This window comes from Ammospiza nelsoni, chromosome 7 (assembly GCF_027579445.1).
Source record: "Ammospiza nelsoni isolate bAmmNel1 chromosome 7, bAmmNel1.pri, whole genome shotgun sequence".
In the NCBI taxonomy this organism is placed as follows: Eukaryota; Metazoa; Chordata; class Aves; order Passeriformes; family Passerellidae; genus Ammospiza; species Ammospiza nelsoni.
In genome coordinates, this window is record NC_080639.1 from 4,214,425 (window position 1) to 4,737,704 (window position 523,280).

Below are 523,280 nucleotides of genomic sequence, written 5' to 3' on the forward strand. Positions count from 1 at the left end.
TTCCCCAGAGCTGCTGCTGCCCTTCTGAGCGATCCCCGGCCTCTGGGCAGGGTCTGGGAAGGTTAAAGTTACCGTGGATCAAAGTGTTTTGGGATTTAGAACCACCCGGGATGCTCAGCTTGGCTCAGGGGAATGGAGCTTGCCCTGCCAGGTGCTGCTGCCCAGGACATTCCAACTATTCTGCCCCCAAAACACTTGTGGGGCTGCAAAACATTGTCAAAAACCAATGGAGCACCTAGAAAATCTAGGATCTTCCAGATCCCCTCATTTTACCTGATCATCTCCACCTTACTGCAGTGATTTTGGGGTTGGGGGCTGCAGTATTTCGATCCCACAAGCTGCAGACTCCTGGCCAAGGAAATGCCCACACTCCTGTCCCTGTTTCCCAAAGATCCTTTGCTGCAGGCTCAGCTGCTCCAGGTTTATCTGCATCTCTGCTGAAGCACTTGGATACATTCCTAATTTCCAGGAATGCCCAGCATGGCAGGATGTCGTTTTCCTTGAACTCCTGACCTTGGAATGTCAACACTGGCATTGCTGGGAAACCCAGGAAGGATCTGGGCAGGTACATCTGAGCATCCATAGACTTCTAGACTGGCTTCTTTTAGCGATGCAATAAATTTAATAGTGGCTAATAAAATGTGTCAGAGCCACTTTGCCTCTCCTTGTAAAGGTCTCCCTGGAAGGCTGTGATTAAATGCAAAGCTGCAGCGTTGAGGGAACCCAACCAAGCATTAAATGCTGATGCTGTCCTAAATTTAAGGGCCTGGCCTCAGTGTTGAACTCTAGGACACGTCCTGCTCTTGGTTTTTATGACACCACTGGTACCATAAGTGGTTATGTCTGTGCTCTAGGGTTGAACCCTGGAGTTCTCACCAGCAGGCTCGTAGCCTTCTGGTCTCCAAGGGCAGCAGAGTCATCCAGAACCCTCTGGATTTCAACTGGGAAAAGTGAGATTTGACAATGACTTTTTGGAGTAGTTTGTCCCAGGGGCTGTCCACTATCACTCTTTAAGGATGAAGTGTGGGTGAAGGAGTGAGTGTAGGATTTTGTGGCTTCTTCTGGGCAGCCCGACTGGGAAATGCAGCATGAGGAAATTCCCTGGTACAATAAGGGCTGGTGGCTCTGCTGATTTTGCCTCACCCATCTCCTTGCAGGACCTGAAGGGGCAGTGCAAGAAAGATGTAGTGACAGGACGAGGGGGTATGAATTCCAACTAAGGGTTTAGATGGGATATTGGGAAGGATTGTTCCCTGTGAGGGTGGGTTGGCCCTGGCACAGGGTGCCCAGAGAAGCTGTGGCTGTTCCTGCATCCCTGGAAGTGTCCAAGGCCAGGCTGGATGGGGCTTGGAGCAACCTGGGCTGGTAGAAGTTGTCCCTGCCATGACAGGGGGTGGAACAAGATGAGCTCTAAGGTCCCTCCCAACCCAGACCATTCTGTGGTTCTTTCCTTGGGACAGAATCAGCACTCAAATTTGAGGACACAGCATCACATTCGAGGCTCACCTGGACTTTAGGCATGGTCACCTCAACCTACAACAGCCCTGTGAAGGTTTCCCTGCCCCAATTCTGGAAACCTCCAGAGATTTAGAGCAATTCCAGGGACACACTTCCATCTCACAACGTGCCCTCAGCTTGAAGGGAAATTCTAGCCCTGGTCCGGGGCAGGGCTGTAAGACTGACCTTCTGAACCAACTCCAGGGGCGTTTCTGATGCAGGAGGTGATGTCTGCAGAAGAAACCCTGCTTAGAGGGGGGTCTGGGGCCACCCCAAAAGCAGCAGGGCGCGGCTCTGGGGGCTCCTCAGCGGCAGCGGGAGCGGCACGCGTGGCTCGGGCTATTTTTACTGCCGCAGCCACGCTGGCAGACGCGCTCCCGGCTGCAGATGACTTCCATGTGCAGCCCCTCGTGGCCCTGGCCGGGGGCCCGGGGCGTAGCTCGCTTCCTTAAAAGGCTCGGGAGGCGCCTGCAACGTCCGCGGGATGGGAGGGGATGGGAGGGGATGAGGGGCCCCTGCCCGAGCTGCTGCTTCTCCCCCCGACGCGCTGTGACATCCCGGGATGCGCCCCGGCATCCTGGAGCGCTCCATGGAAAGCAGCTGCCCCGGGAAACGCAGGCGGCGCAGGCATCAGGAAAAGCTCTCCCGTGCTGCAAAGGGTGGGAGGACGGAGGGAGGGATCACTTTAACCCAAGTGCAGCCTTTGGGAGCAGAAAGTGAGGGGCTTGGCCGTGCCCGGTTGGCAGTGAGATGCCGAGAGTCCCCCAGAGCCACTGCAAGAGCCAGTTACAATAATAAATAATTAATAAGTGGAATTGACCCGCTCCCCTCTTTTTCTAATGAAGTGGTGTGCTCTAAGGGGAAGGTGCCAAACAAACAGCTCAGCTTCCCCAGCTCAGCTGCCATGGCCTGGCTCGTCCCCCGCCGAGCTGTCCCCAGTCTGTCCCCACGCAAGCGGCTCGGTGCTGGCGGGAAGTTTTGGGCTCTGGGCCGCTCCTCCTGCCAGGAATGGGATGCCTGAACTGTGAATCCCCACTAGGACAAAGACCAGAACAGCCCTGTGGGCTCTTCTTGCGCCCCTGGAACCCCCTGGATCCAAGGGGGTGCGATAATTCAGTCTTGGAAATGATGTGGTGAAGGCCAAATCCTCCTGGGAGACACCTCTAAAGGAATTGTTGTTGTGTGTGCAGCACATGTGGAATAACTCCTGTCATGAGTCATGGGGACCTGCCTGAAGTGCTTCAGCAAGCAGCAGGACAGTACCAGGTGGCCTTGTCCTCATGCCAGCCCCATCCTGACCCCTGGATAAGCTCTGAATGGCAAGGGTCTCCTTTCCAAGGTTTAACCAATCCTGCCCAATTCTCCAGGTGTCAGTGCCCTCTCGCAGTTCTCCCTCAGCAATGCCCTGGGTTTGGTGTTCCAGCTGCCCTCTCCATGGCAAGGGTCCCCTTTTCCTTCCAGGCACCTCCAGCAGGCCATAGAAGTGTTATCAATCCCTGCCTGGGGACAGCAATGGAGCCCCAAAACCCAGAGCTGCCCTGTGCCCTGGGATGGCCACTTTTATCTGCTTTCTGCTTTCAGAGGGGATTTTTGGAGGGGCAGGGAAATGTGCATTTTTTCTGGGAATTTTATCTTCCTTGGGTGAGCTCAGAGGAGAGGAAGGGTAAAACTCATGGCTGTGGAAAGCGAAGGAGACAGATGAAAATACTTATGGTCATTGTACCATAATACACATAATAATAATACACAGGGACACCCAGGGCTGGCTGAGGCCAAGTTGCTAAATGCCATGTCCAGCTCAGTTTAAATTCCTTCAGGATGGAGATTTGACAACCAAGACATCTCTGTTTCCACCTTTTTTCCACACTGGAAATCTCCAGGTTGCCAGCAGCCTCTCAGTGCTGTCCCCCTGAATACCCTTACTACATTTATCCTCCCTTTGAGGAACAGTGGGATTTCACCCCCGCCCAAATAATTGCTTTCCAGACCCTGGAAAATTATTCCATTGATGCCCACACTGGCTTTAACAAAGACAAATCCACAAGTTTCTCAAAACCTCCATTAGACTTTATTTAAAAGTTCTTTGTATAGACTTCCTGACACAGAATCCACAATAAAAATAAAACCCCCCCTCCCTCCCACTGCTCCCCTTCCCCAGACTGCTTTGCTTTGTATTTTATAAAACATACAACATCAGAAGAACGCCAGAGGCATCCTACACCACAATTTAAAGATTTGTTAACTGAGGCCTTGGTCCCAGCAGTGCATTTGCATTTGGAAACTTTGCTTCCTTTTCCTTGCTAGTTCGGTTGGCCACATGTGGTACAAATGCATACAAGAGATGTAGTCTGAGACTGAATCCAGCAAAAGGAGAAAAAAAAAAGAGGAAGAGTGGAAATGGAACCAATTTTTTATCAGAATCAGCCACTCTCTTACAAAAAGGCTTCCCCTGTAAAGTTACACTCAGTTATGAGAAGGATAAAAGCAAGCAGGTATCAAGTTGCAGTGAAATTATTATGATTTGATTTTTTTTGACTCATTTTTGTGATGCCTTGTATAGGCAGACAGCCAGAATTGGGGGGAAAAAGGGCTAATTTAGAAGACATGTTGAGAGACAATAACAATCTGCACTTGGGTAAATATTTGGCAATGTTGAAGCTATACAATATAACCCGGGCACGTGTAGCACTCAGTCCACAAACAGTTTAGCACCATATTGATAGGTCATGCAGCAAAACCCTCTCCTCGGGGTTTGCCTGGGAGTTAAAAGCATGAAATATTACAGTGCAAGGTTGTCTATACCCTTAGCTTCTATAGGGGCAAGGTGGCAAAGGTGATGCTGTCTCAGAGGTAAGTGTTGGCCGGCCCCTGGCTCTATGTCCCCATCGCTGTCACCGCGCCGGGGTTGATGGCTCCTGGTGGGGAAAGAAGGAACAAATAAGGTTTTGATGCAGGATTTTAAAGGAAGATAAACAGCCGGGAGCAGCAGAGGGGGGATGCCAGGGATGTGGCTGGCTCTCTTACCAGGGGTGCAGAGTTTTTCACATTCTTTCTGCGTGTTGAACCTGTTGTCGTTGCCGCCGCAGCCGCCGTACCAGAAGCGGGCGCAGCTCTTGGTCTCGGGGTCGTAGTACCACTTGAGCACAAAGTTCCTGCAGGTGCCCTCGTCCTTCTGCAGCCGGCAGACATCCATCACTGTGGGGAAAACCAGGAGCAACAGGGGTCAGTGGTTGCAAAGAGAACCTCTTTCCCTGGAGGTCACCAGTTTGTTTGTCTCCCGTGCTGCTGCCATGCATCCAGGAGTGATGAAGGAGGAGTGATGCATGGCAGTGGTTGTCTGCAAATCCTTTGGATCTGTAGGAAATCAGCTGGCAGTCTCAGAACTGGGAGAGGACTGGCTGGGCTGCAAGGCAAGAAGTACTGGCACCACCAGAATGACTGGCTTCACTTAAAAGAGAAATTTTCCACGTGAAGATGCTCCTGGGTGCACCACACTGCATCTTGCATCCCTGGCTGGGTTAGCAGGGGACAAAACAACAGAGCGCTTGGATTGTGGCAAAATGAAATCGCCACATTATTTTTTTAATACTTTTTAAAAAATAAAATTTAAAAAATATCTGATATCAGCCACTGATTTGCCATCAGGTCACACACCTCCCTTCACACAGGAAAGGAGAAGGAGCTTATGCCACCTCTGCTCAGCACAGCCTAAACACCACAGGTAAGGGGGAGTCAGAAATCAGTATTGACCTTCCAGTTCAGCTTTGCTTTTGGGTTCCTACAGCCTAAAGCTTCCCCACGCCTTGGGCAAGCTCTTTGCCTTTTTTATATTCAGATTTTCTTTTTCCAAAGACATCTCCTTTCTTCCCCACTTTCCAAAACACTGAAATCTAGCAGATGTGAACACAGGAATGACTCTTCTCCAAACCCTGCACAAGAATGAAATCCAAACACTAATCAAAACAGAAGGATTTCTTTTGTGTATATAACCTAATTTGCCCCTCTTTCAGTCTGAAATGAAACAAATCTTCCCCAAAATTTTCCAAGAATCGATGGAGAGCAAGAACTAGGGAGTTAAAATGTGTTTTAAGCTGTAGGAGGTTGAAAAGATGGGGAGAGACAGGGTTTTAAGTCATCCCACAGAGAAAATGTGTGCCTGGGCTCCTTAGTTACACTTAAGAGTTACTTTTGTCATGGTGAACAAGTTATTAACAATTAAAAAATAAAACCATAGAACCATTAAGGTTGGAAAAGTCCTCTAAGACCCTTGAGCCCAGCACTGCCAAGCCCACCACTAAACTATGCCTCATGTTCCACATCTACACATGAAAAATGATCTATAAAAAGTCCTTAATTAAAGGGGATAACAGCATTTGAAAGGCTTCCAAAGGGAAATGGGTCTGGTGCACGTTTTTGCACCCAAAGTGCCTTAAAGTTTGGGAGCTCAACTAATTTCTCAAAAGCTGAGCTGCCCTGAAGTCCTGTGTCCATTTTTCATGTGGATTCCAGCTCTGGCTTTGCAGAAAATGGAAAGGGAATAAAGTGAGCAGAGCGCAGCGGGCAGAGACCTGAACATCCCTCCAGGGACCCAAGGCTGCTTTCCTTGACTCTGTGCCCAGGGCAGAGCAGTGCCAAGTTGATGAAATATCACTTTAGCCTCAGAAACAGTTGCTGGAAACATCATCAAAGCATGTGACAGAGATCAGAAGGGGCTGGCCTGTGGGACAGGGCTAGCAGAAACTCCTGCCCTCCAGAGAAATCCTCATCAGGGATTTCCTCTCCCAAGGAGGAATCCTGCTCTGGAGTGAAGCTGTGAGCTGCTTCCTCTGGCAGCAAAGTGCTCAGTCTACAGCCAGAGGAGCCATGGTGCCCATTTGCATCCCCAAAGCACCTTGAAATCCCCTTTGGCCACCCCAGGCATCTCTGTGGCTGGTGGTGGCCGCCTCCTCCTTGCCTGCGCATCTTTGCCAGAGACAAAAATTCCCAAATACATTTAAGGATCCTAAAATGAACCTAAGAAAGTCGAATGAGGTGGAAAGGCCTGTAATTTGCCTTTTCAAACCCTGCCATGCCACTGCAAGGACTAAAGCCCTGCCTCTAGGTACCAGAGATGTTTTCACTCCTTGGTTTCCCTCCCAGCTCCACAAAGGGCCCTAAAGCACCTCTGGGAGGGGGAGGTTGCTCTGATAAGGATTTTCTGGGCTCTGTTCCCATCCCAACCCCTGGCTGAACCAACACAGGTGATTTCAAGCCTTTTCTCCCTTCCCAGGTCTTAAAGAGGTTTGCAAACATAACCCCTTAACCTCAGAAAATCCTTGAGGAGAGGAGGGCATCGCCATTTTCCCACAGGCTCCCCCCTCACGCTTGGCTTTTCTCTTTTGGTGATGGAGGAAAACGTCTCCATGCAATGCCCAAGCCCCATGGAGTCACTTTCCATCAGGTGTTTTGGTTCCAGGCAGTGAAATGTTGGGAATTCTCTGCATTCCAGCAGAGGGGTGGCACTTCTTGGTCGCACAGAGATAACACAAACAGGTTTGGGACCATGCCAGGCTCCAGTTCAGCAACCCCAGGTCCCTGGTGAAATCCAGGGAGCTCTGCCACCCAGGCTGTGCCAGCACAGCACATCCTGGTGGGACAACACACATGCAAAGTGACTGGCTCATGCAAAGCAGATGGAAGGGCATGGTGGTGTGAAGGAGCAAGTGAAAACTAAATCTGTGCTACTTTTGGTCTGGGGCTGGACAGGCTTGGATGCATGCTGTGAAATGGTCAGGGTGGAAGAATGGGTTTGCTTTGTTTGTGATGATTCATTTTTTTTGGGGGGGGGGGGGTGTGTTACCTGATGAGAATCTTTTCTCAAGGGGTGGCTGCTGCATGGCTTTCTCATCTGCTGCTGGAGGAGGAAAAAGCGCACGGGTTTGGATTTTAAATGGTGTTTTCCCTCTGATCCAAACATCATTTGACAATAGGACAAAATGCAAAAGGGTGAATCCTCATGGGGTACTTACATGGCTTTAAGCATTTGTTATAGCACTCAGCTTCGGTCTCAAATCTATTGGCATTACCTCCACAGCCACCATACCAACCCTGGCTGCAGAACTTGTGTTTGGAGTCAAAGAACCACACAATCTGATAGTCCTTGCACTGCATGCCCATGTCAAAGTCCAGCAAGCAAGGGTCTGGCCAATCTGCATGGCAAAAGGTGCAAAGGTTAAGTGATCCTGAGGGGGTTAAAAGCTGAAAAAGCAAAGAGACTGAAAAGAGGGGGGGAAAAAGGAAAAATAAAGTCTGGTTCAGGACTGGTGGCATTTCCCTCTCGTGTGTTTTTCTGGATGCAAACCTTCCTCAGCCTCCAGTTTACCTCTTCTTGCTTTGGTTTTGTCACAGATTCAAACCCCAGATCCTTGGAGCAGCATAGTGGGAACCCCTTACTCCCCACTGGTGCCCTCACACAAATCCCCCCACCCTCTTTTAAAAGCTCTTTGTCTTGGCAGTGACTTCTAGTCCCTAAGTGTGTTTATCTCTAAAAGCAAGTTGCACCAGGCATATGTGAAAGCTCAATGAACACTTAAACATACGTTCCTTTCCTGCCCCAAAAATGATAATTTAGGTCCAAATCCCAGAGTTTTTATTAGCTTTGCTGGGCCATCCATGCTATTTTACCCATACAAGGAGGGCAGAGTGTAGGGTTTACTCCAAAATCTCTCTGAAGATTTACACATGGGCGTCTCCCATGAACTAGAGGAGGCTCAGCTAAACCCATCCCCAATTCCCTGCCCATTTTTATAGTCTTCATCCCATTAAAAACCTTTGGATGAGCATCCTTGGGGAATGCCCCCCCCAGATCGCTGGCTGCCATAAATCCTCAGGCAGAGGTGTTTGCTGCAAATGGAGCTGAGATGGAGAGGTCTGTGTGGAGGTGCAGAGCAAAGCACTCAGCACGTCCCTTTTCCCTGGGGCAGGAGAAGCCCACACACCTGGTTTGCCAAGGGCTGGTGCCAGGGGGTTAAACAAGGGGTTAAACAAGGGTTTAAACAAGGGGTAAACAAAGGCAGGGGGTGCTTGTCCCCTGCTGGGAACAAGGGGCGATGAGGGGGATGGCAGTGGCAGGGAAAAGGGGCCAAATGACACGGGAAGAGAAGGATGATGGGTCATGCAGGAAGGAGAAACGAGCTGGTCCAGCACAAGCCCTTGGCCCCTCTGCTGCACAAAGCTCCAGTGGTGCCACCAGCCAGGCATGACTGAGATCCATGCTCATCCCACTCAACACCAGCAGCAGCCAGAGCTCCACAGCAGCTCCACAGCTCCTGGCTGCATTTCCCTGTGATTTCCCTGTGCTCTCAGACCACTCTGTGAAGAAAATGAGCCCCAGCACAAGCAGAATGTCTGAAGGAAAACATGGTAGCGATGATTGCAGAGCCATTGTTGGTGTGGCTGCAGTGGCTGTGCTGCTGGGTGAAGGCTGAGAGCCCTTCCAGGCCCTTGGAGGAGGGGTTGTGGCACTGATGGTGTGTGACAGCACTGGTGTGATCAGCTTGATGTCACCCAAAGCCACGAAAAGAGGCAGAGACCCCACTGCAGGGCTCTGGCCCGTGCTGCCAAGGGTGTCACCAGGGCCATGCTCAGATCCCTTGGTGTTAGTGGCACTGTGAGAGCCCCCAGCCCAGCAAACCCCCACACTCACCACTCTCAGGCCCTTCCAGTGGCTCAGTGTTGAGCATCATGTTGGCCAGGGACACCTGGGCCTGCGCCTGGGTCTCTGTGGGGAGAGGCAGAGGGTCACTCAGGGGGAGGGAGCAGCAGCAGCACCCTCAGGACAGTCACAAACAACCCCCAGCCCCAGCTCCAGCACAGGGGCCAGGTCTGGATCTGTTTAGCCCAGCACACACATAGGAGAAATGCTTATTGGAGGCAGCTGATGGGAGGAGCAATCCCCAAATGCCTGGCTGTGCTAGGATGGGATTGTCTTCCCTCCCCAGTGGCTCTGCTTGAGCTCATCCTTGGGGATCACCACAGAGGAGCATCCTCAGGGCCCCATGGGGCTGCTTTGGATGGCCCCACTCACCCCACAGCATCGACAGGGATGCTGGATGTGGCCTCTCTGGAGCCACTTTAGCTTTGGTCTCCTGGCCTTGGAGATGGCAGAACAACAATGGCATCCCCACCATGGAGCCAATCCATGATGGATCTGTACTCTCTTGTTCCCTCATGGCTCTCTTGGAGCACACTCCTCCCATCAGGCCTCACGTCCCTCTATGGTGAGGATTGTCACAGGTGAAAAATATTCCATGGAAGGGTCTGCATCTATGGAAAGGGCTGGATTTGCTTTTTTTTAGTGCATGGTTTGGGTGGGGCTAAAGGGGACAATCCTACTCAGTGTCCAGGTCACAGCTTGCCACCACTGCCTACTCCATTTATTCCCATTCAAGGTTTGTTCCATGGGAAAAGCAGCTTCTCTGGGCATTGGGAGCTCCAATTCATCACATGCAAATGTTACTTCTACCCACTGATGTCTTTTCTCAACATTTTTGTGGGCATGTTAATTGCTTGTGAAGGCGAGGGACTGGTCCAAACCCACTGAAGCCAGAGGAAAGGCTCTCCATGGGCACTGGAATTGTCTTGGAAGTGCCAGAGGAAGCCAGACACGGCACTGGCAGGACCAGCACAAACTTCACACCACCAAGCCAAGTCACCTCTGTGCCAACTGTATTAAAAAAACATTGGCTGTGTCTTAGCAACTTTTGGCCATGGCAGAGAGTTTGGTGATGGATGTGCACACATGGAGTTTGAATCCCCAAGGGACTAAACCTTCCCTTTCATCTCCTCTTTGTGGGTTTTTCTGGGTAGTGTGGGAAGCAGATCAGTAGCCATGGAACTGGCTATTAGGAAAGCAGCTTTTCTTGCTTATTTTGAAATCAGGCTGGACTGAGTTTACCAGTTTGACTCATTATTAATTGCAGTAGTGCAGGCTGGGCCCCCACCAAGACCTTTTGCACCAATGTACAAACCCTCCAGCATGTAACAAACCCGCTCTGGGACTGCCTTTAATTATCCCACATTCTGTGCTGATTTAACCCCACTGAAGTGCAAACTCCCATTTTTCAAAGAAACACATTTGCCACGTTGGGATTGCTAGTACCAACTTATTCCCGATCCCTATATTTTTTTTCCCCTCCCACTTTTTGTGCCCACTTAATGAAACAAAATAAATGCCCACATGTTTCTGAGAGTCACTTACTCGTGCTGAACGACCCTGTGTAGGTTACTTTGTGCTGGGATTTTTGGGAGCCAGTGATGACAACAGCGTATTTCTGCCCGCTCCGGAGCCCCCGGATGACGTGCTCGGTGCCGGTCAGGTTTTGCCTCTGCACGAGGGAGTGGTCCTGTGCCAAGGTGACAGTGACATCAAAGGTGCTGTGGGGCTCAGGGCTGGCCCAGCGCAGCCTGGCACTGCTCTCAGTGACATCTGTGATCTGGATGTCGTGGGTCTTTGCTGCAGGGCAGAATCAGAATCAGAATCAGAATCAGAATCAGAATCAGAATCAGAATCAGAATCAGATTCAGAAAGGACACCAGGCAGTGAGTGAAGAGGGAAAAGATCTCAAGGAAGAAGTGCCTCAGTGCTGCAGAATCTTCTTTCCACGGCAAGTGCAAGCCAGGCTGGCACTTGGCTGTCTCAAATGCCCCTGCAGGGGAGGCTTTGTTTTCCATAGCTCAGATGATTCACCAAGTGGTTTATTTATCTTTAATAATCTGTTGCAACCTAGCAAATCAAAGACTTTTTTCCCCCAAGATTCTCACAGCTTGAAATTCCCAGCACTTTCCCAACTACTGTAAATGTGCCCGGTCGTATCCTTCCTTCTCTAGGGTGCAATGGATTCACTGAGCTGCTGAAGATTTTCACGCCAAGCCTGCCTAAGAGTGAACATAAAATCACAGACTGGTTTGGGCTGGAAGGGACCTTCAAGACCATCTCTTTCCAACCTCCATGCCATGGGCAGGGACACCTTCCCCTACACCAGGTTGCTCCAAGCCCTGGTCTTGAGCACTTGCAGGGATGATAACCTTAACAGATCAAAGAAGTTGTTATGGAAAGTTTTCCTACTCTGGCAGATCACTGGATGAGACCTTTATAAACACTGTTTGAAGCACTGGTGGGGCAAGAAACACCCAGAAAAGTTTATTCCCCTCAAGCTGATAAAAGCATTAGCCTTGCAAAAGCTGATTGCTTTTATTCATTGCTTTTTGCTTATTATTTATGCGGGGACTTGCCATCAGTGACTGGATGAGCTTCCCTGTGCTTTTTTGATTTTTTGACACATTTTTTTGAACACATTTTTTGATCCTTGCTCGGCTAGTGCAGATCTGCCTGTACCCCCTTGCAAAAATATCCCTTTTTATGAACTGTGCCCACATGAAAGAGGCTTGGTGTTCCCAAACAGGTCTCCACACACTGATCCATTGATGAACTAACAATTCCTATTAGCTGCGAGCTCAAACAATGCCATTATATGAACCACCATCAGTAGCAAAACTTGGCCAAGGGGCAACGCTCCAAGGAAATCATGGAAACAAATGAGCCACTAGAGTGAGTCACTAGAGAGAGAAGCTCTCTGTAGCTCGATGGATTATTCCTGCTTGTGTTTTGCCTAGGAGCACCCATTTTTGCACACAATTCTTAACACAAGTTGGCAATGCCCCAGCACAGTCTTCCCGATTTATACCTAAAACCGAAATTTGCCCTCTGGGTGACATTTCCCACAGGAATAATCCTCTCAGGGGGAAGAAGAGCCACAGCCTGCTGTGGTTCAGCCCTGCCCACACGGGAAGAGCTGCTCACATACCGCTGTGTCTCCTCCTGCCGCCAGCCGCGGTGCCTGTGGCGTTGGTGGTGGCAGCCCGGCCGCTGGCTTTGCTGTGGCTGGTGGTGGCACTGGCTGTTCCCTGGGCTGTGGCGTTCCCCTGGGCCACAGAGCTGGCTGGGGTGGTCTCGGGGGCTCTGGCCTGGGCCGTGGTGCTGGCAGGAGTGGTTCTGGCTTGGGCACTCGCCGCTGGCTTGATGGTGGTGCTGACCGTGGTGCTGGCAGGGAAGGCGCGGCTGGAGGTCGCGTTGGGAGCCACGAACCTGGGCAGAATTTTGGAAATGGAGGTGAGTTGGTGTAAAAACCACTGGCAGGAACCCACCTGAGGTCGAGAGTCTTTGTCAGCTTTAGATTTGCCCACAGTGAGTGAAAAGTGCTTAGATCCAAGCAGTGAAATGTGTTCCTAGTAAAGGTGTCCCTGCCCGTGGCGAGGGGTTGGAAGATGTTCTTTAAGGCTCCTTCCAGCCAAACTGTTCTGTGATTTTCTGAAAAAAGTGAACTCAGACAGATCTGCAGCGTGCCTGATTTCAAGGGGCTTGGCCTTCTAAAGCCAGCACAGCTCTGTGCCACCAGTGAGTCTGGGTGACAACAGGCTTTCACTTCTCTTCAGAAAATATTAGCATGGGTGCTGTGCTGGGTTCTGTGTATCAGATAACCCAGGGCAGCCCAGCCTCTGAAAATAACGTTTGGAGCAGAAAGCCCCAAATTCATAGTAATTTCTGGAATTTCTGACCTACACAATCAAAGTCAACATATATCTCCTTCATATTTTTAAGCATGTGTAAATATGGAATTTACCCCAAATTTAAACTTATACATCATCCCTTCTCTATAAGATATCTCTGTTGGTCTTTTGACACAGCACTGAGGGAACCAGTAATATTAATTGAAATACTATTAGAATTATATTAATTAAAAGACAATCCTGATTTTTGAAAGTGAAGTTGTTTTTTCTTTCCTTTTCCCCAAAGCATTACTCACACTGCTTTCTGCCCAACGAGCACGGGGTGCTGGCCCTGGACTTGCTGACCATTCTGGAGCCACTCACACTGTTTCCTTATCTCTGGAGACAGGTAGAAAGCATATTCACCTGGAGATGAAGAGAGACATTAAATACTGGAGCTGAGGATGGTTCATACCCACCACCAACACATTACATTTATTTCTTCTTAATTAAAAAGAAACAAAAAAACTAAAACCAAAAAAAAAAGGAAATTAATTTCCTTTTCTTGCTTGATGTTTAGTTACTGCAACATCCTGGGCTGGGAGATTTGTTATTGCAGCCTACAAACACAAGGGCCTTAACTACAAGAGGGCTGTTTGCCTGAGTCTGTCACTTATAAACACATTTCTTGTAACAGGACACTTCCAACCACACAGGTAATCAAGAGTTAGAAATTTCCAGGACTGCTGTAAGCAGTAAATGGAAAAAGTAAACTGAGATAACCTAAACATTTATTTCCAGATGTTTGCTTTCTATTTAGTGCAAGAAATTCCTGAATCTGTGGTATATCAGCCCATTAATCTGGTTTTCAGGAATTTTTGCTAAAAACTAGATTTCCTAAAAAGTTCTACTTCTTATCCTTGCTGGATGGGTGTGTTTAGGATCTGGAGCTCCAGCCAGGGTTCTCTAGATAAGCTGAGATGTAGATTTTCGAGGTACAGTCAGCACATCCCAAGTATAGCAGCTTTATTTATCCCTGAGCAAAGAATCCTGTACATCTGGTCCTTCAATCTGCATAGAGAAACTCCAGATTTCAGCCTGAGCCAGCCAAGGGCCTGCTGGACATGATGTTTATGGTGAAGTTGGGAAGAAAGATCTGCTGGTTTTTGAAGCAGCTCCAAGGAAGTGCTGCAAAGGGCCTCAGTGGGATCTATGTGAGAGACAAGCCAGGTGGGATGAGATCAGAACCCACAGGTGAGCCCATGGAGACCAAGGCAAAGCACCCTGAAGTGCAAACTCTACTTGGTAGATAACATGGAAGGGGATGGGGAGGCCAGAATGAGCAAAACCCAGACATACTCAAATTGGTAAAGTATGAGTAGCCCAAATTGCACCAAACAGTACAAACCATAAAAAAAGAGACTAACTTCAGTGGGTCCTACTGCTAAAAATCTTTCAGAGGCCATGTGTTGCCCCTTCCATGACACTTGGGCTGCAAGGATGTTGCACTTACTTCTGATGAAGGATGGCAGCAGTGTCCCAAAACGCAGCAAGGGCTCTTCATGGAGCTCTCCTGGTTTATCAACCAGCTTGAAGAACACGTCGTTGGGCTCGCTGGCGAGGCTGTAGATGTTCTTGGCATTCACCTTCCTGCCAATGCCCAAGATAACAAAGAAGTACCCTTTGCATTTTGCTCTGATGACAGCCCTCTGCAGGTGCTCGAGTTCTCTTTTGTTCACTTTTCCAGTCATCATCAGAACGATGACTTTTAGATCCCGAGGGCTTGGCACGCTTTCAAAGACATGAGCGATTGTGTGTTCAATTGCACTTCCCAGAGCCCTCGTGCCATGCAGCTGGGTCATTTGGTTGTGGAGGTAATTAGTTATCTTCTCTTTGGATGCATAATCAGTTAGTGAGAACTCAGTTTTCACTGGTGGGAAGCTTGAGTTGATTTCGTGTTCGTAAGGAGCTTGCTGGAGAACGGCCACTCTGGCGTGATGCTGGGATACTTTTGGCTCTGAGCTGATTTCCAGGTTGGTTACAATGTGGGAAATGTATTTTTTCATCTCGCTGAACTGCAGGGGGGTGGTGGACTCAGAGCTGTCCAGGATGAAGGCTATGTCTGTGTCCACGTCAGTGGGGGCTGCCCTTCTGTCTCGGAAGGAAGGTCTCTGGCCAGTTCCAGCACATCTGGGATCTGGGTCGCACACATCTGGGGAAGAAACACAGGGGGTTGGTTTCACCTGCAGGACCCAAACACAGTCCTCCCTCATCACTGTAAACATCTCCTGTGTCACATGAAATACCATCAAGCCCTGGAAATTCACTGGTCCCATTACTGGATACCAAAGTAATTTCATCCCACAACACATTCAGTTATGTGTTCAGTATTTTTTAATGTGTTCCTTTATCCAAGGGGATCCCTGAAGCACTCTGTCATAAGTGGCAGAAGGCCATTTTTAGAGCACTTAGCTATCAGTATCTGGGCTGTAAAAGTGGCAACCAGACAAAAAAGGAGCTTCTCTTTACAAAGTGGAGTACGCCCAGCAAACAGCATTCACAATGCCAATGTTTTCCACTCAACCCAAGAATCCCTTGTATCCATCAACAGAAGGGCTGACTCCCAAGTTGGGCTTCCCTTCTTACAAGCCACTGCTGCCTGGCCAGAAGGATTTGGAACTGTCTAGAGGAGAAATTGGATGTTTACCCAAACAAATGTGACAAGTCAAAAGCCTCTGAATGGTTTGATTCAGCTGACCGCCGCTGGTTGGAAGAACAATGGCATGACCGACTGCCGTGTTGTTGATCTGGTAAGATGGAAACAGAAAGACACAGAGTCAGTAACACTGCCTTCTGCTGCTCTCAGCTCTGAGGAATTCTCTGCTCAGCACAGTGCTCTTGGTGATCCCTTTTGGAGGAGCCTCGTGTTCCCGATTTCAGTTTAGAGCCATAAACTCCAAGAAAAGGGACCACTTGAACCAGTGCTCAGTGAGTTTATCTAGGGCTTTTTCCCGGCTGTCTGTCCACTCTCCCTCTGCCAGCAAAGCTAATGTACTCCCACCTTCCCACCCTTTGCCTTTCTCTCAGACTTTTCCTTCTGTTTCATCCCACACTGGAGCCATGGCCTGGGAAAGGAGTGGTCTCACTAGCATTTCCCAGCATGTGCTGTGGGGATTACAAAATTAGTGTTTATCTCCTAATAGATGGATGACTTTGGCCAGCCTTCCACATATGAGAAGCCTTTGAAAGCCAAGCTTCAAATGCTTGTGGCATCCAACACCATGAAACCAGACCGAGGGCACGAGCAGAAAATAAAGAAAGGGTGAAGGAGCCCAACCTCCAGAGCTCTGGTAAGCACTGCATCCTGCCTGCTGGTGAGGAACACCGGCACAACCCCGGCATCGTAGAGCTTCAGCACTGCATCGTTGAGCTGTGGGGACGCCCTGGTGTCCCCGTTGCTGAAGAAGACAGCCACCTTCCTCATCAGGAAGCCACTGCGGGCACGCTTGAAGGTGTTCCTGGCCACAAAGGACATGGCGGTCTCCAGGCTGCGCGGCTTCGTGGTCAGCGTTGCCTGGAAGTTTTGGATCTGCTGCAGGAGGCTGGATTTCTTCCTGGCGTCAGCAAAGCGGATCTCGGTGGTGACCTCGTTGTTGTAGGTGACCAGGGCCACCCGTGCCCCCCGGGGACAGTTGCTCTCAGCAATGGTCAAGTTGTTGACCACTCTGAGCACGGTTTGCTTCATCCTGTTGAAAACCTCCCTCACAACGCCCGAGGAGGTGTCAATAGCAAAGGCCAGCTCGGTTGGGAAGACAGGGCACTCCTTGGGACCTGTTGGGAATGGGCATTGGGAACAAGTCATGCCTCAAGCAGCTGTCAGGATGCAGGGACAATGTCCTCAGCAGGGGTAAATCATCCATACATGGGGAGACCAACATGCAGCCACCCTGGGGTTTAAAGGACTGAATGAGACTTACCATAGCAGCAAGCTGCGGAAAAGATGGAGAGAAAAGGACAGCTTGGTCAGTGGCATTCTTGTAACATGATGGGCAAATAAGGGTAGAGAGAGGGGGGCTCAGCAAGGCACTGAGGAGGTACTCACGGCATTTGTCTTTGATGTTCCGCACCAGCGCACATTGCTTAAGGAGATAAAGAAAGGGGGGGAGAGAGATATGTCACACAGCCAACCCAGGGGTGTTTCAAAATAAGAGTGAAATTGTGCCACACTTACATCTCTGGATTCTCCTTTCTCGCCTTTAAGGCCCTGTTTCAAAGAAGGAAGAGAAGTTGAGTGCAAAGTGTATCTCCAGGGTGCCTTATGAAACCTGTCAGAATAACTACTGAGGCATGGGAAAATCTGTGTTTTCAGCTGTGTTTCCAGCAACAGAGTGCAGGCCTCTTCTGTGTGAGGAGCAAACCAAGCTGAGGCCAAACCCAAAAGGGAGGTTGGAACTGGATGGTCTTTAGGGTCCCTCCCAACCCAAACCATTCTATGAGTTATGATGCTCCAGGTTCACATGCAAAGCAAGCCCAGCCACCTTGGCCTTTCTAGGAAGCCTTGTGCCAGCCAGATTTGGCCATGGCCCTATCCTGAATGGGGTGGTGAATGATAAAGAGATGAGAATCTCCTAGAAGGAATTTTAAGGGGCATATTGCCATGGGGAATTCCTAATGCCAGGTAAGAGCATGTCCCTTGAGTTTTTCCTTTGGTTTGAGGAAGGGTAAATATTTGTCAGCGATAAACAGCTGCTTAAAAATTTATGGAGACACATCCAACACAAATAAGGAGGGATTTCCTCAACTTGAAATCAGCAGGAGACAGTGATGGACTTATTTTTCAACCCCTGGCACCCACAGGGACCATTACATGAAGCCAATCAGCAATGCAATGAACACTTACAGATGGCCCAGGGTATCCAATCTCTCCTTTCTGACCGGGTATCCCAGGTACTCCTGCATCTCCCTGGAAAAAGAGAGCAGAGAAATCCCCTCCATGAACATCTGCAGGAGGACTCCCAGGAACACTTGGAGGAAGTGTCCATCTTTCAGGGCATTCATGCAGAAGGGAAAATTTGTACCACGGTCCAACTTACTCTGCGGCCTCTGTTTCCTTTGGGGCCGGGGCCTCCAGCAACACCACGGTCACCAGGTCCACCCTAGGAGGGGAAAACCACAAACAGCAGCTCTAAACCTGCACAGGCCCATGGAAAATTGCTTGGAAAATAAATGCACAGCTCATGTGCTGCACCTACCTTTGGCCCTGCATAACCTACGAAGCCACGTTCTCCCTGAAACAACAGAAAGGTTAATTTGGATATGTTCTAGAAAATTCCCTCATCCATCTGTGCTGGAGATATTGGGTTCTTCCTTGTCCTTCCTTCCCACCTTGAGGAGGTGGGAATGCTGAGCATACACCTACCTTCCTGCCTTTAGGACCTGGGCCACCAATTCCATCTCGTCCATCATCACCCTAAAATTGGAAAGCCAGAGTCATGAATATGAAAATGAATAACTTAATCCCCACAGGTCCAGCAGCACCAATAGAAAGAACCCACTGAAGCCACAGGGCTTTGTGAAACTCTTAAATGTTCCTTAAAATTCCTTAAGTGTCCTTAGAGGTGGGAGGGCATGGCCACACTCACCATCTCTCCTCGTGGGCCTGGCTGTCCGTTCGGCCCTTTGGGTCCAGGGTCTCCAGGCTCACCCTAAAAACAGGAGCATCTGTTAAAGCATGTTCTGAAAATCCAGGCTGCTCTGAGCCTTCCCCACCCCATCAACACTGGTTTCCTCTCACAGAGCAGTCTTCAGCCCTCCTTGTAGCAGAAAGGCACGACTGGACCTGCACAGCCCAAAATGCTGCCACGTGCATACTCTTTAGTGGGACCTTTGGTGGTTTCAGGAAAGTTAAAACCTTCCCACATGGGCATTTTCTGAGAATCTGCCCAGGAAAGTTCATTGGGAATCTCAGTTGCTCAGCGACTTTTGCCTTTCTGTTCACTGAAATGGGAGCCTCATGAGACAATGAGCACTGAGTTGCTTCTGCCCACACTGCAAGCCCAAGAGGTTCACCTCATGTGTTTCTTTAAGCCCATGCAAAATCCAGCAGCTTTTCAATGCAGCTTTAGTTGCTGGTGCCCAGTGCTCCTGAAGACATACCTTCCTTCCCAGAGGACCAATCCTGCCACGGTCTCCTGGGGGTCCTGGAGGTCCACTCCCAGCCTGGAATGGAAACGGGGAGAGGCATGTTGGAAACGTTCAGGGAAACCCGGGTGCCTGGAACTAGGGAACTGGATGACCATAGAAATCATGTACTGACTACTTGGGCTGGTGTCTCTTAAAACACCTCAGGAAATTCAGAAGTCTGCTTCATGTTTGGGAGGAGCTGGAGGTCCAGCTCATTTCAGTGCAAATGCCAGCAGCAATTTATATTGTCCCTAAGAGAACACCCACAGGAAAGCAGGAGGGGGAAAATCATGCTGAGGGTGGGGAAATGCAATGTGGCTTTGTGTCAAAGGATGTGGCTGAGGAATGCAGCAGGAGGGAGAAATAGATACATGGGGTGGCCCCTGCAGGCATGTGAGATGGTCGTGCTCTGGCTTCAGAGGATGAAACATCACAGAGATGCCCCACCAGTCACTCAGGGATCCCCTTTAACTAAAATTGCAATAATGAGCCAAACACTGAATTCCTGACCCCTCTGTGGTTGCTTTTAGCTCTTTCTCTTCTGTAACTCTTCATCAAGAAGTCCTAAGCATAAGTTGAGAGGAGAATCATGCTGGAAGAGAGTGTTAAAAGAGATTAGAGCAGAGCTGGAGCCCTAGGAGAGGGGAATGTGAAGACACATTGGAATCTTATTAGTTCAACAACAGCTTAGTTGGGCCAATGTCTGGGAAGCAGCAGAAGGATTACCCTGGGTCCAGGGACACCCTGCTCTCCTCTGATGCCTGGTGTGCCAACCTGGCCAGGGGGACCCTGTGTGGGAAGAAAAGAGAGGCTGTCAGCACATGTGGGCAGAAACATACCAAGATCCAAGGGGGAGCAAATTCTGCAGTGTCTGAGGGATGCTTCACAAACACGTCACACCTTGGCTGGTGTGAACACAGTGGCAGGCAGGACAGCCAGGCCACAGCACACCCAAAAATACCCAAATCCCAACAGCCTTTGTGGGTGAGGGTCTCTGGGGAAGTGGCTGTGATGAGGTAACACCCAGCACCATGAGGCAAGGCCTTCCCTCTGCTGTGCCCTCACTGACCTGTGGCCCTCGCATGCCTTGTTCTCCAGCTGGCCCTGGCTGGCCGGGCGCGCCCTTGGTGCCCTGCAAGTACAAAACAGCACAGGGCAGGTTAGATGTGGTCAGCACCATGGGAAGGGAGAGATCAGGGCATCCACAGCTGCACAAAGAGCAGGTAAGAATGGATTTTCAGTCAGGCTTTCTCCTTGTTTTGTTTTTTTTCCAAGATATGGTGATAGCAGACAATAAGCACAGTGATGGTGGGGGCAATTTGCCTCCTGCAATTGATGGCCATCAACCATCATTCCTTGGCTCTGTTACACTGCTCCAGCCGCACACAGGGACAAAACATTTGACCAGGGAATGCTGTGGGAGACAGGCAGGCACGTGGACAGCTGGTTCTGCACCAAGTCCAGCAAGGAGCATACAGGGAGATGAGCCTGAGGAGGAGTTGGGAAATTTGGAGGAGAGAGGAGGCAGAGAGGATCAAGCAGAGCCTGCATTTGCCTTCTCCTGGCACATCCCTCTGGGTGCTGAGGCTGCCTGGCCCATGGTGTGGCAGGAGCCCCATGTGCTGTCCCATCACCACCTACCTTTACTCCTATGGGCCCCCTTCGTCCTGCCATGCCCTGCAAAGGAAGGAACAATGAGGCTTGTTGATCTAATATCTAAGTACACCTTTCCCTATTACTTTTATATAAATACTTCTTATCAATGCTTCTTACAGTCCAAAAATTACATTTGGCTGTTTTAAACTACTGGGGGAAAGAGAGAGGGAAATCCACGTGGTCAGATCTCTTAAATCAGACTTGGGCATGTTTTCTCCCACCTCACATCTCCCACGTAGGTGAGCTGCTCCCTCAAGCATGTCAGAAGTGTGTCACCATCCCTGGGACAGGAGGGACACGCAGCAGGGAACACATCCCAGACATCCCTGCTCCAGATTGATTTTTGCCTTTCCAAAACCAGCAGCCAAATGCAGATGCATATAATGGAATCACAGACTGGTTTGGAATTGAAGGGACCTTCAAGACCATCTAATTCCAACCTCTTGCCATGGGCAAGGACACCTTCCCCAAGCACTATCCAACCTGGCCTCATACATAAATCATATGTAATGCCACTGATCTGAGCACTGAGTTGTTTGCATGGGAATAAATTTGACTTTTAAAGTCTCTACAACAAGCCAGGAAGCCAGGAGGCATTTTCCTTTTGAGATTTTTTTTTTTTCTTATTGTTGAGGGGATGGCTTGTTGGGTTTTGAAGTTGAATTCCTGCTGTTTGTTTGAATCAAAATACATGGAAAGGAAGGAGGGGAAAAGTTATGGTCAATCTAAGCTTGGGCCTTGCTGACTGGAGGTCTGGCAACTCTACTCACATTCCTCCCCGCTTCACCGTTTTGGCCCTCCGGCCCTGCCGGTCCAGGATCTCCCTAGGGGAAAAACAAAACTCAAGTGAGAGCCCTGAGATGAGCAGGCACTGGGAAAAGAGATTCAGTTCACAAAAAATGGCTCCTTTCATGCTTTCACACAAGTTAAAAGTCCTGCCTTTGGTGGGAATCCTTCTAACAACTCGCAGAGACTTTCCATCAAGTTCCTGAGCCAGCAGAAGTCAACATTCCTATTCTTTGGGAAATGCCTTCTGACAAATTAAGTGCATTTTTTATTGTCAGCTGATGTAAAAACAGATGGGGTTTGAAATTTTCCAAGGAGTGTGTGGGGTTTTTTTTTCTTGATTCAGGTGAATCAGGAGGTTTAGATTTGGTGTAATCTAATCAGTTCTCTGCTTTTGTATATGACTCATGAGAACTTACAAAGGTAATTTCCAAGTTCTTTTCAGAGGCAATATCCCAAAAAGGCATTGTAAAATAATAAAAAAAATTTAAAAGGTGCTTTTTACACAAAACATCTTCTAAACTGACATCTTCCCAGAGAAAGTTTTGGTCCCAAATCAACAACATTTTCTAGTGGAAAAGAATATTCCATCTGACAAGGCACAATGAGTTTAAGGAACTTGCATCTTTTTGGCAGCATCCCTTTTTCTCCCATTCTTTGGCCCATTCTGCTGTAAAAACCAAAAAACAACACAAAGAAAACAAAGAAATTTTACCATTGGTCCAATTTCACCCTTTTGTCCTCTGGGGCCCCGTTGAGTATTATCAGCTCCTGAATCTCCCTGAAAGCAACAGAGCAATGAGAAACATCTGTGTAAGTGGGACATGAAAATCAAATCTCATAAACTGAGAGAGTTCTCAGCTAGAGCTGAGAACCAACTTTTCTTGTATTTTTTTCCCTTTTTTGACGGAAATAGATCAGGTATTGCTGGTGTTTTCAGACAGACACAGCTTTTCAACTGAGAAGTAATACTAAAGAAGAAGAGGAAGGGGAATTTTAATATGGCAAAGCAGTGATTGATGGATTGGTATAACATGGTACTCATGTGTCAACTCTGAGTCCTTGCTCTGTCATGGGGCCTGCCACTGTCAAACAGCATTTAATAGGCCAGAGCCCCCCTCTCTGATGAGCCCAGGATCAGTGGGAAGTGGGTGGAAAATCAAGGAGATGCCTGAGCAGTATTTACCGGATCTCCACGGAGCCCGCGGTCGCCTCGTTCCCCTCGTTCTCCCTTGACTCCCTTATCTCCCTGTGGGAAGAGGTGGAGAGTTAGGAAGAGCAACTCTTGCTTGTGGAAAGCATCTCTGCCCAGCCCTCAGCCCTGAGGGGAACAAAATGGTTTTCCACCCTCCCCTGGCCCAAATCCACAACTACACCATCATTTAGCTCCACTGTAAAAGAGATTAAATCTTACCCTCCTGCCAGAATATCCCTTCTCTCCAGAGGAGCCAGGCAAACCCTTGTCTCCCTAAAAAAAAGAAAAATATTTTAGAATATTTGCCACTTCCAAGGTGCTTTTTAGACACTTGACTGAAGCATCAAGTCATTAAGAGAAAAACAATTAAAATTACTGACCTCTTCTCCATCAATGCCATCCAGACCCATTTCTCCCAGTTCACCCTGTGGAAGGGAGGCAAGGGACAAATGCTCACTGAGAGGAAGGGGAATGGGGAGGGGGATACTGATGTGCCACACACTCTTATCCACTGCTGTGGCATGAGGAAATGGCTCCCTACCTTCTCTCCTGGGAATCCCCGAGAACCCTGAGGAGATAAAAAAGAGAGTTATTCCACTTTTGTCCAGCTCACTGTGGGCTTGGTGGCAGACCCAGAGCCATGACCAGGACAGGACTTTCCCTAATTTCTCCTATGTCAATGTTTGTCTTCAGCTGCCTCCCCAACACTTGTGCCAAGATAAAATATGTGGGGCATGGGAGTTAATCCAGCTGATCCAATAAAATATCTCACTCCTCAGCCACAACTCTTCCTTCACTGACTTTCATTTCTCCCTGCACCCATTTTTATGTTAATCCAGAGCCAGACTTAGTGCCTTTGTCCAAGGCTGAACAGATTTTTAATGAAACTCAGTAGCTCAGCTAATGGGCTTGGTTCATGCATTCCTTTTCTCCCTGCCAGAGGATCATGTAGTCAGAGCAAATGGTAGGAAACATCCCCTTAATTTCAGTACTTCCCATTATATGTTTCACCACCTTTTCTGGCATGGGGTGCAGCTGCTGTCCTGGAGCATTAGCTCAAGGTTCCTCTTCAAAGCCCCAGCCATGGCTCACTTGTCTCCCTGTTCCCCAGCAGCAGAGTTCCACCCACTCACTGTCCCAGCCCTGTGCCAAGATACGCACATCCATCCCTTCCCAAACCTTTCCCCCAGAGCCAGACTGCAGAGGATAGATCATCCTTGTCTGTGGATTGAGCCTGGCTCTCTGGGCTGCCTTTTTGCTCTTCACAGCAACACCAAAGCCACAGCAGCCTCTGAAAACCCTGGTGCCTGGCCAGGTGGACACAACCACTCTAGTGTGATTCCCTGAAGCAGCAGGAGTTACCCCTGGGGGACTCCCAACCCCTGGACTCTGGGTCTGCTCTTTGCAGGCTTGTTCCACACATACCTTTGTTCCTCTGTGCCCGGGGCATCCCTGGAAACCTTGTGTCCCATTCGCACCCGGTGGTCCACGCTCACCCTGGTGCATAGAGGGGAAAAAACAAGTCAGGAGTTGCCTGCTAAGCCTGTTTATGTAGCTGCCTGCCACAGGAGGTGGCTTGGAGGCACAGGAGCAGCAGGTTTTGTCTGGCCACCCCACCATCACTACAACATTCCTCATGTAGAGACCAACTGCAAGTCTTCATCATCATCGAGAGAAACATCCTTCCCAGTCCCTCAGCTGTGAAAGAGCTTTGTGAAGCTTCTCTTCCAAAACCAAAATGACAAGATGAAGCCCTCAGAGCTCTGCACAGATGTCTAATCCCATCCTGACCTTCAAGCCCCAGGAAAGCATTGCCTGGCACGGGATGTCTCACAGCAGACTTTGGCCCCTGCCTGTGCTGTTGGAAAAGCTATGAGCTCTGTCAGCCCCTTGGCCTCAGCTTCAGCCCTTGGGAGTGATGCATGCAGGGATGTTTATTCCAGGGCTGACGTGGGATTCATGCAGAGTTTGGATGAAGAGTGCTGGTAAGAATTCATGGGATTCACATTGTCTGCCAGGTGAGGGGTAGGAACATCACTCTTGGTTCCGCTTTTGGACTAGCTCAAATCTTCCAGCTGCAGGTGGTGTGGATAACTTTGGCATAGCCTGCAGATTTGATGAAGTTGAGGATTTTATTTGCCTTGGGAATAGCACAGAGATGGGTCACATCAAATAATGGGAGTTATTCCCTAATTATCCTTCTCCAGCTCTCGAGAAGCTCCCTACTGACTTTCTCTCAGGAGAAGCTGGGACCAGCAACTCAGCATGTCAGGTGTGGGAAACTCAGAGTTCTGCTGCCTCTTCTAACCCACATCCACATTCCCATCAGGAAAAAAAGTTTGGAGGCTTTTCATTTAGTGGAAACACCTCCAAACACTTGACAATGGTGAGGTTCCCATTGGAACAGGGGCAGTCACTCACCGGTCCTCCTTCATCACCAGGGTAGCCTCCGTAGCCAAGATCCCCTGTGACACCCTAGAAAACAACAAAGAAAATTATTAACTCCCTTCATAGTTCTGTGATTGATATCCAAGGTTTTCTTAGATAAGGACAAAGCAGCTGCTTGGTCATATGTGTTAATGAGAGATATAATCTTTTGATGTCCCTAAATTGTTTCACAGGATGTTTCACCCTGTCTTTCCAGATGTTTATCCCTGCCCTCTTGGATGTTTTGCAGCACTGAGGCTGTGGGGAAAGGGAAGAAGAGCAGCCTTCAATTGCTCTGCATGTCCCAGGATCAGTTTTCAAAGGGAGGCAGAGTAAATGGAGCTGATCTCCCCATTAACATCATCCACTGCAACTACAGGACCTGCACATCACCAGCAGGTTCCTGTGCACAGGGAGCCCTCATCCCCAGATGGAGTGACAAACCTTTGGTCCTATAGGGCCTGGCACACCTCTGTCCCCTCTCTGTCCTGAGCACTTGCAGGGGACCTTGCAGCACGTCCTCTCTGCGATGTTGTCCTGCAGGAAAAATGGGAAATGAAAGCATTAGAAACCTGCCAGAGTCCCAACAGCTGATTTGGACATCAGAGGGAAGGGTTTAAACAGAAAATGTGTGGGGCAGGAGTGCATGTAGTAGGACATCAGTCCCCAGAGCTGTGCCTGTCACTGAAGAGAGAAATCCCATCTCCAAAGGAAAAGATCCAGGCTGTGGAGCAGGCCATGAGAAAGTCGCTGCGGTGAGCAGCTCAGCAGCAACCCACTGGCTGAGAACGATTTGCAAGCACACAGTAAAGGAAAAAAAAAAAAGGTTAAAAAGAATTATATGGACTCAGAGAAACCACAGCTTGGTTTTACATCATCCAACAGAAAAAAAGAGGTAAAAAAATCACTTTCATTGCCAAGTACATTGCTGGCTGCAAACGTTTCCTGCCAGCTTTGCACATTTACGTTTTGGAAGGATTTTTCTGGGCTGAATTACCTGGGGAGGGGCTGAGGACCAACTCTTATCCCAAAACCCAAGGCTCACTCACAAGGGGCTGCACTTTGATTTGTAGGGAAGGGCCCAGCAAGGCTACCACAGGGAGCAGTGGTTAAACCCAATCTTATTAAATCTACTGGAAAAGGAGCTCAATCGTGCTGGTAGCAGCTGAGAAGTTGGGAGGAACTGGACATACTGAGGCTGACAGCAAATTAACCCAACACTCAAGAGGGACTATGCATTGGGAAAGAAGTAAATCTATGAAGAGGAAAGAATCATGGAATAGGTTAGGTTGGAAGGGACTTAGAGGGTAACTCCTACACTTCTTAAAAGCATGTCTAAAATACAGGCAGTGCATGAGATCAGCGAAAGAAACCTCGAAAGCAAGGCTTCTACAAGAGGTTTAGCACTGACCAGGCACAACAGGGCATTACTGTAAGGCTAAAAAAACCAACAGTGTAAACACAAGCAGAGGGCGGGTTTTTGGCACTGCAGCTTTTGATGGCATCTGATCCCATCCCATTTGACCTAAAGCCTTGGCTGGAGAAGGGTTTCTTCAGCAGTGGGAAGGGACTGTGATCTGCTCTGAACTTTGTTTGCTGTGGCATCCGTGAAAGGAGCTGACGTGAGGCAGGGAGGGGAGAGGAGCAGAGCCAAGAGGGTGCAATCCAGCCACGGCTCAGCCCCGCAGGACATCCAGCCGTGGGCTCCCCTCTGGCATTACAAGGCAGCACTGCCCGTGCCAAGTTACTTACAAGCTGCTCTGCCAGCTCAAAGTCCAGGTCCAGCAGATTAACTCTGAGTGGCCTGTTGTAGGTGAAGCCACGGCCAAACTCCAGCTGCATCACTCTGTCAAAGTTGGCCACTCGGTCCAGCCCGACGAAGATGAGAGCGTTGACTCCTGGCAGGGAGAAGCAGAGGGGGTTTTGTGATGGGGAGAGGTGCTAACCGTGTGTTATCACCCTCCCCTGTGATATCCACATCCACATCTTTGATTTCTCCTTTTCAATAGAGAACAAGCTTCTTCAGACACATCCAGTGTAAGTTGCCCACATGCTTAGGTGGCAGCAGGCAGGTAAAACATCACAGGAAGGTAATGAAGAACAGCAAGTGCATGTAGAGCTCACAAAATCCGTAGCTCCTACTATCAAAAGCAGATGGATTTAGGAGAAGTGGTGGCAAAATGGGCTACATGTTAACATGGACTATAATCACTGCCTGGAACAGCAAAAGAAGTTACCTTCTGAGTGTAAAGTAGACGAAGCAGCCTCCAGCTGACTTATTGGCTCATCTACACCATCAGTAAAATGGATTATGACCTGGGAGAGAAACAAATTTCTGTCAGGACCCAGAATACTTCAGGTGTGAAACACAATCAGCATGCAACCTGAAGGGCCTTTTTCCAATGCTTCATATGAGAGAAGGTGAGGGGACTTTTAGACCTTTTCCAGGCCATGAAGCTCTGCATTCCTGTGCCAGATTCCTGTACCTTCCCGCTCCTGTACATCATGCAGGTGTTGCTAGAGAACAACACAGGAAATATCTGGAGAGAAATAATTTGCAGCTAAGCAGTGATTGTGGGAACTGGCTGCAGTGATGCTCATCAATTGTCAGGACCTTGGCAATGCAGAGAGATTGCTGCAAGCAAGTAGGGTTAAGTGACTACATTTATGGTGAATAAATTCAATTTAATTTTTTTTAAATTATTATTAATTTAGAGTTTCTTTACCAACTAAAGGACACCAGAAGCCAGCTTTGCTGGCCAGTACCACCCCAGAGGCCTTGGCCCTGGCTCACCTTGGTGCTGCCAGCAGGTGAGGAGCGGAATTTGCTCAGGTAGGACCTCAGTGTGTCTGCCCTGAGGTAGTAGGGCCCGCGGGTCCGCATGTCCAGGAACCTCTCCAAGAGCTCAGGCCGGTACTCGGAGAAATCCAGCCCCTCCACGGGTCCCCCCTGGGCCTGGGCCATGATGGCCACCCTGACATTGGGTGCCTGGTTGCCAGTGCAGCTGATCTTCTGCATCTGTGTTATCCTGTTCAGCACAGACTCCACTCTGGACTCCAGGGCTCGCTGGGAAGTGAAGATGCTCTGGCCGGGCCCAACATCACTGACATCGAAGCCAATTATCACTTCTAGGTCACAGTCTGAAAGGGGAAGATAGAGAGAAGAGCATCATGGAGCAATGCAATGATTGGTTTTCAATTTCTAATTATTCTTTTAGCAGTTAATGAGGACACTGCAACAAGAACTGACACCACTTGCTGCACAAGTGCCTTCTGTTTCCTTTCACCATAGCAGTGACAACCTGGGAAAACTTGCGTTTCATTAATTTTCTTTATTTAATTTTAGCACTGGGACGAGCTGCCTAAACCAAGTCCAAGAGAAATTTGCATTTTCATCAGGCAGCTAAGACTGCTTTTCTCTCTCTCCAGCACATGGAAACCTGTCAGTAGTTGTACAGTGTGCACCTTCTGCCTGTGCTGGAAGTGACACTCAGAGAATCACAGGGAGTTGTTTGGATTCTCTTTGGTATTAGCCTGGTTAATATCTTAACCACACTAGAGATAAGTTAATACCACCAGCAGTGGTTTGCTTTTCCCAGCACTCAGTTTTTCTTCCCAGCTGGAGCTGCTGCTCAGCTCAGGGCTGTTGTGCCTATCTTTCCATTTCTCCAGAGGTTTAGGAGACGCCTCTGCTTAAAGTCAGAGGGCTGAGGCATGATCAGCTGTGCTGGGAGTAGGACTGGCTGCAATGTAGTAAGTAAAACCAGCTGTTGGGAACCTGATCCGACAGCAATACCAGCTCACTTACTCACCACAATTCCCCTGCTTGGCTTCTGAAGTAGCCAAATCATGGGATTCCTTCTTAAGGCAATTTTACCTTGAACTACAACCACTCGTGCCCTGGTTTTTCCTCATATACCTGTCATGAGATAAGGTGGGCATCCTGGATGATCTGGCAAGGGAAATTCCCTGGTTTTCCCCTCCACTGTCTAAAGGGGTTATAAGAGAGCTGGACATAGGATTTGGACAAGATCCTGGAGTGACAGCAGGGGAAATGGCTTCCCACTGCCAGAGGGCAGGGTTAGAAGGGATATTGGGAAGAAATTCTTAGATATCAGGGTGGGCAGGCCCTGGCAGTGGGTGCCCAGAGAAGCTGTGGCAGCCCCATCCCTGGAAGTGTTCAAGGCCAGGTTAGACAGGGCTTGGAGCAACCTGAGATAGTGGGAGGTGTTTCATGGCAGGGAAGTTGAAATGAGATGGTATTTGGGGTGCCCTCCAACTCAAACTATACTAGAATTCTATGATTCTGTGATTTCCAGCATACCATGCATGCCTGGATGGCCAAAAATTCCAATTATATTGTAATAGACACAGGGAGGGGAAACAAGGGCCATCCATTTTCATTTTGGCAAAGAAACAAGTTGGTCTGTCAAGATAATACTGGTATCATGTCCCTGTGAGAAAGTCCAAAGTGGGATTTAGTCCAAAGGCTAAATGTGGTGGTAGGAGGCCAGTGATTTAGTGCCTGGCTGTCACATCTGAAATGAGTTCCACCATGGTGGCACCTCTGTGGTGATGTTACTCCAGTCATTCACAGGCTGAAAGCCACGGACAGGCAGCTCTTGTACCAAAGTTTGCAGCCTCCATCAGACTCCTGGAGGAGAAATGAGCCCATCCTGCACCTCAGGCCATAGGCAAAGTACAAGAGTAAGACAGACAAGTCCAACAAAACACACTGGACATTAAAATTCCTGAGAACGTCATGAAGGGATTGTCCTTACCTCTTGTCACATCTGTTGTTCCTGGGCACAATCTCTCCTCCATGGCAGCTTCCAGCGTGACCAGCACCTGCTCATTCAGCTCTGACAGCTCCTGGGCCGTGGCTGCTCTGAAACTCATGGCGCTCTCACTGGCCAGCAGGCTGACTTCCTTCAGGTCGATGTTCCTCACTCCGACCGCGAACACCTTGACGCCTTTCTGCGTGATTTCCACGGACGCCCTCGGCCCATCATCCGTAGACTTCCCACCTGTGACGATGAAGGCGATCTGGGGCACCCTCTGGTCAATCCTGCTGCCGGCCTCCTTCACAAAGTGCCTCTCCTGGATGTGCTTGATGGCCGCGCCGGTGTTCGCCACCCGCCCGCCTTTGTAGATGACTTTGTTGATAGCGTCTAAAATCTGAGCTTTGGTGGAGTGGTCCTTGAGGAAAAACTCATCAGTGACATCTGAGTTGTACTGGGCCAGCCCTACCTGGATAGAGTCGCCATCCCTGTAAATGGCATCCACCACGGAGTAGACAAACTGGAGGACTTCTTGGAAGTTATCTCTCCCCAGATTGATGGAGCCATCCAGTAAAAACACAATGTCAGCCTGCTTCTTGCCTCCTGAAAAGATTACAAAGAAAACACAGTTGTTAGTAATTGCATGCAGCACCTATAGCTTTTAAGCTGCTCAGGGCTTCGTGAAGTAGCATTTTGCAAATGAAATTTCTCTCCCCTTTCTACCATTTTAATTTCATTGACCCTTGGCAGGATTTTACATCCATACAAGAAAATTTTTGTACAACATTTCATACAGCATTACTTTTGATAGTCACCCTCATCTCCTTTCAGATTTAATTATATTCTTTCCTAACTCAACAACTTCAAAGAGTTCTTTTAATCAATGCAACTAGAGGTTTGAGAATCGAAAGGTGTTATTACAGCATCATTTTCACTTTATACAAATACCATCTGTACTCTGTTCAGGAAAGTCTTCAGGATGAATAGCAGCCTTACCAGGTAGGATTGGTCCGGGTGAGTCCGTTGTAGGTATTGGGAGCTCATCTAGAATGTTCTGCACCCTCTTTTCTAAGGTTGAGAGCCCCGTGAAGTCCTGCACCACAAGCACGCGCCCAGGATCGTTGGTAATGACCTGCAGCTGGTCCCTGTCCACATTCCTGGCTCCGACACCCAGAGGTTTGATGCTTGTGGAAGTGATCACTCTGGCGGGTCTGTCCACATCATCCTGGGACCGGTCTCCAAGGATGACCACCAGGTGCTGGGGCACTCCATCTTCTATCCTGCTCCCCGCAGACTTGATGAAGTAGTTCTTCACCACGAAGTCCAGGGCTTTGCCAGCGTTCAGGGGGGACCCACCTCTAAGCCTCAAGCGGCGGATGGCTTCCAGGACGGCATTTTTGGACTTGTGGGTCTTCAAGTAGAACTCGGGGAAGACACCATTGCTGAACTGCACCACCCCGATCCTCACTTTATTCGGCCCCACTTCCAGCTGCTGGACGATTCTGCTGATGAAATCCCGAATGTGAGCGAGCCCATCCGGCCGGACGCTGTCAGAGCTGTCAATGAGGAAGACTATGTCCTTTTCATCTCCAGAAACATCTGTGGGGAAGCAAGAAGAGAGGAAATTATTGGGGTGCCATGCTTTGCTTAAGCTTTGCTGGAGGATTTTTGTGCGATCTGCTGTCATGTGAGGCAGAACCATGTGGCATATTTTGGCCAACTTTTAGGCACAGTGCTTCAGGGAGCCTCTCCAAAAGGGCCTGTGTACAAGTGGGAATGTGTGTCTGCCTAGAATTTGAAGCATGCATTACTCACAGCCTTATCTGTCTTATTTATTAATACTCTTCTCTGGATTTGTCAATGTTTCCAGCTTTCTTTTGCCCCGATTTATGCCTGTTTCCTAGAGAGCTGCTAAGCGAGAACAGGCAATAGCATACATTGTGTATTTGAATTGAAATTGACCCAAACAGGTGTCATGTTTAAAGTACTTGACTTGAAAATCATAGGTTATAATGTATTTAGGTACTTGGGTAGAATTGCCATCTGTCTAAAGCTTTCTTTCTAAAATTGTACATGTGCTATGACTTTGGTTTTAACTAAGGAAAATCTTGACTTAAAGAGAAGGTCTTTTGGGCAACATTTGTTTGAGTGGCAGCCCAGACAGAGCCAGTGTCTTACCTATGGGGGGCTGCACATCTCCCAGCAGCCGCCTGATTTGGTCCACAGTCAGGGTTTCAATTGGAGTCAGTAGCTTCTGCTCGAGGCTGGGCAGCTCCTGGAAGCTGGAGACTTGGAATACATATTCAGGGCTGAGGGAAATCTGTATCATCTCTTCAGTATCCACGTTCTTGGCTATCATCATAGGTGCCACCCCCACTTGCTTGACTTGGAGGGATGGGTACTCAAAGTCGTCGTCAGACTTGCGGGAGGAAAGGATGACCAGGAACTGCGGGACGCCCTCCTCGATGCGGCTCCCGGAGGGCCGGGTGAAGATGGTCTTGGCCACAAACTCCAGGGCTTCCCCCACGTTCACCAGCTGGCCGCCTTTGGACCGCAGCTGCCTCACGGCGTTCTGCACCTCGTCCTTGGTGGAGTGGGTGTTGAGCAGGAACTCCACGTGGGGGTGCTCGCTGAACTGCACCACCGAGATCCTGGTGGTGTCGATGCCCACATCCAGGTTGTTGACGATCCTCCCGATGAGGTCACGGACGAGGTAGAACTCCTGGGCGGCGTAGCGGGAGCCGTCAACCAGGAACACGATGTCCCTCTTCACGCCCGCTGCAGAAGAGAAGGCTTTGGTCAGGAAGAAGCACCAGGAATTGCTCATGGAGAGCAGCTAAGCTCATCATCTACACCACTAAACCCATGCCTCTGGCCATGGGGATGGTGCTCCTTGTTTTCCCTGCCTGGGATAACTCCTAGGAGCCTCAGCAGGAAGCTCTGGGTTCAACCCAGAGACACGACCAGGCTGCCAGACACATCCCAGGGGGTGTAAGAACAGTAGATTCCAGAGCAAAGGAAGTGAGAGGGAGCAATAGGACACCAGGAACAGTAATTCCTTGTGAGATCTCCACCCAAGAAAATGTAACTTGGTGGTAGTCCTTACTCAGGGCAGATTGCTTTACATTCAGAACGACCCCTCCTTCTTTGGCTTTGCCCTCTAGGAAAGATTCTATCCTATTATTCTCTCAGCTTCTGCCTTTCCAGGATGATTTTTTGATTCCTAAAAAGTGTTTTCTGCAGTGGTAATTCAGGTAATTCAGAGCCTGAATTATCGCAGAACATCACACTGATAAATGGGGATGGAGGAAAGCGGTCTGGTTTAGAAGGGAATGAACAGAGTAGGACAGCGAATTTCTAAGGGACTTCTCTGGGGTGGATACTCTTCATCCCAGGCATATGCTGGCTGGATTTCATTCCAAGGGAGACCAGAAATGTAAGAGCTGATCCTTCTCCTGATGCCTGCCTCCAATTTCCCTTTCCCCAGTGAATGAGGGAGGCAAAAGTAGGAAAAATCAGCATGTCTTACATTTAGCAGAAAGCTGACCTTGATTTTTATTGGTGTGAAGGTGCCCCTGTAGCATCTAAAGGACACAATTTCCATTCCAGAAGGAACAGCACAGACTTAAAATCCATCCACTTAAAATAAGATTAAGGTGGTAACATTCACTTTGTGGGTCTTCCACGTGAATGCAGCATGGACCACTTTGAGGGGCTGGGCTTAAAGGTGGCTCAGTTTAACTGCACAGCTCCTACCAACCCTGAGTGCACCAACAGGGAGACCGTGACAGAATTCTATCTAATTCTGAATTCTAGAATTCAGAATTGGAGTCTTAGCCATGACCATCTTTGCTTTTCTCAGTTTGTGTTGCAGCCATGATGTTTCTAAACATCATATTTTGCCACTGGCTCTCAGTGCAGACACAAACATCTTCTCACCTGGGCTGGGTGATGTGAAAACCAGGTCAGGGGCCAGAGATTGTATCTCTTGCTTGGTCAGCCGGATGACTCTGTTGGAGACGACCTGCTGCACTGAGTCCAGCTGGCTGAAGTCCGGCACAGAGATAGCAAAATCTGGGAGGAAGGAAATGGTCTGCAGCTCTGTGAGGTCAGCATTTCCAATCCCAATGCCAAAGGGCACCGTGCCGCTTGTCTTCAGGACCACTGAGGGCCTCCTGACATCGTCCTGGGACCGGTCAGCAGTCAGCAGGATCAGGAACTGCGGGACGCCCTCCGCTATCCTGCTGCCGCTTGACACCGTGAACACGTTCTTGATGAGATAGTCAAGGGCTGCCCCTGTGTTCAGAGGAGACCCTCCCATGAGCTTCAGCTGCTGGATGGCACTGATGAGATCTGCTTTGTCCTCGTGGGTGTCCAGCAGGAACTCGGGCTGGATGGTGTTGCTGTACTGCGCCACGGCCACGCGCACCTTGTCGCGGCCGATGTCCAGGCTCTCCACGACTCTTTGGACAAACGTCTTCAGGAGAGGGAAACCTCTCCTGACACCATCCGAGCCATCGATCAGAAACACCACATCCTTCTTCTCACCTCTCTCAACTACAGTTTGAGACAAGTAAGGGAATGGGGGACGAGAAGTGAGATTCTCTTTTGCAGTGGTTAATGTTCTCCTCGTACATTGAACCGAAGGAGAATAAAGCTCGGGGAGGGGAGGGCGAGGTGTCAGGAAAGGTGGTTCGGTTCCTTTGCCACTGGATGCAACCCCTGCTGAGGGGGCAGATGGGTGAAAGCTGGTGGAAATTGGAGTGCAGTGCATTCCATGTCTTACCCACCGAGTCGTAGAATCACAGACCCATGGGAAATGGGGTGCCAAGGGATTTCTGGGTGCCATCTCCTACCTGAGCTCCCAAGGGCCATGGGAAGCTGGCATTTGACTTTGTAGCATGCAACAGGAGCCAGGGATATAATGTTCCCAAGAAAAAAAGAGTTCCTGGATGAAATGGCATACAGGGAGTGCTCACAGGGAGATGGTGAAGAGAGGGAGAGAAAAGCTTTTCTGAATTTAGAAATAAATATTTCTGAAAAGAAATTAAGAAATTGCTGGGGTGGACATCCAGCTGAAAATGCTGAAATGCTCTTTTAAAATGCTAGATACTGATCTCTGGGGGTTTTTTCTTTACTATCTTCAGGCAGGAAAAAAACATGCTAATCGCGGCCAAACATTTCTTCTCAAAAAAAAACCCAAACAAACAAAAACCACAAAGAAACAAACAAAAAAAAATCTCAAAATCAAGACCATGAAGTGTCAAAGATCAGAGAACTTTGACCTGTTATGCTATTGACCAATAGAATTGCAAAGTTTTGTCTAGGCCAAGCAGAAAACATCACTGCCTCTCAAACACAGCAACTGCTGGATGACATCCCAAAAAGTACTCTTGGCTTGCTTAGAGCAAGGTCGAGTGGGACAAGCAGGAGCATGATCTGCCCCTCTGAAGAAAATATTAATTATCTACTTATGAATGCTTAGCCATGTAAAGAGTTAACAAGGGCAGTTGAACTCTTAATGCAGACTTCAGATCAAATATATTTCTTAAGAGGATTGCTGGAAACCTGCATAGGAGAGGAATATTAATATAGGTGGGAAGAGGGAACAGACATTGCCTGGTGTTTCCCAGTTTCATATACTTCCTGTAAAGTTCAGGAACAATGGGAAAGTCCTATTAAAAATCCCTGTGTAGCAGATAAAGAAGAAAAAAAGTAAAGAAGAAAAATAAGATAAAGATAAGATAAAATAAGAAGATAAAAAACATAAAGAAGGAAAAGAATACAGTTGCTCCTATGGAATGGATGTCTTTTAGCCAAGAATGCTAGGAAAACTGGGTGGATGCTGCTGTCCCTGAGCAAATAGCACAATTATTAATAGTCCTTGGTGGCCAAAGGAATTCCAAACGGGTCTGGACAAGACAGTAATGGTTTTAAAAGGGAAGACAGAATTCAAGAGCTCTGATTGCACAAGTCTTGCAAGAGACAAGAGACAGAAGCTGCACAAATATGGGAAGGGTCATGAATCCTCATGGAAAGGATGGGGTAAGAGATGACCAGGGGATGCCGTTGTCACGCTCTGGACATTTGGAGCAGGCTGATGTTGGGGAGGCAAGGGTGAAAATGTAGAAGAAAACCTACAAGACCTACAAGGAAGGATTGAATGACCTGGGTACACAGATAGTACACAAGGACCGAGACAAGACCTACATGTCAAGCCTAAAGTAGATGAAAAGGCTGCAGAAAAATCTAAAATATTTTCATCTATCTAAAGGAGATGAAAAAATGAACATTTGGGAGCAAGCTGACATCTGTGTCCTCCTCAGGTTGAAGGAGATGTAGAAGACTTGAACTGTGACTAGAGAGACAGAAGTGTGACGTGAAAAAAGCAACTGAACAGATTGGCTATGGAATCTGGGAAGTCTCCCCAAAGGGTTTCCAGAACAGATTAGATCAATGTCATACAGTTCTGGACAGAAAGATCCTGCTGGGGACAAGGGTGTGTAGTAGATGGCACCCCGAGATTCCTTCCAGCCCTATTTCTTTTTCATGTTTCTATGATTTTAAGTCCATCTGCCCCCTTAGGGAGAGAAGAGATGGATGTTATCACACTTTTCCTTGTTTCCATCTCCTGTTGGGAGACGAGCTAATGCTTCAGTTAGGGTTGCCTCAGGAAATCACACAGCTGGACATGCATGATTTCCAGTACTGCAGTGTAAATTTGTTGTTGTGGCCATGTAATTCTTTTGAAGACCTTTTAAAAATTATTCTTCAATGAATCCATCTCATCTACTGAGTTTGAATGGTAACTGAGTCAAGAGCATCTGATTTATTGGTGTGTATGTAGAAAATGTAGAAACTGCCATCATATCCTGGAAGGGATAGCAGAGCAAGAGTGAATCCAGTGTGCTGGAATCCACTCCTCCAGAAGAGGGAAGATGGAAAGAGAAATTGAGACAAGCCAGTATTTGCTTCTTTTATCTCTTGCCAAGCATTGCACATCAATTAATGCAACATCTCTGGGGCAACAATGTCCTGTTATTTCAGGTTTGTCCTGTGTTCTACACACTGGAAACAGCATCAGCTACAGCTCTTGCAGCTGAACAAAAGCATTTTCCCCACTTATCATCAAAATTTGGTTTGGCACTTAAAGCTTTGCCGGATCAGAGTGTGAGCAGAGGAAACTCCAAGTACAACAGCAGTTTCTACACAATCATTTTAAACACCACCAGACCCAGATGCTCCAGTTACCAATTGAGCAGGGCATGTAAGCCATGTCTTTCAGCCTCTTGGAAACCCCGAGGCTCCCTGTACCTGCTGGCTGAAGCTGGACTGTTCTCAGCAGGTTGACTATGCTTGGCTGAAGCTCTGAAATCCGCTGGAGGGATTCGACGTTCAGAAGGAATTGTGGGGCGTAAACAATCCTTTCCAGCTCTACAGGGTCAGCATTTTTGGCTCTGATACCAAAGGTTACCACTCCAGCATGCTTCAGAACATCTGATGGCTCCTCCACATTGTCGGTCGATCTCCCAGCAACGAGGAGGACCAAAAACTGAGGAACCCCTTCTTCGATCCTGCTTCCACCTTCCCTCACAAACAGCCTCCTTACAGCCTCATCGAGTGCAGCTCCGATGTTCAGCTGCTTCCCAGTTTTAATCTTCATCCTTTTCACTTTGGTAAGCATATCTTGTTTGGATGAGTACTCGTCAAAGTCAAATTCAATTTGGATGGTGTCGCTGAACTGCGCGACGGCGACTCGCGTGGCGTCGGGACCCACGTTCAGGTCAGAAATTACTTTGTGTACAAAATCCCGGACGGCAGGGAAGATGCCCAAGAGGTTGGCTGAGCCATCAATCAGGAATAAAACATCCTTCTTGCTTTCTAGAATAAATTCACAAATGAAAAGGGGAGGGGAGGGAAAAAAAGAAATGAAAGGGTTTTTCTTCTCGTATGCCATCCTAGAAAATTGTCTGCAAGTTAGCTGGGTTTCATTCTTTCAGTATTCTTATTTACCAAAGTATTCAAAGTCTGCAGAATTATACAGAATCTGAGGAAGAAGGGAAAGCAAGGACATGTCTATCCTAAGACTCAATAAATTCAGGCACCAGACGGAAATATCATATATTGTATCACATCATGAATTGGCTGGTTCAGTGATGTTTAAGCTCTAGCAATATGTTGACAATACAGACATGAAGTAAAGCAGCAGTGGAGGATTGGTTGGGGTTTTTTTCCTATTGAAAGGCTCAGTAGACAACAAATAGACAGTTCATGCACATAGACACAAAGCATTTTCTGGATCTTCTCCCATTTGCATCACAAGGAGCATCTAAATCCATAAAAGCCTTTCACCTGTTTCAGTTTGATGCCCTTTAGATCTCATTGAATACCAAAGGCAAACCCAAGCCTCTTGTACTTTCATATTAATCTTAATGGTCACCTTTTCATACTAACCCATCCCAGTTGTTCCTATGTCTTCCTGGGCACATAGCCATAATAATGGAATTTGTGAGAAAAGACCTGCTTAAAAAGGGTTAAACTTGCCAAAAGCCTTTGGGTTTAATATTGGAGGATAGCTTTGAATTTCTGGAATCAAATCCAGCCTCTGTGACAGCCTGATAACATCACTTTGACCAAGTGGTTCTGGGGATGGATTTGTCCATCTGTTCCTGGCTAGACCTCTGCTCCTGTGTGCTCTTTGGCATGATTTTAACCTTTCCACGCCACTTCTTGGGGTCAAAATCTCACGCTCCCATTGCCTGATTTAGTGCACATGATGCATTTACAGGTTGTGGCCCTCTTATGGGAACAGCAAGGGAACACCAGAGCCAGTGACTGGTGGGCAGAGACTCACTCAGGTCCTCCTTTGGTCCTGACCTACCAAAAGACTTAAAACTGTGCTTTTAAGGTGTGGTAGCAATGACTTGAACAAAATTAAGTGCTGCCAGTGTCAAGCCATGTATTCATAGAATCACAGAATGGTTTGGTTTGGAAGGGACCTTAAAGATCATCAAGCTAAGCACAGCCATAACCACTTTGATGACTCAGGTCTTGGACATGTGTACTGTGGAAACAAGAAATTCACTTAAACAAGATCAACTTCATGCAGTCAGCATGCAGGAAGGTAGGCATTACCTGTTGGGGCGAGTGGAACCTCTTCCACACCTCCACTAACATATGTTGTTATGGGCTTATTTAACTCCTGGGGCAAAGCTGCCAGGGCACTGAAATCATCCACAAAATACACCATTCTTGGATTAAAGGCAATCTGCTCAAGTTCTGCCTTATCCGCATTCCTAACGCCCACAGCAAAGGTCAGCACTCCGGCCCGAGCTAATTCATTGGAAACTTGGAGGAAGGGATCGGCAGAGCTCCCTGCCGCCACCAGGACCAGCACCTGGGGCACTTGTTCATTTATCCTGCTCCCACCGGCCTCCGTGAAGTGACTCGAGAGCACAAAGTTCAGCGCGGAGCCGGTGTTGAGCACCGAGCCCCCCCTGGGCCTCAGCTGCCCCAGGCGCTGGATTATGTCAGCTTTGGTCTGGTAGGAGTACAGGGAGAACTCGGTTTGGGGGGTGTCGCTAAATTGCACTAAGCCCACTCGCATTTTGTCGCTGCTGACATCAAGGTAGTTAACTAGGGCGGCCACAAAGTCCCGCACAAAGGGGAAGTTGGCATTTCCGACGTTGAGTGATCCGTCCAAAAGAAAGATGATATCCCTTTTGGTTACTTGAACTGCAGTAGAGCACAGAAAACAACGTGAGACATGGCACAAAACGAAAAATGGAAAATTGTATTTTTATCATGTGTGCATGCAGCGTACGCCGTACACGCACGTGGACCGTGTTAGGGTGGAGAGAGAGAGAGGAGCAAAGGTGTGATCAGCACAGAAGTAACAAGGGCCTTGCTGGAAATGACTGAATTGAGCAGGGAAGGATCAGCAACCCTTTTAAATGTCAGGCTCAACAGCTACCTGAGGATACCTGCCTTCTTGAGCGCTGCACTTTACTGTCTGTTGTTACAGACATTTGTTTTGCGGAGGTTGAAGGGGGAGAAATTTCCCACTTTTGGCAGCTCTTACTTCCATTTTTAAGGTTAAATCCTTCCTGGGCTATCTCCAGGCATCTGAGCTCCAGGATGTAGGTCTACACCCCAAAGACACCACAGGGTCATCACCCTGTGCTCTTTTTTTGCTCTAAACATGTCCAGATTACAGACCAGAATGTCAAGCTTTTAAATAAAATCTTGGAGAACTGATGTCATCCAAGACATCCCCCCAGATGCCTTCCTCCAAATGAATTATTCAAGAATTTATTTATGCCCATTGCTAATTCTGCCCATTATATTTATGTTTAAAGCATTTCTGGCTAGATTCATCCACCCTCTAGCTTGCCTTGTCCCTGTAAGCTTGCTGTCCTGTATATAAAATATATAAATACTGAGCTATTCAGAACAAAAAGGAAATAAAGGGCTCTTCGGAATACAGGGATTGCTCTCAGATTTTACAGATTGTCTTGGCTTTCTGTATTTTAAATTTTTCCCAGAAAAGTGCCATTTGAGGCCCATGATGAGACAATAGCCAGTTAAAACTGGCCAGTGTCAAAATCAGTTTTGTTGGTACCAATAATAATTTGTAGGGGCAGGATACGATCCCTTGCTTATTGTGTGTGTGAATAGCTGTAAGCACAAAAAAAGTACTGGAAAAATAGAGAAGCTGCATGAATGACCTTCGAAGAACAAGAAAACACAGGAACATTTTTAATTTACATTGAAAAATAAGCACATCAGCATTGGTGTATAGCCATGCAAAACTGTATTAGCTGGAGACACACTCTGAAACAAAGCTTATTAAATTATAGGTCCTGTGATATTCATCTTCATTAAGGACAAGTATTGGCAAACTGATTTCAAAATGTCTTCTTTTCATGTAAATCAGACACATGCTTTAATTCTTTCAGGATTCTTTCCAAACATTCTGTTTCTTTTCCACTGCAGTTTATAATTTTAAATTACGTGAGAAACTAGAAAAAAGATGGACACAATTCAACAGCTACTTAAGCCAGTGGGAACCTCACTATTGATCTTACTGCGGGCTGGAAGAAATCCTGGTTTTCTAATGCTCACATGCCATGAGACAAAAATACAAGGCTCAAATATGGTCTAGTGCAACATGGATTTCACCTCAAGCATCTCTACTGTGAAGAAATCCTGATAAATTTGATATAAAATCTTTGTGCACCTAGAACAACTCTTTAAATGCAGGGGAAACTTCCTCAAAAGCCATGACCCTATCAGTTGGCTTCTTCCAAAGTCTACTGATGTCAATGGCAAGGACAACTAAAAAGAGTCCACTGACTTTGTGGAGCTTTGGATCATCTTCCAAGCAGATTAAATGAAAATCAACTCTGAAACATCTTTGCATGCCTCTTGGGGCTTGAGCTGAGTAAATAATAAGAAAATGAAATATGTTCTTAAAGGGTGAGTTTCCGTCCAACGTTAGCTCTGAACATCTCCACAAACAAACTGGCTTCTGTTCTTTACACTCCAAAGAAACCTCTGCTTTCCTGAGCAAGCACCCACTATGGATAATTCCCAAACTGAGGAAGAGACTTTAACGCTCACAGGTGTCCCATTCATAGGCTACACAAACCCTAAGAGGAGCAAAACCCTCCACTGAACAATTTGGGTACCTAACTACTAAAGCACATCTTCCACATCATCCAGGCCTTTAAATGTTGGTGACAAAATGAGAATAGGACAAAAATCTCTAGGAAGGAACCATAAATCTGTAACAACAACCATGCTACCGAGTTCACTGACCTGTTCATGCACTCACATTTACCCATGCTGGAACATGCATTTGGTATGGTTTTCCCCATTATCTGTACATGTCACAGAATAAGAATCGGCAAACTTATAAACCACAGCTCCTTAATTAGAAAAAGGCCTTTAATTACCTGAGGGTGGCTCTGGGACGAGCAGTCCTCCAGAGAGTGTCCGGATAGGTGACAGTACTTCAGGAAGAATGGCTTGCATGAACTGGAGGCGGAAGTCGTTCGGGTTGAACACAAAATCTTGTTCATGAGCAATTTCTTGAAGCTCTGCCAGGTCAGCGTTTCTCGACCCAACGGCAAGGGTCACTATCCTGTTCCTCTTCAGCTCTGCTGCAGCTTGGTCAACAGCATCCCTGGACTTACCCCCAGTGATGAGCACCAGCATGGGGAGCACCCCTTCCTCCACCCGGCACCCGGCAGCACTGGTGAAGAAGTTGGTCCTCACAAAGTCCAGTGCCGAGCCAGTATTGAGTGTCGTGCCACCCATGAGCTTCATCTTCCTCACATTGGCCATCACATCCTTCCTGGTCTGGTGGGTGTTAAAATAAAACTCTGGCTTCACAGTGTCTGCGTACTGTGCCACGGCCACTTGGATCAGCTCGGGTCCAACCTCCAGCCTTTGGACAATTTTGGCAACGAAATCACGGATTGCGTTAAAGGGGGCGGCCCCCAAAGCAGTTGAGCCATCTATCAGGAAGACTATATCCTTCTTGTTCACTTCAATAACTGCAAGTAACACATGAACATCATGTTAGCCTTCAAAACACTCTGCATTAGTTCTGTGCCAACAGCTCAGCAATGTTCAAGATGTCTTGTTTACGTGGAGTACTGTTACTCTCAATGCCTTTAAAAAGGCCTAGATTACTTTTTTAGGCTCCAGCAGAGGACTAATAGTAAATCTGACTGTTTCCCCTTTCTAAAACTCCAAAGATTTGGAGAGTTGCGAAAACTGTGATTTTTTTTTTACACACTTGAATATTAAAATATATGTACATGTCAAAGCATAAATGGAAAGCAGGAAGGAGAAATCTTGGCACTCAGAGGGCACATGAGATAAAATAAGCAGGTTATGCTTCTTCCATCTGCAGAGGAACCACCTTAATGGTGGTGGTTTGGTGTGAGAAGGAGTAGGTTCCTGAGAACAATGACACAAGTAGTCTCCACCTACTCAACATACCTGGATTTTGGGTCTTTGCATCCTAAATCTTATTCCTTTTCTAACAAAAATAAGTTACGGTTTCTCTTGGCACGGCTGGCCCAGTCATGGATGAGCTGGATTATGTTCTGGTGGCCATGTCTTTAACAAACAGGTTTCCTGGCTTGTAACTTCCAAAACTTTATTATTGATGATGGCACAGGACACAGAAAAGGCACAACTAGCTTTCCAGTGCCCTTGCTAAGTTTGAAGAAAGATATAGTCAGGGAGGGAAAAAACCCTGTTTTGTGGCATTGGAACCAAAGCATCATGATATTTAATAGAGCAAATATATTTTCTTAAAAGGTAGATATTAACAAGACCAAAATGATTGTGATAACAGCATTATACATGATTATCATGATGCCTAACCTTGATACCATCTTTTAGACAAATCCTCTCACATCATCACCTCCCTGATTTCATGCTATTGACGTGAGAAAGGAAACTTTGTGCTGCTTCCAAGTCATGCTGGAGCACCATGAATCATGGTGTTATGTTGGATTTGGGGTATCCTTAGATCACCCACCCATCTAAGCGCTCCTGAGATGGGTTCAGGATCCAAGAAGGCAGGTTCATCACCTCCCAGGCTTACTGCCTGCTCCCACGGGGATCTCACACCCCCAGGGCAAGCGGTAGCAAACACTGCCTTGCCCTGCCTGGATGGAGCAAAGCAGCCCCCAGCCCATCAGGGCTCCTCTGCATGGATTCTGTTTACTTTGGATTTCAACAAAGAACAAAACTTTGGCTGCAGTCCTCCTTGGCCAGCCACCAGCTGGCCATGGATAGCCGTGCTCCCAAAGGCTGGATGCTGTCAGGTTTCTCACTAGGGATGAGTGCCATGAGACTGGGCTGCCCCAAGGGGTGACTTGGAGCTGGGGCTGACATTTGTGACTCAGCTGCCCCTCTGCCTCCAGATCCTGAAAGATCTGCCAGCCTTGCAGCACCTTTGCAAATACCCCTCTCATGGAGTCATGCTAGAAATAGTATAATTAAGGACCAATCGTAAAAAATGGAAGTTTAAAATTGCCTGCCATGGTGCTGTCAGGCATACAATGATGAGGACATGCACAAAGCAAACGTGGTGGTGCCCTCCTCAAGCCACAACCTCAAGTGAGCTGACAGTGGTCTGCAACTGGCTGCCCAGGCTGTCAGAACAGAGCTACAACCAAAGCAACGAGGGTTTGTGTAAATGACCCCTTTCACAGAGCCATGATTTCCAGAATTGATCCCTCCAGCCAGATTTTTTTCCTCCTCAGTTACTCCAAGGAGGAGAGGGCTGAAAACAGGAAACTTTCCAAATGGATAGCAAGGGCTGAAATCTCTGCTTTGGGTGACCCAGGAGAAATGTCCAAAGCACATCCCAGCAGCTAGAAACACAAAAGTGGAGAGCCTGAAAACTTTTGACTTTTGGGGGAAACATCAAAGGGGCTTTGGAAAGATGAGGGAGGCTGGGAAGGAAGAGTTCTCTCAGCTTCTCATTCCTGTTGCAGCTCTCAAATCCTGCAGTACTTTTCCCTCAGAGGAATGCAAGAATCAAACCCAAAACACACAGGAAGAAACAACCCACGGTTATGGTTTGCATGGACACAATTAATGCAAAAGCCTTTGAGCAGGGCTGTGCACATCTCATAGGGTTTAATCCAAAGCCCTGTAAAGCTGATGGCAAGCCTCCCAAGAATTTCAAAGGATTTGGGATCAAAGCACTGTATCTTTGACTCTCAAAGCTGGGAAAGTTGGAGGGCGTCAGCGCTGAACCCAGCCCTGCATAGTTCCATCCTCGTTGCCATGTCAGCTGTCTGGTGAAGCTCCTCATCTAACTCCATCATCCAGGTTCCCCAGTGGGTGAAGGAGCAGAAAGCCACTTTGGAACACCCCTTCAGCCCAGGATGAACAGCTGGCAAGCTAAAGTGAAGCGAGATGACTTCAGCATTTCATAGGAGCACTTGGCACCTCAGAGGGTTTGGCATCCCTTTTGGGCTGCAGTGTCTCCCAAACTGCTTTGCACTGCAGCCTTCCAAGCTGTCGATGTCAATCAAGCAAACCAGTCAAAATTTATTTCCATGGGTGTCAGGGGAAGGAAATTCCCTAAAGATCCTTTGGAAATAATCTACTTCCCCATTTAACATCCATCTGTATGTAACTGTGCAGGCTGACGTAGCACCTTCCACAAATGAGCTGGAACTTTAAGTGAGAAATATACAAGTGGAGATGAAAAAAAAAAGGTACCAAAATTTTTAAATTTTACCATTCAAACTGTTAAAAATCAGACAAGAGGAAAGAGAGATTTTCCACTGAGTTGCATGGATTCCAGTATTCACATTTTAGCTACACATGCTGACTTCATATTATTTGGCTAAATATGGCTCTTGTAGGGTGCTACAAGAAGTTCTTCATGTTCTTTCCTGGAATAATCAAGGCAAGGTCATAAAATGATCTTTACAGCAAATTCCTCCCTTTGATTTGAGCCACAGGATAGCAACCATGTTTAGGCATGGATCAGCAAAGACATCTGGAATACAGTTTTATATGTCAACATACACCATGAGGAACAGTGTGTACAGAACTCCAGACTGACAAGGGGATCCCACAAGTGCTGCTTGCATTAAGCATGCTGTTAATTAAGTGCAGCAGCTCCAGGCTGGCCCCTTCCAGGGGCCTCTGCAATATGGCATGTTGTGTCTTTCATAAATCACCTATTAGCCCCATAAATCCAGATATTCATTATTCTACCACACCTGAGCTGATGCTAGTCCAGAAATAATGCCAATGGCACTTATGGGTGACAAGGTAACCTAAGTGGAATATTAACACCTGCATTTTTAATTCCCACAGCCTCATGGAAACAGTAAACTTAGATGATGGATCAAAAGTAGTGATTTCACTCAGAAGAACGAAGGGCTGTTCAGTTTTTAAGTTCAACAAACAGGAATGCCACCCTTTTACCAAGGGCAGCCCAGAGCTTCAGTGAGTTGTAGAATTTGACTGTTTTAGCAAGGAGATAATTTCAACTCTGGTACATAGAGATCCATTTAGCATTCCTGATGCCTTCCTTAGCCACATTTTATGGTCATGACACTTCCAACTGACATATAACGTAAGCTTACATGGCATAAATATTTTTACAACTGGCAGTGCTGCAGTGTTTACTCCCAGGGTGCTTAGATACCTCAATAAGGATTATGTGAGTTTTTTTATTATACCCCTTTTTTTTATACTCTGCTCCTGCCTTTTAAAACACCCCATATATCATGCCAGTTATTGCAACAAGATCTCATGGTTTTTGAGAGATAACTCAGTGGGTTAGTGAGTTTCTGCACAGAAACACTGCTTCTCCATAACCAGACCAGAGAGATTAATTGAAAAAAAAAAAAAGAATAATTAAAGCTTTAAATATGCTTGTAAATTGTGCAAAAGCTTAATCATTCATGGATTCACCGAAATGCAAGGGTCTAGAAAGGCATACATACCTTCAGTCACAATGGTTGGGGCCGCTAACAAAATGAGTCTTTGGGCCACTCCAACAATGTTGGGCAGTAATAATTCTTGAAGAGCATCAAGGTTACGGATATCCAGGGCAGTATAGGCGAAGCTTCCATCAGTAGCAATCTGCTGCAGCTCTGCACTGTCAGCATTCAGGACCCCAATGCTAAACGAAAATATACCAGCTTGCTTCACCGCTAACAAGCCCTCTCGGATATCATCACTAGACTCTCCACCACTTATCAGCACTAAAATCTGAGGCACCGCTTCCTCTATCCTGCTGCCTCCCGCCTGGGTGAAGAGGTTCTCCACCACGAACTCCAGTGCCGCACCGGTGTTCGCCTCCTCGCCCCCGCGGAATCCGAGTGCCTTCACGGCATCCAGGACATCCGCCTTTGTGGAGTAGCTGCTCAAAGAGAACTCGGTTCTGGGTTGATCACTATACTGCACCACCCCAATGTGTATCTGCTGAGCTCCAACTCTGAGGGTCTCAATCAAATTTACAAGGAAATCGCGTATGGCTGGAAAATTGACACCTCCGATGTTGTTTGATCCGTCAATAAGGAAAATTAGGTCAGCGGACTCTTGAGCTTTAAAAAAAAGAAATGCAAAAGGTGAAAGCATTAAAATGGGTGATTACATGCAGTTGTAACAGTGTTCTGACATGTTTCTTGGAAAACCAGTGAGAAACACGAAAATGAGAAAACAAAACAACATGATCACTGAGGAGATGACTTTTGCCTCTTAGTTCTGCATTCTGATTGAATATGAGCTCTCAAGCCCTTCCCAGCAGCATCCACAGCCCATCAAGGGAGGGCTTGAGTGGACACAACACGAGCCAGTGGCTGTAGTAACATGGGGTCAGCATTACTGGCATGCAAGGAGAAACCTCGGCAAAATACAGTTTTTGGAAATCTAGGTACATTCCATCAGTGGCCTGTACTGTCCAAATATTTAGACAGAGCCAAAAGAAAAAGGTGGAATTTGGTGGCAATTCACGGTGAAGATAGAGGGTGAGGAGGTTTTCATCATTGCTGCCTTCTATTTTTTGGGAGGAAAAAAGCCAGCATTTACTGGATGCAGGGAAAGTTTCAGCTTCTCTGTCACGATTCTGCTCTTTTGCTGGTTAAACACAGAAGCTGAATCTATGGGCTTCTCCCACCATGAATAAATATTATTTAAAACACATTTGTTAGAAACAATTGAAAAGGTTATCATTACTTTTCCTTGACTGTAACTCTTTTACCAGTCGCCAGCATCCACCTGAAGCTATGTCTCTAGCATGCTGACCCACACAGTTCTCAACCCAGGCCACGCAAAAATTGTGTCACTTTAAACATTTTGCACAAAGACGGGTTGATCATTGCCAGAGGGGTCTGGTCTGTACTTTTCATATGGATTCTGGGTATTCAATCAAGGAATGCAGAATCAGGTTAAAATAGGGTGATGACATCAGTCATGACAAAATTATCCAACTCTAGTTGTTTGACCCTACCCAGATGATCACAACATTTGCTGAGATATACACACATCAAACAAAGCTTGCACATGGTTTGAACCTGGTTTTGAGTGGCAGTATTTTCGAGACTTACCAAAGCAGACCCAAAATGCCCTGGTGTCTGCTCTTACTCCTTTTGCTCAACTAATGTTACAATTAACATCATCAAGAGCTCTATGCATGCAAAAAAGAGGAGTGGGGGGGAAAACCCCAAAGCATGCTCAGATGTTTCCATGCTGGTACTCTCCACTCACATTAAGAACTCAAATTTCAGACTATTTGCAAATGGCTGACAAGGAACATTTGGAAATCTCTCCGTCAGCTCTCAACTTTGGAAAGCCAAAGGTGAAACCAACAGCAAAGCTGGCGTGTGGTTTAGCAAGGCTAGGAATAAACTTGAGATCTTTGCTATTAACCAGCACTGCCAGTAAAATATTTATTTATGGCCAATTTACTTGTGTTTCTAGTACGTTTTCATAAACCAGGAGATTAAGATAATGCTGCAATTCCAGTGACAAAGGAGAAGCTGTCCAAGTCACCATCACTCCCCTGGGCCAACTCAATGGCCAGTGTTGGCTCAGAGGAAATCACCAGGGTACAGAATTTCAAGGAGCTCCAGGATTTATTTTTCCATGGAGGCAAAATTTAGGGCTGCTTAGCCTTGGTTTTACTGAGCCATTATCAGTTGGGATGTACACATTCCATTTCATTGTAAAAATGAAAGGGAAACCTCACAGTGGTTTTACCCAGGGATGCTTTAGATAATCCTGAATATCTTTTTTGGAGGAACAAGATTCCAGGCACTAATGGGTTGCTCCCACGGAAGAGAAAATAGATATGAAACAGATGCGTTGGATAATTTGTCATCACTGTAAAAAAACCCTTGTACTTCAGTGCACATTTATGGAACAAGCTGGTGTGGAGAACAAATAAAAAGCATGCTGGTTACACAACTAAGCGAGGAGGGTCAGATGAGACAGACAGGTCAGATTTAACAAATACTTCAGGGCAAACTCGGGGCTGACTGTTGTACTTACGTGAGTCAGCTCCAGGGACTGCCACAGACCAGCAGTTCTGGTTCTCTTTACTAGAACCACTACAGGACTGGGGCTGTTTTATACTTCCATTTCATATTAGGGCTCTTTTCTAACATAGCATCAATGGCAGTTTTAGACATTTTAATGCCACATGTAGTAATCAGATGAATAAATGATTTTTTAAATTCTTATGCAGATATTTGTACCATGTTTTGCACATTGTTATCATCCAAGGTTTAGGACCTGTAACATCTTTTCCCATGTTTAACAATACTCTGTATATCACCCATGCAAGTCACACAGGGACAACACTACAACAGTAGGATTAACTTAAATTTGTGTTATAGGATGGGAAGGAAATGCTTGCAAAAAATACCTTTAAGCAGAAACAAACTTGTAAATGCACAAAATACACAAAACAGGAATTTGGCTTTAAAGCTTTTAAGGGAATGTCTGTGGTTCCAAATGTTTCCATTCAATGGGGTTACCTGCTGGCATAGCCCAGAGGAGGACAGCCAGCTTCCAGAGACCAATTTCCCAATTGATTTCAACAGGGAATTTCACTGGGTTCCTTCACGACTAAGATGCCCAACAGCCACCAGAGTGCTGCCAGCAGGTTGGGTGTAACGTTGATTTTCCACCAATATTGGTGTCATCTCCTTAGCATTGGAGAGCCTTTTGTTGCATTTGTGGGGCAGCTACTCCCCTGTGGCTTTCCTGTGACCTGGATATTTGCCCTGTCAAGCGCTTTGCACAACAAAAAACAAACATGAGCACGGCCTCTTGGTGTTGCTCGGTGCCATGCAGTGATGGAGAGCACCCAGTGGCACTGGCGTGAGGGTTAATCAGGCAAGACAACACAGGGGGATTAATGTCACACTGCCTCATCACACTGCTGTGGCCTTACGTCGCCCCACAAGCTCTCGACCTTCAGATGGAGCCTCAGGAATAAAAAGAAAGGTTTGATCCCCAGGACTTCTGTTTTGAAAAACAACAAAGCTTCTCAGAAGGCTCTTGCCATGCTGGAATTTCATAAACAGAGGAGGGACAGAGGAAGATTGTTTTGGGGTTTTTTTTTTCAGGGAAATTGGGCCCTGTGTTGCAGTCAGTGCAGATCCATTGAAGCCAACATGGTTTGCAGGGAGGTTTCAGTTATGGGAAGGGTCCAGTGCTCCAGCAGGTGGAAGCCATGGGCTTGTAGAGAAGACTTTTCAACCACACACCTTCTCCAGGTGCATGAGGAGAGAGGTTAAGGGACAGCTCAGAGGTGGGCTTTCAGCAGAGAAATTCCCCACCCAGCTTCTTTTGCTGTCTTCACCAAGAATGTGACTTTCTAGAATGGCACACTGGCCAAGAGCATGACTTTCTGGAATGGCACACTGCACATCTCCCTGTCCCCCTACCTGGTTCTAAGGGGACATCCATCATGCTGTCCCCACAACCAGCAGCAACCTTCTCAGTCTCCAGAGGATTTTCAGTCAGGGTCACCACCAGGTCTGGTGTGCTCACCCTCTGTTTCCCCACTTTAGAAGTAAACAGGACATGGCAATTTGCTAACTCTGCAGAGCTCCCTACCCTTGAATTTCCATGCCATATGTGCCAGAGGATGGCCACAAGGTGCCACTGCCCATTCAAGGATTCCCGCCCTGGCTCCTGGCAGCCCTGGCTCAGTCTGCAAACAGCACCTCAGCAGCTGCAAACACGGGGCCACACGCTTCAAACCTTTATTTTTACACCTCTGAACGTCCATCTCAGTCTTGCCCCTCCAGAGTGGCAATGCCAAACAGCGCAGCGCCAGCAGATACCACCAGCCAGCCAGGCATTACCTGTGATGTCTTTAACCAGTCCTTTGGCCCCAGCCTTTTCTGGAGTCATGGAGGAGCGGACACTCGCCACTAAGTCCCCAACTATGCCGTGGAGAGCGGTAAAATTCTCCAGGTTGAAGCGGTGCGCATCGAGGGGTCCGCTCGCTACTTCCCGCAACTGCCCTTCCACCGGCTCCTCAACGCCGACCGCAAACAGGTTTACACGGGCCGAGTTAAGGAGAGATGAGGGCAGAGCCACATCATCCCGGGGCTGTCCGTCTGTCAGCACTACAATAACCTGGGGCACGCCTTCACTGGCTCTGCTTCCCGCAGCTTTAGTGAGGTGCTTCTCGATTAGGTACTCTAATCCTTTTCCGGGCTCGGCGCCTCCCCCCACGTAAGTCATGTTGGCAATATGGGACAGGACGTCCTGGGTGGAGGGGAAGGTATTTAACTGGAACTCTGTGCGGGGGTTTCCGCTGAACTGGACCAGGGCAAAGCGAAAATCATTTCCTCCCACATCTAAAGCCTTTACAACATCATACAGAAACTCTCGAACAAGTTGGAAGTGTTCCTTCCCAACGCTCCAGGAGGAATCCACTAGAAATATTATATCAGCCACGGCAATGGTTTTGACAGCTTTAAAAAAACAGATGGGGGTTTAGGATTTTCTATCGGTCAGCACAAGCATGCCTCGTCCTCATCCTCCTCCTCCTCCTCACCCAAACAACCAACAGCCTCCTTGGCACGGTGAAAGTGAAGCTCAGCTTCCCCTTATCGCCCGCAGCAAAATGAGAAGCGCTGGAGAACAACCACGCAGCCACCAGAGCCCCGCAGGTGCTGGGGGACAGCATGCCACCTGCCCTGCCCAGAGAGAGGGAGCTGAGGTGCTCCTGCCCTCCTACACTCTCACCCATGGGTTTGGACACCAGCCCTGAGCCAGACAGAGACACTGGTAGCTTCACCTGTTATTTCAGGCTCATTCAGCTTCCAGCTGCCCGTGTCTCTTGCATGGTTTTTGCTGGCTCCATGGTAATGCTCAAGGAAGGAAGGACAGCTTAGTTTAAGCAGCCTGAGTGCAGGCTTGAGTTTCCTGCATTTTTCCTGCTGTCACACTTGGTGACACCAGGTCTGGTCTCAAAGGCGCCAGCACCACCTCTCTAAACAGCCTTTCTGCAGGACAGTGGCAGTGCTCTTCTCACTGCTAAAAGCTCTCCTGCACATGCAGGGAGGGCAGAACAGATCTGCCGAGGAGAAGACCCTCTCAGGACCACCCTGAGTGCAGGTCCCACACCCTGGTGCCCTGCAGAGCATCCTCCATGGCACAGCACCAGCCAGTGTCATGCTTGGGGAGGCACCGTGAGTGTTGGCCAAGGCCCGTGTCCCAGGGAGCCTCAGCAAGGTGGGAGCTGAGGAGCAGAACACATCCATCCACAACATCCCACGGACATGCATGTCAAACACCAAACAGTGCCAGGGAGTGCTTGTACAGGGCCAAAGTCAGGTGAAGCAGCCCGGGCTCTTACCTGCTTGCTGCTGAGCACCAACCGAGCCAAAGCCTGAGAGCAGAAGGCAGAACATTGCCACCAGGGGCAAATGCCGATGTTTCCTCATTTTGCTCTTTTAGGAGTTTTCCTTTTATTCTCTTTTGTTTCAAAGCACCTGATGTGAGACCTGAGGGAGGAAAACAGGGAGAGTGAGAAATAGCAGCAGTGCTGGCCAGATGAAGCACAACATAGAAAAGCCAAACCATGTGGTTTTACAAGGCTTTTGTGGCACTTTGGCAGGAAAATTTTCTTTGCTGCTGGATAGAGTGACAATTCACATAACTGACCTTCAATCACCTCTGTGGAATTAGATGATTTTTTTTTTTTACCTGTGCTGTCCCAGGCAATATGTAATACATAGGAAAATGCTTAGGTTTCTCTACCACAATACACAGTGGCCTCCCACCTGCCCTCCCCATCCATGGATGACCAGCTGATACATCTCTGCCAACACACTTCCTCTTGCTGTTGCCTTTTCTCACTTTATTTCTTCCAAACACCACAATAACTGCCCTAAACATCCCCCCTTGCCTCAGCTCACCTTTTCAGCTGTCCCAAACATACAAATGGAAATTTAAGCACTCTAGGCCCAAGTGGGCCACATGATCTGGCTGCACAGCAAAAAGCCCTTGGACTCCCCCAGGCTCAGAGCCCCGGTTGTGGAATAGCCTGCGCTGGGCTGATCATATTTTGGAAAGGCACCAAGAATAATATTTTATCTGCTGGAGCCAAAAATATAATTTAAGCAAGTTTCTTATCTATGATCCACCTGGCAAGCCTTCTGAAACAACGTCTCCGCCATGAAGGCTGTGTTTCTGTTGTCATAGAGATGACCAATTTATTATTTAATCTTCATTTCCAAGCCCACAGAGCAGAAAGCAGCAAGGCTTGCTTAACTGGGAAAATATCCTCCCAAAAGGGAACACAGTGATTTAATACCTTTCGTTCCCCAGAGGGGATCAATCGCTCCAATCAGCCAAAAATTACTCCAATACATCAAACTGCTAACCAGGTCATCATAAAAGGGGAAAAAAAAAAAAGTGATTCCATTTTCTTGTTATCATCCTTGCCAATTCCATCAATCCAGACAGTTACAACCAAAACAAGAGCCTAAAAGGGCTAAAGGGAAGAGTAACTATTATTTTTGAGGAAAATTGTGGTAATTACACTGATGGTTATTGCTGGTATGGCAGGAAACAGAAGAAAGAGTTGGGAATATGGGAACATCTGGACATAAGGAGCTGATCCCACTTCTGCTGTAGAGACACTCCTCAGAGATATCAGAGGGCAGCTCTGTGGAAAGGAAGGAACAACTTCCACCTGGTTTCCTGAAACCAATGTGATCCTGACACTTCCTCTGGCTCCCTGTGTATCAAAGCTGGGCTGGGGTCTGGCCTCTTTTGGGAGAAGAGATTTGCAGCATTTGGTCTTTCCTGTGCTCCAGGTGGAATTTATGACTGCCCTATAGCATGAGTCTGGGAAAAGCTTTCCTCTGCCTTTTCCCCAAAATAATAGTAATAGTAACAGTAACAGTAATAGTAATAGTAATAGTAATAGTAATAGTAATAGTAATAGTAATAGTAATAGTAATAGTAATAGCAATAATGATGATGATGATGATGATAATAATAATAATAATAATAATAATAATAATAATAATAATAATAATAATAGTAAGAAATGGAGAGACATTGAGCAGGCCCCCAGAGCCAGCGCACAATGTTAATCAAGACATGGCAAAGTCTTCCCTGTTATTGGCAACCCCTCAATTTATGGAGGCAGCTGCAGCAGCCCAGAGGTATCATTGTCATTCCCGAAGAGATTAAACCATCACCTTTGTGAGCTGGCAGCCATCCATCCCCCTGGATGTTCCAGTGCAAGCCAAACCTCCCAGTGCCTCCAGCAGGAGCAAACCTGCTCAGATGGATTGTGTCCCTGGTGGGCATCTTGCTCCCAGAAATAATGGTTTCACCCAAAAAATAGTTTCAAATACAGAAGGGTCTGTAGGTCCTAGACCTTTTTTTCTGCAAAAAGCACCAAGCTCATGACAACCACCCACCCAACTCCATGGGAGAGTCTTCCCTCTGGGAAGAAATTTACGGAAGAGCTGCAAGTTTTTGAGTGGGATTCACTTTGCAGCATCCTTTGGGATTGTATAGAAGCCTAGAAGAGTCCAAAGTGCTGGACAATCCTCTCAGGCATAGGGTGGGGTTGTTGGGGTGTCCTGTGCAGGGCCAGGAGTTGGATTTTGATGATCCTTGTGGCTTCCTTCCAGCTCAGGATATCCCATGGCTCTCTGATTCAAGATGTGCACATCTCAAATCCTCACAGCTGTGCAGCCAACCAAGGATTGCTGGTGATAACAACCAAGGATTGTTGGCAGTAACCCACCCTGGGAAAGGGCAGGATGTGACTGGAGAAGAGGCCACATGGAGATAGGGCAGCATTTTATGGGATAAACTTCCTTATTCTGGCTAGGGAGGATAAGCACAGCACAGGGATGGTGTTGAGAAGCAGGAAGGCCTCCAGAGCCCCTTGACCCATTTCAAGAAATGGGAAAACTAGGAAAAATTTGTTGGCTAATTTACATAGAAAGTGAGAATTTTTCTCCAGGGAGGGGGAAATGCAACTATAAAAGGTACAGCCATGTAGCCCAGGTGCATCTGTGCCCCTGGATACCCCATCAGCTGGATCAATGCTGGAGTCAGGAATGGTGATCTCTCTTTCTCCCTTCCTTTAATCTCTATCTCTCCCTCTCTAATCCATCACCCTCCCTCTCTTCCCTTTCACTCTGTCCTTTATCCAAAAGCCACTGCCACTTGCTTATACTGAAATCAGGGAGATCAGTGATTAACACACCCAATTCCATGCCAAGTGTGTAATTTGTTAATAAAACTTTGTAAGCTTTTGCAGGCCCTCTCACTTCTGTCTTTTCCTTCAGCCACAAGCACCTACAAACCTTGGGAGCCCCCTTTCCCTTAAGGGTGGGATGTCACAGTGCGAAAAGGCTGCTAGAACTGAATGGAGAACATGAAATAAAATGCATGCTAAGGAAAACAGCCCACTAAAGTAATGTGTGCTGTAAAGCTGCTCATATTTCTTTCCCAAAATGCAGGAAGTTATGTTATCATCCTGTTTATTAGCTGCTGGCAGCCAATCCCTCTTCAGACGCAACAGCTGGGGATGAGCAGAGCACCAAGATAAACCAGTGAAAATTGATGTCTTGCTGGCTAAAAAGTGACAGGACTGAAGCAAACATTTGGGGGCTTTTTTGGTCTTAATGTCGAGCAGCTGCTCGGAGCCTGTTTACAGCCACGAGATGCAGCCAAAGGGAAAAGGGAAACTCCCCGAGGCTGTGGAATCCCCCCTGCCCACAGGATCACCCATGAACTCCCACAGCAGTGGGAAGCTGAGATTTTCCACAGAATTTCTTAGGTTGGAAAAGACCTCCAAGTCCGAGTCCAACCCGGGGACTGATTCTCACCTTGTCACCCCGCCCAGAGCACTGAGTGCCACATCCAGGTGTTCCTTGGACACCTCCAGGGATTTCACCTCATTCCCCATTTTCTCTTTTAGGGGGACTCCAGATCTATCTCCAGCTTTCTCTGTGACCTCCATCTCGGTATTTATAGTTCTGTGCAAGCAGGGGGACTTGTCCATCAACAAGAGATGAGTTTTAGCATCACACAAAACCATCCCAAAGTCATAGGAGCCAGGATTGGCCATCAGAAGGAAAAAGGCAGCAAAGTCTTGCAGGAAAAAATGATGGATGTCTCTTAGAGACTGACAAGTTAAGGAAAATAGAAGCTTTTAAGAAGAGTTGCTCCTGAGCAGGGTTTTCTCTTATAGCCCCCTCATTAGCTAATGAGGAAGAGTTCAGTGCTTGCAGAAAGGGGTGGGCAAGGAGATGATTTTCCTGTAGAAGAAGATGCAGCAAGACAGCAACTTTTTTTTTTAAAGGTAATGTAATGGGGGTTGGGTGGGTGGGGATAATTTGTTTTTTCTTTCCTTGGATGGGGAAGTTCACCCAAAACTCCACTCAGCTCTGTTTTGAGTGGTCTAAGTCTCTGACTCAGTGAGAAAAGTGGGTTTAAAACAATGAATAATGTGATTTTTATTGCTTGGCTTGCCTCAGCGAGGCACAAGAAGTAATTTCCGTTGCTCAATGTGTTCTTGCTTTGCGTCCCAAATTACCACCAGTCACAGGAGCTGGAGGTGGCACCAGCTTGCAGAGGATGGATGATAAAACCAGAGATGTGAAATCATTTTAATACTTGGTTAAGGTAAGTATTTGTGTTGCAACTTTATTCTCTGGCATTGTTGCGTTTTCAATAATGTATTTTCAACAAGGCAATTTAATTGTGGATTTATTTCATTTTTTAAATGAAAAGTTCCTTGCAGTCCTGTGGGGTGAAAGCTCTGGTGAAGCTTTTGCTATATCCATTTCAAGCTGGAAAAATATGCTGAAAAACCTGACTCCTTTCCTTTAGGAAAGGAAAGAGTTTTCCTGAATTAAGTTAGCACCAAAGCCTGGGGAGCCAATTTCTTCATGATTCATGTGCTAAGAGATTAACTCCTGTAGCCTTCAATGATCTGAAAGTTTTATGTCTGTCTAGAGTTTATATAGTCTGTGCTGACCTCTTAATATTACAGTATTTCATCAGAAGCAATACATCTGTTCCTAATACTGCTCTCAAAAAGCAATCATTTCTACCTCTGACACAATGAAGTGATTTCCTTAAATATTTTCCCCAGCAGCTATTTTTTGCATATATTGCATACTTCTCTGCGCATAAAACTTGACTTTTTACATTTCTTTTTTCCTTTGAGTGGATGTTTTAAATTCACTTGCTAAGCTCTTGTTTGCTTGTGTTGGGGTGGGTTTTTTCACTAGAGTGTAGTTAAAATAGAATAGATGGGATAATGGGAAGAAATTCTTCCCTGTGAGGGTGCTGAGGCCCTGGCACAGAGTGCCCAGAGAAGCTGTGGCTTCCCCATCCCTGCAAGTGTTGAAAGGGACTGGAACAAAATGCTTTTTAATGTCCCTTCCAACCGAAACCATTTTGTGATTGCATTTATGACATTTGTTCCCATAATCTCCCTGTTCCTGTGACACATTCCTGCTGGAAAGCTGAGCAGCCTCTGGGAAGGAGCAGAGCATGGCAAGCATGGCAGGCAGAGCCACAACTGGCACATTTTCTGGGGACAAATGGCCTGGATTTGGGCTTGGCCTTGTGCAGCTTTCCCAGCTGGCACGCCCAGGGACATTTGGGATGCCCCACTACCCCAAATCACAGGATATCTGCTCCAGTTTTCCTGCCCAGCCATGCAGCATCCCCAAAAAATATATTGACTAAAAACCTGAGGAGCAATGGCAGCTCTTAAATTCCCTTGTGCTTGTGGGGTGGATTGTGCTTTTCTCATGGAAAAAGAGGCGCATTTGCAGCTGGGTCTCAACAGCTTTTCTGAAAGGGGGACAGGGAGAGCAAAGCATCATCCCACAGCTGGTGCAGGATGCTGTGAGAATACTCTAGATTTCTCCAGAAGTCTCTCACGGGGATCTCAGAGCCGAAAAAAAAGAGGTTTCTGCCTTCACCTGCATTTGCTTTGTGGGGATTTTCCCAACCAAACTGCTCAGCCTCAAATTCCCTTGGCTTGGCTGCTCTCTGCTGCATCCACAGCAGCTGTAAGCCCTGCCAGTGGCTTGGAAGTGGACACCAGGCACCCAGAACAACTAAATTTATTTTGCATCCCCAGCAGTGGGATAAGATTGCAGTCATGGCTGTGGAGTGAGCAGCTGGGAGAAGCAGCTCCCCAACTCCTGATGTGGATGGAGCCAGGGAGCTGCAGATTGCCCTCTGGAGGCGAGGCATGCTCCTCTCTCGCCTGGACGAATTCCCCCTCATATTTCCCTGAGCTGGGGAAAACGTTAGCCAAAAGCCACTCCCGGATTCTGAGGCTGAATGCCATGATTTTTTCCGTGAAAAAAAAAAAAAAAAGAAGCTTGGTCACCTTTTCAAGGGACAGAAGCGTCCCATGCCTGTCCACCCCTTCATCACAGAATAGAACACTTTTCTGCCTGGTTCCACAGCCCTTGGGAGAAGCAAAGCTGGTTCTAGAGACTCAGGATGGGCTGAACAGGACAGATCCTGGATTTATTCATGGCTCCAGGTGGAGACATTAAGATTTGTCTCATCTCTTTTGAAGTGTAAAGGTTGCTGCCAAGTGCTACTGGGAAGGTGAGGCTTGTGGGGTTGAGGGCTGCCCCTGAAAAAATTTATTCCTACCAAGGCAGACCTGGACATTAAAAAAAAAAAAAAAAGAAGACAGAAAGGATGGGAAAAAAAATCTCCCTGCTTTTGCAAGCCACTGGAGCTTTGATTTTTTTAAAACCGGTGTTCAGCAAAGCAATAGAGTTATGGTGCTTCCATGTCCTACCCAGGCAAGGTCCCTGGGTGCTAGAATTTAATATGAATCACATATTCATTGCTGTCCTTCTAAGCATGCTGTTGGCTTAAAATCCAGTTTTTTTCTCCATCCAAAGACTGAGACCAAAATAGAGTCGTTAATAAGAGGAAAGGGAGTATTTGCTAAAATAAAAAAAAAAAAAAAAAAGAGGAAACACCCTCGAAGATCAATGACTCTTTATGTATAGTAACCAGAGCCTCCCGGAGCCTCCCCACCCAAACAAATCAGCTCCTTAATGTGGAACACAGATCACTTAAAAAGGTGGAAAAAGTGATGGGCATGTGGAGGGGTAAGTAAGGCTGGCTGTGATTCAGGGCAGGGAGCAGGCACGCAGTGCCACCCGGCGCCGTGCACGCCCAGCACAGGGCAGGCTCACCCCTCTGCTGCAAATCCTGTGGGGAACACAATCCAAGGCTGGCAAGGCTGTGCACTTACCACAGCTTGCGCTGGTGGAAGGAATAGGATGTTCCCTCCTGTTCCTGGACAGGCACGTAGCAAAAGTGGAGGAGGAACGTGATTTTTTTAAAAAAAATTTTCCCCCCTCCTTGACATGTGGGAATAAAGCAGGGGCTGGTTTAGCTCCCCCTGGAATCAGGCAAAGTTACTGAGTTTGAATGGAAAGTCATAGAGATGTTTGAAAAACCAGAAAGGGGACTGGGGAGGGTGCTGGAAACTGGAGAGGGAATGAATGAACCGTGGTGTGGCGGCAGCAAGCACACAGCCCTGCACTCCTGTCTTAAACACTGGCACAACCCTCGCCATGGTCAGCCCCTCTGCAAAGACAGAGAAATTTTGGGGATGAAAAGCCTGTTTGCCTGAGCTCTGACTGAAGGGATGGTGCCAGGGAGAAGTGGAGTTGAGTCTCTCCTCTGCCACCACTGCATTCTTACATGACCTTGGAGGAATTCTCCAGCTCCCTGCAACAGCATTAGTCTGGAGGCATCTCCCTACAAACCTCCTAAACTGGGCATTTGTGCCCCAGAACAAACATAATACATATCACTATATAAGCACCATAATTACACAACCACAAATACTGATTCTTTTTTCCCTAAACCAGCAAGAAATGGGGCAAAACCAAAATTTTGAAAAACACAGGAAAGATTCCTCCCCCAAGAGTATGCACATGAATCATCACAGCAACCAGAAATGAGGAGAGAGTTTCCCATTGCACTCACTGGAACCAGAGGGGCTCTGGCTACCCCCATTCCAGCCACTTTTGGTCCTTCTGCTTGGTCAGGAAACCAGTTTGGCCACAAGCATCTCTCGCCCCAGCTCTGCTTGGGAAGGGAGGGCTCAGCTGAGCCCAGCGGGATGGTGGCAGGGTGTCTCCAGATTAGTCATAGCCACCCCCTCAGCACGTCCCAGGAGGCTCAGGGCAACTGGGGCTGCGGGGGGAAAGGGCTGGGGAAGGCGGGAGGGAGAGCAGAGGGAGCTGTGGAGGGGGACAGTAGCTCCATGCATGGCTGGAGAGCCCTTTCCCTTAGGGGAAAAGCTGCTGTTTGGGTAATTTCCCTCTCTGTGGATGACCACAAGAGGATGAGGATTATCCTTGGAGCCATATGCTGGCCCACCCCAGAGCAGCGGGGACATGCCTGGCAGCAGAACCTGAGTTGGCACAGCTGAACACCTCTGCTGGGTTCATCCTACCTCACCTCGGGGCAGGAGGGGTGAGGGCAGCTATCCAACATCCCCTAGCCCTGGGAGCAGGAAAGGGGCACTGAGATACCCCCTCAGCACGTTCCTTGCAAGGTCCCATTGATGCCTCCAACTCCCTGTGCTGATACATCTTCCCAAAAACCACCACATGCCCTCCTTGGGGCACTGCTTCCCCTGTCATCCTGCTCCCATCCCATCCCATCACTCTGCTGCTGCAGCAATTCCGAAGCACCAAATCCAAAACCCACGCTGAGGCAACAGGGGAAATAGACTTGAATGGGTTTAGTTCCCCTGCAGTGGTGGGGACAGGAGTGCTCCCACACACCTGCGGTGCATCAGCTCCAGGTGGAGCTCACGGGCTGAGCGAGCCGGCAGCTTTCCCAAGAGTGATGCAAACCTGGGGGTGGCTGAAAAACCGCCAAATATACCACCCCACCAAGGAGAAGAACCATGCCTTAGCAGCTGCCGAGGGGTAAGCAGCACTTACCCCTGAGTGAACCTCCAGAAGAGCTCCTTACTCCAGGATTTTCCTCTCCGGAGCGCCTCTCACCGCTGCTTCATGGCGTGCGGCGCTGCTCAGCCTCCCCGGTCCCCTCTGGCGGGGTGCAGGCAGTGCTGGGATGAGGGAAGAGCGGCGGGACAGGGCTCTGGAGGGACGCTGGTCCCTGCGCGGCGGCTGCCGTGGGTCTGAGCGCGGCCGGAGGAGGCGGCTGGCTCGGCAATGCCGGGGGGCCGGGCGTCGCAAATGGGATCCAGATGGTTGGTGCTGGCGTTCCCGGGGCTGAGGTCAGAGCTGCTCATCACACACACACACACACAAAGTCATCCCCCCCCTTCTCTCTTCGGGGGACGCCTCCGCAATCTGCGGCTTTCCCCTCGCCGCGCTGGCCCTGCCGCGTCCAAAGCGCTGATCCCTTGTTGGTGGGAAATAGATATTAAAATTTAAAAAACAAACAGAAAAAAAAAATAAAATAAGGAGGAAAGATTTTTAAAAAACAGCCCTGTGGGATTGGAGGAAGCTGATTAACCATGTCTTTTGGTGCTGGATGTTTGCAGGAGCGGGGATGTGCCAAGGACCATCCCAACGGAGCAGCGCCGCTCGGAGATGCTCGAGGCTGGGTAAAGCACGGCATCTCTGCCTGAATGGTTCTAACACCAGCACAAGGGGAGAGAGGCTGGATAAAGCATTTATACATCCCCAGACGGGTAGGCAGAAGTGGAGGATTTATGTTATTCATAACTTATAACACCTTAGCATAAGGATATGTATTTTAAAATATATATAAGTTTAAAAGGCAGCCAATCCAGTCTGCAAGTTCCTGACTGGCTGTTTTTTTAAAATTTTTTTAAGCACATGTGAAGTGAAAGAATAGTTTAACCTTTCATTAAGCAGAGTCTAATAAATTTGGGGCTAATTTAATCCTGTTTTCTGTTCCTGTATTCTAGCAGGACCACTGGCTAAAGTCAAAGATTTCAGGCTGGGCTGGGCTGTGTTTTGCAATAAGCACTGGTATGGAAACTTTAACTCTTATCTCTTGTTCTTGCTCGGTTCCATATAAGGCGGGAGTGGAGATGGAGCCCCTGGAACCAAACAGTCAAGTTCTTTTCTTTTCAAATGGGGGATTTATGATGTTTGCTCTTGGGTTGGTGCTGTTTGAAAGAGCAGCCACATAAAGAAATAGCTGGAATGCTTCAGGGAAGTGCTGAGCCCTTGGACTGAGGCAATAACTCCTTTTAGAAATTGTGCTTGGCTTGGTGCTGGCAGAGGCTGGAGACAGAGTGGAGAAACTCCCCAGCCTTGTGGCCAAAGGCAAGCAGGGCATTATGCCACCCCTCCAAAATCTGTCAAGCTGCAGCTTACAGGCAGGGAGTTCCCAAATAACAAATGAGCCTGGCCAAAGGGAGCTGCAGCTCCTCACTGGGTGTCAGAGGGCACTGAACTGGGGGTAGTGGAAACAGGAACTGCTGGAAAGCCATGACAATAAGCTTATTTTATTTTATTTTTATTTCATTTAAAAAAAATTTTTATTTTCACCCAGGGTGAGGGACAGCGGCTAAAAAATAAAATTCATATGATGGAGGAGCATTATGTGGGCAGAAGGATCCAAACCAAAGGCCTTTCCAGGTGATTTCAGCTGTCAGGCAGAGCTCAGCTGGGATGCCCCATCCCTAGAAGTGTTCCTGGCCAGCTTGGACAGGGCTTGGAGCAACCAAGTCTAGTGGAAGATGTCCCTGCCCATTGCAGGGGGATAGAACAAGGTGGTCTTCAACATCCCTTCCAACCCAGGCTATTCTGAGATTCAGTAAAGCAAGAACTTGAGGCTACAGTTGCTATTGTAATGAAGAATTATATTCACCAGTGGTAACCAGTATTCAGCTGGGATCTGTGTGGCCTTTTCTTCAGATCTGCCTGGAAAACCAAAGTTTTCTGCGTGGCAGTGAGGGAGTGCAGGGGAACACTTTAATTGGCTGAAAAAAAAAAAAAAAAAAAAAAAAAAAAAAAAAAAAAAAAAAGAACAAATCACAGGAAAGCTCCACGCACCCCCGGAACAGTGGTGAAAAACAGCCAAGTCAGAGAATTCCAGATAAATAATGTAACAACACTGGTGAAAATGTGTGTGAGCAGTGTAATGTGCGTATCACAGCTCAATTGAGAACATGATTAACTGGGGAGTTAGATTGATTTCTTTTCATGCTGTTAGCATTTCTTTTTTTTTTTTTTCCTTTGACTTAACATGGTTTTCATATTGAAGTGACTTTTACCAAGTGCTCCAGTAATTAAATGAGGCTGCAAGAGCTCTTCAATTCCCATCTGACTGCCTCATGGCTGTAATAACCAAGCTGGAAGATTTTCCTTTCCAAAAAGGGGCTTTATCACTGACACATAGCAGGGGAGCAGCCAGATAGGATGCTCAGGGCATTTTGGGGTGGGGTTATTTTTTTCCCCCCTTTCATTCACAACCCTTTACAATCCTTCCTTTAGCAGTTCCCTTACAATTTGTGTTGGTGAGTCCTAGAGAAATGATTCCCATCCATCATGGGAACCTGGGCTGTGGCTGCTGTGGCATTTTGGGGGTGGGTGACACCCCTGGGAAGAGGGTGACATCTGCAGGGACAGTCTACTTTCCACCCCCAGACACCAAAAAAACCCTCTGATAATTAGTTAAAGACTGGATCACATCCCACTGGTAATTTCTAGAGGCATCTGGGACTAAGTTCAGCAATATTTCCTCCCTGGTGCATTAGTAACTAGACGTGATTAATGCTATGAGTCAGGAAGAGGGTTTTGAGGAATTCTCTTTCTACCCATGAAAAAAATTAAAAGCCCGGTGTGCTACATCATCCCCAGGATGCAAAGGTGGCTTTGATGTCCTCCCACCGCCAGAAGGAGGGTCCCAGCTTAAAAAAACATCCAGTGAAACTGGCAGAGAGTGGTTAAATTTCGCAGTTCTTTTCTGATGTGCCTCAGCTGGGCAATTTCCACCCTGACTTAGGAAACCTCTGAGGATTTTGCTTGGCTGGCTGCGGGTCCCTGGGGACACATGGTGACACCCAGGAACATCCTGGCTCCATCCTTGAGCACCATCTACTGGCTTTTCCTCCAGGGACTCCTCGGGCATCTGCAAAACCCAAAGTCACCTTTTGCCCCTCAAATAAAAGCTGCTCCTGCAGAGAGAGAAGCTTCTTGCTCTGAAATCAGGGAGTACCACCAAACCCCAGGCTTGCTCCACTACTTTCCCATCTGCACAGCAGATCAGGGGTGCAGGATCCCACCTCTCACAGCCCTGTTTTAAAGAACAAACTCTTTGTGCTGCTTGGAAATGAAGGCAAAGAGCAGCTCTGCTGGGACAGAGGGCAGGGCTGCAGATTGCATTTTAATTTTGCTTGCAATAGATGGTTTTCATTAGCTCCAAAGGATTTGCTATTGCTTTTATCCAAATGCCTCCCCAGCACCCTGGTTAGGAAGTGGTCCAGGAAATATTTTCCTGAAGTTCTCTTGGTTCTGCTCTTCTCCTGTGCTTTCTGTTGGTCTGTCTGCCTTCATGCAAATATTTCTTGATGGTTTTTTGTCTCATCAAATGGTTTTGGAACAGTCAGGGAAAGGGGCAAGAGCATCTCTAGATGGGCAGGTCAGAGTGGGAATTAAGAAAAGATAAGAGACACTTGGATCTGCCCTTCCCATCCTGCAGCACTGGCCAAGAATTTAAAACATCTCTGCAAAATCTTTCATCTTCCATCCCTGGGAGTGCTCAAGGCTGGGTTAGATGGGCCTTGGAGCAACCTGGTCTAGTGGAAAGTGTCCCTATCCATGGCAGGTAGTTGGAACAAGATGAACTTCCAAGTCCTTCCCAACCCAAACCATTCTGTGATTTTATGATTCTGTGGGGTTTTTTTTCTCCCTCTCATAAAAAAATCTCAGCAACAAAAACAAGCCCACACCAGGCTGTGTGCATTATCTGAGTGTATATACACACACTTAATCCACAGCCTGCAAAAGAGATCATAATTCAGAAGGTGAAGCTTGGAGCTCAAACCAACCACATCCTGCAAAAAGCCCTCCTGCTAGAAGGGATTTTCAGTGATTACAGGGAACAAACTATGCTCAAGTATGTAAATAATGTGGATATTTTCCCCTCTAACACAATGCACAGCCTGTAGGTCAGTAAACTCTAATGTGAACTGTGATGCTTGGCTTCTAGGAAAGATAGCTCAGCTCTTTTTCAGAATAAAAGATAACTCAGGGAGCACGAAATGCATTTTGGTCAACACAGACCTTGCCAGCCTTTGCTTTGGGTTACTCCTGTTTTCTTGTTTTAGACCCTTCCAGGTGATGCCTTGCACAAGGGAGTGAAAAAACCTTTCCAAGTCTTGGCCTCAGTGTCCTGTGGCAACTTGTGCTGCACAAAAAGAACTGTTAGGAATGGGCTGGATTTCAACAGTTCAACGAAAATTCCAACTTTTGTGATGGAAAAGGCTGTTACTAACTACAGGGAGAGAGGTGAGGTGGCTTGAAAAGGGCTGGAGTCAGAAAAATGGAGAGGCCAGAAATACTCACTGCCCACACGGACAGGATGATGTAACGGCAGACGAGCCGAAGAGGAGTTACAGGGAATTATTTGTACTCCAAGAGGAATTGTAAGGAATTATTCATACCCATGAATGAGTGTTGTGTTATTTGGGAAGGTGCAGAGGGGAAAAATAGACCTGGGGGGGTTTGCTGTTGGCAGTTCCTTGGAAACCTGTGGTCATTGTGTCCCAGCGCTGAAGAGAAAAAAATCATGTGTAATGGCAAAAGGGAGAGGAGAGCCCAGGAAATGCAGAGCCCAGGAGATGTTCCCCAATAAAGAAATAAGAAAATACATTTTTTATCTTTTGTCTTATTTTTTTTACATGATAGAATATTCCATGGATTTTCTTGCCCGTTAGTAGGGTGAGATGGAAGCTGGGGATCAGCAATGCTGGAGTCTGAAATGACCTGTGGGGATGGTGGCCCACACCCCAACCTTGCCAGGGCTTCTGCTCCTCCCCTGGGGCACCAAGTCAGTCCTGGCTGTGATTTCCTGACAGGGTGCCTGTCCAAAATGCTGCTGCTTTTTAATCTTTGGAGCTAAGTTGAACAGGTTTAATTCAGCTGTGAAAATTGGGCCACTCTCCTGACTTGAATTAAGGGGTGGGAAAATCCCTGCAATTCTGCCCACAGGGATTTGAGGAGGGCTGAATCCACTCTGCATCTCTTTCCATAGAATCACTGAAGGGTTTGGGTTGGAAGGGACCCTAAAGCTCATCCAATCCCACCCCCTGTCATGGGCAAGGACACCTTCCACTATCCCAGGGTGCTCCAAGCCCCGTCCAACCTAGCCTGGAACACTTCCAGGGATCCAACCTGGCCTGGAACTCTTCCAAGCACCAGGTCAGCCCTGGCTGTGATTTCCTGACAGGGTGTCTGTCCAAAATGCTGCTGCTTTTTAATTTTGGGACTAAGTTGAACAGGCTTAATTCAGCTGTGAAAATTGGGCCACTCTCCTGACTTTTAATTAAGATGTGGGACAATCCCTACATTCTGCTCACAGGGATTTGAGGAGAGTTGAATCCACTCTGCATCTCTTTGCATAGAATCACTGAAGGGTTTGGGTTGGAAGGGACCTTAAAACTCATGCAATCCCACCCCCTGCCATGGGCAGGGACACCTTCCACTATCCCAGGGTGCTCCAAGCCCCATCCAACCTGGCCTGGAACACTTCCAGGGATCCAGGGGCAAGCACTCTGGGCAACCTGTGCTAAGGCCTCACCAACCTCACAGGGAAGAATTCCTTCCCAAAATCCCATCTAACCCTTCCCTCTGGCAACAGGAAACCATTTACCCCCACCCTGTGATTCCATGCCTCTCCTAAAAATCCTTCTCCAGCTCTCTTGGAGGCTCTGTAGACACTGGGAGGTTCTCTGAGGTCTCCCTGGAGCCATAGGAGTTCCCCTGGGTGGGCAAAGGGATCCAGACTGCATCGTTTTTCTCTCTTCCCTGTAAACTTCCCGTCGGTTGATGGGGGAGCTTACATAAACATCATCTCCACGTCGTGGCTGTTTTGTTTGGAGCTCATGTCCAAAAAATCCCAGGAAACAGCACGTATGTGGTCGGTATGTATTTATTCCTGAGGGGCTTGTCCACAATTTATATGGAGCATATGGAACAACTTGTGCTTGAGATGTTTGATACATCTGGAGATGCCGAGTTTCAAACAAGGAGGGAAATCTCTGGAAGCTAAAAAGCCAAAGGTTTTGCCTTTAGAAGCTCACTTGAAGCTGGTCTAGGCAATTTTCAGAGAGATGGTATTTGCTGCATGACAGCTCCGTTGGAGAATTTTTCTTAAAGCAAACATCAGCACTGCCAGGTTATTCCCACGCAGTCAAATACAAACTAGTAAGAAAGTGGGAGACCTTAATTGGGTACTGAAGTAATTTTCAAATTGTGAAAAACAAACCAAATTAATCTGGTACAGCAGCACAAGTGACCAGGTGTAAGCCTCTGCTTAAAATTGGGATAAAAAGAGTAAAAAAAAAAAAACTAGGAAATTACTTTCCTGAGGAAAATAATGTAGTTTTGCTAATTTGCTTGGCAAGAGGATTCGTTGGTTTTTTTGGGGTTTTTTTGCTAAGGAAGCCAGCCTGGTTTTAGAGAGCCAGAGGAGAATTTGAGGTTTTTTTCCTGTAGTTCAGTTTTGAGAAACTCAGGAGGTTGTTCAGTTTTGAGAGACTCAGGAGGTTGTTATTGGGAAGCATCTCCAAATTAATGGGAAACCTCTAATGACTTTCTCCCATATTTAGGTGTCTCTTTGGGCAACCAGCACCTGCAGCTCTCACAGTGCCAGGATCCTGCTGCAGCCCCTGGGCTGGGGATGTCCCTGGATGTGAAAGATCAACCTGTGCTGGGACAGGAAGAGGTGGGGATGGCTTTGCATGGTTACAGTTGCTGTTTATCACCCTTTCCAAGCACCCGTGGCAGAAGGAGTGGAAAAATAGCCTTCAGCTCTCCATATAAAACCTGGAGCCAGAGGCCTTGCCAGCCTCACAAAGTATCCTCTGTCAAATGGCTCATTCATTCATCCTGCAGCGGGGACACGTGAAAATCACATCATTTCCCCAAGGTGGAACAGCAGCGTGCTTGTCCCTAAAAACTCCCAGTGTGGCAGCAGGTCACCTGTCACCTACAAGCAAGCTGGAACAGGGATGATCTTTACGGGACTGAGCATCTGTGGGAGCAAAGCTCAGGCAGAATGAGCCTGATGGCTGCCTGAGGAACAAAAACAACACGGCCAGGAGTGCTGTCCCCTTCCCTCTGGGCTGGCACATCCCCATGCCGAGGAAGGAGATGCATGGAGAGGATGAGCTCACAGTGAGTGATGGCCTGTCCCAAACTGTGACCAGGCACTCTGCACTGTCACCCCCAAGGGTGTCCCTTTCATCTGAACCTGCTCTGCAAAGCTCAGGCACTGGATTTTTGGAGTATGGAGCCTGCTCCATTTCCACAGGGAGTGTTTAATCCTCTTGACAGCAAGTCCAGCTGCAGCCTGCCCAGTCCAACCCCTTCCAAACACATGGAACCTCCACCATCCTGTCCCTTTGGCAAACTGCTGCTGCCCAGCCATGTGCCAGGACAAGGCTCTGCATCCCAGATAACTGATGCTCCAGCTCAAAGCTCACCTGTACCTCCATGGGATGCATGAAAACAGAGAGGAGTGTACTCACCAGTAGGGATGGGTCCTAAACCTTGGCTTCTCTTGCTTTAATCTGTGTGTGGTTTTTTATCTAACACTCAGGGGTCTCTGGTCCCCCAAGCAGCAAGGAGAGGGATGGCAAGTTGCCAACAAGCAGCATCCACAAACACCAGCATTTCTTTCACAGTTAATCTGCACTAGGCTCCCTCTCTGCCTTCAGAGCAACCTAATTCTTTGGAATTTTGGGGTTTTGCCATCTGACATGGCAGCTCTGATTCATCAACCCATCAGGCTTGTTGTCCTTTAATTAGCAGGACCTGCATCCAGCCTGGCCAGTGGTGAGATTATCACTAACCAGAAAATATTTGTGCAATTTATTGGGTGAATGTGATCCTTTTTTGATTCTAAGGGAAGCTTTATCCATCTTTATGTATCCTGCAAAGGCCCAGCCCAGGCTGCAGCACTCTAGGCAATCCCTCAGCTTTTCCATATTGCCATTCCCTCCCCAGTTTGGGCGCACACACCAGAAGGTGAGCTCTGGCAGGGCACTTAAATTACCTGAATAGGAAAGGGATACTGGGCTATAATAGGAGTGGCTTTCCCTCTGGCATCATCCTGGCAGCTGCATAAATCCCTCATGGAAGGCAACAAGCTCAGGCACCATCACTGTGTCCAGCATCTCCCAAGGCCTGCTGACTTCTAGTGATGTTTTGAGGGGGTTGGGGTGCATTTTGTGGCTTTAAACTGATTTGTGTGGCTATAGAGATATGAGGTTCTGTTTCAAGGAATGCCTTGAAGGCAGTGATTTCCCCCAGCTGTGCTTTGGTGGAGCCCAGGAGCAGATACATGGCAAAAGGGGATCAAATCTTCTTTAGGATTTAACTACAGGAGCGATTTTTACACAAACGACCTGAAACTCCTCATAGAAAAGCCAGTTTGGTATTCAGCTAGGATGAGAAATACCAGAGAGAGAAAGAGAGGAGGAGATTTGGGATTTTTCCCCTGGTGGAGGCCAGCCCTGGCCAGGCTCCACCAGTCATGGGATAGCAGCTGTGATTTTCCTTCTCTATCAGCAGAAGGAACGGGGAGGAGAAAACTTTGATTTTAAGCCTTGCACAGAGGGGCTGTGTGAGGCTATAAGTGCTCTGAGGTCTGTGGGGGCTGTGAGGACTAGAGGGACTTGGAAGGTTTGGGGTCTGTGAGGTCCTTGAGAGCTCTCAGGGCTGTGAGGATTCTGGGGGCTATGGGATCCATGAATGTTAAAATGTGACTTTGAGGTCTGTTGGGGCTTGTGAGGGCTAAGACAGCCATGGGGACAGCAAGGTCATTTATAGGTGGGAGGAGAAGTGATTGACAGGTGGGACTAGGTGATTGACAGGCTACCAAATTGATTGACAGGTGGTTCTAAGAGTGATTGAGAAGTGTGATGACAGACAGTGAGGGTGACAAGGGACAGGGCAGCTGCAGGGTTCAAACTGAGGGGAAAGAGGACAAAAAACGAGTGGGAAAGTTCAGGGGGAAAGGGAGACAAAAAAAGGGTGAGGAATATGATGGGGAAGGGGCAGGAAAACGTAGATAAAATGAGGGGGATAGGGCTGGAAATGTGAGGTGAAAAGGGGTGGAAAAGATGAACAAAAAAGAACAGGAAAGGGACACAAAAAAGTGTGAGGAATATGATGGGGAAGGGGCAGGGAAAGGTAGATAAAGTGAGGGGGAAAGGGCTGGAAACATGAGGTGAAAAAGAGTGGGAAAAGTCAGGAGAAAAGAGAGGGGAATAAAGGGTGAGGAATATGATGGGAAGGGGGCAGGAAAAGATAGATAAAAGGAGGGGAAAAGGGTTGAAAATGTGAGGTGAAGGGGCAGGAAAGATGAGCGAAAAAGAGTGGGAAAGGGACACAAAAAAGTGTGAGGAATATGATGGGGAAGGGGCAGGAAAAGATAGATAAAATGGGGGGGGGGAAAGGGCTGGAAGTGTGAGGTGAAAAAGGGTGGGAAATATGAGGGGAAAAAGAGTGGGAAAGGTAAGGAGAAAAGGGAGAAAAAAAAGGGTGAGGAATATGATGGGGAAGAGGCAGGAAAAGGTAGATAAAATGAGGGGGAAAGGGCTGGAAATGTGAGGTGAGGTGAAAAAGGGTGGGAAAAGGGGGGAATAATGGCGGAAACGGTGAGGGGCAACGGAAAAGAAAAAAAGGTGGGAAAATGAAAGAAAAAAGGGCGAAAAAGATGAGGAGAAAAGGGAAAGAAAAGCAGCCGACAGCCCCAGCAGGGTGAGGACGAAGGCTCCCAAAGCCGAGCTGCCGTGCAGAACCTTCCAGGGAAGCTTGGTGTCGCTCCAGGCCTTGGGAATGCAGCAAACAGGGACGGCCGGAAGGGAAAGGAGCGTGGATGGAAGGAGCTGTGCCGGACCCTCTGCTCTCCCTGTGCTCACCTGCGTTCCCAGGAGGGCGCAGAAGGAGCTGGGACACGAAAGGCTGGAGCCGGGACACCCGCCCGGATGCCACCCGCGGCCGCTCCCCTCATGCCGTCCGCGCCATCGCCGCGCCTTCGGGTTCCGCTTTGGAGAGGGGTTTTACGTATTTATTTGTTTTCCCGGCGGAAAACAAGTAAATAAAGGAGACAACTCAGACCCACCAGAAAAAAAAAACAGAAAAACAACAAATAAACAAACAAACACAACAAAACACAAAACACTCGCCGGTCCGGAGCGCGGCTGGAAGGGGAAGGGATCGGTGGTGTCCCACCCCGGCCGGGCCCCAGAGCACGCCCAGTCCCGGGTGAGGGATCTTAAACAGATTTAAAGTCAGTTCTTCCCCCCAGAGACCTCTCCAATGGGAGTCTATGGGGTTTTTATAGAATATATTGCCTTGGAAGGGAATTCAAAGCTCATCTCATTCCACTCCTTTGCTACAAACACCTTTCACTGTCCCAGGGTGCTCCAAGCCCTGTCCCGCCTGGCCTGGGACACTTCCAGGGATGGAGCAGCCACAGCTTCTCTGGGCAACCCGTGCCAGGGCCTTCCCACCCTTATTTAAAAATCTTCTCCTATTATTTATATTTATATTTACCTCTATCCTTCAGCTTAAAACCATCACTCCTTGTGCTGAGGGGTGGGGCAGACTCATGTGTGGCTGGTGAGGGTGATGAGTGCAACAGCATTTGGGGGTGCTGGGAAGATTTTTTTTTTCCTTTCTCCTTTCTATTTTATCCTCCCCATCCCTCACCAGTGCATCCCAGTGCCTCCAGTTTCTCCCCAGTGCATCCCGGTGATCCCAGAACAAAGGCAGGGAGCTCAGGGGAAAGGGGGTTTAAATTGAGGAAAAAACCTCCTTTTCCATTAATATTTGTGTTTAAACTGGGGGGGGGGAACCCATTTCACCGGTGATTTAAAGGTAATAAAGTGAAGGAAAACCTGCCTTTTCTTTGTTTTTAGGGGTATCAATTAATTGACCAGGAATTCCTATTTTCCAGTTTAAGTGGAACGGAGTGATCTTTTTTATGTCATGTGATGGGTTTGAATTGAGGACAACACACCACTCCCCATTTTCATCATCATAGGGTTTAAACTGAGAGGGAACCCCTGTTGTCCCTCACCTTTTTATGGTTAAAATTGAGAGATATTACCCCATTTTCCCATCATTTGGGTATGTGTCCTTTGGGGTTGTGAGGGCTATGGGAGCTCTCAGGGTCAGTGTAGGCTATAGGGTCTGTAAGAGTTATCTCTTATATGAGGGATGTGACAGCTATGGGGTTTGTAAAGGGTTGTGGGCTGTGTTAGGGATGTGAGGGGCTTTGAGGTCTGTTTGGGGTCTGTGGGCTCTGAGGTCTGTGTAGGGTATGGGGGCTTTGGGGGGCTGTCAGTGCTGTGAGGCTCATGGGGTTTGTGAGGATCTGTGAGGGCTGTGATGTCTGTGAGGGCTGAGAGAGCTCCCTAATGGTCACATTGATTGGAAAAAAATGTCCTTATATCTTCAACCCCATCAATGATAATCCACAAACTTTGTTTTCGTGTTCTCAGTTGATAGTTTCCTAATTGCTACAGATGTCAGAGCATTGTTATCCGTGATAATTAAAGCTGAATGGTTATTTTCTCTAAGTGAGGCTGTTGGGGTCATTCCAAATGAGATGTGGTCATGCCATAGCATAATTTAATTGCTGTATTAATAGATGAAACCCATGGCAATCCCTCGTGAGTCACATACAGAAATAGCAGTGGCATTGTGCGCTCCTTCCCTGTCCTGCTTGTTCTTCTCCAGCATGATGATGGTGATAAGGTGTCTTTGTAAAGCTGCCAAGAAACTGAAGGGAGAAGGAATGCCATCCCAGCCAGATCTCATGACTTGGAGATGATTGCAGGAGGATGGAGGGGAGAGGAGAGACACCCAGTAAACTCCTAGGGTCAGCAGCAACGTGCTTGTTGGAGCTCCTGTTTTTGTTACGCTCCTGTGAGTAAGGATCCTGTGACCTCTCTGCCTGTGGCTTTGAAATGGGCTGGAGCTGCTGGTGGATGCTCCTGGTTTGACTCCATCTGGCTTTTGGAAACTCCTCTAGCTTGGCCAGGTGTTTGGGATGACCCTGTGTTGAGGGGAAGCAAAACACCCATCAGTGCTGATGGAGTGAGAAGCAAAGCTGGAGCTGACTCCACTGAAAATCACCATTTCAGCACCTTGTGTAGGCACAACTTCCTTCTGCAGCTCTTAAGGCAGCTGTTTGGAAAACTGGGTACTGGAGAAATCATTGGGGCTTTTCCCCTTGGTTTGGCCAAGCCCCTTCAGCAGGAAGAAAATGAGGATGTGGGAGTGTTGGGTGGCTTCACTGAGGTGGTGTTTGCTGTCTTTAGGAGCAACTGGATATTATCTTCCCTCATCTGTTTTGTTGAACTCAGATTATGGATTTCCTTCCAGTTATCAGTTAAAACATTGTGAAGTGAATGGCTGGAGGAGGGCCAGGCCACATGTCCCATATATCAGTTCACAGTTGTCTTACAAATAATTACCAAGACCTGCAAAGATAACAGCTCATATGACTGTTATTTTTAAAAGAGTGGCCCTGCAGCTAGAAGATGTCCTAAAGATAACCCAGAAATCCATTCTTTTCCTCATGTGGCAATAATGAAAATTAGAAATGGTGCCTGGGATCCATCTATGCCTGGTTTCCCATGAGAGGCTTAGCTTATTTTGCCACCAGGTCCTCAGTTCAGCTGGAATCAAGGTCCATTTGAGCTTCCCTTTTCCAAAGGGTGGAAAAGATTTCCAAGGCTGACCCCAACCATCAACCTAACGCTGCCAGTTCCACCACTAAACCATGTCCCCAAGTGCCACATCCACTTATTTTTTGAAGGCTTCCATGTGACAGTGTCTGCCTCAGAGGTTCTGGGTGTGTAGGGGTTTTTTTTGTTGTTGTTTTTGTTTTTCTTTTGCATGATTTTGTAAGATTTGGGAGCCTTTATTCACGGTTGTATGATAGGAGAGGGAGCTGTGGGCGGGCAGGTTTAATTGTCCTCCTTAAGGCAGAGGATTGCTGGGTCTGAACTGCTACAAAATCCAACAAACTGCTTTGAAAGAGGAAAAAAAAAAAAAAAAGAAAACAATTCTATCTTTGCTATTATACACACCAGTGAGCTGAGAGAGGAAAGCTTTCCTAACGACACTCTGTTCCCAGGCAATAAATACTTTGAATTTACTCCTGCACCAGAGACATTTCCCTTGAGGTGGTTTTCTGGCTAAGCCAGCCCTTTTTAGAGGTTATTGGCGCTGCTGAACTCTTGCATTTTTTTTCCCCCATTTTCACTGCATAGCAGGCCACATCTTCCTGATTTAAGCAACCTCTTTATCCTTTTGGAGGAGGATGTATTGGGATCTGGGGCGGTCGGGGCTGCCGGAGCCGGCGGGAGGCCCTGGAACAGGGTCTCGTTGTGATGTTAATTAGTGGCTATTGACCGCTCCCTGTTCGGGTGCAGTGGGGCGCAAGGGCTCTCCAGCTTACATAAGGACCTGCCCGACCGATGTCTGCCTCCTGCCAATAAACTGATTGCTTTTGTCGGCACCTCTGCTGGAAATCAATTTTTGGCTTCCAGAGGAGATCATGCATCCCCGATATCCCAGCTCAAACGCTGCATCTGTAGTCATCACCTTTCCTGCACAAAATCCATCCTAATTTGGGTTCAAAATGCTTTTCTGGCTCTGTTCATGGAGCTTAATCTAATCTTTGTTTCAAGTGAGTTATCAGGGTGGATAATTCCCTGTACCCCTGTGTGAGCAGCAGGGATTTTAGTCCCACTGGGCAGAAGTTTTCCTCTTTGGTCTTGCTGTCTTGCTCCCTGTTTACATTCCTGTCAGGGTGGGAAAAAAATAAATAGAGTACTATCATCACTTGCTGTGATGAAGGTGAGAAATGGGTTTGCTTTAATATCCCTAGACACAGAGGGAGTGTTTTACTGAGCAATAGACGGCAGTTGGATATATATATATTACAATTTATATCTCTTTGGTTGCGTGGTGTATTTAGCGCTTTTCTCCAAATCCTGTCGAACCGTCTTTTCTTGCTCACGGCAAGCGAGGGAAGCGCTGCGTCCTAATTAAGCTGTTTGCCACAAGCAAAGAGCTCGGCTGCCCAAATTGCTGCGAGAGCAGCTCAGGACGCCAGTGTCTGCTGCTGAAGTTTTCCTCACAAACTGCTGCTGGGGGCAAAATGAGATGAGACACGGGAGATGGGAGCAGAGCATCCCGATGGAGCCGGTCCTCCCGGGCGTGCAGGCACAGCTCCTCCCGGGGATGCTGCGCTCCCTCCCCGAGCCCTTGGCCTGCTTTGCCCGGGGAGGCTCCCTTTCACTCGCACACCCTGCATCGGGCAGGCACACACAGAGAGTAAACATCTCCCGCAGCCCCAGCCGGGCGGGCGAGGCGTGCCGCTGCGGGCAGGAGCCCGGGGCAAGGCAGGGCGGCCCTGCCGGAGCGCCCGCCGCGATAGGCGCCGTGCCAGCCCTGCTCGCCTGGCAGAGCGGCTGCGGTGCTGGCAGGAGCCGGCTGGCCTGCCCGCAGCTCTGCCCCTGCCCGCTTATATGGGCAGCCGCGGAGGTGGGGCCGGGCTCTCCTCGCCCCTCCGACAGCAGCAGCAGCGGCGGCATCCCGACAGCGAGCGCTCGGGGGCAGCGAGTAACGGGAGCGGCTTCGGCGAGATGGGCAGGAAGCTGGACCTCTCCAAGCTCACCGATGAAGAAGCCAAGCATGTTTGGGAAGTCGTTCAGCGGGACTTTGATCTGCGGAAAAAAGAGGAGGAACGGCTGGAGTGAGTATCTGATCTCCCGTCCGCTGAGTTGGGGGCAAACCAGCCAGGACATCGTGGGGTGTAGGGATGAAACAAGCACAGCGGGCTGTGGAGGTCGAGCACGGTGAATAGATTGCGTTATCAGCGGCAAGGTGACGCATTCGGGCAGCCAAGGTGCGAGCTGGCGCCGTGCCACAGGCAGCGATGCGGATCGGTGACACCGCCGCGCTTTATGGGGACAAACACCAGGAAATGCCTCCGTGAGGCTGGAGGCTGGTGGGGCTCTCCCAGGGGAGGCTTCTCCCGGGAGCAGAGGATGGGATTCGGCTCCCTTGGTTTGGCTTCATGTGTTGGGTCTCGTGTGTTTAGGGCAGGAATTGTTCAGTGGGTCGTGGGAGCCTTCAGATCCCTGAAGACTCCTGGAAAAATAACTGAGAGGAGTAGTAAACCTACGACTACTAGCAAACCTATTTTAGTAGCCTTAAATATGCAATGCTGGGGGCTGTGCTGTCCTGGAAAAGTTTTAGGGGCCCACAAATTGGGAAAAGATAGAAAAGTCACTGGAGCAGCAAATTCTGTGAACTTCAGGGTGTTGGACGAAAGTGTTGTTTAAAAAATGTTCTATCAGATCACATTAAATTTTAAGCATGAGAAATCACGGGGGTTCAGGTTTTGTTCATGAACTGCATCAGATGCTGAACTTAATAACGCCTTAACATATTTCAAGAAGCTGCAGCGACCCTCTTCAGGGTCTGGCCAAGTTCTCACTATCCCAGAGGGATGGTCCATGCTCTCAGACTGGGTTTGGTCTGTGCTGCACTCCCACTGAGCTCTCAGACCCTCCCAGCTCTGAATTTTGTGTGCCAGGGCTGGTGCTGATACCACGATAATGCCTGGAGAGCAGCAGCTCATTAGTTCCTCTATCAGATCCAAAAGGAAGGGTGAGGAGTGATAGCCATCCTTGGTTTGGGATATCTGCATCTCCCAAAACCTTCCAATCGTGGGATTTACACCAATGGCTACACAAAATTCTCAGCCGTGTATTTTTCATCCCCCTGATTACTTTTTTTTTGCCTAAGAAAAAAACAGCCTGCGTGGGAGGCAGAGATAATTCAATATCATCATCTGCTGCCTTCCTCTGCTGGTGGCTCTGAAGAGCAGGAAGGAGATCAGACAGGGGTATTTAAAAAAATTATCACCCTGCAAAGGGTGAATGTCTCCCTTGTGATGCATCTGAGCTCAGCCTGCAGGGAGGAGGTGGAGACCCACATTGCTGTGCCCTGCAGCAGAGAATTGGGCGAGGTGAATTCCTTCTTTACCCGACCTTGGCGCCAGACTGGCTTATCTGGGTCCCCTCTGCTGCCCAGAAAGCTTCCAAATTGAGTTCCATGCTCTGGGAGATGCAGGATGGGGGAAGGTCTTGGGATGCTCCTTCCCAGCTGCTGTCTCTCCTCCCAAGGATCATCTCCCCTGGTTTCTTAGTTTTATTTTCTTCTTTAATCGTGCCCTGCAGAGGGATGGCATTAAGCATTCTGAACTATAGAAATTCCTGTGCTTTCTGAATAATTTCTGCAACAGACCAGACCACCAGCCTGGGAAAGTATGCCACATTCCTGAGTGCTGGACATGGAGCTGCCCAAGAATTTTCTGCCTGCAACAAGCTGGGACATGATGTGACATTGTGTCAGACTCTGCAGCCATTCACTCTGTGCTCTGACCAGCCCCATTTACTTTTCTATTCATTTACTTTTCTATTCACCGGGCTTGTCCCAACCTGCCAGCCTTGAAGAAATGTCCTGTGCACCCCCTCCCCAGCTTGGTCTTTTTCTTCCCTTTTTGCTGCTTCTCTGTATTTTGGTTTTGGCAGAAGTTATTCACCAACAAGGGACAAAGGCTTCAGCTGGCCACAAGCTGCACAGGCATGTGAGGGCAGTGCTTTGCCCAAAAAATTAAATAATGCCCATTTTGAGGGGTCTCTCCCTGATTCTTTCCATGCCCACAACCCCATTTTTGGGGGGTGGCTCCCTGCATCTCTCCTGGGGCTCTGTAGGTCCAACCCTGCTGCAGCTGTCATCCCAAGAGCACAGATTTATTCATGCTGCCGTGAGCAGAGCAGGGAAGGGACTGGCTGCTGCTCCTGCCAGCAAGAGGAGACCAGAGGCATGCGGTTCCTGCGGGTTTCAAACTGGTTTGGCTGAGACTCTTCCTTCCTTTGGCAGGTCTGGTGGGTGAGGGAGGAGAGCTGAAGGGATCCAACCGGTCTCTGGGAACCAGAAAAAGCAGTTCCAGTAAAAAAGATCGGATCCTGCTGGCTACGGCCTTAGCACGGGAGTGGAAAAGGAGTGCAGAGTACAACCCAAGGGTTTTCTGTTTGAGGGCTTCTTTTCAGAAGTCACTTAAATTCACTGCTGGGACTTCTGCACCAGTTTGAACAAATCACTGCTGGGATGGTGAAGGGCGGATTATACAAGCCAGGTGCCCAGTTTTCTGTCTTTATGCTGGTTTTTACACCTCCCAGATGCAAATGCAAGTTGGTGTCACTCCTGTGTGACCACAAGCAGAGGGAGTGACACCAAAAAATGTGTCTTACGGTGCACTGGCTGCCAGCTGGCCAGAAAAATCCTTCCTTGGGAAAAAAAAAAAAAATCAAAAGCTGAGCCCTAATGTGCAAACTGATTAGGTTAAACAGAGATTAGCTTGCTTGAGATGCCTGCCCTTCCCACTGCCAGTCCCAGCACTGCTCCCAGGGCCAGCCAGGCTCCTGCTGTGGTCACCCTGGCGTCAGTCGGGCCCTGGGAGCATCACCAGCGCCTCGTGCTCCACACTGTGATCCTGGAGCAGCCTCCAGACCTGATTGCTTGGGGGCTTTAACCCAAGCTGACTTCTGCTCTGGGAAATGAAGCTTCCTAATCCTGTCTAGAGAGAAAACAACTTTCTAGGACCTTCCCTACAAGTCAAACATTTTCCTTTCAGCCGTGGCCCCAAAGGCAAACATGCCTGAGGCAGTGCGTGGCACGGGCAGCAAACAGAGAGCTTTTGGGCAGTGCAGGGTGCCCCACCGGCCTGGCAGGCATCTCAGCTGTCCCCAGCTGCTGCTGGGGCCTCAGCCTGGTGCAGACACTGCTTCCCATGGGGATCTCCTCTGGCAGCCAGGTCTGGAGAGTGAAGGAAGCCTGCAGGGACGCACTGCAGGTGAAGGTGCTCTTGGAAAGGGCTTCCCTTTCACGGGATTGTCACAAGCCTCTTCCCCTGCTGCATCCTCTGAACAGCCAGAACCTTGTTGCACATAACTTTATAAAGTTCTCTGCTGAATTTTAATCCTTTTTAATCCCAGAATTCTTTTCTTCCTTCTCCCCCCCACCTTTTTTTTTAACTAAGAATTCCAGAAAGATTTTAATTCCCTGCAGGACTCCAGGCTTGAAGGCTGTGTCATGTTGGGATACAGCCACAGGGTTTGAGAAGAGCTGCTCTCCCAAGGTTCCTGGCATTAATGATCAACACCCTGTGAAACAAACAGGACAGGTTTTGGCACAATCACTTTTTATTTTTTTTAATGATCCTTGGGGGCCCTGAGCAACTCAGAATATTCTGTGATTCTAATATTAAATTAAATCTAATATTAAACTCCAGTTACCTGTCCTGAATCTGGAGCCCACTTTGTTGTTCGCTTATTTAACTCGTGATATGTCATTTATTAGATTTGCCCTACAGCTGTTTCCACAAGCTGCAGACTTGCAACGTTCCCTGGAAAATCGTTCCTGAAATGATTGTGGCGTGATGGGCTTTGCCATGTGAGGGTTTGCAGTGAGACAGCAACAAACTCAAATTCCTGCTTTTTGTGGGGGGCTGTTTCTTACAGGGAGCTGAAATGCAAGATCGACCAGGAGAGCAGCAAGAGGGAGTTCCTGACCAGTCAGTCCCACCTGAATGACACTCACTGTGTGCACTGCCTGCAGCCCTTCAAGTTTCTGCTGAACAGCAAGAGGCAGTGCCTGGACTGCCGCTTCTACACCTGCAAGAACTGCAGCCGCTACCACAAGAAGGAGCAGGGCTGGGTCTGCGATCCCTGCCGCCTCTCCAGGTGCTGCTCCTCGGGGAATCACAGGGTGCTTGGGGCTGGAAACCCAAAGCCCATCTCGTTCCTTAAAGCCCATCTCGTTCCTTAAAGCCCATCTCATTCCTTAAAGCCCATCTGGTTCCATCCCTCTGCCCTTCCATTAGAGCCCTGTCCAACCTGGCCTGGAACACTTCCCAGGATGGGGCAGCCACAGCTTCTCTGGGCACCCTGTGCCAAGGCCTCCCTACCCTCACAGGGAAGAATTCCTTCCCAATATCCCATCTAACTCTGCCCTCTGGCCGTGGGAAGCCATTCCCCTTGGTCCTGTCACTCCAAGCCCTTATCTCAAGTCCCAGTCCAGCTCTCTTGGAGCCCCTTTAGGCACACTCTAAGGTCTCCCCAGAGCTTTCTCTTCTCCAGGTGAGCACCCCCAGCTCTCCCAGGCTGGCTGCAGAGTAGAGGGGCTCCAGTCCTCAGAGCACCTTTGTGGCCTCCTCTGGTCTCATTCCAGCTGCTCCATGTCCTTTTTTTGGGGACCCCAGAGATGGAGGCAGCTCTGCAGGTGGGGTCTTACCTGACTGGGGCAGAGGGGCAGAATCCCCACTCCCCTGCTGCCCACACCGGGGATCAGCCCAGCACTGGCTGCCAGTGCACATTTCTGGCTCTTGTCAACATCCCCATCCTCCAGCACCCCCAAATCCTCCTCCTCAGAGCTGTTCCCAATCCATTCTCCACCCAGCCTGTATATTTGCTTGGGATTGCTCCAACACAGGGGCAGGACCTTGCACTTGGCCTTGTTGAGCCACATGAGTTTCTCACAGCCCCACCTCTCAAGGCTGTCACGGTCCCTCTGGGTGTCATTCCTGCCCTCCAGAATGTGACAGTGTGTCAGGAACTGAGGAAACACTCAGTCCCAGTGCCCATGTCACCAACAACTATGTTAAAGAATTCCAGTCCAGCCATGGGAACACCACTCCTCGCTGCTGTGCTCTGAGGGACAAGGTGATGGGGCTCAACAACATTTGCCCAGGCTCAACAACATTTGCCCAAACTCAGCATCCTTTTAGATGAAAGCATGCTGTGGTTTTGTTAAGACAGAGTTTTTTGGGTGAGTGCCTGCTGACCTGGGGTGCCTCCTCTCTTTGGGCAGGATTGTGAAGATTGGCTCCCTGGAGTGGTACTACGAACACGTGCGCTCCCGCTTCAAGAGGTTTGGAAGTGCCAAAGTGCTGCAGTCCCTCTATGGCAGGCTGCAGCCAGGCCAGGGGCTCAACTCTGCCTTTCTGGGTGAGGAATGGCCTCTGCTGCTCCTGGGGAATCTGTGCTGCACCACCTCGGGGAGGTGCAGCAGTGGTGGTGCTGCTCTGAGTGTTGTGGGGGACCAAGAATGCTCAAAATATCCTGGGGAGGAAGCAGAGGTTCAGGGTTGTTCGTTCAGACTCATCAAGGTGTTCTTGATGGCTTTTCTACTGTTAAGTCTTAAGTTTTTACCACAGATCCATGTGTTTTTGAACACTTTCAAGGAGTGTTTTTGACCACTTCCAAGGATTGTTGTTCCATGATCACCCTTTCAATGAAAAAAATTCCCTAATGCCTCATCTTTAATTTTCAAAGTCCCACGTCCTGCAGTTTGTAAGTACGTAAATTTGCAGCTCTGTTTTTTCCTTTATTTTTGGTCTTCTCATCACAGAGCTTGTGGAATTAACCCTAGTTTAACCTGCAGGATAAAGCCAGCCCTCATTTTGTATTTTCCCCCAAGACCTGATGATTTTTACAACCAACCTGATTATCCCCTGGCACTGACAAAACCGTGCCAAAATTGGTGAGCTACCTGTCACCATAACTGTTTTCTTCAGAACTTCATGGACCTTCTATATTTCTGATTTTGGTCCAAGTGTGCATAAATATACAATTCTATTAATATAGCATTATTACTAACCAGCTCCTAGTTGTTATTCACAGAGCTCCTACTCCTTGGCCTATTTCCTTTGGAAGCCAGTGTGGAGTTTATTCCCATCTTGAGGAGCCACAGAAAAGTTTGCACACATACCATTGACATGACCTGATTCAACTGCTCCAATCACTCTTTTAAATCACTCTTTTAGCCAGGCAACTCATGGCAGAAATAGCAGCAAAAAATTTTAATGGACTGAGAGACAATCCATGCATTGTTTGGACCAAAAATGCATCAGAGCACACAAAAACCCAACCAAGCATGAGGGTAACAGCGCCTTGGGCTGCTTTAAATTGAGATTCTGATGCCTTTTTCAAAGGGAAATGATTTTGTTGTTTATTACTGCATTAACACCAGTGAATTGTCTTGACCCTCAAGCGAGCAAGGATCTCCTCCTGGGATGTATCTCTGGCCATCTGCAGTTGGCTGTGCCTTCTCCTGCAGCTCCCAGGCACGTTGCATCAGTCTGGGGAAGCTGTGGCGAGCAGCTCTTTGACTTTTAAAAGTCAAGCTCCATCTCCGAGCGCCTGTTTTGTTCTCTCTAAAGAGCCTTTTTAACCATTGTTTCTTGTGAGGGCTAGAGAATGAGAATTCCAGTTAGCCATGGCTCTGAGGCTTGCCCTCTGCTCCAGGAACAGGAAAAAAATGTGATTATTCATTTTTCCCACCATTTTTCTCTTTGTTTAGGTCTTCACGACAGAGTTTATAGCCTGCCAGACATTAACAGTAAGTAAAAAAGGGGATTGAAGTTGATTGAAGGTGATTGAAGCAGGGGGCTTGCAGTTCAAGCAAGGTTTCCAAAACCTTTATGTCTTCGCACTCTTAGAGCTGTGGGCACTTCTGAGGAGATTTGGAGTGGTCAGACCAGGGAAAACATTCCTCCACTGCAGTGGAGATGGGCTGTAGTGCTCAACCCCTGCATTGTGGTACATTTGGGTAGAGTTGGATACAAGAGGACTTTTAGTTACATGCCATACTTGAATTTTGCAAGCACTCCTTATCTCAAAGCAATGGGTCATGGATAAACAGAAGAGCTGATGGGAATCAGGAAAAGCTCCTGAGCCTTCAAGCACTGGAGTCACCCAGGTGGACCTTGGGGTGCCCCTTCACTTCCACATCTGTGATGGTGCACCTCTGTCAGGGGAAGCAAGGAGAGGCCAGCAGAAAAAAAAATAAATTTGGGGAGTTACTTCTAATCTGGGCTTTTTCACCCCATGTAAGTAGCATGGCCTCACCTTCAGGTACTGGTGTGACCCCCAGGGTGGGGACTCACTTGCTGCCTGTGTCCCCTGCAGGAGAGTGCCAGCTGCTCAGCAGCTGTGACCCCGCTGGGGATGACAGCGATGAGGAAGACAACGTCCTTCGTGGGGCTGAAGCAGAGCGCTACAGCAGGGTGAGTTTGGTGTTTACAGCAGGAGTTTGGTGCTGGAGCTGCCTCACTCTGTGTCCCTGGCCTGCCCTGGGTGATGGTGGTGGTGGCTTTCTGTGCCACTTTCAGAACTGGACCTTTCCCTCTGGTTTTCTCCTCTGAGATAAGCTCTTCTCCCACTTAGTGTAAAAACAGCCATGTCAGTAACATCATAAATACTTGTGCTCTGGAAAAAAGGCCCACTCTTAACACTATGGAGGTCACTAATTAATGTAAAAGTCCCAGCTCTCACCTGTATAATGAGAACCCACCTGTGGTGGTGTTCACAGGGGTCCCAGGATGAGAGAAGAGACAAGGATCTGACTCCATGTTTCAGAAGGCTGATTTATTATTTTATTATATATATTACATTAAAACCACACTAAAATAATAGAAGAAAGGATTTCATCAGAAGGCTAGCAAGGAATAGAAAGGAATGGAATGATAATAAAATCTTGTGACTGACCAGACAGTCTGAGACAGCTGGGCTGTGATTGGCCATTAATTAAAAACAACCACATGAGAGCAATCACAGATGCACCTGTTGCATTCCACAGCAGCAGATAATAATTGATTACATTTTGTTTCTGAGGCCTCTCAGCTTCTCGGGAGAAAAGATCCTAACAAAAGGATTTTTCATATAATATGTTCATGACACCCACCTTCTTGGGTTTTTTACTAATGACCTCAAATATTCAGAGAGATCTGCCTGCATCATCCTTTCTCTGAGGGTGGGGAGATGCTTCAGGGCTCAAAAGCATCACCTGGGTCTCTCTCTGAGCTGTAACGTGGCTCAGCTTCCCCAGAGTGCCTTCATAAACCAGGAGAGAGATTCTCACTCTGCATACAGAGGCTGTGGAAATCAGGAACCCACTTTTCCTTGCCTTTAGCATGAGCACACGCTGTACCTGGCTTCCTTCAAGCACGACAGCATCAGGCCTAAATTCCCTCTGCAAAAATCAGAGCAAACTCAGGCTAACTAAGGAGGGAAAGGTCCTCCCTCCCAATTCCCTCAAGGCCAACTGAGTGTCTGACACTGAATTTGCCTTTCTTGCACTTTGTGTGCTAAAGATGTGCAAGACAAAGCGGCTGCTGTCTGTGCACCCCTTTGATTTCGAACTGGACTCGGATTACTCTGCCCAGTCTCGCCGCCAGTCTGCGCAGCTCTCTCCAGCAGCCAGCAGCCCGGATGCTTTCCAGGTACTGGGACACTCCTGGGGGGTTCCTTTCCTTTCTTCCTCCTCCTCCTTGCTTGCTACCACTGCTCCTTCAGCCTCAGAGCTCCTTCAGCTGGTGTTGGGAGGCAGTGGGCCAGATCTCCATCGCTGCTTGCAATCTCTTCTTCCAGTTGAAGTCCTTTGCCTTAGGCCAAGTCAGGAGCAGGACATCTGATCCAAGTGAGGATGAGTGCTAAGATGACACAGCAGGAGGTTCTCTGGCCCTGTCCCTGCAGATTTCCTTGCTCTCAGCAGACAGTGGTTTTCTTGTATTGTCCCAGGCTATGGAGCACACCCTGGTTTCCTCCAGATTTGGTGCTCGAGGGGTTAAATGAAACCAGGTTCTTCTCCCATGTTCCCATCCAGTTTGGGGCTGGGTTAGCTCCTGGCCAGCAGCTCCATGAGGCACAGGATCTTTGTGAGGTTGAGGTGAATCCCACAGATCCAACGTGAGTGAAGGCCAGCCAGGGGGATAAACACTGCAGGAATGCTGGATACTTCTAAATAGGAGACTGGATGTGCCTTAGCATCCAGAGCTTCTGGCCAGGAGCAAGACTCAGAGAGATCCAGAAAGTACCCTGTGATCCCACCAAGCCCAGGGGCTGACCAATTCCACCTTCCTGCTCTGGGGAGGAACATGGATGGGGCACCCTGGGTGTGGCAAAAGGTCTTCCAGCCTGGGAGGCTTCAGGTCCAGCTTTTTGGGCTGCTCTTGTTTGCCTTTCCTGGTGAAACTGCACTTTTAAAGCATTAAAGAGCTCCTTCTTTTTAAAAATGCTCTGATTAAACTATTCTTGGGTAGAAATAGGATGTGCTGAGATCTGTAACAACTTAAACAAATCTGCACAATTCCGCACAAAATTACTGGAATTTGGGGCGAATAATTAGATCCCTCTTTTTGTTTGTCTTTTCCCCCTATTTTTGCAGCAGAATTCAGTGTGAGGGCTGGCCTCTGTCAAACTGGATTTATGGATTACAGATTATTTGAAGTGGTGGCTGTTTGAATAAGTGTTTTAAAAGATCAGAGGGTGTTGCAGCACGGCTGAAGGAACTCTGTGCTTGTAAAAATTACCAGTGCCCCCTGGCAGTGATGGGAAGTATTGCTTAGGGTTCAGCAGCCAGGCAAAGCCTTTAAATGGGATTATTAGGAACTTTTATATTTTATTTAAATATAACTGGCATTATAAAAGGTCAGTCCATGCATATATTGAAGAATGAAGAGAGGAGCTCTTAGTGGAGGTCAGGAGGGACAAGGAGTCATAGAATCATAGAACAAGTTGGGTTGGAGGGACTGTAAAGATCATCTCATTCCACCTCCTTCTACTATCCCAGGTTGCTCCAAGCCCTCCCAACCCGGCCCTGGATGCTTCCAGGGATCCAGGGGCAGCCACAGCTCCACATTGTTCTTACTCTGGGGGCCCCCAAGCTGGAGGCAGCGCTGCTGATGGGGTGGGGGCGACACCAGTGGAATCTCCGTGGGCAGCTGCTCAGCAGCACCCTCAACTCTTCAGTCCTTCCCAGATTTCCCCACCTCAGCTGAAGATGTCTCCCAGGAGTCGAGGATCGGGGATGCAGACCTGGTGTTCCACCACGTGCTGCAGGAGCCGGGGGCCAGCGCTCCGGAGCAGCACTTCAGCACCGAGGTTCGGCTCACCGTCAACGCGCGCAGGAGGAGGAGCCTGGAGAGGAACACAAAGCCTGGTGGGTGCCCTTGGCCAGATTCCTCTTGTACCCTCTTGGGACAAGTGGCTGCAGGCGTTGGAACAAAGTGGAAACAGCTTTGGGGTTTTTTTTCCTGAACAAGCTCAAAGCCACTAAGAGCGTCAACACGAGTTATCCGTCTGCAGAAGGGATTTTCCTTAGGAAAGAATCTTGCTGACGTTATTTAGTTGTAATGGGGCTGATTTTCTCCTAGCAAAGCCAAAGGGGTTGTTCCTCAGGTGTCCATCCCTTTCATATCTACTTGTGATTTCCAGGGTAGAAACTAGATATAATCCAATGCTAGAAACAATGGGATGTGTTTCCTGCTGCAGGCAAAATTCAACTCTTTAGTAAAGGACCATGTGGCTGCAGAAAGCTTTGAGTTTTTAGGGGACTGGAACAAGAACTGGAGGTTGCTAAGTGGCATCCACAAGGCTGGGCAGGGTGCATGGGTAGGCTAAATGATCTGTGTGTTTGTGAGTCTATAAATACCCTCTAAGAGGCAGAATTTGCCTTTTACAACCTCTGTCTTCCCTGCAGGGATGGCAGAGCCAGGAGGGTTGGATATTGGCTTGTGCATATGCAAATGTAGAATATGTCCTTCTGTGTCTCCAGTGGCTTGGATGTATTTTCAGGACATTTGGGAAGGCTGGGTAGACCTTAACATGGCTGTTTGAATTCTCATTCCGAGTCCTGCTGGGGCATCACAGAAAAAAAGTCCCCATGCATGTTAATTCCATTTTCTCTTGTTGTTTTTGCCTCATTTGAAATTCTCCTTTACACAGGAGACTTTCCACTCTCTTTTAATGCTCCATCCTAGGCTGGTACCTCTCTAGGCTGAGTCTAAACATCTTTCAGCACCTGGGCAGTGCACACAGGGCAAGAGCCAAACCTGGGCTCCCACAAAACTGGGAAGGCAGTGGTGGTTTTTGGTGAGCCTGTTCAGGGCATGACAGCAAGGATGGTGCCCCTCGTGCCTTGTGTGGGACCCTGCTGTGCTCCGTGCTGTGTGGGCACAGAGTGTGGAGCTGCAGCCTGGCCCAAGGCTTAAACTTGGACCTTAAACTTGGTCTGGCTTGCAGGACCCCCTCCTGCCAAAGGGTAGTTAGTCTGATCTGGGGAAATGCCTCATTATTGACTTGTCTTAAGGATGGGGCCAATGCCCAGGGAGGAACTCAGGAATGTTGATGCCCTGTGAAGGCTGACCTAGAGCAGAGGCCAGACAGAGTTAAAGAATAAGGTAGGGATTTATTAAATGGCCTCAATGGATCCACCTTGGGCAGCACAAGAGCCCAGTCAGGGCTGCACCCAAGATGAACCAAAATGGTCACAAAATGACCACGAGGTCTCTCACTTTTATAAGTTTTGGTCCATTTGCACATTGGAGTTAATTGTCCAATATGCAAATAAAGGTTATGAGGTCTCATCCTCCTTGTTTTTCTCTCTTCATTCCACATTGTCTGTGCTCTTGGACCTGAGATTTGGATCATTTGTCCTTGGTGCCCAGCTATAGAAGGAATTATTTTGTTTCCCTGCTCTGTGAAGAGACCTCACCATGCCCTAATATGAAGCTCAGAAATGCACACTTAAGCAGCACAGAATTTGAAAATTATAAAATCCAAACCTGAGCACCCCTGTGAGTGCCCTGTCCCTCTCTCTCCCCGAGGCCTGCCCTGGAACGAGCCGCCCCGGGCGCGGTACTCGGCCGACATGGACACGTCCGACGAGGAGCTGAGGGGAGCCCAGCTGCCAGGCCAGCCCAGCAAGCGCAGGAACAGAGCCTCCTCCCAGGAGAACATCAGCCACTCCTCCAACCAGGTACCCAACAGCCTCTGCTGACACCCCTGGCCACGTCCCTCTCGTTGCCTCTGAGGTGCAGGGCGGTTCAGGGGAGAAGAGAAGCGGCAGTGGCCAGCTGGGGTTTGCTTTTCCAGTCACAGAACAAGGAAAACCAGCTCTGGTTGGTGCTTCCATGGCCCGTGCTGCCATCACAATAACAAACCTGTCCTTGTTGCTGCTCATTTTCCAGCTTGTCCTTATTAATCTGAGTTACTTGTGGGTTCTTGTGCCTCCAGAAAGGCTTGCTTAAATGGGATGTGCCAGTGCTTAATAAGCAGATGGAGGTCTGGAGATGGATGTTTAATAAGCACCAAGATCCTTCTCTTCCTCTGCAGAGTGTTCCTGCCTTGGCAGGAGCGGGTCAGGGTGACCTGTCACATACCTCTCCTGAGTGATGAAAATGAGGGGAACAGCCTAGAGAAAGGTGTCAGACAGGATCTAAACTTGTGTTTTAATTGCCAAGCTAGGACCTGCTGTTCCTGGTGCTCCCTTTGCCAGTGGTGGGCAGTGAGGATGGCAAAGCTGATCTGGTTCCTCAGATCTCATGAGCAGCAAAATGCAGTGGTGTTTGGCTGCAGATGCAGGGGCAGAATCACTTTCCAGTCTCACAGCTGGTAATTTGGCATGTCCTGGAGCCCTCTTTGGGCAATCAGTGAGATCTGTGACCACAGCCATCCCTCAGTGTGATGGTGTTCACAGGGGTCTTAGGATGAGGGAAGAAATGAGGATCTGACTCCATGTTTCAGAAGGCTTGATTTATTATTTTATGGTATATATTACATTAAAACTACACTAAAAGAATAGAAGAAAGGACTTCATCAGAAGGCTGGCTAAGAATAGCAGAAGAAGGAATGATAACAAAGGTTTGTGGCTGGGACAGAGAGTCTGAGCCAACTGGACTGTGATTGGCCTTTAATTAGAAACAACCACATGAGACCAATCACAGATCCACCTGTTGCATTCCACAGCAGCAGATAATCAATGTTTGCATTCCTGAGGCCTCTCAGCTTCTCAGGAGGAAAAATCCTAAGGAAAGGATTTTTCATAAAATGTGTCTGCGACACCTCAGCAGCACACTTCACATGCCTGGCTAGGCAAAGCTGCTCTTTGCCATTTACTTCTGTGGGCACATGTTTTAATTAACAAATACCATTCCTTCCTCAGCCAGCCGTAAATGGGAGAACCCTGGACTGGGTGTCCTTAATGAAGCCACGGTGTGTTAGGCACGAAATGTGCACCATGCTTTACAGTGGGCAAATGGGCCCAAATTCCTACCAACGCCTCCCACGACTTCCTCCAGGAGCTGGGAAAGCTCCCACATCTCACATCGGGCTGTGGTTTGTTCCCTCACACCCGGTGGTGTGCAACCTTGTCACCCTAATGGTTACGAGGCATCTTCTCAGTCCCACTTTACCCCCATTTGCTCTTGTGGCAGCGTTGCTAATTAGCTGAAATAGCTCCCCATCCTCGCTGCCCTTTGTGCTGCTGATGTGTTTACAGCCAGCAACCATCCTCCCACCCAGCTCTAGCTAAATCAGGGGCTCTTGCCTGTTCCTGTGACTCCAGGAGCTGAAGGTTCAAGAACAAAACTTTAAAAAAAAGAAAAACTCTATTTTAAAAAGCACTTATGAGGCATTCAGTTACCTGAATTGGTAACTGTGTGGGTCTTTGCCTTCAGGTTTTTGAAAGTCAGGTAGCAACAGGACCAAGCCACAAGGAATAGCTCCAATATACCAAGTTTCTCCCCAGAAGCCATCCTGCTGTACCTCAAGGGAGCTCAGTGATTCTGGATTCCCAAAGCTTTGATGCAGTCTGGCTCCTCTTTTTTACACAAAGTTTCTCTTAGAGTAACCTGTCCTCCCCCCTCAGCAGCAAGGGGTAGTTTCCCCTACCTGGTGTTGTGGGCTGTGCTTTAAGCTCATTTCCCCTTGAATGTTTTAGTGCAGAGCCCACTTTGCCAGCCTTTGTCACACTGGGAGAAGTGCAGGGTGACCCAGTCCCTGCTGGAGAAGTGCCCTAATGGGGTGCATCAAAGCCAGCCTTGACTGGGAAGGAGAATGAAGCTTTTTTCCAGCTGGTAGATATCCATCAATATCAACAGCAGCCTGTGCTTCAGGCTCCGATCTCTCTTCCTGATGGAGATGGGGCAGTGGTGACTCCTGGTTTGTCACCATCATCAGAGGCTTCTCATTGTCCCTGGGAGCCCTGCAAGACTCAGGCCTCAAACAGGACTGAAAAACCTCTCAGCAATGGGGCTGAAGTGCTTCCTGCCAGGGGTTTAATGCTGCCTGGAGGTGCTCTCACTTCGGGGTGGTGATGATAGCTCTGCTCTCCACAGGGCCAGGTTTTTATATTCATCTTCCCCTAAGCAGATGCAATCATGCCTGGCTGTTGTGAGGGTCTAATTAATCAAAGGCTGGCGAGCACAAAAACTGAGTGAGAGGATGGAAATTGTTACAAAAACAAAACCCACCCCTCACATCTCTTTGTTACCACCTCTGCTTGCTGCTTTTGCTGCTTGCTCCCCTTTGAATGGGCAGAAGCCACTCAGAACAGCAGGGATGCACTGGTAGTGTCATGAAACAGGCAATATTTATCATCATTTATGCTTTATTTGTCTGGATCAAAGGAAAGAGATTTAGTTTTTTTCAAAGAAAGAAAAACTTCAATTTCTAAAGGGAAATAAAAAAGCTTCCTTTAATGTTTACAGTGATCATAGAGACGTTTTAGTTTAAATGGATCTGAAAAATATCTCATTCCACCCCCCTGCCATGGGCAGGGACACTTTCCACTGTCCCAGGGTGCTCCAAGCCCCATCCAGCCTGGCCTTGGGTACTTCCAGGGATTCAGGGACAGCCACAGCTGCTGTGGGCACCCTGTGCCAGGGCCTGAGCACCTTACAGAGAACAATTCCCTCCTAATGTCCAATCCAAATCCACCCTCACCACAAAGGTTTGTCTTGGTTCTTGAGCAAAAGAAGTAACTTCTCTTTGATTTCCAGGGTTCTGTCTGTCTTTAATTTCTCTGCCCTTCTCTCCATGCCCCATTTTTAGTCAGAAGACTGAGGGAGAAGAGAGGGGCGAGCATCTGCATCAGAGAAGTCAGAAAATTTCAAAGTGGTGGGGAAAACTTTCAGGTTTTTCTACTCTGTTTTTTTTTTTTTTTTTTTGCGGATTCCTCTCCACCACTGTGTTGGCAGGCATGTGATGGGGTGGTTACAGCTGGAAAAACATATTAGTAGGAAGTGAAAATGGATGTTGACTTCAATTTGGGGCAGCATGGGAATGATGGTGAGATGGGTGGCTTTATTACAGGCTGGTGCTTTTATTGGTGGTGGGGTTTTACATTCACTGCATCACAGCTCCAGATGCTTTGGTGGGAACTGCCTTGTGCTGGGGGCTTGGGATTGCTTGGAGTTTTCTAGATTTGAGGTTGCTCTGCACCTCCTGGAGCTTCCTGGCATTTTTAAGCCATTCCTTAAAAGATTTTATTTTTTAATGTCTTTCAACTCTGCCCACAGCGGCAGTGTGCTGCTGCTTGCTTTGCTCTGCTGGTTTCCTCACTGTGGTGGCCGGTCTGTTCTGTTCTCTCCTCCTTTTCCCTCTCCCTGTCTCTCTCTCCCCTTCCCTGTAGATCCATGAGCTCAACACTCGCATGTCCGCAATCGAGCGCGTGCTGAACCGCTTGGAGGAAAAAATCCTGGCACGCCCTGACGAGGTAACCAGGCAGGAATCCTGCTGGGATGGGCCCTGGGCTCTGCTGCTCCCCTCCCCTGCCCGCTGCAGAGGCAGCCAGCGCTGCAGGGAGACAAAAAATCATGGAAATATTTAGGGTGGAAGGGAGCTCCGAGATCATGGAGCCCAACCCTGCCACTGCCAAGTCCTTCACTGAACCCTGTTCCCAAGTGCCACAACCACCTGGGCTGTTTAAATTCACTCCTGTTTTGGCTTTGGGGGCTGTTCTCCACTTCCAGGTGATGGAGAGCCTTAGAAAACATTGCATGGCAGGGCAGAAACAGCAGGAAATTGAACCCATTTAGACCCAGTGCCTTCCTTGCCCCCTCTGCACAAGGGAAACTTGGTTTCAGGCTGATGCTTCATGAAGTGTTAATTTCAGGAGTTTTGTTAGGTGGTGTCTGTGTCTGCAGAGCTGTGACAGCTCATTTGAACTCATGGGACACTCAAGTGGGCCTATGAGGAAGGCACCAGGTTATTGTGACTGTGAGAGCTGAGTCAAGGAGCATTTCTGCCTCTCTTCTGAGCTGCCCTGATCTTACCATGCCATCAAACTTGGAAGAAAGCAGCTAAATTAAGTTAAAGCTGAGCAACAGTGCAGAATCTGTGAATACTTAGACCGCTTAACATTGATTTTTGGGCTTCTAATTTTAGACTATGCACTCTTTTCCTTCATGTGAACCCATCACCACTCTGGCAGCTGATGGCTCAGTTGAATGGATGGTGATAATTACAGGCAAAGCCCCCAGGCATGGATGGAACAATGCAATTTCTCTTTTTTTTTCTAAAATTTGCAGAGGAGGGTGGCCACAATTTTAATCATTCATGGTTTCCATCAGAGTAATCCTGACCCAGGCAGTAAGAGGTTTTCACAGTGTCAGGTTCCCACACTTTATTCCCATATCCAGGGCAAATCAGAGCACAGTGGGTCCAAACAGCTAAGGGACAGGCTAAAGTTAATTGCAAAGCAAAGTTTTCTAGCAGAAAGGATAGCAGAGCCCTGGAATAGGTTGCCTGGGAAAAAAATATTGCCTGCTGCAAATGCTGCTGTTGGAGGCTGTTAAAAAACAGCTCAGACAAAACCCCACCAGGTATGACACAGGTAATTGTATTCCCATCTTAATGCAGGGATCAGCAAGTTCAGGAACTTCTGGAGATCTATTCCAGTGCCTGGGAGTTTAACAGGATTCTTCCCCAGCTGCCATGAATTGCACCTAACACAGGGGTGGGTGACAGTTTGCCACCTATCCTCCAGGGAGATTTGCTGTGTGGGTTCTCATCCCAAATGAGATCAGCCAGAGGTTCCAGAAGTTACCTCAGGGAGTGGCCATTCCCATGGCTGCTTCCCTCTCCCTGCTGGGGCCTTGTTTCTGGGTTGCTGTGATCTGTGACCAGCCATGCCACGGCTCCTAATGAAAACGTGGTGATTTTTGGCCCAAATCCCTCATGCCCACCTTTTTAAGGGTGGGAGAAGGGCAGTTTTCCATGGAGAAAACCTCGCAGGTTCTATGTGCGGGGGAAAATGGGAGTGGAAGTTCTTCAGGTCAGGGGTTTGTGTTCCTCAGTGAGGAGCTGGAGCTCAGCTCTCTGGGCTCTGCTGTGCCCTGGAGTGGTTTGGAAGCCCCTCTGGCCCTCAGAGCCACCAGCCATGCCAGGGCTCCTAATGAAAATGCGGCGATTTTTGGCCCCAAATCCCTCATGCCCACCTTTTCAAGGCAATTTTCCATGGAGAAAACCGAGCAGGTTCTGTGTGTGGGAAAAACGGGAGTGGAGGTTCTTCAGGTCAGGGATTTGTGTTCCTCAGTGAGGAGCTGGAGCACAGCTCTCTGGGCTCTGCTGTGCCCTGGGGTGGTTTGGAAGCCCCTCTGTGCTCCCACTCCTTGAGTTCCTCTGCTTGCTGAGCCTGTCTGGGCCCAGGCAGGCCCCGTGCCCACCAGGTTCTCACACCTTTCCCTTCTCCTGCTCCTCCAGTCTCTGGCCCCAGAGTCCCACACTGACCCTGATGCTGAGGAGGAGGAGTTGAAGAGGAAGCTGGAGGAGTTAGCCAGCAACATCAGCGACAAAGAGGTCTCCTCTGATGAGGAGGAGCGTGAGGAGGAGAAGAGAGCAAAGAAACCAGAGATGAGTTCCTCCACCGAAGCCATGACCAGGGATGTTAGAAAGGTAATCTGTGCCCTGCCACCCACATCATTCCAGGCTGCATCCATGGCTCCTGCTGCTCTCAGTGCTTTGTGGTTTTACACCATGAAATTGTGACTCTCCTGTCCCACACCTCCACCAGGGCCGTGTCTGTGTCTGCTTTAACAATGCCAAGGGATAGGGAAGTCCCGGGGTGTTAGATCTGGATATTTCTCCTTGTAGGCTCTCCCAGCCTCTGCCAAAAATCAAAAGTAAAGCCTCTGAGAGTTCTTGCAGGCTCATGCCTGTCATGGAGAGGTGCACAGCCTCCCTATCTACCTACAGGAGTGATCCCAGGATGTGGAAGTCACTATGGAGAGGAGCTCTGGGGTGGGAGAAGAGCTTGGTGATGATTTAGTACCAGCAGCCTTTGTCAGGCACCTGCTACAGCCTGAAATGTCTTTTCCACACCTGTCAGTGCTCCTGAATCCCTAAATCCCTGACCCCACTCTGCTAGATTTCCAGCTCTGTGCTGCCTCCTGTCCCTACTCTGTGGTGGGTGACCCGTGGGGACAGGGGGACAGATCACAGCAGTGTGTCCCCAGTTGTGCAGAGGTTCCAAAATAATCCATTAGGGATGAACACATAGTAATTTATGCATCTAAATGCAAATCAATGCACCTGCATGAAGATATTTCAAATCCCCTCAATCCCCAAGAAATTGTTAAATGAGGATTAAATGGATAAGCTTCTGTTCCTGCCTGCCAGGAAAAGGTGGAGCTTGTGCTGACATGGCTTTATAGTTAATGCAGTTCATTTTTGGCAAGCAGATCTTGATTGTTACTTGATTTTGGCTTTTTTTACTGAAGGAGGTGAGTTGTTTGGTCTGCAGCAATAGCAATATTAATACATTTATTAATATTAGCACAGATGGAGAGGTCAGCAGGTTTGCTCATCCCCTCCCTCCTGCCTTGGCTGTGGAAAGGGGATGTGTGAATTTGCTCCAAAATGGTGGCAAAGGAAGGGAACAGGCACCATGCTGCCCCTCTCCTCTCCTGCAAAGCTTGGAGGTTGTGGTGACTTTCATGGTGCCATAAGGCCTCCATTTAATGTGCATTTGTTCCTCACCACACAAAACCTGGTGGGTTTGGGCACCACTGGCTGTGCTCTCACTGAGCAGCAGAGCTTCCTCACCCACAGCATCCTTTACTGCCTCCTTTTTCCTCATCCTCACCCACAGCATCCTTTTCTGCCTCCTTTTTCCTCATCTTCACCCACAGCATCCTTTTCTGCCTCCTTTTTCCTCATCTTCACCCACAGCATCCTTTACTGCCTCCTTTTTCCTCATCTTCACCCACAGCATCCTTTACTGCCTCCTTTTTCCTGAGAGCTGCTTTCAGATGGTTGCTGCAGCCACACTTAACTTCTCCCAGACCGAACAATCTGCATCATCTTAATAACCAATTCTAATTAAGTGCAGATAAGTGTTTTTTCACCAAGCCAAGGTTTCTGTGTTTGAAACCTCTGTTTCTGTGTTTGAAACCCTGAACTGTTGGTTTGGTATCAGTGTAAGATTCTGGTTTCTTATCAAATGAAGCCTGGATCCTCCAGATTTTTTACTTTTATGCCCCCAGGCCCTGCTATGAAGCAGGGAGGAGTATTGAGGTAGAAATGCCTGCAGTAGCTGGACCAGCCTTGGTTAAATGCTGTCAGCATGGATGATGTTTAGCACCAACTTTCCTTATACTTGCAGCAAATCCAGGTTTGGATTCTGTGTGATTCTGAGGGATTTTTTATAGGAGGTTCTTCCTCCAGTAAAGAGGAAATCTTCTGACTGGGGGAGCACTGTGATGGAAGCACACGAACCTAATGGAAAATGTGGAAAAAACTCTGCTGTACCGTGAAGGCACCATAAAATGATAAAAACATCATCTGCACTGAGTTAGCTGGTTCTCTGCAGGACAGCTTGCCCGGAAATACGTGCAGCTGTAAACACAACCAGCACCTATGTCACCCCCATCTCCTTGGTTTCTAGGGAATTATCAGCTGGGAGAGACCTGATGAGTTTCTTGGGCCCATTTTTACCCGTGTTTAGCACCTCATCAAAGCACTTAGGGGCAGTTATTGCCATCAGTGCTCCTTGGGGTGGGAAGAGAGGACATAATTAGCCCCGAGTTCTGTCATTGTGGCAATACAATCATTTTATGGGGTCAGGCTGGTTTTGTTCCTTTGCCACCAACTCAAGGAGTGGTTTGCATCCCCGCTCAGGCCTGCTGAGGTGTAAAGCAATACGCTGCAATTAGATCTCAACTGCTGCCTAACCCAGCGGCCCTCAGGTGCTTCCAGGGAGAGAAACATCCCTCCCTAAGCTCTTCTCCAAGCCTTTGGAGGTGACCTCTTTTGTCACATCAGAAAGCATGGGCTGAAATCAAAGCTCTGCTGCTGTAGAGCCCTTCATGAGCCCCTCAATCACAACTCCTCCCTCTTCCCACAGCTCCTGGAGCTCTGGTGCCCCTCTCCCCCCTGGCTTGTGCTGTTTTATGCACCACATCAACATAATGTTGTGAAAAACGCCAGCCACTTGGTTTTGAAAATTTTTAAAGTTTAATAGTAATGAAATGGTTATAAAAATAGTGATACAATTAGAGTAATAATAATTTGGACAATTTGGATTAGGACAATATGAGACAATAGAAACAAAGAGTTATGGACAATCCAGGTACCTTTTTCAGGGCAACATAAGCCCAAAAAAGGACCCACGTTAACAGAGGATTAACCCTTAAAAATAACAACCTGTTGCATATTCATACACCTCATACATGATGCATAAATTCCATTCAAATACAGGATTTTGTCTGGTCAGTGTCAGCTTCTTCCTCTGAATCCTAACAGCACCTTCAAGGTGGAAGAAGTTTGTTTCTTCTGATAATGGAACAATAAATTCTCTTTCTCTGAAAGATTCAGGTGTCCTGTGACTGCTATCTCTCTGCAAGTCCTTTCTTTACAAAAAAAAGGATCCTACACAGCATAGTTTCTATTTTAACATTTTGTTATAACCTAAAACTATATTTAACACCCTACTTAAGAGAATTAATACAGCATCACTTTCTAACACAACACATATAATATTCATTTGAAAACTTGCGAAAAGCCAATCCTAAAATGCACATTTTTCACAACATCCATATTTTTTTTTTCCCCCTCCCTCCTTGTGCTTTGGCTCTGGCAGAGGTCGTCGGCTCAGGCTTTGAGTGAGATCACGGCCAAAGTGCTGAGAGCCATTAACGCCACGGAGGAGGCGGTGTGGGAGTCGGTGCACCGACACAGCCAGGGCTGGGCCCTCCCTGCAGGGCACCTGCCAGCTGGGAGAGAGGTGGCCGGAGTGTACCAGGAGCTGGAGGAAAATGTAAGGCTGCCCAGAGGTTTTGGGCACAAGGCGGGTGGTGTGGTGGTGTTCGCAGCGGGCCCAAGACCAGGGAAGAGGTGAGGATCTGACTCCATGTTTCAGAAGGCTGATTTATTATTTTATGATGTATATTGTATTAAAACCACACTAAAATAATAGATGCAAGGATTTCATCAGAAGGCTAGCTAAGAATAGAAAAGAATGATAGCAAAGGCTTGTGACTGACTGAGACAGTCTGAGCCAGCTCACTGTGATTGGCCATTAATTAGAAATAACCACATGAGACCAATCACAGATGCACCTGTTGCATTCCACAGCAGCAGACAATCACTGTTTACATTTTGTTCCTGAGGCCTCTCAGCTTCTCAGGAGAAAAAAAAATCCTAAGGAAAGGATTTTTCATACAACATGTCTGTGACAGGGTGGGAACACAAAGGAATCACCCACCCTGGAACTCCTTGTTAGGGGGTAGGTCAGCATTGAAAGGATGGTCAGAAGAGGGATTAAAAAGTCTGGACTTATGGTACAGCAGCAAAAGAAGGTGCTCTGTCTTGTGGCTTTCCCTCCCTTGGTTCCTGGTCCCCACCCTGCTCTAGCATGGCTTTGCTGGATCTCAGCAAAAGAAAACCTGCTCCAGCAAAACTCGTGTCCCATTCCCTCATTCCCTTCAGCTCCTCCCCAGCACTGTGTGTGTTTCATCAAGGGGGTCATGAAAGCTGCTTTTAGATGGTTGCTGCATCACCCCCTATTCACTAAGGCTGCTTGTGCCTGGTGCTGATGGACTGGGGCAGGTGACAAATCCACAGCCAGAGCCCAATCCCCCTGCAAGTGTGACCCTGGAGCACTGACAGCTTCTTTAGCCACCATAAACCCATAGGAATTTGTTCCCTGTGGAAATGTTGTGCATCCACAATGCCCTGTACCAAGCTCCAAAGAAACAGTTCAGAGAAGAGCTGGATCTCCATCTGGGTGATTGGGTTTTGCTGCAGGGAATGCCCTGCAATGGGGATCAGGGTTTTGGGGACACGCTCTGTGACTCATCTCTCAATCCCTGTGGCTCAGGTTGGGTGGTGCTTGGCCTTGGGATTTGCACTGGGACCCCTGGGAGTGTGGTGCTGTGATTTGGGTGAATGGGCTCTGCAGTTCAGTGTATACAGAGGGAGCTTTGCACAATGCCCAGCGCAGGGAAAGCTGAGAGGGCTGGAGGAGCAGAAATTGCCATGGCAGTGCTGAGATCCTGGGATCAGTCAGCAGAACATCTGATTATCTGATGGGGCTGCATACTGATGTGATAATGCTTTCTGAGCTGCCTTGCTTGGACCTGTGTCCTTGGAGTAACCTGGGAGGGGACAAGTGGCAGTAAAACCAGAGGTTTTATTGGGATAGAACCAGAGGTTTTATTGGGATAGATCCTTTTAGCCTTCTTCTCTAGGCAGCAAAGGCTGCCCTGCTCTGACCCTGCTCCCAGCAACACAGACACCCTTCAAACAGACTGAGCAGGTTTGGGAGAGTCAGTTTTCCTCCTCCTCACAGGACACAGCAGCCTGAGCTGGTTTGCAGCTGGTACCTGCTTTCCTTCTGAGCACACAGCACAAAGTGCTGGCTGCTGCTTCTCCAGCAGGTCACTGAGTTTTGGTCCTTCCTGAGCCTCTCACCGCTTCACACTGTTGGTAATTGCTCTCCAGAAGCCCAGGGAAGGGATGAAATAAGAAGAAAAGCAGTGTCAGAGCTGACTGGCGCTGTCTGTGCTGCAAGGCAGCAAGGCAGTCAAAAAAGAGCGGCAGGAGCTGCTGCACGCAGGGCTGCAGCCACAGCATGAGAGGAGAGCTCCAAGAAGGTTAATTCTTCAATGTAGTTTTTCCTTTTGCTGCATTTCAGGTGTACCTGGCTGCTGGAAAGACCTACCAGCTTGAGAAGACCCTGAAGGAGCTTGAGGAGGGGGCTCAGCACAGCGGCACCACTGACTCGGAGCTGTCGGAGCTGGAGGACAAAGTGGCCTCAGCAGCTGCCCAGGTGCAGCAGGCAGAGAGTGAGGTGAGGGCCTGACCCTGGCAGATGCTTTGGCCAGCCAAAGGTGGCAGACAGAGCCACTGATGGCTCCTCCAACCACCACCTGTGTGCCTTTTCTGCTCCTCCTACAGATATCGGATATCGAATCCCGAATCGCGGCCCTGTCCGCTGCAGGGCTGACAGTGAAGCCTGTGGAGAAGGCAAAGAAGGCAAAGTCGAGTGTGCTGGTGAGCATGGAGGGGGGTGGCTGTGATGTACCTGCTCCCCAGGGTGCTGGGGAGGGCTGTGTAGCTCACTGAGCCCTCCCCAGCCCTCCCCGTGCTGCCTGGTGCTCTGAGGTGTCTGCCTCCTCCTCCTGCAGCCCCAGAGACACCTCTGCCTCCCTCTGTCCACAGGCTGCCTGTCTCCATTCTCCTGCTCCTGCCAGCAGCAGCCCTGGGGAGTCTCTGGATGACATTAAAGTGAGTGTGTGTCAGTCACAGGCTGTGGCACAGCCTGGGCACAGCCAGGGGGCTGCCATCAGAGAGAGCAGTGGCCTCATGGAGACCCCTGCCCTCCCAGCCCTTGCCCACAGCAGGCTGCTCGCCTTCTCTTGCAGGCAATGCCCGGGCTGCAGAGGTTCAGGAGGAAGTTCAACAGCCCCCTGGAAATCACCAGTAAGGAGCAGGGCCCTGCCCCTGGGAGATGGGCACTCTGGGGGGCTGGGCTGGATTTTGGGGGTGCTGCTCCCTCTTTCTCCTCCTCTGCATCCTCCCTGCGCTGTGTGTCTGCAGTGGAGTCCCCTTCCCTGTGCTCATGGGCAGTGAGGGCAGAGCAGAGGTCAGGCTGAGGTGGCTGAGTGCTCCAAGAACCAGGAATTGTCTGCAGCCACCCCTCGGTCCAGGGAGACACCTGTGTGCCTTCATCTCCTGGGCTGTTGGGTCTCAAAGCCTCACCTCAGCCCATCCTCTCTTCTGACAGCAATTCCTCCCTTGCTTGGCCACCTTGGGGAAGGTATCCTTCCCTGGATGGCGTGCCCCACCTCTGGAAGTGCTCCAGGCCAGGCTGGACGGGGCTTGGAGCAACCTGGGACAGTGGAAGGTGTCCCTGCCCATGGCAGGGGGTGGGACAAGAGGGGATTTAGGTTCCTTTCAACCCAAACCATTCCATGACTCTGTGGATGTTGACCCTGCTGCCCACCTGGCTCAGCCACTGCTGGGGACAAGAATCCCTCCAGGGCCCAGCTATGGACAGAGAGCAGCTTGGGAGAGCTTCAGAGTGGATGGTGACCTGAAACTTGGCCCAGCAGCTGGTGTGGTGGGGGACAGTCACTGGAAACGCTTCATTCTGACCAACATCAGCGAGACCCATTAGGAAATAACTTTTCTATTTCTCCCTTATCTCTCCTCACAAGCTTAAAGGCAGAAAGAGTGGCTCTCCTTCCAGATAATGGGAGATGAAGGGAGGGAAGGGGGGAAGGATCATTTATTGCAGAGGCAGAGCAGCATTTCCCCCATTCACACAGACAATTAACAGTGCTGTTCCCAGTGATGGCTGGTGGAAAGGTCCCTTGTCCTCATCCTCCTCAGGAATCATCTGCTCTCCTTCCTGCAAAGGGCAGGCAGGTAAAGGTGCAGCTGGTGGAAGAGGAGATGAATGAACAGGCCAAGAGAGTCTCAAGAGATGAAGAGGAGATGAGATGAATGAACAGGGCAAGAGAGTCTCAAGGCTGGGGCAGGGCGAGCTGAGAGCTTCTCCCAGGCTGGGGTTTTGTTGCACCACCAGAGCAGAGTGTGGAAAGGCTGGCCCAGCTCACACAGAGCTCTGGAGTGTGACCGTGTTCACAGGAGTCCCAGGATGAGGGAAGAGACAAGGATCTGACTCCATGTTTCAGAAGGCTTGATTTATTATTTGATGACATATATTTCATTAAAACTATACTAAAAGAATAGAAGAAAAGGATTTTCTCAGAAGGCTAGCTAAGAATAGAATAGCAAAGAATGATAACAAAGGTTTGTGGCTCTGGCTCTGTGTCTGAGCCAGCTGGGCTGTGATTGGCCATTAATTACAAACATCTAACATAGACCAATCACAGATCCACCTGTTGCATTCCACAGCAGCAGATAACCAATGCTTACATTTTGTTCTTGAAGCTCCTCAGGAGATAAAATCCTGAAGAAAGGATTTTTCATACAAGATGTCTGCAACACCGGAGAGCTGAGCAGCAGCAGCTCTGTCTCCTCCTTACCAAATCACTCCCATTCCAGAGAGAGAAGTGCTGAGATGCCCCCAAACCCGCAGCCAGAGGGGGATTGGTCCATCCCAAGTGACTTGGTGGTGGCTGAAAGCTCTGGTGGGGTGGGTGAGGAGCTGCTGGCCACCTCTCCCCTGTCCCTGCAGGTTTTGACGACTCCTTTGACCGCAACTCCGCGTACCGCGGCTCGCTGACGCAGCGGAACCCCAACGGCAAGAACAGGAGGGTGGAGCGGCTCTTTGCGGTAAGGACCAGTGCAGGGCAGGGCTGCTGGCCTGGATTCCCCTGGGAATGTCCTCCCCCAGGTTCTCCTCAGGCTGATGGAGCCCTCAGCTCCCTCCCTGCTGCCTGCTGAGGGCAGGAACGCCCGGGCAGCACCCCTGAGCTCGGGGGTGTCACAGCCCCAGAGAGGATGAACATCAATGAATTCCTGCTCCCTGCATGGTCTGTGGGGTGGGACAGGGACTCCTCACTCCTAGAAAGGGACAAGGGGATGCTGGGCTGGCTCAGGGTGGCGTGGACACTGAGGTTTCTCCTTCTTGTGCCCCGCAGAAGCCTGTGATGACCCATCTGTCCTGAGGAGAGGGGACCTCCCTGCTGCCGCATTTCAGTGAGGGTACGAGACCTCAGCAAAGCCAAGCCTCTCACAGCCTTCCCTGCAACTCTTCCTCCTCCTGAGTCCTGAGCCCCTCTCTCCCTGAAACCCTGGACAGAAAGGAAGCCAGAGGCCATGGGAGGAGGAGCAGAGCACTGGGGTGCAGATATGTGGCCAGGGGTTCTTGTGGGAGGATGCTGGAATGGGACCTTGGGCTGGGGCAGCTCTTTGGTGCTGGGGCAGCCAAGGGGATCAGAGAGGTGCAGAGCAGGAGTGACCTCCTTGGGGGGCAGCTGGGTGTCAGTGTGACATTTGGGACAGGGACAGGGCAGGGACATCTAGCACGGGGACAGGGCAGGGACACAGCCCTCCCTTGGCAGAAGCTGTCAGTGCCTGTCCCTGCTCTCTCCAGGCTGCTGTTAGCAGGGACAGGAGCTGACAGTGAGCATGGAATGCCCTTGGGATGCCCCAGGTAGAAGAGGGATTCAGGTACCCCAGCTAGCAGAGGGATCCAGGCATCCCAGTACTGGGATTCACACCCTGATGCTGGTCCCAGTTCCCTGCCATGTCCTTTGTTTCCCTGCCCTGAGCAGCAAAGCAGGATGAGAGCAGTGCTGGTCCCCTCCCAGTGAGCTTTTTGCTCTTTGCCTCAAGCCATGCAAACACCCAGAGATGGCACTGTGGGGCCTCTTGGGGCCACCCCATCCTTGGGCAGGGCTGCGCTGCCCTTTGGGGGCTGTAGCAGCCCTGGGCTCTTGGTGTCAGCCTCCCCCAGCTCCCCCAGGACATTTGCTTGCCTCCAATATTCAGCTCTGCACTGATCCCAGTGGATCAGCACCAGCCCCATTCCAGGATGGGCAGAGGGATGCTTTCCCTGGCAGGTCACTTTGGAAGAGGTTTTTTTGTTCTGTCCCTGCCGTGTACAGCCCAAACTCTCTTCCTTCCCTCCCTCCCCAGTGGGCAAAGTGGGGAGGATCACTCACAGCTGGAGCAGGGATGTCAGACCAATGCTGAGTTTCCCCTCCATGCCCACCCAGGCTGTATCATTTTAGGCAATGCCTGAGCATCTGAGCTAAAACCACTTTAGTTAGGAGCAGTAGGGTGAGTTCTCATGCAAGTAACAAATTTGTTTGGCTTTGCTAACAGTAGAGGCTGCTAACTGCCTAGGAAATTATCCTGTGGTCATCCCAGAGAGTATTGTAAGTCCACAGTCTGGGCTTCCCAGCTGGAAACAAATCCAGTTTCTTAATTTAAAATGAAATCCTTGTGGCCTGAAGCTCAACAGGGTAAGTGCAAACCCTCTCTGTGGCAGAAGCTCCCAGGCACTGCAGCTTCACTGCATCCAGCCTGGGCTGTGCTGGGATGGCAGCTCCTGGGCTGGGAAAAGGGAGCTCCACCAAAGGGTTTGCACCCACCCTTGTGGCATCAGGGCTCAGCCCTCACCCCAGCCCCATCTCCTGCTTGTCTGGTTCCAGCCCTGGCTCCAGTCCTTCCACACCTGACCCTGTGCAGGGATCCCCACAGGGAACCTCAGCAGTGCCCACCAAGGCATCGCTCAGTAGCCACTCACCTTGTTCTTTGCTGGTTTCCTGACCCGTTTGCCTGTGTAGAGATGATAATAAACGTTCACTAAATCATGCAATAAAGCCAATTCTGTGTCCAGAACCACCCACCCGTCTCCCAGTGTCTGTTTTTTATGTGCACTCGAACAAAGGCTCCTTTCCCTTCCCATAGAACCCCAGAATGGGTGGGCTTGGAAGGAACCTCAAAACCCATCTCACACCCCCTGCCAAAGCCAGGTATGCCTTCCAGGTTTTTCCAAGCTCTGTCCAGCCTGGCCTTGGACAATTCCAGGGATCCAGGAGCAGTCACAACTTTCTGAGGGTCTCCCCACCCTCACAGGGAAGAATTCCTAATTCCCTATATCCCATCCATCCCTGCCCTCTGGCAGTGGGAGCCATTCCCTGTGTCCTGTCCATCCATCCCGTGTCCCAGGTCCCTCTCCAGCTCTCCTGGAGCCCCTTTAGGCACAGGAAAAGGGCTCTAAGGTCTCCCCAGAGCTTTCTCTCCTTCAGGTGAGCACCCCCAGCTCTGCCAGCCCTCAGAGCATCTCCATGGCCTCTTCTGGAGTTGTTCCAGCAGCTCCATCCATTTCTTTACCCATCCTGTGCACTCCTTGCTTCAAGGCTGGCCAGGTGGAGCAGGCAGGAGCTGGACCAGCATCACTGAAGCCAAGGGTGGGCAAAGGGGACACCCAGGCTGGTGCTGAGGAGGGGCTGGCTTTCAAATAAAGGCTCCAACTTGCATAGAAACCCTGAGCAGCTGAAGCCACAAGAAGCACAAGCCCGCAGCATCAAGGGGCTGCTTTAAACTAGTATTAAAGCTTTAAACCTGTATTAAAGCCTTAAACCTGTATTAAATACCAGCAGCCCTGGGGTGGAGAGAGGCCTGCAGAGCCCAGGGTGGGGATTGCCCTGGCTGGAGCCCAGGCTGGGGCAGGTTCCACTCTCTGCAGCCCTGTCCCTGCTTTGCTGCACATCCGTGGCAGTGCCCTGTGTGCCAGCTGTGCCCAGCACGGGCTGTGCTCAGGCAGGGGAGCTGGCACTGCCCCATTTGGAGCTCTGCCCGGGGCAAAGCCACCCCATAAGGGTGAGATGACAGAGCCCTTTCCCCGCTGGTGACAGTGCCTGCACAGTCCTGCCAGCACAGAGATGTCCCTGCTTTGGGATGTCCCATTCTGTCTGCTTGGACACACCCTCACGCTGGCTCCTCCAGCGTCACATCCAGCAGCATAAACATCAGAAATCCTTAAAATCCGTTTAAAATGGGAGTGGGGGGCAGGGAAGGTGGGGATTTAGGGAACAAGCCCGTTCCTGCCAGCGCCTTCCCCTGGTGTCTGTATTTAGTGTTCTGCTTTCCCTAAAGAAAATTTTTTGGGGGGAATGGAGGGGAAGGGGTGGTGGTACCGGTGTGAATCCCGCGGTGGAATTGCACTGTTCCCTCCGGCGTTCAGGGCAGCAGCACACACCGACCCCGGGAGTAGAAAACTTCCCCTTGTCCCGAATAACCGCGCGGGGAGGTCGGGCATTGACAAATCCCCAATCCACCTCCCTGAGCCAGCTGAAGCGCTGCTCCCTCCTGACTCACCGACATCCCGGTGCTGATTCGATGAGAGGGGACAGCGGCGAGGGAGGCAGGGAGGGAGGGAGGGGAGATGCCCCGGCTCGGGGTTCGCCTCTGACATCAGCAGCAGCCCGGCCATAAAAGCAGCGAGCGGGGGGACCCCGGCTCAGAGCGCCGGCCCCGGCTCAGCGGCACGGAGCGGACACCTCTGCTCGCCCTCCCCGCCCCGGTAAGTGCGATCGGCAGCGACGCTTTTCTCCTTCCCTCTGCCTGCCGTGATGCTCTCGGTGATTGCCGAGCCTTCTTTGCCTCTCCGTCTGTCTGTCTGCTTTGCCTCTCCGTCTGTCCAGCCGGCTGGCGGGGATGGGGAGGTTCACAAGTTGGTGCCCGCAGCAAAGCTGAGCTCCCTGAAGCGCAAGTGTCTCCTGCTCAGAGCTCTGCGAACTTTTCCTTGCAAAAGTGGCTGGAAATGGAGCGGCCCCGAAGCCTCCCCGTGTCCTGCCTCGCCCGGCGCCTCCTCTTGGCTGCCCTGCCCTGCTCCCCGTTTTGGGCGGCTGCAGAGACCCAGCCCCTCGCCCAGCCCGCCCTGCTCAGCGCCTCGGTGCCCTGAAGGGTGGTACAGGGGGATTGTCCCCAGGCTGTCACTGCAGCAGCCGCGGGCAGGGCTGGGTGCCCAGGGGGCAGAGGTGGTCTCCATCCATCCATCCATCCATCCATCCATCCATCCATCCATCCATCCATCCATCCATCCATCCATCCATCCATCCATCCATCCATCCATCCATCCATCCATGGCTCTGCAGCCACAGCTGGATTTTGGTGCTGGTCCCCATCCCTTGGGCTCTGGGCTCCCACAGCTTTAGTCCCTGAGAAGATCAGGCCTGACTTAAGGCACCAGACTAGGACCAAAACCCATTTCCATGGCCGTGAGGTTTGTGCAGCTCATGTTCGGAGGTGCTATTTTCCCCAGAGCCCCAGCAAAACCCCTGGGTTTGTTCTGCTGCTGTCCCACCGAGCCCTTTGCTGCTGATCCACAGCCAATCCCTTCTCTCCTGCAGTGACATCGGAGCCTTCAGCAGGGCTCAGGAGCCTCCACAGCCAGGTCACAGCGTGCTGGGGATGAGGCCGGGGATGAAGCTGGGCGCCGCCTGCCTCCTGTGGCTGCTGCTGCTCTGCCTGAGCCTGCCCGCCACGCACGGCCGCGTCCTGGAGCGCTCCGCGGAGATCAGGAGTAAGGAGAACATGAGTAAGGGACCCATCCCTCTGCATCCCCCCGGCTCAGCTCCATTTGGGGGGTGAGGAGCTGCTGCCACTGTATGCTCCTCATCCCCCTTCCCTGCTGCTCCCATCCCCTCAGTGGTGGGCGCAACGCCCCTTCCATGCCACCCAGCCCCCTGAGGGTCTCTCGGCTTTCCCCGCAGCCCCGGACATCGATCCCTCGTGGTACACGGGCCGCGGGATCCGGCCCGTGGGGCGCTTCGGGCGGCGGCGGGCGCTGGGCGGGCCCGGGGCTGCTCTGCGGGGCTGCGCTGCTCCTGCCCGGCTGGAGCCGAGCCCCTGAGCCCGGCTGGCAATAAAATCCCTGCTCTCTCAGTGCCGTGTGCCAGCCTCTCTGTTCCTAACCTCACCCCAAATCCGCATGGGCACCGTGGGTTCCTGCCCGCCCTGGCGGTGTGACAGCCCTTCCCTCTCATGGTTATCCTTGAACATCCCAAGAAACACCCCAAAAATAATCACAGAGGCTCCCCCCTTTCCCAGGGGTATTCCCTTGCTGTGCCAGCTCCCCAACACCTTCGTTTCCCTGAGCTGGGGACAGAAACAGCCACCTCATTTCTGTGGGGTCAGAAACTCCCAGGGATGATGTGATGCTCTGTCCACCCCACTGCTGTGCCCCAAAACCTCAGGGATCACTGCCCCGCAGGCAGGGTGGGTGCTGCTGCCTCTGCAGTGGGCACAGGTGGGTTGTGTTCCTCTTCCAGCCGAGGGGAGTGCCCACAGTGTAAAGGCAAGGCACAGCAAGGCACTGTGACGCCACACGTTGGGTTTGGCCCCATTCTGGCTCAGTGATTGCCCCCAAGGATGGGCTGTGAGCCCTGCAATGGGTGGGTGGGGTGAGGAGAGCACTGGCCCTGGTCCCTGCCACCCCCAGGCTTCCTGTGGTTCCCTACAGGCTGACCTGCAGGACAGGAGGGGAAAGGAATACACACCTTTAGGGCAGAATTCTCTTTATTTGCAGCCTGGGTGTAAAACCACCGGGATCTTTGCTCTGGGGAATTAAACCCTCCCTTTCCAGAGGGAAGGGGAGATGGAGGAGGTGACAGCCAGGGGTGGGGGGATGTCACCACTCAGGGTTGGTGGCAGTGCTCCTGGCAGGTTATGCTTTAATCTGCAAACGGGAGATTGGTGGAGGAAACCCCTGTGCTTTATGTCCCGGCTAAGGATGGAGCTAAAGGGTTGAAGAGGCCCCTTGTACCAGGCCAGGGTGAGCTCTGGGTGGGATTTCAGAGGGAGGATGGCCAGGCTGAGCTGTCCCTGCAGCTCTGAGCCCCCCTGTGAGCTGTCCCAGAGCTCTGAGCTCTGTCTGTGCCCCTATGGAGGTGGGCTGGGTGCAGTGTCACATCCTCAGCTCCTGCAGCACGTCGTCCTCGTCCCGCTCATCCTCAGGTCCACGGTGGGGCTCCCATGTGGGGATGGCCTGGGTCCCTTCTCTTTCTCCCTCCTCAGGAGCTCTTGGACTAGGAGGAAACACAAGGCAAAAAAGGGGGCTCCCTTTTCCCCTCTTTTCTCCTGCCAGAGGTTGGGATGCCACGGCCACCCCGTGTCCCACCCCAGGGCACCATCCTGCAGGAACAGCATTGCACTCCCAGACTGGATACCAATGCAAAATAAAATTGTGGCGCTGGGAGAAGGCCTGAAAACCATCCTGACACTGGGATATCTCAGGATGGATGTGTCCATCCTTCTGCCTTAAGGGGTGGCTGGCTGGCTGGAACATCTCAGTGACAATGAAGGGGCTGAGCCTTTCAGGGTTCACCTGCCTCTGCCCTCACCTAGAACCATCCCACAACTCACCTACGGCCATGAAGACATCGTTCACCTGGTGGTTGGATTTTGCAGATGTCTCCATGAACAGGAGGCCTTTTGTCCGTGCAAAGTCTTCCCCCTCCTAAGAGAAATGAGCAGAGTTATTCCCCTGTCCCCTCTGGGGCTGCTTGTTCAGTTTTGTGGTGGGTTTCACGGACAGGCACTTCAGGGGTGTCTGAAAACCTCTTAAATGCTTGGATTTCCATGGAAATTTTCCCCGGATGTATCCCAGTGATTTCTGTGAGAGGTGGTGAGGGAACCCCAGGCACTCACTGTGGTGTTCGCAGGGGTCTCAGGATGAGGGAAGAGACGAGGATCTGACTCCATGTTTCAAAAGGCTGATTTATTATTTTATGATATATATTACATTAAAACTATACTAAAAGAATAGAAGAAAGGATTTCATCAGAAGGCCAGCTAAGAATAGAAAAAGAATGATAACAAAAGCTTGTGACTGACTGAGACAGTCCGGACAGCTGGGCTGCTATTGGCCATTAATTAGAAACAACCACATGAGACCAATCACAGATGCACCTGTTGCATTCCACAGCAGCAGGTAATCAATGTTTGCATTTTGTTCCTGAGGCCTCTCAGCTTCTCAGGAGGAAAAAATCCCAAAGAAATGATTTTTCATAAAATGTGTCTGTGACAACTCACCTCAGTGGTGACCTCTCTCTCAGCAGCAAGGTCTGTCTTGTTGCCCACCAGAGCAACCACGATTTCATCAGGCAGGAATTTCTTCTCCAGCTCCTCCAGCCACAGCTTTGCTCTGCTGAATGTTTCCTGGAGAGATGGAGACAGAACCCCCCAGTGATCAGGTTTTGATTTAATCCCTTTGTCTCACACCAAACCAGTGAGGGTGGGGAGGTTCTGATTGCCCCTCTCAGGGAAACAGGTCACCAGCCCTCAAACACATTGAGGGATAAATCACCCTTGGATGGGATTCATGGCACTAGAAACCATGGTGGCAGGATCCTGCCAGGGGCCTTACCTTGTTGGCAATGTCATAAACGATGAGGGCAGCGTGGGCATCCCTGTAGTAGAGGTGACAGACACTCTGGTACTTCTCCTGGCCCGCCGTGTCCCAGATCTCAAACTTGACAGTGGCCTCGTCCAGCTCCAGGATCTGTGTGAAGAAGGAGCCTGCAGGCAAGATCCAGGGGGTGTGTGTTCACTTGGAGCAGGAGCGGGGAGCTCAGATCCCCTGCCCTGAGGCCAAACCCATCCTGAGGTCATTAATGACGTTCTAAAGCACAGAATCCACTTCTTGTGGCCATGGCACTGGGCTGAGGTGGCCCTTCCTGGCAGCAGATTTGGGTGGGTGACCCCAGGTTTGATGTTGGGTAACTCTGAGCTTTGCAGAATGCCCCCAGACAGAGAGACAGCTCCACTTTGCTGGTGGGTCAGAGCTGGGAATGGGAATATCCATGGAAAGGGCTCCCACTGGAGGGGAGCCCTCAGGGAGCAGATGGCTGGTCCACGAGCAGAGGGACAAGAGGAGAAACTCCACTTTGCTCTGCTCCACCAGCTGCAGGGGGGATCACAGCCTCTGTACCTGCTTAAGGCAAAACCCAGGTGCATCTCGTAAAATAAATACATATAAAGTCTGGGTGCTGTAGGAATTGAAACCAGGTGATCTTCAATGCAAACCTTTCTAAGAGGCTCTCCTGGGGTGCCTGAATAGCTGGGAAGGCAGCACAGCATGCAAAGAGCAGATGGGCTGCACAGTTTACTCATTTTTTATTCTGCTGCTCACCTGCCTCTGAAAAGCAGCACAAAGCCAGAGCTGTGTGATGTGGATGTGGCTTTGCTTGTGTGGCCTGGAAATGCAGAGGCGTGAAGGGGGAGCGTAGCCATGATATTTTCTGAAAAATCCCTTTGCCAGGATTTTTTTTTTCTCCTGAGAAGCTGAGAGGCCTCAGAAAAAAATGTAAGCAATGGCTATCTGCTGCTGTGAAATGCAACAGGTGCATCTGTGATTGGTCTCATGTGGTTGTTTCTAATTAAAGGGCAATCACAGTCAGCTGGCTTGGACTCTCTGGTCAGTCACAAGATTTTGTTATCATTCCATTCCTTTCCTTGCTGGCCTTCTGATGAAATCCTTTTTTCTGTTATTTTAGTATATAATTTTCTTTTAATATAGTATATATCATAAAATAATAAATCAGCCTTCTGAAGCGTGGAGTCAACATTCTCATCTGTCCCCTCGTCCTGGGACCCCTGTGAACACCATGAGGATCTGGCTTTTGGGCAAACCTGCACCAAAGTGGGCCTGTGCTGCTGCAGGATGGAGCAAGCAGCTCCCCTGCATCCCACCCCCCTGCAGGGAAGTGCACCAGGCTTGGTGTCTTATCCAGAGCCATGGAGCCCCTCACTCACATCCCACGGTGGGCAGCAGCTCCCTGAAGTCGTTCCTCACGTATCTGTAGGCCAGGCTGGACTTGCCCACGGACATGCTGCCCAGCAGCACCACCTTGTACATGTGGGAGGCTCGGGGCCCCTCCGGTGTCACTGGCTGTGCCATGTCCTGCAAGGAAACCAGCTCTGCTCAAGGGGCGCCCGCCAGGAGCGATCCCAGGATGGGCTCGGCCTCCTCCAGCAGCTCCTGACTGGAAATGCTGAAACAGGCTGGAATAAAATCAAAATCGTTAATAACATCGTAAGACGCAGATTTAATGCATCAAAGCATCTGCCACTGCCAGCTACGACCAGAAGGTGGAGATGTTCAGGAGGAAACATGATGCCAGAGGCCTCCTTGGGTGTGGGCAAGGAGATTTCTGCATCTCCTTTAGGAAGGAGCTGGAGGAATTTCCCAGCAGAGGGAAATCCCTTCTGGCTGTGCCCTGCTCTCCAGGACACCTCCTTCCCCGCAGTCCTTAGGCTGATATCCCACATTTATTATCCTGCTTAGGAGTTCCATCAGGAGGGCCTCAGGAGTGAGCAGCCCTGCACACAAAGAAGGTGGCAAATGCTGAAGACCCCCAGACCAGCCAAGCCCCTGGAGTGCCACCCCCCATGCCACCCCAGAGTGTGACACACCGCCCTGCCGTGCCCTGGGATGGCAGGAAACACGGACCCAGCAACGGGGATGGCCTCAAACCTGACTGAAGAGAGCTGCTGCAGAGCCTTGGTCGGTGGGAGCCCTCCCGGGTGACACGGGTGTCCCCTGCTCCCAGCCCTGGGCCAGGGAGGTGCCACTGCTGGGTGGGACGTGCCCGAGCACGGCAGCAGAGCACACTTTGCCCTGCTCTGCCCTGGTTCCTCCTCACAGAGCTCCTCCTCCACAAACACTCAGCCCATGTGGACGCTTGTAAAGGACAGAGGGAAGTGCACGGGGTGCTGGGCTGAGCAGCACGCCAGGCTGAGCTCTGCTGGAGTGGGGAGCATTCCCTCCACCTGGAATAAAACCCTGGTGGGGCAGACAGCAGGGATCTGCAAGACTTGTGATGAAGAATTGGTGCAATTTCTACCTGGGCCTCGGGGATTTGGCTGTGGAAGCAAGAAGGACCTTTTCAAAGACACCTACAGCAGCAGTGGAGTTCCTGCAGTTGCCTTCCTGCAGCTCCCTGCAGCTTCTGCAATTCCCTCCCTGCAGCTCCTGCAATTTTCTGCTCCCTGCTCTCTGCAGCTCCTGCGAGTCCCTTCCTGCAGCTCCCAGCAATTCCCTCCCTGCAGCTCCCTCCGCTGACAAAAGCCCCTTGTTCCTGCGAGCTGCTCATCCCACGTGCCTCCTTTATTGTGCCTGTCCTCCCCCTGCAATCTGGCAGGCTCCAGACCTTTGATTCTTCATTAAGGCTTGTCATTAAGAGCGTTCCCTGGCTGAACCCAGGTCTGGGTCTTTAGATCCAAGCAGTTTTTCTGCTGGGTGAGACAGGCTTTAATCCCCTCAAAAAACACAAGCAACATCATCTCTCCCAGCTCATGCAGCCCTGTGATGAAGAGCAGGATTTTAGTTTGTGCAGAACAGGTAGTTAGTCATATTTTTCAAGCAGGAAGAAGATAAGCCCTGTGGCACAGCATGATTGTGCTCCTTAAGGTATTGATTACATACATTGGCCTCTTTGGAGGCTGGAAACAAGATTGCCATCCATTCTGGGCAGTTATTGTCAGTGATTAGCCATAAAACTCTCTAACGAAACAGGAAGCTGTTTAAAAACTACCCAAGGCTGTCTGTATTAAACACAGTTTCTCATCATTTCCCTCTGTTGCTCTCTGTTCACCCTTAGAAAGGTGGGTTGATGCTGGAACAAAACCCACCTGAGATTTACTGCAGTGAGTTTTGCCAAAGCTCGCTTGAAACAATTTTTTCCCCGTGTTAGGAGGCAGAGGGTGAGGCTCCCTTCCCACCTGAAGGAAGCAAAACAAGTGGCTTTGTTCTGATTCAATTGAAAACAGGATTTAGGGGGAAATGGTGGGGGCTTTGACCTCTTTTTTTTTGTTGGAAAAGGAGAGTACAGATTAAAACCCTGCATTTCCTGGATGAGGGACTGTGGGGAAAGCATCCAGATATCTACAGTAATCAATTTGGGGAGCAGCAGCTGAGGTGGTGCAGGTCCCCTCCTTGTGCCAAGAGGCCACACTGAGGGGCAGGGAAAGCTCAACCTGCTCAGATCCATTGCAGTCAGAGAAAACAAACCAATTTATCTTCAATCAGCTGTGAAAACCCTGCTGGGGGATTTAGTCTTCAGGTACAGCTAAATATTTTGTGGCAGCTGTGTTTGGCAGCAAGTATTAGGGGCAGGATTGCTTGATCCTACACTTGTCCTGAAGGCGAGTTCCCAAACAGCCACAACACCAATAATTTCTCACTTCCCAGCAGAGGATTGAACATTGCTGCACCTAGGAAATTGTGTTCAGCATCTTTCACCTGGGCTGGAGGGAGGCTGGTGTATTTGTTGTCAGGAGATAAGCCTTTTATTTCCAAAGGAAAGCGGTAATAAAAGAAAAGTCAAAGGCATCCTTTGGGGATGGAGTCACTGGGAAGTCTTATTTAAAACCCTGTTTAACTTCCTGAGAAATTAGTGTTGTTTAAGTGTAATGATGTCTAACTCTTGTATAAGCTTTTCTAGGTCCCAGATACCATTAAAGCCATTTTCTGAGTTTCTGCAAAGGGGTGCAAGGGTGAACCAGAACAAAAGTTACTAAGCACCTCAGAAAAATTACAGGACTTCAACACTTAACAGTGTAAATCCGCAGTGTTTAACCCTGCACGTTTTGGACACAGTATTTCAGGTTCTTTCAGATTTAGATACTTAACTTTTCCCCCTCAACACACACAAGAGAGTGGTCATGCACCTACCTCCCCAGTTAAGTTCTAGCATCCAGCTCAAAGCTCTCCTCTGCTTTTGGGATCCTCCTCCCACCTGCTTAAACTCTGGCTTTAATAAGAGGGTGGTCACTCAGAAAATTCACTTAAGCCAGGGCTGCCAGGAGATACAGCAATCCCAACTGCAAAGACACCATGTGTAAATATTAGATTTCCAAAGATACAATGTGTAAAATATTAGATTTACACAGCGCTGATCTCCCAGAAGCAGCAGCCCCCCTCGAGGCGAAGGGGAAGGGAACGAGGATCATTAACCACGAGGGGAAGCAAAGCTGCAATAAACGGGACTGCCCAGAGACCCTGGGAGCTCTGGGAGGATGGGGGTAGCGCACAGAGCTTCCCCAAACCTCTCCTCCTGGGCAGGAGTCCCTGCGGACCGCGCCGGGGCTGCCCCGAGAGGACGGGAGGATTCCTTTCCCATCCTGGGAAAGGCACCTTGGAGAGGGTGGGTGATTCCCTGCCCGGCGGGGAATTCCCGAGCGGAGGATGCCTTTACCTTGCCGAGGGCTCGCTGTGCCCGCTCCGTGTGCCAGGGGTGACAGAGTGACAAACATCCGTGTGTCGCAGCCCCTCCGTGCCGGGAGCGGCCAGAAGCGAAAGCGCCGGCCCCGGGAGGGTGCCGAAGGTGAGAGAGGCAGCGCGGAGCGGCGAACCTTAGACCCGGCACCGGGGCTAAGCTCTGGCAGCCAGGCGAGACGGCGACAGGCTGCTGTCACCGGGGCCATCCCTCCCTCGGTCCTTCCAGCCCCCCTTCCCACGCTGGGATGGATGGGCGGGCGGACAGACAGACAGACAGACGGATGAACGGGTGGGTGCGGCTTTCCCCATGTCTCGGGGTCCAGGAGTGTCACCGTGATCTTTTCTGGAAAACCCTCTCTGCCCAGGATGTTCTCCTGGGAAGCTGAGAAGATTCAGCTTCTCCTGCGCTTGCTGCTCCGGAATGTGGTCCGGAGATGGTTTATCCAAACGTGTGAATTGTTTTTACTTAATGGCCAATCATCATCAGCTGTGTTGAACTCTGAGGAGTCAGTCACGAGTTTTTGTCATCATTCTTGTTAAGCCTTCTGATGTATCCTTTATATTTCTTTAGTAAAGTTTTAGTATAGCATTCTTTAATATAATATAATAACATATATCATATCATATCATATCATGTCATATCAGCCTTCTGAGAACATGGAGTCAAATTCTCAATTCCTCATTCTTTTCCAGCCTTCTGTCTGTATCCTTTCTCTTTCTTTAGTATAGTTTTAGTATAGCATAATATAATATAATATAATATAATATAATATAATATAATATAATATAATATAAGCCTTCTAAGAACATGGAGTCAAATTCTCAATTCCTCATTATTTTCTAGCCCTCTGTCTGTATCCTTTCTCTTTCTTTAGAATAGTTTTAGTATAGCATTCTTTAATATAGTAAAATAATAAATCAGCCTTCTGAGAACTTGGAGTCAAATTCTCAATTCCTCATTCTTTTCTAGCCCTCTGTCTGTATTCTTTTTCTGTAGTTTAGTACAGTTTTAGCATGTAATTTTCTTTTAATATAATGTAGTATCATAAAATAATAAATCAGCCTTCTGAGAACATGGAGTCGGAGTCTCATCTCTCACCTCGTCCTGGGCATGAGTTTTTATCATCATTCTTGCTAAGCCTTCTGTCTGCATCCTTTCTCTTTCCTTAGTATAGTTTTAGTATAATATAATATAATATAATATAATATAATATAATATAATATAATAATAAATCAGCCTTCTGAGAACATGGAGTCAGATCCTCATCTCTCACCTCGTCCTGGGGACCTCACAAACACCACACAAGAGCATCCCAGCTGCCAAGGAGATGGGGGTAAAACCCCCCAAGCTTTGAGGATCAGGGAGGGCAGGGTGTGGCAGGAGTCATGGCACACATGGGATTTGTGCTCTCTGGGTTTTTATAACATGGCAATTTCTGCTGCTGAACATTAGACCTGGCTTTGGTCTCGTGCCAGGGGCAGGCTCAGATATCCCAGGCTTGGGATTGCAAAGGGGATGTGTTTGTGGGAGAAAATGTGCACACTTGTCTGGCAAAATGCTTCAGCTGATGATAATTCTGTGTTTCTGTCATTCCTTTTGTCATAGTCAGTGTCTTTCCTTCAAGTAAGAGATCTGGAAGTGAAACAGGCTTAGCAAAATCTACTCCTAATTGTTATAGGGAACAGGGTGAAAAGCAGAAGTCCTGCAAGAAAGCTTAAAAACAATATCACCCTAGTTTTGAAATTAAAAATGTGTCTTGTGACTTCCAAGGCCTAAGCACTGCAGTTCAATTACTTCCCATTTCAGTGATGAAAAGCCATGGACAGTTTACATTCCCAGGTCCTTCCCATCAGCTCTGCAGGGGCTAGAGCTGGATTTGAACACAGGTCCCATAAATATATACAGTTTTTCCAGTCCAGAAGCAGTTTAATGTGCTCCCAAAAGTTTAATGGGAGTCTAACATGCACCCCTTTCTTATAACTTGTTTCCCAAAGGAACTGACTTAAAGCCTTTTTATTCCTTTTTATTTTTCCTTAGGGCTTTGGATTAGTCAGTCCTCTGTGACCCTGGTACAGCAAGGGGGTAGGAAGATGTTTCAGGATTTTGGAAGAGCTGGGTGTGAATATCTTGAGATGGGGTTGCTGCAGCAGGAATCCTTGCCCACAGCAATGATTTTACCCACTGGTTTGGACCTACAGGCTCTGGTAGAATCATGCACCTAAACTCAGCATCTAATTTTTAGTATTAAAGAAAAGGCTGGGAGGCTTTGAAGCCTAATGAAAGGATGGCTTTGTCAGGGCTAAGAGAAGCTTCATTCCCAGTTTCTGCCGCTCTGTTATTTTCATTCCTGCTCTGCCCCAGCAGGTGTCACATCTCAGAGGCCTCTGTGAAGGGCTTTTACAAAAGAAGGTGGTGGGGAGAGGTGCCCAAACGAAGTGCCATGGCCCGGCTGGTGCAAATGCCCCGGAGGCCTGCGGAGCCCAGGGCAGTGCGTCCTTGTGTGCGATGGGACAGCCTGCCCTGGAAGGCTCCTCTGCTGAGCCAGACCCCACTAGAGGGCACAGCTCCTCCACCTTTGGAGACAGCGAGCATGCTGCTGCGGCTGCTGCCCAGCCCCATTTCTGGCCCGGACAGACAGACAGACAGACAGACAGACACCAGTCCATGAGAGACAGACCGAGGTCTCCTGCCAGAAGTGTGGATGGACAGCCAAGCTTCTCTTGCTTTTTGCTCTCCAAACAACTGGAATGTGAGCACCTCTGATAAGCACTGTAGCAGTGCCAGGGAGCCAATTTTTTTTTCCAGTGTATCTCTGTCTGCTCGCCTGCTTCTTCTGAGGGAAAATATGCAGGATGCTGAGGATCAGAGCCCTTCAGTGGTGAGTGGTTTGCAAATGGACACTGTGGCTGCATATTACAGCGTCCTGAGTGGGTCGCTGCTGGTGAGAGAGAGACGGACGAGAATCTTTTTTCTGTGATTAGAAGGCTGGATTTATTGATATATCATATATAATACGTTATAACTATACTAAATAGAATAAAGAGAGCAGTTGCAGAGCTGCTGCTAAGCTAAGAATAGAAAGAAGGAATCTATAACAAAGTTGTGTCCAGGGACTCGGTCCCTAGCTTGCTCTTGTGATTGGCCATTAATTATAAACATGGGAACATGAGCCAATCAAGGTGCCCCTGTTGCATTTCACAGCAGCTGATAATAATTGTTTACATTCTCTTCTGAGGCCTCTGCCTTCCAGAAGACACAGAAATCTGAAAGAAAGGATTTCTGTGAAAAAATGTCTGCGACAGCTGCATTGGTAGAGCACCTGGAGCATCCTGCACAAACCTAGGAATGCACCTTGCTGTACTTGTGCAGTGAGGGGTTCCTCACTTGAAATAAATTTTACTGGGCATGAGTTGTTTTTCTGAGGTTTAGGAACTGCATTTCACTTTACAGCCACCTGATGTAATTGTGTCACGAGAATTTGGAGGATGGATCTGGCCACGGGAGTGGTGTGGATCAAATACACCTTGTAGACCTTCCCTCACTGCTCCACCTCAGCCATTTTATTTGATTTTTAACTGTGAAGGAAAGGCGGAAAATTCTTGTACACATCATTGGTGTACAAGAATTCCAGAGGAAGTTAAAAAATAAAAGTTCTAGGCTAAGCACTCAAGAATATTTCAAATAATCTTGTATTTCTGGCTCTGCCTGCTGCATAACTTGGAGCAGGATGCCTCTCCTTCCTCCTTTTCCTGAATTAAAGGAGGTACAAGCACACAGATCTTTGTGGGGCAGTTTAGAAGTTCCTGGAGGGTTCTTTGTCAGTGGTTGTGCAGCACCTGGCTCTCCCTGACTGTGAGGAAGCATCGATGTGGGCACTGTAAATCCTCCCTTGCTGAAGGAGGAGTGGTTCTGTGGGAAAGGCAGCAAAGTCTGGCAACAAAGGCACAGCCCTGAGCTGAACACAGAGACTGAAAGCTCAGCTTTGCCCCTTGTTTGCTGTCTGCCTGTGGGAAGAGTTCTTTTTCCTCCTCCGACCTGTTTCTCCCCCTCTCCTTGGGCTCATCCACATGGATTCCATGTGGTCCCTGTGCAGGCAGCCCAGCTCAGGAGGTCTGATCACTATCAAAGCTCCCATGCTGTGGAAATGAGGCTTGGACTTTGTACTGCTCTGAAACTATGCTCATCTTCAGCATTTTTGGTCCTCTGAGGCGCCTGAATATCACAAAATTGTTCCTGATGGGTCAGTTTGTATCCAAAACACTCTCATTTCTTAATTTTTCAAGAACAAGCATCTGAACCCATGGTCAGCAAAATAAATTCAGAATAATTGATCCATCCAGAGGTGACAGCAAATGATGTTCTCAAAACTGTTTGCCATACCTGTGCTGTTAAACATGCCATCCCTTGTTCGTGTGGTGGTTTTCATACACAACATGGCTAAGGAGTTAAATCACAAAATGGAAATGCTTGAAGTGTCCTGGAATTTGCTGTTTCTCCTATTCTGTGTGTGATGAAGTAATGAGAACCCAGGGTATTCCACTGGTGATCATCCAGGCAAGGTCTGTCACCACTGCCATGCAGCATTGAAAGATCTTTTTGTTTTGAGAGGAGCAAGAATTGTGCCTTTGCTAATGAAAAAAAAAAAAAAATATTGCCGTCCTCACCGTTACAGCGCCAAAAAGTTAAAAACATATTTTAAGGATTGGTGGAGCTGTAATGGTGAACAGATCATTTACACTGTGGCTCAAAACTGTGAGCCTGCCCTGAACTGCTCCAGGCCTCTAAAATGCTCCTGTTAATTAATTATTAACGTTGCTAAAACACTCCAGAGATTGGCTTGGAAACATTAAACAAACTTAATATTAATAGCTCCCAGATGATAAGTGATGGTGAACATTAGCATGTGTTAAAGACCGAGGAGGGAAAATAACTACTGACTACAATAAACATTTGAAGTCTGGTGGCATTAAATTACAAAGAGAATACAAGTGTGAACCACAAGAAAGGCTTTCCTGCAGTATTAGCACTTGAAGAGACAGGTGAGATTGTTTTCAGCCCTGAAATTGCACTTGGCAGGTCACAATAAATAGCCTTGAGGCATGTGCTGAGGTTCTTGCCATGTGTCTAATGAGCAAGGTGCAGCTTGGGTGACAAGTAAATGAACGTGGCTTGCTCGAGTAAAGATGCCTGCATTGAACAGTTTGTTTATCTCAAACTTCACATCCTCATTTCTTAGCAGACCTTGGCCAGGAAGATCCCTGTGAAAAATGCCAATCACTTGTTTTTAAAATTTTAAAAGTTTAATAGTAATAAAATGGTTATTAAAATAGTGATACAATTAGGGTAATAATAATTTGGACAATTTGGATTAGGACAATATAAGACAACAAATACAAGGAGTTATGGACAGTGCCAGGTACCTTTTTCTGGGCAGCATAAGCCCGAAAAAGGACCCACGTTAACAGAGGATTAACCCTTAATAACAAGAACCTGTTGCATATTCATACACCTCATACATGATGCATAAATTCCATTCAAACACAGGATTCTGTCTGGTCAGTGTCAACTTCTTCCTCTGAATCCTGACAGCGTCTTCGAGGTGGGAAGAAGTTAATTTCTTCTGATAATGGAGCAATAAATTCTCTTTCTCTAAAAGATTTAGGTATCCTGTGGCTGCTATCTCTCTGCAAGTCCTTTCTTTTAAACAAAGTATCCTACATAGCATCGTTTCTATTTTAACAATTTTTATAACCTAAAACTATATTTAACACAATACTTAAGAGAATTGCTATAGCATCACTTTCTAACACAACACATAGAATATTCATTTTAATATTTGCAAAAAGCCAATCATAAAATACATGCATTTTTCACAATCCCCCTCCATGAGTCCAGCCCCCTTGCCAGGAGAGCTGCCATGAGAGACCTTTGGCTCTAGGCTGGGTGCCCAACTTCAAAGGAAACAAAGGAAAAGCCAGCTCCCAAGGGCCATGGAAATGGAGGAAATGGTTCAGTGAAATAAGAGACATCTTTATCTGACAAGGTGCAGGTTTGGCAGCATTTCACATGACTAAAGCATTTAAGCAGTCTCATCCACGTGCAGGGTCTGGTGTCTGCCCTGAGCTCCATGTGCTGCTTTCCATCCAGTGGGGATATCACATTTGGGATGGACCTTGACCTCTCAGGAAAACTTGGTGGCAAGTGGCCAGCTGGCTCCAGCTTTTAGTGTGGGACTGGCAGAGTGATCACACATGTTCCCTTAGGAAACCAGGCTAAAAATGGCTGTAGGTGGTACCTTTCCAAGCCAAGGGCTATGGAGGAGCTCCCTGAGAGCCAAAAGTTGCTCAATAATCTCCCCCAGAAGCGCTTCATCTCTCTGTGTTTGTGAGGAAACTGTATCCAATGCAACTGAAAATGTTTTGCCTGTGCATGGAAAGAGAACTATTTAAGCAATGCCGTCTAGCACAGACTTGAAAAGCTCATGTGGGTGTGAATATGAGCTTCACTTCCCTGAAGTCCCCACCCAGCTTTGGGGATGCCTAGCCCAGAAAACTTCACAGGGCATTTTATGACAGGTTTTGCCTCTCCATGGAAGCCACAGCGCAGTTTTGCCTTTTCAGGTCACATCGAAATGTTTGGCTGGTTTTCAGCTGGGTTTTAGTCTCAGGCACTGTGTGTTACAGGCATGGTCTGTATAGGCACAAGAATAGAAATTATTTCATCAGTTTGAGCCTGAGTAACCTTGTTTAAGGCCAGATGCTGCTGGAAGAGTTGTAAAGCAGTCATCTTGGGCAGAGGTGAAATGAGTCATCTGTTGCCAATAAACTTGGAAGGAACAGAGATGCCTGGGGGCAGGGGGGGACGACACCATTATCTGCTGTTACCTCAGGCAACTCCTTTTATAATTGAAAAAGGTATTAAAAATTATTTTGGGGATTTCTAATTAGCTGAACTGAACCACTAATGCGCTCCGGATGTTTCAGAAACTTAACCTAGCAGCTTCCCCAAAAGAGGCCACGCAGAGAAGTGTCTTTCCTGCCTTTCCTCTCTGCCACCACCAGCTCCAAGGTCAGAGAGGATGAAAACCTCGGCAGAAATTGAAGTTGAGCAACAAAGGCGGTGCCTGTCAGCCCCTGGGGAGGTGCCTCCTCCTAACAGCGCCCAGACATCCACGGCTTAAGGCTGGAAACCCTAAAATGTATTGAGTAGCTGTCCTTAGGGAAAGGCACAGGTAGGAAAGGCAGAAGGCAAGAGGAAGGAAAAGCAGAAACTTGGTGGCAGAGTCCATTCTACTCCTGTCTCTGGCTTCTTTTTTCCAGTATGATCCTTGACAAGTTGTTGGGCTGGCTGTGGAAATTGGTCGTTTCTAGGTGCAAAATGTTTTGCTTTCTGTCCAGTTTGGGTTATTCCATGTTTTATCTACCTATTGATTTATTTATTTACTGTTTTTACAGCAGCTGAAACAAAAGGGTTCTGCAGGAACTCATGTTTGGAGGGAAGGAAAATTATTCTCCTTATTCTTGCTACAATGGGAGGGAAAACAAAAAACTGGAGACTTTGACAATGCTTGCCTGACTGTTTTGGCTCTTTGTTGATGGAGAGTAGCTGATTCCTTCACATTCCTACAGGGAAGGATCAGAGGGGTTTTAGTGCTGCAATAATTAAAGCTGAGGAAAATGGCAGAGCACAGTACCTTTCACAGGAAAATGGCAGAGCACAGCACTGCAGGGCTGGGATGGATGAACTGGGCTGGGATTCCCAGCGAGGCACTGGGCAGGTGAGTTAGCCCCATATGCATCAGTCACTCTGCATGGAAAACCAGGAATGCTGTGGACGCCAGAGAAATGTGTTATGATTTAAAATCAGATGCACCAGCTCTAACACACTGTGTCACCTCAGATGTTTTGTCTCCGTTTCCTCTAATGTTTTGTTACCAGTATCATCTTTCACTTCCCAGTTTAGGCAAAGTCCTTTATTTCAGGAAACTATCATGACCTGTCTTCCTGCCCTGCTGGTGATTATCCCAGCTGGAATGTGAAATCCTTTAGGAAAGCCAGGAATTGTTAGCTGCCACAGCTGGTTTGCTGCCATTCTGTGTGACAGGAGAGGTGACAGGAGGTGGGGCAGGGATGCACAGCTTCAGATGATAAAGCAGAACCACAGGACATCACACAGGTGCTCTTCTGTCTGATGCCAAGTGGTTGGAACCATTCCCTGAGAACAGGCCTGGCCATTTTTCACTTTGCTGTAGAAGAGGTGAGTGGAAAATACCTCTTCCCTGACAAGAGTGAAAGATGAAAAGTGGAAGAAGTGAAAGAAGCAGAGCACAGCTTTCTGTGCTTGAGGAGGGGGGTGCTTTGCCTCTGGTTTGTGCCTTGGAGGAATCTGGATAGATTTCCATGGGGACAATAAACAGCACCTCCTTCCCCTCTTCCGCTCCAGCTGAGGGAGTTTTAGCTGTGATGTGGTTTCCCAAAAGCTCTCCCAAAAGCATGCTCATATGGCATTTTAGAGAACACTATGACTAATTAGTGCAAGCACTTGGTCTTTTGCAAACAATTGGTTGTTTTTAGGCCATGTGTTGTGGCTGTGTTTTACCCCAGCCCAAAACAACTGGTGTTTCACAAAATCTGGAGGGCCTGCTTGGAAAATGTGGCTCAGCTTAACGCTGCAACATTTGGGATGGGAGTGGAGGAGGCCACACAGCATGGAGCAGGAAAAACACAGGGAAACTTGTATCAGGGCCATGTGATTCCTCACTCCCGTGTCTCCGGGCTGTCAGTGGGGTGAGGACACCGGCACCAAGGCAGCAGGAATGCTTTGATGTATTAATCCCAAAGTGGTGCAGGGTTAGCCCCTCAGCTGCTCCAGCTGATGTAATGCATTGTTTGCACCGAAGCCAGGCCGATTTTGTCTGGCTGAAGGATTTACTAGCTCAGACTATGTTTTTGGACAGATGTAGAGGCTGTATTCCCAAATTAAATATGTACATTGATCTCTCGCCTGCATTCCACCTGCAGTGCAGGCAGAGGGGATGCAAGGCATCCCACAGCCTGGAATACAGCACTTGAAGTAGGGAAGAAGGGGTGGTTTTAGATTAGGTGGAAGAGACTAGCATGTCTTTTCTTCTTAAAATAGCACGGGGCTCTCTTAAAATGTAGCTTTTTTTACACATCAAGAGGGGAAGCCACAGGAGGAGCAGCCAAATTTGGAGCTCAGCAGTGCTGTGGCAGGCTGGGAATAGCAGACAGGAGCAGAGAGAGCAAACAACAGCCCGTGACCATCCGGCTTTGGGAGACAGCCTGGGGTGGGTTTGGCTCCCCAACACAGCCCCAGCTGCTGTGGAGCTGGCTTCACTTTGCTCTGCTGGAACACCAAGCCATGGCGTGTCTGCTGCTAATTAGATTAGGTGCACAGAGGCTGCCTTGAGCGGGTTCCCATTTTTGCCTGGGAATTTTGTGCCCCCATTTTTTGTCACTGGGCTGCTCCCAGTGAGCTCAGTCGTGGATGGCACGCTGCAGGTGAGCTCCCTGCCTGGCACAGTCACACAGAGCCTGCACATGTTGGTCTGGGTGAAGGCTGGAGGTGCCCTCCAAGCAGGAGCATGGATGGGACAAAGACAAGGACAACCTCTCTAGGGTCACTGAGTGTCATCTGGGATGGACACACATGTCCCAGATTTCCTGGCAGGGTGAAAAGCCTGCAGTGTTTTCTAGGGCAGACAGACCCTCAGGGTAGTGCTTACCACAGGCTTGACATACCCACTCACAGCCTCTTTTGGGGTGCATGTTCAGAAATTTGGCAAGAAACCTCTGCTATCCAGACTAAAATGATATATGGTCTGTTTAGCTGTATGCTTTTGTGCTGCCTTGGCTTTAAGCTTCATTCCCATCCCACTTATCTTCAAAGGACTTTATAGAAGAGAGATGCACTTTGAACAGACAAGCCAACCCCTTCTCATCTCAGTAGAGTCCTCCTGCTGCTTATCCTAGGAACTGCTCTCTCCACAAGTATTCAAGTTTGATTTATTTTTAATATGGAAAGGTAGGCTTGTGGCACCATTTTAGGTAAGGTCTTGCAGAGGGTTGTGCAATGACCCTTTCTTGAAGTGCTCTCAATGTTTTGGTGTTTCTGTTGTGATGGTGGCACACAACCAACCCTTGGCCAGTTTGTGACCCCAGAACTTCCTCCTTTTTCCCTATTAACAGTTGGTGAGATCATGAATTTAGCCTTTGGCAAGGTACTGGCTGTCTGCTTGATTTCACTCCACTTATTTCTCAAGTCCTTAACCTCTTGTATGACTTTACCCTTCTTTTTTGGTGACACTGTAACACTGTGTCATCAGCTTATTTCATTAGCACTGTCCTACTTGTGCTGGGGTGCAGATGGAAATACTAAATGAAATCAACCCCAAGGTTAACCTTTGAAAAACTCACTCCAAGGGAAGATTCTTCCTCAACCCTAAAAGCGATCCAACCCCGAGACCTCGAGCTTCCTGAAGAGGCATCCTGAGTGACCTGTCAAAAATTCACAAATGGAAAACTATCTCTCATGGCATGCCAAGGTGATTAGAGGAGGCCAATAACTCATTGAGGGGTTTTGGAAAGATGAAGCAAACCAATGAGCTTTCTTCAGAAAAAACCACATCACATTGCTGTTGTAAAAGTGATCAAGGGCTGCTGTTGTGGGACTTTTTTTCTCCTAAAGTCCTCCTAAAGCTTGGCTTGGAAGCCCCACAGTATTGTCCTTGGCCAACCCAAGCCCATGGATCTCTGTTTTGGACCAGCTGGGAAGACACTAATCAGTTCTGGCTTTGCTGTGTGACTACAAACTCCAGGCTAGACATGACAAAGCTCCGCAAGGCTCCCCAAGGGCCAGGGCTCTGCTGATGCAAATAATGACCCTGCTGACTTGCAGAGACAGAATAACAGTAAGGAATTTCATCCAGGCAAAATACACATGGACACCACCAGTCTCCTGAGCCCTGTCTTGACACTGCTCAGATGTGGCAGCACACCTGAAAGCTTTTCCCAGGAGATCTGGTTTGCTGGAGAGGATCACCTTGGTTGCACCAGTGTTTTGTTCATTTTCCTGCAGAATTTCAGTGCCAGCACATATTTGTCTGTGATGTCATTTTTTTCCATTAATAAATCTGCAGACCCAGCTGGATGCCACTGCTGTTATGTTTGCAAAATATTGCAACGCTGAAGGAGCCCTGCTCATCTCATGTATCCTGACAGTCTCAAATATTGGCCTCCTCAGTGTGGATTTTCCAAGGTCTTTAAAGTGTTCCCCTCTCCTTGGACTAATGGACATCTTGTTAAAGCTGCCAGGCTTCATTTCTGGTTTGGCAGATGCTGTGACCTTACAGTGGAGTGGAGAGGTGCCCTTGTGTTTGCTTTTAACACCCTCACTCAGCCACAGGATTGCCCTATCCCAGGGCTTGCCTCTAGTATAAATGTAATCACATTTTCTTTCAGGGGACATGAAAACATCAATTTTATTATGTAAAAGAGGTTCCTCAAGTACACCACCGCCAGTCTGAACAGCTGATTGCTTGTTCTGATTCTCAACAGTTGGGTTTTACAAGGGGGTATGGTTTAAGAGCAGCACAGGGGAAAATTGTATCTTTTAGGGTGTGCTCTGCACAAAACAGCCTCCTTGCACACAGGATACTGGAGAATGAGGGGTTTATTATGCATTTATAACAGAGCCCTTTAAAGCTGGCATGGGATACTCAGTGTTGTCCGACTGTCATTCATCACAGTCATGACTTTCAGACAAAACCAGCCTCGCCCTTGTGTTGCTTGTTAAAACAAGGAATGTATGCTCAGTGTTTCATTTTCACTCACAGCGCTCCACAGCGCAGCCAAAACCAACGTGGTTTGAACCATTTATTTCAAATTTATCTGGACAAATTATCTATGTATAGTATTTTTATAACGAGATGGCTTATTTTGTCTATATTCAAAGAAATAAAAAATTACTGTGCATGTCTGGAATGCAGGGAAAGAAAAGGATTTCTTACACTGCAGAGCACATTCAGTGAGTGGTTTGAAATCTGACTGCAGTCTCCCACCAGCGTGTTCTCTTCCGATTTCTCTGCTTTACTCTTTGAATTCTTCCTTCCCTCCTCCACCTTTCTTTCTGCTATCCCCTGTATTTCCTTTCTCTATTTCTTCCTTTCTCCCCGGCTCTGTTTCTCTCTTCTCCCCCTTTCCTATCTTTCCCCTGGATTGCTTTTTTCTCTGTTTCTTCTCTCTCCCTTTCTCCCACCTATTTCTTTCCTCCTTCCCCTGTATTTCTCTTCCCCCTTTGTCCCCCCAAGATTTCTATTCCCCTCTATTTCTTCCTCCCCTTCCCTTCTGCCTTTCCTTTGTCCCCTCAATTTTCAGTTTTTGGACAAAAAATCCTGCCCAGCCCAAGGCTCTGCAAGGCTTTCAGCCAGGCAGGCAAACAGCACTGATGCAAATCCTCCTGCACCCCTGAGCAGGGAAATTCCTTGCATGGATATCGTGATGCAGCTGCACAGGTGGCCAAAATCCCTGGGTAACAGGGACCTAAAAATAAGGTACGGCTCCGTCTCTCCAGCCAGAATTCCTCAAAGGGCAGGGGCAAATGTGAGGATAAGGGCTCAGGGAATGAGTAATGGAGAGCCTGGAAGGGTGGTAGTGCTAAGCAAGGGCTTGGGGAGGTGGAAAAGGGAAGCCTGAGGGATGTCTAGGAAAGCCAGACCCAGCAAAGCTTTGCCTCCAGGGTGAGAGCTCAGTTTAAAGCCCCTTGTAAAGCAGGTCCCTTTTAATCCACTTGTGTGGGGTCAGAGCAAACCTGACACCAAATCTGAGGGGGTGACGCACGTTCTGCTGCCCAAGCAAGGTGGGGGACTCATCCACCTGCTTCTGCTGACAAAATAATCATTTGATTCTTGCACAAGATAAACAGTCCCAGGTGCAAGGAGCAGCATCCATGCAGTATCACTACCCAGCCAGTCTGAGAATGACTCAGATCTCAGGTGTTGTACATGAAAACTGCCAATAAATATTGAGCGGGCAGGTGCTGCCCTTTACTTCAATCAAGTTTAAATCGATGGTAAAATTAAATCATAAAGATTAAAAGCAGCTTCTGGTCAGAAGTGAGTGGGTGGGGTTTGTAGTCTTTTTTGTAGTCCTTTTCTCTGTCTATGTAATAATGAGAGTTTGAGCCACTTTAATTCATATTTAGGGAATTAGCATGAAAATTGAGGTGTAAGGGCTGCAACAGGAATCCCAGAAAATACATGTTCCTTGTCAATGTGAGTTAATTAAGCACTGATGTACTTGAAACTAAAATTAATCCCGTTCACTTACACTTATTAGGAAAACTCATTGTTGAAAAGACCACGCAGGGCTATGAAGATGTGTAAGGTGTCAGGGCACAAGGAGTGTCTTGTTTCTGTCCTGCTCCCCCTGCATTTGGGGCACAGGAACACCCCAACTTTACAACTGGCAAGGTTTTGATGCCCATTTCCATGATTTCTGGTAAATTTACTGCGTCCAGTTCTGAGCTCCTCGGGACAAGACAGGCAGAGCTCCTGGAGGGGTTCCAGCAGAGGCTGCAGAGGTGATGAAGGGATTGGAGCATCTCTGGGGAGGAAAGGCTGAGGGAGCTGGGGCTCAAGAGGAGCCAAATATGTGTATAAATATCCAAAGGGTGTATATGCAAATATACACCCTTTGGATATTTATACACATTAAAGATGTGTATCTTTGCCAAAATAACCACAAAATAAAAGGCAGCTCTTGAATCAGTCAGTCTGGAACATCTTTAATGTGTATAAATATCCAAAGGGTGTATATTTGCATATCTGGATATTCCAGAGCATGGAGCAGGCTCTGCTCCATGAGGCCCAGCAATGGGATATGAGGAACAGGCAGATGCTGATGCCCAGGAGTTCCACCTGAGCAGGAGGCAGGAATTCTTCCCTGGGCAGTGACTGAGCAGGGAACAGAGCATTCAGGGAGGCTGTGGAGCCTCCCTCACTGGGGATATTCCAGAGCCATCCCGACACAATCCTGTGCCCTGTGCTCTGGGATGACCCTGCTGGAGCACAGAGGTTGGACCAGATGACCCTTTGTGGTCCTGTCCAACTTGACCCATTCTGGGATTCTGTAAATTCCTACAGCTTGGCAGGGAGCCCAGGCACTCCAGTGGGAAGGGGGCTGGTCCACAGTGGGGCTGGAGGAGCAGGAAGGGGACCCCACACATCCCGATTTTGGGTGGTGAGGAGGAGAGTGAGCAGGGACCATCCCACAAACACACACTCACATCGATTTTAGATGGTGAGGACTGTGAGCAGGGTCCCTCAAACAATCCCCGCAAATTTTAGGTGGGGAGAGCAGAGACCCCCAAATACACCCTGATTTTGGGTGGTGATGGGAGTGAGGGGGAATCCCACAGGCATCCTGATTTTGGGTGTGAGGGCAGTGAGCGAGGTCCCACACGCGATCTTGGGCAGTGAGGGCAGAGAGCAGGAGCTCCAAACACACTTCAGGTTTGATGAGAGGACAGTGAGCCCCAAACACAGCCCGGGTTCAGTGTGAGAGCAGCAGATAGGGAGCCCCAAACACAGCCTGGTTTTGGGTGCAAGGGCAGAGAGATGGAACCCCCAAACACACCCCAGTTTTGATGCGAGGGTAGCGGACAGGGAGCCGCAAAGACACCCCAGGTTCGGTGCGGACAGAGATCGCCAAACAGTTCCCAGTTTCAGATGCGAGGGCAGCGGACAGGGAGCCCCAAACACAGCCCGGGTTCGGATGTGAGGGCAAAGATTAGGGAGCCCCAAACACACACCGGGCTCCGTGTGAGGGCAGTGGACAGGGAGCCCCAAACACAGCCCGGTTCGGTGCGAGAGCAGTGGACAGGGAGCCTCAAACACAGCCCGGGTTCGGTGCGAGGGCAGCGAGCCCCAAACACAGCCCGGGTTCGGTGTGAGGGCAGGGAGCCCCAAACACAGCCCGGGTTCGGTGTGAGGGCAGGGAGCCCCAAACACAGCCCGGGCTCGGTGTGAGGGCAGGGAGCCCCAAATACAGCCCCGGCTCGGTGTGAGGGCAGCGAGCGGGCACCCCCAGCCCGGTTTCGGTAGGAGAGCAGCGAGCTCCAAACACAACCCGGGTTCGGTGCGAGGGCAGAGAGTAGGAACCCCCAAACACACTCTGGGTTTGGTGCGAGGGCAGCGGGCAGGGAGCCCCAAACACAGCCCGGCTTCGGCGTGAGGGCGGCGAGCCCCAAATAGAGCCCGGGATCGGTGCGAAGGCAGCGAGCGGGCACCCCCAGCCCAGCTCGGGCGGGCGTGAGGCGGCCCGTCTCCGCAGGGCGGGGGGCGGCGCATGCGCGGGGCGGGGGGCGGTGACGGCCGCGCCGGCGGAGGCGGCGGAGGGAGCGGGAGGGTCGCTCGGGGCCGGCGGCAGCGGCTCCGGCTTCGGCTGCGCTCCGGACCGGGCCGGGCCGGGCCGGGCCGGGCCGGTCGGGACCGCCCCGCCATGGGGACGCCGGGCGCCGGACGCAAGCGGCTGCCGAACCGGGAGCGCCTGACGGCGGAGGACGATGCGCTCAACCAGATCGCCCGCGAGGTGAGCGGCGGGAGGCGGCATCCCCCCTTCTCCCGTCTCCATCCTCCTCCCCTCGCCTTCCCCCACGGGCTCCCCCGAGCGCCGCGCAGGCGCCCCCGGCCACCGGCACCGCGGCGGCTCAAGGGCAGGGTGGAAGCCTTGCTTCACCCCCGCCTGAGCTTCACCGAGCCCGGGCTCCGTGAGGGAAGGGCGTGCGGTGCCGGAGCCGCCCCGCTCCAGCCCCGCCGCAGGGCATGTCCATCGGCCGTGCTGATGGGAACCGCTGGGATTGGTGTGAAACACTGAAAATAGGCCGCTGGGGTGTGTTATGGGTAGGTATAAATCATAGAATGGCAGCGTGGTTTGGGTTGGAAGGGATCCCGAAGATCATCTCCTTCCAAGCTCCCTGATGTGGAACACCTTCCACTGGACCGCGTTGCTCTGAGCCCGATCCAAGCTGGCCTGGAACACTTCCAGGGATGGGGGTGAAAAATGAAAAGCAGAATACTGCAAGGTGATGCTGGGTGTGGGCATAAGTGACCCCTCTCACTTGGAAACTGGTTTTTGTGTTGCTGCACACCAGATGCTGCATTGTGCTCAATGTGACTTTAACCTTCCAAACCAGCTGATTGCTGATGCTTCCTGCCTCCTTTTTCTTCTTAAATTGGTGCAGTGGTAACCAAGATAATGTGAATTTGTTTTTTATGTTTGCTAAATCTGACAAAGCCTGTTCTCCATCCTTGCTGTCCTCCAATGGGGGAAAGGGGGATAAGCAGCCCTGGGGTTCTTCTCCAGTAGGAAACCTACGAGAAGGATGGAAAGGGACAGTTTACAGGAGCATAGGGACAGCACCAAGGGGAATGGATTCAGACTGAAAAAGACCAGGGTTCGATGGGATATTAGGGAGAAATTCTTCCCTGTGAGGGTGGGAAGTCTCTGGCCCCAATAAGCTGTGTTTGCTCCATCCCTTGAAGGGATGGAAGGTCCAAGCTCAGGTTGGATGGAGCTCTGAGGAACCTGGTCTAGTGGAAGGTGAGCCTGCCCATGGCACGGGGTTGATCTGAGGTCCCTTCCAACCCAAACCATTCTGTGATTCAGTGTCTAAAATGCTCCAGTGCTGCTGCTGATGGTGGGCATTCTCTTCCCACAGTGTGGGTTATGTGTGTCAGCCCACCTGGTGGTGGTGTGACCCCAAGATGGGTTACCAGATAAATTGCTCTTCTGGAAGACTTTTAGGTCTCCCTTGGTTTCCATTCCTGATTCAGAGCTGCAGCAGGATCAGGTGAATGCTAATGTATGGCTTATTTCTGGTGGCACTGGTAGGTTGAGTTAGCTGTGGCATTGTGCTCCTCATTGCCACCAATGCCTTTCCAGTTGTTGTGCACCATTTTCTGGTGGTTTGTAGCATCTTTGGAGTGCATCCAGCAGAGTTTTGTGTGAGTGATTCACATAGTGTGTTCTCTGAAGGCAGATTTTTGTGGCAGGGTGCTGAATAGGTTCCCAAGGATGGAGTTTGAGGTAGGAGGACAAGAATGTCTCATGTCCGGGACATGAGATAGCAAGTTAGAGTGATTGTGCTGTCTGTTAGAGTCATGATAATATCCTAAGAATTGTTTTGGGATGAGGGTTTGAATTCCACAGATGTGTCCTGGCTGTGCTGTCATTTGATCAAGGAAGGCATCAGTCTCTAACAAGGAACCCAGCTGCTCTTTTCAGTTGCACGTTTTTCTCCCACTTTCTCTTTTCTTTATCTTAGATCTGCTTTTCACTGCATTGTGTTTGAGGACTCAAACATTGTGGTGGTTTGTGTTTTGTTATTTTTTCCCCCTTCCTTCTCCTGGGGTTTGTTTAAAGGACAACTCCATTTGCTCAAAAAGCCCAACACAAGCATGTCTTTTATCTTTTCCCTTGAGTGCTAAAACTGTGAACTGCCAAGTTCAAGGTTCAGCATTTTCCCATATTATTTTATCTATTTGCATTACCCTGTCTCGGAGCTCTTTAATTGTTTTGTTGTTTAACTGCCTGTTCTCCACACAAAGGATCCCAGATGAATCCTTCTGGATGATCCAGAATATGTCAACTAAACCTTTTGTCTCTTCTTAGCCAGGATGTTGGGAGCCTCCATGTTAAGAAGGTGGGAGGGTTCCTGATATTTTGACTCTTCCAGCTTTCCTCACACGTGTTTAACAAAGCTGGGACACAGACATGTGGCTTTTGCACATAGATTTCCACTCCTCTCTTGGATTTGGTCCTTTGTTATCCAGAAGCCAGAGGTGATGGCAAGTTTTTTGCAGATCCTAGAGTCTCATTTAGAGTCTCATTTCCCCATGGGAAATATATATATTCCATATGGGATAGCCCAAGAGAGCATCCAAACCAGACTGACTGATTCAAGAGCTACCTTTTATTTTGTGGTTATTTTGGCAAACCCACCGTTCTCACTCTACTACGTGTTCCCATAAGAAGACAGCAAGACTTGCAAGGACTTTGTGACACTCTTGCCATTTGAATATTAAATTTGTGTGGATTTGCAGCTGGGATGCCTTGCTCTGTGTCTTGCAGAGCCCAGGAGAGACCCTGGCGTGGTGAAGAGGGCCGCGAGAGCGAGCGTGAGGGGAAGCAACTGAGCAAGAGGAAGGAAATTGTGAGCGTGAAGCATCTTGTAGTGACAAGGGTTTAGGAGCAGTATTAGTCTTGTTAATCAGTAGTAGTTTTAATGCTTGAGGCACTTTCTGAAGTAGTTCATCACCTTGTTTGGAGCTGTTCACAGGTGGAAGGTGCAGATCCCTTCCATCAGGAAAGGGTAGTGCTGTGCCGCCAGCTCCTGCTGCAGGGTTTGACAGGCACAGTAATTAAGTAGATGGCAAATATGTAAATATAATTAACATAAAGCACTGTGTTCTGAGTGTCTGACAGACTCACAGGCTGCCACTCACAGGGTTTGCTGTTCACACACCTATTTGCTGTTCACACACCTGCCCTGTGCTGCTGAGCTTGTTTTCTCCCGGGCGGCAGCGCTGCCGATCGATGATCGGCTTCTGCGCTCTCAGGCCGGCCTCCACACCAGCAGATCATTCCAGTGTTTAGGCCAATGGAAACTTTTGGGCTCTTTCAGTGCCCTGGGTGAGCACATGGCAGCAGTGTTTGCAGAACCCAGCACTTTGATACTGCTCAAGGTCTGTGCCAGCAGAGCCAGCGGGCGCCGTGTGCTGTGCGCTCATCTGTGCCTCGGGAAGGCACAGCTGAACCTTCCAGGAGCTGCCTTCCTGCCTGGATTACATGCCTTTGATGTGATTACTCCAGACATGGTTTCTTCAAGGAATTTTTTTTTTTTTTGCTAACTTCCACTCCGCTAGCCGCGGTAATAATTGTTCCATGCTGCAAATCCAGCGAGGGGCTGTGTAAATGAGATATTTCTCTTGCAGGCAGATAATGCTAGTTACTGTTTTTCATTTTCATGAATGAGGAAGGACAAGGTCAATTTCTTGTTTGCATTAGGAATGTAATTGACACCTTGTTTTGCAGGCAGTTTTGCAGGCAGATGTGTGTTACACTGCTCAGAAAAATGATCCTGCCGTGTGTGCTCTCTCTACTAGAAGTCTTCTTCATCCACCATTTTATAGAGCAGAGCTCCTTAGGTAATAATTAGTTTGTATTTAGGAATAATTAATTTGTAATTCAAGCAGCATAATTTATTTTTTATTGGTAAAGAAAGTAATGTTGCAAGGGTTGTGCCTTCACTCTTTGTACACTTTATGTCGCTTTCAAGAAGTCACCTACATCTTTGTACATACATAATTATTACTTGGTTAAAAACCAGCATGATCCATTTATGGACCATGCATTTAATTATTTTACTGAAGTAACCAGTTTGGGCATTGACCTGCACTCTTAGAGATTCAAAAACTGGGATGTTACACTGCTATGAAGAAGCAGAAAGTGTTGCTAATTAGAAAAAGCTCAAAGTGCAAATGAAACCAGCCAGCCGGTTTTAATGGTTACAGTAAGAAGGCACTAAGTAACTTCAACAGGCTAAATTGGAGTTTGGAGACTAGTGAAGAGATGCTGTGATGGTTGAATGTGGAATCTGTTAAACTGAGGGGTTAATCTGGGGGAGAAAACTCTTTTTTACACAGCACTTTGGGTGACTTCCATAAATAGAGATGGAAACAATTGGCTACAAGTTGAAGCTAAAGCAAGCACGCAAGCCACACAGATTTTATTGAACTGTTATGCAAAGCAGAGCATTTAAAGCAGCGTGTTCCCTAAAGATATATTCCCTTAGGATATATTCCCTATAAGATCTGGGTAGGGTAGGGGTGGAACTTTCTGGAGAAGTGTTTGGCATTACAGATGTGTGAAGGCTTTTGTAAGCTGGGTGGATGTTCCAAAAGAATCCCTTAGAAACAGCCTGGCTTATGTAGCACCAGTACTTGACTTATTTTTTTATTGCATTAGGAGTGTTAATGGCTGATCCAAACAAATGATCTGAGAAAAGCATGTCTGGCTTTTCTGTTCTAGAACAGAGAGTTACGAAAGCAAGGGATGCTCTTGGAGGCCTTGACTCAGCCTGGCTGACCTAAATATAGGAACTAAGGAGGGCTCTGTGGGCGAGGCTTGCCAGTAGGGCGTGGGGAATTGTTCCAGATCTGAGATGATTTTATGTGGCAAAAATGCTCTTCATCAAACTCTCCTTTTTTTCCTAATGCTTTGCATCCATAGATCAAAAAAAAAAAAAAGGTGTTGGCATCACTTACAGTCTCTCTCCCCCAAGGTAAATGTGGGAAGGAGCACTTTGAAGAAGTGAGATAAAAATCTCAAGACCCATCTCATGATGGTTAAATGGGTGACTGGAGCCTGTCTTACAATCTGCCTCTCAACCTGAAATAGTTACTTGTCCTTTTTTTTTTTTTTTTTTTTTGTGTCCATGCCTGGCCTGGCCTGAGTCCCCTTCAGCTGTTCCCTTGCTGTCTGAGGAAGCAGCTGTTTAGGAACTGTGATTCCTGTTTCAGTCAAGCAAGGGACTACTGGTAGGATTAACAGCCTGGGAAGCCCAGCCTCTGTCCCTGTGAGCCCAGATGCTGAGCTTGGCTGCAGGATGTAACACTAATCATTACCTCATCTAGAGGGATGTTTTTCCAGGCCTCTTGCTGGATAAAGTTGGAGCTCAAATGTGCTTGCAAGGCTTTCAACACTGGGATATATATATATTTTTTTTTTTTTTCATCCTTTGCTTGCAAGGAGCATAATCCAGGTAGTATTTTGGGTTTGTGGAGCAAGGTATTTGTCCCTCCTGTCGAGTCAGCAGGTTGCCAAGAGCAGTGAATGTGTCTAGCTAGGCTGGAGCACTCGTAGGCAATCCTTAAAATAGCAGCTCTGAAATATCAGCTGTTGTCTCGCTGGTGCTGAAATACTTTTTGGGGAGAAGCTGCCCACTGGAATGTGGGGTGTGGGGGGGAGGGCATGAGGGAGCTGCAATAAATCAAATTTTCCTTCAGAAAGGTGACTTTGAGGGTTTATATTAAACCCCAGAGAAGGGGAGGTGCTTGATCACTTCAATACCAGAAGCAGAGGAAGCTCCCTGATAACTGTGCTCTTGCACCTCTGAATCCACCAGTGACACAGCTGGCTTTGCATGGAGTAGGAAAATAGTTGATTTTTGTGCTTCATCACACAGTAAAATGAGAGAAGTGCTTCAGGGCTTCTTGTCAGAAGACATTTGTAGCCTTTAACTTTACTTTCCTTCACCCTATTTTAGTTATGGAACAAGAAGTAGGCTGAAGGACTTTCCTGGCTAATGCTGGGAAGATAAACTGGCATGTGCACTGAAATGAGAACATTACATCAGGCAAAAATAAATTTCAAAAGTGTCTTTATGGGCAGGCTTGGTGTAGAAGCAGTAGGTTGCAAGAAATGTAAGGCAGCTCTGAAAGGCCTGGCTGCAGAAGATTCATCTGTTGAAATGAAAGCTTGCTGTGGCACAATAAATACTAAATAAAGCAGTGCTTCATTGGAAGGCATGTGATGGTTTTAGATAGGCAGGAAGAGCCTTGCAGTGTGCAAATGACTTCAGGTAGCTGAATTAATTTTCTTTATGAAGATGTGGAAGTTCTGCTCATGCTGTTAAAAACTCAGGGATTTGAGGGTCTGCAGTGAGGGTACAGAAGTCTGGGAAAACACAGAAATACCACTTTGATGCTGGCAGGAATGGGCCAGAACTGTGCCCAGTAGGAGTTTGCAAATGTCCTCACCTAGACCTCAACACCAGAGGCATTTCCCATTCATATTTGGGTGGTTTCTCCTCCTGCCTTTAAACAAACTTTGCTAAGTGGCATGAGGTGTGAAGGGCAAGGCTGGGAAGCATTTCCCAGTGAGCAGGGCTTGGAGCACTTTTCTGGCCCAACAAGCTGGGAATTTTGAGTGTTGGGAGAGGAGAGAACTCAAACAAACTCTGACTAATGCTGCTGTTTCCAAAACTGAGCGTTGCTTGTTTTGGGGTGTGGATGTGTGCCTAAACCAAAAACTGGGCACAAATGGGTGGGTCCTTTGCCAAATGAAGGCAGTGTCCTCCCAAGATGGATTTGACTTGCACTTGAGTATCGATCCTGCAGTTCTGTGCTCTGTTCTTCCATCCCCTCAGTGTTTCATATTTTCCTTCCAGTGAAATTCTGATTCACTATGTGCTGCTTCAGGGTGTGGAATTCTGAAAGGAGCGATGTTTGTCTTCAAATCATTTGAAAAGATGTTGGTTTTAATTTCAGACATAAAAATGTACAAGTTCTAACAAAACTATCTATTTCTGGGTTTATGAAGGATGAATGTTTTGGGGTTTGGATATACTTGAACATAAAGGGCACAGCTCTGGTCTAAAACTTCAAGTGACTAGTTCTGACTTGAAAGTTTCACTGAATACATTGAAATAACTTTTGTTAATTTAAGGACTTGAGATCCTGTTTGATGCCAAAAAAAATGAGTGTCTGAGCTAATTGCTCATTAAAAATGTCTGACCTAGAAGTGGGAAGTTGATTGCTTTGGGGAGTGCTTTCAGTAGGAAATAGCCTGGGTGTGATGGGAGGAGAGGGGGATTTGCTCAGTGCCATCTGCCTTGCCCTTCTGTGAGCCACCTTGGCATGGGCTGTGGGTTTTATCCATGTTGGCATGGGCTGTGGGTTTGTCCATCTTGGCATGGGCTGTGGGTTTGTCCACCTAAACACTCCTGCAGCCTCTCACAGTTGAGCTGGAGACAAGGAAAGTGATCTGAAAGTGCCAAATCCGAGCTGTGTTCCCATCTCAGATGTGGTGAGGAATGAAGAAGCTTCTCCATTTCTTATTGCTTCTACTCCTGGCTGGTTTATCACCTCTCCTTCCTCCTTCCTGCACATTGCTTTTCTCTGCAAGAGTGGAGATCTTCTGCTATACAGCTTAACCCTCACATTAGGCTTGCAAAAACACTGTGTGCCCTCTGGTTCTCCAGCACTTTGTGAGCTCTTGGAGACAATATTTAAATTATTTTTTTGTGTTATGTGTTGCTGTACCAGAAGGTACACCACTGTGGCCATGTTCCTGTTTTTAATAGCTGGTAATCAGCTATGAGAGTGCTTGTTATCTTTGGCATGGGAAGAAATGCAAAGACAGTGGTTGGGTCTCAGGGCTGCAGTTTCCTTTCCTTTGGAAGGTTTATGTGAACGAGACTGGAATATTCAATTTGCATCCAAACCTCTGTCAAAGAAATAGCAAGATGGTGTCTCCAACTGGCTTCCTCAGAAACAGAGCTGGGCTTTTCCTGCATGATGTCATTACTTGCAGTTTTTGGATGTAATTGGTGTCAGATTGATTTATCTCTCCCAGAGCGGCCGGGTTTACTGGAAGAGAGTTCCACAAAAGGAGTTTATTTGTGTGTTTGCTGTTTGGGCAGTGACTTGTGTGTTAGTATAGCCTGCAGTGCAGTGGTGATGCCTCTGCCCCACTGATGATCCTCTGCAAACCATTCCCCAGTCCAGCAGATGCTCTGCTCAGACAGGGAATGTAAAGGAGTAATATTTCTTCCCTCCTGGTTTCTGCTTGTGCATATCTTGTGACCTTTCCCTTCACCAGCATCTGATTTAAATTTAATATTCCCTTTTTTTCCCTTTGCCCTCCTCTTTTGAGTACTTCCTATGTCCCAAAATAACCTTTCTCTAATCCCACTGAATAAATACCATGTTTAGTTGAGTCTGTCTCTCGTGTGTGCCTTTGCCAGCCCTTTCCAGTAGGCAGGAATGGAATACAGGAGGATCTGGCACGCTAAAAGCTGGGTCAGGTTTTTAAACTCATTCCCTCAGGTCAGATGGATTTCAGGCATCCCCACTTGGGTCTTCTAATTATGGAGCATTTATCAGCTAACATGCTGGGATGACAGGGGAGCAAGGAAAGGCTCTTGGTGTGCCTCACATGCAGAAAAATCCCTGGGCTCTGCTCTCCTATCGGGCTCTTGTAGCTTCACATTTTTTCCCTTTTAAAACACACGTTGCTTCAGAGTCAGATAATTGAGAGATGTCTGGTTTTATCAGTGCCAAAGTGCTGCAGTCTTCACACAAACCCATGAAATAGTATTTGCTTCTGCTGACTACAAACAGAGGAAACAGCCTACTTCTTTGGGTTTTTTTGTTTGTTTTTTTTTTTTAATCTGTATTTATGTTTTGTTTCTCTCTGATGGCAAACTTGAAGTTCTTTCAACAGACTTGCCAGGATAATAGTAGATACAGCTCTTAGGGAACAAGTTAATTTTTTTATGGTCTACAACCCATATTTCTTTGCTGTGCAACTGTGCATTTCCCATAAGCTGTCTTCCTTAAAATGTCCCTTCTCCCATATGAAAAAAATGCGTGTGTTGGTCTTGGTTTGCTTCCTTTGCTGCATGTGCTGCCGGGCTCTAAGAGGATTTACACTGACAAATATGTTGAACCAACATCTGTTGGAAATGAAAGTGGGCTTTTGGGACATGTTTTGTGATACCCAAAGGTCACTCTGCTCCATTGTCTCTTGCATATGAAATTGAAATCTGCCCCGATGTGAAATGAGTGCGTTGGAGCAGTGATGTGACCTAACCTTTACATGAACTGTGCAGGAATCCAGGGGCTCTGGGAAATGCTGTGGATACAAGAGATAATGTTGGTGTATGTAGAGAATGTCACTGTTTTATTTATAGAAGGTTACACTGTGTTTTTAGGAATATTTGTGCGTTCTTGTTTAATTACCCTAGGGAAAAAAAATCATTATTTGGTGAACTGGAGCAAGGGAGGAAAGGTTCTCTGTATGTGTTGGTGAAGTGATTTTGTATCACTGATGGGATGAGCACGTCCTGTCAAACTGAGAAATAATTTTCAGTCAAGAGGTAACCCAGAACTTTCTGTCTAACAAACCTATAAATTTAGCATTAGAAAATAAAGGTCATTTGTGACGGTGTTCACAGGGGTCTTAGGATGAGGGAAGAGATGGAGATCTGACTCCATGTTTCAGAAGGCTTGATTTATTATTTTATGATATATATTACATTAAAACTATACTAAAAGAATAGAAGAAAGAATTTCCTCAGAAGGCTAGCTAAGAATAGAATAGCAAAGAATTATAACAAAGGTTTGTGGCTCTCTCTGTCCGAGCCAGCTGACTGTGATTGGCCATTAATTAGAAACAACTAACATGGGCCAATCCCAGGTGCACCTGTTGCATTCCACAGCAGCAGATAACCACTATTTACATTTTGTTCCTGAGGCCTCCAGCTTCTCAGGAGGAAAAAATCCTAAGGAAAGGATTTTTCATAAAAGATGTCTGTAACAGTCAGTGGGTTTGCAGGGCTGTTACAAAAACCTAGCTTCATTTTTTCAGGGGAGACTGAGCCTGCTAGAACAGAAACAAGCTTTTTTAGGGATCTGAATTATCCAGAGGTGCTTCTCTGGGGTCTACTGGCTGCACAAGCTCCTCTTTCAGTCTTCCCACTATAAAATCAATAAAGTGCACCCAAAAAAGTCTTTTTGCTCTGTGAGTTACAGCAATCAGCTATAAACCCCTTAGGAATAACCTTCTTAAGATTTCCTTGCTGCACCTCAGGAACTGGTAGAAAACCTTAGGGGAATTGGGATTTCATTGTAATTTCCTCTAATAGAATGTGATTCTCCAAGGGCTCAGCTTTTGCTGCTGGCCTACCCCATTCCCTCACCACTTGCTGTTTCTTTGCCATTTTTCAAACACAGCTGCTGCTGACTTCAAACTTACAGGTCTGCACAATTCGGGTGTTAAATAGTTTGTGTGACCGAGGATACAATTTATAATTCTGTCTGCTGGGCGGTAAAGGCTGCTAGGCAAAAATGGAGCAGGCAAGGGAAGGAGCTGCCCAGGGGTGAGCTACCTCGTGCTGGGATTTCCAGAATCCCAGTAAAATTCCAGTAAAAACAGCTGTGGAGGTCCCTCTTGCTGTGCCCCCTAGACCAGGTGTGTGTAGCCCAGTAGCACATTTCAAACTGAATTAATTTGTTGGTGGGAGGGTCAGGGCAGAGATTCTCCAGGTAATCCATTAGTGCTCAGCCCCAGTTGGGAGGCAGTAATCCCCTCCCACCCCCACACAAAAGCTGTCCAATCGTTTCTCAAACAATGCTGTTTTTTTAGCCCTAATCCCACTTGAGGGGTGGTTCAGTGCCATTGCTGAACTCTGGGCAAGTTCTCCTACCATGTCCTGGCTCTCTCTCGGGGAATTCCTCTTCCCAGGAGGGAGAGGATTGTGGAATGATAGCAGCATGAGAGGGTAACTCCTGTCCACCAGCCAGGTAAGGCCATCTCAAAAAATTTCTGAGCTGATTACAGAGAACAGTGTGGTTTTTAATTTTTTTTAAAATTTTTTTTGACAGTTCTCCTAAAATTACCGCAAAAGTGTGAATTTTTTCTTTTTAAATTTTGTTCCCTGTGAAATATCCTCTGTGTGCTTTTTCTGCAAACCGAGTGCAGGGCTTGGCTCCTCTCCTGGAGCGCCGTGGTTTCAGTGCCGTTGCTAAATGTTTGAAGTTTGGCATTTGTGCTTGAAGGACAGAAAATCCAGTCCAGCATGGTGTGGTGGAAGCTGTTGCCCATCCTCTGCAGCATCCAGCTGTACTAACAAGAAAAGCCCAGCTTTTTTTAAGGTGGTTTCTCTGGATTTAGGCACTTTCCCTTCTGTCAGATTTGCTGGAGCAGGTCGTGGCGTTCCCTCTGTGGGTGTTACAAATGGAGAATTTCAGCCCAAGTTTGAAGTGTTCTGCCTTTCCCTTGAGGATATGAGTTAGCCTGAGGGAGAGCTGTGGGCTATTTCCTGTGGCAGAATATCTAAATTAACCAGAAGCCCAGGCCCTCTGCAGGAAGGTAGTACAGTCTGAAGAATTCCATGTAATTCTTTCCCACCTGGATCTCTCCAAACACTTCTTACTCAAAGAAGTGGTCCAGAGCTTAACAAAAATGTATAGTAGTGAGGGGCATGAAAAATCACAATTTTTACAATAATTCCCTTATATGTGATGATTTTTGTTTTACGGGAGTTTCTCTCATATGGCAAATTTGAAACATATTTCTTTTAATACATAAAATAAAAACAGTCACCTCTGGTGACATCTCTTGTAGGATCCCTCATGAAATATATTTTAAATATTGCGCTTCTGATCTTCTCCAGTGTTTATGATGACTCTGGGCCCTTCTTTTAGATTTCATATAAATCAGTGCAGTTGGAGGGGGTGAAAAACCAGTGCCTTGCAGCTTGTAACCATTGCACAATATCCAACACAGCAGCACATTGTAAACATAATAAAATGGTCTATTAACAAATTGCTTTATTAATTCTAATCAGTCTAAAGAGCTAAATTTAATTAAATCTGCTTGTGGATGAGAACATTCCACTCATGGAAGGGTGCACTAAAGGTCATCTCCTGTTTTGCATCTTAATGTTTGCATGTGAAAGTTTGTTTTGTCTTTCCTTTGCTTGAGGTCAGGCAGGGATGTGCCTTTAAGGGTTTATTAATATTAATTATTTCAAGAGGTTTTGCCTCCCTGCCTTTTTGTGAGAGAAATTAGGAATATACCTATAAGGCATGAGGAAAAACTTGGATGTATATAGTTGTAGGTATCTAACACTTTTTGAAATGGAAGTGATGTGCAAAAGGAGATGAAACAGTTTGTTCCATACTTGAATGTTTCTGCTTTGAACTCCCACTTATTAAAGTACTTAACTCTAAACAGTAATTTGTTTTTTAACTATCTTGAATTTTAGGTCAATCCTTTCCAGGGCAAAAGGCTCTTAAATGAGGAAAAAGGAGAATATCTATTTTCAGATACATGGTGGGGAAAGCAAAATGCCACTGAGTGCAGATATGAAACCTTTCTCACTGCTGAAAAGTTGTCTTGGACTTATTTTTTTAAAGGATGTTCAAACAGTATTGAGTGTCCACATTTCTGAGTGGCTTCTGCAGCGTTATCTCTTGTTTGGACATTTTAAAATTAAATTTTGGAAGAAGGCTCTGGACGTCTGCCTTACCATGAGAGTGTTCCAGCACACTGATTTTTCTCCTATTGTCAATGAGCTGTGGGATTGAGGATCAAAACTGTTGCAAGAAGAGCTTAGCAGAGATAAAATAAAAATGATTTTGACTCTTTAACAGTTTAAATAGTGCTGATAGCAAATTATAATGTGGGGTCTGTGTAACCTGATTTGATTGTGCAGTCTGGTCACAGACTTTAAAAGAAGTGCTCCTGAGGTGAGGAGTGCTGACCAAATACTGGGGAGACACGTGCTGGAGCAGAGGACAGGAGTTCTGGGAGCTGGACAGGTTAAAAATCCTTCAGCAGTCATTAGAAAAATTAATTTCACTTGTGTTTATTGCATTAGACTCCAGGAAGTTCCACGGGCTGACACCATGGGCATGGCAGGAAATCCTGCCTGGCAGCCAAAAGTCTCAGTGTCACCTTGGGAAGGCCTGCAGAGTTTTATAAATCTGATCATTTGTTATGCCTGTGTTATTGTGTACCTGTGTATAAGTTACTGCTGAAGACTGCAGATGTTTTTATTTCTGTGTGCAGAGTTTTATAAATTTGGTCAAGGGTAATTGAGTTATACCTGTGTTGTGTTAATGCTGAAAACCTTAAGTGTTTTTATTTTTGTGTGGGATAAAACACTCTTCTGTGTGTAAATGCATGATGGTTTCTTGGATGTATTTTTAGTATTTAAAAAAAGGGATGAGGAGGCAGAGGGGAAGAAAACAGAGGCCTGGGGGAGAAGTGAGATGCAGTGGTGCAGTGGTACAGCTTTGTCACTCCTGCAGGGTTTTGACTGCTCCTGGCCTCAAATCTTTGTTTCTACTGCCTTGAATGATGTTCTTTACAAAAGAAACTTAAAGAAACTCCATAATGAAGTGTAAGTGGTAGGTGTGATGGCTTTTTTTCCAAGACTGTGCACTCCTCCTCCTTGAGAATTGTGGGTGCTTTGAAAATAACTCCAAAGGGGGATTTTATTTTTTTTTTCCCCCTCATCCAGGAGAGCTTGGATTTGGCGTCAGGCAGGCTGTGTAATTCAGACATACTGTGCACCAGACAGGCAGTTTATATATAGAAGCAACACGCTTCTGGTGCTGACTTTAATGTGCTAAGCTTGACAGAATTCCATCTGAGATGCAGTAAGTGGTGGCTCTGGCTGGATTTGCTAGCTGGTGAAGGCTGGGGGAAAAGAGGGAAAGTGTGCCCTGGCAAATAAGGGAAATGCAGATAATTAACATCATACATTGAATTGTTTCCTTCAAAATATTATATGTGCTTTCAAAAAGGTCAATAAAGCAGTTATATGATTTATTGATTTATTTATTGTCACACTCTTCACTTTGCTTTTGCCTCAGTGAAAGCAGGCATGGGATGCACTGAGATGAAATATTCATCCCAATGCTGCCAAACCAGGACAATTATATAAATGGATTTAATTTCCAATTCTGTAGTGTTTCAGGGGGTTCTTTGTGAAGTGTGACCTGATTGTGCAGGGGACACCTTGGGAAGTACAGAAATGAGATTTTTTTTATTTAACATAATGGGCCTAGTTGATAATCTTCTATGCTTAGTTATTTATTTGATACAGCTTTTCTTGCACAATAGTTTTAAAACCAGTCCTATTTTTGTAGTACATGAAAATACTTAGGCAGGGTGGGAGTCAGCAATAAATATTTTTATTCCCTAAAGTGGTGGCTCTTGGCCAATTTCTGTGCTCTTACTTATCAGCTGCTGGTCTTAATTCTGCTGAATTCAAACTTTTTATTTTTTATCTCTGAGAAGCAGGAGTAATTATTTATGCACGATTCCTGCTCCTGAGTGTTGTTTCATTAATGAGATGCTGTGATTGCACAGTTCTTGGAAAGGAGCTCATTCAGGGGCCTGGCTGTGCCCCTGCCCTGTGCAGCTCAATCAATGGAGATGTTGGCTTCAAAGTGTCCTTGTGTTTTCCTAAGTTTTATTGAAGATGGAGTCCCTTGAAACATTATATAGCTGGCAATGCTCAGTGTGATACTTTTTGGATATTTTTTATTTAAGAGAGACCTTTACGCTGGGAGTTTGATTTCATTTATTTTTTGTGGGATAAAAAAATGTGAATCTGAGCACAGCAAGGAATTTTCACTGTGTTGGTTTATCTCCTCATCCTGCTTGGTTGCTTGTGCTGGGAGATTATGCTGCATAAAAATGAAATCCCAAGATAGAAACAAGAAAACCTCCAAACCCCACACACTTAGAGCTTCCTAGAAGTTTTGTCAGTCAGTGCTTATTTTAGAAATGGACTAGTTCAGGGGCAGGAGAGAAAATTATGGTGATGCCACTGACTGCTTCAGTAGTCAGATGTCAAAGCACTCTGCATTTGTTTTGCTTGAATGCCATTTAATGTTGCTGCTTTCAGAAGATAATGTTCTGCCTGCTCACTTTCATGCATCCCATGCTGGCATCAGCTTGTCTCCATTATGGAATGTCCCAAGCTCATCAAATCCAGAAGCTTCACTCTTCTTTTTGGTTACTCTTAAGTGCAGGGCAGAAAACAGGAGCCTGGTTTGTCCTGTTGTCTGGTGGCTTTTTCTACCATAGCTGGAAATTCCAGGGGAAAGGGAATGGAAATGGAGAATGAGCTTCCCTCACTTGGACATGGATTCACACCAGGAGCAGTGATCCTGGCAGAGAATTCTGGGAAAATCTGTCAAATGCGCTGTAACACATATTCAAAATAAGAAAAACGGGGAAAAATTAATTGATTGTGGGGGAGAAAAAGGATAGAGGTGTTGTTATACCTTAAAATATCTTTGAAAGCAAATGCTGGTGTTGATTTTACCAGCTGCTTGGAAGTTGTGCCATAATTAAGGGAGGGGATGTGATCCTGTGTGTCCATCCAGGGCAGCAGTAAAGAATGAGAGCAGAACCCAGTTATGGTGCATCTTTATCCCCCTTTCTCAATTCCCAAGCACTTGCTTCCCTCATTTTTCCTGTTGTTGGAGAGATGAAGCAGTGCTGGCTCTGGGATGGTGTCACCCTGAGGTTCTGTCTTCCACTCCCTGCTGCTGACTCACATTTGCACCCCAATGGCAAAGTTAACCCCTTAGAGGAGCAAAAACAATAACTCTTCTGGGAATGCACAGTGCAGGAAAAGTGCTCTCTTTTCCTTTTTTATTTTCCTTTGGGGTTTGGATTTTGCCTCAGGGCTGGAAATGTACTGAGCAGTTCTGCAGGCTGAAGTAGGTGAGAGTTTGAAGTGCCTCAGTCTCTCTGGTTCAGGTGTCACAGAGCTGTTCTGCTTGCTGGCCAACTTTCAGTTCCATTCTGAAACAGATTAGAGGCCATTGGCAGCTTTTTTTTGGATACAGCACCTTGGGTATTAGTGAAACCATTGCAGGAAATGCTTTTTTATTTTTGTTTCTTGAAGAAGACCTGTCTTCTCCTGCCTGGATTTGGCAAGGTAGGAAGCCAGAATTGAAGGATTATTGAGATGAATTGACTGGAAAGTTAACCTTGCTGTTGATAGTGCTTCACTATCTCCATGTCAGGATGGTTTTAATCTAGTGCTGGTCTTTAGCATCTGAAATTCATTATAAAGTGATTATATTGGATGGAATTGCGCTTCAGAAAGCACAGCCTGAGTTCAGCAGAAATTGCACTGGACCTTCTTTCTGTGAGTAAAAGCTCCCTGGTGCAATGGATATTGTCTTAGGATACTCCTAGAAGACAAGGATGTATTTAAAAGCAGTACTGATTTACTAGCAGAACCTAGAGAAGAACTTGGCAGTTCTTCTCCTCCTCTAATACATCTTTTTTCCAGTGCAAATTTGAGAAGTTGTGTCTGTGTATCCCCCAAGTTTGGCAAGTTCAAAATATATAACTTTAAATATTTAATTCTGGAGTGGAGACTCAGTAGGACCTATGAATGAGGTGAAAGAATAGACAGGACAAGCCAAGAGATTCTTAATAGTTCTGGCTGCTTTTGTATGCAGTGCACCTTTCATCACTGCTTTTGGACTGGAGTCACTTCCTCACATCCAAGATTTTTGGCATCCTGGCTCTTCTCTCAGTGTAGCTGCAGCAGTGTTAGACCACTATTACTTAGCAGTAACCTCAAAGAGCTTTTTGAGGAGAAGAGCTGGAAAAGTGTCCTGGTGAAGTTCAGGAGCAGAGCTGTCCCTTCATCTGTTCCTCCCCACCCTCACAGTGACCAAGTGATGTGTGTGCAAGCAAAGGGGGCAACAAATGACAGCTCAGAATGGGCTGGGAGTGCTCATGTTCACCTACTTCTGCTAAAAAAAGTGAAAAAACCTCACCAAGAGACCTTTGCATTCTGGCTGTGGCTGAGGATTTCTCCCATGCAGGAGGGCTGAAGGCTTAGCTCATCTCTTTTACGAGATTGTGTTGCAATCACTTGGCATGTGAAGCCAAGCTTTGTCAAAAAAGACATTGGAGATGACAGCTGAGAGCTGAAGAACTGGCACACCTAAAAGGGGAGGGACTTGTCACACTTGTTGCTGCTCAGATTCTGTGCAGGGCTCTCTGAAGGTGCTGCAGATGCAATATTAACCTTCCCATATGGTGTGCGAGAGTGGGGTTTGAGGGGCAGAAATCTCTGTGTGACAGCTCCAACTGAACCAGCCTCTGTTGGACACCTCCCTGTGCTCTCCCAGCTTGGCAGCTCCATTCCTCCCCTATTTCTGCTCCTCAAATGTGCCAGTGTCTGCTTTTCCCGTTGGGACAGTCATCCAGGTGTCACTCCTTCCCTAAAAATCAGATTTCCTATTTGCTGCAAAATACCAGTCGAGGTCTGAGCCTAAATATATCCCTGATTTTTTATTTATGAAGCGTGGCACTCCAAACAGGCGTGGAAGTAAAAGGATTCATATAAAAGCTTAAGAGGAGAGCATCAATTCTTTTCAACACTTCCTCAAAAGCCAATTTTGTATCTCCAAGTGAATTTTGAAAGTTGCAGACTCATAGTTGGATGCTAAATCCATGTTTATGGATATTCATGTTTATGTTTATACTCATTGTACTGAGTGAAGCAGTTCCATCATCCAGAGCAGTTCAGGATGGCAGATGATCAAATTGATTCTTTCAAAAAAAAAAAAAAACAAAAAAACCCACACTCAAAAAATTGCTCAAAGCTTTGATTTGTACTGGTAATTATGGCTAAAGACCTCTCAGAGTCTTGCAATTAACTTTAATAACCTCATAAATATTCTGCAAATATAATTAAGGGAAATTACATGTTAGGGAAATAAAGATTAAGTGGCTGTGTTGGTGAGGACTAACAGGCCCTAGCAGAGCTGTGATTTACAAACAAGACCTCACAGAGAAAGTGGCAGCTGTCTGGCAGGGGTTTTGTTGACACTTCTAGTTTGAGGAGATAGTTTTGTTTATACACTTTGTGCAGCAAAATTAATAACTATATTGGATAATTTGAGACTGGTCAACGCTAACATCACCAATCTGTGCTTGGATTTTTGAAGGTTTAAAAGCTAAGTTGAGCTTGAATCTACTCCCCTTTGCCTTTTCCCCATTGGATGGGATGGGTGAGAGAACCTTCCCCAGAGCGATTCCCAGGCAGGCAGGCAGGCACAAATAAGGAAGGGCTGTGTTACATGGGGGAGTTATGGGAGTTATTTGGACTTGCCCGACAGCTGCAGCCCTCTGCTCTCGTGTGAATGGTTTCCTTTTTGTCACAGTGCTTATTTTAATGGACTCCGTCTGCACTGAGCTCAGCCCGTCGCAGAGAGCAGCTCACAGTGATCCCTCTGGGTGCACTGTGCATGCCATGAGTTGTCCAGTCTATCAGGTTGCACATGAAAGCTGGACACGAAAACGAGCTCATCATCTGCAAAATTTATTTTGTAGTGAAATCCCTGGGGGGGTTTGTTGTCATTTGGTTTTAATTTTTTCTTATTTTTCCTCCCTTCTCCTCCAAAAGTCATGATGATAGTGGTTTACCATTTGGGATTTTCCTGCTGTGGAAAGTAATCTTTTTTTTCTGGAATCTCTGGTTCTACTCAGATATTGGTGTAGAAACTCGATGTCCTATCCTTCAGCCTCTTGCCAAGACAAATATGACAAAGGAAATACAGAGTGGGATTATTTTAAGGCAAAATTCCATCTGAAATCAAAGAACTTCTTGTAAAACAGAAACAAGGAAGCAGAATCAAAACAGAAATAAGAAAAAGAACTTGGATTTGTTAATAAGACTTAATTTTTAGCCTCAGATTGCTCAGGTAAAGTTGCTTCTGCCTGAATATAAATATATGAAGGATGGCATCCAAAGCTTACTGGGAATATATGGTGCAGCATATTTTCCTTTTCCCCTGCCATAGGTTGCACATAAATCCTCAAACAGCTCACCACACCAAAAATAAGGCTGTAAAAATATCTGAGCCCATGGAAAAATACCTCTCCTGTTGCTAGCACATTAGAAATTAAAAGAATTAGACCGTTTGAGGCACTAGGAGGGGACCTCTTAAATTAGTAACAATTCCCTGAACACTAACATCCAGGTTTGGGGCAGATTTCTGGAAATGAGCAAGGCAGTGCTGGCACTGAGATGACAGTTCCTAAGTAGTATTTCAGAGGAAGTGTTTGTCTGAGGGCTTGAACAATTTCCAGCAGCTGACATTTTGCACCCAAAAGTGTGCCAAATTAGGAAATTTACGTTGCTTTTTCACTCTTTGTGCTCCACTTGCTTATCCTGACATTGCAGCATCGACACAGAGAATTCCTACCTTAATCTGTGACTGCCTGAGAGCGTGAATTAGTCACCTGAGCACTTCTAATAATCTTAAAATGACACTGTGGAGGGGAGTTAATGCCTTAGGCTGTCGCTGGTGGGATCTGTAAACTCTCATCTGCAGCTGTCAGGTCTGTATTGATAAGGAATTGCTGTTGCAATTGGATGCCTGTGATAACAATTAAGATGGAAGAGATGCAGAAAAGGAACTCAGCTGTTAATCTGGGCATGGTTTGCTGCTGGAGGCTCCTTGGTGCCTCCTTTGGACACTTTCTAATGACTTTCTATCCTCTTTACATTGTGGTGCCCAAAAGTGCAAACAGTAATCTCTGCACTCAGTAATCTCAGCCTCCCAGGCAGATTTGGGAGCACTCTCAGTGCTTTTCCTGTTAGTGAAAAGTTAATACCACCCACTCCCCACAAATCCTGTAGAAGCAAGAAAGGGAGGGTATTTTACAACTCCCTCTGATTGGCATAGCTAAGAAGGTGCTAAAATTCAGGATACTGCAGCTTCTTGGTCCTGTTTCTGGGGCATTTCTTCATTTAAAGGTTAAAGATGACTTTAATATCTTAACCATCAGAATACAGGATGTTCATTCCTAGGCTTTAGCCACAAACTGAGCTGTTTGTGTCTGGTGTGGCTGAATCTCATGTCTGTTCAAAGGAAGCAAAGTTTACATGGATGCTCTTGCTCTCCTGGTGGAAGCAAGAATTCCTTGCTGTGTCTCCAGGCAGCTTTTTACAGCATGTGTGGCTTTCATTGCTTCCAGTCCTGAAGTTGGGAATAAAAACATTCTTTCAGGTGAAATCAAGTGTTCATGAAGAATTTAGCCTGTCTAGATTGTGCTCTGTAGGACTGAACTTCCATTGCTCTCAGGGCTGTGGATGCTTATTCAGTGTTTAGCTGATTATTTTCATGAACTTGTCCTTTTTCTGTTTGTAATAAACACTCTGCTCAGGTGTATGAACAAACTAGGTGTCAGCTGGCAAAAATAAAAACTAATGCTAACCACGGGGTGAGAATAAAGGGATTGGGACTGGATTAACCAGGATTTTGCTGGAGAACTGGGTTAGAAATTCACTGTATCATGTGCCAAGGTTCCTGTCTGGTTGAATTTGCTGAAATATTGAGTTTTAAAAATTGCAAAACTAAAACAATGATAGACCCTGCTATATACTAATGGTGTAGCTGATGGGTATTTCAGATTTTTATGTAGGATGTTGTTGATGTTGGTTTAAGTTTAGATTTGGAAAAGTCAGGACACTGCCCATTTTTAAATGCAGTATTCTGTAAATACCTGTGAGTTAACAAAGCTTAGTAACTTTTTATTTAAGACCACTTCATCCCTAAGTCCTCTGGAGCAGCATGGACACATTGAAACCTGTCAGCTAGCAGTGAATTTGAAATCAAAAGCCTGAGGCTCAGATCTGTGAAAATATTTTTTGGACTATCTCTCAGTGACTTAAAATCCCTATCTTTATAGTTTTGCACATTTTTTAACATCATGGTCATGCAGTTAAGGGTCAACTCAGAGACCTTGGAGTGGTCTCCCTCCACTGTGGCTTTGTCACATCAGGGCTGATGTGAGCATTGCACAGATCCTGGTCTTGTGTTCCCCGAAAGCTTGAAGGAAATTACTCCTGTAGGTTTGAATCCATGAAACTGAAAACCTGTTTACAAGTATCTGAGGAAAAAGGTTCACATTTAAAAGGTTGATTTTCATCATTTCCAGTCTGAGCAGTGGTTGATAATGGTGGTGACAAGAAGAGAAAAAGTAATTTTAAAGTACATTTTAAAGTAATGGAAAAAAGGAATTTCTCAATAAGTTTTTGTATTCCAGTTTCTCTTGGAAATGGTTTCCTGGAAAGCCTGGTGATGTGCAGATGGACCATTGCTTGGGAAGCTGGGACTGAGAGTGCCAGGGGGAAGTGCAGTGAGTCCAATGCAGTGGCCTTTGAGTGCTTTAGTGAACACATTTTAAAGATAAAACCAGCACAAAACTGTGCTGAATCCATGATGAAACGCCCCTGTGGCACAAAGGGTTTAAATTCACTGTGAGGCATGAAAGTCTTGGTTTGAGGAGAAAAGACTATTTTTGTACAGCTTGTGTGCTAGAAAAAAACGTGGTCACATAACTGTCAATTCTGATGCTCCTTTAAGATCAGGAATATAATATTCCACTTATATTTAGCAGGACTATGGCTCTGTGTGAATGCTTGAACATTTGTTCTTTTTCTAAAGGCTGTGGCAGCTCTGTGGGATTTAGGGCAGTGCTGGTGCTTTTTGACACTGAGGGGCTGCAAAGGTGGGGTTTTAAGTACTCTTCATGTCCAGACAACATAGAAAAGTCCATAAAAACCCACTAAATAATTATATTTATAAAGAGCATTGTTGCCAGCAAACAGGCAGGAATTTAGTTTTGGAGGGTGATGTGTGCTGTGAGGAGCATGCAGCTTTTCCAGAGTCCTTTCCTGGCTTTCCTGTCATCAGAAAGGCATTTGCTCGTAGTAAATGCATTTAATGAAACTAATTTTAGAACTCCAGGTCAGCACTTAAATTTGTTTTCTCCTTGTTAGTCTCACAGCTAGATCAGGCCCTAAATTTTATAACAAACAGGACTTCCAGGTCTCATTTCTTCTCCCTGTGCCAGAACTGTCTTTCACACAAACGAAAGAACACAGTTGTCACCAGTTTTGTACCTTTTCTAAGTCAGATTCCATTTTTTAGCACTTGAATCATATTTCCATCGCTGGGGTGGTGCTTCCCCCCCCTTTCTTACTCAATTTTCCCTTTGTTCCCTCTCCTTTATTTCTTTTGTTAGCAACAGAAATAGTGGTTGCGCAAATCAGCAGCGTTGTCACAGGGAGACATCGCAGCGTGAGCGTGGTGAAAAATGGCCAATTTCATTTCCTTCTTTTAGTTTTCTTTCTGCACTGACACACCACAGAGGGATGAGCAGGGAAATCACTGATTTCCTATGATTTTCCAGCCTGTGGCTGGACAGGGAGCAGTGGTCGGTTCAGCTGGGCTGAACCAGGGGGACTCTCAGAGTATCCCTTGTGTGAAAAACACCAATCACTTGTTTTTAAAATTTTAAAGGTTTAATGATAATAGAATGGTTATAAAAATAGCAATATAAATAGAGTAATAATTTGGACAATTTGGATTAGGAAAATATGAGACAATAGAAGCAGAGAGTTATGATTGTCCAGGTACCTTTTTTGGGGCAGCATAAGCCCAAAAAAGGACCCACATTAACAGAGGATTAACCCTTAATAACAAGAACCTGTTGCATATTCATACACCTCAGACATGATGCATAAATTCCATTCAAACACAGCATTCTGTCTGGTCAGTGTCAACTTCTTCCTCTGAATCCTAACAGAGTCTTCATGGCTGAGCGAGGTGGGAAGAATTTAGTTTCTCCTGGTAATGGAGCAATAAATTCTCTTTCTCTGAAAGATTCAGGTGTCCTGTGGCTGCTATCTTGCTGTGAGTCCTTTCTTTACAAAAGTATCCTACATAGCATAGTTTCTATTTTAACATTTTGTTATAACCTAAAACTATATTTAACACCTATACTTAAGAGAATTAATACAGAATCGCTTTCTAACACAACACACACAATATTCATTTGAATATTTGCAAAAAGCCAATCGTGAAATACACATTTTTCATTCACACCTTGGCATCTGAGCCAGGCTGATTCCCTGGAGCAGCGTGGCTGGAGTGCCAGTGCCATCTGTCCCCTGTCCCTTGGATCCGTGTGGCCAAGGCTGGGGGACAAACGGGCTGGGGCTGGGTGGCAGCTGCAGTGTGCCTGCTCCAGGCATTAATTCCCTAAGGAGATCGGATCAAGCCATGCCTGAGGAATGGGAATAGCGCAGGCGCTGCGGGCTCAGCGCTGGAGAAACGTGGGAATTCCTTCTGGAAATGCCAAAGGGAATATTCAGGCTGTGCGGCTGCCCCTCAGGGCACGCTCTGCACAGAGGGTTTTAAGGGGTTTTTAATGGGCCTGGTTTGGGTTCTTCCTGCTGCAGGGGTTTGGTGGCCCCCAGGAGGGTTTCTTGGCCCTGGCAGGGTTTGGTAGCCCCCAGGATGGTTTGGTGACCCCCAGGATGGTTTGGTGGTCCCCAGGAGGGTTTGGTGACCCTCAGGAGGGTTAGGTGACCACCAGGAGGGTTTGGGGAAGGTTTGGTGGCCCTGGCAGGTTTTAGTGGCCCCCAGGAGGGTTTGGTGACCCTCAGGAAGGTTTGGTGGCCCTGGCAGGTTTTGGTGGTCCCCGGGAAGGTTTGGTGGCCCTAGCAGGGTTTGGTGGCCCTCCAGGAGGGTTTGGTGGCCCTGTCAGTGTTTGGTGGCCCCCTGGCAGTGTTTGGTGACCCCCCAGGAGGGTTTGGTGAAGGTTTGGTGGCCCTGGCAGGTTTTAGTGGCCCCCAGGAGGGGTTGGTGACCCCCAGGAAGGTTTGGTGGCCCTCAGGAGGGTTTAGTGACCACCAGGAGGGTTTGGTGAAGGTTTGGTGGCCCGGGCAGGTTTTGGTGGCCCTGGCAGTGTTTGGTGATCCCCCAGGAGGGTTTGGTGCCTCAGGCAAGGTTTGGTGGCCCCCATGATGGTTTCATGGCCCCCAGGATGGTTTCATGGCCCTGGCGAGGTTTGGTGAAGGTTTGGTGGCTGTGGCAGGATTTGGTGGCCCCCAGGAGGGTTTGGTGGCCCTGTCAGGATTTGGTGACCCCCACGGAGGGTTTGGTGGCCATGGCAGGGCTTAATAGCCCCTGAGAGTGTTTGGTGGCCCCCATGGAGGGTTTGGTGGCCGTGACAGGGTTTAATAGCCTCCAGGATGGTTTATTGGCCCTGGCAAGGTTTGGTGACCCCCAGGAGGGTTTGGTGAAGGTTTGGTGGCCCTGGCAGTGTTTGGTGGCCACCAGGAGGGTTTGGTGGCCCTGGCTGTGTTTGGTTCCACCTGCTGCTGTTGGTGGAAGGACGTGGCAGAGGCTCAGTCCTGGACACCATCAAAGGAAAACAATCCCTTCATCTTGGCTTGGTGGTGGTGAGAATTGGTTGTTACTGCAATGTCACAGCAGGATTTAAAAGCTCTGACAGATCCAGGGAGAATGATCAATACTCCCAGCAGTGCAGTTCTGTGGGATTTACAGGACTAATAAAAAACACAATGCACAAAGAGGGAAATAGGATAAACACTTAAATTTCCTTATAAAAGATGGGTGGAATGAAAGCTGTGCAATGTTTTGCTGTAAGGAGGTGGGAGTGGATGACTTCACTGTGACTGTGATAAAGCTTTCCTTTCCCAGAGTGTATTTAATCCATGGGAATCTGCATGAAAGTCAGGAATGTATTCTGGGAGTAGCACACTAAACCTGTCACCTACTTTGCTAATTGTGTGCCATTTTGAGAACAAAAGCTAAAGCATGTGAAACATCCAATATAGAGCAAACTCCATGTTTAACCCTGATCAGCTGAGTGGTTTGTTATCTGTGGGTGATGGTATTGGCCAGATAAATCAGGTACTGCTGATGGGTCAGTGCTGTATTTGCATTGTCCGTCACAGCTAGAACCCTTATATAGTCAAATATTTAGGCAGGCAAGCTGTGATCTCAGCTGAATATCATCAGAACACCAGCATTTAAAAGGATATTTTATAAATAAGAGGTGAAAAATCCTTATTTGTGAAGAGTAAATATTGCAACCTAGCTGCAACGATGTTCTGTTGCATTTAAGTGGATAATTTATCTCCAAAGGTGATACCTGGTGAAAACAAATGAAGAGTATCAATTAATTAGTTAAAGAGTATCAATATGAATTTTGTATCAGTTTCTTAAAATGAATCATCCTGGTTGTGTTTCTAGTGGGTGGATCAGTCGGAGGAGATAAAATAATCAGAGATGGTTCAGAAGTGGCCACTGGAAAGGCAGACTTAAAGCATCAGCATGAGTGTGTGCTGTGTCCTTTGCAGTGGGGCAGCTGGGCTCTCCTTTTGGCACCTCCCAAGCCATCCCTGGGCCTGGCTCTGCAGAGCCAGTGTTTGTTTTGCTGCCTGAGATAAGCCCAGCAGGGTCCCGTGCCTGAAATCCCATCAGTGAAATCCCAGGAGCTGAGTGGGCTGGCACTGTGTGCCTGGCATTGGGAAGTGGGACAGGGCTGGGTGGGCTGGCATTCTGTCGTAGGGGGATACAATATAAGAAAATAAAGGTAGTATAGAAAGTGAGCTTACCCCCTAAAGAGTTGCAGCTGAGCCAACTATTAGAGATTGGGAGCAGGCCTGATGTTAACAGGCCACAGCTGTAGCCAGTAAGAAGAGTGTTATAGAAGAGTGGATTGGTTGTTTGAGGGGAACAGGAGTCAGCTGGCTGCTGTGAGGACAAGGAAGAGTCAGTGCCTGGAGGAGCTGCCTGCCAGAAACATCAGGGAGGTGCAAAACTCTGCAATGTAATGGAACCTCTGCAATGTAATGAAAATAGAACTCCTGCAATGTAATGACAACATTCTGTGCCTGGCATTGGGAAGTGGGACAGGGCTGGGTGGGCTGGCATTCTGTGCCTGGCATTGGGAAGTGGGACAGGGCTGGGTGGGCTGGCATTCTGTGCCTGGCATTGGGAAGTGGGACAGGGCTGAGCCAGCTGCTGGGCTGGCTGCCAGGGCCCTGGAGAGGAGCTGCATGGCCAGCAGGAGGGCTTGCACCCATCCCCAGGGCATTCCCTAGGGATGGAGCTCCTGTGGGTGTTCCCCAGTGAAACCCCTGCAGGTCTCTGCTCCTGCTGGGCATCCTTCCCTGCCACCCTCAAGGCAGTGTTTGGAGGAGAATTATTCCTAGATTGGGCTGGCAGAACTGGCCAGTGAGGAGTGGAGGCTGGGCTGGAGCCCTGTCCTGGCTGCTGCTTATCCAGTTTTCAGTGTCAGTGCTCAGCTTTCACTCTGCCATAAAGCAAATGCTGATATGTGCCTAACGTGAAGTGACTTGTTCTTCCTGAATTGTACATTGCCTAAATTCTTCAGAAAGAAGCCAGTTAAGTCTTTCTTGCATAGAAAAACTTAAAGCAAAGTGGTTTTGTCTGAATGTGTGTGTAAGTTCTTATGTGCACTTAGGCACACAAAGGAGGAGACTGATTTCTAGAAAGGCTTCAGCATACAGTTGTATCTGAGATTTTCGTGTGTATCTTTGTATATATCATCCTTGGGATGATACTCTACACTTACTTGTCTCTTAAATATTCCATGGATCACTTTTTATCCTGCTGTTCAGCTGAAAAATAACACTGGAAATTTTTAACAAATAATAACACTTAGCCATATTCTCACACATCCCAATTTTTAAATGCTGAGGCCTTTGATATGGATTGCACTGTGACCTATTCCTGTGTGTAACTTTTCCCTGTGCTGGGATATGAGCTGTAGCACCTTGGCAGGTGTAGTGTGATGTGACAAAGTACTCTTTTTAAGCACGTGAGCGTTTCCCAGCAGTTTTGCAGCAGAACAGTTACAAAGGCATTTCTGTAAAGACCTGGCCTGTTTATCATGCTTATTCCTACTCTACAGCAGGATTTGTGGCAGAGCTTCTCCCGTTTGAAGGGATTTAGCCTTGCTTTTCCCAGGCCTGCACCATGGATTTGCATAAGCTGCAGTTACACACTCCAGTGGCTTTTCCAGGCTCTGTACTTTCAGGGAAGCAGACTCTGCTGACTGCAGCTCTTGTCGAGCCATTAACTGAGCTGGGCAGCGTCCTCTGAATGCTCAAGGTGGTTTCCAGATAACCTTGGCCTTGCCAGCACTTCAAAAACCCTGTCAGGTTAATAAGGGTGGAACTCCACAGCCTTTCCCCTGCTGTATGGATGGAGCAGGGACTGATTTTGTGATATTGCTGCCCACTGAGGTGACAGCTCCATTAATTGAGTAGTGCTGGTGTGAAATCTGCAGCTCCTCACATGTTTTATTCAGAGGAAACCTTAAACCTGCTGGTGGCTAATGCACGGTGTAAGCTGGGTGTATTCATCTGCTGGCCCAAACCTCAGCACTCTGAGCTTCTGTCTTCACTTCAATGTCTTTTTCAGAGAAAGAGTTCCCTTTTTTACTTCATTCTCTGCTAGAAACTGTATGAAGGGGTGGTTGGATAGCAGAAAATTGCATCTCCTAGGTAAAGTGAGGCTTGATGACCTCAAGGGGCTTTTTAAAACTTTTTTTGGCACTTTTATCTCCGTGTATAAATAGCTCACAAGTCTCTTCCTCAGCATTGGCTAGAAGTAGTGTTAAATGCTTTTGGGAGGTGAAAGTAGGCTTTCTCAGTTCCTTGTGGATGCAGCAAATCCAAGCTGCATGCTATATTTACACACTTAGGTTCCCTAGCAGCTTTTACTCCCTATGTAATATGTGCTGGTTTGTTGCAGTGTATTTAAAATGCACTCCTAACAAAAGATTTATGCTGGACTTAAAAGACAGGGAAATGCTTTAACATCAGTTTGTAGCTGCATACTGTCAGCAGCTCCATCTTAATTTATTCATGCAATTTTTAGGTAATATTTTGATCAGCAGCAATTCTCACATCTCTGGAGGAGTCATTTAAGGTGGTCAGGTTGTGCTGCTCCCCTTGCTGGTGTTTACTGGGAGCAGCTGAATAAGTGAATAAGCTTGTCACTCCCGCCCTTGAGCCTGCACTGATTGATTTGTGTTTTTTTGGAATTGGCTTGGCAAGGGTATGTTTTTCTCAGCTCACTGCTCGTACCACAGGAGAATTTCTCATCTGTATGAAGTGCCCTGGCAGCAGATCCTCCTCCTGGAGGAGTTCACTGAGGACAAACCCAGGGGTTTCTCTGCGTTTGCAAAAGGTCACCAGGAATTCTCAGTGACCTCAAGGAGACTTTGCCTTTCCTTTCAGGCAGCGTCTCAGGTTTCAAGGAGCTCTCTTGCTTCCCTGCTTAAGTGGTGTGCTGTTGAACCATGGAAATTTGGAGATTTTTCCACTGGCATGGAAGGCTTTGAGGTCTTCTCCCCAAATTTTAGTTGGTTTAAACTCTTGTGCTGTCTGACATGGCTGTGAGCATCACCACAGCTTGGGAGAGGTTGCTGTGAGTCTTTTCAGAAATGCTACTCTGCATGAAATTGTTTTCAGGGCCGAGATGATAATGGAAGTTATTCGTTGTATAACTTCCATATGCATTGTGGGCTCGTTTTTTAATATAGCTTAAAACCCTACTTTAGCTTTAGTCATAAACTGTGTTGTTATGATTAATGCTTGACATTAATATTCTGGAATAATTTACAATAAATCTTCTGTTCTCTGGCAGACATGCCTCTAAAACTTGTTGGTTTGTGTCTGTAGCTCCAAGGATTTCTACATCCATAACAGACAGCTTTAAAAAATTAGTCAGAGCTTTTATTGAAGTCTGTATTGGGGTGATTGATGTGTGCAAAGGAACCCAGAACATGTAAAAATGCCTCATGTGGTTTGGTGGGGTTTTTTGTGTCTGATATTGGCACTGTGTTGGATTCTACAGATGAATGTAAAATCCTCATATTTGTAATGATCAAAGGCATGGCTCCAATTCAGATTCCTTCTTTCCTCCCTTTGTCAGTCAGTAGGATGTGCATATAATGAAATAGCTGTTGAGGTCACTGTGGGTAATCCTAGAGGGAGAAAGGAGAGCAGAAACAAAAAATACCGGAGGGATGAGAAGGGGACCAAGCACACCCTCCAGGAGCAGCCAGAAGAGCTAATGATGGGTTCCAGCTGTGGTTCCTGTGGCAGGGACCAAGCTCAGCTGTGCTCTCTTGGCCCTCCTGATACTGCCCTGAGGTACAGAAAGAAGAAATTCAATCTATTCCTCTGTCAAAGAGTTTCCACCAGTTTCCCATCTCTATTGTAATTTATAGTTAAATGGTCTCTCTTTACAATTCCCACTCCTAACTAAGGGAAGGCAATAAATGATTAATGAGTCCCAAAATGCTGAGCCTGGGAGGTAGGAGACAAAACAAGGCAGGAGGTTCTGCCCCTAAAAACAGCTTTTAGTTGAATCCTCAGCTTCTGCTTTGGGCTCTGAGGTGCTTCTACTTAAAAACCATCTGTCAGCACAGCACACTGCCGCCTGTTCTTCCACTTAGCCACAAGGCTGTGGGAGCCTGCAGGAATGATATTCTGAACCTTTGCAAACCTCTTCATGTTTGTTTTTTTTTTCCTGCTGTTAAAGTGATGCTGAATGTGGAAGCTGTTACCTTTGGGCAGGCTGGTTATTAAATAAATATTTAAATAAAAAACCCTGTAGGTTTTGTTTGAGTCCTTCAAAAGTATTGGAGGTGGAGCAGAGAGTGAGGGTGCAGAACAGGAATTACTTACAAAATAAAGCTAGCTAGGACTTGTGGGTTATTTTGAGAATCTGGGGGGTCTGGAGGCTTAACACATTCTGAACATCCCAACTCCCCTGCCAGCTTTGCTTCTTGACATAAGTGCTTGAAATTTATCTGGTGATGGTAATAATTGAATGCTGAATTGCCAGGTCCTCGTTAGGAATTCAGAGGAGTGTCCCTTATCCTCTAATGGTAATTTTCATCCACATCCTCAATGAGAGAATAACCATGTAATTAAACATTTATACTGAAAATTCAGGGGTCCAGCTTTGTGTGGTGGAAGCAGTGCCTCCTTAGGGACACAGAAAAGTGTGCTCTGCTTGATTTACTTGATTTGCTTGATTGCTGCTCCCTCTTGTGGGGTTCAGGCCAGTTCAAACAAGCCTGGAGCTCATTCTTGGTGCGTTTAGATGGAGGAATTAATCAGTGCTTCTCCTCTGATTGATACACTCACTGGGTGGGGTAATGGCCTCAAGGCTTGCTCCTCTGTGCACCTCTACAAATCAGAGTGTTCTTTTATGTCAAGGGGGCTAAATCTGTAAAACATTTAATTCAGTTTTCTTCAGGAATTGATCCACTCACTGTGCTGTTAATCTGAGGCAGGGTTTGCCTTTCTGTCAGAGCAGGGATGAGGCAGTGGCACAGCTGTGGCAGGCTCGGCAGCGCTGAAACCTCTGACACCTCCTCTCCTGTAGTCAGCACTTCTGACTCGCCCTCCTCGGGCTCCTGCCCTTCTTAAGGGAGTTATTCCTGAAAGTTAAACCCCAAAAATACCTCCCCTGTGCTCTCCTAAATAAATGCAAATGCTCTAGCTGGGAGAAATATTTTTTTTCCCTTGTAATTTCTCAATTGTTCTGCTGGCCTAAAATCTCCACATCTAAAATGTGTTGTGCCTGAGGATGTAGAAATACTGCTTATGTTTGTTTTCCTCCAGAGAGACAGATGAGCTCTGGACATATAATCTCTGTTCTCTGGACAGGAAACTGGAGTGCTGTGGATTTCTTCATTGCTCCTAATTGATGGCAGAGACCTGTGCAACTTCACTTTGAGTTTTTTGGCGTGAAACTCTTCCAGGAATTTCCCTCTGAAGCTTAAAAGACAAATTGTCCTGACCTCTTGCAAAATGGGAAGGGGCCACATGAGTGTGACACTGAAACAAGAGCAGTTCACATGACGTAATTTCTGATATTACACCATTTCACAATAATGATAGGATTTGTCTCAGCACTGCAGTTTCCTTCACTTCACTCATGTTGAACTGTTTCTGCCCAGGAACTTCAATATGGGTATTAAATCTCAGCTTTGGAGAGGATTCAGTGGATTACCTGAAACATTTGATCTTCATTTTACCTGGCTTTAAAAGAATTAATCAATCTTAAATGTGCCTGCATGCAAAGTCTAGGCTTCTGTGGAGACCCAGTGCTGTTGTTTGACACAGAATGAATCCCTTGTAAATATATTTATTCTTTCTGTGATGCAGGCAGAAGTGGGATTTTGGCTGAGATTAAACCAGGAAGCAGGTGCACTTGATTTGAGAAAAAAAAAGAGCAGAATTTAGTGTTCTATTTATATCTTTTCTTGAAGTTTTATATTATTTTGTGTCACAGACTGGGTAATCCCTAGAACAGCATCAGTAACCTTTACTTCAAAACTTGTGATTTTCTTTTCTTTGGCTGGTAGTGTGAGCATTATTTTAAGCAGTTGCTGGGGTTTGTATCTACATTTTAATGTGCTCTATGTGCAGAGCTGTGCTCAGGATTTGCCACCTTTCATTCAGATGAAATCTGCAGTTCAGTGGGGACCAGAGGGTGATCCCCACAGATTGCATTGCTTGTAGCAGTCCCTCAATTTCACTTCTTATTTATACTCCAAATAACAAAACCTCTGTTTCTGTCCATGCATCAAAAAGATATTGGCACCCACTCAGCCCCAGAGCCTTCCCCAACCTGTGTTTATGCTGTAAAGCAACCGGATGAGGAATTGCACTTCATTGCAGGTTCCAAATGGGGTTATTGTGCTTTACTTTGTGGTCATGACAAATGTGTTTGCTCTTCAGTAAAGTGTAGCAGTGGCTGAATTAATTTTGCATGTGTGCTCCTTGTTAAGTGTGTGCTGGTGCCTGAGGACGAGTCCCCAGTGGGAAACATTGGTTGGAGCTTTGCTTCCAAAGAGAAGTCAAGCACCAAGAGTCTGAAATACAGCTCAGCTCTTTTGTTTGTGAGCTCTGAGTGACTTTAATTGCAGTCCTGCAATCAAACAGAAATATGGTATTTAAGTGGCACTCCGCAATACAACCGTTCTGCTTGGGTGTTCTGAGGTTCAGTTTTATTTAAATTTTAAATGAGGATAACAGTTGTTGCTGCAAAACACTGCTGGTGCCATAGAGACAACTACAAGAGGTCACTGCAGAAGAGAAACTTCTCTCTTTTTATAAAGAAGTTGGGTAAAAAAGAAGAAACCACTGGCTGCAGCTCCATGCAAATAACTATTGCTGGAGACAACACTGGGAAGATTTTTATGCTTTCCTTGTGAAATTCCAGCCCATATTTGCTAATGCTTCCAGTGGGTTTGTTTTTTTTTTTTTTTTTCTCCTTCTAGTTATCATTTCTGATTGATTAACTTATTTATATGAGTGATCCAGCTGTTTCCAAAGTCAACTGGACTCCCCCTCAAAACTATTTCCATGAGTTGCCAGTCTTGATGTAAATCCATGGCTGCAGTATTATCCAGGGTGTAGAAAACACATGGATTTGTTCTCAGAGGTAACAGCTGTAGAGAGAGGAGTATCCAAATTCCTGCCTGGTGGGACCAACCACTTACTGACCAGAGAGCTATTTAGGGAGAAAATGCCAATTGAAGAAGTGACGTAAATGTGGTCAGTTGATACTAACTGAGGAGCTGCCAGCCAACATCCTATCCTGGAGTTGCTCTTTCATCCCTGTTTTGCTTTTTTGGAGTGGAAACAGCACGAGTGATTGATTGCTAAATAGCGGTGGAAGTGGTGCACTCTATATATAGAGTGGTGCTGGAGAGCAGAGCTACAATGCTTATGAAGAAAAAACCCAAACCAAAACAAAACCCCACCAACAAAAACATTTACTGAGATAATAAATGCCTCTAAACCACCACCAAGATGGAAATGATAACAAGATACCTCGGTTTTAAGAGGTGTTTTAAGATCAATTCCTCGTGGCAGGATTTGCTTTGGTAATCCTGGTGGAGCTCAATTATTGTTTAGACTAAATATTGTTTATTTTTGTATTTTTAGCAGCAGCTCCTTGGGACTCCAGGGCAATATAATTTACGAGGTAGGATGCAAGTCCCTAATTGTGTCTTGCATTGTACAGGCTGTTCAGTGCAGAATAAACATTCTCCTCCTTCTTGTGGGGGGAAAGGTCTGTGTCAACAAGGCTTTGCAGCCTCTGCTCGCATGCCTGAGCTCTATCTCCAAGATGGGTTTCCTGGCAAACACATCAGCAAATGTTTCTCCAAAGTGCACAGTGCTCATGTATAAATTCCTTCATTAGTCGTGGCTCTCATTCCCTCCTCCCCTTCCCAGTCTTGGGCTCCAAATGTTGAGCAAGAGGACCAGGAATGCTGAGCCCTTAAACTGAGATAACTCACAGCAGCACCCACGGCATGTCAGAGCAGAGGGAATGCCTGTTCCCACTGCTTGGAATGAAGGAAAACAGAAAACCAGATCTCTGCCATTCAGAGAAACCCTAAAAAACAAAATTGGGAATCGCTCCTGGAATGCCCTTGAAAGAAAAACTTGCCATCATTTAATCTCCCACCAAACTTCAGGCTTGTAGGATTTAGGGTGTGGATGAGCCTGAGCAGGGACATGGGTTCAGGCTGCACTCAGGGTGCTCATGGGAACATCACGGTAGCTCTTCTGGCCAGGTTTCCACTGAAGGTGTACTTTATTATCCTCATTCTATGGGAAAACTGGACACTTCTCAAAGGGAACTGCCAATTTTTTTGCTAAAATGTTTGATAATGAGATTCTGTGGTGTTTGCAGAGGATGTGATCCCTGTTCATTGAAGGTGCCATCCTAGTTCATTCTCTCTAGTGAATGCAGTCAAATATTTGAGTTGAAGCCCTGATGAAGGTTAGCTGTAAGTCTGACTTTTTGGACTTGATTTTTACTGTGAATTTGATTTGTCTTTTCTTTTTTTTGTGTGTGTGTTCTGAGTGGGAGAGCTTGGTGACTTAACCATGGCACTCCCAGAGCTTACAAATCCTGGTGGTGCTTTCCCACCTATTGTCCCTGATGGGGTAGGATGGAATACAGAACCTCTGCCCTTTTTGGAATTACTGTTGGGTTTCTAATTCCACAACATTTACAGTCCTGGTGGGAATAGTTAATGAATGGTTTAATGGTTAAATAGTTAATTAACTCTTTAATCTCATTAGGTTGGAAGTAGAGCTCTGGAGATGGCAAAGCCTCATGCTATGGATACACCAGCAGAGAAGCACTTTCCTACAAGTAAAATGCTCTTGCTGGATCCTTTTTGTATTTTTTTACACAGGCTTTTTTACACTCAGGTTCTGTGAGATAATCCAAACCAAAACTCTTTTTTCCCCTTTGTTTTTTATTCATTATTAAGCAAAGGAATGGAAAAGCTTAAGACTAGGGCCGGAATTTTTATTATAGGAGCCACTCTTGAATCTGTCACTTCTGCAACAGGAAGATCATGTAACTTTTCATCCACCCACATTTCCAATTTCTGAAACTTTTATCTACCCATATTTCCAATTTCTAAAGCTGAAGTAGTCCAGCTTTAATATATTCAATGTTGGGTTTTGGATTTTTTTTTTTACTACTACTACTTTTTTACTACTTTTGTTAAGGTTGGGATTGAAGCTTTTGAGATGATATTTCGTGTTTAGGTTTAAATGTTTATTTTTTCTTATTTATATTATAGTTTTATAGGTAGTGAGTTTTGTAGTATTTTACTAACAAGGTACAAAATGGTTAATTATCTTTTGTTATAAGGTTTTTTAAGGTTAAACTAGATAAATAACAAATCACACTTGAATTATTTTTACTTTTAATTCAAAAACTAATCACTCAAAGCCCGCAGTGCAGACTTTTTTGGTCTGATTGCAAAATACTACTTAAACTCATGCAGAAAGAAGGAAGAAGAAGGTAAAGAAGAGGGATTAGTTTTTGTATTAAAACTTCTGTTTTGTTTCATTTATTTTATTATATATGTAATATATAATATATATTATATTATATAGCATATATAGCATATAATTTATGTATAATATAATATATAGTATATATTATATAGTGTATAATATATAGTGTATAATATGTATATTATATTATATTATTATAGTTTGATAATATATGTATAATCAACATTATAATATATATAGTTATATAACTTTATATTATACCTATAGACATATGTGATATTATACAGAGACATATATGTGATATTTTACATAGAGACACGTCTATATAGACATTATGTATATTATACATATAGACATTTATATCTATTGTACATATAGCCATATACATATACTATAGGATATAGTTTTATTTAAACTCCATAGTATACAGTTTTATTTGAACTATATAATTCTAATAATAATATGAATGATATACTTGTACAAATTATAATAATAATATAAACCATACACTTGTAATTTTAGTGTTGTTAATTAATTTTGGAAGGTTTTTTTATGGCCTTAAGTTAATTATAGAATTTTTTCTTTTTCTAAATTTGGGGTTTAAGTTTCAAATTCTCAGCCCTCTGGGGTTCTACCAATTCAATATCCAACTGTTGATGGCATCACTGTTTTGAGGCTGAATGACAAATGTGCCACAGGCTCATTTGGAGCATGACTCAGTGTGACTTGTGCCTGATCCAGCAGTTTCCTTCCTCCTCCTCCTCCTCCTCCTCCCTGCAGGCCGCTGTGCAGGCTGGCCAGAGGATAATCTGTTGATCCTGGCAGGGGATTGTGGCACTGAAAACCGGGCATTGTTTTCCTAAGGAGCGCTTGGCTGCGAGTGCTGGAGCCCAGTGCCTCGGTGGTGGCCACCGCAAGGAGGTTTTGTTCCCGTGGCCAGCGGGGCTCCAGGCGTGCCAGGCTGGCCCAGCAGGCCGGGGTGGTGGAGTGATGAGGCACAGATGTCACTTTTCCTGTCCCTCTGACCTCGGGTGGGTGTCACTCCTGAGGTTTTTATTGGCTTTCTTCAGCATTCGAAGAACAACACTGTGAACCTTGTTAGAAAACCCCCCAAAAATTGGAGTAACCAAATATTTCTTCTAATATAAAGTATTTTTAAGCTTTTTTCCACAAAACAAGACTTTATTTCCCTGTTCCCATTGTTTGGAAAGCCAGGACTGAATAAGACACTGACGGACATTACCGAAATTCCAAGAATCATAGAATCATTTGGGTTGGGAAAGATCAAAGTCCAACCAATAACCCAACACTGGCAAATCCACCAACAGTGACACCACTTGAAGAGAATGCAGGAAATGCACAACAGAATTTCATTTTTATAGCTATAAATGAGATCATCTGAGTTAGATATGTTGGTGATGGATAGTGTTGGGAAGTGGCTGAAGAATTAATACTCAGGTGGGCTAAGCTGGAGCCAGAGTGCTCTAAGGTGCAGGTTTCTTTTTAAACCTGTCTCTAAAGGTTTTGACTACTTTATTCCTACTTGCTTGCCTCTTAACCTGCCCATAACATGCCTTAAAGACAAAATAAAAGTCAGTTGAGTATGAGCTGTGCTGGGGGCCAAATTCCTTGGAATTTGAGTTATCAGTGATATTCACATACCTGGAGGCTGACTGGGTGATCTTTCCCTCTTGCTTTTGACACAGCTCCTCTGTTGTTGGTTGTTATGGGTAAAGTACAGTTCTGGCAAGCTGATTTTTAGGATTTGGGCCAGCATTTGATGAGGATTGCCTTGTTCTGAGTGCAGGCATGCATTTTGTGCGTGTGTGTTTGCAAAGGGGAGGTGTGTTCCCCACAGGGAGATAAGGAGTCTGTGTCACTGGAATCAGAACTGCTGTCCTAAGTGCAGTAAACTTCCTTTTTACTTTCTGCTTAGACATACCCAGCTCACAGTTATCCCATCAGGTTTCTGGAAGTGTCAAATTACTCTTTTTTTCCCCCCCTTCTAAGTCTCCCATTACCTGTTTTTCATAGGCTCAGTTTAGCATTGTAGTACGTGCAGTGCCTAAATGGGGACATCCTTCCTGCTTAGAAATGTCCTGGAATTAATGTCACTCTTCCACAGCATCCTATTTCACATGGGAAATGCATGGACACAAGAGCTGTGTGCTGAATAAATAAATAAATACCAGTTTTAGAAGATGCTGCTGTTTTTCTGAGTAGGAGAGAGCTGTGACGAGATAGACACTGCACTTTTGAGGGGATTTGTCGGGACCTGATTGGAATTTTGAGCCTTCTTTTACATAAAATCAATTACAAAATGCTGAAGTGTGTGCTCAGAGCTCTGTATTGCTGGGAAATGGAAGTTTGCTAGCATTAAAAAGACCTCTTGATCCTTCAGTTCCTACCCAGCAGATCTGTAGTAGAGCTGTTTGTTTGAATTTATCCCAGGATATGTATGAAGTGCTTCCTCAAGTAAACCCAGTAAAACCAAACATCTTGGCTTGGAAAGTCAATAGGAAAAGGTGTGTGTGCAGGGGGGAGTAATTTATATTTTCAGTGTATTTTCCAAGTGACACTGCAAAATCTGTCGAGATTTGCCAGTGAATGTAAGGGGAGGTTAATTCCTGTTAACCAAGAACCAGAACAAATTGTCTGTTTCAAGCTAAGATGAAGATATTTGTCACGCTGAGTTGTTCTGATGCTTCAGATTTACACAGTTAACATCACTCCCCTTCTCTGTTAAAATGTCTCACTTAAGGCAATATGTATTTTTTCTGAAGAATTTACTCCAGTGCCTGGTCCTGGCTGCCTTGGGGTGAGCTGCCATTGTGCAGAAATGCTTTCTTCACAGCTGAGCACCAAATATTGCTGGAAGCCCCAAATCATGCTGTTACCTGCACCAAAATTGAATGCTGAGCAGCCTCTGGGAATTAGGGCATGACTCCTCTTGGATTTAGGGCTATTCAAAAAAGACAGACCTGTTGGAGGATGAAGTGAGTGTCTGTTAAATGAAGATTTAAATTATAGATGCTCCACAGGAACACAGAGTATTTATTTGTTTCTTCATGCACGTGCTGGAGTGGATTTGAGATGGTTTAGATTTGGAGTGGATTTGAGATTTATTTTGTTGAAGCAAAGTTGGGTCATTTACCTGGTGAAGGAGTTAAAAACTCATAGGCTCAACTGGTGGCTTTGGAGGTTAATGAAAGATGTGACTTTGGAGATCTTATTGCAGCCTTTCAGTACTTAAAGAATTGTTATAGAAATGACAGAGACTTTTGACAAAGTGTACGGGAGTGACAGGACACAGAGGAATGGCTTCACAATGACAGAGGGCAGCATTAAATGGGATATTGGGAAGGAATTCTTCCCTATAAGGATGCTGAGGTGCCCATGGAAGGTGTGGCTGCCCCTGGATCTCTGGAAGTGTCCAAGGCCAGGTTGGATGGGGCTTGGAGCAACCTGGGATAGTGGAAGGTGTCCCTGCCCATAGCAAGGGGTGGAATGAGATGGACTTTAAGGTCCCTTCCAACCCAAACCATTCTGTAGTTCCATGATTCACATAAAACCAGGCCGTTTTACAATTGTAAAGCTTCACCTGACCTAAGCAGGGTTTCTCCCAGGGGCAGGGTGCAAGTTAGACCATCCCTAATCCCTCTTATTTAAAGGAAGCACGACTGGCCTTCCCAGGGACAGTGGGACATGGCTTGGTTCCAGGCACTGCCAAGTGATTGCCCCCAAGTGTAAAACAGTGCCAGTGCTTCCAAATGAGCTAAAATACAGTCAGCAGCATGGCAGGGTGTGCTGTGCCAGCCTGAGCAGCCAGATTCCTTGTGCTGGGCAGGCAGCTCATGGAAAAACTGAGCTCAGCCGCTGGGTGGAGGCTTCGCTGGGCTCCTGAGCGGGAAGGAGGGCGCAGGCTGAGTTGCTAAGGAGCAACCTGTTTGGCTGGCCCTGGAGAATCCCGTGCCAGGAAGAGATGACTCGCCGAGTGCTCTGCTGTCGCTGCTGAGGAATGGCAGTAATGGGTAAAGTGAGCTCTTGAGGCTTCGGAGCTCTCACGGCCCCGGGCGTTTCTCCCTGGCCTTTGGGAGGGCATGGGTGAGCGAGCTTCAGCTGAAGTCAAGGGGAATCGAGAGATGCTTTGGGTGAAAAATCCGGTGGAATCAACAGGTGGCATTAACCTCCGTGGAGCTAGGATATCTGCTGTGACCCTGTCTCCAATTGTTTTGGGGTATCGATCCGTTTAGTGCCACTTAAAGCCACTTGTGCCCTCTAATCCTTCTGTGCCTTCGGCGCATCCACCTCATCACCTTTTGAAATGCAGGGTATCCATCTTTTGGCCAGCCACTACTCCCGATTGCTCTTCTGCTATACTGTCAGACTTCAATCACACATTTTGGGGTTTTACATTTTTTTTCCCCATTATTCCATTTCTGAAAGAATAAAACCAAGACCAGCGTGGATGCCTCATTTTAAGCTCGGCTCCACACATCGCAACCCGCAGCCCCGATATAATTAGCACCGCAATTAGCAGCGGTGGGGCGGTTTGTTTGTGCCATGCAAAGGCCGCCCGGCGCGAACAGGAATATACATTTAGAAGCATGGATGTGCAGCCCGGAGGGAGGGAGGGCGCCCAGCTCTTGGGATGCTCTGGTTTTCCTCCTCGGGGACACAAAGGAGGCGGGGAGGCGCTTTCCGTGGGGGTTCCGGAGCGATGCCCCGCAGGTGTGTGTGTGTATAAGAGAATGTGAGAGTGTGTGTGCGCTGCCCCGGCTCTTCCGAGCGCCGCTCCCCGCCCGCTCCCCGCTCCGCCCCCGGGCCGTGCCGGGCGGGCCCCGGCGGGGACAGACGGCGGCAGCGGGAGCCATGGACGCGGCTGCCGAGTGCCTCAGCCCGGCTGCCCAGCAGCAGGTAAGGCCGGGGGGCTGCGGGGGGGCTCGGGCAGCGCCGCCGGGACAGCTCCGTGCGGTGCCCGGAGGCGGCCGGGACAGCTCCGTGCGGTGCCCGGAGGCGGCCGGCGCCCAGCCCCGGGGGATCGTCCCGGTCTCGCTTTGCACAGTCGCTGAGCAGAACGTGAGCTCTGAGCTGCTCCGGGAGCCTTCGTCCCAGCGGAACCTGGGAAATGAGTGCTGAGTAAATGTCGAAGCAGCCCCGTGGGACCGTCAGGTGGCCGCGGGCGGGTCGGGCATCCCTGGACAGGAGCTGTCTGACCGGCTCAGGATGTGCTGTCGGGGTATTAGAAGGGAATCCCTATGGTTACGTGTAGGTTAAGGTTCATCAGCCTGCTGCCTCTGAGTAGTGATTTGCATTTAAGAGAAAGGTGAGGGGTAAAGCAGGATGTGGACTGACCGAGCCCTGTGTGATTCACGGGTTCATTACCATATGAGTAAGTGGTGCAAAGTGTTGTATGTATTTATAACTCATATGCAAAAAAATGTCCGATAAATATGCTGCCTTAACCTCTTAAACATAGTCCCTCTTGTTTCCATGCTAATAGTCACCACTCACCTGGTGAGCTCCTGGAACTCCTGGGTTAGGTCACATGCCGCTGAAATGGAGACAGGGAAAAACATTGCCATGGGTTAGCACTGGTTCTACCCGACAGCTATGCTGGTCAGCTGTGTTACAGGAATATTGCAAATCGGGTGTTGCATGTTCAAACAGACTTTAAATTATGTAGGAGGGCAAGGAACCTTATCAGGTTTTTGACTGATGGAGTGTGACTTGGCTAAACAGAATGAACAGTCCTATAATATTTGAGGAAGAGGATACAGAATACTGGAATGGGACAGCATCCATCAGGAAAAATTTTGCTGGCCCAAAAAATGACTGGCTGGCTGTGTCTTATGCATGTTGGCAAGAGGTTTAAATCAGCCTGAGAATAGTTATTGCAGCAATGCCCAGCAGTGGTTGCTCACAGGGAGCAGGTGTAATTTAGTCAGGCAGACTTGTGTTTTAAGGTTTCTCTGGCAGTGGGATCAGAGAGCTTTTCTGGGTATGGTTTGGTGCTGGCAAGCTAACACTTCAATCCTCCACGACAAATATGACACTGGCTTTGATTACTAGCCTTAGAAGCAGGTAATTTGGAGTGCACTGGAATTGAGGGGTGCTTTGTATAGCTGGAAAACTCTTACACATGTAACTATGTGGCAAGTCAACATGGTCATTTGTCACCGCTCAGAAAAGCAGCGTAACTTCCTGCCTTTGTTGGCTGTGTCTTGGGGCTGCCGGGCGAACAATGAAGCCCTGGCTGTTTCAGGAGGGAAAGGCTCTGAGAGTGCACACCTTCAGGATGTGTGTGTGTGTGTCACTGGCCTCTACCTTAGCAGCTCACCTCGATAATTCTCTCATCGTGCCACGGTGACAGCGCAGCTTCCCCAACGCGCGCGCGGGGCCGGGAAGCCGCGGCTTCCGTCACCATTGTGCTCCATCCCCTGCCACGGGCACAGCCAGGCCTGGTCCCCACCAGTGGGGTTTGAAAGGGGGCTCTGTGGGGTAGGGGTCTCTCCACAGCAGCTGCACATCCCGTGCTCCCACTTATCCCAACTTCTGCAGGCAGCAGAAGATGCTTCTCACCCTTTCCAGCTGACACCCAACACCTGCTTTGGTGTTTTTTTCACATGTAGTTCTGCTCCTGTTACAACCTGCTCAGTTCTTCCCTCTTCAGATCTAAACATACTGAACTCCTTAAGCCAGGGTAGAGATTTGCTGCTGCACAGGGCTGGGGTTTTATTTTCAGGCTGAGTGACCCTAAAGCTGCAGTGTCAAGTGCTGAGCAAGTAGCCCTGCAAAAGCAAGGAGCGTTTTGGAGTTCAACAGTGCATTTCTTTCAGGGCTTGGTGACTGTAAATCATTCTGAGCAACTGCAATAAAAACCCAAGAATTCAGTGTGTGTATTTGTAGTATTTGAGCAAGTCCCATAAATTAGGGTGATGATTTTTCAGCTGGTGCCCAGTTCTGTGTTCATCTCAGCCATCTCCTCTCGTTTTGCCCATGGGGCCTTACAGAAGCCTCTGATGAGGTTTGGGTTTTTTTGGTGTGACATGCTCAGTAGGGCTGAAGCTGCCATTTCTCCTTGTCAGATGAGCAATATTTCATAAAAGGGAAGTTGCAAAAGCTTGGTAATGAGTGCAATTAGGCTTCGTATTTTTATTCTTCTGTTTTTGACAATGATCTGTCACTTTTGATTGAGGCCTGTATTGCTTGCTGAGTCACTGATGAATTTTAGATGATTTTAAGAAGTCAAGGAGACTTCTTCAGTCTTAGTGATTTCTAATTTATTTTTTTTAAATCTTTCATTCCTTGAATAGTTTTTTATGCCTTAGGCAGCCTAAAGAACAGCTTTTAGTAAGCTGAATTTCAGAAGTATGTGAATTTTTGGGTGGTTGTCTAATGTTCAGCAGTGTCTCTTGCAGGCTGCAGTGTCTGCCTCTGCTACTGCCCTTAGAGGTGAGGTGACTCTGTCAAGTGCTTGGGCTGGACAAAGACCAAAGTCAGCCAGGCAAAGCCTGTTTTGGTTTAGTCAGCACAGAGGGAGAAATGTAAAGTTAGTGTTGCTGCTTGCAGGCTGTGCAAGAAATTAAGGTATTTATAGCACGGAGCAGAGTCCAGGAGGCGCAGAGTGTGGTCTGACAAACCCCGATGCGTTCCGTCACGCCCATGCTGCGAGGAAGAGGCCCTCAATAAATAAATCTGACACTGCTCTGTGTGGGTCTGAAAGCCTGGCCTGTGTTTTTTATTCTTTCATCTCCTAAAGGTTCACAGCTTGAGCAGCTGGGGCTGTTCTGGATGTCCTTGCCCTGTGCTGTGCTGGGGGGCACCCACTGTACCTGAGCTGGGCTTTGGCACAGGAAAATCTGTGTGCAACAGGCTCCCACCCTCACTGCAGGGTTTGTTTGGCTTGCTAGCAGCCTTTGGTTTGACTCTGATAACTCCTTACCCAGTGAGATGTGGGCTCCTCCCTGTCCTGATGGATTTACCTCCTCTGAGCTCACAGGTGATACCAGCTTCATCACCCGTGCCACCTACAGAGTACTAAACAACAATTCATTCTGAGTTAAGTATTTCCGTCCACCAAAGCATGCTAGGAATGGGATGGTGAAGGCCACAGGTTGACCATTTGATGGCTGGCCTGACTCTATAGCATGATGTATTTCTGTTGAGCTGGAGAGCACCCTCCAAGATTTGTGGGTAGCCTCTCATACTGAAGCCTTTTTTTCCTCCTCTTTGCATATTTCCTGTCCCCCCCTTGTCTCATTTTGCTGTGGGCTCAAAAACCCTTTAGGGAAGGATGGCCTGTTTCTTACAAACCCTCCTTTGTCCAGCACAAATGAGCTGGTGTTTGGTCAGGAACCACGGTGAAAATAACTGTGTAACCATCTAAATGGCACCCAGACATCCTTGAGAACGTGCTTGAAAATATTCCTTACTGCCCGATGCAGCCCTTAAGGGACAGAAGCCTTCTGACAGAGAAGTTTGGGTTACTAAGGAGCCAAGAGCATGATTTGGTGGGGATTTGTTCCTTTACTCCATGAGGATCGTCAGGCAGGGGAACAGGAGCCTGGAGAGGCTGCAGAGCCACCAAACTGAGGTTTTCAGGAGCCATCTGGTCCAAGCCCTGAGCAGTGTGGTCTGAATGTGATGCTGACCCTGCTTTGAGCTGGTGAGTGGATGAGACCTCCTGAGGTCCCTTCCAGCCCAAACAATTCTGTAATTATTTGTTTCAATGTGATGAAAATGAGTTGCTTTAAAATATGAGTGTTCAGAATGAAATACAACTACATGACTTCTTACAAAGGTACCAGTCTGTGATAGCCACAGGTTTTCAGCTTAAAGTTCAAGAACTCAGGATACTGTTTCTGTTGTTTTTTATTCAAAGATACTTAAGGCTGATGTGGTCATGGAAAGAAAAAGTTCATAAATAAACAATATGCTTGTTCCAAGATGTAAGCCATTGTTAGTCAAAGCTGCTGAGTGAAAATGTGTTTTTTATTCTTACAAGGTTTGCAGGTTGGCTTTAAATGGGCAGCTGGAGGGCTGCAAAGATGAAATAGAATAAGGTAGAGATGCACCATGGATTGGCACTAAAAGCAGAATTATGTCCTAAGAAATGACACACAAAATGTGTGGTTTTGCACAAGGTAAAATTCATTTAACTTCCTGCAGTTGGTATCTGTAATTTAGAAACTGGCAAGCCTCATTCATTCTCAGGAAGGCCTGAAAAAAACTGGCTAAATTAATAATTTTTTCCCTATTTCTCAAGTTCCTTCACTTCATATTGTATTGTGCTTGCTTCTGGGAGAATATATAATTCTTCAACATAGCTAGCAAGTGTGTAAATCCTTTGGCTCTTATCATACAAGGAAGGCAAGGGGAAATATGTATAATTTGAATTATACCTGAATTTTCCATATAGGCACCTAGTTCTGATGTGAAAGCTCAGCTGGTTATTGAAATTCATGAGGATGACAGCTATGATCATGTTAACATCCAAATAATCTTGTTTCTGCCTTTGGAAGTTGGGGATACACAGCCTGTACTGTTTGATGTATTTTGTTTGTGGAGACTTTAGGGCCCTTTGTTTTCCATAGGAAAAAACCAGTTTATGCTGTTGTTATTCCTCACCTCTGTCAGGTGGGGTTTGCCAGTGTTTATTTACATAAACAGAAGTGTTTATTTTTAAATAAACAGGAGGGATCACATGAAGTCAATACCAGGCTTGTTTCCAGAGCTGTGATTTCAGCACACATTTCAGGGCATGTTTGGATACTGGGTGTCATCAGCAATTCCAAACACTGCAGGTGGGTCAGGGCACTGCCAGCCTAGGATTCCACCCAGGCTTTGCCCAGCAGCAGGGCTGGGTCTTTATTTTCATGGACAGACTGCTTCAGGTTGGGAGGTGGTGTTGAAAACACGTTTGGGGATTCATGTCTGCACCCAGAGCCTGCTGTCACCTGGCTCTGTAAGTAACAGGTTACGGCAGGGGATGGTGTTGGGTGCAGGTGTGAAGAATCTGCTCCTGCTATGAATTTCTGTCCATGGAGAGCCACTTATCTTGAAATTCAGGCGAAGAACTCATGGAGAGCAGCTCTGTGCAAAACCAGCTCTTTACTCTTTCTACCTTGGGCTTTTAAAAAATTCTCTGAGAAGGCTTGTTTCCTTTTTAGAAGTAATTTTTTACTGGGACCTCTGGAGTCCCCCAGTCCAATCCCCTGGGTCACCTAGAGCAGGTGACACTGAAACATGTCCCGGTGGGTTTGGGGTGCTCACCCTCAGTGAACAGAAATTCTCCCTCGTGCTGAGGTGGAACTTCTTGTGGTTCAGTTTATGGCCATTGCTCCTCATCCTGCCACTGGGCACCACTAGGAAGAGTCTGGCACCACCTTCTTGGTGGACTTTGGGATGTTTGTATGGATTTGTATAGATTGATGAGATCCCCTCTTGGTCCTCTCCAGTCTGAGGTTTTAGGATTTAAATCATCCTGGTCCTCCCATGCATCAGCTTGTGCTTGATTTTCATCAGCCCTTTTCTGTTAACTGCAGGTTTCAACCATCCTACTCCCTTTTTTGGCTTTTTTTTTTTTTTTTTCCCCATGTTTTGTTTGTGTTTTTGGAGGCTGTGACACTTTTCCCTGGGCTTGAGTGGTGACTGCACTTACAGAAGGGAAAAGAAATTACACTTTCTGTTTTTTGGTGGTTTTCCTTCTGTTTAGAAGCACTACTGAAAACACTGGTGTTTTGATTTCTCTGTGTGCTTGACCCTGATGTTACGGCAGATTTTCCTGTCAGTTTGGATGCTGTAGTTACAGTGAAAGGTTTCAGAAGAGAGGAGTTGGGTGCAACACCAGGGTGGCTATGAGTTCTGCCTTTGGCTCCCTTCTGAGCTATTCTGAGCTGCTCATGGTTGTGCTGTAGCAAACCTGAACTAATTTTACTTTTTCTTGTATCAGACTTACTGGCTTTGCCTGGGATTTAAAGCAGAATAATAAAAATGTTACTCTCTATGATGTTCCATCACTTCCACCTGGGCTGAAGTGAGGAAGCACCATAGGTGTCTCAAGAGGTCTGTTCTTGGTAGAATTCCACTCCAGTGAGGTTTGGACTGGAATATGGAATTTTGGAGATTTATAATGGAGCTAGTGCATTTTCTCTCCATAATTTCAGCCTTAGCTGTGCATACTGAACTCCAGTGTTTACCCAATTCCTGTACCCCAGGTATGTGTGCACAGTGTCAGTGGTTAGGAAAAATGGCACATAATGTGTTTGGTGTTGGTCAAATTAATTCATCAATAAAAAAAAATCCATGCTGCAGGGGAGGGAAAAAAACCCAACAAAACAACCCAAAACAAAACGAGCAATAAACAAATCAACCTGCTTCCTCTCAGCCACACAAATAATAATTAAAGATCTCTTTTAAACACAAGTGTGCTCAGGGAGGGTAGTGCCTGCACGGGGGTGTTACGATAACAAGTTAGGGAAGGCAGGGCCATTACCTGCAGTAGGGAATTAACTCCTACAGATGTGTTTACAGCCTTGCCCAGTCAAACCTCCCCATTGCCTGCCCTGCTTCCAGAGCGTGCTCCCCGTTGGGTTGGCCAGCTTTGATCTCATCCCATGCCTGTGTTCCCCTTCCCAGGCTGAAGCCAGACTCGCGGCGAAGCGAGCGGCGCGGGCGGAGGCGCGGGAGATCCGCATGAAAGAGCTGGAGAGGCAGCAGAAGGAGGTAAGGCCGGGGCTTTGGGGGGTGCCTGGGTTGTTTCCAGGGAGGAGGATGTTCAGAGATCCTGGAATAGAGGGCTCGTCTGTGTTTTGTTGAAATAGTCTGCGTGGAGCTAATGTTGATCGTAGAAAACCCTGGGAAAAACGCAAGGATTTTGTCTCGGTGAAGCCGGCGTGATTATTCACAGAAAATCCTGGTGGTTAGCAATTCCTGTTTAATGTTAAACTTTGAAGTATGCAGCTTCCTTCTGTGCCTGTCGGAGGTGCTGGATTCTTATCACTTCGTTAGAAATCCAATGAATATGGAAGATTCCTGGCTCTTTGTGTAACTCCAGTGGGAAGCTGTTCTGCTTCCTGCTGTGAAGCTGCTGCCCTCCCCAAGTTTGATCTTGGCAGGGGCAAGGGTAGAAACTGCACTTGGCAAAGCATTGCCTACCTGGTGAACTGAACCAGGAGCTCTCAAAAGTTGTGCTTGGTGATGTGCATTCAGTGAAGCAGCAGAGTGGCTGCAACAACCACTCTGGTTGAGGTTAGAGGGACAACAGTAATCACAATTTATTTTTTCAGTAGATTTTTGAAGGAGAATGAAGAAGAAGGGAGTCTGGGGGCAAGGTCTGGGAATACTTAGTAGGAATAAATGTGGGGCAGGAAAAAAGGGAAATGGCTTCACACTGACAGAAGGCAGAGCTGGAGTGGATATTAGGAAAAACATCTTTCCTATAAGAGTGGTGAGGCCCTGGCGCAGGTGCCCATGGAAGCCCTGGATCCCTGGAAGTGTCCAAGGCCAGGCTGGATGGGGCTTGGAGCACCCTGGGATAGTGGAAGGTGTCCCTGCCCATGGCAGGGGGTGGAACTTGATGATCTTAAGGTCCCTTCCAACCCAAGCCATTCTGTAATTCAGTGGTTCTGCATTTGCTTTGGGGTGCAGAGCAGGATCTGGTTGAGCTGTGGAGCAGTGAATGAGGAGCGACAGCAGGATGTGGATCAGGATGTGACAGCAGTGCTGGTGCAGGCTGCAGCAGCCAGCCCACAGAGGAGCTCCTGGGCAGGCTGCCCACGCTCCGCTGCTGGTGAGGCAGGTCTGGATGTATCTCAGCTCCCTTGCTGCAAACACAGAGCTTGGGGAAGGTGGGAGCCTTCTCCTGCTGCAGTTGCTGCTGTCTGAGGGATGTTTCTTGCAGCCTGGCCCAGCCTGGGAGGTGCTGTCACTGCTGTGCCAGCAGTCAGGGCTGGGGGATTTGGGAGCAGCCGTGGGACAGCTGTGCTAAACAGGCACCACGCGTTTTGTTTGGGTAGCAAAGTAAATAGGGGTGTCCTGGCAGTGACACCATCTAATTTACAGGTGACTTAATGAAGCTGATGACCCCTTTGCAGATTAAAAGCTGATGCTGCAAAGGGTGTCTTGGTAAACTGAAATCTAGGCGTGAAAACTAAAGCTCCTGCAATTAAGGGCTTGTCATCTGAAAACCTGTGAAAGCTTTGGGTAGATAGAAATTGGGCAGGGCAGCATGTCCCTGTGAAATACCACAGTCATTGAAAGCTCAGCCAGATACGCATCACAATCTGCTTTGTAACTCACTGGCATAAATGGCACATTTATTTAATGTTTTACATGCTTGGATATTCTGTAACTTTTTGAAATAGTTTAATCTTAGCCCTCAGATGCCAGGTAGAGATGTTAAGGAGAGCTGCAGGAAGTTTTTCATTGCCACAAGTGTCTTGCAGGTACAATAAAACAAAAATACAGAAAATCCCAAGCAATGATCAACACAAGATATTTGGCACCTACCCCTTCCTTGGAGGGGACCCTGCTGTGACACTGGGATCTGTACACCTGGTTCTCTGCCATCTTAATTTCCCTTTGCAAACTTTTCAGAAACATAAAGAGCGCTTTTGCACTGCTGCCATGTTAAATAACCAGGAGTTAAAGCACTTGCTTTACTACTTCGGAAGGCTTTTTAGAGCCCTAAGTCCCTTCTTGGAGTTAAAAAGCAATAAATGAATTTATTGCGTGTGTGTGTAGTCTTTCATGCTTTAAGCCGTGTGCATGCCCTGGCAGGCTTCTTGTGGAGCATGGATTACTTGGAAATATATTTACACTGCTGCTCTGAGTTAAAAGTTTCCAGGTGCTACCATTACAGGCTATAACTATGGCAGTGAAAGAGAGTGTTTTAATGATTTGGGTTTGGAAACTGGCTCCTCTCCTGCCCACCACCTCATATTTATGACATTTCTCAATCTTGCACTTCATTTCCCTCATTTTAAAGTAATTGGGTGACTTTTGCATGAAGGGTCTGCACACAGGATTGAGAAATGGTGCAGCAGGTATAGCTGGGCCTCTGGCAGGGAGCTCTCAGTTGCAGGGGGAGATGTGAGAAAGTTCCTGTGGGAGACTGCTCTGCGGTGGGGCAGGATTGCAGGTGTGCTCCAGAGGCAGCATCATCTCCTCACCTGGCACCTCCTCGTGCCAGGCAGCACAAAGAAGGATAACTGTGCCAGTGGTTTGGCTGTTTTGGTTTGGTTTCTTTGTTGTTTTGTTTTTTTCTCCAGGGAAGGGAAGCTAAAGAGGAGAAGGTGAGCACAAGTTTCATGGGGAAGTATAAGCTGGGTACATGAAAAGTGTTTTCTGAAGCTGAAGCAAAAAGTGAGCGCAAGAATTGTGACCTGATCACAGAATCCCAGAATGTGTTGAGTTGAAAGGACCTTAAACTTAACTTGTTCCACCCCCTGCCATGGGCAGGGACACCTCCACTAGCCCAGGCTGCTCTGTCCAACCAGATCTTGGACACTTCCAGGGATCCAGGGACAGCCACAGCTTCTCTGGGCACCCTGTGCCAGGGCCTGCCCACCCTCCCAGGGAACAATTCCTTCCCAAAATCCAGTGTCAGCAGTGGGAAGCCATTCCCCCTTGTGCTGTCACTCCAGTCCCTTTGTGTTGCACCATCTTTCCTGTTGGATGGGGCTCCTGTTGGAACATTCCCAATTCTCCCAGCCTTTTCCCACAGCAGAGCTGCCCAATCCCTCTGATCATCCTGGTGCCTCCTCTGGACTCTCTCCAGCAGCTCTGCAGGTGAGGTCTCACCTGAGCAGGGCAGAGGGGCAGAATTCCCCCTTTCCTGCTGCCCACACTGTGAGATCAGCCCAGGACGTGGGGAGTCCCTCTGAAGATAAGGGTGTTGATCACTCCTGAATCACAGAGATGTGAATCAATTCCTCTATTTATTAGAGAATGTGTTCTTGGTGATGAGGCTTTAGGAAAGGCACAGGTCTGACGAGTGTTACAGCTTGTATACTTCTGGCTTCTCATTCAGAGCTGCTTTGTTGTCCCCACCAAAGATGTAAATAATTAATCTGGAAGTCTGGTTAAATTCTCTGGTTTGCTTGCACACATCAGTGAGTGCAGGGCAGCTCTCATTGCCAGGGCCTGTTCTGAGCTGGAAGGACAATTAGGATATTTGGTATTTCCTCCCTTCCCTGGTTTCCCAGCACTGGTGGGACTTAGAGCAGTGGTGGGTCCTGGTTTACCATACATACTGCCATGCTTTTGAAACACTTGGTTTCCAGCTGCAGAGTCTGAGACCAGTCCCTTTGATTTGTCCTGTTGAGATGTGCCTGGTCCTGAGACAAATTCCTGTGTGCATTCAGGTATTTATTGTTAATTCATGCAGAACAGCAAGCCAGGAGTGGGCAGCCCAGTTTTTCTGAGTAACAATTTGTTAAAGGTAAAATTGGAGGAAGAATATTTTTTTTCCTGTGTATTTATTTTTTCCTCTCAGAAGCTTGACCTGAAATGTATTAAACCCTTTTTTTCCCAAGCAATATTTAACAGTAACAGTTTTTGAAAGCTGCAGCAGTAGAGCTAATTGCAGAGAATGCTTTCTGTAGGAGTGCTTTCTGTGTGTTCTGCTGGCAAGGCTTTAAATGTCTCTTCAAGGGCTGACACTTGGAGACCACAGTGTAAGCTGATATTAGTGCCTGAAGTGAAAAGAGACTGATCTCCTCCCACTCCTTAATCGGTGGGATAAGATTCTTCCCTGCCAGTTCACACAGCAGATGAGCCTGTACTTCTGGTTCAAGGCAAGTGCACTGTGCTGCTCTCCTGCCTTCATCTGCAGCACTTGCTTTAAGGGCACAGCATGAAACTTGCCTTGGCTGCTTTGTGAATTCCTTCCTTGCCTCACTTGCACATATTTTTCCCCCTTTGGATTCATATTTCTTTGGAATAAAATAACACTACCGATGCTTTCTAGTAAAAAAAAAGGGAAAAGCAGATTCTTGTGGCTTGAATGGGGAGGGGTGAGACTGGCTATGAAACTTGGTGCTTACATAAGCAGGGAGGAAATGGAGGAGGTTTGTGGTGGTTCATCTGTGTCTTCTACACTCACTGTGAAGATGCCCAGGAAAATTTGAAGAGGGATGATGTGGATGATGTTTTTAGCAGACTCTTCTTCTGCCACCATGGCTTTTTCTGTCCAGTTTTAAACATACTTCTATGAAAAATTTTATTTTTGTGCGCAGCCTCATTTGATGAGGAAATCAGGAAAGCTGTCTGCTGTTAATACTGTGGATGAAACACATTTGGGTGTTTTGGTCATACCCTAATACAGAAAACTGTGTACCCTAATAGAGGAAACTGTTCTTGAAAGCATTTGACTGCTTAGATGTGTATGGACTCTTTTTGGGGGGGACACATCTGCAACAGAGGTGATTGTTTAAAAGTATATGTTTTCTCTTTTCTAAAGAGGACAGTGTCATCACAGAATCCTAAAATTACTTTTAAGGGTTGGAAAAACCCTTAAAAACCCCCTGATTCCAACCTCCCTGCCATGGACAGGGACACCTTTCCCTCATGCACTGCTGAGGGATCAGTCACTTCGGAGCAGAGCTGTAATGCCTGTTGGCTAATGGGCTCCTCCAGAAGTCCAGGTTTTATAAAAAGCTGGAATAGTTAAATGATGAATTTGGCTTTATCCCTAAAGCCTCTCCACCTCCCTCCACAGTGCCTGGCCTGAACAAGCGCCCTGTTGTTATCCTGTCCATTGGCAATTTGGGTCCTTGTGTGCCTTGCTTTGGACTCAGCAGGGAATGAATCCCTGCTGTGCCAGGCCTGGAGCACTGGGTTTGAAAAATAAGGATTCCATGTAGCTGCCTTGAGGAGTGGGTGAAAGAAACCAGAATGGAAAAGTTAAAGCTTTGAGGTTAATCAGCTGTGTGGTAATTGCCAGGTTTGAACCTGTGGTGTTTGGCTCCTGTGTGTGGATGAAAGGCACTCTGAGTGTGCCATGGAGAAGCCAGAAATTGGAATTGTGTGCAGCCTTGTGGGAGGGCCCAGTTCATTTTCCTCTCCATGGCTTTCTTAGAGAAGTGGGGTGGTTATTGTGTGGTGGGAATGCTGGTTTTAAAATGGGTCCTAATTTTCCCTCCTGTGCTTGCTGGAATGGGAATTAAAGCTGCTGAGGCATTAATCTGGGTTTGTGCATTGTCCTTCCTGAAGGGGAACCTGATCAGGAGGGCAGGGATTGAGAGGCATAAGCTTTGCTTCCCAGCACTGGCATCCAGGTTCCCATGGCGTATCCCTGAGAGCAGTGAATGCCAAGGATCCTCCAAATTCCCCAAAATCTGGGAGATCTCACTGCCTTGCCACCAGAGGATTGTGCAGCCAGGTGGTTTTGAACAAGAAGGGTTTTTGGGGGTAACCAGAAACATTTCTGGTTTCAGGAAAGATGTGAGAAAAAACCTATTTTCTGTTTTCATGTGGATTCACAAAGCTCATCAGTCAAGAGCAGTTCTCCAAGAGCACAAAATTCAGGTGCAGGTAGAGTGGCTGTAAAGGTTTTGTGTCTTATCAAAGTGCTCCAAGACTATGGAACAACACTGTCAGCAGGGCATTTATTAAAGCCTGAAAATGGTGTGAAGCTCCACAGAAACATTAAAAATTGACAGAGCAACCTGCAGGGGTGCTTCAATGCCAACAATATCTGTGCAAGGAATTTCCCAGGAATTTTCACACACTGGCACTGTGCTGTGCACAGGTGAGAGGTGTGTGGGGTTGGTGCTTTTGTAACTGTGATTCATCCCTCAAGGACAAATTCTATCCTCCAAAGAGGAACAGTTGATCTGTAGTTAATGCTGTTTGCTTTTATTGTGCTGGTAGATACGCGACTCGTCCCGGGTGAATATTTGGGCATCCATTCCTGTTGTGGAGGGAAGGCTGGAAAAATGAGAGGTCCTGGCTCACAGCTGGGCTGGGCTCTGGCCTGGTGCAAAGCCTGGGGATAAAATGTCCCATGTGCACCCCAGGGCCTGGTGGGAATGGGAACAGGAATGCTGTGCTCTAGCCAGTCACATGGAGGAGGCCCACGATGCAAACGCTGCTTTTGTCCTGCCTGAATCCACAGGGCTTCACTGTGCTCTTCTGTGTGTTGATGTTCGGCTGTATTTTCTCTATAAACGCTGTTTTTTCCCTCCAGAAGGAGCTGTGGAGCATTGCTATGTATCCATCATTCATGCTAGCTTTGTTCCTTGTTTCTTTCCTCTCCCTTTCCCCTTTCCCCCCAGATCTATCAGGTGCAGAAGGTAGGGCTTGCTCGCTTTCCTTCTTGTTTGCATGCCTTCTTCTTCCCACCCTGTGAGTCTTGCTGCAGTTTCACAACCACACAGCCATTTAGGTGGCAAAAGACCTCCAAGATCCTCGAGTCCAACCTTGGAAATCCTCTGAAAAGTGGGAGATGCCCAGCAGACTGCAAATTTCCATGTAATTCTGCCCTCCCCTCCCATAATCGTGGGGTGGACAGTCAAGGGCAGTGGGGGAAGGTGACCCATGTAAGGTGTGTCTGGTCAGGCACTTAATGTGATTTTTTCCTACAGCCTGTTTGGCAAAGGATAAGCAGTAACAGAGAAGTGACTTGGCAAAGCAGGGTCACAGGAGGGCACAGTGGCTCCCTGTGTCACCTCTGTTCATATGCTGAAGGCCAAGAAAATCACTGGAGTGTTTCAGGCTGGGCAAGCATTTAACAGGTGCCAGCAGGAAGAATGACTTGCAGATGACTTTATTTGCACAAAGTCACTGAAGGAAATCAGGGATGCTGTGTTTGAATTCATAATCCTTGGGTAAATAAACTGTATGGCCTTCAACCCACACATTAAATGTGATTTTATATTGTTTAATCCTCTCTCATCTCGGTTTAAAGTCATGATCTCTTCCCTCTTCCCAGTTTCCTTTCCATGATGATGGCAAAGAGGATGATAAGAGTAGCTCTAACTGAGGTCATTTGCCATGTAGAAACAGATTTTGGGGTTTGTGTTGTGATGTCTGGCTGTTATTTCAGCCAGACATCACTGAATATAACAGCCTGGTTTTCAGCATGTGAGCTGAGTGGCACCTAGAAACAGAAATAACTCCCAAGAATTTTTACAGGGAGGGAGAAAGCACATTTTTCTTCAAGCCTGCCATTTTCTACCTTATTGAATCTTTCTCTTTTTTTTCTTTTTTTTTTTTTTTTTTTTTTTTTTTTGAGAGTGTTTTTATTGCTTGCTGAGTGCTGAATGTCTCCCTAAACCACAGTGTGCTTGGTTCTGTTCTGGCACTCCAGCTGCCCTAACTGCATGTTTCAAAGCCTGACCCAGCCCTGCATGTGCTTCTTGGGAGTGCTGTTCTCCTCTTGGAGTGTGTATGTATATGAAGAGAGCTGCTCAAATCATGTGCTCTGCTATTTAATCCTGACCCCATCAATTTGGCAACAAGTCCCTCTCACTCCTGGTTTTATTTCTGGAGCTGACTGCGTGCTGAGTGACTCAGTGTCTGCCCATGGATCGACAGGCTCCTTATTAATCTTCTTTATGGGAATTAATTTAACCTCCTGGTGCAGAAGCAGCCCCCTGGGAGCCCAGGAGGTTGTTTACTGTTGGTGTCCTGACATGGATGAGGAGATAAGTGGGTTATCCTCCCAACATCCCATGGTGAGTTTGTGAGTCCGGCAGTTTCGCTGGCGCTCAGTGAGCAAATCGCATCTGGAGTTCTCTCTCAATGGTATTGACATCATTAATTATTGAATTGTAATATCACTTTTCAAGGTGGAAGGGAACCTGAGTCAAGCAAGGGCCTCTAAGTGAAACCTGAATGAATGGAAAAGCAGCATTTCCTCCTTCAGCCCATTGGAACCAGGCCCCTGGGGGCAGAACAGATGAGTTGGTGTAGAGGGAGAGCTGAGAAAAGTGGCTGTGAGGGGTCAAAATACTTGAGAGCTTAAAAACCGCCAGTTCAGTCCAGTATGACATGTGCTCTTTAAAATATTATAAATGAGAATAGTCTCTGGGCAGTGTCATTCATTAAGATTTTTCTTCAGGGGATGTTAAGCACGTAGCTGAGTAATTTGAAATGGAGAAGGAAAAGCCTGGAAGTGGAACTTAAACTGTGACATAGCAAGTCTTGTCAGGGCTGTTTCCTTATCTGCCTTTTGCAAGGCTGAATTCATAAACCAGTGTCAGGAACAGAGGGCATGAAAAGAAAGCAGAAACCCTAAAAAAATTACAAATGTGTTTATGGATCCTTCCTATGTGTGAAAAAGGATTCTCCATTTTAATAGTGTGTTTCAGTTTTTTAAATTGATGTCTAGTGTTAGAAAATGTTCTCAGTCTGTTAATGGCTAAAAAGCCTCTAATAAGGCTTTACCTGACCTGCTTTACTACAAAGCATATAATCTGCAGGTTCTCATCGTGCACACAGCTCTGGGAGTTCATGGAATTCTCAGGGGTCATTCTCAGGCTGAGATGTGCATAACAGCTACTTTTATAACAAGCTGGTGCATGGGTAATGAATCTGAAGTGGGAATAAAGTAATACAGCCCTGAAGAATGTGCAGCTGTTTGGTTTGGTTTATCAGTAAAAGGTGAATGAGGTCTTAAGGGTAAAATAAAATTGCATTAATACCATTGAGTGAGTGCTAAAACCAGAGTGCAATACAGAACAGCTTTCTGATTTTTTTTAAAAATAATTTCCTAAGGTTTTGGCTGTTGATACTCCTGCCTCCTCAAGCCTGTAAGAAAGCTCTAAAATACATATTATTCTTCCTTCATTAGCAGGATTTCCATTTGTCTATTGCTGTGCTTTAGGCCAGTGATTTTAATTCACGCAGGAATCATTTTAATGGACACCATTAAAACAACAAAATTCCTGAGACCAGGTTTGACAGGCTGATTTGAGAGGAAGAAAAGTCCTGTTAAACTGTGGATCTTTGAACAACTTGCTGCCTGGAGGAAATTCAAGTCCATGGGAAAGTTCCCAGTGTTGTCTTTGCCTACACAGGTGGATCTTGTCCTCTTGTACTTTCATTGGTGCTGCCACTGCTCTCAGGGGGGTCAAAAAACCTGGTGCTCAGAAAGGAGCTCTGTGGAGCTCTAATCCAGCAAATCAGGGTGCCCAGAGATGAGTTGTACCCAACTTGTCTGCCCAGTTTGACAAACCTTTATGGGAAACATGATTTGACAGCAATTTTCATCCTGGAAGAGTCCTGCGCTCGCCTCCCTTGTAATGAGTCTTGACTTAACTGGGTCAGGAATTCAAGACTCATTACTCTCCTTGCTCCTGTCCCCCAGCACGGGGGGTTTTGCAGTGCTGAGGGAGAGGAAGCTGCTGAGCACCCTGGTTGTGCCCAAATTCCCCTTTCCCCTTTCCAGGCAGCTTTTCCCAGGCATTCATTCCGGTGCCACGCGGCACAGCTCTCGCTGGCACAGTCATGTGGAGCTGTGTGGCTTGGCCAAGGCCTGGCAGTGCATGCCTAAATGTTCTGTGTCTGCTTTTCTCATCTAAATTCTGCTTTTTTTCCCTTTTCTGTCTGTAGAAATATTATGGGCTGGATACTAAGTGGGGAGACATCGAGCAATGGATGGTAGGACTTGATCAATGTAGCTCAACAACTTTTGCGCGTTGCAGTTCTGAGTAGTTCATAGAGTTTGAGATCCCTCCAAGTAGGTATTTTCATCCATTGGGAGTGTGAGTTCCACTCCAAGCAATCCCACAGTCTTGCTTTTCCAACTGAAATGTGAGTTTTGATCAGCTTAAAAGTGGCAAGGACTGGGTTAGAGCCATCTCCTTTTACAGACCTGTGTCCACGCTGTTGCTGGAAGATTAGGGTAGGATAAAAACCTGTTAAAGCCCCTTGGGATACAGGGAGTCTTTGTGCTCATTTTACTTTTTGTGGGTCTCATCACCACTTAAGAATCTTCTTAAATCTGCCTTCAGGTAAATTGTGGGCAAGTTTCACTCATGTTGTTTCATTTCCCTTAGCGCTTACTGGCCCAGGGGAATCCCTCAGAGGAATCATTGCTGCTATGTGGCAATCCTCACTTTTTTTCCAATAATACCCTGTCCTGGATTTTAGAATTTGCTAAAACCAGTGAATACCAGCTACAGACATGGCCACTAGCAACATCTGACTGTTTTAACACCCATGATAGGAGATGAAGAAGTTGCTAATGGGCTGGAAGTCACTGGCTTCAAATGTGTGTCAACCCTAAGTTTATGAAGCCATTTAGCAGTGATGCCAGTGAAAGCTGTGGCCTTGCCCTGCAAAGCTGCAAAGGCAAAACTGAACAGCCTGCTTCCAGTGTGGAAGGTAACTTCCCAAACTCCCCAAATTCCTTGGTCTTTGATAATTAATCAGTAAATACTGGTCTGCATGGACCACCCACCCACCTGCTCCAGACTCACACCAAGTCTCCTCAAATCCTTGCTGGATGAGCATAACTCCACCTTACTGGGAGTTCCCTTGCTTGGAAATCAGCTCTGTTGACTACAATATTAAAACTTTTTTTTTCCTACTGCTGTTTCCAAATTCAGTGGCAGATCAATTTGTTCAAACCAGCTTGTTGAAATGTAAAGCATCTGATGTCGTTTCCAGTGTAGCAGAGAGGAAATTTGGGGTCTCACAGGAGGGAGGAAGGGTTTTTCTGCTTTGACAGGGTGTCACCTCCTGTTGTTTGGTTTAACTTTACTGGCTCCTGTGCGTGGCTGGAGCTCAGTGTGTGTTTCTGGAAGGCTCTGTTGCTGTGTGTGTCCTCTCAACACCTCCCTCTGTTTTCTCTCTCTGCCTTGGTAGGAAGACAGTGAGCGTTATTCCCGTAGAGCCCGAAGAAATGCCTCGGTCAGTACCTGCTTTTGCTTTTTCTCTTCACGCAGACATTTCAGATTAAGAAAACAGACACTGTATAAGTGTGCAAGGCACTTCCTTCTCAAAAGAAAAGGAACCAAAACAAGCTCCTGCCTCCCCCGGCAAGAGGAAACCCCAAAGCCACTTCCTGACTTCTCTGCCCTCTCCCCAGTCACTCCAGGGAGCTTTTGCAAATGTGCAAGAGTAAAGGGGGTGGAAAGTGGGGAAATAACCTGTTTGGAGTGTTTAATGTTCATGAAAGGGCCAAGAGCATAGAGCAGGGAACACCTGAGCAAGCTCCTCCTTCACCCTACAGTAAAGTGCTTGACTGTTCCTTGGTCAGGGTGTGATTTCATTTGCTTTCTGCTTACACTTCCAATGCAATCCTTTTGTAAAAACATTGAGTTTGTGCATCTCTCCCTTCCTCCTGTCCCATCAAAGCCATCAGTGCCTGTTACCTGTGTTCTTTTCACTGTTTATTTTTGTCTCTACGCTTTCTCTCGCTAGGCTTCGGATGAAGATGAGCGCATGTCAGTGGGTAGCCGTGGAAGCCTGAGGGTTGGTAAACTGTGCAACCTCTGTGTGCATGTGTGTGTGTGGCTGTCACTGTCCCCTGTGCCCCCACACTCCAAGGGGACTGTCCTGGACGTGTTCCATGTTGGGTTTTTTTCAAGTGGATCACTGATTGTCTGCAGTGTGTGCCCCGTGCAGGGATCCTTTGTGGTCACTGCTCTTCACTCCTGCAGGAGGGACTCAGCCAAGACATTGGTGTCTGCATGCACCTTGTGAGCTCCCCTGTTTCCCTCTGAAACTGGGAATTTGGGAAGGGGAAGTGCTGGTGGGGTCAGTGTTTATTAGCTCAGGAAACCAGAAGTGATTGATCAGTGGAAGTAAGTGTTGGGCGCTTTGGAATTGCAGGTGAATATTCATAAAATAACAGAATAGTCTGAGCCAGAAGAGACCCACAAGGATCATTCATCCATCTCCTGTCCCTGCACAGACCCCCCAACAATCCCTCCCTGACATCCCTGAGAGCCTTGTCCAAACATTCCAGGAGCTCTGGCAGCCTCAGGACTGTGCCCATTTGTGCCCATTCCCTGGGCAGTGCCCAGCACCCTCTGGGGGAAGAGCCTTTCCCTGATATCTAACCCCAAAATCCCTCTGACACAGCTCCAGCCATTCCCTTAGGTCCTGTCACTGGTTACTTTAAAAATGCTTTAGAAATACTTGAAAATCATCTGCAGGCCTGAGTTTTGTGGAGGGTGGGATTAGTGAAGCACTGAGCACTCATCTGTAAGAAAAGTTCAGTTTTTTCCTCAAAATGTCGAGACAGTGTTTTCCCAGATAACGCACATTTATGTAAACCTTAACTCTGTTTTTACATACTAAAAGACTCATTGAAAAAAAAAGAAAATTCTGCTGCAGAGCCTTCTCAGGGATCCCACTGTAAAACTGCACAAAAATGTGCTTAAAAATATAAAGTGCTGCCTTGTTCCCTTTTTAGTGGAATCCTTATTGCTACTCATGAAATGCTGTTTAAACCTTTTTTGCTCAAGATGACAAACTTGAGTGCTTTTCAGAGCTAGGAGATGCCTCAAAGCTCCAAAGACTCAGTGGAGAAAAGCCTCTCTGCACAGCAGAATGTGAAAAGCAGTGTTTATTTTACTTAGGGTTAAATGTTGACATATGGAAGCATTTTTTGGAGGGGAAAAAAGATCTCTAGTTCAGTTGAAATATCAATTCTGTCTCTTTGGAAGGTGATGACAACACAGATGGGTTGTGTATCCCTGCCTGTAACGTGGCACGATGCAAACACACCAGCTCTGTGTTTATAGCACATCTGCATCTGAAACATCTTCTCTCCATGGAAATCCACCACTGATTCTTTCTGAGGTGCTTTTGCAGCACAATCCTGGGGTTTGTATACATTTAAGGAGCAGAAGCCCTGCATTCTGCCTCCTCACCATCCATGGAGGAGCTTTTCTGGCCCTTTTTTGCTGAGCAGTCTCAGGCTGCAATAACCAGGGATGTGGGATGGCCCCAAATTCCTCCTACTTCTGCAAGGAATGTCCTTCTCTGACAGAAGCATCTGCCTGAAACTTTCCGCCCTGGTGCTTCTCAGTGATGTTGCACAGGCCCTGTCCACAAAAAGCAGCATTTGCTGATATTTAGGCAGGCACAGGAAAAGTTTTGACAGAGCTTCCTTGCCTTGTTTTTGTGTCACTGGGATTGTAGAAGGACGTAAATATTTGTCAGTCTGAACTGAAATTTAGCCTTCTACATCTTCCAGTTGTTCTATTCACAGTTAATTGAGAGAATCACAGAATGAATTGAGTCAGAAAAGACCTTAAAACTCATCTTGTTCCACCCCTTTCCACTATCCCAGGTTGCTCCAAGCCCCATCCAACCTGGCCTGGAACACTTCCAGGGGCAGCCACAGCTGCTCTGGGCACCCTGTGCCAGGGCCTCACCACCCTCACAGAGAAGAATTTCTTCCTAATACCCAATTTTAACCTATTTTTTGTCAGTTTGAAGCCATTCTTCCCTTCCCTGTCACTCCAGGCCCTTGTGCACAGCCTCTCTGATCACTCTCCCAGTGTGGATTTACAGCAGATGCTTTTAGTAATTAGTAATTTAGCAATTTTAGACCACATCTGTGGCCAGTCTGTGAAGGTTTGGCTGTTGCTGTATCTGTCTTCAAAATAACAAAGCCAAAAGCCCCATAAATTTTGACTAACCTTAAAAATTCACCTGAGTTCTTGTGTCCAGTTTGGCTTTGGAGCTATTTTAGCCTGAAGTCAGCAGCAGAACCAGTTGCCTTGTGTCCATGAAGGGTTTATAAATGACTTGGAGGATTCTGAATGATGCTGCCTTGTGTCCATGAAGGGTTTATAAATGAATTGGAGGATTCTGAATGATGCTGCCTTGTGTCCATGAAGGGTTTATAAATGACTTGGAGGATTCTGAACGATGCTGTCTTTGTGGAGGCTCTCCTTCCATTGTTGCAGGATGCCATTTTTGGGAAATTCCTCTTCCATCTTTGGCACTCAGGCTCCTTGCACTGTGAGGGGCTGGTGGTGCCAGGGCTTCCCTTTTGCAGCTGTGCTTCTCTTGTGTGCAGGAAGTTTCCACTGAAATGAGCCAATATCAGACATTCACTTCTCCCTAGGGCTTCACCACCCCACTGATCTGTGTGGGTTTCTCTCTGGGCTTTTCTCCTGGAATATTTCTGAAGTGGATGCCTGGACTGCAGGCACCAGAGATTTGCTGAGGTCACTTTTGGGGAGCTTCTGGATGCTTCTGGCAGAGCAGGCAGCACTGCAGAACCTCCAGAGATGTTCATTAGACCAGGCCAGCAAATGGGCTGAGGCTCCAGAGCTGTCACTGTGCTGCAAACAGGGACCAGGGGTCCAGGGCTCTGTCTGTCTGTGGCTCCTCCATGGAGAGGCTTCTTCTGCAGCTTCCCTGATGATCCTGAGCCCATCAACAGCTCCTGCCACTCCTGTTTCAGGAATTCTGCAAGCTGAGTTCTGTATCATGCAGATTTTCCTCAGTAACATCAGCCTGTGTTTGTTAGGGCTCTTGAACCTCTCTTCAGTCCCTTTTCTATTTCATTTGTCCTGGTTCTCCCACTTCCCATCTGGCTGTCTCTAATCCAGCACCATCAGCATGAAATATTGTTGTGTTATCAATCACTCATGATTAATTTGTGCATCCTTATTTTATCAATCACTCCTGAGTAGTTTGTGCGTCCTTGTTTTGTATCCTCCCAACTTCAAACTTGTGCCTTTGTGCAAGAGATCCTGCACTATCAAAGTTCTTTTGTTGGAATTTCCATCTCCCTGCCTATTTTTGTGTTTGTTTGTTTTGTTTTGGGGGAGTTCCTTTGGTTGACATAACTTGCGTTTTCCTTTGTTTTCTGATTTTCCTCTCCTCTCATGCCTTTACAGTCTCATTTGGATTATGCCAGCACCTACCCAGTGGTGAGAACAGTCTGCAAGTTGCAGAGTGTGTGTGTGTGTGTGTGTGTGTGTGTGTTCAAAACCTAATCATGAAGAAGCAGCTAACCCAGGTTGTGATAACTGCTCTGAGATCAGGGTGATCCGGAGGCGTCCTGAGGCAGTTTGTGGTCTGTGATGTCAGGGTGCCACTTCCCTCTCCTCCTGCTCTGACACAGTTCCGATGAGAAGTGACAGATGATTAGAGAGATCTGAGCTGGGTTTGGCTCAGAGGTTGCCACAGGCAGGGCAGAATGGATTTCCCCTGAAACACTGTCTCTGTTAAAGCCTGTCCATTGTTGGACCAGCTGCATCTGGATTTATTTCAGCACAGATCTGGAAAGGAACAAAACTCTCATAAACTCCCTGTAAATAGATCTAGCAAAGGTGACAGAATGTGATGTTTTCAGGGTCCCCAGAACGAAGGAGGAATTGAGAATCTGACTCCATGTTCTCAGAAAGCGAATTTATTATTTTATGATACTATATTATATTAAAGAATGCTATACTAAAACTATACTAAAGAATAGAGAAAGGATACAGACAGAAGGCTTAACAAGATAATAATGAAAACTCGTGACTTCCCAGAGTCCTGACACAGCTGGCTGTGATTGGTCATTAAGTCAAAACAATTCACATGAAACCAATCAAACAAGCACCTGTTGCATAAACAATCTCCAAAGCAGCAAAACACAGGAGAAGCAATCAGATAATCCTTGTTTTCTTTTCTGTCTGAGGCTTCTTAGCTTCCCAGGAGAAGAAACCCTGGTGAAGGGATTTTTCCAGAAAATATGACAGTGACAGACAGGACAAACACACTGCCTGCCAAAGCTGCAGCTCGTGTTACCTTCACTCTAGGGGACAAAATCACATTAATAATAATGCTTTGACAGCGAGTATTTGCTCTTGGGAACAACACTGAGATAAAGCAGCTCCTGAAAGAACAGAAAGGGGCAATGAGGACTAAAGCTCAGTTGAGAACATGTCCACAACTGGAGGTGTGCTGGAGTCTGCAGGAAGCAAACTGGGCAGTGCAGTCCTGTAGATTCCCTTGCTTTTCCCCTCTCCTTCATTCCTGTTTCCAACCGGGAGCGCAGTGCATCCCTTTGTGCCTGACCTACATCCCGGAATAGTTGCAGCACGTTGGGGTGTTTGCATGGCTCTATTGATACAGTCAGGATGGACAGCTGGGCATTGACTGAGCCCAGCCAGCGTGGCTGATTGGGAGCACAGCTGCTAAATTTACCAGTGCATTTAAGCAATATTCCCAATAACCGAGCAATATTCCCAATAATCCAGTGTTTTATTCCATTGGCTGCTCCCTGAGCCCTGCCCTGCTCCCCTGCCTGCATGGGGATGTGCATGCCTGGCCCTGCATGGGGGTGCACACACACTCACTGATCTCACCCCACGTTCTTCATCCCACTGCAGGCTGGATTAGAGAGTGAGAGGACCAAAAAGAAGAGCTACTCCAAAGCAGTATGTATTTCTGTGTGTCTCACAGAGGGTTCTGCCTCCCAAGCTGCTGTGGCAGGACAAGGAGTGTGTGCAGGTGGCAGAGCTGCCAGCCCAGTGTCAAGGATACACCACAGCTATCAGCACTTGATAGGGAATAATGAGCATTTGAATAATTTCATCTCCAAAATGTGGGCCAATCCAAACTCTTATTTCAGTGCTGTGCATAAAGAGCATGTGGGAAAAGTCAAAACCTTACTGGAGCTACCTAACTTTGGCAGTAATAGGCAATATTGAGAGAATATGATAGAATCCCAAATGGTCTGGGTTAGAAAGCCCCTGAAACCCCATCTCATTCCACCCCCTGTCATGGGTGAATCTTATGGGGAGCAATTCCAGGCAGGCAAAGAGGACACTGATGCCTCAGGTTTTGGCTTTTATATTTTTTAGGTTCTGTGCTGCTTTAGTGTGTGGATTTGAGCTTCATATTAAGGAATGGTGAGCTCTCTTCACAGAGCAGGGAGACAAAACAATTCCTTCTCCAGATGGGACAATGGTCCCATGGAGGACAAATGATCCAAATCTCAAGCCCAAAAGCACAAACAATGAGGGCTAGACAGAGAAAAACAAGCAGGATGGGACTTCATAACCTGAAGTTATAATTGGACAATTAACTCCCATATGCAAATAGACCAGAACTTATAAAAGTGAGAGACCTCGTGACTGGTCATCCATTGTGACCATTTTTGGGTTCATCTTAGGTGCAGCCCTGGCTGGGCTCTTGTGCTGCCCAAGGTAGATCCATTGAGGCCTCCTAATAATTCCCTGCTTTATTCTTTAGCTCATCACAGCTGGAGGCTGGGTTGGGGTTCTTTGCCACACTGGAAACGAGCAGAGTGTTTTTCTGAGGGCTGGAAGTTGGGTGTGGGATTGAGACAACCTGAGGGAGCAGCAGGAGCCACAGCCTGAGGTAAAAAACATTGCAAGGAGAAATGGACACAATGGCAGTGGAATTGGTTTCCTTTGTCAAAAGCAAGAAGAAAATACAGAGAAAAATAGGGTCACAAAAGGGAGAAAAGTAAAATGGCATCTTTTTAGCCTCTCTAGCATGCAGTTTTATTTGTTCTAATTTTCATAAGGGTCAGATGCTTTGCATGTATACGTGGCCTAGAACAAAGGCCAGCGAGGTCTGATAAAACTGACCCTGCTCTCCTAGAGCTGCCTGGAGCATTTGCCTTCAGAAATATGCAATGGAGAGGTTTCTGGAGAGGATGGGTCAGAGGGGCAGGGGAAATGGCCTCAGCTCTGGGGCTTCAGGCTCAAATCTCAGAGACACAGGGCAAATAAAGCAGATTCCTTTAGAAGGGCCTGAACTGTCAAGTGATAAACAGTTACCCTGGCCTTGTGGAAAATCCATCATGCCAGTTCAGCTGGAGGTCCTAAGCAGGGTAATTATTTCAGGGCATAAAGGATGTTCCTGAGAATTGACTGTGAGGCTCCTGGCTGTCTCTGCATGACATGAAGTGAAACCTTGGGCCAGACCTCGTTCTTGTAAAAGGAATGTACAGTTGGAAAAGAGCTTGATTAGAGAGCAGGACAGCTGGGAAGGATCTCAGCTGCTCTGCTCCCAGCTAAGACAGCATCATCTGGGTTTTTTAAGGAGGGAAAAGCAGTTCCCCAGGAGTCTGTGTTGCCTGGCTGGCTGAGTGCAGGGAGTGAAGGCAGTTTCATACAGGGTTAGAGTGAAAATACTGATGATAAACAGGAGACAGCTTGTCAAAATGGAATAACAGTAAAAACAAATGGGGAATACCACATCTGGGAAAAATGAAGGTACCATTACAGAGTAATAGGATGGTTCAGATAGTGATCTGAGGTTACATTTTGTCAACATAGCACAGCTGAAAAAGGCAAACAAGTCCTCAGTGTAGCAATAAAAGGGGTGGTGGAGGTAATTGGTCTGCACAGAGCGCTGCCTTCAGCTGCTGGAGATCCATTTTAACCATTCTTAAGCATTGGAGAAATTCAAGGAGCTTGGAAAAAACCAAACAAACAACAACCTGGTGAAAGCTGGAAAGAAGCCAAGCTGTGTGAGAAGGCTGCAGCAGAATTTCAAATCAGTTCTTGAATAAAAGAAACTTGGATGTTTGCCTTCCATTTGGGGTGATAGTATTGCATTTCAATAGAGATTCTAAGCTTTTCCCAGAAGTTGCTTTCCCAGCTTGGTTCTGAACTGGTTTCTAAGTTAATTTGTTTAATTTTTCATGCAAGTGGCTGTATAGTAGATGATAAATATTTCTCTTGGAAATTGATTCAGATTGGTTCTAGTGGATTTTAATTTTGGAACTCATTAAAGCATGGACTTCAAAACTCAAGTTTAATAGAAATTCTAATTAAATTTCCACCAAGCCCCCACCCCAAATACACAGAGTGCTTCCTTGTTTTCAGTGTTAAACCAGGGCTGGTTGTGAGGTGATACCTGAACAGTGAATTGCTGGGGAAACCTGAGCTTTTAATGCTGTCCATTGAGGAGACTTTTAGGTTCTCTTCTTCACCACCCCATTCCCAGACTCAGGACTGAGTCACTGATTGTTTTCTTTTATTCCCAACACTGCTGCCACAGGGATTTGCAGCACCTCACCTTGTTTATGGAGCAGTCCTTGTGGGCTTGTTTGTTTTCCCTGCTGACCCCAGGGAGGACAGCTGAGCCCACCCAAATCTCCTGCCAGCCCTCAGAACCCTGGGGTGAGGCAGATGGCCACTGTCTGGGTTTCATTCTGATGCTCAAAATCAAAAAGAAGAGAATTTATACGGCGCTGCATGTTTGCTAAGCTGGATTTCTCAAATGGAATTAATTCCTCTACTACAATTTGCAGCTTTTTAGGTGCTTGGCTGCCTGAGGTATAAAGAGCTATAGTGATTTATGCCCTTTATTGTAGTATCTGATCTCCTTTCTGTCCCCATTTTGTGTCCTATTCCGTTCACAGAGTGTTTAAATATAGAATAATGTTTAAATATAGTAATAATAGGGGAGGCAAAAAAAAAAGAAAGAAGGGGGGATCAAAAAGGGCAAGCAGGAGTATCCTTGACATTTTTGGCTGTTCTAGAGGCAGTGACACAAATGTTCGTGTCCTCATGTTTGAAATCATGACCTAATCCTGCACTGCTCCTGTTGTATCTTTGAAAAGTTCTGTCTCTGCCTTTGCCTTTCATAAGTGATGACATTTGCTTAAAAACTCCCTTCGGGGTCTACGTCAATTTTTCTTCTCTCCTTTTTTGTCTTTCTGTCTTTCCTTTTTTGTTTTTCCTTTCCTTCCACAACAGACCAATGGTTATGAGGAAGACGTGTATGGATCATCCCAGAGTAGAAAATCTAGCAGGGTTAGTAGATGATTTCTGTTGCTATAAAATTCTATCATTCCATTTGATGGGATTAAAGCTAATTAGCAAATTCTTTTTGGCAGTGAAGCAGGTTTTACCTGTCTTGCACGTTGTGGGTTTGGAGTTTGTCAGGCACTGGAGGTGCAGCAAGAAATAAAAAATCAAAATCTGGGAAATAAAAAATCAAAAATCAAGCCCTGAGTGGGGAGTCTCAGAAATTGGTACAGAAAGATCTTGGGAGCCAGAACTGCTTTAACTTGTGAACAAAACTGGTTAGAAATTACATTGTGGCAGCACTGGCAGGGAGGGTTTCCACATGCTGGAAACAGAGTGAGTGCTTTTCCACCTCTGCAAAGGTGTTCATGCTGTGCTCTAGCACTGAATCTCCTAATTTAGACCATGCCTTGAGATTTGCGTAGTTAAAATGGACTTTGAATTTGAATTTACATAGTTAAAATGGATTTTCAATTTTCCCCAAATGCACATTGTTTATTTGAAGTTTGCTTAACTAAATGCCTTTGGTTTTTTTGGTTTTTATTTCTTTTTTCCCTTTATAAACCATATCCTAGGGTTTCTGGAAACGCCTACAGAGCTGAAGAGCCAGTGCAAGTGTTCCCACTTAACTACTTAACATTGCTGGACTTTTATTTCCAGTCCAGAAAAGCTTAATAATTAACTCAGCTGTGAGGATGGAGGTCACAATGTTCCAGCAGAAGTGTTGTGTGTCAATTACAGCAACTTCTGGCCCTGCTTTGTTAAATATTGGGGATTGTGCAGATGATTTAAAGGGGTTGTCCAGGCACAGCCTGGGGGCAGAGGGGGAACTGTTTGGGGTTTTTTATTCCCCCTTTATTTTAACAAAGCCACACAAAAAGCTCAGAGCCTGTTGATCTTTATGCTATCAAGGCTTCTAAAGAAATTTAGTGCTGTGCAGCCTAAAGCTCAGTGTTTAGGCCAAAAATAAACTCTTTTAAGCCTCCATTTATCGAAGTGTGTGAGCAATAACACGCTGAACATGAGAGGGAGTTCAGGGGGTGACTTTGTAGGCACAAAGTTAAGCAGGAGCCTGGATAAACAGTGAAATCTGATATTTCATGTCCATCTAAAATTGTTGCTGCCATATAATTTAGCTGGCATTATGTGGATAAGAGACAATGAAATGCTGTTGCTTGAGCTGCTGAAAAAACAGCCTGTCCTGTTGCTGGCCCATTTGAGGAGTTGAAGGAGCTTTATTCTGTAGCACTGGCGATAAATGATGTTCTTACTCTTTACTGACATTCTCCAGTGCTCCAAGGGCTGCAGGGAGAGCAAAATATCCGCAAGAAAGTCGTCCAGGGGAGAAGAGGTTGTTTGGTTGCCATTTAAATAATTTAAAATCATGCTGGAATTGGTGTTTGCAGCGTGGGGGTTTAGTCTGAGTAGGGCTTAATTACAGCAACATCGTTAGTTCCTTGTAGTTCTGTTGCTGTTTGGATTAATCATTAATTAGGAGGGGGAGGAAGGTTTGGGGGTAACTCAGAGTAGCTGAAACTTCAAATTGATGCCAGTCTGGTTGGCATTCACTTTTTAGGAATATTGTCTCCAAAATGCCCAAGCTGAATCACAAAGTGACAAGGAAAAATGAAAAATAGGAAAATTCTTCAGGGCAGCAGGGAAATGATGAATGAATCTGCTGGCAATGGCTGTTTCCAAAATGGGTGTCCAGTTTTAAGTCACAGAATGGGCTGATCTCCATGTGCACACCGCACTTTCAGTGTCACAGGTTGATCCCTTAAATATGATTAATGCCATGTGCCAAACGGCCCACGTGCAGATTGCAAACTCTAAGCAGGAATGAAAATAATTTCTTAAAGTTCACTTCAGGTTTCCCTTCAGACAAAGTCTCCTTGTACAGGCATTGTTTGAGGGGTTTTGGTTGTTTCTTGGGTTAGGTTTTTTTTGAGGTTGGACAGTGATTTGCCCTCAGCCTGTACCTGTGGGTATTGTGACATATCTAAATTTCAGAAGAAATCAAACAAATTCCTTTATTTTGCCACAGATCTCCTTCCTTTGTGAGGAAATTACCACCTCCATGGACCACAGTGGTGAGAGAAGGATGAGTTAGGGTTTGTGAGGAGCTGACTGCTGAAAGCAGAGAGCCTTGGCTGTCTGAGAAATGTTTGGAGAGGAAAGGTGTCAGGGAATGGGTGTGAAAGGAGAGCTCTGGAGAGCAGCAAAGGGGGTGAAAGTGTGAGATCTTTCAGAGCAACCATTCCTCATTAACATCTCCTGAGTGGACCAGAAGTGCAGGGATGACTGGATGCAAGGAAGACAGCAAGGAGAGAAGGTGTTTAATTTAAAGAAGGTGCTTAAAATCTCCCTTCTTAGAGAACAGTTTTCTCCCCACTCAGTCTTGCCATGTCTGACAGTGGCTGCTCACACTCCTGCTGGGCACAGGCAGCAGCTTTGGTCCCTGGCTTTGCTCTCCATCTCCCAGCATCTCAGGGTGTAGCTTGCAGGACGTAAACTCCCCAGGATCCCAGGAGGAACCTGGCCAGCTCTCTGACCAGTGCATTTTTCCAGTGCTTCAGTGGTCCCACAGTTTTCACACATCCTCACAGCTTTAATGCAGTTCTCCCTTCTTTTTGCATCTGTGGCCACTGTGGCTGCTTTGCAGTTTGTATTCACTTAGTTTACTTTTTGCTTCCCATTTAAAGGAATAAAGAATGAAGCTGAGTTCTCAAGGAGTTTTCTTTTTTTCTTTTTTGTTTTTTTTTTTTGCTTTGTTTGTTAATGCAGGCTTCCTACTACTCTGACCTGGGTCTCCCCAACAGCAGCTATGCTTCCACATCTCAACTTTCTTCCCAAAATGGAAATTGGGTCTGTTGCCCTCTGGCTTCACCTGGCCTGGACTTTGTTTGGATAATACAACCTCTTGTGCTTAGGAATTGATTGGACCAATTGTCAAGAGTCTCTGTAGCTCTTTTTAGTGAAACTTTAAAAAAAGCCTCGAACAAACCAGACCTTTTAAGATTTGGAATGAGTAATGGAAAACTGTTTTAAAATGAGCACAGTCAGTTTTTCCTTTGCTGCTCCTCCCTTTCCTTGTTGGTCTGGAAAGATAAGGGAAATCTTAATTACCTGAAGTTCTCTGTTTGAGGCAGCTCCTCTGCATAGCGTGTCAGCCTGGTGAGTTTGAGACAATCCAGTCTGCACCACTCAAAATAACAGGGAAGCAGCTCCCAGAGTGCTGGGAGAGCATCAGTGGAGTGTGAAACCCTGTGAGGTTGCATTGTCCCCTGTGTGTGGCAGAGCTGGTGCCAGCAGAGCTCCAGCAGTGCCCCAGGGGTGTGGATGGGGCACTGGCAGCAGGACCTGGGTTTGGGGTCACTGCTGGAGCCTCCTGCACCCAGCTCTGCCGCACACACAGAGTGCTCTGGGTTTGTGTGAGTCCTGCGTTTTGGGGGGGAATGTTACTAACACTTGTTTCAGGCTGCTCTGATTGAAACACTTGTAATTTTTCCTGAATTGGTTGTGTTTTCTCTGTGTTTGTGAATAGTGAAACACACAGGAGATGATCTTACAACTAACAGTGTGTGCTTTGAAGCACTTCTGTGTAGCTCTTTTTCGTGAGGACAAACCCCATTTCTGGCTCCTCTACACAAACGTGTGGGAGACAATAACAGCTTAACAACCTAAAATTAAATTTTACTGTTTTGCTTTTGCATACTGTCTGTGTCCTCCCTTCCTGTAGGAAATGCACGTGCCTGCTTGGTATTCTTAGTCTTTGGGAGCAGAGATCTAATGCTTTCATGGAGCACATGACTAATACTCTCTGTACTGGGCTTCCTTCTGCTGTCATGTAGTGATCCTAATCTCTCACCAAGAGGGTTCATTCTGCTGTTGGCACCTTTGTTTTTTTTCCTGTTTAATTTTCTGTGCCAAACCAAAAAGTGTTGTGCTTGTCTCCCCCAGCCCTCCCTGCTGTACAGCGATGCCCTGCCAGCCAGGAGTTACAGGGTTTGTTGTGCTGATGCTCTGAGCAGCAACACCAGAGCCTCCCACCCCCAGCCATGCACACCTTGTCCCTTGCTCTGTCTGTAATTCCCCCTTGGGTGCATTTATTTGTCTCACCCCTGGTGTCCCATCCATCTGAATGCCACGTGTGTGATGCTGGTTGTGCACACCTGAGTTTGCTGAGCCTTCCTTTAATTCATGTTGGGATTGTGCTCATGGGGTTGTGATGCTGCCAGGGAATTGTCTTCCTCGGTGTCTTTCCAGCAGCAGGACAGAGCGGCAAAGAGGCAACATCAATTCTTGCTGGTTGCTTAACAACTAACAAAAATCTGTTCACAAATATAATTTTTTAGACAAATTCCTGCCTTCTTGTTTAAAATGAGCTTTTCAGATTTTTTTCTCAAAGCTTAAAGTTTCCTGAGCCATATATCTCTGTGCTAAACCAGAGTCTGTCTTGAAACATTCATTTTCCTCCTATTTTATTCATTTGCTAAACTGGCCGGTAAGTGGAGCTTATTAGGAGGTAAGTGAAGCTCATCACTGCCAGCACCAGCAGCGAAGGTGAAACCGATGGGATCAGAGTAAGAATTGATGTAGCCATTTCATGGGTAGGCAGTCAAAGCATTAAATTAAAATTGAATTGTGAGGAGGGTTGGTGTCCCACCTGGGGGTGTGTCAGCTGCTGCACGTTCGCTCGCCTCGGCTCTTCCCCTGCATGCTGCTCGTGTTGCACCCGGGAGATGGCCCCGTGCTTGCCCCCAGGAGGTGTCCCTGTCCCTGCCCACGCTGCTGGCTGCCTGCTCTTGTTCTGGGTGGGTCTGTGAGTGTGCGGAGAGGCCGAGTGCCGTGCCGTGCCGTGCTGACTCTGTGTTTCATTGTAGGCGTCCGTGTACGACGAGAGCATTTACAGCGGGAGCCGGCGCTATAGTGCCCCCAGTTCCCGTGCTGTAAGAGCTTTTCTGCTTTTCCCCGCTCTGTCCCTGTCCTCTGCCGGCCTGGGGAACCTCCCGCCTGGGCTGTGTGACAGCTCAGGACCTGCTGCTGTAGGCAGCAGGAGTGGGAGCACCGTTCCAACCAGCTTCCATGGAGCAGTGATCAATGGGAGCTCGTCCTTCTGTGGGACAGGGAATCCACTCCTGCCTCACACAGATAAAGCACCTTGGGAAGGCCATGCATTTAATCCTTCCCCCCCCTAAGTCTTAATTCTTCTTGTCAAGTACAATTTTGAAAAATAATCAGCCAAAAATTGAAAAATCCGTTCCACATAAGCAGTGTGAAGTGGGAATATATGGGTGGCTTGGTTTTGTTTCTTGGATTTCCCACCAGCTTCCATGGAGCAGTGATGAATGGGAACTCATCCCTCTGTTGGACTGGGAATCCGCTTCTGCCTCACACAGATAAAACACCTTGGAAAGGCCATACCTGAAATCCATAAGGCCATACATGAAATCCTTTCCCCCCCCTAAGTCTTAATTCTTCTTGTCAAGTACAATTTTGAAAAATAATAGCCAAAAATGTAAAAATCAGTTCCACACAAGCAGTGTGAAGTGAATGATTTTTGGGAATATATGGGTGGCTTGGTTTTGTTTCTTGGATTTCCCACGAGAATCCATGGAGGAGTGATCAATGGGAACTCATCCCTCTGTGGGACAGGGAATTCAGGTCTGCCTCACACTCAGTTTGCAGATAAAACACCTTGGAAAGGCCGTACATGAAATCCTTTCCCTCCCTGAGACTTAATTCTTCTTGTCAAAACTGAGAAAAATACAAGTTTGAAAAATAATCAGCCAAAAATTTAAAAATCAGTTCCACACAAGCAGTGTGAAGTAAATGATTTTTGGGAATATATGGGTGGCTTGGTTTTGTTTCTTGGATTTCCCATGAGTTTCCAATGGGAACTCATCCCTCTGTGGGACAGGGAATTCAGGTCTGCCTCCTTTCCCTCCATGAGACTTAATTCTTCTTGTCAAATACAATTTTGAAAAACAATCAGCCAAAAATTTAAAAATCAGTTCCACATAAGCAGTGTGAAGTGAATGATTTTTGGGAATATATGGCTTGCTTGGTTTTGCTTCTTGGATTTATAGTCAAGTATGTTTTACAGTCATATGTGTGACAGTGCTTCCAAAATGTGTGTTGATGAGAGTGGAGGGCTCTGTCATGGATGGGGAGCAACAATATAAGGAATGACCATATAAATTGTGTATTTTCAAAAAAGGAACTCCAGAAGTTGGTTTACAGATTAAAAGTCACCAAATGCCTTCATATCTCCTCTGTGGGTGTTTGGGGCAGGCAGTCCATCTGCTGCTGTTGTGTCCACCTGGAAAACAAAAAAGAAAAAAAGCCAATCTCTTTAGATTTTTCAGTCTTCCTCTGTGAGCCCTCTGCTTATTCTGCCTCTCATAGTAGAACCCAACCAACCAAGAGAACCCCAGCAAACAAACAACCACCTTCTAAGGCCATAAGAGTGAAAAACCTTGAGGCAGAGCAGTGATGTTAACTTTAAACATCACATTTTTATTAGCTTGGAGGAGGAAACACTTTGAAGAATGCTTTCTAAGCACTTGTTGGTCCTTCAAGGGCTGTGCCATCCTCTTGCCTGCCTGCTGATTCACAGCTGTGAGAAATCATTTACAGCAAACTTTTCAGCCCAAAACCTCTTTGCAAGTCTTTCAGGGGCTGTCAGTGGCATGAGGACTGAAACCCTGGTGCTTTCCCCTCCCTCCATCCTCATCCCCATCCCATCCTGAGCCAGAGGTGTTTATTTGTGTGTAACCCAGCCTTTCCAGTTCCTGGAGTAATGAGAGACTTGGAGCAGGAGGGGTTTGCCCCAGAGGCAGTGACCTTGTCACAGCACCTGTGGTTGCCTTAATGCCTCTGAACCTGAGAGGGAGTGTCACCTCTGCTGGCTGTTCCCAAAAATGTTTTTGGAAGGGCAGGTGGATGCAGGGGGTGAGGCTGAAAGTGGCCTTGCTTGGTCACAGCCACTTCCACAGTCAGCCCTGCAATGCACAGGGAGCAGCTGTGGGATAAATAGGGCCTGGAAACATTAATATGGGGCTCATCAGTACTTAGAGCTTTTTCCCTGTCACACATTTCAAATTTATTCTAAACCCTTCTTTTGTTAGGCATAAAACACTGCAGTGACCAAACAAAACCTGTGTTTTTACTTCAGTGCTTTTTGCCTTTGATTTAGGAATTATTGTGTGACTGGCAGTAGTTGGAAGCAGTGTGCAGCAGAGTTTTATAACCTCTGAAATGAAGATCAGGTGCACAAAGCCAGTGTTAGACACAGAATCCCAGAATGGTTGGGGTTGGAAGGGACATCAAAGGCCACCTGGGCAGGGTCACCTTCCCCTCTGCAGGGTGCTCCAAGCCCTGCCCAGCACTGACCATTCCAGGGATCCAGGGGCAGCCCCAGCTGCTCTGGACACTGTGCCAGGCCCTCCCTCAGGGTGCATCCAAGGGCACTGCCCTGCCCATGGGCTCATTGAGGGCTGTGCACCCTGCACAGGAGGTTTTATGGGCTGACCCTGTGCTTCTGCTCTGGCTGGGGTTGTTTCCAGCTTACCCTCTCACCATTCATTAGTGCTGCAAGCTTAATTTGTGGGTGATGCTGTGCTGCTGTGACTAATGGTGATGGAGCAGCCCTGCAGTGGCCTGGCTGCTCCTGTAGTGACTTAATAGAAAAAGCCCTGAAAAAACCCACAGCATCTCCAAAGCATAATAATTCTTCAGATTTCTGTGTGTTATTTCTGAGTCCTAATCACCTCTGAAATAAACTCATTGTTTCCAGGGTAAATTCTAGTTCTGTTTCCCTGATGCTTTAAACTTTTATTTCCCTGATCCGTGTCCACTGCATTAAAACCTCTGGAAATAAAAGAGCATGGACACATTCTTTGTCCTTGTCAGCAACCAGCCAGCCCTGCCCTGCATCTCTGCTCAGATGTTTCCTTTCAAAAAAAGCTACAAGACTTTCTTTGGCAGGAGATGAGGACTGCAGGTGCTGGAAAACCAGGAGAGAGACTCAGTCTCTGAGCTGGGCTCAGTTTTTACTTTAATCCCCACATAGGTGGATGTTTCTTCCTTTGGCCTGCAGAGCATGAATTCATTTTATATGTGCACAATGTTGGGAACATGGGAAAATGATTTACCAGAGCTCTTGGAAAGTAGTAGGATGGAGGTTTTTGTAGAGAAACTGAATTGTTTACTTGTCACTGGTACCTGAAGAGATATAAATAAATGATTAGTATTCTAAGAATTGAGTCAAATCTCTACTTGAACTGCCAGTGGAATTACTGCTTGCCTTGATTTTCAAATTAACAATTCTCTGTTTTTCACTGCTGTTCCTTTGTCCAGCTGCATGTCACCATCTCTTGAACTGATTTCAGATGTGATGCTCCACATCCTCTCCTGCTTCCCTTGCCAGTTCTAATGGCTCTCTCTTTTCTCTGCCTGCTGTTCCTGGATTTCCTGCTGCAGCCCTCTGAGTACAGCTGCTACCTTGGGTCGGGATCCCGGGCATCCTCCAGAGCCAGCTCTGCTCGGGCCAGTCCAGTGGTGAGCTCCTCTCTTTCTCTTTGCCCTTTGTTTCATTCCTCTCTCCTTCAAGGTCCTTTTTTGTGCAGAGAGGTCACTGTCTCTGAGTAATCCTCAAGGGATGTATTATTTGCTTAAAAGTGCTGTCACACTTCTCCTGTAATCTGCCTAAATGTTTGGAACCTCAGAGTGAAAAATTCTCTAGTACTAGCAATGGCAGCAGCTATAAAATTCTAGAAGGATTTCTACAGAAATTTCAGCTATAAAATTCTATCTGCAACCTGGTAGTCCATAAAACAGCAGGAAGATGTTTTTTTTTAGTGATTCAGGTACACCTACCTCAGGCATTTCCCTTAATGGCACTGTTAAATAGTAACCACTAGTCACTCATCTGAGCATGAATCCTCTAAATATCAGGGCTTGTATCCCTGGATTTATAAATGCAGTGATGAAGAAAATTAGTTAAAGGTGTTTCTGTGAGTTTCTTAGGGTGTTAATTGGACTTTCTGGGCAGTACTTAAGACAAAGAAACCAAAGGAGGAATTACAGAACTGAAGTGATTCCTATGCAGATGCATGTTAAGACAAAGAAACCAGAGGAGAAATTGCAAAACTGAAGTGATTTCTATGCAGATGCATGTTTGGACTCTCATGCACTTTGGACTCTGATGACAATGCTGTGTTTGCTTTAAATGGAGAAAAAAGCCCAGCAAGGTTATTGTGGAAAAGACTGGGATGTTGATGGGAGTGCTGTGTCTCCTTCTGGGGAGCAGGAAACCCTAAATCTCCTGCAGCATTCAAGCAGTTCAGTTTCTGTCCAGTGAGCAGAATTTTGGTGCAGAGCTGCAGGGCTCTCCAGAGGTTGGATTTGATCATTTTGTGGGACTGCAAAGTGCCAGGCACTGCAGTCTTTAGCAGGGTGAAGTTCTAGAGGGATAAAGAGCACCCAGCACAAGCTGTGGCTGAGCAATGCTCAAGTCTAATGATGCCTCAGGTTTTAGCTTTTATATTTTTCACGTTCTGTGCTGCTTTAGTGGGTGGGTCTGAGCTTCATATTAGGGGTTGGTGAGCTCTCTTCACAGAGCAGGGAGACAAAACAATTCCTTCTCCTGCTGGGGACCAAGGATAAATGATCCAAACCTCAGGCCCAAGAGCACAAACAACATGGACTGAAGAGAGAAAAAACAAGCAGGATGGGACTTCATAATCTAAAGCTGTAATTGGACAATTAGCTCCAATATGCAAATGGAGCAGAACTTATAAAACTATGAGACTCTGTGACTAGTTATTCATTTTGTGACCATTTGGTGGGTGCAGCCCTGGCTGGGCTCTTGTGCTGCCCAAGGTGGATCCATTGAGGCCTTTTAATAAATCCCTGCTTTATTCTTTAGCTCTGCCCAGCCTCTGCTCCAGGTCAGCCTTCATAGGGCATCACTAAAGGCTTATCCACCCCCTGCTTTTAGGGGGTTTCTGTTCCTCTCTGTGGCTGTTTCCAGCTCTGGGTATTTCTGAATTATTTCCAAGCATGGGGACAGCTGCTGAGTGCTCTAGGATGTCTGGTAGAGGAAACATGCAGCTTACAGTAAACCAAAATATAACAACATTAATTTGCCACAGAGAATGAGTTTTGGAGTTTGCCATTTGAGAAGTGATACAACAGAGCTGTGTGCTCTGAAGTTTTGGTGTTCTAAGGGTACATTCACTTTTTAAAATTGTTAAAAAACAGAGGGATTTTCATTGGATACTGTATGGCAGCTGGTGAGCTATAAATAAATCAGTGTTTTAATTAGCCCCTGAACCCAAGTCCCTGAGCTATGAGTCCTTGCAGAATATAACTTACATTAGTAATACATCTTAAATGGCTTTGCAAACTGAATTTCAATTACCCCCAAAGCAAAAACTAACCAGAATAAACAGGGATTCCATGACAGCTCTGTCAGGGCAATAAGAACTGGGTACCCACACAGTGCACTTGGTGTTTTCTGTGTGCCAGCTGAGTCACTCCTGCAAGCTCCTCGCAGGAATCACAGGATGCAGGGGAGGGTTTGGGCTTTAAATCCCCTGCTTACACTTTGGCCCCGTGGTATGCAAGTGGCTGGAGATGCTGTGCCGAGTCAGCACCAAGCTGAATCTGCTCAGCAGGGAGACAGCAGGCACTCCTTAAATCACCTTTCTTTGGTTTAATTAGTGGTTTATTGCCTGCTGTGAAGAGCTTCCCTTATCTCTGTCACCTTGAAGAAGAGCAGAGTTAATGCCATAGTGAGTCCAGCTGATCCTAAAAGTTCTCATTGCTACACAGGGTCAATCCAGCAGCACTTTGTGATTATAATATTTTTTCCTGCATTAAACAGACATTGCTTTTCCTGTAACTCAGGGGGAGGGATCACTTTTACTGACAAGATTCAAAGTGTTCTTGTGGAGTTTTCAGTCAGGTACTTAAGAGTGTAGAATGATTCCATGGAACTTTCTAAATTAAAGCATACAACAGCTTGTCCCTGCAGCTCTGAAATTTTTTACTCAGAGTTTTGTTTCCCCCTCCTATCACTGTTCAGTGAGCAGTGAGCAAAAAGCAGCAGTAGTTTTCCTGCAGTGGTTTTCCTGCTGTGCACAGCTTTGCTAGCTCTGTTCTCATTTGTGTTACCATGTTGGTGATACAGTCAAAGGCAGGAAGATGCTTCAACACAATGTGTGAATATTTGGCTTTGTAGTTATTTTAGGAATTCACTATATCTGAAAGAAGTTTGCTGTTTGTTTATTTTCCCTTAACATTTTTCATGTTATCCCACTGGTAATTATCTGCTGTCCTTGCAGTTACTGCAGATATGCAAATATGTTGTTTAATATTAAACCATCCTCACAGAAACTACAAATCTTAACACTACTGAGAGCAAACATCAGACATTTCTGTACAGATGGGCCTGAGCTCTCAGCATGTTTTGGCAGAGCTGGGCTTTTGATATGAATTGCAGGAGTTTTGTTATTTTTCTTTTCTAAATCAAGAAGCTACTAGTGAAAAGCAATTATTTCTAAATCTGGAACAGGCTCAGTAGTATTTGTGTGAAGGCTCTCTAGGGCAAGGCAGGTGAAACAAGAGGAGAGGGCTGTGCTAAGATGATGATGGTGGTGATGATGATGATGATGATGATGATGGTTCATCCTGGCTTGTGGAGGCTCAGGCAGCAGCACAAGCAGTGAGAGTTCAGCCCGAGCACACACAGCTGTGGAATATCCTGAGCTGGAAGGGACCCACAGGGATCATCAATCCAAGCCCTGCACAGACCCCCCAACAATCCCACCCTGTGCATCCCTGGGAGTGTTATCCACTGGGGCTGTGCCCATTCCTTCGGGAACCTGGGCAGTGTCCAGCACCCTCTGGGGAAAGAACCTTTTCCTAAAATCCAGCCTAAACATCCCCTGACACAGCTCCAGCCATGCCCTGCATCCAGAGGAATCACAGGGAGCAGAGATTGGAGCTGCCCCAGGGATGGAAGGTGCCAGCCATGCTGAGCTCTGCCCTCAGTCTCCTCTGCTCCAGCTGAACAATCCAGCTGCCCTCAGCTGCTCCTTGTGTGGCCCCTCCAGCCCCATCCCCATCTTCTGTCCCTCCTTTGGGGGCTCCCTGACAGCTTTAAATCTTATCTAAAGCTGCCCCAGCCCAGAGCTGACAGGACAGTCCCCTCCCGGGCCTGGCTGGTGCTGCTGGGGTGATCCCCCAGGACAGGGATGTCCCTCCTGGCTCCAGGCACTGCTGGCTCAGATCCAGCTGGCCATCCACCAGCACTGCCAGATCCCTGCTGCCCTCTCAGTCCCCAGGGTGTCCCTGCCTCCAGGGCAAACCCAGTGCCCAGCTGTGAACACCTCTGCTCACTGGCAGACACTTGGAGAAAGAAGATGAAGGCACTGACGGACTTAATTGTGGTGGAGACACTTAGGAAGCTTTGCCTTCTCTTTGGATAGGGTAGATTATATCCTAGCCCTGCCTCTGACAGCCTGCATGTGCTTTGGGATAGGGTAGGTTGTATCCTAGCCCTGCATTGAGTCTGGATGTGCTTTGGGATAGGGCAGGTTGTATCCTAGCCCTGCATTGAGAGTCTGGGTGTGCTTTGGGACCCTTTGGATAGGGCAGGTTGTATCCTAGCCCTGCCTCTGACAGCCTGCATGTGCTTTGGGATCCTTTGGATAGGGCAGGTTGTATCCTAGCCCTGTCTCTGACAGTCTGGATGTGCTTTGGGATAGGGCAGGTTGTATCCTAACCTTCCCTCTGACAGTGTGGATGTGCTTTGGGACCATCTGATTAGGTTAGGTTGTGTCCTAGCCTTGCCTGTGACAGTCTGGCTGTACTTTGGGATAGGGCAGGTTGTGTCCTAACCTTCCCTCTGACAGTCTACATGTGCTTTGGGAATCCTTTGGATAGGGCAGGTTGTATCCTAGCCCTGCCTGTGACAGTCTGGATGTGCTTTGGGATAGGGTAGTTGTATCCTAGCCTTCCCTCTCAGTCTGGATGTGCTTTGGGACCCTCTGGATAGGGGAGGTTGTATCCTAGCCCTGCCTCTGACAGTCTACATGTGCTTTGGGCCCCTCTGGAGTGAGGATTTGCTGCAGTGCTAACTTGCATTTCTGGCACTGATAAGTTTGTTTAGGCAGTGACGTTTGGCATAGCACTCATTCCTGAGAGAGGATCCTTCTCACAAGCCCTCCTCAGACCTGACAGATCTCAGCAGTGGTTTTCCCCTGCTGACTGCTGCTAATTACTGGAGTTCAGGTGGCTCTCAGAGAAGCAGCAGGAGCTCTGTTCCAGCTGATCAGACTGGTAAGATGGGAGTTTTTGGAGGGGTTGCACTGACTGCAGTGCCTCTTTCCTTCTTCTTAATTCCAGGTTTTGTAGATACCATGCTGTGTTAAGCTCTAGCCTAACAATTTTTCTCTGCTGTGGGCCATATTTCCATTGCAAGCTGTGCTGTGCTACTTTAAGGGCAGGAAATGATCTTAATTTGATTTGTCACCAAAAATCCCCTTTGCTTTTGTGAGGAAGTTGAGCTAAGTGCAAGATGTGAGCTGGAGCAGGGACAGCCACAGTTCTGAACACTGAAACTGTTCTGATACCTGAGCAGAGAACATGGCACAGACAGAGGAATTCCAGGCTTCCCTTCCCTGATTGTTCAGGAGCCTGGAAGCTGGAAACTGTGCCTCAGTCCTGGTCTTTCACTGAATTTAAGATCCCTGTAGTAGGTGTTTGGTTGGATGCTCTGTGGCAGTGCTGCAGGAACTCATTTTGGATATTCCACTGGTGGCAAAGAGTTTCACCCTAAAAGGGTTTTAACCCTTTTAATCCATGGAAAACTGGCACTTTGGCCATATAAAGGCTTATGGGGTGATCTTGCTCGTGTTGTGTTTCCAGCTGTGGTGAGCTCTGATATTGCTGACATTTTTGTAATGTGCCTCTGGATTTATTCTGAAATTGCTGTCAGAGGAGGCTGAACTCTGATCCCACTGCACCTACTTTGCAGAGAGCAGCCAAAACAAAGATATGCATGCTGGAGTTCCTTGGAAAATTACTTCCTTTTCCTGCTTTTTTATGCACTGAAGTACAAATTGCCCCAGTTGTTGGTGGAGAGGGAGATAATCTATGATTAGAGACAGACCCATGTGCAAATTGAAATGGTAGTGTTGTGTAAATTAAAGGTACCATTAGGTGAATCCCTCTTTAAATCTCCTTTTCTGGCAAGTATTCTGTCAGTCCTTTATGTTTGTGTGTGGAAAAGTCCCCAAACCAGGATATTTTTATGAAGGGCTGTGCTGAGTGCATGTGAAGGTGGAGAAGTTCTTCTCAGCCCATTTAACAATTGCAGTGTTCTTGATTGAATGCTAATACAGAATCAAGTGTTTGGGGCAAGAATTCTGTACAACTTCAAATAAACATAAACATTTCTCTCCTGACCTTTCTCTGTTTCATTTATTGCTGAATCAACTGCCAGAGGGCTTGGGAGGGACTGGGGAAAAGCTGGAAACCTGGAGGTCCCTCTGGTGGCTGATTCCTTTAGGAAAAATTTATCTTTTTAAAAGGTACTGTGAATACATTAATCTAAACATGAGCACGATGAAAGCTGTATAAAATATTCATCTAAAGTAGGTTTCTCTCTTTCTACAAGACAGATTTTGGTGTATCACTGCCCTGTAACCATGAAATTAAATGCTGCTTCTTTAAGCCTGGCTTTTTGCTTAGAAAACTAGTGTAGCAGGAGGCAGCTGTGTAATGTAAGGATGTTATTTTGGTGTGAAGAACTGGCTTTTCTTGAAATTGATTGAGTTTTTAAGTGTTAATATTTAAATGAATTGTTAGGGATAGTTGCTGGTTTTGAGGAGAAACTACTCTGAGTATGACATTCATGGCACTGAGTGGATGAAGATGAAATCTTGCTTGTTTCCTTAACCAGCTCGATATTAGATGTTACTTAATAGCTTTCATTATTAGAGATTATGCTCCATCAGAGTCATTATTTAAGACAGTTTTGCAATAAAGGTGTAGCAGGCTTCACAGGTGTGGCTAGGAATGCTCTGAGTAGAAAGACTCACTGCAGTCATGTCTCTCACCACGTTGTCTTCAACATTCCCCTTTGTAAATGCAAGCTTCTGTTTGACTCATGTGATGAGTCAAATTTATTTTATTTTATTTTATTTTATTTTATTTTATTTTATTTTATTTTATTTTATTTTATTTTATTTTATTTTATTTTATTTTATTCCATTTTATTTTATTCCATTTTATTTTATTCCATTTTATTCCATTTTATTCCATTTTATTCCATTTTATTCCATTTTATTCTATTTTCCTCATATGCTGCATCATTAAAACAATATCAATATTTGCTCCCTTCTTTATTTTGCTAAAAACTGAGATTGCACTTTGTTCCAGAAAATAGAGGCCATTGTGCAGATGGCTGAAGGAGCATAAATATTTTGAGTTGTGCCCTGTAGGACAGATTTTGCAAAGGCTGTACACAGATTTCCAGAGGTACATGTGTGTGGACACACAAATCTTTTGTCACCTGCCTTTATTGACACTGCCACAGCTGTCCTGATAAACAACAACACCACAGTGTTTGGCCAGGCTAGAAGGCTGCCAAATCCAGCACTTGGAGCTGTCTGGCATGAAAATAAAATGCTGTTTGCACAATTCAGTCCATCTTGTTCATTGTGTCTGAGCTAAATTGTCTGCCTTCATTAATGACCCTCTCTTATTGCCTCCAAATTCAGAAATCTGAGGGGTATTTCCTAAAGATTTTATGTGTTCAGTGTCTTGGCAAATTTAAATCTAGTCCTTTAAGTCTGGCTTATTTTACTTTGAAGCCTAAGCCTTAAGTTTTCTTAATGCTAATTCACAGGGAATTTTAGCTGTGAGATGTCAGTGTAAAAAGCTGATTTTTAACAGGTACCTCACAGCTCTGAGTTTTTTTTTTTTAATAGGGTAACATAGGTAAATTGAAGAATAATGAGTGAGATTATCCCCATATTGTTCTATAAAAGAAAAGAAAAAAATCTCCAAACAACTGTGCCAAATGTGGACTGATTAGGAAGAGATGTCGGTTTTGAGTGCGTTTTCAATGGAAATTATCAACTTAACCTCAATTATGCCCTGCCTTCCCCTTAATCAGCTCTGTCCTGATTGTTTTTCCAGTAGTTTCAAAAACACTATTCCCTTTACCAATTAGGCTCTTCTTGCTCTGGATAAGACATTAATTTTTCTAGGAGTCTTTTGGGAAACCAACTTGACTGTGCTGAATGTCCCAAGAAGAATTCAGGTTTTGTTGAGTTCTGCTGAGTTTTTAATTTCATTTAATCCTTTTTACACTTAGTTCCATTTTAGATGGAGATGTTCTGTAACTTTTAAACCCTTCAGCTGTCTGCATCCATGGTAATTTTCTGTCCTCCTAAATGCTGCTTTCTCACTGTTTGGGTTCTTCTAGACTAGTTTTGGTACAGGATCTCTCTTGTAAATCAGCAAATTGCAGTGAAATACTGAAACCCTAAAAGAGCCATTTATTTAGACTTTGGATTGATCCCTGATTTTTGATTTGAGGGTCAGTTTTGTAGTCTAGGGTCTTTGCAGTCCCTGTTTGTCTTGAGAGGGGAATATTAACCACAGGTTTGAAGCTTTAGATTTCAAGTCTAACTTGGTACCTTGCTTTTTGGGATGGGGAAGATGTGGTGGCATTTCTGTATATTACTGCTTTCTCTTACTCTTATTGATTCTATTAATAATTCCTTCTCAACCTCTCTTTTACAGATTGAGGAAAGGCCAGAAAAAGACTTTGAGAAGGTAAGAAGGATCTTATCAATTATTCTGACAATAGTGCTTTGTTCATTCTTTTCCATGGGTACAGCTTGCCACGAGTGCACAGAAATCTCCAATAAAATCCATGGTGAGGCAAAAATTGGAATTTCTGGAGCCTTCTGCTGCGTTTTTGATTATGAACTTTTCAGCCCCTGCTTACTCAATGTTAAGTAGCTGACCTTCAACAGCAGTTGGCTGAAACTGCTTTAGGCTAAGCCACACAAACACTGTGTGTGTTTATTAGATCTTAATTATGAGACCTAAGTTATTTATGTAAAAATAAATAAATCATCATCATAAAAGAGGAGGCTGCTGCATTAACCCTGAGTACAGTCAAACAGTTCATGTGGCCACTGCTGCAGAGTAAATAAATATCCATAAAAGAGAGGAGCTTCCGCAGCTTCCACAGAATGTATTATTGCAAGTTTTGAAAATGTCTGGCAGGCTGATACAAGCCCCTAAAGACTTTCTCCAATTAAGAATTAACAGTTAGAAGCTAAATTATGCAAACTCCTATTGCAGTCTTATTTAAATACTTCTGATCCGCTTTTTCTCATTATTTTCCCTTGTTAAATCTTGATTTTGATTTTTTTTTACTTCTTGGAAAGTTTGATTTTAATCAGAAGCGCATCGTTTAGAAGTGCAAAGATTGGTATAAAAAAAGAAAAGGGGAAAGCTACAAACCCATAATTTATGTGGAAAAGTGAGTTCTGAGCAGTTTATGTGTGTGTGATTGTAGGGAGCACGAACTGTCTCAAGTTTGTCAGCAGCTACCTTGGCCTCTCTGGGAGGCACTTCTTCACGGAGAGGCAGTGGGGACACGTCCATCTCAGCTGACACAGAGGCTTCCATCAGGGAAATCAAGGTGAGGAGTGCTCATCCCAGAATAAACCAGGGAATGTCCTTCAGGGGCAGTGAGTGGGCTGCTGGAAGGAGAAGCTCTGCTGGAGATGTGTCTCAGATGGGCCCTCTCGGCCTGGAGCAGGGAATGGGAGGAGGGTGGGGATAACACAGAGGAGAGGGCCTGGCACAGAGGGTGATCAGCACTGAAAGGGACAGAGGAGGGCTGGGACTGCTGGAGCCTTTGTACCTGGCTCTGTGCCTCATCCTTAACGCTGCAGATTCTGTTTTTTCCAGCCAAGAGAATCAGAATTAGCCCAAACCCCTGACCACGAAATCTGGTGGTGTGGCAAGGCCTCAGCTTAGGCTCAGAGCCCTTGAGGAGTGTGGGAGAGGTGTTGGGAGCAGCACCTTGAGCCCTGCTGGTCCCTGCCAGCTGCACCCTGCCCTTAGTGCTGTCACTGACCTTTGTCACCTCCCTCAGGACATCTATGAGCTAAAGGACCAGATTCAGGATGTAGAAGGCAAATACATGCAGGGGCTGAAAGAGCTGAAGGTACCGAGTGCTGTGTGGGCATTAACCCAGAGCTGCCCCTGCATGCTGTTCTCCTGGGAACCTAACTGGGTGCAGAGTGTCCCAATAACTGTGGCAGGTTGTTCTGACTGGGGGGTTGTGGTGGGAAATGCTTCCAAGTGCTCCCTGAAAGGCTCCTGGTTGCCACTGCACGTGTTCTTTGCTGGTTTGCATTGTTTTTCTAGCAAATTAAAATTATTTGGGGTTTTTGAATATAGTTTCCTAATCCAGGAAATGATATAAAATATAAAATATATATAGCGAATTATAAAATATATATATAAATAATATCTATAAATAAAATATATAAAAGTAAATATATATGTAAAAATAAAATGTATATAGCAAATATACTATATAAAATATATATAGCAAATTATAAAATATATATAAAAATATCTATAAATAAAATATATAAAAGTAAATATATATGTAAAAATAAAATGTATATAGCAAATATACTATATAAAATATATGTAGCAAATTAAAATTATTTGGTGTTTTTCTAATATAGTTTCCTAATCCAGGAAACTATACAAAATATAAAATATATATAGCAAATTATAAAATATCTATAAATAATATATATAAATAGAATATATAAAAATAAATATATATATATAAATAAAATGTATATAGCAAATATACTATATAATATATGTATAGCAAATTATAAAATACCTATTAATAATATATATAAATAAAATATATAAAAATAAATAAATATATATTAAAAAAACATAAAATGTATATAGCAAATATACTACATAAAATATATATAGCAAATTATAAAATATATAAAAATAAATATATAGACATAAAAATATATAAATAAATATATAGAAATAAATAAATTATATATATCAAATATACTACATAATATATATAGCAAATTATAAAATGTATAAATAAAAATATAAAAATAAAATATATATAAATAAAATATATATGTATAAATGAATATATATATAAATAAAATGTATATATCAAATATACTATATAAAATATATATAGCAAATTAAAATTATTTGGTGTTTTTCTAATATAGTTTCCTAATCCAGGAAACTATATAAAATATAAAATATATATAGCAAATTATAAAATATATAGAAATAAATATATAGAAATAAATATAGAAATAAATATATAGAAATAAATAAATTGTATATAGCAAATATACTATATAATATATATATCAAATTATGAAATATATATACATAAAAATATATAAAGAAAAATATATATAAATAAAATATATATAAATAAAATGTATGTAGCAAATATACTATATAAAATATATATAGCAAATTAAAATTATTTGGGGTTTTTTTATATAGTTTCCTAATCCAGTATTGGGAGATGAACTAGAACCCATCTCCTACAGTACTAAAAACAAATATGAGTTTAGAACCTTGTCTGTTTTTATTTTTATAAGGCCATGTGAGGTGTCATTTTGGTTTCCCCTTAAACAATTCTTGCAACAAAACTTCATTTATCAAAGCCACTTCATTTAACATGAAGAAGGAATGGTGAAGCTCTTACTGCTTCCATGAAGCCGTAAATACATTTTGTATAAACAAAATTTTATTTTGTTTATAAATACAACATAAATACAACAACCAACTTGTACATCCATGTTCTACCCACCTCCTAAGTGAGCAGTGACACAAGCTGTGGCTTTTTGGAAAAGGCAAATAGATAAATTCAACATTTGCCAGCATTAATTGCTGATTGTGTCATCAGCTCAGTGCTGACAGATGAAGGTGTTGCCATTTTAATTGAGTTTTATGAAAGCAGCAGTAGTTAATCCCTTTTTTGGTAAAATTTTGGTTTTCTTTGTGGTCACTGAGTAGCAGATAAAGCAAAATAATCACACTGCATAAAAATATTCAATCCATGTCCCTCAGACTGCCTTTTGGGGTGATTTGGACCTAAGCTGCACTGTTTGATGCTAAGACACCAAAAACATTGCATGCTGAAGGAGTGGAGCAGAACTTCCTTAACTTCTTCCTTGCATATACTTCCTTTCCAGCTCCTTTCTGGGCTTTCCAAATCCTGGTGCCTTTCCTGTGCTTGCCATTTCTCATCTGGAGCTGGAAAGTGCCCCAAAACACAGTCAAACATTTGGAACTGGACAAATTCATATCCTAAAAGAGAAATTATCTCATTTGTTAATAGAAATGTCAGTTAAACTCATTTAGATTTTGCCACTGTCATCCTTAGTTCTATTATCAGCTGGAAAAGGAAGTATATGAAATTCACCCCAACTTCAGTTGAAATAATTAAAATTACACAGGTTCCATGAGAAATTGTTTGATCTGTAAACTAAAATGTTGACACGTGTGTTCTCCTTGTTTGCACATTTACACTCCTTTGTTTACATGACTCTTTGTTTCTATTACTCTTATTTCTTTATTAAAATCAAGTAGGGCAAAGTTTGCATAAATGAAAAATTATGCTAATCTTTATTTGTTGTTATAAATGTCTCAGTATCTTATATTCAGGTCAAGCTGGCAGAAGGGGTTTTCTGGATACAGGGAATTGTATCTTAGAGAGTAAATTTGTAGAGAAGGGATGTGATATGGGAAATCACACATCAGGCCACAAAAGCTGCACCTTTCTCTGTCACAGTGAATCCTGAGTCAGTATTGAGGATTCCCACATTGCAAGGATCTCTGAAATTACTGTGAAGTGGCCGTCAAGCTGCCTGAATTTCAGGCTCAAATCATCCAAAGTGATTTTAATCAAGGCCAGTTCACCTTTAAAAATAAAAAAAAAACAAAAAGCCAACTTGCCATCTTGAGCAGCAGCTTAGAGCTGCCAATGTGCAGGGGCAGGGGGAGGAGGGAGAAGGAGGGAGAGCAGGAAGGCAGGAGCTGCAGCAGCAGAGCTCAGGAAGCGCTGGATCCGTGCTGAGGTAAGGCTGCTTGCTTGGCACCACAACCCTGATGGGGACTGGGCAGGTTTTCCTCACCTTGGGACAGCTGGGAGCCTCCAGCACAGGATTTGTGCTGCTTTCCTGGGCAAATTTTGGTGCTTTATTTCCTCACTGAAGGTCTTGGTTGGCAAAGTGTCCTCCTTTATTTCTGGCTCTGACCGAGCTGCTTTTTCCCTGCAGGACTCTCTGGCTGAAGTTGAGGAGAAATACAAGAAGGCTATGGTGTCAAATGCTCAGCTGGACAATGAGAAAACCAATTTCATGTACCAAGTGGACACCCTGAAGGATGCACTCCTAGAGTTAGAGGAGCAGCTGGCAGAATCCAGGAGGCAATATGAAGAGAAAAGTAAAGTATGTAAAGAGCTCTGGCATGGGGAAAAAAGAGGGAGAGATTTGGAGGGGGGTAGAGATCTTTGGGAGGAGGCAGCTAAATTATTATTCAATATTTTGCATTACTGGTTTAATTAGTATTAAGTGAAATACCAATTTGTGGTCATACAAATGAGAATTTTCCCTAAGCTATTTCTGAAGAAGGGGAGAAAGGTTCTGGCTGGTAAAGGCTATATTGATATTATCACATCTCCTTTTATATTCCATCTCCAAAGTAAATTCATGGGGTTTGTCCATAGGGATTTCTGGAGCAGTTTTGCACACAAAGGTGCTGTCTCCAGGCAGCCTGTGGGAGGGTTGTGCAGGTCAGTGGTGGTTAAATGTGGAATTAAGTTTTACATTAATTCAGCAGCTGGCAGTGATTTGGTGTTAAATAATAAAACTGAGGCTTATGTTTTCAGAACTGCCTTCTTGTAGCTTGGGGCATTTCACTACACTCCACTTCAAAACACAGTTCCTGAAACATACTGTGTGGTTTTTTCTCTTTTTATTTAAAAGTCCAGCTAACTTTCAGTTCATGGCCATGTGGGAAGAGTGGGTTAAATTGCCATCCATTCATCTGTGCAGTCTGAAGGAGTGGAGTGTAAAAGCTCTTCAGCCTGCTGCTCAGCTTGTGAAATGGGCTAAATGATGTCTGCCACTTCTATATTTGGTGCAATAATAGCATCTTGGAAAAAGGACAAACTCGTTAAAAATTGCACTCTTGTGGGATTGTGATTAGAGGGATATTCATGAATTACATTGCAGTAAGCATTTTATTTGTGTTTGGGCTTATTTTCCTCTTTTTGATGGGATGCTATTTTTGATTAATATTAATCTTGTGAATATTTCATTATTCACAGGAATTTGAGAGGGAGAAGCACGCTCATAGCATATTGCAGTTTCAGTTCATGGAAATCAAAGAGGCTTTGAAGCAGAGAGAAGAAATGCTTGCAGTAAGTACCTGGTTTTTTCTTTTAATGGCTTCTTTGATTGGTACATTCCCAAGCAGCAGTAGAGTGGAGAATGTGAGGCTTGGAGAATTTTATTCCCTATTCAAGTTTCTTATCAGAAGAAATATTAGTGCTTCAGGCCAAACAGGTTCAAATCTGACTAATGCAAATAGTACTTTCCTAAGTATTACCTTGTTCTTCCTAAGTATTGCATTTTGGACAGCTGTTTGTGGAGATGCAGAGGAAAATAACAGAACTGGAAAATACAAGAACAGTAACTTGTTTTAAGTGATGTTGTGGATAACAAGATTGTCTTCAGGAGCACAGGTTCAGTTGGGATGTCAGGAACTGTGCATTGGAGTTATTCAATTACTTTAGCACCTGACTTTTTTCATTCTTTGGCATCACTGCAATCTTGGCCTTCCTTGTTAACCTGTTACCTGCTTTCTGTCTTCTTGTTTTGCTCCTGCCCCTCAGGAAATCCAACAGCTGCAACAGAAACAGCAGAGCTATGTCAGGGAAATTTCTGATCTCCAGGAGACAATAGAGTGGAAAGACAAAAAAATAGGGGTAGGACTTGTCAACTCCTGCAATGTGTTCCAAGTGACACTGGTCCTGCTTTTGTAAAAACCCTCTGTAGTGCCTTTGCTTGCTGTGGCTGTCCTATGGTGTTGCCAGTGTAGTAGCAAATAGCAAGTGTTGTCTTTGGCCAGTAGTACCTTAAAATCCAAGGAAAACCTAGCAGCTGCTCTGCTTTCAAACCAAGGGCAATTGATTTGCTGTGCTGCACCATTTGCATTTGCCATATGGGGAAAGGAAGTGCTATTTATAATGCAATTCCATCAGCACTGAGTTTTCTCTCGTTCAGATTCAATCTGCAGACTGAGCAGAAACTAGAGTGGGATAAATAGGTAATGGAGCTATTTATAGGAGGTTGGGATGAAAGTCTCCCTTGCTTCTCATCCCTTCCCACCACCTCATATCAAGGCCACATGGAAAGCCACTCTGGTTTTCTTTTCCAGCTGAACACTGAAAGGCTTCCTGAAGAAAGCAGGAGAAAGAAATCTGGCAGCTTGCCCGTGTTTGTGATGTCCAATAATTTGTAGCAGCTTGAAATTGAAAATTGCCTAATTTTTTTTTAATTGGTCTATTTGTACTTAGATAGAAATACTGGGAGGGGGAAGTTCAGTAGCAAAATATGCATTTGCACATGGTGCATCCCAGACTAAGGATGGCTTAATGGCAGCTTTCAAATTAATTCAAATGTAAAATAAAAAAACTCTTGAAATCCAGTCGGCCTATTTCCATGTCCACATGGGAATGACATGGAGTCTTCAGTGTGCATGCTGAAGCAATGTGGGTTTGGATCAGTTTGTCTAGCAGATAAGAATAAAAACTGGACCCTCTTTTGAAGGATCCCCAGTGAAAAATTGGGCTCTGAATGTCTTTGGCAGGAATTCTTGGTTACTGAGGAAGCTTTCTTGGATTTGAGGTTTCTCTCTCTGTATGCAAACTCAGTCCTATAATGTGTAAACTCGACCTTTTTCATCTGTGTCCCTTCCATCCCCTGAATATCTTAAATCTGCTCATTCTTGTCTACATTTGCTTTTCATGGCCTTTACTTGTCTCCCTTCCTCCTTTCTTCACATCTGCTCTGTCTGTGTTGGGAACTCAGGCACTAGAGAGGCAGAAAGATTTCTTTGATTCCATAAGGAGTGAGCGGGATGACCTTAGAGACGAAGTGCTTGTGCTGAAGGAGCAACTGAAGGTATGCAAGAGGAATAAAATATATTTATATTCACCTGCTGACCTTTTTCCCCTGTACATTTGGGCAGAAATATTAGATCTAGCTCAGTAGCAGTAACTCAATTTTCATGTTGCCTATAAATTGCCATTTCAGGGATTTTCTGTATGAAGTCTTTTCCCCTGCTATTGATTGTGAGTTCTTAGTGTAGACTGGAGTATCAAAGTTGTTTTTGTAGGAGACACTTTTCTGAGAAACATCTTATGCAGATTTATGTTAAAAATTTAAAAAAAAAATCCAGCTGGGATCACATGCTTTCTGTCAGAATGGCTGAACTGAGAGCTGCAATATCTGTTCTCCTTCCTGACTCCCAGCCACGTTTAATGGAATGATTGAAGCAATTGTTTATTCAGAGTATCTTGGGCAAGAGCACTTGACAGTCCTTCCCTTGCTGAGCAGCAGGCTCTAAAGCTTTGCTTTTGCTTCCCACAGAAACATGGAATAATCCCAGACTCTGATGTAGCCACCAACGGGGACACATCAGACATTCTGGATAACGAAGGACACTTGGATTCTCCCCGAAGTGCCCCAGGCACCACTCAGGCATTAAAGACAGGAGGGGAGGGCATGCTAGGTAAGTGCTGTGTGTCCTCTCAGCCCCTCCTGCCTGTCTGTCCTTCATTCATCCACCTCTGCTTGGACGGGGCAATTGTTGTTAGTGGGACAATTAACAGCACGCAGCATGCTCCTTGTCCAGTCACTCCCTGTGCATTTCCCTGCTTCCTTCGTGTTGATTAGCACTCCCAGTGTGTCCTGCAGCCTCCTCCAGCAGCAGACTGCACCTCCCCTGCAAGGTGACACAGGATGGGAATGCAAATAGGACATTACAGATAAGTAGCAGTCATTCACGTTGCCATTTACACTCTGAATTGGAAAATTGTCCCAGGGTAATCCTACTGCTGATCAGTGTTTTTCAGCACATGATAATATTAAATATTCAGGAAAAAAAGGCATTTTAGTTTTCTATCAAGAGCTTGTATGTTGGTTCATTGATATCCCTGAGAACTGTGTCTGCTTGAACAACAGTGCTGGGCTCTGCCAAAGCACACCAAAGGATAAATTCTTTGTTCCTGTGCTATTGAACACTTAAAATTAACACTTCTGTGTTTTTACTTGTTACATTGACACTTCAATTACATCCTTTGAATTTGACAGCGTTAGGAAAGAGAAATCTGGTTGGCAAAACCTCTTTATGCTTTTATGTGTTGAATTTATTAGAGAACTATTGTACTAGTGTAAGGAAATAAAGTAATATTTTTGCTTTGTTGGATTTTTTTTTTTGTTCTAAATGAACATACTAATAAATAGCTGCAGGCAGCCAGTTGTTGCAAGTGCAGGTTCTCTTGCTTTGAGCTTTTGGCTGCTTTTTCCTCACTCAGTTTCTGTGTGGAAACAATGTGGAACACCAAAAACCAAGGTAAGGGTGTATTTTTAAATGTAATATGTTTTCTACATCTCTTAATCCTGGGGTTTCTTTTTTCAGAATAGGTACAGCATAGACCCAAAACTAACAACACTATTGTTTTAATATCTGTTGCTTTTAAATATAAATTGAAGGAGAAGTGTTACAACAAAAATAACCTTCAAAAACCCACAGAAGTCTCCACCCCTTTGGGTGGCTGAAATAAGGGGCACAGGTTACCTGAGCTTTGATCTGTGTTGGGAGGTCTGAACAGCCAAACTATTCCCTTGCCAATCAGATTTTACATTCAGTGTCTGTCATCAGGCACTGATGATGCCTGTCTTGAGATTTTAAAAGCAAAATATTACTGAATAATCCTTCATGATTCCATTGTAATGGCATCAGACTCCTGCACGGATAGAGGGGTGTCAGGGTTAAGGCTGCAGAGAAAATTGCTGAGGAAGAGCAGTCCTTAGAGGTACATCTGCAGGTCTTGCTGTTAAATTGCACTGCTTCAACCAGCTGATCTCCTCTACCAGAGCTGTCATCCCCACAGCCAGGAGCAAAAATCTCCTCCCTTACCAAAACACGAGCCAGCACCTGAGACTTCTTGCTTTGAGAGGGTGGTGGTGAGTTTCACTGATCAAACCCCCTGGATCCTTACTAATTCAATTGCTGCTTTGCCTCACAAAATTGGCAAAAGCTGATCTTTTATTAACCTGCTCTTCTCATTCTGTCTTTCGGGTTTTGAGTGGGGAGGTAAGTGCTGTGGTGTGGCCCCCTCAACTTTCTCAATGGTCTTTTAGGCAAAGCCAAGGAAGTGGAGATGAAAAATGAGATTTTGGAGGATGTGGGGAAAAGAGAAATCTTGCAGAATTCTGAGCATGAGGAACACAAAGAGGAGTCTGAGGAGGAAGTACAGACATTGCATGCTGCTGAAAATGCAAAGGCAGAACAAATGGTTGAAGAACGGGACGCCCTGCCAGCAGTGCTGGTACCAGAGAGTAGGTTTGCAGAGCAAGCCCAAAGCCTCCCAGAACCTGTGTCAGGGAGCACTTCTTCAAACAGTGACAGTGACACAGATGGCTTGAGAAAGGTCACAGAGCCCAGGGGCACAGCAGCCCAGCAGCCTGAGAGTACACAGGCTGAACACCATGACTTGAGTGCAAGGACAAATGAGAACCTGGAGCTGGGCTCTCTGCAAGGCCACCCGATTTTTGAGACTCCTCAGGAAATGTTCTGTGACTCAGGCACAGAGCAGCAGCTGGGAGAAGCTGCACCCAGCCAGGAAGAACAAGAGGATCTTGAAACCAGCCATGCCCTGAGTGATGATGAAATGGATGAAGGGTCTGACAGTACAAGTGAGGGCAGTGAGTTGGTTTCTAACCAGGCAGGGCTACCTGAGGGAGCAGTGGCAGGCTTGCTTAGGGAAGAGGGAAATGTGGAGAGTTCCACTCCAGAGGAACCCCAGCACTCAGAAGAAAGTGCTGAAAACAAGGTTGCAAATGTCTTGGAGGAAAAGTTTGTTGACTGCACTGATGGGAGAAGTGATAAAACAGCAGGTGACAGAGTTGAAGAAGAAGATGAGGTTGGGAACACAGTTCAGGGTCAGCCGAGGGAAGATGAGTCTGTGGGTTTGGAGGGGACAGAGCCATGTGAAAGGGATGTCCCAGCAGAGCCACTTGGAAAGGAAGGTGGAGAACATCAGGCATTGATCCAGCCAGATTCTTCACAGGACAGTGCTTCAGCATCCCCAGAGGAACCAGGTACACAAGGTAAAACTGAAGATGAAACTGCTACAGCTGAGAAGAATGGACAGAAGGAAGAGCTGATGGAAGAGCTGGAGGAGTGTTCAGGTTCTGCTGGAACAGACAAGCAAGGTGTGGTGTCTGTGGAGGCAGGAGGCTCCATTCCTGAGGGAAAGGGAGGTGAGCTGCAGCAGGCACAGCCAGGAACAGAGGTTGGGGGAGAGGTGATCACTCAGGAAACCCATTCAGACCCAAGTCTTTTAGATGATAAAGTTAAGGAGTCAGAATTGGAAACAGGAGATGAGGCTGGCGAAGGACAGGAAAGTAGGACAGAATGGGTAGAAGATCTGAATCCAAAGGCAGAGGTTCAAACAAGTTGGGGTAGTGAAGGAACAGCAGAAGGTGCAGAGGGAGAGGAAAATGTTCCTTTAGAGGGTGAAGAGCAGAAGGTGGTTAAACAAGTAGAAGGTGAATCTAAAGAGGAGTCAGGTGTAGGTGTTATTGTAACTACTGAAAACAAAGCCAGTAAAGAAACACTGAAAGAAAATAAGCGAGAGGTAGAGCTTGCAGACCACCCTGGTGGGGAATCTGCTTCTGAGGAAGGTGCAAATGATGCCCTGGAACAGAAACCTGTGCAGGATGAAAAGATTAGTGAACAAGTTAAATTGGAGGAAGGTGCAAATAATTCCCTGCCCCAGAAAGTTGTGCAGGATGAAAAGATTAGTGAAAAAGTTAAATTGGAGGAAGGTGTAAATGATTCCCTAGAACAGAAACCTGTGCAGGATGAAAACATTGGTGAACAGGTTAAGTTGGAGGAAGGGACAGATAATTCCCTGGCACATAAACTTGTGCAGAATGAAAACATTAGTGAACAAGTTAAATTGGAGGAAGGTGTAATTACCTCCCTGGAACAGAAGCCTTTGCAGGATGAAAACATTAATGAACAGGTTAAATTGGAGGAAGGAGTAAATAATTCCCTGCCCCAGAAAGCTGTGCAGGATGAAAACATTGGTGAACAAGTGAAATTGGAGGAAGGAGTAAATAATTCCCTGCCACAGAAAGCTGTGCAGGATGAAAAGATTAGTGACCAAGTTAAACTGGAGGAAGGTACAAATGATTCCCTGGAACAGAAAGCTGTGCAGGATGAAAATATTAGTGAACAAGTTAAACTGGAGGAAGGTGCAAATGATGCCCTGGAACAGAAACCTGGGCAGGATGAAAACATTGGTGAACAAGTAAAACTGGAGGAAGGTGTAATTACTTACCTGCCCCAGAAAGCTGTGCAGGATGAAAACATTAGTGAACAAGTTAAATTGGAGGAAGGTGCAAATGTTTCCCTGGCACAGAAGCCTGTGCAGGATGAAGACATTAGTGAACAAGTAAAAGTGCAAGAAGGTGCAAATAATTCCCTGCCACAGAAACCTGTGCAGGATGAAAACATTAGTGAACAAGTTAAATTGGAGGAAGGTGCAAATGATTCCCTGGCACAGAAACGTGTGCTGGATGACATTAGTGAACAAGGTAAAATGGAGGAAGATGTAAGCAATTCCCTGCCACAGAAACGTGTGCTGGATGACATTAGTGAACAAGTGAAAATGGAGGACCAAGCAGAGGAAAGCCTGGAAGATGATGGTGATGCATTTGATTTTGATGAAGAGTCAAATCAAATACTAGAATCTGATGGAAAATGTGATGGAGAGAAAGCTGATGCACAGGGAGAAGAGGGTGATGGAGCAAATGGTGCTGTTGGAAAAACTGCCCACACAGACAAAGCTGGAGAGGGAAGAGACAAAATGGAAACCAAAGATGCCTTGACCAAAGGTGGTGAAGCCCTGCAGCATAAGAAAGATGAGCCTGAAGAAACAGGATGCTTGCAAGGGGAAGCATTGGGGAAAGCTGATGAGGAGGAAGATGAAATCAAAGTATCAGATTCTAGTAAAGTGGGAAAATTCCAGGATCAAGATGTTTTGGAACGGGATTTGGAAAGTGCTTTCATTAAGAGGGCTGAAAGCAGGGAGGATCTGCAGGTTGGTAAAAGGAGTAAGGGCAGATCCAGAGATGACTGTACAATCTCCTGAGTTCAGAATCTCAAACCTGCACGAGTTCCATGCCCTGTGAGCAGTCCCAGGACACAAACATGCACTTTGCACAAGACATCAGACCTTGGAATACTCTTAGAGCTTTGTCTTTGTAGGTAACTCAGCATAAAGCACGGATGTGGTAACGATGCAAGTTTTAAGTTATTCACTGTTGTACCCAGCCACAAGAAATTGTGAGTGGGTTTAGTTTTGCTGTGTCTCAGGTTGAAAGCTTATCACCTGATGAGGAAGCTTCACAACTTGACTATTGAAACTATTTTATGCAATTAAAGTACCTCTAGTGTGGATAGCTGCTCCTGGGGAATTTCTATAGGAATTTTTTATTATTCTAGCCTAGTTGATCAAAATCATGAATGTACTTTGGGCCTTTGTGAACTTATGCACATTATGCTTACTTGTACTTAGATCTACAGCAAGTATATGAACTCTTGATGAAGGAACTCAGCAGATCAGCCATCACTGATGGTGAAACTTCTTTCAGAATGCTTAAAGACTATGAACCAATCTCTTAATTTTTTTTTTTATATGAAGAAAAAAAGATCTTTTCATTCCACCTTGTGTGTATTTCTTATATGGTCACATTCCAAAATATAGTTAGATCACTGTGAATCTGCTTAATCTGAGCACTTTGGAAGAGCAATACACAGTTTGGAGAAAGTACAAGAAGCAGATCTTAGTTTGATGAAAGGAATAAATATCTACATGTTTACTTCATTTAGGCACTTTGCACCACAATAGGCCTTTTACACCATGTCTCACATGGGGTTTTATTTTTTTCCAGAGAAGGTGTCAATACACACTGTAATGTGTGCTTAGGTTTGCTATCAAGTACTGTCTAGATATGAATATATAAAAAAATATCTATTTTTCCAAGAAGATTTTTGTTTAAAATTGCATTTGCTTACTGCATTATATATATATTTTTTTTTGCAAACTCTGATTCTGAAAGAATGTTTTTATCTCTGAAACAAATTGTATCTCTTTCCTTCTGGAAAGAAGATAACTTTGCATGTCTTAACTCTTGCTGGATATCAGACCAAAGATGACTGTTGTTTTGTGTACTAGCCCCCCTGTGCCTTTTGGAAAAGCTGGGTTGCTTTGAATTGCTGGCATAAATTAAGCTCTTGGATTCCCTTGCTGTATTTCCTCTTGCATCTCTGCTAGTGCTTGGGAGGAAGAGCATGTTTTGCATTTATAAATATTCATTTATGTGTTAAGCAATGAATGTCCCAAGGGAATGCAGATCGAGGGGGGTGTGGGCTATGGAAGGTTTTATTTGTGTTGATGTTACAAAGTTGTCAGAGCATAGACAGACTGCAAAATTTGAACTTGTATATCCAAATGTACTGCTGTATATAATTTAAATAAACATATTTTATACTTTAAAGCACCTGTCCAGAGCACTGTTTCTAAACCTGCACAAGGAGTTATTTAAACCTGTGTCATTTCAACACCGTTTTTCTGCAGCTTTTGTTCAGTTTATTGCCTTGTGCCACGTAGCTACAGGAGCCATCTCCCTAGGAGTGGGCAGCCTCGGGGTTTGAGCACCTTGAATATGTGATGGCACCTTAACTGTAGAGCTCTAACAGGTCTGTAACCCTGTAACTCCTTTCATGTGGCTTCTCTCCAACTTACAGCAGATCCACCGTGGTTCCTGTAAGTATTGGCAGTTGTTCCTAAGGGTTTGCACTAGGTGCTAATCCAAAAAGTCATAGATCTTATAAGCATTTCTTATTAGCATGTAGCAGTGTTTATTTAAAGATTTAGCTCTGAGTAGTTCGTGTAATATTCTAAATAGTTCATTGAATAATAAATAAATTCAGTGAAAAGCGGTGTTTATTTAAAGATTTGGCTCTGCCATACTCTCAACAGTAATATATGGTTTAATGTTGGAAGTGGGTTTTAATTGTTAAATAGATTTCAACAGATCATTAAATGTTCTTACCTGGCTTCACCTCTACTGTGGATGGATCTATCAGAGTTAAATTAGGCATTATATCCTCTATTTCTTATGAGTGCATTTCTGATTTTAACTAGTTTTTCCTCTTCAGAAAACTCAGCATCTTTAGGAGAATTCCTTTTTAAAGCAGAAACACCTCCAGTCTTACCTGTCCAAGCACCAGCTTTGATCCCACTCCCAGTGTAACTGGGAATAAGAACATGGAGAGGCTGTGCAGAGTAGCTGCTGTGCCAGAAATCCATCCTGGAATGTTGAAAATGAGTGTGTGTGTGACCCAAGTATGAAACTTCTGTCTTCCAGAATAACCCCAAATGCTCACTGGGTTTTCTGGGCATCACCTAGTGGCACTTAAATGCTGTGGCCCAGGTTTGTGCATATCAGAGCTAGCCTGAAATGCTCTCAAAAGCAATATCTCAAGAAACTTACTTGATAAAAAAGGGAATAAATAGTGAAAAGGTATTGGCTTATATATTCTTTACTATAGAGAACAGTCCTCCTGTCCCCCTCAAAATCAGTACTGCAAGCCAGTGCTTCCAAATCCTGTGTTGTCCCTGGCAGTGCCCCTCTTCTGAGAAACACAGAAAAGCATTTTCTCATCATCCAAAATAAACTGACAGATCTGGAGAGGGAGTGTGGTGGTGTTTGCAAGGGTCCCAGGATGAGGGAAGAGATGAGAATCTTGACTCCATGTTTCAGAAGGCTGATTTATTATTTTATGATATAATATTAAAAGAAATTTATATACTAAAACTATACTAAAAGAATAGAAGAAATTATTTCATCAGAAGGCTAGCAAGGAATAGAAAGGAATGGAATGATAATAAAATCTGGTGACTGAGCAGACAGTCTGAGCCAGCTGGGCTGTGATTGGCCATTAATTATAAACAACCACATGAGACCAATCACAGATGCACCTGTTGCATTCCACAGCAGCAGATAATCAATGTTTACATTTTGTTTCTGAGGCCTCTCAGCTTCTCGGGAGAAAAATCCTAGCAAAAGGATTTCTCATAAAAGATGTCTGTGACAAGGGAGTATTGCCCAAGCTGCTCTGATTCTTGCAGGTTGTTCTGAGTAGCTGCTTGGGGCTGGGATTCCATGGGATGTCTTTCCACCCTCCAAGAGCAGTTTACCCCTTTCATTTACATCAGGGTGTGTTACTCCCTGGGCCACACTTCATGTAAATCCTGCAGGTAAAACCAGCTGCTTCCCATCCCATGCTCCCCTCCAAGTGGAAACAGACCTGGAGGATCTGTGGCTGATTTGGGAACGTTTGGAGCAGCACTGAGTGAGCAATGCCTCAAGTCAGCTGCAGTGCCAAGGTAGTGAGAGCAGTCACTGGATGTGAAAGTGTGGCACAAGGCACTGGTCAGCACCATGCTCACCCTCTTGTCCTGCTCCCTCACAGGCCCCATCTCCTCCTCAGCCCTCTGTTAAACTCTGGTGTGGGAAGGCCATGAACTGGTGCAGTGAGTACCCTGGGAATCACCTTTCCAGAGTTAACTGAGGTGAATGGCACGCTCTCATTATTCACTGTGGTGTCTTTCTATGTGGAATAAGGATAATGACTGTTACAGATGAGAATTTTGATTAGCTGCTTCCTGTCCTGAATTCAATAAGCTGTTCTTTCCTGCTCATCTGTTCTCAAGGTCCTCAGATTTGTTGGAAAAATATCTCCTAAATGCAAAATTAAGGTGACCCTGCAGAGTAAGTTTCTGTGTTAATGTGGGGGTTTAAGATAAGTGAAACCCAAGAGACCCTCATGTCTACAGGCAGAGAACTTTTCTTCTATATGAATGGCAATTTTAGCAAACTCATTTGTTCCCTGACCTGGTACACCCTGCTGTCTGCATGTCCCAGTGGGGTGCACAGCTGTCCATAATAAGGGCAGGGAGAACTGGAGGTGAACCAAACTTGAAGGTTCACCCCAAAATGCATCCTCTTTGCAGGAAAAGGGCTTTGGGGGAGCCAGTGTGCTTCCTCAGTGGAAGCTGGCACAGGTGTCCTTTCTTCAGGCCGGCAGGTTTCACCCCACAGCAGGGCTTGTGTTAATGAAAGTCACAATTACGTTGTTTTCAGATCAAAATTGTTACTTGGCCCTTTTGGACTCAGTAAGTTCAGGCTAATTTTGAAGCAGCCTAAAGATTTCCTGCTGCACCAGTCCTGATTCTCTTCCCAGTCCTTGGAACTCCATTTCTCAGTCTTTGCTGGCCTGTAAATCCCAACACAATCTCTTGAGCCCAAGCTTCTCCAGCCTGTTTGCTGTTCTTGCTTTCTTCGTTGACCTTTATTTTTCTGCCATATCTTCCATCTTTTGCAGAATTTCTGTCTTGAGTTTTCTTTCCTTCCCATATAGATCTGTGAAATTGTTTTATCATTTTAAAGGGGTTTATATTTGAAAATTTTGTTTGTGGGTGGTATTTACAAAATAATTTGGTTTGGGTTTTTTTTATTTTCATATCAATGCTCAGGTGTAACAATGTTACAAATGGATGAAAAAAAAGAATAGGACTTCAGGAGGTTCAAAATTAATCCATAGATCTGCTGAACTGGGATGTCATGCTAAGATCTGTATTTGGGTATTGCATCAAAAGCCAAGGTAAAGATTTTATTCCATGTTCTGGAATGGGACTATGTGGGGGGTGTGTATTCCCAGCAGGGGAATGACATACCACATTAATGGACTCCACATGTCTGCTGTACAGAGGGACTTCCATTGGGAGAACAGTTTTCACCATGATTTGATTCAATACAGACTTTTGGTTTCCTTTAAGTGCATGTGCTAACAAGAAAAAGGGAGAACCACAAGACTGGCCTGTTCAGGAGTTGTCAACAAAGAAGAAATGGTATTTTTAAAGCTCTTAAAAATATTTAAGTCTGTTTATCAACAGAATTTACCTGGTAAAAGCCCACCAGACTCTTATGTGTAATTTATCTTGCTTTCCTAAAGTTTACAAAAAGATATTCCTCTTGAGTGACCTGTGGCTTTTAACCATTTAATCAGCAGGCCAGACCTCATCTGTGGAGCTGAGCTCTGAACAGCCTGAGCTCTGCACTGCTGGCAAGGGAGGCCAGCTGAACAAACCTTCAGTGAGACCCAGCTGAGGTCAACAGATCCTCTCCTAATGAGTGTATTTCTATGTGGTGTTGCAGTGCACTCCTGCCTGAGGTGTACCTGAACAAACTGAGCTTGTTAATTATTCATTTAGGTGGTAAGAAAATGTGCTTTCACATTTTGCAGCCCTTAATTGGGACAGAAAAAATGAAGTTATTTGTTTGCTTACTTTGTAGTTCTTTTTTCCAGCTGTCTCATTCTGCAGAGTGCACTTTATAAACAAGGGCTGCACATATCCATGTGCTGATCTGTAGCACTTCCAAGTCCAAATGTAGCACAACAGTTGGTGCAGGTTGTCCATTGATTCTTGATGTTTGACCTGGAGAATTGACTCTGAAGAGAAAACAGAGTTTTACCGGACTGCTGCATTCGAAACACAAATCATTTGATGAGCAAATGTTTTTTTCTGGTCAGAATATTGGAGCTAAAATGTCACTGCCATGTGAAAGAAGGGAAGAGTTAAAAGTGCTGAGAATGTAATTATAGGTGTTTACAGTATTGCCATTGTGTTAAACTGTCCAGACCTGTGAGATTTTGTGTTGCAGTTGTGCTTGACCCTAGAGTTCTTGCATGCTAACCTAACGTAGAAGATTAGCCTCTTTGCATGCAGCTGGCTGCTGCTACTGCTGGGACAAGCATGTTGTGTGAGAATGCCCTAAGTGCCCTGGCTGCAGCCCCCTGCCAGCCCTGCTGGGCCTCGTGTGCTGTGGTACGTGCCCTAACTCCCCATCAGTAGTCACTAACCTGAGCGGGCCAGCCTCGTGTCTCAGATGTGCTCCCGACGCGCCGCCGCTCGGTCAGCACTGAACTCTCCCTTTTCTCTTCCAGACAGGCTGAAAAGGCTCATTGATGAACGGGAGTCCTTGCTAGACCAGGTAATCACAGGGCAAGGGAGGGATTAAGGAAACAAAAACGGCCCAAACACAAGGTGTGGATCAGCAGCACTGTGGTCTGGTTGCTCTTGCTGCCCACTCTGTTCTTCCTCCAAAACATTCCTCCCGTGTGTTAGCTCAGGATACATGGAAGATATGACCCTCTTATTTCTGAATAACAGTCCTTCAGTCCTTCTCAATAGTAGTCCTTCAGAAGTCCTTGGCCATGGCTCAGAAATTGTAGAAGCAAGTCTCTCCAAGAGTAAGCCCTCCCCTCTGCTGGGTCTGTGGGTGAATGGGCCTTTTGGAAAGGTTTGGTGGAGGAATTGCAGATGGGTAAAGAGCAATTAAAGGAATTATTGCCATGGTATTCTGTGACCGTGTTCACAGGGGTCTTAGGATGAGGGAAGAGATGAGGATCTGACTCCATGTTTCAGAAGGCTTGATTTATTATTTTATGATATATATTACATTAAAACTATACTAAAAGAATAGAAGAAAGGATTTCATCAGAAGGCTGGCTAAGAATAGAATAGGAAAGAATGATAACAAAAGCTTGTGGCTCAGACAGAGAGTTCAGAGACAGAGCTCACTCTGATTGGCCATTAATTCCAAACATCCAACATGAGCCAATCCCAGATGCACCTGTTGCATTCCACAGCAGCAGATAACCATTGTTTGCATTTTGTTCCTGAGGCCTCCCAGCTTCTCAGGAGGAAAAATCCTAAGGAAAGGATTTTCCATAAAAGTTGTCTGCGACAGTATTCCATAGTGGCTAAAAAGCTTATTCAAAAAACTTCAGCTGATCTGTTGCCCTGCAGGACACTCTGTGCTTTCATTTATGCTCAGTGACCTTGGCCTTGAGACTCGCATGCAACCAAAGACAGCTTTGGGAGTTTTTAAGAATGTTTTACATGAATGTACCTGCAGAAGATTTATGGCTTTTCTAATAAACCAGTCATTTTTCACTGATTGTTTTGATCCTGAACTTGTACATAAGCACTGATGTGTAAAATACTGTGAGTCGTTTGCCAAAATACTTTCTAGGATATTACAAAGTAACAGAAGATTTTTTGGAATTTCTGCTTTAAAAATTCATAATTTGTTTTATAATACTGGAGTGAATTCAAGCCACAATTTCCCTTAGTGATTTTAATAACTATTTTCTGTCCTTCAGATTAAAAAATTAAAGGGACAGCTGGAAGAAAAGCAAAGGAATGGCAAGATGGAAAATACACAGTCCGAAGATGAAGTTCTGGAAAACGGGACAGATATGCACATGATTGACCTCCAAAGTGAGCTGTATTTTGGTTTTAAGAGAATTTTGTGCCCTGCATGTGAGTGAGAAAATGTATCAGTACAATAATAAGCACATGGCTCTGAGTAAGAATGAGCCTTCAGTTCCAAGGGAGCTTTGCCCTTGGAGCAGCCGTGCACCTCTGCAGAGGTGAGGGAATTAGGAGCCTTTGTTTAGGATTGCAGATGGAAATCTCTGTTATTGCTCCTCAGCAGAGCTGGGGGGAGTTCAGATTAATTCTGCCTTCAGAGTGGTTGGCAGGAGTCAGGCAGGACTGGGAATGGTGCCTCTCTGCTGGGCACTTTCTGAGAGAACTACTCTCCTATTGTCCCATGTAGATCCCTGATGCATGGAAATTTTACCACAGACTTGTTAGAAACTGTTCACACTTGTTCTGACATCTCTGATAAATCTGCGATTCTTTTAGGAGATGCCAACAGACAGATCAGTGATCTCAAATTTAAACTAGCAAAGTCTGAGCAAGAGATAACAGCATTGGAGCAGAATGTAAGTTTTTGGCTTGTTCTGTTTGTTCAAGCATGGTGAGAATACAAAGAGAAAGTGTGTTTTGATAAATGATAAATGAAATTATGTTTACTGTGATTTTCCCTTAAAATAAGAAACAGGAGTGTTGGAGCATGAGGGCCACTATGACATTTATGTATGGGGAAGAAGGAATATATTATTCCTCTGTACTGAAGGAAGAATGGTCAAAAGCAAAAAAGTACCTGGTGAACTCTGCTGAACATTTCCTTATGCCTAGCTGTCAACAGGTTTTAAATGGTTCCCAGCATGTGATGTGGTAGAGATGGAGTTTACACACAGCTGTTCCATTTTGATTGTTTGCTCTTGTCCAGGGTACATCAGCAATGCTCTTGCTAAGAGAAATGTGGTCAATGGACTGTATTTTTTGTTGCTGGAAGCATTTTAAATATGGATGTGTACAAAAGTCAGCAGTAAATTACTGTTGCCAGGCTTCCTTGGTGTTGTTTTCTTCCCTTTTATTTTATCAAAGAGGAGTTAGCATCTCTCTGGTTATTCCTTGAGTACTAGTGGAAGAGTAAAGCTTCAGAGTAACTTCCTGATACAGCTTCTCATCCCAGCCTTTGCCTTCACCTCAGGTAATACGACTGGAAGGCCAGGTAGCCCGCTACAAAACTGCTGCTGAGAATGCTGAGCGAATAGAGGATGAACTGAAGGCAGAGAAACGCAAACTGCAGAGAGAGGTAACTCCCCCTGCGAGCTGTCACAGCTCAGCCTGCTCCTGTGGGGGAAACCTGCTTCCCTGGGTGTTTTAGGGGAGGAACACCTTTCTTGGCACAGCAAGGGATGAGCATCTCATTGCTTTAGTGCTTTAGTTACTCCTTCTAAGTGTGCAACCAAGTTTTCAGCACTCAAACTGGAGGAACAGTCATGGCTGTGAGCTCCCACTGCCTTTTCACCGTTCCTTCCCCACCTGACTTGCTAAAGGGATGTGAGTTGTTCTTTGTGAGCCTGTTTGCCTTTCCCTGGCAATCTGTTCAGGCCTGTCTGGGGTAGTGTGGCTGTGCACAGGCTCTGACTGTGCCTCTGTCTCCTTAGAGCCTGAATACCTTTATCAGCTTCTCTATCACTGCCTCCAGAGGTGCTTCTTTGATTTTTTTTCCCCAGTATGGCTCCTTGCTTGTTCTAAATATCCTTCTGCTTTGCTGCCCACATTGTTCTGTGCAGTCCAGCTCTCTCTCCCTACCCCGATCTCATGGATACATTGATACATTCCAGCAAAATGAACATTACCCCTGGTGTCTAGGACAACATTTGTTCTCAGAAAGAAGTAAAACTGAATGTCAAAACTCACCTGAGAGAGCAAAACTCTGACTGCATAGAGCACATCCATGCAGCTATCCTGAATAATAATTCACCTCTGTCTTCCCCAGCCTGTGCTGCAGATTTATGGTCTGCCTCTTTATGCTTATGCAGGGTTTTATAGGAAACTGAGGCTGTGGATAGAGTTCTAGGAACCAGAAACACAAAAGCTGGGCAGTGAGACAGGTGTACATCACCCAGAGCCTTGTGCTTCTGGGTTGAGGGAAATTCTGTGATTCTCTGGGAATCTCCTGCTCCACAGGAGTAACCTTCTGTCCATGGTGACTGCCTCAAGCCAAATCTAGACTTGGGAGACCTCATTTCTTCTTACCTTGGTCTTTTCTGTTCAGCATTCTGTAAATACCCTGGGTTCTTGACAGTGTGCTTAAATACCTGTGTGTGTGGCCTGCAAAGCAGTTTAACTCTGCTGAAGGAATTTTCAGATGCTTTATGTTCCGAGTTAATGTGGTTAGTTAGCCTTGACAACCACAAACCTTGCTGTGCCTTTGCAAAGGGATAACACGGTGAAAGTCACGGTGTTTTTCTGCTTCCTTCAGCTCCGTTCAGCACTGGACAAAACCGAGGAGCTGGAGGTCAGCAACGGCCACCTGGTGAAGCGGCTGGAGAAGATGAAGGCCAACCGGAGCGCTCTGCTGTCCCAGCAATAGCCAGCCCTTCCCGCTGCTCGGAAGCGGAACGCCGCCGCTGCCCGGGACGCTTGGTGCCACCGCCTCCTGAGACCAGGCCGCCCCAGCTCCTGCTCTGTGCCTCCCCACGCAGATCCCAGCCTGCTGCACTACATCCATAGGAGGAGTGATGTGATGTGATGTGATGTGATGATCCACGTGGCTGTGCCCGCGGGAGCCCTCCCACGCCGAGCTCTGGGGCGCTCCAAGTACAACGCCTAAGAAGCACATGGAATTCTCCATCCTGAGGGCACAGCAGCCATTTATTGCCGTTTAAAATGGCACTCAAAGAAAACACTTCTGACTAGAATTTTGTGTCTTGCTGAAAATTTTAAAATGAACACTGTAAGTTTTGGGACTTTTCTCATGAGAGTATCTGTAATTTAGTGACTACGGTAGAGTTATTCATAGTAGGTTTTTCATTTACAAATCACTGTGGAACCACAAGCCATTACAAAGCAAAACTCCTTCAGTGGAAACCATGGAAGAAGATGGTCTTGGAAGCAAAAGTGACCTTAAATGACTTTGCCAATAAAAAAAATGTGTTTGGAGGGATTTTTGCACCAGTAGAATCGTGAGACTCTTTTATTTCAGGGTAAATAGGCAATAGCTTCATTGAATTTTCAATTTTTATTTGTATTATTTAATCCCTGCTCTTGGAGTCGAAGTAAATGACTTTCAAAGGATGTAAGGTTGCATTAATAAACCAGCATAAGGCCGTGTTTTCAGAAATGGTGGGGTTTGCACTTGGGTCACTCTCTTTGGTGCATTTATCAAAGCAAGTGTCATTTGCTTAAACAAAATATGTAATGGGTTTTTTACATCAGAAACTATCTACCGGTCCATGACCTACTAGGAAACGATGCCGCTACAAAATACAAGTCTGATTTTTAAAAGAATAACTGCTAAGTAAAGAAGCACTTTAGAAAATATTACTGCCTATGGGTTTTCTACAGCTACGGAAGTAGCGAGTTATCTCCTTCTAGGATCACCGCGGAGGTTTCCCATTCTCCCGCAGAGCAGCGCAACCCGGTGAATGCTGCGGGCAATCCTTGTGTGTGTAACAATGGCACACGGCCAGCACTACAGCTCTGCTTCACCAGAACTCATTCTGAATGTACTACTCAAAGGAGAGCAGCAGCTACCCCAGGAACAAGGCTGCCCGTCCCACCTCAGCCCTAACAGGAAAGCCGGTCCCTCTGCGAGCCGCTTGCGAGGTGGAGCAGCGTCTCCTGTCCCCTTGTGGCTGCCTCAAGAGCTTCTACCAAGCCAAATCCACGCCCAGGAGATCACATTTCTTCCTAACTTGGTCTTCAGACCCTGCAATCCAGGTCTTTCCCCAGCCTCCTCCTCGCAGACGGGAGGTTAGAGCAGGAACCGCTGCTGTTTCCAACACAAGGGGGTCTCTGGTATCTTCCTCGAGCACCTTCACGAATTCAGTAAACCAAAACCGCTGTCTGAATGTGTTTCTGTGGTTTGGCTAGGAAACAACACCCTCGTCTTCATCTCTTCCAAGTGCACAAGGAAAATTTAGGAATGAAGTACTGACATTATTATTCCAGGAAAAGGATGAAGGCTTTTTTTTGTGCCCCTGGGGAATTTAATTGTTGATGAAATGTGGTGAAACGTGGTTTGGAAGGAATATTTTTAAATTAAATTTCTACTCCAGTTAGGGCTTTGGGTTTTTGGGGTGTTTTTTTTTATTGTTTTTGAGAGGAACATTCAGGTGCAGAGCCAGGTTTCTTGTGGAATACCTCAAAATGGCTGTGGATACCAATTTACAATTTTCTGTGCATGACTTGTGTAATTTCTGGTGTACAAAGCCTCGGGGGCCTAAAAAACAAGCAAAGGGATTTTCAGAATGCAAACAAAGATGCTAAATACGACATCTTACCAATGGTAAGGTGTGTGATTGCCACCGGTCATCACTTCATTTGTGGCAGCAGTGAAAGCTGCCTCTCCTGGCAAGGCTCAGGAGAAACAACCCAGCAACCAAGCGTTGGTCCAAAAGGCAAAAAAATAACACTTTGTTCATCAAAAAGGGATGTGTTTATCATTTTGAAGTAGATTTCATCTCACACCCCATAAGCATCAACCTCATGACGGAAATCAGATGTGTATTTCACCCTGGATATGCTCTTAGTAGAAACCTTTGTGTGTGATAAAGTAGGTGAATGTTGAAGCCACATTTCCCCCCTCCCTCTCCCCTAACTTTCAGTATGACTTAGCATTAGAATAAGGGAAGAAAAAGAACTGGTTGGTTTACTGCAAACTGTTCTGTGTTTTTCTGTGAAGAATGTACAACAACAGGGCTTTGAATGGTGATAATAGCACATGTCCCAGTCCTAAAATTTGAGCACCAAACGAGAGAACCTCGGTACCCTGAGAGCGGGGCTGAGGTGGCGGCAGCCGGGCGAGGAACAGCTCCTGGGGGAACCAGGACGGGTTTTCCTACAACTTCTGTTTCAATTTCTTATCCTCTGTTTTATTTTTAAATGTTACATGATTTTTATCGCTTGCAAATGGAATGTTACCCAAAATGTTTTTGGTTTTGTTTTTGTTGGGTTTTTTCCCCCCCAGTCGCTCTGTTAGGAAATGTGAGCGTGGAAAAGGAAATTCATTATGAGCAGAACTCGCCAATAAAATGTCACTTGTTTGGGTAGTTTTTATGGAGTGGTCTGTCCATGCTGATGTTACCAGTACACGTTCTCTTGGAAAATACAGAAAATTCAGAGTGATATGAGTGTAACAACTCATTTTCCTTTACAAAACATTGCTGCAGGATGACACAAAACATGAGCAACACTGATTGGGACATGTACAAATTCAGGGGCTTGTGTGACTGAGGGCAATGGTGTGAGATGTACCTCCAAATATCAGTGGTTTTTGTGGCAGAATGTGACATGCACCTCCAAATTTCAGCATTTTAATAGCCAGGTGCACTTGGGTAGTTGGAGGACAGAGGCAGTCCCCTATCAGGAGAAATTTGAATGGTGTTGCTAATTGGATTCATTCTCCAATTTTATTTATGGTGAACACAGAGGTAACCCACACAGTAGCTTTCCCTGAAGAATCCTTCACGAAGACTCCTTCACAACAGGAGGTAGCTTGGTTCATCAAAAATATATTATTTTAGTATTAAATGTCCTCTTGCCCTGATATGTTACCAGAGCTGTCACTTACATGAAAGAGACTAAGCAGGAGGGTAGTGCTTCACTTTAGATGCTCTAAACCATCGTATGTCTCTGAAGGCTAATTTTAGGCAACTGAGTGATGTTTTACACACTTCATTACAACCTTTACACATGTGTTTAAATGAAGAAGCAGAGCCCCTTGCACAAGTAACATGGACCTGTGTGGCAGGTAAGTTTGTCTGCGCTCCTTCAGCCTGGAAACTTTCAGGTAGGTTTTAATGTGTGCCAAAGGAGGTTAGAGCTGGTTATTAGGAAAAGTTCTTCCCCCAAAGGGTGGGTTGGGCACTGAACAGGCTTCCCAGTGAATAGTCACAGCCCCAAAGCAAAATTCAAGGAGCTGCCAGAGTTTGGTCAATGCTCTGAGGCACAGGGTGGGATTAGTGGGGTGTCCTGTGCAGGGCTGGGGGTTGGACTCCATGATCCTTGTGGGTCCCTTGCAGCACAGGATAATTCTGTGGGTCTGTAGTAGCCGCACAAGAGCTGCTGCTCTCCCTCCCCGCTGGCCGGCCGGGCTTTGGTCTGTCAGTGCTCAGCGGCGGGAGAGCCGTGAGGGGAGAGAAGGGACCGTGAGGAGAGAGAAAGAACCGTGCGGGGAGAGAAAGGTCCATGAGGAGAGAGCAGAGACCGTGAGGGGAGAGAAAGGTCCGTGAAAGGAGAGAGAAGGAACCGTGAGGCGAGACAAGGGACCGTGAAGGGAGAGAAGGGACCGTGAGGGGAGAGCAGAGACCGTGAGGAGAGAGAAGGGTCCGTGAGGAGAGAGAAGGGACCGTTGAGGGAGAGAAGGGACCCAGAGGAAAGAGACCGTGAGGGACGAGAAGGGACCATGAGGGGAGAGCAGAGACCGTGAGGGGAGAGAAAGGACCGTGAGGAGAGATAAAGGACCATAAGGAGAGAGAAGGGACCGTGGGAGGAGAGAAGGGTCAGTGAGGGGACAAAAGGGCCGGTGAAGGGAGAGCCGTGAGAGGACACGGCGGTACTGCTGCTGAGGGAATATGGCTGTACTGGCTCTGAGGGAACACGGCGGCCGCGTCTTTGAGGGGATGGAGCGGTACTGTCTCTGGGGGGATATGGCAGCACCACGTTTGAGAGGATACAGCGGTACCGATACTGGGGGGATATGGTAGTACCGGATCTGAGAGAACACGGCAGCACCGATTCTGGGAGGACACGACGGTACCCCTTCTGGAGGAGTATGACGGTACCGCCTTTGAGGGGATACAGCGGTACTTTCTCTGAGGGGATATGGCGGTACCGATACTGGGGAATATGACGGTACCGCCTTTGAGGGGATACAGCGGTACCGATTCTGGGGGGACACGGCGGTTCGCCTTTGAGGGCATACAGCGGTACCAATTCTGGGGAAATATGGCGGTAGCGCCTCTGAGGGGACACAGCGGCCCCATTTTCTGAGGGAAGGGGGGAGGAGGCGCCCGCGGCAAGAGTGGGCTCCGCGCCGGCCAATCAGGCGTCGGAGCGCTGCGGGCCGCAGCCAATGAGTGCGGGACGCGGCGGCGGGCGTTGGCTGCGCGTGTGTGGCGGGGCCGTGAGGGCTGCGGGCGGGCGGTGACCGGAGCGGGCCCGGGGCTTCGTGCGGGCCGTGGCTGCAGCGAGCCCGGGGTTTCGTGTGGTGTGTGACCGGAGCGGGCCCGGGGCTTCGTGTGGTGTGTGACCGGAGCGGGCCCGGGGCTTCGTGCGGGCCGTGGCTGGAGCGAGCCCGGGACTTCGTGTGGTGTGTGACCGGAGCGGGCCCGGAGATCGTGCGGGCCGTGGCTGGAGCGAGCCCGGGGCTTCGTGTGGTGTGTGACCGGAGCGGGCCCGGGGCTTCGTGCGGGCCGTGGCTGCAGCGAGCCCGGGGCTTCGTGTGGTGTGTGATCGGAGCGAGCCCGGGGCTTCGTGCGGGCGGCGGGGCCGCGCCTCAGCCTGCCGTGGAGCTGCGGTGAGACGCCGTTCTCCGGTCTGAGGGTATCCCCCGGGCGAGCGGGAGCACCGGGCTGCCCTCAGGGCTCCTCAGCCGGCGCTGCGGCCGGGGCGGGCTCGGCTGTGGTTCAGCGTTTGGTTGTGTCACTAACAGCGACAAGGAGGGGTTATTGTATCTTATCTGTAGTGTGGAGGTGTTTCGGTTCTTGTTCTCAAGGGAAAAGTGAGGGGGAAAAGTCACTGCTCTGTAGTAATAATGCGATTTCTGTACAGGTATCTGGGATGTGCTTTGGCAGCATTCGGCTTTTTAATTCCACAGAGTTGCTCAAGCTTCAGTTTGGGGGTGAAGGTAAAGTTAGTGTAGTAAAAAAGGACAACGTTTCTGAGGCAAAAATAACTGTAGAAGTGTATAATTAAACCGTGGAAGTGTTCAAGACCAGGTTGGATGAGGCTTGGAGCAACCTGGGATAGTAGAAGACTTGAATATTTGAACATTAGTCCTTATTCCCTCCCACCCCTTGGGGAAGGGCTGTCAGAGACAGTGACTGGAATTGGGATGTGTCATTTAAGTAGTTTAGAAAGCAGACATAATTGAGAAATACAGCTAATGTTTTTATGTATTCCTTTCTTTGTTAGAAGTTTCTGAGGGAAGGCAGAGAAGAATTGACAACATTTCTAAGAAATAAGCTTCACAGAGAACATCTTCCATCCCTACATGCTTTCTCTCTGCTTTTTATTGGTATTTGGTATCAAACTGGGTTTTCTGCAAGTTCAGAGCAGGTGTATTGCTTTAGTCTGGTGAATTGCACAGCTTCTTTCTATTGCTAAATGACTTTCCTATGTTCCTTTATAACTGATGGTAAAGATTCTCAAATTTTCTTGAGGTTTTGTCCCTGGTAAGTTTCTTAATTCAGGGGAGGCAAGAAGAGAAATATGCTTTGATTTCCCCCTTGTCCAACACCCAAGGGGTTTTTAGATTTTGGGAGGCACAGAGCTCAAACTTCACCTCTTCCTTAATAGAAGCAACCTCTATTTTAACCCTTTGTGTGCTGTATGGTGTCACAGGGATTCCACCAGTTCAGGAATCCACTCTTGGGATTTCTTTAGGAAGGTGCTATAGAATTCCTCCGTGCATGCAGTAGGTGAAAAGAGGATGGTTAATTTAATTATCAAATTAATTTAATTTTATTGTTTTGAGAGGAACATTCAGGTGCAGAGCCAGCCAATTAATTTAATGTGTTTTTTTGTTAATTTAATGTAATTTTTTTGTCCTTCTGTACGCTATGGAGCATCTTGAACTTCTCTTCAATTTTATTAAGGCAGGAAGAGCCAAGCCAGTGACTTTGAGTTGTGTGGTTCCCTCTGAGGAGCAGCAGGAGCTCGTGTTGGTGCCATGGAAGTGGAGAAGAGCAGCAGGAGGAGCTGCTTCACTCAGACCTCCTGCCTGGGTGCAGATTTAGGGGAGGACTCACAGCTGGAGTATCTCAGTGCTCACGAGGAGTACGAGGAGGAGAAGAGCAACTGGAGTGAGTTTTCTGAGCAGGAGGAGGTTGCAGAGGTGAAGGCTGTGCCACCCCGAATCACAGCAGGGGAAGAAGATTCTGGAAAGAGCCTCAGACCCAGCCAGAGCGTGGCAGTGGAGCCAGACATTGCTTTCCTGCCTCCCAGCGAGGAGGCCCAGCCCTGCAAACAGGGAGAGCCCTCCTACTTCAGCAGCCGTGAAAAACCAGCTCATGGCACCAGCAGCACTGCAGAGGGTGCTGAAACCCAGCTCCCAGCCCCTGAAATCCTCCCTGGCAAGAACCCTGTGGAAGCTGCAGATAAATCCTCTGCTGGGAGGTCAGAGCGTGGTGACGCCCTGAGGAGTGTCCCCAGTGTGGCTGTGGATGCTGGCTCTGATCCCAGGGCTGGATTCCCAGCCAGCAGAGGCAGCAGTGCCCAGGTGTGTCTGTGCTCCAGGGCAGTGAGCACAGAGGGGACCGTGGTGAGCAGAGCTCATGAGGGGTGGCTGGGTCAGACCTCTGTGGATGCTGCTTCCAACACGGAATGGCCCACAGGAGCTCTCAGCTCACACCTGCAGGTCAGTGATACTAAACAAGAAGGGCCACCAGGCCAGCTTGACACAACTTTCGTTAATTTTAACTTGTCTCCATGGGTGTTAATCTGCAAGTTTTGACTTCTCTTTTTCTTTTTGAAAAGGAGGAATTCAAAGATCATCTTAACTGGAAGACAGGCACTGACAGGTGGGTCAGGAGTTGTTCTTGGTTTTGGAATTTGAGATCCTGCATCAGAGGCTTTTTCGTGTTTTCTGTGGCTTGGCAAAACTGATGGAATTAAAAGCTTGCTGGGCACCATTTTGTGCTGCAGGGGCTTGAACAGGTGAGAAGAGTGAGCTGAAGACTTCCTGAAGTTGAACAAATACCAAAGCAGCCTTGTTCTGCAGTTGCAGACCTCCAGAGATCCTTCCCATCCTAAACTATTCCATGGCTGTGGAAACAAAATAAGTTGTGGTTGCAGATCCACAGCATTGCTAAGTTTCTTTTTCTTCTTAAGGCTTCACTTTCTGAATAGAAATTATGATGTGCTTGTGCAGTTCTCACCTCTCTGATAAAACTGACTGTAATCCTCACAGTTATTATTGTGGGCTAAACAGGATTTTCCTTAAATCAAACCAGAAATAGCTTCTGGTGAGCTCCTTGCTTCGAAATAAAACACCACAAACAAAATCTTGAAGCCCTGGAATAATTATTCTGTTATTGTGATTATTATTTTAAAGGCCAGCACATCCCAACAAGCAAACTGGGAAGAATTGTGCATCAAGCTGCTGTCAGAGCGTCCTGCAGAGAGCGATTGAAGCAGAGCTGCAGCTCCTGGCCATCCATTATGAGATGTGCTACCAGCACTGCTTGAAGGTTTATGAGCTGGCTTTGGAGGAAAACACCTGTCTTGGGAGGCACGTGCTGTAATGTCCTTTAAAATAAAATGGGTGACTGGTTAGCCGGCAAAAATTGCTAAATGGTGCTGGTGGAGTCTATCCATAGCTGCTAGGAGTGTTTATGATTAGTGGTGTTATCCAGAGGGACCCCCAAGCCTTATTTCCAGCCCTAATTTTTTTGTAGCATTCACAGTCTCAAAATCCTGCTTTTTTCCCAGGAATAAAACTCAAGTTAATTCAGTTAATTCATGTTCTATATACTATAATCTTAGAGAGGAATCTTTAAACCCTGTAAAATCTTTGGGCATCTCCAGAAGCTGTAAAATCAATGAAATGTCTCAATTGTTGTTGCTTTCTCACCCATATTTTAATAGCTGTGAGAAGAAGGCTGAGTTATATTCGTCTCTGCTGCTGGCTTTGGATGAACTGGACAATAATTACAGCACCATGAGAAAGGAAATAAACACGGGCACACCTTTAAATGAACTTCCACCACTGTCAGTTGAGCTGAAGTTTCCCCCCCTCTCTTCCTTTTACATTGCCTCCAAGGTAACTTCTTAACTGTTTGATGCTTTTCATAGAAATTGTTTTATAATTAAGATAATTACAGTTAAATCTTTCTCCTTTTTTTTGACAGTTTTTCAGAAAGATTCTTTACTATGAGTAAGTAGTTTTCATTTGTTGTTGTACTTACCAAGTTAACTGAAGAATGAACATATAAGATGTTAAACCTATAATTTCTTTATCTCAGGATGCATTTTGTTGTTTCAGGCTGTTTGGCTGAAACATCAACGTTGCCCTGTGGGTACAATGGTTTTATTTTAAGGGTATTTTTCCTCTGTGGTGTTCTAATATGCAAAGCAGGGAGTGTCTTTACTATCTTTGTAGTAAAAGTTATCAATTTACAGGTTATTTTCCAGATTCCCTGCTTTCACTTCTGAAAATCTTTGTCTACAGTTACAATGGCACTAAGCAACAAAAAACTCCCCAAAAAATCCCACACCACAAAAACCAAAAAGACTTTGCTGCCAGCAGAGATAATATCAAGCATACAGATAATATTAAAAGATAATTTGAAGCTGTTTTGCCAAGATTATCATTCAGATATGAAAAATGATAGAAAAATAACCTTTTATTTCAGGCAGGTACATGACAGAACACGTTCAGGGACCCCATCCAGTGACTCTCTGTAAGTGGAGATGAAAACAAATCTGGCAGTAAGTTTTTACTGAACTGAGTTAACTGCCAGAGACTGCTTGAAGTTTCCTGTTGAGCATGAGTGAAGTTAATAAAAAAAAAGCAAAGGCAGTTGTTTTGTTTTGTAAATAATGAGTCAAAGTTGCACAGGTATTTTAAATTGTAAGGAATACATCTGAACATCACACAGAAAACCATTAAGATATAATGAAAAAAGCCAAAATTTATTAATTATGTTAATTTTACTGTGAGCTTCTGGAAATATTTGAATTACTGTAGAACTTAAAATTGTTGTCCCATATTTTGTATGAAATTCTCGGATGTGTTTTAGTGATCTTTCAGGTGAAGGGAAAGCTGACTTTGAAGAACCAAAACAGCAAGAAAAGGGGATTTCTGTCAATATGGTAGGGAATTCTTCACTCCTGGGTTTTGGAGATGGTCATGCTGAGAAGTATTTTCTCCTTTTAGGTGCCTGCAAATGTGATCAGAGTCTTCAGGGCTCTCGGCCTGGGATCCTCTGCCTCTGGTTGCAAATGCAGCTCTTATGTTCACAATTTTAATTGCCCTTTCAAAATAAAATAACTTGGGGGTTCTTAAGGATGACCAGCAGATTTAACTTCTTTAAATTCACCCACTTCATGGGCTGGTGTTCTGAAAAATAACTTACAGTCAGGTGGGAGTGCTGTGATGTAACTGAAATGTGTTTGTAGGACAACTCACAGACTGATGGTGATCAGGCAGGTGACTCTGTTTCCCCTGAGAGGTGGGAAGAACTGATTAAAGATCAGGCTCTGGAACGTGGTGAGTGATCTCCTTGTAAAATAATCCTTCATTTGTGAGCTAAGCTCTCAGGGGAGGAAGGAAACCCTGTGTAAAACATGTGTATGGTAACACAGCTGCCCTTTCTGTGATGGAATGTTTATATATCAGCTATCAACGTTTATTAATAAGTAATAACAGCTCTATATTAATTAATTACATCTTTTTTAAAAGTTTCTACTTAAATTAGAATTCCAAACTAGTAATGTCACCTCTTTGAAATGTAGCACCAAGAGATGGAAGTAGCTGAAATCCTCTTCAGCACAGAAATTTGATACTCATTTATGTAACATACCATGATTTAAACTTTAACACTTGAATTTTATCCCAACTGCCAAGGCTGTGTAAAAAATGAGGAAGGAAGTGAGTATTGGTTTGATGCTAAGGAAGACTTGTCAGTGGCAGATATTTCAGTAATGTGCAAAGAAATGAAAAAGCAACAAGGAAAGCAAGACTCGATTGACTCAAGAGGTAAAGTTGTGTGCTTTAAGCTGATAACCTAAATAATGGTGTTTAATATTGGAGTGCTCTGTTCCTTCTCCAAGCTTAAGTAAACTGGGAATAAATGCCAGCTGGGGTTTCAGTTTTTCTCATTCTCTGGCAGTGAATCCTTGCACTCAGCTGAGTACAAGGATGTTCTTCGTCCATCTGTATTTTCCTTGAAAACTTCACCTGCAGTGCTCAAACTCAAATTAGTAAATGCCCAGCCAATCACATAGATGGAAATCTTCCATTCTCCTCCTTCTTTTTGTGCTTCCTTCTATGCTGAACTTTTCAGATACAAATGGTTTATGTTTGGAGGCTTGAGTCACAGTGATGGGTGTGGTGAGAAGTGCCAGGGTGTCGAAGGCAGAGAGTTTGGGGCTTCTCTGTACCAGCCTTTGCACTGGTACTGTTAATTCAGAGCTGTGTTTCCTTTTAAAATCTCAGGAAACACTCAGGGAAAGGATGTTGCACAAACTGAACTTCTGTGCTTCTCAGGACACTGATTTTCTGCTAGAATATTCTCTTCTTTCCCTTAGTTTGTTCTGAGGTTTTCTGTCTGGGCTGTCCAAAATCTGCAGAGAAGATGTCAACCCAAGAACAGCTACTAACTCTCTGCTTTCTTACATTTATTGTTAGAAGTGAAGATAGTGGTGAGTGGGAAGGAACATTCCTCTGTTCCTGTTGGTGACCCAAAGCCCTCAGTGCCTGAGGTAGGTCTGTTCTTAATTTGTAGTAGGAATTTCATGCCTCTTAAGGCTTCTTTCATACTCTGCATTTACTACCAAGTGCCCTGATCTGAAATCACCAACTCAACAGCTGGCACATTCTGTACTTGGAGATAATAAAAAGGGAAATAATTATTACTAACACTCCTTGTGTGGCAGACTGAGAGCTTTAAATCTTGTCACATAATTTTCTATCTATTAAATGTTATGCCAGGCTAGGAAAATACATTACATATTGGTAATAAATTTGTGGCAGAAGAGTGAAAGCACCATTCTTTTCCCCCTGCATTAAACTATATCAGTCCAGCTGTTTTTTTCTTAATTCTGGGACAGTTTGGAATTTCCCCATTAGCACTAGATTTTTCATCTTGTAACATCTATTTTTTAATGTAAATGTCATGTGGCTTTATACAGGAAAGATTTTGGGGTAATGGATGGGAAGGAAACTCTTGGATTTTCTAGCATAAATCCAAGAAATCTCTACATTCAGAGAGTTTTGTATTGGCTTAGCCTGGTCCTTGGAGAGTAAAGGGCAAATCAGTAATTGCTGGTGTTGCTCACATAAACCACACAGATTTGCTGTCCTTGGGGATTTCCCTTTAAACATGCTGCTCCTTTGGGAAATGGTAATTGCATCTAAGCTAAAATAAATCAGATCCAGTTATTTTACTTTATTAGAATAAAGCAGGAATAAGATGAGCTTTAAGGTGCCTTCCAACCCAAACCATTCTGTGGGTCTAGGATTTCATATTTAATTATATTTTAAATTTATTTTATTATATTTATAATATTATGTATATTATGTATAGTATATATTTTATATTCTATATTTAATTATTATATATATTTTATATATTATATTAAATATAATATATAATATATAACATATATAATACATATAATATATATCATTATATATTATATATTTTATATTTCATATTTTATATATATTATCTATTATATATTTTATAATTTATATTATATATTATAATATATTATAATAAAATTTATAATTTATATTTAATTATATTTTTATATTTATGGTATTATATATAATTACATATATAATATATATTTCTATATATTATATATATTTATATTTTAGATTTATTTTATTTTATTTATAGTATTATATATAATTATGTATATAATTATATAAATCTAAAATAGAAATAATTATATTTGTATATTTTTTATTATTATTATTACTAGTTTATATAATTATATTTTCTATTTATTTTCATAGGAACGAGGTGTTGTATTACCTGTATGATACTTAACCCATTCATTTTTCCCTTATTTTGATGCAATTCCAGGATCCTGGGGAAAATTCCCTGCAGAAAACATCCACTTGTTCCTCAGTGGAGTCATCTTGTATCTTTGTTTCTCCTTATGCACTGAACTTGAGCAGCTTTACCAAGTTAGTAAGGAGGCTTCAAGAAAAGCATCCAGAGTTTAGCAGGTCAGATATTCGGGTTCTTTTCAGCCCTGATTTGTAACTAATCACTAAATGTGTGGCACAAAACGTGATGTTAACCTTTATTTCCTCAATTCCCACAGAGCTGAAATTGTGGGGGCTGTGCAGGAGGTGAGGAGAATGAACAAAGGAGTGCTGAGTGGCTTGGCCATCAGTGCTATTGAGGAGAAGGCCTCTGCCATTCTGAGGAGTTCCACACCCTACTCTCAGTAGGAGAAACCCTGAGAAAGGTGAATATTCCAGCCTGAGGGAATGACCCACCCTGCAGCCTGACTGGGTTAATGCAGGAGGTGCCAGGGTGAATCCAGTGGAGCAGTGCTCTGTAAGGACTGGGAGCTGTAACAGGGTGCATTGTATGTGACTGGTGGTTAATTACTGAATATGGGGGTTTTGGAAGGGATTTGGAATGAGTTAGAGATGGGACCTCTTGAGTTCTTAGATGATGTGGTTTATTTTTCTCCTATATAGATAGGAAGGGTGAGTTTGGCTCATACCTTTACTGCATGGTTCAGAATGTCTTTAGTTATAAGACTTTTTAAGGCTTTATTGACCAATAAAACACTGTTAGCAAGGATATTAATCTTTTTGATGCAATTTTAAAATATTTTGTCTTACAAACTCATGCTACAGTGTAAGTTTTCTTAGCCAGTCATGTTATGACACACAAACCTAGAGTATTGCATTCTAAACTAACTACTTATATTTTTTTCTGCATCTTTAACCTCTTTTTCTCTTATTAATATGTCTCTGTTTTAAACTATAAATCCACATTCTCCCTTCTAGCACCTAAGTTTGGAAGCCTTTTCCAAGGTCTCAAATCAAATCCTGTGTTTAATTCTAAGATTTGGCTTACAGGCCCAAAGTTCTGAGAGCTCCCTGTATTTTGGATTCCAACATCTGGAGTGCTTCGCTGCTGAGCTGTGTGGAGAGCACTGTCACACACCTTCGGTGCACAGCTGACACCTACCGGCCAGGCCTTGTGTAGCCTCTGATCCATCCAGAAATCCCAGCCCTGGCTCCCTTCTGCATCCCAGCACTGATGGTTCCTGTCTGGGGGCTCCATTTTACATCGCAGCACTGATGGTTCCTGTCTGGGGCTCCCCTCTGCATCCCAGCACTGATGGGTTCTGGGCTGGAAACCTGACACAAGCAGACTGTGCCTTGTCTTTTTCTCACACCAATCCCTTTTGCACAATCTTGTGGCACTGCAGGAAGCTGCAGCGAGCTGAAGGTGTGAAACCACAGCCCAGAATCCCAAAAATGTGTCTGTCCATCCTTGCTTTGGGTACCTCCTAGCCGTGCCACTGCCAGGTTTCTTTGCAAAAAGGAAAAAGTCTTCGTGTTAATCTCCAGTCTGACTTTCACAGGGTTGCAGATAGGGACAGAAACTCATCCCCAAAATGTTAAAATCTTATGTTTGGAAGCGTTTTCAGTCAGTAAGGTTTTAACAGCCTTGAAATGTGTTGTGCTTTCCTTGTGGAGTGATTGGTTTTCCAGTGGTGCGTGGGCTCTGTAGTCCTAATTGTTCCTATTACAGTATGTTTTTCCTGTTGTTTTGTGTGGGAGATGATGACTTATAATAATTTTATTTTCCTCATGAGAGAGGTGTGAAATGGCCAAGTCATTACTAAATAATGGGGAGAAAAAGAATCCCCATTTTCTCTATTAAAGAGCAAGTACACAATACATTTAAGAGAAGGTGATTCTGCTCAGAGCTCACCTGCAGTTACTCAGTCTCTTTGTTGTACTTTGTTCTAGACCCTGCTGCAATTGTTGCTGGAAAGAACAGCCTTGTTTACTGTCAATAAAGGTTAACATTTGTTCTTCAAAATAGTTGGGCCCATGTTGTGCTGTTTGCAGACCTCTGCTGCCTCAGAGCTGTGGCTTTGGGCCGTGCTGCAGGTGAGGCCTCAGCTTTGGTGTCTTTGGGTCTGCAAAGATGGGAGCACTCCCAGGCTTTGCTCTTCCAGCTCATTCCCAGCAGCTGCTGCTGTTTGTGTTCCTCGGGCTCGGCTCTGTGATGGGCAGGTGCTAACAGTTCAGGAGGAGCTGGCTCTCTGTTCTGTTCCTCCTGGGAAAGCAGAAGCGTGCACGATGTGAAAGACTCGACTCAGCACACTCTGTGTTCCTTCACGTTCCCTTTTTTATTGATCTTTGAAAGGAAGAGCTGACTCCAGGCGTGAGAGAAGCGGGCTGGGGGCAGTGACTGCGCTGCAGGCAGAGTCCTGCCCTGAGCCCAAGGCCGTATCGTGATCCGGAGCACCGGAGGAGCCCGGGCGGGCTCCGCTGCCCAGCACAGCTCGGGAACGAGCTGCAGGTGGAGCTGTAGGAGCTCGGCAGCGATGTTACACTCCGATAGCAATTATAGCAGAATCCACAAAACATTCCTCCTCAAAATCGAGTTCCATGTGTAGGTTCAGCCCTAGAGAGGGGGAAGGCACGATTTTTTAGCTGGGGTGAAATCCCCTCGGAGGAGGTGGAAGCGGGGTTAGGGAAAGCGCGGGAGGCAGCCGGACTGCTCCGTGCATTCCTTCGGAACTGTTCGCTCCGTTCGCCGCGCCTCTGGGCTGCGAGAGGGCGATAAGGAGAGCTCCGGCTCCATCCCGCCGCCCCACGGGAGCGCTTCCCCTCTGCCCCGCGCTGCCGCCGGGGGAGCGGGGCCGGAGCCGGGCGGGGCCGCACCGCCCCGGGCCCGCCCCTCTGGCAGCGCCGCGGGCGCGGAGCCCGCCCGGCCCCGGGAGCGGAGCCGCTCCTGCCGCGGGGCCATGGCCCTGCTGCCGCGGCGCTTCCTCTGCTTCGTGCTGGGTAAGTGCGGCCGCCGCGACACAGCTTCCCCGGGGCTCCCCGGGATTCCCCTGGGCGCGGGCGGGGAGCCCCGGCCGCCTCCCCGCGGCTTCACCGCTCTCCCTGAGGCACGGCCCGGCTCCAGCCTGGCTTCGCTGGCCACACAGCAGTGGGGAAATTAAAAGGAGAAATGATTCCAGGGCGCTTGGCCTCGGGAGCAGTGAGGCGGTGATGCTGTGGGACGCAGCCTGCTTTATGGGGGATTCCCTGCTGGCTAGGTGAGATGGACCGAGGCGAGTTCTGCCTCCTGTCCGTGCCTTTTGTTGCAAATGTTTGATTACTGCCTTTGGAGCGTGTCTTCCCATTGCTGAGCCTCAGGGAAGAGGAGGCAGCCAGAAGTGCCCCTTCAGAGAGCTGAGGTTGGATGTTCTGGGGTTACCGGTGCTGCGGTGGGAAGCGCTGGCGTTGTGTGGTTGTTTCCGTGGAATGCACCGTGCCTCGGTTTCTTTGCTGCTCCTGGCATTTCAGTGCAACAGGTAGAGATCTGTGCCGTGCTTGTCACCCGTGTACTCGCAGCAAAAGCTCGGAGTGGTGTTGGTGCTGTGTAAAAGTGTGTTTATTTACGGTGCTCCAAAGGGAAACTGCAGCCCCTCATCCTAGCGCTGATCTTCCACAAAATCAAATGCTCCTTGAGGCAGCACAAATTTCTCCTTCTTTCCCTTCCTTCCCCTGTGCCGGTTTCTCCCCCAAGCCCCGGTGAATAATGCATTGAACCGTGCTGCACATCATGTGCTGATCTGTGCATGTAATTAACTATTTACTACTCCTCAGCTGCGCAGGGCAGGAGCAGCCCGTGCCCTTGGGTGATCGCAGGGAAAAGCTGCACGTTCCTGGCTGCAGAGCCCTGTGCAGGGAGCACTAACTGCTGCTAGCTAGGATTTCTCTCTGCTCCCTTTCTCCGACTCTCCCTTCTCTTGATCGGGGAGCTGTAACTTTTGAAAGTACTCCGGGCTGCTCCTTTCCATCTCTTCCGAGTGGGCTCGGGAGCAGCGGGAGCTGCCTCTTGTGTGAGCCAGGTGCCCAGTGGCAGGTAACCTTGGTGCTGTGGATGTGTTTTTCGGTACCTTCTCCTCCTGGGATCTTGTATTTGGAGCACATTTGAGGAAAAGACCCAGCCTTTTTACACCTTTCTGCTTTTACAGTCAGGGCTGTACTGAAATTGCAAGTGGCAGCTGAGTGCCCAGAAATCACTGTGATTTGCACCAATGCAGGTGTTCTAAAATGAGAATTTGGGGTTTTTTTTTAAAGGAAGGGTCTGAAAGAAAAACCTTTCCCTTAAATCTTGAGCTTTTTTAACTTCACCGCTGGTGCAGTCTTTATAAATCAGTAATGGTCAGGGAATCAGCCATCCTAAAAACCTCAGTGTCATTCAGCAGCCCAGGGATCCAGCTGTACCCCGAGGTAACCACTCCTATTAAGGCAAAATGAGGCATTTTCTGGGTTTTGGCTGCAGCCTCCTGCAGAGGCTGCTCAGGGAGGAGGGGATGGGGCAGGCTCTTGCTGTTACTGGGGCAGTGATGGCTGGCGCCACACTCAGCTCTGTGCTGTGGTTTGGTGCTCAAGGGCAATGCTTGGATTTCTTTTGGGTGTAGAGAACTATCACTGTGGGAGGTAAGAGGCAGTTGCCGGTAAGGTCAGTAAAACATTAATATCTTCTTGATTGCCTGCATTTTCTCTGTCTTTTCTGTTTGTGTAGCCTTTCTTAAAAACAAAACTTCTGGGTACTGTGTATGACCTCTCCTGGAAAACAGGAATTAAAGTGCTTTGTGTCCTCTCTCAGCCCAAGCACACTCGGTAATGCCTCCCACTGATTGCAGTTTGAGTGGCTCCTCTACAAAAGCTGAAGCTCCCTTGAAACTCGTATTTAAGGCTGCTGCCTCTCTGAGAAAACCCTCAATATTTACAGAGTGCCCTGGTGGAAATCCCTGACAATGAAGTAAAACATTCCTCCTCCTTTGAGAGCATCTCTGGCATGGAGAGGACTCCGAACTTCCTATGCATCAAAAAAGTGTGTGGATGGGGACAACAACATTCCTCCACCCTGTAATTCCTTGCAGCGCTCCCGTAGGTGCCGGTTGTTTTTCCTGCAGGATTTGGTGGCTGTGTGATGTGCTCAGGAAACCTCCTGGCTTTGAGAACCAGAGTTGCATTGATTAACCTGAAGCGATGCTGAGTTTAAGATCCGTGAAGCAGCGGCGTCACAACCTCCCGTTCGTGCTGACCCGGGAGGCTGCGGGTAATGCAAATACAAATGCCATGGCCTGGCTGAAATGAAATGAGACCCCGTAATGGTTAAAGATGGGCTTGGCATCTCTCACCTTTTCACAGGGCTGGAAATCCACCTTGGCGTTGTGGCAGAGTTGAGGGAGGTCTTGGCTGGGAATCCGGAGTTACTGCTCTGCTCTGGCAACTTTGCTCTGCCTCCCTGACTGGATGCAGAGTCTGGCTCTGTCATTTTGGGGGGATTTGGGGCAGGTTTGGGTCCCAAAACCGTGGTTGTGGTCAGAGCCCCTCCCAGCACAGACCCTGCTCCAAGCAAGGACCAAAACCCCACTGGGCTGGAGTGAGAGCAGCATTAAAAGCCCATTAGAGGGGAAATGCAGCGTGTCAGCTCGCTCAGGTAGCTGAATGCCATTTTTTCCTCTAAAATACAGTGGCTGGAGTTTGCCAGGTCAGTTCCTGCTGTGGGTGGGTGATTACCAGGGAATCTTCATCCCTGTGTGCCATTAAGCTGCCCACAGAGCTGCCTGCTTTTAATCATCAAATCCACTAATGAAGCTGCTTCATGGTTTCAGTCCCTTGTCTCTGTGCTTTTAAAACAGGAGCTTTTGGGGATGTGAAAACAGAGAAGCACCCCAGTGGGGAGGCAGGCAGCAGCCTGGGTGGAAATCCCCCAATTTCAGCAAAGGGTGACCCTGTATCCCTTAGGAAACGTTTGCAGGGAAAGCAGCAGTGCTGTGTATGGGGGGGAGTTGCAGAGAGGTGCAAAATCTCTTCAGCTGGAAGGGGGGAAAACCACATTGAGAAGTCTCTGTTGGAAAGGAAAACAAATGATTCTGGTGATTCCTGGGCTGCTCACGTGGCTCAGCAGCAGATTTCAGCCTGGAAACTCTGTGCTGAAAGTGTTCAGTGAAGCTGCTGTTGTGTGCAGCCTGTGATGGGTGCACCAAGGTGACAGTGAGGTTATTTTGGTTTTCTCCCCAACAGATTTTTATATTTACTCAATATGTGCTTCTTCATGCGAAATCTGTTAGATTGCCCTGGCAGGGATTTTTTTATCTTGAAGATAATTCAGTAAAATGTTTGCTTGTCCCACATAGCAGAAAATCTGTGTTTAACACACATTGAAACCTGAACCAGCAGGATCACAGTGTGTTGTCTCCAAACCAATGCCAGGCACTTTTAACCTTGGTGTTGCTTTCCCCTGTTCTTATTTTAGCCTCAATCAACTGAAATAGCTGGAGGAAAAAATAATCCCGGGGGTGGAAGGAGAGTACATTTGCCTTTAGCACATTCCTGAGATCTGGACTGTGGTGGCTGCTCCTTTCTCCCCGGCTTTGAGACCAGGGATCTGTGGCGTCCAGTGCTTTGTTGATGTTTTAAAAATAACTCTAAACCTTGCTCTAACATTGGATTGAGGTGTTGGGATGGTGATGTTGGACACCACAGTCCTGCCTGGGAATGCAGGGGGGGTGTGGCTGGTTCCCTTCAGCCCCTGGATTTGGGGTGCACAGAATCCACTGGGGATCCCTCCTTTCTTCCACCTTGCTCTTGATGGTGGCCACAGCCAGAGATGGTTTGAGCTCAGGGTGGGTGAAGTCAGGGCTGTGCAGACATTGCCAGTGCCTGTCTAAAGCCTGTGCTTTGCCTCCATTAATTCAATCAAGAAGAACTATTTTCCAAAAGACCCCGCTGTTCATCAAGGATATAATTATCTTTATAACTAACAGCTCATGGCACATTTTTCCCTCCCCTGATGTGCAGCCAGCCAGCAGTTGGGTTTCAGCATGCCTGGCTTTTGATTTCCTTTCTCCTTCCTCCCTTCTCGGCTGCTTTTGATTTTATTTTACCTAGTGAGTGAATTTGGGTGGGTAAATAAAGTATTTGTCATTCTGTCCTCTGCAGAATCAAGTCTAGGGACATATAAGAGAAATCCCATTCCTGGAAATGTGCTTGGCAGCCTCTGATGGATTACAAGGCTAAGAAAGGTGGGAAACTGAGGCAAGGAGAGAAAGACCCTCATCCAATTCCTTGGAGCAGCCTATTTCAGAGTATTTAGTAGTTAATATTATTTAACAGCAATGCTCTATGACATAATGTCACCCAGCTAAGCAGGACTGCCCTGCACTGGGCTACACAGTACAAACCTTGATTTTGAATTTTCATTTCAATCCCACATTCTGCATCTTACAGGAGCTGTTACATGGAACCTTGCATGGATTGGAATAAAAATTATTTATTATTATCTTTCCTTTGGGGATGGATTGGATGTTTTAGGTGCTTCATGAAATACTGGACTTGAAAGAGGAGTGTCACAGTGCACCTCTGAGCCCCCAAAGGCCCCCAGACAGGCTTTGCTTTCAGGCAGCTGGCTCCTACCTCAGCTCCCAGCTAATAATTTCCTGGCAGTTATTTTTAGGCAGTTTATTTTGTGCCCTCTTAGAATGCTTGGAGTAGCTATAGAATGGCAACAAAACCTAAAGCATCCCCAACCCAGCAAAAAGTAAATGCCTACAGATCATCCAAGTAGCAGCTTGCCAGGTAAATCACTTCCTTCCTTTGCAGGCACAACAGGATTTGTGCCAAATTTAAAACCTGGGAGATCCTTGTGGGTTTCATGATGATGTTCAGCTGTATGCAAAACACCTCATTAGTGCTGGCTGGGAAAAAAACCCAGCAGCTTTCTCTTTATTTTGCTTAGTGTAATAAAATGAAGGGAATAACAATTCCAGGAGCAGGGAGTTAATAAATCACATTAAAGGCCTTTAGGTTGTGGGTGCCCTTCCCCTTAATACAAAAGTGGTTTGTGGGGAGGGCCCCAGAGGGCTCTTCAGGCCCAGCACATCTTGTGCTGCATTCCCTCAGCGTGGAAACCTTTGGCCCCTTTGGAAGCTTTCCACACAGCAGGTCCCTGACAGGGCCTGTCCCCAGCACCCTGAGCAGGGACTGGATCCAGTGTCCCCTGCCTCCCAAGCCACCATGGGCTGTATCCCAGCCCTGCCTCTTCCCATTTCAGGCTTTTCCCCTCTCAGCTTGAGTGGCCTCTCCCCCATCCTGCTTTCCTGGAGTCCTTGTGTGGCAGTGAAGCTGTTGGACAGGCAGAACTGGGGATGAGCTCTCCATCTGCAGAGCTCCCAGGGGAGCTCCATCCAGCAGGGCTCTGTCCCTGTGTCCGTGCCCTGTTCAAGCTCTATGCTCTCCTTCTGCTGCTCCATCTGCAGCCCCTGGAGCAGAGGGCAGGCAGGGAGGGGGGTCCTCCTTTAGGGGTTTCCCAAGTGAGCCTGGGCAGCTTGTCCAAGAAATCCTGGGATCATCCTTGCCAGTGCTTGGAGATGGACAAATCCCCCCCACTCCCAGCATCTGCTCTGCCTCCGGAATCCTCACTGTGTTGGAAAACCCCCACTCCCTTTCAGCACATAAACCCCCCCAAATCCCATTAATTCCCTTTTAATTCACATCCTGGGTGGCTGCCCTGGGAGAGGGAGTCCTGCAGGTTGAGGGACAGTGGCAGGAGCTGCCTGGTTTGGGGACCTCAGGGTGCTCCTGAAGCTCCATGAGCAGATTGGGTACAGGATGATCCTGCAGGTCTCTGCCTCCCCTATGGTCACCTGCAGGGCTCAGATCCCTTTATCCATCTCCATTCCCAGGCTGCTCATGGAACTTCAGGAGCATCCTGAACCAGCTGGGCAGGAGGAGAGGCTTGAAACTCCATTCCCTGTGCAAATCCCAGAGGGAATAACCCTGCCTGGGCTGGCAGCACGGGCAGCTGCTCCTGAGGAGGGCACAGTGCTGGGCCAGCCCCTGCTGTCCCCAGCCCCTGCAGTTTTCTGTCCCATAAAAATCATTCCAGCTGAACACCAGCTTTGTTTTTCCCTGCTGAACCGAGGGCTGTCTGCAGGCTCTGGTGCCTCTGCTGAGCTGGAGGAGCCCCAGTGGAAGGATTTTTTTAAACAGAGGGTACCAGACCCTTCCCAGGTTTCTGCAGCTGCTGGAAGGGCCAGTTTTCCCATTTTTGTGGCTGCAGACTGGGATGTTTATCACACTCATCCTCTGCCTCCTGCCCTGTCCTCTCCCCACCCTCCTGTGAGTGTTTTACTCTGCAGCCAGCTTCAGACCACGAGGCTTGTTCTGAATAAAGCAGCAAAACCACCACCTTGAGGAGGAGAGGGAAACAGCCTGTCTCCACCTGGGCTTGCTGAGAGCATTGATTATTTGAGAATTTGGGAGAAGCCCAGGGGTGTTTGTTCTCAGAGCCCAGAGCTTTGCTGGTGCCACCCGTGCCAGCCCTGCTGTTAGTGTCACTTGGCACTTACCTGCCATCTTTGGGCTTCACCTGTTGGATCATTATCTGCTTATTTCCTGCTCTTTGCTATGAAGCCCTGAACATTTTCCCCACAAAAATCCAGACAGTCCAGCTGGATGTTGTGGTGAATTCCCTGCAGGTGTTGTCAAACAGTTTCATCGTTCACCCAGCACCACCAGGGGTACTTGCCTGGGAAAGGGGAACATCCCATGCTACTGTGGCAGTCTGGAATCCCCAAATATGTTCTCAAGCTCCACAGTCCTCCCCTCTGGGGTTGGTTACACATCCCAGCAAGAGAAGCCCAAGAATTCCTGGGATTTCTGAAACGCTGAGGGGGCAAAGGCCAGAGAGCAAGGGATTGTGCAGAGGGGTGCTGATGTGAGGTGCAGGATGGTTCTGGCACAGAAAGCTCAGGATTTTTGCAGGTGAACCATCACTGTGACAGATGTGTGGGCTCACAGAGGGCTGGTGTCCCCAAAGCTGTTTCTGGGGGGGTGGCCCCAAGCTCTTGGTCCAGGCTCCAGCTCTGAGAAGTGCAGTAGGAGAGTCCAGTTGTCTTCCCTCTTCCTGAAATTTTTGTAACACTTCAGGACCAACACTGTTTTTCTGCTGAAATAAATGTGTGACAGGCTTTTTAGAGCTAACCCTCAGTAAGCTGAGTCCTGGTGGATGCTTGCTGGGACTCTCCAGGACATCAATCCCAAGGCAATCATGAGGATCTGGGATGCCTGCAGAAGCCATCCCCCCAATCACCTCCTCACCACTGCTCTCCAGGTGTTTCCTGTGAGGAGCAAACCAAGGGTCCTTAATGCTGCATCTTTTACCAGGCAATCAGGGATTCTCTCAGCAGGGAAGGTTGTTCATCAACAACTCTCCTGAAAGGAGAAGAGGGAATGGCTTTCCCTGCCAGAGGGCAGGGTTAGGTGGGATACTGGGGAGGAATTCTTCCCTGTGAGGGTGGGCAGGCCCTGGCACAGGGTGCCCAGAGCAGCTGTGGCTGCCCCTGGATCCCTGGAAGTGGCCAAGGACAGGGCTTGGAGCAGCCTGGGACAGTGGAAAGTGTCCCTGCCCATGGCAGGGGTGGCACTGGATAAACTGAAGGTCCTTTCCAACCCAAATCCAGGGCTCTGTGATTCCCCATGTCCCTGAGACACCTAAAGACCCAGCTGGGCTGCAGTGGGATGCTCCCAGAGGAGCACTGCATTCCTGCAGCCATTGTTCCTGAGGGAATGCAGTGATGGGGCCCATGAGAGGGGAGGCAGCTCAGCCTTGCTCCAGCGGAGTTGTGGAGCTCAGTTCTCCAGCAGCTCCTTGCAGCCTGCCCAGATGGATGCTGCTGAGTGCAGAGCTGTGCCTGCTCTGGAGCTGAGTTATTTACAGCTCACTGCAGCTGACTTACAGCATCTCCATCAGCAGAAGGAAACCTTCTGGAAGGAGAGCCAGGAGATAGAAAAATCCCTCCCTGCTTTTTTCCTCCCCTGTTGTTACAAACCCTGAGCCTGAAGTCTGCAGTGGGGTTGGGGGAAAATCTGTGGGGTGAGGTGGACACCATGTGGAAACATGGCAGGAGCTTCTCACTTTGACCTTAATTTGTGCAGTTCCAGCTAAAGTCAGCTCTCCTGGTCAGCTGGAAACAAAAGAGCTTTTCTGCCTGGCCGTGCCCAGCTCCATCCTCACAGCACTGACACAACAGGCCCTGCTGAAACAAAAGAGCCCTTCACCATGGCCAGAATGCAGTGTCCTTGCAGAAGGTCACTGGCTGGTGGCTCTGCTTCCCCCAGCCCCTGGGGCCAAGGGATTTGCAGAGCCCACATGTAGGTGTGGGAGAAGCATCTCCAGGAGCAGGTCCTGGTGGGGCGGGCAGGGGGGCACTGAGGAGCTGCCAGGGGGCACAGCAAGGTGCTCACCTGCTCTGAAGGAGCTCCAGAGCTGCATCTTCTGAGCTGCTGGGATTGGCAAGTGCTTAAAGCTCCCCAGGGTTTGGTTTTCACTTGGTTTGGGTTGTTTTTTAATGGTAGGGCCGATTTTCATGCTGGCTATGTGTGGCTTGCTGCTTCTTGCAGCCAGGTTGTGGTTCCTTCTTCCCCATCATTTATTAAGTGTTTCTCCTCTCTCCACTCAAGGTTAATGCTGAATTTCCTCAAGTGGCTTCGTTTTCCCGAATTTCTCTCTGTGCTTTGCATGTCTCACTCACTCCTTCCTGCTCTCTTTCCTCCTGTGCTCCTCCATCCCCTTGGCTGCTCATCTTTCTGCTTTTTAATCCCTTCTCCTGCCCTGCTCTCCCTTGTCCTTTTGCTGTGCTCTGCTCTGCACCTGCCACATTCCCCAGCAGCATTTCCTCTGCAAGCTGCTTGTCCAGACAAGTGATGGCTGTGATATTTACGTGTCCTTCACAGCCCAGTGCACGGATGTCACCGAGGGGTGACCCCGGGGTGCTCCTGAGCCTCCCTGGGACGCTGGTGCTCACTCAGCCTTCACTTGGCTCATCCAGATGGGAAGGATGGGAAGGGGAGAAAAACGTCCTGGCCATCAATCATCCCTCAGCCTGCCTGGATTGAGATTTGCAGTCTGTAAAGCATTTTACATTTGCCTCATGTAAAATTATTTCCGCCTTCATCTTCTTGTTCATCTTCTTCTGCTTCTTCTTCTGCTGCTGCTTCTTTTTAATTTCTTTTTCTGCTTCTTCTTCTTCTTCTTCTGCTGCTTCTTTTTAATCTTTTTCTGCTTCTTCTGCTTCTTCTTCTTCTTCTGCTGCTGCTGCTGCTTCTTTTTAATCTTTTTCCGCTTCTTCTGATTCTTCTTCTGCTTCTTCTTCTGCTTTTTCTGCTGCTGCTTCTTCTTCGGCTTCTTATTCTTTGTATTCTTCTTCTTCTTTTTCATCTTTTTCTGCTTCTTCTTCTTTGTCTTCTTCTTTTTCATCTTTTTCTGCTTCTTCTTCTGCTTCTTTGTCTTCTTCTGTTTCTTCTTCTTCCACTGCTTCTTCCGCTGCTTCTTCTTCTGCTTCTGCTTTTTCTGCTTCTGCTTCTTCTTCTCTTGGTGCTTTGCTTCAGCATGTCAACCCTCCCATCTGGGAGCCTTAGCTGAGGCTGTGCTCCTGGCTGGTATCAGCTAGGCAGAGCTTGAGATTTTGATAAGCTGAGTTTTATCATTGCAGCACTGGGGGTTTAATGCTCTTGAACTTCTCTTGGCTGAGTAGCTGCCATGGTTTTATCTCAAGTCAGGCCAAAGTGGCTGCTGCTGTCAGAGGCAGCGTGGGAGCCCTGCACCCATCCAGGAACATCAGCCAAGGCTCTGGGGGCCCTTCCACCCAAATTCCCACCAGCTCCTGACTTCCCACCCATTGCCATAGGATGCTCTGAGGATTTTGGAGGCTGCAGAGGATGGTGTCCCATGATGATGTCCCTTGGCCACTAAATAAGCAGCTCAGCCCTGTTGTGTTAAAAAAATCAGATAAAAATAAAGCACGGAGTTATTCACACGTAGCAAAAAATAGATGTGGTATGTGGTGCCTGCCTGCAGTGCACTCCAGAGCTGCAGAGGCACTAGCTGGCACTTTGGCACCAAGGGAGAGCTATTATTTATAGCCAGCCTCACTAAACCATTCCCCCAAAGGGTTTTTTCCCCCTTCCCTTTGTAGCATCACTGTCCTTTCCCTTTCCCCTCACCAGCAGCACTGCACTGATTGTGCCTGAGGCTGTAAGCAGCACCTTTTTTGTCCCTGCTTTAAAGCAGTTGCAGGGGCACATTCCCAGGAGGGAATTCAATCAGCGCTGTGCAGCCAGGGGTGAGTTTGATGGATTTCCCTGTGTGTGTCCCTGTGCTCCATCAGAGGTGGATGTTTGTTCCCAAGTGTGGCACCATGCACATCATTTTTCAGGGCTCAGCAGCAGGGTTCTCTTATTGCCCAGCTCCCCCACACCCTTACTTGTGCTTTAAGCCCAAAATCTGGACACTGGAAGTCCAAAGACATTTTGGGTGGTCAGCAGAGAATAAATCCACATCCTTACTGATTTATGAGTTTCCCAGCGTGTCTTGAATAACTGATTTATCAGCACCAGGCACTTGGGAGGGTGCAGGGCCCCAGGGCTGTGAGGAGGGGATCAAACCGGGGGGAAGGGGGAGGAGGAGGAGGAAGAGGAGGAGGAAGAGGTGATGTGGTGGTGGTGGTGGTTTTGGAGATCTGGGGTTACTCTGGTGGCAGCAGGGCTTTGGCAGGTGTCTCTCTGTGAGGACAGGGGCTGTGCTGGGGCTGGTGATGCCCTTTGAAGGCTGACCTGGAACAGAGGCTGGGCAGAGTTAAAGAATAAAGCAGGGATTTATTGAAAGGATTTCCTCAGTGGATCCACCTTGGGCAGCACAAGAGCCCAGCCCACGTGAATCCAAAGTGGTCACAAAATGGACAACTGGTCATGGGGTCTTTCACTTTTATACGTTCTGCTCCATTTGCATATTGGAGTTAATCGTCCACTTTTACCTTTAGCCTATGAAGTCCCATCCTTCTTGTTTTTGTCTCTTTATTCTGCCATTGTTTGTGCTCTTGGGGCTGAGATTTGGATCAGTTGTCCTTGGTCCCCAGCTAGAGAAGGAAATGTTTTGTCTCCCTGCTCTGTGCAGAGAGCTCACCATGCCCTAATACAAAGCTCAGACCTACACACTAGAGCAGCACAGAGTCTAAAAAACATAAAATCTCAAACCTGAGCAGCCCTGTGGGCCAGCAGAGCTGACAGCCCTGGTGTCTCTTGCAGCCCAGCACTTCATCGCGGCCACGGCGTGCCAGGAGGCCGACTACGGCGCCATGATCCGCCACTACTGCCTCAAGGAGTTCCAGCACAGCATGGAGGGCATCGGCCAGCGCCTCTGGTGTGACTGGGACGAGACCGTGGGGTAAGTGAGCCCCCCTGCTCCTCCATCTCCTCCCTCTGCCATTCTGGGGTTTGTCTCGTGGGGGAGCACCCTGGTGTCACTGCTTGGCTGCTGATGCTGCCCTTCCTCTGTCCCTGCTGCGTCCCCAGGGGGTTTCTCCAGCCTGATCACACCTGGAGGGTTTGGAGGGGAGAGCAGGGATTTTGTGTGCCCAGGCTTTGGTGGGGTTTTTGGCACTGTCTCCTGTGTGTGCTGGGTGAGGTGGGTTGGGAATGCCGGAACAGCCGGGCCTGGGGGCGCTGATCATTGGGGTCACCTCTGTCCTGCTTGAGCTCTTCTTTTGTAATGTGGGTGATGGGACAGAGGGTTGTGCTGCTGTCCACGGGGGTCTCAGCAAGCTGGAAACCTCCTGAAGTTCAGCAAAGTCCTGCACCTGAGGAGGAGCAGCCCCAGGCACCAGGATGGGCTGGAGCTGCCCAGAGAGGAACCAATCTCTGGGTTTGGAAAGCCAGGTGTCTGCTAAGGAAGGCAGGAGCCTCTCTTGGAATGGAAAATGCAAACCTCCTCCCTCTGAATATTATAATTCTGAAATGAAGGGGAGCTCTCAGGTAAAGATATGGGAATAGGAATAATAGTTCTTTACTAGGAAAAATAAAAATAAAATACAAATGCAGTGATACAGAACACCACTGCCAGAGTCAGATCAGGAGCTGCCCCCCTGTGGGTCACAGGGTGGTGGCACAGTCCCATTCCATGGTGGCTCAGCCCTCCTGCAGTGCCAGCTGTGGTTCTGCTGGAGCAGGGATTCTGCACAAGGGGGGAGTTTTCCTCTGAAGCTCCAGGGGTGCTGAGAATGGGCCTGGGCTCCCCCTGGGAATGCAGGGGAGGAGAAAGCTGCTCCTCTGGGAATGCAGTGGAGCAGAAAGCTGCTCCTCTGGGAATGCAGTGGGCAAAGGCTGCTGTGCTGTTCCAAACCTCAGATTGTATCCAGGTAGGAATGCTTGGCTCCTCCCCTGGGCAGAGCATCTCCCCATGGGATGATGGAATTTTCTCAGCCATGCAGGGACACTCACTGGCCATGGACAGCAGAGATCTCCTGGAGGGAGGATGGGTGTGGAAGAGATAAACTGCCCAATGACAGATGGGAATGGAATACACAGCCCCAGGCTGCATTTCCAACCTAAGACAACCAGAAAGGGACCTGGGGGTTCTGGTGGGCACCAGGTTGAACCTGAGCCAGGAAAGTGTCCTGGTGGGAAAGCATGGGCAGAAACTGAGGCATGGGAGGTCCCCTCTGGACACCAGGAAATGTGTTTTCACTGTGAGGGTGGCCAAACTCTGGCACAGATCTCCCAGGGGGGAGGTGGAATCTCCATCCTTGGAGATATCAAAAACCAGCTGAACATGGTCATGAGCAAGTACAGGGCCTGCTGTAGGTGGCTCTGTGTGAGCAGGGGAGTTTGGACAAGGTGAAGTGGATCTCCAGAGGTCATCCCCAGCCTCAGCCATTCTGGGATTAAAGGGATTTTCAAGGAAGTTTTGGAAGTCAAGGTGGTGGTCATGCTTTATCACACAGCAGTGGAGCTCCAGTAGGAGAAGACCATGGCCCTGCAGTGTGCTGGAGATTGATGGGTTAATGAAGAGGCAGATTGGGATCCCCACCATGAGGGCTCACAGCTTGTTTGACATATTTTCCAGGAGGTTTTTCATTTTTGCTCAGCACTCTGCTTCTCCAGACAGTTCAAAACCCCATAACCCACTGAGATGTCCTCAGAGCCTGGCTGTGAGAAATCCCAAACTGTCTCACCAGAGCTGCTGACTCAGCCCCTGCTCCCACAAGTTGTGTGTTGATTTTCCCAAGCAACTACAGGGAGAGGCTGCAGTGGGATGGCAGTGGCAGCAGCCTGCTCAGCCTCCTGTTTGTAATCAGTGTCAGGGAGCCAGCTGGGATTTATGACTTGGGAGCACAGGAGATGCAGCTCTGCTTCCCTGGTGGAATGCTTGGGAGCATCTCTGTGGGATCAGGAGGGTAGAGAGGGACACCCCACACATGCACTGTGGGGATTTGTTGGGTTTTTTGGGGAATTTCCTTTGGGTTTGGTTTTATCTTTATTGCAAACAGTGCTTTTCTTGGATAAGCTCTTTTAAATTTATAGTCAGCAGAGCTGAATTTTTTGGTACCACCATGGTGTAGATCTGCTGAGATGGTTCTGATACAAGCTCAAAGAGTGGTCAGGGCTGGCTGTGTGTTGGTGTGAGGGCTTGAGAGAACAAACCCCCTCCTTCCCCCTTCTGCTGACTTTCCATCTTGTGCCTTTCCATGGCCTTTCCCTGGGAAAATGAAATGGCAGAACAAAAACGAGCTCGTGTGACAGCAGCAGGGATGGGGGTCAGCTGGAGACAGGGAGCAGGTGGTGCTGTGTGCCATGAGTGCTTTGCACAAAAACTGAGAGTTTTGGTGAGATTTCTGTGGTTTCCTGTTCGTGGCCCTTTCTTCAGGGATACACATTTGTGTATCCATCAAAGGTTGGACTTCAAGATCTTGGAGGTCTTTTCCAACCTTGATGATTCTGTTCTGTGACTCTAAACATACTGTTGGGTTTTCCTGCCCCTTGATCCATGGCAGAATGGAGGGGAAGAAGCTGGAAGACTGTGGGAGGTTTCTGGTCTTGAGAAGCCTCATCAGAAATGCCCAGGGCTGCTGATGTTGTTCTAGCCCTGACCATCTTGTTCTTTATCTCTCATGTTTGTCTCCTAAAGAGCTTCAGCTGAACTCCTTACCCTTGAGGCACTTGGAGGAAACGTTGATAAGCTTGCAGGGTTTAATTTGATTGCCTGAGTCCATTGGCTCCGTGCAAACGCATGGCTCAGGGTTATTTGAGAGATGACATTCCTCTGATCCTCCTGTGCCCTCAGGACAGGGGAAAATTGGGCAGAAACAGTTCAGTGACTGCAGTAAATCAGCTGCAAGGATGTGGGGTGTGCGTGGGCTCAGCACCTTGCTCCCTGGATGTGTGTGGGAATCTCCATCCCCTTTTTGGGGAAAGGGAAGATGTCCCAGCAGGAGTGGGACACAGCTGCCTGGTCACCCCTCTGGCTCTAGGGGAAAGATTTTGTCTTCCACCAGGTGTGAGACAAAGAAATGGGAATGAAGCACCTGCCTAGAGCCTGTTCTCTGCAGATCTTCTCCCAAACCAGGGCATCTCAGTGCTTGAAACCTGCCTGAAACGAGGAGTGTTGGGCGGTCCTGCCTCTGTACCACCAGCAGCATCATGTTGGGATGATTCCCTGGATGCAGCATTTAGCAGGGAAATGCCCTAAGCTCCATCATTCCTGCTCAGTTGAGGATGGGAACATCTTGACACACACACACAGAGACTCTAAAACTGAAAGACAGGATGAATTTTAAAGTGGGTGTGCTTTTATTTGGCATGGGGATATCTCCACAAAGTCATGCCTGCCCCTGTTCACTCAGGGTTTCTTTTATGCCGTAGAATGTTACATATGTATCAAGGTTCACAATAAATAATTTCCTGGCTCCCCTCCCTCTCTGCTTTGCATGCTAATCAGCTTATCAGTTGTCTCTGGGGTCCTAGGGCATGAGGTAAAGTTGTCTTCCTCAGGGCTGACATTCTGACCCTGCTGCCTTGCACATGCTTACTGATCTTTTGGCCGCTGCCCAAGGCTGGAGATTCATCCAAATTCATCTGGTTTGAGAGGCCCAAGGAGCCTCATTATCTCAGCATCCTTGCATTCTGTATCCTGTTCTTGATAAACATCCTTCCCCTTATCAGGCATGCTTCATTCTTGCTGTTTTGCATGTATTCCTTTCCCTTCTCATGAGACCAAGGATGCAGCAAATATTAAGCAATGTCCATCATTTGTGTGCCTATTCCTAATCAATACCTGCTAATTTCTGTGATTAATATTAATATAGATATCCTCTAGTTTCTGACCCCGTGTTTCAATCTGATAAATGAATTGTCTCAGCACAGTCTGTAATTGTGGGTCACTGGTCCTGTTTATAGGCAGCAGATGCTGCTCTGTGGATGGGTTTAGTAGTTGGTTGTAGGCTGAACAACTGAGTTAACAGGAGAAGAAATTGATAAAACAAAGAAAGTAGAGAAGTTTTCTCCCTATAAGATAAAAAGTTTAACACATAAACTGCTTTGTCTAATCTTCCCTGGGAGGTTTCTCCTTACACTGCTCCCACCTCACCCTCAGAGGCATCAGCTGAGCTCCTGCACCACTGCTCCTGCTCTGATGCAGCCAGAGGCTCTCCCTGGAGCAGAGTGCTGGGTGAGCTTGGGTTGGGCCATGGGGACAAGCACCAACCCTCTGGGAAGGTTTGTCCAACCCCCTGAGCTCTGCTGGCTTTCACAGCATTGCTTATTTAGGGAAAATGGGTGGATTTTGATATTTCAACTTCTTCCCATGGGCTGAGGGAAGTTGTGTGAGCTGTTGCCACTTTGGCTGCCCTGGACTCAAAAGCCAGACTGGAGCTGCATCTCGGGATGTTCGGTGGCTGAGCTCTGGCCAGGGGCTCAGCTGTGCCCAGTGCATTATCCCAAAATCAGCCTGGCTATTTTGACTGCAGCTCCAGCTCCCTGGGAGTGGTGGCTGGGCCAGGGGAATTAGCTGTGGTCTCCCTGGGGGCAGCTATTTCAGGGATGTGGAGCCTGGGGCTGCCCTGCCCACCCCGAGTGCGTCAGCGGGCGCTGATGACTTGGGGATATTTGTCCTGCAGGGCCCTGGCCAGGGAATGGATTTGCAGGAGGGTTTGTGCACAGGGGGATGCTCAGGGTGCTGAGTGCTGCCACAGCTGTGGGTGTCACTCCAGCCCAGCCAGGCATCTTCATCCCAAATATATCCAGGCTGTGGCATTCCTGAAAATCTCCATGGAATGCTTTCCCCGGAGCTGCAGGGGGAAAGGAGCTCACCAGGGGGATCATGGTGCTGCTCTGACAGCTGCAGCCAGGGATGGCGCTGCTCTCCCAGCTGGCAGCACACTCACACTCTGTCTTCAGGTTATTTGTCCATTATTTCCACAAAACAGATTGATCCATTCTCTTATTATCTCATTATCTGCTTATTTATCTTCAGCTTGCCAGGTCCCTTCTGGATACCCCTTTAGCCTGGTTCCAGGCTCACCCTGCAGCCTTGCAGAGGAGGAAATCAATGTTTTATTTTAATTTGCAAAACAAAAGTGAAGCCTTGTGGTGTTTTCTTTTTTCCCTTCTGAAGCAAGGAATTGAGGGAGTATAGGAAATACCAGGATACTCATTGAAAAAACCAAAGCTGTCAGTCCTGTGAGCCCCAGTCCAGTGCAGCACCATCCACATCCAAGTGCTGTCAAGGAATGAATGCCAGAGCCAATTCCAGCCTTGGCTGCAGTGATAAAAAATCCCAGAAGAATTCCTTAGGATTTATAGCAGTATAAGCATTCAGATGCCATCAAACCCTAAATCATTCTTTGACTGCTTCCCAGCATTCCCATCCCCATCCTGTCTGCAGCCCTTCATCCCCTCACAGTCCAGCCACAGCATCCTTCAAAGCCAAACCATTGCCATGGTGACAGGGACAACAGTTGGAACTGCAGTTCACTTTGGGTAGGGAAAAAATACTCCAAAGCACAGCCAAGCTTTTCAGGGCCAGGTGTCTGTCTCCTGGCAGTGCTGGGATTGTTTGGGAAAACCTGCCCTCCTCCCAGTGCTATCCTACAGTGGCTGCTTCATATTTTTGTGGAGGAGATGGTGTTTGGGAGATGGAGGCGTGCAAATGAGCTGTGGGCTTGTCTGAAAGCCAGAAGCTTGGATCCAGGCAGAAAGGAAGCTTGGAGCAAAGTTTATTAGGGAGACTCTCCTGTTGAGTCAGGGGATGCAGAAAGGACCCCCTGGCTTCCTCAACTTCATGGGGTGGGGTCTGGGTGTGGCTGCATCCAATTATTCCCTACATAGCATAGGTGGTTATTTATATTGCCCTGTTTATTGAAACCAAACTGAAGCAAAGCTGTTAAAATGAGCAAAATACTTGTTGTGTAGAGATTGATGTCACCCATGTGGGCAAAGTGTGACCCCACCCCCTTCTCCATCCCTCCGTGGGAACTCTCACAAACAGGGTAAAGTTCAAGCTGCTTTACCCCCAGTGAGGCAGAGCATCCTCTCTCCAGAGAGTTTAACTGTGCCTGAGGCTCATCCTTGCAGCCTTGGCTCAGCTTTGTCCTGCTGAGCGTGCCAGGTATGGGGGGAACACGGCGTTCTGGGGTGGCAACAACAGGGCAGGAAAACAACCCCCCCTCCCTGAGGGATTTCCCCAGAGCCCAGGCTCAATTCCCAGTGGGACCAGGCTGGCCTGTGCTGTCACAGTAACGTGGCCCTGCCTGTGAGAGGAGAGAGCAGCAGATGCTGCTGTGCACAGGCAGTGGGACACACTGCTGCTCTCCAGAGGGATCCTGATCCTGTCTGCCAGGGCACTGTGAGCAGCCTGGACCTGGGGTTAACCCTGGGTACCCCATTCCAAGCCCACTGCTGCTCTCCAGAGGGATCCTGATCCTGTCTGCCAGGGCAGCCTGAGCAGCCTGAACCCGGGGTTAACCCTGCCTGTCCCTTCCCAGCCCATGGATCCCCTCTGTTGGTACCTGCTGCGGCAGGAGAAGGGCCCCAGTGCCCTGTGACTGGTGCATTTGGGATGGACAGGAGATGATGGAGGCTCACAGGGCTGTTTGGGGGATCTGTGAGATGCAGTGGGATAAATGAGAGCATTTGGCTGTAGCTGAGAGCTCAGCTTTGCTTTTAGCTGTTCCTGGATAGCAGTGCCATGGCCAGGTGTGCCCTGTGTAACCAAGGGCAGAAACCAGCTCCTGAGGAGCACCAGCCTTGCTCTGCCCTGGCCAGGAGCTCAGCAGCCCTCAGTGTCACCTCTGCCCTGGCACCTGTTCCTGAAAACATTTATTTTCCCTCTGGGACCCTCCCACTCATTCCCACTGGCCTCAGGGGCATGTGGGGCCAGAGGGTGAGAGATGCCACCCTGCTCGTGCTGAAGGTGCCAGCTGGAGCAGGGAGGCTTTACTGAAAACAGCAAAAACAGAAGGGACAAGAGACTTAGGGTGTGTTAAGTCACCCCATTAAAGTGGAGGGACCCCCATGGCCACCTCCTTGTGTCCCCACGCTTCTGGTGGGGCTGTGGCTGCCCAGCCCCTCTGCTCAGCTCCATCCTCACATGCTGGAATACTCTGCTGCCTCCTGGAAAGGGCAGTGCCACTTTATCCTTTCATTTGCTGCCCCTGCTGGGCTCTGGTTCCTTGCATGTCTCACATGCACTGAGGGGAGCAGTGATTTATCCCCATGGAAGTGCAGTTGGAGCCAGGGAAGGGCTAAGCCAGCTGCACTATGGCTCTTCAGCTTTAAAAATAGCTTTTATTTGCCTGTTAATGCTTTCCCTCTGGTTCCTGAAGTTGCTGCAGCTCCTGAGATCTCCTAAGGATGCTGATGAACGGGAAATGGTAATTCTGCACACTGGGGTGCTGAGCAGAAGCTGCTTTTAGCAGCTGCAGGCCCTGTTAATTAAATCTCTGGCTGTGTGGGCACAGCCTGCCCCAAAACCCCAAACCCCAGCTGAGGAGCTGTGCTGGGGCTGTGCACAGGGGCTGGGAAGCTGCTTCCAAAATATTTCTTTCCCCCAGGCAAGTTTTTAATTGGAGAGCTGGGGTTTGCTTTGCTTTGCTGCTCTAGGATTAGACGTGATTAATTGGGATGGGGGGGGGAATTGTATCTGGGTTTTTATGCATGGCCAGTTCTAAAGCAGGGGGGATTTAGCTGTCAATTTTAAACAGGGAGGGTTTAGATGTAATTTTTAAACAGGGAAGGTTTAGATGTCATTTTTAAACAGGGAGGGTTTAGCTGTCATTCCAGAGCATGGCTGGATGGCCTGGCACAGGGACAGTGGCTCTGGCTCAGGGCTGCTCCTGCTTTTCCAGGTATTTTTAAAAAATGGAAAAATGGACTTGCTGGTCACAGAGGGGAGGGATGGGCTGTGGGCCTGCCCAGCTTTCTCCCAGTTTTAAGCAAATTAGAGGAGATTTTTGAGTAGATTCCATGTACTTATTTCTGTCCCCCTTTGGAATGAGCTCACACAAGGTAGAGGATGGTGCTCTGAAGGCCAAGTTGGGACAGGTTTCCTGAAAGTCTGCTTAAAATGTGGGTCTGGCCTGTATTTTCTAACAGCAGCAGTTCAGCCAGGAAATTGTGCAAAATTTAACACAGACCAAACAAAACCCTCCAAACTTGCTTCTTGGTATTCCTGTAAATACTATTTCTGTTTTCATTTCCTTCTGTAAATTAAACTACCACTATGTCACTTCATAAATGAAAAGTGCTTTTGGCTGTGAGTGAGCACTTAAAAGTTTCCATCAAATGTGGGAATTTAAAATACCCTGTAACCTTTTTACCTCCTAGCTATGAACTCAAAAACCCATATATTTTTGTAGGTTACATAAATTTTCAAAAACCCTCTATGTATTTTGATGGGGCTAGGAATATCCAGCTGCAAACTCAAAAAATGGCTACAAAATTTAAGAACAGAGATTTGTAGCAGAATCTCAGGTACGAACTTCTGTAACAGAATATAAAATACTATACAGGGAGGGGTATTGTATATACAATATATATTGTACAGGGAGGGATATATTATATGCTTTGTCAGATAATATATCCCTCCCTGTACACTATATATATATTATATATAATATTTATTATATATATTATATACAATATATATTTTAATGTATATAACTATATATATATGTATAATATATAGTATATATAGTATACTATATATGGTATATATAGTGTATATTTAGTATATATTCTATATAAAATATAGAACATATACATTATATACAATATACATTATACATATACATGTATTATATATATAATATATAACACGTATATGATGTATGACTTATATATTCTATTCTATTCTACGCATTATAAATTACATTGTACATATTTTGTATTTTATATACACTGCATATAATGTATACAATACATACAATGTATAATATGTATAGTATATATATGCCATATATATACTTATATATGATATATATACTATATACATGTATATACTGCATATAATGTATACTATATATAATACATACATACAATATATAGTGTATATGTACCATATATAGTCTACTATATATAGTATATATAGCATATATACTATATAGACAGCATATATACTATATAGATAATATATACCATATGTACTATATGTATTGTAATATATATTATATATAATACAGATATTATGTATATGATATATATGAGATATTCTATGCTATGCTATGCTATGCTATTCTACTCATTATAAATTACATAGTATACATTTTGTATTTTATATACACTGCATATAATGGATACAGCACTGGATATTGCACAGTGGGAGGGTGGCGTGGCCGCAGCCGGGCGCTGGTGGCGGTGCCACCGCGGTGCCAGCCGATGTCCCCGTGTTTTGTTTTGCAGCACCTACGGGGAGCTCACCAACTGCACGGCGCTGATAGCCGAGAAGCTCGACTGCTACTGGCCCAACCGGCTGGTGGACGAGTTCTTCGTGGCCGTGCACAGGCAATACTTCAGGAACTGCTCGCCGTCGGGTCGGGCGCTGCACGACCCCCCGAACGGCGTGCTGTGTCCCTTCATCGTGCTGCCCGTGCTGATCACCCTGCTCATGACAGCGCTCGTCGTGTGGCGGAGCAAACGCAGCGAGGGCATCGTCTAGGGGCGCGGGGAGGGACGGGCGGGTGTTCCCTGGATTTGGGAAGAGCTGCCGGAGGGTACCGAGCCCCGGCGGCAGGGACAGCATCGGCACCGCTGCTCCTCCGCCCGTGTGCCCGCTGTTTCCCAATAAATGGCATTTCAGCGGTGGGTGCCGGGCGGAGCGGGGACTCCGCGGGGCTCCCCCCGCACCGGCTCCGCTCCGCCTCTCCCAGCCGCTTCCAGCGTGTGCGAGCAGGGGAATTGTAAAGGGAAAAACCCCAGGGGGGTGTGGGGAATTTGAAATCCTGCCAGCGGGTCTGGGGGTGCCTGAACACCCTCGGCTTCCTCTCTGTCCTGTTCTGGGCTCCCCCCACAGGTGGAAAGGCATCTTCTCCCCCAGCCCCCCCACGCAAGGACTGGGTTTGCCTGGGAGCTGGGGAACAACGCGGGGAGGTCGGTGTGGGAGCGGGTGGTGCCCTGGGGCTACTAACAAGGAACGGGAATAAGGTGCTTTTCCTAAATAAATAAATACCTGAATAAACCAGGTGCCTGTCTCTGTGAAGGCTGAGCTGAAGCCTCCCCCTCCATGCCCTCATTCTGTGATGACACAAACCCCCAGCATCTATATATATCTATTTGGGGTCAGTTCCAGAGCAGGGTGCCTGGGCATCACCAGGGAAGGCACGGGACGGGATGGGATGGGATGGGATGGGATGGGATGGGATGGGATGGGATGGGATGGGATGGGATGGGATGGGATGGGATGGGACGGGATGGGACGGGATGGGATGGGAACCCCCAACCCCACCCTGACAGCTCCAGACCCCTTCAGTGCCTTGCTGGCTCAGGAAGGGGTTCCCTGGGGACACCCAGCTGCTGTTTACTCCTGACTCTCACATTTCCCAAAAAACCCCCAAACCCAGTGGGACATCCAGCCTCATGCATGGCCCACCCAGCCCAGACCCCCTCTAACTCAAACCAGTCTATGATTCTGGCAGAAGCATAGATTAGATCCACCTATACAAATACACATAAAAACACATATAAACAAATATTTATGTACATACATACCCCCACCCCCTTCTCCCCAGTCTCCTCACCTTCATGAAAAATATTTTTTCCTGGACTGTGAGGTGATGAGAGCTAGGATCCCCCCTTCCCCATGAGCACAAACCAATGCTCAGAACTCCTTGTACAATGTGTAACAGTATCCAAACTTTATTATTCTGCTCATCTCCAGGCAAGCAACAATACAGGGAAGGGGTGAGACGGGATTGTTGTGGGAGGCAGGGAGGGCTCTGATGGCTGCAGCTCTGTGCTCACAGGGCTGCTGGTGCTGGCACAGCTTTCCCTGGCTGCCCTGGGCACAGCAGCAGCAGCTTCCCAACCTGAGTGGGGAGCCATCCATGGTGACAGCCCAAGAAATGGGGACTGTGACCCCTCCTCCTGCCGACAGCACCAGGGTGCCTCTACAGCAAGAACTAATTTGTTACAGCAACCTGGTTGAGTTTTTGACTCAAGAATAAGAGAATCCCTCTAATACCATAAACAAAAACCAGATGTGTTTCCCAACCTTGCTATTTCTGTATTTTACCCCCTACCTTTACTGATAAATCTGTTTTGGCAGCAAAGATCTCTCACTGCAGGTGCCTGCTTTAAACACTGAGCTGATTCTTGTTTCCCTGTGAAATGCTGTCTGCAGGTGAAGCTCTCCATGCCAATCCCTGCATTCCAAGCCTCCAGCAACAGCTACAGGAGCTGCTGAAGCTGCAAAGGAAAAGGCACAGGGAGAACTCAACACAGAAGTTTCATTCCTACAGTTTGCACCCCAGCTCTGCTGTGCTCTTGAGGGAGATTGGTTTAATTTCCTCAGCATCTGCAGCAGAGGAACAGCAGGAGAGAATGAAGGGGAGTAAAACCCCAACAGTCAATGCCCAAGTGTCACACACACACTCGCTCTGCATGAAAGCACACAAATATTTATTTCCTAGTTTGTAAAAGCTCAGCTGGGCTCCATCAGCTCCTCTGTGTGCTCCCAGTCCTGGAGGATGCCCAGGGAGCTCTGGCACCAGGACTGAAGCCTCTCCTGCAGGCTCCCAGTGCCACCCAGCTCCTTACAGAAAAGGCACCTGCAGCATCACATTCTCCCAAATCCAGAAAGCCAAATGTGCACAAGTGGGGAATGTGCTGTGGTTCCAGCTGTGTCCTTGCCTCCAGTGCAGGAATCCTGGGAACACAATCAGGTGCTCTCCAGGTAACAGTGCCTAAATTTACCTTCGTCAGAGCAAACAGCATCTGATGCTCCCTCAGCACATCCAGATTGGAAAGCCAAAGGCAGATTTCTTTTTTAAAAAATCTCCCTTCCATTAATTTTTTCACAGAAATATATAATATATATATTTTATATATTTATATATATAATTTTACTAATACTAAACATGTACTTAAGTTACATATTAGCCTGTATTTCTTTTAACTACTTCACACAATGAGTAGAAACAAAAAAACAATAAACCTGTAGCCCAAACAGGGCCTGAAATTAACAAAGTAAAAATTCCAAACTGTGACAAAAACATACTTACATTAACCAGCATTGAGAACTTCAATACCAGAAGCAGAATCTCATTTTGCACTTCCACTCTGGCAAACTCTAAGCCTCAGCTGAGTGATTCTGAGAAAAAGCTCATTTTGTTTTTTCTGCTCATCAAAGGCAACAGTTTAGTGATTTGGTTTACAGGAGACCATTTATTGCCAACTCGAAGTGTTCCAAAAACACGCCACCTTTTCTGCTTGGGCTGTTTGGGTTTGCTTTTTTCCTTCCCCCCCTCCAGATTAGGCAAGAGTTTAAAAAAAAAGTGTAATTACAATTTCAACAGTGACTTCTTTTAACTTCTCAAGCATACCTCATCAACAGGATATACAGTACAGTTCAGAAGAGTAAACATTTGTAAAAGGAAGCAGACAACTTTTTCAACCAACAGACACAATTTCTTGCTGTATTTATGCTGAACTCTCCTTTGAACATGGACATGTTATGAAGTTAGTTTTCTTCTTCAGAACAACGTGGACACAGGACTGGTACAAGCCAGGCTGCTTTGGCTGCTGCTGAGGTTAAGGACAGCTCTGGAGCCGTGGTCCTGCCATCCATCCATCCCTTCATCATCTGGCGTAGCGCTTAATGTAATCTTCCACTTTATTCCGAAAGTCCTCCTGCAGGGAAGCACAGCTCTGTTAGCCAGGCACAGCAGGGATGGGCTCACAGGGAAATGTGCCCCTGGCAGGAGCCCTGAATCCTTAAAATGAGTGCTCTACAGCAATGGAATCAAGGGGACACTGGGGAATCAAGTGGGGAAAATCTGCCATCACCAGCTACAGCTTAGGTGCATGTAAGAGCTGCAGTGAGGGACGTGGTACTCCAGGGGCTCTCCAAAATCCAGGGTGGTGGGCAACAGAGCCTGTGCCTACAGCTGTCAGCTCCAGCTGCAGGCAGCCCTGGAGACCCTCAGTTTAGGTTACATTGCATTTTATACTTTTCTTTTGGTTACAATGCATTATATACTTTGCTGAGCATCTTAATACAGTAGAACCAATCTATACCTTAACTTTTATCTATAGCCCATCATAACTGCTATAATTACCATATTCGTGTTACTGTTCTCCAATCACTAAAAGTCAGCACATTACAGTTTAAGCTAGAAGTTGTTTTTCAGTTTTCTTGCAGTAGAAAATTCTGAGACCTTTTTTCTACTTGCAACTTTGCTGACTTGTTTGCCTGTGCTCTCTTTCTGCTTGGTAAAAACATCTTGTTTGAGGTGGGTTTATCCTTTGCTCTAAGTCATAAAAACCCCTTCTAACTAACACACCCTTTGCCTCCCTGGTTATCCAGTAAGACTGGCTCAGCAATTCTTTTCTTCTATATCAAAACTTGCTTCCATCTCTATTCCTTCTTCAGACTCTACATTCAAAAATCTTTCTGCTAAGCATCCATATCTGTGAGACTTGCTTGTCAAACTTTCATCCTTTTCAACAGGTGCACACACACTGCCTGCTATTCCATAACCTCTGTATCCAGGGAAAACCAGACAGTTCTGGTGGTTTGTGCTTATAAAGCACAGAGATGCTGAGCAAGAAGAAATTCTGACATGGTGTGATGCCTGTGCAAGCAGGGATGCCAGGCAGACACCACATTCCTGCCATGTTATTCTGTGCCATTCACATTCTCTGAAAAAATCTCTTCACCCAGGATTTTTCACCTGGGAAGCTGAGAAGCCTCAAGAAAAGGAAAACAATTCTTATCTCATTTGCTTCTCCTGTGCTGTGCTCATGTGGAATGTGGTTGGAGATTGTTCACCCACAGGTGATTGTTCCATTGGATTCTGCTGTGAGTTGTTTTGGCTCTTTGGCCAATCAGAGCCAAGCTGTGTCAGACTCTGGAAAGTCAGCAATTTTCATTATTATCTTTTTAGCATTCAGTAAGTATCCTTGCTGTATTCTTTAGTATAGTATTTAATATAATATAGTATTATAAAGTAATAAATTAGCCTTCTGAGAACATGGAGTCAGATTCATCATTCCTGCCTTCATTGGGACATTCCCTGCAAATAAAATATTATTCTCACAGGCTGGTATTAAATATGTTCCACTCAAACACACCAAGGGCCCTGTGCTCCAGAGTGCATTCTGCTGGATTTCCTGCTCCCATTTTGTCTGGTGCTGGAATACAAAGTAGGAAAATCTGGGAAATGTATGTACTCACATCTGTTAAAAAAGAAAACAACTAAAAAACCAATGCATGCAGTAGATGAGGAGATTTTGAAGACTGTCCTGGTACACTGGAGATGCCTGGAGAGCAGAGGCCATGGAAGCACTGAAATCCTCTGCCAAGGCTCTGCTTTTACTGGGAAGGGCACAAAATCCCCCTGCCATGACCTGTGGGATCATAGCAAGGCTTCAAACAATGTCACTTGTCAGCTCCAGGTTTGCCAATACACAAAATGATGCCTTTCAAAAACATGCCAAGTGTTTTGGCACAGACCACCCAGAGCTGGACATCAGGCACACCAGGAAGGGGCACTAATATGACCTTTCTGCCTCAGTCAAGCTTCAAACACATCAATATTTCCCTGGCTCTAACACCACACTTCTAACACTTGAGATCAGCTCCCTTTGTGAAGGTTTGGGTTTCTGCTGCTGAGTGAAAGGATAAAGGTTATCCCATGGTTCAAATCCAAAAGGATCAAAGCAAACCTATGATCCATGAGAAACTGTGGTTTCACTTTTCAGCTGGATCAAGTTGCATCACAGATATCCATAAAAGTGCAAAGTGCTCAGAATCTCAACAGTTTAAAATGCAGTTTAAGGCCAGAAATCCTGTTACAAACAGGGCTGCAGAAATCCCACTCCTCCTCAGGAACAGGCTGCCTGCTCTTTTGGGGTGAAAGAGCAGCTATTTGGGTCCAATATGGCACCTGCTAAAGGCAACAGTGTGTGTAGTGACTTTGCCACTCTGCTGCAAGCACACCGTTTCCACACTAATCCAACTGCATGCTGTGTTAAAAATGCTGTGTTTTAAAAGCTAATGCCATCTCCAGCTGCAGTAAAATTCCCAAACCCAGGGAATTCCAACCCATAGATGCAGGTTATGATGGCTGTGGTGGAAACTGAACTCACTGAGGGCTTCTTGCACATTGTTTCCTGTGGGAAATGGATTTGTAGAGAACTCTCAAAGGCTGACCGAAGGCTCACATATCTGTATGTAAACTTTGGGATAAGAAATGCTGACTTAGAAATGCCATGGAATAGGGCAGACATTGAGAGAAAAATGGAACTAGAAACAAGTTTCAAAGGATGGCCTTGCAAATAAGACTGGATACTTGGGAGAAATAAAACTATAAAAGATGCATTGTAGTGGGAGCCACGAGGGGTAATTTTAGATTATTGGCTTTAAGGCATTTACAGCATGGTGTGGCAAAAGCTGATAGGCCAAGAAACACAGTGTATTATAATTAGAAAATAGTTGAATGTATTGTAATTAAAAAATAGTTGGCTTCTGATTGTGATAACATTAATTATAACATCTGTATTGTCTCACCATTCTCATGAGACTGAAAATAGAATGAAAGTTTTTAAACGCCTCTCAGTTGCCCCATCTCTGGTCAGAAAAGGGCATAATCCAAGAGTTTCCCACTCCTGTGTTTCTCCAAAAGATGGATGACTACAAGCAACTGAGCCCAGGGCTGGGAAACCCCCCTGGACACACACAGAGCTGTACAATAGCCAAGAGCAGGGCAGTGCAGGCAGCTCAGAGCACCCCTGGCTATTCCCTCTGTCCCTTTATGAGTTGTTACACAGGGAAATGGGCTCTCAGCAGGGAAGGCAGAAGGCTCCAGAAAGGCTCCCTGTCACTCCCAAGGAGCTGATGGTGTTGGCAGGATGCATTCACAAGGTGCTCTGTGTGTGTGTGAACAGGAGGGGCTCAGCCCAGAGCTGCAATGTTCCATCCTCTCCTGCCATATGGCTCAGCACCTCCTCATTAATGGGGGGCACTTCTCTCTGGGCACAGCTGCTTATGTGCAACACTGAATAATCAGAAGCAAAATAATTCAGCAGAGCAGGATGTACCCTGCATTATAAAAAGGCAAAATGCTGCTAGAAATGAGAAGGGAAAGGAGGATTCATAACATCCCTTCAAGGATGTAACATGTCCCACAGAAAGTGCCCTCTGTGTTCAAACAAAGATGTTTTGTTTGTACAAAGAGGTTTCATAAATGACCATTATATGAATAAACATATAAAATAAACAGGGCAGGGGACAGTGATTTTCAAGGGATAAAGAGAAGGTTTCCTTTCAGTGAAAACTTCCTGCACACAAGAGAAGCACAGCTGCAAAAGGGAAGCCCTGGCACCACCAGCCCCTCACAGTGCAAGGAGCCTGAGTGCCAAAGATGGAAGAGGAATTTCCCAAAAATGGCATCCTGCAACAATGGAAGGAGAGCCTCCACAAAGACAGCATCGTTCAGAATCCTCCAAGTCATTTATAAACCCTTCATGGACACAAGGCAACTGGTTCTGGGGCTGACTTCAGGCTAAAATAGCTCCAAAGCCAAACTGGACACAAGAACTCAGGTGATTTTTTTAAGGTTGGTCAAAATTTATGGGGCTTTTGGCTTTGTTATTTTGAAGACAGATACAGCAACAGCCAAACCTTCACAGACTGGCCACAGATGTGGTCTAAAATTACTAAATTACTAATTACTAAAAGCATCTGCTGTAAATCCACACTGGGAGAGTGATCAGAAAGGCTGTGCACAAGGGCCTGGAGTGACAGGGAAGGGAAGAATGGCTTCAAATTGACAAAAAATAGGTTAAAATTGGGTATTAGGAAGAAATTCTTCTCTGTGGGGATGGTTAGCACTGGCACAGGGTGCCCAGAGCAGCTGTGGCTGCCCCTGGATCCCTGGAGTGCCCAAGGTGAGCCTGGACAGGGCTTGGATCAACCTGGAACAGTGGAAGGTGTTTCTGCCATGGCAGGGGTGGGATGGGATGAATTTTAGGGTCCCTTCCAACCCAAACCATTCTGGGGTTCTGTAATTGTATTTAAGAGCACTTGGGGGAGGATATGTAGAGCCTCAACCCCAGAAGAGAGTTCCATTGTGCCCTTTCAAGAGGCATGGTGAAACACACACTCAAGAACCAGGCACTGTTTCAAAAACTGACATTTGACCTCATTTGGCAGCTCTGGGAGAAGAGATTCCATTTTTTCAACTGTTTATACTGCACCAAGTTATGCTTATTAACTGCTTGTCTTTTATTAAGCTTTTAATTTGTAATTTGCTCAGTAATCCAAAGCAAACACAATATTTTGGTGACAGCTCCCAGAGAAGCCTGGAAAAGTTCTGATGGAAACTTTCCCTAGGGAATCTTCTTTATTTATTTAAAACAAATTATGTATAAGCATTACCCAGAAATAAAATTTTATAAATAGGTATTAAAAAAATTCCAAAGCAGATTTAGCTCATTTATTAGCCCTAACATACTCACTAGTGGTACACCCTGCACTGTTTGGCCAGTCCCTGTGCAGTTTAACACATCTGTCCCCTCACTGTGACTACAACCATGATATTGTGATGAATTTATGATCTACCTCCACACCCTTTAGATCCACAATCCTCTAAAATTCCAGTGAAACCAGAAAATGATCACAGATAATTGCTCCTGCCCTTCCCTCTTCTGTGCTAGCAATCATAACAGTAGTAATTCTTTTTTTTAAAGCAGCTCTATTTTAACAGAACATTATCTCAACCCAGCATTTATCACCAAGGTGAAATTCCAAATACCCTCTGCTAGGTCCTGACTTGTGGCTCTTTGCAGTGATCAGCAAAGGGGGTTCTGAGCAGCAGCAAAACGGCATTTATTACTCAGTGCAGGCTTTAGGATTTAATAACCAGGCAGATCTACCCATTAGCCCTATGAATTATACTGAAAGGCACCTTTTCTTTCTTTCCCCCTTGCAGAAACAATAAGTACTCACACCCATCAACCCCCACACATCCCCTCCCATTTAAGGAGCTGAATGAAACCTTTGAGTAGCACAGAAATCTCAAGTATGAGGTGTTTTTTTACAATTCTTGTTCCTGCCTTGCTCTCATTTCTCTCTCATTGTTTTATTCAGCTCAGTCTCTACAGGATGTGAAGAGTTTTCCAAGCTCTGTAATTAAATTTTAGTTCTCCAAAGAAAGAGAGGAGTAGGGGGTGAAAAACCTGCACAAAGGAATCTCCCACAAGCTCTCTGCTTAGCAGGTGCATCACATCCATTTCCATGGATCCCAACTGTGATTTTAAAATCCTGTGATCCCAACTTCAGATTTTAAAATTCTCCTAGACACCAAGCCACTGTCATTTTGCAAAATGATGAGGAAATGCTTTAGCAGATTTCTTAGTAGCCAAGTCATAAGGAGGGGGAAGAAAAGGTAAATTTTTTACTGCAGGGAAAAAAAAACCAACCAAAGCCAGAACACACCACTGCTGGTACTTGGAAAAGAGCAGCATTGTGAGGAAGAAGATAAAGACTAAGGTTTGGATTTTTTATTTTTTTTTATTTTTTTAGTATCTGGACACAGAGTTAGGTTACAGAATTGGTGTGGGAAGCACTGACCTGCCTGCCAGGACAGAGAGAAGCTGCAGATACCTTCCACAGACACAGCAATTCATTGACACAACGAACACATTTGCACATTTGTTTGAGATTTCACATCTTAAGCAGAAACCATTTCCCTCAAGCTTCCACAAATTTTCTGCTGTCTGGAGAAAGATAAAGGGAGAGAAGAACTCTCTGAAGTTCCCAGAGGAGGAGCAGGCTATGGATGAGATAAATACACCTAAATCCTGTTGGTGCAAAGGCAAGAGAACTGAGCCAGATGGGGAGAGCCAAGCAGCTTCCCAAAGGAAACTGTGCCCTGGATCAGATGCAAGGAATGGAAGGAGAGTCTCCAAAAAGACAGGATCATTCAGAATTCTCCAAGTCATTTTATAAACCCCCTGGGGCTTGATGGAGAGGGAGGACAGGTCTCTTATTGCCATTTAACATTTCACCTGTGCTGCTGAAAACAGAAAATGGGAATGAGCCCAGGGAGCAGAGACTGCTCAGGAGCTCAGGAGCCTCCTCTGCTCCTCCAGGGCTGGCCCAGGCTGTGGCAAAGGGTTACACAAAAGGAAAATAACCTGAATTATCCCAATTCCTCTGAGGCCAGCCTCCTGTGAGCTGCACACACACTTCCACCCTTGAGGATGCCCCTCATTGCCAAGAGAGGCTCTGTCCCTGGGCTGCAGGATCTGCTGGATGAATCACAAGCCCAGGGGGAATGGGAGCAGCCTGGCTCTGGCCAGGGGTTCTGCAAGCTCTGCTGCAGGAGATGATGTTCAAACCATCCTGACAGGGCAGGTGAGGCTCCCAGAGCTCAGAGTCCCTGGGAACAGCCCTGCCATATGTTCCCTTTCAAAAGCCAAGATGTTCCTAAAGGATGCAAAGCAAAGATTCCTTTTAAGCCACTCAGCTGCCTGTAGCATCTAAAACAAAAGCTTTTTAAAACATCTGCATTTCTTCCACATTACCTCAGCAAATCAAACCATCTGCAAAAGCTTAATCAACTCTGCTGAACCTGAGAGAGGCTCCATCCATAATCCAAGTGTTATGGAAGATGGGGAATGGTTGCTATAAATACTTGCAGCATTAGAGAAGTAATGCTTTTCCTATTTACATCTGTTAGCACAATTAGCAGCTGTGCTGTTGCTCATTTGCACATGCCATTTAATGCACTTTGTGCTGGCTGGGAAAAGCTTTCAAAGGCTGCTACAAGGACACAGAACATAAACTAGGGAGGCAATCCAAGAAAAACCCCAGTGCAGCTCTGTACATGCAGAAATGCTGCAGAAAAACAAAGATGTGCTCTGCCATGGCTGCCAGGGTTTCAGTGAGAACAACAAACACCAAACAGGGAGCTTGGGGGAGCAGAGGAAGTGAAGGATTCACTACAATAAATATGGAGATAAATAAATGCAATGACTCACAGGGAGAATTGTTATGAAAAGATGTTTTTGGACTGGGATGGAACTGTTGTTCTTAATAAGCCATTAAGCTGTAATCAGAGAGTAATAAAAACCCCACAACAAAAGTTAAACAGCTTCCAAAAAAACCACATCAAGCTTGAAAGCCTTTTGGGACCACATTCTTTTCCAGTGTGGTAAAAGCTTGGAAAGCTGAGGTTAGCCAGAGGTAAAGATCTACTTCAGCTCTTCAGATACACCTTGTGGGTGCATTTAATTAAAAGAATTCTTCAGTGTTTCATAAGAACTCAAGAAGAAATCTGGGAAGAGATACTTGATTCAGCAGCCAGGAATAAATCTGAGTTTCTTCTTTCACCTGAAGGAGGTTAAAAGCACCATCACACTTTCCTCACTGCAGTTTGTACTGGTATAAATAAAAAGCAGTGTTCACACAAATATTTGGAAATAGGAAGAGAGATTGCAGGATGTCAAGGGCTGTGCAGGGCCATCCATTTAAACCAGGGGATGGGGTTAAGTGGGAAACCTCATGCTAGACCAAGGACAGAGAGATCCCAGCCCAGAGGAACCAAGCACAGCAAGGATGAGCTGTGTCAATTTAAGCAACAGCATTGACTCAAATGTTCTACAATGCAAACAACATAAAAAATGAGGTCCTGGCAAAGGCAGCTTGGAGCACACATGGTGAGAGCCAGCTCTGTTTGTGTCCCTGTCATGACCAGGATGAGCAGCCCTTCTGCTCTCTACCCTTCCCTGAGCTAAGAGCCTTCAACAAGAGCTTCTGACAAAGTCTGACACTGAACAGGCTGAAAATGAAAACTTCAATTTACATCCTACATTCTTGGACCTAGACCAGAAATCAAAAGCCTGAAAAGTTCCTGGTTTTAAATCAGTACTTATTTACAGTTTCTATGGGTATGAAGTAGTTGTATCACCCCAAACTGTTTTCTGACACAGCCTTGGATCTCACCATAAACTCTCAGGAACTTCCCTTTTCTCACTGTAATTTCTCACTAGGAAAGACTGTGACCTCCCAAACTTCACATCAGAGTAATACCAAAATTGTGTGGAGGAGTTGAAAATGAGAAATACAGCCTGAAGATGAACTGAAAACAACAAAAAATGGCAAGAGGTAATCCAAGGAGATGTTATGAAAAGCAGAGCAGAATGCAGGCAAGCAGAACAGCTAGTGTGACAAAGTCCATAGTTTTACAGTGATTTATATAATGTCACTCTTTCTGTATGCCTTGAGAATTAATAATTCACAATGAAGAAGCAGTACTTCAAAGCCTTGACCTCAATTACTTCTACAGCAATTTTAACAGCATATCTTGCTCCAATGTTGGGAGTAAGAGCCAGCAGCACTGAAAATGGAAAAAATCAGAGTTGCACAAAATCCCCTAAAAATTCATATATGCAGCAGTGTGCCCACTAATTACTTCAGATGTGGCTAAATAGGGAAGAGGAAAAAAGACAAGAGCAAGTAAAAGCATGTGATCAGTAGGAAGCAATGGAACAGCCTGTGGTGTTTGAATAAAGCCTCACTCAGCCTGCAGGAGTCTGGAGCCCCTGCAGCCAGGGAATGCCTGACACAGGCAAGAAAGGGCTTTGGCATGCAGAGACAGCAGAATGTGAGTGCTCACAGAGAGGCAGACTCATTCTGTGCACATTCCCTGGCATTCTGCACCCCCTGAGGGCTCTGCTCTGAGCTGGGTGTGCCACAGAGCCCACCTGGAGCTGTCCTGGCTCTCTGCTGCTGCTGCCAGTTTTGGTGACAGCCACAGAACTGATGTAAAGACTGTGCTGCTCTGTCACATCTGATGGGATGTGTGTATTTAAAAGCTCTGGGGACTGATGGGGAGGCTGGCATGAGGGACAGGTGGGTGGCATCACTGCATAAACCTTGTTCCTCTGCCAAAAACAAACCCTACAAAGCAATGCAATCGCCAAAGGTTCACTTCAGTGACACTGGGAAATGAACCTGCTCAAAGGCTGAGCTCAGCAGGCCGTGAGCAGTGGCAAAGAGTCACTGCCATCCCCAGAGGTGACTCTGGAAAATTCCTCCTGGAAATCTCTCAAGGATGAAGTGCTGGAAAAAATACAGAGCAAACACCCCCTCTAATGTGATTCAGAATCATTTCACTTGGTTCTGCTGGTCATGAGCAAGAGAACAAAGAAATGTTTCTAGCACGTCCTTTAATTTGCATTCCACTAAAATGTAAGATTATTTTCATGGAACCTGACAGCTGCCTTGCCAAGTTTTCCAGAGGCTCCTTACTTTCATCATTATCCATAATTTTATATTTCTTCAAATTATTCTGCTGCTGTTACAAGACTATCAGACTGACAGACTCCAACTTTCATCAGAGAAGTGAAAGGATAGAAAACAGAAAAGCTTTAAAAGCAACAGTAGCACTGGGCTGACACATCTGTACACAGCACAGATGCACCAAACACAAGAACATTTTGTTAAATCTTTGTTAAATCTTCTTCACAGTTTTTAGTCTTGGGGTATGGAGGAGAAAACATCACGCTTGTCAACTCAGTATTTCCTTGACCCTCAGCTCCACAGAAGTCCTTCTGTGCCACACCTAATTGCTGTTATCTTGTACTTCAGTATGTTCCAGAGCACATTGTTTAGTTTATAATATATGGAGGGATTCCCCTCCTTCCCCTGGGCAATTACATTTCTACAGTCTAGGAAACTTCAATCAAAAATTTACTTTAAACCTGAAGTGCCCTGCAATTCTGAATCTCTCCCCACTCAAACTAATTGGCATTAATCACATTAAATTGACTGCTTCTAAGGCTAAGGCATCAACTTTCTTTTCCTTTTCATCTATTTCAGCAACTATCTGTACTACAAGGATATTACCACCCTGATGACAGCTTTTGGTTCTCTTTTGGAAGAGATAGCCACAGACTTTAATCCCACATGAGAGAAAATTTCCCTTCAGCCCAGGAATTATAGCTGGGACTGCCAGCAGAACACAGGAAATAAATCACTGGAAATAAATAAAGTGGCCACTCATCCTAAGCCACTGCCAGCCATGAAGAGCAGCTCTCCCCTGAGCAGCACAAGGAGAATGGTTTAAAAACCCTTTCTGTCAGTGTCAGAGGCTTCCCAGGAGAGGGTGGCTTAGAGCTCCTTGCCAAACACTCTTTACTCTCTTTAGCACAAGGCTGGAGGGCTGAAGTTTCCAAGATGCAACAGAGAAAAGCCCTGGGATCTAACAGAATGCAGCTCAGCACTGATTCAAGCCACAGGCCAACCTCAGTTCTGACAACCAGAGACAAGAATTTATTTTGCAGGCAGATTTAAAGAATAAAAAGTAAAATGTCAAGATATAAAAACTGGTTGCTCCTTCCCTTGTGCATTTTAGCTTATCTGGGCAATGGGAACCTTTGGCACCTGTGAGCACAAAGGGCAGCACAGCAGAGCAAAGTGGTCTGGGTTTATTCCTACAAAAGTGATCCTGTCAGAGCACAGATAAATCAGGTGAGAGAGGCTGTCTGTGGAGGAACATCACAGCAAGGAAAGGATAAGGAACAGAATGCAATTTAAATGTCAGGCTGTTAATCCAGGACTAAGATGATCCAAATGAATGCCCAGCCTCCCACTGCTCCATTGTCCTACCCTGGGTGAATCATTTCCCTCTCCACAGCACTCCAATTCTCATCAACAAACTTCCAGCAGCTCTCCAGCCTTGAAATTTAGTTTGGTTGCCCAGCACTGCAATATGTGGACATCAGATCCTATTCTATTCACACAAAAATAAGTGTCAAGCCTACAAATTCTGGAGTAAACCAACATTAAGCTCTTCATGATACTAAAAATAAAACAGCCACCTATTTTTGTTTAAAGCTGTTTTGCAGTTTATAACAAAAGATAAATAAAAGATAAATGAAATCACTTACAATGACTGCTGAACACTAAAAGGAAAATCAGTACAAGATGAGCCTGCAGCCAATGAAGAAAAAACCCCAAATTTACAGTGGAAAAACACCAATTTTCATTCCTGATGAAGAAAGTAAACTCTTAAACCAAAGGATCATCTTTTTTGCCACCTGTTAAATCTGTCAGTGTTACCTACACATTTAAACTTTACTGACAGACATCTGTGAGTTTTCAGAGAATATCAAAACCAGAATATTCCAAATTCACCCAGTTTACTGGTGAGACCTGGTTTATTCTCTCCCCTATTAAATGAAATCCCCATTTCTTTTCCCAGAGGGATTTCAGCCCAGGGCTTCAGAAGCTCAATGCCACTGAAGAATCCAAAGCAGCTGTTGTTTTGTGCAGCAAGCCCTGCAAGGGCTGGGGGAGTTAGAAGGGCTGGTTTGGAGTTGAGGGTTATGTTAGATGGTGCAGGAATCTGAGAACCCCTGAGCTCCCATTTCACTGTTGAGGAGCACACACCCCAACAGGATCCTCTGGCCAACTTCTTTCTGTTGCTGCAGCTAAATAAAAGACAATAAAAGCAATTGCCCAGTCCTGCAGGATGAAATCTCTGCAATCCAAGCACTCAGAGTGCCTGACCAGAGGCTCTGCCTCATCACAGGAGGGCTCATGTGATAAGCACCATCCTTCTGACACTCCCAGGTGAGGAAACCCAGGGGGATCTCTGAACACACAGGGCAAGTCAATTGTTCCTGCAGAACTTGGACCAAGGCTGATTTTTTTCCCAGTGCTAAGACAAAATCTGCCAAAATTAAAGTGGCTGCCCCATCCCTGGAAGTGTCCAAGGAGCACCCAGGGACAGAGGAAGGTGTCCCATGGCAAGAGGTGGCACTGAATGGTCTGGAGGGTTCCCTCCAAACCCCACCACTCCGTGACTCACATGGAAATAAACTCTGAGCTTACATGCTAAATGTTTTACTACTGAAATAAAGATCTTTCAAGGCAGCAGGAAAAAAAAAAATTTGGCTTGGTAGCTTTGTTACTGAATTATTCACACTGGTGACAAGGCAGGCAGGACATGATGACAAGCTGAATTTTCACACAGGTTCCTTTCAAGTCTGCCAGCACAGGCAGGAGTCCATGGAAAAGCCCCAGTCCCTGACAACACCTCACTTGGCAGCTGGAACCAATCCCCTTCTCTCCTGTCACTTTGTCAGAATGAATGCAGCCCTAACCCAGGCAAGCACCAGCACTGTGCCAGAAATAAATTCCAGAAAATCTTCTTTATTGTTGATTTCTCACTCCTTTATGCCACGTTCAAGAGGTCAAACTTTGATGCTTTGGTTTTTTAACCCCTCAAAAATAATCCAGCTCAATCTGTTCATGCTTTATGAGCACCTTGCACACCCAGCACATTGCTCCTCCAGCAGCAGCTCAAACACCATAATAATAAAATACTTTTAAAAACTACATTCAAGGAAATATTTTTGAAGCATTTTCTCTGTTCTAAAGCAAATTTTCCAGCTGCCTTGAGTCATCACTAAACTTGACATTTGAGCTTAAAAAATGGTAAGAGTAATTATCAGAACTCTTCATGTATCACTGTCACTGTTTGAATACAGAACTTTACAGGATATGTTTGGAGAAAAATTCCAGCTGGCTGCGATGGGAAACCATTGGCAAGGGTGAAAAGCCTGACAAGAGAACTGGGCTAAAAATAATGAGTGAATGAAAGAAATGAGCATTATTTCTTAAAAATTCCTTAGGGAAGGCATTAGAGAAAGCAGTTTGCCATTAAAATCCCTTGGAGTGCATTCCCTGGCTGCAATCCAATAAAGAAACATTCAGACAGAAACATGATATCAGCTTGGGTCATGGAGGTATTTGACTTTTGAGCCACCCATGTGCTTTGAATACTTTGCAAAACTAAAGCATTTCAATTTTCTGTTTCTTCAGGGACCACTACCCACCAGAGAACACAGATTATCCACAATTATCTGGAAAATAAAATGCCTGTTTAGAGCTATTTCTAATGCTTTTTACCACAAAAAACATCTCTGAAATGCACAGTGACAGGATGCAGCATCCACAGCCCATGAAATTTTGATTATACTTTATATTCTCTAAGTGTTTTATATAGAAAATGTATTTTAGAGAATCTTGGACAATTTTGGTGACTGCTATCCAAACAAGATGTTTTGCACCCAAATTGGCCAACAATTACTACAGATCAGTGAATAATATTACTAACTCCCAGACAGATTTAAGCCTCAAGGAAATAAGCCATAAATAAACTGAAAAATACCAGAATCTAAGCAGTCTGGAGGTAAGAAGTAGCAAGGAAAAGACCTGATGTCTTCTGAACAGGAAAAATCCTGCTAAATATTCAAATATGCCTTTGAAATAAAAATTATAAAGATAGAGGAGGTACAACAGAGAAACAAAGAAGCTACTGTAAGATCACTTAAATAAATTACTTTAAACCAGGAGATATGAGGAAGAAATACAGATAATGAATATTTTCTTCCCCAAATTTCCAAGTTGAATTTTATTTTATGTTGTTTTTTTGCCTGCTTAGAGGATCCTGTGGCACTGGCATTCACAGCATGCTTTTCATTCAGATGTATCAAAGAGCATTTCAATCAGACTGATCTCCTGAGATAGGAAATCACATTAACAGAAGAAAACTAACTTCATCAACATGATCAATGATGAGATAAAACAGAATCCAAATCTGAAGGCATTATTTAGTTTCAAATACTTCTCTTCAGCTCTACAGAAAAATGGAATTTGAAGGGAGGCTTAAATCCAAATGTAATTATGCCCTTATTATGCATGAGCCCAGAAATACAAAGCCAGGAGGATGAAAGCACAGCTGGCCAGGACTTCACTTTGGAGGAGTCTTTAGGAGGATGAGATCTGAAATGACACAGAGGCAGCGAGCTCTGGGACTCTTTAGCTGTCTGAAGGCAGCAGTAGTGCAAGGACAGAATTACTGCAAATTTCAGCAGGGATAAAAGACCCCAAATCCGCCCCCTCAGATTAATAACTCAGAGAAGAAAGCACCAGGAATAACTCAGAGAAAGCACCAGGCTCTCAGATTGGGGTTGGATAAAACTTGAGGTGGGACACAGGGACAGGAATCCCTCTCCTCTTGGAGATGTGCTTCCCAGGCCAGACCTGAAGTGTCTGATTAAAAACAACAAAAACAACCAACAAGGAGGAAATCACTCTTGGCTAAACAAGTTTTACAACCCCAAGCTGCTGCTGCTTCCTGATGGCTCCAGAACTGAGGAGGCTGTGCTGGGCAAGTGGAAATTCTGGGAGGAAATTTAAATTGTGTTTCCAGAGGGATGCCTGGAGATCCTCTACAGAAAATCTGTATTTATTTCTTACTTTCATTACTGACTTGCTGACAAGCTTCTCTTGCCATGGCTCACCTGCTCTCAGGAGGTCTCTGGCCCAGGCCCTGACACTTTGTGCTGCTGGTTCCTGCCCAGTTCCCCAGGGGTTTCAGAGAATTCCACACTGGTTTGGGTTGGAAGTTCATCCCATTCCACCCCTGCCATGGGCTGGACACCTTCCACTATCCCTAGCCTTGTTCAGCCTGGCCTTGGACACTTCCAGGGATGGGCAGCCACAGCTTCTCTGGGCAATGCTTGAACAATTAAGACTCTCCTGCAAAAATTTTGACCTGTTTGCTGTTTAAGGGCTCTAACAAACTGCCTACAACTATGAAATGTTAAAAAATTACCACCTTTGTTTATTATTCTACTGTAATATTAAGAGCTTTTTTACAATGCCTGTTCTTCATCTGTGCCCTGCCAGACCTCATTTTCTCTCCTGCTCTGTTGCAGAGTTTGTATGACAAAACTTAAAAGTCCAATCTGTAGGTTATGTCTTTTCTTTCCACCTTTCCAGCTACATTTTTTTTCTGTAAATTAGATTATTTTCTCCATATTTTTCCTTCCGTAACTCTGATGTAAGACTTATGGATATCTAAGGGAGATGCAGCATTGAAAGTCATTTGTCCAGCACCCAATGTTTTGAAGATGCCCCTAGAATCCTGCTGCCAGTTGTGACCAAAAAAATCCAAAACCTCTGGCACTCACAGAGCAATTGTGGCCTCCCCATCTTTTCTTAGTTCCATTAATATAAGTTTTGTTAACTCTGTGAGCAGATCTCTTCAGTGAGATCTGTACTCAGCCACTGTTCCTGATTACCAATGGAATTTCTAATGGAGTGAGATCAGTGCTCTCACCAGTGAGGACACCATGACAGTCCTCAGGTGACTTCAGGAGAACATTCATCCCACAAGAGTCACCAGAACCACCTCCAAGGACCACAGGCAGCTGAGAGGAGGGCCTGGGTATTTAAAGCCAAGTTTCCTACAGAACTGAGGGCAGAAAACCTTCAGAGGCAGCTTCAGATTCTGTAACACCATGAATTTCATAAATCCATCTCCACAGAAATAATCCTGAAATAAAAACTTTATCAGCCAGAGAAACCTTTAATTAAAATTTAAAAATTTAAAAAAGAATTGCAAAAGTCAATCCAGAGCCAAACTCCTCCACACAAACTTATGCAAAATAATTGAGCTGCTTTAATAATTAAATGCTGCTTTCCAAATAAAATCAAGGCTCACTGAATTAGGTAAAAAAATGTGTTTGAAGTGGGTCCTTGGCAAACACTCACCTCTTCCCATTAGATTTCTCAGCTCTGGCACTTCAGAGCTGCAGGTAAATGTGATAAGCTGGATTTTCACAAGGAGGAAGAAAAATTCCCTGCCAAGTGCAATCTACCTGAGGCTTTCACAAGGACACAGCACCAAGCACTGAGTGAGGACTGATGGGCTGCACTGAGATGGAAACAGCACAGGGAGATGGAACTCAGCTTCTACCGCTGAAACAACTCCTGATCACAGGCATGAAAAATAATAGTGTTTGCTAATCTGTAGGATGACAGAAGTTTGCTTGAATTGCACCAAACAGAGGGGAAGTATAATTAAAATAGTCACAGCATTAGGGTTTTTGACTCAGCAGGCCTAGGTGAGGAAGAAATCTAAGGAATAGTTGGAAAAACATTTCTACTTTATGCCACACTGAGCTTGCAATGAATTTTCTGCTGTGTGTTGTACAAATGGCTTTGAAATGTTTTTTGGCAGAAGTGAACACCTCTAGGAAATGCAAAGGTTTTTACATTTTACACTGGCAAATCACCATGTCCTGAGGCAGCTCCCAAAGCAGCCATGACACATGGCCATACAGAGAGCATTTCCTAGATTTCAGCTAACAAATCACACCCACAGCACCTCTGCATGAGGAATACCATGTCCTGAAGCACTAAGCTCACTTGGTTTTCCACTGTCAAGCTCTTCCAGAGCCTGGATCTCCCAAAAGATCCCCAATGTTTCAGTGTTCAGCCTGCCTGGCTGCCAGAGAGCAAATCACACAAGCTCTATGTGTTTGCTGTATAAAAACCAGCAAATCCCACAATTTTTAGTTCACATAATTTTTAAGTGAGCAGTCATTAAAACTTAAACACTTTCTCATTGCTTTAGAATCCATGGGATTGATTGATAATTAATGGCTCTGGCTATCCATAACTACTGACAGTGACTCCTGTGCTAAATGCAGAGTGCTCCAAGCTCATTAATTAGTAAGAACTTCTTTAAATTCTGCAAGAAATCAACAACCAAACTGCTGAGATTGTATCAGTGTGAGAAGACAATGCTGGGCAACTCCTTGCTTGGTTTACACAGACACATCAATCATCTTTTTATCATCTTTTTGTTCTGATTTATTGAGCTCTACACCAGGAGAGGATGCTTGCTTATCTCCCAGTGACTGTGACTCAACTGCAGAGCAATGTGGGCACCAGAGATGTCCAGCATTTGGGAAAACAGATGTTGCCCAAATTTGTTGTACAGCCTGCCAAAAAGTACTGGCACCTAGTAAGGTGTATGTGGGAGAAGTGCAGAATTAGTAAAGCTGCATAAACAAACACATTAATTTTAAAAATAATTTGTAGAAGGGGCTTGATGCTCAGTGACTGAAGGGAGCTGCAAAGGAACAAGTTTAGTAAGTGGCAGCTCCCTCCTGGAGCTGAAGGAAGTCAGGCAGGGCTGGAAGCTGAAGCTGCACCAACACACATCTCAGGTAGGACAGGTTAATAAGGCAATTAATTTATGGAACCTGAGCTCTGAATTTTATATCTTAGAACAAGGCTGCTTTTCCAAACATGCTCAGATTTAATGCAAGAATGGAGAGGTGCCTCACAGAGAAATGGATCACAGCAGCCCCTTCCAGCCTGACCCAACACAAACATTCCCAGCACAGCTGTTTCCCAACAATCAGCAAGAAGAATTTGCTACCTCTGCTGGGATTTTTCCAGCATCTGCAAGGCAGGAGTGATTTGTGATGACCTGGAGCTGACCAAAGCCAGCCTCAGCTCTCACTAACCACAGGCAGGACCTGGGATTAGCTGGTACCCTCAGGATTTCAGATCTGAAGGGACATCAGTGAAATTGTGAGTCACCTCCTCTGGGAGAAGCACAGCAGACAGCCCTGGGTGCAGTTTTTGGCTGTCACACACCCCACACTCCCAGGACTCCCCTGCACACAGATGTTTGTATGCAGAACTGTTTCTTGCACATCTGTCCATACAGATACTGCACATTTATTACATATACACTATTTTTATAATTCTATTACACATGTAAACAAGTCTCAGAAGAAAGAAAACAAATTAAGATTCCCATATTAATCCTATTGGGCATTGCAGGTATTTCTTAAGAGCCAGGATGGTACCACAGCAGTCTGACTCCACAACAAAGTGTTTATGTAAAATACGACATCTCTGCCACAGGGAACCAAAACAACTCAGGCTGCAAGTGCAGCTTTTCCTCTCCCTTGCATTATTTATTCTCTCCACAAAGGCATCATTGGGTGTTTTTGATGTCACCACAAAACACACTACAAAAAATCCAGCCCTACCTGGTGCTGTCGTTACACACACATTAAATTCAGATAGGCTCAAAAAAGAAAATTAAAATGGTACAATATGAATTTTAGAGATGCTTATGAGACCACTAGGAGTTTAATAAATAAAAAATGTGTTTTCCCTAAAAAATTATGATTTAGAAGATTGTCAAAAAATCACTTAATTTCCTTTTTACTTCTTCAAACAGCTTCCATGTAATTAGTTAATTAGTGTAGCAGTACCTATTTTTGAGGGCTCACCTTTGTTTTTGAGGGAGGTGTGCCTTTTAAATCAGGCAGCATTTTCCTTTCTGTGGATTCCCAAGATTGCCAATCTCTCAATGAGGCTGAGAGGTGCAGGACAGCAATTTGAACCACCCAGGGGATGGAATGGGATGGGCTTTAAGGTTCCTTCCAACCCAAACCATTCTGTGACTCCATGCTAAAACAAAAGCACAGAGACCCCTCTCCTCCAGAGGAGTTTTGCAGATTATTTTTTCCAGCTTTGCTGTATGTTCTCATCTCAGCCCTGCACACATGGATGAATACCAGAATAGCTACAAGATCTCATTAATCAAAAAATAGCTGGAAAGATGAACTTGCAATCCTGGTATTTCCTCTTGAAAAAATGAGATAAATTAGGTGCACTGCCTGACTGTACTTTCAATGAACTCTTCAAATCAACACTTGCTTACCTGGAAACTTTCTGCAATCTTAAAGGTGAACTTCAACAAAAGTGTCAGAAGAGTTTAATTAGAACAAGATGTCTTGAACATAACTAGGAGTGAGTTCTGTGGGCTTGAGTAAACATCCATGACATGATGGAATTTTGGAGATGGATCCAAAGGAGAAATTGGCACTTTTGCTCAGAGGTGAGCAGTAGATCTCATTTATGTTCACCAGGCCGTGTTCTGCTTTGCCCACTCCATAATACACAAACATTAGGATCAGTAAAAAGAAAATAGAAGTTTCTACTCCTGTTCTTTAAATTGCCCAGATTTCTCCTGGCTTTATAAACACAGGCAACATGGAATAGCTCTGAGTAAAGGAGCTGCCTTTGAAAACAGACAGAGAGGAGATCTTCTCACAGATCTTCTAAGGCAAAGGTCACCCTGCCAAAGCAGCTCACCATCAGCTTGCTGCACAGCACATGCACAACTTGAGGGAATTCTCAGCCACAAGAAGGGAAAGATTATCTATTTTGGGGCTGTGACCACATTGTGGCCCACAAGCCCAGCAGATGGTGACTAACTCAGCTGTGTGCAGTTTGCTTTCCCAGAGAAAGCCCTTTTTGTTTGAGTAACTGGCTGCTGATACAATGAGTCACTCAGCTACCTCGAGCAGCAGCTCCACCACTCTAAAAGGAACTGCCTGGGAAGTGCTGAGTACAGAATGTGTGCTTGTTTAGGAACAACCTGCCTTAAATAAACCACTGACTCACCTTGTCACGCAAATGATGCTCTGCAGCCTCAATATTCAAAGGATCGTCAAAATTCAAAAGATCCTGGAAAAGAAAGAGAGAACATTGAGGGGCTCCCACTCACTGCATCACCAGGAGCCCAGAGACCTCAGGAACAAGAAAATGGAATAAAGCAAACAGGGCAGCAGGATTCATTTCATCATTTTTTTCATCATTTCATCATTTAAATACTGCCTCGGTGCCAAAGGTAAATGCAAATGAGTAATTTGGTAATTGGAAAGCAAATCACAGAGCAATTAAATGGCAACAGCACCAGGGCATTTAAGCCCTGCTGGTGTGGGCCACATGACACTTCTCCCTGGAAGTGAAAGTATTTCTAGCAGGAAAGTAAATTTTAGAGGAACAGTCAAACTTCCAGGAGGCACAATTCCTGTTGATTTTTCTTAGAGGACAAAGTAAACCTTGAAAAAAACTTCTGCAAACAGTGTGCTGATAAAGTGGGAGTTTCCTTAATTCCACCTCCACAGAAAAGCAATTTCATTCTCTGTGAAGAAGCAATTTCACTCTCTCTGTGACCTAGAGCCTGACAGGGAAGCTTTAGTGCTCTGGGAAAAACAAGGGAGTGGAAATAGAGGAAATAATAGAATTAGAGGAAATAGTGGAAATAGAGGTAAAAGAGTGCAAAGAACTAATGTGGGGACATGGAGCAGAAATAGTCCTGACAAACCTCAAGTCTCTCAGTTTAATCTCAAATATTACCTTTGGAAGAAGAAAGGGTTTACAGTTAAAAACAATGGAGAAGAGGAATCAACATTAAAAATAACACTCAATCACAAGTGGTAGATAAAACCGGCACTGAGAGATAAAATAAACAATGGGAAGGATTCCACTGACCAATGAATGGAAAAAGATATTTGCCTTTACAAACAAAATGTAGGTTTGTTGATAAATTAAACTGGAGATTGAAAGAGAAAAGAAACACTGGGGAATAACCCTTAACTCCATAAGAATGAAAAATTAAAAGGAGGGTTATACATTAGAGAGAAATCTTCAGTATCAAGCATTTCAGGAAATCTGTATCTCTCAAGTACCTCAACCAATGGGGAAAGAGAGAAGGGAAATGTGGCTGGGAAATCAGGATAAAAAGGAGGCTGCATGTTCCAAAAATTGGAGAGACCCCAGGAGAATGCCACATGGCCTCTCCCTTTATTTGAATTAAGTTACAGGACTCTTCTGCCTCCTTTTTGAGCATAAACCTCTGGTGTTTGTGGATTCATTTTCCTGACACAGCCATGACAAATGCCCATGGTCTCCCTAGGTAGGACCACCCCTCCCTGCAGCTCTTTGCTCAGTATTTTGATTTTATGCAGCTCTGCCCCTGAGGATTTTGCTTCCTTCCACTTGGCATGCACAGGGAGACTGACTCTGAAATGCAATTCACATTTGCTGGAAAGGCAAATGCTCTCCAAACTTTTACATCAAAGAAATTGTTGAAAAAAACCAACCAAGACTTTGGATGCCAGGAAATCCAAGCTTCCTTCTAACACCCTGGAGTGGTCCCTCCAGAGGAGATGACAAATGTGGCCACCAAGGTGGTGCTGCTCTTTGCCTCCTCCTGACCTTCCCACCCAGCAGCAATGGCTGAGGAAAGGAATCCTTAAAATGGTAACTTTTGTGAAGACTTAGCTTCTCTGCACTTTTAGGGCCAAAGCAGCTGTTGCTTCCTGCCCTCTCCTCCATTTTCAAGGTGCTCCTGTAATTACAGGTTCTTTCCTCCCAAATATCTTTAAAAAACAGAGGAGGAAATGGGATCCCTGAATAAAATCACATAAATTCTGTGACAAGTCAGGTTTTATAAAAACAAGGAATGAGACTGCAGGGCAGACATTAATACCAAAATACTTTTTTTTTTTTTTTTTTTAAGACTAACACCAACACAATTCCTTCTCAGATCAGTATGAATTTCTATTTCCTGCAAATCAGCAGAAGTAGTTTCACACTGAGGGGAAGACCCCAAACAATTTGTTACCAAAATATCCCCTAATATTTCTAACCAAAGTAAAACCCATGTACAAAAAGCTGGCATTTCAGACAGTCTGGATGAGTTCCACAAACAAAAGCACAATCTGATTTCACACTCATCCAACACCCACTGAAGCCAAGGAAGCCAATAAAGACCTAAACTTTTAAAGGCAGTTTGGTTTGTCATTAGGTGATGCTGAAACTAAACCAGGCAGGAAAAAGAAAAGGGGACATGCAAAATATTCTTTTACTTACAGTAAATAAAGAGTTTAACCCCCAGACAATATCCTGCAAAGAAAAACATAGTTAGTTAGACAGGCATTTCAGGAGTTTTGAATGTGTTCACAAACTTAATTTTTCCATTAAATTAAACTTAGTTAATCCATTAAATAACTGGAAAAAATCTAGATTAGGAGTAATGTATGACGAATTTAAATCAAAATGCTGAAAAGGCATTCCCATTTCATGGCCACTTGATATTCAGAAGGCAGCAAAAACCAAATACTGCATATTCAAACAGAAGGTCAGAGCATTCTGAGTGTATTCTTGTTGCTCCTCCATTCAAGGAGAGGAGTGATACATCAGGATTTGCCACCAGCTGAAAACAGCACTGCTTAAAGGGTGGGTAATGAAAGCTAATTCAGCAACCTATTCTTAAATTAAAGAGGGGTCAAACAAATTCTTGAAACTGTCAACATATCAGAGAAAAGAGGGTGAGCTGTAGTAGGAGTACAGAGAAATACTGTTCTTACATAAACATACATCTCAAGTCATTCCACAACTAAAATGCAATTTTACAAATTTACACTAAAGATAAAGCCTCAAAGCACCAAACTTCCTATGCACAGCAAAGACCTTCAATAACTGAGTGTATGTGAGCTTGTTTCCTGCTCTGGGCCCTGTGCTGAGGGTGTGCAGCACAGAAATCCCTATCCCTTAAGGACCCTGTGCAATTATGCCCTAATGAACAAGACACAATGTCAGCATCCCACAGCCTCTCACCATCCAATTCCCTCTGCTCCTGCACAAACCCACTCAGTTTAGCTGCTTTTGGCCTGGATTGCCAAGTAAATTGTATTCTATTTGTCATCTAGATGGCAGCTGTCTTCTGCTAAGTTTTCCTTATCTCTTCCACAACACCTGCTGATAACAGACCATTGAATGTCACTGCATGGCTGATAAGAACTAGAACATCCCACTGGGAGATGTGAGCCCAGAGGGAGAAGCCAAGCATTGCTACCTGGATATAATCTGGAGATTCTGGAACACCAGCACAGCTTCTCCACTGGATTCCCCAGAGGAAGAGCAGCTGCCTCTTCTTCCTCTGGATGTTCAGAGGAAGATGCACCTTTCTACAGGATCCCTGCTCCAGCAGAACCACCCCTGACACTGCAGGAGGGCTGCAGCCACAATTCCAATGGGACTGCCACCAACAGCCTGACCAACAGGGTGTCAGGTTGAGTTCTGACTCTGTCACTATTGTTTTGGTTTACTGCATTGTTTATATTTTTATTTTCTTCTAGGGATAAAATAAAATAAACCATGCAGTACACTATTTTCTTTATCTTTTTATCTTCTTTCCTTTATTTTCTTCCCTAAAGAACTGTTATTCCTGCTCCTATATTTTTTTGCCTGAGAGCTCCTTAATTTAAAATTTATAACAATTCAGAAGGAGAGGGTTCACATTTTCCATTTTAGGGGAGGGTCCTGCCTTCCTCAGCAGACTCCTGTCTTTCCAAACCAAGAGAGCTTTGAAAACATCAATCTGCCCAGCAGGGCTGGCACTGCCAGCCCTTCCAGCCTCAGCACCTTCTCAAGTGTGGCAAAGACAGCAACTTTCAAACGTGGCAGCACAGGCACTGAACTGCACAAAAGGGGTGACCCAGACATTTCATTCCAGTTATCTGCAAATATCTCCAGTGCTGAGCAGTCACCCTCACTCCCAAAGAACAGCTCTGCCAGTTCCTTAGCAAGCAGGAGAAAAATGAACATTAAATTCCAGTTATCTGGAAATTTTAAGAGTCTAGTGCTGAGCAGTCACCCTCACTCCCAAAGAACAGCTCTGCCAGTTCCCTGGCAAGCAGAAGAAAAATGAACATTTCAATTTTAATTGTTTTATTATTCAATTATTTCAAAGAAGGGATGGAAATCATTGTTTCACACTTTATTTAAGCTTCTGTGCTTGTTCAACTGCTGGCACAGACACCAGGCATAGCAGAGGGCAGCAGAGCATAGTATTAAGGACACCTGTATTAATCCTTGGGGTAAATTATTAGTACAATGCAGTGATGTGCCAAAGTCACAGATTAAAGGAAGGTTTGTTGGCATGGAGAGCAGCAAAAGGCAGGAAGGTCTCAATTTCCACTTGATTCTCCCACATCCAGGGATCAGAGAGTGCTCAGCAGCTCTGGGGAACCCCTCTGCCCCCAAAGATCAGGATCCCATTCCACTGCTGCTCTCCAAGGCTGTTCTCACCTTCAGGGAGGCAGAGTTACAGGACTAAATGACATTTTTAGAAGTTGCCTTCTACCTACACCATGGGACAGCAGGCTGCAGCTGCAGAACCACAGCACTGAGCATTAAAACCATCCCGGACACCTACAAGGTCACCTGAGGACTGTGGGGCCTGGCCATTTCTAAGTGCTGAGTGCCAAACCTGCATCCCCAGGGGTACAAACTGTCCACAGCTGTTCCAGCACCAGCATGGCTGAGAAGGAACAAACCAGGAGCAAGGCAGTGTCTTCTAAAACCCCCAGGAGCTCATCTTCTCCTTACCCTGAGCAGTGCTGACCCCCCTGCTCTGCCAGAACTCCCCAAACACCAGCAGAGCTCTCTCCAGACAGAACTCCTCCTTGTCCAAGACAAGCTCCAATGCCTCACACAAGTAAATGCTGCAGCTCAAAAAGGAGATGTGATATCATATTTTCATATTATATAATCAATTGTTCCCAAATTCTTATTTGCTGAACCCTGGTTTTAACGCTTTGGAGTTGGTTTTACAAAGTTCTATTAAAAAATAAAAAAGGAAACATCAAACAAAAAAAAACAAAAAAACAAAAAAAAAAAAAAAAAAACAAAAAAACAAAAAAACAAAAACCTTTGTACAGGCACAAGCTGTCAGAATGCTGTACATCTCCACTGCCATTCTAGACACCACAAAGCATAACAGGATTATTATTATTACTGAATAATTTACCTGTGCAAGTCTTAATACCATTTTTGATGTTTCCATCTATTCCAGTTTATGATTTGCTGGATTCCTTTTATACCCTTACATGGCTCCATAAGAAAATAATGCTAAATTACTACCAGAGGACAATTGCTTTTTGTAATGAGCTTGAGGATAGGCTGGATTGAAACCTAGGATATTGAGAAAGGGAAGTGGGATGGAACAGATGAGCAAAAGTGAAGCAACTATTTGGTATTTGAAAAACTCAACATTGTTGAACTGCAGAAATAATCACTCTGCATTGCTGACTTCAGCAGAGCTGCTGGCTGCAAGCAGATAAGCACAGCCTTGATGCTTGCTTTTGGTTTTCCTGAGGAACCAAAAGGATGTGCCAGCCCATGAAGATGTTGTCAGATTTAACAGCTTCAAAACTTCTGTTCTCCTTCAGTGTAATAAAACATCAGGATTCAAATATTTACTGAACTTGTGGATTAAATAGTCTGAAAATCAAGTTAAGCCCACGTGCAGGAGTTTTTAAAGACAATCTTCACAGGGAGGAGCAGAGAATGTTCATGGTGCACACCCTGACAGTGCTGCACTTCAGTGAGATCCCACTTGTACAAGATCAGAATTGAAAAGCTGTTTCCTTCACAAAGCTGCTTTTCATCAGACTTCTCCGGGTTTAACATCAAACTTGCAGAGGACAAGGGCACCACTGCTGAGGTGCAGCCACAGAGCAAAGCTGAGAGAGCCTCTGCTTTTGGCCCAAACCTGCTTTTTGTGCTGGACCTGCAGCCTGCTGTTCCAGATTGCAAGGCAAGATGTTTTCCATTCCTATCTGTATGGCAGTTGTCTTTTGTCAAGTGGGCAGTTTGCCTTATCTCTCTTTGAGTGACCACATTCACACCTGGGAGGGGACATTGCTGATAACAGACTATTGAATGTCACTGCATGGCTGATAAGAACTAGAACATCCCATTGGGAGATGCTCCAGAGGGAGGAGCCAAGCATTGCTACCCAGATATAATCCAGAGGTGTTTGGGACACCAGCACGGCTTTCTCCACGGGATTCCCCAGAGGAACAGCAGCTGCCTCTCCTTCCACTGGATCTTCAGAGGAAGAATAGATCCTTCTCTACAGATCCCCCTTGCTCCAACAGAACCACCCCTGACACTGCAGGAGGGCTGCAGCCACATTTCCAATGGGACTGCCACCAACACCCTGACCCACAGGGTGTCAGGCTGGGTTCTGACTCTGGCAGTGTTGTTCTAGTCTACTGCATTGTTTATTTTATCCTTTTATTTTTATTCACTATTAAAGAACTGTTATTCCCTGCTCCCATATTTTTGTTGCCTGAGAGCCCCTTAATTTAAAATTTATAGCAATTTGGGGGAGGGTTTATATTCTCTATTTCAGGGGAAGTTCCTGCCTTCCTTAGCAGACTCCTCTCTTTCCAAACCAGGACACCTGGGCTGCCAAACTCCTCGAGCTGCTTTATCTGGTTCCTGCCCCAGCCCGCCCAGGCAGTTCCCTGGGTGGTGTCCCACAGGTTTCCCATCAGCTCAGATGTCACCTGTGGCTCAGATGCCTTTGGGAGTCCAAGGCAGGTCTTGGATATACAAATGGGTTTAATTCACATTTATTGTTAGTTCAGAGGAGGCAGTGATGGTGTCTGAAATCAAGAGTGGGGGTTCCCAAGCACAGCAGTACCTGGTTAAATCCACAGTGGGTGAGGGGAACATGGAATAATGAGGGAAGCACACTCTGCTCCATGGCACTGCCACCATCCTGGGCTGGAGCATGGGGAAGTCAACACAGGCAAGTCAGAAGTCCAACAGACTGCTGTAAACACCCCTTTAGAATTGTCCCTTTTCATTCTGCACTATTTCTGTGCTGCCTCTGAGGGAAAAGTTACACTAAACCCCTGCCCACAGATTTATTTACAGCATGCCAAACGAGGAGAAAAAACCTGTTGCTGCAGCAGTGTCTGAAGTTCAAGAATCCTCAAAATCCTCAATGCAGCTTTTGAAACAGCCTCTCCTGAGGCCAGGGAGTCTCAAAGCTTTGCATTTCTAGGAGGTCTTAACTCAGTCACTGATCTTGCCAAGGGACAGTTCTCAGAGCCACTTCACAAAAGCAATGCCACTGAAACCATGCCACACACAAGGGGCTCAGAAAGACAACCACAAACACTTCTGGAGAGTGAAAGCAAACATGGAAATTGCAAATTAAGATTAAATTAAAATTTTCCAGTTTACCTCACTGTTTTTGAGGTATGGAATTAATTAAGATTAAATTAAGATTTTCCTTTAACAGGCAAAGTATATTTAATACATTAATTGAAGAAGAGAGCAAACCAGACAAAAGCATCTAACAAACTTCCAATCTAAGAAATTCCCTCAAGGGATCCAAGAAGCATTTCTGATCTAACAGACTAAACAAAACAAAGCTCCTTGCTAAACAATTCTTTACAAACAAACAATTTAACCCAGTCAGATGAACAAAAGGAGCAGCAATAATTTATACAAGCATATCTGAAGTAAATTTTTTGGTTTGTTTTAAAAAGGGCTGGAAATGCCACTCTGAAGTCCAGCTTGCTCTAGTCCAGGCCAGCTCCTGGGGCAGCTCCCTGCTGTGCTATCTGCCTATTCACCTCCTCAATGTGCTTTTTCCTCTTCCCTTCTTCCACCATCTCTTAAAAACAATCTCAGTTTCTTCCTCTCTTCACTGCAGCCTAAAAAACCACCAAGCACACTTCATCCCACCCCACCAAACAATCCCTCATCCCCACAAAAAACTTGTCCTGGGGATCAAAAAAAAAAGTTTTCCTTCCAGAGACAAACAAAATCTCTTTTTATATTTCCTCTCCTGCTCTTCTTTAATCTTGCAAAGGTTGAAAAACATTGTTTCCACCTAGAAAAAGGTGACAGAGGGAATGCCACCTTTCTTGAGCCACCCACAAAAGCCACCTCAGCTGTCATGTACCTGTCGTCCCTGCCTGTGCTTCCCACCCAAACACAGCAGCAGCTCCCCCCAGGGCTCTGGGTACCCTCAAAGGCACAAACTGCTCCAGTTAGCAAAACACAAAACCAGGAGGGAGGCTGGAAAAGCATTCCTTTTGTACTGGAATATAGGGGAAAGCAAACAGGAGCAAAGTGCTGTCCCAGAGCAGGGCAGCTGGGAGGTGCCAAGCATGCAGAGCACTCCCATCCCTCACTCTGTCACTGACTCCTTGACCCCTGTCCCCGTGGTTACTGCAGGACAAGGGGATAATCCTGGGGAAATTGTTCCCTGGGGAATTCTCTGTGACTTTTTAATGATCACAGTGATCACAGCACTGAAGCCATCACCCTCTGGAGAGCACTCTGCTCACTGCATTAAAGCTGACACTAAGTGAATATTCAGAAACCAGCAGTGTGGGGAGAACAAGCATGGGTTAATTACAATTATCTCAGCTCTCCTCACTCACGTGCCCATAATAACACCTACACCAAAAATTTGGCTTTGCCAGGGGACATTAAAAAGAGAAAATAAAAATTTTACTAAGCATTTCTGAAGCAAAAAAGCCATTAGAAGACACTCAGCTCTATATTTTCACCAGCCTGGGCATGTATGGAAGGGAAAGAAATAAATCACCTCTTACAAAACTGATAAAGCCAATTTATAATGAAGTTAAAATACAACACAATATTCCTTTGGAAAAATATTTCCTGAAGCTTATTTTAAGAAAAAACCTGAATGCCAGATCTGCACAGAAGATTGTCTTCAGCAGTTCATAGCTTCTTTTTCAAAATACTGGGTCTGAAGTTGTTATCTGGGGCAAATTCAATTTTTAGAGGTGAGGAAGACATATAAAAAGACCAACTCCAAAAGAGGATTTGAATAAATCAGTAGCTGTACAATGTTATCATAATGCTGAGAAAAACAGCCTGAGCAAGAAGAATTCATCTAACAAAGCTTGCAGGTTTCTTTTTTCCCTTCATGCTCAAGACAGTGACAGTCACTTTATTGTCTGTTCCAAACACTCCTCTACACTAATTACAGATGATGTTGACAGCAGACCATCTTATTTTCCTTGAGATGATAGGTGAAAGTTTTGTACTTTCAAAACTCCTCAGGCTGATGCTTAAACACTGAGGTAAACAGGGAAAATGAAGTCAGGACCCTCTGATTTATTTCTCCAAGATATGAGTTTGACATTTGGATAATTCCAAATGAAGTCATTCCAGTGACTGAAGACAAGGGCAGAACCAGTGAACCAAACAGGACAAAATGCTGCCATTTAGTATTGAAACATTAATTAAATAAGCAAGGCTCCTAAGGATCAACTCCAAGTTTACTGGAGTTTACTGTGACTCTTAATTCCTTTTAGATCAGGTAATCTAATAGCACAGACAGATATTTATTAACCAGGATCTGGAGTTATGGGAGAGAAATTCCTGAGAAAACTGTGTTTCCTGCAGGGGGGCATGAAAAGCTCTCTGCAGATCTGTAGTTTCAGACTACCTGGGTGTTTATTGCTCTCAGAAGAGCCAGGAGCAGGAACACAAAAATGACACAACCCAGCACTTGGAACCATCTCAGTGAAAAACTGAGCTGCACATACACCTAACAAACACGGAAAGGCTCCAGAGAACAGCCTAGCTGATCTCTGTGAGAACACAGCTACAAAAAGAAGAAAAAAGACAAATATTCCCTGTGAACATCCATCTTACATTTTTAAACACTGGTTTTACTGTTCATCTGCTCAGCCCTCCACAGAGCTGCCCAAGTGTGCTTTGATTATTTTTAAGGTACATCAATCAGGCAGTGATTTATGAAGCCATTTCCAGCTGCATTTAGTCAGAGGTAATTGTAGAAGGATCCTGACTTTTAGAACCAGTCAGGCATTTAAAATACACATCCACCTGTTCAGTTCTTAAAATCAATCACCTGAGATGTTCTCAGAGCAAAATGAAAACAAGCATTTAGGACAAAACTGAGGAATATTAAGAGAACTAACTGAGCTAGGCAGGTGATAATCCTGGCAAATGAGGCACATGCTGGGGACTAACAGGAGCCACTATAGCACTTTGGAGTTTGAAATTGAAATTACTGAAGGCTACAAAGCAAAAGAAACAGCAGCAGTGTGAAGTCATGTGAGGTATTTAAAAGATGGTACTCTCAACAACATTAAAAAACCCCTGAGAATAGAATGGAATTAAAGCCATCTATTTGCTTTCTGCCTGGGAAACTTTCATTTTAACCATCACACCTAAAAACAGGAGAAAAGCAAGTTCACATACTCTGAGCAAGGCCCAAAGTAAATGCAGCAGTCTCCAGCTTTGTGAATAAGCTGCTTTGGAGAGGAAAGTGTGCAACAAAATGATGCACAATGTGACAGAAAGGAGACTGAAAGGTAAATAAGCTCCTGTTGCTAATTCAGGTTTAGCTACAAAAGAGCAGAAGGAACACAAAAATCACAAAGGAGCAGAAGGAACACAAAAATCAGCTAAGAAGCACTGCAGCAGTGTTCACACAACCCACAGCCTGGAGACCAATCACTACCAGAAATTACCTAAGGGTTTGGGATTCTGGAGTGTTTCTGTGAATAAAAAGAAAGTGATTATAAAAGTGTATATATAGACAGGCTGGCAGGGTAATGTTTTAAATCTGTTTCAGGAGAAGAGCCCAACTCTGCTCAGAACCTGATTTCAAAACAGCATCTCAGGCAGGAATTCAGAAATAGCACATTCTTTATTTCCCTCACTCCACACAGGCTGCTCTTCACAGTGGTCCAGGGAAATGTGTTCCCAAGCACAAAGAAGGGAAAATAGATAAAGCTCAACACTTGGTAACCTGAGGAGAATTCAAGCATGGATGAGATGACAGCAAATGCAAAAAAATGCTGGGAAACAAAACGGAGTTAGGTCTTCCCCTCTTAATAATCCTCCACACTGTAAAAAATACATTTTATCAGGTAAGTTTTCCAGACAATTTAACAGATTTTCATTTTTATGTCAGAAAGTTTTTTCATGTTTCTACCCATTTGATAATAAAAAAATATTTAAAAGGTCACAGCAGTTGATTTTGAAGGATTTTACATGTAAGAGCTCTGCTGTCACCACAAGGGTTCCAAAATGAGACCCAACCAAAAACTTGAGCCCTCTAAAGGGTGAAGCACACAAGCCCCACACATGCAGCTGGTTTGTGCATGTGTATTCTCCACTTGAATGGCATCTCTAATGCCCTTGGAACAGTTTTTGTGGCAGAAGGACATGGCCACTCCCAATTTAATTCTTTAGGAGTAGTTCAGAGTGCTTTACTGGTCAGCTATTCCTGCAGAAAACCAGGCTGACTTCATATAATTCACAAAATAAATACTGATTTTCAAGTCCCTAACAGGCCAAGACTGGATTCCAGCCCACAGAGCTTCTGTGCAAATTCTCACTGCTCCCCTGGTGGTGATGAAAAGTAAAAAGTGAGCTCACAACTGTGATGCTTCAATGTTCAAAATTTAAAAATCCAATCTGATTTTTCTCTTTTTGAAGTTAAGCTACTGCTTCCTTTTCTCTTGCTGAATCTTTCATTTCAACAATCACAGAAAAAGCTCCTCTTTTCTGGGTTTCTTGTCCATTTGCACTCATTTTTAAGCTTAAAACTTTCTCTGAATGAAAACACAGGGACAGGAACAGAACTAATTAACTTAAATTACTCAGTGCCTTGATTTAACCTGAGGTGAAAACAGAAACACAAAAACCAAATCACACCAAGTGATGAAAAAACAATAGGGAAAGAGTGCTTATGAAAATCCACAAAACAAAACACTCATTTTGCTTCCAGAAAGTCACATGCTCACCTCAGCAGAGATTTTACAGATGAAGAAAGTCCCAAATCTCATTCACAGTGCCAAAGAGCAAACCAAGTATCAGATAAAGGTCATTTTCAATTTGTTTTTTGGAAGAGACAAACACCTGATGTGTACCCTTTATCCACCTAATGCAGTTAAAGCTCTGCAAGAAACAATTTTGGCAGCATTCCTGGGAACAGCAAGAGGAAGATAAATGTCCTGCTCAGGGCTCTGCACTGATTTTGTCAGGAGTATCAATCCCATGGAAATTACCAGGGTTATGGATTGCTGTTCACAGGATGCTCTTGTGTTTGCTGCCTGGCTGAAAACCAGCACACCTAACAGAGTGTGGGTTCTCAGGGTAATCCCAACCTCCAAAACCTTGGAGCAGAGCAGGATTTGTGCAGTCACCCCAAAATTCCCAAAAAATTTCTACAGTCAGCACTGTACCAAAGACAAAAAATCCTCACCTCAAAAACCTGCTCTTGAGCAAACCACATGAGCTGATTCTTTCCAAGGCCAAAAAAGGTTTTTTTAAGATTTATGTAGAAGGAAACATCAAAAAAAAAAAAATCAGTACCTTTAAGGTTCTAGTTGGGGCCCAGCCAGTGCCATCAATTGAGTGTTCTCTCAATAAACTGGAAAAGAAAGACACACACATTACACAGAGCAACTTCTGCTTCAATTGTCTTTGTCAGAAACCTCACAAGAAACCATCAGGAAGTAACTGCAAGATAAGATCTAATTCCTGCACTATTTATATCCAGGTAATGGAATTTTAAAGTCCAGGAGTTGGGATGTCTGCCTAAAATTACCTTCTCCACAGTGTCATTACAGAACTCCCCATCTGAGCCCATCTCTGTCAAAACACCTGAATTATTCTCCTCCAGCAGCACAAGTGTGACAGAAATACTTGTGACAGGCTCTGCATTGAACCCTTTTTTTATTCCCTGATGCATTTTAGAGCATGCTTATCTCTGGTGAAGAGACAGCCTTGCAGGATGACCCATCCCTCACCAAAACTGGTACAAATCAATAAAAAAAAGGTGTTTTGGGGAGGGATAGCTAATTAGCAAAGAGAGGATCATCATCCTATATTCTCTGAAGGACTTCAGCTTAAAGGTAAAGGGAGAGAGTTTTAGTCTGGCTGCTCTGGAGGAAAAACTTCCATATAAAAAACATATTAATTTTTTTTTTAAATATATAAAGATATATATATATAAAAGATATATCTACATATGATACAAATATATATCTCTCATATTAAAAATATATACAAGATATAAAAATATATAGGACATAAAATATATAAATACATCAATCCATATATGAATATAAAAACTATTATATCATAAAATAATAAATATAAATATTATATTCATATTATTGTATTCTATTACTATATTTATCAATATTGTATTATACAAAAAATATACATGTATTATAAAATACAACTTGAATTTTAATATTAATATAGAAAAATACAGAATTTCCTAGATGCACAATCCAGCATAGATGTCCCATATTATTGCACATATTAAGCCCAGTGAAGCTGCTGACCAGTTTGCAAGTGGAAACCATTGAGGTGTTCAGGCATTTCTGGACCTTTCAGATCCCAACCTCAGCAGTAATGAGGAGGAGATATATTGGGGATCTGAGCAGAATTGAGAAATAAGCTGAATTCTTGCTCAGAAAAGTAATAATCTGAATGAAAACAATGTAAAAAGCTCCCTGAAGCATAATTCACAATCACACCTTCCTCTGTAAGGAGTCAGCTGAAACAACTCACACAGCAAAGCACAGAAATTCCCCAGCAGCAGCAGCTTCTGCTACTGAAATGACAGGACAGGGTTAAAGTGAAACAGTTTAACTGTAAGGTTTTAGCAATTCCCAGGCTGACATGCATTAGGTACATTTTAAATCACAGTAGGTGATTACACCATAGAGGTTATGTAGTTGTTTAATGAGCATGGCAAGTTGATATGCAAGGAAATTCAATCCTTGTTCAGTGCAGAGATCCCAGGAACAGGATGATAACCTGGACAAGCCCATTCCACCCTAAGTGTTGCTCATCTCATTCCTGTGCCTTTCAGAAGATAAAATATGCCATTACCACTTGTGCAACGTTCAGAATAACATCTTGTGGCTGCAGTTTGTCTCCATATGACAAAAGCAAAAAAAGCTTTTTGTCTGTTCCTTATCAAACTGTGTGGCAGTGCTTCCATTTGCCTCTCCATCCACCTGACTGGGAAATTCCAAGTGGGGGGAAAGTTAACACACAAAATAAAGTCAGAAAAATATTCAGTGCCAGAGCACCTGAGCATGAGCTAAGGCTCATGGCCTCAGAGCTGTCCTGGCACAGCTCCAGCTGAACACCACAGCGAGGATGAGGAGACACCTGCACCTCTCAGAGCACTCTGGCAGGAAAGCAGGGAACACACATGTCACAGACATTTTCTGAACAATCCTTTCATTAGGATTTTTCTTTTCTCCTGAGAAGCTTCAGCTCCTCCATGTTCTGCTGCTTTGCAATGTGATTTGGAGAATTGTGAAATGTTTTTACGTGATGACCAATGACAGCCCCACCTGTGTCAAGGCTGTGAGCAGTCACAAGATTTTATCATTCCATTCCTTTCCTTGCTAGCCTTCTGATGAAATCCTTTCTTCTATTCTTTAGCATAGTTTCAGTAGATCATTTTCTAATATATTATAAAATAATCAATCAGCCTCAATCAGCCTTCTGAAATATGGAGTCAAGATTCTCATCTCTTCCCTTGTTCTTAGACTGCTGTGAACACCACTACTGACACAGAAGTGTCCTTTGGCTTCATACTCCTCATTTGCTGGTAATTTGTTATTAGAGCAGCACCCTCCTTCTTCTACAGATTAAAAATGATCATTAAACAGAACCTTTCCCCAGATCTAAGGAGACCTCCCAAATTATGATTACAAATCATAGATCAACCTGGGTTCCATGGGCAGAGTGCACAATCACTGCTTTTGAACTTTCAGTAACCAAAACAGCCCTGATGTGACCAGTCAGCTGCTCAGCTGTCATTTCAGCAAATACCTCCTCATTCTGTAACTCCTGCATGGCAGAAAGCTCTGAGGAATTGTTTTCTTTTTAAATAAAGAGATCTTTCAAAAAAACATCTCCTGAAAGTGAGAACTGCATGATTGCAGTAATTGTAAAACCCTCTGAAACTCCAGCTGACCCAAGCTGCAGCTTAAGTGACAACAATTTACTGGAAGAAGATCAATCTGGAGAAAACACAATTTTTTCTATCCACATGTGTAGTAGAGGGGACATCCAGTATGGGCCAGACCTAATTAGGATCTGTCATTAATAATAGGGCCCAGGTAATTGCAGTCCATAAAGCACAGAAAAACTCCACTTTTCCTGCCCAGAACTGTTACACTTGACCACAAGTTAACTATTTAGAATGTTTCAATCCAGGGATGATTATCACACCAACACACACCACAGCATGAGCTGTATGTGAGGGGAAAGCACTGATGAAGATGATTTTCTGCTTTTAAAAATAAGTGCAGCTATTTTAATGCAGAGACTCTTGGGTAAGTTGATTGCAGATTCTATACATAGAACGCATTCTCTAACAGGCAGAAAGCAATTTAGCTCTTTTAGTTTTTCCATAGAATGCCAGACATTTCCAGGGTTGGTATGTTGAGGGATCTGACAATCCAAAGTGCTTCAGAGCAGATGCTGAAAGAATGCCTCCACTTCATTAGAATTATGATGCTCCAATCACCACATTCATCTCTTATAATTAAAATAACTTCTACAAATGGAAAAGCTGTGGCTGCCCCATCCCTGGAAGTGCTCCAGGGCAGGCTGGATGGCTTTTGGAGCAGCCTGCTCTAGGGGAAGGTGTCCCTGCCCATGGTAGGGGGAGAATGGGATGAGCTTTAAGGTCCCTTCCAAGCCCAAGCACTGTGGATTTTGTCAATATGAGGCTTTAGTGAGCCCCAGAAGATGCTGTGCTGGAGCTCCAGCTTTGGTTTGGTGCCTGCTATTTCTACAAACACCTCACCAGTTCACTGCTCTACCTGCATTCACAACATTTAAATTTCTTAATTATGAGCCTGACCTGCCTAGGAAGAGCAATACAAAACTTCATTTTCACCAGGACTTTCACCACAGCACTAAAATGATTCTTCCATCTAGAGGAAAAATTCAGCTTCTCTTTAAGCACTGATTTGCTACACATGGTGACAAGCACACAGGATTTTCAGAGCAGCTTTCAATCTCACTTATGGGCTTTGCTTCTGCTTCATCTGCTTTTTCTTCTGTGTGCCATTAACTTGAAAAATGACAGGCAGGCTTCTCACTTGTATTTCTGTTTGGTTTCTGGCCAATTTCACCATCAGGTGTTGAGGATGAAATTGCAAAGTTTCACAAATTCATTTGGAAGAGGAAACATTTACTATCAAGGAAAACCACCCAGCAAGAGAAGCCTCTCATTCTGGCAAAGTAAAACTTTCAGGTTTCATTACTGACTTATCCTGACCCCAACCCTGCTTTGTTATAACTGGCACGTGTCTTATCAATGGATATTAAATATTATAATTAACATAGAATAATTACTGTCAAATTATTATACAAATATATATTACATATATATATTATCTATTATCTATTATATATATCATACTTTCTTCCTTCCTTTTTGAAACAAAAAGAATTTTCAAGCTCTTAACACACTTGGGCATTAAATGGTAAAAGCCTCTCTCAGGGCCTGAGGATGATTCAGATATGAGGGAAGGAAGAAAAAAAAAACCCAAATGAATTTTGTTTAGGATAGAGTTTATATTTTTACCCCATTTTTTTGTTCTACAAGTAAAACAAAGCAAGAATGAGACTTTCAGTAGATCTTTATGCTCCTAGAAGTTACATGTAGAATCAGCACAAAAAATTACTGTCAGGACAGTTATATCCAGTATTTTATCAAACAGAGAAACCTCCAAGGTTAAAAAACTCCAACAGAATGTTGCTCCTACCTTAGGCAGATTTCTCCTGTCTCTGTAATGTTTGGGTGCCAGATTCTTGTCAAACATTTTACCTTTGGAGGCTGTCAGGAGAGAAAACAAATTACTGTGTTATGTTTTAAGCTAAAACCCTGTTATAACTCATAAAACAGAAAAAGGCAAATAGATTTGTATGGATTTGTACATTTAGGGCAACAATGCATCATCTACAAGAGTCAAAACAGACTTCTCTGCCCTTTTAGCTTTTCTCAACTCTTCATAAAAACCAGGCCGGTATTAGGATTTTCTTTATAAAAAATACCTTTTAAGAAAGCCAAGAAAATTTACTCCTTCAGGGAAAACACTCTAAGTCCTTCAGTTTCTTCATACTTAAGACAATAATTTAAACCAAAAAACTTCACCAAGGCTTGTCCAAATCATGGATTTGTTAAAAAACAGCAGAGGATGCAAAGATAACAAAATAACTAATAATAAATAAGTAATAATAACTAAATAATAAATAAATAACTAATAATAAATAAATAAAATTATTTTAAATACAGACCCTCCTGTTCACAGCTGAATTAGAGGCACTAAAATGAAAAGCCACAGGCAAGATCACCAAACTTCTGAATGTCATGGTGGGGTTCTGAAGTACAGATTTTTCAAGTACAATCTCTTTTGCTCTGGTTTTGTGAAGTAAATAAAGAGTGGGACATAAAAATGTCAGTAGCTTAGCAACAGCACGTTGCTGCATCCCTGCTCTCCCCATTAGGAGCTGCAGCTTTCAATCAGGCAGATTATTTCTGATGGGAAGTGTCCTGGAATCCATCAGCACACACCAGCACCTTGCAGAACTTCAATTAAATCCCAGATTAGAAATGTGGAGCCATCTCTCCTTCCACTTTTTCCAATGATGTCTTCAACCAAGAGGCAAAACAGCTCCAAGAGCTGCATTTGCATGGCAGCATCGTGTGGTTTATCTCATTTTGTTCCCCAACTTCCCACTGACCTTTTTAAGAAACTTTTTAAATTAAGACTCCTTGGAAGAGGTAAAAAAACATGCATGGCACTGAGACACTAAAAACAGACCTAAAAGAGATGTTCTAGAAATAAAATACAGATCAGCACAACAAATCTGGGATTAATAATGCAGATTTTGCCTTTTTTCCACTTCATTTCTATGCAATAACTCCAGGGACATCAGTCATGGCATTACTGAAAATTGAGTGGCTCACAGAAAACAGCCTCAAACTTTCTGACCTCCAAAACACCTCAGAAGTTTTCCAACAGCACAAGCTTTTCATTAGCCACACTTCCACATTGTTTTGAAAGATGGTGTCTAGTTCTCAAGCAAGGCAAAGCAGCAGAATTTATTCAATGCCATTAGATCAAGATAAAAGAGTAAATTTCTACCATAGGCACCTTCAAACAGGGAATGCATTGATGAGTCAAAAAAAAGATTTATGGAAACTCTTTTAAAAAAATCCCCAAATCCTCACAGTGAATTAACTGGTGTCTCATTTTTTGTACTGTGGAAATAAAAGAATTCCTTTATCCTTTCCAAGTGATTTTCACTGCTGAAAGTTAAAAAAATCCACTCCTGGCAGTAAGACAAAGGTCTTTCTCTCTCTCCTTTTTCCCTTTTAGACACACAGGACAACTGCAGCACCACCATAAAATTCATCTTCAGCCAAAACCTCACCTTGGAACTTGTTCCAAGTCATTTTTGAACCCTCCCTAGACCAGCAAATCCAGAGATTTCCTCAGGATGATGTTCTGTGACATTCTGCACAACAGAGCTCCCCAAATCCATTTACTTCCCTGCTCAAACTCCTCCCTCCCCTCAGACTGCACAGGTAATGCAGCCTCAGCTGGGGGGCACAGCACTGACCACATTCACTTCCTTCTCCATTTCCAGCAGCCACTTCTGCTCTGGGATCCTTTATTTAAAATGAGCAGTTTCAGTTCTTGATAAATTAGCACTCTAAAAAGAAAGGTGTACCAACGTCTTGCAACTTGTTTTTAATTATGTATTATTTATGTATTTAATTTGATCTCTTCACTAGTGAAGAAATTTACCTGGTGAAGGAATGTGGCTCCTGAGAGAAATCTGGAATCAAAGTTATTTGAAATGTTTTCTCTGGACGTTTTCTCTGGACACCAGCTAGTCCCAAAGCTAAACCAATTTCCCTAAACCACCGTGCAACTGCAGCTCCTCTCTTTACAGTTTATGAAAAACAATTTTCCCCAGGAGGAAGCATACAAGAGGGATACAAGTTTCCCATAGAGGGGATACAAGTTCCTGGGGCTGAACTACACTCCAGCCCTGAGATTTCTTGCCATTTTCCAGCAGCAGTTTCTGCAGAATATAGACTGGCTGAAACTGAACACTGCACCCAGCAAAGCACTGAGGGGTTTGCCTGCAGGCCACAAAAGCAAATCTTCCAAATTGTTCCTCTTTATTTATTTATGCTCCTCCACTACACCACAATTCCACAAACCCACCCCTTTGGCCAGTGCATCTGTGTCCCAGACCTGTCTGTGGGCTGAGAGCCCTGGCAGGTCTGCAGAGCTCTCCTGAAATCACTTGTGGCAGTCCCATTCTGCCTGGCAGAAACCAACCACAGCCTCAGCAGCATTCCCTCAGTATTGGGATTAATACTGCACTAATAACCCGACCACATCCAACATTCAACCTCCTGCATTGTTCCAAAAGTTTTTATTTCTGTATTGGATAAGAGGTGCTCAAATTAAAAAATATTTCATTAACACTTGCTGTAGATTTTCCTGCCAGTGCTGAGCAGGGAACCATAACAAACCAGAGATTTTTGAATTATGGGAACTGAGAATCAAAAACCTCAGATCAAAACTGAACTTCAGCTCTCCTGTTAACACACAGCAAACACTTTCCTGCAGCAATGTTGTTTGGGTGAACAACTGGAATACAAGAATTAAAGGAAATTAAATGAATACACAGAAGTTATTAAGGGTGACTTCTGCCACAGTATAAAATTCTTTGGTAAAGTTAAGGGGAACTTCAAACACCCCACAACCAAACCCACACAGCTGCAAACACTGCCTAGCTGTGACTGCCACTACCACACACAGATAATGATGAAATTGGGCTCAGCTGAACAGGAACCAAAGATCTTCCCTGAAACTCTTCTCCAGGATCCTCCCTTACACATTCCTCAGCCTCTCTGAAGAACTCTGCACTACCAACACCAAACTAAGACACCAAAGCAGAAGAATGTCAGGGAAAATTACAGAACTGTCAACTTTTTCCTTTTGGTCCACTTATTTCATTCTTAGATTTAAAACTTTTTAATGAGAATAATCATTAAATACAGGTGTCATGAATAATTAACAGGAGAGAGCAGAACCTCAGCCAGAAGGGAGGACACTCAGGTTTCACTCATCTGCACTTCCAAGAGCTTCTGCCAGATAGCTGCAGAGATTTATTTTATTAAGAGACAGAAGATCCTTTCTCTATCTCCATGCCAAGTTCCCCCTAAAGTCCTGTTACCTGCAAAGAAAATCTAAAATGACAACTGTGAGACTAATGACAAATACTCACCACCATATTGTAGGCATCAGGAACTTCAGTTTCAAACTGAAACTTTCCTCCTTGGTAATAGCCCTCATCTAGAAAAGGGAAAACAAGGCAAATAGTTAAATAAGAGAAAAACACCAAGATTAAAACAACAGCACAGGGTTATCATCAAACACTTCAGCTGGTTGCTGCCACCTAATCGAAGGAGTGTGTGAATATTTTGTCTTCCTGCACTCCCAACATTTCTACAGCAGAAATTTGAAGTCAGGAGAGCCAACAGTCCCAGAAAAATCCAGGATCCTGACCACAGGAACAGGAATACCCAGCTGGAGGAACCTTGCACTCAACTTCTCACTGTGGGAAGCAAATCCTGGCAGCAGCACCACATCAGTGACACTTGGAATAAGCTGGAGAAATTCTGCAATTGCTAAAGCATTGCTAGATGCTGCTCCAGGACTGAGCACACCCTCACAAACTTGTGCTTGCTAATGCATTGCTAAGCCCTGCTCCAGGACTGAGCACATCTTCCAAATTTGTGCTTCTAAAGCATTGCTAAATCCTGCTCCAGTGTCACAGGCACATTTTATGGAAAATCCTTTCCTTAGGATTTTTTCTCCTGAGAAGCCTCAGGAATAAAATGTAACCAATGGTTATCTGCTGCTGTGGAATGCAACAGGTGGGTCTGTGATTGGTCTCATGTGGTTGTTTCTAATTAATGCCAATCACAGCCCAGCTGGCTCAGACTCTCTGTCCAAGCCACAAACCTTTGTTACCATTCTTTCTTTTTCTATTCTTAGCTAGCCTTCTGATGAAATCCTTTCTTCTATTCTTTTAGTATAGTTTTAATGTAATATATATCATAAAATAATAAATCAAGCCTTCTGAAACATGGAGTCAGATCCTCATCTCTTCCCTCATCCTAAGACCCCTGTGAACACGGTCACACTCCAGGACTGAGCACATCTTCCCAAACCTGTGCTTATAAAGCACTGCTGAACCCTGCTCCAGGAGTGAGCACATCTTCCCAAATTTGTGCTTCTCAAAGCACTGCTAAACTCTACCCCAAGATCTACCACATCTTCCCAAATTTGTGCTTCCCAAAGCACTGCTAAACTCTACCCCAAGATCTACCACATCTTCCCAAAGCTGTGCTGGCAATCCTGGTGAGTATAAAATGCTGTGTGCAAGGAGTTTCAGAGTGCACTTCAAGAAGGGCAAAGCAGGCTGTTTCACTGTCATTATCTTACTGTGATGTATCTGCTAGGAACACATGTCTGCCTCTCTGCCAAGCTCAGTACTGAATTATTAAAATGGCTACATTTTCAAATATGACATATTAAAAGATCTACTTGCATTTAAGCAGGGCTAATAGAATGGGATGACAAACTGCAACTCTTGAAATAGCTGTGTTTGGAAGCTGAAATGCTTGCAAGTGCTCTGAAATGCACCTGACATTGCAATTACTGAGGTTTTTCATTTAAAGAAGGAAACAGGTACCCAGGCCACAGTGGGGTTTGAGATATCTGAGGGATGCTCTGGCTCCAAGCACCCTGAGCTCTCCAGCCCCAGTGAAGGCCAGGAGGGCTGGTTACCATTATATCATGCAGCTTTTTTATATTTCTTAAACCGACGCTGCAAAGAAATGTTCTGTGAAACAATCCATAGTTTACAGCAAGACTAAGAAGAATTTCACTATTATCTGGCTTGTTCCAAACCACAAAAACCCCAGCTTGTCTACTGTAGGTCAGCAAAATCCTCCTTCAGGTTGCTGCCTCCTGATCTGCTCTTCAAATCCATTCTCCATTCCCACTCCAAGTCAATTCTGAAGTGAGCTGGATTTATTAAGCAAATTTAGGCATGCTATGGCTTTACCAGAAAGTGAAGGGACATGCACTGATTTTTATAGGAAAAAAGCAAGATAAAAGCATTTATCTTTTGTTGTTGAATATACAGAAAAAAATCAGTAAACAAAGCCTTTACTGAAGAAGAGGAATTAAGAGGTGAGTTACACTGATAGCCTTTGGTACAACTGCTCCCTGCCAAATGTGCAGTGCCCTCAGAGTGAGACACTGCTCCAGAAAGGAATCCTTGGAAAATGGTCCAATATCCCCAGGAGCTCCAGCACCACATTTATCCAACAGAACACAGACAGCTGACTGCACTCTATCCACCATTCAGCACTAGAATATTTTTGAACCAAGTGTCAGGAATTATCACATTTCCAAGCACAAAAGTTCTTTTCCTTGGCTTAATTTCACTGGTTCCTTGATTGGCTGGACTTGGAGCAAAGCATGCAGCAGCTCTCCACATTCCACCCCTGCTAAAATGAAATAAGTGCCTGCTGATGGATGTATCCATCTGTGGTTTGTGTCAAAGAAAATCCCCAGGTTTAATGAACACTCAAAAACTTTCAGATCAAGTCTTCCTCCAAGACAATTCAAAATTCATCACTGCCTTATATTACATCTCATTTTATATTTTGGTTTTACCTTGTCACCAATCACTAATCAAAACCCACACTGGGTAAGCCACTGGTTCTGCTATCAAATAAGGACATATTTACACAATTAGTAGAGCAAGACATCTCTCCTCCCCTCTTTTATACAATTCTGCCTTTGTGTTCCTAAAGCAACAATCAAGCTACTCATTACCAGTCACTAAAATATAAATTAAAAATTCTGGAGAGGCTCAGTACCCAGCCAGAAATCTTGCACTGCATTAACAAGATAATTCACAATGAAGTCATCTTTCAGCATCTCAAGTAAATAGGTTCTCAGACTGAGAGAAATCCTCAATTTTTTAGGCATGGAAAAGTGGTGGGAAAAAAAGTTCTGGTAGAGTTAAAGAGAGGAAAGAGCTATAAATAAACCCATCAAATGGAACAGCTTTAACACATAACTTAGGAAGTTGGCCACAGGGACTTTTGCTAAAAAGGGAGGATGTCTGAGCCACAGTTTTCCTCCCACTGCTTAAATTTATGTCTTCAGGCCGTACTAGCAGAGCAAGCATCCCTCCCACTTCAGCCTCAAGTTTCATTACCAACAACCTGACTGATCTTAGCTTGTGTTTGCAGGGTGCTTTAATGCCTGAAAGAGCTCTGCAAAACACTTAACCAAATTATTTCCTCACTTTAGGAGAAAATGCAAGATAATTAGGGCAGGCCACAAAGGATGCACTTGGGGTAGCTGCTCCCTGAATCAGCCATGCTCAACCAATATTTGTGGGCATTTCACCAGAAAACAGTGCCTTTATTAATCCCCCTGAGTGGCACTCAAATACCCACACCATGCCCAGACTAGTCCAACAGCCTGGGAACTGCAGGGAAATTGCATTTACTGCACTTACTCTTCTGGGTTTTTAGCTACCTAAAGTCACCTCCTTGATTTTTCTCCAGGTCATTCCCATGATTTTAATCCTCAGCTTCCAATTTTGTGCTCCAAATACCAGTGCAGCAAGCCTGGATTCTAAACATCTCCTCGTTTTCCCTAAATTTTCATCCAATATGAGCAAAAATAAGAGCAGAGGCAGTGGTGGCACAAAGGTATTTTTCAAAGGCAGAACAAATGTATCAGATGACAAAAGGGAAGAGAAGCTTCAGACAGGAGAGAAAACCAGCAGTGTCTGCCTGGGGAACAGGGAGTTTGTCCACTGCAGCAGAAAAATCCAAGTCTGAGCCTTTTTTTATCCACTGATTGATAGTGCACTGCAGAAAACTGGAGCAGACAGAGATTGGAATTCTTTCAGTTATATTAAAAAAAAAGCAGCCATCCTCATCAAGATTTTCTACAAAATCATTTTCAATTAAAAACTTTGCTGTCACCAGGATGATTTTGCCACATTGAATACTGGCTGAGAAAGGTTTTTGTGAGAGGTGCTGAGCAAGGGACCTGGAAGGATTTCTGCTTGGTGGTCAAGTTTATTTTCTTATTCAAATTAGTCTTTTTGTGACAGCCTAAGGAAGCTTCTTTTACTGTCCTTTCAGAACCAGCCACATTCAAAGTGACAGCAGGGAACAAAGTCAAGATTCATGCAATCCTGTTCAGACAATACAAGAAGAGTTGGCTCAAGCTTTAGCCATAAAACTTCTGTGACAACCACTCTGCTGCCTCCAGGAAAAACTAGAGAGAACTTCAGTATTGAAAAGAGGCACAAAACTACAAAGATTTTCTTGGTCTGTGTTCTGCCTTTTGAGTGCTAAACTCTGGCTGATCACAAGTTTGTACACCTGAATTATGCACAGCTGAAAATAGCTGTTTACTGGGGTCAGGCTGCAAGTGCAGAGACTTCAGCTGTGCAGTTATATTTAGAGTAACAAAATGTTAATTAAGATCATCTCATTGGCAAGATCAGTGGCACAAAACCCCTGCTCTGCATTCAACAGCTGGTTTCTGCACAGACAAAACAATTCCTAGGATTTAGACACCTTGGAGTTAGGGCAGCTTTTTCATACATTAATCATTTGCATAGTGATGCTCTTGTAAAATCAGTTTTTTACCAAAATATAATAAAGCAGCATCATGTAAAGTGAAGGGCATTTGGTACAAGCAGAATTAACACCCACCAAGTAAACATGAGCACAACTCCTACACAGAATGACAGGGACAGAGCTCTAGATTAGCTCTTGGGTTTATGTTTAATTACCCTGTCAAGGGCAGCCTCACTCATTTTTTCATCACAAAAGGGAGTTACATGAATGGATTTGTTACCAGACACCACCCAAAATTTCTGCTGGAGGATGGCTCAAGGGGCTTGGGCTAAGGAACAGCAACAGTGACACCTAGTGCTGCTCTGGCTCCAAAATACTGATTACAGAAACATCCCAGGCACTCAATAAGTGCACACACAATTGTTTCTCCAGCTCAAACAACAGCATGAGTGACACTCCTCACCCAAATTCTGCTGGCAGAAAGCACCTACAGACAATGGCACCAAGGAGAAGGAGCTGCAGGGGACACTGAGCCAGCCCAGCACACCCAACACTGCACACAGCAATGCTCTCATCTGAGCAGCTGCACAGGAACACACACACAAGTGCATGTCAAGTTTAAATAAACTTCCATGCAAACTCATCCATAAAATACAACCCTTTATTCCAAAATGCAAATTTCAGGTGGCTATTAAGAAACTTACATGGAAATGATAATTTATGAAAATTCTTTTAGTGATAGCAAGAGCTTCACAGGATACTCAAGTTGTGTTAATAATAAAGAATCTGATTTGACATATTTGAACAATCAAAGGCTCAGAGATTGCTCCTTGTTAAGCACCTGCAGACACACCTGGCTTTGAGGTTTTCCAGCAGGGTTACACTGGTAACCTCTCTCTTCACCTCTGCAGAACCAAACAATCAGCACAGGGAACACACAACCTAAGAGGGCTGGAATGCCAAAATAAATCAAGGTGGTTTGAAACTGGCTGAGAGGAAAAAAGTTCTCAAAGTAAGCAAAAAAAAAAAAAAAAAAAAAATCTGAGTTTTCCTAACCCTACTCATTTTTGAAGGCCTTTACACTGGAATCTGGTTGTCAAAACTCAGTTCAGTTTCTCCATCTCTTTAATGAAATCATCACTATTGCAGTCAGACTTTCTTTGACTCTCATTGGAAGAATGAGAGTCTTATTCCTCTCCTAAAACCAACACAGACAGAAACAAAAGTTACATTGAAAAAAATTACCTGGGGTTACAGTTAGCTGAAAGTAATGGAGCTTGTTTGGGTCAGGAAAATTCACTTTACATGTACCTGTGAATCAAAAGAATAATTTACATCAGAAATGAGCTCTCCACAGCTGGCTGCCATGAGGAGACAAGTCTATCCTGGTTATTTTATCACCCACATTATTCAGCTTTTAGCCTCTTAACCCATCAAGCTGGCTGCTCCTTTTCTGCAGCCAAGGAGCTAAACAGTATCATAGTTATAAATCCTATTGGCCTGAAAAAACCTACCTAGAACTGTACACAAACCTAGTAAAGCACTCACATTGTAGTGACTGAAACCACACATTCTTCTGGGGTTTGTTACCCTATAACAGAACTGAAAAAAGTTAACCTAAAATTACTCTCTGTAAATTCTCTATAACTGCCTTTAAGGAAGGCTTATATCTCAAATAAGATTCCAGGTCTAAAACCATATTATCTTGTCCCTTTTTTTTTTGGATCACTCTTAAAAAATTACTTTTCAAGAGTATTTTCACTATTAACAAAGACATCAGGTTACATCTGGAAATGAAAAACCTGCAGGTTGACTTCATGTTCCCTGAGAGCTGAGCTATTTGCTGTGCCCCTAAATCACAATCTCCTGTTTTGAAAATGAGAGAATAAAGAAAAAACACAAGTGAGGCACTAATTGCACCCTGGAGTCCCAGGAACCTTTTGGGCACTTGATGAAAGTTTTGCTGCCACTCCACAGCAATTAAAAACTGGAGGCAAATTATCAATACTCCTTCCAAAGGACACTAATGAGAGTCCAGCTCTCCACAGCCCCAGAAGAGGAAGCAACAGAGAAAAATCTGTTCAAGGCAGAGGGGTGGAGCTTTGCACAGTTACCAGTCAAAATGCTCATTTCAATGGTCCTTTCCCCCTTAAAATGGGCACTATTAAACGTTATACTCACAAGGTAAATTAGCTTCAAGGTCTGCAACCTCTGTTGAAAGAAAAAAGAGAAACAAAACCATTATTTATACAAGCATATAGCTCTTCTTCAAGTCCAAATTGGCAGATCTAATTTAAACCACCCCATAAATCCAATTTTATTTAAAAATATAATTAAGCTGCAGTGGAAGTTTACCTTGAAATTTCTCTTTAAGCCACTCAATTCATTACTAAAAATGCTCATCTGCCCTACAGACATGGCAAATGTATCCTCCTTTGATGGGGAGCTCAGCTCTGCCAAGGCTGGCTGCTGCCACACAGAGCACTGGCATTTCCAAAGCACAGGTTTTCTTACTGATATTCACTCCTATTTAATTAAATTCTCCTTTTATTTATTTCCTGAGCTTAAAATTCATAAAGGAAAGGAAGCATCCTGATTCTGTTGCACAGCCCCTAGGAAATGAAGTTTGGAGGGTATTCCTAAGCCTGCCAAGTCACCTTTCCTGGAAGAACCCCTGCTTTTGTGTATTTTATTGAAATTTTACTTTCAATTTCTTATGAACCAGATGCACCAAGGTATCTCCCTCTTTACTTCTGAAGTCCTAGGAAATAAAACTGAGTATATTTTTGGCTTTTCCTGCGGTCTGATTTTCCTCTTCTAACTTTGCTTTCAGGCCTCCACAGACACAGCCCATTATTTATTTGGGCTGGCAATGTGCAAGATTTCAATACCAACTCTCAAAAACACATCTGAAGAGAACTGTCACTCAGAACTCCTGGCACTGAATCCAAAGTTATCACAACTCTCACTAATTCTCCAGAACTCCTCCTGCCATCCATGCTTACCAAACCTGGCATTTCTGTGCAGTGGAATGATGTTTGTTTGATTTCCATTTTCCTTGTGCTTGGCACGTCCTGCATCTCCAGCCTAATACACCAAGAGCAAAAACCACCAAACCACACTTACCTAAACAATTCACAATTTCACTCTTTTAAAATCCCATCTTTGCAGCCAGAGCTGATTTAACCAAAGCCAGGCACTGAAAGAGCCATGGTTGGAGCCATACTTTTGCTAAAGAACTGTCTTTATAGAACACACACACACAAAAATGTAATTTCAGCTGTAATCAAGGACTTTATTTCAATTTTCCCTTCCTGGTGGATTAAAAAAAGTGACAACCAACCCTGAAGGCTGAAGCTATGAAAACTTTTCCTGAGACTATTCCCTCACTCTTTTCTTTAAATTCACCAGCCCTTCAGAGCAGCACACCAATCTTCACTGCAGTGCAGAGTTTGGGACCTGGTTCAATTATTTTAAAGTGTTGGCTGCTTTCCTTTATTGCTTTCTGTGCTGGTGTGATGTTCACCTTATTGAATCCTGCCTGGCCTTTCCTGATCCCAAAAAAGAGAGATATTTAAGGGCAGAGCATGCTCAGTGCCAGCAAGGGCTGAGCTGAGCAGCTCTGCCTCCTGCAAGGTTCAGCACAGAGTTTACAATCACCAGAATTCCTTTGAAGTGTGAAAATTCCCCGTGGTGTGTGCACACTCCTGTGTTTCTCTCTGCCTTGGCACAAGAATGAGTGGTTTTCTGGTGAAAACAGGAAAACAAAACGCTCACAGCCAGCAGAAGGCAGCACTGTGCTCCTTTTCTGGAGGTGTGCAAACAGGTGGGAATGCTGTGCTAATAAACCCACACTGAAGTTCTGGAAACAAAGACAAATGACCCAAAACTGAGGTTTCTAATGAATGCTGTGCTAATAAACCCACACAGAAGTTTTGGAAACAAAGACAAATGACCCAAAATTAAGGCTTCTAATGAACTCTGCAACAAACCCCAAACTAAATGAAACAACTTCATGAAGCCAAAGAAGATAAAGATCTGCATCAATAATTTGAATGTTTAAAGCAGCATCAAGTCAGGCAAAGAAGTTACTATTAACTGTGCCATATGAACACACACTGGTGATTCACCAATTAACAAGCACATTTAACAGCCAAAGCTCAGTGTTTGAGGGTTTCCCAAATTCTGAGTCTCTTGGTGGTGACAGCAGTGACATTGGAACCATTTCTGTATGCTGCTGCTCCCAAAGCAAACATTTGGACCAGAGCATTCAAGCTCCATTGAGATTCTGATGCTTTAACTCCCACATTCTCTGCATAAATCAATACCTCTGGCACGAGCATTGTGTAAGCAAACACCCCTTGAGCAGCCTGCCAACCCATTTAACAGAGATTTGTAAACAAGCAAAGCATGGAAACGACAGAGCTCCAAAGCACTGAACTGCCAAGAGCTCCAAAAGCTTCACTAAATTAAAGAACAAACCTTTTTCCAACCTATTTCCTCAATACAATACCTTACAAATATTTTTCAACCTATTAACTTTTACCACACAACACTTCTAACACTAACCACCCATTTTTTTCTCACAGTCCTACTACAATTCATCTTTCACAATTCTAATTCTCTAAGATATCCAGTCTTTTATAACCTTTATAAATGATATAATATAAAAAGAATATATATAATCTTTTTTAATATTATATAACCTATATGTGTATATTACATACTTATTTTTCTATAACCTTTTTTATTCACATTCTGCTTTGACCTAAAGGTGTAGGGCAAAAGTAAATTATCAGAATGGCTATGGGTAGCACTGACCAGAACATTTCTTTAGTACATAAAAGCATCTCCTGTCTGTGGTATAATGTCACTGCTGCAGTATTTTAAAAGATCATATTTTAAAACTTGTTAAAACTTATTTCTATTTCAATCTCTCTGAAGAATATCATCTCTATTCCATAACCTTCCTAAATCAACACACCTTACCTCAGTGTTAACATATATAGAAATATATAAGATACATACAAGTATACAATTCTGTATAGACTTGAAAGTTTTAAAAATTCTTTACAAATCCATTTCCCACACAAACCAAAAGTTTTTCTGAGATCCTCTTGCAAGAAATGACTGTCACTACAGCTGAACAGTGAAGAAAATTCAGTTTGAGTACTTTTCTTGGTCATTTTGTGGAGAACCTGCATCTGTGTCTCAATTCATGGCATTAAGATGAGGAGACAAGCAGAAAACCCAAGTGGCAGGAAACATTCAGAATCCTGGTCCTGACCCAGCACACACCTGCTTGAACAGTTCCAAATCTACCTTAAACCATAAAAAAGGCTGTCATATTTTCTGAAAAATCCTCTTTGCCCAGCATTTCTCTCCTGGGAAGCTGAGAAGCCTCAGAGAAAAAGGAAAAAAGAGCATTCTTTAATATAATATAGATCATAAAATAATAAATTAACTTTCTAAGAACATGGAGTCAGATTCATCTTTCCTTCCAACGACAGGGACTCCACAAAAAGCAAGGTTTAAACTTAAAGCCAGCACAAACACTGCAAGAGCTGGATGCAAACAGATTGTGGCTCAGCTTTCCTCTATTCCATACTGCTCCTAAGCAGCCAGAGTTATTTATAAATGATTTCACAAACAATAACTCTCCCTGGCCATGACAGTTCTCCAGACAGAAATAGGAGCACTCCTGCTGTGTGTACAAGGTTTATGAATGCTCAGTGCACACGCCACAACCCCACTGCTCTGCTCCCTCACCCTAAGTCAGAGTTTAGCAGTGCTTTGGTTACTAAGCCTTCCACAAAATCAGACTTTCTGCTTCATTTTGGAGCTGCAGTTTGGTTTTAAGTACACCAAATAAAAGCTTCACTTCCTCAAGTGACCATTCTCACCCACAGCAGTATTGCTTCTCTGGTTTTGTTCAAAAGCCCACTCTCCTGTTTAGGTCCCTCTTTAATTTACTTCTTTAACACTTCCAGAGATGAAGATTAAATACCTTGACATTAATAAAAATTCCATTTTCTAAGTACTAATTCTAATACTCTATTAATTCTGGAAATGCTGTTTGCCTCCTAATCCTTACCCAGTTATCTTTACAGCATTCCCTGCTTAGCTCCTCTGAACTGTACAGCCCAGTATAAGAATAAAAGTATTTCCTCCTCTCTCAACTTTCCTCACCTGTTTTTGTGAGGAGGGATAGTACTATTTTTAAAGGCTTGAAGGAAGCAAATAAATGGTTTCTCTCATTTTTAGTTACAATGGATATTCACCTCACTTTCATCATGAGTTTCCCACTTCCATTCTCTCAGGCTTAACCAGAGGCACACACAATATTTTCTGGTTACAGAAATGTAGTGGTAAAAGCCAAAGATATTGAACACAATCACGGAATAAAGCTTGTTAATTCATTTTCACATATATTAAGTTATTTCAAATTGCCACAATCAAACTAAGAACATAAATGTGACAATATAAATATAAAAGTGTAATATAAAAGTAAATGGTGAAGTTTCTGTGCACTACCAAAAATGCAGTGTAAGGGACAACCTTTGTGCTGCCATCCTGGATGCTCTCTATCTCCAATTCCCTTTAGCAGTCACCTTCATTACACAGTATGAATCTTGGGTGTGTCCTCAGCCCTTTTTACATTTCAGAAAGGATTTGCCTTTCAAGCTCAGCACTGCATGCTCACCATGAGGAGCAGTCATGTGGCCCCTGCTCCCAGCTTAATGAAGTTCCCCTTGGAGATGAACAGGACATTAAAAATTGCCTCTGCAGCACAGAACAAAATGAAAGCTGCTGAAGCAATTGTGCTGCTTGCTCTATTTTCATTTGGGTACAAGGCTTACAGAATTAGGGCCTTACTCCCCAACTGAGCCTAGATGGAAATGCAGTGAAAACAGATGAGCAGATGAGTCACACAGAATTCTGAACAAAGCTGTGCTTTACTAGACCCTCTCTACAGCTGGAAAAGAATTTCCAAATGACTCAGAATTAATAAAACTTTAGTGACAGAGAGATTTCTATTCATAATACATCCATAAAACAACCCAAGTGTCCTGAGACACGACTGATACCTCAATCTGTGACAATGCTGGATATGAGCAGTCAAAGGAACAACTTGAAGAAAAACCAACATAGGGCACCAGTATTTTAAGAGCAGCTTCTCCCCAAAAACGGAAGTGGAACAAAGTAGAACAAAGCCTGTTTAACATGCATCCATCAATAAATTCAAGGTCAGTGCCTGACACATTATTTCAAACACCAACTGAGATGTTTCTTCACACCCATAGCACAAATAGCTATCATACCTAATTTAGCACTTATTGTTCCTATTTTCAGTTGATTTGTGCCAAGTCTTTAAAAGTTTTAAGCATCACCTACACTTGTCAGTGGCTGGGTTGTGGTCATCACCTCAACCAAAACAGAACTGATCTACTGATCAGGCAGAGGACAGACACAACTGAGGGCTGCAGGGCTGTCAGTGTGACAACACATCCTTAGAGATCTGTACTGGACTCTCCATCAGCACAAACAAGGCTGTCTGCAATTTATCTCCAGAGAAAAAAACAGGCACTGTCTGTGTCTGGCCAACAGCCTTAGCAAAGCTGGCAGACATCTGTCTGTCTGCAGGATTTATTAGATGATCCCCATTTACTGGGGAGCAGGGACAGGACAGTGGTGCCTCACCACTGGCACAACACTCCGGGCCTTTCCCATCTCCTCCTCCTCCCTTGCTGAAGGCCAGGATTTCTCTTCTTTTAGGCAGGAGAGTATCTTCTGATTTGTGACCTGATGGAGCCTTTCCCCTGTTCTGCCACTGTCATCTGTTTGTAACTCCAGCCAAAATGGGCACAAGTGACAAGTCCTACTTACTGCTGGCTTTGGGATGCAGTGCAGCTCTGACAGCTCCACAGACAAGCACTGGTGCTGCTCCAGCTGCAGCATCATCCCTGCTGTGTGCACACCTGCAGCAGGCTCTGCACTCCTGCCATCTCTACATGACCTAGAAACACCTTCAGCATCGCAAGTGCACTCCTCTCAGTCTCTGCAGCTCAAAGTGCTGAAGCAAATTCCAGAAACTTTTGTAAACAAATGGTTGACATTTAGCTTGAGCAGCTTAAAAGAGAACATCCCCAAAAAGCCTTTCCCATTACTGTCCCCTGTCACTTCCAGCAGTGACACTGGAATGATCTGCTTCTCCTGCCAGTCCCATTTCAGCCAGAAATCACCCTCAGCACACTGACAGCTCTTCTGGGAGAGCACCATGATTGTGGTGCTGCATCCCCAATCCCAATCTCTGCTCTGCAATCCCAGCAATTCCTACCAGGCCCTGGCCTTTGCACAAGAGCTGTGGTGAATGAAGCACTCCTGAACTGCACCAGGAACTCTGCTGCCTGGACAAGGTGGGAGATGGGAGCAGGAATCATCAGTCATTCCCTGAAGGCTTTTTTAACATTCCTTAGCTGAATTACAGCCTGAAAGAAATGCTATCATTCCCACTTGAATTTCAGAAAATTCCAGTAATCCCAAAAAGGTATTTACAAGATTATTTCATTGATTCTGGGGGGGAATTTTTAATATGTATTCCCATGTATACATACATTTCCATACATGTGTGGGTTATCTTTGCACATTTGTGTGCATATCTATATCTATATCTATTTGTCTATGTGCGTGCATTGACCTGAACACACTATAAAACTGTATATATCTTATTATCTTGAATCTACTCTATGTTTATAGCTCACTAATAATTAATATGACACTCAAGTGCTTTTATGATTAAGTTCTGTTAATTCTTTTAGATATAACTGATGAGTCCAAGCCTGAGACTCCTCCCTGAGGAGTTCAGAAGGGAAGGGATTTCACTCTGAACCTCCTGACTCAACCAAGAGTTTCCTTTACCTTCTCCCCTTTCCTTTTTTCATTCCAGCCTCTGCATGTATCACTCTAAACTGACTCTAATTTGATTTTCCTTTACCTGCATTACCTATGCAGTAAGCAGGATGCCTACCAACCTTTGTTGTGCCTTTGCAGATTTCTGTTAGAGCACATTTTCACCAATCCCTTTAATGGTGACTCTCTAAGTGACCTACAGCACTCATTTCCATGCACAATAACCTCAGGATCCAGCACTCAATACTTGTTTAGATCCATGTGAGCACTGACCTGCTTTTAACATTTGTCAGACTGGGACTCATTCAATACTCAGTTTGAACTCAGTTAGTTTAAATACTTAGTTTTACTTAGTTTTTTTTTTTAATACTCACTTTTATTTAAATAGCTGGCTTGCTATCACAGCCACAGCAAATAAAATTACAATGTCAATACAAATTTTCTACAGATTACATTCTTTTCCTCCTCTGCACACTTGGGCATGGTTTTGAAAAACATGATTACTCTAAGGACAGAGTAAATCTAAAACTTCTTTGCCCCCTCACATAAAGAATATTTATTTCACACTGCTATCTCCCCCTCAAGTCTATACCTGTAGGTTAGGGAAAATCTCAGATTATACATATTTAGTAATTTGGCTTTGTGCTTGGCCTGGTTAAAGAGCTTATTTCTGCTGCCTGAATCATTCCCCCTCAGAACTGAAATGAGGATTTCCAAATTGGAAGTGTAAGAGTGATACAATCATGATTTAAAGCATGTAAAACTTCCCTGTCCTTAAACAATACAGGGAGAAAATTGTGGATGCAACATTCCCACAATCCAGCTGAGGAACTCCCAGTGCACTGAGGCAGCAGTGACACCTTGCTCCAGATCTCTGACAGAATTTACCCTAATTTAGAAAAAAAACATATGCAGGGCTAGTTAGGTAATATCAGCCAGGCAATGACAGCCAGGTCAGCCTCAAATCATCCTGGAACAGGAACAGGAAATGTGGATTTCCTCTGACTGGCAGGAATCCCAACAGTGGCAGCTTAAACATGAACAAAATAGTATTTGCTACTGGAGATTTTCAGCAGAAACTTCAGGTAAACAACACATTCCTTTGCCACTAACATTCAGCTATCACCAGAGAGACTGAACCTGACTTTAAATCCACAATAACTGCAAGCTGTCAGCACCTATAGATTTTTACATATAATATTATCTATGCTACAAAAAAAAATTAAGTGCAGGAAAGAGCTGTCCCTGATTTAACAATAAAATAGTTTCATTATTGTCTCATTAAATACTCCATTTACCCACAACTGCCAAGCAGCAGGTCTGGGGCTTCTTTTCCACCAGCTAGTAAAAACCTACAGTACCCTTCCTCAAGCACAGCACACTGCAGCACAATCACTGCTTTATTATTCACAACTTCACACTCAACTTATAGTGACTCCAGGCCTAGAAAAACCTCACACTGCACTGCTTTTTAAAATCTTTTTAAAGTGTGCTGCCTCTCACCTGTGCCATTAAAACCCCCAAAACACTGTTGTGACTTTCAGGATGTTTTTTTCCTGTGACAGGCAGTTATGGTTTGCTCAAAAACCACCTTCATACTAAGGCAAATATACCTCTGTTGACAATCTCCTCCTCTACATTCAGTGCCACTTATGTGACAATTTTTTATCATGTTTTAATTGATGATGGACTAATTTCCAAGAGAGTAAGGGGAACTAATTTCCAACAGAGTAAGGGGGACATTTGTTTTGATTTTCATTATTCAATAAAAATAAGTGTCCTATTGCCATCACAATGGGTCCCCAGCTAGGTAATAATTGCCATAGACCCCATGTATTTCAGAAGGCTAATAATAATTTTCTTTATTAAGAAACCCATTGCTTTTTCATACCCTAGTTGACTACAGGTGGACTGGACCTAACTGGTCCTTCAATTAAACCACCATCACCATTGGCTAATTAAGAAACCACCCTTTGGTAAGCACATCTCCATAACACATTCCACATGTTCACAATACCAGGTGCAGCAAGTTAAGGTAACAAATGTTTATAATACTTTTCTTTGAGCTTCTCACAGCCTTTCCCACAACCATACCATGGAAAGTTGTCCCTTTGTGACCAGAGAGCTGCTGCAATATCAAACAGATAATTTCAGAAATACCTGTGGGAACTTACAGGCAATATGATGCCGTTTCTGGCAGCACAGCCAGAAGCAGCAAAGCCCAGCACATCTCCCTGAGCTCCCTCACCTTTAACGAGCAGCTTGTCCCGCACAGACACCCTGCGAGTGGAGTCGGACGCTGCGCTGGGCGCTCGGGGGCCTCTGACGCCGTCATCCCGCTTCAGCTTGCTTGCCAGAGTTAGCATCACTGCTGCTGCCACCTGCAACACAGGGCAGGGACAGGGACAGTCACCTGGGGCAGGGGGAAACACCTCAGGGCTGCTGGAATGCCCCAAGTTTGGCTTTTGTATTTTCCAGATCCTCTGCGGCTTTAGTGCGTAACTCAGAGTTGCGTATTAAATGTTATCAAGCTCTCTTCACAGGGCAGGCAGACAGAACAATCCTTCTGCAGCTTGTCCAAGTGAGAGTGAAAGATTTTAAAATCACAAAATTCAGGGAGCTAGAAAGAAAGTCAGGCTTAGCAGGCCCTGGTAAATGTTAGGCCTTGTGTTCACTAGATCCTGTGAAATTGCACCTGTGTAATCAGTATATGATAAGCGATATGATTGTTAGATGCGATGAACGTTTAGTAATTAGATGCAATTATTGTTTAGTCATAAGAAGAATCATGAGAAAGGGGTTTGAGGGGGATTATGAGAAAGCCATGCTTGGATGAAATCAATGTATTCAACAGAACAAAGTAATTTTGATAATTAATATTTAAGTTATACAACGATAGAAAATAAAACATCATGATGGGGGTTCATCCCAAACCCACGCTGGAGTCAGATTGGGGTTTGTCCACCCCAGACACCCAGAACTCTCCAATTAAAGCACCTGCATTAATCATTCCCTGATTATGTGTTCCTGAGAAATAACAAGGACAAATGTTACAAGCTCCAGGCCCAAAAAGTATAAACAATGTGGGCTGAAGAGAGAAAAACAAGGAGGGTGGGACTTCACAGCCTAAAGCTGTAATTGGACAGTTAACTCCAATATACAAATGGACCAGAACTTATAAAACTTACTAATAAAACTACACACTTGTAATCTTAGTGTTATTAATTAATTTTGGAAACTTTGTCTACTGTCTTAGGTCAAATATAGTATTTCTGGGGTCTGTGCCCTTCAGCACAGAAAGTTTAAAATTCTCAGTATTTAGGATTCCAACATGAGACCCCGTCACCAGTTGTCCATTTTGTGCCCATTTTGGATTCACCTGGGCTGGGCTCTTGTGCTGCCCAAGGTGGATCCATGGAGGAAATCCTTTTAATAAATCCCTGCTTCATTCTTTAACTCTGCCCAGCCTGTGTTCCAGGTCAGAGCTGAATAAGGAGGGAAGGACCATCACAACAGGTGAATAAAGGTGGGGATGTCCTCAGCACCTGAGGAATGAGCTTGTTTGGGCTGGGAGCACTGAGGGAGGTGCCAAGAGCAAATTCAGTTTTCTGGAGAGAGGTCAGGCTTACATCAGTGTTTACACCCCCATCTCACGGCCTGACACTGCTCCTGCTGAAAAACAGCTGTGAAAATCCCCCCACTCTCCTGCACACCTCTCAGGGCAACACTCACAGCTGCCTCCTGGCTGGCCAAAAGGGGAAAAAAACAAAAAGGAGAAAGGGGAGGGATTCCTGGAACAACTCTCTGACTAGGAAGTGAGCTTTGAGACAGCTCCCAGGGCACAGGAAAGGGATTGAGGCTGCAAACTGCACGTCTCACAGGGCAAAAACCTGACACACAGAGACCAAACAAGTGAAATGAAGAGTTGCTTCTGCTGTGCCAGCCATCCACTCTAGAAAATAACCACACTGCTGAATTAATTACAGTGAAAGGTGCTCAGAATGCCAAAGCCATGAAGCCAAAACATCCGATCTGTCACGGCTTCATTTGTTTTGCTGCTACTCCCAGTTGAAGGCAATTCCTCCTTTTTGAATATTTTGGCTAAAACCAACATAATGCTGACAAAACCCAAACCCTTCAGGCCCCCCAACAGCTAAAATGGGGGGTACAGCTACCGCTTATTCTTTAAATCATATTAATTAATTCAACCAAATAAAAGGGGGGCAAATGCAAAAAGCCAGGGTATAATCTTTAGGTGGAAGTTGAGAAAAGCTTAACAGAAAAGCGAGCAACAAAGCTTAAAAAAAAAAATATATATATATTTCACAGCAGTCCCTAACAGCAGGAAGCTCTGGTGAGATCTACAAGAAGGTCAAGCTCCCTGACGCTGACAAGTGATGTGTGTGTCAGCTCCGAGATTTATGTTCAAAAACAAAAGTACAGTGCGGGGTGAATGTAAAATCCAGCTGGCTCGACCGAAACAAACTGCAGGTTTTACCCCGGAGGAAGAAAGAATAAGCAGAACAAAACAGTGCCTTTTTCCCCGGAGAAGGAAGAAACAACAGCTGCTTAAAAAAAAAAAAAAAAAAAAAGTTAAAAATTTAAGAAAAAAAAGAGGGGAGTAGGGGTCTGAAATGTAATGAACGCAGCCACAAATTAAAACAAAAGAGAAAAAAAAAAAAAAAAAAAAACACTGAAAAAAATGCCTGTAAGCTGCAGACCAGCTGTTCCCTCAGAAATACCCCCATCTTTTAGGCGCTGATTTCAAAGAAATTCAACTTCGATGAACATTAAATGCCTAAATACCTTTACAACTTGTCCCGAACAAGGAGGAAACCTAAGAGGAGCATGACCAATGTGGAAAAGAAATAATTCACTTCGGCTGCGCCCCAAATTTTAGTGAAACCCAGCAAGAAAGCACTCTGAAACCGCAGGTAAGGCTTTGCAGAGGAGGAAGGGAGAGGTGCTGTGTTGATTTCTGAGTAAGGGAATAAAAGTCCGGGGAATTCTGCAGCTCCCCGGAGCCGGGGCAAGGCACGGGGCTGTGGGGCCGGGGGACCCCGCCGGGAGCGAGGCCTGGCGGGCCGGCAGATACGGGGACAGCGGGAGCGGCCAGGCCCGAGCCGGGGACTGAGTGAAGGGGGACAGCCCTCACGTACCTGAGCGAGGCGTCAGGGCCCGGCAGCCGCGGCCAACACCATCCCCGGCGCCGGCCCGGGGCAGCGGCGGTGGCGGCAGCGGCGGCTCCTCCTTCCTCCTCTTCCTCCTCCTCCCTCAGCCGAGATCTCGCGAGAGCGCAGGCGGGGCAGGGCAGTGCCCCCGCCGCGATCTCGCGAGAGTCTGGCAGGGCGGCGGGGAGGCCGTTATCCGCCGGGAGGGCGGCGCCATGTTGGCGCTGCCCCGAGGGAGCGCCCCAGTATGGTGGCGCTGCCCCGAGGGAGCGCCCCAGTATGGTGGCGCTGCCCCGAGGGAGCGCCCCAGTATGGTGGCGCTGCCCCGAGGGAGCGCCCCAGTATGGTGGCGCTGCCCCGAGGGAGCGCCCCAGTATGGTGGCGCTGCCCCGAGGCGCCCCTCAGCGGCAGCCGCAGTGCCTGAGGGGGAGCTGGTGTCGTTGGAATTAGCTGTCCCCAGGCCGCATTTTATCACTTTTTGTAAAGGAAATTACAGAATCTTTAAGGTTAGGAAAGATCTCTGAGATCACCGAGTCCAACCTTTGACTGATCTTCACCATCACTGAGTGCCCCGTCCTTGAACACCTCCTGGTTCCTCGTTTGAGGAACAAGTCATTCCTTAAACACCCCCAGGGATGGTGATCCCACCACCTTCCTGGCGAGCAATTTCCAATAAATTCCATTTTTTCCTGTCCCCTCACACTGCTGTGGAAAGGGAGGTGATTCAGCTGTGATATAAATTAATGTTGAGTCTATGGCAAATAGGAACACACCAAGAGGGAGAAAAAGCAGTGATTGTGTGGAAAAACGGCAATCACTTGGTTTTAAAATTTTTTAAAGTTTAATCGTAATAAAAGGGTTACAAAAATAGTTATACAATTAGAGTGATAATAATTTGAACAATTTTAATTAGGACAATATGAGACAATAGAAACAAAGAGTTACGGACGTCCGGGTACCTTTTTCTGGGCAAAATAAGCCCAAAAAAGGACCCACGTTAACAGAGGATTAACCCTTAAAAACAATAACCTGTTGCATATTCATACACCTCAGACAGGATGCATAAATTCCATTCAGACACAGCATTCTGTCTGGTCAGTGTCAACTTCTTCCTCTGAATCCTGACAGCATCTTCATGGCTGAGCAAGGCAGGCAGGAGTTTATTTCTTCTGATAATGGAGCAATAAATTCTCTTTCTCTGAAAGATTCAGGTGTCCTGTGGCTGCTATCTCAGTGTGAGTCCTTTCTTTTAGAAAAAAGTATCCTACATAGCATAGTTTCTATTTTAACATGTTATAACCTACAACTATATTTACCACACTACTTAAGAGAATTAATACAGCATAACTTTCTAATACAACACATATAATATTCACTTGAATATTTGCAAAAAACCAATCATAAAATATGCATTTTTCACAGATTTTCAGGGGGACTTCAGGAGCACAGCTTAGCCAGGCTGCAGTGTTTGCCTTGGTTAAGGCAAATCTACTATTAATTAAATCTACCATTAATTAAATTAAATTAATCTACTAATCTACACAAATTAATCTACTATTTCTACATTCCAGCAGCAGATGAGTGGAGGACAAGAGAATCAGATGGAGTAGTCAATCAAAATGTCAATAAGATCAATATGCAACAGTCAATCACGACTCACTATTTAAATTTTTTATAAAAGTTTATTAAGGGATAAAACGGATAAAATCCAGTGCTGGGGGGGTGCTTGGCTATTTGCCAAAATAAAAAAATAAACAAAAACTTCAACCATGTTCTCTATAAACTGTTACATTACAGGGGATACATGCATATTCATAAGAGTTTATACATATTCCAACATTCCTTTGAGTTTAGATGTTCTTTTGCTTGGTTTTAACCTTTGACTTGTGCTCATGCTATCTTGTAGATTAAACTAATATATTTTATTTCTTCTTGTGGTTCCATTCTGTTGTATTTTCACTCCCTGATAATGAGGGTTAATAAATTCTTTTACTTGGTGCTCTGGTTTCTGTTTCTGTTATCTTGTCTTTCAGATAAGATAGTCCCTAATGTGGGAAATCACTTAATTATTTTACACCATTTTCTGAGCTAGTTACATGTAAAAGCATTTTAACATTTCACAGTCTATTATGCTACAGTCTAAGATAGTGTATATTACACTACTATTTATAAAAGCTATACATGAATGACAGATTATACTACATCAGCAGCAGTAATTACAAATTGTACTATATCAGGATTTTTGTGATCAATAATAACTTGCAAAAGCTAATACATAAATGCAAAAGCCAATAACTTTATTTGTTATTTCTAACATCAATCAAATAGAAATATAAATCATATAGAAGCACAAGTCCATGTGATGGAATCAGTGTAAAAAACTATCATTAAGAGTGTATTTAGTAATGGAGAGTGAATACTTGGGTGTTATACTAGACTGCACAAAAACATGAGAAAGTTCTGTTAAAGCTGTAAAACAGGTGCATAAACTTAAGTTCTTCCACTAAATAAGGGAACCAAAACTTAGCCATGAAAGCAGCACCCAGCTCAGAAGGCAGAGCTGGAAACATGGGAATTTTGGCAGACAGCTACTGAAATAAATACTTGCTGCAACCTAAACATTCACTGCAGCGGTACCACTGCCTGTTCCCCAAGAACAAACTGGCACTGAGCTTGCTGAAATCTGGTTAAACCAGCACAGGCCTGCTGCTTAGAGCCCTTTCTTCCTTCTTAGGCTTTTCCCTCCAGATCCATGTATTGTTTGGATAACTCAGCTTTGGATGTCCTAGAAACATCCTCCTCTCATGGATGCTGGCTGTAGGTAGGGAGTCCCAGAGAGGGATTTCTCAAAAGCCTTCAGAAGCAAAGGGTAAAATTGGGAGCAGGGCCAGGAGGTTGTGGCCACATTTCTCTTCCAAGGATATTTTCTGGGAATCAAAGCAAGGAACCTCAGAGAAAGAAAAAATTCTTATCTCATTTGCTGCACCTGTGTTGTACCAAAGTGGAATGCATTGTGGAAGGCTGTTTACCTGAATGCAATTGGCGACTGGATTCTGGTGTGAGTGTTTTGATTCACTGGCCAATTGAATCCATGTGTGTGTGTCGGGACTGCCAGCTGACAGCCACGAGATTCTGGGCAGCTGAGTTGAGTGCTTGGCAGATTTATAGGGTAATATAATATAGAATAATATAGTACAATATAATAAAGGAATTAGCTTTCTGATAAGATGGAGTCCTCATCGTCATTTCTCCCCTCGTGGCATCTGCCTGCTGGGAGCCCAGGCTCACAGAGCAGAGGTTCCCGCAGCCCGGCTTTGGGGAGAACGAGCCGAACCCCGCATTCCATAGGAAATTCCAGCCGCGCCCCCGGGGCTCTCCCCGCCCTTGGGAGGTGCTGCCCCAAGGGCTTTTCCCTCCGGACGGGTTTTCATTGCCCCGGGCGCTGCTCCTGGCATTAGGCGGCAGCACACGGGGCGCGGCCGAGTGACAGAATCCGTGAAAGCTCTCCAGAAAACCCAACATCCCACGCAGGTTTTTTTCCTCTCCCCGCCCCCCAAAATAAACGCAACGAGGTTCCTTTCGGGCAATGTCCTTGCAAGGATGTGCAGGCGATACCTGTGCTGTGGTATTGCAGAAAAGCATACTAAAAACACGTGGTGGCAGCTTATCTGCTTATGGTAATTTAGTTAACTATTTTTTTTTCATATTAAATAGCACATAAGAAAATAACTCATACAAGCAAGTATGCAGAATATACTCTTTAATAAATAGCAGGTAAAAAATTAGATCTCCTTAAAAACATTTTAAGAACCAGAAAAACAAAGGTACCTTATAAATACGCATATTCACGTTCTTTCAGGAAGGGCATTATCCCGACCCGAGCCAATAATTTAAAAGACCATAAAAAAAATAAAGAAAAAAAATTGTTTCCTCAGCTCGCATGAGGGAGAAGAAGGGTTAAATAGGTGAAATAGGTTAAATAGGAAGTAACAGCGCAGTGCAGTCGTTTTTTCCCGGTTCTGCGGGCGTCCCTGAGAGGCGATGCTGCGGGCTGGGTCCGAGGGCGCTTGAGCCCTTCAGCACCTGAGCATTTCATCACTTCAGCACTTGTCCTGCAGGGCAGCGCAGCGCAGGTTGTCCAGCACCTGCAGGACGTGCAGGATGGTGGTGGCCCTGAGGCACTCGGTGCTCTCCTGCGGGGCGAGATGGGCTGGGTCAGCTCTGCAGAGGCGCCTTTTGACGCCCCAAAAGCCCGCAGAACCCCGGCGGCCTGACTTACCGCTCGCATGGCGTTCTGCAGCTTGTGCAGCCAGTGCCGCAGCCTGCCCGAGGGCTGGTGCGAAGGATCCACCTGCAAGGAGAGCGGCCGGGTCAGCAGCGGCCCCACAGGGCAGAGCCGGCCCGCAGGGCTCGGGGGAGGCACTCACACAGCCCTGCACGGCCTCCCGGGCGCTCCTGAAGAAGTGCAGGGGCTCCCGGCACAGCTCGGCGAAGGCGGGGGCAGCGGGCAGCCCCAGCATGGCCGTGGTGAGGTTCAGCTCGGCCGCCACCAGCAGCACTCGGTCGGACACCTGTGGGGGAGAGTGTCGAGGTTAGGGACCCGATTAGGAGGATGGGGTCTCACAGACCTGCCCAGGTGTGCAGGTGGAGGTGGCAGCAGCAGACAGGAGAGCTGTGCCCCCTTACATCACCTCGCTCTTACCGGCAGGTTCACCGCGTTCCATCTGCGGTGGAAGAGCTTGGTGTTGCATCTGTGGGTGGTCACCTGCAGGCATAAACCAAGAGAGAGACTGAAAAACTCTCATTGTGACTCCTGGCTATGTTGGACAACCCCGGCCAGCCTTGAGCGCAAAATTTGGCCGAGCATCCTTCATGTCCCCAAACACTCTTGGAAAGCATCTTGCTCATCCCCAAACTGCCGCAGAAAACATGCACCTTGTCACTCAGGTCTTGAATTCAGCATCCCCTGTGCCTTGCCCCCTGCCAGCCCACAGCCCCCCGTTGCCAGCAGTACTCACAAACTCTTGTCTCATCCTGTCCACAGCGTGCCGCTGCTCGGGTGCAATGCTCTGGTACTGGGACAGCCTGCAGCCCTTCCCCAGGGTGTCATGGGGAAAGGCAGCCCCCAGGCTGACCCCCAGCACCAGCACGAGCAGTGGGGCAAGGCTGAGGTGCAACATCTTGGCAAGGAAAGCTTGACAGCCGGCCATGGCATGCGGTGGGGTGAGGAGGCTGAGGTGCAGGATGCCAGAGAGGATGAACCGCAGGACTCCGGGCAGGATCCGCTGAATCTCAGATGCAGAGGTGCCTGACAGGGGCTGCAGGTGGCTTGTTCAGATGTGGAGCTGCTGAGCTGCTGGCTGTCCTGGGGAGCTGCTTTGTCTTGCTCGCTGTGACTGCCTTGCTGCCCCATCTCCAGCTTTTTATTCCTACCTGCTGCTTTCATCTTGGCAGGAAAACCCAGGACTGGTGCAGCTGGAAACAAGAAAATGAAAGTGGTGCAGGGAATCTCCCGCCTCCCTGTTACCTGCCCTGCTGCCTCCAGCCCTGCCTGCTCTGCCTCAGCCTGGGATGCCGGGGGATGCTGGAGGATGCTGGGGCTGGCAAGTGGGGGGACACCAGCATGACCGATCCCCACCCCGAGCCGAAAGCTGTGGGAGACACCTGGGGGCAAAAGGTTCATGGGGACAGGAGGGTTTTGGTGCCTCCTGAGTGGCAGCAGGAATTCAGGCCTCAGTTTCTCCATGGGAAAGGCCGTGGGGGAGGCATGGGCCATAAGCAGCAGCCAGGAGTGGGCACTGCACAGTCCAGGCTGCAGGTGGGAGCTTTTATGGCTGTGTTATCTGAGGGACAAGGTTCACCACCACAGCAGGGAAAAAGGTGAAAGCAGAAGCACTTCCACCTGAAGTTTTCCAGATGGGATACAGTTGTGGAGAGAGATGAAGACGAGCAGGGCTGCCACTGGAGCTGGCTGGGTTTTCCTCCCTGTTCACACAAATAGGGTGTATTGACATACCTCTGCTGACAGCTGGAATCTACCTCTCAGCAAACTGTCCCTCCATCAAGGGAACCTCCTGTGGTCACTGCTGAGCTTTTAGTCTCATGAGTTCATCAAGCATTAAATACAAAAAATTAGGGCAATGCCTGCATCTAAGAAGCAGGGACAGTAAGGAAGTAAAAGGCATAAATGCATTTGGCAGGGCCTTGCACGATGACCACAGAACACTCCAGGAGGACCCAATTTTAATGTTCATATTTGGAGCCAAAGTGCTGATTTCAAAGAGTCCAAGAAAAGGAGAAAAGTTCTTGTGGAAGCATGTGGAAAGGTACCCCTGAGGGTGAGCAGAGTGGCATGGCTGTGCTCATGGAGGTGGGCTGGGACCTCTCAACACCATCCAGCCAACCCTTGCTGTGGCAGGATCAGCTGGCACAGACTGCCCAGGACAGTGGCCAGGGATGGAGCAGACACTTCAGAGTCTCTGTTTTCCTTGTGTTCAGATGGACTTTCCCTGGCTCAGCTTGTGCTGTGCTCTCACACCACCATGAGCCCCTGAGCCTCCTCTCTCAGCCTTTCCTCATGGCAGAGATGTTCCTGTGCATCACCTTCCTGACCTTGATTGGACTCCTCCAGTCCCTGCCATGTCTCTCTCCCACCGAGGAGCCCAAAACTGCACCCAGCAGTTCAGGAGTGGCCTCACCAGCACTGAGGAGAGGGGAGGAATCACCTTCCTCAGCCTTCTGGGAACACTCCTCCCAGTGCAGCCCTGGATACCATTCACCTTCTTTCCCACCAGAACACTTTCCTCGCTCATGTTCAATTAGTGAAGAAGTCAAGCAGGACCTGCTTTTGACTGACAGGGTCCATCCAGCCCTTCCTGAGCCCTTCCCCTGCTCCAGCAGCATCCCAGAGGGCTCCAATTTTTCCTGGAAAACCATGATGGAGATGAAGAATGGGATGGGGCAGCATGGATTGGACAGTGGCTCGTTTCACTTTGTCCAAACTGGACACAGACACAGCTTGGAAAAGAGCCAGGACGGCAGAACGTGGTGCTAAAGCCCCAGAGCGTGGTGGGCACAGGTTTTCCATCCAGCCATGGATGTGGCCACTGGACCAGGCTCCCAGCCAGCCTCCCTCACAGCAGCAGCTTAGGGGAGGTCAGTCATTAAAGCCTGAGCCCTGGTGTGGGCTGGGGTCCCTTGTCTGCCCTTCTGGGGAACAGGACAATGGCCTTGTCTTTCCTTTCTCTCCCATTAAAGAAACCCACAGGAGATTAATTTTTATTCTACACAGCAAAGTTCACGATCAGTATAGCTGCGAAATACAAGTCCAAACCAGCATAAATAAGACAACTTCGGTCATCCAAACAGACACTGCTCAGCTGGAATAGAGGGCACTTTGGCAGAAAATCCCAACAGATGGAAAATAAATGTGGCCCCCATGAGAGAGAGGTGATCCCCCACCAGCCACGGTCCCACGCGGCCGATCTCTGCCGAGACACTTTCGGGTCACCCGTGGGGTCACAGGGCAGCATCACATCCTCGTGGGACAGCTTGGGCTCCTGTTTCCCACGGCTGTGGCTTTTCTCTCCCAGGTGTCGTTTCTGTTTGGAGAAGTAAAGCGAAACCTGATCTCTTCACACATGCAGAAGGAAATTCAGAGGCACCAAAGAGAAGCTAAAGCTGCGGGGTGAAGCCAGGCCGTGAGCACGGCCCCCGGCAACCATGGAGGCTGGGATGGAGGGATGAGGATCTCCCTGCTCAGAGATTTGTGCCTCCTCAGACACAGCTGAGCCCCCAGGGGCCTGGCTGAGCAGCACTGAGGGCTTTTTCTTCATGGGATGAAGCCCATCCTGGGCTTTGGTGCGTGTCTTGCCTGGCAATGTCACACTCCACCATAGCCCAGCAAAGCATGGCTGCATTCGCCACAGCTCCTCCAAACCATGCCAGGAGTGGAGAGTTCCCTAAAGTCAGCACAGGTTGGGGACATCAGACTGTGCCCAACAGAGTCTGCAGGGCACTGGGGACCCACCACAATCAGTGTTCCAGTCCCAGCGATGCCTTGTGAAGGCTGACCTAGAACAGAGGCTGGACAGAGTTAAAGAATAAAGCAGGGATTTATTAGAAGACCTCCATGGATACACCTTGGGCAGCACAAGAGCCCAGCCAAGGCTGCACCCTCGGATACCATTTTGGATACCTTGAACCAAAATGGTCACAAAATGGACAACTGGTCACAGAGTCTCACACTTTAGTAAGTTCTGGTCCATTTACATATTGGAGATAATTGTCCAATTACAGCTTTAGCCTATGAAGTCCCATCCTTCTTGTTTTTCTCTCTTCAGTCCACATTGTTTATGCTCTTGGGCCTGAGATTTGGATTGGTTGTCCTTGGTCCCCAGCTAGAGAAGGAATTGTTTTGTCTCCCTGCTCTGTGAAGAGAGCTCACCATCCCCTAATATAAAGGTCAGAATTACATACTAGAGCAGCACAGAATCTGAAAAATAGAAAAACTAAAACTTGAGGGATCACCAGCTGCCAATGGTGCTGTTCCAGGAGAGCAGCACAGATGGTGATGATGAAACCCTTTCCTTGTGAGGCTGAACCACTCAGGCTTGCTTGGAGTGAGAAATCCCAAGTGTGGGATTTCCAGGTAGGAGAACAAAAGTGAAACCTGACTGTGGCCAGGGCTGGCGTCAGCAGCGGGTGAGGCAATGGCTCCGTGGTGACTCACAGGTTCCTGCATGGCACCAGCATGGCAAAGGTGCTCACCACTGGGTAAGGATGAGCCCAGGTGGCTCCTGACCCCTGTGGGCCAGTCTGGGAGGAAGTGACTCCTGCTAGAGTAGTCTGGGTAGAGAAGACAGAAAGAACAGAAAGCGTGCCTCAAACAAGCCAGGTTTAAAAATAAACCGCCAAGTGAGGTGTGGGAGCCCTGCCCACAGGCATCAGTGGGCTCTGCTCATCAGCCATCACCAGACCTGTGCCTTGATGTGGTGCCACCAAAGTGCCCCCAGCCCCAGTGCACCCCCCAGCACGTGTGAGCTGCAGCAGCCCCTGCACTGGCTGGTGCTGCCCTGCTGATGCAATCCCGGCTGTTACCTCATGGCTGGGCACCCGCTGCATGATGCTGCTGCAGGGAGGGAAGGGCTTTAAATTCAATCACAGCAGTAATTAACAAGCAGACTTCAATTTGTTGTAAATTTAAAGTGATGAAAAAACCCAAACACTTGTTCCCCAGAGCCTTTTTGCCAGCACTGTAGTTACACGGGATGTGACCTGCTGCAGGACCCCTCCCTGCCCTGGAATGTCTGCAGGGATGCACCTCACAGGGACAAGCCCTGCCAGCAGAGCAGGCCCTGGGCATGACAGCAGAGGTGCCACCAGTGCCAGCCCGGGCAGGAGAGACCCCTGGTGCTCACCCAGCAAGGGAGGCCTGAGAGCTGCTGCTGGAGCAGCCCCTCAGGCAGCGAGATCAGGGCTGATCCAGTACTGCTACCCCAGCAACTGGCTGTGGGCACAGAGAGCAGCCTCCCATCCATGATGAGATTCCCACACCACAGCTGTCCTCCCAAGAGCCCATCACCCTCCTGTGGGACCAAGTGGGGGCAAAGCCTTTGTCCCCCACCCTGGGCAAGCTGAGAGCAGGACCCTGGGAGCCCAGGACCTCAGCAGAAGCACCTCCAGCCCCTGTCAGCCCCCTCTGGGGCTGGGAGCAGAGGTGGCACGTCACCTTTCTTAATAATGCACTGGTGTAGAAGAAAGTGAGGGCACAGCCCTTCCCATGGTGTCAGAGAAGCCTTCTCACCAAGGGCAGGAATTACAGGAAAGGGAAACATCCCTGCAGAGGGTGGGTCTGCACTTGAAATATCCAGAAGGCAAACAGGAGGAGACCTGTAGCAGGCTTTGCCCAGCTTTAAGCCCCTCCCAAAAATGCAGCCTCTAATCTTCCCTTTGCAGCGTGGGTGGGTGATAGGGCACAGACCTCAGCAGGGGCACTGCTCTCCTTCAGCAGTCACCCCATAAAGGCTCCTGAGCTGTTCTGAGGGGCCTCACTATGGCCAAGGCACTCCTGGGGCAGGAAAGGTGCTGATGCCTGCTGATACCAGGGATGGGGGCACACTGTGGGTGAGAGCAGCCCCCAAAGACAGTGAACAGCTCCTTGCTTAGCCAGGGCAGGGAATGGCCTTTCCTACCCAAAACCCACCTTCCCCACAGAGCAGAGGGGCACTGAGAGCATCAGGACACTCAGTGTCAATGCAGCACAGTTATTCCCACACCAGTGAGTGCTCCACAGCCTCTTTGTAAAACAGGAACCACAGGCAACATTTTCTCAGCTGGCTTTTTAATTATTGTTATTAATTGTGTAAGAAATGCAGTGAGTTTCAATTGAGTAAGACATTGAACAGTGAGTTTCTCAGCTGTTCCTGCGATTCTCTTCCCCACGTGTTACTAAACCATCAATCCACAATGGGACACTTGCAGTGCTGAGAGAGCAGCACGGGGCAGACAGCAGGACCAAGGTGGACAGGAAGCTGAGGGGCACAAACCCCATCTGCTTTCCACAGGAGACCAACATTTCAATCAGCAAAATCAGTAGGGATCCTCCCAAGGAGCAAGAGCAGTTACAAGGAGGGTTTTAGGAGACAATCCACCTTCCCCTTCCATGGTGGCAGCAGATCAGGAGAAGGGTTTGCTCTCTCAGCAGCCCTTGCAGCCCAGCACACAGACGTGCCTCACCAGGAACTCCACCGGGGTCTCACGAGAGGAAACTCCCATGGTCTCCAGCATCCTGAAAGGACAAGCACAGCAAGGCTCTCACCTGCCCACACTGCTCCCACCTGATGTGGGGCAGCAGCCACAGACAGATCCCTTCCACACAGGGGGGATGGCAAATGCTTCAGATGCTGCACAAGGGCTGTTCTGGTCAGGGAATAAATGAGCAGCACCCCTTCCCCTTGTTGGGGCTGAAACAGATGGGTGAATGTTGGAATGCAAGCCTGAGCTCCTCAGAGAGGGACATGAATGCAGGAGTTGAATTAAAGCCCTTAGAGAAATTAAGATATATTAAACCAGACAGATATGAAGTAGAAGCATAGGTTTAAGTTTTAGGTAAATAGAAGTGTGAGTTATAGTTTTAAGTAAGTTTAAGTTTTAGGTTTCAAGTAAGCAGAAATACATTTTAAGTGCCTTAAGAAACTGTATTAGCTAGCAAAGGCCCTAAGACCTAGTTTAAAGCTCAGCAGCTTAGCCCTAGACATAAGAAAAACATAGAAAAGAATTGCCACTAGAATAGATAGAATTATTCACATAAAACAGATAAAACTACATACATAAATAGACAGAATTATTCACATAGATAGATAAACTTTTAAGTAAGAAAACAGATAGTACATTTGCATAAATAGATAATATATATGTAGTTTTTTAAGAACTGACACTACTTTTGTACTACTCCTGCACATTAGAATCAAGCTTAGATTGGTTTAGAAAGAATGCTTTATAATCATATTTTTATTTGATTGGATGTTTTGTGAATGAAAAGTCCCTGTAAGGGAGTACAAAAGACAACATCAATGACCACCACAACCATGACTATCAACAACCCCAACAGAAGAAGAAAACAGAAGAAAAGAAGAAGAAAGAAGTCTGTGGTCCCTGTTGCTGCTCAGAACAGCAGAGCAGCTCATCCCTGCTGCTGCTGCTCAGGACATTGGACTCTGTGCCAGGGAACAACTGATGCTGCTGTTCCTGCACAGAACCTGTGACTATTCCAGAGAGCAGCCTTGCAGCTGCTGCTGTTGCTTGGGACTCTCAGCCAGAAAGTTTTTAGCACTGTTTAACACCCTGACCTCTCTGCCTTGGAGACTGATGTATTCATGCAATAAAGAACCTTGGAGCAACCCACAACTGCTCATGTCTCTTTGAAGCCCCTAGACCCACTAAAGCTTGACAGGTGAAGATGCAACCATGAATATTTTTCAAACCCTTTGCCAATTAAAAGCAAGGTAAAGAAACTCAAGATTGTATCCACGAAACCTCTGACACGAGCCTTTCATGGTTTCAGGGCACATCCTACTGCTACATAGGCTTCAAATCTAAGGATGTGCTGTTGAACCCCTGACAAGTGTCCATCCCTGCACACTCCCTTGCAGCTTTGGAGGGGTCTGCACAACTTCCCTCTGAATGCACTGCACAGGACAGATCCTGTTTTCCCAAGAGGTTTTCTCACCTCTTTTCGGTCTCCTGGAGAAGGGATGTTGCAGCTGCAGGGTCATTCTTCTTAAAGGTTTGATATGAAGAGGTGGATTCCATGTAACCAACCACACCCTCAACAGTCATGGGAATTGGGTCATAGATATCAGTGATTCTGCAAGAGACATGGGCAAGAAAGGAGCATTGGCAAGTTAAATCTCAAAGGCAGGGTAACATGGACCACAGGTTGACATGGTAATAAATATGAAGAAATAAAATATCTGACACCATCGAAGGTGGTTCTGCTCACCTCTTCTTGTCTGGGAATGGCAAGGACTCAAAGATCGCTTTGTAGTCATCCAAGACAAATTTTACCTTATCATTTGAGTATTTTAAAATCTCGTCCCAGCACTGTAAAGACAGTTATTAAAAACAAACACAAAGTTTGTTAAAGTATATTAAAAATATACTAAAAACAGTGTATTAAAAACAAACACAAAATCACTTGAAGTTCTCACATGCCACCTAACTCAGGTTGGGCCTGCATGTGATACATTCATATATGTCCTTTTTTTTTAAAGACTTGTTTCATTAAAATACACCAAAGTCTTGCTTAATGTCAAGAATTCAAGGATCTTGTTCTGGAAATAAGGATCCTGTTCCTGTCCTCCCTACACAGCTCTTACTCATAGTGGAAAGTCTCCTTTTATCCAATTGTTAAAACACCCTTTGTCCAGAAAGGTTCCTAAAAAAAGGCCTTCTTCCCAACAGCTTCTACTTCCCATTCCTTTCACTGTGATCAGAGCAACAGGAAAAGTCTCCTGGACAAAACCAGCTCCTAGATCTGCCCTGGCACCCTTCTCACCCTGACTACATCCACCCTATCAGTCCTCATGTCCCTCTCCTCATGATCCAGACAGCCCACTGCAGAAGTCTCTAAATCCCTGCAGTTACCCCATTCTGCATTAGGATTGCTATAATCACACCCCCTCAATCCCACTCCTCCCTCTCTGCTGTGCGATTCATGTTCTCTGAACCTGAGAGAAGCAGAGAAAAGAATGATCAAAACAATTCTTATCTCATTTGCTGCTCCTGTGCTGTGCAAAAGTAGAGTGGAGATTGTTTACCCCGAGTGATGGGGTTTTGCTTCCTTGGCCTGTCAGGGCCAAAAGGGACTGGGGGACTGTCACAGACATATTTAATGAGAAATCCTTTTGCTAGATCTTTTCTCCTGAGAAGCTGAGAGGCCTCAGAAATGAAATGTAAACATTGATTACCTGCTGCTGTGGAATGCAACAGGTGGATCTGTGATTGGTCTCATGTGGTTGTTTCTAATTAATGGCCAGTCACAGTCCAGCTGGCTTGGACTGTCTGGTCAGTCAAAAGATTTTATTATCAATCCATTCTTTTTCCTTTCCTTTCAAGCCTTCTGATGAAATAATTTCTTCTATTCTTTTAGTATAGTTTTAACATAATATACTCATAAAATAATAAATCAGCCTTCTAAAACATGGAGTCAACATTCTCATCTTTTTCCTCGTCCTGCGAACACCACCACAGCGGACCATCGGGACCGTCAGCTGACAGCCACAAGACTCTGGGCAGTGGAGTTGAGTGCTTTGTGCAGATCCAGTTTAGATGTAGTATAATAGAACATAGAATAATACAGTATAATAAAGTAATTAATCAGCCTTCTGATATCAGTGGAGTCAGATGCATCATTTCTCCCTGCCATGGGGGCCGCCCTGTGTTTCCAATACTCTGCACCCGTGAGTGTCACACATTTCCCCCGCCCTGAGGCGCTCCCAGCTGACCTCCCTGAAGACTCTGGTGAGCTGCTGGGAGCACTCCCCATGGCGCAGGCTCATGTCCAGGGTGTAGGTGCTGATGGCCACGCAGCCGTCGGGCCGCAGCACGCGCTGAGCCTCGCGCGCAAAGCGCTCCAGCTGGAACCAGTGCGCGGCCGTGAACGAGGTCAGCACGTCCACGGAGCCGTCCTGGAACGGCAGCTCCTCCGCCGGGCACACGCTGTGGGAGAGGGGAGAAAAGCCACAGGGGAAGTTTGGCAAGCAAGTCTCACAGATATCTGTGCTTAGCAGAAAGGTTTTTGGATGAAAGAATATGTGGTGGTGTTCACAGGGGTCCCAGGATGAGGGAAGAGATGAGAACCTTGAGGCCATGTTTCAGAAGGCTGATTTATTATTTTATGATATATATTATATTAAAACTATACTAAAATAATAGAAGAAAGGATTTCATCAGAAGGCTAGCAAGGCATGAAGTGGAATGATAACAAAAGCTCGTGATTCTCAGAGTCCGAGCCAGCTAACTATGATTGGCCATTAATTAACAACAACCACATGAGAAAATCACAGATGCACCTGTTGCATTCCACAGCAGCAGATAATCATTGTTTACACTTTCCTTCTGAGGCTTCTCAGCTTCTCAGGAGAAAAATCCTAGCAAAAGGATTTTTCATAAAATATCATGGTTCCATCTTTATTCTTGTAGCTAAGTTTTGATATAGAAGAAAAGAATTTCTGAGTCTTACTGGATAACTGGATATGTTAGTTAGAAGGGGCTTTTATGACTTAGAGCAAAGGATAAACACACCTCAAACAAGAAGATGTTTTTTCCAAGCAGAAAGACAGCACAAGCAAACAAGTCAGCAAAGCTGCAAGTAGAAAAATGTTTCAGAACTTTCCACTGCAAGAAAACTGAAAACCAACTTTAGCTTAAACTGTAATGTACTGACTTTTAGTGATTGGAGAACAGTAACATGAATATGGTAATTACAGTAGTAATGATGGGCTATAGATAAAAGTTAAGGTATAGATTGGTTCTACTGTAGGAAGATGCTTAGCAAAGAAAAGTATATAATGCATTGTAGCCAAAAGAAAAGTATATAATGCAATGTAACCAAAACCAAAGGGTGTCCAGGCTTGTCTGATGTTGGAGCTGACAGCTGTAGGCACAGCTCTGTCATACACAGCCCTGGGCTGCTGTAACCTCTTGGATGGAATAAATTGCATTTTGGAGAGCCCCTGGAGTCCTGCATCCCTCAATTCAGCTCTTACAACATGGGATAGGGGACTTACAGAGCAGGATGTGGAGCCAGAGGGTGTTTTTGGATGGTTTGTGATGCAAGACCACAAAGTCTAGGATAATGCCTGTTCACACCAGGAATTCCATCAAATGGAATCTCTGGTGCCAGCTAGCTCTTACAACAGTCATACTTGTATCACCATGATATTTGCTGAAAAATCTCTTCACCAGGATTGTTTCTCCTGGGAAGCTTCAGCTTCTCCCTGTTTTGCTGCTTTGGAATGTGACTTGGAGATTGTTTATCCAGCATGTTAATTGTTTTAATTTAATGACCAATCATGGTCCAGTTGCGTTTAGGCTCTGAGGAGTCACGGGTTTTTCTTTATCATTCTTGCTAAGCCTTCTGTGTATCCCTTCCCTTTCTTTAGTATAGTTTTAGTATAGCATAATAGAATAGAATAATAAATCAGCCTTCTGAGACCTTGGAGTCAGAGTCTCATCTCTCACCTCATTCTGGGGACCTCACAAACACCACATACTCACAAACCACCCCCTCACGTGAGGACCCAAATTGTGCCTTTGGCTGAGCATGCTGTCCTGACACTCACAGGTAGGAGATGTTGGGCATGCACGGGGTGGCCTTGGCCTCCTGGATCTGTGCTTCACTGATGTCCGTGCCCACCACCTTCTTGAAGTGCTCCCCAAGGAAGCAGGTGCCTTGTCCAGAGCCGCAGCCAACATCCACCGCCAGCTCCGCAGGGATGGCCTTCTGCAGGGAGAAGTACGCGTGTCTCAGTGGGCAGCCACCCAATTCCTGTGCTTTTACCCCATTCCTCCCCCCACCACCCACTCAGCAACAGCCTTGGCGTGGCAGAACCTGTAGAAAGCCTCTTCTGTGCCCCCAGCTGGCCGTGAGCCCTGCTGCTTTATCTTTCCTGAGGCACCAACCCAGGTGACACTCCCAGCAAGGTAAACACTGCCAGCCACAATTCAATACTCCTTGGATTTTTCCCCACCCACAATTAAATACTCCTTGGATTTTTCCCCACCCACAATTAAATACTCCTTGGATTTTTCCCCACCCGCCATTAAACACTCCTTGGATTTTTCCCCACCCACAATTAAATATTCCTTGGATTTTTCCCCACCCACAATTAAATACTCCTTGGATTTTTCCTCCAGCCTGGCCGTGCTCCGCTCACCTTTTCCCGCAGGTAGGAGAGGATGGTGTGCTTCAGCTCTTTGCCCGGTGCAAACCTGTATTTCTGGTACACGGCCGCATGCCCTCGGCCCTCGAACATCTGGGTGGCCATGCTTGGTGAGCTGGCACCTGGGAGGAGCAGCAAGATGTGATCCCCGGGGATGTCACACGGCACCGCAGGCACTGAAGCCTCTGGTTCCCGGCGTGGCCGCAGGGAGGGCTTTGCCCTGAGGCTCCAGCAAGGGAGAGTGAACCTGCTTTCCAGGAATCCCTCCCACAGCCCTAAGCTCATCACCGCAGCAAACCAGCGGCGTCCGACACGAAAAGCTTTCCAGGTTTTTACACACCCCACAAGGAGTGTGTAACTCCTTTGTTTTCCCCACCCACCCGGCTGCTTCCTCAAATAATTCACTGAGCAGTGAAGCAGGAAAACTACCAGGAAAACACGGGGGCTTCTACTGGCTGGATTTTTTTTAAAGGACATCAATTTTCTCGTATTAGCAACACAATCACAACTCCACCTTGCGCTTTCCAAACCACCTGCTGCTTTTTGGCCCTTCCCCTCCAGCAACCAAAGGCTCTTAGGGCACTGAACCCACCACCACGCGTGGAGGCGAGCGGGGCCCTTCGGCCTGGGCACAGCCCAGCCCCAAGAGCCAGGGGAGCACCCGGGGACCCAGGGGAGCCTCTCGGGAGCCAGGGGAGCTGCCCACTCCCCTCTCAGCCCCGTACGGCCCCGGTTCCCGCAGCTCGGGCCCGTGGCACCGCCCCGGAAGGCTCCCGGCCGTATCCTGTTCGTGGCGCCGCCCGAAGCAGCGGCAGCTCCCGGGGCTCGGCACCGACCCCAGGCACTGCCAGGAGAGCTCCGTGCCCCTTTTCCCGTGCCTCCGGTGGGTTTATGGAGCGATACGGAAATGCATCGGGAGATGAAGGGTTGTTCTGCCTCCATGCAGGAAGAGATGCTGCAGCAGCCAGCCGGGAGCAGCAGCGCTGCCAAAGCGCTCTCTGCTGCAGGGATCCTCCCGAGCCTTCTCCCGCACCATTCCCGCTCCCTCCTTACCGGGCAGCCCCCGCAGCAGCCGCTCCCAGCGCCTGCCAGTGCGGAGCGGCGGGGCCAGGAGCAGGGAAGGCAGGGGAAGGCGGGGGAAGGCGAGGGATGGCCCCGGCACCGCCCCCGGTGCCGCCCGCCCGGGGCTCCCCTGGCCAGCGAAATCCCGGAGGCAGCTTCTGGAGGCTCCATCCCACCGAGATCCTGGAGCTGCGCACAGAGCTCTGTGGTTACTGATTACATAGTTACAGCTTTCAAAATGCCCACGGATCCCGGGAATGCTCAAGCACCCTCCACATTTCACGAAGCAGATGCAGAGCCCAGGAGATGCTGCAAGGTAGCAGAACAGGATTCAGTGCTGCGGGCAGCCAAAGCCAGACCTACAGAGCTCTGCCTGTGGTGTCCAGCAGAAAGATAAAATGCAGCAAAAGCCCCCAACAGCAGCACTTGAAAAGCTTAGAATATTGGGATTTCAGACCTGGGCAGTTTGGCCTGATTCAGGGCAGGATTTTACCCCTTCCTCAGGAGAGTAATAATTCTGTGCATCTGAAGCCAACAGAGCCGTGGTTTGCTGGAAGCACAGTCCCTTCAGCACAGCAGTGATGGGTCCATGCTAATTAGCACAGCCTTTAAGCCACTCCTAATTTTAAGAGAAAGCAGTGAATTTACTCAAGGACTAAAGACAGAGGCTGGTTTGAAGCAGTTTGCTAAATCAAAGCATGGGTTGGAGTTCCTGGGCTTGTGTCCGGAATGTTTTATTTGAGCCACCTGCTGCTTAATTGTGCAGGGGTGGCACCTGCAGCAAGAGAAAGCACCACACAATCACCAAAGGGCCCTGTGTTTACACACCCTGGCTCTCTGGGGTTTGCACACCCACCCCATTTTGCTGAGAGCACCACTGCAGACAGGAGGGGTGATGTCCCTGAGGCACCTGCACAGTTCCAAACCCCACAGTTCCTGGGCAATGCACAGGTGATGTTTAACTGGGCTACAGCTGCCACCAAACACCTGCAGGAAAGCAAAACACCAGCCAGGCATGGGCTGCAAATGGCACCAGGCCTTTCCTGAGCCCTCCCAAATTTGGCAAATGGGATTCTGATGCCTTTGGCTCCCTCCTCCATCCCTGTTGTGCTCCCCAAGGGATTGCTGCTCCCTGCACCATGCAGAAATAAATTGGTCTCCTCAAGATTTGGGTTGCTGAGCCTTAGGCCAAATGTGGGTTTAAATACCAGGCACAGAGAATCAGACACTGTCCATCATCCCTGCCTGCCCACTTACTAAATCCAAATAATGGAATGCCAAAGTGCCCTGGAGTCTTTCCAACTTGTTCCCCAAACCTTCAGACCCTGTGGATTTTAATTATAAAGCAGGGTCCTGGAGTAATAGACCTTCACTGGGAATGCATCTCACTCTGAAATTTATCAAAACTGAGAAAATTAATTTATTTTAGGGGACAAAAGGCCAAAGGATACTCCTGTCAGTCCTCCTGTGTCCACTGGTATTTTTTCCAACAGGTTTACCTGTGGATGGATTGCTTGGAGCTAAAGGAAGAGGAGGCCAATAGCACCATTACCCTGCTGCATTTAATTGACAAATTTAATTGTTTTCAATTTCATTTCAGCTTTGACTCAGAAGCTTTTTGCTGGACCACACAAGAGAGAGGATACCCACAGGGCTGGGGTCCACCTTCCCATCCCCAGGATCCCCTAAAGAAGTCAGTGATATTTCTCCTACCTTGTGGAAAACTTGGTTTGATTTTAAGATCCCAGTTAGGCTTCAGCTCTTGTGGGACTCTCCCCTGTTTATTTGTTCTCTGATGGAAAAGGAACAAGATTTACTATCACAACAAGGAATAAAGGGATTGGAAAAGAGTTGGTATTTCTTCAAGGGTCTTTTCAAACCTAGAGGGCTCAGACTTCAAGTTAGTGAAGAATATAATTCTCTTGTCTTAAAAGCAGTGGGATATGGATACAGTTCCTTGTAGGGAAGGGATTTATCCACAAACCAGAGATGTCACTGTTAATGTGTTAGAGCTGTGCCTCAAGCTGGCATTAGGGCTATCCCTGCCTGCTCCTGGGCATTTGCAACCCAGGAAAAATCAATGTTTGTGTCAAAAGAAAGCCCAGATGAACAACAGACCAGAGAGGGGAGGGAGAAGGGAATTCCCACAGCAGTGACTGTTTTAGGGAAGTGCGTCCCTGCCCCTGCAATTCCCGGATCCTTGCAATGGCAGCAGCAGTGGCTGGCGATGTCCTGTGGTTGCTGTGCTGCAGCACACAAAGGGCTGGAGGGGAAGGAAAGGCAGGCAGGACATGCTCAAGGGCAGAGGAGGAAGGCTGCAGAGGAGAGAGCCCTTGGCTTTGCAATGCTGCCTCGCCCTCGGCTCATCCGGCAGAAATCCTTCCTGTGGAATGGCTGATGAGCAGCACTGGGGCTGAGAGCAAAGCCCAGCACTGGGGGCTTCAGAAACAATAGCAGCAAGTCCTTTTCCCTCCATTTCACCTTTTAATTAAAGAAGCTGGGAAATCTGGTGGTGAAGCCAGCAAATTAAATGAAATTTAGAAGTCACCTGAGGATCTGTGGCCGAGCAACCTGAGATCTCCCATTTCCCACACAGGGGCCAGACCCACTGCTGGTGTATTAACAATTCTGGAATAAAAGGAGGGAGAGAAATGTGAGCTCAAAATGATCTTATTTCACCTTTCCTTGCATGCACTCTGTGGTCATGAGGATGTAGTGGCTGATATTATTATATCTGCTGGCACAAGCAAAAAGTCCAGTGGCGTCAGGAAGCTGCTGTACTAAAATTAAATAACTCTTGGGGATGTGCATGGCCAAACCAGACTCACAGCAATTGCTCTGAGTCTGGCTGATGCCTGATGGGCTGCTCTGAAATTGCAAATGAATTTGTGGCAATTAAACAAGAGATCCAGGACCATCTTAATTCAGAATTTAAGCTTTTCCTTCTTGGGGTCCCAGCCAGGCATGTGATAGAATGTGAGACAGTGAAAGGAATGAGAAGGGGGTGTCTTTACAAACTGTGGGCCTGATGGTGGGTAAGGCCAGATAGGGAGAAGTGAAAGAAGCAATGGGGGGAAAATATATAAATGAATTCCATAGGAATCCCACTAATTGACAGAGACTGTTACTCACTCAAGACTGTGCTAAATATCTGGATTTAGAGAAAAAGAACAGAGACAAAAAGAAAAGTGGGGTATACAGTAGAAGGGGCCTTTGGTATCAGGCATTTCAGGAAGTCTGTAAATCTCAAATACCTCGGCCAACAGGGAAAGAGAGAGGGAAATGGGGCTGGGAAATTAGGATAAAAAGGAGGCTGCATGCCCAAAAAATTTGAGAGACCCCAGGGGAATGCCCCATGGCCTCTCCCCTTATTCAAATAAAATTACAGGACCCCTTTCTCCTTTTTGGACAGAAACCTCTGGTGTTTGGATTAATTTTCCTGACAATAGGGAGGAAAAAAAGGGAGAAGGCAGCAATATTTTAGGCTCTTCTTCCTCAAAAGCCCCTGCACCAGGAGACAGCTGAGTCCATCCCTCCCTGCCCATTTCCATTGCAGCTCCCAGGATCACAGCCCTGTGTCCCAAAAGCCAGGTGGGAACAGGCCTGGAAGTGTAGTGCAGCAGAGGGTTGGAAAAGGGGAAATTTGGCGTTCTGCCTGTGCTGTGACAACCAGTGATAGTCTGTCCCAGTGGGAGCACGAGGGCTGGAGGCTGCAAATGCACCATGGCATTGAGGAGGGTGCAGGAGGGCACAGAAGGGTGTGAGACAGTGCAGCAGGGTGAGGAAGGATGCAGTGGGATGGAGGAGGGTGCGTGAGGATGCAAAAGGGCAGGGAAAGACGCTGCAGAGGACAAGAGGGTACAGGAGGGTTTGGAAGGGTGCAGAAGGGCGCTTCAGGATCCAGGAGAGTGCAGGGGGGAGCCGAGGGTTGCAGGAGGATGCAGGAGGGTTGCAGGACAATGCAGGAGGAAGATGCCGGAGGGCGGTTCAAGGAGGATGCAGAAAGACGCAGTAGCTCCGTCCCTGAGCTGCCGCAGCAGCCGCCGCTCGGGCAGGGCCGAGCCGGGCAGGGCAGGGCAGGGAGGGGTCTGGCAGGGCAGGGCAGGGCAGGGAGGGGTCTGGCAGGGCAGGGCAGGGCAGGGCAGGGCAGGGCCGGGCAGGCAGCGGGGGCGGTGCGGAGCCCGGCCCGGCCCTGGCGGGGCGGGTTCAGGGGACGGCCGTGGGGCCGGCCCGCCCTGCCGTGCCCTGCCCGGCTCTCCGCGGTGCCGATGGGGCTGCGGGCCTGGCTGCGCTCGCTCGGCTGCTGCGGCTGCTGCGGCGGGGAGGCGGCGGCGCCCGAGAAGGAGCCCCTGATCAGGTGAGACCCGGCCCGGGATGTGCCCACCCGGAGCCTTCCCCCGCTGTCCCCTGCCCGCTCCCCGCGTTGTCATCGCCGCTGGAACGGGGCTCCATCCCTGCCAGAGCCATCGCGGCTCCGGAGGGATCTTCCCCGGCTCTCTTTCCGCCCGGGTTCTGCCACAGGGGCTGGACTCCCTGTGACAGCAGGAGCCCTGCCCGCGCATTCCCCTCGGGGTTCCCCGGCCCTAGGGACGGTCCAGCGCTTGTCTTTCCACGGTGGGATTTCAATGGAGGAGCTGAGGCACTGAACAAAAAGGGGACCCTGCATCCCTGACCCACTGCCGGCAGCTCTGAGTTGTGCAGAGCTCTGTTCGCAGGCTGGGCTCGCAGAATCGCAGAATGGACTGGGATGGAAGGGATATTAAAGCTCATCCAGTTCCACCCCCTGCCATGGCAGGGACACCTTTCACTATCCCAGGCTGCTCCACGCCCTGTCCAACCTGGCCTGGAACACCTCCAGGGATGGGGCAGCCTCAGCTTCTCTGAGCAACCTGTGCCAGGGCATCACCGCCTTCACAGGGAAGAATTTCTTCCTAGCACCTAATGTAAATCTCTCCTCGTTTCGTTTAAGACCGTTCCCCCTTGTCCCATCACTATCTGCCCCGGTAAAAAGTCACTCTCCCCTTTAGGCGCTGGAGCCTTCCCTTTTCCAGGTGAACACCGCAGCTCTCCATCCGGCTCCATTCAGGGATGCGGGGAGGAGATGGATGCTCAGCAGAGCCGGCTCTAAGGGGGAGCTGCGTGTGCTGATCGCTGGGGAGCAGCTCCTGCTCTGCTGCTCTCGGTGCACAGAGCGTGAGCTTGGGGCTGTTGTATGGACAGATCCTCCCTGACCCGTGGAGAAGAGCCGTGCAAGCACTTAAAGAGGGCTTGCATGAGGTAAAACACCGGTGTTTTGCGGCAGCTCTCCCCCTTTCCCCGATGCCAGCCCCGGGATGGAGCCGGGGCCGTGCCCTCCCTGTGCCAGACGCGTTCGGGGAGCAGGGTGGGATGCTCCCTGCATGGGTAACAGCAGAGCTGGGCACACACGGCTTCAAAGTGCCCTGGTAAAGCAGTTACCTAAATAATGACCGGCTAATCCCAAGCATGGGGCCTCCGGGCCAGGAAATTGGCATTAACCTCCCGGGAGCCGGGCACACGTGTGGAGAGGCTCCCGCTGCTGCCCCGTGTCCCTCCCCGGGCACCTGGCTTTAGTAAAGGGCCCCAGATCCAATTAATGCTGGCCCCAAGGAGGAAAGGCTCTGGAAATTCTGGGAATTGGAAAGGCACCTGCTCTTATACACGTGTGCCAGCATAATTAATCTAACAGCCTCCCTAACAGCCTAATTGCTGTCCCTGACAGGGCAATGCTTGCCCCTTCTTGGGGGGCTGTGGGGTCTCATTTCATAGTGAGGATCTTGCAATAGCTTGCTGGATTTGTTTTTACTGCAGTGCTGTTTAAAGTGAATGAATTGCTTGAGGTTTCAGCTCTTTTAGCTGAGTTTTAGGTTTGGGAACTGCTGTTGCAAAGCATCCAGGCTGCTTGGTTGTCTCTTGATGTGTGAAGATGGGGTCTGGCTTGGATGGTGCACTCAGGATGAAAATCAACTAAATATTTGGGCTCCAAATGCTGAAATTTAATGTGAACTGAAAGCCCCCTGGAGCAGCAATGATGAAGCATTGGTGCTCATCATTTTCTGGATAAAATCCACAATATAAAATGCTCCCTGTCCCTTCTGGTCCCACAGAGATTCCTTCACCTGCACAGCCACTGCTGTCCCCGTGCTTCTTTTCTCCCTCCCATTTTTTCCTTTGCAATGTTGCTTGCAAGAGCTGTTGGCAGAGCTGTCTGTGCTGGTGTGGATTGGCTGACTCCTGGGCACTGCCTTACAGGATGTTCCATGCTGTGATTTGGAAATGGGAATGTGCTGGCCCTTCGAGCTGTGAGGGAGGGAGTGGCTTAGAAAAGCTCAGGTGTGGCAGTGTTATTGCTAAATACTGGTGTTTTAAGTAATTCAAATGTTAGGCATACTTACTGGGGTAAATGCCTGAGTGGGAAGAAGCTCAGCATGGGAGTGAACTCCTGCTGATGGCACAGCTGGCTCCTGAGGGCTCCCTCCCTGTCTGCTGCACCATTGAAAAATGGTTGTGCCCCTCCACACCCTCCAAGTTACCTTTGTTTGCTTGTCTTTAATGAGAGATTATAAGAGATTATCTTTCCCCTTATTACCTGTTGCTCAGGTTTTTGGGTTGTTGAAAGTCTAATTAACCTCCCTGCTGGAATGCTGATGGGAATTAGTTTTTTTCCTATTTCATCTATGTGCTGGAGCTCCTCTTAGCCTCCTTTTAGGCTTGGTGCCATGGCACCCACAGTGTTACCTGAAATTTTTCTGGATGGGTTCCTTGAGAAAGGAATGGGGTTTGGGTAGCAAACAAAATAACAGTGGGTTGCTCTGACAAGAAGTGAGCAGGGATTGCCAGAGGGTGATAAGGCCAAAAATAGTTCTCCACTTGTATTGTTCTGCTGAAGCAGCTGGACACCTTGCTTAGACACTTTATGGAAATCCCCTGCTAAAGGTTCTCTTGGCAGAAGTGTCCTTGTTTAAAAATTGCACATAAAGGGATTTATATGCAACATAAAGCCATAAAATACAGAACTGCCCCAGTGCAGGGAAAAGCTCCCCACCTCTTGTGGGGACAGCCTTCCCAGAAGATGATGCTCAGCTTTGCTAAGCAAATAAAGCCTGGAGTTCATTAGAAGGCTGAGGACATTCCCATTGCCAAAATAGATGGGGCTGAATATCCTTTCCATGCCTTGTCTGTTGTTGCACGGCTCAGCACATCACTGCAGCTCTGAGGGGGGAGCTGCTGGGTGGGGGCACCTGTGGGCACTGCATGGTTTGGTTTGAACCATGGCTTGCCTGCTGAGGATGGAAAAAAAAAGAAAACAGAAAAAAGGGAAAAAACCTCTGTCCTCCCATTCCCCCTGCTCTCTGGGAGAGGGGAGGGCACAGCAGTGGGCACTGGGAGGGCAGCCTGGTGCTGATCTGCCTGACCCTGTGTCCCTGCAGGGACAGTAACCCGTAGGTGTCCCTGCAGTAACAACAACCCTTACATGTCCCTGCAGTGATAACAACTCCTATGTGTCCCTGCAGTAACAACAACCCCTGCAGTGACAGTAACCCCCGGGTGTCCCTGCAGTGACACTAACCTGTGTGTCCCCGCAGTAACAATAACCCCTACATGTCCCTGCAGTGACACTAACCTGTGTGTCCCCGCAGTAACAATAACCCCTACATGTCCCTGCAGTGACACTAACCTGTGTGTCCCCGCAGTAACAACAACCCCTACGCGTCATTCGGGGCCACGCTGGCGCGGGATGAGGAGCAGAACCTGTGGAGCACCCCACATGACGTGACCCACACCGAGGCCGACGACGACCGCGTGCTCTACAACATGATCGTGGTCAGGAACCAGCTGGACAAGGACTCGGAGGTGAGGGCTGGGCTGGGTGTGGTGAACCACAGCATCACAGGAGGCTTTGGGATGGAAGGGACCTCAAAGCTCATCCAGTGCCACCCTCTGCCATGGGCAGGGACACCTTCCCTATTGTATTTGCTGGGAAAGTCCTGACAAAGGCAGGAGCGATGCATCTGACTCCATGTTCTCGGAAGGCTGAGTTATTACTTTATAATACTATATTATATTAAAGAATACTATAGTATACTAAAGAATACAGAAAGGATACATACTGAATGCTAAAAAGTTAATAATGAAAACTCGTGACGCTTTCCAGAGTCCCAACACAGCTTGTCCCTGATTGTATGAATCAGAATCCAATGGAACAATCACCTGTGGGTGAACAATCTCCAAACACATTCCACATGAGCACAACACATGAGAAGCAAATGAGATAAGAATTGTTTTCCTTTTCTCTGAGGCTTCTCGGCTTCCCAGGAGAAAAATCCTGGCCAAATGGGTTTTTTAAGAAAATGTGAATGCAACATTCCACTATCCCAGGTTCCTCCAAGCCCTGTCCAACCTGGCCTTGGACGCTTGCAGGGATGTGCCAGTCACAGCTTCTCTGGGCACCCTGTGCCCACCACCTTCCCTCAGCACCCTCTCAAAAGGGATATTTTTCCTAATATCCTGTCTAAAGCTCCCCAGACTGTGGTTTTGGTTGGATATTTCCCTGGTTTGTCTTTCCCATGGGCAGGCACTGTGGGGCCGTGTTGGGTTCACTCTGCTCCAGGGGGATGCAGGGCAATTATCAGGGAGCAGGGAACTGGCACGGCTCTAGTGGGAAGGGAAAAGTCATGGCTGTTACATAAAGGCTGTTGTGCAGCCCTGATTTCCTCTGCTAAGGCACTCAGTGCAAAGGAGATTGCAGTGGCTTGATTAGGAGCAGGCTGGAGCAAACAGTGACACATTTTCCCCTCTCTGATTGCTTTCATGATGCCAGAACGTTTGCAGAGAAGCCTGAAGGCTTCATGTTTAACTTCAACGTGATCCTGCTTCATCCAAGAGTCTGCAGGAGTGTAACTGTTTCTCTCTCTCTAAACCAAAAGCCAGCTCAGCTTTACAAGGAGCCTTAAACCCCAGAGAAATCAAAATTACAGTTTTAATTAGCTAAAAGAGGTAATGATATGCTTGTATACAGTTGGTCAGTATCCCCACTTAAGGGGTTGTTTTTTAGTGAGTTTAATTTAATGTGATGTTTACAACGGACGGTTTTGAAACAACATTTTCATGGTTGCATGTGACCTTTATGGCTCAGACTGGAGATCTTTTCCCTCCCCACTGCTGCTCTCTCTGCCTTAGTTGCTTGTCTGAGAAGAAGCCAGGCAGCTTCCTCCATCCCAAAGTGGCTGCAGGAAACAAGGACAGCTCCATTTAGGGGCTGCACTGATGCACAGCAGTGTTGTGTGTCACCCTCGTTCAGGGGGCAGAGAAGAGTGTCACTTATGGCTGAGCAGGAAAGTGCTCCTGCATGTCCTAAACCCAGTGTGCCTGCCTGCCCTAAATCCTGCCCTAAATCCTGCCCTCAGTGTATCTGTAGGGTTTCTAGCAGCTCTGAGCAGTCCCTGTGGAAAAAGAAAGCCCAAAACTCACAGGGCTTCCTCTCCATAGCAAAGGCAGGATCCCATACTCTGCTTTTTCACGCAGTGCAATCAATAGAAAGCCTGGAGAGCACAACATCAGGACAACAGTGAGGAAAGTTTTGAGGAAATCCTTTATCCACACTATGCACTTGCTTTGAGTGTGGCCTGTGCCCTTTGCAGCCCAGGATTGGCAGCAGCTCTGCTCTCCCCTCTTACAGCTGGGAAACTGAGGCCCACAGGGAAGCCCAGCAGGCTCTTGCTGGGTGGCTGGGACAGCAAAGCCAGCATTCCTGCTCTTGGCCCTTGGTGCCAGAATCTCTCCTTACTCCAGCAAGCATTTAAAACTAGGCCAGATTGCAGTGCCCTCCCCTACCCTCTAATGAGACTTCAGCTCAGAGAGAGAGAAGAAAGTCTGATTGCAGAACAACACTGTGCTGCAAAAGCCAGCATCTGCTTGGGGGGCCGCTCTGCCCCCAAATCCCCAGGGTGAGCCTCTGGATACTGCAGGACTGAGGATGGAGGAACAGTTTTCTTGTGTGTGCACAGTGTTACAAAACCATAGGTACCTCCTGTGGTTAAAACTGCCTGAAAGGAGAACTTGCTGCATTTCTGCTCCTTCATTTAACAAAGAAATTGTGGTGTGCAGGGCACTCACTGTGTGCTTTGCCATTCCCCACCTGTACCTCAGGGATTTCCCAGCACAGGCCTGTGGAAGGATCCCAAAGAGCAGGCAGCTGTCTATCATGTGTTCTGATCTGCATGGCCCCATCCTGGCAGTGCTGATGGTCAGGTTTTTGTCCCCACATGGGGCAGGACCCACACATGATCCATGTGGAGCTGTGTCTTCCTCCTGTCCCTGCTGGCAGCTCCAGCCCAAGCTCAGTGTGTTCTTAGCTTGCACAGGGAAAAGCAGGAAAGCCATTGCTGAGGGACTGGCCAAGCAGATACAGCCTGTGAGGATCAGAGCTGCCATCACAGCTTTTGAATTCCAGGATCATGTTTCAAATATGGGGAAAATGGGAGGTTTTGTCCCTCCTCTGGCTCTGCACCGTTGTAAGGTAAAATAAATGTGAGATCTGGGGCTGCACTGGGGCTGGTGCTGGGCTAATGACTGTGAGGTGCACAGAGTCCCCTTCATGAGGTCCCCTCTGGGGTGGCCCTGGTTTCTCCATGGCCTCTGCTGGGGTGTGTGGAGTTACCCGGCTGTGGGCAGGGAGCTGTGCACCAATCCTGGCTTCAGAGAAAGAGCCAGGGCAGCTGTGCCACAGCTCTGGGAACAGAAACTAAAGGTGACATTTTGCATGGTGACAGGAAAACCCCCTGTTCTCATGGCTTGCTGTAAATGCAGTTTCTCTCTTCTCTTGGCTCATTCCCTAGGGAAAGGTGGGATCACAAACCCCATAGCAAAGGCAATTCCTCAGCCTGCATCCCTGCCAGGGGCCTGGCTGCCAGAGCAGCGCTGGCATGACCCCCCTGAAAAGCCCATTAATGAGCTGGCAAGGCCTATTTTTCTTTCTCCTCCTGCTCCCCTACAGGATTATTCTTTTCTAAACAGGTCACAGAGAAGGTCAGAATTGTGACCAGCTGTTACTGGGGCACAGAGAGGTGATGGGATTTATCCAGGGCTGGGGATGCTGGCTGGGGAGCCCAAACCCAACCCTCTTAATGCCTGCATGCCTCTCTCAAATTGAATCCAATTTAAGCTTCTTCTGAGATGTCAGTCTGTAGTTTATATTTATGTTTTATCTTTCTTTAGCTGCTTCCAGTGGAGCCATAGCAGGAGCATCCCTGGCACCTGCCTGCACTGATATTCTGCAGTCTTTCCCTGATAACTCTGTTTTAACCTCATTTCTAAAATAACTCTTGAACAGAGTGGTGACCTCAATTGCTTTTAAGAGAATAAAGGCAACGGATTTGGTAGAGAAGTGTTCTGGCAGCATGAAGAAAGCTCCCTAGTAATTAGGAAACTTTCATATGATCAGGGATGAGAACCTGGACAGTGCTGCCTGTTCTCTTGGCACATTTTTTCCCACAGCTCTGAGTTATGTACCAGCCTGGCTTATTCCATGTCATTTGGCATTTGCAGCTTTAGTGTTTCACACTAGAGAGTCTGGGGAGGTTTTCCAGATAAATATTTGAAGGGCTGAGCATGTAGAGAAGGGAGGGAGAGGGGTTTCCCTCCTGCTCCTGGGATATTCTTGACTCACACACTCAGGGTTTTCTCAAGCCCTCACTGGTATCTGTTGTAGGTTTAAAGGGCAAAACTGGCTGCAAAAAAACAGGACTGGGAACTGCAACCTGCTTTGGTTTCCTGTGGTTAACTCAGATTTTGGGAAAAGAGTTAAAAGCATTTAAGAGTTAAAGGATTGCTTTGGAGTGCATGGCTGGGATGTCCCAGACACACCCCATGTTTGTGTGTCAGTCTCCCCCTGTGCTTTCAAGCCTCCTCCCTGGCCCAGGAGTTTGTGACTTCCCAAGAAGGCTGAGGGAGAGGGGATTGGTGTGCAGCCCCTGCCCTGCCCTGAGCAGCCCTGTGATCTCACGGGATCCCTCCCCAGAGCCTCTGATCTCGCCCTTGCCTGGGCACAGGCAAGGCAAGCGCTGCTCTTCCTGTGCTGTGCAGCTCAAGGGAGATGCTTGTTAGAATAATTTTGGGTGTGGAGAGATGCTCTTGAGTTGGTTCCCTCATTAAAGGCACACAGAGCACAGCCCATGGCAGTTCAGGTGTCTCTGCTGGAAGGAATTGCCTGGGAAGTTCCAGTGCTTTCTGAGACTGATTGAGAGCAAGGCATGAGTCCCTGTGAGAGCTCAGCCCAATCTCATCCTGATAATCTCTGCTTCTCTGGTCTTTTTCCATGGCTGGGAGCATCCTCCTCCCAGCTGTCTCTATAGAAAGATGAACAGATGCAGCTTCATGCTCAGGCAAAATAAATCCTACCAGAACAAGAAGTCCCACCCAGGAACCACAGTTCAGCATCATTTTGTGATTTAAGCATCAAAATCATTCCTTTGCACACTCCCCAGACTCTCCATCAACAGGGCACTGTCAGAGCTTCCCTGGGACTGAACATTCACCATACTCACTTCCATAACACAGCTCAGACACTGTGCTGTACAAGAAAGCCATAACCTAGATTCCCTTAAAACAAAAACAGACAAGGGAAAACATGCTGCTGTTAATCCAGAGAAAATCAGGAGCAGCTTCCCTGCATGCTAAGCTCTGCTCTCCATGCTGAGAGAGGAGCCTGGCTCCTACCACAGGGTAAATCCCCATGGCCCTGGAAGCTGCTGCTGGGTGCCAGGAGGCCACATTTTGTGAGAGGAGCATCTTTCCCAGCGGCCCAGCTCCCTGATTCCACAGCGTGAAGCAGGCCTGGGATCACAGTGGCTGTCTGGAGGGGCTGTCTGCACTGGAGGCCTTGTTTCTCTCCATGGGAGGGCACAGACACCCAGCTATTCCCCACCAGCATGCCCAGACTGGCTCCCTCTCCTTTCTGCCCGTGCCAGGGGGTCACGAGAGGGCTGAGACGTTTCCAAGGAGCCCCGGCCAGCGGGGACCAAGGCATCGTGCAGCTTTTCAGCCTCTGTCTAAAAACTCTCCAGTTTTCAATAAACTTCCCACAAAGCTTGGACATAATAACCCCCCTCTTTTGTTTTCCACCAACTGAGCAGCTCAGTTCCCAGCTCTGAGCTGGGAGAGGAGAGTCCTGCCCCTGCCTCATTCTTCTGTGCAAACAGCAAAGCTGGTCTCAAGTGCCACTCCAGGAGAGAGGGAAATGTGCCTCTGGAAGGGGATTTTGTTTTCTGGGAGTGAGTGGCTGTGGCAGAGCTGGTTCTCCTGCTCTCCTGACCTGAAGTCACCACTGCCTTAACCCTGCTAGCTGCTTTTTCCAAAGTGTAATCCCCAGGGCTTCCTGTGCTGATCAGCAGGAAAACAGGCTTGGCTTTAAATCTCTGCTGTCGTGCCATGTCAGCCACAATCAGGGAAAAAAACACTAAGGAATCTTCAAATCTTTATGGAATTAAGTCAGCTCTTTGACCAACTCCCAGAAAACAATGGGATTTTTAACATAGGGCTGACCTCTGTGGGTGTTGTTTTGCTGCTCTGAACCCAGCATGGCCTGCAGGAAAATCTCAGGGTGACAGCACAGATTAACACCTGTTTATTCTTCAGGAGCCCATCTAGGTAATCCCCTGCTGAGAAATGAGATTAATTAAGGTTGTTACTGGAAGGAAGTTATCAGGTGATGTTGTCACCCTGCTGTTGGGCTGCTTCTAAAAATGCACTCTTTGCAGTGTGTGCATTGATTAAACTCAGCTAGGAAGAGCTGGGAAAAGTGCTCCTGGTTTTCTTGCATTTCCACAGGAATGCATGCCTATGGAATCATGGAATCATTTAGGTTGGGAAAGTCAGCTGAGATCATTGAGTCCAGCCATTAAGCCGGCACTGCCAAGCCCACTGCCAATGAAACTTGTGCAGTTGTGTTTAGATGTGCTGGTGTGACTTTAATAAATGACCCCAAACCCATTATCCAGCTCTAAAGCTGGAGGTCCAGTGCAATATTTCAGCTGTGCAGTGAAGTGAGGCTTTAACTGCAGCACCTGGCAGCCACTCAGGGTTATCAGATCAGATGGCTCCAGTTCAGCCCTCATCCATCCCTGTGCACCTCTTTCAAAAGAGGTACCCTGATCTTTAAAAAAAGTCTGGTTTTCTTGTTTTCTAGTACTTCTCAACACCTGCCATCTCCAGTTCATGCCAAACAGGGCTCCATGTCTGACTGAGGAGCAGTTGTCACCAATACCTGAGCTAAATTCTGTAATTCCAGGGAAACTGAAAGCAGTTTGGAACAGAGAAGACACAGAAATGCTGAGCCAAGTGTCAAGCTAAATATTCTGTGTTGGTCAGTGCAATTTCTTCCAGGGGCAGCAGCAGCCTGGTCATTGACCTTCACAGCCACCACCTCACCAACTCTGCACCTCTGGCTCCCTTCCTCAGAGCTGAAATTCCTTGGAAAGCAGCAGATCCCAATGACTGAGTGTCTCTCACCCCTTTGTTTGCAGGAGTGGCAGAAGCTCAACTATGACATTTACACTTTACGGCAGACCCGGAAAGAAGTGAGGAGCAGGTGGAAACACATTCTGGAGGATTTAGGTAAGCTGGAGGCCAAAGGAATGTAATTGCAGTGGTACTGAATGCCAGATCCCACCATGGCTGAGGATGGAACAGCTCCACAAAATCAAGCTGGAGAGGAGGGAAGTAAAAGGAGGTTGCTGAGCAATGCCCTCAGGTGTCCCACGTGGTACCTGAGGCTCAGGCATGGGGAGGGGACAGGGACACCGTGTCTGCAGGCACATCAAAAGCCCATGATCACCTTCCAAGCCCATGATAACATGCACAGTCATCCATTTCGAGCTTCCTTGTGGAAACCTTGCAGTGGGAGTTCACCCAGGGTTTTCCCAAACAAGATAAGCAGGAAGGAATGAATATTCCTTTCAGATGGGAACACAGATACATCTATTTGGTTTCCTTAGCCAATGGCAGCTGATCAGAGCTAAGCCTCTCACCTCATTTGCTCCCAAGTGGGTTTGAAATATTCTTCCACCAAGTGGAATTGCTCCACAGGAACCCTCCTACTGCTGTTTCCAAGTGCTGGTGGTGGGTGTGACTTTGGGCTTTTCCCAATTGCCTGGCACACAGCATGTGACACTCAGGACGTGCCAGCATATCAGCTGGGTGACTTCCATCATGCTCTGGAGGTGGGTGGTGGCTGCTGAGAGGAGGATGAGTGAAGCTATTCTAGGATACCCTCAATGGGAGCCAGAGATGGGTATCTCAGCCACTCCTGCCCTACCTGCTATTCTGGCATTTGGGTGGGAGGAACATCATAAATCCACAACCAGCTGTCAGCCCTCATCTCCACCCAGCTGCTCACAGCGGGCCAAGCTTGGGAGGGATCACTTGGCATCCTTCCACCTCTCACTGCTGGCTGACAGAGGCTCTCCCACAGCCCTCTCTCTTCCACAGTGGCTCCAGGGATGTTCTGCAAAGGCTGGGGAAGCTTTGGGATCATTTGGCCTTAGTGAAGCTAAATGAGCAACCAGATGTGAAACCTGCTGCTATCTTCTGTTATCTAGATTATCTTTTGTTATCTAGGCCTCTGCTTTAACCATAAACCACCAGTCTCACCCCATAACTGTTTTCATGTGAGATGCATCACCACCAGCCCCCTGGAGCAGAACAAAGAGTTAATGGGAGCCATTGCATTTAGAGACCCTTCACTCACTCTAGTCCAGTTTTCCTCCCCTGGATACCCTTCCTGTAATTGATGCTGACTGCTGCAGGAACAATTAGCCTGGTGTTCATCACTGCCACAGGTTTAATCCCTGTTACCTGGTTTAGGGAGCCCCAGCAGCCCTGAAAGCTCTGGGAGCATCAGGAGCATGCAAGAGCTGAATCAGCACCCTGGGTTGTGCATGTTCACACATCTTTTCTTAGGAAAACCAGCAACAAACTCGCTGTGACTACTTTTGTGATTTATTTTCCCCACCAGCAAGTTTATACCTGCCCCACAGCCTGCCTGAGGGAGTGCTGGTTTGTTTTAGGAAGTGGGGATGCAGCTGCCCAAGGTGGAGGGAGAATAAGGAACCTTCCAAGAGCCTGAAGGGCTCAGGGATGACCCTTGACTTGTTTCTGTAACAATTCTTTCCCAGGTTTCCAGAAGGAAGCAGATTCCCTCTTGTCAGTGACCAAACTCAGCATCATCAGCGACTCTCAGAACATGAGCAAAGCCCGGGACATCTTGTTAAAGCTCTCAGAGGAGACCAACATCTTCCCCACCAGCTGGGAGCTGTCTGAGCGCTACCTCTTCGTGGTGGTGAGTTCTCTGAGCACACCTTCCTCCATCCAGCTCTGCTGAGGGAGCTGGGGGTGTTCAGCCTGGAGAAAAGGAGACTCAGGGGTGACCTGTTCACTCTACAACTCCCTAAAAGGTGCCTGTGCTCAAGGTTGGGCTCCTTCTCCAGGCAGCACTGACAGAACCAGAGGACACAGTCTCAAGCTGCACTAAGGGAAATACAGGTTGGATATCAGGAAAAAGTTTTTTACAGAAGGAGTGATAAAGTTCTGGAATGGCTGCCCGGGGAGGTGGTTGAGTCACCATCCCTGCATGTGTTTAACAAAGCCTGGATGTGGCAGTGGTTTGGTTGAGGTGTTGGGGCTGGGTTGGACTCAGTGATTCTGAAGGTCTCTTCCAACCTGGTGATTCTGTGAAAAGATGAGACCTAATGTCTGAGAGTGGCTGTGGACGGAGGGCTGAGACAGAGTGGAAATTTTCCAGAGTAGAAATCCATTTGGATTTAGGTGAAATGTACATCTTTGAGTTAAGTCTGTAGCTTGCTAACACGGCTGTTTGGTCTGACTGCCTGTTCTCACAAAAACCTATACTTGAAGAAACTGCTTCAGCCTAAGGACAGAGATAAGGGAGGGCCCCTTGAACTCAGAAACAGACAGAGAGGCTGCTGCAGGAAACAGGGCAGGATGACCCAGGAGTTCTTTCTGTACTTTCTGATTAAAAAAAACCCTAGCTGCAAGTATAACGTGAAATCAGTAAAATGAATATTTATGAACCTATTGTGAAAGTCCATGCATATGGATTAGTAAGGGAGATAAAAGGAGATCTGGAGTTTCCAGAGGTACACATGTCCTTTTGAGGGGAGTGATCCCCACATGCATCCAGCACTGGAATAAACACAACAGCTTTACAACTTCCACAAAAGTTGTGGAGTTTGTTTTCTTTTCCACAATTCAGGGCCCTGGGCAGGGATGTCCCTGGAACACCCCAGAGTGACCACAATCCCCCTTCATGAAAAATGCCAATCACTTGTTTATAAATTTTAAAAATTTAATAGTAATAAAATGGTTGTTGTAGCCATCATATTTTCTGAAAAATCCCTTTGCCAGGATTTTTCTCCTGAAAAGCTGAGAGGCCTCAGGAACAAAATGTAAACATTGATTATCTGCTGCTGTGGAATGCAACAGGTGCATCTGTGATTGATCTCATGTGGTTGTTTCTAATTAATGGCCAATCACAGTCAGCTGGCTCAGACTGTCTGGTCAGTCACAAGATTTTGTTATCATTCCTTTTCTATTCTTAGCTAGCCTTCTGATGAAATCCTTTCTTCTATTCTTTTAGTATAGGTTTAATATACTATATATAATAAAATAATAAATCAGCCTTCTGAAACATGGAGTTAACATTCATATATTTTCCCATTTTGGGGCTGCCTGCAAACAGCCACAGGTTATAAAAATAGATACAATTATAGAGTAATAATAATTTGGACAATTTGGATTAGGACAATATGAGACAATAGAAACAAAGAGTTACAGGTGTCCGGGTACCTTTTTTGGGGTAGTATAAGCCCAAAAAAAAGACACATGTTAACAGAGGATTAACCCTTAACAACAATAACCTGTTGCATATTCATACACTTCATACATGATGCATAAATTCCCTTCAAACACAGGATTCTGTCTGGTCAGTGTCAACTTCCTCTGAATCCTAACAGCGCCTTTGCGGTGGGAAGAAGTTCATTTCTTCTGATAATGGGGGAATAAATTCTCTTTCTCTGAAAGATTTAGGTGTCCTGTGGCTGCTGAGTCCTCTCTTTAAAAAGTATTCTACACAGCGTAGTTTCTATTTTAACATTTTTTATAACCTAAAACTATATTTAACAACACTACTTAGGAGAATTAATATAGCATTACTTTCTAACAGAACACATGTAATATTCATTGTAATATTTATGAAAAGCCAACCCTAAAACAGTCATTTTCCACACCCTTGTTTGGCAGGACCGCCTCATCGCCCTGGACGCCGCGGATGAGTTCTTCAAGATGGCCAGCGCGGTGTACCCCAAGCGGCCCGGCGGGGACCGGCTGGACGAGGCACCCCGGGCCCTGCAGGGCGTCCCCACGGTGCCCTGAGGGACCTGCCCTGGCGGTGTGACACAGCCAGCACTCCTGGGCAGGCTGCTGTGCCCGGGGCCAGCAGGACAGAGCCCTCCTGGTGGCCCTGTGGAGAAGGCAGTGGGCGGAGCAGGGCGAGCCGTGCCCGGCAGGAGCGCGCATGGAAAGGGACGCTGGCACCACGGGGCTCCCAGGCATGAAGGAGTGACAACTGGGACACCACTGGCCAGTAGTGTATGAAATAGGCACAGGGAGGATCTGCCGTGCAAGGCATTGCTGCCAGTGCCTCCAGTTCCAAGGGCTGTGAGGAAATGCACCTTTCACCTGCCTGCTACCTGCCGCTGTCCCCTCCCTCGAGCTGCCAGCCAGGAGGAGCAGCGAGACAGGAAAAACACCTCTGTATCTACAGCTCTGTGACTCTGTGCACTGCTCCTCATCCTCACCCCAGCCCTCCAGGCAGGTCCCAGGGGATTGGGAAAGAGGCAGGAGCTGTGCCAGGACAGGATTTAATTCCAGGCAGCAAAGCCTTGGAGCAGTGTCACAGTTGGGTGCCCCATCCCCAGCCATTCGTGGTTGAGGGATGTTTTGACATCTTAAAGGAAGGTGGAGTTTAGGAAGGTGCCAAGTTCAGAGCTGCTGAGAATTTGGCTCCTGGAACATTGGTTGCCCAGCATCTCAACCTATTTTGAAAAGTTTTGGTCTCAATTGCCTAAAAAAACCCCAGCACAAAGCTGCATGTACTGGCAATCTAAAAATCCTCATTACCAGCAGGGATGGTGTAATGAACATCCTTTTTATCTTGGGGTTTTGTCTGATAATGAGCAATAATTTTTAAAACACTGGATTTGATAATTTATAAACAAGTGGAATTTCTTCACTGTTGAACACACATGCTGCTAATTGGCCAGTTGAAAATGCTGGTTACACAGGGCCTCCCAAAGTAGCAAACCAGAGCTTTTATTTGTTTATACCTTCAGCATTTGAAAAAAATATATTTGTGAGCTGTTTTTGTTTGTCAGTCTTCCTGGGAAACATTTTTGTCAACTTAAAACAGCAGTGAAAGCTGAGTTTAATAAAGAAAACATTACAAAACCAGCCTTTCTTACTCACTCTGTGAACCTATTCAGGTAACAATGTTTATGTTGACTGCTGATAGCAAAAGGGTTGGGATATTTGTAGAGCCTCTGCAGCTTGTTCTCCACACACTTTAAATTGCCTGTTGACTTAGGAGAGTTACATTTGCCAGCCTAAGACAAAAGTCTTTGTAGGAGATGATGGGGATCAAATTTAATTTCAGTGGGATTTGGCATTAGGTACCCATTTCCTACTGAATTTATTTTTTTCTAGCAGGAGTTCAGCTGCCCTTTGCAAAACCTCCTGTGTTTTTATAGAAAATAAACTTTGGTGCATGACAAATCCAGGCTTTGATTTGAACAAATTGTTGTGGAACAGAGAGAGATCTGTGCCAAGGTGCCTGACACCATCCAAACCTCAGCCCTTGGCACGTTGTCCCTTACAGTGCCACCTGTTATTTAAAGCCACCTGATGAGTCTGGAAAGCTCAGAGGCAAGAAGAGAAATCCTTTTAGGTGTGCTGCTTTTTGTGAGCACGGAGGTCAGCGTTCAGCAGTGCCTGTGCAGAGCTGCCCCTCGCTGTCACGGCTGTCAAACTGGTTCTCATGTCACCAGAATGCATTTTGGTGGAACTTCATAGGGCAGGCTGCCCAAAAGGGACAATAATCAGGATTTCTAAGCGAGTTTAGCTGCTGAAGTAAGATCCCATGTGGGGAAAACGCTGAGTTTCTGAGTGCAGCCACAAGGAGGAGCTGGAATTTGTTGGATGAGAGCAGAGCCCTCGCTCCTCCCAACACTCGGGGAGGAGTAACTGGCTCAGAATTTCTGTTTATGGACAAATCACAACAGCAATAGAGAAAAACCTGTCAGTCCCAACACTCAGCTAAAACTGGTTATGGGGTATCCTGAAAATATTGCAGCCTTTGGTGAAGTAGAAGGATGCAGAGCTTTGGAAAATCTGCAGCTTGAAAAATTATAGGAACCAGCAGAAATTATTTCCATATAGATGCAAGCTCAACTTGGTCATTCTGTCCACCTCCATAGGAAATGTCCTTTCATGCACTCGGGTCAGGAGACCAATAAACAATATTTCAATTAGCAAAATGCAGAGAGCAATTTGCCCTTTCTAAATTCCACAGAAAATACCAGGGAGATGCACAATGGTCCTGGAATTCCTGCCCTAACAGAGCAATTCCCTTCTTCACTAGAAGCCATCTGGGATTTGATGCACCACCACCACCCAGGCCTCCAGCTGCCATTCAGATGAGCTTGATATTTGGGGAGACGTTTTGAGCATCCTGTAGGTGCCAGGTGCCTCTGGGGAGCCAGACTCTTGGATTAAGTTCTTTTCTGACTTAGAAATGGGGTAACTGAGAAGGGCTTTAAAAACTTTTATTCTATTTTCAGTCTCATGAGAAGGGTGAGACAATACAGATGTTATAAATCACACCATCACAATCAGAAGCTATTTTTAAATTACACTACATTATAAGTGTTTCTTGGTCTATCAGCTTTAGCCACACCATGCTTTAAATACCTTAAAGACAATTATCTAAAACTACCCCTCATGGGTCCCACTACAATGCATCTCTTTTTAGTTCTATTTCTCCAGGGTATCCAGCCTTATTTGTAAGGCCATCCTTTGAAACTTGTTTCTAGCTCCATTTCTCTCTCAGCAATGTCTGCCCTATTTCATGGCATTTCTAAGTCAGCATTTCTTATCCCAAAGTTTGCATACAGATATGTGAGCCTTCTGTCAGGCATTGAGAGTTCTCTCCAAATCCATTTCCCACAGGCATCCTGCATGTCCCAGGTGCCCCTGGGGAGCCAAACCCTGCCCAAGTCCAGGGAATGTTCCAGCAGCTGCCTGGGAAGCGGAGGCTGTAGGAGAGCCCAGCGAACAGCAGATGCCACTGTTCCCTCAGCATGGGAAAAATCCTGCTTACCATGCAGGGGGAAATATTCCCAACCTTTTCCCACATGCTTCGAGTCTCTGGAGCCTGCAAGAACTGGATTTCTGTTAAAGGTTGGGGTTTAGACATTCAATAATGACTCTGGCTCTTTCCAGGAGATGGTGCCCAGCCCATCTCTCTTCCAGGGCTGGGGCCAGGGCCTGTGCTCCTGCTCGGAAGTGCCACTTGCCCTAAGGCTGTCTGCTGCAGGGATTAGCATCTTCACTAAGAACATTTATTTTTCTAAGTAGAGTGGTTTTGGTATCCCTTCCTTCACAGAATCACAGAATCACAGAATTTTCAAGACTGGAAGAGACCTATAAGATCATCTAGTCCAGCCGATGTTCTAACTGTTCAGCTAGATCATGGCAGCAAGTGCCACATCCAGTCTTTTTTTAAATTCTTCAAGGGATGATGCCTCTACCACCTCACTGGGTAAATGATTCCAGTTTCTGACCACTCTTTCTGTGAAGTATTTCCTTCTTACTTCTAACTTACATCTAGCTTGACGCAACTTGAGACTGTGTCCTCTTGTTCTATCCGTTGTCGCCCGGAGAAAGAGGCCGACCCCCAGCTCACTACAGCCACCCTTCAGGAAGTTGTAGAGAGCGATGAGGTCACCCCTTAGTCTCCTTTTCTCCAGGCTGAACAACCCCAGCTCCCTCAGTCGCTCTTCATATGGCTTGTGTTCCAAGCCCCTTATTAGTTTCGTTGCTCTCCTCTGGACACGCTCAAGTAACTCAACGTCCCTCTTAAAGTGAGGGGCCCAGAACTGGATACAGTACTCCAAGTGAGGCCTCACCAGTGCCGAGTACAGGGGAAGAATGACCTCTCTGCTCCTGCTGGCCACTCCATTTCTGATACTGGCCAGGATGGCATTGGCCCTCTTGGCCACCTGGGCACACTGCTGGCTCATATTTAATCGACTGTCAACCAGCACCCCCAGGTCCCTTTCCACCTGGGCACTATCCAGCCACTCCATCCCCAGCTTGTATCGGTACAGGGGATTATTATGGCCGAAGTGCAATACTCGGCACTTGGACTTATTGAAGTTCATCCCATTTGATTCTGTCCATTTGTCCAGCCGTTCCAAGTCTCTCTGGAGAGCCCTACACCCCTCTAGTTGATCTACACTCATACCCAATTTGGTATCATCAGCGAAACTACTAATAAAAGACTCTAAGCCCTCATCCATATCGTCAATAAAAATATTGAACAAAACTGGTCCCAACACAGAACCCTGAGGGACACCACTTGTGACTGGTCGCCAGCTGGATGTGACACCATTCACCAGCACTCTTTGGGCCCGGCCATCCAGCCAGTTTTGAACCCAGCAAAGGGTATTCCTATCCAGACCACGGCCAGCTAGCTTGTGTAGGAGTATGCTATGGGAAACAGTGTCGAAGGCCTTTCTGAAATCCAGAAAAACAACATCTACAGCCTTCCCTGCATCCACTAGTCAAGCACAAAAGGAAAAAGACCAAGAATTCTTTAAAAAGAGTGATGTGAGAGAGTTTAAAGTACATCTGGGTTTACTTGGTTTCAGATATTTTTTTCACCCTCACTTGACATTACATTTAGCTAATATTTTATCAGAAGAGAAAGAAAGAAAGAAAGAAAGAAAGAAAGAAAGAAAGAAAGAAAGCAAGCATTGATATTTTTTTGGTTTTTTTCATTGCTTCACTCGGATTTCTTCTCCTAGAATCACGGGATGGTTTGGTTTAGAAGAGACCTTAAAAATGTTCCACCCCCTGCCATGGGCAGGGACATCTCCACTATCCCAGGGTGCTCCAAGCCCTGTCCAACCTGGCCTGGAACACTTCCAGGGATGGGGCAACCACAGCTTCTCTGGGCATAATATTTTAACATTTTTGGGTCATGGGGAGCAGCACTGGAAAGTTCCCTTCCTCCAAATTAAAGCTAGGAAGTCAGGATAGTGTAATTAGTAGAGACCAGCTAGAAAAAAACCACAAAAAACCATTGTGCATATGCATGTGTGGTTTCTTCTTTGTATTTCAAGTTTTCCTAGGACATATATCCAGAATTCAGCAGGATGAGCAAAAGAAAAACTGAAGTGTGGTGGAAATTGAGCTGTGAGCTGTAAGCCAGGCAGAAGGTGGCAGTGCAGGTGTTTGGTAAAGGCTGGAGCAGGAGCAGCAGGCACAGGAGATGGAAGCAGTGGCCTGGAAGTGGTCTGGCTTATCCATTTTACTTGTTAGGGATGTAAATCACAGCCTAAGTTCTGATAAATAATGAGAATGGACACAGGAAAGAAAACTGTCATCTTTTAAATTTCAGCTGTAGGAAAAATTACCATTTCAAACTGCTCAGTTTCAATCATTTCCAACGTTAGAAATTCCAACACTTACACACTGTTCCTGGAGGGAAAGCTTGTACTTTTCTGGTCTAATGAGGATCACTAACGTTGAGTGACTGGCCACAAAGTAGCTCTCCAGAAGCATTCCTTTGAAGACAAGCAACCATTTTTGTGTGGGGAGTCCTTGTTAAGCAAGTTGTGGATTATCAAAATCATTTCTTTGCCTCACAAATCGCAGACCTTGAGGACACATCCATCAGGAAGCTGTCCTTGCACAGGGGAGACCATGGAGAAATCTCTTAATAAAACTCTAAGAAAAGGCTGGCAGAGCAAAAGCTTGGCTGCTTTGCCTGTCTTGTTTGGCCTGATAAAATGTGCTACACCTCTCTCTGTAAGTCTTGTCCTTACTTTTGGGGAGAACAGAGGTTTTTCAGAGTGATAATAAATTTAAATGAATATTTTGTTGGACTTGGATTAGGAAAGGGAGACACCATGGAGGCCGTGGGTGCCTTCCATAGGATCTCAGCAGCATTAGAATAAACAGCTTTAGGCAGCCAATGATAAAATAGATGAGACAGAGATAGAGATAGAGATAGAGATAGAGATGATATAGAGATAGAGATAGATAGATAGAGAGAGAGAGAGAGAGAGAGAGAGAGAGATAGAGATAGAGGGATAGATAGATAGATAGATAGATAGATAGATAGATAGATAGATATAGATAGATATGAGATAGAGATAGAGACAGAGACAGAGAGATAGAGATAGATAGAGATGATTAGAGATAGAGATAGAGGGATAGATAGATAGATAGATAGATAGATAGATAGATAGATAGAGAGATAGATAGATAGATATGAGATAGAGACAGAGAGAGATAGAGATATAGAGATGATTAGAGATAGAGATATTAGAGATATAGAGAGATAGAGATAAATATAGAGATGATACAGATAGAGATAGATATAGAGATAGAGATGATAGAGACAGAGATAGAGCCACATGTTTGGATGGGGCTTGGAGCAGCCTGGGCTAGTGGGAGGTGTCCCTGCCCATGGAAGGAGGTGGGCTTGGAGCCCCCTTCCACCCCAAACCGTGCTGTGATGTCAAAGCAAAGGCAAGAGGGCAGCAAATGGAGGCACAGAGGCCCAGGCATGGCCCAAGGGGAGGGCAGAGCATTTATTTGGGCTATACAGAGGGTACAGCACTGGTGCCAGGATCTGTTGTGATGGTGCAGCATCATCTGGGTAGCAGCAGCAGGAGGAAATGTGTTTGTGCATGCCCCAACAGCCAGCAGCAAAACTCCAGCCTGAAGAGAGCCACCAGCACGTCAGAAAGGAGTAAGATTTATGAAAGGATGTGTTACCAAAAGTTTCTCCTTCCCAGAGTGGCAGCTTTATATCTGCTAAACTGCTGGGATTCTTTCCACTGGCTTGAGCTGGGTTTGAGTCAGACTTTGGAGACACAAACACCAGAGCAAGTCCAGACACCACTGCAGTCATAAACAAACCTCCTGCCAGCTGCCCATCTACTCTTCTTCTGCATCAAAGTCACAAAAATAACAAATATGGTTCCTGAGAGGACTTTTTACAAGGGATGATAGGATCTACCTGTACTTCCCTAAGGAATAAAAATGAAGCCAAAACCATTTCTCCCAGCCAAGGTATCATAAGGAAAATTCAGGCTGGAGGAGACCTCAGAAGGTTCTCTCAGCCAACCTCCTCCTTGCTTGAAACCATCTTCTCTCCCCTTTTGAACATGGCATGGAAAGCATTGTTGGCATGCACAGTGCTTCATCTCTCCAAAGCAGTACTGGCTGGTACAAAGAGAATAAATTTCTTTTTTGTTTGAATTAGGAGAAATAGAAGATCTGTGAAACCCATCTGGAGGGCAGGTTTGGAATGGATTCATCCCTCCATGAAACTGCTTTGATACCTGTTACTCAAGTGACCATGGGCAGGTTTAAATGTGCATTTTCCCATTCCTCCCGAGGTGAAGGAGCTGGAGGGAGGAGTGTTGGGAGCCTGGAGCCACCCAGGGCAGTTCAGCCAGCCTGGGCCATGGCCAGAGGGGTGATGTGGTCAGCAGGGAGCCAGCAGCACCCACAGGGTCAGGGTGAGCCTGCTGGGGATGAAGGGGGAGGAAGGGAAGGGCTGGGTGTTATCTCAGTGATTGGGAGCTGGCCCAGGATTTGGAAACTCAGCTGCCATTCCCAGCCATGCCCCATCTGCCTCTGCCCCCCAGGTCACCCAAAAGCAGATTGGAGAGGTTGTGCCTCCTAGAACTGGTGGCAAAATGCTCTTCCTGTGCTGGAGGTATTGTCAAGGTCTTGATATTTCTGCATCTGTCTTCAAGTAAAGCTTTGTATCTCTAAAATGTTCACCATGCTATTATCCAAAAGACTCTGCTATAATACTTTCAAGATGTTTTGCTTCAATTTTGACTTTTCTTTTTTTTTTTTTTTTTATATAATGCTCTCCAGCTTTTTAATATAAGCCAAATCAAGCATTGTTTCTATCCAGAAAATAGCATTTCAAATTTAGATCACAGCAGTGCTGAACCCATTGGGTTCTTTCTAAATTCAGGGGAATACCTATTCCCCCAAATAGTTTCAATTCTGATAAATCAGAATTGCCAGGCAGAATAGCAGTCAGTTTAGTTTTAAGTGCTAACCCTGCCCAATACTTAATTCTTTTCGTGATCTGCTTGGGGATGCACTAACACAGTGTGCTGCACAGCTGTCAGGAACATCCCAACCATTTTTCGAGGGAAAATTACATTTCAAAACAAAAGGGAAGGGCATCTTTTAATCATTTTGACTATGTTTAAATGAGATCACCAAGAGAGACTATAGCTCTGCATAGACATGTGCAGGCATGCCTAGGAATTTGGCTTGCCTGCAGTTTATCTGTCCCAATTAAAGGCAGATGCAGCCTTTTGCTTCCATGGACATTTATGAACTGGTAGATGTGCTAACAGGGAGAGAGCTCACACACAGCAACTGCTCCTGATCTAATCACACACATTCCTACAGGGCTGTTTGGCTCCAACTTGCCCAACTGCAGGAATATTTCAGTTTTCCTTCCTACCTCCTTGGACAGGAATCACCCATGTTTGGGTAATCAGGCAGCTTGCAGTTTGTGTCACTTCTCCCCAGTCTGTGGCTAAAGAGGGGAATTACAGCATGGGAAAGTGGCTTAGGCTCCAATTCTGCTTTGCAGATGAGAAGAAGCTTCCCTAGAGTACCTGCAAACCTACTGGGAATGCTGGTGAGTGGCTCAGAAAGCTGGGCAGGTACTGAAACGTGCCTTGTGCTCAGGAGTTCACTGGAGCTGAGCACCATTGTCACCCTGAAGGGCTGGGGATGCCCTGCTGAGGAGCACTTCAGGTACCTGCTGAAGCTGCCAGGCTGCAGCTCTGATGGAGGGGGGACAGCAGGAGACAGAGAGACCTGACCAGCTCCCCTGTTGGAACCCTGGTTACCGAGAATTTTAGATTTTCTGTGCTAGAACCCGACCAGCTCCCCTGTTGGAACCCTGGTTACTGAGAATTTTAGATTTTCTGTGCTGGAACCTGACCAGCTCCCCTGTTGGAACCCTGGTTACTGAGAATTTTAGATTTTCTGTGCTGCCAGGCACTGACCCCCTAAAAGAACACTGCATTTGACCTGAGGCCGTGGAGAAGGCTTCAAAAATTGAATGATATAACTGGGATTGTGGGTGTGGGGTTTGAACAGAATTGTGTAATACCACATGGTGGGAAACTTAGAGTTTAAGGTTTTGGAATATAGAAATAGATATAAAGCAAGATGGAGGTTTTAGGGTGGAGGCTGGTCCTTCTTCTTCTCCATGGGTTTGGGTGGTTTTGTGTAATTAGATTAAAAAGTCCCCATTGTGGGGCATGGGTGGTTGGTTATTGGGTTAAAAGTAAAAATAATTTAGGTGTCATTTCTTAATTGTACAGTTTATCCTTAAATTCTACAGTTTATCCTTATTTCTTAATTGTACAGTTTATCCTTGTAGAGAGAGAGATAGAGCTCCATTTTCACTTTGTTAGAGAGAAGTGCTGTAGGACTCAGGGTTTGTGAGACTGTAACATAGATAAGAACAAATAAACATCTGAGTCCCAACAAGAAATATCATCTCAAGCATTTAATCCCAACCCTGGCAAAAAAGAAGTAAGACTCTGCACTCCTCTGCTGCCCTGGTGTCACCCATAAACCCAATCTGACCCAGACACTCAGAGGTCACTGTCAGCTCCTCTCAGCAGTTCTTGCTCTGAAGAAAAGGATTAGCCTCTGCTTTAAAACTTCTATCTTGCTCTCTGTATGTTACTTTATCATAAAACCCCAAACTCCAAGTGTTCTACCTTGTGTGATATTACACACTTCTAATCAAACAACACACTCATAATCTCAGTGCTATTGGTCAATGTTGGAAGTTTTCTCTATGGTTTCAGGTTAAATGTAGTGCTCTCCTGGGGGTCAGTCTGTGAGTACAGAAAGTCTAAAACTCCCAGCACACAGAACTCCACACCTGAACAGCGGCAGTGCTCAGCAAGCTCAGTTTCCAGAGGCAAACACCCAGCCCATGGATCCAGCCCCCTGGATGGGAGCCAGCACAAACCCCTCAGGCAGGCCTGGCAGACAAGCAGGATGTCTCAAGGTAAGCTCAGTGCAGTTTTTGTTCCTGTGCTCATACATACTCCTTGCTAATGCTGATTTCTCTCTGAGCTACATACTATCAAGAGTTTCAAGAAGTCTCACAGCAGTGCTCCTGCTTCACACCACTGCAGATCATATGCAGGACCAGAGGGCCCTTTCCCACCCTCCCCAGCCCTCATTTTTCTTACCAATGACAATTTACATCACTACCCACCACCTTTTTTCAGATTCTTTCCTTATCTTTATTATTCTTATTTCATGTTATGTTTATCTTTATGTGTTTTTTGTCTTTGAGCTTTCCCTTCCCCACCTCTCCATTTCCTAGTTTGCAATATTATAAATCTATATATTGTAAATCTGCAAGGTTTACAAGCTGATGAGGTGGTAGGGGCTGACTGGGAACAGGATCCACTGATGGCAGTGGTTACCAGGCTTTTCCTCTATTTAGGAAAAGATGTAACCATGGAACTATGTGAGGTGACAGTCAGCAAACCTACAGCTCTGCTGTGAATTATGTGCACAGACGTAAGCACCAGCCTGTGACTGAGTCTCCCACACATCACCCTGTGCAGGAGAACTTGCTGGAAATAGCAAAACTCTTCCCTTTTTTAATGATTCATGCAAATACAGCCACTGAATTGAGGGGAGAGAGCTCGAGGTTTGAATCTGGGGGGGCTGGTAGTCACTGAGCAGTTTCTAGATAAAAATAAACACATTTCCCAACACTGAAAAAGGATCATCCAGAAGAGATGAGTGGCCACTCCACCCAGCTTTTCATTCCTGTGTTTGCAGCTACTTTTGGAGATGCTATTCTCCATTCTTTTTCATTTATTTTAGATTAGAAACCAGTTGAACTTGATGAACTGGATAAAAAGGTAGGGGAAAAATGAAGATGAGCAAGGAGAGGGATGGCTGTGAAGTCCTGACATTGGGTTTTGACATTGGGCTTTCCCTTGCTAAGCTAAAACTTGGAGAACCAGCACTGCAGAGTAATCCCTCCAAAGACACAAAAGGCCATAATGCACCCATTTATTCTTACAGCCTTGCACAAAAGGGGTTTTATGTGCAGGGAGGATAATTGTGGGTAAGGAAGAGGTCAGCATGGATCATGGGACTAAGCTGTAAACACACCTGACTGAGGCAGTTTATCTTCCTGCTTTAAGTGCACCAAACACTATTTTTCACTTGGATTCCTTTGTCCAACACCTCCCTGATTCAGCAGCATGTGAGCCCACATGCCCCAGCCAACAGAGCACCATCACTCATGGCAAGTGATGGCACCCTTGAGACATTTCTGCAGCTCCAAAGGTGGGTGAGCAGCAGCAGGTGGAAGGATGCCCAACCCTCCATGTGCCAGGGCTCCCAGGGTGACATCCCATCCAGCTCCTTCCTGTCCTGCAGTGAGGATGGATCAGGTCAGGACACAGCCCTCAGTGGCTTGGGGAAGCTTTCCTGGTGACATCAACTCTCTGACAGAGCAGAACAGAGGGTCTGTGCCCTGGAGCTCCTCACATAAATCACCACAGCTCTGCTGAGCCCAGGTGTCCTGGGGCCTGGCCCCAAACACTGGGCTTGTGCAACTCCTTCTGGCTGTCTTGGGATGATTTGTGCCTTTTGAAGGTGCAGAAGTGGCTCCATCCTGAGCCAGGGCCAGTGACCTGTAGCTGGGGTTGGTATGTGATAAATGACAGCGAGGAGTGAAGGGCAGCTGCTCTGACTCTCACATATGTCTGCAGTAAACAAGGGATGGAGGCAAACACACTTTCAGCTATTTTAACCTGCTATTAACTTTCCAGTTTGAATTTCCAGCACTTGTTACAGCCTTTTGTTGGAATGATTTCCCACCCCAGGAAGAGGCAGATGTGATGTTTTCACAGGCTGCAAGTGCTTTGTGCTTGCTTTGCCCTGCATGGTTCCTTCAGCTTGTCTTGATTTGAACAGACAGGTGTCTGCTAAGGAGGGCAGGAACCTCTATTGAAATGGAAAATGTAAACCCCTCCCTCCAAATTGTTATAATTTTGAAATTAAGAGGATTTCAGGCAAAGATATGGGAGTGGGAATAATAGCTCTTTACTAGGAAAAATAAAATTAAAATGCAGTAATACAGAACAACACTGCCAGAGTCAGATCAGGAGCTGCCCCCCTGTGTGTCAGGGTGGTGGCACAGTCCCATCCCGTGGTGGCTCAGCCCTCCTGCAGTGCCAGCTGTGGTTCTGCTGGAGCAGGGATCCTGCACAAGGGGGGAGTTTTCCTCTGAAGGTCCAGGGCTGCTCGAGATGGGCCTGGGCTCCCTCTGGGAATGCAGGGGAGGAGAAAGCTGCTCCTCTGGGAATGCAGGGCAGCAGAAAGCTGCTCCTCTGGGAATGCAGTGGGCAAAGGCTGCTGTGCTGTTCCAAACCTCAGATTGTATCCAGGTAGGAATGCTTGGCTCCTCCCCTGGGCAGAGCATCTCCCCATGGGATGATGGAATTTTATCAGCCATGCAGGGACACTCACTGGCCATGAACAGCAGAGATCTGGAGGGAGGATTGGTGTGGAAGAGATAAAGAAAACTGCCCAAAGAACAGAAGAGAACTGCCCCACCTCTGACAGATGGGAATAGAATACACAGCCCCATTTGTAACCTAAGACACAGCTGGAGACCATCAGTGGGTACAACCAGAGCAACCATTCCAGCGGAGGATTTTATTTAGTTTTAGTCTTCTTTAGTATTTTATTTATTTAGTTTTAGGAGTGAAGGATGCCTTGCCAGGCAGAGGTGGGCATTGAGGCAACACAGTTTGATGGGGGAGCTGAAAAAAAAGTGTGACCCAGCATTTGCCCACTGTGGAGCACAGAAACCTCTCCAAAAAGGACTCTGGAAGAGGAGGGGGTAGCAGGAAGCTGTCTCCTTCTACTCTTACCAGAGGCACTAACCCCTCCAGAGCTGATATTATTCTCTATGAAATAGCCTATAAAAGATTAAATTCAAGCGATCTGTTTCTATTTGTATTCCTCCTGTGTAGTCCTTTGAAGCATATTTTAATTCTCCCTGTTCCCCAGCCTCATTTCAGCTGGTGGTGGTGGAAGGTATTTAAAGTTACAGCCGTAATCCCATGGGCCACCATGAAAGAAATTAGAAAAAAAAGAAGTAGGAAGAAACCCAGAAAGAAACCCCAGGTCTGTCTGATGCACAGCAATGCTTATATTTCAATTACAGAGAGGGAGGGGCCAGACTCAACAGAGTCTGAGACAGGGAAAGGAAGAATTATGTTGGAAAACCAGACAGGGAATCCATAAAAGAGCAAGTGGCTGTAAATGGCTAACCCAGGTAAGGCAGTGGGCAGGTGGTGACTGTGCTTCCCACCAGAACTGAGCACCCCAACCCAACTTGTGAGAAACAACTGCTCACTTTGAAAATTTAAAAAGGGTTTTAAACCTTAACAAAAATACAACAAAGGACTATATAAGGAAAAAGTTGCAGCGCTGGGAACCACCCTCGTGCACGCCACATGGCTCGTTCGTCTTCAAGATGGATGCTCAGTCTTTTATACCCCTGGGGTTGCATCAGCCAGCCCTGGCCCCTCCCAAAGTCTGTCAGGCAGCTCTCCTTTGCCATTTATCAGTGGAGGCCGCTTTCTTGTAACTGGATTGGAGGTCAGGTGTTGCCATGCCTCACCCCCTAAGCACCACCACCTGCCCCATGCAAGCGACACACGTGCAGCCTTCTTTGTACCTGTCCCAGACAGCCCAGGCTGTCTGATGGCAACAATACAGGGAACTGTGGGGAGAACAGAGGACATCTAAACTACAATAACATAACTACACATCACTAAAGTCTTTCTGAATATTCACACAATAGTTATCTTTTAATTGTGAGAACCAATCGTCTCATGATCCATCTCTAACAGCCTGACACTGCCTGAGGGTCTGACCTGCAGGGCCCTGGGTGATGGCATCCAAAGAGCAGCATCACTCTGGAAATGCAACTGCACAGAGCTGGTGTGGGGCAGACAGCTTCCCAACACCATTTCCTTGCTCCAGATGTGGGCAGCAGGGGATTTCTGTCCTAGCACCGCTGTTTGCCTCCTGCTGCTGCCAAGCCCCGCACCCGGGGGAGGCACAGGCTGCTCAGGAGAGGCTATTTTCCATTTTTAAAATTCAGGCAGGAAGGGATGAAGGAGGGATGAGGGAGGGATGAAGGAGCTCTCTGTGCTGCTCCCCCCGGGCACAGCCCCTCTGATAAGTGATCCCGCCCGAGTCCCAGGCTGACCTGGGCACGGCTCCCCGCACAAATGCACAAATCCAGGCTCCTGTGGGAGTTCTCAATGGGGCTGGGCAGGGATTTGTGCCATGGCCGAGGTGACATGGTCCAGCTGCCTTCCCCGGGGAGGCTGGGGGCAGATAAACAGCCCGACTGGCTCCTCGATTCTCTGATTAGCCAGTGTTTTCCTCCGGGCTCTGCTCTCCACGTCTCATAAATCCCCTCGCTGCTTGGCCCCTGGGCAGCCCTGGGGGCTGTGAACACCCATCCTGCGCAGCATCCTGTTCCCGGGCTAATAAGGGAGCGTTTCAAGAAGCTCCGAGCAGGGCGATGCCAAACCAGAAACCTCGCAGAGGATGTTGCAAGTCGGGCTTTGAAGGCAGGGTTTGTTTAGGGACGTCAGGTTTCAGCTGGATCCACTGATACCGGACGTGCCAAGGAGAAATCCCAAGTACCGGGCAAAACTGAGTAAGATTTTGAGGATTTGGGTACCTTTGGCTGAGCAGCACATAAACATCCTGGCCTCTCCTCAGCAGGGAGGGGAGGAGAAACCACTGTGCCCTGGGGGCTCTGTCCGGGTTAAATCAGAGCTCTCAGACTTCCCCAAGAAGCACAACCATCAGCACCTCTCCCTTCCCGTGTGCCCAGCAATCACAAACCAGCAGGGGCTCGGGATGGGCTGTGAGTGTTTGGAGAGTGCAGAGCAGAGCCGAGAGCTGAGCTGGGTCAGGTTCCACCGTGTTCACACAGAGATGTCAGTCAGGCTTACTGGAGTCACCAGGAGAGCTGTAAACACACAGTGCTGCTTCATCTGTATAAAGGAATTAAATAGAGGGAAATCCTGCTTGACAGCAAGGACAATGAGAGAATGGGATATAGCCTCCTGAATTTCCAAACTCTGCCTTGGATCTGATCCTGTTAACAAGAGGGTTTCAAAAGGGGTTTAATTCTCTCTGTCCCTGTCTGCCTCTGGCCACGCTTTTCCAACAGGAGATGGGACCAGAAGGCAGTCCAAGTGGGAGATGCTGTCTTTTTGGTGTGCTGCTCTCAGTCAGGTCACATCACAAGTCCTGGAAGCTGTATTGAACAGCTTGATGCTTTTAGGAGATGCAGCAGATGCAGGCAGGCTTTTATCTTCCAGAGCCTCCAAATGGCTGGATCTGTATTTTATTTCAATGATCTCTCAATTGCTGGTGATTACACAGAGCAGGAGAACAGACCCATTTGGACAACTCCTGCTTGGTCAAAGCCTATATTTAACCTCAATCCCTGTCTCCCTTTCCAGCACTCCATGATAAGGCTTATTTTCCAGCCAGCACCTGAACACTCAAAAGTCCTCAAGAAATGAACATTAGAGCTGGAAATGCTCCAAATCCCTGAGCCTGCCAGGAGCTGAGGGCAGCACCTGTAATTGCTGTGAGCTCCCTTTAGCCAGTGAATCCCCATCTCTAGGAGTGGGAGCAGAGCACCAGCTCTGCCTGTGAATTGTATCAGCTGCTAGTGGTCTCTGCAAACAGCTCCATTTAATCCCATCACCATCCATCTGCAGCTGTATTCCCCAAGTCACTCTTTGGGAGCTTGATGACCTTATAAAGCATGACTGGGTTTTGTTTAAAGAAACAAAACCAGCTGCCTGCAGGGTACTTTGATCCTAAACAGTATTTTTAAGTACTGGGGCTGGGTGAAGCTGTGAAATAATCTGCTGGTGGGTCAAATCTCTCTTTGCAGGGACTCTCTCTGTCAAATAGCACACCTGATTTTCCTGCTCAGTGTCAAATATTTGCTGTCTGTCTGAGTAGAAAGGCAATTTCCCAGCAAGCCCAAATATCTGTCTTTGCAGCGGTACATCCTTTCACTGCTGCCTATTCTTCCTCACACATGTGATGTGTACACACACACAGCTGTCCAGAGGAGCCAGACACAAAGCCAAGGTGAAAAAGCAGCAATCAAAGTTGCACACAAAGCACAAAATGCCCCCAAATGCCATTAACTTCCAGGAAACAGTAAACCTTGAGATTCCAAATCACCCTCGGTGAGAGCGAGCCCAGCTCCATTAGGTTCAACAGGCTCTGTTACACTTCACTGAAGTAGGTCTTTGGGGGTTTATTTGAGGTTAACTGCCCAAATCCCTGGCTTGCAGAGCTCTTTATGTCCAAGATAACAAATGCAAAGGCAAATAGGAGCTAAGAAAGGAGCTGTGCCAGTGCCTGGTTCCCTGCTCTGGCTGCCTGTGTTTGCTGACAGCACAACTATGCGAAGCATTTGGTTCCACACACAGCTAGCCGTCCTGCTTTTATTCCAGCAGTCCCAAAAATGGCCCATTTCTCTTCTGTTTGCTCTTGGGGGCTTTGCAGAGCAGCCAGGTGGGGATACCCACAGAGCAAACATGTCTTATCAGCACTTTTCCTTGACAAGGAGAGTGAATTATAAACAGGACCTGGCCACCCTGGGCATAAAAGCTGAGCTTTGTCTGCACCTGGAGGATGCTGCAGTGGGAAAAGCCAGGCACTGGTCAAACTGGGACAAAGCATAATGGTGCAAGAGGCCAGAACTGCCCCATAGGATGGATGCTTATCACTGGCCAGGAGTCTCTGTACAAATCACAAATGAGACGGGGCTGCTGTGGAATGTGCCTTGAGCTGTTTTATTTTCCAGCATCAGTCTCATTACATGGTTATGGCAATGGGAAGATGCCAGCAGCTCACATCCCTGGCAGCAGACCAAGAATTTAATGTTATAATTTATTTTATAAGTTTTTTGACCAATCACACAAAGCACAAGCATATTGACAGTAGTTCAATCCAACCACCATAAGCACACGTACCTTTGGTTAAAACAATGCTTGCTTATTTCGAATACAATACCTACTTGTAAGCCTTAAAACACAATGCATAGAGCTCCATTATTAAGCTTCAAACTTCCTAATATCTTGCTAGATAAACTTTTCTGTAGCTTAGAGAGTTATTCTAGACAAGCGTTAATACACAGACCATTGTTCTATTTGTCCTTGCTTTTCTACTTTTTAAATAATTTTTCTGCTGACCTAACTCATGGCTGCTGCTTAGCTCTAATCACAGTTCTGCTGTCTCTGAGGCCTGCCTTTTGCAGCTTTCCCAAAACCTCTGATTCTGTGGATTCCCACAGATGCTCCCAGAGCAAGGACAGTGGCACAAGTGGCCATGTCACTGCTGCACCATGGTGTAGTTTTACACCACTGCCCAGCTCCAGGCACAGTAAATCCAGAAACAGATCAGCACCAGGCCAATGTCTCAGTGCCTGGCACCCCACACCACCTCTGTGTCCTGCTGGTTTCTCATGCATGAGCAAGTCTGGGCTCTATTTGCAAGTGCACCAATTAAGCCCATGTTCAAGTGTCTGTGTGATCAGGACCCAGAGCCATGAACCTCCCAGTGAAACACCAAACCAGTCTCTCTTTAACACATACTTATCTCATAGATAAAAATGGCCAGATGAAGTGGGGGAGGAAGAAGGAACTTGCCTTAAGGACTAGGAACTGGGAAGAAAGGATTTTATTAGTCATGTCCTCAGGGTCCAGCAGTGAAGCAGCCCTGATCTCAAAAGAATACACATGTTGGGGAAGCAGGAAGGGGGGGTTTGTTGGAGAGGAATGTCAGCACTCAGGGGATCTGATCAGTTTGTTCTGCTATGGTACAGCTTCTCCTGGGCTGGCAGTCAGGCATCCCCTCCCTCCTGGGAGCTCTGCTCCCCGTATCAGCCACCACTGAGCAGCTGCTCACACACCCTGTCCTTTACTTCCATTTTCCAAGAGGCAAATTTCCATCCCACCCTGGGTAACCCCAGCCCTTCACTTTCACCCAGCAGTTCCACACCACAGGCTGTCCTTTCACATCAAAGAGGAAGCTGGGAACGTGGTGACTGCTCCCAGGAAGCAGGATGGGAATTAACTGGAGAAAGTCCAACAGGGTTCAGTGAGAAGAGTAAAAAGACATTATTTATGTGGAAAGAGTGAAAGAATGAGGATTGTTTAGTCTAGAAGATGGATGATCATGACCTTCAGATTCACTCAGGACAGAGGAATGGATTCATCCTTTCCCAGAGGTTGTGGTGGATGGTAGAAGTAGTAAGAGAGAGGCTTAAACTGCATCAAGGAGGACTTTGGTTATATATTAAGGAATACTTTCATGCTTTCCTATGCTTGTTCTCCAGATTTACCTGTGGAGCCTTCCTCCCTGGATTTTTAAGAATGGGATTCATTGGTTATATATAAAAAAATCTATTAAAATATATAAATACTATATAACTATATATATAAATATATATTATAGATTATATAAATCATAATATATAATTTATATATAATATAATAGATAGAATAATATACACTATAATTTATTAAAATGATGTATTTTATATATTTTTATATATAATAGTTATATATAACATATATATACTTTAAAAATCTATAATATATAACCAATAAGTTAATTATAACCATTATTGGTTGTAAATATTGGTTTATTAAATTACTAATAACCAATACATTATTTATAATCAAATATATTTTCCCCCTAGTAGGGCCTAAGTCTCAGCCTCCTCCCACCTTTTTTTTTTTTTTTTAATGAATAGCACCAGTGCAACCCTCGCTTACCAATCAGGTTCTTGTTATGGAAGGAGTCCCCATGTGGGAAGGGGTTTGGGGACCAGAGCCCATTATCATCTTGGGGCAAAACAGGGTCCTTTATGAGTGGAAAACACTCCCAATTCCCAGTTGTCTCAGGGAAATGCTGTGGTGCCTCTCCCAAAGAGAGAGCACAGAGCCACAGCTGGATAAGGGCTCAAGCACCTGACACTTCAGGAACATCAACATCTCCCTGCAGGGCTCCAGGGAGGATCTGAGCAGTGCTGCTGGTACCTGGCATTCCCAGCATTTTCCTTCTTTCTCTCTGTTTTGGGATCACCTCCCTTCACTGTCCCTGAGGCCTCTTACAGCTATTTACACTTCCAAGAGGAGCAGCTGCTCAGTGAGGACGAGGCAGGGAGCACTGTAGTGAGAGTCCCTACAAAATCTATGTATTGGATAAGTGGGTCCTAGTTATTCCAAATGAGCCACAGCTGTGAAGTCCTTAGTTGGGCAGCAGCTGTGTCTTGCAAAGATAACTGGGATAAAAGGGGTTGGGTCGAGAGCCCAGGAGGAGTCTCTGTGAAGCCATGAGGAACTGCACAGCAGAGAGGAGCTGCATGGTAGAAAACCAGCTAGAAGGTATGGACTTTAAGAATATCATAAGAAGAGTATGGGACTCTAGAAATATGAAATACAATAAGATAGCAACAATAATTGGTGACCCCGACGTGATGGAGGTATGCAGCCTGAAGAGCTGTGGAAAATAGGACAGCCTGAGAGCTGTAGAAGATCGTGTATATTGTACTTGTGTGAGGCCTTTGAGTCTTGGGATAAAACATGTATTGTAAAGGAAATGAATATCTTGTACTTGAATATCTATATTGTATTTGAATAGAAAAAAGGGGGGAAATGTAGTGAGAGTCCCTACAAAATCTATGTATTGGATAAGTGGGTCCTAGTTATTCCAAATGAGCCACAGCTGTGAAGTCCTTAGTTGGGCAGCAGCTGTGGCTTGCAAAGATAACTGGGATAAAAGGGGTTGGGTGGAGAGCCCAGGAGGAGCCCCTGTGAAGCCATGAGGAACTGCACAGCAGAGAGGAGCTGCATGGTAGAAAACCAGCTAGAAGGTATGGACTTTAAGATGGGACTCTAGAAATATGAAATATAATAAGATAGCAACAATAGAGCACCATCCCATTTACTCACTCCAAATAAACTCCATTTCTCCATAATCCCCAGAACCATGGGGGATGCAGAGCCACACCTGCTGGTCCTGCCCCTGCCAAAATTGCCTGAGTGCTTACAGATAGCCAAGGGCCCTCCTGGATTTTTTGTCTGGTAAATACCAATTTATGATCACATCTACACCCCCTATGCCATGCTAGCATTCCTAGGACCCTGATGACCCTGCCACCTCTTCTTCTTCTCCTAGCAGGCAAGGTTCAGTGGTTTGGGATAGCTTTTTCTTTTGGCAAAGAGATTTCCCACCCCCTGCCACACCAGACACCCCCATTTCCTGCTCCTTGTGTTTTAAACACAGGTCACAACAGCTGAGGAACACAAATTCTGCCCAAGTCCCTGAGGCCTGGGAAGAGATCTGTTCTAGCAGGACTCTATAAAATTATCTTCTGATGGGAAATCCTGAAAAGATAAAGCTTTTGCAGGGTAAGCTCATGGGATCCTATTTAAGTGTAAAACAGAGGAGTTCACCATCCATTATTCCCCAGGGCACCCAGGTCTAACCCAGGTTACTGATGGGCTGCAGAGGCCCTGGAAGCCACAAACCAACATTTTTCTGATTTGGGGCTGGTTCCTGGAGCCATGGACACTGAGGGAAAGACATAATGAGTGCTGCCCTTGTGCCTCAGCAGGAGATGTGCTATCTGAGGGCTGCACAGGGACAGAGGAGGCTCTGTCCTCATGTGGGACAGAGCAGTTCCCAAGGGATGCTCTCATGGAGGGAAGGCAGCTGGGGAGGGATGGTGGGAAGGGAAGGAGGCAGGGGGGAGGGCAGAACAATAGTTATCTATCTCGATTTGAAAACCCAAAATTTCTAGTTTGTTTATCCTGCACTCTGCAGAGGGAGCACAGATTCCCAGAAAAAGTGTCTGGGAAAAAGAGGCTCCCATGTCTTTCAACCATTCAAAGAATAGGACTACAGTGTTTATTTGAATAAAAAAAAAAAAAACCAAACCAAAACAAAAACTAAAAAAAAAAAAAAAAAAACAAAAAAAAAAAAAAAAAAAAAACACAAAAAACCCCTCACCAACCAAAAAAAAGGCCCAACAAAAACCCCAAAGACAAAAAACAAAAGCTGAAGCCAAGCAGCAGCCCCAGTCCTCATCCACACATGGATGATGGCACTGCTTGTCTGGATCACAGAATCACAGATGGGCTTAGGTTGGAAGGATCATGCCATTCTACCCCCTGCCATGGGTAGAATAAATATAAATATAAAATATTCATTTATTTCATCATCCCAGGGTGCTCCAAGCCCTGTCCAACCTGGCCTGGGACACTCCCAGCGATCCAGGGACAGCCACAGCTGCTCTGGGCCTCACCACCCTCACAATAAACTCTTCTTCAAATCTCCCCTGGTCCCAGAGCAGATCTGGGTCCCCCCCATCTTTTACTCACCACCACAAAATTTTGGAGGGAGGATGGAAACCAATGAACAAGTACCTTAAGTGACAATCTCAGTGGTTCAATTCACATAAATCCACAATTTCAGTGTTAAAGGGGGAATCTCTCCTCAGCCACTCAATCACATGCATGAATCCTCTCCCTTTTCAGAGCAGCTCACCTGGTCTCCAGCCTGTCTCAGGAGCTGCCCACACTCTGAAGGTGTGAGACACACCAGGTAGTGAAAGATGATAAAGGTGGTGAAAGGGAGAAGTCTATTAACAAAAATCACACAAATGTTACAATAAGATGTACAAAAAGGCACTGCATGGGTTTGTACTCATTGCCAGTAATTCAGAACATAGAGCAGCCACCAGCCTGGATGAACAGCCCAACACCTCCTGCCATTAGACCCAGAAGTCCAGAGGCAGCAGAATTAAATTTATTGCATTTTTCCTGGATAGGTTTTAGCCAAAGCAACAGCTTAAGTCTTTGGTGTCCTAGAGCAGGCACTATGGAATATTGTACATTGTTCTGATGTGGGAGCTAAATGAAAAAGAGCCTTTTTTTGGCTTAGACCTCAGACTGGAGAGGTTTGATCTGGCACTGCTTTTCAGCAGGACAGAGCTCACAGCTGGCAGGAAAACACCTTTGAAATGAGACTTATTGCAAGTGGAGCAGGAACCTTGCCTGCCATTCTTCATGAGCAGTTGTCTGGTACACCCAGCTCTCCTGGGGACAGCAGCATTTGGTCAAATTTTGGTTCCCAGCAGGGGCTAAGGGAAGGTTGGGAAATCACACACCAAGAGTTACCAAAGGCTATTTTTACCCTGTCTGGGTTTACACCCACCCATGTGGGTTTGTTGGTTTGGTTCATGAGCCAGTTCTCAGCTGGTTTGCTGACAAAAGCAAGGAGCAACTCATTCTGAATGGGAACACCCTGATTTAAGGCCATGAGTGATCTGGTCTCTGAGATTTATTGTAAGAATAAAAGTGGGCATTTCTTGCTTTATGGAGAAAATACACTGACAATAAACTTATTTCAGTGTCATTAATGTCTTTATATATTCAGCCTCATAAATGAAAGCTATCGAAATAATTTCTGGAATGGAAAATGTTGTCATGAAGAAAAGGAACATACCAAAATTTATCCCAGAGGAGACTAAAGTGGCCCAAAGATGTAGACACAGCCTTTGGGGCTTTGGAGCCTCCCAGGCTGGGTTGGGGAATGTTGGTGGGTCAAGCCTTGGGTGCTTCCCCTCTGCACCCAACATGGGTCAGTTGAAGAGGAAGGATGATGGGCAAAATGAACCTTTGCTCTGGACCACTCAGAGAGTTGCCTACATTTGGTAAACAATGATGATTAGACTGAGCTTTTATTCCCTTCCTCAAAATTCTCCTGTTTCCCTTCTAATAAAGTAACCATTACAGAAATAGCCTTAGGAAATGAACCACAAGGAGCAGCCTTGTCTTGTTTTCCAGCAGCAAAACATGGAACAAAGCACAAGAAAATTCTCTTGCTTTGCAATCCTGTGCATCTTTCAAAATGTTTCTCCCACTGCAAGGAGTCCTGAGGATTGACCACCAGTGTTCCCAGCCCATGGAAGTGCTGCAACAAGCAGCATTTACTCCATGACGTTCCCTTTCTTCCTACCTACTCTCCCTGAGAGACCTACCACTGATTATCTACCTCCAGAAGATCTCTGAGGAAGTGGAAGATAAAAGCTTCTCCTTTGGGGAGTTTTGGGCTTGTTGGCCTTCTAAAGGCTGAATATCTCACCCTCCTCTATCAGAGGCAGTTCACATCCTGCTGACTCGACCCTGCACACAGCAGTTCAAGCCAGAGACAGCCCTGACCACATCTAACAATGACAGCACAAATTCAAGATTGTGTACATACCCCCCCAAGTTTCCATGCAGTGTGATTGATCAAATATTTGCTTTTCTCAAAGCAGATAACATTTGTGAACTTACAATCTTCAGCCACAAAGCCTTATCCCCCTGTGCTATTTATCTCCAGAGTACAAAGGCCAATTGATTTCTTCCATGACAGCCAGACCCAGGCTCTCAGCTTTCACCCCTGCTGCAGTTCCTGGTTTGAGTCTTTGTTTTGAACTCATTTGGAGAACAAGGGAGGATAATGGGGAGAAGAGGGTCAGTAAAGAATGGAAGTGTTTGGAGTTAACCAGTCATCCGAGTACAAAGAAATAATTCAGCCCCTCTCTGCAGTGAGGGACTCATTTAGCCCATGGCTCTTTAAGGCTCTCACACCAATTTCTGCTGCTCTGAGTGGAGCTTGGCACCTGCAAAGGGCAACTCCAGCCTCTTAAATGAGTTAGAGAAACTACCCAGTGGCTAAAGTTACCCAGCCAAGGAGTGAGTGCCATCCTGCCAGGTGCTGCACAGACCCTGAGACACAAATACAGTCATGGTGTCTCAGGATTAACTTCTGAACCTTGAACCACGAGGTCAAATTTCCATTTTCAATTGAGAATCAGAAGTGACGTGCTGGTCTGTGAGCCCCAAAGCACAGGAGGGGATAGCTGCAGACACTGGCAATAATAAGAAAAGCACAGCTTGGCACAGGGACAAGCTATCACTGCTTCTTAGCTTCCATCCCAAATCTCAGATGCAGGCCCACTGGGCCAGGGAGGCTGCTGGAAGAGTGATACCACAAGGATCTGCAGCCTTAGGATGACCCCGAGGAATGGAATTGCTTCAGGAAATGGAGCTATGAGAAAGAGATCCATTAAAAATACAGTGGAAAAAATGCATCACTTGGCTTAGTTTTAGTTTTGAAAGTAGAGGAAAAGGTTTAAGTTTGAAAAGCCTCAAGTTTCTCACTCTTGCATTTTGTTCTCCTTAAGCCTTTGCTACAGAGGAAAGATCCTTTCTGCCCATGAACTTGTGGCTGTTGCCTGGACACATGGAAAGTTGATCCACTGCTGGTGGAGGTCTTCCTTGTTCCTCCAAAGGGCTTGAGCGCCAGGACTTTAACTCTGCGTTATGTCTGGCTTTAAAGTGCCAGGGAACTCCTGCACAGGTTTCCTTGCTGCCCTTGTAACCCTTTCCACTCTTCAGCTGAGCTGCCTAGAAGGGCAGTTGGACATCTGGATTGTGACAATCTCCTCTCCCTTTTAGCCTGTTTGAAATTGTCCCTTCTGGGGCACCACTGCTGGGAACAGAAGGAGGGCAATGAGGATTAATCCTTCCCAGGAGTGCCACCAGCAGGGGAGCTGTCAGAGGCAGGGCTGGACATGCAGAGGGCTGATTATAAAATCAGGTGGGCTGGAGAAGCTGGTAGAAGTTAGAGGGCAGAGAAACAGCCTCCAGATTCGTTGACAGATGGGGAAACTCCTCTGGGAAAAGCAGCTCTTTGTGACTTTAAATTTGGTACCTAAAGCTTTGGCTTCCCCCTTCAGGTTCAGCATACCCAGAACCTTCCTTTCCTCCTTTCCATCAAGCATTGGAAAAGATTCCTTTACATCACAGATCTAATCCAGGTTTCTCTTGCTTCAGAGAAAAGGGAGAGGATTCTTTTTTGTGTTTGGGACACGCTGCTGAGTCCTGTAGCCACAATGTGAACACAGGAGATGCTCCTGAGCAGGTTTTCAGCTGATTTTCTTTCCTCACTACATCCATCCCTAGAGTTACTCCCCACTGGAATAACAGCAAGAGTGCGTGTTGTTGGAAATTTCAGCCTTGGAGGACCATGGACTAACAAGATCCAAAAGCTCACTAAGACCTGCCTGGCACTGAGGGGCAGACACACCATTTCCTATTCAGCCCACTCAGTTTTTCCTTGTGTTCTCTCATTTAATCACAATAACGTCATCTGCACAGCACAGATACAGGAGAAAGCACCAAGCAAGGGCTACATGCTGGAAGGAGAATATGAGAACCAGCCAAGAACAATAGCTTATGATAAAACTCTTCACTTTTCAGATGTCTTACCCAATTGTTTGAAAAGTATGATGGAAAAGGAGACCTTTCATTGCTTCCCTCCCAAAAAATCCCTTCGTTTTGCAAAGGACACTGAAAATTCTGACTGTGGTTGCTTGCTTAAATCAACATATAGCCAGAGTCAGGAAAATTCCCATTAAATTTAGTTTGCATCAGTTCAGAATATGCCCCTCAAAGTTTTAGGGTCACTTAACCCTGCTTTAAGGAGCTCTGTACTTTGGGATCCCGTTCATGCTATCACCATGAAATAACAGATCTGGAATCTGGGTTGTTTGCACATGGGCTCAACAGCAAAGATAAATGAAGTGGGAACTGCCCACACCTCTTGCATATGGAAATCTGTGTTTAAAAACAAGAACACCCACACAGCTCATCATCAGGAGATGAGTTTCTTCTTGTTTTGTGGTTGCACTCACAATAGAAACACTGTTCTGTCATGAGCACTTTCAGCCTCAGGTCTTGTGATTCTCAGGGAACTTTTTATTTGCATGTCCAATCCCACTGAAGCCCAACAAGCCATGATCCAAGGGATACTCACAGCTTATTGATTCGCACTGAAGTTCTTGGTGACTCCCCTATCAGAACTATGCATTAAAGGTGGGGAAAGGAAGTACCTTGGCTTTAGAGGATGCAAGAACCACCCCGTGTCAGATCCACATTGAACCAGTGACAGCAATAAGTGATGGTTTTCAATCTAACCTCCCTCACCCAGTTTCTCCATTTCACCTCCTCATTTGAAGAGTTTTGTAGGAGCTGTCAGACCCAGTCTTTGCATGAATTTTGTCAGCTGCACTCACACCAAGTCCAGAGGCCTCACACACAGGGCAGCCAGCCATGTCCTGCTGCCCAGGCTGGGGCCATTTCTGCTTCCACTTGGTCCAGGGTGGGACAAGCTGCTTTCTTTAGGGACCTGCCAGCACACAGATGTGGTTTCTATAGCTTCCCACTGGTGTGGGCCCTTACAGTCTCTGTAGGAACAAAAAGCATTTATCCTTCCTCATATTTTATAGGGGAAGCAAAATTGAGCAGGTTTACCCAGGAAATTTGTGGTAAAGAAGAAAAACTTGGGGCAACATCCCCAGTTTCTGCTATTCCTAAATGCTGGGTGAAGCCTACAAATCTCACATTAAAACAAGATTTAAACAAGGATTTGATAAGTTATTTCTTCATTTGTGCTTGCAGTAGCACATGAGGAAGCAGAAGGTCCAAGAGCCTCTTGGAAGCAGATGCTCACGTGCTTTCAGCTGTGCTCAGGCCAAGGTGCTCCGTGGAGCCCCAGGGGAAGGATGCATTTCTCTGGAAGCTGGGCTGAAATTAATAATGTTTGACAACTGGGTTGGATAAAGGGAATGCAGCCACGTCTCCTCCCCAGCCACTCAGAGAACATGAGGAGAAGGCCCATCCTCATTTCTGTGTCCAGACTCAGCCCTGCCCACAGCCACGTCCCTCCACAGGAGGAGGAAGGCAGTAAAATCACTGCTCACGCTTGTCAACAGCCCTTCACACTCAGCTCTCCCCAGAGAGCAGCAAAGTGTTGCTTTCAGGAAGAAAAGCACATATTTTTCACAGTGATAAACAGGAGAGGTTCTTCCCTGGCAGAGGCTGGAACATCCCCCAGCACACACACACAGCTTGGGGGGAGTCATGGCTGGCTGGGACAACAGAGCTGGGGTGGTGTCAGGCACTGACCATCACTGGGAGTCCTCATAAAGCTCCTCACATCCCACACAAGCTACTGGGAAGCTTTCATTAGACACAAGGGGATGGGGGTGATGCCTTGAGAGGCTGACCTGGAACAGAGGCTGGGCAGAGTTAAAGGATAAAATAGGGATTTATTAAAAGGCCCCAATGGTTACACCTTGGGCAGCACAAGAGCCCAGCCAGGGCTGCACCCAAGATGAACCCAAAAATGGTCACAAAATGGACAACTGGCCATGAGGTCTCTCACTTTTATAAATTCTGTTCCATTTGTATATTGGAGTTAATTGTCCAATTATAGCTTTAGGCTATGAAGTCTTCTTGTTTTTCTCTCTTAATTCTGCCACTGTTTATACTTTTGGGGCCTGAAATTTGTATCATTTGTCCTTGGTCTCCAGCTAGAGAAGGAATTATTTTGTCTCCCTGCTGTGTGAAGAGAGCCCACCATCCCTTACTACAAAGCTCAGAACTACACACTAAAGCAGAGCAGAACCTGAAAAATATAAAAGCTGAAACCTGAGGCATCAGGAGGGTGTGATTTTCACACTCTCCTGGTTGGGGAATAAGGATCTACTGTCACCAGGCTGAACCACCCAGCAGCCAATACAGCCCTGAGCAGTGTTTTCCCTGAGCCAAAGCACTGCCACCAGGGCCTGGGGCACAGCAGGAACACACACCGTGCTGCTGGTGTTAATATTCACTGCTGGCTCATGGCCTCAGGCCATTCCTCCAGAGCAAAGAGGGTGTGAGAGGGGAGCAGGAAGAAGCAGCAGCTGAGAACAGGTATTGGGATCTGCTGTGCAGCTCCCAGGACTTGTCCATTCAAGGGTCTCAGTCAGAGGCCAAGTCCACACTGACTCCTGGCAGCACAGACACCTCTGAGAGAGGACAGAGAGGTCACAACCTCTGCTTGAGTGGCTCAGTACATCTTCCAAGAGACAGCAGCAGGAAAACCAGCCCAAACAGACAGCTCAGCTACCCCAAATGCTCTTCATCCCACACTCAGAGGTGAGTCAGTGGCCTTTGGACCTCTGGGGCTGTGGAGGCTCTCCAGAATGCTTTCAACTGCCTTGACCCTTCTGGCTTCCCAGATCCCAAACTCAGGCAGCAAAGCCAGCATTAGCATTTCATAAGGTGGCTTTAACGCCAGGGTGAAGATGAAGAGAGGCTGATATGCTTTGAGCTCCAAGTCAAACAAACTGTAAGAAACTAAACAGGGCAGAGGAATCTTTTTGTTTTGCAAATCATGGCAAGCACCAGCTCTCCCTTACCTGCTAAACCCATCTCAAGCTTATGTAAAAGTATTAGGGAATGAGCTGATGCTGGAGTAATCTCCTCACCTCTTGGGCCAAGCTGCAATCAGCTCACTTGGGAGCAGAGTGTGCTTGGGGCCAGGAGCAGGAAGGAGGACTCACTCCTGCAGGAAGCTGACCCGGGCAGGATGGGCTGATAGCCACCTATCAGCAAGCTTTCCATTGCTAGCAGCTGGCAGAGTCTCAAATTTGCTTGGATTGCTGCTCTGCTGCCTCTTCACTATCCCAGAGATCCTCTGGAGCACCCTCTCAGTGCTGCCTTGCCAGGCACTGTCCCAGGGACATCCCCTCCCCAATCCCATGGTGCTCTCCCATGGACAGCCCCCTCCCCATTCCCACCCAAGCCCCTCTGGAGGGCTGCACACCCTGGAGCAGGGCTGGATCTGGCATTGGGAGGGAGGACCTCGCTCCTTGAGCTCCCTGTGGTCCCACCAAGGCCCACACAAATCACACACGGTGACAGGCAGCCACGTTTCGCTCCTTCCACCCTGACAATTCTTAGAGTGGATATGAAAAAAAACCCCAAACTTCAGGAAAAAAGGCCCAGTGGACATCTGTGCAAGCTCTGTCCAGATGTTTGTCAGAGCTGGCTGCTGGGCTGGGGTGTATTTGACATTTGCATTTAACAAAATATCCAAAGAGCTGTGATCACAAAGGGCCTGTGGAGACACTAGGAATGGGAAGGAAGGAGTTTTTCCTGTTTGCAGTGGATGGATTTTTCTGACACTTGGGCATAACAAATCCTTCAGAGACTGGCAGCAAGGGAGAAGGGAGCTCTGGCTTAGCCCATCACTCACTCAGCATTACAACCAGATCACACTTGGCCACAGAGGAAAAAAAAACCAAACTAAAACACACCTCCCAAACATACATCACAAAACTAAACATTTTGTCATTTTGTAAAAATAGAAGCTAAGGCCAGGAAAGAAGTCCAAATAGTTCCACTTCAGAGACAGCAGGAGAAAGAAGGAGGAGAGGTTAATCCAGAGAATGTAAAGAGATATTTTAATATCTACTTTTCAGCCTGGACTTAAGGTGAATAGTTCCCCTTGTGTCGTATGAAGAAGTTGCCAAAGGCTGAAACAAAACCACAAACAAACCCCAAGGCATCAGCCTGGAATAGCAGAAATCCCTGTGCTGCAGACCATGAGCTGCAGTCAGGCACTCCTGAGACCCCAGCTGCACCCAGAGGAGGCAGAGAGATAGTGACAGACCTGATGGAAAACTGATAAAGTCACATTTTTAAAAAGAAACATCTGGACTGTCCTAGGCTGCCCAGCTCCCTGGTCAGACTGCACACAGGACAAATGCCCAACAACAGCCCAGCCCAGCCAAGGATCAGCCCTAAAATACCCAGAGCAAACTGCAATCACCAAGGCAGCTTTACCACTTCAGTACAGGAAACCAACAGATTCATTTTCCCATTTGGATTTATCAGATTTCTATTCAACTCAGGTGGGGGAAAGCACTTTTAATATGCTCTGATAAAGGAATAAAGATGAGGCACTAAGAGATGCTGTGACATGTGGAATATCTTCTCTATTCACTCAGCACTGGTCTTCTCTATCCCAGGTTTGGTGAAGGGATGTGGCAGAGGGATTTATTCCTGCAAGTTTGCTTGTCTGTGCAGCACATCTCACTCACTGCTCCTCCCAGGTAACAGAAATTTAATTCCAAGGCCAAACCATGGCACCTGATTGGGGCCATATGCAGAGAGGACAGAGGCAAGAGCCCAGCATCCCAAGCATTAAATTGTCTTGCCAGAAGGAGGACAGGCACTTCCAGGCAGGCTTGGCTTTTGTTTCCTCCCTGCTTGTCTACCAGGAGAATCTCCATCAAAGATGATATTTTTTATCTGAGGACATTTGAAGTGTCCTCTTTTAGCAGTTTGAAACACGCACATAAACTTTTCACCGTGAACCTTGCACGGCCCCATCAGCAAGATCCCAGTAATTAATTAGACAAACCATTGATTTAGCCACCAAATCTGACCAAGCAGTTGTCAAAAGTTCCAGGCAGTGCACTGCAATTCCCAGCCCATGATAACAGCGTGGCTCCTGGGGAGCAGGGCAGGCAGGGATCCAACCTTCCAGAGAAACAAGGCATCCTTTTGTGAACACAGCCCTCAGGGCTTCTCTTTGTCATCCAAGAGTAATTATTTTGCATATCTCAGCCTGGGTGAGCTCGAGGATTGCATTTCATAACATCCCAGGCACAGGTGTTATACCAGATTTTAAGGAGGATTTTTGATCCTGAAGGGGACAAGGAAAGCTGGATATTGAGAGGCTGTTAATAAAAATGCACCACTAGAAAGAACATTGTAGATAAAACAAATATCACCCCTTTAATTATTATATATAGGCAGTAGTTAATTCATGTTATTAACTAATTAATGACTCACTTCAAGGACAAGGGAAAATGGTCTGTTTATAGCTTAAAATGATGTTATTGCTGCTTAGAAAACAAAAACAAAACATCAGCTGAAGATCAAACAGCTCTGTCAAGTCCTGAATTTGGTTCCAGGAAATCCTGTGCTCTTCTCCCCAAGGAGCAGTGATTCACAGTTGTCTTGCTAAAGAGACTGAAGCTGGGTGCTCTCATTTGCTCCACTTTGACAAGTTTTTACATTTTTTTGGTCCAAATTTGCAGATTCTCAGAGCCAAAATAAGCTGCGGAGTGTGAGACAATAATAAAAAATTGAGATTTATTACAAGGTTAGTAATATTTTAGCACTTTGGAGACCTGGTAGAGAGCCAAGACAGCCTTTTCTTTGCTCTTTGCCAAGTATTGTAAGAAACAGAACAAAACAATATGGTGCCTGCCCCAGAACACTCAGAGCCCAGCAAGCAGAGAGATGAAAAGCACTCCAGGTCATGGAAAAATTGTGACTTTCCCAGGAGACTGGGACAGTTCACACAGTCCCACACATGGGCTTGGTGCAGCCAAGTTTGGGAGAAATGGAGGAAGATCTTGCAGACCTGCTGCACTTCTGTCTCCAGTAAAGACCTAGAAAGGTTTAGAAGTGTTTCAGCTGTCTCTCAGTGTGCCATAAATTGAAATGGTTGTGAGGAGCCATGTGTTTGTGTGCAGAGGGAGCCCAAGTTCAGGCTGGTCCTTGGATGGAGTAGCAACACCTTAAACAAAATGAGTGTGTCATTTCCCAGGGAGGTGTGGGGGCAGAATTCCCAGCTGCCCAAACCTGTATGAACTCTGCTGATCAGTTTGTGGGTGCTCAGGTTGTAAACTGCACTTCTGGCCAACTTTGTTTTTCTTCCCAATCTTCTCACAAGAAGCCTTTTTGAGACAAGGCAGGAGATTCAGCTTCAGTCAATCTTGTTCCCAATCCTCCTTGTTTCTGTCAGGATGTGAATTTTGTCACTAAACTAAGCACAACCAGATGGGGACAACAGCCAAATAGGTCTATATATAACATCACAAATCTCAACTACCACAGAAAAGAAAAAAAAAATACAAAAACCCCTCCTGACAAGCCTTCCCCAAACCTCTCTAAACTCCCTCACTCTCATTACTTCATTTGCACTAAGAGACAAATTGGTCTATACTGAGCATCCTGCAAGAAATACAACCCCTACCTCAATAGCCTGTGATTTCCAGGTCCCAATTAAGGGAAAATTCCAGGAAATGGAATTATAGTCCCAAAGAGCACATGTGAACACTGGCAACAGGGGTGTCAGTAGATAAATTAGTACTGGACTCCCCAAAATGCTGTGTAGAGCATCACTTTCCACTTTCCAGCTGAATTCATGGACTCATCACAATTCTAAGAGAACAAACCCACAAGAACAAGCAACAGAATTAACAGTCTCCAGCCATTATTAGAAAAAAATACACAAGGGATTTTTATTGGCAACACCAGTCTTTAAAGATATTGATTATTCAGCCTTATCACACAACTGAGTATGACTAACTTGTATTTTTCATGACTTCCTCTGCATCATTTTGGACACAGCTTTTCTGTTAAGAGAAAAGCCCCTCAGCTGAGCAGGGTAGAGGGGCAGAATCCTCTCCCTTATCCTCCTGCCCACACTTCTTAAAATAGTAAGTGAAGTATTATTGTGTTTTTTCTCATGTTTTCTAGATGTTTAAAAAAAAAAAACCCTTTAGCATTATTAATGTTTGGTGGGATTAAGAATCCTCTGTCCCCTCCCACCACTTATCCACCCTGCTTCTTCCCAGCAGAGGTGCCTGAGGCCACCAAGTCAGCCCAGGAATTCCTGACCACCAAGGGGTTTGTTGTTCTGGAAACAGCAGTCAATGACTAGAGCAGACATGGAAGACCAGCCTGAAAAAGAGATGATGGATGTGAGGACACTGGAAACACAACTTGGTTCTGAAAGTCTCTTCTCCTCTGAGCAAACCACGTTCCAAAGATGCTCAGAGCACTTTCCACATTAGCTTGCACTGAGAACACAGAAAAAAAGGGAAAAATAATCTTCCAAAGGGAAAAAATATCAGAGGCCTTGATTTAGCAACTCCTAGAACAGACTAGCCTTCATCTTGCAAACAAATCCCAAGTAAAAACATCAGTTCAACAGGAAAAAAACCCACTCCAAAATAGTATTGTTTAGGAAAAATAGCAATTGAATGTTTAAAGTTGTATTGTTTTCCAGAAAGCTTTGAAATAGAAGTAGCTTTGAAACATTCACAATTCTCACCCAGACTCTTCTCAAGTCCTTCGCAAGGGTAATTAGGGAGAATAACATTCAGGTCTGCCTTGCACATGGTTAGATGTGTGTGCACTACAACACAACTAGAGTTATTGGAGGATTCTTTTTCCAGGCACGATTTTTCTCTAGTCTTCCATCTGTTCCCAATAGGATTAGAGGAGACCAAACACTGCCTTCCACAAGCTATACCCTTTTGGATGTAGTTTTATTTAAAAAAAGAAAAAAATAAAAATTGGGAAATGGCTGTCAAGGGAAATAATGCCAGGGGTGGAGGGTGGAGGAAAAGGGAATTGCCAAGAAGGCTGCACTTTCCAGAGAGCAGAGCATGAGTCAGCAGAGTAATTTTTTTAAAATATATATATTGCAGAGCACAGTGATGCCCTGAAGACCACAACAGATGAAACCTCTTTACTGTGTGTGTTTTATCAATCAGGCAGCAAGATCTCATTACTTCCTGACAGAGGAACTCCCTGCAAAAACAGCTGGGATGCTTTTTAAAAATCCACAAAAAAAACCCTCCACAACTTATTTATATTTTAAGAGGAGCTTGGGCAATCTTTGCCCTTGAAGGGCTTGCCAGTATGAGCAACTTCTTGCACCTCCCTATATCTGATTTATCACCACAATATAAAGAACTTGCTTTTCTCTCTCCCTGACCTTGCAGCTCTGTAGGAGTCCTCAAGGGCTCCTTTTATTTGCTCTTAAATCCTGCTGAAAACTTTCCCTTTTGGAAAACATTGCCATTTACCAGTGGCTGGCTTTGGTTCCCACCTCCCACAGCAGCCAGCCCCTTTTATTGGTGTTTACTCCACTTCCTTGGCACTCACACCCCACTCCATGCCTATGGAGGAGCTGGGAAAGCTGCATCATCCCCAGGAGGTTGAAAAAGGCACTCAGAGCCCCAAAAGTGGTGGAAACACCTCACTCTCACCACTCAAACCCTCTGGGGAGTCAGGTCCAGGTACTCCAAGACCCCTTAGCCCAGCAAACACCTCTGAGATCTCACAAAACCTACCAAAAAAGGTTTTTTTCCTTTTTTGAAAAAGGTTGCTTTTTTCCTCCTTAGACTAAAATTACAATTTCCAGTCCTTCATCCTTAGCAGCCTCATTGTACCACCCAAATGTCCAAGTAGGGCATTGGCCACTTGGTTACCAACAATTCAGTGTGAAACCAAAGACTGGCAGACCCCTGCAAGAAGGGTGGCAGGAAAAGCAAAACCTGCTTATCAACAGAAGGAAAACCAACACTGTAAAATGATGAGTACCTGCTATAAATGGAAGCTCCTAGAACATCTCAGCAATCCTCATGCTGTTTCTCCTAGCTGTGCCACTGGGGACAGGCAGGATCCAGGAATTAGAGGTGTCTAAGTGCTGGTGGAGCAATTCCAGTTGGGGAATGCTGGTCCCAACACAGCTGAATCAATTCCCCAGTTAGCAGCCAGGGCAGGTGTCCTCAAACACATTCCTGCTCCTCCAGACTTCCTCAGAAAGCATCAAAGGTGGGTTGTGTTTGGCCATTTACCTCCCCAGGACTGTCTCCAGCCCCTCCCTGCCTTCAGGGCTGGGTCAGGGCAATCACAGACACATGGTCCATGGAGATGGACAATTTTTGAGCAGTCAGGTCTGCTCCTTCACATCACAGGGATAGTTAGAGCTCTTCAGATGAAACCAGACTTCCATCAAAGTGACCCCCCCAACTGTGACACTCTACAAAGGTGGCCATGTCTAGTCTGTAATTTCTGTAATTTCTCTGGAGCACCAAGAGAAGCTGCCACTCTACCCCTGCCAGGAGCCTTGGAGGAGCTGCTTTGTTCCAGGTGTCACTCCTCAGTGTTGCCAAGAAGAGTGTTATTGTTAGAAACAATAGAACTTGAAAATAATTTTAGTTAATAGCTTTAATGAACTTGTAAAGTATTTGTTTTAATTAATAATAATAATCAGTCTATATCAATTAAAAATAGTGTGTTAGTCTTAAATTACTCTTAGCCAGCATTTAGCAAAGTTGTCATAAGCTACTTTTGGAGCTTGGGGAAAACTACTGAAACTTTGAGTTTTGATAAACTAACTCTGATGAGCTTCAATGAACAAAGCCTGGGAGAAGAGAGGTGTATAAATTCAACAATCCAATTGTTGAAATTAGATACAAGGAGTCTAGAATTATGGGCCACAAGGACATGTTGCAGAAACCAGAAGATAAAGAAAATATTAATAAAGACTTGCTATATGTGTGCTGGAAAGTCCCTGCTGGAGGAAAAAATACTAAAAATAAGGAGTAATTAGCATGAGCAGTGAAAAATCAATAACCAATAGAGGACAGAATACTAATTAATGAATGATGTAATTTTGAACCAATGAACATTAATTTCTTTGTTTGCCAAAAATGTATAAATAAGTGGAAAAGTTTTGTATCAGTGTTTGTGTGGAGGCCAGAATTTTGTTGGCCGCACACACAAACCTTGGCCAAGAATAAAGTAATGCCTGACTCACTAACACCACAAAGTCAGTGTTAGAAGGTTTTATTTATCCTGATTTCAGAGGATTGGGTGACATTATTGTGAGTGATAACCCAGGCAGGCTTTAGGATAAAGGGTTTGTTTTCCTGTCCCATCTGCATGAACACATGGAATTCTCAGGCAAGCATTTATTCTGGAGCAGCTCACCCAGCCTGGGCTGTGCTTTGCACGTCTCAGAGGATTCCTCCCCACGTCTGTGAAACATCAGAGCTCTCTGTTCAAGCACATGTGGGCTCCTGCCCAGCTCATCCTCTCTTCTCCCTCATCTCTGAGCAGGGCCAAAGAATTTTCTGCTCTATTTCTCCTGACTGAAATGGGGTTTGACCCCAGTGCTTTCAGACCTGGGGCCCTGAACGTGTGACTTCAGCACCCATTTGTGTGAAAGCAGGTTGTGGTGTCACAGTGAGGAGGTCCAGCCTTGACCCAAAACCTATAGGGGTCAGTGGGAAGGCATTTGGGGGATATTACTGGGCTGTGGGTGCCCAGTTCAGGGGTGAAATCACTGGGCTCAAAAGAAAGCAGTAGAGTGGTTCTGCTCTTGCCATTTGGCTGCTGAGTCCTTCTGCATTTCATCATTCTGCTTCCTTAAACATCTCTATCATAGTACAGGACCCTTTGAAACCTTTCAGTGGAGGGAATTAAGAGTCATTAAATAAACCAGCTCAGAAATGGAGCCTCCTCAAGTGAGCTGTGCCGCCAAAATCAGTCACCAAAGTAGTTGTGAGCTCTGAAAGGATTGGGGAACGTCTGGGTCAATTTGCAAACAGAGGGAACATCTGTTCCTTTAAACGTCTCCATCGTGGTACAGGACCCTCTGAAACCTCTCAGTGGAGGGAGTTAAGAGTCATTAAACAAACCAGCTCAGAAATGGAGCCTTCTCAAATGAGCTGTGCCACCAAAATCAGTCACCAAGTAGCTGTGAGCTCTGAAAGGATTGGAGAAATTTGGGGTCAATTTGCAAACACAGGGAACATCTGTTCCCTTAAACATCTCCATCGTGGTATAGGACCCTTTGAAATCCTTGGGTGGAGGGAGTTAAGAGTCGTTAAATAAACCAGCTCAGAAATGGAACCTTCTCAAGTGAGCTGTGCCACCAAAATCAGTCACCAAGTAGCTGTGAGCTCTGAAAGGATTGGGGAAAGTCGGGGTCGATTTGCAAACGGAGTGAACGGGAGGAAATCCGATGCATAAATAATCTGTCATGAACTCTTCACCCTCTGCTCTCCCTGCTGAAGCCTCCATGAGCTAATCAGCAGCTCTGCTCCTCAGTGAAGGCTGACAGTGTGTGTGTGCCTTCTGTGGTGTGATGTGATGGCCCCTAATTGATTTTGGCCACGGACTGGCTGTGCGTGCTGCATTGCTGGGAAGAGCAATAACTTGGACATGCAATCATCCTGGGCAGTGACCAAGACAAGTTGTTCTCCAACAATCTCTGGATACCTTCCTCCCTGCAGCCTCAGTGCTCCAGCTTAGCTCATCCTTTGGGAGACTTTCCTCTGCTGCCTAAAAGCACCTGCTGGCTGGAAATGAGGCTTCCTGGCTATTTAACCTTGGAGTTCAGGGCTTTGGATATTTGTGGTGAAATTTTGTGTGAATTTTTCTTTGGAAAAGGTAAACAGCTCTTTTAAAGGGACTAAAAAATCTCAGTAAAATAGGGTTCTATGTGGCAGATTTTGGAGGTCTGTAAGGACACAGCTGAGAACATTGTTCTGTGATGCTGTGATGCTGTGAACACTGATGTGGGTGACACACTACAAAAATAGCTGGAATCCTTGCAGAAAGACAGTTCTCTCCTCTGGTACTGTGTTTCATTAGTATTGCCACCCCATTACAGCCCCAAACATCTCCCTCATCATCAAATACTCTTCCATGTGGCCAAATCTTTCAAGATCTACTGCTTGCCTTGTTGGACTTTCACAGTGAGATTGGTCACAAAAGACATTTCACTCACTGCTCTACAAACAGCCATCCTCAGCTCATGGCATGTGTTCATCCACCACCAGATTTTTAGGATTTCTTAGGAAGAGTTCCCCACTAGGGTCTCTGATGGGAGTTTAAACTGCTGGCCTGAGAACAAGGATAGATAACCTTACCCAGCTTTTGTTTCGTAAATCAAAAGTACTGGCTGAGCCCAGATTGAAATGAAACCAAAATTCATTGACCAGAAAAGGTGATTCTAACAAAAATGTGGATTGATTTATAAACCAGTCCAGGTTCTATACCTGCTCTTGGGGAGTCTCTTTCATCCTGTAGCTGTGCCCTTAGCTTCTCACCACCTGCCTTTTAGCACAGGTTGATTCTCAAAGGCATTGCCATGCAAAATGCCCCTTTGGCTTAAAGTGACTTCACTAACACACAAAAGGCTTTGGCTAAGAAGGACCAAGGGCAATTTGTGCTGGAAAAAGGGAGGATCATGTTTAGGAGGTGCTGCTGTAGCAGGCCAAGCCAGTCAGGTCTTCAGCTAGAAAACAGATTTGAATGGACTCAGATGGCAGCTAAAAATATGGCAGAGGACAGGAAGTATCATGGGAACAGGTCCTTTGGAGGTCAAATGGAAGGCCCACCACCGGTGGGAAGAGAGAAGCCTGCAGGGATCCCTCCCTCCCTCCCTCCCTGTCCTACTCCTTGCTGCCACCTTGCAGCAGGTCAGGGACTGCCAGCAGCATGGATGAATGACTCTTCCCAAACCTGAATCCTCCTCCATTTTCAGTGTCTGACAAGGGGTTTTGGTGTTATCTCCTCCATGCTGTGGGTAACTGAAAGCCCTCTCTCATATCCCCTCAGGGCAGTCATTCCTTTACTTGTTTTTCTCCTCCATAGCTTTCTATAGCCTTCCTGAGGAAGATGAATAGGACTGCTCACAGAATCCCAACCCCTGGGATTTATTTAATCACACAGAGTGTTTTCTGTGCTGTTCACTATTTGCCTGTGATAAGTCCTACCTTTTGGTCTCTGGTGAGCACTAAGCTGATGTTTGTACAGGCTGATCCACAGCAAATTCTCTGCAGCAGTGATAACTGGGTGTGCTTGTGCCTGGGCTCCCTTTCTGCTGTGTGATTTACCTTGCACTTGACAAAATCCAATCCCATCTGCCATTTTCCCAAATACCCCCCAACACTAGGACATCCTTCTACATCTCTTTGCAGTCAGCTTTAGCTCTAGATAATCCTCCTGAATGTTTGGAAAACACTTCTCTGTAAAACCTAAATGTTTCCTTCTGTCCTTTGTTTGCTTATTATTATACATTTGTAATTGATGAAAAATCTTTCCCTCCTGGGGAGGGGGCTTGTCAAAGCCTACTGACTCTGTCAGCCTTAGCTCAGGGTTGTTTGACAATTCAAATAGCTGTTATAGATTCGTGAAGTGTGATTTCTCCCTACAAATGCCAGACTAGCTCCTCCCCAGTCTATCAGTTTCAACCAAATGCCTACTAATTCCAACATTCCTGCCAGCCTGTCTGACAGACAGATCAGGATTCCTGGTCTGTGGGTCCCAGGAGGTGTTTTAGGAACTGGTGACATATTTACCACACTCCAAACTTCCAGCACAGAGATTGGTTTAAGCAAGAGGCTTCACACCACAGATGTGGACCAGTAGTTTCCTATCTAAGCAACAGCAGAGCTTCTGGGAGAGCAGCAACTCTTTTAGCAAGTCATTGCTATTGGTTTCTTGGCTTGGTCTGGCCAAGGTTTCATGGGTTAATGAGCCATCACCCAGCAGGCAGACTGCAGTCACATCTCAAAATGGGGGTTTAAGCTAGTGAGTTTTACTTCACAACAGAATTGGAAGAAGAAGACACATTTATTCCAGCTTTCTGACAGGCAATAAACAATTTGGTTGGACAATTCTGTTGCTCCAGTTGTAAATCACTGCCCTTGGCTCACATGGTGCTCATATTAAGAGCAGCTGTAATTGCCCCAAAATATTATGGAGTCACAGATGGGTTTGGGTTGGAAGGAACCTTGAAGCCCATCTTGTTCCACCCCCTGCCATTGGCAGGGACACCTTCCACTATCCCAGGCTGCTCCAAGCCCCATCCAACCTGGCCTGGAACACTTCCAGGAATGCAGGGGCAGCCACAGCTTCTCTGGGCACCTTGTGCCAGGGCCTCAGCATCCTCACAGGGAACAATTCCTCCCCAGTATCCCATCTAACCCTGCCCTCTGGCAGTGGGAAGCTGTTACCCTTGTCCTGTTACTCCAGCCATTTGTCAAAAACCCCTCTACAGCTCCTTTAGGCATTGGAAGGGCTCTAAGGTGTCCCCAGAGCCTTCTCTTCTCCAGGTGAACACTCCCAGCTCTCCAGCCACCAAAGAACTTTCACCCAAGGACGGGATGGGCAGAGGCTATAGGTGTTTTGCAAGGATGGGGGAGTGTGCACAAATCCGTGTCTTTGATGTAGGGCCTGGATTTCAGACTTACAACCTCAGCCACTCAGAGAAAATTATGCTGTGGTAGGATAAGCTGGCTCTGAGGCTGCAGGAGTGAGAGGTTAAAAAACTCTTGAACTAGACACGAGCTGAAAGAACTGCTGCCAGGTTAACTCCTAGAAAATCAGCCTCAGTCCAGAGGGCAGAACATGAATTAGTGTATAAGCTAAACCAAGTGCTGATGCAGGCTTTGCCAGGCTGGCATTCCACCATCACTGGCACTGCCATCACATCATTTGTTACCAACCCCGCTTGTCCTCCCTTCCTCTGTTGTCACTTCAAGGGACAGGAGCTGCAGCAGCACAGCCTGCAGAGCCCTGCAGACAGGGGCTTCCATCTGTCTGTCTCCATTTGAGCATCCTCCTCCTGCTCCCAGACACAAAGCACCGCCTTTTGGGCTCTTGCAGGGGAAAAGCATGAGGGAATTATCTAGTGCAGACTTTTTGGCAGGCTTTCTAAACTCTGCATTACAGTGTATATTTCTAGACAATGGCTTTGCCCTTTTGTGGTCATTTCAGAACAAACTCAGCTGCCTCCTCAAATATTTTGGTACCTCTGCAAGCTTGCCTTAGACCAAACAGAGGTTTGGAGCGAATCAAACTTTGGTGGAATTATTTTAACATATGTGCAATAAACACTCCCCTTCTCTTTCTGCTTTGCTACTAACTCACATCACAGTTACTCCAGGATTTTGCTACAGGAAAACAGCATCAGACACAACAAATGGGAGGCACAAGTAGAGTCATGGCTGCTGCCTGTGTTTATGGGAGCTCTGCATCTATCCCACGCTTGGGTCCTTAAAACTTGAGCTGTACAAAAATGTCTGTAGTGAAACATGAAACCAAATGAGACTGACCCAGACTGGGATTTGGTTTTACATGGGAAAGTCAGGCAAAGTTCACCTAGAGAACTGTGAAGGTTCATGAACCTTGGGAGTGAGCAGAGGTCCAGTTCTGAACAAGCCTAGACAAACCTTTTCCGGAAATTTTAAACAACTGGGCATTTGGGAACACAGATCCTTTAAAAGAAATACTTCTGATAGGAAATCCATTGGAGTGAAACCTGGTGGCTTCAACAGTGCTTAACATTAATATGTTGAATGAACTGCAAGTTCAAGCTCACACAGAGCCTGAGAAGTGGGAATGAACCCCTTGTTCCTGGGGCTCCAATTAAAAATTTGTCATTTGCAGCTCTAAAGAGAGGTGTATTTTGCTTGATTGGATACATGTACTACGTCTGAAATAGGGATCTCTCTGGGTGGGACCTTCACATATTCAAAGCATCTCTTCATTTTCTCCTGAAAAGCCTCTCAGAAATAATTTTTTTACTGTAAAATACCAGTCTGACCTTCCTGGGCCTTCTTTTGGCCATGCTTAGCAAAATACTTCAGAAACATCAATGCAATGTAACTAAGGGCTGCCTAATCACTACTGTTAGCAGCTGAAAATCTGAAATATTCTGGGGAACACATCCTTAGAGACAGGTCCTCTGACTATCAGTGTTATGATACCATGAAATAAAACCCAGGAACTCACAAACATAACAGAGTTTCCCTGAGGTAAAGAAATATTCCAGCAACTTGACAGCAGTTAGGGATTTTGCTTTGGGTCACGACTCCAGCTTTTTTTTCCAGATTTGGCCAGGAGAAATGGAAAAAGATTTACAGTACAGCTAAAGGCCAGACACCAAACCTCTTGACTTATCGTCTGGTATCTAATCTTTAAATTAGAAAGGAACTGAAGGCACGGCTTCAGAAGTTACCACTACTGGGTTCCTAAAGCTGGGGGGGGAAACACAATAATGTCATTTTTAGAAGCCAGATGGGTAATCCATAGTGTTATTAACATGTGGAACACTAGCTGGTCTGCAAGGGGCTCTGCTGTTCCTTTCTCTGGGGTCGGGGCAGCAGTGGTGCTGCACAGATCTGAGCTCCAAACACGAGCACAATGGTGGTCCTGGCCTCATGACTGGCAGCAGCATGAGGGCCTTGGAGCTCTTTTGGGGATGAACCTACTCTTGATACCCCTGTTTCCTGCCCTGCCTGCCATAATCACTCCAGAGATGAATGGAGATGGGCAGGGCAGAGCAGGGAGCTTGTCTGGCAGCTTAAAAACAGAAAGGAGCAAAACTTCCCAGCCAGCTTTTTCTTTGTTCAGCAGTAAGGAATAACCCTCATTCTCCCTAATAAAACTCTCCAGCCATCCTGTGATGGGCAAAGGAATAAGGATTAAGAGATGGAATGGTGGTGCACATGCCATAAACATCGCTTCCATGTGAACTCCACTGCCAGAGCACACATAATAAAGCTTCATTTCCTGGTGCTGTGCCCTGACTGGAGCACACTGCCCAGATCTTCCTCTTGCTCTCAGCTGAGAGCCAGGTCATTCTATAGGATTATTTTGTTAAGAGCAGAGCTATTTGATCTGAAGAGATTTAGCAGCAGATTATGGCCACAGCTTTTTCCGGATCAGCGGCAGCAGGGGAAGAGGGCAGGAGCTGTCTGGTGATTTGAGTTGGATCCTGGACCTTGGGACACCCAGGTTCAGTCCTTTCAGCAAGCTCCCCCCACATCTGGAGATAAGATACCTCTCCTTCTGTTTGCACACTGAACCTCACACATCTCCTCTGCCATTGGGGAAAGCAGCTTTGGATAGAGCTGCTGACTTGGGGAGAATTCCTGGTTTTGATAGAGCTGCTGACTTGGGGAGAATTCCTGGTTTTCATTTCTCACAGAATCACAGAATGGTTTGTGTTGGAAGGGACCTTAAAGCTCATCTCATTCCAAGCCTTGCCATAGACAAGGACACCTTCCACTATCTCAGGTTCCTCCAAGCCCTGTCCAAATTAGCCTTGAACACTTCCAGGGATGGGACAAATTGCTGTCCTTTGTTTCATGAATTGTTTAATGAAAATTACTCTCCCCTGGACTCCTTAAATTTCATCTCTTTGCACATAAACATTCCCTTTATAAACAGACAGCTCTAACTCGCATAGGGAATGGGAATAGTCTTGCAAATTTCATAGTGCCAACTTCCCAAACCAGCCAGCTCCAGACAGGGTGGTTTATTACAACATCCTTTGGACTCTCACACTGTTGGAAAGTGTTACCTGAGTATTTCTAGTGAAACACATGAATGGACATGTGTCTAAAAGAAATTTTTAAAGATGGGTGCACACACAGGCAGGCTCTGCTCCTGAAAACATCTGTGACAACTCCTTTCTTGTCAAAAATGATTGTTGTTACCACACAACTGCTCTTGGGCCACACCTGCAGCTCTACAGGGACGAATGTTTATCTCAGGGTTCTCACTTGGGCTGGCACCAACAAAATCATCGCTGGTCCCACCATAAAGTCTTTTGGTAGAAAGTACAAGTCATGTTATAGAGAGAAAATCTTCCCAGAATTTTAGATAAGTTCTATGATGAGGAAAAGGAGAGGTATGACACATCCCTTCCACCCCATGGGCTGGAAATGCACCTGGAGTCCCCATCCCATCCCATCCCATCCCATCCCATCCCATCCCATCCCATCCCATCCCATCCCATCCCATCCCATCCCATCCCATCCCATCCCAATTTCCCCAGTCTGTCTCTATTTCACACACCAAAGCCACATTTGGAATGTTATGCACCTGGAGCAAGCTGCAACTCCAAAAACAGCAAGAGAAATCACAACTATAAGTTCCACAGCCCAAAGCAGCCATCATGAGATGCTCTGAGTCTCTTCCAGCTTCATAAAATGATGGCCAAACCTCCTTTGATTGCTCTGGGAGCAGGTTGTAGCTCTTTCTGAACCAATTAAATACTTCTTTCTCCAGGGCCATGCCTTAGTGTTAATTCTTTGGGAAACACTGACAAAGCTGTATCCCTCTGAGGACCAGAATGCACTGGGTAAGCTGTTGCCAAATCTGCTTCAGTTTTGGTGTGTGTGTGGAACTGTGAAGCAGCAACAGGGCCCATCACATGCTGGGGTACACATCTAACATGCCAAGCCCTGTGGCAGAGGGACAGAAAACATTTCAGCTCATGGGGGGCTCTTTGGATCTGCAGCCTGGTGCAAGCCATGGACCAGCTCTGGATCAGTCACCCTGCAGGGTTTTGTGGGCCTCAGTTTAGAAACCACGGGACTACATCAGAAAAGTAACATAGTAATTTCACTCAGACTGGAAAAGAAAAAGTTAATTTAAATAAAGCATAATGGAATATAAATATAATTATGACTTTACTGACTGAGTCTCCTCTTACACAGCCCTAGCAGTAACTGGAAATACTGATTAACTTGAAAATACAAAACAACTGCTCTTAGAATTGGATATTCTAGTGAATCTTCCTTCCCAGCTCCATGACGAATTCTTAGATGGTTAAACAAGAAATGAGTGCTGGGCACTGTTCACATTATGGGCAGAAACAAAGTCATGGTAACATGGAGTTGATTGTAAGCCTGGATTGCAGGCACTGTATCAATTCCATGGATTTGCTAAGAGCTTGGGCCAAATGATTACATTTGTACTGCTATTTATGGATCAGATGTTTATATTTCACTTACAGGTCAACTTCAGTGATGTAACGATGTCCCCAGGCCTCTGTTGAAGGGCTGGCCAGGGAGATGCTCACAGGGTTTGACAACTTGAGAAACCTGGCACAAACACGGGCTCCTGAGACGTGTGAGGAGGCAGAGGCTGGTGGTCCTGAGCCTCCACTGGCCCTTGGGAAAAGGTGGGGCTGAAAAGGGGGTGCAGAGGCCACCTTTTCAGCCCCACCTTTTCCCTGTCCCCTCTGCTGCACAAGTCATGACCTCTCAACTACAAGCAACACTGTGGAGATTGTGGGTATCATGTTGCTTAAAACTGGATGCTGAGGCAATTTATTGCTTTTCACAGAGGAAATGAGTACAAATTTGGCTGGGGACATAAATAAATATGAGATCATTTACTTGGTGCTGACTTACGTGATGAATGGTTTGCATTTAACCGTTTCCATCACACGTTGTCCAAATCCTGGAAGCAGCGTCCTTCTTCTGGGATCAACAGGAGCTCTAGGTGCTCTGCTCCTCAAAACACCCACATTTCTCAGGGCCAAAACAAGCAGCAGCCACTTCTCAACTCTCTCTTTCAGGATTTTGTGTTTGCACCATTTGTTACTATTTTTTTACCAAAAAATCAACCTGATCATTGCTAAAGCCCTGACTTGTCCTTTCCAAACTTCCATTTTTCACACTTAGACTGAAATGGTCACCAGGTCTACGTGTTTTGCACCAGATCTTTCTTTGTGCATCTATGTACTGAAAGAAACCTTTAAAAGTAACAGCTGGTAGAACAAATGGCAGTGTGATTTTCAATGTTTGAGATTCTGATTATTCAAAATTTCATCACAATGCCCAGATCAGAATATCCAGCATTATGTATGGGGTTCTGACTGAATGGATCTGATTTTGTGGGCACAATAATAAAATATAGAATAGAGCTATAAATCAGAGTTTGCAGCACTGCAAGCACCAAGTTTGGTTTCTACCATCAAACCACTCTGAGAACAATAGAAGTCTGCATTGAAGTAGTTTGTGCTGTCAGATGGAGGGAAGATGTGGATGGTCTGGGGGAAGGAGGGAAGCTTGGAGCTGCCACAGATTTGCTTTAACATAAATCTGAGCATAAATCTGTCCTTCATGCCCCTGAAGACACATAGCCAACAACCTTTTGAGCAAGAGACTACATCACAGGACACAAAGGGAAAATTTCCAGCCCAAAGGACCATGACTGCCCCAGGAGCAGCTGCAGCAATGATGTAAGTTGGAAGAAACGTGGTAGTTTAAAAGCTATGGGCTTTTGTGTTCTTAAGGTGAGATACATCATGGAATCAACCCCTGCAAGAGCATCTTGGCCTTATGAGTGCTTCACTTGAAGCTTCAGTTCATCAAGCCATGTATCAAAGACCTGTGAAAGGCAGACTGGGGCTCAGTGGAGTGTTTTGAAGCTCCTCTGCAGAACCAGAGAATGGTTTGTGTTGGAAGAGACCTTAAAGGTCATCTAGTTCCAATCCCCTGCTCCAGACAGTTCCTGTGGCCCTGGACAGGGATGCTTTCATGTGAATGCCACCTGCCTCAGGTCCTGTGCACCAGGAACTTAGAACACCTTCCACTCTTGATCCAGGTCTTGGAGAACCTGCTTCCCATTCTAGTCCTGAATTTCTAAGAATCATTTACACATTCTCTGACAGCAGCCAAGGGAATCACAGGTTATTCTTGCATTCCTCTGCAGGGTTTGTTCCACCAGCCTTTGAGAACTGATGTCCCTAGAGAAAGCTCAGGTAAACCAAGCAGAACCTTGTTATCCTGTGGGCTCTCCTGAGATCATCCTGTTCTGCATCATGTTTCTTTAGCCTGACTGCAGCCAACTTGATTTAGCCACCATGAGCTATGAGCTGTCTCCCCTGGTGTTGTATCCATTGGGCTCTGGAGCACAATGTGTTCCTTGCAAGTGGATCTCCATGCAGACAGGCCTGGAAAGAAAAACAGACCAAGCCAGGGTTACTTCCCTCCCCCTAATGCCAGTCCATAGTTAGGTCTTTAAAAAAAATAAATGTTGTTGTTACAAGCACCTTGCTGACAACAAATCCTTTCTCATCCATCCTTTTAGTGCCGGTGCCCTCCCTCCAGCAATGTCAAATGGAAAGAGTAAGGTTTCAGGCTCTGTACCAAGAAATTCCTGTTTTCAAAAGGCCAGACACAACAGCTGGGAAATTTTTGGTTGTTGCTGCCTTGTGTCAGTTCTTGCCCATTCCTGGAGTGGGGTGTAATTTCTGAAGCCTAGCAGCATTTGCAGCAGGCTGAGCAATCTTTGAATAATATCTTGGCTGACATTTCCCAGAGGCAGGAGTGTGTACTAACACAGAGCTATATGTGTGTTTTATGGCTGTCTATACACACACAGGCCTGGGGGGAGGAAAGGGGGGTAACTCAGCACGTCTGGCTTTCAAAATGCTGATTCAGGAGAGCGGAAGCTACTCCCAAGTTGCTGTTCTAGCCAACCCTGCCCTGTTTTCATCCAAGATGAGTCTAGGGGAGCTGAGATGTCTGTTTAGGGTGAAGGTCCAGCCCCCAAAAGCAGTGACTGCCAGCAGCACTGCCGGGCTGTAATTATGAACAGATTTGTTTTTGTGATATTCACATTCCCAATGCTCCCCCTGCCTTTCCCCCTCTCAGGGAGCTGTCTCCTCCTCCTCCTCACATACATGCTGAGCCCCTGTGGGGACACACATTTCCATGGGCAGCAGCAGTGGAAACCCATGTCAGCCCAGTCACTCCTGGAAGCAGCCTCCTACTCTCTCCAGCACCACATTTCCATTACAGCAGCAAAGCTTTTTGTCCTCTCACGGGTGACTTGCCCCTTGGACCCTGTCAGGAGTGACAAAAAGGTGTCATTTTGTCTGGCTCCTCCAGTGTGGCTGCCCACACACATTCCCACAATCGTTTCTTCCCCCAGACTCTTTGCAGACACACATGTGCACAGAGGAGGAGGAGGGAATCCCCTCGTTTCCAGGAAAGGCAAGGGAAGCTGGCTGAGCATTTGGCACCAGAAACTTCAGCACAGGAGGTGTGATCTGAACTGAGGACTTGAGACTAATCACACCAAGCTCTGTGTTTGATCAGTCCTTCTCTGCCCTCCAGTTTAGGTGAGGTCTTAGGGGGCTTTGTCCTGGGGTTTTCATCCCAAGCATGCTCTGCCCCAGGTAGGGATTATCCAGCCTCAAGATGTGGAGGAGAACACTTCAGAATCACCTCCTGATAAAATATCTGAGGCATTTGGAATCCACATCCATCTTTCCTGGCAAAGTCTTTGCATCTCAGATATTTTGCTTTCAGAAGTTCTTTGGGCCTGAGCCCAAGAAGGAACATCTCCTCCTCTTCCTCCTACCCACCTGAGCTGACAGATGCAGCTGGTGGGGGCATTCCTTGTTTGTGGGATCGGGAAGGAGATCTGCAGCAAGTCTCCAGTGCTGGATGTGCCTCTGTCCCTTGGGGATCAGGACTGTGCTGAGGAAAAGCAGATAGGGTTTCACACAATCCAAAGCACATGGACAGGAACTAAAGCTGCGTAAGCACTTTTCTTTCCCGGGGAAATTTTCCAAACGTATGTTTCAAAGGAATGTGAAAATATCCCCCCTCCTTTCTTGCTGGCTTCCTAGAAGCTCAGCCTAATGTGGACAATCCCCTCAGACTCTGCTCCAAGAGGGATTTAAGGGTTGGGAAGGGGTAGGGATGACAAGGCTGGGAATTCATGGCCTGAGCAGCCAGTGCAGAGCAGGCCCCTAGGAAAGGACTTATCAGTCATGGAAACCACTTAAGGTTAATCATACAGTGCTGCTGTGAGAAAACACACTCAGGCACTCAAATCCAGTGAAAATTGATGTGTTTGGGGTCATTTCCCTCTGATGTTTGTATCCTCCACAGACAATTTAGCTTTTTGGGCATCCCCTCCTCCTCTAGGAATGTCCATGCAAAAGGAAATTTCTCCATGGGAAGTAGTTTATTTAAAAGCCCATTTCCATGGGGGAGGGAAAAGCAAAGCCTTGACCAGACATTCTGAGCAGCTGCTTTGTGCACATATTGGCTGCAGTGCTGGGGGCTGCTAAAGACAGAGCTCCAAGGGGATGAAGGAAAGGTCTGGGGTCCCCAGCACAGGACAGACATGGACATGTTGGACTAAGTCCAGAGAAGGGCCATGAAGATAATCAGAGGGATGGAGCTGCTTTGCTCTGAGGAAAGATTGGGAGAATTGGGATTGTTCATCCTGGAGAAGAGAAGGATTTGGGGTGACCCAATTGTGGTCTTCCAGTGCCTGAGGAGCTGACAAGAAATGTGAAGACAGACAAATTACAAGGGCCTGGGGTGACAGCATGAGGGGGAATGGCTTCCCACTGCCAGAGGGCAGGGTTAGATGGGATATTGGGAAGGAATTTTTCCCTGTGAGGGTGGTGATGCCCTGGCAAAGGTGCCCAGAAAGCTGTGGCTGCCCCTGGATGCCTGGAACTGTTCCAGGCCAGGTTGGATGGGGCTTGGAGCACCCTGGGATAGTGGAAGGTGTCCCTGCCCATGGCAGATGAGCTTTAATGTCCCTTCCAACCCAGAGCACTGTGGGACTCTGTGAGAATGTTTGATGAGCAATGCCCACCCTTCTGCAGGAGCTGAGCAGGGGAATCAGTCCAGAGAAGCTGTGGCTGCCCCTGGATGCCTGGAACTGTTCCAGACCAGGTTGGACAGTGTTTGGAGCACCCTGGGATAGTGGAAGGTGTCCCTGCCCACGGCAGATGAGCTTTAATGTCTCTTCCAACCCAGAGCACTGTGGGACTCTGTGAGAATGTTTGATGAGCAATGCCCACCCTTCTGCAGGAGCTGAGCAGGGGAATCAGCTCTCCATGGGGATGGTGCCCATGAACATGGAGCCATCCTGCCCTGCTGATCCCATGATGGCTGATCCCACATCCCACACCCTTCCCTTGCTCTGTGAGACACAGACCTGCTGTGCTGAGGGGGGTATGTCCATGTGCACTGACACGTGAGTGTGTACATGGATTTACAGATTCCAGTGTCTCCCACTCGTCTCCAGGGGCTGAGCATGGCCCTTGTCCAGGGTGAGGGATACAAGAACCCCCAGGGCATGTGGGAAGCCGTCATCCCTTGGGAAATGGCTGAAAACCCCATCTATATCCCTGGCTTTGCACTACATATCCCCAGCACTGAGCTGAGTCATTCCAGACAGGCTTATCAAAGATGATTTCCCCTTTAACTCCAAAAGCATTTGCTGGTTATAATTACTCTTCTCTTAGAAAACCCCAAAAACCAAAACCAAAACCAAACAAAAACCCCAAGAAAAAATTCCAACCCACTGAGAAAAAGCATCCTCCTCCAAGCACTGTACACATAAATTCATGGAGAAGGAATGACAAACTCCCAGTGGGAGTTCCTGGTGGGTCACCACATTACTTTGTAGACTTTTGTATTCTTGTAAATTGTCATGTAAAATGACATTGAAGGTCTGCACAAAGTTCCCATTGTGGCCATTTTATTTTCATATCTAGATTTAACCAGTAAACCTACAGATCAGCTTCAACAGAAGAAGAAGAGCTATAGGTTTTTGCAGGAGGTTAAATTCCAAATCCTTCCCAATGTCCCAGTTTGTGTGTGACCGAAACAAGCACCAGAGGTGAAGAGAAGGAATTAAATGTTTGAGCCTTATTCCCAGGGAATGTCTCTCAGCAGAGCTGCTTTGTGTATTTGTGTCTATTTACACCCACTGAGGATCTAAAATTACAGTTTAAGCAGGAAGCTAAACCTGGAGTTTTTAACAAGCCTAAGCAGTTGAGTTTCATGCTCAGGAGCAGGGGGGACTGTTCTGGTGCTAACTGGGAGGAGAGCTAGACTTGAGAAATTACAATAAGAGACAATTTTCACCTTATTATCCGCCTCAGGAAAACCAAGCCTTTTAAATATGCCTCAGGATAGAAGCCACAAAATGTTATTTAACATTGGAAAAGCCTTTCTGGGACTTAGAGCAGCTTTCAGTCATGGAAAGGCAAAAATACATCCAGATCCTCCCTTTTTTTTTTTTTTTTTTCTGCAGACAACTCCAGATTAGAAACTCCTGACACCAAACCTGCCAAAATTGTCCAGACTTGCTCAAAATCACAAACAGCAATGAACAGCAGTCCCAGAAATGGGAAAGGCCAGAAGCCACTAAGCAGGAATCTAATTTTGTAACCAGGAGCTTTCTTTGATCTCTTTTACAGGTAACGGGCAGACCTCAGGCTCAGCATCCCTTTGGGAGGGGTGAGAGAGGCAGGAGCTGAGTGATCCTGCAGAATTCCTGGCGTGGGGGAACTGAGGTGAGCAGCTGTGGAATGACTTACTGAGGTGCTGAGGGCCAGCAGAGCTCTGCAAAGGAAATCTGCCTCTCCCAAGGGCACAGGAGCTGAGCCCCACATGGCCTGCAGGAAGGAACCTGAGCAGGAGCCAGGTGAAAGGGCTGACCTGTCATCAGCTCCCCCTGCCAGGGCAGAACAAAAGGAGATGGCAGGAGAGCTCCCAGCCCTTCCCATCTCTGTGCCCCCTCCCAGTTCTGGAACCCTTGGCCCTGCTGTGCTGGCCACTGCTCCAAAGCTCAGGTGGATTCTTACAATTCCAGGCAAGGAATCAAGGGAAAGCAGCATGGAGAGAGCTTCAAGGTCCCATCCTCAGCAACAGAGCTGGCATTCCCACTCTGGCATCCAGGTTTTTAGCTGGAAACAGCCTTCCCTCTGCTACAGCTGTGCCCCTCCAAGCTCGTTCCAGAGGGATCTGGTAAGGATTTGTCTGTGTCTGAGCTCAACACACAACCCTCTGGCACAGAGGGAAAAAGCTTCCTTCAGTAGCTCACAATCAGATTTCAGTGTCAGTTTAGTTATTATTCACAACAGCTCTGCCTGGAAATCTCTACAAACACAAGCAAAAAGTACCAGACTGTGAGGATGACCATGCAAAGTTCCAGGATGAAGTTTCTGTCTGTCCCACCCTTTCTAGGAGAGGCTGAAACACTCCAGGACCCCCTTTCTCCCTGTGCTCCAACAGTGTGATCCTAAACCAGCCAGGACCTGGTGCAATTCCCAGGAATGAGATTTCCTTTAATTCACAGGCTCTTGTCTTTGCCCTCTCAGCAGTGTCTGCAGCAGCTGAGTGCACTTCACAGCACAGCCTGATTCCTGAGGGATGCACAGAGTTCATAAATGCTCAACAGAGCTCCTTGAGCACATTACAGACAGGAAAATTATACTGCTGCTGGGTGCTACCCATTGATTACTCATTTATTAAAACATTCCCCCCCTTCCAACCACTTGTAAATAAAAGCCTTGCTATTAAAACTCAGCTCTCTTGAAAGCACAGAAGCGCACGGAGATGAAATTCCTTCCCAGACGTGGAGGTGACCTCTATTTACTATAAACATTATCCCACATTTAAATTTGGAAATGAAACAAGGGTGAGGCAAGGAGTCCTGATTCTGGTCAGAGCTTCCCTGCAGTCAGAGGTGAGCTCTGGTGCCAGGGCTTGCTCCAGCCCTCCTGCCTGCCTGCTTCCACAGGATCTTTGGATCACTCTGTCCATGTTTCAGACTGGGTGGGGGAAAGGTTCCTTTGCACAGACATCTGATGAGGCTTACTCACAAGTGTTACTCACCAGCCACTTGCTTGTGGGCAAGGAGAAGTTCAAGCCCCATTCTTTGCTCAGACCCAAGAAACAGCCACAAATCACCTTAAAGCAAAAGGGTTGGGCTCGACTCAGGATCATGTACCCTGTGGTTTGTATGAAAAAGCAACATCAGTTGGAAGGAATTTCTCTCAGCTGAAAGTCAGGAAAAACATTTATGCCACACAACCTCTCTGCAGCAGCACAAGGGTAAGCCAGGCCTCAGTGAACATCCTACATCCCAATCCCTTCATGGGTGTGCCTGCAATTCCCAGTCAGGCTCTTGCATCCCACACTGACAAAAGTGAACAAAAGCTGATGCTGCCAGCTTGAAGCCTGAAGCTTCAAATCCTCCCATTCCACGAGGGGCTCAAGAGGAAGCTCAGCTTGCTGCAGCCTGGAGGTCCTTTCATGTGAAGGAATTCCATGTGCAGGTCCTGCTGGCTTTGGAGAGCCCCTGGATCTAGACTCAGCTCAAAGCCCTGTCTATAAACACCCTCTGCAAACCCAAAGCTGAAGCCTAGTGGCTCTGGTGTGGCATCAGCCTGTTCTCCTGAGCTGAGAGAACTGAGCTGGAGTGAGGATCCAGGCAGCCTGCAGAGTACAGGTTGTCCTTGTGACTGCCATGCCTCACCTTGCACAGCTTTTCCTTGAATCAAGCAGTATAAAGGCTTCAAAACCCTTTAGCAAATAAAAAATTAGCTAAAATCACTAGTAATTAAAAAAAAATTAAAAGAAAGGGGGATATTATTTCACATATTCTTCACCACTGCATAGACTCTGTTTCCTATTAAAGGCAACTGTGTGTAGTGTTTCCATTAAGATTCTGCTTCCTGTTGTGTAATATGGAATGTTAAAAATCTCAATATCGCTTCAGAAGTTGTTACAAACTCCAGAGAGTTTTCTATTCCCAAGAAATCTCTCCCAGTGGGAAGCTGGAATAGTTCCTGCAGAATTTACAGCGAATGCCTCAGACCCTATGTAATATTTATGGAGTCCCTCTCATCTTATCCAGGCTGGTTTGCTTCTCTGCTGCTGTGAAAGAAAAGCCTGTTTCAATGGTTCAGGGCTGTGACATTCACTTTGAAGGATATTGAAGTGGATATGACAGCCACAGGAAATGTTCCAGTCTCACTGAGGTACCTCATAGAGGTATTCAGTCAAATGAGAATTCACTAATCTGATTCCCAGGGAAAAAAAATAAAATTAAAAATCACTGTAACTTAATGAAGAAAGAGAAAGAAACATGATAGATCTGCATTCATGGTTTCCCAGAGCTGGATTCCATGAAAGCCAGGAGAAAAATTCCCATTCACTTCCATGGGAATAGGATTTTGACCCCAAAGGTCTTCCATTCAAACAGAATTATGATGCATTTTGAAACCTTGTGAGAATTAGGTGAGAATTGCATTAGAAAGAAACCTCTGTGTGCTAGGATATATTTGCATGGCCACAGCTCACAGATCCCACAGCCCTTCTTATGCAAACATAAATTGGGGCAGCAGAACAAGCCAGGTGGGGTCATCACTACTTCAGTGACTGACAAAAGGGCAGAGGTGCCGCCTCCAAACTGCTGCTCCACATATCAGAGTGCCTGGGCTCTGTGCACTGCAGAATAAATGTCTGCTCCAGAGCTGTTCCCACTTTGCTGTCTGTGGGAGAAATGAATGTACAGTGGCAATGAGCTGTGTGTTCTAACCTGCCAGAAGAAGTGGAGATAAAGAAAGATGCTCCTTTGGGTTGAGCTTGGTACAAAATATAAATGACAAACAGATGATCAAACTGACAGAGAGGAGGTTTAGATGAGAGATTAGCAAGAAATTGCTCCCTGTGAGGATGGGGAGGCCCTGGCACACAGAAGCTGTGTGGAAGTGTTCCAGACCAGGTTGGACAGGGCTTGGAGCACCCTGGGATAGTGGAAGATGTCCCTGCCCATGGCAGGGGGTGAGACTGGACAAGATTTAAGGTCCTTTCCAACCCAAACCATTCTGTGATTCTCTGATTCCATGTGTGCATATTGACAACTCCTTTAGTGAATCTTTTTGCAGCCCTGCATCCCAACCTAAACTTTCAGAATTGGAGGCCAGAGCTCAAAGTCCATATTGGAGTCCCTAGACCAGACCATGATTCCCCTGTGCCAGGCACTCAGCAGCTTTCATTCATCCAGAGGGAAGATGATGGGTACACAGTACTTGTTAAATACAGGTATTTTCTGAGGAGTTGTGAAGCTGTCACTGCAGACAGCTCGTCCCAGAGGTGCTGGAGGCATCAGTCAAGTTGAAAGTTAGGGAAATGGGATGTGACACCTGGATGAAAGGGATGAAATGAGCAAAGAAGGAGCCAGGGGCCAGAGCTGAGTCCTGGCTGTGCAATGTGCTGGATGGGACATTGCTCTCCAAGGAGCCTGAGTCACTGCAAGGTGGTCTGAGCAAAGTCCTGGGAAACACTGCCAAGATCAACCTGCCCTGCTCTCTGTGCATGAGAGACACAACCCAAGAGGGCAGCCCATGTCTCTTGCTGTCTCCACAAACAGAGAGGAGATTATGTGGGAAGGAGGAACCTGCATTAGCTGTATGCTTGAGGGCAGATTATAGTTCAGGAGACAAACAGTCCTAGGAGCAGGGAACAGCAGGAGTGCTAAGCCTGCATGGTCATTTTTAGCCTCCTTTGCATATTCACACGTACACAGGAAGAGAATTCATTGCACCAAATAAACCACAGCCCTGGCTTGGACATGGACAAACAGTTCTGGATGATTGGAGGGTGATGTTGCAGTGAAAGGAATCAAAATTTTAGCACGATGTCTCAAGAGACATTTAGAGTGGGGAAGATGGGAAACCCTTCACCCAGAGAGCACACTGATGGAAGATCCATGGGACAAGAAGGAATAGTAGCTGCTCCATATTGAAAAGCAGAGATGCTGAGGGGAGCAGTAAAAAGATTAAAGTCGGTGTCTGGTTTTATTTAACAACATCATTAATTCCTTGAGAATCAAGAGAAGTGAGTACATTCACATCTGAAATGACTTTGAGACACGCAGCCAACATCTCTGTTGCACTGAGCACTCAGAAATATGAGGAGGAAACAGTGAAACAAGATTCAGCTCAGGATAGGGAATGCCAGTCAGGGAGAGTGATCCAAACTGCAGATATTCTGTGGAAGAAATACAATTTGAGAGCGGGGATTGGGGTGAAAGTTGTCCTCTGAGACATGGATTTATAAAACAGTAAGGCAAGACAGCTATAATAAATTGGATGTAGTTGCTGTGTGCATCAGAGAAGGAGCATCTCTGGCAAAGGGATCACTAGTGAGATTACAAGGATATTATTGATGAATCCAAATTTAAATGAAAAAGAAGAAGAAAAGGCAGGCAAGAATAATAGGAATGATTAAGGGATGTGTGCATATAACTTTAAGGCTCATTGAAATAAATTTAGAAAACTCTTAAGAGAAGACAAAATCACCTTTTACTTTAAAAACATTGATAAGCCCTCACTAGAAACTAAATATTGAGAAAAATGTGTTCAAAAGCTCAGGATTTCATAAACCTAGTACAAGATGTAGATGAGGGAGAAGTCAACTAATCTTTCTGTGAAATGGCAACAACCACAGTGCAGAGATACACCCACTGAGGCACTGAAGACAAGTATCAAATCCTGGTATCCAAAATGAGTCCCTAGCCAGGATAAATGCCTGTTTTCCTATCTCCTGGGTTTTAAGAGGGAATATGTGAATTTACTGTTTGGGAGATATGGGGAAAAAGCTGAATTTAAGGAGAAATGGCCTCTCTCTCTACTCCTGGCTTGTTTATATTTTCCTTTCCTGGGATGATTTGAAATGAGTTTGCTGCTCATGGCTGTCGGCTGCAGTCGGAGCGTGCAGTGAGAAGGAATTGATAAAAATGCCACTTGGGATTTCCATGCTAAATATCAGAGCACTCCCCTCGTGTTCAGCAGCCTGATTAGAGCAGACAAAGCACTTGAAGAACAGAAGTCTAATGCAGGAAACAAGTCTGTGTGGAAGGAGGCAAAGACAGGCCTGGTTCACATCACCAGCAAGTCCTGCACCCCCAGGAATCCTGGATTTCTCCATGGAAGTGATACCTTAAGTTTCAAGTTTTTCTGTTCTGTTTTGGTGTTCAGCTTTTAGCTTTATATTAAGTGTTACTAGGATCTTTCCACAGGGTGGTGATGACAAAACAATCCTGTTCCAGCTGGAGACTCAAGGACAATCTCTCCAAAAGTGAGAAGAGGAGGGCGGGCAAGCAAGCAAGGAGGATGCTACTTCATAATCTGAAGCTATGAATTGGACAGTTAACTCCTGGCATGCAAATGGACTAAAACTTATAAAAATGGGAGATTTTGTGACCAAGCTCTCTTTTGCTTCCATCCTGGAGCCATCCAGGCAGAGCTGGGCTGGGGTTAGACAACTCGTGGTTGAGGTTGCTTGGACAATGCGGTGTATCCTATCTTTCCTGCACGATGTTAGGGGATTTCTTGTGGGACTAATGGCCTGATTGTTCGCCAGAGAGGGGCTGAACTGAGCACGCATTCCTCTCACACCTCATTACCGCCTCTGTTTGTTTAAGTGCAGCTCCTCAAGTCGGAGGATGCTCGTTAGGAGCCGGCTCTGAAAACACAGCACTTGTGCACTTGCCTAATTTGGTACCTCTGATGAGCCAGAACTTAATAAATGCAAACTGCATCCCAAATTACTTAGATTTGTTCAGTCATTTTCTGTCTTCCTCAGCATATTCTCTGCGCTGATCTCATGACATTCTCCTTCATGCCAGGTTTTTTTTTGTCTATCTGAACTTTCTTTTTCCACTAGAAGCCTCCAAGCTGGGCTCCTCTCAGGCACTTTGCATATATTATTTCACTGCTCCAGTGGAATGGTTCAAATTATAATTTTCCAGCTGAGATACAAAGACTAATTCATTCAAGACCACCTTTTTTTGTTTGTGTGTGTGACAGTGTGGATTTCTCTGTGGTCCTTGAGGAGATAAAATGCATCCAAAGTGCTCTGGGAAAACTGGGAGAAAGGCAGGGAAAGCAAATTGTGGAGCAAAGTCATGCTCTATCAAGTGTATCCCATGCACTCTTTGGGGATGAGCTGATGGTGGGAGAGAGGACAAGAAACCAGACACAGAAAATGCTGATTGACATATGAATCTGGGCTGAAACCCTCTGCTGATACTGATCAAATCAAACCCACAGCAGGAATCCATACCAAGAAATTGGCTGCTAATTTTTGTGGCTAAGCATCCAGCAGTGAGCACCAGTGTTATACTGGGGAGCCCAGGAAGGGATGTGCATCCTTCTCCTTGCTCCTGCTCTGAGGAAGGCAGGAGATCCACCAGGAGCTCCCCAGCAGAGTCCAGAGGAGGTCACAGAAATGATCACAGGTATGGAGCATCCCTGCTATGAGGAAAGGCTGAGACAATTGGGAATATTCAGCCTGGAAAAGGAAAAGGAGACCTCAATGTGACCTGGAAAAGGAGACTTCAATGTGGCCTTTCAGCTCCTAAAGGGGGCCTGTAGGAGAAATGGAGATGGACTTTTTAGCAGGGCCTCTTGCTCTGGGACAAAGGGGGTGCTTCTAAACTGAAGGAGGGTCAGTTTAGATTAGATGTAAAGAAGAAGTTTGTAACAATGACGGTGCTGAGGCCCTGGCACAGCTTGCCCAGAGAGGCTGTGGCTGCTCCATCCCTGCACGTGCCCAAGGTCAGGCTGGCAGAGCTCTCAGCAACCTGATCCAGTGTAAGATGTGACTGAAGGGGTGGGACTGAATGACCTTTGGAGGTCCCTTCCTACCCAAACTACTCTGGGATTTTGTGATCTCTGCTCTGGTGCTTGTGCCAGGGGCGATCTCACCCCCAGCTCTTGGGAAACCAGGCTTAGATGCCTCTGATCCTTCCTGGGATGGACACACTGGGCAGGGAGGGCTGGTGACATGCCATGAGGCCTCTGGATGCAGCGGAGTGCGTCACCATCTGAGTGTCAGCACGCAGGGTTTGTGGCTCCAGGGACTACTCCATGGCTGAAATCCCAGAAAAGTCATTCAGGGCAACAGAGAAACGTGCCAGGTAGATGCCTAACATGAAGATGGAAGTGTCTCTCATTGCCTTGGCCCCTCATTGCTGCCCAGCCTGGGAGGACACCAGGGAGATCATCCATGAGAGCAGGATTGGCAAGCAGAGGAGCAGTGTGGGCAGTGGGATGTCACAGGACAAAGGGAGACACGTGGAAAAGGCTGAATCCAGCTTTATTTCTACCATTTCATGGCCATAATCCTGATATTTGACAAGTAGCTCAAATTCACTTAGAGTAATCTTATAAAGTAAATAGCTTTGATCCAATGTGTTTAATTTAAAGCACTTATGTTTTATTTATTCTTTTGCTGTGAAGAACAGACTGCACTTTCTTTAATAATGTCTAAGAAACAAAGGTTTCCAATCCCCACACAGAGCAAAATTCATACCAGCAATACAACTGTGAAAAGTGATTTCCTTGAGCCTCTTTTCATGCAGAAAAAACAATTCCTGTACCTCAGGAATCAGTGTGACCATGTATTGAAATGTTGTGCTTCAAATAACTGGATATTTGGGAAATTAACTCATGAATGATTTGTGAAGTTGAGAAATTGATAAGTGCTCAGTCACAGCAACAGTAATGAGTTGATATGATGATAAAAATCGTGGAGAATATATTAAGGGCCTCAGGGGAAAAAAAAAGAAAAAAGGAGAAAAAGAAGGAATTAGTTTGCAAAATATGATTGTTTTTGAAATGTTTGCCTAGCAACAGCCCAACAAATGCTCCAAGTATGGCTGTATTTCATATTCTCACAGCAATACCACATCATGTTTCAACACCAGCCGGCCCTGAAATCCACCCTGGTGACCTCAGCTGCCCTGCTCTGGTGCTGGGGCATCTGGCAGCTCCCACCCTTCCCGAGCCGTGGCTGATTGCAGCCCTGCTGGCCATGGCAGGGCACACAGCACATCTGTTTCCTCCATCCTACGTTGCAACAACCCATTCCCCCCTTTCTGTCACCTGGCACCACAGAAGAAAACAACTTGATGTGTCAATTTCCCTGTCTGTGCCCACCTCTGCCCACTCAGCTCTGCCTGACCTCACGTTCCCCATGTGTCTGAGCTGGAGGAGTCAAAGTCGGGTCAAGTCCTTGTGTTCCAAGCCCAGGTAAAATCTCTTCCTCACAGAGTTCTGTTCACTTTTCCCATCATCTCACTCATGGCTTTGGGATCATGGCTTTGCTTTTCAGAGCAGACTTGAAAATTTGAGTCTAACAGCAGAAATTAATCAGGGGATTTCAACAAAGTCCAGCAAACTGCTAGAAAAAGGGAAAGGGGAAAGGGGAAAGGGGAAAGGGGAAAGGGGAAAGGGGAAAGGGGAAAGGGGAAAGGGGAAAGGGGAAAGGGGAAAGGGGAAAGGGGAAAGGGGAAAGGGGAAAGGGGAAAGGGGAAAGGGGAAAGGAAAGGAAAGGAAAGGAAAGGAAAGGAAAGGAAAGGAAAGGAAAGGAAAGGAAAGGAAAGGAAAGGAAAGGAAAGGAAAGGAAAGGAAAGGAAAGGAAAGGAAAGGAAAGGAAAGGAAAGGAAAGGAAAGGAAAGGTGCCAATCTGTCAGAAATTTAGCCTGTGGAAAATAAGGTTCAGATCCATTTGTGTCCCTGCTACCCCACAGAACTCAGATGTAAATGAGAACAGTTTTCAGCACAAATAGTGGCTATGATGTGAGGAGAAGAAGTTGTGTACATGGAGAAAGGCTTGAGCTGGCACACAGCTCACCTGAGCTCTGAGCCTGCTGCTTGCCAGAGTTACACCACTATTTTCAAAAAGAGGGTGGATTTAGGTGCTCCTGTCTCTCAGCAATGGTATTTGTCCCTGAAGATGAGCTCAGGCTCCTGGATTGCCTGCTAAGCCCTGTCCTCAGAGGCAGCTGGGAGACCCTGGTGCTGTGGAGGCATTATCTCAGGAGAACAGAGCTCCTGCTGTACTCTGAGCTCCAAGTGTGATCCAGAAGCCTCCATCCAAACACACCTCTCCTGTCTACTCTCTTGTCTCCTTGGGCAGCAGAGCAGAGCTCTCATGGCAGGCAGCAGGGACAGCACAGCCTCACCACCCCAGAAAGGGACACGAGCACATTCTGTCTCCTGCCAGTGTGGCTCTGGAGAGGACACCTCTGCCAGAGGGATGAGGCAAACAGCCAGGCAGGTACAGCTTTAATCAGGTCCCCTTTTGAGGCAAAAGGCATTTATTTCATCACCTGTGTCACTCTGCAGTTTGGGCAGGCTTTGAGCACAGGGTGGGCAGCAAACACAAGGCAGCTGCAGGTACCTGCTGAGCCTGGCAGCTCTCTGTGCTCAGTGCTGCACCTGAGTGGGAGCTCCAGCTGCAGATCCTGGGCCAGTGTAAATTTTGTCCCCAGCAGGAGGGCCAGGCAGTGCAATCAGATCAGCTGACCCTTAAAACACAGACAAAGCCCAGCCCAAGGCCACCCAGGAGCAATTCTGAAGTGAGAGCAGTTCAGCAGCTGTCCTTGGGTGGCTGCAATATGCTTTTATGAGCCCACTTGTGGGAAGCAGGGACTGCACATCATCACCTCTGTTCTCCAGGTCCAGGTCCTGCAGGCCTGGGTTTCATGGTGACTGGAACCAGATCTTTGTTGTTGCATTTGTGTTGATTTAACACAATCACTTTTCTGTTAAAATTACCGCACTATATGAGTTAGAATTTTTCCTGACATCCTGCTTTTACATCTGTCAGACCCCAGACAATTCCTATCACACCATAACATTTACCAACATCGAGTTTACCCAGCAGCATTTTTAGAACATTTCTGAGATAGAAAAATGACTTTGCATGGGATCAACTTGTTCTGCATCACACTGCCATCAGATTTTACCTAGTGCTGGGAACCTGAGAGCTGGAATCACAGTCTTCACATCCCTGTCACAAAGTGGATGCAGAGGGATCAGTGCATCAATGGCTCATCAGCTGCTGCCTGCAAGGCACACTGAGGCCCACAGAGGAAAGTATGGCAGTGACAAGTGTTGTTTATTAATATCTGAGTTAATAACCCCTTATTTTGCAGCACATCTCTGACTTTGGTCATCACACCCTTCCCACCTCCCCATTCCAAACCACAGAGAGTTGCAATACAGAATACATCTGTTTCCTGTTTCAGAAATTGCAATTACACATTTACAACCAGCACCCTCAGCTGAGATTCAGAGGCAAGCAGTTGTATTTACAAGTAATGTGTGCTCCTGAACTATCAGGCTCCTTTGCATTGCGCTGCCTGCTGAAAATGCAGAATAGACAAATAGAGGAGAAAGAACATTCCTGTTATTTGGAGAGCTTTGCACCATCCTCTTTTTCTCTTACTGCTATTAAAATTAAATAGGTGTTGAGGATAATTTGCTATATTTAACAGAAATAAGTAATTGTAATGACACACAGGGAGAAAAGACAATAATTAAATTGGTAATAAATGCTCCTTACTATCGAATCAGGATGACCCCTGTGGCAGGGAAGAATGGTGAGGAGGACTCCATCTTATCAGAAGGCTAATTAATTACTTTATTATACGATATTATTCTATTTAATATTACACTATATCGCATTACATCTAAACTGAATCTGCCAAGCACTCAACTCAACTGCCCAGAATCTCGTGACTGTCACCCCGCAGTCCTGACACACACATAGACTTGGTCCTGACAGGCCAAGGAAACAAAACACCATCACTCTGGGTAAACAATCTCCATGTTGCATTCTACTTTTGCACAAACACAGGCACAGCAAATGAGATAAGAATTGTGTTTTCTTTCTCTGAGGTTCAGAGAATGTGAAACCCAGAAATATTCTTGGGAAGAATTGTGTCTTGCTTTTGTCCGTGAAAAGAAATGTGGTGACACCTTACTAAGTTATTATTATTACTATTATTATTATTATTAGTAGTAGTAGTAGTAGTAGTAGTACTGGTAATGAGAACCTGCAGGCCAAGTAAGGGTATGTGCTGCCTTCACTACTTCACTGAAGCAAGGCCAAAGCCTGACCAGCCCACAATTTATGTTTTCCATCACCTGCTGACATGTTGGATGCAGATTGGAAGCTCGGCCTCCTGCCATTGTGGTAGGCAGTGAGGCTGAGGGAATTGCATCCCTTTGACCACTCCTCTCCCTCTGCCTCCTCAAGTTAAACAGCTTGAGACTGATGGGCCCAGCCCTGTGCTCAGGGATAAACACTGGTGAAAGTATTTGCAGACACAGGACCATAATCTAGAGGCCAGCGTTGATCCCAGATATCATTTTGTTTATGAGTGTCAGTCCTGGGGAATGACTGAAATCCCGAGGGAAAAGCCTGTGTTTCAAGATGCTTGCAACATCTTATCCCCCAGCCTGACTCAAGCCTGACTTGCCAGAGCAATCAGCATCTACAACAGAGCTAAAATCACATGCTGGTGTAGGATGGATATGTTTTGCAAGCAGAGTTGGGAGTTGGAAACATGCAGACCTGCAAAAATGCTGGCACTTTGCAGGATGAGAATTTGCAAATGCTTTGGCCAGCTCTAGGTTCTTCCACACTGAAAGCTTGTGTGGACTGGCTGTGTAAGGAAAGAGAAAACAGAAAACAGAAAGACTCCTGCACAGGCCTGCTGCTGCTTGAGCAAGGGAATCACCTGTGTCCTTGGCTCATTACTTGTCATATTCCCTTCTCCTTGCTGGTGAACCAAATGCAAATATCTTGATTGCTCATGAGCTCCATGGTGTGTCTGTCAATCAGCTCTCTGCTACCAGCTCTTCCTCTCCAATTCTTTCCTTGAGCTCCTGAGTGCAAAATAACTTCCAAAATTCTCTTCCAAAAGAGTTACTGCTGCCCAAATGTGGAATAGGAGCCAAACCTCTGAACCTCAGGTGCACACAGTATATACACCCTGCTTTTCATGCAGTGATGCTATTTATAAATAATATAAGCTATGACAATTTAGCTTTTCGCTTGGAAAACAGTGGTCTGGATTTTCAGGTTAGCTTAAACCTCAGCACACCCATCAACACAAATGGCCAGCACACACAGCTTCCTGCCAGGGTCTGATCTCTTTAATTAGAGGGAATTTTAGCAGGCTCTTCCCAACCTCAGAGTCACAGTGCTGCAACACTGACAAACCCATCAAGAGAATGGGCAGCTGGAGGGATTCCTGAATTGCAGGAGCTCACTTGTTTTTCCTGGGCCAGCAGCAGAGTTTGGGAGCTCCAAAGCTGGCTTGGTGTGTTTACAGGGAGATCTGCTGCTCTCACAATTTGCTGATGTTTCCCAGGCAGCTTTGCAGATGTGACAGGGCTAAGGAGAGGCCCCTGGAGACCCAACTCGCCTACAAACAATGCTGGTATCTGCAGTGGCTCTTCCCCTTTGGGAAAGCTCAAGGCTTGGATGGGTGCACTGTTCTCTGAGGAAAAACCTCTGGATGACTGAGCCCAGGGAGTTACACCTAGCTGGTGACTGCTCTGCAGGGCTCAGTATTGGGGCAGTTCTGTTTAATACCTTTACTGACAACCCAGATGAGAGGATCAAGGGCAGCCTTGGTTAGTCTGAACCAAGCTGGGCAGGAGTGTTGATCTGCTGGAGGGCAGGAGCTTGGACTACTCTGATTTTAAGTTTATTTCACGAAGCCATAGCAGATTAAGGGGAAGAAAAGAGAAAGCATTGTGTCAGATCAGCATTAATTCCAAGAGAAGGAAGGGGGCAATCCTGATGTGCATTTTGTCTGCCCCAATCAGGAAATGCTGCAGACATCTACTCAGCATCATCTGCTGTCCTTATTTCTTCTCTGAGGTTGAGGCACACTGGAGACAGAAGATTTTGCAGCCCCAGCAGAAATGTTTGTGGAATGTTTATCTGATCAGCTAAAGCCTTTGAAGGCATGCTTTGGTAAAGAGTTGTAACACTTCATCATTCAGATGCAACTGAAACACTTGGTGTCTCCTTTTTGCAAGAGAGGCTTTTTTTAGGACAGCAAATTGGTGTTTTGTTCCAACAGCAAGAACTGGGATGAAGTCAGGGAACCAGAGTTCATGGAATTATTTATTTTTCTGGACAAAGCTAGAGATGGGGCGACATGCTGTTTCATGTTTGTCAGACACACTGCACTGTCCACCAAACAAAAGGAAAAAGTGTCCCCACACCCCAGTTTTGCTGCTAATTGTGCAGTGAGATGTAAGCTCCCTCCCTCTGCTCTGCAGGGAAAGAAAACCTGATGCCTGTTACTCCTGTCTGCATCCCAAAGGAGACTGCACAAAAGGGAAAAAGCATCTCTGCTAAGAGTAAGACTGCTGGATTTCTGCATGGAAAAAATGGTGTCAGACCCACAGAAGCAGTTTGGGAAGAGGCAGATTATTGGCCTGCTCCACAGTTTGGGAGTAACCCCTGGGCAGTAACCCCTGGGCAACCAGGCTCTGCTTCCTGCCCCATCCCATGTGATGGGGTGAAAGTAAAGCAAACCTCATTATCATCTTTTAACACCACTTAGCACATCCCAATTTTGGGGCTACCAGAGAGAAATATGGAAAGGTTTTGGTGTCTCCAGGCTGGAGAGTTACAGCTCACATGGGGCAGGGCAGGGCTGTGTGGGTCTGCACAGTCACGTTCTGTGGTCAGGGTGACATTTGCATCTGTGTTTCCTGGTGCTTTCTCTGCCTGGATTCCAGGTGTTTGTACAAGCTTGGCTGCTTGCTTGCAAGGGACAAACAGTGCTGCTTTTCCATATGATGCCCAGCAGGAACACTCCTAAATGGCAGCTGCACTGAGCTCACCTTTCTGACCACTGCTCCAGCTGCTTTCAGCTCTCTCCCCAAGCTAAATCATTGATCGCAACATTTCTGTGTGCCTGCAGGTGCTACATATTCATTCATGTCAGCTCAAAGACCACGAGCTCAGACGGATGTCAGGCTGAATTTCCAGCTTCAAGGGGAAAAACAAACCTCAGGGAGACTATAATGTGCCTGCTCCTACTTCTAACCACTTGGAAAATACATTTTGTCACAGGACATCAGCTCACCATGCTGAGCTACAGAAAATTTGCTTTTAAAGCCCTCCAGTCCATTTTCGTCCAGGACATGTGCCCTGTTCTGAGCTCAGCCTGGCAGTGGTGGGGCCATAGTAATCTTCAGCTTGAATCCAGCCCTTTTTAAAGCCCAGTTCTGCAGGAGAGGCTTCATCTAGGCTGGGTCCGGCCTAGTAGTTCCTGAACTGTCAGCAGAAAAATGCACACCATGCACATACAAGACTGATGGCGGGAAAGTCTCCCAAAAACCACTGGTGATCCCTGTAAGTGCCACTAGCAATAACTTGCTTCAGTGCAATTAATTCCTGTAAATCTCCTGATGGTACCAGCTATCTCCTACACTGCTGTAGTCTCCTCTAATCTTCAACTGCAGAAAGAATGTTCCTTATAACTTCCGTGTCTCTATGGGGAACATTGTCATTTCTGCTTTCTGACTTTCAGTGTCACAGAGCTGCTCTGGACCTTCTCCCAAGTCTCTATCCCCTCACCTTGCTCTTTTTTTTTTGCCTTCTTTTTAAAACATTTTAGGCTTTTAGTTGCATTGTTCCTGGTATTGCTTCATCTGTGCAACTTTTGTTGCTGAAGCAAATGGGGCTGGAGCTTGAGCAACGCAGGCTCAGAGCAAGAAATGAGATAACCGAGGCAGGAATTAGACAAGGCAATGCCCTGCTCTTGCGAAAGAGAAATAGAAAATATAAATTTCTGAGGTTGCAAACAAGCCATTTCTGCTGGATCAAACCACAGCATTACAGGCTGCAGCAAAGGATGGTTTCAACATTTTCAGGGCTGTGGTGTTTAGGATTAAGTTAGGGTATTTTGCTTTTGCCATGATTTGAAATCTTTCATACCCTCACAAGGCAAAGAGCAACAACTGTGTACTTTAATCTTTGCAGTTCCTCAAAGACATTGAAATGTTTGAAATCCAGTGCACTCCACGGGATGCTTGAAAATATTCCTTTAAAAGGAAATTATGGTTGAGATATCAATGTCAATATAGTGCTAGCTTCACTAAAGTTCCACTAGCTACAAAGAAAATGTTTATTTATGTACCCTTCCATGATTCCTTGCATGTACTGAGCATTATAAATGTTTCCAGGAAAAATTACTGCTTATTTACAAGTTTTATTAGCACAGCACCAAGTGACCTGATGTTAATGGGCTGGGGGGACTATAAAGAGGCAAAACCATTTTGCTTGGAGGAGAATAAAGTATAAAGAGACAAAATATGATTGAAATGATGAGCTGCAGCCCAGAGAAATGGAGGAATCTGCCCAAAGTCCCACAGACCCATATGATCCTACATTTGCACATTCTTGCTCTGACTTCTGTCCAGGGTGAGCACCATGGATATTTCCCAGGAAGAACTTTGGCCCCATTAGCTTAGATTTTAGAAAATCTCAGGCTATGCTAATTAATTAATTAATTGCCTCTGTGCTATATACAGGATGAGGAGCCATTAAAATGAGCACAGTTCTGCTCTAGGGTTATGTGTCTGCAGGGCCCATCAGACATGCTGCATTGTTTTTCCTTGCAGCCATCATGCAGGAATTAATATTGGACTATGAACTTCCCAAATTCACTCACAGTCTGATCTCTGCTAAGCAGATTCCTACAGACATTTCTTTCTTCTTAAAAGCTACATTCAAGCTCCCTAATAAAAAATGTATCAAGGTAAACCACAACCAATGATATTTTTTTCTAACTTCTACCCAGTTTTATTTTGAATTTCTATATTGAATTTTAGACATCAGTTAATGTCACGAGTATGATGACATCTATCAGTATGATTTGCCATTTGACTTGAACTTTGGGTAAAAATTCTTTCTGTCCCATATCCTTGCATTTTGATTACTACAACATGGAGGAAAATAAAAATAAAATAATTTTCCATTGGTGTATAGGTGAGCACCCTGAATTGTAACACAACTATGGAGAACCACATGTGGGAAGGAAGTGGGAACAAGCAGTACTTGTGAGTGGGTGATTTTAACTTGAGTGAAACATCCTTTTCTTATCTGTACCCCCTGCTGAATTCACTTTGGCTCTAACCACCCCCACGAGGCTTTGCTGTGTGGGGAGGCTGAAGTCAGAGTTCAATCTCAGGCTAAAAGTGCAGTGGAAACTCATTCTGTGTCAGGGAACAGTTCAGAAACCTTTAGATTTTTGGCACCCACATTTCTAAGATGTCATGAGCTATCCCAGTCATGCTGGGGGAAAAAAAAAAGAAAGAAAAAAGAAGAAAGGAAAAAGTGTTTCTGATATTGCCAGTACTGCAGACCAAGCAGAAAATCTTTTTTTTCTGGTGGTAGAAAAACACTTGGATGCATTTTTTTGAGAGAAAATGTTGTTCTCTGTTGTTGGGAGCAGCAGAGAGAGTATTTTTTCCCTATTGTAGCACTACCCTGCTTTCCACAAAGCTTCCTGACACAGCTACAGGTAGGATGAACCTCATCTTCCTCTGCAGGCATCTCTGCCCTGGGAACATCCCCCACAGGATTAATGAACTGCTCCCAGCTTCCCTTGAGCACAAAAGATATTAATTTCCAGCAGTTAATGCCCGTTTCTGGGGGAAACTGCCCATTTTCCCCTGCAGGGCCCAGCCAGCCCCTGCCACAGAGGAACATGAGCCTGACAGCTTAGCAGGGATGAAAGGAAATTATGGATGACAATTATATCCAGAGTTATCTAAATCAAGCAGAGGCACTCAGGAAAGTTATAATGCATAATTCAGGTTGAAGCTGACCTTTAACTACTGCAGGCTGAAATCTTTTCCTGAAGCAGAATATCTTGAGAACTGGTTCATAAAGGGCTTTCTACACATTTCTCTGATGCCCTGAGCAACAACACACTCTGGTAAACAAGAAACCAGCTCCAGGAACTGTTGGCCTAATCTGGACTTGCAAGCCCTGACTGTTAAAAGTTTCAGGTGAATATTTGTGTGTAGTTTAGGAGAGAAAATGAAGGACAGATGCTGCTAAAGACTCACAGGCAATCAGGATATCATTACCAGAGTTGTAGTCAAGTTAAGCTGTTACTATTCTCAGTTTTATTTGGATTTTACTTTAATCCCACAGAATCCAATAAAATATACCTTCTTGGAAAATATAATATGAAAGGATCCTATTGAAGCACCTGCTGTCCTTGCCAATAAGCTGTAAAAGAGGGAAAGACATTTGGAAACTAGTGTTCAGAGACTGGGCAGGAGGACTGGAAACTTTGCAGAGATGCTGTTGTGTTGTCCTGTTTATCTTCTTTCCCTCTTCTTGCTCATCTGGCCAGCAGTTAAGGAGAAGTATTTTGCCTCTTGTGAGTCACACTTACCAGAAACATTTCGCTTTGGGCATCTCCTTGTTGCCACAATCCTGGTCCCCCTTCTTTCTGTATTTCCCATTTAAATGGAAAGACACAAATTACTCTTTGGAAATATTACATGCTCTTGTGTGAAGAGCACTGCATTGGGCATGTCCAAATCTTTCCATTACAGCAATCCAGGAACAACTGCAAATAACATTTGTAATCAGAGTAGGACCCATAAGATGAGTCACTGATGTCTGAGAAGTTCCTGACTATGGCAATTCATGGGGAGGGGGTGGTTAAAGAGAGGGAGAAAAGGAAGAAAGGAAGTTTGGCTCTGATCCAGACTCATATCTGTACTGGAAGAGATGGAGAAATAATAAAACCTTTCCAAAAACACCACATGGGAAAACACCCATTGTTTCCTCCAATCTTTACTATCCTGTGGGGCAGAGCAGCAGACTCAGCAGAGGAACTCTCAACACGTACAATCAGCTGTTCAAGAGGCTTCTAAGAGGGTTAAAGATTATGCTTCCAGTGCAATGTGGTGGAAAAGGAAATGAGTGGCCACCATTGCCCTGTCTCTGCCCTGTCTCTGCCCTGTCTCTGCCCTGCAGGACCTCCTTGGGCAGGGTGTGCCCTGCCTCCTGCCTTGGGTGCTGAAATCAGTGGAAAGTCCCTCAGCACTTCAAGATCCAGTGAATCACGTTCCCTTTTCAATTTGCAATCAGGGGAAAGGAGTTCCACAGGCTTGGCCAGCACAGGAGCTGTGAGAGCCCCATTCCCACCTGATGGAAGCCATAGGCCTTCACCAACCACCAGAGAAGAGGCACCAGCTTAGAGCTGGTGACAGTCACTGCCAAAATGGCCTTGGAGGCTTCCATGCCTACCTCTGGCCTCTCCTGGATGCAGGATGGACCATGACATTCCTGTAGGCTGGCAAGTCTTTCATTTCCAGCTTTTGGTTCCAAATAAGCGAAGTTCTCCTGTTTCTGGCATTCCATGTCAAGAATTGTGTTACAGTGGATGGGCACCCACCAAACAGCCACGTTGAGAGCAGCCCCAAGTGACTTCTGATCCACCAGAACTGAGAGTTGTGAGGTATCCTGACTCTCTGAGAAGTTCTGAAATTCAGAGTGATTTGCTAGCTCAGGCATGGGTGAACCCTCAGCAGATACCCCCAAAGTTTCTACAATGTTCCTCACCATCCTTTCCAGTACTGCAAACTTAACTGAGGGCAAGCACATCCTCCTTGTTGTCTGCTCGTTGCCAGTGCTACTGCTGAGTGGATCCCAAACTTTCCTGAGGAAGGAGCCCTTCCCTGTACTCAGCATGGCTCATTTTTTAACATGTGCAGGTGAAGGATGGTGTCCTGAAGGTGACCCACTCTACATGGCCTAGCAGACAGATCTTCAAAGCATTTCTGGAACCACTGTGCACAAGGAAAGTATTAATAAGGAAAGTATTAATAAAGAAAGTATTAATAAGGAAAGTTTTAATAAGTCATCCACATGACTCCACCCAACAACTCAGTGGGGTTATCCTTCCTTTCTCCAACTGCTGCCTCTGAGCTATGGGAACTGTTGGAAAGAGCTGGAGGTTTGGATCATAACCATTGCTTTTTGCAGCAGGGCATGTTAGAAATGACAATAACATGGTACAAAACCAACCTTTTCCAGGGCTTCTTATTCCAGTAGTAACTTGTCCCTCACCCTGACATGGGTTTTGCTGTTGTGCTGCCACTGCTCAGATTGCTCAGCTGCTCCAGTCAGTTCCCAGAGCTTTCTGCCCCCTCAGAGTCTTATCATAGTCCAGAGTTCAGCAAAGGATCCCTGCACCAGAAGCTTTTCCTTTTTTTCTCCCCATCTCATGCTGAATATCCATCCTCTGCCCCCTGAAATTACTGAAGAAGGCATTCCTGTGTTATTCCTTTCCTGATCAATCGAAACCATGCAGATCTGTTCTCACACTCATTTTAGTTTGTCTGCACCAGGACCTGAAGTTCAGACTTCTATTTAGACCTGACTCTGCTATGCTTAACTTCACATTATATTTAACCCTCTGAGTTTCCTGAAGGAGCACAGATGAGAATTTTCAATTATGTACCTTTCCCAGCTGAGGTGAGGGGACCAATTCCTGCCCCTTTAAACACTGAGATAACCTTTCCAAGACAAACTCAGCACCCTGTACTTTGACACCCATCTGAGGCCAGCCTTGGTTGGAGGGACAATAATTCTCACCCAGGCAGCATGGACACGTTTCTCTGCTAGAATAGGAAAAGTTTCTGTAACTCTTGTGGCCTGACACCTGGTTTGAGTGTAGGAGTCTGGTTTAAGTCCTGGAGTCAGGCCCTGGCCATCTTTGGTACAAATTTAAACCCAGCTTCTGGCTGCTGTAATTTATGCTAAGAGTCAGGATGAATGCCAAGCCAACTCACAATGCAGGGATTCAAAAAGTGACTGAGAGTCACATTCTGTCCATTATTCTTCTAATGATGAGCCCATTGCTCAGATCTGAGCTGGGGAATGAATACCACCGGAAGGCAGCAGAAAGTGAAATCATCCTGACGTGCCTCATTGCTTACCTGTGGTTTCTGCAGCAGGCCCAATGAGCTTTCAGACCTTGGGGCAGAAATCTGTAAACTTGGCTGCTTCAGCTCCAAATGAAATCACTGCATGCAGGGAAATGTCTGCATCCTACCCCAAGAAAAGACATGATGGGAAGGCATCCAGGGAATGTGCTTGGTGCTAGAAGGCAAATGTGTTAGAGTTCCCATGAATTAGCACAGCACTGTTTCCAGATAAAAAAACTGAAGTGGTATGGATTGCAAACCAGAAGCACTTCTAGATTTCTTCACTGCTCATCTTAAAGGTAAAAGTTTTCCATGGATATTTGTCCATAGTTCACAATCTTTTGGTTAAACAAGCCAACATTTACTTATTTTAGAAGTCTGGTTCTTTGGCCGAAGAGCCGGTAGGGCCAGAGCACTTCTGATCAACTGCACATGGTGCAAAGTTATCTGAGGTATCACTGAAGGATCCTTAGCACAGGATGAAAATCAATATTCCATCTTAGGTCAGCAGATGATGATTATTGTAAGGAGGGCGAGGAATATTGTAAGGCAAAGGGAAATGGAGGGCATGAATTGCTGGGCTGTGGGCTGTTTATCAGCTCTTGTCTCACTTTTCTCATGCAGCTCTGTGGGAGGCATTTCTGTGGGACATGATAATAAAAGCTGGGATGTTTTTCCACCCTATTTTTTTAATGCTTTCTTTGATTTTGCTGTAGATCCCAGAGACCAGATGTCTCATATTAAAGGAAGAGTCACTCTGCTTCTCTTTGGGGACATATTTGGGGAAGGAAGGGAGGAAGAGTTTTTTCTTTTTGAAATGAGAGTTAAATTGACACGCAGTGGATAAATGGCAGGCAGAGGCTAAGCATGCTGTTGATAGAAAAGATAACCCTGAACAGTAAAGTTGATCTGAAGGATCTGAAGATATTTTATTAAAATAACTTACAGAAGCTTCTTGGGCCATCTATAACTAAGGGTGACCTGACATTGTGATTACCTTTGTCTCCCAGGGGATCCTTCCCATGTCCCCAGTGGGATAAGGATGTGAGGGATGACGTAACTCCCTCCTCTGTGCAGCTGCCTCAGCTCTGACAGGAACAAATGATGGCAGCCTGCTGATGGCAGACACGTTAGTCATGCTCCCACTGTTAATTGGGCTTCTGCATCTGGCTGGCTTCATCTGCTACCCCTTGGAACACACTGACAGCATAAGCCATCTCCTTGCCTGAGGAATTCCTGTGCTTCACAAACTGAGACCCCAATCCTGCATTTGAGCTTCTCGCTGATACTTTGTGTAAATGTCATCATTCTTCAAGGAGGCTGCACTCAATAAATCACTCCCTTGATGCTGCTCTGAGAATGGGATGTGGATGTCATTTATCTCCCCTGGACTGGAGAGCAGCTGGGCCACTGACATCACTCCCCACAAATCCCAGAGAAGCCCAGCAGAGGTGCTTAGCCCAGATAAAATCTGCAGCACGTCCTTTCCACACTCACCACAACCTTTAGGCAGACTCACAAAACAAGGCAGTGACATGAAATGCCAAAACCCTCACAAACTAGAACGTGTTACTGGAAGGGAGTGAGGCAGCACAGGCATTTTGGTGTCCTGAGGTCCTGTGGTCCTTCAGAAGGAGACTCCAGCTCATTCCTGCCAACGCAAACTCAAGGGAACGGCGGCAGCGGCGCGGGGAAAGCGAGCAGAGAGCACTGCAGTGCTGCCAGCTCCAGATGTGCCCAACAGCTGGAGCACCACCAGGGTCCCTCAGCTCTGCCCAGCTCCCTGCAGTGTCGTCCATCCCCCAGGAGTCCCAAGGGAGCTCATTTCCTCCATCTTTCCTAGAGGCATTCAGTGGCAGCTCCTCTGCTAGGATTTATGGCGCTTCCACTGGGAACACGGATTCACATGAGTCACTAAGCAGGATGACCATGAAAATGGATATTTTAGAAGGGTTTTTGTTGGCACTGCTTACCCAGTTAAATGCTTATAAAATAATTACTAAGGGGAAAAAAAAAGGATGTTTTCAGGAAAGAAAAAGTACAACCCAAACAAAAAATACTTCACAGAACCCAAACAAACGACACACATTTCTGTAAATTATTTATGGTGGAATTGGCTGTTGGGCTCAAGCAAGTTACAAGGATAAGGTTGTCTATGTTCACAAAAGCAAGATCCTGCACAGAAGTTTAATTTTTAACTTAAGGGAAAGCAACAGAAAGAGCTGTTGCAGAGGGCATTAAAATAGAAATGAAAACAGACTTGGTCAGGTATTATTCTCACAATATCTTTGTCATTAAAGGACAAACTCAAAAGAATGCTTGATTCTTGCAGGTCTGATTTTTGCAAGTCTGATTTTTGCTTTCAGTCAATGCTAGAAAATCTGAACCATTTAGCCAAAAATTGTTCATTCATCCCATGCCAATATTTGAATTTTTTCTTTTTTTCCGATGTTTTGACTAGATTGAATGAAAATATATCATAATTATAAGTAATTATTACCAAAAGTCACCACCAGCAAGTTAAAACTCTCATCCTCTCTCTTCCACTGAATTTTTCCCTCCTGCAGTTTCAGTATGACCAGAATAAGTAGCCCAGCTTCCCAAAAGACTCGGATTATCCAGCTGCCTCTGCACTGACTCACAGGGAAGCTGTGGACAGCAGCTTGCAGACAATGCTTTCCATCTGTCCATAAAATCCCCCTCAGTGAGCATGGCAGAGCTGTGCTGGTGCAGCACAGACACCTCACGTGCTGTACCTGCAAGGTGAGCTGCTGTCCCTGCATTTGGGAGTGCTCCTCCAGCAGGGATCCTTCTCTCTCTCCTGCATTTCTCAGTCCCTTCCCTAGAGTGTCGGAAGGAGCCAAGAAAGATGGAGAGAGACCATTTGCAAGGCCCTGAAGTCACAGGAAAAGTGGGAATGACTTCCCACTGCCAGAGGGCAAGGTTAGGAGGGATATTGAGAAGAAATTCCTCTCTGTGAAGTGGCAAGGCCCTGGCACAGGTTGCCCAGAGAAGCTGTGGCTGCCCCTGGATCCCTGGAAGCATCCAAGGCCAGGTTGGACAGGGCTTGGAGCAGCCTGGGACAGTGGAAGGTGTCCCTGTCTATGTCAGGGGGTGGCACTGGATGATCTTTAAGGTCCCTTCCAATTCAAACCATTCTGTGATTCTCTGATTCTGACACAGTGATGGGTACTAAGGAAGGAGTTTGAGCCCCTGATCCCACTGCTACTGTCCAGCTGGGAACCATCACTGCTTCATAACACAGAGAGAAATGCAGGTTCATTGGATTCTGGCTCAGCCAGAGCCATTGGCTCCTGCTGACCACCTAAGTGATCCCACCAGAGCAACAGAAGGAATTGATTGGATTGAGAAAACAGCTATAATTAGAAATGGGTTAAAACAGATGAACAGACCTCATACTTGTTTTTTGTTTGCTTTAGCAAAACCAATACCAAGAATGGTTTGGCCGCAGGCCTCATTTCTGAGCTCATAATATTCACGGGTGGATCTGGGAATAAGAGAAATGGTTTCTGTCAAAAGCTGTCAGCAGAGAAAGAGCAAACTATTCTCCATTTCAGCATGCTCCCACTTGTGTATAGCTGAACCCGCTCTGACCATCACCACATCTGTCACTGTGGCTTTGCAAATTCAGTGGCTGGATGAGCCTGTGAAGCTGCTTCTCTTCACTTCAGCGGCGGAGAATTCACTCTGAATTCAGCCTGGGACTCTACAGAAGGGGTCTCTGCTCCTCAGCCAAGGATCATCAGCTCTGGGAAGTGTTTACAGAGTGGCCCAGTGCAAACTAGCACTGCAGGCTCTGCTCAGGTGTCACCAAGGGGCTTTGGTTGTGCAGGAGGAAGTAAATTATAATCCAAAGGCAGTATTAATTCCCCCTCTGCTTCTCTCTCCTTCCTTCCCCTCATTTCTATGCAAATCCACACGTACATGAGTATCTGACTGAAGTCAAGTGCCACCCAAAGGTAATGCTACCAAGTTCAAGGGTTTTATTTAAGCTGCAGCTAGGCAAGCCAACATTTGCATAAGCCCCTTCATTGTAGGAGCTCTGGCTGACATGGAATAAGACAGGTTTAAGTGCTATTACAGCTCCAGAATTTCTTATGGGTTCTACAATCTGAAACTAATCCAGGAAAACACTTAACCAAAATTTATCTTCCACACCACAGACATCCATTGAGCTACATCTCCATCAACCCGCTGCTTTATAAAGCATTAATTAGCAGAACCAGCCCTGATATTTTTAGTGTATTCACTTTTATGGAAAAAACATCCTCAGCTGTTTGCCATTTTACCATTTATCAAGGAAGGATGGAATGTTATTATTAAATGTGTTTCCTTAGGCGCTATCACTCTCACACATTCCCACATCAGCTGCTTTTTAAAGTTCTTCATCTGCAAGGAAGCATTAAAGCATTGCTGCAGGAACCAACCCTCATTTGTTGGTCCTGGAAGTCCCAGGGTGTCGGAATTCAGGACATCCCTCTGTCTGTCCTGGATGGCTCAAACCCCTGCCAGGGGGCTCAGAGACCTTGGCACAGAGCCCAAGACGCCTGTGACTTTGATTATAGCCCATGGAGCAAATTACCAACCTTATTTGAGGATCTGCAAGCCATCAAAGTCTAAGTAGAATAATAATTAGTTTGTCACAGGGTGAAAAATAGATTTTTTGGGGTTTTTAGGATGGGGGCTCAGGAGGCAAAATGGAGGAATCTGGGCGTGTCCAGTCTTTCTCCTTCTTCTTCTTGGCCTCCATCTTCTGCTGTGATGTTGGCACGTTTGGGTTGGTTTAAGATAGAAGCTCACTGTCTAACATAGGTGATAGCTATTGGGAAGTTATGGTAAATAATGCACACGTAGTTTTTAGTATAAAAAGATAACACCACCCTGGGGGTGGCCAGAGTGCCTCTGTCTGACCTGCTGAATGGATCTTGGCGGGTCAGAGAAAGAATTTTATAGATAAGAAACAATAAACAACCTTGTGAACAAGACCAGAAGAGTTCTGACTCCTTCTTCGACAGCCAGGTTTGGAAAAGAGACTTTCTAACCCACCTTGGGGTCACTCTGAGCAGCAGAAGTCCCGAGACCAGGGACCTTTTTTGCAGCTATTGGAAGTACCAGCTCTGCTCCTCTGTCCCATTCCCTCGGCAGAGCTGGGCCATTGATGTTTGCAGCTGCAATCCAGCCAGAGCCACGCTGAGTTTTACTAACAGAGCATCTGATCTAATACGTCTGAACTCCTCTGCTTGCTCAAGCAAAGCTACAAAGCCTTTGCTGTGATTATGCCAGCTTTCATCAGCTACCTTGGTCAGGGCTGAACTCTTCCTGGATGGGAGTTTTCCAAGAAAAATGCAGGCAGCAGCCAGCCCTGCAGCACAGCGCTGGCGGATTTCAGATGTGGTCATCGGCAGGCGTGGGCTCAGCCCTGACTCAAAGGGAAGGATACCACCCCCTGAATCACCAGCACAGCTTCCTCCAAGCCTGCAGCTCTCCTGGCCCTACATCACAAGAGGTTTCTGTCCCTTCTGACATTTTTTGTTTACTCTCTGTAATTTTCCACTATGCTAGACATCCATGGATTTTTCTCACTGGAGCAAGACAGTGGCCCAGTCAGTTCACCTGGATGCTGATATGCCCAAGCCCTGGCATCCCACCACCAACCTCTCATGCCAGAAGCTGAGGCTTAGCAGCCTGTTAAGGTGCAAATATTATTATTGAATATATTCAATATTCACTGAAAGTCTCGTAAGGGAGATTGGTCCCACTGCCTCAACTTCTCTAGACCTTCCCCAAGGTTAATGAGAGAAAAAAAAAGAAAGAAAACAGGGAAAATACAGAGGGAAAAGAACAAATCCACCATTCTTGCTACACCTCTCCTTCAGAGGCTGTGTCTGTCCAAGCAGCACTCACTACAGGCCCTAGTGCAGCAGGAGCTGTGCATCCAACACTACACAAGACCAAAAGCAAGACCCCCTCCACCTGCACAAATCTGTGCTTTCTCTGGGTTTACTCCAAGCTCAGTGCCAGGCTTTGCATCTCTGCACTTGTGGGTGGCATGAAATGGCATCCATAGTTCACAATAATGGATAATGGATCTCCTGCTGTTCCCTGAGCTACTGAAACAACTTTCCAACAAAGAAATTTTTCCTCATCTCCAACCTCAACCTCCCCTGGCACAAGTTGAGGCCATTCCTTCTTCTGCTGTCCCAGTTCCCTGGGAGCAGAACCTGATCCCCACAGCTGTCCCCTCCTACCAGGACTTGTGCAGAGCCAGAATGGCCCCCTTGAGCCTCTTTTTCTCCAGGCTGGGCCCCTCCAGCTCCCTCAGCTGCTCCTGGTGCTCCATTCCCTTCCCTGGTTCCATTCCCTTCCCTGGACACACTCCAGCCCGTAAATGTCTTTCTTGTCATGAGAGGCCCAAAACTGGACACAGGGTTTGAGTGCCCTGCACAGGGGACAGGCACTACCCTGGGCCTGTGGCCACCCTGTGCTGCTTCAAGCCATTGATCTTATTCCCCATGAACCAACTGACCCTCAATGGCCAAGAGAAAGAGGAATATGAGACCTCTCTCATCATATTTCATCCTGAAAATGAAGGTACATGGGTAAAGGCTGCTTTTCCCTGTCCTGGGAAGAGAGCTGCTATTTCTTTTGAGGTTGTGAGCTTTTTGTGGGCTGATGCCAGGGGACCTGGGAGATGGGGAGGTCCTTATAATAAGGGAAACATGTGCAAGATTCTGTAAATTCAGAGTGAATCTGCATTCATTCATTGCACTCCCTGTGCTCTTTTCCATTCAATGCATGGATGCAATGGCCCAAGGGCCCCAGAAGCTGAGCAGCATTCACAGAAGGTCCTGAAGGGGCATAAAATTCCTGCAGAATTTTATGAAGCTGGGATCAAAAAGCCCACACATCTTTCTGTGCATGCCCTGAACCTCATCATGATGTTCAAAGGAACAAACCAAGCTCTTTTATGAATCTTATTTATCTGAGACAGATGCTTTCCCTGCCCTTACATTTAGAATACAGGATCCAGTCTTTATTCCAGGACATGGTTTTCAGCTCAGAGTTGGTGGGCTTCTGGTGTCTGGGTATGTACTCAAGGCTGCACAAATCCCTCCCACTCAGAGACCTCTTTAGCCAGACTGGTGCTGCTGTTCATGACTCGAGGCTGACTCACTTAACCTATTGCTCTGCTGACGCTGCAAGACCATTTATGTGTGCCTTGATTCCCTCTTTGCTGCAAGAGAGGGGATGGAGAGGCACCAGGAAATGGGCAGTGTGGCATTCTCACTTGTGAATAAAGAGGAGTAAATCAGGGAAGCATTTACAAGGGGGAAAGGAGAAATTAAATATGAAGGCACCCTAATAGAAAAGTTCCCAGCCTTGATAAGGACTCAAAAGAAAAGCAAACACAATGATTTTGAATCTGTTGGTCTACCCTGGGTTATTACTGTTGGAAAACACTCTATCAGTAAAGGAAAAAACAACAGTGCCAGCAGAGGCCAAGGAATGACAAAAAAACAGTCTAGAGGTAGGAAAAGGAGGAGAATTTCTTGTTGCGGAAATATAGACTTCCCAAGAGAATTCCTCTGCTGAATTTAGTAGATCCTGTCACTAAATACCTTGTAAAGGAAGGCATGCCTTTGCATATGCCTTTAGTTAGCTTAAAAGAACCCATGCTAGCAAACCTATTGTTTCTCAAGCTGACTCAAAATACTTTCTGGGAGGGAGTAGAAGCTTGCTGATATGGTTTTAAGTAAAGGATCACCTGGTAAGTGAGGCAGCTGAACTATTCCCCTGCTGAAGTGCTCTCTACACCTAGGTCATATTTGATCAGCAAACATTTCCCTTTCATGCTGTTCTTACTAAATCTACTTACTGCAAGATGTGCTGCAGCCAACTTCTGTGTGCTCCAGCTCTTCCTCAGTTCAGCAAGAGCTTTGCTCAGGCCAGGGGAAATTGTTTGATTCAAATATTTTCCAAAGTCCAGAAAGGACCCATTTGCTCGTACACCTTCACCTCTTCCATCATCAAGACAATGAACCTCTGTTATAACTTCTCTGTGGGTAGAAATAACTTTCTTTTCTACCTAAACCACCACTGCTGGGCACAATATTTGTGACTGACCTGGGACATGATTTTCAAGAACAAATACTTGAACTTAGGGATGAATGTGATTTTGCCAGAATGGGTAATTTTGGAAGGGAGGTAATCTTGCCCAAACTCCCTGCTCAGGCAGGGCATGTTACTCAAGATTGAGTCCAGACAGCTTTTGAGTATCTCCTAAGAAGGAGACTACAATGTCTCCTTCAAACACATATTTAATCTCATGAGTGCAGGAAGAATGTGATAACACAATTCCTTTTCCCTGTTGCCACTCTGCAAAACCCACAGGTCATTCAGACTCAGATTCCTGCTTAAATGGGTAAGAAACTCCACTGATTTCACCTGGATTTTTTGAAGGGGAGACTTCTGTATACAAATACCAGCTTTATGGTCTTGTCCTTATACTCCATGCCTGCTTAGGTAGCATCAACCTGACAGAAAGGAAAATATCCTCCTTTTTCTCCACTAATGCCCTTTATTTGCTCCATCCAGTGAAAAGTGATCCAAGACATTTATTAGGCTAAGGCACTTGTTTGGTTTTCCTTGCTCATAAACTCGTGGGAATGGTCAGAAGCATTTCCTGTTATTTCACCAGGCTCCACACAGGTCTCCACAGGAATCCTGGAGAGAGGGAAGAAGAGAAGAGTCCAGCTCCTGCAGTTCTTGGTGAGCACTGGGGTGGACACACACACACAAGCTCAGCCCCATGGAGATGGGAAGAGGAGCTCTGTGCTGGAGGAAGAAGCCTTGGCAGCTCCAGATTCTTCTGTGGCTCACCTGAGCTAAACCCTCTCAGAGAAATGGTGGGATAGGGAGCAATCTGGGAATATTGGCCTCCATAGCAAAGGAGCTCTCCCCTCCCTTTGTTCCTTGTGTAAAACACAAAGAGGTAGAAGCCAAGCAGGTATGAAGTTACTCATGGAAACACCAAATCACTGCTGGAAATGAGTAACACAGGTGAGGGGAACACTCAGACAGTCACAGCTGCACCCACAGATGCTCACAGTGCAAGAGAAATGTGTCCAAATAACAGAGGCAGCTGCCCATAATCCCAGTGTTTCTTGCCTCCCTGAGGGCAGTACCATCCCTGTGCCAGGCATGGCAGAATCTCATCCCATGGAAGGACTCCTGTGCTGGCAGCAGTTCCAAAAATACTTCCCTGGTGCTGATGGCATCTGGGCATCTCTCAGACTGTGTTGATTTATTCCCCTTGCAACCCTTTGAGGTGAGAAAACGCTGGTTCCTGCACTTTGCACAGGAAAATTCAGGTATTAAAAGGTCACCAAGTAGCTTTGTACATCACAGACAAGCCAGTGATGCAGGAGAGCTTCCTTCCCCTTTCACTGGGAACATTCTGCTCCAGCTGACCCAGGGGAAAAGGCTCCAGCCCTCTGCCACCCATCCAAGGGTTACTCCAGCATTAGAACAGTTATTTCCCAACAGCTCCAGAAAAATGACCCTGGCTTGGCTTTAGTGAATTCTTCTCTTCTCCACCCTGCCCCAGGTCATTCTGAGAATGGACTTCATGAGAAAAAGGAACTGAAACACCAAGATGTGGCTCTGGCTTTTGAACATGGTTTGGGGAATTTCTTTAAAATGCCTAAAGAATTAAAGGCATGCTGAAGCCAAGAGAGCTGCTCCAGTCAGCTTTGGGAAGCACCAGGTCAGGCAGCCAAGCCCTGCTTCCACACCATTTGTGCTCACAGATTTTGCATCAAAAAAATCTCAAAGACAACGACATAAATGCACTTTCCCCCCCACTTTCTCTGCTTCCCCTAGCAGGGCCTCCTGTTTCTTTTGCAGTTCTGATGGGACTTTGACTGGAGGCTCTGGTGCACACATTAGTAACCCTAGAGCCTCTGTATCCTACAGCAGGCAGGAGCAGGCAGGTAGGGAGAAGTTGTAAGGAAACTTTGCTAAAAGCCAGAGCCCTGTTGTTGTGCAGAGCCCCAGCTTTTCAGCCCTCCCCTCCTCTCCCTGCTGACACTGTCTGTGCACAGCCATCTGTGTCAGGACAGCTGGGAGAACAGGCATTCATGTACACACAGGGAGACACTGCCAAAAAACTTCTGCAGAGTCACCAGATCAGCCATGTGGCCAGATAGTCCATGAAGGAATAAATTCAGCATGTATTTCCCACAAGAGCATGACGCTAAATTCACCCCTTCCTATTTTTTTTTTTTTTGTGTGTGTGTTTCAGCACCTTCTGCATCTGTTAAACAAAATATCTTATAAGGATGCAGAAGTAAAAAGACTCATCAGTGTCCCTTTAGCATAACTAGTTGCTGCTTGTAGAATTATATAATAACATGCAGGAAAAGAAACCCTCACTTAAAATGAAATTTTTTTGTAAAGCCCCTTTACTTTTGTTCAGTGGAAACTCATTTAAACTTGATTTATTGCACTTTGGAATGCAAAGCTCCAGATGAGATTAATGGGCTGTTTTTTGGTTACATCATCTTCATGGATTGTCAAGACAAGCCTACAGTGAATTCACAAAGGAAAGTTTGGTTACAGTACCCTGTTAAAACACTGGAGCAATTGCTGTTTCTAAGTAACTCAATTGGATAACATAACAGATAGGCTTCATGAGAATAAATATGGAATTTCCACTGTATTAGAACAGCGAGCTGTGGCCATGTTTTACATTACAGGAATAGGTCATATATTTTTAAATACATCAGACGTGACTCATTCTTCAGCCCACACTCTGATTGGCTGACAGAACATATTTTTCCCCTTTTGGACTGTGTTTTTGGGAGATTTTGAGCTCTGTACTTACACTTTCTAGTGTGGTTAGGTAGCAAGTTGACAGTGATGGCAGAGAGGCTGGAAAAGGAGGATTTTCAAAGGCAGGGAAGACCATCCTGTACCCCGCTGCCATGATCTAAAGAAAGGCTGTAGGGACAAGCAGCACTCATAGAGCAAAGGGTTTGTCTATAATAGAGTAGCACCCTCAGACTCCTTGGAATTTGGATCCCATGGGCTCAAAGCCAGCAGCAAACCCATCCTCCCACCCTGCAAGTGAAACAGCATTTTTCATTGCTGCTGGAAAAAAAGAAGGTTCATCCACAACCATGTCCAGCAACTCCAACTTTGACACATTTTCTGAGGTTTCCTTAGGGAGAGAGTGTGATTTCCATCAGATAGAGTGATTTCCATCAGAGGATTTTCAAAGGCAGGAAAGGCCATCCTGTACCCCGCTGCCATGATCTAAACCAAGGCTGTAGGGACAAGCAGTGCTCATAGAGCAATAGAGTAGCACCCTCAGACTCCTTGGAATTTGGGTCCCATGGGCTCAAAGCCAGCAGCAAACCCATCCTCCCACCCTGCAAGTGAAACCTGCATCCAAACCCTCCTGCAAGTGAAACAGCATTTTTCATTGCTGCTGGAAAATAAAGAAGGTTCATCCACAACCATGTCCAGCAACTCCAACTTTGACACGTTTTCTGAGGTTTCCTTAGGGAGAGAGTGTGATTTCCATCAGATATCCACATAAAGAAGAATGAAAACAACTCCAAATCCCAGCTTCAGCCAGCAAAGCCTTAGGAGCAGATCACAAGTGGCACATGGGGGCTCAAGCCCCCACCCAGAAGGGTTGGACAGAATTCCCCTTGCAAAGAGAAATTCCCAAGGGGCTACAGGACACATTTAAGGTGGGAGCCTCCCCACAGCTCTCCAGCAGGCTCCACGTGTTCTAACAGCTTGACAGGCTTCCAGGAATGCAGCCTGGAGCCAGTAAATAAAGGGCTTAGTCAATAGGAGATGCAAAGAGTGATACTGTTTGCTAACTTACATCCAACCCATAGAGATAGCCAAGCAATTGGATTTGGCTTTGTTTCCACACAATCTCCATCCCTGGGGGTATCTAGTTTAGAAAGCAAATTTCTTTACAATGAAATGGATTTGGCAGCCCTGCTGCAAATGAAGTTCATCTTGAGGGCAAAGAAAAAAACCTACCACCACCCTCCCAACACAGCTAAGCAGTTACTGTGTAATTTATGTCAAATTATTGGTTGCTAGGACGAATAGATCCAGATTTGCCTACATTTGCTATAGGAAAGGACTATAGATCTTTCATTCAGCCCATCAGAAGCATTATCAGAGCTGCTACTTAGTCTGCCAAATGTCTGATAAATGACCTTTTGGGGATTTTGTCCTTAGAGGTTTCGTTTCTTTAACAGCCTTGTTTAAACCATGGTGAAGGACATGAGCAGGCTGTAAGGCTGAGCCATACATGGAGCCTTTGCAGGACCAATAAAATCAGAGTATTTGAGCTTATAAATATCTCAGATTCTCAAATCTCCAGAGGGGAAGCTGTGAGAAAGTGCAATAAAACCAGAAAAGTTGGTATTTCTCAAAGATACAAACTAAAGAGGGGGAAAAAAAAGAAAAAAGGAAATTAAACCAGACTTCAAAATACACAGTTTCATAGGAAAAAAGAAGTTTTAGATTTCTTTTGGGATTAATGGTGAACCAGCTTTACTTCCTACCCTGCTATAAAGATCTTGTATTCAAGGAGGAGTCGGGTTTAATCAAAAATTAGCAGCACTGCAATTTTGTTTATGGTTTCACATCTACAGAAGTGCTCACACTTTGCTTGGTGTCAGGTTTGATCTGAAAGAATTATAGGATCCTACCAAGTAAATGAAAGCCAGCTATCAACACAGGCCAGACTGTTCAAAATTATAAAATATATATCCTTTCCCAAAAGGATGAATCTCTGCAGCACATGAGCAGCTGTTATATCCAGCTCTGATGAATTTTCTTTGCACACTGGAAGCACCCAGCAAAACAGCACATGGTAATTAAAAAATTAAGCCTGAGACTAAAAGCCAGCACATTTATGGGCCTTAGTAGACATTTCTCAGGAGTTCACAGGGCTCACCATAAATTTACATGCTTGTTTAACTTAACTGGGCCTATATGCTGGAGGAGCTTTTCCTTCTGCCTTTATAGATAATTTTTCTAATATAAAAAATAATAAGTCATGCAAATCAGCCTGGTGCAGCACAGGATTCTGTGCTCTGGCACAAGTGCTGGGACAGACAGAGATCAAACTGAGCTCCCCAGGCCAAAGACATTTAGACTGTGGCCCATGCCTTGGCCTGTGGTTTGCACAGCAGGAGCCCATGAGCAGGCACAGGGGAGCCACAAGAGGGTCCTTTTCCACGTCCTTGGGGGCCACCTGCTCCCTGCCACTGACCTGGGGCCAAGCTGTGCTCAGCCCAGAGGGGTTTATTGGTCAGACTGAAGGTTGTGGCTCCAGCTGCTGAACAGAGGCCATCAAATCACCAGTGGGAGGGGAGCTGGTCTTGACCCTGTGAGTTTACCTTAGGGCCACATATGACTGAGGATGAGAACTGTTGTAAAGCCAGGATAGAACAGTTAGAAGATAGAACAGTTTGAAAAGTTGGTATTAGTTTGAAAAGTTGATATTCTGTAACTTCAGCTCCCACAATCACCTGGATCACCCTGCACTGTCCAACTCAGCCCCTCTTTAGAGCAGGTTACCCTCACAACTCCATGGTGCAAAGAGCAGTGTCATTGCTTTTGAATTAAAGCAAGTGCCTCCATCCACATACTCCATAAGAGTGGAAAATCAGTTTTATGGAATGGAAATTCCCTTAGTCTTAGGGCCTCCTCAATGATCCCATCAACAGAGTAGGGGCTGAGAAATTCCAAAAGGGTTTGTATGTGCATTTTCTGTCCAGCAGCTGAGGCAACTCCACCAGCCAGGCATTAAAGGTCACCTGCCCTCCCCTACAGGTGGGCTAGGGGACAATGTCCCATTGAGCAGCTCTAAGTTTGCTTTCAGGTAACCATTAACAGGAGCTCAATGCACAGACAATCAGCTCCTCCTGCCACCCACCCCTCCAGGTGCCACAGGGATAAACCCCAGCAGTGTCTGTAATTACAGACCAGTGTGGGGCTGGGGGGTCCTTTATAATCCTTCCTTTGACCCTCCTTTTGCCCTGGTCCAGCCTTGCTCAGGAATTACTTAATACCCCCTAACCCCAGCCCTGTTTTCTTGTGGGGAGACAAATCTGCATAATTCCTGAGCAGATTTTCCTTTGAGCTGGAAAAGCACATGGATTTGACTAAAAGACAATGGAGGTTGTAGGAATGAATGATGTACTTGGGACCAACAAATCTGGTGAACACGTTGAATCAAGACTTTGAATGCCCTATTCTGGATGCTGATAATTTCTTTATGTGACTTTGGATGTGTTTTTTAACAACAAACCCTGAAGCTGTTTGTAAGTGCTTTGGTTTTCTGGAGCCTTCTGCCACATAGTCAACTGATAGGTGAGGGTGTGCAAATAGAGTTGGGTAAAACTGGAGAATTTTTGACCAATTAGTTTGGTCAAGAGAAATGCAGCTAAGGCTGCATTTAAACCAAAATAGTGTTGGTTTAAACCAAAATACCAACCAAGTGATGGTTTAAACCAAAATCAGTGTCAAAATGAACAGGATGACACTGATTTGTCAGGATTTCTAGTCTTTGTGTTAAAATATGTCGTGTTAGCAGCAGTATTTGTGAGGAGACCAGGTGCTTTCATTGTACCTGTTCACAGCACCTGAGTGAAAGGCGTTTCAAAAGTCCCTCAGAAAAAGAATCTCTTTTCTATTCTATATGTTCTTCATGCTTCCCTGCTCATTTCATTGCAGGGAGGTTGGACTGGATGACCTTTGAATGTCCCTTTGAACCCAAACCATTCTATCATTCTTCAATGGCACCATGAATCACTGCCCAAAACACAATTTCTGCAGCTTGCAAATGTTTATCCTCTAAATTACTGCAAACTAACTAATGGGAATGAAAACACAGTTAAGAAACTTTCACGGTAGCCCATGACCAAGTCCTTGATAGCCTTCTCAGTGCACACACACGTGATTTGGTTATGTCATGTGTCCTGCTGTTTGCAAATATTCCTTAGAAACCCAGAGAACTGTGGGCATGAATCACCTCAATACAAATTCTGTTACAGGTTGGAAAAGGAAGGGGAGGGAATAGCCAACCTAAACAGCACAGGTAATTGATCTCACATTCTTCTGTTTATACACCCACTGCCCCGAAGGCACATTGTGAGTCCCTCCAGATTGCTCGAAACGTCATTTCTTTCCCGTGTTTCCTTAGAGACAGAGGTGAATCAGCCTGGAGAAAAGCAGCTGGAGTCAATAAAAATTCCAGAGGGATAACCTGGCCCTCCACCTCAGACTTTCAGAGCAGGACTCTGCTTTCTCCTGTTACTTCTGTTTTGAGGGAGGAATGCAACACCCTCTCATTAAACGGGAAGGATCTCTGGGGGTTCCTCTACCCTTTCAGCTGTTTCCCTGTTTTCCCATGCTGTGTTTGCCCTCTGCTATCTGTTGGTAAGTGAATGGCTCAGGCACTCCTGTGTGCCTGTCAATGCACAGTCTGAACACCAGCTAATTCCTCTGTCCCTCTGACACAGAGTTACCAACCTCTTGGTGAGGCACTCAGGGACCAACGATTCCAGGTGACAGCTGCACTGCAGCCCACTGGATTGGAGGGAATCTCTCCCTGGGCTGGATCAGGACCAGGTGCAGCAGAGCTGAAGCTTTATTCCACCTCCCAGCCTCCTCACCTTCAGCCCATGTCCCCTCCAGCTGTACCTTGGAGGTTACTCAGGTGATAAAATACAGTCCTGTTCAAATACTCTCCCTTCCAGAGATGCTGTGCTTGGTGGAAAATGCCCCAAATCAGCAATGAAGGACATGAGATGTGGCCACCCTTGAAAGGCTTAATAAAACATTCATCTGGAAGCTGCACAGCTCCTGAACCTGTGGGGCTTTGTGTAAATGCCACTCAAATTGCTTAACTGCTTCATTTCATTCAAAAAGATGAGGGATAATCACAGAGGGGTCAGGACATGTAAATACAGTTAAAACAAAAAGAAACAGATGCCTCTAAAAGACATGGTGTGTTTGTTATCATTTACTTCTGGGGTTAGAGTTAATAGAGAAATACTTTCAAATTGTCTCAGACAATTCTTTTAAATTTATTTCTTCCAGGCTTAAATTTGCATTTTACCTTTATCTCTTTTATGAACTTAAACACCATCTATAGCTCCACTTTTTTTGTTCTAAATTCTAAGCTTTGAAGCTGCTACCACACAGCTCCAGCCGTTGTGGGTGTATATTTAGCGTGTTAATGTGTAACAGGTTTCATTCATAAGGTTCAATATATTCTGCAGCATAACACTGCCAGAGTCAGATCTGCTGTGATCAGCAGAGGCTCCATTCAGGAAGAAGGAAACTCAGCCTCCTTGCCTCTCTCTTTCTGGGGAAAGCCTTTGAAATTCACAGCAGAGCAGAAAAAATGAGAAGTTCCCTCCTACTCCTTCCAATTTCAACAAGTTGCCCTTTTATATTTTTTTTTCATTCATGAACATAGAAGCTATTAATAAAATCCTTGAATGAGAGTGGTTACCCCCCTAAAGTGACACATACCTTAGGCTTTGCAAGCCAACATGACAACAGTCAAAACAGAAATCAGCCTCTCAATATCTCAACACATAACTCTGTCTGCACTTTAAAAAAACCCATCAGACTGCATTGTATCAGCTGCAGACAGATGAGTCACTAGAAAGCCTGAGACAAGCAGACCCAGAGTCACCTCCAGCCTGGAAAACACTTCCCGTCTTTAATGAAGAAGTGGAGGGTTCTGTCAGTGAAGCAGAACTCCTGGCAGGCAGATGCCCTGTGCTCCCCATCCCCTCCTGGGGAAGGGGGAGCTGAGGGCAAAGAGGAGCAGTGGGGAAAGGAGGAATGGAGCTCTCTGCAGCTGGGACAGCAGCAAGGTTTGCCCATGAGCAAAGGAACAGGAGAACAGCCCTCCAAGGGAAAATATGGCATGAGGCACAGACGTTTTGGGTCGCAGGGCAGCAAAAGTTTTGGCTGGTTGGATTTCTTATTCCTGTCTCATCCAGCACAGCTGACATTTTGCTTTTCCTCTCCTGAAAGCACCTCTCTGTGGCAAGGTTTAGTGCCAGCAAGGAGTAGCTTCTATCCAAGTGACCATGTGTGCCCCAGCAGGCAGCGCTGGAGGGATTGCAGCAGGACAGGACATCTGTGTGGAGCTCTCTGCCCTTAGCAGGTCCATCTGTGACTGCAACGCCTTCTCTCTCCCCCAGGCACTCTGATAACAAACCAGCAAAAGCCCCAATTACCAGGTCATTCCCCTTTCCTGGTGCTGGAGACCTCCCAGGTGGGATTCACATCCCAGCTTTCCTAAGGCAGTGTGGGGCTGCCCTCAGCACAAATGGCTTGGGTTAAAACCTGCTTCTCTCTTGACTCATCAGCATTATTTACATGGTTCCTCTGTTGACAGACAAAATCTCCACCAGTCCTACTCTTCCAGATTTTTCAGGAGAAATGCAAGCAAAATTTCTTCAGTCAAACTGCCCTTAGTTCTTATTAAAAGAAATCAGAAAAACAGCTCCTGTCACTACCTCTGCTTGCACTTCTCAGACCCCCTTGCAAGTTTTAAAGAGAAAAGGGGCTGCACAAGCTCAGAGCTGTCCTTTGAGACTGTCAGACCCAAGAGCCAGCCCAGTTACCCCCTTTTCCCTTGGCAGCTGTGCCCTGCAGCACCGAGCCTGCCATGAGCAGCTTTCAGGGTGGAGCAGGTAGGGCACAGCTCCCAGCCCCTGGAAAAACGTCCCTGAAAGTTTGGCTTGCTCCATCTCCAATAAATCCACACCCAGCAGGGAGCAGCAATCCAGGGAAGTGAGTGCTCAGCCCAGGAGGGAGCAGGAGAGGGGTGGCAGGGCTGAGCCAGGGCATTTTGCTGGGCATGGAGGGAATCAAGCACCTTTCTGCAGCCTGGTGGACATAGGGACAGGAACTGTTTTGACAGGAGAAGAGAAATACTTGGAAATACTTCCTACTTCCAAATTCCTGCTCAGCAAAGTTCCTCCTACAAAGTTACTACTACAAAGAATAGTACAGCATCCATTCCTCTCAATGGGATAAATCAAACACCTGAGTAACCATAATGCATGAAACCCAAATATTTATGAGCTCTAGCTTGCTCTTCCTTGCCCCTTTTATTGTCTTCTGATTAATGACTTACCAAGAGTCAGCTGTGCTGGGCACAGTACAGGTCTACATCAGGATAAAGTTCCTGAACATTGCAGAGCTCAAAACAAGCCAAGAGGAGAGGAACATGCACCAATAAACTACAGAACATCTACAAGTTTTCCAGCCCTATGAAACTGGAAAGCATTTGTCTGGGAAGATACCTGATCAGGTACTTTATGGTCAATGTGGCCTTTTCTCAAACCCCATTGTCTGGACCACAAACTATCCCAAACAAAACAATTTCTAATAGGAAAAATCACAGCATCCATTCCTCTCAATGGGATAAATTAAACACCTCAGCTCTGAGCAACCATAATGCTTGAAACCCAAATATTTATGAGCTCTAGCTTGCTCTTCCTTGCCCCTTTTATTTTCTTCTCATTAATGCCTTACCAAGAGTCAGCTGTGCTGGGCACAGTACAGGTCTACATCGGGATAAAGTTCCTGAACATTGCAGAGCTCAAAACAAGCCAAGAGGAGAGGAACATGCACCAATAAACTACAGAACATCTATAAGTTTTCCAGCCCTATGAAACTGGAAAGCATTTGTCTGGGAAAATACCTGCTCAGGTACTTTATGGTCAATGTGGCCTTTTCTCAAACCCCATTGTCTGGACCACAAACTATCCCCTAACAAAACAATTTCTAATAGGAAAAACCACAGCTTCCTCACCCTGTTTAGCTCCATGGGATAAAGCAGCCCAGATCAGTTTCCTTCATGGACATCTGTGAAGTGTTTCACTTTTGAGGACAGTGTAAGTGGCCTGTTGCCATCATTTGAGTGGAGCTGGGGAGGCTCCTCATTCCCAGGGAGGCTTCCCAACTGCTGGCTAACTATTTCCCTGCCATATTCCAGCTGCTTGGGCTCTCAGCAGAGCTAGAAACAACATTTCATGTTGCATTCAAAGCACTCCACAGGTAGCAGTTGAATGGAAGAGAGAGTTATTAGTGTTTTGCTCTTGGCTGGAGGGATTTCCCCACAAAACCCTGAATGAGGAAGGAGGGGGTATCCAGTGCTGTTCCCTTGGGGACACCTGGCCATGCAGCAGCACAAGAGCTCTGGGTTACACTCTGCAAAAGATGGGGAAAAAAATTAATGCACATTATCTCCTATATGCACTGCTGATCCCAAATATCTCACTCTCCAACTGCTGAGTTCCAAAGAAAACAACATCCTTTTAATCCTGTGAAAAACATTACCTCAAAAAATTGTGTTTAGCCATAATCTCCAAGTTTCTGGCAAAGAAGAAGAAGCAGGTGCTGATTTTTTTAATCCCTAGGTGAAAAGGAGAAAAGATTACCTGCCATAACTCCATCCTTTGCTGCCCTTTGGAATTAAGACAAGGAATTATTTTTGCACAGCAAAGGACCAGCCCATCCAAAACAAAAACAGATACACACACCACCCAACACCTCATTTTACTAACACAAGTGCCTTGAGTGCTGTAATGGTAATTTCTCTGTAACTCCAACAGCCTCTGAAGAAAAACAATAGGCAGGAAGAGAGACAGGGAACACAAATGGTGTAAAGTTTTAAGTGTGGATACAAGTGCTTTATTAAATATTGTCTGCCAAATGCTCTAATGCTGGAGGAACTTTGCCAAGCAGGAATTTGGCTCTGTGTGCTTCTTTGTCTTCTTCTTATTTGGTTTCTTTAAGCTTTATCCCAGCTCTCAATTTAAGGTATTCTGGATGCACAAGTAGGTCTAAGACAGTGATGCCCCTCTTAAATATTTATCAAGAAACTCACAAACTGGTCCTTTTCCAGGGAAACCCTTGAGCAGAATTTAACTTTTTTAGTAAAGGTGCCACTGCTCCATGTGATGGTTGCACCTATACCTGTGCTGAAGATTTTACAGATACTCTGCAAGCCCCAGTTTTGCTTTCTGACAATCATGAATATAAAGAACATTCCTTCATCAATTCACTGGTATTTACAGCAGCTGATTCTTTCCTTTCTTCAACTCAAACCACAACATCTCTTTGTTTGACTAGATAATAAGCTAGCAGCAAGTGCTGTTTGCTTAAAGCATCTTCAAAGAGTCTCAGAGCACACAGGCCCCAAACAAAGCTACTCTGCACAATCCACTTGCCCTGTTTACAAAACTGCAAAGCAAACCAGTGTTTTCTTGTTTTATCTGAGATAAAACTCATTTTGGGTACTTTGAACAGTGCACACAACAATACCTGATACCTTGGTTAAAACAAAACCACGGGTCAGAGTTGTCAGTGTGAGTAAAAGGAAGCTTTCATTCTTTCTGCTCATCAGCTGCTCCTGTTTGCACTGGAGCTAAGGACTGATGCTGAATGTATGAAGTCCTTAGAATCTTTTTATCCCTTCCATGCCAAAGCCTTTGGAATCCCCTCTCATTTTTCCTCCCAAGCCATAAGAAGCAAGGCCACCCCTCTGCTACAAGCTAGGCATGATGATCCTCATAAAGTGGTTTTCAACAGCAAAATTCAAGAAGCTGAAAAAATGCTCCAGGGTCACAAAGACCTTTCTGGAGCAGGAGGATCAATCACACAGAGGTCAACAATACCGAGCATTGCTGGAGGCTGGTATTTCCTATAATTAATAGCAAGTATTTAAGAATATAATTACCCCTCACCAACCAAGGGTGCAGAGTTACACTTTTACATACTAAAGTTCAAGCAGCCAAGTCAGATGGACTGTTCCAGCCCACCACCAAAATTTTAGCTACTAGCTTGTGAAACAAAAAGCAAAAACCATCAGGAGGTGAATGGGGATGATGTGCTGGGTTTGATTCACCCTGAGAAGACCTGACCAGCTCAGCCATCCTTTGAGTGTGCTACAACCATAAATTCTTGGCTAGGGGCAGTGCCAGTGGTGCCCTGTGAGGTGTGGGAAGGTGCCCTAGTTTGAGCCCTGTGCTTGAGGCAAACCAGAGCTAATTTATGGATGAGGGATGAAGCAAATGCTGCAATGCCTGGCTGCCCAGCCCACAGGCATGCCTCACTGCCAGCAGGATTTTGGGTCCAGCAGCTATACCAGCTTCAACAGCTCCCACCCTTGCCTGTGTGCCATCGATCATTCCCTCTGCTCTGACAGCCCACTTGACCTCAGGGCTTGCCAGGACGCAGCGCTAGGGAACAGATCAGCTTAGAGTCACTTCTAGGATTATTTTATAGCCTGGAGCAGTTCACTGATCCAATTTACCTGCTGCCTTACCAAATGCATGCCAGGCACTGGGTCACAACAAGCAAGTGAAGGGAGGGGACACGGGGGATGCTTTAGGCTGCTATTGCTCCTGGGGAAGGAACAGTGGATCTACCCCTGGGATTGGGGAGCAGCTGCTGAGGATGTGGGAATCCTTTCTGGATTCAGGTGCCTTCAGCCTCTTCTGGGCAATCTTCTTTGAACCAAGAAGAATCATAATTTGAACTAAGAAGAATCATACTTTGAACTAAGGAGTCACTAGCAGACTCTTTAGTTCTTTCGTGCTGCTCAGTGAAGTTATTCATAATTAAAACTTCAACCTTCCCTGTGATAATACCACTGTGCCAGCCTTCTAGATGCTCTTTTCCCTAAAATCCCACTAATTTGCCAGTAATATGCTGTTGATGAGTTGCTCAAAACAGAACACATGTTGCTAAGAGCCATAAACACAGGGCTGTTAGCTCCTTGTCTCAGAAGCCAGTGCTTGAGGGCACTGAGCCTACCATTTAATTAACAGCCAGAGGAGCTGGGAATTGCACGGGGCACAGGAGCAGCCAGTGTAGAAACACCATCTGTGCAGAGGAGTCAGAAAAGGAGATCTCTCATCCCTGCAGCCCCGGGAGCACAGAGGTGTCTGGGTTGGATCTCCACGGCTGCCTTAGCACCACACTTGTAAATGCAAGGCTGGTGCCAGCACACAAACTGTGTGTGGTTTAAGGCTCTGAGGCAGCTCCAGGTAAGCCACAAATGTTTGTGTCCCAGAGCAGGCATTTCCAGGGTGCCCAGACAATCCAGAAGAATGCCTGTGATTGAGCTGTCAGGCAGATGCACAGACTCCTGTCTAGACACACAGAGCACACGCCAGGGCAGGTGGATGGACACAGGATGGAATGTGGGTGGCAGCAGGAGGCTGAAGGGAGCAGTGTTCCACAGCACAGCAGATGTCCCAGCTTTCCATCTGCCTAACCAGGGCCAGATGCCCTTGCAGGGATTATCTGGCACATGTCCTTCCTCCTTGGTCTTCCTTCAGGCCACATCCTGTCACAAGCCCGTGTGAGATTTGGTGTTTGCTGTTGCGTTCAAGAGTGCAGCATCATGACCATGGGAGTCAAATTCATATTTTCTGAAAAATCTCTTTGCCCAGGATTTTTCTCCTGGGAAGCTGAGAAGCCTCAGAGAAAAAGAGAAACAATTATTATCTGATTTGCTTCTCCTGTGTTTTGCTGCTTTGGAATGTGTTTGGAGATGGTTCCATTGGATTCTGCTGTGAATTATTTTGACTCAATGGCCAATCAGGGCCAAGCTGTGTCAGACTCTGGAAAGAGTCACGAGTTTTCATTAGTATCTTTTTAGCCTTCTGAAGTATCCTTTCTGTATTCTTTAGTACAGTTTAGTATAGTATTCTTTCATATAATATAGCATCATAAAATAATAGATCTCTCTTCTGAGAACATGAAGTCAGATTCATCATTCCTTCCTGCCACGGGGCACCCCACAAATACAATACATGAGCACAATACATCAGGACAAAAGGATTTGAGCAGAAAAAATAATTTGAAGGTAAATTCAGCTTTTGAACCTTTGCTCCCAAGTGATAACTCGTTTCCTTGAAGGGAAACCTATGTACACAATTCTCAAAAACTGGAGCCTCAGCCAGTGTTGGAGATTCACCTCTTTGGGATCTAAAGTGGAAATAGCAATTGGATTGCAATGCACCTTTCCCTCCTGCCCCAGATTTAAGTGGGACAGATGATCCCAACCAATGCTAAAAGCTCAGGCTGGGCAGATTTCAAACCACTGCTGAGCAGGATTCACCAGTCAAGATATAACTCAGCAACAAAACTTTCCTTCCAGCAAAGTACCCATACATCCAGCTGGATATCTGCCCAGACCACAGAGCTGTTCAAACAGCCTTGCTGGAGAATTCAGTGCCCCAGCAGTCAGTCTCCAAGCCAGAGTCTCCCAATAACTTGAACAATAAAATCTCTGCACCCAGTCATTAAAAGGAGGCAATGCTGTCAGTGACTGAAGGAAATGGCAGGTCCCTTGCTAGTTCAACAAGTAATTACATACCCTGTTTGTGAAAATGTTCCCTGCCAATGGAAACATCATTTTTAATAATTTTTAAGAGGCTGTTTTTTTAATAGCCACTCTATAAAGCAAGCTGGGAATAAATACTCATTAAAATCAGATCTAGAACTCAGTACTAAAGCAAAAAGCAAATGCAGAGGGTTTCACTTGGTAAACTTTCTCTCCCATGGTCCCAGGCCCCACAGAGCTGCCTCACTGTGCTGTGCTCTCTGCAATCCTTCCAGCAACTTCCCCATCTCCACTGAAACCCAAACTGCACAGGCCAAGCTCTCCAGTGACATCAAATCACATGGCTTTGTACAAATTATCTGGATGCTTAGCCTAGTTTTTTCCCAGCCCCTTTTAGTCTCATTTCCCTCTGCAAGGAACACAAACCAGTCCTGAGACACAAAGTGGATCAAACAGGTGCCACCCATCACAGCACTCTGGACACAACAGGCTGTGACAGAACCACAAAGAAGAAAAATGTCTTTTTTTAAAAAAAAGAGCAGGTTTTTGCACTCATATCAAACAAATCCCTAAGCATGAGCATTAAAATACAGCCTGCCCATGGGAATTCTGTTTTAAATAAGGCTGATCAGGTCCAGACAGAGCAGAAACTTCTACCTTGCCCCATGAGCTCTCCTGAGGTTGCTGCTGCCCACTTCCCTTGGGACACTGGCTCAGACTGGAAGCCAAAGGGACAAGCTAGTTAGATTATATAAACTTATTTTGCTAGTATAAAAATAAACAGAACTTGATTTTTTTTTTCTGAAAGCACTTAAAGCAGACGTTGTTTTTTCAAGCCTTCCCAAAGTTTTTAAGGATGTTCCTCAAATTTTTAATGTAAATACCAAGAGTACATTTTGACTACCAGAAATGAAAAATGTTTTGAAAAACAATTTTGCTGGAAGTTTTATAACTTAAAAAAAAAAAAAAGCTGTCATAAAAAAATACTTCACAGAGAAACCCTTCTGTGGAAAATTTTGTTTCTAAAAAGCCCATTGATTTTTCTCATAATTCTTTGGACTGCTGCTAAGAGGAGAAAAGCTGCTCCCATTCATAAAGAGGAATTTGGAGGCAGAGGTTTTGGGGTCTGTGCAGGTAAGTCCATCTTCACCTTGGCTTTCAGCTCCACACAGGCTCACCTGGCTGCATTTCCTGACAAAAGAGTGAGGCCATAGCTGGAGTTTCCTCCTGTAAGGTACAACCTGTTGGTCAGGATTCTCCAGCCATCAGCAGGGCAGGGGCCAGTCCTGCATTTCCAGGGGTGCAGAGCTCCTGAGGGCTGGAATGTCCTCTCCACGCACCTGGGACCCCAGGAAGAGTCATGGGCTCTTTTGAAGTGTGATTACAGCTGTGCAAATAATTACATTTAGGTTCCCTGGCTAGACTTGAAAACATACTATTCTGTTTCAGATTTCAAAATTTTGAGTGCACCAAGAGATAGAAATCATCCAGCTCCCACCTGGGTCAAATGAAACATTGCATTTCCAGAAGGAAAGAGAGAAAATATAATTTTAAATGTGAATTGTTGGTCAGCAATGCTTCCCTCTGCACACAGCAGCAACGATACAGCTTTGAGGGGCTTGCAAATCAACATTGCAAACATAGAGTCCTTCCAGAAGGCACAAAGATTGTCACAGGATGGGTGAGATGGGCAGGAGGCACAACAGAATTGCTGCAGGGCTCGTGCCACCCTGGCACCTTGCCTTACCCTTTTGTCCCATCCACACACTGGCTCCTCACAGCAGGCCCAAGCTGCAACGTTGGTTCTTGACTGGATTTGCATTTGGGTCCTCTTCTCCTTTGCAGGAAGGATTTGCAGAGGGGATTTCTATCAATTCCTTGAAGTTTGTGGCAAGGGAAAGGCCATGCAAATGCTAAACAGCAAAATATTAGATGCTAGAAGTCCAACATCAGCAAGTCCAATGGTATTATGCCAAGGTGAGTGCTGATCCCAGCCACAAAGTATTCCCAAAGAAAATTCAGAACACAAAATTTGCTATTTATGTTTTTCCTGCCAGTATCATCTTAAAATAATCTGGAAACTGATTCTGACTTATTAAAATTAGCTTTTTATTAGCTCTTATCTGCTTCCTAAAGGCTGAAGAGGCCACCAAGAGCGCTGCCATCACTCACTGTGTGACCCCACACGAGACACCAGCTGGGACACACATGGAGCACAGCAGCCAGTGCCCTGTGAGGCCTCAGGGCATGGATCTCCTTTTGGAGGAGCCCCTCGTGCCAGAAGAGCCCCAGAGGAATCCATAGGACTGAGATTTTGTGGCCTGATCTGGGCTTACATAGGTGGGGTGGATGAAAGATGACAAGTGCCATTTCCTGCCCCAGCAAATGCCGTTCTCATCCCCTGGGATTGTCACCTGAGCCTGGCTGGAGCAGCCCAGCTCCTGCTGTTATCCTGAATATAAATCTGCACTGAGCTCTCCTTCAAGTAGTTTGCATATAAAGTGAAGCTGGCATGCTTTGGCACATGACAATGGATTTAATGAAGGCCTGGTTTAAAACTGCTTGGTGCTTGCCAAGAATATTTCACCAAATCTGAGCAGGCTCTGGGCCAGGCTCTGGCTGTTCCAGATGCATCAGGCTCCTATTCTGAGAGCAGGGATGAGTCACCCAGACAAACTCCAGTGTGCAGGGTGGAGGAAACAGCCCAGTCCAGCACAAAGACACCGAGGCAGGGGGAGCCTGGGCACTGCTTCAGCAGCCTTGCATCTGCACCTGGGAGTGTTTGTATTCCCAGCATGCATTCCCCTAAAAATATCCCAGGTCTGGGACACCTTCTCCACTTCTCCCTCTGCCATCTCCTCTGCTTTTAGTTTGATGATCACAAGTCAAACTTCTCCTGTATTCTTCCATGTTCATTCTCTGTTTCATAGCAGAGAATAACCCCAAAATCCCATCCAATGTGCTTCAGTCCCTGCAGACTCAAGTCCAACAGTGAGAATGAGATAGTTCAATTTGTCTTTATTAAAATTAAAGCTGCTGTATTATATTGAGAAGAACTTTCCCTCTGTTAATTGTTAAATCAGATTCCTAACATAACATCAATTATGATTAATTGAGAGTTACCTACCTTGCATATACAACAGAAGGAAAAAGTGACAACATAAAATCCCGTAATAAAAATCTCCAGGCACCACTGTTTGGAGATTTGTGATTTAAGATTTAAATTTGCCTTTTAACTCCTGGCTGCAGCAGAGGATTGAACAGAAATGGTCTTGTATTCAACAGCTTTAACAAGGTGTGAGGAAAGGGCCTGAGGTGAGGATGCTGGACTGGAGAAGACACAGATGGAGGATCAGTCACAGCAGAAAGGGGACCTGAGTTTGAGGCTTGCTCACACCCAGCCTAGCTCTGTCTGGAACTGAGGATAGAGAACCATGAAGACAACATGCATGGAATGGGTCAGCTCCTCAGTTAATGCACGATGGTGCAGCAGTAAATTCTTTCAGAACACAACTCAGTTCTCCTTTGGGCAGGACTTGCCCTGATTTCCAAGGACAGCAGCCCCCCAAGCCCCCGGCCTGCAGTGCAAGGCTCCTTTGCACTCTGGATTCCCAGCCTTACAAACTGAATGTGCCATAATCACAGCTTGCTGCTGCAGTCTCTCCTTCACTCCTTGTGCTGCTGCTCCAGGCAAAGTTTCACTGCAATGCACATACCCCCAAAAATGTGCCCGTGGTTCTTGGAAGCCTAAATTTGAACTTCTAAATAGCATAACAAAAACAACTGAGAAGTAACTCAGTGCATCATCCATGGCATTTATTAATCTTAGATCACCCATGCTCACTGGCTGCTTTTCTGAGTTGCCATCAGCAGAGATTTATTTCCTTCCAAATGATTTCTCCCTTCTTGAGTCAGAAGGGACCTATGTGAAAAAGTCATCCTTTGGAAAAATACAGTAAAAGAAAAATCCTGTCCTAAATTGCTCCTTTTCAACACAGTCTGCATTACAGTAGCTTGTAGCAGAATAGCTCCAGAGACAAAGCTGCCTTTCTGCCACAGAGGAGGCTGAGAGAGACAGTTAACACTTAATGTTTACATCCTCCTCTAGACAGATGGTTGTTTTTCTTGCCCAACCAAATATGTATATCTGGCCCGGCTCCAGTGCCCCGGTGGTGCTGCTGTCATACTGCCTTTTGAAAAAATAAAAGAGAAATGCCTGATGCTTTTCCTAACAACCCAAGCCAGACACTATTTCCCGAGCTCACCACTTGAGCAGTCACTGCTTGCTCTCTGAAAATCCTGGAAATGCAATGACAGCAGCTGAGTACTCATTACCAGCACTGTTGCTTCTTCTCACGGCTCAGAAGCCTTCAGCAGCAAAACTGCTGCAGATTAATTTTCTGCAGCTCCCTCTGCTAAACAGGGTAAAGTGTCAAGTGCCCATTTACAGCTTTCTCCATAAATCTGGCTTTTTCTCAGGGCTGAGAACTTTGCTGATGAAGAACTCCAGCAAGAGTTGGATCAGGCCTAGAGCAGCTATAAACAGGAGACTTCCCTGCCTCTAACAAAACTTGTGAGCTCCTGGGCTTGGAATTTTACACTTTTCAATCCAAGCTCGTCAGAATCTATTTCTGGAAGCTTTCAAAAACATCCCAGGGAGCCTTTCTTGGACTTGCAGTTGTACAATGTATCTTTACATCCAGCCACTGAGGAAGTGAAGGCAATAAATAAATAAATCCATGAATTCTCCTTTTCTTCAGCCTGTCATTCATTTTTAAGTGCCTCAGACAGCAGAAGGTTATAACCATCATTAAGCTGGATTTCCCTGAACCTAGAGGTTGCAGCTCTGATTTTTATTATGGGTTGATTGAGCCATTTGTAAGATTTCACCTTAAAGCAGAAAACCTGCCAGAACCAGAGCATGGCTGGGCTCATGTTCAGTCAAAGCATCAGGTCCATGAGTTTCCTTGGGCCCTGGGAGCACATCCTGAGCCCAGCCCTTTCCAAACTCTTCATGGACTGAGTTAGGCAGAAACACTACCATTAAGGTTGCTCTTGCAACATCTCTTTTCCTTCACATTACTCACAGAGTTACTTGGCCTAAGCCATGTGTGCTTCTCCAGCTGAGGTTCATCACTGCCTTCCCAGCAGCTTCCTTCCAAACTAGCACTGATGACATGAACATAATTAAGACACTATAATCCTCTTAAGTTTAATTAACACCTCTTAAAGTAATGGTTCCCCACCACAGATCCCAAATCAAGGGGAACTTCATTCAAGTACCCAAATGAGTTTGGGCTGGTCTCCAAAAAGCTGATCCATGCACAATATTATGTATTTGCACAGGAGAAAAATAAACTAAAGCTATGGCTAATGCAGGATTTTCCTAGGGAATCCCCCATGTCCTTTCTCCACCAGCACAAAGGATGAATCATTTGTAAAATGAGACCATATAGTACAGACACAGGAAGATTTTTTGAAGATGAATGGAGGGATGATATAAAAACTGCACAGATTAAATGAGTGTGTATTAGTCAGATATATTTACTTTTCACAGGCAGCCAATTTCACCTTACTGTCACATAAAAGCCTGGCAAACTTTATGTGAAGAGTGGGGTTGTGTATCAAAGGAAAAATTGGCAGAATGTGCTCCTAAATTTAGTATTTACATTAAGTGGAGCTATTTCAAAGAGTGATTTTTTTCCCATTTTAAATTATTAATAAACTCCACCATAAGATCAAAAATCAGAACTTCAAATACTCTGAAATCAGGACTCCCACCTTCATTGAAAGAATGATCATGCAAGTGTTAGCAAGCAGAGGGATAAAAGGGGAGGTATATAATTGGGCCCATTGGTTATATATAGAAAAAAATGGCACATCAGTTCAGCCCTAAGAGCTGGACACTGAATTCCTAAAGAAATAAAAACCAGCTTATATTTTTAGTGAAGAACAGAGAAGATACCAAGGAGCAGTCTCAGCTCCCTGCTAACAAAAGAACTAAAAGGAAACCTAAAATCTTTGAGTTTGGCTGCCTGGCTGTGCTTCTAGACCTAAAGAACAGACACTGAACATTCACAAGGCAGCATCTGTCTGGAACTCACACTGAACATCAGCAACAGGAATGCAGAGTGGAAACAAAGATAAAGAAAGACATTCATTTGTACTGCCAGCAGAACACCAGAGTGTAGCATATAACCTAGCAGGAGTGCACACCACAGCCAACAAGTGCTGTGTTGGCTAAGTCCCTTTCTAGAGCCCTCATCCCTCCTTTTCTTGACAGTCTATGGAAAGATGAGAATGCAGCAAAACTGGGATGAATTCTGCAAGGATTAAGTCAAACCACCTCTGCATTCACAGACAGGTTGACTACTGGTTTTTATGTTAACCACTCTGAGGGTGCTATAAAGGAAGGAGACAATTTCAGGTGCCTCCAGCAAATGTTAGAGTGTGCAAGCTCTGGAGAGTGAGGGGATGAGATCCTTCAGGCTCTGCCATGGGAAGGATGCAGCACAGAGTGGACCAACCCTAGATAATGAAGCTGCATTTTGATGTGGTGCCTCTTGGAACAGTCCCCTAGTTTCGCATTTTGCATCAGCACATCCACTCCTTTCAGGTGTTCACACAACTATACCTATGTTGCTTGGCAGTTCCATGAAGATATCTTCAGACTGTTGGTAAAACAGCAGAAAATTCCAGTCTTTCTGGATCTGAGCCATGGTTTCCTGCTGTCCCAGGAACCTCTGTGGACTTTTACCATTAAGCTTTAAACAGAAAGTGATAGGAAGTGGATGTAAATCCTTGGAGGTGAAGCTGAACCATTCCCATCAACCAGATATTGTCTCTTCCCCTCATCAAGACCTCTGGGGCCAACTCTTCCCCAGTTTTCATAACAGCAGGAGTTTGGATTCATAGTTCATAATTCCCATTTATCCCTGAAACAGATTACAGAACTCAGGATTTAGGATCCTTGTGCACATAGTAAGCTAAAGACTGTTAACTTACAAGCACCAGCTGAGTTAAATAAATTTAGGCAGCTACTAGATGGGGACAAAGTGTGCACTGATGTACACACACCCTCTGTTAATCAGGATATCCCAAATGAGCTGCTGCCTTGGTGACTGAGAGGGAGGGACTCAAGACCTCTTTTTCATCCCTGGATTCACAGACCTGCAGAATGACTGCATCCCTGCTTCCATAGGAGGCATATCTCAGAAGTGTTGCACATCAGGATATCCTGATAGGCAGGAGGGAATATTTTTGGGCAAGAATCATAATTCTTTCCTGACTGCTAACATCTGTTTGCTAAAGCCTACAGAACTTCCCTGGAGTTTTGAGGTTTAAAAACATTGCTTGAAGATGACATACTAAATATTATTAAAATGTGCCTCATAATCCACACCCAAAACCCCCCAAAGAACATTTCATATTTTCAGTCTTCGGTCAACAAAATTTTTTGGACTGTTTTTAGCTCCTTAAATGATGGTTATTTAATTAAAAACTAGCCCATATACCAGTATGGAGAGGGAGCTAGACAGCCATAAACCCACAAGACCAACTTGGAACTAGGCTAGGATTGGAAAATAGTGGTTACATCCAACATCATCACCTTCCTGGGAACTGGGATAACTTGCAAACAGGCTCACTGAGCCACTGTGCATAGGTAAACAAATGGCAGATGGATATTTCTCTTCTCAGGCATCCTTGGAAGGTCTGCAATGGTGCAGCATTACTCCAGGAAACTGAAGTCACCATTCAGGAGCCTCATTCCTCTCTGGGCAGGGCACAGCTGGGACTTGGAGCACTCTGCTGACCTTCTGCAGCCACCACTCCTCCTCCTCCTCCATGATATGCATTAACACTCATCTCTCACAGTCTTGGGCTGCCCATTTCTGGGCTTTTTCTCACTCTTCCCTTTCCCCTAAAATCAATTCCATTCACATTTGTGATATATGAAGCTTCTACTTCACCATCCCTCATTTGCTTTGTGTCACTGAGTGACTGGCTCAGGTGGATGGATGAGACATTTTGAAGATCCCAGGTAGAAACTGCCATGTCTGTAAACCCAGGAATTGGCAGAATGAGATGAAGAGAGACAGACCTTCACCAAGCAGCCAGAGAAAGGCACTCCTTTCTGCTGATAACACAGAGCATAAAAGAAATAGATGTACACCACTATTTAAACATAGGTGACTCGTTTTTGGAAATTTTTGGAGGTTCTAACTAGAAATGTAGCCTTTGATTTTTAAGTCATGAGTGATTACACCTGTCCTGCTGATCTCCTCCCTGAAGGTCATGCAGATAAAGAGAGTTCTCTCTTGTACCTCTCTTCAAGCTAAAATCATTAACACTTTCAGTCACCTCTTACACAAAAGCCATTCTGCACCCTTGATCTAGTTTTGTCCTTCTCTCTACATTTATTCTCTTTTTGGGTATCAAACAGCACACAAAGTCCTTAAGGAAACGATGTGCTGAGGATCTATGCATTGCCACAAGTTTAGTTTATTGTGTTTTCTGTTTTGGTAATTCTTAAAATCATTTGATCTGCTTCTGGCCTCAGCTGAATGGCTACTTTCATACAATCACCTATTGCAGCTTTTCCTGAAAAAGCTGGGTTTCAAAACATTCCTACTCACTAGGAGTTGGAGTTGCACATGGATGATGAAATCCCAGGACACCATCTCCACCAGCAAAAGACAGGGCAGGACTTCACCCTTTGGGCAGGCAACAGGCAAACATCAGCCTGGCCATAATGTGTTTGTGCATGTATAAATACACGTCTTTATATAGGTACACATATAGGGAGATTTTAATAAAGTCACTTTGAACTTTATTTTTAGCCCAGCTGAAAGCCACAAATGAAGAGGCCTGCTTTTTGGCAGGCATCCAGCTGTGCACATTTTCAGCATCTGGAATGCTAATGAGGCCAGCTCTATTTAAATGAGCTCCTTAGCACTGCTTGTGCCAGCTTCCCAAAACAGCAGCCAAAGAGCACTTAGCGTAACGTGCTTCATAAAAGATGAAAGGGTGGCTCAAATATCTGGTTAAGCCTGGAGTGAAACCCCTTTCTCCAACAAAATCCAGGTTTTTTGACAAGGTCAGAGCTATTTCTCATGTTTGTTTCCCTTGGACCTATTGGAGTCTATCAAAACTCATTGGACTGGCTCAAATCAGCTCTGATGCTCCATGTGCTTCCTGTAAAGGCTGCCCAGCACACAGCCACCTCTGGCGTTCCTGTCCCCACTTTTCCACATCAGCAAGGAGAAATCACCTCCAACCAGAGCAGCAGAAGGAATTTGCCTTGCCTGGGCATGCACTGAGTGTTTGGAAGCTTCATCAGTGTAAAGCCTGGGGCCCAGCTTGCACAGGTCACCTTCTGCCTTTAGGGTTCTGAACAAGCCATGCTATCCCCAAGATATAAAAATCTTCCAGGTCCAAATTCATCTACTTCTCTCCTCCATATATCTGATACCTTTGACAACTTTGCTTTGGTTCAGGTTTATGCCAAGACCTGGCACAGTGCAATATTTCTTATTTATAGACAAAATGGGGTAAGATTTTCCCAAATATGGCAGCCTACAATAGGCCAAGTACATTTGCTGTAATTGAACTCCAAAAAAGAGGCAGGAAAAGGTTCTCTCTTTTCTACCCAAAGTCAAGGCCATTTTTCTAATTCCTTCCCACTCTCCATTTCCAGTCAAGCTGACAGTAATTCATGGAGCTTCATGCCAGCACCAAGACAGCCATCAAACATGATAAGTATTAACTTTTTATGTGAAATCTACAAACTAGCTCTGTCTAGACAGGAAAGGATGAGTAATCAAGCTTGCCAATCAATCCAGCTGCATAGGTTTGTGAAGATATTTGTTTTAGTCAGCATTTCACTTCTCCCTGGCAAGTTCCACCTTCTGCTGATACTCCTAATATGCTCCAGTTTAATTTTCTCACCCCAGGCTCATGAGGCCTCCAATGAGAGGTGTCCCTTTACTTCCAACTGGCCATGCCTGCCAGCTTTGCACAGCTCCTGTTTCTCCTGGCCTAGAGAACAGAGAAAACCTTTTCATATATGGTTAAAATCCAACCTGGTGAGTTACCCTAATATAGGAGTCATCTCAGTCAAGTCAGCAGGAATCCCATGGGAGCATATTCTGCACATATGAGATCAGCCACTCCACCCAGTGCCATTAGTTGCTGTTCTTTTTGGTGTCACCTGATTTTTCAAAGCTCAGCAGAAAGTATTAATATTCTCTGGAGGAGAGGGGAGCCTCAGCCTTCAAAATCTTTATGGGAATATTCTGAGTGTAATAATGAGATTTTGATCTTTCCTTTGCTTTCCAATAGCAAAGAAAAGGCAAAGGTTTTCAGAGGCTGTTCAAGCCTTGATTGGTAACTTTAGGAATTTTAGGAGAGCTTAGGACTAACCACTGCTCTCAAGACACAGTGCAGAAGAGGTTTCAACCCATGGGGCCCTGTTTGTCATCAGCTGTTGTCATCTTATTGCAAAGCTCCCATACCTTCTCAGTGATTTCTCATGGGCATTTCCTCTCGGCACTGACTCCTCCTTCTTCTTCACAGCTCAGCCAACAAACTCCATCTCCCTCGTCACCCAGCTAACCCACCCTTCTATAGCACTCATCATTATTGGACACACCTGTGGCCTGTTTCTGATCTCTGGTAATTAGTACACCTGCAAGTCCTCAGGTGTGAGATTGCCTTCTACACCATCTTTATTTTCTTACATTCTATCCCCCCACAATCAGCTCCTTACAGATTCACTCATCTATGACCCTGAACCTGGGAGGTGACCCCATTTGTGGCCATTCCTGTTGGCTCCCTGCAGACACTTCCAGAGACACTGCTCTGAAAGGAGGAGGTCTGTTTCCAAGACTGCTATAAGAGTTCCCCAGATGAAAACACAACTTCCAACAGTTTTGGTTCCCCTAAGGGCACTGGCTTGGAGTGAGTGGCCAGTTGAAAGAATTGCTCAAAAAGGCCATTGCAATTTTTTTTCCCATGTGTGTATAATGTAGAAGAGTACCTATGTAATGTGGTAATATGGGCAATGTGGTAAATTTTGAAGTGCTTCAGAATTTTTCTTCTATTATTTGTGGAACATGAGTATTCAGTATTGTCAGATACTGGATAACAGCCTAAATTCCCAAAGTTTCACTACAAATCTTTGTCTGAGATGTCATCCTAAAGTTTATTATTAAGTGCTTGGTGCTGTCACTCAGAGGTGTCAGTCACTCAGCCAGGGCACAGACACAGCTCCTGATGGCAGAGGGAACTGTGTACAGCTCCTTCCCCTCTCACCTCCAGCCTGCCTCAGCAGAACCAAGAACAGCCACAAGCAAATTCTCACTTGCCAACCCACCTGTGGGTGGGCTTCAGCACAACACGTGATATTTCATTTCCCCATGTCAGTGGTGGAAAACTACATGTTTGTGTAGAAAGCAAGCAGCCAATAATCCATATTCACATTTCAGTTACTTTTGGATGAGTTCAACTTGTTAGAAGAGGGCTTTTTGGCTCTGATAAGCAGAGGAAATGGAAAAGCCCAGCTTGGCCTTTACCTGAGATTTGCCTGTCTCAGTTGCAGTAGGTTTGAAACTCGTGAGTTTTTTGGATAGCACAGGGGTTGGCTCCTGCTGCCATGGCAGGTTTAGGCTCAGCTTGAGTGGGATTCAAAATGAGAAGAGCTGGTAGAAATGAATGGCCAGATAAAATGCTTTCTCTGGAGAGTTTCCAATACTGCCACCTATACATACTGAACTCTGGCACAAAATCTGGAAAAATAGTTGGCTTGGATTAGTCGTGTTTCCCTTGTACTGTGGGAAGCCTGTAACCATAGGTGGTATTATTATCACCTCTGCCTTAAATATAATACCTAGCTCAGCTTAGTTTTGTCTACAGTGATAAATGCCAGCTCAAAATGTACATTTATACACCAAATTTCATCATAGGATCACAGAATGGTTTGGGTTGGAAGGGACCTTAAAGCCCATCCAGTTCTACCCCCTGCCATGGGCAGGAACACCTTCCACTATCCTAGGTGGCTCCAAACCCTGTCCAAGCTGGCCTTGGACACTCCCAGGGATCCAGGAACAGCCACAGCTTCTCTGGGCACCCTGTGCCAGTGCAAGGAGAAAGTTGGATGTGAAGGATCCTATGCCATTTGTTACTTTAGGACACGAGCTGTACTAATACAAAGTGAAATTTTCAAGGTAACTTAGAAGGGCTTAAAGGGCTCATTTTGGGAATGGGACATGTGGCTCTCCAGGCTGTTGAACACACCAAGCACCTTCTTTTCCCATGGAAACAGCAACAGAACAGGCACTCATATGAAAAAGTACATGAATGACTGCTGTCTGCATGACAGCATGGATGAACATGAAATTAAAAAAAAACACCAAAGTGTTCAAACACAGCACTGGAGAGCCAAGTCACTGCTGGCTCACCACTGTGGGCTGAAAATGGGCCAGGGAGAGAGGAGCACAATGCCATCCTTTCCTCAACACTGCATATAAATACAATCACTATTGTATTGTATACAATCACTATAAATACAATCAGCATTGTTAGGACAATAGCATGAGAACTGTGGAAAATGAAAGATGCCTTGAAGAGAGGCACAATTTCCAGCCCTTAAACAGCACATTTCAAAAGTGTATTTAATATAGGCATTTCCTCTTTCCACACAAATCTGGCTCTGGAGTTTGATGAGTTTGGGACATAGGAAGTTGGAGGCTTTCAGTTCAGGCACATATTTAAGTGTGTTTTGAGGCTGTTGAAGAAGTCTATATTTCAGGTATTAATATAATATACTATTTATATAAAGAGGTTTGGATCAAACACCCCCTCCCCAAGTTTAAATGTGAAGAACTGATCACCAGCTTAGCCTACCAGCTCTTTGCATGGCACAGGCAGCATAAAAAGGATCTTTTCTGCAATCTTCCCCAAAATCATGCAGAAAGATCATTACGCCTCAAAAGGTTCTTAGTTTCAACACGTGCATGACAGTAATATACTGACAGATTTTTACTAGGAATCTCAATGCCCCACAAAAAGACACCATAGACATCATAAAAGATCATGAAATACTCTCATCACTTTTCCAACAGCACAGTCATAGCCAACATTTCCATCCACACTGGGTTTGCATGTGCAGAGCAAGAGTCACTAAGTAGGTTCTGGTGACTTGTGCAGATTTTTTAACATAGCACCCCTTGGTAAGTGGAGAAAGCAGCCAAAGCACACCAGTAAATTATTTGCTAAGATTATATTAAAAAATACCAAGCCTTACTGAATAATAAAAGAATGCTAATGATTAATAGAAAAAGCAACCACAAATTAATGATTAGACAGGCAATCAAATCAACCACAAAATGGATCTGGTTCTAGATAAATCAAGTTATTTATCCATGATGGAAAAGACCCAATAGGATAAGTTTCTGGAGGTCAGCAGTTGGACCACCATGAATTCTTTTACACCATCTAGCTAAAACGTTATCTATGAGAAAGTACCATTGGATTTCAGAGTCTAGGTCTCATTTTCTTTTAGATTGAATCAGGTCAGTGGCAGATATCTAAACACCCTAAAGGCTCTTGGGCACGGGACCAAGTTAGGAGCTGCTCTAGGCACACTAAGATGCAGACTGACACTGATTACAAACTTTTGGGTTTTTTAAACTCTTACTGAAAGTATGGTCAAAATTTTCAAAGCATCTCAGAGTCTTGGAGGATTAAGTGATTTGTATTACCTTCAATATATTTTAGTCTCTCTCAGAAGATACATAAAGAACAGAACACTTAGTTTAGCTCACTCATTTTCACTTTTCTTCCAAACATGATTATTTTTGGATTGCCCATCTGAGCTAGCTTAAGCTTCAGGGAATATTAGGCATAAGTGTAGCTAAAAACACTAAGACTTTGAAAAAGTATGGCTGGCGTTGCATCCTTCTCTAGATCAGGACAAACAAAGGATTAAAAAAATAGCAATTCCTGGCTAATGAGATATGGTCACAACTCATCCCTCACAGCATTCCTAGTACATTGTAGCAGATACAATAACTGAAAATAATATTTGCAAAAACAAAAGGACACCAAGACTATTTCCATTCCCTGGCTCCTGTTTCACTCTCCAGTAGGAGCTGGTTATTTATCTGAGTTGCTGGTCATCAGGATTCAAAGACATTTTACAGCTCCTTAGTGTGCAAAAAAACTTAACGAGATGTGAAACAGGTCAAGGATTTATCAACTGCTTATTGGGTAACCTTTCATCAACCTCTCAACTTCACACCTTTTTTATATATATTATATATATTTATATTTGGCTTGTAGCAAAATAGGTCCTGTTTAGTAAAGAGCATATTCTAAGTTTTGCCAAGTCAGTCATTGCACAGAATTCCACCCAAGCTGTTTCACTTGGAACAGGAACTCAGTGAGGGGACCCCTGTATGTCACATTAGTATTTTCTGAAAAATTCCTTTGCCCAAGATTTTTCTCCTGGGAAGCTGAGAAGCCTCAGAGAAAAAGGAAAACAATTATTATCTGATTTGCTTCTCCTATGTTTTGCTCCTTTGGAATGTGTTTGGAGATTGTTTCATTGGTTTCATGTAACTTGTTTTGACTCATTGGCCAGTCAGTACGAAGCTGTGTCCAGACTCTGGAAGGAGTCACGAGTTTTCATTATTATCTTTTTAGCCTTTTGTAAGTATCCTTTCTGTATTCTTTAGCATAGTTTAGTATCCTATCATATCATAAAATATTTAAATAGCCTTCTGAGAACATGGAGTCAAATTCATCATTCCTTCCTACATCTGGGGCCAACACAAATACACCACCTGTATTCACTCCCTGAGGTTTCAGGATGTTCAGCTGGATGGGGGAAGAGAAGCAGCCTCACACTGCTGGCACTTTCCAGGCAGAGACATCAGAGGTACAAAACCCACAGTGAAACTTCTTCAGCTCTGTTACAGTCATTGTTGGATGGTATTGAAGGACAAGACTGACTCCAGCCCTATGCACCACCAGAAAAATAATGTGTTCAAACCTCCCAAGGTGTTTTGACATCCTCTGCAGGTTTCAGTGTCCCTTGTCTTTCAAGGCTGAGACTCTGGCTGTGCCCTACAGCATCACTCAGGCAGGGAGTGGTGGCAGAGGTTGTCCCCTTGGGCCCACACAAACAGAGCCACATCACTGCAGCACAGGGAGGAAATGCCTGGAGCCTCCAGGCTGAGATGGGGCATTTCTGCCTCTGCAGACAAGGTGTTCACAGCAGTCAGCTACCAAGCCTGTGTATTTAAGGACTCAGTAAATAACTACTCAGGGCTTGGTTTTTTCAAACATACCAATGGTATTTTCATCAAAAGACCCTTTCTACAGAAATAGACGAAAGAGAAAAAAAATATTTATTCAGAGTGTGTTTCAGGGAAGCGTCACTGGCTGGTGTTTTATGGTAAATGATTACGGTGTTCTGGGACAAACAGACCTGGCCAGCCAGACTTACTGCTGGGACAGGTGCAGGGGGAATAGCCTGGGCCTTGTCTGCTCAGGCCCTGCTGAAGGAGAAGGGATTTTTCCATCCAGTCTGCTTGAGAATAGCATTTGAATGTCCAGAGTCACTAGAACACAACATGGTCCCCATCATTGTGACTCTCCCTCCACCATCTCTTACTGAACCTTCCCAAAGAGGTATTGGAAGTGATGGGTTCACCCTCCAGAGCTTCTGAGCTGCTGGGTCACACAAATATCCAGCTGCTCTTTTGAAGAGAAGCTGCAGACACATCTGTGCCTGGTATTCAGTTACACGTTCTAGGCCCCAACAGAATGAACTCTTAACAATATAGCCCAGAAAAGTTTCTGAAAAATGAGAATAAAGTTGTTCTGAGGAGTAGGCCATAATCTTCTCATCTACAGAAGGTTCTTCCCTAGTCTTCCCAAGACTATTCCTGTCTTCAGGCAGGAATTTAGGTGGCCTCTCTTTTAGGAACTTAGGAAATATCCCTCTAGTTCTGCAGTCAGCAGCTCTTAAGTCTGCCTGCAACATCAGATGCTGGGAAATGGCAGGAAAGGATGGATCCAGTTGGAGTAACACTCTGAAAGCTGTTCCTACCAGGACCTTTGTCACAATTGCTCACACAGCCTGGAACAGTGTTACTCTGAAGTGACTCATAGTCAGTAAGGCTGGGGCCTCTTGTACAGGGACACAAGGCCATGCTGTGCCTCTCCTGAAAGCAGGGAGACACGCCACAACTGCTCCACACCCATGAGCAGGCAGACTCCCTGCCAATTGTGCCAAAAGGGGCACTTCAACCAGCCAGCAACTCACTCTGCTCTCAGGAAGGCACACAACCAGCCGGGCACTTGCAGCAAGCTCTGGAGGCTGCAGTAACGCAAGGAATTCTCCACATACATATTTTTGGTCAATCATGACAGCTAAATTTTGAGTTGTGTGTTAGGATCGGAGACCAGACTCCTGCATTGTAACCACCTGTATAAAACAGGGGCTCCAAGGAGGTCAGATACCTGTAGAAATGTGTATGCTCTGGAGCTCAGCATGCTGCTTGTGACCCATCCATTTTGGAGGTCTAACCCTTGCAGCTGCCTCTGGCACTCCAAGGACAGAGGCACTTTCTGTGTGGCTCAGCCCAAGCAGATCACCTCATTCCGTGACAAGCACCTCGTCCTGGTGATGCCTCAGGTTTTAACTTTTATGTTTTTCAGATTCTATTCTGCTTTAGTGTGTAAGTCTAGGCTTCATATCAGGTCATAGTAAGCTCTCTTCACATAGCAGGGAGACAAAACAATTCCTTCTCTAGCTGGAGACCAAGGACAACTGATCCAGATCTCAAGCCCAAGAGCACAAACAACATGGACTGAAGAGAGAAACAAGAAGGATGGGACTTCATGTGCTGGAGCTGTAATTGGAGAATTAACTCCAATATCAAATGAACCAGAACTTATAAAAGTGTGAGACCCTGTGACCAGTTGTCCATTTTGTGACCATTTTGGGTTGTGCTGCCCAAGGTAGATTTATTGAGGCCTCTTAATAAATCCCTAATTTATTTTTTCGCTCTGTCCAATCTCTGTTCTAGGTCAGCCTTCACAAGGCATCACTAGTCAAGGCACACAAGTTTCACAGGGGACTAATGAAAAATACCGATCCAAGGAAAATGCAGTAGGATGGGCCTGGCATCCCAGTTTGGCTCATCTCACTTGACAGAGTGCCTGGTGAGTTACACAACTTCACTATGAAGGATCACAAATGTTTATATCCAACAGATTTCCCAGCATTGGCAGTTAAAGCATGGCAAGACTCCTTTGCTCTGTAAGTGTCCAACAAATAATCATGCAAGCCCCTCCCAGGTGACCTTTTAAGGCAGATGTGGACAAAGATCCCTCCAAACTGTCCATAACAGATTGTTATTTTACCAAGAAGCATCCTGAAATCACTTAGACCGGTAAGAAAAAACCCTACAAGGCAGTGGGCATCATATTTCAGCCCACTCATTCCATGATGGGATATTTATAATATATGCACCAGTCTCTCATAGCTGAGCTGAAGTCAGCTACTGCACAGTGAGCACCTGCCCACAAGCCAGGTTTAAATCTAAACTAAATCTAAGTGGGAAACCAACTACTTGATTTGGTCCTGGGATAGGTAAGAAGCTGTATGCACTCAAGAGTAGCAGGGGGAAAAGAGATGTCCAGGTGGCAAACAAGACCAACAGATCCTTACACCAGATTATCTGAGGCTAGAAGGTCACCACTGACTGTTTCATGTGCTGCACAACACAAAACTTTCACTCCCATGTTACACTTTGCCATGTGCTTCTTGCATTTACAAACTGCCCTGAATGAACACACAAAATGGAGTTAGGGTTTCCCTGGGAAACAGCAAATCTGCTCAGAAGAGCATTTCTGGGAAATGTGGACAAACACTGGGCCAAAGCCTCTGCTGGCCCAACTCCACTGAAATCAGAGCAGCAGCAGATAATTCAGCCATACATTCTTAGAGCGTCACTGCTCAAAAATCTCTCCCAGATGGGAACAAAGAAACAAACAAGAGATATTCTCATTAAGAAGAAATTAGAGAAATTTATTTAATCAGAGACAGAAACATTCAACTCCTACCTCCCACTATATTAAGAGTTTCCCAAATGACCATCCATTGACACTACAGAGCCTCTGAACTTCAGAGGAACCATGAAAGAGAAACAAACAGAAATGAAAGGGAGGTGCTGTTAAGGGGAAAACAATAAATTGTTTTTCTCAAAGCCAATATTCCTTTTTAGGAGACCAAATTGACCATTGTTTCACTCAACAAACACCAGACGTATAAAAAAGGCTTTTAAAAGCAAGTAGAAAGTCCTTAATATACCCTAAGCAGCATAACTGCAATAAACAAATAAAATGAGTGCTGCCAATTAGAATGCCACAATCCTTCAGTCAAATAGGCAATAAATAACTACATCAGTCCTGCTAATCTTTGTGATACTATCAAAAAGAGGGACTTCAATTCATCTTCTCCCCCCCTTCCAGACAAGGTGGTGTCATTCACAGGAGGGGAAGCAGGACATTCCTGCCACCACTATAAGTGTTTGCAAGAGTTGGCTCATGCCTCAAATGAGTGGCACCACAACTTTGTGGCTGATTTACACTTCTGTATTATATCACAATTCACCTCAAGGAGAAAGTGTGTAATATTCAACCCAGGTAAAATTTCCCCAAGACCTGGAAACTCTTCACATACCTGCCAAGTCCTGGAGTAAATGCTCACAGCATCTAGGAGAAACCAACTTGTCCCTTACCTCATGAAAATGAAGGATGAAAACAGAAAATACTCCAGCACCCTATGCCTTCTCTGTCCACAAACCAGTGGATAGACAAGTTTGTCTTCCCAAACCAGTGTCCACAAATCCTCCATCACTCTGACAACATCCTCATTAAAGGAAGCTAATTCCCTGCCACTGGTACATGCTAAGGCAGGCCAGTAGCAACAAGAATTAGGATGCTTTAGCAGGTTTGAAATGGCCAAAATATATACTGAAGTGTTAATTTTTATGTTTGCTATATCACCAAGATCCAGAATACTCTCTCCTGCAGAGCAATGCACCAGATGTGCTCAAACTGTGCATTGCTCCCATTAAAGAGCATCATCCCTGCACTTTGAGAGACATTGAACAGGTCTGAGTGTATCCAAGACCTGAGGTGTCCTGAGGTATCTCAGATTGCAGGCTGCACAATGGCTTCTGGCTGCAGCCATCTGCAGGGCTGCAGCCTCCAGGTTTTGCTGGAAGACCCATGGATTATGACACCTCATCCTTCAAGTGAGGGTGATCTTTCAAAGCAAAGGGCTCCAGACACAGATGCAACTGGAAACAGAATGTCGTCACATGGAAGAGATGGAGCCTGAGAATATCCAGCCAAAAGATTTGAGCTCATTTCAACCTAAGTTCTGAGTCCTTTGATGCCTTTCAAAGCTTTTACAATAACAACATTTTTGGTACTGATTGGGGTTTGGTTTTGTTTTTTCAGTGCCTGAATTCAGTTCCAGTTAGAGTATTACAGCTCTAAAAACTCCCCTTCAAGATACCACGAAGTGATGTCTCAAAAAAAAGCTGACATCTCAAAAAAAAAAAAAAAAAATAGAGGTTTCATTAGCTATGTGGTACCTTAGCACTGCAACAGAGGGGACATTTGCCTTTCTGTAGTTCCAAGCAACACTTCCTTCACCCTCTGTACTTGGTGGGACAGATTTCCCTTTCCTGCCTTCTGGGCACAGAATTGCTGCCATAGAAATTAATCACCGGAGTCTCACAGTGGTTATCAAGTTTATATATAAAGTGATGATGGTACATGATTAGTTTCAAGCACCTGTTATTCATTGTGCATTATTCTCCACCTTCTGATTTAATGAGCATTTGTGACAGCTCAATCAGTTCCTGCTGAGACATTTGCACTGTCCCTGACTTTATCCAACAGCTCCTGTGAGGCAGCAAAGCAGCTGGGCACAGAAAAATATCCACTTGTCAGTCCTTACATTTCTCAAGAGTTATGTGAGGCTTCATTATAAACCTTGGAGGTAATTAGAATTAGAGATTTGATTAATCTGTCAAATATGAGCTACCTAAGCAGTTCACACACTCTCTCAGGAAAATTAACCTTTAGTTCTTATTTTTCTATCAAGAAATATTTGGGAAGGAAAAGTGGGGCAATCTGTTCTGCTGGAATTATGAGATAAAAAAAGTTTTATTTGTCCCTAAGGTAGAAGAAAGAGGTATTAAAAGAACCAAATATTATTAAGTGCTAAGATTTTTACCGCTAAGTACATTTGTTCTCATCCCAGTTGTGGAAAACAACTTGCCTCTTCTAGCAAGCAGTGAAATTCCAGCAAGAGAAGCCAAAAGAAGTGAATGAATTCAGCTAAGCCTGGCTCCCCAAAGCTAGCTTTGTTCCACCTCTGTCTGGATTTCTCAAGGACACCTCAGACCCCACAGTACATCCAATACCATGCAATAGCATCTTTGCCATTTGAAATTGGGAGCACTCATATTTGGACATAGGCTAAGCAAGGTGAGATTAAATTCCTCAGTTCTGAGTTAAGCTGTGTGATGGCACTATTATGTAGTTTTTTCAGTTTCAAAATACTGCCTGCATGTTCTACCGCATGAGAAAAATCACTTTCCCCTGTAACAGCAGTTTTTAGCCATGAGAAGCTGCCTTCTATCTAAAATACAGATAGAACTGAGCACTAAATAAATTTATTCTCCTAGTGTTCTCTTGGATAACTGGGCTTTTTTAGAATTTTGTTGGTTTGTTTTGTTGCTACATGAAGTACACCTGCTCTAGAGAGATGTCAGGAAGTTTCACCCTGCTCAGGTCCTTTATTCTGACATTTGAACTGGAGATATCAAGATCTCCCAAGTAAGTTTTATTCCAAATCCATCTTACCTAGCAATCAAAGTCTGGAGGTTTTAGCTGTTTGTCTGCTTTTTCTGAAAGAGTAGAATTCAGCTCAAAAGCTGGAAAATAAAGAGAGCTGAAATCCCAAGCTCATCTTTAGGCTGGTACTGCAGTCTGAGACATCTGACAATACTAAGAACAGTCAAGCTGAACTCCAACCTCTCAGCCACATCTTACCATAACTGAAATCAAAAATATTGAGAGGTGATGCCACTCTGGAAACTTCTCCCAAAAAAATGCTCTGGTTTTAGAGACTCTAGTTCTGTATTTTATTCATTTTTTTCCTGTTGATTGCTTTGACATATATGATGCCAATTCACATCTTGGGCACTCTGCAGTTGGGTTTTTGGGGGGTTTTTTGATAATTCTTAACCCAAGGGCTTTGCAAGCAGATGGGTAGAAAGAAACATGTTCCTAACAGCCAGATGAGATCATCCTGTGTCATGTGTGATCTCTCACCCTCCCAGATTCAGACAATACCCTATAGACTTTGAATGTATCCATGTGATGCAAGTGTGTATCACAACAGTTCTCAGAAATGGGGGAATCTGGAACATCTCTTTTCCTGCACTCAAACTGTTGATATCTTACTGAAAAAGGACATTGTGAGGAGACACATGCTGCTCTGCAAGACAAGGGGGTAGGCAACAGCTGCATGGTATCCCTGCAAATCCAAGCATTTAGGAACAGCTTAACCCAAAGAAAGTCATGGCTGTCAGTGCATTTTGAGATGCCAGACTGGGGCAAAGTCTCTGCCATCCTTCCTCAGTCTGTTTTATCAACACCTGGAACAATTTGCTGTCAAAGATGAAGCTGCCAGTGCCAGCATGGTGTGGGAGGGTACAACCCAGCACTGCCCCTTTTCCATACCCCAGGGCTGCTCAGCCCACCCTGCCACAGCTTTCTCTGCATGAAGCACAGCTCAGCAGCCACTCTGAAAAGTAATGCTAATTTCCTCCTTAATTCAGAGCTAAGCATCACACAGGGATTTATTGGTACAGAACTGCTGTAAATAAAGACTACATGCTCCAAATACGGCATAATTTTTCTACCATGAGTGCTACAGAAAAAGGAGTCTTGCCTGAAATATATTGGTTAAATACAGATAAACACCACAAATATTAATACAAGAAGTGTAGAGCAGAAGAGGACTCAGAACCAGCTCAGGAGCACAGGGAGAGAATCCAGCAGTGTAGAGCCACCAAGCCATCCCTCTGGAAGTTTGATTGTTTAGTTATTAGTTAGGTGGATGCTGCTTTGGACATGACCCCAGGATGGAACTGACTTTGAGATTTAAGAGAAGCCAAGTGTTTTTAAGAGCATTCAACAAATAATAAAGGCAGATGAGCAGTCAGCATTAAACATTTCACCTGTCCCCAGGTATGTACAGAAGCATCTCCATGTCTGATTAGCCTGGAAATCTAAAAATCTCATCTCCAGCTTCAACTGCAGCTTTTCCTCAGCTTGGAGCATTTACAAAAGCTCTCCCTAGTGGGGAACTCCCAGGTATCCTTTGAGCTGGAGGTTACAGTTCACAGCCAAGCTGCTCCACATATGTTGAGTAATATTCAAAACTCGCATTTAAAAAGTGATCAGGTATCAGCAGTTTGATTATTTGATAATTATACAGAGTTTTAGAACAGAGCTTGCTTTTGGGATTTAAGCACCTGCTAAAAGAGACAGAGTATGACATCTAAAGAGAAACACTTGGAGATTGGGGGAGAAAAACAACAAGCTTAGGAATTGGACAAGGATGGCTTTCTGCAGAAAATCCAAGTGTTCAAGAGAAACACTGGCAGGCAGAAAGCAAGGAGAAATGTGTGGAACAGATGAAACTATGTGTGGATTTACCAGTCTCTAAGATCATCCCTACTGGAAATTCACTGCTCATCTGCAAGAACAAGGGATTATTTGACCATAGCTGGACAGAAATCAAAACCCTCAGGAACATGGTCTAAAAAGCAGGACAACATCACTCTTGATATTTTTCTATTTTGCTCCTTACACAACAACAGTAGGAAGACTGGACCCACTGTGTCTTTGGACTTCTTATGGAATACACAGATTATTGTGCAAGTGTTTGGAGCGGGAGAAAAGCCTGTAACAGCTGGAATGCTATTGAATGACAAGCCATGGCAGGAACAGCCCGATCTATGAAATAAAGATGAGAAACAGCACAAGGTCTCAGAGAAAGGCACTTGAAGGCTTGTGAGACACCACAGAAGGGACCTCAGGAGAGGTGCCCAGGTGAAGGTGGAGCCCTGGAAGCAGCAGGGTGGCAGGAGCTGGCTGGGATTGAACAGGCAGCTCTAGGAGAGGCTGCCAGGGGTGTGGGGTTTGCCTTCCACCAGCAACCTTCTCACAGCTGCACAGGAAAACAGGAAAAACCCCAAATTGCACTTAAGATGTCTCTAGCTCTTTGTGAGGATCATGCTTTTTTTCTGACAAAGACAGGCAGAATTTATGTACTTTTATTCATACCAAAGCAATAGTACAAGGCTTTACATAAGTGTTTAGATAAATGTTTGTTAGTCTTACAGTCATAAGTGATGACTAAGCCCAGATGAGAAGTCTTGGCAGAGAGCAGCAGCCAGGATTGAAGGACTGTTTTACCAAAAAGACAATAATAAGCATTTTTGTTTGCTTTGGTTCAGTGGATAAGGCATTCGGGGATATTTGAAATCTTAGTTCAGATCCCTGCTCTACTTTGCTGTGCCCAACACACTGGGCTCATCTGCAGGATTGCCAATTCTGATATTGATCTTGTTATAAGCTTCTGAAGTAGACCCTTAACTGAGGTGGTTTGGGATAAGCTTTTCATCAAAATATAGATGTTTGTGGTGAAGTTTTGGGCTGGGGAGCCTTTCCTCCAAAAATATAGTTTATTCCTCAGAAAAGAAAAAGAACCTCCACATTGATCACCCAGGGGCTAGAAAATAAATCTGAGCAAAGTGTAAATTATTCAAGAAATCAGATTATCTTCTAAATCATACAAATAGATACACCCTTTTCTATTTAAATCATTGGATAAAAGTAGAAAATTATGGGCATTTGACACACACAGAAGTAACAAGAATGGCTGAGACCTGCATGGTTATGGTTGCTGTGCCATAGTGCAGCAAGCCAGGACAGTTATTTTGATTTCTACTTTTTCAAAGTGTTTTTTTCTGGCAGAAAATCAATCATTTTCTGAAAAAAAAAAAAAAAGTTCTTCAAATGCTTCATTTTAGTTACAAAACTGCATCCTACCTGATCTGAAGAAAAACCAGGTGAACCCAGATTCCTGATTTGGAATGAATATTGTCATAAATCCATAGTGTCCATCACAGCATGTTTGGGGGAAGAATTTACTGGTGTTTTACATAATTTTGACAATGATTTTACAGCATTTTCTTGAAGATGCCCTTTCAGACCAAGTTTTCTGGGTTTCATGTTTTTAAGGCTTTTGTTTTTAACATTATAGGAATTTCAAAGCACCAGGTATTTCCACATGAAAAACCCTCAGTGTTGACTTCCAAAATCAAACACTAAATCCCACAAACTCCAGATAAAACCATGGATACCACAACATTCCCCCCAAGCCTTTCCCACTGTCTAGTTGAAAAACCACAGCTTGAAGAGAAATGAACTCAGTGGGGTGGGTGTCTTATTTTAAGCCTGAAATGCATAGTAAAAAAAACCCCTTTTACTTGTGTTTATTTATAATGACATTGATCAGACCAGCATTGGGGGATATGCATAAATTCCACACTGTCATAGGTAAAATAGCATCCAAGATCAAATAATAAAACCTGGTTCTGAACATAGAGAGTTGATTTAAAGCTGCACAACTCCACAGCCATGCCATTTTCTGAGGCACAAACTAAATTCTACAAACTCAATTTGTCATTGTCTTAAAGTGCACGCTCTTAATTATGCTCCTGTTCAAAAAGTCTTATTAGTGCTTTGTGAAATGTGTGTATTGCAAATGGAAAAAATTAGGGGAAAGAGACATTAAATGTAGACCAAATAAAAGATTTTCTCATGAATAGTTAAACTGACTGTATTTAGTTTGCTTTTCTGTTTGTGTGTTTTTCTCTTAGCAACAAGGGGAAAAACAGCCTTTTAACCATAAGAAACCATAACTGTAAGAGCATAAAAATTGACATAGAAAATAGGATATCTGAAAATACCTACAACAAATCACTTACACTGTTTAGGTTATAATTGAAGATATTCCTCTAACTTTGAAAGAACTCAGATTTGTGTAACTACAAACAAACATTTAGAATTGTATTTTAAAGACATTCTCCCCAGAAAGCTTTACATGTGGAACCCATTCAAATCCTAGGAAAACCCTGAGGACTTTTATTCAGTCTATTTCCAACTCAGTGAGATTATTCATTTATTTAAAATTAGTCACCAGTTTATGTATTTGCAGAAGTGAGTGGGCCTGAAAGATTTCTTACATCCCACTGAAATGCAGACATCTCTGCAGCAAGACAAAGCTGTTCACAAGCTCTACACCACAGAAGAAATAAAGCCATCAGGTTCAAGGAAGGCAGAACACAACAGCCTAAATTAAAACTTCACCAGGACTAGACTTTACATCATTTCCCCAGGCAAAAAGCACAACACAAGCTATTCAGCAATATGTTCACAAGTCAAAACTTTGCCTCTGTATCTCAGATGTGGTTTATCTTAATTTAGCAAACCCCAGAGGAGAGTGCCACTGATTTGAGTGCTATTAGCATCACCTGTATGGGATGAGATACTGCACAGCAAAGCTGGGAGGGGAACATGCTCAAACATTTCCCAACCCGGGGGCTGCAGAATTTCTGAGTAGCTACAGGAGGTAAGTTTTACTAAAGTATTAGCATGCAGGTGACAGAAAAAAATAACCCTCTGAACCTGTTATCATGCTGGGAATGACTGCCATGGCCTGTTAGGCAGGTCTCACACAGCCCTAAAGTCTCCCAACACCTCACCACAGAGTGGTGTGATGAGAAGCTCCAAGGCAGTCCTGGGCTCTGCTTTTCACCAACATATTCCAAACAAATATTCGTTGGCAGTAATCCACCAAGGAAAACATGCACACCTTTGCACCTTCCAGCATGGGCTGGAAATTAATGACCCACAGCTGGCAGCACACCTTCTCCTTCCTTGAGGTTTGAATAACTCAAGTAAACCACAATAGCAAAGTGCAAAACAGGGTTTTAACAAGAGACTTCCCAGAGCATGGAGATTTCCAGCAAATCCCTTTTTCTTAATCTCCATTACTGTATAACCAGCTGCTGTTTGGAGGAGGCTCTTATCAGGTGAGGGAAATCAAGGGTCAGAAAAAGAGCTGGGCACTGCTTAAGCCTCTCCCAGGTTTTCTTGCCTCCATCACCGTGCTAATCTCAGGCTGAACATTGCCCACAGGTACGAGCCAAGCCCCCTGCAGCTAGGAGAACAAAAAGGCGAAGAAGATTATCATCTTGAAGGAAGGTGGGAAAAGCAGGTGGAATTTGCTGCAGTGGCTTGAGGGGTCAGTATGGCCTTACAGGACCAGCCATATGATTTAGCTGACAGCAGGGATGGGGTTATTTCTGCCCTTTTTGCTGTACAAACTTCAGCAGGCTCTGGGAACCTTGCAGCATCGCCAGGACTTGGACAGCTCTTAAAAACCTTGACTGAGCAACACTTAAGGCTGCAAGCAAGTTGTGTACACCCAGCATTAAGCAGGTTCTGCAGCATTTAATACCTGCAGGAGCTCTTTGTAGGGCCCAGAAGAGACCAGCAGGTGCACCTGTACTGTCCCTGCTCCTGGGCAGCATCTTATCAACAAAACACCTTTTTTGCAGGATTTGTGGAACAATAACTTCCTCCCACAGCCTGCGGCAGCTTTGTCTGAACAGTTCTGCACACTGAGCCACACTATCAGTCTTGGAGGAGATAGATTGTCACAGAAATGTGTTTCCTTTTAGCAAACTCACTGTCTCTTGTCCAATTTCAGAGTGGAAATAGCTGCTTGAGGTGAACCTTGCAGCACCACCAGGACTTGGGCCTGAACATTGCCCACAGGCTCTTGCCAAGCCCCCCTGCAGTTAGGAGAACAAAAAGGCAAAGAAGATGATCATCTTGAAACCAGACCATTCTGGATTTTCATTTTGACTCCAGCCCACAATTAAACTGTGTGTAGATTTGAGCTGTACATCCTTATTGGAAGTGGCAGGCTCTGGAGGACTGGTGTGCCTCCAAGTTTGGGAAATAACCACACCCACTGCATCCTGCCACATCCAGGGGACTTGGAACAAAGTGTCACCAGCCCCTCTGACCTAAAGCAGCCTCACAGTGTGTTTGGGCAAGCCCACAACCATCAGTGGTACCTGTGAAGATCAAGGGGACGTCACAGACAGGATCAGCTGATCCAGAACGTTGAAGTTCACATTTCCTGGAGGGTTTTTGCTCAACAAGCTGACTGCATCTCTGGCTTAGATAAAACAACAGCCTGATCCCTGATGTTCTGCTGCCTGTGGTACACACACAGAGCACTGCTTTTAGTCCTTTTGGAAACCAGATCCACCTCATTCCCTCTAATGCACCCTGGAAACAATCCCATCAAGGAGGAGTTCAGGACAGGGAGGCAAAGAGGTAACAGCATGAGCACAGGGTCTGCAGGACTCAGCCATAATCTCTTTGGGGTTCATTTGTGACCTAGAGAATAGAAGGAATGGGATGTGTCGCAGACATCTTTTATGAAAAATTCTTCCTTGAGGACTTGTCCTCTTGAGAAGCTGGGAGGCCTCAGGAACAAAATGTAAACATTGATTATCTGCTGCTGTGGAATGCAACAGGTGGATGTGTGATTGGCCCATCCTGGATGTTTCTAATTAATGGCCAATCACAGCCCAGCTGGGTCAGAGAGAGCCGAGCCACAAACCTTTGTTATAATCCTATTTTTAGCTAGCTTTCTGATGAAACCTTTGCTTCTATTCTTTTAGTATAGTTTTAATGTAATATATATAATAAAATAATCAAGCCTTCTGAAACATGGAGTCAGATCCTCATCTCTTCCCTCATGCTAAGACCCCTGTGAACTCAGTCACAGGGATGGAAATCTTGGATGCCCTATGAAGGCATCAGCACTTGATACAATGGAAAATGATACAAGGCTGTTTCATGAGGGCTGGGGCTTCCAGCACTCAGAAAAGGGGGGAGGTAGAGGCAACACCTCAGATGCATTTAAATAAAGCCTTTCATGTTCTAAATTTTAGAACAGATAAGTTGAGAATGTTTAGTTCATAAACATTCTAAATCCTGTGTTTAATTTTAAGCTTTGGTTTACAGGCCCAAAGTTCTGAGAATTCCTTGCATTTTGGATTTCAACATCTCCCCCTTCTTTTTGCCCCAAGAACACTCCTTTGATGGCTTTATCACCTTTTTATGCACTGGAGCAGGCAAGGCACAGCTGTAAGTACAACTATGATGACAAAAGCTTTGCCTGCATTAGGACTGAACAGACATTTATTTCAATGGGAATATAACTGAATTCATCCTTAAATTAGCTATAGTCTGAGGTTCTCACATAGCAAAGCCAAAAGCAGTTTAAGAAAAAGTCCTGGGCAGAAAGTATTTTGTTTGGACACACAGAGAGAGCACCAATATGACCCTACTGCTGCTGACTAAACCTTTTCATTACGAAACACAAGCTCAAGTACGTGCAGGAGCAGGTTTTTAGCATGAAACATGGAACTCAAAAATCAACTGTGCACACATATAGGAGATATTGGAGAGAGAACTGGCAGGATTACTCAGAGGTGGTATGAAAAACACTTCCAGGACTTGCTTTTAACAAGGCTGACAACCTTCTGGTTTCTTAAATTATTGCATAGAGGGCTTTGAAGAAACAAAGAACACTGTAAAAACACATCACAGAGCTAAGTAAACACTCCACCCTAATAGGAAGTCTCTCCCCCTGCTCTGATCAGACATTTTTGTGTGTTTTCAAGGCTGAATTTCAGATCCAACCTCAGAAGTTCCATTCTAATGGCTATTGGACAAATCCCCAGTATCATGCAGTGAGGAACCTTATTCCAAGCAGTGTCGTCACAACAAAAATAAATTCAGTTCTCTGGCTTTATGTTGCGTTTCCTGAGTGACATATCTTGGTTGCAAGGTACACAGGAAAATTCAGACTCAAGCTAGTTGCAAACAACAACTTAAAAGCCATTAAAAACTCCAAAGTGAAAACAAAGCTTCAAAAGTCAGCATCAGACTTACACTGATTTTAATCCTGAGGGGTTTGTGACAAACTCACACCAATACTATACATGAGCAGCTGCTTCTAAAGTCTGGTGCAAAATACATCAGTTTTAGAACAACAAAACCATCCAACCCCCTCTTTATTTTGTATTAAAACAAACCTATGCATGATGTGCCTTATTTTTCTTCCCTGACATCCTCCTGGAATGCCAGTGAAGATTTTTGCCTTCATACCATTGAACATTTCTTAGTGCTGCTTAAGCCCTTCTGCACATTGCTGCCTGGGATTGTGCCTACCACTCAATTCCACTGCCAGGCTTGCACCAGGTCTTGTGGCTCAATTCATGTCCAAGTCCAGAGTTACCTGCTCTAAAGTGAAGGGGGAGGATGCACTTACAGCTACAATAGCCAGAGATATTTTTTCCCCCAAAAATGGTTAAGAGAAGACACTTTAGTACAATTACTACAGGGACAAGGAGCCTCACTCTTGTAGCAGTCCTCAGATAACTTCTTCACCTCGAATATTAGTCATGTCCAGAGCAGAATATGAACCAAAACATTTGGACATCACAAGAATGTTTTCTCCATTTGTGCATTTGGAATAAGCAAGATTACTTTTGGCTTGTAGAGTGTGAGAAAGTTCCTTTTCAAAGCTTTTCCAAGAGAGAATAGGAGAAAAAACACCTTCATGCAAGAAATATTTGCTTCCAGAACATTATGGCAATTGTTTGTAGAGGCTGTGAAAACTGGGACGAGCATTAGTTCTCCTAAAAGCAAGATACAACTTCAAATTTTCTGAAAAGGTCCAGCCACAATAATTAGTGCAATTGTTTTTTGTTCAATTGTTTTTCAGTTATTGTATGATCTCAGTACACATGCTTGAAAACACAACCCCGAATTCTTCAAAGATTGAAAAATTAGGAAGTGACTTTCCACTGTTTTAGCCAGTGGACCAGTATGAGCTGTCTGAACATTACCATAACAAACCACCATTACACCACTTTAAAATAATATTTGTCTACTGAAGCTGTCTGTTACAAAGTCATCAACTTTGAGCAGTTTAAAAAAAGGCACCAAATTATAGGGTGGAAGTGCTGAAACACAGTTTTATTTGCAGGGAATTTGCAGGACAGCTTTGCTCTTTTATCAGGAGCTGGCAGTCAAGGATTTCACATGTTTTTAAGATCCTGGCATGATCCAAGCACTACCAAACTTTGCCATTTACTGACATTCAGTGCACTCAGACATTTACCTCTAATCTTGCAGGAGTAGTCCCAACAGCCCTGGTCCCAGAGGGACTGGCTTGTTTTGGTGACCTAAACACCCAGAGCCAGCCAAGTGCCATTAGTCTGGATGTGGGGAAACATTGCAGGACAGGCATCAGCACCTACTCCACCCTCCTCACAGCACCCAGAGCCAGGGCAAAATGAGGTAGGAAATGCTGTTTCTAGGCAAGTTTCACTAGGAATGAAACCCAATCTTATTTTCTCAGCCCAAACCCAAAGTTTTATGGCTGATTGGATGGACACTGACTTATAAAGCAAGATTTCTCAAGTCTGTTCCTGGTCCATCAATACCTTGTGATCTAGGACAAATTATCTTTGCTCCCTCTGCCTCAGAAGATTTCTTATCTACTTCAAGTTCCTTTGGAGAAGCCAAGGACAAGGAAGAAAGGATAAAGCTCCTGGTTTATTCATAATGACCCAGAGGTACAGGATTCCTCCCACATTGTGACTAACATCAGTAAGATGTATCAGTATTCCCCCCCATTAAATCTGCAAAGCCCAACATCATCAAGAAAGCTTTAAGTGAAAAATGTAAAGTAAATTTCACTCCTCTCAGCATGTGCCATTCCCTGTGCATCACAGAGCTCTCACATTAACTTGCCCAAAGAGGAAGAAACCTTGCAGTGAAGAGAAGCAGAGACCAGAGCTGGCCAAGGAGACAGACACACAGTACATAATATTTTAAGTCAGGGAATTAACTCCTCATTGCTGACTGCAGTATTTTGAGGGCAGCAGGAGGCTGGTTTGCAAGGCCAGGCTCTCACCTCTCCTGCCATGCTCCTGTGATGTGTCAGCAGGCTGATTTTTAGTCAGCACAGCTGATATGTTTCTCTTTTGCTGTCCCCACTCACTATGCTCTGGAGCAGAGTCACGGTCAGCTGCTGTGGGATGAGGCAACAGCCTCCAGCCCATCCTACAGCTGGAGAAGGGAGCACTCACAGCTTCCCCTGGGGCATTCCCAACAGCTTGGAGAGCACAGCTCCTGGGACACAAATGGCACACGAGGAGAGGGAGCTGTGCTCAGCAATCATGGATAGCAACAGCTGCTCAGCCTGGAGGTTTCTCTTCAAGTGCCTTCCCTTTCTGCTCACCTTTGTGGCTTCCCTCACAGGCAGACTTGGCTAAAAAAGCCCCCGTGGGACCTCCTCCCTCCATAACCCACTGGAGCAGCAACTTAAATCAATTCCTTCTATTGATGTTTTCTTCACAGTCATCACTCAACGTTTAAATTCACCCCCCCCCAGCTTCAGACACACAGGAGCTCGGCTGATTCCTGACCCTAGCATTGACACTTGGAATTGGCACACAGGAATTAATTCCTGGCAATCACATTCTTGGAAGCACATGTTTAACACAGGCTTTGGCATTTCCCCTGCCCTGCCATTCAAAGTTCCCTTCCGTGTGTTGAGCATGGTCAAAACTCCCAACTGGAGATTTCAATTTTACTGGAAACCTCCAAGTTAGTTCTCATTCCAAATTAGAGAAGTTTTCTGTTTCAACAATTCAATTACCATCTCAGGAAAATATCTGCTGGAGTAAAAAACCAAAAAAAAAAATCATTCTATTTCAATAAAATTGAGGAGGTTTGTTCAAACAATGGTGTTTTGAAGCTTGATAATACAGTAACTCAACATATTCCCAGTGAAAGCATTATTATGAAAGGAAATCCTTCATCTTTGTTTGCTTACATGAGAAAGCAACACTAATGCCAGCATTTTACCATCAAAGTTTTGGATTTGTTAAAATAAATGTGTTTTGTGTGGAAGCTTTCTGTCAGAAGGCTTCCTACCACATGTGCTCTCCAGAGCTGTCAGCACGAGGCTCTGTGGGGCAGTGGGCTCTGGGAAGGGGAGTCAGGAGGTTGCAGACAGCACCTCTCCATTGCTGAGGGACCATTGTTTGTGTGTCAATAAATGTTCAGCAGCACAAGCTTTATATTCCTCACACTGACCCCAGCTTCCCACTTAGTGCTTCAGCTCCGTTTTTGCATGGTTTCCCCACCTCAGTGATTTTTGATCAATAAACCGAGCAGAAAAAATAACTCACAGTTTATAAATACATCATTTATAAAGCTTCTCATCTCAGTTTCTCCCAGCCATGCCTCAGGGTGGCAAGTACCCAGGCAACATCTCTATTGAAGACACCAATTTGCTGCCCTGCAGGCTTCAGCCAGGTAAGAAGAATGCTCTGTGTATCCATAAATCATATTTCTATCCAGGCTTTTGAGAGAGATACATAACATTTAATAAATGGTTGCCTTTTTGTAACTTAGGACTAGAATCTTAAAATATTTGTTAAAAGAACTGATGGCAGATACTGTTTTCCTACTCATGTAATTATCATTAAATGCTTCAAAGAGGTAGATCTCAGATGTATGCAAAGGAATTAACTGCACTGATAACTTTCCAACGAGTGGAAATTGTGCTTCTTCAAAAGTAGCCTTGATATTTCAGCTGTAGAATCAGCAAATAAGCCAGAAAAAAAGTCAAAGCAAAAAAAAAAAAAAAAAAAAAGGGATGGCCAAGAAAGAAGAAATGAACAGATAGAGGAGCAGTAAAATTAAGATTGGGAGGATTCAAATAGTGGAAGGAAAATGAGGAGTATTGGGTCACACTCTGCAGCCTTTCTGCCTCTGCCATGGGTGTGGTGCAAGGACAATGCATTTCAGCCACAGCTTGGAAAATGAGAAATCTTCTGTCTGGGTGTGAAGCCAGAGGCAGCTGCAGGGAGCAGGGATAATGTGTGGATGACCATGGCTCAATCTCCCAATGATCTCCTCACAGGGAGATTTTTGTTTGCCATCACTGCAGAAATAGCACAAGCTCCAATTCTCTTGTTCCAGCTACTGCCTGCACCAATACTCCAAACTGACTCTCAACACAGACTGGGCTCCCAGCTAGTTAAAAAAAGGAATAATACTGAATTCTATCAAGCTTGTAACCACCCCAAGGCTCTGAACACCCCAAGGTGAGCTGAACACTGCTTTCAAAAGCTTGACACTGATAACCCACCCCACCAGCTGGCAGCAGCTCCAGGAATTCATTTCACCATGGGTGAAGCCCAAAGACTCTGATGGCTGCAGCTGAGTGCAGCACAAGCATCTGGAATTGCCTGGGCTTGAATAAAAGTACCAATATGGCATTTCAGCTTAAATGGGTGAAACTCAACATGACAGTGGTTCACACTTCACTTCCTGTTGAGCCCTTAACAACCAGCCCTGCCAGAGCTGTAGCAGTCAGGAATAGCCAGGGTGAGGCCATAAATCTCCAGGAGGGATCCTAGAACTTCACAATATATAGGAGGTATTAGAATTGATGATTTCGTTTATGTCTTGCCCAAAATCCATCAGTCCTGGGATAAATTTCCCGCCAGTTTGTATGACCACAACCACCAGCAAACAGTCATGAACTTGGACAAGACTGCAGCACAGCTCCTTGCTCACAGATAACCCAGATGAGATTTACCCAGCTCATCTCTAAAAAAAAATATTTACAAATACTGCCCATCATCTATTTAATTTTACCAGATACAGTTCCTCAAACAGGCAGTGAACAACAGGAATGAGAAGAAAGAGTGGTTTGCATTGGGACTTCTCTCTGCCTGTCCCCCAGGCACCAAAAGCATACAAGATAGGTGAGTCTGTGAGTGGAAGACAGAAGAAACAGAGGATTCCTCAAACCCTTAACTGCTCCAGCTGCTCTATGTGCCACCCTCCACAAACAAGCCAGTCTTTGTCCCAGCCTGGACTTCTGTGCTTTGCTCAAAAAGGGAAGTAGCACTCTGTCTAGACTCATTACAAAAGCACTTCCACTGGTTTCTGCTGAAATATTAACACTTCTCCATATAGGAAAACAAGACTTTCACCATTTGCTTACGAGAACAAAGGACTGAGTTTAATTTTTTTTTAACCACTAGAATTGGGATAGTTGGGATAGATAAACTCCTATTTATACTCAACACTTGTTCTTCAGAGAAATTCAGTTCATTGTCATGAAGACCACAAACTGAAAAATTTTTTTCATGACAAAGAAATAAACTTCATTTTTCTTTTGTTTAATAACAGCAAGTTTTCAAGTGCCGTGAGAAAGCAACTCCATTACCCTGGCCAGGGAAACGACAAGGAAAAAAACCCCAATATTTGTAAAGCTCTTTCTCAAGAACATCATGGGCAATGCTTCTAGTGAATCGGTATCTCCATGGTCAATCACTGACCATCCATTTGCTCATTTCCCACACACAAGGACATGCTGTCTTCAGCCTTCTGTACCATGAGTGGGCTCAGCTTCTCCACATAAGAACATGGAGAGATGATTCTGAATATCTGTATTTATACAGCTTATTTTGCTCTTTTGCACATCAGCAGCAAGAATAGCTGCCTTACCTGCAGAACTCATGGAACTACAGTGAAAAATCCCACAAGGACTATCCAAAACTTGATGAAAGGCATTACCTGCTAAAAGCTTTGAGGCTGCTCTCTCTGCTCAGTTACAGAGCTGTGGCTGAGGACTTGCTGATATCAAATGCAAGTTTATGCACAGGAAGGCACTAAAAGAGAGCACAGGAAAAAACCACCATTAAAGCGCTTTCATAATTGATCTTCACAGGGGTTTTTAGCCAGTCTCACACTTCAGAGGTACTCAAAGCAAGCAGGGCAAAAGGAGTCCAAGGGTTTATCCCAGTCATCCCTGGTTAGCACCAGTAGAAAACACAGGCAAGAGATTCAATATTCTCTATTTAAAACATCCTCCTAGACATAAAGGAGATTTAAACAGTCAGCTCAGCTCTCTGCAATACTTTTGAGTTTTTAAGGAAAGTGGTGCATAATCAGAACAAAGTAAATTAGTCAGCATCTAAAATTCCCCGTTCACACACAGACACAGCAGATTCTGCAACACAAGGTTTTCCCAGAAAAAACTCACTGTAGGAAGTTTTTACACTTTCGAGCCTGGAGGAAACTTCATGGGAGTTGGATGAAGCAACTGAAAGCCAGGCGAAAGGGACACCATAGCCTATTCCAGGAATAGCTTTTCCAAACGAGGATTTACAAAGAATTGTACACCAACAAGGCCAGCACCTAGAAAAGACTCTCCTTTACAAACTAGCGGCCGCAGAGCTTCTCCTGCACTTAAAGGCTGTGAACAGGAGGAGCTCGGTGGTGCTAACCATGGAATCCACCTGGCGGCCTCCCCTCATCCCGTCCGGTTCCCATCCCAGTAATGAGCTTGCTAATGAGCTCGCTAATGAGCTAACCAGCGTCAGCTTTCTGCTACAGCTGGGCACGAACGCCGGGCTGCAGACTGACAGGAGCTGAGGTTAATTCATTTCTCCCTTCCTTTTCAAACAACTCAAATGGCCCAGTAAATTCAAAGCTTAATTTGGTTCAAATTTTGCTCAGTACACGCTAAAATTTTGTATTTCAGAGGCAAAGATTCAGTGCCTCTTGCACTGCCCTCCCTTGTGGGTCTGCTGTCTCAGCCCCCTGTCATGCACAAGAGTTTGTCCACCTAAGCCATGCCATGAGGGCTTGAGAAAGATCAACATTTTCCACCAAAACTCTGCTTTGACCACATATTTCCAACCAGTTTTCCTTTACCCCAAACATATCCTGAAGGCAGCAGGAGGGGCTCTCTGTTTCAAATCACACTCCTCATCCATTTTATTTTTCATCCTATTTATCCATTTATTTCTAATTACACCCTTTAGAACCATCAGTATTAATATTACAACCCATTTGATTTTAATTATCACTTATTTACAGGAAGGGCGTGGGCAAATTAAATTGTAATTTGTGAACTGACAACTTTTATTTGCAAAAGGAAACAGCTGTGAAGGCCAGATTTTTTTTCCTCCACTAAGAAAAGGTGGGAAAGAGAAATCCAGCAAGGAAAATGTATGACAAAGAGCTTTATTATTCTCCTGGACACTACTATCACATTTTAAGCAGCATATCCAGCTCCCAGAGGGATGAAGAGCAAAACTCTCCCTGTTTCGGTGGCACGAAGGCTGACTGGAAGGGAGCCACAGATTATATTTCCAGGTCAGTGCTCCAGGAGCATCCCACATCATCTGCTACACAGATGTGTCCAGATGTGGGGGTGGCAGCCTCCTGGAATGAGGCAGACACCTTTCAGAGGAAGGCAGCTCCCAGGCAGGGCAGGGTATGGCAGCAGACCCTCTGAGCTTGGGAATTCCAAGGAGAACCCTCACCTTCATCAGCAGCTTTATCATGAACCTTTTACATCTAGATCATATGTAAATTTTCTAGAATGTAAATTTTCTAGGGTCAGTAGATCATGGAAGATGTAGAAAGGGATTTTTGTTAATTTGCAGACAAAAATACCAAAATGTGCCAAAGGATGGCTGCACAGACAAAAGGGCTTTGAGAGGAAAATGTATCCACAGAGCTGCAGGAATGATTGCTTCCAGAAGAACATAGGAAATCCTCACCAGAGGGAGGTCTGAGGCCACTGACTCATCTGGTGCAAGGCAAAATTGCTACTTCACAGTCATAAACCATTTGGGTTGGAAAAGACCTTGAAGATCATCAAGTTCAACCACTAACTCAGCAGCACTTCACATCAGTGAAATTATGCTGGTTTGCAGAAGCAGATACTCTGTGTCTACTGAAGTTGCACAGACAAGTTTTCTCAGCCAGCATTTCCCCCCGCACTCTCCAAGAACTTGTGTGTCCCCCTCAGACTGGCTGGTGGGTTTATTATTTTACCACCACCCCATGGAGGAGAGTTGAAAGTTATCTTGGAAATATGCATTTACTCTCAGTTAGAATCAAAACATCAGAGGCTCTGCCTCAGACAAACAGACACTCTGGAACCAAATTTGTCACATTTCTCACAGACAGTCCTTGCTAGTAGTGCTATCAAAAAATATTACCATTTCTTGATATTTTAATGATTCTTTCAACATCTGGTTATTTTCCTAAACACCCCAATTTCTGCATAACATGGTAAAAGACTGGCGCTGTTGTTAAATTCCTGTTTCTTTTTAAAAGATACATAATAAAGCTGGGATCTAATCTAACATCTTTGAAGATATCACTCAGTAGGGAGGAGGAACAGGATTTTCTGAGCCAGCAATGTCCCAAGAGCAGGAGCACCAGGCTCAGACGAGCATCAGGCTCAGGCTGATATGGATCAGAGGGGATTTCTGGAAGTCACCTGGTGCAACCTGCCTCCCCTTCCATGGAGGGACAGCCTTGCTCAGGTTCTTAGAGGCCTCTTCTAGGCAGGGTTTAACATCTCTAAAGCCACTTCAGCTATTGCAGGAAGCACAGAGACACCTCAGAGTAAATCCAGGGAGGCAGGAGAATGTCCATTGATGGGAAAGTATACAGAAATTGATGGAATTGTATCTAAAAAGCTTTATTTTTTTTCTATCAATCCTACCTGAAATAATGACCATTAAATTGTATTCTGAGAGTTCATAGATTCATGGAGCTCCTGTGGCACATCACCTCTGGATCTCCATACCATTATAACTCAGGATTCTCCAAAGACCTCTTCTGTGCCGTCAACACCTTTAATTTTACCATTCATCTCAATTTATTTGGCATTTTCCTTAACAGCTCAGCTTCTAAAGACACGGAGCACTAGAACAATGTCAACTTTCATGGTGAAAACCCCTGCTAGATTGTGGAGGAAAGCAGAACAGAGAACCTTACAGATTCCAAGGCCACAAGTCAAAAGCAGCCCCAATTAATTTTATTAGTTCAACAGCAGTGAAAGCTGGTTTGCTACCGAGCCCCGTCGGATACGGGGATTCTCAATCATTTCCACATTAGTGGAGTTTTCATAACTTCTCTCTTGGGCACATTCAGGCTTACTCACACCTGAGCTCACACTTCAATCTTTCCTTTCAGTCACAAGATCTCTCTCTTTCCTACTCAACAATTTATTGCTGACTCTTACACTGACAGAATTATCCTTGACATTTGTACCCTTCTGGTGCAATGGGTTGGCTTTAGTCAGCGGGTTCAGAAGTTGAGGGAGAGGAGGATGATGATCACCTAAGGAAACAAAGTGTGGGCGACGCAGCTAAAAAGATCTCACAATCTGTAATCCAGCCTCATCTTTTCTAGGGATGTGACTCCCTCTGGAAATGACTGCTTGCAAGTAGCAAGACTCAAAGCAAGGCTGAGGCTGAGAGCAGAATTTGTCACAAGGAGGCTCAAGTGGGAAATTTAAGTGTTATTTTTTAGCATTATTGTATGGGTGCATAGACAGATAATATAATGTTTTATCTTAGGGAGTGGGAGGCATGGCAAACATCTGCTGAGAGCATGACCACTTCTTTAATATATTAAATACAGGCATGCTATAAAGGCAGATCCCCCCATGTACTATTGAATTAAAAAATAAATATTGCAAAGCTTTATGTCCTGGTTTCCTGTTGCTCAAGAGACATTTGTGACGAGGATTCCAAGAAGCAGTTTCACAAGCAGTTATCTAATTCTAGCTGCTGTGTCATGTTATAGAACAAGACTTTCTTCAGTGTTGGGTTCACCACCCATTTGTCTCAACGAAATTTCCTACAAATCTTTTTCCTTTTTTTTATTCTCTCTGCTACCAATTCTGCACTTCATGTCTGGGTGATGTTTCTCTACAAAGAATGAGAAACCCTGTCTTTTCTATGATTGCTTCACTCCTTTTCTAATAAACACCAACTGCTATTAATCACTAGCTACCTAATTAAGCACTCTGCTTAATGTCCTATGGTTGGAAAGCAAAATGTTATTGCCTGGGTTTCTTTCCCTTCCACTGTAGAAAGGGTTTAGCTTTTGTCCTATCCTGACCCTGCTTTTTGCAATTATTTTTGCCCTATAAAAGGCAAATTCCCAAATCCTTGTTCTCAGAAACTTCTAAGGGTCCCAAAGCCAGGAACAGAACAAGGTCTTGCTGCAGGAATTGGGGTAAATCTCCCCATTTGCAGACATATTGACTGGTTTTACACTTCTATCAATTCACCCATCATTTAATCCAATTAAGAGTCACTCCCTGGAGTTTTAAGATCTCCACTGTACTCATCTCATCCTACCTCCCTGATCTTATGTTATCTTGGTCCACCAGAGACTTTCACTCATAATTCTGCTCTGCCTAGTTCACCCCAGTGGAGGATTGTTATTTCATTTGTGTGGGTCCATCTCCTTAGGATCCTTCCTCCTGAATCACTTCCTCTACAACAAACTCTTTTTTTTTTAAATTAGAGAGCTGATGGTAAACTGATGTAAGAGCTGATGGTAAAGCATTTTCCAACATGGGGAAAACAGTTGTATGACAGTATTTCTGAGTGCAAGTTGCTTGTCAACAAGGACTCCACTTAAAAATTATGTTAATGGACCCACCCAACTTCATAAAGCCAGCTTTGGAGGCATTAAGGAGACCTTTGGTGGTCAAGACCAGCTGAATGTATTCCAGCCCCAGAATACTGAGTAGGCTGTGTAAATGGCCTCTGAACTGCTAAATTACATGGCATTGTTTTTACTGAATGATTAAAACACTCCAACACCCACAAAGAACTTCCAAAACAGCTGAGCAAATGCTTTCAGAGGGTGTCACACTTTTTCCTTTCCATTTTTCAGACATGCTCCTTTCCAGTTTTATAACTGTTGTAAATAAAAGCAGCCGGACAGATGTTTGGAGAAAGCAAAGAAAAGGGGTCACAAAGCAAATTAAAGCAAAACCAGCCTGTTCAGAGCTGGAGATATGGCTCCCAGTTTCTCTTCAAAAATAAATACAGATTCATGTGTCTTTATTTCAGTGAGCACAACCCAAGCTCATTTTACAATGTCTGCTGAGCAGAATGAAGAACAACAAGGCATCGCTCAGAGAAGGAAGAGCACAGAGGAAAGAATAATAGTGGAGTAAAAAGGCCAGAAATCCTTCTAAAAACAAAGCACATCATTAAAGGAGAAAAAAGCTCCATTAAACATAATATCTGAGACAGCAGTGTTTTTTTACATCTTACGCTAGTGCCACGAGGCCTAAAATGATGATTGAGAATTCTAAAGCATGATGTTTTGTAAAACAAACTACAAGACAGTCCTTGCCTTGAAGTATTTACTGCTTCAGCATGGAAGGAAAGAGGCAGAGGAGAAGAAAATCCAAAGAGTTGTAGGAGAGGGAATGGGAACAGCACACTTATTCCCCTGACACCAGTTAAATGTTCAGTGCAACAACTCCCTAGTCTGTTATTTTCCTTCAGGAAGAATAGATCTCAGCCACTTAAGAAGTGTTTTTAATTTAAAACTATTTTTACTTCAAAGCCTGAAGTGCTGCTTTGTAAACCCACCAGGCTGGTCTCTCACCAGTGACATTTTCCTATCAATAAGGAAAATAAGAAAGGCAGCAGGAAGGAATTGATGAGAGGCTATCCCAGGACACAGGGGTGGCCCAAGAAAGCTGCACTCCTGTGGTCACAGAGACCAAGGTTTTCCAAAATCAGGAGGTGCACAGACAGGATTGCCAGCTGGGCTGTCCTGAGGTGGGAATCAGTGTCATGGTGACAAGACCTTGGTCATGCCACACCACAGTCACAGTTCTCAGCTGTTCATCACCATTTACCAGCAGCCATCAGGGCAGGGTTTTCCATACTGGCGTGTTCCTGGAAACACTTGGCATTCCCACAGCACAGAAAACAGGGCTATGGAGGACACAGAGCACATTTTGGGGAAAAACCTTCTGGTCTTCATCAACTCCAGCTGGTGCCCACCAGGACAGTGCTGAAAGTGAACGGGCACCAGCTGAACCTCTTGAAAATGAATAGCAGACTTTGAAGAAATAGAAGTGAAGGGAATTTTGGTATCCACATGGCAAGCATGAAAATAACCCCTCTTTGTACCTAAATGCAGCAACAATACCCCGCTCCAACAACTGGGACCAACACTGAGTTGTGTCAACACATGACTCAGAAGAGGAGGAGGAGGAGGAGAAGATGGAAAAAAGGCCAAAGGAAGGCAAGGCTGCTGGAAGAAAAGCAAACAAAAAGCAGCAAAGGAAGCAGCTGTGTTCTGAAGGGAGCGTGTGCGACTGGGAAATCGGTTAAATTTCGGGGAAATTCGCCTTCCATACTCCCAACAAGCCTGCCTCACATTCTCAGAGGGGGCAGGGGAATGAAAAACATACTTGGGGGTAATTAAGCAAACACGGGATGATTAAGAAGGTAAAGCTGCTCTCCCTTCAATCCAAACCACCGTTCCCAGCACCCCAGCTCAGAGCACATTCCATCCTTATTTTTCAAATCTGCCCATTCCTGTACTGCCAGCTGCTTCCCTAAGCAGGGAATACAGCAGGTTGTGCAAGCAAGAAGGACAGAAGCCCAACCATGCAGGAAATCCATCAGGAACTGATAAACCCCATACAGGTATGGGATTTCAAGGGAAATGCAACCCCATCCCTTCATGTTACAACTCCTATTTAATAGAGCAGGACAACCAATGCCAAAGATCTCACCACCATTTGAAAGATCATGAAAAAATAGAGACAATTGCTTTTTTATGGTGGCCTCTCCAGAAGCAGCATTTAACAGATTCAGGGACATACCTGTGCAGAAAGTCAGCCCCAAGTCATTGGAATTTCTTACGTGTCACCAAGGCTCAGTACAGACCTGTGTTTGAGGTAATAAACCAGCAATCTGACTTTTCAATCACAGCAGACTCACATCCAAGGCATTTCAAAAGCCCTGCAATTTCAGCATTTATTTTCATTCCAAATCAAATGGGAATATTGCTTTTCAAGATTCTAATCAAAACAGAAGCAATCTGACTTTCATGCCTCGTTTTAAAAGAAAATTTTCTTTAAAATTTTTAAATTAACATAAATTTAAAAATCAGATTTTCTGCATTTTCAGGGGTATTTGAGATTATTAAAATGCTAGATCTGATTGTCTGGGAAATTTGTGGACATTTTGCTTACATTTCCAAAGTTCTGACTTTGAGGATACAGTACCTTCCAACAGCAAAATATTTCATAATAGCATTTGAGTCCCACAGATTCTCACCCAGGAGTGCACTCAACACCTTGGGTCATGAAAGAATTAGAAGTAATAGCTATTAAGTTAAGCAAAAAGAAATAATGCCGATTCCTAAGAGACACACAGGGCATTGCCCAGCACTTTTAATGTCAATGACATTAAAATGACAAAGACATAGGATAAAATCCACTAAGGAGGCAGGAAAAGTCAATTGAAGGGGATCTCCCAGGAGGCACCACTCTGCATCAACAGTATCTCATCATTAAAAACCCCATCCCATTTGCCACAATCGTAGGAGTGAAAGCCCGCAGCCCTGGCTTAGTTTCAAATGGGATTTCGCCTGCTTGTAATTTCACTTGTGGTTTCAACCAGAAAAAGTTGCTGTTCCCCTCTTGTTCCTGTAAATGCTGCTCTGCAGGGATGGATATGGTGGATATGCTGCTTCATTCCTCCTGATTCTAATTTCTCCCAAGTAATTATTTCCCTTGAATAAGTGTTTCTACTAAGTAATTATTCTAATGAATAATCATCCTCATGAATAAATAAAGCACTTCAGGACCTTACAGGGTAGGGCTGTGGAGCACTTCTCCCATCCCAACTGTGGAGCAGCTGGAAGAGCTGTACCCTTGGCCTCTCTGCTGACCCCTTCATTTCCATCCTCTTTCAGAGTTGCTTATGATAAGAACAAAGCTCTGTAAGAGACATCTCATGCACAGCGAGGTCCTTGGTGCAACCTTTCTGAGCCACCCACTCTGTTTCAGGGAGAGTGGCTCCTCTGGAATCAATTAAATGACTCCCAACTGCACCAGCTAAACATCTGCTCAGGTTATTCTCATTCCTGCCTCTTGCCCCAGCTCTGCAGCAGAGGAGCTCATGCCTCCACAAACACCCTTGGTCATTGTCTCTGTGAAATCTGTCTCTGGCTGGTTTGCCCTGCTTTGTCTACACAACATGCTGGCTGCTGTAACATCAAGGTATTTGCATTACCAGAAAAATCTTGGGTGTGAAAGGAAATTTTAATTTCCTCCTTAGCTGAGCACTTTACAATATGTGTTTTAATAAAACAGAGAGAGTCAAATTATTGCTTGTAAATGCCAATGTGCAGGAGAATTAATTAGGGCAGCAGCAGTCTGGCTGTGGAGCCTCTCTTGAGGGGTTCATGTGCTCAGGACAGCCAGAGCATGAATTCCCTGAATAAATATCTCCTAAAATTGCAAGCTTATGCATTTAATCTTGATGCAAAAAATCACTGCTTTTGAAATCAGATTCATGATACACCAAGGGCCAAGTTTATCTCTGTTCCCGCAGTATCATCCATCAGCCCTGAAGGAAATGGTGATCCTGATATGAGGGAGGTGTGTCTGCCAGTGTATCTGTAACCTGGAGGAGATTACAAAATATTTTTATAGCTCCTAGTCAGAATAAATCTTGAGAGGTATTAGGCAAGATGGCATAATAGTCCTGCTAATCTTCTCCTCCAGAGATTGGGTTTAGGCCAGTACACAATGGTTTAGTCAAAATAACCCCCAAAAATGTAGAGGACAATCATCTGCTATGAGCTTAGATTGAATAAATACCCAGGGTGTTTAATTGTGCATCGTTTTACACGCTGTAATCCCTCCACCAACACCTCAGTGCAGCTCAAAATGCTGTCAGTCATCTTAAGCTTTTGCAAATCCTTCAGCTGACTGTAGGAGTGAGACACACTTTTTCTGTCTCTCAGAGGTCTGTAGAAATTCTGGCCCACCTGCCAGAAAAATTGGGATACAAAATTAGGAGGAAGTGATGGTGAGATAGGCAGGATGAGTGTGGCTCCCGAGAAGGGAACAGGAGTAAGCAGGATCTCATGCCCAAAGGTGGCTGGGCTGGGTCAGAGGATGGAGGATGCACCCCTGGAGGCACTTGGGTGCATGAGAAGAGTGCCCAGCAGGAGAAGCATCACCATATGGGACTCTAAAGTGAAGGCAAACCCCCTCCTGATTCCTGCAAGTGATTGCTGTCCCTACCTGCCTGCAGGCAAGGGGTTTTGCTGTGAGTCTGCTGTTCCAGGGACACAGCCTGTGAAGCTGTTCCAACGTGATTCAGCCCAGTTTGTTTTGAAAAGCCCCACAAATACACAAACACATGTACAGGAGGCACGTAAACTGCAGCTTGTGTTGAGAGCACAGTTGCTGGGTTTATACACTTGAGCCAGGAAGAAAGGAATTCTTGTTGAAACTTGTTCTGTCTGTTGCTCTGCATGTAAACTTCACATATTTTGTGGGATGCTACATCCACAGAGAGAAATCAAAATGCATGGGGGGAAAAAAGGAAACATTTGCACATAGTCCAGTCTCCATTTCTGCTTTGCTGCTGCACATTATTAGCACACTGAACAGAACTGCTGGTGCTCACTTATAAAGACTATGAATAATTCACTCCTTTGATCTCTTTCAAAAATCAAGAGAAAGAAGACATAGGGTAGGATAAGGATTGCATTAAGTATGGTAGTGTTTAGAACTTCTTGAGTCTTGAATGCTCTTTTTTCAGGGACCAACATATTAAAAATTAAAATTATTCCCATTAAAACATTGTTCCCTGGTACAGCTGTCAAGAATAAATAGAACATAACTAGGGCATTTGTGTCTGGCCAAAAGTCACCAAAATTTCCAAGAATTCTCAAGGAGAGTGTCAGAATCCCAAATGACCTTGACATCACCTCTGAACCAATAACTTGACATCTGATAGAGACAAGTGGAGAATGCTCAGTGATAAAGGGAGCTTATGTGCTTCAGCAGCAGAACTCAGGCAAAGAAAGAAGGGATAAGGAAAACTTCAGACTGTAGAAATCAGTGAGATGCTGTTGCCAAAATTTAAAATTCTCACTTTGGGCTGTAGGAAAGGAGAAAAGCAGTGGAATAGTGTAGGCAAGACTCAGAGGCTGATTCCCATCCTCTGTCTGTGATGTTATTCTGTTATTCTGAAGCCATTCAACAAGATGTCTAGGGACAAATTGTAAAGAGTCTAGAAGGGAGCAGTAGGAAAGGAATAAAATACGATCAGATATGAAAGTGAGTTTTATCTGGGGAAAGAAGGAAGAAGGAAAGGGAAAGGGAAAGGGAAAGGGAAAGGGAAAGGGAAAGGGAAAGGGAAAGGGAAAGGGAAAGGGAAAGGGAAAGGGAAAGGGAAAGGGAAAGGGAAAGGGAAAGGGAAAGGGAAAGGGAAAGGGAAAGGGAAAGGGAAAGGGAAAGGGAAAGGGAAAGGGAAAGGGAAAGGGAAAGGGAAGGAAGGAAGGAAGGAAGGAAGGAAGGAAGGAAGGAAGGAAGGAAGGAAGGAAGGAAGGAAGGAAGGAAGGAAGGAAGGAAGGAAGGAAGGAAGGAAGGAAGGAAGGAAGGAAGGAAGGAAGGAAGGAAGGAAGGAAGGAAGGAAGGAAGGAAGGAAGGAAGGAAGGAAGGAAGGAAGGAAGGAAGGAAGGAAGGAAGGAAGGAAGGAAGGAAGGAAGGAAGGAAGGAAGGAAGGAAGGAAGGAAGGAAGGAAGGAAGGAAGGAAGGAAGGAAGGAAGGAAGGAAGGAAGGAAGGAAGGAAGGAAGGAAGGAAGGAAGGAAGGAAGGAAGGAAGGAAGGAAATCAAGATCTGTCACTGAGGCTGTGGGGGAACAGCCACAAGGAGGATAATTGAGCAGAGTTTTTATCTTTAGTGGTTTAGGAAGAAATTTTTGCAGTTCCAAAGTGCAGCCCTGATTACAGAAGCAATCTCCTCCTCAGGAGGTGCTCGAGTCAAGCTTAAACCAACATCTTCTGGACCACCTTACACCTCTGCTGTGTTCAAACCCCAGGCTGGAGCATGGGATTTTTTGGATCCTCTAACCTTACTTTCCAAGGAGTACAAGCACCTGCAGTAACCAGGTGTACATGCAATTCCTCTCTGCAGTCCAGATTAATAGTTGAAGTCTTGAACTTTTAAGAAGTAAAGGAGTTCTGCACCAGGCTTGAAAGTAGTCCAGATCTCGAACTTTGAATCCCAACATGTTTGCTGTGAAAGTGAAGGTCAAAACCCAGTGAAATTCATGGGTTCAAGTTCTGTCTGTTGCAAAGGGCTCACATCCATCCTTTCACCAGTGAAGCTGAACAGACATAAAACTGGAGACAGAAATGATAGTTCTTGGAAAATAGTATGTTGTTTTCTGAAATGCAGAAGGGTTATTTTGAAGACTTATTTTTTCTACTGTATTTGTTCCCAAGGGTGAATTTTTTATAAATCTAAATACACCTGAGACACTGAATGTTCTTTCTACCTTGAAAACAAACCAGGGTGAATTTTCATATACACAGATCCATTAGCAGAGCAGAGATCTCCATCTTTTCTTCCATTTGTTGTACATTATGTCACTTTCACTTACAACATCCAAAATAGCTGTGTTTATAGCCCTTTGCAAAAAACAATCCTTGCATTGACACCTTTCCTCCCTGAGTCCCCTCAGTATTGTTTTCCAAGTGAGCATCAGGATACCTAGAAATTGTAATAGATATCAAACTGTTTTAATTTTTTTCATTTATTGCTAAAACTTGCTATGACATTGAAGTTGAAGCATTTATCTTTTTTCTTTACATAAATTATACATTTAGTTTGTTCAACAGTAAGATTTTTTCCCTATAAAGATGGATCTGTAAACTGATTTTCTCCCTGTTAACTTTCAGTTTTTCAAAGGGGACAGCTGCCAGATTTTGCTGACTTGAAATGGACTTAAAATTGAATTTGAAAAGAATTTCAAAACTTGAAAAGAGCATAGTTAGCATCATGTTATTCCATGTAGCACCTGACCCTAGAGGAAAGTGACCTGTGATTTTCAGAGATGCATTTACTTCAGAAAGGGCAGTGGGCTTTCAGAAGTATCTGGCCACAAGTGAATTCCTGTGGAACACAGGAGGAACAGTTCTTGAAATCCAAGTACTTCAGTTCTTTTTAAAAAAGGAACCATATTTCTTAATGCTGCAAGCTGGATAAGGGAAAATCTGCACAATAATGGAGGTGTGGTCAAGGGAGGATTCCTGCAAGAATGGGATAGGGATGGCTGAAAATACAAAACACACAAGGAGTCAAGGTATTTCACCATGGTGGTAGGAGAGATGATTAAGACAGAGGTGTGTAAGCCAAGGTTTGCCCATAAAAGTCTTTGGTCTTTTAAACAAAGTGAAAACAGGCTGTCACACCAGCAGAAAAGATGGTTATTACTGTAGACATAATAGACCCATTATAAATTCACTTTTTGTCTGGCTTGGCCCTCTGCCACAAACGTGTTGCAAACCATTACAAGGATGCCTCATAGCCTTCCTTGACACAGCATCCTAAATTTCTTCCTTAGAAAGTGTGCCTCCAAACTTCCACATGCATGCTGCTTTAATTCCTCTGGCCATTGAGACAGAAAACAATATTTTTCAGATGTCATGTAGGTGCAGAGAGGTGCAGAGAGGTAAGTATACACTAGATTAGGAGAAATCCCACTTGTTCTCAGCAAAGTTTCTCCAAGGTCTTGGATATTGGATCCATGCCATATTAGAACCTGTCCACCAAAGCACTACAGAGCAATAACACCACAGTTAGCAGATAAAATTCACACCTTCTGCCTGTGTTACTGCCTCCTGCTCTGAGCCCACTGCAGCAAAAGGGAACATTTGCTAAAAACGTCACAACCTTAATTTTAAAAGAAGTTTTGTGGTCCAGTGTAGCAACAGTTTTATTTCAAGAAGCATCTGGATTTTATTAGATGCAAACACAGTTGGTAGACGTTGAGGAGGGGGAGAGATAAAAAATGTTCTCCCTGGAATATTTGAAACCAGAAGCATTCATCATGCACAGCATACCCTTATAATCTAACACAGGGCTTTAGGGTGACGGTGCAGTTCACTGCAAAGCTCTTGCTACTGCAGTGAGTTATTGTATTTATCCTTCCATTGCCTCTGGCAACTTGCAAATGGTGGCAGGTGTAAAGTTTCCTTTCTTCTTTGCAGGATTTAGCAGTTGCTTGCAGCTTCATTCAGATTCCTTTGCAGCAGAAAAGACTGAAGAATGATTTCTGGTCCTTTCCAGACAGTTATGGACATTTGCTGAGCCTTTTCCCTACAAAAAACCCCTTTATATTTGGAAAGGCATCACTCACAGATGATGTTTGTGGTGCTCTCCCTGATCTTGGCTCTTCTGGCACCAGTTTAACAAGGCCATATCTTCTAGTTCCCACTCAATAAACATTATGTAGTTTGTTCATTTAGACTGAATTTATATTTAGTAGACACATCAATAAAAATTTGAATGTGAATCTAAATTTAAAATTCCCAGGTCACAACACCCCGAAGTTATGCTTGGACTTAAAATCAATATCAAAAATCAGTTTTGTAAAGGAAGTTTCTTCTTTCAATAAGGCAAAACAAATCAGTGACTGATACCTAGTGTGGCATTTGGGCACCAGAAAGTGTAACCTTCCAAGGAGGTGAATGTGGTTCAGTTTATTTATATTCTACCATTTAGGAGAGAATTTCACCTGAAAGGAGTTAAAGATGTGAGCAGTCACCCTTAGCTGAGGCATGTCTGCAGTGTTCCTGTGCACTCATAGAAACAAATGGTGTGCACAGCACTGAACACACTGTGGGGTGTACTTTTAAAATTAATTTTATCTCTGTGTGACCCCTGATTTAAAGTGCTGTGACTTGCAAAATTTTTCCGAGTGTGCATCCCACCAGCAAGGCATTAATTGTGCCTGGGATGCTGTGGCATTTTCTGCCATCCCTAAAAAAAAGGCAGTAATGTATGCAGCACCAATAAATAAACAGATTTCTGGAACAACTCAGTAGCACTGAAACCTGCTGTGTGGCACTCGAGGACAGGCACAAATTAATCACTTTAAGATTGTCCTGAGGATGGATTAAGCTCAGGCCATTTCCTCTTTCCTCCTGCAGCTTGGCTGGAACCAGCAGTGTTGGAAGGCACATTTTGTGTATCTGAGAACTGGATCTAAAAAGCCATTTAGCACCACTCAGAGAAGCTAACTAAGAGCATGAGCACACAAATATTAACTCATGAGGTCTCACTGATTCATGGGATGAACCTACACAGCTCTCCAGGGAGGAGCTTTGGCCAATATGCTTAAATCATGGGAGGGATTTTTCAGGATGCCAAAAGGATTAGGATGCTCCATTTCCATTAATAACCAGGCACTGTGCAAGGACCCACAATGTCTTTGAAAATTCTTCTCCACGTGTTTGTTCAGTATGAAATCATCTGGTGGGCTGCATCCTCCAGTGGGTGCATATCTGTTTGTTTCTTTTAAAAAGCTTGACTGCTTCCAAGAGCAGGAATAAACTCTTAGAAATACCTAATCAGTGTGTTCAGATCATAACCAATACAGCATTATGGGCTTTTATTTCCTGTTCTGTGTTGATTTTTAATTAACGTTGACATTTATATATAAAATACTTGGTTTTCAAAAGGCCAACGGGAAACTCTCTTGTGGATTACCTCATCCAAGCACAGATTTTTTTGGTGTGCATATTTGTAATTGTTTGAAGGTTTTCCAAGTGTATCTTAAAGTCACACCACAGTTTTCCAATACACTTACGAGAATGTTGTGAGTGTATGAATCTTCAAAGAAAAAAAATTAATTTTACACAGTAATGGTGCTTAGAGTTTGTGATGGACACTGGATGTGGAAGGAATATTTAGGCCCACATCACGTGAAGGCTGACACACAAATTTAGGGATATAGCTGCAGTCCATGGATTTGGAGATGGGCATGGACAGTGTGTATTGAGAGCAATTTTGTGAGATTACTCTGGCCTGCTTCAAAATCAGTGCCACTTTATGGTTTTCACTTTGGCTTTTCTATAAAAAAGGAAGAATTTCTAATGGTCTTAAAGCATCAATCCTTCCCTGAGAGCTGAGACAAAAAGAAAAACATTAAACAGAAATTAGGAGACTGAGCCTGCTCCCAAAGAAACCAAGGTCAGAAATGGTCTCATTTCAATGGAACAAAGTCTAGTAGTAAAATTTCTGCCTTCCTCTTAAATATTAGTCTTCCTTTGCTTCTCTCCTCATGTGTCTGCCACAGCTCTCATCTCTCCAGTAGCTGTGATCTGCTGCCAAGATTTGCTCTACTCTCCCTGTAATTTATGACCCTGTCATGCAGTTTATTCCTCCACACTTTCCCAGTGGCAAGGCTGAGGATACCAAGGTACCTAAATGCTGCTCACAGAGAGCAGGGAGCAGAGAGACAAAGCACATGCCTGCCTTTATTCAGGTGTGGTAAATCAAATTGTGGAAAAACTGCAGGTTTTACTGTGGAGCAGGTAAAGCTCCACACTTTAATAGGTCTTTGCAGGGTCACAATGTGAGCCTTTCAGCTGCAAAACCGCACAGATCTGAAAGCTGAGAGCCAGCAACAGCAAGGAATTCAGTGCCTTGAGCTGCCTCTGGCCTTACAGTGCTCCCCACAGCTGATCTGCCTCCCACTGGCAAAGTTTCCACCAGACACTGTTTCTGCAGGAGCCAGGGGCATAAAGGATAGGGCTGTATGAACTCAGGCACTGGGACACCTGAATTTACTGCCTTTCAATGAGATTCAGGCTCACCAGTCTCTGGGAGCTGGCCTGTCAGACAATCTTAGGTCATAAATAGGATATTTATGACCTCCAACACATGGGAGGTAGATGTCCTTAGGCTGGCCTGAGCCCCCTGCATTTCAGAGGGGCTTAAACAGCAGCACCCAGAGCCCAAAGCTCTGCCACATCTTACAGCAATGCTGGTAAAACACTACTGCTTTTTCTGTGATCTGTAGGATTCTGTTGGCTTAAAGATCTCTTTCCCATACACAGGTGCTCCATCTTCTGTAAAAATTCCTATCAAAGCTATGTGTCTCTCTTCCCACTTTGACTTCCCTATAAGAAATGCCTCAGGCTGTTTTATTTATGAGACTTATACAGGCCCTTTGCAGCCTGCCATTTCTGTGTCCCTGTGCACCACTGAAACAAAATTTTAAAAAAGGGAGAAGGAAGAGTCCATCAAGAGATAAATTCTTTGTGTAGCACTAATTTTCAATACTACACATGACATTTTTGACTGAAAATTAATTGAAGAGACCTTCTGTCAAAACTTTCCCTTCATTTTATGAGCACCTAATCTTCACTTTACAGTAATGCACTCTGTGGAAAATGTGAATGTTGTTCCTGGAAAGTGAGCTACGACCTCTTTCCACATTGTATATAAATCTGGAGACTATAATCAGATGCAGAAGCAATGTATATCTCCAGACTCTAAAGCTTCTACCTTCCCCAATAAATCTTTCAGACATAGAATAGACAGCAAGTGGGTTTATACTAATCCTGCCAGATTAATACCCCAATCTGATGATATGTATTTAGGTAATGTTTACTTCAATTTCTGCATGACCTGGCTAAGCAAAAATGTGCCTCCAATAAATATAGCTGGCTTGGGACATATTCAATCAGTACAAACACCAGATGCATCATCAAGAGCTTTGGGATATTTGTTTTTAGCATATGACCAAGATATGATGCATCTTTGAAACACTTCCTACTTCACTTAATAATAATGTTCAGCTTTTTTGGTCTTGCCAGAAGCTATCCTGGACAACATAAAGAGAAACTTTCCTCTTCAGACAGTGTCAAACTATTCAGGCTTTTTTTTCCCCTTTAGAACAGCTTTTTTCCCCCCTCTGTTTTCATACCTATGGAAATGGTAATCATTACTCTAGAACATTCTGCTAACAGGCTGAAATTCTGCACCTTTTAAGAAAAATGTGAATTTTTTTTCTCAGTTCAAGGGGCTGGACTGCAACTACCTTATTGCAAGATAAGAGATTTAGTTTTCCGTCCTTTACATGGCTAAGTACCTGCCTGGCCACTGCTCCCATGCCATTACAGGAAAAGTGTAGCCAAGAAAGTCTAGGCCAAACTATGAAGCACTCAGAGGTGCTGGCTGGGCTTGAGAGGAGAATTCTGCAAGAGAAGAGATGTGTCTGAATCACCAGCTTTCCTGCAAAACACTGTGAAGCTTTAAATCAGTGTGTGTTTGGAAGTAGTGAAACAGATTCCTGGAATATGGGCATGGCTCCGTGTTCCAGGCAAACTGACTTGTTTTCACTTGTGATGTCCCAGTGGAAAACCTCTTGCAGCATCTCTAGCTGAGCCAGTCCTTCACAGGGCAAGGCTGAATCCTATCAGTGATAAAGTTTCCATTTCCACACAAACTCCTTTGCTGGGGCTGTATCAGGGTAGATGGCAAAAAGAATGATGTAAAATGGCTCATGAAAACCATGTATATTTATTGTTACTACACTCATTCATCATCTCAAGAGTGAGCACACTGCAAACTCTATAAATGCTGTCAGAAAGGCAAATGAAGTGAGTGACAGCTGTTGGAAAGCTCCAAATCTGTATGATTTCATGGATAGGTGGCTCACTACAGACTGAAAATACGAGCTCCAAACCAGTCCAAGATGTAAAGAATCCCCAAAACCAGAACAAGAATCAGAATCGAAAAACATATGCAGACTAATATCAGTTTTCAGTGCCAGGGGAAAAAAAATCTAACTCACTATAATCAACAGCTGAAAGTAAAGAAGGAAGTCAAAGGATTAATGACAGAGCAGAAATTTTCTGAGTCAGTATAGGAAGTCCTTTGCCATGAGGCCCAAATTTCAACCAAAATGAATCCAAGCACAGCTAGAAGATAATAGGAAGCCACCCCAGAAACAGTTAGGCAATGAGACATTAAGACTAAAGTAGCTCCATTTGCCAGCTTGAGTCCCATTTAGAGGTTTCCAATGGAAGTGATGGGAGGAAAACATAATTTCAATACTGATGTCTATAAAGAATCAAAACTGTCCCTTGGCAAAGCTCCTCAGAGAAGAATCATACCTGTAAGAAGCCCTGGCTTCAGACTAATTGTGAGTTGACATTGACACAGAATGAAACTCCAGCCTGCTTTATTACAATTTCTTGCTAGAAGCTCAGCCTCCACAGAGGGTTTGAATAAGTCAGAAGCAGCCCTTCTGCCTTATTCTGGGCCTCTCTCTGGGCTGGATTCCCATCCACAGAAGAGAAAGAGTTGTGAAAGTCCCACAGGAGAAGTGACACTATTGCTGGGCCATAGAAACGGCCAAGTTAAAATAAATACATCAGAAACCAAGGAACATCTTGCTGGCCTGGACCACCGGAAGGCAGAGGGTGGAAAAGCAAGAAGAAGAAAGTGAGAATGAAGACAGGAAGAAGACTCAAGTTCTATCCCAGAAGCTGGGAAGTATAGAGTAGGAGGCCAATGAGAACTTCTGGGCAGGGCTGAAAAACAAGTGAAAGTGAGAGCTTCTCTCATCTCTGAGAATGCAGCCAAAAAATCAGATTATTTACAGTAAAAGAAGAAGAAGGAAACGAAGAAAAAAAATTTAAAGAAAAACTCCTCAAAACTGACAGCAAAGAACTATCCACACTCTTGGCTCCATATAATGTTGGGTGGAAGGGTAAGAAAGAAACAGGGGACAAACTGCAGCTTGGAGCCAAAACATTTCCCTTCTGCATGCTCCTGGCTCAGTTCAGCCCTTTGTGACTCTCAATTTCAACCCCTTATGCACTCCCCTATAATCATCATAATATGTGGCTGTTTGCTTGCTCAGTGTATTCAACTTCCTCACAGCAAGCCAAGCTCAACCCAGCACTAACATTTATTTCTGGATTGTAACCAGGCCTGCCTAAAACCAAACAAGACTCAGTGTGGTTTGCCATATTCACTGGGAGAGAATAAAAGGAATTGCACTCAAACACCAGGGTTTGTGGCCAAGTTCACCTCATGCTGCTGGTGGTGATATCACCGCTATTTCACTTTGCTTTAGTATTTTTAAAAGTGCTGTGGAAAAAGGGAGGGTTTCAGGTCTGTTTCTGGGCTTTGAGGGAGATGCAAGTGATCCTAACAAAATGGACATAAGTGACTGTTGCCCTTTCATTAAAAGAAAAAAACCCTTTATTAGTCAAAAGTCAAATTATTGTTAGAGACCCGTAATGACTAAATAAAAACAGCCAACAGAATGTGAGCAGGGCAGAAATCAACTGGGAGATGGAACAGCCCTTGAGACAAAGTAGTTCCAATTCTGCCTAAAATAACATTTTTTAAGAGCTGGCCCCACTGTGCTCGGTGTGGGACACTAAGCCAGGTCCCAGAGTCCCAATCAGCAGTGCTCTTGATGCATCCTGAAACAGAAACTCAGAGTTCCAGAGCTCTCCTGAGAGTTCCCAGAGCTGCTGCAGAATTCCTGAAACAGCAACTCAGAGCTCCAGAGCTGTCCTGAGAGCCCCCAGAGCTGCTGCAGAACTCCCTGTATGAGCATCAGGATGGGGTATCCAAAGTATTTAGGGCAGCACAGGTAGGATTCAGGCATCTGTGCAAGTCTCTGCCAAACATCTCAAATGTGATGAAGAACAGGTTTTGAGCTCTTTGAAGCTGGTGCTGCCCATCTGGAAGCTTCACCAGGGAATGAGTGTCCCATGCCACTTGCCTGCCAATTCCCATTGTTGTGGGTCTAATGAGAGTTCTCATTTTTGTTGATGTTTTGGCAACAGGAAGCACGTCAGGATCTCAGGTTCTGTTCTTAATTCACTAGTATGTGATGTAAACACCTCATTGAAAGTTGGGAAAACAAACAAACAACCTGAAAGCCCAGGAGAACTCTTCTACCCGGGAAAGAATGGAAATCTCTTCCCCCTTGCCCTCCAAAGTTGCTCCCCTGATTTTGCAGGGAGTGGCTCACAAGGGTTAAAAGCCTGGGGCTGACAGTACTGCAGACTCTAATGCAAAACAAGAGCTGTGGCTGCAAACTTCTCAGCACTGGCAAACTACAACGATTTGGGTAGACCAAACTAAATCTCCTAATCCACGGACAGCTAGAGAAAGGAAATGCATTTTTCTGTGTTGATGACACTGAACAGTTCATTGGGAAGCACTAGGGAGGAGGGAGAAGAGAAGGAATTTCCATTGATAGTGCCAGAGATGCAGTTAATGTCCTGTCAGAGAGCATTTATACCCCATGAAATTCATTCCTGTGCTGAGTCCCTGAAGCTGCAGCTAAGAGGCAGAAGGAATGGATTTCATTTCAAGAGCCCTGTTCCGGATTCCTGGATGAGACACTCAGCAGTGAATGAAGCACTGTGCAGCACAGCCTCAGCAGCCTTGAAGTGAATTTTGCTGTGACCTAACAAAAACCACAGACTTGAAATTGTGATGATTCAGAAATTTTCAGCTCGCAACAGGGGTTCTTGCAAAATATTTGGGAACTGCAGGAAGCGTTTAATGGTCTCCCTGTGTCAAGGAGAGGAATCCTGACCTTTTCTCTTCTTCATGGTTCCTGTTCCTTATAAGCAATAATTTTAGAAGGATATAATTAAGCCCAAGTGGGCTTTTTTTCTAAGGTTGCTTATAGAATAACAAGTGACTTGGATTGGTCCTTTGTGTACTGATTGACCCTCTCTTTGCTGTTGGAATGTGCTGAAGAATGGCTACAGGGACAGACCTTGCTCCCAGTCACACGTGTGGCTCCCTACAAGTGTGTGCAGTAAAGGAAATCAAGTGGAGAGGTTTATCTGCAGAGCAATACAATGGAGCAAGAAAAGTCAGGAGAGCCTTATAAGGGTATGTGCCTTTCCTAGCCAAGAGTCAAAAAGGTAGGATTTCAGTAGGGAAAAAAATTTGAATAGACCAAGAACATGAATCAGAATACCAATGGCTAAAGCAGAGGTTTGGGACATTCCTAACCCTTATTTGGATGCAGAACCCATGAACGGGTGGTTTATAAATTCAAACTGATGTCATCTGAAGGAAGATTTCAGGTGAATCTTCCTTTCATTTCCTGTTAGCTTGAGGGACAAACTGACAGAGGGACGGACAAAGAGCTACATCCCTTTCCTGAAATAAGAGACATCTCACAAAGTTTAACAGCATGCAGTATAATAATTACTACATGCTTGTATTGTAATTACTGTCAGAGATTCCTTTAAAAAAGAAACCAGGCTGTTCCAAATAATTTTGAAATACTACTTGTAAGACTATTTCTGCCAGCTTGTAAATGATGGCTATGCAAGAAACTAATTTGAGCATCAGTGGAAATTATAATTTTGTTTTATGTTCTTCCAGTAATGTTTTCTCAAACAAGGATCTTACATTTGTCCCTGTATTTGTGTAACTAATTCTGTGGAAAGCATTAGCTTGCTGACACTGTCTTTTCTCATTCAAATTTCAGACAAACAGTTTTCAGTTTGTGTAAGTACTTATACTGCCCTTGAAGACCTAAGTGCAGTGCAAAATTATGTGAACTGGACTTAAAGTAGACAGAAATGAAGTTAATGTCAATAATTTAACTTTCACGGGAACTATACCTGATACATGAACCTTTTATTGCCACTTGCAAATAATTGCTAAAAGCAGATATTTCTTCCTCATGTTTGCTTATTCCACTGCATCCTGCTCCTTAGGTAGTCAGCTCTTACATTTAGCAGATTTCCCTGAGCAAATTTTACATATCATAACCCTGCTGTCCTTGAAGGCTTCTCATAACCCTTTCCTTTTCCATGCCAACTGAGCTCAATTAGCAGCTTGGTCTGGTCACACATTCATTGGCTCTGTACTCAGTAACTGGAAAAATGATCTCAAATTGCCTCCTCATTGCATGTATGGATGGAAACTCCTCTTTTCCCTCTTTTCCACTCATTTCCACTCAGTAGTTCTTCCTTTGGAGCAAGCTAGGTAAAGTACATCCAAAAAGTAGGTAAAGTACATCTCAACCAGCAGCATTTTCTGACTATGTGCTTTTCACCTGGCTTTTATCAGAGAATTCCAGACATAAGGTGGAATGTGAGATGGAATTTGAGGATGACACATCATATCTTAGGTCTCAGAAAAGAAGGAACACTTTCTGAAAGCAGGTTCTCATTTCAAGAAACTGGATATTTGCTGGTTTGTGATGCTGTGTCCTGCTTCAAAAGCTAATACTTACCCTTGCTATGGCCACCTAAGTTCTGTGAATATTATGTGGGATAATGTGTGTCTGGTGACTCAAAAATTAGATAAATTTTAAAAAAGGCTGTGCAGTGGATCTAAAAATAAAAATTAGGAAAGGTGGGAATTAGCTCACCACAGCTCACCTCAATTGCCAGGTCAGGTTTCAATTTCCAGTAAGTTTTCAGCAGAGTAGCTTGTGTAAATGTATCTGTGGGCAATCCTCATACAGGGGAAAGGAAATTTCCTTGAAAAGAGATACCTGACATCACAAGTAGGTGTTTTCCTGGAATGGAGCACGTTCTGGATCAGTACTCTGCCTGCTGCCATAGCCTTCATCCCAGCAGTGATGTTACTGCTGGCATGTCAGTAAAGAGAACACAGAGGGTTTGCAGGAAGTGGAACCAGAGCGTGGGGCTCAACATGCTGAAGAACTCTTATGGAAAACTGTGGATGTGCACCTTAAAGATGTCTGGAAACACTGTAGGCTTCTTCACACTCAGGTTTGTCTGAAGAGTTGCTTTTATACATTGGGAACCGCAGCAGACTTTTTAGATTAACAATCCCTTTGCCAAGACAAAATAAGTGTGAGAAGCATGAAGCCACCTTTCTGTATGGTCTGAGCTTGGGTGCTGGTCCAGGCAGCGTACCAGAATGGGGCATGCACTGTGTTTTGCTCACTGGCAGC

The 523,280-nt window shown here is 45.8% G+C and overlaps 9 protein-coding genes and 2 long non-coding RNA genes across 28 annotated transcripts; 5 read left to right on the plus strand and 6 right to left on the minus strand.

Moving 5' to 3' along the window:
- Window positions 1-3,542: 3,542 nt before the first annotated feature.
- Window positions 3,543-61,288, minus strand: COL6A3 (collagen type VI alpha 3 chain). The gene is made up of 46 exons (XM_059475553.1): window positions 61,065-61,288; window positions 52,430-52,577; window positions 50,925-51,542; window positions 46,551-47,153; window positions 42,009-42,611; window positions 39,187-39,786; window positions 37,366-37,932; window positions 33,991-34,608; window positions 32,230-32,829; window positions 31,048-31,650; window positions 30,052-30,654; window positions 28,065-28,411; window positions 27,508-27,586; window positions 27,023-27,168; window positions 25,715-25,807; window positions 25,265-25,318; window positions 24,269-24,340; window positions 23,385-23,411; window positions 23,224-23,268; window positions 23,063-23,116; window positions 22,835-22,897; window positions 22,364-22,429; window positions 21,633-21,686; window positions 20,848-20,883; window positions 20,276-20,338; window positions 19,933-19,995; window positions 19,180-19,242; window positions 18,666-18,728; window positions 18,443-18,493; window positions 18,276-18,311; window positions 18,117-18,179; window positions 17,924-17,986; window positions 17,255-17,287; window positions 17,126-17,162; window positions 17,001-17,012; window positions 16,361-16,854; window positions 15,731-15,830; window positions 14,537-15,235; window positions 13,341-13,449; window positions 12,342-12,622; window positions 10,736-10,990; window positions 9,182-9,256; window positions 7,506-7,685; window positions 7,337-7,390; window positions 4,522-4,692; window positions 3,543-4,412 (listed from the first exon to the last, which is right to left on the minus strand). The coding sequence occupies exons 2-46, from the start codon at window positions 52,515-52,517 to the stop codon at window positions 4,372-4,374; spliced, it is 9,645 nt and encodes a 3,214-aa protein (XP_059331536.1). The 5' UTR covers window positions 52,518-52,577; window positions 61,065-61,288; the 3' UTR covers window positions 3,543-4,371.
- A 14,652-nt stretch (window positions 61,289-75,940) lies between these two features.
- On the plus strand, window positions 75,941-103,956 carry MLPH (melanophilin). 2 transcript variants are annotated; one of them, XM_059475818.1, is made up of 17 exons: window positions 75,941-76,071; window positions 79,910-80,131; window positions 81,258-81,394; window positions 82,749-82,787; window positions 83,357-83,454; window positions 84,541-84,669; window positions 86,198-86,387; window positions 88,054-88,205; window positions 91,860-91,943; window positions 93,932-94,123; window positions 97,308-97,484; window positions 99,363-99,518; window positions 99,626-99,721; window positions 99,890-99,955; window positions 100,093-100,150; window positions 101,874-101,971; window positions 102,280-103,956. In XM_059475818.1, the coding sequence occupies exons 1-17, from the start codon at window positions 75,962-75,964 to the stop codon at window positions 102,304-102,306; spliced, it is 2,031 nt and encodes a 676-aa protein (XP_059331801.1). In that variant the 5' UTR covers window positions 75,941-75,961; the 3' UTR covers window positions 102,307-103,956. The 2 variants fall into 2 exon arrangements, with proteins under 2 accessions (XP_059331801.1, XP_059331803.1); XM_059475820.1 differs by lacking the exon at window positions 97,308-97,484.
- Window positions 103,957-106,576: 2,620 nt separating this feature from the next.
- Window positions 106,577-107,006, plus strand: PRLH (prolactin releasing hormone). Its single transcript, XM_059475902.1, has 2 exons — window positions 106,577-106,691; window positions 106,867-107,006. The coding sequence occupies exons 1-2, from the start codon at window positions 106,577-106,579 to the stop codon at window positions 107,004-107,006; spliced, it is 255 nt and encodes an 84-aa protein (XP_059331885.1).
- A 749-nt stretch (window positions 107,007-107,755) lies between these two features.
- Window positions 107,756-113,969, minus strand: RAB17 (RAB17, member RAS oncogene family). 2 transcript variants are annotated; one of them, XM_059476155.1, is made up of 6 exons: window positions 113,829-113,969; window positions 110,909-111,056; window positions 109,521-109,672; window positions 109,187-109,312; window positions 108,518-108,611; window positions 107,756-108,180 (listed from the first exon to the last, which is right to left on the minus strand). In XM_059476155.1, the coding sequence occupies exons 2-6, from the start codon at window positions 111,051-111,053 to the stop codon at window positions 108,068-108,070; spliced, it is 630 nt and encodes a 209-aa protein (XP_059332138.1). In that variant the 5' UTR covers window positions 111,054-111,056; window positions 113,829-113,969; the 3' UTR covers window positions 107,756-108,067. The 2 variants fall into 2 exon arrangements, with proteins under 2 accessions (XP_059332138.1, XP_059332139.1); XM_059476156.1 differs by lacking the exon at window positions 113,829-113,969 and adding an exon at window positions 111,630-111,706.
- A 15,811-nt stretch (window positions 113,970-129,780) lies between these two features.
- LRRFIP1 (LRR binding FLII interacting protein 1) lies at window positions 129,781-238,464 on the plus strand. 6 transcript variants are annotated; one of them, XM_059476393.1, is made up of 25 exons: window positions 129,781-129,983; window positions 176,365-176,451; window positions 183,006-183,023; window positions 186,286-186,333; window positions 187,543-187,587; window positions 188,101-188,151; window positions 191,544-191,576; window positions 193,023-193,070; window positions 196,371-196,427; window positions 199,206-199,286; window positions 201,305-201,370; window positions 204,906-204,983; window positions 213,246-213,278; window positions 214,033-214,158; window positions 214,618-214,689; window positions 217,826-217,996; window positions 218,878-218,970; window positions 219,445-219,537; window positions 220,643-220,735; window positions 221,204-221,345; window positions 231,924-231,970; window positions 233,145-233,262; window positions 233,692-233,771; window positions 234,386-234,490; window positions 235,667-238,464. In XM_059476393.1, exons 1-25 carry the CDS (start codon window positions 129,894-129,896, stop codon window positions 235,775-235,777), a joined length of 1,986 nt encoding a protein of 661 aa, XP_059332376.1. In that variant the 5' UTR covers window positions 129,781-129,893; the 3' UTR covers window positions 235,778-238,464. The 6 variants fall into 6 exon arrangements, with proteins under 6 accessions (XP_059332376.1, XP_059332377.1, XP_059332373.1 ...); XM_059476394.1 differs by lacking the exons at window positions 219,445-219,537; window positions 220,643-220,735; XM_059476390.1 differs by lacking the exons at window positions 231,924-231,970; window positions 233,145-233,262; window positions 233,692-233,771; window positions 234,386-234,490; window positions 235,667-238,464 and adding an exon at window positions 222,980-226,638.
- Window positions 238,465-240,733: 2,269 nt separating this feature from the next.
- Window positions 240,734-273,081, plus strand: LOC132075460 (RNA-binding protein 44-like). The gene is made up of 16 exons (XM_059475904.1): window positions 240,734-240,925; window positions 242,230-242,986; window positions 243,106-243,149; window positions 243,683-243,868; window positions 244,216-244,390; window positions 244,479-244,504; window positions 244,983-245,030; window positions 245,370-245,442; window positions 245,749-245,839; window positions 246,197-246,328; window positions 246,980-247,053; window positions 248,385-248,530; window positions 248,629-248,754; window positions 251,253-251,350; window positions 262,658-262,796; window positions 272,303-273,081. Exons 2-16 carry the CDS (start codon window positions 242,300-242,302, stop codon window positions 272,556-272,558), a joined length of 2,301 nt encoding a protein of 766 aa, XP_059331887.1. The 5' UTR covers window positions 240,734-240,925; window positions 242,230-242,299; the 3' UTR covers window positions 272,559-273,081.
- Window positions 273,082-275,261: 2,180 nt separating this feature from the next.
- UBE2F (ubiquitin conjugating enzyme E2 F (putative)) lies at window positions 275,262-334,569 on the minus strand. Of its 2 annotated transcripts, XM_059475869.1 has the most exons (10): window positions 334,455-334,569; window positions 331,544-331,676; window positions 322,567-322,596; window positions 321,631-321,696; window positions 315,984-316,051; window positions 312,437-312,507; window positions 307,998-308,055; window positions 297,675-297,707; window positions 295,419-295,481; window positions 275,262-275,746 (listed from the first exon to the last, which is right to left on the minus strand). In XM_059475869.1, exons 2-10 carry the CDS (start codon window positions 331,659-331,661, stop codon window positions 275,696-275,698), a joined length of 558 nt encoding a protein of 185 aa, XP_059331852.1. In that variant the 5' UTR covers window positions 331,662-331,676; window positions 334,455-334,569; the 3' UTR covers window positions 275,262-275,695. The 2 variants fall into 2 exon arrangements, with proteins under 2 accessions (XP_059331852.1, XP_059331853.1); XM_059475870.1 differs by lacking the exons at window positions 321,631-321,696; window positions 322,567-322,596.
- Window positions 334,570-344,791: 10,222 nt separating this feature from the next.
- On the minus strand, window positions 344,792-353,753 carry LOC132075511 (putative methyltransferase DDB_G0268948). 10 transcript variants are annotated; one of them, XM_059476005.1, is made up of 7 exons: window positions 353,687-353,753; window positions 350,906-351,033; window positions 350,312-350,472; window positions 348,473-348,686; window positions 346,969-347,069; window positions 346,696-346,833; window positions 344,792-345,255 (listed from the first exon to the last, which is right to left on the minus strand). In XM_059476005.1, the coding sequence occupies exons 2-7, from the start codon at window positions 351,014-351,016 to the stop codon at window positions 345,165-345,167; spliced, it is 816 nt and encodes a 271-aa protein (XP_059331988.1). In that variant the 5' UTR covers window positions 351,017-351,033; window positions 353,687-353,753; the 3' UTR covers window positions 344,792-345,164. The 10 variants fall into 10 exon arrangements, with proteins under 10 accessions (XP_059331988.1, XP_059331990.1, XP_059331985.1 ...); XM_059476007.1 differs by lacking the exon at window positions 353,687-353,753 and adding an exon at window positions 352,431-352,488; XM_059476002.1 differs by lacking the exon at window positions 353,687-353,753 and adding an exon at window positions 351,965-352,027.
- Window positions 353,754-356,241: 2,488 nt separating this feature from the next.
- Window positions 356,242-371,504, plus strand: MREG (melanoregulin). Its single transcript, XM_059475905.1, has 5 exons — window positions 356,242-356,330; window positions 359,686-359,845; window positions 366,514-366,604; window positions 368,164-368,327; window positions 370,307-371,504. Exons 1-5 carry the CDS (start codon window positions 356,242-356,244, stop codon window positions 370,436-370,438), a joined length of 636 nt encoding a protein of 211 aa, XP_059331888.1. The 3' UTR covers window positions 370,439-371,504.
- A 31,196-nt stretch (window positions 371,505-402,700) lies between these two features.
- On the minus strand, window positions 402,701-405,034 carry LOC132075815 (uncharacterized). Its single transcript, XR_009418827.1, has 2 exons — window positions 404,821-405,034; window positions 402,701-403,289 (listed from the first exon to the last, which is right to left on the minus strand). It is a non-coding gene; the product is annotated as an uncharacterized LOC132075815 (long non-coding RNA).
- An 84,364-nt stretch (window positions 405,035-489,398) lies between these two features.
- Window positions 489,399-500,708, minus strand: LOC132075649 (uncharacterized). The gene is made up of 4 exons (XR_009418797.1): window positions 500,503-500,708; window positions 500,034-500,128; window positions 492,422-492,565; window positions 489,399-492,133 (listed from the first exon to the last, which is right to left on the minus strand). It is a non-coding gene; the product is annotated as an uncharacterized LOC132075649 (long non-coding RNA).
- Window positions 500,709-523,280: the final 22,572 nt, after the last annotated feature.

Excerpts from the sequence above, each read along its gene's own strand:
- PRLH (XM_059475902.1), top strand. The coding sequence starts at position 106,577 with ATGAAGCTGGGCGCCGCCTGCCTCCTGTGGCTGCTGCTGCTCTGCCTG. Across the intron at positions 106,692-106,866 it reads CAGGAGTAAGGAGAACATGA|CCCCGGACATCGATCCCTCG; the intron begins GTAAGGGACCCA and ends CTTTCCCCGCAG.
- LRRFIP1 (XM_059476390.1), top strand. The coding sequence starts at position 129,894 with ATGGGGACGCCGGGCGCCGGACGCAAGCGGCTGCCGAACCGGGAGCGC. Across the intron at positions 199,287-201,304 it reads CTTCCCAAAATGGAAATTGG|GCGTCCGTGTACGACGAGAG; the intron begins GTCTGTTGCCCT and ends GTTTCATTGTAG. Across the intron at positions 214,159-214,617 it reads CTTCCATCAGGGAAATCAAG|GACATCTATGAGCTAAAGGA; the intron begins GTGAGGAGTGCT and ends CACCTCCCTCAG.
- LOC132075460 (XM_059475904.1), top strand. The coding sequence starts at position 242,300 with ATGGAAGTGGAGAAGAGCAGCAGGAGGAGCTGCTTCACTCAGACCTCC. Across the intron at positions 245,840-246,196 it reads AGATCAGGCTCTGGAACGTG|GCTGTGTAAAAAATGAGGAA; the intron begins GTGAGTGATCTC and ends CCAACTGCCAAG. Across the intron at positions 251,351-262,657 it reads CTTCCTCTGCTTCGTGCTGG|CCCAGCACTTCATCGCGGCC; the intron begins GTAAGTGCGGCC and ends TGTCTCTTGCAG.
- LOC132075511 (XM_059475999.1), bottom strand. The coding sequence starts at position 351,196 with ATGAGCTTAGGGCTGTGGGAGGGATTCCTGGAAAGCAGGTTCACTCTC. Across the intron at positions 347,070-348,472 it reads TCACCAGAGTCTTCAGGGAG|TGCTGGGACGAGATTTTAAA; the intron begins GTCAGCTGGGAG and ends CTGTCTTTACAG. Across the intron at positions 346,834-346,968 it reads CCATTCCCAGACAAGAAGAG|AATCACTGATATCTATGACC; the intron begins GTGAGCAGAACC and ends TGTCTCTTGCAG.
- COL6A3 (XM_059475553.1), bottom strand. The coding sequence starts at position 52,517 with ATGAGGAAACATCGGCATTTGCCCCTGGTGGCAATGTTCTGCCTTCTG. Across the intron at positions 47,154-50,924 it reads ACTGGTTAAAGACATCACAG|CTCAAGAGTCCGCTGACCTA; the intron begins GTAATGCCTGGC and ends TTTTTTTTAAAG. Across the intron at positions 19,996-20,275 it reads AAGGCATGCGAGGGCCACAG|GGTCCCCCTGGCCAGGTTGG; the intron begins GTCAGTGAGGGC and ends CTTCCCACACAG.
- RAB17 (XM_059476155.1), bottom strand. The coding sequence starts at position 111,053 with ATGGCACAGCCAGTGACACCGGAGGGGCCCCGAGCCTCCCACATGTAC. Across the intron at positions 109,673-110,908 it reads GCTGCTGCCCACCGTGGGAT|GCTCCTTCTTCACACAGATC; the intron begins GTGAGTGAGGGG and ends TCTTGCCTGCAG. Across the intron at positions 108,181-108,517 it reads CGATGTCTTCATGGCCGTAG|TCCAAGAGCTCCTGAGGAGG; the intron begins GTGAGTTGTGGG and ends GTTTCCTCCTAG.
- MLPH (XM_059475818.1), top strand. The coding sequence starts at position 75,962 with ATGGGCAGGAAGCTGGACCTCTCCAAGCTCACCGATGAAGAAGCCAAG. Across the intron at positions 81,395-82,748 it reads GCTCAACTCTGCCTTTCTGG|GTCTTCACGACAGAGTTTAT; the intron begins GTGAGGAATGGC and ends CTCTTTGTTTAG. Across the intron at positions 99,519-99,625 it reads TGCAGCAGGCAGAGAGTGAG|ATATCGGATATCGAATCCCG; the intron begins GTGAGGGCCTGA and ends CTCCTCCTACAG.
- UBE2F (XM_059475869.1), bottom strand. The coding sequence starts at position 331,661 with ATGCTAACTCTGGCAAGCAAGCTGAAGCGGGATGACGGCGTCAGAGGC. Across the intron at positions 312,508-315,983 it reads CTGATGCCTACAATATGGTG|CCTCCAAAGGTAAAATGTTT; the intron begins GTGAGTATTTGT and ends CTCTCCTGACAG. Across the intron at positions 275,747-295,418 it reads AGCATCATTTGCGTGACAAG|GAGGACTTTCGGAATAAAGT; the intron begins GTGAGTCAGTGG and ends GCTTCCCTGCAG.
- MREG (XM_059475905.1), top strand. The coding sequence starts at position 356,242 with ATGGGGCTGCGGGCCTGGCTGCGCTCGCTCGGCTGCTGCGGCTGCTGC. Across the intron at positions 366,605-368,163 it reads ACACATTCTGGAGGATTTAG|GTTTCCAGAAGGAAGCAGAT; the intron begins GTAAGCTGGAGG and ends ATTCTTTCCCAG. Across the intron at positions 368,328-370,306 it reads AGCGCTACCTCTTCGTGGTG|GACCGCCTCATCGCCCTGGA; the intron begins GTGAGTTCTCTG and ends CTTGTTTGGCAG.